We start from the raw sequence: 427669 nt of genomic DNA, 5'->3' as shown, positions 1-427669 counted from the left end.
GAATTTCAATGTCTAGTAGAGGCAAATATAATGTATCTCACCACGTTAATGTGTGAAATTTAGTAAATTTTAGATCTTATGGCATAAATTTATTCTTACCTTTCATTAAATTAACTTCATTAAAGAAATGGTGCCAGGTAAAAGAAGTACATTCAGTTTGAACTCTTTTTGAACTCGTGCCTGGTTTTCTTATTTTTCATTTATCAACTTCATATCAATATCCTTCGTTTATAGTCTGTCTCTCAAGTCTGAGCACATATTGCTGTTTAAAATTATTTCATTTGTATTTTTTCTATAATTTATTAACATTAATATACAAAGCTTTTGTAATCTAAATTGTTTTTAATGAAGATTTTTGTTTTTCATAGAATAATTAATCAATCTTTTCGTTCACATAAAATTAGCTTTGTCCAAGCTATTAAGAATTAGTATGACTAATATAAGACTCGAAATTACTAATCAACAAAATGAATATGTATTCAACGTTTTGCTAAATTGACTGGTCCAAGTGATAGCTCCACTACCAGATAATATGAATTAAAATCAATCGATCATTGTATGAAACCAATGGATAAAATTATAAAAATGCGCGAATCAGTCTGAGCCTACAATGTAAAAGCATAGCTCGAGATAAACCAGTTAGTTTGGCTTTTGAAGTAAAACGACGAGCACGTAACCATTTATACTGGTCAGAGCTTCGATATCCAACAGATCGGATGATGTCAATTAGCTTCTCATCCTACGATCATCTTGTTAACACGATCCTTAATTATGGTGACGTTTTATCTGTAAATATCTACAGGACTGGACGCCCAAAATCTTCCCAGCTGGATCTTATCGGGGAGTGCTGGTACAATATTCAAGCTTGGTGAGAAATATTTTAAATGTGTCCCAAAATTACGCAATGCAGTCCGATCGAGAAGTGTCCTGGACGAGATTTACGATTTTATCTGCATTGGGCAACCTTCGTTTTATCTGGAAAGACACGCAAAATCGAAAGTGCTACTCGGAGAAAGGGGCAAGGAATGGGATGAAAATAAAACGAGCAAAAATCTGCTGATACAGACGAGTGGACGACAAGCTCGTTCATGCAAATTAGTTTTTTTTTTCACGAGTCCTCGACTCAGAAGAACAGTGATTGACGGTCTGGTAGCCCTCGGCTATTACAAGTTATTGTGCGCTGGCCCACCAGGAACTGCCACGCCTCACTCTCATGCAAAACACCAGACCAATCTCACACGAAGGAGAATCAAAATGTTCAAATTTGATCTGAGAATTCAAGTTTTGTGAATTAAGATTCAATTCGTTGGGTAGGTTGGCAAGATCGATATCTTTTTACATTAATTTTATTGGAGAGGCTGATCCAGATTCATTCGAGTCAAATTTGCATGAAGAAAAAGGAAGTGGATCGTATTATTGGCTAAAATGACTCGAGACTTCCCTTTTGTAATCACCTCTTCAAAAGGAAAAAGAATAGGTTTCTTTCGTACGTATAAACCTGAATCTTTTCTGCGGCTACAATTGGATTCCAACGGAACTTCCAGTTACGATTCAGACTCGAGCCGTCTGATAATCCGTATCGTCCCAATTACACAATTATAGAAATTAAAGCCATTATTAAGAAACCACCACGTTCCGAGATTGCGATCAGCGCATCGGTCTCGGCCTCCGTAAATAATGCGCTGGGAAACATTTAACAAGCAGCTGACACTTATGGAACACTCGAAAGTGCCAAAGCGAATGCATTCACCAGTTTGGATTCTTCTTCAGAAAACTCTACTGGTCTTAAAATATATTTTGTTCTCGTCAGTAATTTATTGGCCTGCTGTAAAAATTCTCGAAGGCAGAGAATAATTTGTAATCGTAAAATTGGTTTGTACACACTGGTTAGTAGGAAATGATTGGAAATTTGCGATCAGCAAAAATTTTTTGTAGGGCGAGACAAATCCTTAATCCTGAAATTGGTTTATACGCTGGTTGGTGTAAAATGATTGGAAACTGGAGAGCAATATTTATTTATCGGCTATAAAACAAATGATTGGAAGCTGTAGTGGGGTATTTATTTACCAGCGAGAAAACGAGCAGGTGTCCAGGGGAGAATTTGCATCCACATCGGAAGTCCCTTTCACGTGGTGGAAGGAATATAAGTGGCAGCGTTAATTTCGGGAAATCTGGGCGCGAGCCCGATGTTGCGTGAGTTCTCATTGATTTTGCCAGGTGGGGATAGGCCTTACGTGATTTGGCAAATTGCTTTTAGCGTTAATTAATGAGAAAACTCGCGAGCAGCTGCGGCAGATGCGGCTAGCTGGGATTTCTTTTTTATCCTGGCCCATTTAACGCTGAGATTGCAGCAGGACGAATCTGGGTCGGAGAAACTGACGGGCTTTTTTTTCTTTTCAAGTTCCTGGCGCCACCTGACGCTTCTGGATCCTTACTGGACAAAGGCACGTGCCAATTTCGGAGACGAGTATAGTGAAGGGAATCTCGAACCTTGCTGGTACCGTCTTGGAGAGCTGGAAATCAACAACGCTTCTGAATTCTTACTGGACAAAGGCACGCGCCACAATTTCGAATGCGATGTGATGGGAACCATCAACCTTTCCCTGATAGCACGCGATGTTCAGGGAACATCTTTGGCACGTCCACTAAACGTGTGGAGATCCTAAAATCGTGCTAAGGATGTCTTGGAGATGTTTCTTTTATTAGGGAAGTAGCGAAGGGAATCATCATGAAAGCTATAAACAGGTACCACCTTGGAGAACTGAAAATCCTCGACGCTGGACCCATATTCAACGTTACGCACTGTTAGAATAACAGTTCCCGTTAGAGAACGTGATTCACGTCTGGTGTGGATGATCGCCTCTTGCCCAACTGCAGTTTCAAAAGAGCTCGGAGAAGAGGCAAGAGTGAATGTACGATTGCAGAAACTCGTCCGAGATGCAGACGTTCACTCTATTGACGCTTATACGCTAGGACACGCGAACTATCGATGACGATTTATGTAATAATTCCATACTTACACCGAGTAAATGTCTGCTAACATTTGCGGAGCGTGGAATTCCTTGGATTTGCCCGTAATCCTCCATTTGGGATTGCAAAACGTACGGGTATTCACGGTTTATGGTAAGCAGCCCTTTCTAGTCCAATCCGGACGAGCTTCTTCTGCACGAAAAAGTTGCTTAACTCGATCTCTTCTTTGTTAGACTGATTTTTGCCAAGAACCACTTTCGCAGCACATCAAAAGAGACGAGCGATCGATATCCTCGTTAAAACTGGTAATTAATACTTTCGATACACGTATCATTAATGATTGGGCCGAGGAGTATATCGAACGTTTGCACAATCAGTGCTCGCAGTAATGAGGGGAGAGCTGAAAAAATCCTGCAGCATCGTGCAACCGAAGGATTACGGTGAGTGAGCGAAAGTAAGCTGGATTGGCAGTTAAAACACGCGTGGAGGGACCAGCTGGTTTGTCTGTTTAGTTCATTTTCAGAATCATCTCGAGAGATTTCTGTCATTTCCTGCTTGAGCTTTGTTCGAGGTCTCTGATTTTTCCTTTTCTTGCAGGAGCTGCTGTGAGCGATCAATATCGTCACGCGTCTTTGCTGAAGAAAAACTTAGAAACAGTGAAAGTCTCGGGGAAGGAGCGTGCGAGTCAAAAGGTGGCTAGTAAACGCTATTGAGTAACCATTTTATCATCGGACGCTGCCCATAAACTACCGTTTGATGCTCAATTAGCGGATATCAATTCCCCTCATAAAGCAGCCACGCGTGATCTGACACGAAACGCAAAAACCTGCGAGGTAAACCATTATGGTACTTGGGAAATCGCATTATTTGCCTTATTACTTTTTTTCGTACCGTTCTACGGATTTTCCGTAGCTTGTACTTTAAGGATTGACTAACCTTTCCTTGATACACTTACAAATGTTGATCAAAAGTAGGTACAAAGGTTGAATATTTGAAAACTTGCAAGGGAAACCATTATGGTACCTGGAAAATTACGTTATTTGCCTTAATAATTTTTTGTTACTGTTCTATGGATTTTCCGTAGCTTGTACTTTAACCATTGACCTATCTTTCCTTGATACACTTACAAGTGTTGATCCAAAGTAGTTACAAAGGTTGAATTTTTGAAAACTTGCAAGGGAAACTATTATGCTACGTGAAGAATCGCATTATTTACCTTAGTACTTTTTTCTCGCACCGTTCTACGGATATTCCGTAGCTTGTATTACAAAGACTGACTAATCATTCCTTGCTACTTACAGGTGTTAATCCAAAATGGTTACAACGATTGAATTTGATACTCCGGATACATCGTCTAGTGAATTGCACGCCGAGCCGAGTTACAGCGATTGAATTTCATGTTTCAAATGCATTGAAAAGGCGACTCGCACACCTGGATACTGTTCGTGGTCTGGATTCATTTGTTCCACGTCGATCGCAGAAACCTCGATATTTCTTACCAAGTTTCTGGCTGGATGGACGAGTCAGAAGGGGAAAATTGCACGATCGCTGTATAAAACGTAGTTGAGATTAGCGACAGTGACGCATCGAGGCCATCTTGGTCCTCGGGCTTAATGTGAAATTTACCCCCAGGTTAAAATCCTAGACCGTGCGAAGCACAAGTTACCATTTATGCTACAGAACAACTACGACCCTCGATGGAGGCGTTTGGCATACTCCATGAGAAAATTCTATGACGTCATCAATCCATAATTTTAAGAAATCACAACCTACTGACTGTTTCTCACCTTTGGTGGAATCGTATCGAGAGATTTTTCTCGACTGGTCCGAGATAAGCCAGGAATGCGACGTCGCAACGTTGGCAATAAAGGGAAACGGCTAATGGTACTTACGGAACAGAGAAGTACCCGAGTTAAATAGGTGTCGCGGTCCTTGTACAATGTTCGTTAAAACGCCAACACGAAGTATAACGCGAGCCGTTCAGTCACGTCGCTTCTACTAATCCCACAAACCTTTTTGGCCCCGCAATTGTTTCAAGATTCTCTCATCTCTAACGTCATCATCTACCTTGATTACTCACCACGAGCTTCTAACTTCCATCTCACTGGTCCAAGATAATTACACGAGTTTTAGGAAGATTCTACACCATTTTTTACAAAAGCCTCGTTTAATTTAATTGTCCACGCAATTAAAACAGTTGTATACGTTTGAGTCGGTACAGCATGGGAGAGACGAGAGACACCTTGGCACCCATTAAAGTTTAAGCGAGAGTTGACGAATGTGCCTTAGAACGACACCTTCGTCTCGTTGGCTGCTTCTTCCTTCTCTTTCCCATGCGAGTTAATTGTCGCTGACAATTAAGCTCGTGTTTTATTGAACAGCGACTCTGTGGGATCATGGGAAAGGGTTATTCCACGCTTCGGCCGAAAACGTAACACCGTTTAAATCACGTGGATAATTAAGTCAAGCGAACGGCGTAACGCTCGAGTCACTCTTGGAGCCCGCGAGCCACGGATGAGATGATGAAAAGATTAGCCTGCCTCGGACTACGGAGTTTCTTACCTCGAGTATTCGAAATATCCTCGATAAGAGATGCTGTAGCTTAACTTTCAGGACCAGTATCTCAAAAAATCATAATTAATTTTCCACGTTTTCAAAAGATTAGACTCTCGAACTACAGAGTTCCTTACCTCGGGTATTCGAAATATCCTCGATAAGAGATCCTGTAGTTCTATCCCAGCAAGTGCTAGTACCTCGTCCGAACATACTCAAAGATCACAAATGATCTTCTACATTTTCAAAAGATTGTTACCTCGAGTATTCGAAATATCCTCGATAAGAGATGCTGCAGCTTTTCTTTTAAGGATAGAATTTCAAAAAATCATAATAATTTTCCAGTTTTTGAAAAGATTAGACTCTTTCGAACTACAGAGCTTCTTACCTCGACTTTTCAAAATATTCTATGTAAAATCTCTAGCACTGAGGAAAAATACTCTGATTAAAATAAATCTTTACTTGGTTTTAAATAAATAAGTAATTCAATTAATTAAAAATTATTTGAATGAAATAAATTCTAATTAATTTATTTAAATTTCATTAAAATCGTGTAACTATTTATTAGCAACTATTCAGATAAAGAGTTATTTAAATCAATTTTTTCTTCTCAGTGCACCAGTATCTCGTCAAAACATAATCAAATAACCACAACTGATCTTCCACATTTTCCTTCAACCTGATTCAGATTGGAATCACCTTGCATCTGTTCGCCATTAAATTTCATTATGCCGTTTCTTCACTGATGTATTATCGAGGCTCAACCTTGAACACGGCTGAATCGAAACTTCCATCTGCATTGGTCGAGTGTACAGGAGCCTACAGAGTAAAACTCTTGATTCTCCGATAAAAAAGGAGAATGGTTAAAAAATACTCAACTATGCGTGCAGACACGGGTGAGCAAGCACACGTTTAATTATAGTGGTCGTATATTTTATTATCGTTTGCATTATCGCTGAGATGCACCAGAGAAAAGCACATTTTCCTTTCCCCACCGGAAATCGACGCTCCTTTCCACGCGCGATTGTGGCATTCCTGGATAAAAACTGTAGCGTAACGATCGTGAGATTTCCAAGATACTCGCAATTTTCATATCGATCTCGTAAACCCAGGAACCATTAACCGTGACATTATAATATTGTTCGTCAAATTTCCTTTTTACTCCGCTTTCTATACATCCACTTCTCCTGTCAAATTCAGATAGATAGGATCGAGAGAATCTTCTAATAATTTCCACCGATTAAATTGTATATTTATAGGCAAAGGGTCACTGACTCGCAATTTTCATCTATTTCATAAATTTAAGAAAAATTATAATCTTGACATTGTAATATTTTTCGTAAAGTTTCTTTGTTCACTCTACTTTCTATTTTTCCACTATACGAATTCAAATATTAAGAATTTATAAAAACTCTGAAAATTTACACTAATTAACTTGTATATTTACAGCGAGGGGTCACTGTGCTGCAGACAGGAAGTTGGGCCAGAACCTGCGAGAATTGGGTTAATATAGGAATGGAAAAAGAGGAGCGATCGCTTGTTTCATTTCTGGATAAAATATGGACGATAATCCTCGTATATAAGAAAATTGTATGGACTTGGAACTCTATGTATGTTGGCCGCGAGGCTCAGGCTAATTGGGTATCGAGAGAGATTTGATTTTATCGTCCTATCGCTCAGGTTACAATGTAAATAATCCAACTTGCGTCTGCAATGATAATCATAATGATAATATAAAAATAATGACTCATATTTTATTGCAGCAGTTGCACGATTTGGCAAAGATGGAACCAGTGTCTCCCATTGGTTCGTTCGGTACGTTGATTAATGAACGAGTCCGGTGCAAGTTTCTTAAATGAAATTTATTTGTTTCTCGCACCGTTGGAGCCCAGCATAAATCAAGCTTTGTCTCGCCTGTTCGCCATCTCTTCACACGCCGCAATGACACTTATCTGCGAAACACATCTGGTCCGGCCAGCTTTTCGAAGACCCTGCCTCCGAACGGACAAACTGTCTTGATTATCCAGCCTATGATCGAGATGCCACTTTCCGTTTCGCACGGATTAATCACTGACTTGTCTTCCGATTGAGGTATCACCCTAACCATCTCGCGACGCGTGTTTCATTATGCAACACTGAAAGTCGTAATTACAAACTGAAATCAGTCGAGCTTTCTCGATCCTCTTCCCAATTAATAATTCCGAGTTCTCATTTTGGTCTAAAAGATTTCTTTTCGAATCTTTCTCAAGAATCGCACAAGTTATTTGATTGGATCAGCCATTACGTTAGATCTGTTAACCTTTTCGCAAGGCTTGGTACGATTTTACAAGAGTGCACAAGCATAGAGGATAATAATCGTTCAGTGATTTTCACATTTCGGTGGAGCACTTTCTCTAAGTTCAGCAAGCGTTATGCGGAACACTGAGAATCGCTGAGTTGGATGAGCGATTTTAAAAAAGTGGATTCGAAACACGCGAGATGGTAAGGGTGATTAACGTGAGCGTTTCGAATCAACGGAGCTGGGGATTGATGAGTAATATAGTCGGATTAGCATGCTATTACGTCACGAGGGAGTTAATTGGTATGGATTAGCGGATCAAGGTGTCCGACAAATGCGCTACGATCGCGATATATCTGTCACGGTCTGGGAAAATACTCGTTTCCAAGTTGTTGCCGGGGTTGTGCAGTAACCGTGAATTAATCAGTATAAATGTTAATTCTGATAATAGCTCAAGCATGGACACTAATAGGCATCCTACGCGATTTCACTGGACGGAACGTGCTTCACCTATGAAGCGTTAATTATTCTCACCTTTTTCCACTATTTTTCTTCGCGTTTTTCTACACCCAATGGGACGCCTAGAAATTTCCCATTTCGACTCAGTAATCTTTCCAGATTATCGTTATTATCTCCTTTAAATTCGATTTTAATAAAAATGGGCTTGCATTGGTGAAACTTATCATTAAAATCTTATAAAAAAATGATTGATCAGTATTGTGCAAGGTTGATTGAGCGATGTGTGTGTTTTACAGGTAATTAAATTATCGTTCTGTCGGTACCAGTTCCGAAATGTCGAGGAGCGAAAATTGGCCGAGCTTGTAAATTATAACAGATGCAGGAGTGAAATTTAATCGACTGCAAACACGTTCTTCGTGTAGCTCCTGAGAATCGAACCCACTTTCGTTAAATCGGGTATACATTGATACGAAAATTTGAAACAATTTAAGTTCACTCTTTAATTAAACGCGATTATGATTTAAGCCTAATAGCATAAATCAACAAGCTGATGTGTAATTTACGAGTGAGATATTTCGTTGCCAGAATTTATATAACTCGACATTTGACTTTTTCTCTCTTTCTCATCGAAACAGGTCGATCAGGTTTCGCTCGATGGATTTTCCGTGAGATTCATCGGGCTCGGAAGGTCGAGCTCTGCTGCGAAATACGTATCTATCTGCCGAGGGATCCTGGCTTATTTGCCTCGAGCGAATCGCGGAAAACAGCTGGGCTAACCAGTTTCAACAACTGTTATCCGATGATTCGACAGGTAAGCATAGTTGATATTTTCTGTAACCTACCTACCACTGACCCAAACCTAATGTAAATCGTTTCAGATATGATAATGAAGACCTCTCTAATCCAATTATGAAGGACTCCTCCATTAGTTTGCAAATGAGATTCATAAAATAAAATGGAACATCCATACTGTAAATGCTGATTTGATAACTTTGGCATGTTCATCAATGCATGAAGACTATTAGAAAAAGTTCCAGAGACAATTTCATTATTGAAAACACTTCCTGCCATTCATCTCTGGATTCTCGTTCATTCCAGTGGCTGTTGGATAAAGCGATTCATGGAACACAATTTATCAATCGTTCCATTGAAATTTACCAAGATTTCATTCCTAAAAACAGTAAGTTTGTTAAAATTCTCAGTTCCATATCGTTTTCAATCGTGAGACGAAGAAATTGATGTAAAATGCTAAATAGGTAAACGACTTTGTTGCAGCTGCATATCTCCTAGCAAACTGAAGTTTTCGTTGGATATGAAGAGAAATTGCGTATGGTGTATGTGACTTTGCATTGGGAAGAGGAAACACGAACGACAGATTCATCAGACATCGCAAACTCGCCAGTCATTTGTGTTATATAGTTAATTACGCTCGCCAGATTCATTAAAGTTTTTATTAAGACTCGAATGATCGTAGTGGAAGGGATGCTAAGAACTAACCTAACCTCTGGTCGAAAGTTGCACCTAACGGTCGTAAGTTCCGAGGTCACTTCTCTGTTCCAGAATCTCTATCTCGATCAAATTAAGCTATTATTCGTTTGTAAGTCGTAAACTTCGGTTTATTCATTGTAAACAGCGAAAGATAAATTTTTGTCATAATTGCGGAAGAAGGGTTTTAACGGTAAGGCGGTGGTCGAGTAGGAGAAGGTAATCCGGCAGCTGTCACGAGTTTGTAATTGTTTTCTTGCTCGTCCGTTCCGTAATCTGATATAGCTCGGCCCGCGGCCAACACGCCAGGTCCAGAAACGACCAAGCGTCACGTGCCAGCGATTTGTTCCTATCTCCTATGTACTACCTTTTCCGCAATCGAGCAGCTCCCACAGGTGTAGTCTGTTACTTTTCGCACTCGTTCCCATGGGGTGTCGCAGAACAACCTTCTTTCTATGAAAACGTCTACCTATGCGATACCATGATGGACAGCTCGACTAATCTCTCTTGACAGTTTTACTCGCCTTTGGAAATCTCGATGAAACTGGGAAAACCAAATTGGGAAGAATTGGGTAATAAAAGACATTATTTTATTTGTCATTTATTTAATAAATAATCTCTTGTACAAAATATACACGAATCTTACGTAGTAAAATATTTACAGATTGTTGCGGATAACTTGGACATCGGTAAAAAGATTATAGAAATTGGTTTTGAGACTGCAACCTACAAACTTGCTAGATGTGTATCCTAGGCAAAAAAACTCAGGTTGAAAAGTAGCCATGCGGTATTTAACCATTTCAAAAATTTATATGGCTAGTACAACAAATCGACGATGTTTCTCCACTGCTGAGTTTTAGGAACGGAAGCGATTATTGGCGAGGAAAGTTAATACGTTTATAAGCACTATAAAGCTGTGTTTACGAGGCTGACGATCATATCTGCAAACGTATTATCCAGCTAATTGCGTTTGTACTGTCGAGTTCTCACGAGTAAAACATTGGATTTATAATGTACCTTCGACGTGAGGTTTGGGTAAGGGAGTTAGGACACTAGATTCCTGGTCTGAATTGGGAGGAGTCAAAGTATCAGTGGTTGAAGTAATGTTATCATTGGCAATAGTTTTATCCTTCTCTTCGATAAGCTCATTCTTCACTCCTGCTGGATTATTAATTGCACATTTTTTGTAGTGAGTCCTCATGTTAGAACTCTGGGAAAATCTCAAGCCACAATTTGGACAGGAATAAGGTTTGGTGCCAGTGTGATAATTCAAATGAGTTTTCAAGTGGTGCTTCTTCGTGAATGCCTTGGAGCACAAGGTGCACTGATAGGGTTTGAGTCCGGAATGGAGTCTTGTGTGCAGGGTCATGTTAGACCTATCAGCGAAGGCTTTGTGACAGACCTGACACTGGTAAGGCCGTTCTCCAGAGTGGGTTCTGAGATGTTGCTTTAACAGCATCTTCCTGGAGAAGGCTTTTCCGCACTGGTCGCATTGGTGGGGCTTGACTCCCGTATGGATTCTCACGTGCATGTTATAGGCCACCCGCTGATTGAAGCTTTTGCCGCATTCCGCACACCCGTACTCTTTTCTGTTGCGGTGAATCTTCATGTGGGAGCTCAGGTAGCCCCGGTCGTTGAAGTACTTGCCACATTCCGGACATGTTGCTGCAAACTCTCTCGTACCTTCGTGGACGCTACGGTGATACTTGTAATTGCGCAGCTGCGAGAACTGCTTACCGCAATCCGCACAACGGAACGGCTTCTCGCCTGAGTGAGTTCGCCCATGGACCTGAACAATCGATAACATTAACCCCGGAACAAAGCACCTATGAACATCTCTTCAATGACCAACATAATCCATTTGGTTCACAAAGAAAAATAACGAATGAATTATGTTGATTTGAAAATTATGAGCAGTAATTATATATCGATAACATCCCCAGTAGTGTAATAAGTCCCCATTTCGTAAGAGCAATGAAATTTCTAATTATAATTTTGTTACAGGAGATTAACCCCGGAATGAAACACCTATGAACTTCTTAAAGACCAGTATAAACTATTTAATTGATCAGGAAAGCTAATAAATGGATTTTATTGATTTGAAAAAGAAGCAGTAATTATACGAACCTTCAAGGAGGCCCTTGTAACGAATGTTTTACCACACTGGTCACATTTATGGTCTTCCTGGGCTGTCCTACTGGAATCGCCAACAGTAGTTTCGTTGTTATTATTATTGGTATCACTTGTCACCTGAATTTTTTCTTCCTTGAGAATTTCCTCGGGTTTTCCACCAACGTTCTCTCTTTTCTCCTCAGATTCCAAGGTGTCGCAGAGTCTACTGATCGGATGTGACAGTTTAGGCTTCTGTGGCGTTTGATTGGTGGGACTCCCAAGAGAATTCGGTGGCTTTTGAGGGGATTGGCTAGTTTCCAAGTGATTTTCCGATGCCGGATAGAAGCTGCTTATGGATGAACCGGCAGGTTTTCCTCTGGGGAATGGAACCTGTGGTCTGTACAACTCCTGATGCGTTGGTTCTTGGAATTTCGAACCTGGAGAAACAGGCACTGGTGCTATTGGCTCGTTCGGTGTATTTGCATCGTGCTGGATCTCGTATCCATAGGTCTGCTCCCCCTTAAAAACCTCAGTGGTAACATCTGGGGTCGTCGAAGCGAGAACCCTGCACGGTTCTTGAACGGCCACTGGGTTCCTAACTTCCTACAACATAGAAAATTAGGAATCGGGTCAGGACAGCGTTTCAAGGATCCCAGAAACCGAAGCTTCTCTTATGTTTACGTTCTAAAATGAGTCCATCCAATACTGCGTCTATCCCTGGACACCTGTACAGCTAGAAAGTGACGTTGGAATCCTAATTGCAACTATTCTTACATGAAGATGGACAGTCAGCCGTTATACCGACATTTTCCACGATTTACCACAGAAAATGTCGTGGCACGGATGTTACAAAGTAATGAACCGCTCCTTTGAAGAATAAATAATGAAAAACACAGGGATAAAATTATAGAACTTGCGGAAGATTTTTAATGGTTACGGAACGTGCAAATGACCACGTGGAAAGAGAGTGTTTTGCAAGTGCCAAACGAAAAGACTGTGTTCTCGCGGCGTGGAGCTTTGCGAGTATTCAATTAACGTTGATCGGTTGCTGCATTGATGTCAGGTATCATCGTAGATCTGCCAAGTGAAGAGCGATCAGCTCGCGATTGTCGTAACCGTTAGAAGCTGTGGTAAAAGGAAGGACGTATTTGTAAAAATTGGGCCACGATGAGGGGCGAGATTTTTTACTAAAATGTATGAGAAAGATTGTAGAGATTTGGAATACATTGTTTCGACGAACGAGGTAGAGTAAAAGAGAAACGGAGAATAAGCAAGAAAGCAAACAAAAAAGATAAATATAGTTCGAGGAGAAGCAAGGAAAGAGTGGGAGAGGAAAATGTGAGGAATAAGAAGAGCTCGTGCTCTTTACCGGTTTGCTGGCCACTTGACTTCGTGCCACAACCTGTTCTTAATGTCAGCCGCCGATGAAGCGCAGCGCTGACAAGCGATCGCCAGCATCAAAAGCGCACGCTTCCTCGTCTTTCGCCTATTTCAACGAGGTGTATTACCCACTTGGTCTCTTCAACCATCTGAAAAAAAAAACAGCTACAAGCCAAACTCCCTCTCGCATAATTTATCCCCCTCGATTTATTCATTGAATCATTTGTTGCAATTTATTCGTCAACTTCAAACGATTTATTTCTAGCATGATTTATCGAAACTTATTCGCGAACCCGTTTGAATTTCCATTTATCGATTTATGGCTTTGGGATATCGCGGAATGAGCTATTCGTGCTTAAACCGAGACACGAAGAGTCTGCAGTTGTCACCTTCACCGTTTAATCGTGGAATGAATTATCCAAGTGTTTGTGGTGAGACCAACGAAGGCATAATGGCTACAATGGTGTGAAGTTCGAGTATTCTGCTTTATAAGGGGATACACAGTAAATACAATTACAACGAAACGAAAATGTAGTAGCGTGTATGTATACTATCAGCGCCAGCCTATCGGTCAATTGTTGTACTTTTTGTATGTACCTTATGTATCTGTAATCATGGTTCGACGTCGACCGTTACTTGTAAACTTCACTCCTATATGGTTTGTCGTACGAAAAACCAAGATAAAAGCTCGAAGAAACTACATTAAAAATTTCTGTAATAATAACGATCTTGACGAATCTCCAAAATAAGGCTTCGCATGGAGTTTTTAGCAAGAATTAATGGGTGATTATAAATTCTTGGTCGAGTGTATTGGTTTATTGAATCGAAAATTGGCTGTATTCTAATATAGGTAATGGTTATGGAGAAGACTGTGAATTATCATGAATATCGTAAATTATCGTGGATGTAAAGTTATGGATGACGCCAGGTGATAAGCAATCTGCTGCCTCCGGAGCTTTGCTTGTGTTCTCATTAATAAAACTATCAATTATATCTCCTCCACTACAGTGCCTTTTTCCATTCCCAACACATTTTTGACCGAGATTAAGCGAGTTTACCAGCTGGTGTGCCTCCAGCTGCAAAATCTTCGCGCGTTACCGCAATCAGCCAGTTTTCTCTTTCAATATGCAGCCCAGATTTTTCGTCTCGATCTGTTTACATAATGGCCGACGCTCAGGCGACCTCCTCACAAATCATTAGCTCAGCTTTCCCCCTTCTCCCTCGCGTATTTATTTTTTCGTTCATAAAATGTATGCGAATTGATGTTGGTATTTTATCGGCTCTATTTCCATCTTAGACGTGCTCGTTAATTATATAAATATAGTCCAGGTATGTTATAAAATTATTCTTTACTCTTTGGAATCTTAGAGCTGGGCAAACAACACTCGCTCCATGCTAATGGAATTAAAATAATATTGGCACTTTCTACTTTCAGCAATAATGCTCATGACAACAATTTAGTGCAAACAAGATTTTAATGAACGAGCGACTAGCCAATATTCTACATACAGATATCCTCATTACTCTTCGAAGGTGATCGAATAAATAAACAGAAAAATGATCTCGGCAAGTGTTAGGTTAGGAATCGGTAGATTTTTTGACTGATGCGGATGGTAACGCTGGCTTGATGAAATTTATGCACCTCCAGTCATATGTACATGGGCTCTCGAGGATTCTGCACTATCGGCGACACGCTAATTAATCTCGCGCCAGGCAATTATAGCACAGCTCGAGTTAAAACTTATCGTGGAACGTTAATTAACGTGTATTTGAATGAATTAATTGCTTTTACCGTGGTATAAAAAACGAATGATGTTGAGTCGGGCGTTAAATAAATATTAAAGAGTATTAAAATCAAATCCGATTCATTAGGATTGAAGTCAGCAGCGATTCAGTCGGTTAAAGTTCCAATAATGGGTGCATTGAACAAACAGCTGTTATTGGAATAATCGCGTCGATCGAGGGATAATATATAGCGATAAGTAAGATGGACGGTGGTTTAATGGGGCTCGGTTGGTTCGACCGATCGGCACGCGAGTCCTAAATCGATCGACTGGAGATTGCACGGCCTGGGGATATCATAACCTAGGGATTCTTTCGGGGACGTTTGTCGGCACAAGCCAATTCGTTCCGGGAAAGTGTAGAGTCACTCGAGACCGATGAGCGTGCATTAGAGAGGACGCGTAAAAAGAATGAATGCTGCTTAGAAAGGTGCTTGGCCGGTTCAGCGCACGCGCTCCTTGATTAATCGAGCCTCTCGGCCGTTGAGGGCACGCCAAATCTACGATAAATTTCGTTTTTTATTCCCCGGCTACACGCGTCTTGCTCAAGATATATTCACGGAAGTCTCCACGACGTGCTCCCCGTGAAGAACTACCACATTCTCACGAGCAAAAAATGTAAACATTGTCAAAATGAACGTGTTTTTGTCAGAATCAGAAACGTCTTGTTTTTGATCTTTATTGTTTGTTTGAGAATATTTATTTGGAACGTTTCTCGAGTCAAATATACATGGTTTTTGAATTTGTTTGGTGTGACAATAATGGAAACTCAAAATATCTTTCGAAATTGCTAGGGGGGGGGGGGGGGGGTTATAAAAATACTGATAGAAGATATTTTTTAAAGAGCCAAGCTAGCAATTTGATAGAAGCGAGTATTGCTCGGCGGTTACTTCGGTCACTGGGTCGAAAGAGAGTGGTGAGAAAATTACGAGTCGCGCGATATATCTGCGAACTTGATATTTCTGGCTTGATGCTTTTAGCGAGCCTCCCAATTCCTGCGCTCGCTCGATTTAATAACGCGCCTAGCAATTTGCCAAGACTTTCACGCTGGAATGATATTTAACCACGGATCCCAGCAGATTCATAGGGAGTTCCGCGCTCGAAGCTACCCTTTTCAGGTTAACTAGCCAGGAATTAAATGCTCTCCTCCGGTTTTACTCGATTTATTGCAACTGCTAAACTGCCTGATAATCATGGATCGTCTGAATTTCCTGAATTCATAATTCCACACTGCATCACAAATTGGCCAATCGTATCTTTTCGGATGATCGAGCGATTTCTGCAGTTTTACGACCGGGATGACGACGGATGTTTGGAGAATGGAACGAGTCTTATTGGAACAGGACTCTGTAAACATTGGTCGATGGAATCTTGGTAAACCTGCAGCAGTGGTTTCTCGTGTCGAGAAACGGAGATCTTCCGCGTATTCACGTACACTTTGCCCAATCGCTTCAACTCCAAGTGTCGCTCCAACGCGACCCTTCACTCTGCAAATTTGTTCATCCGGCACTCGAATGCATTACCCCTACCCCCGCATTCCTACCGAACGTGCCCAAACGTTTTTTCACATCTCACCAGTACAACACCCGAACATCCCGTAAAATACTTGACCACCTTCTCTCAGGCCGAAGAATTTCAAGATGATTAACAAAATAAAAACAGAAATTCTCTTTGGAAAAACTCGTTCTTCTCGTTAATCGTGCCCATGCAGGTACGAACGAAGTACCAGGAGGAGCGTAAGGACAAGAGAGGTTCGTTTCAGGCCAGAAAAGTGAAGTTAGCGTAGTGGGGGAAAAGAGGTTGGCCGCCATCTTGATTGTACGTAGATATAGCACATTATAGCATATGTATGTATTTCATTTATGTGCTATATATACGTACAAACAAGATGGCGGCCAACCTCTTTTCCCCACTACTTTGGCTTCACTCCCGTTGACATATGCTGCTCCATTAGAAATACTATATTGTGATTAGTCAACTCAGTCAATTCGACCAATCATAGCGCATCTTTTAAACACCGCTGCATAGTGTTAAAGTGTCTGAACATGCTTAATGCTGCATCTCTACTGAATTGCTTGCTAAATTTGGTATGCTGACAGTAAATTGGTCATAAGAATGTAGATATCCTATCAACAGTCACCATTTCAAATCTAACACGGTTGATTCCGGTATTAGGAGTGTATGTGTATGTGTGCATTTATTAAGTAACTTACTAAGCTTTCACACTTCATTGTGACGCGGACCTAGACTACAACCAATGAGATGCGATTATTCAGTAAGCTGCCCAATGAGCAGTCTCCCTTCTGGATGATCCTTTTGTCTACCGACAACGACAATTGCAGTTAAATTTTCAAAATTCCACGTGCGGGGTTTTCGGTTAATCGCGCATCGTAATTTTTCGTAATCACTGATAAATAATTAATTATCCGTGGATAAAAATAATGTACTGCTTTATTTTTATCACACACGTACAGTTTCGTTATTACAATTATACAATTTTACCGGATTTTATTAAATTTAAATAGATTTAATTATTCAATTTTTTAAGATACAACATAATATTAGAATGCATTGTGTGATAAAAACAGAAGTATTTCCCTACGAAAAACATCGTCTAAAAACCGAAAATTTTAAGAATTGTTAATGCGCGGCGCATGTGTTTATATTTGTGTGGTTGTAGCGGTCAAGGGCAACAGCCTCAAGGACTCTTATAGCTAGTAAGTTACATTGTCGTTTTTTGAAAGCTCGAGTAAACTCTAAACTAATTCAAAACGATTCAATTTAATAACGTTATATTTTTTTTTTTTTCGTTACAGTAGGCGACCTCACTTTGGGGTGTAAGTGCGCGTGAATCGAACATCCGTGTCACGAGTGAAATTTATAAAGCCCGTGTTACGAGCCAAAATTTAAAAAATTCGCGTCGCATTGTACCGCTTTAAAATTAATTTATTGCGCGTGAATAACGTGATTCCTATCATCGTCATCGTCTCATTCTTATCGTAGTTACCATCGCATCCTAAAGATGAATGTTTGACGGAATTTCGCCGAATGAGAGTCCCACGGGTAAAACCGTGGAATTTTTTTATTAACCTAAGGATAGCCGAAAACCTACCGGTAGGTTTCGGTCAGTCATCCTTCGGTTAAAACTATATCTTGTTATTTGCATGTTTTTCAGGTTCTTCTTTGCGTTTATATATACATATCTTGCGTTTTTTTTCAGGTTTAGCTCTCCGAAATAGGTAAGCCCTTTAGCTTTGCGTTTTAGGTATAGGCATTATAGCTCTCGGTGTTGGAAAGGCTTCCTTTTTCAGGTTCCTTTCTATCGAAATATAGGGATTTCTTTATCCCATATTAAATTCTTTCCCCCTCCCATCCCGGGAATAAGAACAACCATGTGCTCAGGAACGGAGATATGCGCAATGTATTATGTTGGTTTTTGAATTTTTCTCTTTTGCTTTTTAAATATAAAACTTATTTTTACGGTAGAGGTAAATTAATACGAGCGCAATAAAATTGAACAAACAAAACCTCTGCTCTGTTCAGGATCATTATACGACAGCCTTCGCGAAGTGCCCCTGTTTTCGCAAAAAGCAATGGATCTAGAGGAGAATGAACCTCGAGAAATTCAGCTTCCTCTAAAAACATGTATTTATCTCGGCTTATATCTTCTATTCTGTTTTTAACTTTTTTCTTTTTAATAAAACAAAAAAGATTTTTAACTAATGTCAAATACATATTCTTAGAGCAGGTGAATTTAAAAATATACTAGTCTCCACTTGCCACACCAATGTTTTTTCTTCGTTCAATATATTCCTGTTTATTTTTCATGATATTAATTTTAGTGTATATTAACGGGATTGTAAAGCCCACAATATATATATTATGTAGGCTATATCTCTAAGTACAATTAAGATGGCGGTTAGCCTTTTCTCTCCTCTCCTACTTTGGCTTCACTCCCGCGCACATACACTGCTATACTTGCTTGATCGTGCCAAGAACGTAATGAAATGGCAGGGACATGTAATTTTTTAGGTTAGCATTTTGCTCGGAGAGTCCCAATTTTCTTTCCTTGTGTTTTACCGTGAGTTTTGTAGAGAGAGCTAATTCAATGGTTAACTATATTCGTTACCCTTCACATGATCTTCTCGATTTCTGATGGATTCGCCAGAGGTCGAATTTAATTAGGAAAACTCTCACGAGCGGCGCTAATATTTAAGCATCCGTCAAGCCTTAATGGAGGAGAAAGAATTTCAGAAATTATACACCATGTGCCGCCATCTTGGATCGGTAAGCTCTAATTCGTTCCGGTATATAGAATTAATAACCGACGAGAAATGGAATTTTATCAGGGTACTCGCGTATCTTAGCTGGAAGGTGCATAGCAAATAACAATATACCAAGATTTATTAGTACTTTCCATATTCCAGTCGCTCGTTCATCAACGGCATTTCCACTACCGTTTTAGGTTATGTTATTTTTCTCGCATTCGTTGAATTCTCGAATTATTCCAATCGTCGCTTACGATGTAATTTTCATTTTAATGTCTCAATTATTTTCTTCTTATTTAATCTGTTTCTTCATAAAATAACTTTTTTTTGACAATTTTTGAAGTTTATTCGACCATTCATTAAGATCAAGGATGAGAAAACGGATGACCGTAGGGAAGAGAGATTTACAGTGCAATCTGTTTTATGTAGGATCTTAATAATTTTCAGGGAGATGATTAACGAGCTAGAATGGTATGGCTAAATTCGTATTTAACCGATGTGAGTCAGCCTGGACACCGTTATATTCTCAATTGCGAGCTTTTTCTACATTAAATACAATTTACGAGTAAGAAACGTCACAGGTTACAACATTTTCAACTTAAGACTAACGAAGATGAGAGGATAAATATTTTACTTTCGTCTATCCTTTCCTCCCCCCCCCCCCCTTCCCTTAATGCCCTGCGTAAAACATGGTACGTGTAATAATCCAACTTACACCTTAAAATAGCACACAGATTCGTCCTTACGAGCAGCCTAATTAAACTGAAATTATTGTATCCCTTCCTTAGCTGTGTTTAAAAAATGCTTCAAGTGTGCAAGGAACGATCGTTTGTCATGTGTACATAAATCAACGTAGTCCAATTTATGGAATATTCAGTAACGCTAGATGGAATAATAATTACAGATAAGAACCATTCTCGTGATAAAATTATGTTGATTTGCATAGTGGTGCTATAATAGCGTTAAGAGTCAACAGAAATTGATTTTGAATTAGCAATAACATAAATACGGTCCAAACCGGGCTGGTCCATTCGACTCTACTATCACGGTTTGAGTATCGAGAAGCCTATTAATGCCTCGTGAGGTAAGTTTTTTGCATGCAAATTGGACAATGTATAATCAGGTACTGAGATTCCGTGAAACACGATGGTATCTCATTAGCAGTTAATTTATTTATTGTAATTGTATTTTATTATTGTAGTGAATCTGCGTATTGAGCAAGGCTAAAATAAGCAAAAAGGTGCATTTAATGGAATGGTTCATCTAGACTATTTAAGACATATCCACGTTTAGACTAGACGAGACCAGGTGGTAGTTGCAGTAGGATTGAATTAGCGAACTTACAAGGTCTTCTGGCTGAATTGCTATTGGTTGTTTAGGTGAGTGGTGGGGTCTGGCGATCTGTCGCCAGGGGGAAGCAGTAACTCGATTAGCTACATGTCTTCTTGGTGCTTTCCATCTGCAACAGGTTTCCCTGCAGCTCAAGTCTTCACCACCGCCAACATAGTCTGGTCTATCCAAAGCCCTTCCTGAGCTGGCATACCGCATAGGAATCACTTCACTATCAACAGCCTCATCAGCAACACCAAAAGGACCATTATAGAGGCCTGCCTCACTGTCGCAAAACGTCTTCCTGTTCAAACAGCCATCCCTGTCTATTTCCTGTGTTAAAACAGTCGTTCCATAATCTATTTTCAACTTCTCTTCGTATGTCCCAATTGGTATCATTGGTTCAGGAATCCTCGTGAATCCATAAGAATCCTGAGAACACACATTTTTTCTAACAGGACTGGGTGGTCCATAGGTCCCTGACACGCTCCTTGTTATAGGACTCAAATTCGTCAAATTATTATCCACCATATCTAAGTTTGTAGGTCCAGGTACGGAGTCTAGAAGTTGTTCTGGTTCCTCTGGAAATTTTCTAATTCTGGGATGTTCTGGTAACTCTATTCTAGGATCCATAGGATATTTAACTAAAGGATTTAGGTCATTAAGGTATGTTCTATTACATTCCTGTCTGATGCTGCTCGCCAGTGAACCTGTTTGCCAGACGTTTCTATGAAGCCTACTGGGACTACATCTTAATCTCTGATGGTTAGGTGACCTTTGCAACTGAACTGCATCGTTGGTTCCTTCCTGAGGATTCCCACATGACTTCACTGAGTAGAACAGTTTCTTTCCTGTATCGTTCTCATCCGTGTGAGTCTTAGTCGACTGGTACCATCTATCACAGACCGGATATTGCTCGCACTGAAGGTATTTGGGACTTATCTTGACGTCCTTGATATCTTCTTGCTTACAGCCAGCCTCTGCATAGGTCATTACTACGGGAACTGGCGGTAGTTTTATGTGGAGAGCTGCAGCGGCTCGCAGAAAGGCATCTAGCCTCGGCCTAGGCACGGTTGCACTTCCGGTGTATATGAACCCCAGCAGAGCCGCCAGCTCAGGTGCCTCTACTTCCGCCAGGATTACCGTAATTGGCTCGCAGTGGCTGGTCGATTTACTGTGCACCAAAAGGACTTCCTGTAACAAAACATTTTTCAATAAAATTCATTTGCACAAATAAAAATTCCTCTGTATTTTTATCAATATTTCAAAAACCATTAAGATTACTCTTGTGTATATCCATAAATCATTACACACGCTACAAGTTTTTCAGATTTTGTGAAACTAACGGTGGAAGTTGATATGTGGAGAGATATCAACGAAGCAAAATTCTGCACCACACCCAAAGAAACGCTCGAAAAGAAGGAATCGGTCACGGGTGAGTAAGCAATTTGCGGCCTGCCTTGAAAAAGGATAGGAGAACCCGATAAATTTAACGTTTAAGGAAACATCGCGCGAAGCTACCCTGTTGAAGTAAATAATTCCAGAAGTCAGTCAACCGCAGCACGCAAGCTTCTTGCGCAATAATGTTAATATTATTAATTCAATTAATATAGATCGATTCCACAGGATTTCCGTCGATTCTCATTCTGCCAATGAAATCATCAAAGTTCAAAGTGACGTGCGAGGACTGCCGGAATGGCCAATAAGTAAAGCTGAAAATGATCCTTTGCTAAGATGAGATGCTACGTGCACTTTGCTGCAGGAAATAAAAGGGTTATGCTTCCTTCACTGTTTTTAAGCCATACTGGCACGTGACCCGACTGCAAAGTTTGATCAGTACCATGCGTGACCTCGGGCGTCGCCTCGATCGCTGAATACGAAAGATTTTTATCATAATCCCCTCTATTCTCTTCCATTATTTATCGCCTCTCTAAACATTTTTCGTGGTCGACAAAATCCTCCTATTCGCACACTGACGCTATTTGCATAGTGATTAATTCAGTTTCTGTTCTTTTTGATGTTCATTCATTTTATTGTCCCCCAAGATGAATTTTCGTTCAGCATTAAAATCTGTGGGCCATGCAATAAAGTATCTTGTGCCAAAAACTAGTAATGACGGAAATTAAATCTACTCTTTATGGCCCATAAACGTCTGGGTCACAGCATCTCTTTAATGTCACTTTGTTCCTTAATCGATTCTCTCACTATTTCTTTTTCCTCAGCCAGATAGGTGGGTGTCTCCAAAGGTCATCGGCTTCGGTTACCTAACCTATATAGAGATATCAGTTTTAGAGGTATAACTATGAACTCTGAAACAAAACCTCTATTTTTTTAGCAAACTTGTTATTTCTGAAAAGAGTTCTCATTAACCGTCGTTTTTTTAAATCAGTGAGGCAATTGTGCAAATCTTATCAACAAATTTCAGTATCGTTTGCCGAAATTAACGACAAATATTGGTACATGTAACGATAAAGGTATAATTTATGCATATCGTTTTCTGTCTTTAACAATACCTTAGCTTTTTGTTAAATTTCGAGAATATACGGGGTCTGAAAGGTATATAATATATGAAGAACAATTTAGTTTCTCTATGAATCGATCGTAGCGGAGAAGAATTATCCTTGAGCAATCGATCATCTTAATGCTAGGGGGAAATACATATAAGATGATGAATTAAACTTATCTTACGTTGGATTCATGTAGGAAGATAAAGCGTCGAGGGGTCTTTCACATCGCATACAGATGTTACCCAGCAGCGTAAATTCAGAAGCGCAGCGTTTTACCGTGTCGCAAATGAAAAACGATGAATTTTTCAAACAAAACGATTGTTATTCTCGAATCGAGCATTAAATAGTCCGAATACTTTGCACTTTTTCGTGTACGCAACGGTTCCATTATATCCTACGCCTCTGGAATCCTCACAATTCAACTTTGGAACAATACAAACGCTTCCAAACATTAGCCAGCTTATCTCTCAAATTCTATTGTATTGTTATTCCATTTTTGTAACAAGTTTGACCATTTTGCGAGCCACTTTCTCAGCCATTGATCTTCAGATCAGAGTTACAACTCTGGCTGACGTTTTTATCGTAGGAAATATTTATAGGTACTACCCAGTAGTATTGCTAATTGCTTTTGCCAATGTCTCGGTCATCCAACTTCGTTCGTGGAACGTTTCATATACGTTCCTGTGATACTCCAGTTCCTCTCCCGATTCATCGACGTTTACCATTGTTTTTATCAGCTATTACAGGTTATGGTACCTTTCCTAGAAGCACACCTGGGAATTCATGGACGATTACATCGATTTATCGATTGTACAGGAGTTTTCATTAATCTTTGTTTCGCGGACCATATGTTTCTCGACGATGGAATTTATCCGTGAGATGTGCCATAGAACTCTTCACGCTTTATAGATTCGAGAGGCTACGTCCAAACCTCTCATCTTGCGTTCTATATATAAGTCAAGAGGTCGTGATACTTTGCGGGCCAGCGATTGGTCCGTCTCGCGCCATTAGCCAACGTGATTTTTGTTTAACCTCCTCTTCAAGACCTAATAATTTCCGGTTCTTTCCTATTGGATAATATTGGGATTAATTTATTAGCATATCAAAAACTCTTCCGTTTAAACAATCCTGTATTCTAGTGATATCAGATAAATACCATATGTACTTGGTTTTAAGAGATGATTGAATTAAATAAGTTATTTAAATCAAATGATTTTTCTTCTTAATGTATATTTAATTAGAATTTGTTCTGTGGCGAACGTACTGTGACGTCTGGAAGGACGAGGGGTCAAGGAAGGACACGTGACCCTTCTGAGAAAATATTGTTATTTTTACTGTATATGCTACTAAATCAATCTGAGGGACATTACATCAAGAGTTCCTCTGAAAAAAATTCTGACGTCATGCTTGGTTGGTCGTTCTTGACGGTATCCATACGATTGAATGTTGCGTCAGTTTTTAACAGGATAATATCGGTTATTCCTTCATTTACTTGAAAACCTGCAAATAATTTAAAGAAACATTACAGATCTACAAAGTCTCTGGATTCATCGAAGAACGCACAAGTCGAATGTATATTGATTAAACTACGTCATTTTATATCCATGAAAACAGTTTTAAAAAAAGTTCTAATGGTAACGGTCGAGGTTAAAATTGTCAAGGTTTTGCGTGTTTATTTATGGACGTCGTTAATAATAATGGAGTATAAGGTTATATTGAGCGATAAACCATTTAATAAACTGTTCAGTTAGCCAGCATGGATGTGCAAATGAAATAGGATGAAACGTGTTTGTAGTTATCTCTCTATGCTCGATTGATCAACTGACTGACACGAAAGTGTCGTTCACTATGTAAATGTAGCTCGATAAGAGAGCTCTGATAGTGGGAGTGTTCTCTCCATTAAGATCGTTCCACGTGCTCGATGGGGATAGCAATTTCTCCAATGTTTGCGAATCACATGCAGTAACACACGTTTGGTGTACTCCAATCTGGACAGATCAAATTATGGAGAAATTTAATCAGTCATAACTAAGAAACCACTCCTCTTCTAAGCACATTATTCTACTTCTGAATTGTTATATACGAAGTAATTAAATTTTCGCTCGTCCACTTTATGTCTTAATTATTCGATTTTATTATTTTTCCACTGTACTTCTCGTTCCAACCATAGACCTAAACTACACAACAATTAAAGACAATGGATAGCCTGGATTCCCCCAACTTTCACTCGAAGCTCGTTTGAACCGCTGAATAAACGCACTATTATAATTCGTTATATATTTAAATTATTTCAAAAAATGCTAATTTAGAAGCTATACCATAGCTTTATCATTAAATCCGTTAACTCAGTGATGTGACTTTTCATTAACATTTCTAATGAATCTTCAAAATTCAATTCCCTTGGATAGCAAGGTAACATCACGCTTTAATGAATCTGTGAACAGGCAGGAAATTATCTGTAATTAATTAAGAGCACGGAAATTGGTGTATCGTATCATTAATTGATAATTCATAAAAATGCATTCCGCTACCAAAGCGTATGCAAAACCAGAGAAGCTACGTTGCACGATGATAATAGTTTATTTTCGCCAATTGGAACTGTGCTGACGAGAAAAATTATGCTCAGTGGATCCTTGCCAATGTTCTAGTAATAGAAAAACCGTGTGCGTGGGTCGGTGCTATTTAGCATTCCTAATTGGCCTAGTTCAGTCTGGATGATCTTCCATGCGAGACATCCAGAAGGAAGCAACAAAAAATCCACCAAGTTACAGCTCCAAGAAAGTAATTGATTCTCCAAGAAGGAGATCCATTGAACAATCTTTTGTGATAAAGATTTACAAGGCTCGGGAGCCACTGCTGCATAATAATAGAAGAAACATCCGACGATATTTGCAAATTGACGATCTAGCTTTGACGTAAAAACAAACGGGATTGAACCGTTACTTGCGCTGATCAAGTTGAATCACTAATCGAGCACGGTCGATGCTAAAGACATCGATGAAAAAATCTGAAAAAACAAGTATAAATCAGTCACAATGAAAACACAAGCAACATTGTTACAGCGTAATTCGTTATTGGTCGAGTTTAAAGCCTACCACTTTGTGGCCTCGTTTCAGTTTTTCCACTGGCTTTTTCATCCACTGAATTTTTCTCCCTCGTTCACTAATAAATACGAGCGATAATTTTCCATATGATGATTGAATTCCTTGCACGGTTCTCTGAGGTAATGAAGCAGTAATGGCATCTTATTATATCGAGCGTCTCTTGGATTGCGAGATGCGCCGAATGGAAAATCAGATCGATTCATCAACGTCTGGAGAAAAGAAGCGTGGTGGGGATTAGAGAAAAAAAAAATGCATGTCAGCTACTTTGAATAAACTGCGTTATCCACGGATCGGGAGCCTTCCTTCCCGATTGTTTTTTTGTAGTTTTATGGCCAGTTTACAATGAGATACGGATGCACAATAGCGGACGTCGATAAACACGAAGAGGAGCATGAAGAGTTATCGATATCGACAGGTTCCCGTTAAGTTCCATTAAGGGAACATTGCGTCTATTACGCCAAGTACCCTGTCCTCGTTTGCGATGGTTGAGAAAAAAATGTAAATTGCATCGAAAGGCAAATGGCGGCTCGGATTCAAACGTCCACATCGATGTGCTTTACGAGCCTTTAATCGAAATACGAGAATCTTGGCGACACCTCGACCTATCGTCAATTCGATGAATTCGTTGAATCATTCATGTCCCCCACTTGGATTTTTGTTCCTGGCCTGAAGCTGGTCCGCATAACCTCGAAAAACAAGAAAACAGATGGAAAAGCCAGCTGGAAGTTGAACGCGATTGGAGAAAAAATTAATGAGATACAGCAAGAGAAAGATAGGGGGAGACGAAGAAGTTTAAGAAAGTCAGTCGATCTCGCGGAAGTCTGAAGGGAGATTCAGATGTCCGCATTGATTGCTGGTAGATATTGCTGGACTACTCACGATTGGTTTGTAAAGACGCTTTTGTCGCTTACCACATCTCCCATAATTTATCCGGATCGATTCAAATGGGATTTTCATCGTGTTTCTCAAAAACGTCCGGTTTGATGCTAAATAACCTTTGATAGCATACGATGTGCATGACATCCTCAGTATGCTCATTGAATGTGTGGATATGTTCGATGTTCTAACCTAACGATGCTTGGGAATATATTGCTATTGAGGTGTTAGGTCCTGATCAGGTTAGTCACGGGCTTGAATGGTCCATAATTCTGCCGCTAGGGGCGCTAGGTAACTTCTTATCTAAAGTTTCAAGCAAATACTGTATATTACAGAAAAAATGAAACTTATTTGGTTTGGTACATACGTTATTTTCTAAACGGGAATCAACCCGATCTATGCTTAGTCAATACGACTTCTTCCATTCCAATAAAACCCATTCGATTATCCAGCACGTGATTTGCGGCCACTTACACACTTCATTCCCGATGCTTTATTACAACTCTCCGTCGAATGCACGACGATTACATCTTTATTCACTTCTCTATTGACCAGTGGAAAATAACCATGCGAAGTATAGAAAGGTTAAAAGTTTGCTGTCAGATTAAATTATGAATGAAAAATAAGTTGATGATGGTAAGAGAAGAATAACAATCAGAAGTAATTCGCTCGAGAAATTATTTTTCTTAAAAGAATTTTTTGTTATCGAGCCAAGTTTTTTTATATAGGAAATATTTTCTTTTAGTATTTTAATGGATAGCTTAATTCGGCTCTATTATAAAAGGAAGAATAACGTTGGATTTATTAAGGTCACTGCGATGTTTCGGACGTGAAGCGAGCAATTTTTGAGCATTATAAATCAAGCCTGACGTTCGTAATGAGTTTCTAATACAGAAGATAATCCATCCGTGTATATCGTGGTCGTTCTGACGGCGCGTGTACAAAGTAGAAAGCCGGCAACATTGAAAAATGTCTGTCACGGTGTGCTAATAGCCCGAGTCTAATCGATGGTGTCCCATGACGAGTGTCGCTTGGACAAAAAGGAAAAAGCTGAAGACTACCGTCTCTCCCGCGTAGATCTCCTCGTCCAATTCGTAAACTTTGAGGCTGTTTCTACTTAGGTAGCCATAATAGGCCTTACCCGACGTCTCTGTATAGAGTTTCAGCTATGCGCTTGTTGACTTTTTTCTAACGCCGATTCAGCGAATTCCATGGATTAGAAACAGTGGTTTCCGGGCACAATGAGAAAGTCACTCATTGAATTTGTAAACAGATCGGTATTTTTGGCTACTTATTATTCTCCACTTCAGGTTAAAGTTCTTACCTCTCTTTCAAATACCTCAGAGTCATATTGATTGAAAATAATCGTACACCATTGAAAAAATACCGTCTTCGGAATATATTTTGGTAAAAATGCGATTTTAAAAGCACACTGTTATTTTATTTTCACGAACTCTTCCTGGTATTCCGTAACGTAGCTCATTCCATTTCAGAGGATGTGCCACGTGATTTACGTTCGGCCATACAATGGAGAACCACAATGCAAATGCTATTTCGAATCTTCGATGAGAAAGCTTGCGAAAGAATACATACTGACTTTTCCTAACCTCATTTCTATGCGCTTCGCAATTGTTCGTCTGTTCTCTCTCCTTTTCTCCCCGTCCAAATGATCGAACGAAACTTGGTAAATACAATTTAAAATTTAATCTCCCCACGCCGATGCTACAATTTGCATCAGTACATGAAACTTGGATAATTAGCAATCGTTTTTTTGTTTCATCCAAGAAAGAATAATCGGTAAGCGTGAAATGGCTTAACAAATTTTCATGCTATTGGGTAGGCAGTAAAGTTTTTGCTCCCCTTGCGAAATGTTGGTGGTAAGCTTGCTGGCAAGCTTTGCTTTCCGGGAAGGCGTTACGTTAGGATTTTCGGTCCTTTCTAAAACACTTCGTTATACTTAAGGTAACGCCAACTTGCAAATCCTGAAAAGATCGCGTATATGCGTCACTTTTTCTCCTAATGAATTTCGAAACCCTCTCGCCAGAAGACATCGATCCAGTTTTCCGAAGTTCACGTTTAGCCGGTAATGAACTCTATTTACGGAACGCATTAAGCACCGCCATCTTTGGGTCCCGGTATTAATTGATCCGTTGGCGCAATCGAATGCTAATCGATGACACAAGTCGCTCCCCGGGGATTATTGTGTTCAAGAAACATTCTTCCAGCTAACTGTTGAAAGGCAGGTAAGAATTTCGAAAGTAAAACTGGCGTAATTAAGTCGTGTAAATTAAACGGCACGCGTTTGAGGTTAAATCGTTCGAATCTTTAACGGCCGCTGAAAGGATTCTTGAGAAGGCACGTTGAGCCTTTGGATCGGGTCACTCGTAAAGCATTTACACTCGCGGCGGCCTTAGCATTTTCTTCTCACATATCGCGTTATTGCTAATGCAAGCGTTAGAGCATCTCGTCTCCCCGGGGCCATTCTCGAGTGTGACATTTACGGCTCAGCTATTTCAACGATTTTCGTGCCCACGCTACGTGTAATACAGCTACGCCCACGCCATCTTGAAAATGGCGCTTGATAAGTTTACTCGAAGTAAAATTTCGGCGCGTAAATTGCTTCTTGAAACGAAAAAAATTCAAGCGCGGCAATTTTTAAGGTTAGGCAAGTTCCTTAAACCATCTCGAAGGTAGCTCTCGTAAAAAGTAAAAGCTGTGGCCCTATGCGTAAAATTCAACGTGTGTTAGGTGATCCACGGTAAACCGCGCGTTTGATCAACAGATAGCGGTTCATGGCTATTAAAATACTTGCACGCAGCCATTTTATGCCACTTGACTCACTAGGGTCGCAAAAGATTCTCGTCGTGCGGCTTGCAATCCCAAAATCGTCAAAATGAAAATTCCTAACCCCAAACAGGATCCTGGAAGAACGTTCAGTTTCGATCGAAATCGAACCAATAAGGTGGTATTTCCTAATTAGGGAAAAAAGGAGGTAAAAGAGAAGTTAACATTTAATTATCGCTATTTCGCCTGACTTGTTTTTTTTTCGTAGGTTAGAATTATGTCGCGCAAGACAATTGGCCTATCACGCATCGCATCCATTGGCACACAACTGAGCATGCGCTTCGATGCAGTGTTCCTGAATGAAAATAAAAATGGATGGCTCCCTTAATGCACTATTAACAATCGGGGTTAAGGTAAAAAACCTCGATAGGGAATCAGAAATGGCGAGGCTCCTATAATTCTCCAGGCTACAAATTTCTTCCGCGGCCAATCGCTGAGAGGAAAAAGCTGAGCGAGATCGCTAGACGAGCAACCACGGAGATAAGCATCGGTTTCTTCGACGATGTTCTCTTATCTGGTGTAAGTAAGCCTCGCGAAGTTTCGCGCCCATCATCGTAAGCTTTTATGGTCTCCAATCTCTGCCAGCCATTTATTTGGATCTGCCATTTTTTCTAGGCACTCCTGATCGACGTCATCAAATTATAAATACGACCGTGAAGCCTGGAGCATCAACCCTTCATCGTTTTGTTTCTGCAGCCTGATTTTTTCCTTGGAAAATTCATTTTTCCTTGGAGCGGGTGATTTATTCGGTAGTTTCCTCAGCTTTATGTGTGGAAATATATAGTGATGACGAAGGATGTAAAAGTTTAATTTGTCTTTATCACATTATTGTACCATACAAGAAACTAACTACACAGAGATATTTCACGCTACTTCCTCGACTGATAGTTATGAATAGCTTATATCATAAAGCATCTCAGCCATCAAGAAAGCTAATAATGATATTATTGGCCAATGAATAAGCAAGTATTAGAAGAGCGATAGGGGGGGGGGGGGCACTGTATGTACCTATGTTAATGTCGAGAAATTACAGTGCAAATGGTGTAGCTTGATTGAGCCACTTCAACAAGAATGACGATATTCGTTATATCCCACCGAAATGCATTTGGGAATTGAGAGAAAGTTAGCCGCAAACCCCGGTTCATCGCGCGCTAAGAAAAATATTTTGCTTTCCTCTCGGGGCAAACGGTACCTCGTTAGAAGAGCCGCGAAAATAATCCAGTGAGAAAAATCTCCTTGAGAGTCGAGGAGAAAAAATAAAGCTGGAGAGAAATAAAAACATTTTCCATGAGCTACATTTATATGAAAATTTAGAAACCAATGGGTATACGTAAACGTTTCCTGTCGTTTACTCGGATAACATATTGCTTAACGAGCGAGAACTTAATTACATGAATTATGCCAACGAATTAATCTTGTAATCGATGCAAGGGGTTTGATTTTATCGAGGTGAACCGATTACTTTTACTGCTAAGGAATTTCTGTTGAATTACAGAAGGCTCCGGAGAGTTACGATACGAGATTGTACGAACCTGCAAGTAAGGACTGGCGGCTGAAAGGACCAGGCGGTGTGCGAGGAATTTTCGACCTCCAGGACAGCACAATGCAACGTCGGTGAACCTTTGGGATACCATGGCTTCCCTCAAAAATTCCCCAACGTCTGGTGCTCGACCAGAAACACGAATCACTTCGCCCATCATCTTCTTGCCAGGTGAAAATCACTTTGTCATAAAAACTCTAAATTGTTCACACTACTCGTTCATGTTCGTATTGTTCACCCACAGCAATCCAAAAGTGTCTGTATAATGATTAACCAAGGAATTTCCACCACCACGTTCAAGCAAACACTGCCATTCATTCGTTAAGTGTTAATGGTATAGTAGAAAGGCACAAAGACAAAGTGTTTGTCTTTAATTACCTAGTCAGGATTTTATGGCCAAACCGTTTTAGCTGTGAAACTGCCGGTGTAATCGATAGTTTCGAGCAGGCCAAGCAATCGACACGTGGCTCCGTTTATAGAGTGAAAAACTCGAGTATCTCTCCTGCACAGGTAGGTGCTTTCTTATTCGCGAAGGCTATCGGGTAGATCGCTTTCGTGGCTCATTAAACACTCGTAGACCTCTTGAAAATTCTTCAGTCTTCGTTGGATATCTCTTCGCACATTTGCGCGGGAAAACTGGTAGAAAAGTCTGATGTTATCTAGGATGTGAACGATGGTCAAGATAGCCTTAGTGCGCATAAGCTGAGTGAGAGAAGAACCGAATATTAAAATTGGTTTATTTTTCAGGTTGAATTTGCGCCTTCGCGTGGCAAATGTCACGCATGACAAATGCGATCGGCCCCTGGGGGATTTTCAGACGGACCGGTAAATCACTTTTACCCGTTGACAGATCCACGTTTATCGACCACTCATCACCATTGTCGATTGCAAGAACCAACTCACTTTCTTCAGAAGGATCCTTAAATTGTTTTTTGCTCCTTCAAAATCCAAGCATTTTGCTCTGTCACTCCCAGCTGGAATGGTCGAGTTTTTTTTTCTTTACTCCTACGACCGTAACCAGTTAAGTTTCCGGAGTCTAATAAAGAAGTTTTTATCAAGATCACCTACTGTCCCAAAATGATCTATTCAAAAACAACGGAGAGCGTTTCAAAGCGCGATCACAGGTTAGTTTGATTGGATTTAGATGACAGTCGATAATGATTGATAAATTAACTTTGATAAAAATTCGTGTGCAAAGGAAATATCTGGGATAAATGGTCAAGGCTGGTATAGTCTGTCCGAGCGATATTAATAGCCAAGATCGAATGATATCTGGATGATATGAATGGTGGTCAAGATCAGGAAGTGATATCCAAGATTCAACAAGCGATATCCAGTAATCGATACCAGAGGAATACGATTTGTTGTGTATACTGCAATTTTAAATATTGCAGTTTTTTCATTACACTTGATCACTGGAGGTTGCTGCTAGAAAAGGAGTAGTGAAGACGAGTGAAGATGAGATTGAAAGGATTGATCAACGATGGAGGATTCGAGTGTTTTGGATTAGAGATATATTATGGTGAATCTTTGATACAGTGAAAAAAGGGGCTTAGCGCGGTGTGGCTGTTAAAGAAACCCGTCGCTGAGCGACTCAGCAGAGCGACTACCACCTGAAAGGCTCAGGTGAGCACAGCCAACCTCGGCTCCTTGCAGTCTTTCTCGGCCTGCAGAAGACAAGAAGGAAAGGGAACTCCTCCCAGTACCCTACCTTCCCCCACCCTCACCCATACGTGCCCAAGATGGTACCTGATATCCCCATTGTCAGATAGACTAATCTCGATTAGTCAGATTCTTATTCTCTCTTTTCCTCCTTGTTTCATTCTCGTTCAGCCTCCAGTGCTCCTCTGAGCTATATCCCAAAATGGCACCAGTCACCTTTCGTCGTGTAGGAATTTTTCTTAAGCAAGTTTATTGCCTCCGAATAAATAATAAATTCTCTAATGCCTTGGGACACCGTTATTCGAATGCCTGTGTTTTAGCTGTACAGCTTCTAAATTATATGCGAAATTTTTGGGTTGCCGACCTCTTTGGTATCTCAGTTTCTGGCGTGTGGTCTTTTTTATTTGAATTTCTTTCTTTAGATCGATCAAGACAAGTCAATATGTAAATAGAAATGATTAGGATCGCTCTAATAATGTATTTGAATACTAAGCTATAAAACTGCGACGTAGATTAGAATTTAATTCTGTGATTGGAATATGCACGAAATCCGCCAGTGCGATGATGGATCATTACGAAGTGGATCTGTAAGGTTCTGACGTTGGAATTATTAGCTGTTAGAGATTACCACTATTGAGATAAGATGAATGGTCCGTGCCGTTATTACGATTAGCCTGGCTTCTCTTATTTGATATTATATTCGTGGATTCTATCTGTACGACCTTCACACGCTAACCCAATCGGTGCTGAACCTCGGTAATTTCGAAAACCGGACTTTGATGGGTTCAGTCAACTTAGCGACCATTAGTCGATCCCTAACGTTACCAGAAAAGCGGCATAATTATTTCTTTCAATATCCGATCCTCGATGAGCAGTGGTTTAACCGAGTTTAACAAGGTTTATTCGGGTTTCCGTGTATCGCTTGGAGTAAATCTGGGTAAAACTGTAACCGCTTAAAATCATATTTACCTGATAATTAGTCTGGAAAACTTTGCTCCTTGTGCTAATGGATTAACAGTAACCACGTGTGGTCTGACTTGCTCCATAAAGAGTACAGAGTCCGCGATTGCTTGCTGAGTCTCGTTTCGACCCTCGTAATTCGCACCTACCACATTTATATTAGTTTTGTCTGCAACGTTTTGACCAAAATCATGTACCTAGAGCTCTAATAGAAAAATCTAACAAGAAAAAAGAAACTTGGTAAATACACTTGCAAGATTCGAGAAAGAAATTGTATTTGTTTTAAATTTGTAAACATTTGAATCGAATTTGGCAGAAAGAGGTTTGTAGGTTGAGCGATTAATTGCGTAAAAGAATTTGTAAGTGAAGAGCGCTGAGATTGGATTAATTAAAAAGTTCGTTGAATCTTCGTTTTTTTTTGCAGAAAAAATATTGGACCTTTTCGTGTACCTGGAGGGATGGCAAGTGAGAAGTCGAATTCGTTAATTATCACTCTCCTGATAAGGCGGTCAACCAAGAAACGAAGTGTCGTATGGTGATGTCGCTTTCACTCCAGATCAGTCCTCTTATGTCTTTTGCGTTGCGAGTTCCAAGATGAGAGTGAAGAAAGGGACAGAGAAGGGGAGAGAGAGATACACATATTGAGAGTCAGTAAACGCTCAACCTGTCTCTCGCATCTCGACCACTCATATTGGTTTCTTCGTTCAACCATTGGTTCTTTCGTTAATGAACTAATTGGCACAAAAAACCAATCCGGAATCTCCTTATTTCCTTTCCACCGGTGTCCCGTGCGGTTGACATTTACTTATACTGAGAATTTTAATCGCAAAATGACTTTGCGGTCGCAAGCAGCCCGCGGTTGGGTCCAGCACGCTTCGGTATTATTATATTAAGTATAGAAATCCTGTTATGTAAATTTCAAATCTCAAACCGAAAATTTTTTCTTCCCAGACCACCTCAACATTTCTACATATTACGATTGAATATATCAAACCAATTTTACGATTTCTCCTAACGCGTAAAATTGATCATTCGGATAGGGCTGGGATGCGTTGTGCCGGAAGGATTGGAAACTTGCAGTAAGTAAAAAAAGTTGCATAGTTCCTACACCAGACATCCTTTCTTACCCAGAGGCAAGTGTCTCGAAATCTCAGTACATTCCGAGAAATCACCGGAATTGTACACGCACGCTGGATATGTATAACCTGTTATGCAAAGCCACCGTAACCAGGAGCTATATATCAGTGAACGGTAGTTCATTTTCCAAGGGATTTGCAGCGTCTGATCAACGTTTATGCTAATGGATGTTGGTAGCAATAAAATTACTAGGGGGGATGCTTACAAAGTACCAGCTACTTTCCAGATAAACACCATTATCAGCCAGTCAGAGGGCAACCCTATTTTTCATATAGCTTCTGGATACATCCTGAAAACGTCCATCTACTTCATCAACCACACTCGATATAATTTTATGCACTCCTCGGGATCGCTGATTTCATTTCCGCCCGTTATTCGTTTCTCCCAGGCGATTCTTCGGGTTATGTTTGCACGGTAGCACAAACAGTTTGACAGTCCTCTCGCGTTTTCTACCTTCGCTCTTGGGCATGTATGCCCGCGCGTTAATGGCAACGACCACCTGACTCGAATATTCAACTGGAATAGCGTTTAACCTAACCTCAGCTTTCATCTCCTTAAAACCTCGTTAAACCTCGGTCATTGTTGCTGGGAGAACGCATAAACGTAATGATATTTCTTGCTAATAAATCTCGTTAAAACAAAACAAAACGTAAATCCAGGTTTAAGGTTATGTTTGGTCCATGCTCCGATGACTAAATTGGCGGGAGATGTAATTAATGTGGGTGCGTTCCATTTTTTTTAACTGACAAGATTATCTAAATTAATCTGAGATCTCTAAATTACAGTTTGGACCCGTGACTGCTGCGGGAAAGGTGAGAAGGAAAGCGCCTCTAGAAGGTATTTTTTTTTTTCTTCAGAAAAACCATACTAGGCATAAAGTGAGAATGGTCCGGAAGAGGAGAAAGAGAGAGCCGGAGCGATTAGCTCAAAAGAAGAATGCGACTTAGTTGCGATCCGTGGCAAATAGATCGGCCAGATTGGATCTACTGTTACTGCTACAAACATAATTGCTTATTAAATACAATTATTGCATTCCGAGAGAAGACCCGGTAGACAATTCCCCCTTCACAAAGAAAATACCGTATATTGTTTTCAACAAAACCTATTCGTCTTTAAACAATCATTAAATAAGATATATAAATCTGTGCAGCTTTCGGTTTAAAAAATTACTACCCGTGGGCAGCAATTTATTCATTAACAGTAAACGCTTTACCAAAAACAACATTTATGGAGAAATTTTCCCATTCATAATTATGTTGGTGGCTGCAAAAGTCATCGAAGTTGCGATTATTTTTACGTCATCACTGTAGACTACCGACTTTTTCCTCTTTTTTTTTTACTATTGTGTTGCAAGCGTTGATAGTAGCGAAGTTCGATCCTATCGTTTCCATTTTTTTCTTTGTTTATAATAAACGCTAGGACTTTCACGGTTTCACAACAACGATACAGCAGTACGGCCAGTACGGTTATAGCTTTCGCTAGCCGGGGGGGATATAACCTATCAAATTCGTCTGGGAGATTTCGTGAGCTAGGCGTGGTTTTAGCTTTGTTTCGGCTACATGCAAGGACTTTTGCACATTCAAATAAAAGCATGGACTCCGGCTGTTTCTCTAAAGCGAGCAGATAACCTCATTGCTTCGAAGTACACCAAAACTAAAGCTTTCGTTCCTTCCTACGAAAAGTAAGTTTTCAACTCTGTTAGGTTTAGTCATCTTTCATACCGATCTTTACTCTCGATTAGAGAAAGATGTGCACCAATGAGTTATCTTTTGGCCAACGAGTACCAAAGAATGTGGTGGAAGGAACGAAATGCATGGGAAAAGGGCCTGGCTTTAAAAGAGAAAAGCAAAAAAATCCTTCTACGATCGGTAAGATGCACTTTACAATCGAAGTAATAAAAGTAATTGCATTATGTCTGCTTTTAGTATGTCAAAAGGCGCCCTCCGCAGATGAATAAAAATATGTTTATGGAGAAACCAAAGTTCAAAATTAAGAAAGAACCAAAAAATAAGGATACTGTAAAGAAGCAAACTGAGATAATGGAATAATATCTATTCATTATTTTTTAAATAAAACATGAATTTTTTTTAAATAAATGAATTTTCTATAAAATTTATTATTTTGTTAATTGTAAAACAAATATTGTTTGTTGATAAAGTAAGTTTCAGTGCTATAGACTATTGATCGATAACAAGTTATCTGCAGGGTGAATAGTAGAATGTTTGTTGATAAAGTAAATTTCAGTACTTATCGACTGTGGGTATTATTATTGGTCGATAAAAAATTATCTGTAGAGTTTATCTGAATTTAGGATTATTAGTACACTGAAAGAAGGTGAGGTGACGCATTTGTATCCAGTACAGTGCAGCCAATTTTTATATTAAAATTAAACTTCATTGACCAGTCTATCCAATGTTTTCGTTTTGAGAAGGCTGGCAGGATCCCTTTATTGTTTGGGCCTAACCCTTTATGTTTTGTATATTATTTGTAAATTTGATTCATGTTTATGAAAATCAACGACCTTCTTACTGGGCAGTCATTATCTCACACTTTCGTCAGTAAGCTCCTGAGGTTCGCAATAATATTTAAATACGAGGGGTAAGAAACCTTGCTCTAATTAACACTTATAGTTGACAGTTACTCCATTTATGTATCGAATTTTGTCATAACTCTTAAATCATTTTTAATTCCTGCAAAGTAACTTGCACTAACTTCATGTTAGTTTTTATGTTACTTTAAGCTTAAAATCATACAATTTGTTTAAAAATAATTATCTTAAAATTTTGAAAAAAAATATTTTTTCAGGAATATTTACTAAATCAGGAGTTTATAAAAAAGCAATAGAAGTGTGAGAAAATGCAATGGATGATTATAATGGGCCGTATGAACAGCAATTACTGGCTGTTTTTCAAAGCTGCTTACAAGAAGGCTACAGTCAATTAACAGAAGCTGATCTTTCCTCCTTGTGTGAGAAGCTAAACTTAGAAACTCGTTTAGAAGAATTGAAATCTTGTATATTTAATAATGTATCTGATGAAAAACTTATTTCTTACCACAAGTTTCGCAATGGTCTTTTAACATTACTGGGTTCCAACGAGGAATCTGTGTGCGAAGCTAGTAAACAAGTTACCACAGAATCTCTACAAGAGAATAGTCATTCCAAAGTGCAGCAGAATTATACTAACCACTCGAATCTCCAAAGCCATAAAGGGAAGAAACCTGTAGATAGATATAATAGTGATTTCCGGAAAATACTCAATATAAGTCCTACCAAGAATTCTAGTGCAACAGTCATGCAAGTAGTATCAGATTATTTGGGAATTCTAACTCTTTCAGATCAGATCTTGCATCAGTTGTTTGATCGATTGGACGAGAACGAGGATGGCTTGATAAATTTTGATGAATTTTCTGTAATATTTCAATCACATAGAAACTCTGAAGGTCCTGTAACTTTAGAATGGGGCGGGGAGCATTACAAAAACTGGTTGAAGGAAGCTGAACAAAATACCTCAGAAATAATAGAAATGCAGCATCTTGGAGTTGCCGAAAGGAGTGCCATTATAGAAAAGTGGAAGATAGCTGGAATTCCTCGTGCCGAATCACTGCTTTCTGATCTTGGGATAAACAGTACGAGCATTAATTTGGCTGATTTAATGACTATTCTGTGTGATGAGTTAAAAAGTATATGTGGTCCTGATCAAAATGTAGCACAGATTTTGTTCAGAGCAGGTGCAGTTTTGTACCAAGAACAACTTGACAATTTAAGTGCTTGCTTGCAAGCAGAGCGAGATAATCTGCGTTTGAACATTGCAAAAGCCAATGACAGAGCAAATGCATTAGCACAAGAGCTGGATGATTGTCATGCAAATCAAGAAGTGATCTCACAGAATCTGAAGCAAGCTGAACAAAGATACACTGATGCCGTAAAAGAATTATCGGAAGAGTTGGCCACTGAAAGGGAGGTAAATACGTCTAATTTAGCAGCCCAACAGAGCCAGCTTCAAAACCTTCAACAAGAGCTCCACAGTGCTAAAGCTGAACTGGCTAATATAATATTGGAAAATGGGTATGTGGAGGAAGAGAACCAGAGTCTTCGTGAAAAGAATAAGAAGCTCAAACTGACAAATGAGGAGTTACTAGTGGAAATAAAATCATTAGCTGCTGAACACGACGAAGTACAGAAAGCAGAGCGGGGAAAACAGGAACAGGTAATCGGCTTAGTTGATAGGATAAAACAACTGCAATCTGAAAATTCTTTGTTGCGGGATCATAACGATGAATTAATGATGGAATTAAAGGATCTGACAAAGTCTAGCATGGAGGTGAAAGGTAAATTGGATATTTTTATGAATTCTCCAATCAGGAGTATTCAATCGGATGAAAGCTTGAATTCCAATTTATCTGGTAAAAGGTGTCTGGTTGACGAAGATCCGAGTATCAGAAAAATATTTAAGCATGAATCTGCACCTGAGGATTTGGAAGATGAGTTACCACTGCCATTCAGTCCTATAAAAATCCTATCAGATCTGAGGAACCTTCAATATACTGATACAGACCTTAGAAACAAATTACTCAATTTTTTATCCGAACTGGAAGGAAGCGTGACTTCCAATAAAGATAAGAACCTCATTGAGTTGGATGAATGCCTTGCAAATTTTAAAAAATCAATTGTTGTAGAAATCAAGAATTTATTGTCCAATCATTCACTGGAGAATAATATATTGGCTAACAAATTACAATCTCTAATTTATAATTTAGAGATTAGTGCTAGTAGGAGTTTGGTGAGAACAGAAACAATTGCGAATAGTCTTGCCAGTGAATTAGAGAATTCTATCAGTTCCAACCTTATAAAATCCAGCAATCTAGTCATAGAGAACGACGGCGTTATCCAAAACACTGATGATAATTTCAATAATGTAAATAAAAAATATCCTTTCAAGGAAGTAATTGATCCTGAAGAGACTGAGGACTCCTCTGATCCAAATTTCAAAGATAAAGTAACGAGTTTGAGAGATTACCCACCGCGCAAAGAAGACTTTACGGAAGAGAGAGTTAAGAATAAAAAAGAGAAGAATTGCAAGGCTTCAAACGATAATGTATCCGACGAGAAATCTGAATATATTAGTCTCAGAGATTATCCACCACTGAAAAACGACTTTGAAAATAAAAAGAGTGATCAGGATGAAAAGCAACAGCTGATGGAGAGATGTTCTGAGCTTGAAAAGAGTTTGGATATGTTGACCGTGGAGTATGAAGCCTGCGAAGAGTACTGGGCACATAAGCTTGAAGAGGAGCGTCAGCTTTTTGAGCAAGAACAGAAAGTCAGTGATGACAAATTAGCAGAACTTATAATTAAAATGGCAGAATACGAGGAACTGATCAGCCAGCCTGAAAAGCCTTTAAATGATGGTCACCTTTCACCTATTGAAGAAAAATTTAGCCTTGAACAACAGTATTTAGATCTTGAAGAGGAGTATGAGAAATGGAAGGAAACTTTGCATAGAGAAATAACTGCACGAGATGAGGAAATCAAGGAATTACGACAGAGGCTCCAGATCAACGAAGTTGTTTATGTTGATATCTCTGTGCAGGTTCCAGAAGTGGAATTTGTTCGAAGCAGCCCATGCAAAAACAGTATAGAATCAAGTGCTATTCAAAGATTGCCAGCTTCTAATAATCAAGTGCCCAGTAAGAGTCAAGATAGATTTAATTTTTCAATAAACAATTCTTTAAGTAAGTTAGATATAGGAAAGTCCAGTCAGGATGGGTCTGACGAGCTTGATCATTCCAAGAGTCCATCAGCGAAGAAGATGGACGTGGAAGAGCCTTATCAGCTTGAACAGTTCAAGCTGAAAAATCATTTCTATCAATCAGTAACCTCTCACTCCGACAGTGGGACTCCTTCTTCTTCTGTGAAAGATAGTTCATTTAATTCATCCATTCGTTCATTCAGTACCCCGGTGTCCCAGACGTCCCAGTGTCCATTCTGTGCCAAGCAGGAATGCATGGACACCAGTTGCCCTGGCAAGAGCAAACCAGATGACCCCATTCATATATTCCTGCTTAAAGAGAACCACAAGCTCCTTCAGGAGGTCATAAGGCTGAAGAAGAAAAAAGGATCCAGCAAATATTTGAAATCCGTCGATATTCAAGGTGCCGTTTGTCATGTCGACATCAATGTGGTCCAAGAACTCAATATGCAGCTTCATTCTCAAGAACAGAAGTATCGGGTTCTTTTGGAATTTTTCATCAAGCAACAGTACGATTTTCAACAAGCCCTACACCGTAAGTTTAAACTCTATTATAATAAAACATGTTTATTACAATCATTGATAAATAATTCATCCTCTTCAGAAACGTGGACGCAGCACAAGGTTCAAATTTCCGAGCTTCAGTTCCTTCTTCGTGGTGCCCAGGACAAGATTCAACTGATGGCTCAAGAAAGTGCGATACAGGTTAATATTCTCCTGTATAAAGTTTTTATTATCTAATTGGATTTAAAATGTAGGGTGTTCTACTTTGAATACTGTGTTTTTGGACGGTTTTTTAGAAATCTTTTTCAAGGAATCCTTTAAATGCATTACATGTGAACCTCTATATAATATTTATTAATATTTAAAAATTGTATAGTATTTTTTTTTTAATGCAAAATAAAAGATAGAATCTTTAATATAGCTTTCTAGTTACGTCTATGTAAACAAGGAACATACCCTTGATATTTTAAGCTTTCAATCGATTTCGCTGTTATTTCACACATGTTCTCTACAAGCCTTTTTTTCATATGAATTGATTTATCAAGATATCTTAAATAGTTTTTTTCTTCATTAACACGCTGAGCGCCACATTAGCCATCGGTATCTGATACTAGATTTTCCGTTAAGGCCACGTCAACTACCGCTGACTGACAGCGTGTAACATTAGGAACACTGGCCACGAATCCATTTCGATAAAATTTTACTTAGCGGGCCAAACCGTAAATAAAACAAAACAGTCTTGGCGCGTAACGTGTCAAATGTATGCCTATAGGGATCATGTTCTAAACGTAAACTATCTTCTACTGCGATAAGAAACATTGGCCTTACAATTTTAGCGCTTCTAAGCGGCGCGAGTGGCCTGACGGGGACTTCTTTAAAAATTAGCGTGGCGCTCAACATGTTAACTTAATGTATTAATCGCGAAAATTGTATGGACACCTTAAGTCAACGAAAAAAATATTCTACATCAGATATCATAATTATTCTGGTTCATATAAAAAGTAGACTTTTACAGAAGATGTGTGCGAATAACAGTAAAATCGATTGTGAAAAATTTTGAGTTATTATGAGTACCTTCCTCTTTTACATAGACGTTACTGAAACGAACGCACTACTGAGGATTCTTTCCCTTATTTTGCATTAAAAAAATTCATGAACAATCTTTAAATATTAATAATATTATATAAGTTTCACTGTAATGTGTTTTAATGGTTTGTTTAAAAGAATTGCCGAAAAAATGTACAAAAACCACAGTATTTTAAGTAGTTATTTTAAATGATTAACTTCCTGTTCTTTTGATTGCAGGCTGATAAGCTAATAAGAGCTGATATAATTGTTAAGGACCTTTACGTTGAAAATGCACGACTGACCTCTAGCATTAAAAAGCTGGAACATTCTCTTGTGTGAGGTTAAACGAACCAATGAAGAATTTATGCATCTAGAAACTATTAAAAGACAAAATTATTCGGATAAGTAACGCAAAACTATAATCTATAAGTCCATCTTATTCCTATTCTTAAGAAGTATTTAAATTATACTATGCTCGAGAACTTTTTTTATACAATTTTTGTTAACTAATTAAGTTGTGAAATAAGATTGAATTCCATTTGTTGATTATCATGTTTGTTGGAAGGGTAAGAAAGATGAAAGAAAATGCGATACTTTTGAAGTTCCTGTAAATATATATATTTAAAGTTTCTTATAATGTTAAGTTTATTGGCGAACAAACCAAACTTATTTCTATATTTAATTATATATACATATGTATATACGACGAATGAGAATAAAAGTTATTCTAACATATCTCGTTTGTGCAATAGATGTCCAGAAAAGGAAGATATGTGAGTGAAAGAGGAGAATAAAACAAGGTGATTTTGTGAACATGAAAGATACCATTTATTTATCATTTATGGGGCAAACAAGTAAGTTTACATAGGAAGGACACTTTTGAGTAAAACACATTTGTTAACTTTTATCATATATAAGCATACACAGAAAATTAAACGTTACTGGCTATTGCTGGCCACGCGCGGGCCAAAGTCTTCCAAGACTCATTTGGTATTAACTCAAATGGTATCGCTAATATATTGTGTGATCCCTCCGCGATACAAATGGCCTAATACTAAGCACTCTAAGCGCAAATCGCACGCGAATCTCGGTTTCTCACGAAATTCATCAGAATCAATTGGAACATGAAGTTTAATTAAATATTAAAAAAGAAGATAGAATTAATTCGGACAGAGTATAATAATTTGTAGTACCGCGAAATAATTAGATTTGCGACGGATACCGCCTAAAATGGCAAAAATTACGCCATTAGCTCTCTACGATCGATCGTGATGATTCCTCGAATGAACAATTTTTATTAATAAGTTATAAACATAAATTTTTTATTCACTGTTTGTCGCAGATATATTAATTTCAGAGTTGCATAAACACATACGTCAATTTCGAGTTTACAGTCGTTCACGTCGATATAAGATCGTTGTTTTCGCTACACTGCTGCACCAGCGCACACTAGTTCAATAAGTTAACTTGGGAGAGAACGTATTTGAGACATATTTGTCTTATTTCAACTAAATTACACCAATTCGGCAGTGCAGCGAAGAAAACAGACCTATAAATTAATGTCCCTTATCGCGAAATTAGTCAACATCCCGAAATCAGGAGTTGGCAGTCTTGCACAATATTTTTAACCTCCAAGATCATCAAGGGGTTCGGAACTGTCAGCAACTCGCCTCAACAATCCAATTAAATTACATAATTACGAAAACGCCGTTATTGGGTAAATGAATAAATATACTTTAGTTTAATAAATGGGAATATTGTTTCTTTCACTGTATTTTCGTTCATTGAGCAAGTTATAGCTTTCGAGTAACAAATAAATACAGGTTTGAGTAAATCGTTTTATAACCGTTTTGCCAATGACTTCTAAAATCTACACGGCTGATTGGTCGTTTTTGAGGCGAAGCCGCGTGATGGGGACAGATAATTGCTAAAAAATCGTGCAAAATTGATTTGCGCGTGCCAGCTGCTTCGAAGATCGGCTAAAAATCGAGAGTACTCAGAAGTATTAGAACTAAGCACAATTCGATTCTTGTTAACAGATATTTCATTAGAGAGTAAAAAATCTCACGCGATTACAGAAAATGTCATCGCGTTCCATATTATTGTAATTAAGGAGAAAGAAACATTACGAAACATTGAAAGACACACGAAACATTGGACAACTTCGAAGTAGCTGAATCCTAAAGACGGCGAATGTACTTTCTAGCTAATCCAGGTTAAAATCTTAAAAGCATCAAAGACGTAAAGCTTATTTTCGTTATTATTCGACTGATCCCATTGAGTAATTTTATGGTCATTGATCGTTGCGGTCGAAAAATGAGTTAAAGAAATGATCTAGCTAGTCCATTATAACGTTAAAAATAAAAATGTCCACGAGAGTTCTGGATCAGGCGAATAATTAACGAATTTAACAATTTCCTTATCGTATCCCTATATCAGTTTCGATAAACGCCATTACGAATTAAGGAATTACAACTAGTCCACGATTACGAATTACGATCTACCAATAAGTCTCGATCAAACGAATTGTCTATCTAATCCACAAATTTTTTAGTAGCAATTATATTCGGCAGCGCATCTCACGCGCAAGTAGGTACAGACTTATTGACGATTACCGGTTTTTCCATTTTCTTTCTCTCTCTCTCTCTTTCTCTCTTTCTTTATTTATTTCCGTTTACTATCAGTATAATTAGGTACAGTTTTGTGCAATGATGGTCGTTGTGTGACAGAATGTTAAGGTGAGTGCTGGCGCACCCAGAAGATATAAGCGCCTTCGTACCTCGATGTTCTCGGCGACTTCCGGTGCGAAGGAACGGAGCAAAGAGGACAGTGAACCGGAAGTGACCGTACACCAGGCCAAAGTGTAAAGTATATAAAGGTTTCTACCACAGCCCATATAACGATATATTATTTATATATTATATATATTTATTTAAATATTACTTTTTATTATATTATATCAATCATTCTTAATACAGTCGAAACTTAATTCGAGGAAAAGAAGGAAAATGTCTGTGGGGTCATTTTGATCTCCCACGGACCGCGGATAAAGCAGTGAGTTTTTCTCGCGGATCTAAAAACGCTTTGTGCACGCAGTGCCTAAGAGAAAAAGAGTAGCAAATGCTGTACACGCACCCTGTTTATTGTACCGTTCTTAATTATCTTGTTTGTTCTTTTTTCCATTAGTTCTATAGTAGATGAATCGTTGAGATTTGTTCTCTTTGTCGACAATTCGGTGAATATAGTTTAGGTTTCGATTAAGATTAGCTGGGATCCTTGGAGATTGTCGTTGATCTTCTCGGTTGTATATCGCGTAAAAATGGGTCACAGCCGAACGAAGAACTCAAGGATTTGCCGGGCAGACTTATATTCTTTTCGTTTAATCGATTGTCGCTTCGTTCATAACAGAATCACAGCCATTACAAATGAAATAATCATAAGTTTTTTTTCTATTCCATAGAAACACGACAAAAGTTGAATTTGGTGGCTGTGGCTCGGTGACAGCGGGGGACATAGTATTAAGAACTAATTAACTATAACCTAAACCGCGCGTTTATGTGCGTTGAAAAAGAAAAAACGAGAACTGGCCATTCGTTATGGAAATCAGTTGGATAGCGACTAGTACCTTCTCTTTATTTCTAAATCGAAAATTATTGGTTCTTAACCGAGAAGAGGATTAGCTCGGTATCCACGGAAGACAAATCGACGTACGCATTGTAATTAAGTACGGATGTGTGTGGAGAAATTTTTTCATCGTCCACTGTACTTCTGTCTTTGGTGTTTTAACATGCAGTTAATAGTCGATGTTTAATACAATGTGCGAAGTACCGTAGGTTTTCCTTATCAAGCGGCGTATGGAGTCGTCCTTGATAGGCCAGAAAAATTGCAGATTTTTCACTATCACGATCCATTACCGCGAACGGGAGAACCAACCATTCGATGAAAGAGAGCAAAATACAAAAATACTTGTATATGGACGCAAGTTTCGTTAATCTCGTCAAGCGGATGTGCACAAGCGGTTTACGAAGGACTCCAAGTGCGCCCACGATATGATTAACAGTAGGAAGAATTTAAATCCTTTTATAAAAGTCTCGAAACTTTTTGATGCGGTCACAAGCACGCAGTAAAAGACCTATGGACCGTTTTCTCTAGTCTAGAAACACTAATGCGGAGCTGCAGAACACGTTTGGATTCTTGTGCAAGCGTTAATAGGCGTTTGTTCCTTCATCCTGTGCTCTATCAGTGAATTAATTTCTAGAAAAACACTACACTCATCTAGTTTTAATTCTTAAGCAACGTCTCTTTAGCGAAACGCGAATACACGTAACACAGAAGCCACTGGTCACCGACTGGGGACCATGGTACCATAACATACACAATGTTTCAACATACGAAAACTCTTAAATGTCATAACCAAACTGCAAATAGACTATCATCCCATAACACTAGCGTTCATTTCATTTCCTTTTAGATTGGATTCTAGCATGGCTAGCAAATCCTCAACGAAAAGATACCCAATGACTCCGAAGTTGTTAGAGACTCGTCGAAAACTCATGATGATCAGCTTACGTTACTTGGAAAAAGGATGGGAGCATAATCGATTGCGGTAAAAAGGCTTTTGTCGTCGTTTTAAAAGCATTTGATTCTCAGACTTGATGAAAGTACTCAAGATTCATAAATCGACTTTCTCTCAATGCTTTCGATCGTTTTTTGTTTCTACTTGAATGTTTAAATATTATTGTGATGTAATCGTTGTACACAGTGTTTCCTAATGGTCCGCATATCGAGCCTTCCTTTTATTAGGCGTCCCTTCCTCAGGCTTATTCTCGATAAGAGTATTCTAGATTGTCATATGTTCTTTAAGGATATACGTATGGCAAAATATCGATAAGACTCGGACATCCTGGCAAAAAAGTCAGCGTTAACTTTATCGCGAGTTCTCTTACCGCGCGCGTGATATGCGACCGAAGTTATCAATTAATTTGTCGTTTCATTAGTCGGGACGATTATTAATCGCATCGTAATTATCTAAAATTTGCGCTTCCACTTTTTTGTCAGTTAAACATATATAACTACTATCGTTGCCGTTAATTGCAAATGCCGCTCGAAATTCGATTGGCTTATTATAGAAAATTTCGACGGCTAATAATCCTCAGGGACTCCTACGATCCTAATTCACAAAACGCTCTAACTACACTCGAGATACTCTAGTCAACTATTATTATCTACCGGCGAGTAGTTACTAGAACGACTACACACATTAATCACACGTGGATTATGCACATTAATTAGCTGACCAATGACACTCGAATCGATTTAAACCTAAGTAATCGATTTCTCATGGATCTTCTAAACAAATATGGCCGCCAACGCTCAGCTCCATTAGCTATTGAGAACTACAGCTGGAACAACTAAATACCAACTTACTTTCCTTAGCAATTGACGTCTCATACCGTCCCTATTAATATAGCTTTCGTTTTTTAGCAGATAATTTACGCTATTGCACAAGTACGGATCGGAATACGATTAATATACGAGGTAAGAGAGCGTTTTACGAGACTAACCTAAAACTCTGCTTGATAGCGGCATTCGTTCGACCCCATTTAGAATTGTCCAACTCTTCTCGCAATTGCCAAAACCAAGCTTCGTCTCATACGAAAACGTCTAAATTTTCTCATTAACTTATGCTAAATATCAGGCGTTTCTTAACGCGCTTTTTATTGGTCAGTTTATATTCTTTCTCCTTGCCATCATGATATCAGTTTCAATTGCATATACGTCCAAACACGCCTCTCTCGATATAACGAATATTTCACTCCCCCGTTGTCCGATATACCGTCATAAATTTACTCTTTGCACTTTGCTTGTTTCGTTCTTTGGTTTCTCTGTTTATTTCTCTTCGTTACAGACGTTTGCTGAGTGGCGTGACGTATCAGTAAACATTCAGTGATAGAGGTTATGTGATCATCACTGTCCTGGGATTAATTACTGTGGGTGCCTCAGGGCCACTGTATTAATAATATCACATGCAATTTAGAAAGATTGTCCAACATTTATCTATACACATCGCTAATTTAATTTGCGAGAATGTAACGTCTTTTTTTTTTTTAATGGAATTCGCCATTCGGTAAAAGATTTGCAACCCTTCAATTGAGATTCTTTTTACACGATAATTGAATTAAGTGGTCGATTTTCATATATTTTGTTCGCTCTAATTCTAGAACCAACAAAACATTGTAGCGCCTTTTTTTTATGAATTTTTACTCTGCATTTGCTACTTTCGATGTGAATCGGAGAATTTTTCATAATCTTTTTTTTTTGGCAAATATTTTTGAATATTGAACAAAGTTGCGATTCGACGGTATTTTTTAATATATTCGACGCGATGCTCCGTCAAATTCGAGTGAGAAATTTTTGTCGAGGTAATCACGATCATCGAAAAGCTTCATACAATTACAATTATGTACAAATTGGCATTACAGATATCACAGGTACAATACAACATATCAATGGACAGGGAAGGAAACCTCTTGAATCGTCCAAGCGCCATTTTCGACAACACGAAATCTCCATTTTTACATGTCCCTCATGATTGGAGATCCTAGTTACCAGAAATAGGTATTTTTTTAACCCCACTATGACTCTCATTCTCTGTGTAGCATTGGGAATGGGGGTCATAGTGGGGGTATAAAATCACCTGCTTCTGGCAACACCATTAGAGATCCATGAAGCATGCCCGGGGATTCCCCCTAAAGAGTTTCTACTTCGTGTGTGAGCGGGCCATTCTAAACTAATCTAAGAATTTTCACTATGATTAATTTCATCTAAAATTATACTTTCAATAATCACTAGAACACGCAACTTGCCACTATTGAATTATTCTCTCGTCATTTCCATACCGGACAGTGGGAGCTTATAGTCTGACGCGCGAAGGAAAAGGAAAAGAAAGCCGAGTCCAATTCGTCGAACTTCTCAAAATATGTAAACAATGACTTCCATCACCTTCGATCTATTAAGATCCCATTAACGAACAGTCGCTAGTACTCCAAATCTTGCATATTTGCAGATTTAACTACAAACTTCTAAAATTCGCGCGATATACTTCAATAATTTTTGGGTTTCGTTTATTAATCTCTAACCGATTACTTTTTGGATTTTTTTTATTGAAGAGAAGAAACGAGACAAATTAGAGTTAATAGGAAGAGATAGAAAGTAGAGAGACAAGATAAATTAATCGAGATTATCGAAGAATGATAAGAAACTTTGAGCAGACTTATTCTCTCATCGAGACAGTTTGGAACTGACAAAAATATATTTTTCTTTTTTTCGAATCAAGCACAACTATCTAATAAACACAAATATTTATATAATTTTATATATACATATCGATGTATATATATATATTAATTAATTACTGTATACGTCAATATAATTTAAAAACATTAACAGCTCCCACGAGCTAAGGTTACTATCGTTTGGAAACCAGTTAAAAAATTCGCAAATTGCAAGGTAACCTTGCAAAAAGAAAATCCATAAAGCAATTCCTATACGAGAATGTACTACAAGGATTAGTAACGAATAACGTATCCATAAAGAAAAATTTATAACGTTTACCAAAGGCTATTTATAAAATCTATTAAACTGTATAACGAGATTAGCCAGTGGAAAGAAACCATCGATTGTTATTATTGTGAACTTTTTAAAACGGGGTATATAAGAAACTGGTGAGCAAACAAGAGTCCAGTTGATATCCCCGGATGTATAGAAAAAGGACGTCAAAATTAATGATCGCTTTTATCTAATCGTCCAGACATTGAATACCAAAACTCGTATATATAAATATATATAACCTAGCGTGAAAAAATTGATTACAAAATGCATTATATCAGACTCGGCAGGCAATAGTATGAATAAGTAATGTTTTGCCAGCTGGCTAAAGTATTATCTAAGATTTCATCTCGTCGTTTTCATTATAGCTGCTTTAGTCAGACCGTGATATGAAAGCCACGTATAAATCTCTTTCAGAGGAATAAAAAAGAGTTCGTTTTAAGCTGAGCAAGTGATAGGATAATTAAGCCTTTACAGCGAATTGGTCAAGTAGTTATCGGCTGAATTCTTATCTATCCATTCTCCGAACAAAGGAATATCTAAATGTACTTAGTTAATTCGTACACTTCTCCTTAATCCTCGTCATCACCATATTAAACCTAGTAAGCTAAACATGAAAAATCGTCTTATTAAAACGCTTTCTCGGTTTAGGCTCGACGGATACATCATCGACTAATTAAACTTCGTCACTAGGAGAACATCCTGTGACCTTCGACAAGATCGAGACTAGTATTTACATAGGTAAAGCACGAAGTGGACATTTTAGGGTCTAGGTCCTTGGGCTTAGGCCTGGAGAACTATCTCTTCATTCTTGCTCAGCCTTAAGCGTTAATCTTAACAAAGCTGATACTAGCCTTGACAATTTTCGGATCACCCGTGAGTTGTAGAGCCTCCGGACCTCGCTGATAAACACACGCGTCAAGCTTAGAGATTGGAAATAGTCTAGCTGACCATACACGCTATACATTTAAGAAAGGCCACACTGAACTAGTCTAGGAATCGCTAGCTAGTGCCTGGGCTAACGAATCGATGAAGCTTAGCCTACAATGGACTGGATCCCTTTGTTCTTAAAACATTGGATTGTTTCATTGCATTATCTTTACTGTTCTTCTTAAATAACTGAAAAAGAACCATCAGAGTTTCGTTTCAAGAAAGACAGTGATGTGATTGCAATTCATAAAAAAATCCAATGCTTTAAGATTTTGAGATAATCTCGGTCAACGAACCTTGATCCGTGACCCGTAACGTTAAGCGATTGGTAAAATCTTGATCAAATCCCCATTCAACTTAATTACATGGTTGGGAAAAGGATTTCTTCTCGACAAACACACACGTGCGCGCACGAACACATACGCACGCGCGCGCGCGCGCACACACACACACACACACGTACGCACGCATACATACATAAATGGCAGACAGGTCTCTCCGCTAAACAGAGTTCCTGACGATCCGCCACTAGAAGCAAAATTCAACCGGTGAGCTCGTTGTTCTTCATAAGAAAATCTCCTTCAAGCAATTGTAAAGAATTCGCTATTTGCCTAACAATAATTCTCCCAAGATTATTTTAGGAACGGCAACGTAGGAGGGTTAAAAAACGTAGATGATATTCTTGGCGCATTTAAGAGCGACTGCTGGAGGATTTTGGATAATTTTGCTAAGGGCAATGCAAATAACTGCTGGAAGTGGGTGTCTCAGTTTGGCCACACTTTATCACCAGCACCGGATCTTTGGAGCTCTCGACAACGCGTTTTTCTATCTCCTTGTCGTACAGAAGTGTAGCTTGCATCGCGTTATACATACCGGTCCTGGCGTATCTCGAGGCTTTTGTCAATTCGTACACGCTACCAGCCAATGTCATGATATCTGCAATATAAATAAAGAATCATAATTAGCGTACTTTCTTTGCTTCGGCTCTTTTACATTATTAACCACATTTTTACCATTATCGTTGTACAAAGGAATACAGTGAAGGTTCTCCTTCTGCCTTTTGGCTGCATTTGCTATTTCCTGTTTCCTGCATTCTTGCACAAATTTAATGGCCTCCAGCCAGTACTCCATGGCCTTGTGAACTCGTTGGTTCATCGTGGTCCCGCGCAAACGCTCCATCTGTAAAAATACCTTTTTTAGTATAAAAAATTATTTTTCTAAAGATTATAGATATTTTTCATTTTACCTTAGCGATGAGCGTGATGACCCTTGCGTGTTCCCTCAAGTAATCAATGACGAGTCTATCGACTCTGGATGGATTGCCTTGCAGCCTTGGAATGGGAATATTATTAGCACTGGTAACCCTTTTACCAGGAAAATGGGCAGCCAAGCCAGCTTCGCACTTCTTTCTTTCCTTCTCTAGTTGTTTGAATTGCTCGTAAGTTTGCTCCAACCGGAAATGAAGTGTGCTGGATGGTCCACTTCTCCGGGCTGCACCACTTCTCAGGCTGAGACCCCCAGCATATAAGGCTGAATATACTGTTGGTACAGAGAGTGGGATTGGAACTGGCATTACCGAAGGGAATACACCTTGCCTCACGTTTCCTGTAGCTGGGAGGATCCCAGAATTAAATATTACTTCACTCGGTGACATTCCTGAGAAACTTTGCAGTCTACTGGCATGCTGACGTTTCATAGCTTCACCGAATGCTTCATTCTCCATTATGGAGCTTGCCAATTGATTACCCAATGCATTACCCAATTGACTTCCCATCTGATTTACCAGATTTCCTTGATTTTGTAGACTCCCTGCTTGATTCACTTGACTTAATTGAGAGTTTACTTGAGCCACCAATTGATTTCCTGCCAGATTTAGTTGGTTTCCTACTGGAAACATCTTGTTGGTCATGTCGAATCTGTCCAGTTTATAACAACTGGTATCTTTTATTTCATTCTGGTAAGAATTGGGATGAAGCTTCATGCTTTCATTGGATGGAAAAGAATGAAGTCTATAGTCTAATTTTGATGCTTCCAAATTTCTTGAAGACTTGGGGAACCCTATTGGAGAATAAATTTTTGGATCTAAAATTTTGTGCTTGGGGCTGGAGGTTTTTAAAAGGCTTCTATCTATTCTTAAGTCTCCACAAATATTTTCATTCGTGTCTAATCCAGACATTTGCATTCCTACGTATTCTCCAGTTTCCAGTGTTCTTTTGTAATTATGAATACGGTCTAACTTAAAGTTGTGGCCACGATCTAATTTTATGGTGCGTGATTGGAGAAATTGAAGCTGGTCTGGGGTCATTCCTGATAAGTTTATTCTATTTGATGGCTCTGAGTGATCCTTGTAATCATCATATCCATTCCTTAAGTGATTACCAAAACAATTTTGAAAAGAATCTGCAGGAGAGAAGTGCTGAAGAGGTGAATTGGATAGAAAACCAGAGTCACCACTGAGATCAGTCATTGCTGACCCTGGCCTATATTTTTGGTTTGTTGGCAAATTGTATGAATCATGTACTCCCAACATAGAATTGCTCACAGATGGTCCAAGATTCTGATTGATTCCATAGTATTCCAACTCTGAGGTGGTGTCTGATAGCTCCGGAAGAGTAACATTAAAGTTAAAGTCAGAACTTGGGCAATGAATTTGCTGCTGATAGCCATTAAAATAATCCTTTCTACAATTTTGAGATAAAATGGAGTCATTCCAAGAATCCAGCTGCTTAAAACTGGTTGCATTACTTGTGACAATTAAGTCATTGGAGTTTGATGGAAGATTTCCATTTGTACGTGATATCCTATCAGGTGATTGGAGTACATATTGTTGGGGATCCACCACATAGTTGTTGGAGCTCAGTTCATTGTTGTAAAGTGTATTTGGTAGTGGAATCTGTACTGGCGTAGTGTTCAAGTTAATGTTTCTCAGTTCATTACGCAATTGAGTACAACTTTGTTCATATTCTGTGGTACCAGATACATTATTTATATATTTTAAGGTAGAATATCTAAGATTCATATCTGCCATATTAGGTAAATTTTGAGTGTTGTTGTCAATTTTATTTAAGCGATAGCTCAGGTCATCTACACTTGTAAAACCAAGGTTGCTGTCATTTGTATTATTGAAGCAAACATTCAAATTTTGTCCTAACCTTGATGCCGGATAATTGGCTACTGAGGAATACTGACCACTATTTCCATTGTAACTGTTGGCGTACAAACTGTTTTCAATTATGGTGTCCTCATCCAAAATCTTAGCCACCAAATCATTCACCATAGTATTATTCAAGTCCTGGTTCTCCTCGTCTTCCACACTCATCTACAAAAAAATTCACTATAAATAAACCACTCTGATATCACTAAAAGTTTATTTAACAATTAAATTTATATATATATACATATATGTATTATTGAATTCAAATTTTAGCAGTGTTAATTAAATTATGTTTTTGACAAAATCCTACCTACTCCATTATTTTCAGGGAAAGTAACAATTGAATAACAGAAAATATCACTAACACATAAATTTATTTGAAATATTTAAACAAATCCCTATCTATCACTTTTAATGTTTCAGTATAATATTTTCAGTTTAACAGAAATATTAATTCACTAAATATTTTCAATACACCGATTTACTCCATTATTCCTAAAGAGAATATCGATATTGAGTACTAGATGGAAAAAAATGAGACACAAAAGCCAGAAACCAGCAAAACACTTTGACAAGTGTGCGTTTTTCTTCGTTTGAATTTAAGTGTGTATATGTATGTGCGCGCGAGCGCGCTATGTGTATGCGTTCATGGAGCTTCGTGTTTTTATGGCTGATGGAGGACAAAAAATCATAATAGAGCTACGGAATTTTTTGGAGCTTAGGCTCATCTTAGAATGTTAATAAGGTATAATATTTTTCAGCCCTAACCGTAACTCAGATTTGAAGAAAATAATATTTTGCTGTTATGCTGAGAGATATACATTTTTTGGAGTCGAAATTTTTTTTAAATACTGAGAAAAAATTCAAAACCTTAAATGATTGTTCTTTTGCAGCTAATTGTATTTATTGGGATGTCTTTTTTATGTGTATTTTAACTGCTGTGTATTAAAATACTAATTTAATAGTGATTGGATCTTTAACAAAAATCCTTCGTAGGAAGTGATAAGCACCGACCGATGAATGTGATTTTAAATGGTCATAGAGATTATCGGAGTAGTTTCTTTTTCAGGGGTGAATTGAAAGAAATAATTTCGTGAATATAATACAAAAAAATTGGAGCATGTAGAAGGCGAAGGAGACTTATTTTGCCCTATTGTAAGGGATGTAAAGAAAAAGGGCTTAGAGGGACGAGGTAATTGAAGAAAGGGTGTAAAGGGGAGGGGGGACATTCGGTCGATCATAGGAATTTCGAAGGGGGGTGGACATTTTTCGGAGCAGAAGTTAACAACGTACCTTGCCAGTGAAGCAATTATTGCCGATGATCGTGGCCAAATTGTGCACCTCGGATAACGCCATTTCTCACATTTCTGCTCCAATTTTTCCCCTTTTTTTGCACCTCTCTCACTCTCCTCCCGACGACAAGACCCTGACTATAGCTTCAATAACTCTACCTAGAGAGGTTTCCTCTTCCCCAGAATATTACATCTAGCCGCCATTTTTTCCCTATTGTATTCCCAAATTCTCAACTATCATGAAGATTGAAAACAACGTATATTTTCCACTAGATTTATACACACATTCGTAGCAATAATACAGCAAAGCTTATAAAATTTATTTAATAAAAGTTATTAACAAAATTTAGTTTATTTTTTGAGACTTATTTAATTGACTGATGCACTGAAGTCCAATCATTAACAATAAGAGGTAAAGGGTCAGAACTAAAAAGATTCTGAAGAATAGCTAACTCCAAGCTCTATTCGTCATTAATTTGGTGATTGAAAAAGAAGGGTCAGAAAGAGGACCAAGAATTCATTATATGGATGCAGAAGGTCAATATAAATATTATTATGCAAATTAAGAATTTATTATAAAACTCTTATATTTCTTTTTAATGGAAACTGCCTGAAAATTTTAAAGTTCCCCGCAATTTATATGTTATCTGGCGGAATAAAAGTAAAATAACTAAGATTTACAATGGTGCCAATTGCCAAATAGTACTAACAGTAGTGAAGCGGTTAGCGGATGAACTGTCTGTATCGCTTCTTAAAATTTCAGATTTTCGTGGATTACTGATTTTACTGAAATAATAAAGAAACACGTGTGTATTATAAAAGTTATTGCTGCAATTCGAACAACAACAATATAATTCTTAAATCAATAAAATGGTGGTGATAGGGAAGAAAAAGGTGAATCAATAATTTTTATATTAGTCTGTGTAAATAAGATAGATTTTCTATACCTATGACATAAGTCTAGTTCCTAACCTTTAAATGGCCTTATAGCTTGTTTACTTATGTTTGGAAATGTTTTTTTAGTATAAATCTGGCGAAGGTGCGCAATTTATAACAAGGAAATCAGCATTAAAGAAATTGCAACTTTCATTAAATGACTTTCGTAAATTATGCATACTGAAGGGAATTTATCCAAGAGAGCCACGTAACAGGAAAAGAGCACAACAGGGTAAATCAGGCATTAAAATACTTTATCATAAAAAGGATATACAATTTTTAATGCACGAGCCTATAATATGGAAATTAAGAGATTATAAGGTATAATAATCTTATTTCATAAATCTATATATTTTTCCTACTAACTGTTGTTTGACCACTTCAATAATTTTTCAGATATTCAATAGAAAGGTAGGAAGAGCAAAAGCATTGAAAGATTTTGCTGAAATGAAAAGATACTTGAGCAATCACCCAACTATTAAAATAGATCACATTGTAAAGGAACGTTATCCAACATTTATAGATGCTCTGAGGGATTTAGATGATTGTTTAACACTATGTTTCTTATTCAGTACATTTCCATCCATGCCTCATATTCCAAGAGATCAGTCTGTATTGTGCAGACGACTGACTATTGAGTTTTTACATGCTGTAATTGCTGCTAAAGCTCTAAGGAAAGTTTTTGTTTCAATTAAAGGATATTATTACCAAGCAGAAATAAAAGGGCAATTGATTACTTGGATTGTTCCTCATAATTTTTCTTTCGAGCCTCAATCAAAGGCAGAGGTAGACTTTAGAATGATGTCTACTTTTGTAGAATTTTATATTATTATGCTTGGATTTGTGAATTACAGATTGTATCACACATTGAACTTATATTATCCTCCTAAATTTAATTCTATAGGTAAGTTTTTTTTATTTTTCATTGAATAATTACTACTTTAGTTTATAAACTTCACAGGCTATCAAGAAAAAGATCTTGTAGATGAAGAAGCATTTGTCTCAGAAAAAGTAGCAGCACTAAACGTACCATTAATCAGTTTAGACCCTACAATACAGAATGCTGAGGATGAAGATTTGGAAATGGATGAATTCACAAATGTAATTTTTTATTTTTTCTTTTAATATTAAAACCCTTTATTGTTTCTTAAAGTTTAATTTGTAATATAGGAAACTGATGAAGCAAAATTGGAAGCCATTAGGATAGAAGCTGAAAAAAAGAAAAAACTAAAATCCTTATTTAAAGGATTGAAATTTTTTATTAACAGAGAAGTACCAAGGGAACCGCTAGTTTTTATGCTACGCTGTTTTGGTGGCGAAGTTTCCTGGGAAAAATTACTCTTTGTTGGGGCAACTTTTGATGAAAACGATGAAACTATTACACATCACATTGTTGATAGGCCTAGCATGGAAAAGCAATATATTTCAAGGTAGTTAATTTTTCATATAAATGATATTACTTTAACAGCAATTTTGTATTCTATATAATATTTTTTTTTAGATATTATGTGCAGCCGCAATGGGTATTTGATTCTATAAATAACAGAGAATTGCTGCCGGTGGAAAAATATTTAATAGGCTGTATATTGCCACCTCATCTTTCTCCATTTACTGACAGTCGTATGGATCAAACCTATATTCCTCCTGAGGAACGTGCTATGATGGATCCAGAATTTAAACTGAATGCCGATGAATCAGAGGAAGAATCTGAAGAAGAGGATGAAAAGCCTGAAGAATGTGCCAGCAATGAAGACGAAGAAGAGGTAAAAGAGAAGGAAAAAGAGGTCAAAGAAGATGTAGAGGATGAACCTTCAGAAGAAATTGAAAAAGAGCGCGTGAAAAAGGTAAATTTTTATTATTAATCAAATGATAGTTTTGTATGCTAAATATTTATTTTTTTTTTAGACAAAAGCAATGAAAGTTAAAGCAGGAGAGCTGATGAAAGTTAACCCATGGGAAAAAAGTCAACAGGAAAAACAGGAGTACAGGCTAAGAGAGAAGATGGTAAAGAAGAAACACAGGAATCTTTACAAAAGTATGATGAAGGGGCGTGAAGAAAGGGCGAAAGAAATCTGGCTTTTACGTAAGAAGAGGCGTAATATTGAGAAAGCTGAGAAAGAAAAAAGAAAGGAAATTAAAAAAATGAATAAAAAGAATTTAACAGCTTAAGTTAATATATCATAATTTCTCTATACTGTATATTATAAGTTTACAAATTAAAACCATTTCTGTCTTTAGTCTGTTTACTAAAAGTTATTCTAATTTCTTAAAAATTAATGTATAATTATCTGGAGGTGCAAGGAAAATAGAACGAGCGTCTGATATTTCTTCATTGTGAAAATCCATCGAAACTTCGTACTTTCTTATTATTGTAAGAATTCCAACTGCTGTCTGAAGTGTTCCCACTCTCGCCCCTAAGCAAAAAACATCAGAAGGTGAAAATGAAAGAAAGTTTTTGAAAAACTTTGGATAGCTACCGATACAAGATCTGGGTCCTTCTCCAAAAGGCAAGTAAGTACAGGAGTCCAAATGATTTGTATCACTAAATCTGTTGGGATCAAATTTTTCAGGATTTGGAAAGTATCTTGGGTCCATATGGATTCCTGCGAGTGCAACGTAAACTGGAGTTCCTTTTTCTATCACAACGTCCTTTCCAGGGATCTGAAATAAAAGCAAAAATGGTTCTCTGTGGTTTAAAGATCAATTTTTGCTATTCTCTGCGAGATATGATTGATTATTTACTTTGTAATCGTCGGCAGCAACTCTGTCAAGAAGTGGAGCTACTGGATAAAGTCTAAGTGTCTCTTTGATGGTCTGGAGCAAGTATTTCATTTCCTGAATGCTCTCGTAATTCAATCCTTTATTTTCTATTGTTTCTTGAATTTCCTCTCTGACCTTGTCTTGGATTTTTGGGTTCTTTGCCAATTCACAAAGAGCAAAACAGATTGTAGACGTACTACTCTCCAGACCAGCAACAAAAAATATTGTAGATTGAGCTAGTAAAACATCACCCTCGAATTCTGGAAATTAAATCAGTTGAACTTTTAGTTATCTTTGGTCGAAGAGTCGTCTTACTGAAATCTGCCTCTTGCTTGTCATTTTTCAGTTCCACTAAATAGTCTATGAGGTCTCCTCTTTTTACTCCAAATTTTTCATGGTTCTCCATAGAATCCTTAAAAAGATTCCTAAAATATTCAGTTGAGCTTCCTAGCATTCCTCTATTAAAATAACTGCCAAGATTTGGAAAGAAAAAAAATGTAAAGAAAAGAATTGCTTGCCAAGTACTTTGAGTAAATGGTGCTTGACCTGAAAATATAGTCAAACGATATAATTAAAATAATACAAAGTTAATTAGAGGAAAAATATGGCATTACTGTATGTATAAAAGTTAGGCTCAGGATCAGAAAAGGAATTAGTTTTAATTCCAAAAGCAATTGATGATATAACGTCGGTAGTAAATTTTCTAAAAGTATCTTTAATTATTATTGGCTTCATTTTTCCATCTGATAATTTTTCTTCCAAATGTTTTTCTAAAGTATCTGCATTTTCCAACATTAAATTTAAAAGCTTTTTTACTTTTCCACTGGAGAACACTGGAGACATTTTCATCCTGAATAATTACATAAATAATGCAATTCCTTAAATAGTAAAAATAGAATCAGTGAGAAATATTGTATACCTTAAATATTTCCATTCTGGATTATGAATGGCAAATAAATTGGTACTGCCCACGAGATCGTTTTTGTTGTTGATAGTAAAATATCTGTCTTTAAAATTATTAAAGTCCCTGACCAAAATATGTTTCATAATTTCAGGACTCCTAATGAGTAAAAAGGGTTTCTGGAAAATATAAACACCTAGTAGGTCATCCTCTGGTAATGTCTGGTTATGCAAATCACCAAGGGCTAGTCCAGGTGAAGTTTTCAAGTAAATAGCATCTTTGAAATTGCCAAAGAGCCAGTGGGTAGGCAAAGAACGAACTCCTTTTCTTTTCCAATAACTATGCTTGTATCTGGACCACGAATAGAATAATCCAAACAATGCAAGAAATATACAAGCAACTTCCACGATCATTTTGATGTTGAAGCAATGATAGAACACTGACTTAAGCTTTAACAAGTATTACACTAAAGCAAATCTCATTGAAGATTGATGAATAATGCTTGTTATTGCAACTCATTCAGTCGTTATTTATACTTGTCATTTAATCGCCTTTTATCTTATTAGTACTAGACTCAGGCATATCTTGTACAGACATTTAAATTCAATGTTTGATCATCACAACCTAATCCCTATTTTTAATTACTCAATTTTATCTAAATATGATAATATGAATCAAATACTGATATATTTAAAAAGTAGAACATTGCATACTTATCTTGAAATTATAATTCTTAAAAAATATATTGTATTGAAGACTCATCGATTCTATATTTTATCAGCACTCTTAAGATAAAAGTATATAGGGTATTTCAAAAGTCATGGTCATGCCAGAAATTCTAAAAGAAAAGCCGATTCTGAGAAAAATACTTTTAGATAATGTTTTAATATTGTTCATATTTAATGATTCACAAAATAATTATTCCCAACTATCCAACTTAAAAACTTTTAATCTAAACACATATTTGTACGTAATTCATAAATTAAGGACCATCTTAAAAAATTATACTATATAAGAGTTTCTATTTTGACCATAATTTTTAAGATATTCTTTATCTATGCTAATAATTATCTGAGTATATTATAACTGATGTACGTATTTTTATTAGAGATAAAATACATAATTTAATAAATACATTTCAGTTTATAATTTATAATTCACGTGAGAGTTTCCTATTCAGCTTTTTTTATGATCTATAAATATAAGCTATGAATATAATTTGTCAACTAATTTTTTTGAAATGTAGAACAATTCCATTTGTTGCAGCTGTAAAATCATATCAGTTATCGAGAACACTTTTATCCTTTGTTTCCTGCCAGACTTCGTACTCGTGGAGAATCAAAGATAATATTACTTTTGCATGTAACTGACCAGCTTTCATTCCTGAAGAAATCAATATATATTGGTATTTTTAATTAAATCAAATTAACAAGCAAAATTTATATCAAACAAGGCTTACCAACACACATCCTTGGGCCAATTCCAAATGGGATATAAGCATCAGTGACTTTTTCAACGTTGAATCTTTCAGGATCAAAGACTTCCGGTTTTTCCCAGTACTTTGGGTCTTCTTGAAGCCCATATAAAGATATATAGATTGGAGTTCTCTTCTCAATTACCACGTCAGTACCAGCAATCTGTCGATAGTTTGCTCAGTTAATGTTTATTTCATAAAAGCTTTTAAAAATTTCCAATAATAATTACTTTATAATCGTTTCGAGTATATCTATCGATTGTAGAAACTGGAGGATGAAGCCTAAGACCTTCAGAAATACAGTGATCCAGATATTTCATGTCATTGAAAGCTTCATATGTCCATCCATGCGTTTCAATTGCCCTTTTGATATCTTTGCATGCAAGTTCTTGGACCTTCAAGTTATTTGCCAGCTTTAACAAAGTGAAGGAACCACCAATGGCACTAGATTCGAATCCGGAAAAGAAAGTTCCCGATTGATAGAGTAGATTTTGTCCCTGAAATTCTAAAAGAGTTAAATAAAATTGATTTTAATAAATACTCAGTTATATTTATAGATTAATTCTCTACTAACTGAAATTAGGATTTTGTTCTCCATTTTTAATTTGTATTAAAGAATCAATCAAAAATCCTCGAGCTTCCCCAGATTTCTCTCGAGTCTTCAGGGCAGTCCAGAACATTTTTATTGAAAAAGGATGAGTTGAAGAGGACACTGGTACCAATTACTTCAACAAGTTCAGGCATAAAGAATACTGTCACTAAGGCCACCATTCTCTTGAATCCATGAAAGAATTCACGCACTAAAAAGTAAAAGAATGTAATGACTACTGACCACATGCAGAAAATTCGACATTGGAATAACGGAAGGAGTCCATTTCGGTCCCAAGAGCCGCAGAAGCAATGAGATCAGTAGCGTATGTGTAGCTTAGATGCTAAGGATCCACGATTTTATCTCCATATGGTTTGAAAGGCTGATTTTCCAACTATTTCATGATAGGGTCTCCAGTCTTCAACATCAGTGAGAGTATTTGTTTCAATTTGCCTTTGGTAAAGTTGGTCTGATTTTGGATTTTAAATATTTCCAAATAGGATTTTTCATGCCAATATTTTCCTTCTAGGTGGATCCAGCAAAATGACAATCTGAAAAATTCTCGAAATCTCTGATCATATCCTTAATGCTTTCTGGATTACAAACTAGCAAACAGGGCTTGTGGAAGATGTAGAAACCAACGTAAGGAGCATCTGGCTTTGCTCTCTTGTACAGTTGACCCAAATGCCATTTTGGAGCAAAACGAAATTGTACAGCCTCCTTAAAGTTGCCAAATAATTAATTTGGCTCTATATATATACTCCACACCTCTGGATTTTCAGTAACTTAATTTATGCTAAAAAATTTGATCATTAGCAGATATTGTTATTCTTAATGTATGGTATATTTTTTTAATTAACTTTTTTAATCTAGTAGATAGTTAAATCTTACTTGGCATAGGCCCAGAAAAAGAAAATAATAGTAGTTGTGTGTGTGAGAGTGACTCCAAAACTTTTAATAACTAAGATAACCCATGACTGTATGAATTAAACTCGATAACTGATGCATTCCTTTTTAAAATGGGGACATTATATTATACAGGATGAAGCACTTAAGTCGCCCCAAAGGCTTAATATAAAATAACGTGTATTTCTTTAAATATAAGAGATATTCATTTTTCACATATGATCTTTATGAAAGCAAATAACAAAAGGCTTCAAAAAGGTCCTATGAAAAATTTGAATATCTTTTATAGTTAAAGAGATATGCGTCTTTTGCATTCATATTCTGGGGCAGTTTAAGTGCCTCACCCAGTATAAATTAAGGTTTACACAATAATACTCTCCATCCGTTACGTCTTTTCTTGAAAGAAAATTGTTGGATGGGAGATTCCACCTAGCATATGCATCTGAAATTACATATGTAGAAGAAAAAATCGTTATTTTGTAGAAGTAGATAATCGATTTATCCAGGATAAAGTAATATCCTCCAATAAAATTGATTACCTCAATTAAATCCCATGGTTCATATAATAATGAGCATTAATATTTATAACTCTTTGTCTTTACTCTCCTCCATTTCCGGTTAAGATTCTCTAACTTATCTCTGGGTAAATATTGATTTTTAAAAATAAATATATCTTTTAGGAATTGTCGTAATTGCTCTGGTTCCATATACGCACGACTAGTTCTGACATCATTTGATGATGTGCAATGTGCTCAAAGAGAATTAAATTCTAGTTAACGATGTTACTTTCCCATTTGATCAATAATCATGATGAAGCATCTTTAATTGAAACGAAAAGCAATTCAGGTTAGCTATAATGACAATAATTGTTAAGAACCCGCAAAATTTATTATACGAGTTCGTACGGACTTCCCTTGTTTTTCTATTGATAAAAGTTCTTTGAAGAAGCTGATTTGTATTATTCGAGATAAACTTATGATAAGAAGTCATCAAGATTGACAGCAACGCATTTTGCTATCTTGCTCTTTAATTATTAATTGGAAACCACTTATTGCTGTAATTATCAACAAACGGTGAATAATAATAATAGTAATACGTACATAAATAATATTTAAAATTTCTTGCTTCTCTATTTTATCAGCACTCTTGCAATAATAACATATTTACACAGAAAATGATTTTGAGATTTTATAAAACTATGTACATTTCTTATTCCTAATAAAATACAGAGCTTAATAAATATGTAAAAATATAAAAAATAATACAGTTTAGATTCCTATTCAAGCTATTCTATGAACTAGATGTAACCAATGAATATAACTTGTCAGTTAATTTTTTTGAAATGCAGAACGATTCCATTTGCAGCAGCCGTGAAAGTAGACCGATTATCGAGAACACTTTTATCCTTTGTTTCCTGCCAGACTTCGTACTCGTGGAGAATCAAAGATAATATTACTTTTGCATGTAACTGACCAGCTTTCATTCCTGAAGAAATCAATATATATTGGTATTTTTAATTAAATCAAATTAACAAGCAAAATTTATATCAAACAAGGCTTACCAACACACATCCTTGGGCCAATTCCAAATGGGATATAAGCATCAGTGACTTTTTCAACGTTGAATCTTTCAGGATCAAAGACTTCCGGTTGTTCCCAGTACTCTGGGTCTTCTTGAAGCCCATATAAAGATATATAGATTGGAGTTCCCTTCTCAATTACCACGTCAGTACCAGCAATCTGTCGATAGTTTGCTCAGTTAATGTTTATTTCATAAAAGCTTTTAAAAATTTCCAATAATAATTACTTTATAATCGTTTCGAGTATATCTATCGATTGTAGAAACTGGAGGATGAAGCCTAAGACCTTCAGAAATACAGTGATCCAGATATTTCATGTCATTGAAAGCTTCATATGTCCATCCATGCGTTTCAATTGCCCTTTTGATATCTTTGCGCGCAAGTTCTTGAGCCTTCATGTTATTTGCCAACTCTAACAAAGTGAAGGAACCACAAGTGGCACTAGATTCGAATCCGGAAAAGAAAGTTCCCGATTGATAGAGTAGATTTTGTCCCTCAAATTCTAAAAGAGTTAAATAAAACTGATATTAATAAATACTCAGTTATATTTATAGATTAATTCTCTACTAACTGTAATTAGGATTTTGTTCTCCATTTTTAATTTGTATTAAGGAATCAATAAAATCTCCTCGAGCCTCTCCAGATTTCTCTCGAGTCTCCATGGCGGTCCAGAACACTTTTTTGACAAAGGATGAGTTGAAGAGAACACTGGTACCAATTACCTCAACAAGTTCAGGCATAAAGAATACTGCTACTAAGGCCACCATTCTCTTGAATCCATGGAAGAATTCACGAACTAAAAAGTAAACCATTATTTTAATTGAAATTTTATAAATAAACTTTTGCAATAAAATAATACAATTATATTACTGACCACATGCAGAAAATTCAGCATTGGGATAGTGGAAGGAGTCCATTTCGGTCCCAAGAGCAACAGAAGCAATGAGATCAGTAGCGTATGTGTAGCTCAGATGCTGAGCATCTACAATTTTATCTCCATATGTTGTTAAAGGCTGATATTCCAACCATTTCATCATAGGGCTTCCTGTCTTCAACATCAGTGGGAGCATTTGCTTCAGTTTGCCTTTGGTCAAAGTTGGTGTAATTTTGGATCTTAAATATTTCCAAATAGGATTTTTCATGCCAAAAAGATTCTTCATGCCAATACTATCTTTCTGGGTGGATCCAGCAAAATGACGATCTGAGAAATTCTCGAAATCTCTGATCATAATATCCTTGATGATTTCTGGATCACGAATTAGCAAACAGGGCTTGTGGAAGATGTAGAAACCAACGTAAGGAGCATCTGGCTTTGCTCTCTTATACAGTTGTCCCAAATGCCATCCTGGAGCCGAACGAAATAGTACAGCCTCCTTAAAGTTGCCAAATAATAAATTTGGCTCTATATACTCCACACCTCTGGATTTCCAGTAACTTAATTTATGCCTAAAAAAATTGATTATTAGTAGATATTGTTATTTTTAATGTATGGAATATTTTAGTAATTAATTTTTTTAATCTAGTTAATTGTTAAATCTTACTTTGCATAGGCCCAAAAAAGGAAGATTACCGTGGCAGCAAGTGCCAGAGTGACTCCCAAGCTTTCAACACTGGGGTAAGCCATAACTGTATGAAATTAAACCAATAACTGATGCATCCCTTATTAATAGGAGACATTTTATACGAGGAATCACAATAAAACTCTTCATTCCCGTTACATCATTGATCATCTTTTAGATTAGATTAGATTAAGTTAATTATTATTATACACGACCAAGGCACCTTCTGTACATATACTAAATGCATAGCTGCAAGAAAGTAAAAGAAACAATTACTAGCGCTATAACGCAAAAATAAATGACGCTGAAAGAAGCCCTTGTAGGAAATATTGATAGAAAATAATTTAATTTTTAATAAATTTCACTGTATTTTATCATTTCAGTCGCTGTTACTCAGAAAACGACGGTAGTTCTAATGCTATCAATTTATATAGTATTTGATTTTAATAAGGAAAAAACAATTTAAATTTAATTAGAAAAATGATAGGTTTTTGTATATAGTTTTAAATACGAATTATTTAAAATAAATTATTAATTCAATTTTTATCCTAATATATGAAATGTAAATTTTGTTAAATTTAATAAAGTGTTTATTTGAATGCTTTATTATCAGTTTGTATCGTTAAATTTAAATACATAATTTAATCAGAAACTCGTGTTGATGATATGTTATCTTTTAAATATAAAACATTTTTAATGAATGAGATTTTTAGGGTGAATTTAAAAATGATTTCTTTTTTCAAAAAAGAATTTTTCTATATCTAAATTGGAGTTAATGCGAAGATTAGTAAATTCATAGAAAATGAAAGCAAATTTAGCAAAAAAATTCATGTAAATATTTGTTGGATCTTTTAATAAGTAAACAATGACAGTGTATTTTTAAGTTTCTAACCAGAAATCTTTATAAGACTATTATTACGATTTAGAAACCTCATTGAATATTGTAGGAAGTGCTTCAGTGTCAATGAGCGATTTACGATAAAATTCAACTGGACTTCCGGTCAAGTATAAACGATGCATCATCAGTGATTTCCTATCTGGAATTCCTGATAAAACCTAATTAATAGGAATTCAGCAGCATCATTGAAAATGACAGAACATTTTTCTATCGCTTTCTATCAATTTTTTTCACATGGAAGAAACGTCCAATATAACAATAAAAATTATCAAGTAGATCAATTGATAAGTGAGGAATTATTCAGCAAAAAAGCAAACTGTTTGCATTTGAAAATGGAGACGTTTTCAATTTCCCGCGCTACGCTATAGAAACAGAATTGCCAGAAATGAATAATTTTCCTTTGCTACCATACCTCTTGTTAGCTATAAAATACAGGGAATGATAGTTATAATGGGGTAAGAAAATACCGAATTCTGTTATCACCTATTGGAAGTAATCGGTTTCATGCAGTTGGCACCCCGAAAGCATAAGTCCTGTAGGGAATTTACGTAACTCTTATTAATAAATTTCGGTATTGTTAGGCTAAAATCAATAATAAATATTAGTACGTGTAATGATACATGAATATCTATATATATATAATTTTCGATCCGTACCGATACCGAACATTTTCGTCAAAATTACAAAATTCAGGAACTGGTCCTTTGGCTTTTATTGACTAGTAAATTCCCGCCATAAAATCAAATAAAGAAATGAGTAATGCCCAGAACATAGCAAAAGTTATGTAAAAAAAATCCTATCATCAACATTAATAGTTCTGAAAAAGTGAATTTGTTCTTTCAGTAAGTAGATTCAAATAAAAACATTATTCTATACATAAGAATACCGCCGAAGTAGTAACGGCGCTGCATCACTTTCATTCAACCTGCTTTGTTATTATACAGAATGAATTTTTCGTTTTCAAAATATCAGATTTCTTAAGAAAAGTAAAAATTTTATTGAAAACATTTTCAAATGAAAGATGTTTGACTAAGGGTGAGTTTCACCAACCAAATCCGGGGTTAATGTAGTATAGTTTGCGTTACATGAACTGTACTACTTTAACCACCCTTCGTTAAAGCAGTATAGTTCTTGTAACGCGAACTATATCACATTAACCCCGGGGAGTGAGTTGGTGAGACTCACCCTAAAGGGGAACATGCAATTATAATATTGATTTGACTTTAGTAAATAATTTGGAGGTTATCTTTAAAATCTCCATTGAACTCTATTTTATTATAGATACTCTGGTAGCTTATATCAAGAGCTATCCTAAACACTGTGCCAATTTATAATTCCTACCAGTCATTCACTAGACATTTCGATTAGAAATTATAAATATTATGTAGAGACTGCGCATGTGTAAACTAAGTGATCACGGAACTATACATATAGTTTAGCCAAACTCACACTTATATACATACATTTTAAAATCAAAAGATCATGTAATGAATGGTTAGATTAATGATAAATACAGCGTTTTAGAATCCTCTTGAGATAAGGTATAAGAGCCTTCAAGTCATTCTTGGCAGACCTCACCCTAAATATTCCTAATTCAAGCATTTCTGATTTAAGACTTTGTAATGTACGATCTTGGTGTTGTAACGATTATGTATGTAAGGTCCATCACACATTTAAACGCCCCAAAATATGGACGTAAAAAATTTTTTGTTTATCTACGCTGGCGTGTAACTATTAAACTATTAAAAACATGAAAAGTTTATATAAAAGATTTCTTTGAATGCAAGTAGTAAAAGACTTCAAAAAGGTTTTAAACAAAAATTTAATGTCTTATTATAGTTATGGAGATATTAAACACTTCATTTAGCAGGGATTGATTTAGAAACGATATAGTAATCAAGGGGAAAACCTCGATATCGCATTTTAAGAATAATAAATAGTTGAGAAACTTAAAGTAAAAATGCAGAAGGAAAAATCGGTATTTTGTGAAAACAGATAATTGATTTGTTCAGGGTAAAATATTATCTTTCTATAAAATTGACGAGCTTAATAAAATATAATAACTCAAAGATTAAAGAACTTTAAAATTTGTAACTCTGCTACTTTCCTCCCTACCTCCGATTACGGGTTTTTAATCTGTCTTTAGGTTTCAGTTGAGTATTTATGAGTAAATATACATATTTCTATGGTAATTAATAAGATACTTGTTCTGGTCCCGCATAAATGACTAATCCTGACACCGTTTGATGAAGTGTAAGAAGCCTAGAGTCAATTGAAATTTAATGAAACGATAGTAGATTCCTTCTTATATGATATTCAGGATGAAACATGAAACACCTTCAATAGAAGCACAAAACTTGCCAGTTTTTAACTATAATTGCAATCACTGCTCAATTTTCCCTTATCTTAACTAAGCAATATTAAATCATGATTAAATTTATTTTAAAATAATTAATTCAATTTCTTTAATCCTACAAGAAATTTCTTTTTATTTTATATAACTATACACAAATTATACAAGCACGGATAATGCAACGATTAATATAATATTCCAAAGATAACTTAAGGCTACAGGTAACTATACAAACATATACAATACGGCATTCAATTTTACCTCAAATTATTAAGCGTATTCCTCAACAATATATTATTTTACAATTTTGCAAGATTCGCAAAATTTATTGTACATTGAGTTCTTATGGATTTCCTTGTTATTCTCCTGATAAAAGTTACTGGAAGAACTTAGTTTGCAATGCTCGAGCTAAGTTTACAATAAAGTTACCAGCTTGGCAGTAACACCACTTACTATCTTTTTATTTATTTATTAATGTAAAACCGCTTGTTGCAACAATTATCAATTAATGAATAAACCCCCTTTATTGTTTACAAAATTAATTGTACTGTTTATTGGTTTCACGAGTTTCTAACTAAATGTTACTTTGTAAACAATACAAATTAAGATTACGAGAAGTCCGGCACGATCTGTAGAAATTACTTCACTTATTTGAGTCGTCGTCAAATTATTCTGTTAGTAAGTATATCATACAACGCAAATAAACCAATTCATAGAAATTAAAGATTAGCTTTTTTCATAGAATCTGGAATGTTTACCGCGTAAATTTTAAAATCTAGTGCGTTCTTGTCATATTATTTCGGTGGGTTTTCTTGCTGAGATTGTTGCTGGGGGACTTGAGGGTGAACAGGATGGGTGACAGTTTGCAGTCTGACTTGGCTAGGTCCAGGGCTAGCTCTGGTTGTAGTGACAATAGGTTTCCCTTGAATGGGAGCAGCTTGTCTCAGCTGAGCTGTGCTCCCAGTGCCAGTGACTACCTGAATAGTCTGTTTGAGGGCTGCAGAAGCAACTGGTATCACTCTGGTCTGTAAAGGAGGCTTTGCTAACACTACCTGGCCAGGCTGAGATACAGTTTGCCCAGTTGAAACCTATAAGATTTTCCCAAAATAATTAATTAGAATAGTAGATTATTAAAATCAACTTTAATAAAAAAATATCTAAACTTACATGAGTAAATTGCTGCATTGTAGATGGTTGTTGGACTTGTTTCATGACTTGCTGGATCTGCTGAACCGTCATGGTTGCAGGTAACGATTTTTGCTGAACTATAAACTGTGTCTGAACACCAGCTTTACCAGGTAACTTTCTCTGGGCGATTATCTGAGGGTGAAGTGCCAAATGCCTGAGTTGCTGGGGAGTCGCTGCTCTAACACTAGCAACATTGCCAGTTTTCACCAGAGTCGCTACAGGAGTTCCAGTACTGGACGTTCCAGCTTGTTGCACTTGCAAGCCAGCTTGGGCAAATATCTGTGCAGGAGTCAGTCCAGTTTGAGCTGGAACTTGTACCTGCGCGACTTTGGCTTGTTGTTGAAGAGCTTGTCTTTTCAGCAATGCAGCCATTTCTGTTTCTGATACGGTTCTGGCAACCGTTTGTTTTCCTACGGCAGTTTGAGCCGTTCCTGCGGCAATTCCTTGTTTCATGAGCGCAGCTCTTTGTTGAGCAGCTGCTGAAACAGCAACGGAGACTTTCTGACTGGCCTGCTGCATGACCTTAAGCTGCTGATGCTGCCTTAAAAGTGCCTGCTGCTGCCTGTAATACTGAACCTGTGCGGCTGTAAGGGTTTTAGTGGGATTTGCCGGGTTCACAGTTACTCCCACAAGTCCTTTTTGATTTCCCGACGTGGTCTGGGCTGCAGAGACTAAATTAGCAGTCGCTATTCTTTGAACCGCTTGAAGGTTTGCTACTGATACTACTGCTGGCGTCACTCTAGCATCCTGCATCGTCAACGTACCACCAGGACGAGTCTTCACCGTAGTAGCTACAGCTGCAGTACTAGCTGTAGTAACTGTACTCGTCGTTGTGATGGTTTTTATCGGTGTTAACGAGGTAGTTGTTACTGCACCGACCACTTGAGCAATTTGATGCACTTGCTGGGTTGTCGTGATCACTTGCTGAGGGGCTTGTTGCTGTTGTTGGAGCTGGACCTGCTGCTGTTGAGTCTGTTGCTGTACTAAACGAGCTGCTTGTTGTTGTTGCTCCGCTGTCAAAACCTTTAAAAAGCAACAACCTTACGTTTAATAGACCTATTAACTATTAAGAATTATTAATGTACTTACAGCATTTTTTAGTTTTTCTTTAGCTATTCTTTCTGCTCTACGAGCAGCAACGTCAATCGGTGCCAGAGGACTATCGTATTGAATCCCACACTCAGCAAGAACCGCCGCATGCTTTGGATTCTTTGTCAATGGATTCACCAGTAACGGTTTCACTGTCGGGGTCCTTTTATTGGATATAGACTTAATACTGTCGAATTTCTGACAACACATCATTGTAAAGGAATGATTTTTGTCCTGATTATACAGTTGGGATGTTCTCATCAATCTGTTGGTCTTGTTGTGTTGCTGAAAGTTTTATATGTTTATCACAATTCAGATCCCACCCATAAAGGTGTCTAAATGAATTATGAAATTTATTCTTACCTCTGAAATTTGTGGCATCTTGTAAACACCTTTTTGTTTCTTCTGCTTCTTTGGAGTAGAATCATATAGTAATTTGCCTTCTTCTCTGGGCAAAATTATTGACTCGTATCTATGCATGCACTGATCGGGAGATCTATAGATTCGCGAGGTATTGTTCACAATATCAGCCACAAAGTCCCAATTTGGAGTGTGGCCAGGGGATAATACCATTAAATTGATAGGAAGTCCTTGGTAAATTTGAATAGTTTGCAAGATCGCCCAGTCCTCGTGGATCATCCAATCCAATGTATGTTCTTGTTCCAACATAGGTTTCGTTGTATGAGAGGATTTTATACTTGGTGGTGGCAGTACAATTCCATAATATTTGTGTAGTTTCATATCACGTCGCATTTTTATCAATGCTGGGGATGGTCTATCGAATAAGGACTGTGGAGCGTAGACAGATTCTTCATTTTTGTACCTCATTTTCATTGGACGTCGACCTGGTTAATCGATTAATTTATTTAGTGTGGATACTTACGGTTAATTAATTTGAATTATTTCAAGGAACTTACCATCCTGATCAGCAATTCCCAACTCACTCCTAATTCGCTTTTGTCCCTTTTTCACGTATATTGGTGGTAATTGCGCCTCCGTCATTGGAGTGTTATCGTATAAAAATCCCAGTGAATAATCAATGTATACATCATTGTCAGTCGTGGGAGGAGTCGGTGGACACCACATCTATTTTTCATAAACATTTCTTTAAACTTCTGTATTCCATTTTCTTCATGTTTATTTTAAATATTGTATTGAATGTTATACTGACCGGCATTTGTTCCACATTGTCATCCGAAATCCATATCTGTAAGATACCAAAGTTCGACTATCAAATCATTTGAATTTCTTGAAATTTAACGATTTTATTTTTTAAGTCTCAGAGATACCAAAATGCGATTATTGAATCAACTGAAGTTCTTGAAAGTTTGTTCTCTGTTCCAAACTTACCATTTTCAAAATGTTTGATCAAGAAGATTTGTTTTGAAATTAAATAAGAATAATAAATTGAATTGAAAAAATATTTGCTTAAAATTCTTAGATTAAAATAAAAGGGGCTATTTTGGGAGCTAGGTAAGAAGTACAATCGTTCAAAGGCTCTCATTCCTCGTTACATAGTTACTTTGATATAAAAAGAAGTTAATTAGCCTACGAAACTCTGCGTGAGAACTGAATTACCCATAGACGCTCATTAATGTGCCTGCTTATACCTTGGCTGACTCCAAGTTTGGAATGGCAAAGGCAGTGTTTTGGTGCCATCTTGGAAATTTGCTGGAGTTTTCACAAAAGTACAGATTCATCCATTTTTCTTTCTCTTTTTTCTTTGCTGTGCGGTCATGATAGCTTTGCCACACCAAACTGACATTGATAGACAGGAGATCTTTGAAAATTTTTCTTTGGCAGCATAAAAATGTATAAAAACAAACGACCAATGTAAGAAAGTGTAAAGGAGAAGCATGAAGAAATTTCTGAGCGTTGCCAAGAAATTCATTGATGCTCGTCCAATCAACTATACGATACGTTTCCAAATTAATTTTATTTAAGACTGATCTCCGCAATATAAACAAGCACACTGAGCAAGTTTGACACCAAAACGGAACTGAACCTTTGATCGACTCGACTTGGAAGACCAAGAAATAAGGAAACACCGTTGTTTTATTTTTGTTCGTATCAAGGAATAGTTTATTTCCTTCTTCGGATTCGCTCGATCATACAAAATGCAGGCACGCAACTTAAGTAATTACATTTTGGGACATAGTCGAATAAAATGAGAACGTGGAGCTTACGTCTAGGGTAGAGTCAGGTCATCACCTTGCGAGTGTTACGTAGCGCAAGGTTATTCGAAAGAAACTAGTAATAAAGTACGCAAAATCTTTCGAAGCTATGTTCCTTGCACTGGAAAAATGGATAGACGAGCAACGAAAGTTTAACTCCTGGCACAATCAAAATCTCTGACACATACAAAAAACTTCGTTTCCAGAACTTTGTATACAAGATTACTAAACGATTGGAATCAATTGAAAAGAAAATACTTTCAAAAATAAAAAAAGAGTTTCTAAATGATTTATCAATTCATACATTTTTACTTTCTCTTGGGAAAACTAATTTTTAATAGTATACATAAATTGATTGAATTTTATTTGATTCTGACTATACTTATCACGTTCAGTATGATAAACTCTCACAGCTCGTACTAAAACAAAATGGCCTGTTTAGCCTATCCTAATATAATACAGTCATGTCTCGCGTTGTATATAAATTACAATATGCCACCTAGTATTCCAATATCTTTACAAGGGATCACGAAATTACAGCTAGAAAATTTTACGCGTGTACTTGGTACAACGAAAATGTATCGTCCTTCCTAGAATGTATATTTATATATATATATATCTATATACAAAAATTAGGCGAATTTTTAAGACGCCCCTTCCTGACCAAACACATCACACCATACAGGGCTTTAAGAAGGTTGTTGGGTTTAGCCAGGAAGGCTTTAGTACGGTAACGTTATTTATAGAATGAGATTTATACAAACACCGAGTAGTCGGTAAATTAACAGCAAGACTCAAGAAAACAAACTTCAGATTTTCTGGATTAGGAGATTAAGTTTACTGCTTCGGATTTTTCAGTTCTTTCATGTCATATTTCCAATTTTTCATCTTTAATTCCGTCAGGAAGAATTAAATGTACCACTATTGGAAGTTTTGTTTAAGAAAAGGAATCACTTTCATGATACTGATATTTTTCAAGATTCTCATCTCTTCAGTTTTTATTGAAGTGCATTTGCAATAGCTAATTATAGCTGAAGATTTATGCAGAGACCGAGAGATCGGTTTAATAACATCGATACTCAGGAAACTGAAGTGTTGATTTTATCCAGGCCTGGAGGAGAGGATGGTCTGGATCGAATCAATTTTTTCTGAGGAATATCATCCTCCTCTTGTTCAGATTTTCCATCAGACGTAACTTTTGAAAGGGAAGTAACACGACCCCTTTTATTCTTTTTCTTTCTCTTACCAGTCTCCTGATCTATCTCGGACTCGTCCTGGTCCACCGAAGTCACAGCGTCCTCCTTTTCCTTTGTGATGTCTAGCTTCTTTGTGCTTTTTATTTCATTGTTCAAACCTATGTGCTTAGTTGGTATCGACGAACTCGAAGTTTTGTTGAAATTATTGCGAGAGTGAGTATCTAGGGTCAAAATTGCTACAACCTTGGCTGTTCTCTGAGGCTTCTCGTTCATTTCTACACTTTCAGAGTTCTGTAGACAAATCTCCGAAGCCACAGCATTTCCATTTGTATCCGTACTCGTTTCTTTATCAGACATAGAAGAGAGTGGTTCCTGAATCTTTTCTTTTCTAGATTTCCTTATAATGTTAGATTTCGCACAATTTGCCAAACTAGACCTCGTAGTTCTCATATTTTCTCCTTCCATTTTTTGATTCTGATTCGATTCAGTTTCTTCGTCCAGTTTCCTCACAGACTTTATGCTGTCAGAGTTAACAGAAGGTAAATTTCTATTTTTGCGAATCAACGTTGGAGTTGCAAAAGAATTATCCATCGAAGCTCCAGAACTGCGAGTGGTTGGTTTCTCGTAGAGGATTTTTTCGGTTTTCACCAACGGAGAATTTACAATCGAATAAGATCTTCTCGTCACTGGCCTTGAAGAAGCTTTCATGCAATCTGGCAAAGGGGTATCAGGCCTACGTTTTAATCTTTGAAAATTATTTGTTTCTGCAGTCATTGCCGCAGAAGCAGACGTTGATCTAGTCACCCTAAATTCATCAACCCTCGTTAATTTCAGCAATTTATTTCCTATCGCAGTGTTTATTTCCACCACTTGCGAATCTGCCTGTTTCACCACACGCTTTTCCTCCACTTTCTCTGAATTCTCCAAATTATTCTCCGAACTGGCCTTTGCTCTCGTCGTTACCCTAGAGACTTTCTTATCCTCAGAGCAATCGACTTCTTGAGATTTAACGCGTTCTTTCCCAATTTTCTCCTCAAGATTCTCGCCAGTAGATTCAAGATCTCTGCAAGATTTCTGACTAGAATAGGACTGTATCACAGATTTCTCCTCGTTTTTATCTTCCACTTCTTGATGAAGTGGTCTCGAACAAGTCACGTTCGACTTTTTACCAGACGAATCAGTGGATATCGTAACGTCATATTTCATCCCATTATCAAAAACCGATGTGTTTGCAGCATCTGTCATTCGTACAACTAACAGTGGAGATGCTGATCTTCTTACTTCTGAAATTTTATTTTTTTTCTGCGAACTTAGTGTTGGACTGGGTGCCCGAGCGACCTTCTCTTTTGATATTGATTTAATCTCTAACTTCAATTCTAAGTCCTGAACGTCTCCTAAAACCAAAGGTGATTCGGAGTTCAGCAGCTGATCCGTAAGACTCACAACTTTATCCTCTAATCTTGAATTTCCTCCCTTCGATTTTACAGTATCTACTTCTTCCGCTATCTTGTTTATTTCTGGTTTATCAAATTCAGATTCCACCCTTGATTTCGAATTTTCATCATCGTTATTTGTTCTCGATCTAGTTTCGTCACATTCTGAACTCTCAGTTTCATTGTTATCGGAGTTATCGAACTCTTTATTATCGACTTCAATTTTCTTGACATCAGAATTCTCAGATTCATTAGTATCGTTGTTTTCATCTGCATCCATTGAATCGGTTTTATCTTCTCCATCTGCGTTCTCAGATTCGGCGGTTTCGTTCAGGTCGGTTTGCGATTCCGACGAGTTATCTATGGGATTCTCGTTTGTTGAAACCAAATGCTGATCAGTCTTAGAATTATCTACTTTTCGTTTCCTCCCCCTTCCCCGGTACTTAGGTTTGATTCCAGGGAGAATAGGACTAATATCCAAAGTCCAAAGGTTGATTTTAACGTTCCCTCTGGATCTAGTCCTAGGACTGTTAAGGTCTAGTTTGTTCTGGCTACTGGAATTATTGGATCTGTTCTTTTTTCTCCTGTATCCTCTCCTCTTCTCTATCTCGTCGTCAGTCTCCTCAGCCTCATCCTCGTCCTCCTGACTCTGAGATTCAGTGTGACTGGACTCCTCGTCCAGACTATCTTCTACCACATCTTCCTGAGACTCTGTCTCAGATTCTGTGGTAGTTTCAGACTCGCTATCTGAACTTTCTTGAGTAATCTTGCTATAATTTCTACGCGACTTCCTTCTACCTGGCGGTATCTTTTTATTTACGATTTTCTTAGAGTAACTAACGCTATTAACCTGGTTCTGTGAATCCTCGCGAGCAAAAGTCAGAGGCTTCTCGTCGTCGTCGGCCAATCGAAGCCTTCGCTCCTCTTCTTCGCGCAGCGCCCGCAGCCTATCCATCTCCCATTCTTTCTTTTGCTGTTCCAATTCACGTTCAGCTGCTGCTAACTGTGCAGCGGAAAATGCTCCTTCTGATTCTTCTACGAATTTCATCGCGTAACGCTCAATTGGTGTTAACTAAACATGAATATCGTTATTTTGTTAGTGTATTTCAGTGACATCTTTTATTTAATAATAAAAAATATGTATTTATCATACAAAATTAATAACCAGTATTTAATCTATTATAGAAAAATAAAAAAAAAATAAAATAAACATATAAATGATTATTACATACTTGAGAAACCAAATTTTGAACCTCCTGTTCAGCTTTGCTAACATGAACATCCTCCTTATCAGCCTCCTCTAGAGGAATGTTCTCATCGAATTCGGCCAAATCAGCGACAGCTTCAGCTTTTGCTGTTTTGGCTGCTTGAACATCAAGCTCCTCTTCAGCGGCTGCCAGCGCACTTTCCAGGGCTCCCATTGCCACTTTTTCTTCTTGACCAGCGTCCTTTACTGCTTTTTCACGATCTCTGTCCAATACTTCTGCCATTCTTGCCGAAGCATCATTCTCCGATTGATCGATATTGAATAAATCTTGAATTGTCGACTAAACAGAATTCACAAAATTTTTTATTATTATAAATTTGTCTATCCTATAGTATTGAATTTCATTTTTATTTATTTGGTTATTTTGACTAAACATTTTATACTTTTTGTACTTGTATATACAATATATATAAACATAAAATACTCACACTCTTGAAGTACGCTGTGGTGAAGTTTCCACCTTCGATTGCCAAATCTCCCAGCAGTCTTTTTTGATTGGCTTTTTTAAGGATATTCTCCTCAACGGTTCTTTCGCTAATGAGTCTATAAATGTGCACATCTCGAGTCTGACCTATCCTGTGACAGCGATCCTGGGCTTGAGCGTCCATCGTTGGATTCCAATCACTGTCGTAGAAAATGACCGTATCGGCTCCAGTTAGATTAACACCCACACCACCCGACCTTGTCGATAGGATAAAGCAGAATATCCTTTTGTCCCCGTTGAATCTTTCCATTAAAAGCTGAAGAGACCATAAATTGAATAATGTAACTAACAAGAGAGATGTAAAATAAGTATAAATAAATATAATAGATTTATTTACCTGTCTCTGATCTACTCTTGTGGTTCCATCCAATCTTAAATAAATGTAACCATGATAATTTAGGAAAGCTTCGAGAACATCCAACATTCTAGTCATCTGCGTGAATATGAGAGCTCGATGACTACTAGATTTTAATTTTCGAAGTAATTGATCCAAAGACTGAAGTTTTCCACAATCGTATTGGATGAGTCTGGGATCTGGGAATTGAGTGAGCATGGCACTGGCGACAGGGTGTAAAATGGAGCATTTGGGTGAAAGATCTCGCTGTAGTTGCATTTGCATATGCTGAAGATTCCATAATTTGTGCGGAGGTGGGTGGGAAACATGAAACTTTGGAGAGGGTGCTCGTACAGCTGGTACATAGAGGACAAACCTCTCGAAGACTTCTTTGAGCTCCTCTACTATTTGTTCGGTGCTTCTTATAGCCTCTGCGAGAGCCTCTGTGTGTGAGAAGAATTGTTTTCTTGTCCTGAGGTTTTTGGTTTTTTTACAATGGATCCAGCCATCATGCCAGCGACAACTGGTGGATGGCTTATCGATTCTCAAGGCTATGAAAAGGTCTTCGCCGTAGAGGGGACACGCCGCACATCGCTTCTCATTGATATTAGCTATTGTTTCTAGTTTTTGCTGTCGTCTTTGGCGACGTTCTTCCTCCAAACGCGGTAGGAAAAATTCAGACCTAGGCCTCTCTTTGGTCTGTAGCCTTTCCGCTTCCTTCTGCGATTGCCTTGTCGTAACCCCCTTCGCCTGACTTTGCTGACCATTACTGGCACTTGCTTGACCTTGAGAATTATTTAAGTTTAACGGTGGAACTCTCATCACAGGACGTCCACTTGTTCCACTCGTTGTTGTCACTACGCTTCCGACTACTTTGTTAACTCCGCCACAAGAACTGGATAACCCCATTAAAGACTTTGATAAAACCGTCAACCGTTGTCCACCTGACGTAACCACAGGAAACGAAACTAAGAACAATGTTTCGTTATTAATTTATTTACTTCTTGCTTTAACTTTGATGAATTCGCATTTTCTTACCAGTATTGGTGTTTTGTTGACTGGATGTTAAAATGATATGTTTGCCGGTGGAAGTTTGGACTAGCTGTGCAAAGCTAGGCACTGATATTCTCTGGACGGAATCCCCTTGCTTAACAGTGACCGTTTGTGTCAATTTTTGCAGCCCATCCCGAATATTTGTGTTGCTCACAGCGATTCTTTGAGTGTTTGATGTTGTGGTTGGTGTACTTGCTGTACTTTGTGTCAGGGGTCCAACAGGAATTGCTGAAAGAAATATTGATTATTAATACAAACGAAAATCAATTTTAATGATATTTCTGATATACTGAAGTTTTGTACAATTTTGTAGACTTGGTTCTAGAATGCTTATAAATGGAAAGACTATAAACAAGCTGGCCCAAGAACAATTTTTCTACCATCATTGCAAAAGCTGAAGTCACACTTATCATTTCTGTCCAACAGCTGATCGATGATGGGTAACGAATTTGTTTAAAACAAAACTTTGTTCTTACCCTTAACACTACCATGATGCTGAACCAATTGCAAAGAATATCCTTGTAATTGCTGACCACTGGACACTCTCAATGTTACCCCTATAAATTAATATTTAATTTATATGGATATAGGTATAAAGAAATACAGTATTACTATTAATTTAAATTACCATGGCCTGGCGTATTCTGATTATTCAAAGTTAACGGCGACGGACCAACTCTTCGCGTTGGAGAAGTTCCTACTTTAGGCGTTGGTAGAATACCGGTAAAGTTTTTTAATTTTGCTTGGAATTGTGGAGTGGATGGCTTCACTTGATTTGACAGAGTTACGTTAATTTTTATTTTTCCAGATGGGCATCTGGGAGGTGGATCAGGTAAACTATCTATTTCTTCTATTAATTTCCTAGGAGTCTGTAGCTTTCTCGTTCTATGCGCCATAAACGCTGTATGTGTAAATTCCAAGTCAGATAATAAAAAATTCAAAGAAGACAGATCAATGTGCTGTAAAAAGATTAATTCGTTAATCAATCCTTATTTTTACCGATACTTTGTAAAAGAAATTTACCTTGAATGGGTCATAGTCCAATACACTCCAAACCAGGGAAGCAGTAAAAAATTCTATGGCCTCCATTTGGAACGGGGAGACCGTAGGACGAACTTCGAATAAGTTCGGATGATTACAAACCTTACGTAACTGCATCAAAACATTGATAACACTCAGTAAGTTCCCACTGGCCAAAGTTTCTTTCGTTCTGCATTAAATAAAGAAAAAGATAATATCACACAAACTTATAGAAAATAATTAAAACAAAAGTATCAATAAATATTTACTTTGCTCTGGACATAAAATCATCATAAAGATATCTTTGCCTTTTGGATAATCGACACATTACAACGTGTTCGTATTTTTTTGGCAATTGCTTTTCTACTTCTGCTTTTAATCTTCGTAATAAAAAGGGTCTTAGTACCTGCAAGAAATAATGAATATATTATCATCCAAAAGAAAAATCATTAAAATGTGCATTGAAATTGAATTGTTTCTCCAGACAGGATTCGTATGTCGGATAAGATCCTTTTTCGACACGCGAGTTTTAATGGAGAACTTTAATATCTCGCTATAATAAAGAACAGTTCACTATGAATTCGTTTTACTGTGGTCGGTAGCGAGGTAATTCTAATAGTGTTTAATTATTGCAAAGTTTAACGAACCTTATGCAAACGACGTATAATATTTTCATTATATTCGCTGTTTCCCTCGATCATTCCTGTAACTGGATTGCTAAACCACTCTTTAAACTCTCTGTGAGACTGAAATACATTTGGCATAAGAAAATGCATGAGCGACCACAATTCCATCAAATTGTTCTGAAGAGGCGTTCCCGTTAACAGTAATCGTCTAAAAACAAGGTGTTAACTCAATAAGAATTTTTTAACAAAAATTAATCGAATCAATAATACTTCTTTTTAATCTTAATCTCAGACAAATGCCTCAATTACATCAAGAAGAAAGGCTTGAATTGAAAAACTCAAATTCTCGCCCTCAGGTACGGTAAAGTAACATCATCGATTATGAAGATTTTCATTAAAAATAATAATAAAATGATGGCTCACCTTTGAGTTTGGAAGTTTAAGAGTAGTTGCCACCTTTGTGACTTAAAGTTCTTTATATTCTGAGCCTCATCTAAAATCAAATACTTCCATTTTTTCCTTCTGAAACTCTGGTGGTCCTGAATAACAAGTTTGTAAGAAGTGATGCAAATGTGAAAAGCATTTGGTTTGGTCCAACCGGTCCTCTTCTGTTTTCTTTCTTTTTGTGTTCCATAATAAGTTAAAATTTTGAAACCGGGACACCATTTTTTGCATTCCATTTCCCAGTTTAACATCACCGATGTCGGAACGATTATAAGATGAGGTCCCCAATTTCCTTTTTCACAGGCTAGATGTGCCAGTAATGCTATAGTTTGTATAGTTTTGCCAAGGCCCATTTCATCTGCTAATATTCCATTTAGTTTCCTCTCGTACATAGTCACTAACCAGTCTAAACCAATATGCTGGTATTCTCTGAGCGAATGTTTCAACAAAAACGGAATTTTTGTAACAACCTGTAATATAAAATCTCTTACTGATATGTCTCAAAATACTTTACATTTCTTTTTCATAAAAATCAAATAAACTGTAGTGATATTTTTCTGAAATAATTCATTAAAAAAATTATAGATATAGAAAACTATCACGTTAATCTACCTTTCTGAAATAAGAATGTACTATAAAATTTATACATCCTTTTGGATGGAAAGGTCTAGAAATTCTTTAGGTTGCATGTCATATAAAATTAAGAAAAACATGAGACTTACACTAGTAGTAAGTAAAGTGTTGCCTTTTGGTTGAATACTTTCTGCCAAAGCTGCTACGTCATCCATTTCATTATGAGCTTCAGAACGATCCTCAGTCTTACTTTCGTTTAATTGTTCCGTTGACAGATCCTCTAGTAAAGATTTTAGGCCTACATCTCCTTCATTTTCACTATTGTTTTTGAGGTCTTCCGTCTCGTCATCATCGCTCTCTTCACTTTCGTTTTCACTGCTGCTGCTCGGCTCTTCATTACCCTGCTCATCGTCTTTCTCTGATTCCTTATCGGATTCTACAAATAAATTCAAATATAAAATGATAATTTAATCGTTTATTTAATCAAATTTTAAATTATGTACCTTTGTCACTCTCGTCAATTTCCATAGGAGTATCTGACATATTTCCATATTTGGCCATCAACTCATCAATGGACATTTCATTTTCAGCTTGCAAATCATCAAGCTCCTTTTTGTGGTCCTCATTTTTCTCTAGTTTTTCCTGTTCCATAATGGTATCCTCTTCATCTGAAGATTCGTCAGAAGCAGCAACAAAGTCTGTATCCCCATCAGTTGTTTTTTCCTCTTCAACTACTTCCTTGGTGTCTGGAGATAAACTCCTATTTCTATCTTCCAAATAATCAGCTGGTAGATCTTTTAGAAGATCCTCCAATGGTATCTCGGATTCCTTCTTTAAAAGTTCTACTTCCTCCTTGTGATTCGTTGTAGACTTCATCTCTTCTTCGGCTTTGGCTATTGTCTCCTCATCGTCGTCCGAACTCTGGTTTGGTTCGAACTCTTCGTCGGAATGCGACTTTCCTGTTAGAATTGGCGAGGATATCCTTGAGCTGTTAATCGACGCTGGAACACTTTGAGGACCCTCAGTTTTATTCAAGCCCTCAGTCAGCCATGTGGAATATTTCTCAGTTTGACCTACAATAAAATTCAAATGCTGATCCAGAGCCTTCTTCCTCTTTTCATCCAATCTTGTTTGCTGCTTGTATTCTACCAACTGTAAAATAAACAATCTTCTTTAATTTAAATTTCTTTAGAAATTTTTGTTGAAGTTAGTGTCCAGCATTTCCGTTTGTCAGAATTTTCATATAATTCCACCATACACAACATGCCGACTTTGCTGTTCCCACAACGAGCACACATTCGCAATATTACCATGAGAATGTCGGCTTAATAGTGTGGGGTAATATAATAAATAATAAAAACAATACAAACCTTTTCCACATTAGTCCAGAAAGTCTTTATTTCCTTGGCAACAAAACTAGCTATTTTCTTCAGCCTAAGCTCCTGAGATTTTTCAGCCTTCTGTGCTTGAATTGCTTTTTCTTGGAAGTGCCTCTGCACCATTCTAGCACATTTCTTAGCTGCTGCTTTTTTCCATTTACGTTCTTGGGCAAAATCAGCCGCAAGCCAGACCATTTCCTCAAGCAAATAGTCCCAGTGTGCTTTGGTACGTGCTGGTTCCTGAACCTTTGGCAATCTCCTTTCCGACCAAAGACCCTCCCTCTGTAATTCAGTAATCCTCTGCATAACGTAGGCTTCTTGTTTTGCCTTCTCTACTATTTGTTCCTGATTAGTTGTGCTATCATTAGAGGAGCTAATTGTAGAAGAAGTTAGCTTTATCAACTTAACGACCGGTTGAGATTGAGAAACTATTGGGTTCGGTGCTTTAGTTGATGCAACTGTCGTTGCAGTTTTTGCTATTGTTGCAGATATAGATACCGTAGTGGTTTTAACGGTTTCGGACATTTCTGCATTGCCTGTAATTAAGAAAATTTTGTGAAATAAAGAACTTCGAATTTATTTAAAAACACATAAAATACATGTAAGTAAATTATAAAGATCCATCCAAGAAAAGTAGTAGAGTCAGGAGGTAAGAAAAACAAATATGCTGGCCTGCTTTTGAATCAATGAAAATTAACTTAAAATGCACGATCTACACATCGAATGATAATCCTGCGGTAATCACCTATAATGAGTGTAGTAGTAGGTGGAGAGTGAACTGTAACCGGTAAAGTCTGAATAGCTGCTTGGATAGCAAACACCATTCCATGGCGGCCCCCTTGAGGCCTACCTGGTACTTGCCCTATTGTGCAAATGATCATACAGTACTAATGTGAAAATTTAGATGTAAAATATGACCCTTTGTAGGGGGGATAATTCTACCTCGCAGGATGAAAATAAGATTATAATAAGAATTATATTTACCTTGCTGGGTGAGCTGCGCTACAGTAGCTGGTAGCTTTGTGGTGACTGCAACAGGTGTTACACCTATTCCTGTTATCTTTACTTCAGATCCTTGATGGAGGGGAACTACAGTGGATATAGGAGTGGTTGTTGAGGACACAGGAACCTCTGTTACAGCTGGCAGTGGAGCTGTTAAGTCTTCATCATCATCTTCAGGGTCCAACCTGTTCTGTCTTAAAAAATGCAGATATTGAGGTGCAGGTGGCTTCTTCCTCCAGGTTTGAAACTCCATCATATTGCCACCAGTGTGAAGAAAAAATAATTCGGAAGCGTTTTCGGCGTATTTTTCCCTGATTGCACGCATCCTCTTCATCTTATGCTCCATGATTCTCCTCTTGTAGCCTTGCGCATCATCCAAGGATGCTGTACTTTTCTCCATAGATTCATTGAGCTTCAGTCTCTTTCTGGCTGGTGGAGACTGCATGGAGGCCTGCGATGTTGGTGTGACAAACATATTCCCTATGGATGTCCTCACTAATTTTGGCGACGTTGCTAGCACAACTTTAGTTGGTGTTTGACGTGATGGGGATGTAAGGGCTGATCCACTCGCACCAGCCATTCCCATAACGCTAACTCTAGGTGATGTATTGCTAATGCTAACGATCCTAGTAACACCCACTTGCTGAATACCAGCATTTGTTGTTGCACTACTTGGTATGACCTTAAAAAGATGATAATATTTAATATTTCCATCCCATCTAACATTACTGAATCTTGTCTTTCATGTGCAGAAAAGTTTATACCTGAGTAAGACCAGGAACCTGTGAGGTAATAACAAATTGTTGTCCAGCTCCTGTAGTGAGTACATTGAGGCCTTGAGCAGTGGCAAGGACTTGCTGTAAACTAACCGTTTGGGGAGGTACGTTAGTGTTGCTATCTCCATTGTTACCTCCACTCCCACTGAGGGGTGGCAAAATTGATGCGTTCTGCTTATCACTCATTACACATGACACTGTAAAACAAAAAATCATTGATTAATTTATGTAAAGTTTTTTGAATTAAACAAAAATTATAAACTTTTTATATAAAAAATACCATAACTAAAAAACTAAAACTATTTTACAAAATGATGAAATACAGCTTTGATAGTATAATTTTCAAAGTATTGTATTTACTTAAGGCCCAGACAAAGACAATTAACTCTGGGATCAATCCGGCCTTACGTCGAAAACAGAACTAGCCTTAAAAAGAAAAAAACAATAGTTGAAGAAGATTCACAATGATTCGATAAGGAAAAGAAGCGCCGAAATCAAAATTTACCAGGAACCCACCCATCGGAATTTGAAAAGGGGAAAAGAAGCCACGGACGGTGGGATAAATAAAAATTACGTATACCGTGGGATTGATGAGAAAGCTAACAAGTAAAATCTCAGTGAAAAACGAGATGTCATTCGAGATAAAAGTGAAAGTTTGAAAATCGTCGGCGAGCTGTTCGGGGCGTTCGAGTGTCCAAGGTGTAATTAACGCTTGAATAAAATAACTCGAACAAAAACCTGGAGGGAAGGGGTGTTTTGGAATCGTTTTTAATAAGTTTTCCGGTTGGATTTTTCAAGTGGAGGGTGATTAAGAGGGAGGAAATGAGTATTTCGGAAAGGAAAATCGCGTGAAACGGAGCACGTAGCGAGTTATAAAGAAGACTTGGTCGTCCGCCATATTGGCGTTGGCCCGATCGAAGGCGGACTTACCATAATGTAATCAGAAAATTCCGCAACGCAGGTGAGCCATCCACGGGAATAATTGTCGTGGACGTAAACGGCAAGCTTCTATTCGCAATCAGGTAGCTCACGTAATTAAAGCCGCGTGCGCTATATCTAATATTTCGGCCAACATTTTTCCACGACTCGCCCAAGGACGCGCGTACTTCCAAACATGGCGACGGCTCCCGACGAATCTCCCGTGAACGGCCAGCCCACGGAGACCAGTCTGAAGCTTACCGAAGCCGTGACAAGATGGCGCTTCTTCTCTCTCGTAATGCCATTGGTCCCCTTTAAGAAAATACCCGGCAACGCCGCTCACCATCCATCTTCCTATTGGTCGATATCAATTATTCTCAAGTTATCCCATTTCCGCTTGTGCTAGCCCAATTTTTACACGTTTTTTCCTTTTTGTTCTCCTTTTTTCCTTCTTTAATTTATCTTTCCTTTTTGACTATAAGCATCTTATCATTTAATCTTAATATTACAAATTTTCTTAAATTATCATGTAGTACTATTATGCATCTTATCAGTTTGATTAACATTCTTTTGGTACCATATATTGATGAATTCATTTTCATTTAATTAAAATTATTTAAATCAGTAGATTTTCTAATTGATATTTTAGTGTAGCATTTACTTTATAATTTCATACAAACTTATCGTTTCTTTATGGAAATGTAGGATTTCAAATCGCGTGCTCGAGTTATTTTAATATTCTAGATAATCGAAAGTCTTCTTTTTTAAAGAACATTAGATTATTTTAAGTATAAATATCAGCTATTCATATTTATTTTTCTAAGTTTATGTTAATGAATTATTAGTAAAAGAATGTTAATTAGGCTGGCTTCTAGGTTATGTTTACCCACGTGCAAACTTTTCCAACTAAACGAGTGCCTGCACGTGTTCAGTTTTTCTAGATTTTACTAAAACTATTTCAAGAGTGATAGAGAAAATTTGAATTGAATAATGGAAACGGATAATAAAGCTTTCAGAAAAGGATGAAATACTCTTTTAGATAAATAAGTTAAATATTAGAATAAAAGGGAAAATTCGAGAATAGCAGTGAGAAGCGGAAATTAAAAATGGAAAGTTTACTTACCTTTTCAAGAAAATTTGGGATTGCCGATTATGCTTGGAAGGTCAGCCAATTCCGGAGGATATGTCGGGAAATTGAATTTTATTGTAGAAAAGAGAATGACAAGATGAGAAATTTCGTTTGGCTGTAAGTTCTCTGAAGTCACTTGAGCAGATGTAAAGATCCATGACTTCTTTTTTTCAATTCGTCGAACGAAGTGATCGACTGTTCACTGTTCACGTTTCACCCGTTTCACTTTCAATCCGTTCGGGCCGTCCGGGAATGACCGAACCGAATGACGCCGAGGTCATTTAGATACTTGGCATCATCTTTCTCTAATTATGCAAAGATTTTGGCTGATTAACGTAGTACGTACCAGCGATACCAATTCAAATATCTTACCTATGTATATGCTTTCAACACAACCAAACTCAAGAACTTAACCAGGACGCCCCCGCTCCTCAACCGGAAGTTAGGATTTCTTTATTTATTTATTCTTAATTATTTTCCTTCCTCCCCATAATTTTTAAAGTAATTGTAAGGTTGTAACAATGTGTGGATCGAGAAAAATTCCATAAATTTAATCCATCTCTTTTCTAACAAACATTTTTTAAACTAATTAAATATTTTTTAAGTTTTTCATTTCCAGGTTATTGAAATGATTAAGCTTGATTTGAATTTTCATGAAAAGTTAAATATTGAGATCTTGTCAACTTTGAAATCAAGAAAAATTAATACCATACAAGAATTTCTTGCTGAAAGAGTTGATAAAATATGTTTATTTACAAAGCTATCACACAAAGTACTTTTATTCGATAAACTAATTTTTTTATGAAGTTTCTTTTATTAACAAATTATGTTTGTAGGATGTGCTAAATATAAAGCAAAAATTTATTGTTTTATTTGGTGGAGAAGTTTACAGTGCTATTGAACTTATTAAAATAGAAAACAAGAAAATTGTGACTCATATATTATGGTAAGCACTATTATTTTTCAATTTGATTAACTTTTGTTACTAAATTTATTCATACAGTTTAGATGATTTATTACAAGGAGGTTTGGAACTTGGTCAGATATATGAAATTTGTGGCTCAGCAGGATCTGGAAAGACTCAAATGTGTTTTGCAATAACTGCAAGTTTGGCTACAAAACCAAATTCTATTGTGCATTATATAGATACCAAGGGAGATTTTTGTGCTTCGAGAATTGAGTCTATGCTAAAAACCTTTAATGTAGTTGAAAATGTAAAATCTTAAGATTATTATTGCATTATTGAAAGAAAATGAAATAACTTTATTTTCAGGGGACTGATAAAATATTAGATAGAATAAAAGTGTACTTAGTGAGAAGTACAAAAGAGCTATTTAAAGTTTTGAAATATATTAAGCAAGTTTTGAATGAAGACAAGAACCAAGAAATCGTTAGATTACTGATAATTGACTCTGTTCCAGGAATAATATTTAAATATTCCAAAGATTGCGAAGCAACATTTATATTAAATCAATTGTCAAATATATGTAGATCTATTGCAAACAGGTATCATTTACCAATAATAACAACCAATTTAATTTCTCAATGGGTTCCATCTTTGCATCCTGAGGTAACTAGTCGAGAGGAGAGTAGTCCAAATTCAATTTATCCAACATTAGGAAAATACTGGACACACGTACCCAATACAAGACTATTAATGAAAAAAATAGACAAAGAACAAAGAAAAATAATTGTATGGAAAAGTTTTTTATTAAAAACCCAGACAGAATGTACTGTTAGTATAAATGAAACAGGTGTGGTTTCTATTCTCTGATGTAAATTTGTTATATTTTAAAACCACCAACTCTGTAAGAACTAATATTATTTTTATAATAAATTGCATAGAATAAAATTCTAGTCGGCGTATTTAATCTTTCTTTCTATATCCTTTGAATGAATTTCATCTTTAAGGTAATTTTGCAGTTATGCACCTTATTTAATCAAATTTTCCGCAACTTCTGTGGTATTGAGTGTGGCGCCATCAGCTTCCGACATGCTTTTTGCAATGTTGCCAAATCTCCGTCTGGATTTCTTTGACCCGGAGTAATAATCCATTCGCTTCGCGAAATCTTCATAAGCCATAACCCATCATAACGCCACCATAACGCAACAATTCAATGGTGGTTTTATTAGATTAGTATTAGTATATTTGTTATTTAATTGGTAAGAACGATGGCTTCCTTGGTAGCGGATTATGGTACTTCCTCAGGTTCGGAGAACGAAAGTGATTGCGATTCTAATGATACTAATAACATGTAAGTTTATACAAAAATAAAATTATCATTATGTTCAATCACTATAATCTAACCTCAAAGCAATTTTTATTTTCCTGGTCAATATCTGTCATTTCGCCTATGTCAATAAAAGTGTCATTAGTTTCCTTCTTTTTTCGGGTTACATTTTATGTTTATAAATACGTTTTTATTCTAATTTGATGATTAAGTAAGATTGGTGATGTTCTTTGTAATCTGATATTGCTTAACTATCAGTTTTAAGGATGAGGAGGAGGACGATGAGGACGAGGAAGATGAGAACAAAGAGAGCGATGGAATTGCAGACAGTAACACAGCTTCCACAGATAAACTTCCATTACCCACTCCTGACTTTAATGGCACACCCACCCTGAAAACTTCTGTCTTCTCAAATCCATTTGTAGAAGCGGAGAAAGCTAAAAGTGCCATTTTGGAAAAACATGTGAAAATGACTCCAACTCTGGATGATACAAAAATGATAAATGGCAAAAAAATTTGTTGGAATTACAGAAAAGGTAGATGCCGCTTTGGGCATAATTGCACATTTGCCCATGACTCAGACTTACATCGAACTGCATCCGAATTGGAAGCAATTCGTGCTCCACAAGAAACTATTATTTGCCAAACTCAGTTTAATGGACAATTAGCAGCAAATGATGAAGAAGAAGTTGATCAGGAGAACAACCAATTGAATAAACGTAAAAAAAGACCTGGATTGAGTCAAACTTTGGTACCTAGTAAAAAAGTTTTAAAAATGTATAAAGTACAACAAACGAAAAGTATTAGTAGATAATTAACATAACAGATTTAAGTAATTGAATTGAAACCAGAGTAATAACAAAAGTTGCTACACTGTTAAAAAGAAAGAAAAAGGTTTAGATCAACAGCTTCTTTAAATGCTCCTATTTATACAAATTAATCAAATGCTATAAAATTAATATAGCTTCTTAGTGCATTATTGAGTGCAACAAAAAAATCAGTATTTTCCTCCAAAATATTTGTCTTATCCATCATCAGTGATTAATGCTTCCAAAAAAAAATCTACCAGTTTTTTCTGCACACTATAAAGATGATAAAATATTTAAAAGTTATTTAAGTATTATTTTTATTACCAATGTACAATAATCAATATTGTACAAGACATAGAGGTTCTATTTAATAGCGTAATTTACAAATATTGCCATATTTATATATATATATATATATGTATGTATATGTACTAATGATTTTCTACAATGTTACATAAAAAAAAAAATTATTCCTAATTAAAACAAACTTTTAGTGAAGCAGAGAAATACTAAAGCTTGTCTAGCAAACAGTTATTATGATTGCTTCTATTATTAACAGTATATATTTAAAATAGCCCTGTTACAATTTTATAGAAAAAGTAAATATATTATAATTGTTGCTAATGGATTCTATAATGTGAGAAATTTCATACGTCTCAGAGTTAAAATATAAAATTTTGTTTATCTTTATAATAATAAGAAACAGTCATTTTTTGTTATAAGATCTTCATATACAAATACAAAGGAGTCTCCAAAAGGTCCTATAAAAAAAAAATAATTGCTCTTGTAGTTACTGAGACGAACGTTCTTTTACGTCTATGCTCATGGGCATTTTAAATGCCTCACTTTGTCTAATGACTCCCACGTGATTATTAATTTTTAATTCATTTGAGAAATCATTTTATGAGATATATTAATGATTGCATTATGCAGCACAAATGTAAGGGAAAAGACACCAAATAATTAGAAAAAAGCATCAACTATACTTCCAGCTTGCGTAGTCTTCTATTTATAAATTAGTAAACTACTAGTAGCGCATAAAGGTAAATTTAATCAAAGTTAAAAATCATGCTTTCAACAAAATATTTTATAGTGATTTTTAATCATTTTTTTACTTTTCATATTCCATTAACAAGACGTTTCAAGTTTTTTCAGTAAAGATTAATAATATAAAACTAAATAACTTTTGAAACATAAATCAAACTGAATTAATCAATTGATTGTAAAACTGTTTGTATATTAAACATTAAGAAATAAATTATCCACCAAAAATGAAACCCTTTTGTGCTTAATCTTAACAGAGGGTTTATTTGTTTTACGAAATTTGCTAGTATGATAGGCACATGACATTTCTTTTATTAGATCATGAATACAATACGGGTTTAGATCAAATATAAGATGATCAGTGTGTATTGGCAAAGACTTATTGCATAATTCCATTGAAAATATATATATTTTTATTTCATATATCATTTAATTTCCACGACTGAATATCCGGCAGGCACTTTGTCTCAAAACGATGGTGAAATTTGTGATATAAGTGTCTCCTTTCCTGTAACACTTGGTTAGCGATCACAGCTCTTATTTCTTTTTAAGAAAAAAAGACCAAGAAAATACTTATTTCACGAGCCTGATATGTTGGCAAATCAAACATTTTCTTCTCGTACAGTATAATCCAGTCGTAAGTAAAAAATTGTATAATCGAACAAAACGCATCATACATAATTTACTTTCATATGCATTTTTAAATGTTAACATTTTACGCAATAACAAGAGAATTTAAATACAGAATCAAAATTTTCTCCGGGATTAAAAGTTTTCGCAAACAGTAATTATTCGGAAGAGAAAAAGCAACTAAGTACATGAATAATTGCGTGTACACTACCCTCTATCACAATTTAACCAACCCTCCGAAGAAGGCTACGAATACTTCAGGTAAAAGTCGGTGACGTATTAATAATAGAAGTGAAGTAATAAAGATAAGTGTCTTCGGGTGTCTCAGTCTATACAAATTTGAGTTGTGACAATGAATTCAATGAAAAACTAAGTTTATAAACGAAATCTTTAAGTACAATCTACGTGAAAATTACTTCCAACCTGACACGCTGTTAAATAAAAAATAAACATTTATTCTAACCGAATCTTTTTCTTATATTACATAGATGTTTATCAAGAGATTTGCTAGTGCCGACAAAATACTTTATCACCCAGCTGGAACATTAATTAAGTTATTCTTAAGAAATAATCTTCTATTACGCCTTCGCAATATCGCGAACCCCGTTATTTTTCTCATCGCTTTTACTTTCTTGAGGTAAATCACCCTTTTTCCCTATATTCAGATGATTATCCCAGCTCCCATTTATACCATGCCCATTACTGAGTTTCGTATCGCCATTTATTATACCGTGGACACCATTTTGTAGACGAGATGTATTTCCTGTACCATTTAACTTCTCTGTGCCGTTCATCCTGTGATTTACTCCGTTCATTTGATTCACATCGTGTTTTGACCCTGTTTCGCTTTTGCTGTCCGACGCTGAACCATCTACTGAGCCTGAATTTCATTATTGAAGCCACATATTAGATATATCTTACAAAATTGTCTACATTTTAAATATAATAAAAAGGCACTCACTTCCTTGAAGAGTGCGACAATACTTGTTTGTATTATTCCATTCTTCTCGCAAACTCAGATTAAACATGCTGTAATCTGGATTGCCAGTAACTTCTTTCTCTATAGTGAGGAACTGTGGTAAAATTTTCCTCAGATCGTCCCCAGATAAAGCAGTGTAAGTTTCCAGTAGCATCAAACCACGACACCTGAAATATAGATTTATCGTTCAATAGGTACAAAATAAGGTTGTATGAGTTGGAATCAAGAAACGATAAGATTTTACCTTGGGTGAGCAGGTTCCTTGTAAATATCCAGCTGGAAATACTGATTGTTAATAAGAAAACAACGACGACGTTTAAAGATAGTGAAATGAGAATCGTCTCTCTGGGCCAGCATGTTTAAATAGTCTCGATGAGTAAGCTGGGTCTTGACCTCGATTACTTGGCCACACATTTTTGGGCGTCGAATCGTATGAATGTAGGACCAATGCCCTTAAAAAAAATAAAAGTTTTAGTGAGATCTAATTTAGACGAAAGATTCTTTAATTTTCGAAGTTAACTAAGCATTTATTTTACCTTTTTGGCCTCTTTTCCTAAGACGAGCCTGCATCTTGGGATTGTTGCTCTGGAGGTAGTTGTGTACGACATCGAAATCTTGAAAAGCAGGGAATTCCGAGTCTGGGGGTAAAGGTCCTCTGACGAGGAACTTGACTTTCCTGCTACTGGTACGAAGTCTGTCTCCAGTATCAATGTCCAATTTCTGACAGATACACTCGATCATTCTGCAGATCTTCGACTCGAAATCCTGTGAATTATCAATCACATCGAAGTAAGGATGACCAATCCAAGCTGAAGCAGCTTTGTGGTCCAATTCACGAGCCAATTCTACACCCTCAGAACGACAAGCGTGCTCCTCTGTTGAATAGAAGTCCTCCGCACCATTGGCTGCTGATACCATGTGGATAATCTGGTTGTATCTGTTATCCCTTAGTTCCACGTTGTTCCAGCCATTCGACGCCATCATCAACTCCCATTTATCTTTCGAGATAACTGCAAGAAAAACCATACAATTCTTGTTATTCCTAATTCCTATCTCAAAATATAATTTTTTCCAACAAACTCACATGCAGATGCATCCATGGCACCGCGATCACAGATTATAAGGCAATTTCGCGAACAGCTTTCACCCAGTTGGAAAAATGTATTCTCGATCTGCAGCATAGTCCTTAACAGATTCTCCTGGAATTTGAATCCTGAAAGGAGGGTTCTAAAATTAGTTGTTTCTCGATGTATTTTTTGGAAACGTTGAATGGAGTTTTTGCCAGTGCACGTGCCATTATCAGAAGCATTAGCCTATAGAAAGAAAGGAAAGATAATAATATCAGAGGAATATGCAAGGGAAAGAGGTACTGAAAATTCTACTGTCTACGAAAGATTACAAAAGGCTATCTTACAGACTTATGTCACAGGCTCATTAATTATGTTCTCGTTGCACCAAATGCTGATTAGTTGACAGACTCGATTAATCGGTTTACATTATCAACAAAATTTTGTATCTACACTGCACTATGATTACTTTGTTCAATTATCAAGAGCTTTGCTTTATATATTTTTTTCTCATTACTAATTAATTACTTTCAATCTTATTTTTCTTTTTGCAGCAATCATATAAAATCATTTGTGCAGCAAAGTCCAAAGGTTGATTTACCTTCAATTAATCGGTCATACCCTCTAATGAAAGAAAAGAGGACGACGCAAGATAAATAGAAAACAGCTGTTGTAACTTGATAAATGATCAATGTCCTAATTTTGTCTGATCATGAAAGATATTATTTTGATCTTTCAATAATGTACTACAAATGACAGTAGGATAAAACAACTGATAAGAGACCATTTATTCAAGGAATCAATTTCTTTTCAACTTTCTTGATAAATTTTCTCAAGATTTGATTGTTTTAAAGTAATAATTGGCAAACGATGTATTACTGATTTATCAGAGTGAAGAGTTTGATAAAAATGGGTTTTACCAGTTTTTGCATGAATTCAACAAGAAAGTTCGTATATTTGCTTGCATGACTAATTATTGTATGACTGGTAAACAATTTCTACATAAATTTTTAGAAATGCTGTATTTCTGGCAGCAAGTACTTCTATTCTTGTACATTATGGGATGAATGAGCTCGTACTAGGGAAAAGGTGGTTCATACAAAATATTTGTCTTTCCTATAATTTTAAGCTGGGGTTCTAACCAGGATAATATCACTTTTACTTCTCTCACCCTCTACAGAGTCGATATCCAGGAGTTTTGACAACCTTGCGTCATCCTCGATTGATTTTTGGAACAAGGAGTATTTGGCAAAAATCGAACGACCTTGAAGACACGTGGTAGCTGCGAATTTCATGAAATATTCACTTTTTTCCACATTTGCTTTGTAAAATATATTTCACTCAACTTTCAAGCTTCTAAACACGAATCGAGGAGCCAGCTATGAGTAATTCGACCATTCTCCTAACGACGCAGAACAAAAATCCAGCCAAGCGTAATTAAAGCTACTCGAATTTAAATTATCTTGCAATTTTTCATTTTTACTTGCCTCATGACTGATTCTTTTCAATTAAAAATGAATATATTATATAAATCTGATGAAACGACTGACTGACTTGGCTCATTAATTAACAAAAAATAAATAAATAATCATAGCTCTTTGCAAGAATACGATTATACCTGTATTTTAATATTCAGACCTGTAGATATATATCTGGAAATTAATCATTTTCTACAATTGGCGGGGGGGGGGGGGGGGGGAGGGCTGAAAAGGGAAGACTTGCAGGATTTTCAACAAGTGCGGAAATCTGAGACGCAAAAAAGCGGAGAGTAGCGAAAGTATGGGGCAGTGGGGTATCGATCCGTGGTGAGGAGAACTCCAGAGGCAAGAGGACCAGGGAACAAGAAAGTAATCTCTTATGGCGGAAATTTTGAAAAGCTAAGAAGAAAGCCAACACGAATCTTATGCAAAAATTCTATGAAAAAATGAATTTTCAACCAGTTTTCGTGATGACTGATGAATTTAAGACGTCTCAACCTTCAAATTGGCCAATTAAACGGTCCAGAATATTTTCCAGTAGAATCTGGTTAACCGTAGACGCGGAAGAGCCTCAAACGGAGAAGGGGGAAGTGGAAAAAAGGAGCAACGTGACGATTGATTAACGAGCTGACGCAACTTTCGACGCGCCCTGAATTCTGGATGGCTCGCGAATCGTTTTAATGACGTCACTAAAATCGGTTTAGCGGGTACAGACTGGATTCGCGGAGAGAAGCCTTAAACGAGCCGGTGGAAGAAGCCGGTCTGTTTGCTTCAAGGTCACCAGGATTAGACTCGGCGAGGGGCTGCTTGCGTAATCTCCTCGATCCGAGACAAACGCATCCTTGAATCAGCCAATAAATAAAAAAATATAAAAACTGATAAAATGGTCTCAGTTAGAGCCTGTTAACGCGACACTGACAAACTGGAGCAGTACAACGATAGAAAAAAAGGAGAAAAACGCTGACAAGAAAGAAGATTGAGATAAAAGTACCAGAAATAAACTTAAAAAGCAGTAAAACCTCGTCGATTAGACAAAGACGCACCTTGGATAAGCCAATTAAAAAATACTATATTCTCTAGAAACACAATCCCACTACGTTAGACACGACGTTAATAAACCTTGTACGATAACGAAAATAAAAAAAACGAATGTTTGCAATACAAAATTCAGAGTTGTAATTACAGAAAAGTAGAGAAGAAACTGGATGTTTTAACTATGAACCGTGACGAGTGGGAAACATTTACTAGCTTCTCTAATTGGCAAGACTAATTATGCAGCAAATCCCGAAATTATCCGTTCTGCTCTTGCGTGTATCTTAGGGTCACGCTAATCAACAAGGTTAATCCTCGTACCCAGTCTAGCAAAATTCTTTAGTTTCCTTTTTACAAAATAAAAGAATCTCCTACGTTTATCATCTAACTATTTAAATTACTCTCCACGTCTCTGATTAATTAATACGAATTTCTTTGCACTGGAAACCTCGTCAATTACAAAGCTACTGCGAGCAGAATAATAATTGGTCATTAATTTAGACAGTAAACAAAAGCAATTAAAGCAATTCAATCTGGCCTCCTCTCTCGTGACAGTACACTGAAATTTTGGCAGCTGGTCATTTTGTGCAATACTCGTGAAATGGCACAACGCCCTCTTTTCACGTATGACATTTGCATCACGAGACATTTTTGGGCTATTATTTGTTTATGACTTCCACATATAAATAATCGATCGCATCCTATATCGATCAAGTACAGTAATTATTGCCTGTCGTCGGCAATTTTACTCCATCGATGAGTTGTTTAAATATTGCAGATTCGTCGGAGTGCTGTGTGCCCCTGCTACAATGCACAGTCCTTTTAGCTTGTGTTGGTGTCTCGCAGGAAAAGGGGATGGAGCGAAGGTTGGATCGATAGAACGACCTGTCACGTAGTAGCCCTTTTTACCTGCTTTCTCCACCCCCTGCAAACGTCTCCTGCCTAATTTTCCATCCATAGTAAATATTCAAAAACCATGTGACAAGTCTGTAATTGCCTTGGGGCTTTCTTAACCAAACAAATGATCTAAAAAAAAGAAAAAAAAATGTAATGAAAAACAATCATGAAAAGGTTTAAAGGAAATACAATGAAAAATGATTTTCCAAGGAGTACAGGAGGGATTGGTTGTTAATAAAATTTTTTTAAGCATGAGCAATGAAAATCCAGGTTTTAATTAATTTGACCAAGTTTTCAGTTCTCAAAGGGGTATTAAGGGGTTATACCTAGTCAGAATTTTGAAAAAGTCGTTTTTTTTCGTAATATACATTAATTCAAAACCGTGTACACACAATTTCAAGTCGATTCGACCACTACTTTTGGAGTTAAAGGCATATTTTTTAAAGACGCTTCGGCGCGTTCGAAAGTAGATGGAACTTATATCCGAAAGCAGCTATTTACCTGGAGCGTTTCTCCTTTTATTAAGGTTTCTATTGTATTCCTATATATTGTGTGACTATGTATTAGTTTTCTGCTTATACCTGCAAGCTAAATTTAACGGTATGTCTACAACGTTTTCAAAGTTTTTCAACGCGTTTTTTTCAAAACCGTGTTTTTAAAGTCGGTGTACACGATATCTCAAAAACGGTTTCATCGATCGTTCTGAAAATTTTACACTATCTTTTTGAATATATTTCTCAGTCATTAATCTAAGGATTTATTTTTTCACTTTTCAATAACTAAAGAAACCGTCATTTTGATGTGAAATCAAAATTTTGCTTATTCCTTCGATTAATTACTAGGTAATATATCATATTAACGAATTTTTTTCGGCTCTTTTATTTTAAACAATCCAGTCTTGAGTTGCAGTGTACAGAGCAAAATAGTTTTTTTAAGAGGGCCTGGAGATTACTTGCTACGGCCCTGATTGGTAATATTTTCATAAATAAAAAATGTTTTTACAATCTAATATATAGTTCTATTTTAAGCACAACAATTTTCAAGTAAATAATTTAAATACTCTTTTCAGGCAAAAGGTCTAAAAGAATCGCTTCTTTCGACCTTCTGACCAGGCATAACCCCTTAAGTGTAAAGAAAATGAAAGACTCACCTTCTTCTGCATTCAGGTCTGAAAACTTGATACCGCCACTGAAATGGAAAAGACCAGACGGTGGATGAGACTTTTTCATTCGGTACAGTAGGAAAAGAAAAAAGTACGTAAAGTCAAAACAGGAAAGGAGAGAAAACAAAGAATAGACTCGAAAAATTAAATAATTCTCAATAACTACTTTTCCTTCTTTTATCTCTGTTCATTTAACACAGGATTTATCCTGCAGATTATATAAACTCCTCGAGTTTAAAGAATACTTTTATTACAAATAAAAAAAAAAAATTCTTCTACCATTCAAATTGCGAAGTTGTAATTTACTGGGTTTGTGTGCACACATGGACATATACTTTTTCAAGGTCTTTTTTAATGCATTCTGTGCTTATTGCAAATTCACCGCAGAGTTGCACACCAATGTAACAGCGTAGCGATAAAATATTATTAGAATTAGTCAGTTTTTTCTTAGTCACACGTAAACGAGTGAATTAAAAAAGAGAGGAATAAATAAATAATCTGAAGAATAACAGAGTCAAATGAACGATCAAAAATCGCTGTTTAATTTTTGCATAAAAAATCCGAATAAGTTTCAATAAATTTTTAATTATAATTAAACAGAAATTTGATTGGGATTACTTGGAATTTGAGAAATTTGTTCAAATATCGAGAATCTTTTACTTTTTTTTACTATATATATAAGGCATTGTTGACCTTTTTAATTGTTTATCGTGTGATTGCATACCTGAGCAGCACGGTCGCTGTCTCGGGAACACGGAACACCTGAAAAAGAAGACAACCACCGCTCTATCGAATCCACAACGAAGATGACAATCTCCGATTACCAGAACTCTCTTTTTTTCTGTCTGGTATTTCTCTTTCTTTATTTTGTTACTCTCTAATATAACGTACTTGAATGACAATAGAGCAAAAAATGAGAGGGAGACTCAATTCAAATCTCACATGCAATATTAACAATACTGACTCGATTAAATTTTGTTTCTGCAAATTTTATTATTTTGAAGTTGACTGTTGCAATTTTAATATATTTAGTTTTCCAAAAATATGCAAACAAAATATTAAAATAAAGGAAAACATTCAATAGGATTACCAGAAATTGGCAAAAGCTGCCTTTCACAGCAAGAAAATTATCTGGTAAACCTAGGAATTTTTTATAATTTTATTAGCCTTCGTAGAGATTCGGCAAGAGTAGGGGAACTAACGAACTAATGAGAGCACCAGAATTTCGGGAAATATCTCACACGTTTTCTAGTTTTTGCTTATATATACCTTCTTTAGAATTTTGTTTCGGTTTGGTTTTTGGAATTATAAGTAATATAATGTTTACCTTCCAGCCCATGTTTTCGAAGAACGTGCACAATCGAGTTTGCCCGGTTGTTTTGCCTCCGCAGGGTCCTAGAACAGATCAGAAAAACGACCTCAGATTTTTCCATTGTCCAGCATCCATTGTTCCCACTTTTCAAAATGGTCTTGTTATCGCTGGATTTGTATTCCATCGAAACATCGTTTTTATCTACTAGTATCAATTGCACACGACAATAGTTTTTGTCGCGAGTTCCTTTGAATTACTTGCAATTATTCTTGGAAATAAAATATACAATCGTCATTGATACTTGTAAATGTCTTATTCTACAAAATAAAGCACAATCCTCATTGTTAGTTGGTTTATTTACATGCCATTATTGTTTAAACGTGTCAAGAGTCGATTTCGATTGGACGAGAAAGGTAAAATCTTGCTAAAGTCACGCAGGGATAAGGTTAGAGGTCGACTCAAAAGTTGGCCAGGTCTTGCCTTGCCCCAGCAGCACGTGGGTATTGAACTCTTAGTGTATACACAAAAGCACTCAACAAGTAAAATAGCGATTTGAATCGAATATTTCCAGTAAACGATTAATTCCTCAACTCGGCTCACCTACAGTTTCACCGAGCTTTTAGTCTTTCAAGGCGAACAATTCGTTAAAGCGTTCAAAAATTGTTTACAGTGCGAACGATTCACGAGAATATTCTAATGACGCCTGCAAAAAAAACCCTCGTGTTAATTGGGATCAGTTGGGTCTAAGTATCTTAAACTGTCTAAAGTACTATTAATCGAAAATGGCACGTGCCAACGAATCGTTATTTGCTGGGCTATGAAATGAGATAATAGCGTAATAAGCTTGAGATTGACGTAATCTCTTATACATTAAATAATAATTCGATTTGAATTTTTCCACTGAGTTTTCCTGGCTTCATAAATTTTTCTTTGTTATTTTCTTTTATTTCACTATTTATTATATAATGTTTTATTATTAGGTACCACTATTATTAGTAGCTGGCTAGTACGTAATGGTTGATTTTCCTCGGCCGAATTTCTATGTCTGGAAATTTGCCTGTGTCATTGACAACTGAAAGGTCAATCATAACCTACAAATCGATGCTTTTCAGATTGTCGCGATAAAAATTATCCCACGATAAAATTCATACTTCTGCAGTAACGCTAAAATCGATTGAGAGATGGACGCCAGTTTGAAAAATGCGTTTTTATCAGGTGATCAAACCAAATGGCTACTTTCACGGATAAAATTAATTGCTGTAAAACACTGTATTGAATGAACGTTTTTGGCGGCGTTAAATTATCTAATGTAACGGTGTCGGATAGGCATGAGATTTTATCTACGTCAACACTGTCATTTCGTGCCAAAAGCAAAACACTAATACCTCTCTACAATTTACTGACACTTTTCTGCGAATTTCTTATTCGGTGAACAAAGAAAATTTTCCGTTTTTCAAATTTCCCGCTCTCACCGGAAATGCTGGAAGCAACGTCTTCTCTGCGTTGGGAATTTGATCGATAAATGCGAAATAATATTGTACGTAAAAGGTGAAAAAATCCAAATGAAATGTCGTAACTATTTTTGGGATTACATCAGGTAGAATATGAGAGTCCCGAGGGATAATTTTAAACAAGACACGTGGAGAGTGTTAATTGTTTAATCCAGGAATAAATGCATGCTCGAACTTACTAGAAATAACAAGTCAAAATTCATATTAAACATTTCGTGGAATAAAACAGTTCTATTTAAAAATTCAAATTGTCTTTATAGACAATTTGTGTTTTCGGAAAATCCTTGAAAATGAGAACACGTGCACGAATGTTCCATTTAGAGACGGACGGTGATAAATCTGACTTCTAACTACTCAACTCTACAAAGTCTATGAGAGTAATTAATTCCAATGGTAAAAAACTTAAAATGATTGTAATGTATGAATGTCAAATACCATTGAAATCTTCAATTTTCAAACACCCTAACAGGTAATAATTCAATTTGAATCACAATTGACGTCAGAAGATGTGAAAAATTGGGAGTTTTCCGTGGTAAACGAACACTAGATGATTTTGGAGCGTTTGAAACTTGAAAAATTAGGTCTGAATCCTGTTGCATGCTAAAAAATAAACCAAAAATTGAGGAAAACTCGTGCAAGAGGTTCTTTTTTTTCAATGTTATTGGAAAACCAGGATTTCCTGTCCCAAAAGACCATGAAGTGTTTCCTCGAGTTTTCGAATCTTAAAAATTAGCTCGGAGAGTTAATTACAATGCAATAAGATACTCACCGCCAGTAAGGACGACTTTGTAGAGACGTTTCTGCTCCATGTTGAGAAAACCCTGGGGTTTTGTCTTTTGGGGGAGACCACGAGGTGTTTTGAGAATGGACGAATTGGCCGAAGTTGGCACACAAAAATGGTGTCTACGGTTGCGATTAATACTACATAAACACTTCACTGGACATTTTGTGATGACTGGTAATCAGGTACGTTAGAGACATGGGATTGAAAGGAAGTTTTGTCGAGAAGAGAACCAAACTGTGCAATTACGCCACACCGAACTTAGCAGACGAACGTCTGGCAAGGAAGTGAAGTCCGCTGCGCTTCGCGCGATTAAATCCATTCTAAAAGGGTGGGGGTAACCGGTAACCCTCCACTATAACCATAATTAATTTACGCATGCGCAGTAATAGCCGAAGTCGACAATTTCTCGTCCTTTGAATTTTTGAAACATTAAAATTATTTTATCATAAAAAATTTAGATTTCTTTGCAAATATAGTAAAATTAATGGAATTTTCTAAACAAAAAAAAACTAAAATAATCCTTTTACTGTCAAAAATCTTCTGTTGACTTTATTCATTCTTGTTTATCTAAATCTATAATTATATATTCTTTGATTTCATAATGTTTACTTTTCCTTTGTTTATTCACTGCAATTATACTTTGTTTGTATATAACTTATAAGAGAATTAGACTTCTTGTTGCAGGCTCATTCGTATCTCTATAATTTTTCCACCAACCTAAAGGAATATTTTTGTAATGCCACCTGCTATAAATTTCATGAATTATTTATAACATTTTTCGTATACTACAATCTACCAGAGTCAGAGTAGTAAGATTCTGTCAATGTAATGTTGGCATTTATAACCAGCAGCTGTAAAGATAAAAACTTTAAACTGGAAATTTTATCTTAATGTTGAAAAATCAATAAAGAATCATTTTTCCTTGTCATTGTCTTTATATATATATATATTTTAATATATCACATATTGCATTACAGAATTAATAAGAATAAATTTTTATGTTCTCCAATTTTTCTTTTTTTATATACACATTATAACTTAAGATAAAATATTTATTTTACATATATATAAAAAATTTTCAGCTTCATTTTTTTTTTCGAACGGCAATTTTCATTAAACATTTCGAACTCTGTTATAAGATTTTTACTTATTTGCATTCTTTTGTGATATTTATTGCTGCTTACATGTCTGGTATTGAACGCCGATACAAACCGAGCTTCTTTTGTATTTTCAAAAATACATTGACTTTTGTTACAATAATATTAGGAAATTTAATTATTGGAAATAAATTTATAAAACGATATGATTTTAACTATAGATTTGATTGAAGATTTCCAAGTAAAATAAAAACCAGAATTCCACCATTTAAAATAAGTATGTTTCAATTAGTCTATATAGCAGTTTTATATGGAAAGAAACTTTACATGATTACAAAATTAGTTTTAAAATGAATCTAATATTTTCGTCATGGCAATCTTACGTATAAGTATAAATAAACCTAAAACGAAGTCCAAAATTTTATATGCAATGCTATATTCCTGAGAATATAAATCTATATGTAATATAAATTTCCTCAGATCTAATACAAATTTTTCATTGTTAGATTACTCTAATATTTGATTCTATGATGTAATATTTAAGTTACAGACAGAAATCTTTTGTTTCTCAGGTACAATGATCTAAATTAGCAACCAATTTTGTGGCTATTTAAAATCATGCATAGCATCTTCAAAAACTGTAGTCAGTTATTGTTTTAGTTAATTCATCTCTAATAACAAATAATTGTTACAAAATGTTTTAGAGATTCGTAACATGAATTTGCTAATTTGCAATATTTTACTAAAATGTAAAAGAAGTCAACAATTACAAATAATATTATGCAATATTATGCCGGTACTCAATAAAGCTGGATTAAGAAATCAATAAATTATTTAATAAAGCTAAAACAATATTAAAAAAAATAGTAGAATATATAAAAACAATAATTATGGTAACTTTTAGACTGCTGGCGCTTTTTTCGAGAGAATTTTTAAATATGTTCTATGACCATTTTAACTATTAACAATATATTTATGGTAAAAAGCCATAACAAAGGTTTCGCACCACTTAAGTGGCGCCCGGCAGTCTAAAGTTTAATTTTGTACTACTTAAATCCTTATTATGCTCAATTCTTTCGACAAATCGTAGAGGTATTCCTAGCTCTAATAATTCTTCTCTAGATTTATTCCACATTTTTAGGTAATAGAAGCTTAATGCCTGCAAGCAGATTTCTGATAATTTTGGTATTACCAGCCAGGTTGAATGTACATCATCTGTTCTCTCAAACTAACAAATATATCAAAATATTATTATTTAGTAAAAGAATAAAAGTTTGTGGATTTATAAGTAAATTACAAACCTCGTTATTGTTTGTTTTTACTATTCCACCGAATGTGTACATGCATCCTTCTTTGCTTAAAGCAGCAGATTGGAAATATACAGGCCTTGGTAAAACACAAGTTCTAAGGCAAGTCCATTGTAAATGAGATACATCTAATTTCCAGACATCAGAGAAGATAGTATCTCCATTATAGCCACCAGAGATAATGACAGATGTTACACCTGTTTCTTGATCAGTGTGTTGAACACATCCATGGCAACGCCTTGCTTCAGGGTAAGATTCATCATAACAGTCTCCCTTTGTGTTTAAAGTTACCCATTTATTCTTCTCAATATCAAAAGCTGGTATTTTCTAAAGAAATTTGTGTTTGTTTAATAAAGAAATAGAGAATTATTTGACAATAAGAAACTATTATTCTATAATTTTATATTTACATAGAATCCATATGACTCTTCAGAAGTACCACCGCCTAAGATATAAATGAAGGTACCATCAAATGCAAGCTCGTGTCTGTATCTGCCAGAAGGCTCAGCTGGATCTCTTCCCCTACAAATATAGACTGCTTCCCAAACATGAGTTTTAATATTTAATCTATGAATATCACATGAGTATTCAGAGCCTGAAGTTCCTCCAACTGTGTACAAGTATGGATTATGATAGATCAAAGCTTGTCCATATTGAGGTTTTGGCAATTGTCCTTTAGCAGGAACCCGCCACATCTTTTTATTATCGATGTTATAAACATAAAGCTGATTACTACAACTATAGCCAAATGGTACGCCAGTACCACCATAAATTATCAAGGCATTATCAACCAGAATCATTGCATTAGAAGCAACCTCATTAGGTATATTTTCCAGGTTAGGCAGTCGTTGCCACCTATTTGTAACCAAATTCATCCTCCACATTTCTCTTAACAAAGGAATGCTATATGCCCAATTAGGATTATCTAGCATATCTGGATCGTTTACTGAGACACCTGGATTAAAGCCTCCAAAGGAATACATGTATTTGCCATCGCAGGCTATTCTGTGTCCACTTCTGCCTTTTGGTTTTTTAACACTGGCAGGCTCATGTTTCTCAAAGACAAATGGCCTAAATTTGTACATTTTTTGAATAACTAAACAGCAAAACTAAGTTTGAATAATTTTACTTTCCAAAAGCAACGGTTTTATAGGTTATGTCTGTCAATTCAAAAGCTCACACCACGATGCAGGTCATAATGCGATACAGATAAAATACGAGGCTTCTCACACATATCACTGATTAAGAATAAAAATCGTCCATCCACACATATCAATGTCAGCTATCTTTTAACAACACACTTTCATCGACTCCAGAAAACTGCTGCAATACTACCAACTACAAATTCGCTCTTATATACTTCTGTATCTTTTTATGAATAACTAAAATTTAGACAACCATGAAATGATATGTATTTGGTAAAACTTTAACTCTCTTCAATCACGAGAAAAGAAAGAGATTTTTCAAATTGGTACGGTTAACGGTGCTTGTAAATTGTAGGGGTACTTCGCTCTTCTCTGATTTGTTTATTTACGTTTTCAAAATGGAGCAACGATTAGTGTCGATTTTTTATGGCTTTACTTTTCCCTGGATTTACACATAGTGATGTAGCGTGTCAAAAATCGTTGTTTTAATATTATATATTAATGCAATATAATAAAATATTCGTATATATTCAAAAATAAAACAACGCTTTTTGACGCCTCGCGTTGCGCTGCCGGCTGCGTCGCTATATGTAAAATGACTGTAAATCCAAATTTTCACGTCTTACTTTGGGAACGAAAAGTTACCAACTTCAAATTAGGTTTCTAAGGACAGATCTAACCTGTAGGGCAATTTTGTAACTCTTACCGAAAAATTTCGGTATTGTTAGGCAGAAGTTAATGATAAGTATCGGTATGTGTAATGATATAAATGTATATCTATATATATTATTATTTGTCTGTACAGACACCGAAAATTTTCGTTAAAGTTACAAAATACAGGATCTGAATTGAAGGCCGGGATTCATAAAAGATATTCTTCATTAAATTACGTCTTGAGATTAAAAGTGACCTTTAGAAGTCCTCAGTTCCATATAAACGAATTTTGAAAATAAAGCTTGAGTTTAAGGTACTTTTTATCTAAGCTCTCTTGTTTAAGAACAGAGTGAAAACTTTAGTCAACAGCGTACAAGGAAAGATACAAATTTTCTGTTGGGTGGATGACGAATTACGTGCATCGTCAGCCTCCACATACCACCAGTTTAATTAAATTAATATGTGTTTGACTTTAATATGTTTTATTAATTCAGTTTTTCAGTCATCTGAATTCCTAAATCTGTAAAAATAATATTTAAAAAATCTTGTATAGTTTTTTGCTTCGTTTTAGAAGTTAAATAGACATATTCATATATCTAGGAAAATTATTATTTTTTTATTTATAAATTACAATAAATTGTATAATTTCTGTTTTTTAGACTTATATATATATATATATATATATATATATATATATATATATATATCAGTAATGTTTATTTTATTCTCTATATCACAATTAAGAATAAATAAGTTATATAATTCGTACATATTTTTATATGATTGTCCACACAGGGTTTCCTTTTCTCAGGTAGCAAAATTGAATATTGACACATTACTGGGACCAATTTTGCTGCTGGGAATGGGACTAATATTAATTAAAACTTCATTTTGTTTTATTGAATTTAAATAAATTATATTTAAAGCTTCTCTTGCATAGTTTAAAAGCTAGGTAACATCTATTATATACAGGATTTTTCACATACAATGAATCAGACCGTTCACATAAAATGCTGTTTAACTTCGTAACTCAAATTAAGAGATAGCAATTTTTGCTATAGAACCTTTTTGAAGTGTTTTTTGATTTGTCTTCAAAAATGTCTTACAGCAAAAATTGCCGAGTTACGAAGTTAAAACAACATTTTGTGACCAAGGTTTGTTCGTTTTATCTTAAAAACCTTGTATATGTATATGTATATATACAGGTTCGTGTTAGAGTTGACTATAGCGCTCGGAATGATGGGATTTGAGAGCGCTGATTGGTCAATATCGTGTAGCGCCAACATAAAATAGTCCGTCACCAATAGTTGAATACGAAAAATGAGGCCTATCCGCCATTTTGGTGAGGAGAAGTGTTTAAATACATATACATACATGCTAATCGTAGCAGGAAGGGGTAGAAAATGGAAATATGTCAAATGGTAAACTTAGTAAACTAAAGATTGAGTATAATGAATGAAAACTACGAATATACTTACATTTTATTCATTATTTTCAATTTTTACCTCAAGTCTACATTAGACGATCTAGGGTTGTGTGGTTGTTTTCGTAAGTTGTAACTCTGCGACAAGTATGATCTGCGATCCGGATCTGATTACTAAAAATAAACGTTCCTTGTGCATTATATATCCAGTTTTTTTCCGTCAACAAACTATACAGCAGAGTTTTTTTCTAATATGGCGGACATGGCATTTGGCAACGTTAGCTGTCGCTTCTCATAAATATAACGCCATGATGATCTTGTACGCCATGCTGCTATGCGACGTTTTCTTCTTTCGAGAATAAGCAATCGCGTTATATAGCGATTGAAAAAATGAAAAAGTAAACAATCCAGACCAACGAAAACTTCCATCCGTCCAATTACATTACGGATATCAAAGCTTATTGGTAAGTGTACTTGTATATACGCCTTGCGTTTATTAGTGAAATCAAGTTCAACGTTTGCTATTTCCTCATCGCGAATTCCCTCGTGTCACCAGTAAGGAGAGGGAGTACTGAAAAAACTATATGAGAGAGAAGGAGCATTGAAGGAGAGGATACAATCTTACATTGTTGTGAAATTATAATTACAATTTGTTCTGTAAACGAAATGTAAACTTATTATTATTTTAATGAACATTTTGGTGAAGATTTTCTACATTTGTTTTCTATAGAGAGAATAGGAGCTGGCAGTGGAAAAGCAGTGGCTAATTTTCTCAAATATTACTTATAAATTCAAACTTTGTCATTCAATCTGCTCAGTAACTCCGTAATAATGATTATCTTTGGTTTTTCTCATTTGGCAGTGGAGAATTTTTGGTATTTACTTTGTTCATCGAAACCTCCTAAAAAGCTTTGCATAACGATTTTGTAACATTTTACTTTTTTTGCAGGAAAATTGTGAGAAGAGCACAGGAAATAAGGAGGAGGAGTAGTGGTTTTGTTTGTGATTACTAAATCATGGATGATGAGGACGGATCATCAAGCTCAGGTCCTATGTCTTCATTAAATAGTTTGTTTTCCTTCACCAGCCCAGCTGTAAAAAAGTTGCTTGGCTGGAAACAAGGTGATGAAGAGGAAAAATGGGCAGAAAAGGCTGTAGATTCCTTAGTGAAAAAACTTAAAAAGAGGAAAGGTGCAATAGAAGAATTGGAGCGTGCATTGAGTTGTCCAGGAACTCCAAGTAAATGTGTTACAATTCCAAGAAGTTTGGACGGAAGATTGCAGGTATCGCATCGTAAGGGCTTGCCACATGTAATATACTGTAGAGTCTGGAGATGGCCGGATTTACAATCTCATCATGAGCTCAAACCTTTGGAGTTATGCCAGTACCCATTTTCTGCTAAACAGAAAGAAGTCTGTATTAACCCGTATCATTATAAGAGGGTGGAGAGTCCCGTGCTTCCACCAGTATTGGTTCCTAGACATTCTGAGTATGCACCAGGTCATTCGCTGCTGCCTTTCCAGCAGCTTCCAGAGCCAACAATGCCACACAATGTGTCTTATTCCTCTAGTGGCTTCAATGCTGGCTCTACTTCGAGTGTAAATCCAAACTCCCCCATGTCATCTGTTGGATCTGTTCCCAGTCCTGGAAGTACAACATCGCCCAATCCTCAAAGTCCTTATGGTACAAATGGATTACCTGAAACTCCACCACCAGCATACTCCCCACCAGAGGATGGCTCCCAGCCTGGTCAGTCTCCTCCACCAGACCCAGCTGCTATGGATACTGGTAGCTCTGCAGAGGTTGCACCAGTTTGCTATCAAGAACCACCTTATTGGGCCTCTATTGCTTATTATGAATTGAATTGCAGAGTTGGTGAATGTTTTCATTGCCAATCTCACTCTGTAATTGTTGATGGATTTACAAATCCAAGCAATAATTCTGATCGTTTTTGCCTGGGCCAATTGTCCAATGTTAATAGAAACTCAACCATAGAAAACACAAGAAGACACATAGGAAAAGGAGTCCACCTATATTACGTCGGTGGTGAAGTATATGCAGAGTGCCTCTCGGACTCAGCAATATTTGTGCAGTCGAGAAACTGTAACCATCATCATGGATTTCATCCAAGCACGGTATGCAAAATTCCCCCTGGATGCTCCTTAAAAATATTCAACAATCAGGAATTTGCACAGTTATTATCTCAAAGTGTGAATCATGGTTTTGAGGCTGTATATGAATTAACAAAAATGTGCACAATAAGGTAAGAAAATTGTCTACAGATTTCTTTTATATTAATTCATACAATACAGGAAGCTGATTTGTGGACAGGTATAGATTCTACTTTTTGTTACCACTTTATATTATACATTGTTAAAGGCAGCCAAAAAGAAGCAATACCCCAGATAGATAAAGGTATAAAATATTCTGTCAGAATAAACTTTTATTTGTCACTCATTGTATTAACTTTATGCCAAGATACTTTCGTATTTAATATTGGCTTTGCCGCAAACTTTTTTAAAATATATTGCAAATGAAAGGGCAAATGTAAATGTTATTTTTATTGGTGGGTTTGTCGATGTACTCAGTTAAGGTTTCAGATTACAAACATTTAATAATATCTACGGGTTAGAGATAGAAACTATCCATACAGCACCGAGTGACTTAAAGACATCTTTTAGGCGTCTTTTAGTCAATTGAATGATGAAGATTTCTATAAATCCACTTTTAATGATGTGTGTGGGTAGTATCAGGGACATTTATTGCCAATCATTTTTATTAATTTATGTAGAATCTTTCGCATATTGGTTGAAATCTACAAAAAGTGCGTATAGTCTTGCAATCTCTTTATTTTTGCAGTCATCCATTTAAACTACTTTTTATATATTTTTTTCATTTTGAAAATCCTTTAATATTGACATAAACGTACTTGATTTTTTTTTTGCGTCATGCTGAAAATATTACAATTAAATATATGACAATTTCAGCAATAAGGCTCGGTTCCACAAGCCTTGTTTAATCTGGATGAAGTTAATTATGTAATATTCTATGTGACATGATATATATATTAAAATTAACTTAATGCAGTTTAAACAAGGGTTGTGGAGCCGGGCCTGAGTAAATGTTTCAATATAATATTATATTGTAGCTCAGGTACATTACAGAACATTTATCGAAGATACTACCTCGTTCAGCTCTAATTATGTCATCAAATTTTTGTTGCAAGTATAAAGATAATATTTAGTAAATATTGTGAAATGATGTTTCTAAAATATCTCTTGGCCACGACTGTTGCAGCAATATTGATAAATTTAAATATGCTGCGGTAAATTGCTAAAAATTTCAAGTAATATCTGTCTATCTGGGAACTGTCCACGTTTTAGCCTCCCGTTCTGCACAAATCACTTGGATAAAAATAAAAAAAAAATTATTTTTCCAGGATGTCTTTTGTAAAAGGCTGGGGTGCTGAATACCATCGGCAAGATGTAACTTCTACTCCATGCTGGATAGAAGCCCATCTACATGGGCCTCTGCAATGGTTAGATAAAGTATTGACACAAATGGGTTCCCCACGTAATGCCATTAGTTCAGTGTCATAACTTGTATAGATATAAAAAATTATAAATTAATTTTTGAAACATTTTATAATTGATAAAAACAGTGATCTTTTATTCATTGCACAAAGACGTTAAGATAAGAATAAGTGGTTTAGTATATTAATGAGATTTATGGAAATATGTCATAAACAATTAATGTGGTGCGAAATCAGATACATTATGAATGCAGAAAAGCCTATAAGAATGATATGCTGCTTCTTGATAATACAAGCATGATTGCGATAATAAAGTAAGATTACTTTTTTATAATTAATTATCATTGTATTAAATAGATAGTTTTCACAATCGCATGAAATTGAAAAGAATCTGTAATCAAGAAAGTACGGTGATTGCAAAAAAGTACTAAAGTATATGTGTATATACGTACAGAATTTACAGTGGTAAATAGATATTAGCTCTACACAATAGATCTATATATAGTAGTTATGATTCAAGAGAAAACTAAGTTTTTTAAACACTTTGAATAAGCAAATTTAATTTTATCTCATTGGGATACAATGACTTTTTGAAAAAAGGGATTGTTGAAGTACGATTCGGAAGGAATGGAAAAACTTAAACACACAGGTGCTGGCTACTCAAATCGAGTGATGTATTATTTTTTTTCAATAATATGGTTACTACCAAAAATGAAATATTTTGCAGTATTACAAATTCAAATTTAATGGCTATATGTGAATATGTGTACTTGAGTAACGTATATTTATAATGCAAAGGATATTTTTCGAATTGTTTCAAAGATTAGATTAATTGCTTCATCTATTATAAGACAATATTAATACGCCTTCCATTGACGACTATTTTTAATCTAAAGCTATCAATTGGTGACTGAATAGTCAAACTAGTGATTACAGAAAAATGAAATGGCTAAAACTTTTAGAATTGCAATAGGAACGCTTTACTGTTCTACATTGAATTATATTCGCCGAAAGTGGAAAAAGTATATAATTATAACTCAGCAGTACTAAACTATATTATAAGTTTTTATTCTTTACACCTAAACTTTTTGAGATTTTTTCTGTTTCGACTCGCAAAAAAAGCAAAGATAAATAAGCATACGGGAAACGCAGAAGCTACAGGCTATTAGTGACAAAAAGGAAAAATGCTGTATATATTTGAAAGATATTATATATATTTGTGTAAATAAATATATTGCCGGTGCCCAAAATATTTAAATTTTTTCGAGAGATTTATGGTATACATTTGTACTTGTCGAGATATATACATAAAACAAATATATATGCTTATGAATATTGAAATTGACGCATCGGAGAAACGTCATAGTGATAATTAAGGTTTTAAAAGTCTAAAGTTAAGCGTAATCAATCCAAGATAAAACGACCTAAATGGCAATTGGGATTTCAATAAAAACTTGGTCCTGAGTCCTGACCTCATTTTGACACTAAAATGTTAATGGTGTCTAATGATTTATTGGGATCCGTGAAAATATACTAACCCTGCGCCTTTTTTGGTCTTCTATAAGTTTGCTGTTTTGTAAAAATTGGATCCTATACGAATCTATTGCTATAATGACTACTGCATATAGTGACCTATTTGCGTTCATTGATGATTGGATGAATTATATATGCAATTATATAAAAATGGGTCGAGTACGATAAAAATGTAAGATGAATACTGTTTATATTTTTCCAGCAGTTCTTTGTGCCATAAACATTAAAAACGTTGAACTACTATAAGCAAATTTCTATATCAGTGCCTTCTTGGACAAATTGGATTAAGTTTCATGTCAAGTATAGCACAAATAACGTAAACCTAAGATTTCCAAGGATTAAATCATTGATGATACTTTTCGCCTTAATATTTAGCATCATTCAAAGTCGAACGACTTTTCTTTTTTGAGCACAGAACCATATGCTCCGAATCAAGCCTCCCATATAATTTATTAAAGCTGTACGCACTCTACCGATCACGACGATTGCATTATTTTGATTAAAGAATTATTCATGGTAATAATTTTAGTGAATTCAGCTGAAGCTACTGCCGCTTGCAAAGTTTTAGCGTTTTTTCTTTGCTACGCTCTTTACCACTCTTTGTCATTCAAACTATTTGTCATTAATGTTACTCGCATTGCGGATGTTGTAACGAAAAGAAAAAAACGCTACAACTCATTAACCGATGTACCTAGCTGTGATTGTTTTGCGACCATACTTTCGTCTAATTGCAATCGGCAGACTAGCGACCTATAACGAAAAAATTAACAAAACGTACAATCCCCAAGATTCGCCAATTGATAATAATGGAGAGACTGAATTGTACAGAGTTTGCCTTATGACCACAATTTTACAAGTGTAATGCAGACAATAAGAATCGATGGGAGAAGAAAAATCTATTATTTGGCCTGTAAGCACATGTGCAATTGCCAATTACCGCTTAAGGCTGGTTATCGTATCTGATAGTAAATCTCTTGGTAAATTATCTATTTGGTAAAGATCTAATTTTCATTACTTTTTTTGAAACCACTAGTCTTAATTATCATCTAAATTTACCGAGAAGTTAGAAATACTAGCGATTAAAGAGTGACAACCCAAAAATATAGGTGATCTATTTTAATATACATGTACAACCTCGATTATCTCGTAGAAAAACAAAATATAAAAAACAAATGGGATTAGGATTGTATAGTCCCGAGAGAGACATAAGATTCTGTGCCATTAATTGACCTTCAAAACTCATTTGGAGGCCACGGGAAAATGATGTTAATTTTCTAAACGTTACTATCTATTTTTATTAAACATTTTCAAAGCTCGTCTCAAAAGCTTTTCAAAAGTATGAATCGATCATTTCATTCTGTCGTTCGACGGCTATTTCGATTTGAAAATGTACATATAGTTGTAGCTAGGTTATAGGTTAAAGTACCCATATATTACCAAATGACTTAAGGACATCATTTAGGTGTCTTTTAGTCAATTAGATGACTAAAAGATGTATATAGGACAACTTTTAGACAAGAATGCCCTATAGGTAAATGTGTTACTGTTACGCATACATGTATATATACATAATCGCTCACTTACTTATAACTTCAAATCGAAATATCGAACGAAATACTGAATAAAATGATAAAATGAAAGATGTTTTGGAAAACTCTTTAAATGAACTACGATGACGTGTAATTAAATAGAAAAAACTTTATTTAAAAAATTTTTAATGAATTTTAAATGTCCTCTCACTGTTAAATCAACGGCATCATCTTATGTTTCTCTACAAACGACGAAATATAATTCATACTGCACCTCTTTTTCTTCATCTTTTCACCTTTGCCACAATAAGATGATCGAGATGTAATAGTAAAATAGCTCACCCTTTATACTCTATCCTTGTCATTTGTTTCTTGGGTGATAATATTCGCGGAATCCGAATTGACTACGGAATATTCCATTAACGCTGATACCTTGCCATTGAAATCGGTGTTTTCTTGTTAAGATTACTTAGAAATTTCGCTAAAACGCATTGATCACATTTGTGACAATTAATACTGAACCATCGAACTGTTACTTCGCGGTACAACTATTAATAATAAGCAGAAAATAAAAGTACGATGCTTCATTGTATTTGTATGTATGGATATAGTTACGTATGTTGAAACCATATAGGTTTAGAGCTTATATTTTACGTTCTTCTCTTTTGTTTTTTTTTCGCTGATCGATATAAATATATATAATGGAATATATGTGTAAGATGAATTTAGATTTATAATATGTATGTACGAAGCCCGTTTGTAAATCAGTCAATTGCATTCCAAGCACTGTGCTCGAGTTTAGAAGATGGTACTTAAAACATGATGTGACAAATATTAGTGTCTTACTGTTAGGCTAATATTCTACTTGTGTGTAGGGATTATTCCTCCTATTCTGTGCTATTAAATCTGCATGGAATTATTATTGTTAACAATGTCATTCGGAAGAGTGCCTTGGATGTCTTATATTACATCACTGTGCCTACTTGAAATGTCTCGAGATCCAAGATGCTAGCCAACGACCTAATGTTCCATCCTCGATATGGAGAGGAGAGCCGTGCGCGCAATGATTTAGAAACGGGCTTGAAATACTAGCCGACAGTCATTGTAAATAAATTTTATTAATTGTGTATGACGCGTCTTCAGAATCCATTCCATGTTAATTCTTGAAGAGAGAAATAGCAAGAGAGAGATACACAAAGTTAGCAGAAAAAGTTTAGCTGCAAAACATTTAATCAATTCCTTCTGCAAACTTTACGCAACCGCCTGATGGCCCGTCAAGTGTTTTCCATCTTGTATAACGATAAATAGGAACAATAATGCAAAGATTTATCCAGGATGACCGGATGATTATTCCTATAATTTTGTTCTCCAGAAAAACGAATAATATTCCTGTGAGTCTAAACTATTTAAAAGGAGGATCTTATGAAGAAAGCTTGATAAGAGAATTTGTTATTTTTAGTTTAACAGCAAACAATAATCTAATCGTAATATTAATTTGCAATAAAAAAAAGATATTTTAATGCAATATGTCAATGTTTCCGTCAACGAGAAATCCTTTCTGCCGTTATTGTCATTAGCATTAATTAATTGAACTTAAATAATAATAGTAATAACACAATCTGGTCGTCCTACTTGAACCAAAAAAGGTTCTCGAAATTCGTTGATGTCATTAATGGTCTCTTGTTCTCCGCTATATTAGATAAAAGAATTATCTTCTTCGGTATACCACTGTATCTAGTATTTTGGTAATAGCTATATATAGCGTTGTACAGCTCTCTCAAAAGTAAATTAAAGATACTACCTACCTGTGTATGCATACACGAAATCAATCTGTGTTCTATATTTATTAATCACCCCTGTACGCCTTTTCCTATTTTTCTTCCTGATCGTAGAGCCCAGTTTAAATATAAGTATGAATTTGTACCTATACTGTATACAACACTAGACATGTTAGGGGAACAGTGGATAATGGGAATAAACGTTTAATGGTGGTTTCATTCATAGATGTACAAAACTACACATTCCCTAGATGTCTATCTGATTTCTTTCGTCTTGGTCTGTACTCATCAAGATTATTGGTAACGACACGCATTAGTAATCGCTTGGCGATTCAAATTTACAACTGCTTTTTAGTTCCGTGTCTCGTTAATGTAAGGTTTCATAGAAATAAAATAAAAGACAAATGCCAAATTTCATAATGTATTTAAACGAGAATTTTACACATGTATTTTGCCTAATGGTCAGATTAGTAACATATGACTTTAATTGCGTTAATAATTTCTATTTTCTTTTTATATATGACTGCTTACTTATTGGTGCAGTTGAGGAAAATGAGAGTCAGGTGAGTTTGCAAATTAACTGCGATAGATTTGATTACATAATGATTTATATGTATCGATATTACATTGAGAACCCGAAAAATATATTGAATTTACCGAAAGGCTACTTGATCGTTTGGTGTAAACGTCGGGTACAAAATTCTAATATGCAGTAAATTCTGAAAATATAATTAAATGAAGTACCCCCATTAACTTCATGCAGGCTGTAGACTCATACGGATTTCTCTGGTGAGGCACAGATAAATGTTGTGTGTATCTATTATGTGTGTATATTTTAATTACATACAGGTTGATTGTCAAGGCACTCGAAAATTATATGAATTCCTAGCTAAATAAGTCTTTTTTGATATTAGATTGTTACAATAAAGATTTTAATTGAAAATAATTATTTGATTACCATTTTACCCCTTAAACTTAATGGAAATCTCGTGACGCGTCCCATCCCATTATTTGTTTGTGTTCCTCTATTATTTATACCTAAATATACTGTGTACACCTATAGAGAGACATCAGACAGTAATTTAGTTGGTTTTATAGGAACGAAGCAAGAATAAATATGATGAGATTAGCTAAGTAATTAGAGTAATTCGGGGTAACTGTGCGCAACGGGTAAGTGTGCCCATTCCCTGTTTCTTTGAACGGGAGGATGTTGGACAGCGGTCAATCAGGCAAATCAGGTGTACATTGGTGGGGAATTAGTTTAGGTACAAAAAAACAATCTGCTACACGGTGTAATAATTTGTCATTGGAATAACGAAAATGGACTATCTCAAAATAGATTTTTCTGTTACGACAAATATTGTAGCACCTAAACTTTAATAAAAATTAAGATTAGTGTGTGATTTTCATGTCAGCAATTCATTTGAAAACAATATTTTCCAACAACTTTAACGCTATAACCGTTGCCGACATAGTTTTGGACATTTCTATAAAACATGTCATACTGCACTCAAAAATATATTCATAAACTGTTTATGGATTTTGACCCGATTAACAGTGTTTGTGATATCAATGAACTAAATTGTTAATCGGGTCAAAATCCATAAACAATTTATGAATCCTATGAACAAATTTTCTGAGTGTGGGGTAAGTGTGTGCGTACATACACATGTTCATATCTCTTAATTTCATTCCCTGTTGGTTTTATAGAGTGATTCTTTGCGACTTGTTAATAAATCGATCTCGAAGATTTGTTAATTATGATTACGCGTAGATCTAATTTTAAATATACAATTATTTGACATTTTCCAAGAAAGGTAAATTATTATGAAGATATATAAGACTTTTTGAAATAAATACTACATTTTTTGTAGAAATGAATCATTAGGTCTAATGCGTTCACCTTCTCAACGCGTCCTCACTTGCCCTAGAGGACTGCGCACGCAAACTTACCCGACATACGGGTCAAACATACAGATTCTGTCTTCTTCTAAATAAAAGTGTTTATTTTTTTAATGAGACGGTTTACTACTAAATTTCTTTTTTGCATTTAATAGTCTAATAAATGCACTATCTGACCTTCATCTGTTCTTTTTACTAACCCTTATCTATTAAGCCTGACAATCCTCTAACGGACAAAATGCGTACACTTGCACCGAATGACTATATGTGATTTAAATATTTCAGATTAAATTCGAAAGGGATAAATTAAGGAATCATGGTAGTCAAAGAAACTCAATGTTACAAGCCCTTTCTTAAATAATTCGTTGTACTTTATCGAAAATTTATGAACAGATACGATTTGAACTTAATCGTGAAAAAACGATAAATTTTTCTCAGTTATATAAATTAAAAGCTGCAATAGGAACATTAGAAATCCTTAATAAAATTAATGATTGTATGAACAATTTTTCTTCTATTATATAGTTACGTACGATGCAATTTCAATAGTTTTGAATCGGAAATTGCAAATTAAATATATAGTTTTCCTGTCGGTAATTTAAACAAATCAAATACGATTGCAATCAAATCGTAAAAATACGATAAAACCGTTCTGATTTGCAAACCAGAAACTACACTGGGAACGATAGAAATTCTTCTATCGTTTTCTATTGATTTTTTTTATAAGGGAATCCCATACCACCCGGCCTGCAGGTTCTTCATCTGAAGAATGGAAATTTCTTTGTAGCAAATACAGGAAGAATCTAGGTTGAAATGAATTCTTTAATACCAAATTTGCAAACAATTTGAAATTTCGATGAATGTATAAATAAGTGTAAAATTAAGAATGGTTCCGTAAAAAATCCTACTGCAGAGGAGAATTATTACGCAGAAGAAATTGTTCCATTGCAGATGAAAAAAAGTCTAGGGCTTAACCTCCAGTACTTCTAAAATGGAATAGTAAAAAATTAGGCAGTATATGCGTTGATCATGAATGAAGTGAGAAAAAATAAGTATGTTTACAAAACAAATGTTCAAGGGTAAAATATTTTCAAAACTAGATAAAGTATAAATTAGAATTTTTTAGAAGTTTTTTGAGCAATTTTTCGATTTTACAAAAATTTTGCTCTTAAAAAAAATATGCAAAAATTAAAAAAAAAATAACTGATATATTTTTTGAAAGATCTTAAGAACATTTTCTCTCTTGGTATTCTAGTGACAAGTTCCTAATTTTCGAGTAAAAGATGCATGAAAGTACTAGCCAAAATTTTGCGGTTTGGACGCCATTTTTAAAATACTAAAGCTTAAAATCAATTTTTGAAGCAAACATATATGTATTCTTTAACTTCAGACGTTTATTCTACCGTTTAAAAAGGTTCTAAGTCGATTGCTGAAAAAAAATTATATAAAAACTCGATTAAAAAAAAAAAGAGAGAAAAATCTTGACTATTTTGTTTACATGACGTTCTCTCATACTTAGCAAATATTTTATAGTAATTTTGAATTTACCATCGAAAGGGCAAATGATAAACTTTTAAATTATGTATCTCCCAATTTGTTCTAACGCCTATAACATATTAATTTTATTCTCTGAAAGGCCAGTGTACCGAGAGTGGCGATTTTGGCTGAAACGGGTTAAATTTACGTTAGTATCTTGAATTCTCGATTTTAAATTTATTAAATTTGAGAAGAATGAAATTGAATATTTTATATATATATTTATAATTACTTAGCTAATCTTACCATATTTATTCTTGCTCCGTTCCTATAACATCAATTAAATTATTGTCTGATGTCTCTCTATAGGTGTACAGTATATTTAGGAATAGTAAATAGAGGAACACAAACAAATAATGGGATGGGACGCGTCACGAGATTTCCATTAAGTTTAAGGGGGAAAATGGTAATCAAATAATTATTTTCAAATAAAATCTTTGTTGTAACAATCTAATATCAAAAAAGACTTATTTAGCTAAAAATTCATATAATTTTCGAGTGCCTTGACAATCAACCTTGGAAATAATAACAGTTAAGAAAAAACCTAGATTTATAATTTATTGCAAACAAGTATGGGCTATGGTAATCACCCTGTATGTAATTAAAATATACACACATAATAGATACACATAACATTTATCTGTGCCTCACCAGAGAAATCCGTATGAGTCTACAGCCTGCATGAAGTTAATGGGGGTACTATATTTAATTACATTTACAGAATTTACTGCATATTAGAATTTTGTACCCGACTTTTAAACCAAACGATCAAATAACCTTTCGGAAAATTCAGTATATTTTTCGGGTTCTCAATGTAATATCGATACATATAAATCATTATGTAATCAAATCTATCGCAGTTAATTTGCAAACTCATCTGACTCTCATTTTCCTCAACTGCACCAATAAGTAAGCAGTCATATATAAAAAGAAAATAGAAATTATTAACGCAATTAAAGTCATATGTTACTAATCTGACCATTAGGCAAAATACATGTGTAAAATTCTCGTTTAAATACATTATGAAATTTGGCATTTGTCTTTTATTTTATTTCTATGAAACCTTACATTAACGAGACATGGAACTAAAAAGCAGTTGTAAATTTGAATCGCCAAGCGATTACTAATGCGTGTCGTTACCAATAATCTTGATGAGTACAGACCAAGACGAAAGAAATCAGATAGACATCTAGGGAATGTGTAGTTTTGTACATCTATGAATGAAACCACCATTAAACGTTTATTCCCATTATCCACTGTTCCCCTAACATGTCTAGTGTTGTATACAGTAGGTACAAATTCATACTTATATTTAAACTGGGCTCTACGATCAGGAAGAAAAATAGGAAAAGGCGTACAGGGGTGATTAATAAATATAGAACACAGATTGATTTCGTGTATACATACACAGGTAGGTAGTATCTTTAATTTACATTTGAGAGAGCTGCACAACGCTATATATAGCTATTACCAAAATACTAGATACAGTGGTATACCGAAGAAGATAATTCTTTTATCTAATATAGCGGAGAACAAGAGACCATTAATGACATCAACGAATTTCGAGAACCTTTTTTGGTTCAAGTAGGACGATCAGATTGTGTTATTAGTATTATTATTTAAGTTCAATTAATTAATGCTAATGACAATAACGGCAGAAAGGATTTCTCGTTGACGGAAACATTGACATATTGCATTAAAATATCTTTTTTTTTATTGCAAATTAATATTACGATTAGATTATTGTTTGCTGTTAAACTAAAAATAACAAATTCTCTTATCAAGCTTTCTTCATAAGATCCTCCTTTTAAATAGTTTAGACTCACAGGAATATTATTCGTTTTTCTGGAAAACAAAATTATAAGAATAATCATCCGGTCATCCTGGATAAATCTTTGCATTATTGTTCCTATTTATCGTTATACAAGATGGAAAACACTTGACGGGCCATCAGGCGGTTGCGTAAAGTTTGCAGAAGGAATTGATTAAATGTTTTGCAGCTAAACTTTTTCTGCTAACTTTGTGTATCTCTCTCTTGCTATTTCTCTCTTCAAGAATTAACATGGAATGGATTCTGAAGACGCGTCATACACAATTAATAAAATTTATTTACAATGACTGTCGGCTAGTATTTCAAGCCCGTTTCTAAATCATTGCGCGCACGGCTCTCCTCTCCATATCGAGGATGGAACATTAGGTCGTTGGCTAGCATCTTGGATCTCGAGACATTTCAAGTAGGCACAGTGATGTAATATAAGACATCCAAGGCACTCTTCCGAATGACATTGTTAACAATAATAATTCCATGCAGATTTAATAGCACAGAATAGGAGGAATAATCCCTACACACAAGTAGAATATTAGCCTAACAGTAAGACACTAATATTTGTCACATCATGTTTTAAGTACCATCTTCTAAACTCGAGCACAGTGCTTGGAATGCAATTGACTGATTTACAAACGGGCTTCGTACATACATATTATAATTCTAAATTCATCTTACACATATATTTCATTATATATATTTATATCGATCAGCGAAAAAAAAAACAAAAGAGAAGAACGTAAAATATAAGCTCTAAACCTATATGGTTTCAACATACGTAACTATATCCATACATACAAATACAATGAAGCATCGTACTTTTATTTTCTGCTTATTATTAATAGTATTACCGCGAAGTAACAGTTCGATGGTTCAGTATTAATTGTCACAAATGTGATCAATGCGTTTTAGCGAAATTTCTAAGTAACCTTAACAAGAAAACACCGATTTCAATGGCAAGCATCAGCGTTAATGGAATATTCCGTAGTCAATTCGGATTCCGCGAATATTATCACCCAAGAAACAAATGACAAGGATAGAGTATAAAGGGTGAGCTATTTTACTATTACATCTCGATCATCTTATTGTGGCAAAGGTAAAAAGATAAAGAAATAGAGGTGCAGTGTAAGAATTATATTTCGCCGTTTGTAGAGAAACATAAGATGATGCCATTGATTTAACAGTGAAAGAACATTTAAAGTTCATTACAATTTTTTTAAATAAAATTTTTTCTATTTAATTGCACATCATCGTAGTTTATTCAAAGAGTTTTCCAAAACACCTTTGATTTTATCATTTTATTCAGTATTTCGTCGGATATTTCGATTTGAAGTTATAAGTAAGTGAGCGATTGTGTGTATGTCCACGCGTAACAGTAACACATCTACTTCAACTTATAACCAACAACTATATGTGTGCAATTTCAAATCGAAATAACTGTCGAACGATAGAATTAAATGAACGATTCATACTTTTGAATATCTTTTGAGACGAACTTTAAAAATGTTTGATAAGAAATTGATAGTAACAGTAAAAATATTAACATAATTTTCCCGTGGCCTCCAAATGAGTTTTGAAGGTCAATTAATGGCACAGAATCTTATGTCTCTCTCGGGACTATGCAATCCTAATCCCATTTGTTTTTTATATTTTGTTTTTCTACGAGATAATCGAGGTTGTACATGTATATTAAAATAGATCACCTATATTTTTGGGTTGTCACTCTTTAATCGCTAGTATTTCTAACTTCTCGGTAAATTTAGATGATAAAGACTAGTGGTTTTAAAAAAAGTAATGAAAATTAGATCTTTACCAAATAGATAATTTACCAAGAGATTTACTATCAGATGCGATAACCAGCCTTAAACGGTAATTGGCAATTGCACATGTGCTTACAGGCCAAATAGTAGATTTTTCTTCTCCCATCGATTCTTATTGTCTGCATTACACTTGTAAAATTGTGGTCATAAGGCAAACTCTGTACAATTCAGTCTCTCCATTATTATCAATTGGCGAATCTTGGGGATTGTACGTTTTGTTAATTTTTTCGTTATAGGTCGCTAGTCTGCCGATTGCAATTAGACGAAAGTATGGTCGCAAAACAATCACAGCTAGGTACATCGGTTAATGAGTTGTAGCGTTTTTTTCTTTTCGTTACAACATCCGCAATGCGAGTAACATTAATGACAAATAGTTTGAATGACAAACAGTGGTAAAGAGCGTAGCAAAGAAAAAACGCTAAAACTTTGCAAGCGGCAGTAGCTTCAGCTGAATTCACTAAAATTATTACCATGAATAATTCTTTAATCAAAATAATGCAATCGTCGTGATCGGTAGAGTGCGTACAGCTTTAATAAATTATATGGGAGTCGTGTTTCGGAGCTTATGATTCTGTGCACAAAGAAGAAAAGTAGTTCTACTTTGAAAGGTGCTAAGAGTTAAGATGAAAAGTATCATCAATGATTTAATCCTTGGTAATCTTAGGTTTACGTTATTTGTGCTATGCTTGGCTTGAAGCTTAATCCAATTTGTCCAAGAAGGCACTGGTATAGAAATTTGTTTATAGTAGTTTAACATTTTTAATTTTTATGGCACAAAGAACTGCTGGAAAAATATAAACAGCATTTATCTTACATTTTTAACGTATTCGACACATTTTTATATAATTCATCCAATCATCAATGAGCGCAAATTGGTCACTATGCAGTAGCCATTATAGCAATAGCTTCGTAGAGGATTCAATTTTTACAATACAGCACACTTATAGAAGACCAAAAAAGCCGCAGGGTTAGCATATTCTCACGGGTCCCAATAAATCATTAGACACCATTAACATTTTAGTGTCAAAATGAGGTCAGTATCAAGTTTTTATTGAAATCTCAATTGCAACTTAGTTCGTTTTATCTAGGATTGACTACGCTTATATAACTTTACGCTTTTAAAATCTTAATTATCACTTTGACGCTTCTCCGATGCGTCAATTTCAATATTAATAAGCATATATATTTGTTCTATGTATCTCGAAAAGTACAAATGTATATCATAAATCTCTCGAAAAAATTTAAATATTTTGGGCACCAGCAATATATTTTTCTACACAAATATCAATATCTTTCAAATATATATGGCTTTTTCCTCTATGTCAGTAATAGCCTGTGGTTTCTGAGTTTCCCGTATGCTTATTTATTTTTGCGAGTAGAAACAGTGAAAATCTCAAAAAGTATAGGTAAAGAATTTAAACCTATAATATAGTTTAGTACTGCTGAGTTATAATTATATGCTTTTTCCACTTTCGGCGAATATAATTTTATGTAATACAGTAAAGAGTTTCTATTGCAATACTAAAAAGTTTAGCCATTTAATTTTTCTGTAATCTCTGGTTTAACTATTCAGTCGCCAATTGATAGCTGTAGATTAAAAATAGTCGTCAATGGAAGGCGTATTAATATTGTCTTATAATAGATGAAGCAATCTAATCTTTTTGAAACAAATCGAAAAATATCCTTTGCATTATAAATATACGTTACTCAAGTACTCATATTCACATATAGCCATTAAATTTGAATTTTAAATATTGCAAAATCGTTTCATTTTTGGTAGTAAACGGTATTCTTGAACAAAAATTAATACATTATGCAATTTAAAGAGCCTGCACCTTTGCGCTTAATTTTTTCCATCCCTTCCGAGTCGTGCTTCAATTTTACCTTTTTTCAAAAAGTCATTGTATCCCAATAAGATAAAATTAAATTTCCTTATTCAAAGGGTTTAAAAATCTTAGTTTTCTCTTGAATCATAACTACTATATAGTTTTATCGAGTAGAGCTGTATAATATCCATTTACAACTATAAATTCTGTACGTACATATTTACTTTAGTAGTTTCTTGCAATCATCGTACTTTCTTGACTACAGATTCTTTCAAATTTCATGCGATTGTGAAAACTATCTATTTATGTAATGATAATTAGTTACATAAAAGTAATCTTACTTTATTCTCGTAATCATTCTTGTATCACTGAGACGAGGCATATCATTTCTTATAGGCTTTTCTGCATTCATAATGTATCTGATTTCGCACCACATTAATTGTTTATGACATATTTCCATAAATCTCATTAATATACGAAACCACTTATTCTTATCTTAACGTCTTTGTTCAATGAGTAAAAGATCACTGTTTTTATCAATTATAAAATATTTTCAAAAACTAATTTATAATTCTTTATATCTATACAATTTATGACACTGAACTAATGGCATTACGTGGGGAACCCATTTGTGTCAATACTTTATCTAACCATTGCAGAGGCCCATGTAGATGGGCTTCTATCCAGCATGGAGTAGAAGTTACATCTTGCCGATGGTATTCAGCACCCCAGCCTTTTACAAAAGACATCCTGGAAAAATAATTTTTTTTTTATTTTTATCCAAGTGATTTGTGCAGAACGGGAGGCTAAAACGTGGACAGTTCCCAGATAGACAGAAATTACTTGAAATTTTTAGCAATTTACCGCAGCATATTTAAATTTATCAATATTGCTGCAACAGTCGTGGCCAAGAGATATTTTAGAAACATCATTTCACAATATTTACTAAATATTATCTTTATACTTGCAACAAAAATTTGATGACATAATTAGAGCTGAACGAGGTAGTATCTTCGATAAATGTTCTGTAATGTGCCTGAGCTACAATATAATATTATATTGAAACATTTAGGCCCGGTTCCACAAGCCTTATTTAAACTGGATTAAGTTAATTTTGCTATATTTTATGTCACATAGAATATAGCATAATTAACTTAATCCAGTTTAAACAAGTCTTGTGGAAACGGGCCTTACTCAGGCCCGGCTCCACAACCCTTGTTTAAACTGCATTAAGTTAATTTTGATATATATACCATGTCACATAAAATATTAAATAATTAACCTCACCCAGATTAAACAAGGCTTGTGGAATCGAGCCTTATTGCTGAAATTGTCCTATATATAATTGTAATATTTTCAGCATTACGCAAAAAAAATTTCAAGTACGTTTATGTCAATATTAAAGGATTTTCGAAAAGAAAAAAATATATAAAAAGTAGTTTAAATGGATGACTGCAAAAATAAAGAGATTCCAAGACTATACGCACTTCCTGTAGATTTCAACCAATATGCGAAAGATTCTACATAAATTAATAAAAATGATTGGCAATAAATGTCCCTGATACTACCCACACACATCATTAAAAGTGGATTTATAGATATCTTCATCATTCAATTGACTAAAAGACGCCTAAAAGATGTCTTTAAGTCACTCGGTGCTGTATGGATAGTTTCTATCTCTAACCCGTAGATATTATTAAATGTTTGTAATCTGAAACCTTAACTGAGTACATCGACAAACCCACCAATAAAAATAACATTTACATTTGCCCTTTCATTTGCAATATATTTTAAAAAAGTTTGCGGCAAAGCCAATATTAAATACGAAAGTATCTTGGCATAAAGTTAATACAATGAGTGACAAATAAAAGTTTATTCTGACAGAATATTTTATACCTTTGTCTATCTGGGGTATTGCTTCTTTTTGGCTGCCTTTAACAATGTATAATATAAAGTGGTAACAAAAAGTAGAATCTATACCTGTCCACAAATCAGCTTCCTGTATTGTATGAATTAATATAAAGAAATCTGTAGACAATTTTCTTACCTTATTGTGCACATTTTTGTTAATTCATATACAGCCTCAAAACCATGATTCACACTTTGAGATAATAACTGTGCAAATTCCTGATTGTTGAATATTTTTAAGGAGCATCCAGGGGGAATTTTGCATACCGTGCTTGGATGAAATCCATGATGATGGTTACAGTTTCTCGACTGCACAAATATTGCTGAGTCCGAGAGGCACTCTGCATATACTTCACCACCGACGTAATATAGGTGGACTCCTTTTCCTATGTGTCTTCTTGTGTTTTCTATGGTTGAGTTTCTATTAACATTGGACAATTGGCCCAGGCAAAAACGATCAGAATTATTGCTTGGATTTGTAAATCCATCAACAATTACAGAGTGAGATTGGCAATGAAAACCTTCACCAACTCTGTAGTTCAGTTCATAATAAGCAATAGAGGCCCAATATGGTGGTTCTTGATAGCAGACTGGTGCAACCTCTGCAGAGCTACTAGTATCCATAGCAGCTGGGTCTGGTGGAGGAGATTGACCAGGCTGGGAGCCATCCTCTGGTGGGGAGTATGCTGGTGGTGGAGTTTCAGGTAATCCATTTGTACCATAAGGACTTTGAGGATTGGGCGATGTTGTGCTTCCAGGACTGGGAACAGAACCAACAGATGACATGGGAGAGTTTGGATTTACACTTGCAGTAGAGCCAGCATTGAAGCCACTAGAGGAATAAGACACATTGTGTGGCATTGTTGGCTCTGGAAGCTGCTGGAAAGGCAGCAGCGAATGACCTGGTGCATATTCAGAATGTCTAGGAACCAATACTGGTGGAAGCACGGGACTCTCCACCCTCTTGTAATGATACGGGTTAATACAGACTTCTTTTTGTTTAGCAGAAAATGGGTACTGGCATAACTCCAAAGGTTTGAGCTCATGATGAGATTGTAAATCCGGCCATCTCCAGACTCTACAGTATATTACATGGGGCAAACCCTTACGATGCGATACCTGCAATCTTCCGTCCAAGCTTCTTGGAATTGTAACACATTTGCTTGGAGTTCCTGGACAACTCAATGCACGCTCCAATTCTTCTATTGCACCTTTCCTCTTTTTAAGTTTTTTCACTAAGGAATCTACAGCCTTTTCTGCCCATTTTTCCTCTTCATCACCTTGTTTCCAGCCAAGCAGCTTTTTTACAGCTGGGCTGGTGAAAGAAAACAAACTATTTAATGAAGACATAGGACCTGAGCTTGATGATCCTTCCTCATCATCCATGATTTAGTAATCACAAAGAAAACCACTACTCCTCCTTCTTGTTTCCTGTGCTCTTCTCACAATTTTCCTGCAAAAAAAGTAAAATGTTACAAAATCATTATGCAAAGCTTTTTAGGAGGATTCGATGAGCAAAGTAAATACCAAAAATTCTCCACTGCCAAATGAGAAAAACCAAAGATAATCATTATTACGGAGTTACTGAGCAGATTGAATAACAAAGTTTGGACTTATAAGTAAGATTTGAGAAAATTAGCCACTGCTTTTCCACTGCCAGCTCCGATTCTTTCTATATAAAACAAATGTAGAAAATCTTCACCAAAATGTTCATTAAAATGATAAATTTACATTTCGTTTACAGAAAAAATTGTAATTATAATTTCACAACAATGTAAGATTGTATCCTCTCCTTCAATGCTCCTTCTCTCTCGTATAGTTTTTTCAGTACTCCCTCTCCTTACTGGTGAAACGAGGGAATTCGCGATGAGGAAATAGCAAACGTTGAACTTGATTTCACTAATAAACGCAAGGCGTATATACAAGTACACTTACCAATAAGCTTTGATATCCGTAATGTAACTGGACGGATGAAAGTTTTTGTTGGTCAGGATTGTTTACTATTTCATTTTTTTAACCATCATATAACGCGATTTCTTACTCTCGAAGGAAGAAAACGTCGCATAGCAGCATAATGGCGTACAAGATCATGGCGTTGTATTTATGAGAAGCGACGGAAGCGACAGCCAGCGTTGCCAAGTCCGCCATATTGGAAGATACTATGCTGTATAGCTTGTTGACGAAAACTGCATATATCAAGGAAGATGTAGGCCCCGTTCCGCTATTGACTGCGAGTACTGAAAAGTTAAAAGTAAATGTCACGCAAACTATAGATTACTAGTACTCACAGTAAATAACGGAACGCGCCCGTAATAGTTAAGGGTAAGTTCTGGTAGCCCGCTTTTTTCTCTACCAACATTTAAACGTATCACTACTGTTTGCGAAGTGAAGAAGCACTATAGAGACCGTGCACACTAGCACAATGACAGTGAGATAAGAATGTATATTGGTGTATATGCATACTATCAGCGCAAACTATCGGTCAATTTTCGCAGTTTTTGAGTGTAATTTATTTATACGTATACAGTTATACATTGACACTTCGCTATCATTGTGTTGGTGTGCACGGTCTCTATACAATACCGCTGCCGCTATCCGAACAAAATGATATTGGTAATTTGGTAAGTAGCGTTGGTTTCGTTCGGGCATGAAGAATGCTTAAGGAGGTCTCTCCAACTCCGTTATCCGTAGTGTAGAGCGGTAACCACCCAACGGACATTTGTTCTAACAATTTTTTGGTCAGGGACAGTCAGGGTGCATTCTCTTCCTCTCTACATAATTACGTGAAAATGGCTTTTCGTTTTTGGCGCAGCCTATTAGCACCTCTAACGGAGGATATTTGAATTAATATTCACAATCCGGCAACGTTGATGTGAACTGTCAGATTGCATGTTATTGTTGTTTGGTAATAACAATAAATGTCAGGTCAGTAATAATTATTTGATTAAATTACAATTTTCTTAATTTAAAGGAGTACGATGCTTTGTGCAAAATATTAGTTGCAGATTGCTGGTAATTATTCATTATCCTTTAAAATATAGAAAAAGTAGGTACACGTAGAACAGTATTGAGATGAGTTATTATTGTATAATTGACATATATATTAAATATTAAAGTGATATCCCTTTTCGCTTAAAAAGAACTAAGAATTCAAAGATGCAATTGTCATGACTGCAGGCAAAAACAAATTAACTATTTGACTCATCTGTGTCCTCAACATAAACCATCTTAAAATTATGAAGTAGATATATCAAGCAGTACAAGCCGATATGTATTAAGGTAAATGACTTTGCATATTATTCAATATCCCTAGGACTTTAACATTTAATTATTACTTGTATTGTTTCCAATTTAGGTATGGCAAATATAGTGATAATAGATACTAGTAGAGAAAGGACTGCTGAGAGACTGCGAAGAAGTTGGATATTATGATAAAAAGGTTTTAGTTCGTAGAATAATTTTATCATCAATTAATAATCACTATGTGCATAATGTGCTTTTCAAAAGCTGAAAAGAATACACTGTTTAAAACTTTGTTTAATGCTAAGTCAAAAACTGCTCCTCATCATAGTAAGATCTTTTTCTAAATATTATGTTATATATCACTCCTTTAAATTAACAAATATCATATTTTAACTACAGAATCATTGTAATGATCACCTAATTAAGAGGACACTAACAAGATTGTTATCTTGAATATTTTTCAATAGCACACTTGAAGAAACCAATAGAATTATTGAGTGCTGTGCCGTTAATTTCTTATGCATTACGGATAGATGCTTATTGTTATTAGACAAACATTGTTATTAATAAAAGTTAATACAAATGATTTAATATGAAACAGGAAACAATTATAAAAAGGCCTGACTCGTCAGTTATAACAAAATATTGTAAGTTCATCACTGATTCTTTTTATAAAATTGATCTACGACATGACGACATTTTTCTGCAATGTTGCTAAGCTACGGGCGAGGACCTCTCAGCTTATTAAGTTAATTTTGCTACATTATACGTCACGTGAAATATAGTCAAATTAACTTAATGAGCTCTTAATCTGAGAGGTCCTCGCCCTAAATCTGCAGTTTTCAGATATTGCTCTGTCGAATGGGAATATTGAATTTTCACATTAGAATGACCCATCATAAGGGACGTTTACGTTCGTGATTCGATCAAGTCAACCTAGCCATAAGAATGCAACCTTGAAAAAAAAATTTTAGATGGATCAGAGATTTTCGCGAGTGAGTTGCTGTCGTTGCTAAAGTCAAGAAATTGTGAAAAGGTTGTAGTACAATATTCTGACAGTCAATATGCATTGTTGAATTTCGAACGAAAGTAAAATAAAAAAAGATTTTAGACAGTGTGTGTCTACCTGATAATTATAAAATAATTAATAATTAGAAATATACACTTATATTAAATTAAATGTTTTGAAAATTAAATTTATGATATAATTGTAGGTAGTGTGTGTATGTAAATAAAAGTGTTTTTTTACCTGAACAAAGAATATTGGATTTACTTTTGTAAATACAATCATCAAAATTGATAATTTATAATGGGAAACACAAAAATTAATTTTACGCTTTTGTCTAGTGTCTAAATATGTACTTTGATTTAAATTAGAAATAAATGAAACAAGGATATTCGTTCTAGTTGCCTTTGTCATGGTATATAATCATATTCAGAGGTATTTTCTGCAATATAGTCGCCAATACGAAATTCTTCCATTATTTATTTCAAATACAGCATCGTCATTTCTTAACGGATTTGGATTTTAGTGGACTTTTTGGAAACGCAAGAACATTATCTAGTAAAGTACGTTAGGAGATTTTTAGATTTATTTGTTGTTTCTTAATAATGTTAATATATTTATTTAAACAAAATTTTTTTTAAATTTTTTGTTAATTTTCCTAACGTAATTTAGTAAATAAGCTTCTGGCATTTTCAAAAACATGTAATAACTTTACAATCCGTCAATAAATGAAGACGTTGCATGCGAAACAGTTTTTAACCTGCAATGTCGGTATACGGACTCCCGTTAGGCAACGTCGGTACGATGTATCCCTAATACAATGATTAATTCTTTGAGGGCAGAAGGCACGACAGGTAAGAAACGATATCTCTTAAATTACTCTATTACAATTTATTTATTTTTTTGTTTTGACTTATATATTGTTTTCACATTGTTTCAGCAAATCCAAACGTTTTCAACTTTTGTGTACATATGAATGATTCCACCAATTCGAAATCTGGTTTACTCACTCCAATCTTACATTCTTTTGTTAATCTCAGACTTGTACTTCTTATCGAAAAATGATTCTCCAGTTTTTTCAGAATTTATTATCCATTATTTTCGACGTGGTTATATGGGAAAGTTTTTAATTTTAAGTACGTCCTATCTTTCAATTTATTATTTATACTGTTTCAAATCAATTAATAAAATGTTTTTCACACATGATTTCCATGTAAAAATTCTCACTTTTCCAGTAGAATAATTCTTCTTTTTGTAATATCACTTTATACCGAAGAAATTAACATTTAAAGTATATAAATCAATTTTTCAAGGAATGCGTTTTTTTTGTTAATTTAATGGTATTTTTTGGTAAAGTTGAGAAAATTCCACATAAGACTTATAATTTTCAAAGTGGAATTTTTATTAAAACTCAATTTATTCCTTAAGGGGATCCACGACCGATGAAAAATTTAATTCAAGCTTATCTCCAAAAATAATAAAAATATGAACTTTTTAGAAGAGGTTGAATTTACTCGTTTAACAGTGCTTAACGGGATACCTCACGCGTGCTTTACCGACAATACAAGTCAATAAACAATTCGTTTAATAAAAGTCAAATGCGAAGCAAATTGAACAATCGGGCGTTTGTTGGACAATGTGCCAGTCCTAACGAGTCAAACGAACTTAAAAACACTCAAATTAGTTGAAAAATAACGCTGTACCATTGTGCCGCGTTCTTGAAGAGAGGTTACTTTTGGTTATTTCCACTTCAAGAACGCGGGACAGTGGTACAGCGTTATTTTTCAACTAATTTGAGTGTTTATAAGTTCGTTTGACTCGTTAGGACTGGCACATTGTCCAGCAAACGCCCGATTGTTCAATTTGCTTCGCATTTGACTTTTATTAAACGAATTGTTTATTGACTTGAACTGTCGGTAAAACAAGCGTGAGGGATCCCGTTAAGGGGAATCTGTATATCGACATCACAGAGCGAAATTTGCGCCAAACGAAACGGCCTCATTTCTTAACCAATTTTAACGTTTATGCACCTTTTTGGAAAAGCCAGAAGATTATCTAGCAATCTTCGTTGGCAGACATTGAAAAAAATGTAAAACTAAATAAAAATAAAAAAAAGTGCAATTTAAAAAATCGGCCAACGACGATCGCTAGATAATATCTGGCGTTTCCAAAAAGGTGCACAACTTTAAAATCGGTTAAGAAATGAGTCCGTTTCGTTTGGCGCAAATTTCGCTCTGTAATGTCTATATACATATTCCCCTTAAAAGCGTACAGGCTCAGAATTTCATTAAAACAATTTTATTGTTTATGAAAATTATAAACAATAGTATTTTTGAAAATATTGGTGATATTGAAAAAAGGGCACTGTAGCGCCTTCAAGAAGGGTTCTATGAGTAATTTAAATCCAGAAAGAAGTAAATACGTCAAAAAATGCCGAAGATTCTTTTGAAAAAATAATGCATCTATTCCAATATAAAATTTGCCGGTTTTAATGACCGAGAAGAATCGTTACACGTCAGACAAAGACACGTATATAAGTTCTCCCGCTTTAGTAAGGCTATAAATACATATTGTAATACATACCAACTTATAAATTTAGCCAGGATCATATACTAGAATTATTATTTGGTAGCATAATAGGAGCTCATGGAGGAAGCAATATCAATCCTACTGCCTATGTACATACAGCTCGTCAATTTAAAGCTGCATACAAAAAGTTGTTAGTACATACATACAGAAATTAGAGAAAACTCGAAAGGAAATTGCATTCCGCTAGAAACAATTTCAATTTTTATGTTTCAACTAGCTGATTCAGCCTCCATTATTATAATTAAATAAAACTATTTCCAATTTTTGATTAATCGAAATTAACAAGGAAGAAGCTATAATTAAAGATTGATCCTATTTTGTTTGAATCTGATAGCTTATCGGAAAATACTCAAAACGGGTTGTATGTACCCTTATATATTGCAGGTTTTTCGTTATAAGACATTTAAGAAAAACAATCCATTGTAAAACTTGCTAGGAAGCCTTATTAGTTGAAAATGAGACTGATAAACTATGTTCTTTAATTACCATTAAAATTTGACGAGGTTTAAGGTGGGAGCCTCGTGTAATAAGTTTTTAAAATCGATTTTTTTTTTCATATATGAATAGTACATAGCCTAAAGATATTACCTTTAAAATATTACGTTAAAATTCGTAGTACTGACTACGAGGTATGAAATGTAATTCGCAATGTTGCCAATCTAAATCTGCAGTTTGCAGATTTTGCTCTGTCGAATGGCAACCTTGATTTTTCACATTTACAGCGACCCAGTGGAAGACGCCCAAGACCACCCAAGACTGTCCAGTTTTTAACAAAATATGGCGGATATTGAGGTAAGTCAATCACGTGGAATTTAAGTAAATATATATTATTCCCGATGACATGGTGGTGAATAATACATTACTTTAGACAGTGTATTATGTTATTCATTATCCATTATTTTTAATCAATAATGCAGTTCAGTTGCCACTATCAGCTATAAGTAATGGATAATTCATCTTACGTGTCACTACTTTTAATGGTTAGTTTTAGACGTTACACATTATTCATTATTTTTAATGGATAATGGAGCTCAGTAGGAATTATCCACTAAATGTAATTGATAATTCTTCTTACGTGCAACTATTTTTAGTCTTTAGTCTTACATATTTTACATTATCCATTATTTTTAATGTGTAATGGAATTTAGTATCCATTATCCAATAAAAGTAATGAATAATTCTTGTGCCAATATTTTTAATAATTAGTTTTACACATTGAACATTATTCATTATATTTAATGAATAGTGAAATTTAGTAGTCAGTATCCACTATATTAATAGATAATTACATAGATTTATATTATAAACAATTGATATACCATATATGTATACAATTATCCATGAAATATAATAAATAATGTGTAATGTGTAAAACTAACCATTAAAAGTACTGGTACATAAGATGAATTATCATTTATATTTAACATATATCAGGGCTTGGAATTATTTGCATATTTCAGCTATTTATTATAGTTGCTAGCAGGGATTTCCAATTAGTGACTATAGTAAACAGCTAAAATGTGCAAAATTTTTCAAGCCCTCATATATATTATTTTTTGTTAATTATATTTAATAAAAATAATGGGTAATATATTATATTTTTCATTAAAAAATTTTTAACTCTGCCCAATGAACAACACAATCTCTGATGAAAATTCTTTTTTAGTTAGCAAAAGCACTGAGGGATCTGCCTAATCGAATTCAGACGGCCAGTAAAAAGGAGCGGCAAGAACTACTGCAAAATGTTGTTGTTGTCTTGTCAGACGTTTGTAAGATAAAATTTAATTTACTCTTAATACCTAACATATCTTTTCCACAAGTTTGAGTAGAATTCTCTCCTATGTTTCTTTCATAATGCACTATTTATTTCTGTGGCTTATTTTTTTTTTTTTATTGTAGAACTCTACTGAGATCTTTAATGCTATATACAAAGGAGTTATATATACATATTTTTATACTTGAAACTTGTAATTTTTTCAAAAGATATTATTTTAATTTAACATTCTTCTCTTTTTTTAGCTGATATCAATGAGAAGATTATCAATGGAATCTGCAAAACTCTATCCCTTACCTTACATCGATATAAAGATACTGCTTCTCAGTCCTACATAGCAAATTTAATTATTGCTTTATCCAAATATCAGACAGTAGCCACTGTTAAACACATGACAAATGTCATTAGTGAACAAGCAATTTGGCATAAAAATGTTGTTGCAACGTATGTTTTTGGTCTCGTATTGTCAATGAAAAAGAATGTCAAAATTTTAATTTGATTAATAAAACTATTTCTCCATAGGCATAACACTGCTTTAACAGCATATACTGCTTTAAAATGGTCAATGCTAGTTATGTATTATGCAATTTATAAGAAACCACAAGAATATAATTGTGTGGAATTGCCAAGGCTAATTGAGGCACAAGCTGATTTGAGTGCAGCGGCTGTAGCCTCTACAGATAAAACATTGACAGAAAAAGTTTATACATTGTTGGCATACCATTGGTCAATTATGAAAGATATAGAGCTGAAATATGTTGAAACATTAGGAAAACTTGAAGCCAGCAATGGAGTAATAGTACTTGCCAGTTTGGTAACAAAGTATTTGGTGAATACTAAAAAGAATGATTTGGTAGATCAACTAAAGGTAAAATTCCTTTTGATAAAAATAATTTGAATGATTTTGTTTTTATTTATTATCATTTTAAATTTCATTTATTGTTGCAGGGAAGCATTATTGATTCTTTGATAAAAATAACAATAAGCTGCAAGAAAAAACCAGATTTGTATGTGGTCGATATAGCAACTCCACTGCTTCACAGAATAACTCATGAAGAATTTAAAAATCAGTTGCTGCCATCCCTGCAAAAAGCAATGCTAAGGAATCCTGAAATAATCATTGAATCTGTAGGCCATATTCTTAGTGGTTTAAGTCTAGATTTGAGTCAGTACAGCGAGGACATAAGCAAAGGCTTATTTGCAAATTTACACTCAAAAGAAGATCTTGTCCGAGAAGAAGCAGTTGGTGCATGCCACCAGCTGGCTGCACAATGTTCAGATGCTACAGCAGTGGAAAAATTACTTACTTCCATATTTGCTATTTTCCATGGATCAGAGGGAAAGCTTACAGTAGTCACTCACAAAATTTCTGTATTATTGGGAGCTGGTAATCTCAGTTATCATGTAGTATCAGGCAGCAGTGTGCAGAAACTATCTGAAATTGCCTGCGATCACTTTATTAAGGTACTGGAAACCGAAGTTCATGAAAAAACACTGATATTGGCCTTAGAGATGATGTCCCTTTGGTCCAAAAAGTCCATAAAGGTTGTTCCAAAGAATTTGGTGGATGCCTTTAAAAAAGGAATGGCTGCTAAAACTTCTACAGCAGCTGTAAGAACTGCTTATATAAGGTTACTTATATCCATTCCGATCCAATCACATTCAGGAACTATCGTACCAATATTAACTCAGTCTATCAGTCGAGCTGCTCAGCAATCAATACAATCACAAACTGTAACAGAAGGATTGATTGCTGCATATTTACTACTTGAAATTGTCTTATCTAACCAGATTGAAAACGATAAACAATCTGTTCTCTGGAGTGCCATAGATGAACAAATCTTCTTCTCTGAAAAATTCCTCACCACCTGTGATGATGCCATTCACTATGATCTAATGTTATATTGTCAGAAACTCTTAAAGAATTTTTATAATAGACTAAACGAGAAAGCTTTAAATGGAATTTATCGAGCTATCGGTTTTTGCGCTGTCGCGCCCAAGTCTAGTACGAGGAGACGTTGCTTGCCAATAATAAAAACAATTCTTACTGGATTAAGTGCTTATGGACCAGCAGAAGCGATTTTAATGGAGTTTAATAAATTTCTAGACAACGCAAAGATTAAATCAGACGTGAAAAACGAAACCAAAGAGGAGTCCTCGGTTTCTGAGATAACTGGTAGAAGTTTGGCCGATGGTTTACTGGCGATTTGTTCAGGCCTCTTTTTATTCGAAAAACCAGCCATGGAACTCACAAGAGACGCTCTGATCCCAGCCCACCACCCTGCTATTCTTAAAGCAGCTCCCAATCTTTGGTTTAAGATTGCAAAGAACTTTAACTTCGTACCAAAGGACTTTCTGAGGATGTACAGCAGTGAAATCAAACAATTGTTGATCTTAAATTACAAGCCTGTACCCAGTTATGAAAATGCCTTAGCTAAGGTAGTCTCACTATCACCAGATTCTATCTTGCCATCTCTGGTCGTAAATGTGACTAACAAATTGGATGACCCTGAGATTTTAAAAGTTGTCAAGGATGAGTACTTCATTTACTTAACACCAGAAGGGGAACTGTACGACAAGAGTGTGTTGCCAGCCCACGACGAGAACGACATTCTGAACGCTATGAACATGAAGAGGGAGAGTAAAGTGTATTCGTTCAAAGAGCAACAGGAGGAATTACAGCTTCGACGTGAATTATATGAGAAACGCAAAAGGGAAGGAAAAATTAAAGAACCAAAATTAACGCCAAAGCAAGAAGAGATAGTGAAAGCACAGCACAATAAAGAGAATGCAATAAGAAAAAGATTGACTGCTTTAAAATTAAAAATAGATAACGCGGTGTCTATGGTGACCTTCGCAGCTCGTGGCAATAAAAGAGAACTCTCAATTTATCTCAAAGATCTTCTGCCACCTATTTTGATGAATCTAAGTTCTCCCATTGCTGCTCCTGCAATGAGCGATTTATATGTGAACTTAAGAAACGCCGTAGATATCTCTAATACTCTGAGTGATTTAATTGCTCACGTAACTTTACGTCAGATTCAACCGCAATGCGATTTGAATCCAGCCTGGGAGGAGGAGAGCTTGGACACTGCAGTGAAAAGGACCCTCAATATAATCCATGTAATAGTTATCAAGCAGAAGCAGTTGTTCACTAGTCCAGCCTTTTGCTATATTTTTCCCTTCATCAAAAAAACTCTGTTGACTTACAAAGATGACGGGATGATTATGCAAGGTCTTCAGATCCTACAAGATCATGCAAAGCAGCGAATGAATCCTGAGGATTCTTCGCCAATGAGGCATCCTAGGCTTTTGCCCAGAAGGCAAATGTTTGATTTGCTCATAGAACTTATGAGTATTACTGTTGGCAGGGTCCAGTCACAATCCGTAGCTGCTCTTCTAGATGTGGCACATTCTGGAAGTGGAGAACCAGGCTGTGCAACCGCAACAGCCGAGGAAATTGATTCTCTAATGGGCGCCCTACAAAATACACTTCCTTCTGTGAGAGATGCTGCATTGAGAGGTCTAACTGTGCTGAAAAATGCTTTCCCGTCACCGAAAGAGAACCCCATACAATTATTTAAGCTTACCAAACGAATCTGGATAGCAAAGTTCGACGTGAATGAAGAAAACAGGGCTTTAGCTGATGAACTATGGAAAGCAGCTAATCTTGAAGCCGTTCCTGATACCCTGTGCGACGAGCTTATAGAAGATGTTGCTCATCCTGTAGAACCAATCCAGCAAGCAGCAGCTTGCGCTCTGTCTGAGCTCCTTGGACAAGAGCCAAAATTGATGCCAGCCATATTAGATCGTTTACTCGATCTGTATAAAGATAAGCTAGCAATGATTCCACCGAAACTCAACGATTTTGGACGTGTGGTGGAGCAACCTGTAGATACTTGGGGCCCCCGTCGTGGCGTAGCACTAGCTTTGACTCAGATGGCTCCTCTTTTTACTGCAGAGAATATAAATCAGCTGGTTCAATTTTTTGTTTCGACTGGCCTTGGAGATAGGAATCAAAGCGTTCGTACTGAAATGTTGAACGCAGCTGTAGCTACTGTTGACCTCCACGGTAGCGAGAATATAGCGACATTGCTGCCAGTTTTCGAGAATTTTATGGACAAAGCACCGAAAATCGGTAGCTTCGACTCTATCAAGCAGTCTGTAGTAATTTTGATGGGATCTCTAGCTAGGCATTTGGATAAGGATGACCAGAGAATAAAACCAATAGTTCAACGGCTGATCGTAGCACTTTCAACACCTTCGCAGCAAGTTCAGGAAGCTGTGGCTAATTGTCTACCTCATTTGGTACCATCTATCAAGGATGAAGCACCCAAAATCGTCAATAAACTTATGGACCAATTGTTAAAGTCAGACAAATATGGAGAACGCAAGGGAGCTGCTTATGGTTTGGCTGGGATCATCAAAGGAATGGGAATTCTTGCACTTAAGCAGCTTGACATCATGACTACTTTGACTAATGCCATTCAGGACAAGAAAAATTACAGGCATAGAGAAGGTGCTCTCTTTGCATTTGAAATGTTATGTACTATGCTGGGTAGATTGTTTGAGCCTTATATAGTCCACGTTTTGCCACATTTACTTCTCTGTTTTGGAGATTCCAGTCAATACGTGCGAGCAGCCACTGATGATACTGCCAGAGTGGTCATGAGCAAGTTATCAGCTCATGGAGTGAAGCTGGTATTACCAAGTCTTTTGGCAGCACTGGAAGAGGATTCTTGGCGCACCAAAACGGGATCAGTCGAGCTATTAGGCGCTATGGCCTATTGTGCACCAAAACAACTCAGTAGCTGCCTCCCCAGCATTGTTCCTAAACTCATAGAGGTCCTTAGCGATTCTCACACGAAAGTCCAAGAGGCTGGTGCTGAAGCATTAAAGGTCATTGGCAGTGTCATCAGAAATCCAGAGATCCAAGCTATTGTACCAGTTTTGCTGAAGGCTCTTCAGGATCCGTCGCACAAAACAGCAACCTGTCTGCAAACGCTTCTGGACACTCAGTTTGTTCACTTTATCGATGCGCCTTCCTTAGCTTTGATCATGCCAGTCGTTCAGAGAGCTTTTCTAGACAGATCAACAGAGACAAGAAAAATGGCTGCTCAGATTATTGGAAATATGTATTCTCTGACCGATCAGAAGGATCTTACTCCTTATCTTCCAACAATTATTCCAGGATTGAAGACTAGTCTACTAGATCCAGTGCCTGAAGTCAGAAGTGTCTCTGCTAGAGCTCTGGGTGCTATGGTGAGAGGAATGGGAGAGTCTAGCTTCGAAGATTTGCTGCCATGGCTCATGCAGACTTTAACATCAGAGACCAGTAGCGTGGATCGATCTGGGGCTGCTCAGGGTCTATCCGAAGTTGTACGTGGCCTTGGGGTTGAAAAACTTCATAAGCTGATGCCAGAGATCATCAGTACAGCAGAGAGAACTGATATTGCTCCTCATGTTAAAGATGGATATATTATGATGTTCATATACATGCCTAGCGCCTTTACCACCGAGTTTACCCCTTATATCGGTCAGATAATCAATCCCATCCTGAAGGCCTTGGCGGATGAAAATGAGTATGTCAGGGAAACTGCTTTAAGAGCTGGACAGAGAATTGTTACGCTTTATGCGGATTCAGCTATTATGTTACTATTGCCAGAGTTAGAGAAGGGATTGTTTGATGATAATTGGAGGATTAGGTATTCGTCAGTTCAATTATTGGGAGATTTGTTGTACAGAATTTCTGGAGTGTCTGGCAAAATGTCCACTGAGACTGCAAGCGAGGATGATAATTTTGGAACTGAACAGTCCCACTATGCCATCATTAATGCTTTAGGAGCTGAGAGGAGGAATCGCGTACTAGCTGGACTTTACATGGGTAGGTCCGATGTAGCCTTGATGGTTAGACAAGCTGCTCTTCATGTTTGGAAGGTTGTTGTCACCAACACTCCTAGAACATTAAGAGAAATTCTACCTACACTATTTACTCTGCTACTGGGATGTTTGGCGAGCACTAGTTATGATAAAAGACAAGTAGCTGCTAGAACATTAGGTGATCTCGTCAGGAAGCTAGGTGAGAGGGTTCTGCCAGAGATCATTCCTATTTTAGAGAAGGGTCTTTTAAGCGATCAGTCAGATCAGAGACAAGGAGTTTGTATTGGGCTTTCTGAAATCATGGCCAGCACCAATAAAGATATGGTTCTTACTTTTGTCATCAGTTTAGTTCCAACAGTCAGGTAATTAAAATTTTTACAACACAAATTTTTACAACAGTTCTAACTAATATCACCTTTTTAGGAAGGCCTTATGCGATCCATTACCAGAAGTTCGCTCAGCTGCAGCCAAAACTTTTGATGGTCTTCACTCTACGGTTGGTGTTCGAGCACTGGACGATATTCTTCCAGCTATGTTGATTCAGTTAAATTCTCCGGATCCTGCAGAAGCTGAGAATGCACTGGATGGATTACGCCAAGTCATGGCCATCAAATCACGAGTGGTTCTTCCGTATTTGGTGCCACAGTTGACTACACCACCAGTGAACACTAAAGCTTTGTCTATTTTGGCCAGTGTGGCCGGCGAGGCTTTGACAAGGTTCTTGCAGAAAATTTTGCCTGCTCTTCTAACTGCTTTGTCGAGTGCACAGGGCTCTCCTAACGAGATGCAGGAGCTAGAGTACTGTAGAACTGTCATTTTATCCGTCACGGACGAGGTTGGCGTGCGAACCATTATGGATCAACTGATGGAAGCCACCAGATCCGAAGATCGTTCAAGAAGAAGGAGTGCAGCGACTCTGCTATGCTCGTTCTGCAGAGATACCAGGGCAGATTACAGTCAGTACGTTCCACAATTGCTACGTGGACTAATTCATCTATTCACCGATGAAGATAAGGATGTTCTGCAAATGAGTTGGGAAGCCCTTACTGCTGTTACGAAGGTCATATATCTTACTTCCTTTAGTTTTTCAAGAATCAATAATCACAAGCAGAGCTTTAAGGGCAATCCGTATATCGACATTGCAGAGCGAAATTTACACTAAATGAGACGGTCTTATTTCTTAACCAATTTTTACGTTTCTAGACTTTCTGAAAATGTAAGAATATCTAGTGTTCTTCCTGCGATTTCAAAAAATTGAAAAACATGAAAATCCGTTAAGAAATGAGACTGTTTCGTTTGGCGTAAATTTCGCTCTGTAATGCCGATATATGGATTCCTCTTAATACTTTTGTTATTTTATTCTAGACTTTGGCGTCCGATCAACAAATCAGTCATGTTCAAGATATCAGGCAAGCAGTTCGTTTCGCAGTTTCGGACTTAAAGGGTCAGGACCTTCTGCCAGGGTTCTGTCTTCCCAAAGGAATCACTCCTATTCTCCCTATCTTCAGAGAAGCCATATTAAATGGTATGCCGGAGTCCAAAGAACAAGCTGCTCAGGGTCTTGGTGAAGTCATCAGACTTTCTAGTGCTTCTGCTCTGCAGCCTAGTGTCGTTCATATTACCGGGCCCCTTATTCGTATTCTTGGAGACCGTTTTAATTGGAGCGTGAAAGCTGCTGTCCTTGAAACACTCGCTATATTGTTAGGAAAGGTATATATGATTTATGAATATCAATTAGTTTTTTTTAGCAAAGGAAATTATTTTTTTAATTCTCTTATCAGGTTGGTGTATTGCTGAAGCAATTTTTACCACAATTGCAAACAACTTTCTTGAGAGCTTTGAATGATAGCAATAGGCAAGTCAGACTGAAAGCAGCTTATGCATTGAGCAACCTGATTATGATTCATGCCCGGGTAGACCCAATGTTCACGGATCTTCATACTGGTATTAAAACTGCGGACGATCCTGCGATTAGGTAGCTGGGGAACATTTTTTGTTGACGAATAAGATAACGGAGAGCTGAGAAATAAAAATTTGTATCTTTCAGAGAGACGATGTTGCAGGCTCTCAGAGGAGTACTGACACCTTGTGGTGATAGAATGACAGAGCCGATGAAGAAGCAAGTATATACAACTTTGAGCAATATGCTCGGACATTCAGAAGACGTCACGAGAAATACAGTAGCTGGTTGCCTCGGTGCGCTTGTCAGATGGCTTAGTCCAGATCAACTTAATATCGCCTTCAATGAACATATTTTATGTGGGTATACAAAATTTTTCTTCGTTTCTATATTTACTTTTCAATTCTTTTTCTATTAGGCAACGACGTGAATGCCGATTGGATGCTACGACACGGTAGATCAGCCGCACTTTTCGTCGCTCTCAAAGAATCACCAACCACGGTTTATAATGAAAAGGAACAAGATCGTGTGATCACGATAATTTTATCCTACCTCGCCGCAGATAGGGTTCAAATAGTAATGAATGGTATTAGAGCCTGTGGCTATCTGTTCCAATACCTGATGAATGAAGAGAAACCAATACCACAACAGATTTTATCACCTTTCGTCAGGGTGAGCTCATGAAAAAAAAAATATTTAATTTATTTTCAAATGGAAATAATTACAACTCTTATCTTCCAGTCTATGAACAATCAAAGCAACGATGTTAAACAGTTATTAGCCAGGGTGAGCATTCACTTGGCACGAAATCTTGCACCAGAACGGATGTCTCCAGAGCTGCTAAAGTCTCTTCTGCCAATGCTGGTTAATGGAACGAAGGAAAAGAATGGATACGTTAAAGCCAACAGTGAACTAGCACTTATCGCTGTCTTACGCTTGAGACAAGGAGAAGAGGAATATCAGGTAGTAATAATTTTCAAATAAAATAAAAAACCTTTAAATGTAAATTTTATCTTTTTTTTTAGCGGTGCACAGCATTTTTGGAAGCCGGAGCCAGGGAATCTTTGTCCGACGTTGTCAGTAAAGTGTTAAGGAAGGTTTTGTCCCAGCCAGAAGGAAAATTAGAGGAATTGGACGATACGTTATTGACGTGAGAGACATTGCGCTTCCCGGGGCTCGTTATGCATTACATTTGCTCTACTCGTGCTATTAGTCACCCACTCAAACCTTTCCTAAGGATTTACCAGTCATCCAATAACTATTTAAATACTACAGTAGCTCGAATAATGTACTTTGATGGATCGATAGTCGTAAGGAAATCCTTGCTGATGCCTCGGAGAACGATCAAGCTCGATTACTGCATAGCAAAAGCGAGCTTATTGATCAAGAACGAAGAGAATCTGCGGATATATGACGTCGTTCCATATGACCTACCAAGCACGTTTTCAGCTCGACCAGTGATTAGAAAAAATTACAAGTTAGGAGCAAACGATTATTCGTCCAAGGATATTGACGATTCTATAAATAGTTATTCGTTACGTGAGCACTATTATTTAATAATATTAATTTGTTTATATTTAGATATTTTATATATATTGTCATGGTTAGTAATTAAAAGCAAAAAATTGAGGGCGATACAAAGAGATGAGATTGGAAGGAGTTGAAAGGATTTTGTAGATATCGAATATGTTCTTCCTTTACTTCCTGGTCGAGCTGGGAGTAATCCTTTAAGGATATGGAACGTGCATGGCACTATTCCGTAAATGTATAGTTTATATTTCGAGAAAATTACTATAGAATGTTGCAATAATGTTCAAACACATTTTATAACTAGCCATATGCCCTGATCGATCGCCCAAACGTCTGCTAGCTAAGATTTCTTATGCATTGACTATAATATTGTTCATTTCAGTAAATTAAGGTTCGATTTTCGGTTGGAGGAATTAATCATTTTAATAATCTCACGTTAACATCTTTGTAAATAAAGTTCGTGTTCTCTGAAACTTGAAGAGAGGCAAAGAATTTTATACTTTTATATTATTTTTTAAGAGCGAAGAACTTTGACTAAGATTTTTCATTTTTATGTAATTTTCACTTAACCTGCGCATTCTTTTTTCATTGTTTGAATGTTGACTTAACAGGCACTGGGGAACGAAGCGGGAGTAGAGCTTTAATGTATTTTAGAAAACGGAAATTCCCGTTAATGCGACCCATTCGTGCTTTTCTCGAGCCCCTGGACTTTGCGAGCGGAGTATATAGTTCTAAACATAATTATTTAGTTTTTTGATTCTCACGAAGCAGCGAAATTGGAAGTTTCTCGTTTCTCTTAACAAACATATGAGAAACATAATTTTGGCGCGACCAGCCATTATCCTATCATAAATTTCGCAGGATCAATTTAAGACTGAATTCTTAATTTACGAGACTGTAAACTCGCACCTTGATCACTTTTATATCATGAAATTCGTTCTTTTCCATCTCTTTCCGTTTCCTGCTACAAAAATAGTAAAACTTAAGGTAAGCTTAAGTTAGCCGGTGAAAATAAAATATTGTCTTTGATCCTCACTATTGAAACAAAACTGCGAGGAGACCAAGAGAGCGAGGAAAGGAGTGAGATAGAGTTACAAATATCAGTCACCTGAGTTGTAATTGTATTGTGTTAATAAGACAAAATGAATTCTTAACATTTTTACATTGCTAAAATTCAACGGTACTACTAAACTTGAATTTATTTTGTTGCATTTTAGCTGCGATCTTAGCTTTAGTTTCTTAAGCGAGAATGTATGTGATACAGATACGATGAATAGAATGATGCGATAAAGATCAGTTGTTCTTTATTTCTCGAGAGATTTGGGAAAGGAAAATAATTCTGTCGATTTTTTCTTGTCCTAGATGTTTTCCTTTCCCACTTTTTAATAGCATTTTTACAACGCTCATTACCAGATTGCTGGAGATCCTTGAATGAGTAGACGGGCGCCTGGACTTGGCGCCGTATTGCACTTTAAAATGCCAGAGCTGTCCTGCCTAAAGAGGACGGTAGCCACAGATTGAAGATCCAAGTACACCTAGAAGCCAGACCTGTCTATCTCTGGAAACTTGGTTTTCTCCACCACCAAACTCCTGTTAAAGATAAATCTCAGAAATAAAAGTGCTTTCTGAGACAAAGTAGAAAAATAGTGGAAATTTTGCAAGTAAATAGGATTGTAATTAAGCGACTGGTGTTGGAAAAAACTGGATCAGTAGTTTTTAAGAAGTAGAATGACAAACAGGAAGTAATACATTAGAAATTCTGGGCGCGAAAATAGCTGTCGCTAAATTGTCACGTAATCAAATGCACCGTAATCCAGTGTCAATGACATAATGTTCTTTGAATATTATTTGCTTTTAATTTTTGTTCTCTTCTTTTTACGCTTAGCTATGACGATTTAGCGCATTATATAAAGAAATCAAGTTTGTTATCCTAAGCGAGTAAGCAAAACTTTCACGACTCTGTGTACTCTGGCCAAATTTAAAGTCCAGTTTCTTACGCAAGAGATGCTCGATCTTTTCCCTGAAGAGATTCAGTATCTCAAAATCAATTGACAGAAAAAAATTGTAGCCATAATTTTAGTCAAACTGAAAAGAAAGTTTTTACATGTTTTTCTTGTAAAAATAAGTGTGTAGATTCTAAGTAATTATTTTTAAGTAAAAGCCTTAATGCAAAATACAGTAGAACTGGGTAAAATTGAGCAATGTACTGGAGTCAACAATCAAAGTTATTGACCAAGTTTAGCAAGTTTCGCAGAATTTATATTTTAACAAAAGATAATATAGAGAGTTTGGCGGGCATTGCGTAGTTAGGAGAGATTCAAAATGTCGCTGGAATAAAATTAAGTGGGAGAGAGAGGATGAGGTGACAGGTATGGTGGTGAGGGGAGGTAGAGGAGCATCACGAAGGACAGAACGGTATTATACAAACGAGCTGGAGACAAGCTCACCTGTTTTCAATACTAACAAACAGTCTCCTCTTAGACTTTGCCAAGAAACCATCACCTCCACTGGTCCACAACACATTCATTTAAAACAATAACTAAATTTCTTAGTTCCTTATATTTACTCCTGTTTCACTAATTATCTCTCTCATAATTAATTTTCAAAGCGAGAAATAAGCTAGCTGAACTAGTATTTAAATTTCGTTATAGTACTGTTTGTCAGAATTTTGATAATTACACACATTGATAACTAATTGCACTGAAAATGTGTTGGATCCTTCGTGTGTTATTCTCAGTTATAATAATTGAGTTTTGCAGTGGTACAAGGCCCAGTCGTGGCCCAATTACAGATGCCATCAACAGTGGTGCAGCTGCAGAATATAACAAGGAGGATTGCATTTGGAGAAGAGGAAACGACAGGGATCTTTGTCCCGATCCAGATATCAAAATTTATCTGTATACTCCAGGAAAGGACAGAAGGGAGTTGGAATATTCTAAAGAGTCTGATTGGCTCAGACAGGACTATGATCCTTCCAAGGAAAATATAATTCTTATTCACGGATACGCAGGTAATTTTTAAATAAATAATTCAATATACAATTTTTTTAATAATTGGTACTAACCATAAGAATATTAAAATAATGAAAACAAATTTCAGGAGGAGATAATTCTTTGCCAATTGCTGTGTTGAGGGATGCTTATTTGAGAAATGGGAATTACAACGTGTTCCTGGTGGATTGGGGAGTATTGTGTGCACCTCCTTGTTATCCAGCAGCAGTTTCGAATCTCCGTCCAGTTGCGAAGTGTCTCGCTCAGTCTTTAACGACCTTGAGGAATCTTGGCTTACCAATGCCAAGAACGACCTGTGTTGGACACTCTTTAGGGGCTCATCTTTGTGGCATAATGTCTAATTATTTATTGTTCCGAATGCACAAGATAGTCGGTCTTGACCCGGCGAGACCGCTCCTGCGGCCAGGATTGGTGAACCGGCTGGACAGTGGTGACGCCAACTTCGTCGAGGTCATTCACACCAACGCCGGCTACTATGGGGAGTCAGGAAGAGTTGGCCACGCAGACTTCTGCGTCAATGGAGGGAAACTTCAGCCCTTTTGTGAAAATAAACCGAACTACCAGTTGTGCAGCCACGTTTGGGCTGTTTGCTACATGGCCCAGAGTATCGACGATGCTGGGATGACCTTGGCAGAGCCCTGCTCCAGACGGTGTCCTTCCGGTCCCAGGATTGGTCAGAGAGCAGGTGTTTATATCACTATGGGTCAACATACACCGGAAGACACAAGAGGATCCTTTTGCTTCAACGAACAAAAACCTCCTTACTGTCCTGAATTTTGGAATGGCAAAGGTGATTCCAGATGCTGCTTGCCCAAGGACAATCAAACTCTCGTCACTTTCCTCGTATAAGTCATTCAATCACTCAACTGTAAATACTTTTATTCGTTCTGACAGTCACAATTACTGCTTTTGTACTCTCTAGTTTTCATATTGCAACTGTATTCATGGTTTCATTTAATTTATTCTTGTTGAGAGAGAAATGTAAAAAAACAAAGTCATTCGAAATTTTCACTAAAAGAAAAGTCAACGTGGTTCGTGAAATCTGGGAAAATGACACATTTCACTGTATATAATTTCGTTGAGTCACGCAAAGGCAGATCAACAATATATGTGTTGGTGTATAAGACTGGAAAGATGTAAAAATAACTGTCGTTTGCTGTATCAGAATTCAAACTCTGTACCTACAGGGAAAAATCCATTATGCATAATGCGGGGACCAGCACCGTTACGCGCTCCATTAAATATTTGGTTCCTACCAGAACGTTCTGTGGAATTCCTTATGACCTCATTGATATTCTGTTTACAAATTTCAAGCCAAAATTGTGTGAAGAAACATTAACGTAAGGAAGTTAAGTTAATTTTAATAATTTATTTGTTAAAGTTGTACGTTTAGATGTTGATAAAATAAGTTGACAAAAAAAATTAATTTTTCATGTTTTTTTTTATGTTAAAATCATATACTAAATTTCTGACATTAGTGAAGCATTATCTCTGCTAATGATGGGATTTAGGGCTTTTAGGGTGGAAAAAGTAAAATCTGTAGCAATTTTAACGAGTGGATAATTGACTTGACAGACATTTCCTTGAGTGCTTGTAATCTAAAGCTAGAAAAAATTGAGTCAAGTGGCACTCCACTTTTCCACCAGAAGCAGTCAGTGTTCTACACATGTACATATGCCGAAATTCTTATCCTATAAACTATAAAATAAATGATGAACTGCTCACTTCGGTTATCTCGTAAAAAATATTTATTATAACAATTAAACTAGCAAACTTATACAAAATATGATAAAATTTAATCCAGTAGAAACATCCCGTGTTTATATGGCGTTAGATCATTTGGTCCCAGCGATATCATACCTTATATTTTCTTTTATCTTTAATACTGCATTTTTAATCTCTAGCAACAATTCTATTTACATTCTTATAAAATAATAATCCTATGTACAATTTTTTCATTGGAAGACTTACTATTTCAAAAAATACATTAGTTTTATCAAAGTTCTCTTGCGCATTAAAATGTCTTTTATAACTCAAAAATATATTTCTTCTGCTGTGGAAGAACTTATATTTTTTACTTCACGCAAATACTATTTTTAGCGTAATGGGAGATAATTAGGAGAATATTGTCGAAATTTTAAATTTGCGGGTGAAATATAGAGGGATGGATGCAAGTATTGGTAATAATTATATGGACTAAAATTGTAAAAAGGTACTGGCATATTAAATTTATAATGCTGAATGTTATTGGCGCTTGTCGGGGATGTATCTGCCCATGGTCTATGGAGCCTTGGTTGATCTTGACTCTCGACTTTTGAAGAGGGTTTTTCCAAAAGGGCTTCGTTATCAAAACTAATGTCGTTCGCCAAAATGGCGTCGCTCTTATCGTCCTCCGAGCTTGCGCTCTCGCTTTCACTAGAAGTTTTCAATCTCTTCGGACTGCCGAGCCTATCGTAAGGACTAAAATTATTTTCGGATACTTCGATATACTCTTCGTCATCCTCCTCGTTGATATCTTCAAACTTTCTTCTGCAACGCGATTGACCGTTCTTACGGAAACCTTTGGCAAACGGGTTCTTATTTATCTTCAAGTTTCTGATTCTCTCGTTCTATAAAAATGTGGAAAATAATTATTATGGAATATGCTCAATTCAAATAACAATTGACGATTCCACGATAGAACTAATCTTAGACTTACTTGATAAGCCGTGACGGCAATAAATTCAGTTTCACTGAATTGGAAACACGAGGCTGGATGTTTGTAGAAATCATTCATGATTGACAAACCATCGTAAGGCACTATCCAAACCCTTGGTATGTACTTGTGCATGGACTTCAGCAACACCTAATAAAACAGAACAAAAAAAAAGAGACTAAATTAAATAATTCTGGGAGCAGTAAATGTTTCTAATCTGATCTTTGGGCATTTTTCTAATTGACTCCTGGAATCAATTACATTTACGTCAGAATTAAATTCTCGCTAATTCTCATTCCTAGGAGTCAGGAGGTCGGGGAATCCGATGAAAAACGTAATTAGTTTTAGGAAACGGGCCTAAGGCGGTCCTCGCTTTGGTTCTGAAATAATTCGCCGACAACACGTGCTTTTCTTGAAAGCTAAACGAAAGTCCGGGAACCGACGCGATTAGCCAAAAAAATTATTTTCACCGTTAAACTCGACATATTTAGCTTCGTAAAAAAAATGAACATCCTAAAGTTTATGAGTTTTATGAGAATTGACAAAGATCGAGCAGGACAAGAACACTAAAAAAATGAAAACGAGAAAACGAGGATGTTGAGTTGGAGAAAGTATGGACGGGAAAAATGTGAAGCAGGAAAAAGTATGAAAAGGACGCAAAGGATGAAGCAGCTGGCGTCCAGGTCGGTACCAGGGGCGTAAACAAACCGACTCCGCAGGGGTTTGAAGGGAGTTATGGAGGTTTAGGAGTTTTAGGGGGTAAGGTATATCGATTACAGGGTGTCGTGGAGCGTGTTAATCCCAGTTTTTGCCGGACAAGAGCCACCCTTGCATACCATACCGTCTCAAATAGCTTAACCCCCTCCCCCGAACCTCGAAAATCCATCTTGGTGGCCCACATCGATTGCTTTCTTAAAGAAAATCCCACTTTTAAAACCAAGCAAACACTACACCAACAACTTTGCCCTATTTATTAATCTTAATTCCGTAAATGAACAGAATAATAATAAAAATAAATTAGAAATTTCTTTCTACATTAATTAAGACATAAATAATACGATGTTATCAATGAGAATGATTATTACCAAATTGCAATCTTGTTTTATTTTTTCTTAAACAAGGATATGTACGGTTTTTGAGTGATGTGGATGGTGGAAGCCGGTTTTCTCATGAGGAATAAGAGGTCGGATCGTTTATCTGATTTGGTTGATGTTTGGACAGGCTTGCATGTACTCGAGTGCTGTGCATTTTCGTATCTCGTCGCCCCTCACGCGGGAGGTCGTCGCCACACACGAGTAAACCCTCGTCAAAGCTTAAACACAGCTTTGAACTTGAACTTTCGGCTGCTCCCGGAAACCACTTCCGAGCACTTCATCTCTCGCTACTGAAGACTTCATGTCGTATACAATCGGAAAAAACATCAACGGTCACTATTTGGAATCAGAAACAAGATGGTTACCGATCAAATTTCCAAAATAGTGTAAGATCAAGGAATGCTCGTTAAGGCCCGGTTCCACAAACCTTGTTTAAACTGGATTAAGTTAATTTTGCTATATTTTATGTCACATAGAATATAGCTTAATTAGCTTAATCCAGTTTAAACAAGTCTTGTGGAATCGGGCCTAAGACGCAACACTGCAGGATGTAGACCGATTGATCGAGTGGGAAATTAATATATTCAAAAACGTTTGAATTTATAGGTTAGATACTCACGTTGCGATTTTCAGTGGTGCTATTGGTAAGCTTGAGTTTTCGAAAATTAATAGGGTGCTGTGTCCAATGTAATCCGGTATTAGGAGAATCGGGATGAACGTAGATACGTCGTTCTGGCATTGGCTGAGGCTCTGCGGGTCCAGCAGAGGTCCAACCACTCTTGGCGCCGTCGGTCCCACCATTGGCAGAAGAGGCGCCGACATACTTCTGCCGACGCCGTGATGCCGGCGCCACTTCCAGGAACACGCTATACTTCGCACGTCGCTCCAGTCCCGTCACATTCAGCTCGATCGACGGAAACATGCATCTGCAAATTCAATTGGTCGCCATTAGAGCTTCCTGCTCTCTTTAAAACCAGCCAGACTAGACGCCATGTTCGAAAATGGGCCTGATATTTTTAAGCTGGCCCACTTTCCTTTGCAGCAGATGGTATAAAGAATGGCAATTTATTGGATGTGTTAAGCGGCTGGGGTTAAGGCAAAAAAAACTATGAATACTTTATTAATGTAATATTAACCCTTAACGCTCGAAATGCTCCGTTGAGAGGACATGTATTAGTGTTATAAAAATCGAAAGGCAAATTTTTATCGAGCGTTAAGGGTTAATAATTTAATTCACTCGATAAAGTATCTTTAATACGATTGACTAACATTGGTTATTAACCCTTAACGCTCGATAAAAATTTGCCTTTCGATTTTTATAACACTAATACATGTCCTCTCAACGGAGCCTCTCGAACGTTAAGGGTTAAAATATTGCGCTTTTAATAACTGTTGCAATCAGATATAAGACACAGTTATGGCGGCCATATCGAATACTTTGATTCTGAAGTTTGAAACGCGACGAAGGGGGAGAAGGATTGGAATGGCATTTGAAATAATTCCCAGCACAAACACGACTAATCCTTGACTCGGGGACCATGTGATTACCTAAATATAGAGTGGATGGCAAATGGAATGTACCTGACTTCTTCCGGAACGAGAAAATCCAAAAGGGACAGAAAAGCAATTAGCAAAGGGAAAGACCCATAAGGAATACACGGTTATCACCAATTCCTTCCAGTAAGTTTTCTCTATTGTATCTGCCTGAATCTTACTTCCTGCGAGAGATAACCTATAAATTCGTTTAATCTAAACTCACTCTTATCTAATAACTCACATGACTAATATTTTTATGAAAATGTTATTGTTCTGAGTTTTCCCAAAAGTCATTGTCTTTCTGCTATTAAAACTAAGTTTCCAGTTTAATTCTAGACTTCCCTTTTTTTTTGGTTTTTAAAAGCATGCAATTAGGTGGCCCCATCCGACCTAAATCGACTTCTTCGTTGACTCCTAGGATTATCCGGGAGTTTGAAATGTTTGCACGTAGGGAATTTCTGGATGGGAGAATCCCTTTACCACGGGATACGGAGGAAAAAGCGTAGGACGGAAAGGACTAATGAGGTACTCTTCTTACCCCCATCGTACTACTCTGATATTTGCACGTTACCTGAAACTAAAGAAACGCGAGTGCTTTTACGTCCAAGTGCAAACTCGACTTTCTTGACCACTCCACATAATTACGGTCTTCCGCTTGACTAACCAGCCCGCGGAGGAGGCGGATTATGGGAGAGGAAAGCTTACAGGGAAAAGCTTGCTAAGAAATGGGAACGAAAACATAGAGGAAATCTACGAGGAATTCGCAGGAAAAAAAAGTAAGGAAAACGGACAAAAAGGAGTGAAAAAAATTAAGTAAAGTAGGATACAGTTTTGAAAGCACTGATAGCGAGCATTTAATGGACGCGTCTGTTTTCAGGTTATCTAAGGGGTCCGTGAAACGGCAGCAGACGCGTTAATGAACGAGATTATCGGCGGTATCGAAGAAAAAACCAAAGGCGCCACGCGACCTTTCAGCCTTTTCACGTTGAGGACCCCATTGGGCGCGTGCTGTATTCTAATATTTTCACCCACAAGCGGCTTCCTCGACTATCTCGAGAACTCCCAACCGGCCAGACGTCGCCAGTAATAAATGCCATAAATACCTCTCTGTTCCTCAATAATATGCCTACGAATAACAAGAAGTAAGTCTTCTTTGTCTTTAACAACAAGAGGACTGTGATTGAAAAATTATATAATTGTACCTAATGTGTGCGTGCATGATATTGTATTTGTACGAAGAAATGAAAACAGTATCAAAGGTAAACGGCACTTCTCATACAATTATATCTTCCAAGATGCGTACTTCCGGTGAAAAGGGCTCCACGTGTTCAGCACGTGTTGGCGAAAATTGGAAAAGCTTGAAAACTGCCACAAGTGTTCAGAAGTGCAAAGTGAATACACATCCTGGCGCGTAATCAGTATTCACAGGCACGACCTCTTCCCTTTTTCTGCACCCTCTCAAAGAGAACCAGAAGGGCCTTTTTCAGGCATCGGAACAATTGCGATAGCTACGGGAAGAAAATGTGCAGCACAGAAGTTACTTTTTTTTCTGAGAAGGTCTTTCTTTTCAAAATCTCGATTTGATTTGTTAACTTCTTTGTTAATATTTAAAAATAGACAGTATAATAAAGATAAAATATGGAATAATGCTAATGATAACAATGAATCATCGGTAAAAAGTTAAAATAACTGATGTGATTGTTTGTTCAACCCTACTCCCCCACTTCCGTGACTTTATCACTTTCCGGAATGTTTAGAATTTCACGATAGTGAATTCTGAAATATCGGAAATTAAGAAGGAAGCGGACGCGATGCGATAGCTTCCGGAATGGAAATGGATGATAAATTTTGCAAGACTAAAGCAGTCTTGGCGAAATCTAGTAGTAATAATAAAGAATCACTTCGTTCCACTGACCTTCCCTGTTTCGTTATTATCATTTCTGTGGTCTCCGTGTGAAATTGTTGCCAGAGTTGGCGATTCAGCAACTCCACCTTTACTTCCGGCGGAAGCGACGTGGTCGCTGAAAGATTCATCGCTTGCCAGGAATTCGTATCCATAATTTCCCCTGCGATAAATAAATGTTATTTAGTTAGTGCACCATTTTTTAAATTTTATAAAAAGGTAATTTTTAAAAATTGGACTTCTTTAGTTAATGGGAAAATGAAAGTAAAGACGTGCAAAGTGATGGTAGGAGGATCATGGTAGTGAGGGGGAAGTGGATAAAGGTAAGAATGGAATAAAAAGGGAATAGAAGGAAGAGTGTCCTTTGACAGGACATCGGGTTTGGCTACCGCATGAGCGAGCCCTCTTGCACTTGTCCTGCGGAATAATTGCGGCTCGCCCGAAAGGACTCGCAAGGATCTGTTTTGTCCTGACAGATAACGATTGATCCTCTGAGTTCTTTCATCTTTGCCGACAACACCTACTCAACTTTATTCCGTTGGAACCAAATAAAATTTTTTTCGTTTCCTAATTCGAGCCTCCAATTACTTCCATCCAATGACATAAAAGATTTGTGGTATTTATAATAGAAAAATTTCAAAATAATAATTCACCTGGATATGAGTAGAAATTCTGCTGATGCCTGAACATTTGTTGATTCATCCTTGATAGAAGAAATTAACACAAGTACTTTTAGGTAATAAAATTAGTACACTTAAAAAAACATGGGAAAATTCACTAGAATGTTTGGATGTAAATTAGGAATAAAGGGTGAAGGAGGAAAACAAAATATGAATGACGGAGGGTAAAATTAGGAAAAGTAGTGACATCCAGACACGACCGTAGTTTTCGAGGAACCAAATGGAACTGAATAGACATTTACGACAAGCAAAGATACGAATGGTCGCGTGCGCCTGTAGAGCTTCTGGGACGGAAACTCAGGGTTGAAAATCTCTGGTTGGTAGATCGTTGGGTACGCCCCACCCTTTTCCCTCCCATGGGCCGTGGCCCCAACGAATCAAATTCTCTCATATCTAGGAATTTTCTAACCTATCGAACAATCATTCTATTTTTTCTCAAGTAAATAATGCGTTAATTTATAACAGAAATACAAAAACGTAGTTAAAACTGATTCAAGAGCTTGAATTGATGACAAGTTAGAAATTTGCAGAGAAATACAATTTTTTGGAAGAAAAAAAAAACAGTTGTTTTTATTGCGTGTAATCGACAGATTCTTGGAGGAACCATGGAGATTAATTGAACGAGATGCAGTTTGGCTTTTGGTGGAGGCGAGCACAGGATTGTCGTCGTAAATTAAGGAATCCGACGGGGGCAGACGGAGCCGTTAATGGTTTCTTCACGAGACGAGTCTATGAGATAAAATCAAAAAGATGATCCACCGACTTGCTTTTACGCTTCAAGCCGTCGAAAATTCCGGGGAGACGCCACTCGCAAACTTTCTCCTTAATAGAATTACTGAAAATTGAAGAAAAGAATTAATTGTTTTATATTTAACAAGTCTGAGTAAATTTTATGAATCGATTAAGAAGAAGATAAAGCATGCTGTGATTACGTTAAAAACGATTAAGGTTAGGTGGAAATGATGGTAGTCTGGTGTACAAGGAAAAAAATGTAAACATGTAGAGATACACAAAGGATCGATTATTATTACCCGAAGATAGGTGGAACCGTTGCCGGATTTTCTTAAGTAAATGCAGAGTATCCTTTGAGGTGGGCAGTACCGCCTTTTCTTTTTCCAAGCCGAAGTGTCTGTCGACCGCAGTCATAGCGACATTGTCGGGAGTTCCGAATTGCGGATTAACTGTAAGCGATACCCACAACAAAAGGGCGCAAGCCCTACCTGGCGGCTACCTGTATTCTCCTCATCCCAGCTCCAAGTGTCTTCTTCTTCTATATACCTCCGATCCCTCTTCATCTCCTTGTCATCTCAGCTTTATCTCAAATTCTCTCCCATTTCTTTATCCTTTTTCTCATTTCACACGTTTTTTATCCATCTCTAATTTATTATTCGAGCAATTTGCGTGGAGATTTCTCATATACGTACATAACCTTGTTATGTGAATGGTATAACCTTAAAATTTCCCATTTTTACATTATTCTTTAGAGTGAAAATTGTCCCTGTATATTCACGTTTCATGAAGTAATTGAGTTTTGACTGGAGAGGTAGTAAAAGGGAGAAAGAATTTTAGTATAATCCGAGTCCAAAGCGATTAGCCCTTTCATTGCCTGCGCTCGTCCTAAGTACCTAATTAGGTGTTGAGTACTACCGTCTTAATGAAGAAGAATGCGTGTATAACGCGTGACACATTATTCACGAACGTCTCCGAACGATTCCCGCTTAATTTTATTGCCTCGTAGCTTATCTTGTGCACCGTTTTTCTTCCCTTTCTCCTCGTTTTTGCAAAGTTTCGGAATTTTTGGAAAAACTCGTGACAGTAATCGCTGGAATATTTTAAATAAGAGACGTTAGAGAGGGGAGCTAGTCAAGTGCACTTACGAACGACTTCCGGTTCTCCGCACGCGATCCTCATGCGAGCAACGACGCACTTTTTAACAATAGAAGACGCTCGTTAATTAAATTAGAAAAGAATTATGCAATCGGCTTGTAAGATTTGTTTTTCAAAGCATTCACTCGTCGGTTTAAAGAGAGCACAGTCGGAAAAGAATAAATACACTTGAGGACGTTTACGCTCCTTCGAGTCCTACAACAACAAGTTCCTGTAGAAGCATCATTTTAGGTTTGCCCAACTCCTTCGTCGGTTTATTTAAGCTCCTCCGATCTCAGATTCGGCACGAGTGCGGTTCTTCAACGGCAAAACATGTGGCTGCGAGATGTTTTCTATTATTTCCACTACATTATCTACTTTTCTATCTGCACGAGACTTCCGTTCGATACACAAACATCGTAGCAAAAGTGGCCACTTGGGCCCGAAACATAGCCTGAAAGCTACTCGCACTCTTTGTTTATATACTTTTCCCCTAATGACGCAACTATCTTCAGTCAGTTCTTTGAAAAATTTAACCCTGAATATAAAAGAAAACTTAACCTGCAAAATGATTATTTTTTTTTATCCCTATCACCCGTTTGAAATATTGAGAATCCGTGGTGTCCGTGGTGAAAGAAGAATGTCTTGTGCTTGTTGGTAATCACGCAAAAGACATAAAGTGTCGTTTCCGCTTTGCAGCGCGCATTTTCGCGCGTGGGCAACCGGCTGCTTTGAACTGGCCGGAACTCTCGACACTTGCAGCTGCACGTCTCCAAGCACTCTTTTTATGTAAAGCAATAACTATTTTCCACTTCCTAACACTTCTTCAAAAACCACCGAAGCCTCTTCCCTGCTTCCGGCTATAAAAAAGTGCAAATTGACGAGGAAATCGCCAGGCGACGAAGTGCAATTCAATTAGCTGTGAAGAATCAACTTTCAAAATCAGTCGTGTAAGGTATCCACAAATTCTTTATTCAATTCTTTCTTAGTTTACACATTCATTTAAATTTCTAAACATATAATGTTCACGCATCTGGAATTATTTACAGGAATAAATAAGAAGGAGGATGGGTTCTTCATATAATAGTGTATTGCAAAGGAATATCATTCCTAGTTAATATTATTTCAATTAACTGTGAGATTTTGTAGCCTGGAGCTAACAGCGTTGCTGATATCCTGTTTATCTATGTCGCTAAGTTTTGCACCGCCTGAGGCTTGGCCCAGTCTTGAGCAAGCTTTCTTGTGCATGAACCAATGCAATCTCTGGCATTCCCTATCGCAATATTGAACAGTCTTGCATTTGCTGCATTTTTTACTAGCTTTCTCCTCTCCACAGGTAACGCAGACCGCTACATTATCGTTGAATCCTCGCTGACCATTAATGGCGGCTGAAATAACAGAAACCGCTGATGGAGGGTCAGAACTAGCGAGTGTTGCTATCATCTGACGGAAAATTGTGCTCTCCCTGAACGGGAACTCCCTCACAGTCTCTTTTAGAAAAGCTTCTTGATACTCTGGTAAACCATCGCTTTTGCTACATTTCAAGAATTTTCTAACTAGAAGCTCAACCGGGTCAGATTTTTTTTCGTCAGATTCCTCATTCAATTTCTCTTTATCTCCCTTTTCTGCTTTCATAGCTTCCTGTCTTTTTTGACATTTTATTACTTCACCCACTATACAACTCAAGTAATGGTACTTCAATGCCATTACTTCATTGGTTTCTGCACCTCTGGTCATTTCTTTATGGCGCATTGATTCCAAAACCTTCTGAATCTGAAAACCAGTAAATAATTCTTTAATTTTTGCTTTTAAATTATTTTTAAATATACCAGTTTTTGTGATTCCAATTAATTACCTTGAGTGCATTTTCCAAGAGACCAGGGTACTTTTGAAGATTCATGGCCACTCTAATTGGATGGACATTTACTTGCATAATAAAACTATGAAAAGAGTCTGCCAAATGAGGAGGGAGCATTGGTTCAGTTTGGAGACCTTGTGGTTTTATGTAGTAATCTATATCAGCCTTTGGAATAAAATTATTGATGGTAGCTACGCAGTTATGATTTCCCACGAAAGCAGCCATCTGTGCAGGTGTTCTACCCACACTATTTGTTGCTGTCAGCTTAGCTCCATATGACATTAATAAATGACAAAGATCAGCATTACCACTCAGGGCAGCAAAATGCAGAGCAGTATATGCATGTTCGTGCTTACAGGCATTTGGGTCTGCCCCCTGAAATAATGAAAGTTAAAAATGATGGATCCTAAATTCAATAACTTCAATAACTAATTGCAGTTATTTTAGGTATTTAAATAGAAGCATTAATTGTTTATGTTTACATTGAATCTATATATAAGTTGTTTTTGTATTTATAACCTACTTGATCCAGCAGCATCTGAACAATTTCTTTATTTCCCTTGTAACAAGCATGCTGTAGCGGGCTCATACCATTCTCATCCACAAAGTCAACTTTAATTTTATTAGCGGCGAGTAGTATTTTTAATTCCGCCGCTTCATTCTCTGTTATTTTTTTAAAAATTTCCTTTTGCAAATCTTCGACATTCTCTGCCGGCGCCATCTTGGATTTCACTGAAGCCAAAGCCAATAGAAGCAGTAGCCAAATTAGCGAAGCGAAAATACTTCGATAATAAAATTTATAACCTAAAAATTTTTACTACAGATTTGCGCAATTCGCATTGCGCATCTTCGTGGAGATTCAAGTGACTACTGATAACACTGCTGAATGCTGACTGACTGAAGTACTGACTGTGACTACTGTCTGTAAACAATTCTCATTATGGCTTTGTGGTTCAACGAGAAAATAAATTGCTTTAAGCATTTAAGAAATTTGGAGGAACAGCGAGAAGTACTGTCAGATATTAAGATCAAATTGACAAGCTTAAATAATAGAGAGCTAGGAGAAATCGCTCAGTCAGCTGATCTTAGTATTGTTTTTTCAGAGCTAACCACAAATGGCAGGTATGACAGTGCTCTTTTCAAAAAGTAATTAGTCGTCTTTACTATACTGTCAATAAAGTTACCTCTCTTAATTTTTATTTTTTAGAGAAGCTGGACATGAATTATGTGAAATTTTAAAAACATTATTAAATGCATTAGTACCAGGAGAAATTTATCGAAAATATCAATCTGATTTATTTTCCCTTCTATCTCATCCTAATGAAGATGTTCGTTGGCTTATGTTAAATGAAATTGAAAGGATGGCATCAACGGATAGTGTAAACTACCTTATTCAGAATAATAACTTATTGCTCTTTCTAATAGACAGAGTAGCAGATGATAATCTAAGAACTGCAAAAATAGCAATGAAGATATTAGAAAAAGTTGGCTTAACAACCACGGGCTTAAACAGTTTATACACAGGAGAATGCATGTCCAGAATAGCTAGGCTCTTGTCCAAGAATGATACTGTTAGTTTTCGAATATATGAAATTATAATAGGAATTTGTTTAGGGACAAGAGATGGGTTTGAGGCTTCTATAAGATCTGGATTTCTCAACAGTTTAATTGGTATTATTGACAATGATGATGTGCTTCTGCAATTAATTGCTCTAGAAGCCTTAACGCAATTATCTATTTCTGAGGAGGGTATCAATTATTTGGATGAGCAGGGTGTAGTGAGAAAGTTAGCACAAAAAGTAGCAGATGCCAACGAGGACCCACTAACAAAAATTTTAATTCCTGGACTAATGAAGTTTTTTGGCAATGTTACAAGACATTGGCCTCACGAAATATTCTCTAAATATCCATTTATAATCACAGCTTTGTTTGAAATTATACAGAGTGATGACCTGTCACTTTTGGCAGTCGCGCTAGATACGCTCGGTTACGTTGCTTTTCCAGTTGTGGGAAAATATGCTCTCTCAACAATGAACGATTTTATGGTACCAGCCTTAAAAAGAATGGTAGATATTATCATGAAAATGCCAACAGAGTTTAAGATAAAGGGACTCCAAAATTTATCTGCGATTCTACAAGTACCAGAAGATCAGTATGATAAAAGAATATGTACACTGACGCAATCCTGGTTCGACAATCTCTGCGATGATCCTATGAGATTCTTATTCGATCAGTGCCAAAAACCATTTCCGGATATTCGACAAGCAAGTCTGGAGCTTTTGAATGTATTGGCCTGCCAAGTTTGGGGGAAGCGCTACATAGCATCTTATCCAGGATTCATCGAATTTCTATTGAACAGAAGAGCGGAGTCTTTCGAAGGATGCAAGGAGGCTAAATTTTTGATAGTAAAAAATCTGTCCGATGTAGAATCTGACATTTTTGATGCTTCGACGAAGCAGAAATTCATTGAGTACGTACAACAAGGTCCGTTTTACATTGATAAGGATCCGGAAGTCGCTGTGGAAAATGTACCGACTTAAATTATTTGTGTGATAATACCAGCTGAAAATTCATTTTGATCTACAGATGAAATATATGCACGTACAAAGTCAAATAATTTATTTTACATTTACAAATATGTAGAAAAATTACAACTACACACCTTGGTTATTATTTATCACTGATTCGCATTTTTTTTTGTTTTCTTTACACAATAATTAAGCGAAGTTTAGTTTATAAATAATCATATGAGTTATGGAAACATATTGTTTTGATTCCCTACTGTATGCGCTTCCTTTTTCTTGGTGCGAGAATTTTCAACATACTGACTACAGGAGCTTCGAATGAGACTGAGATAACAAAAGACAGGAAATAGGATAGAACCACTTGTCCTAAGAAAGTTATCATCTGTAAGTGATAAATAAAAAGTGTTATTTTCCACGTTTTTAAAATTATCGATTTTTGATTCTTCCTCTGTTATCCTCCTTACCACTGTGTCTTTTCCCAAGTGCATAGGTGCATCTGCGTGCATAGCTGTAAGTCTTATTACTATTGGATGTACTAGATAAGCGCAATACGTCACTCTGCTAAATGGATACAGAATTGGCGCTGATAAAATTTTATTCACGTACCCTACACAAAAATTAATTGCAATTAATGTTTTTTAATTGATTCTAGATTCAAGGACACAATGCATACCTCCATATCCTGTGCTGCAGGCAATAACAATCCAGGATAATCCTAGTGCCCATGCACTGTGACTCAAAGAGGAGTAAGCTGCTGCAGTCATAGGTGCAAGCTCAGCTTCATACAAGCCATACAGTAGGCTCAGCAAGCACATGGCTGAGAGAAGCCAGCCTAAAACTACGGTAGCCTGAAAATATGCACATTCTTTTAATCTTGAAGAATATTTGAAGAAATTGAAGAACCAATATAATCCATTCATATAAGTGGATCTCACCTTTGACATTTTAATTTTGCAATCAGTCTTAAATAAAAGGTATCCAACCGACATTCCAATGAGATACGGACCAAGTCTGGTCCAAGGTTTGTCGTAAATCTTGTCGAATAATGCAAGAGGGTCATCAGAACTTGGCATGTGGTTATTGGCAAGTGCTATATACCCTGTTGTCAACCAGGAGCTAACTAATAAGGTCACCACAGAGAAAGCTGCTATTTTGAAATGATTTGTGGCTAATATCAGCATCACTGCACCAACAATATAGAATTGTGTATCATCAGCCACATACCAACTCCAAATCATACACTAAAAATTGATGTTAAGTAATACTATTGTTCACTTTAATTTTTACAATTAAAAAGATTAATGAATTAATTTTTCATGTTACCATTTGGTCTACAGGAAAGAGGGTATTGATATAAAGAAGATTTCTCCACCAATAATTAGGACAGTTCTCGTGATCAGCTGTAGGAGGTTCAAAAACAGAGTTGGCATGGAACCATTTCATGGTAATCTCCACAACCCCAAGGACAAACATGTAAGGTGCAGTAAGTCTACAGAATCTGTAGGCGAGGAATCCGAGGAACTTTAATGTACCAGCGACAAATCCTGGACGACCTTGAGTCAATTTACGAAGATCACCCTTGGCATTGGTCCGGAAGTAGAGAAAGCTGACGAGGAGTCCACCCATGAAGAAGAAGGTATCCACGCTGAAGGCACCGTTCGTTATGGTTTGGAATAAAAATCTCTTCTCCACTATTTTCCTGTACTCCATATTGTCAGAGTATTTGAAGATCACAATGCAAGTGTGGCCAAGAATCACCCAAACCATCGAGATCGCCCTCAATCCATGAACGGTGCTTATGGTATCTCTACCAACGCTGTCATCACATATAGTTCTCAGATTGGCTCTTACAGAGAATGATAACAATAGCTCCTCGTAAACATCTGAAATTTTGTACAACCTTGAAGTTAGTACTAGTTTTATCATGAAGAAAATAATCATGATGGTACTACTTACTCAGTTTTAGCGTTTCAGGTGATGGAGGTCTTACGGGATTTTCGTGGTCATTATTGTTGTTGACTGCTAGACTGCCATTTATTATAGAATCTGCCACTGGAACAGGAATGTAGACCTTACCATGACAGGCTGCGAAATATAACGATAAAAAGACTGTCACTGTCAACGTCTCTGTAAATGTCTGTAAGTGTGGTAGTTAATCACGACCCTCCCTTTGTTTAACCTATTTTTACATACACACCTTGTGCAGGTGTATTGAAATATATATTTATCAAATAATTTTTATTCGTAGAGAACTGATTAAGAAACCGACTTACCATTAATAACCTTTTGGTGATTTCCATTTGATATCTGATCCAGCTTCGGATTAGCCTCAGGATCGTAAATGGCCTTTTTACCCTTTTGGAATCTTCTTGTTAGATAGTAATCGTAACCAGTTCCAGCCAACATCAGCAGGAAAACGATGGAGCTTACACCACTGTATATATACAAAAAAGCATTTGTCTAACGAGTTTTCAAGAGTTTATTTTTAGAAAGAGGATAGATTATTTTAACTTGTTAACTCACAATAAGATCCAGAAAACAGGATCGGAGTACATGTCGTATAAATTGTGCTGATCCTTGATTTTCTGAATTGTCGTCGATTTGGCTGCTGATTCGCTGGCTGCCAATTTTGCCACGAATTTCACATCTGACGAGGTACAGGAATTTGGCAAGCAAACTCCAAGAAGGATCAGTCTTGACTGAAAGGCGCAATTCTAAAATTAAAGATCTAAGAGCAAAATATTATAAATGAATGAGGTTTTTATTTACTCTTGGTGAAATGGATGAATTGTAAGATATTCTCATGGTGAAGAATCCCATATCGTATGGTGCTTTGTCATTTGTATATGGTTCCCAGACATTTTGACCAATTGGTGTGCTTTTGGTTCTCCAATGGGGCTCTGCATTGAATTCCTCCACTTCAGAGGGTACTTGGATTTTCTGGTTCCTCTTTGAGTAATCCTGACTGATGTAGGTACATTCAGTGGCTGATCCCAGGAAATACGAATTTCCCCAGAAAAATCCATTCGTGTATCTTCCAGTGGCATCATCAGCTGAAAATTAAATTTCCGTTTATGACTTTAATTGTTTATGAAATAAATGCTACATCCGTTTTTAAATTGATTCGTTTAGACCGGAAGTTGTGGGTGTAGGGAAAGCGTACCTTTCCAAGTAGGTCATTGATTATGAATTACCGGCATCACTTTGATGCTTGGGAGGGCCTGAGAGGATTTATATGGTCATAAAAAAACTGGGTTAAGCATGTAACTCAGGGAGTGGTTCAAAAGAAGAAGACGAATTCTAAGGAAGAGAACAGTGTGAAGCAAAAGACTTTCGATAGAGAAACAACCATGCAGAAACAAATGAGAGGCATTATGGAAAAGTTAAGAGATGCAAAAAATGAGATTCGAAAAAAGGCAAATAATCATATTGAATAATAGTGATTTAATCCTATTCCAAGATTAGAAATTAGCAAGCTGCTCGTGCTACAAATTGCAAGTGGAGTGCGGGGTTCCCCTAATAAAGGGGGCCGCGGCGGCTGAACGAGGAAGACAATGAAAAGCCGGTGTTTTTTATTTTGAGGAAAGGAAAAAGTATGACGTAACTCCATTAACGGTCCAATAAAAGCCTTACAGAATCCAGCACGGAGGCATTCGCTAACTAAAATTGGACTTACGTAAATATCATTGCGAAATGGCGAGATTGGAGTGTGCAGCTCTTCTGCATAGAGAAAAGTGACGTGGCTTTTATTTTATAAGAGAGCTGCAATAAGCCGAGCCAATGACGTAACTAAGTTGTGATTAGACTGGAGAGTATCAACCCCTTCTTTAATGACGATTAAATAATCTCTGATTGGTTTCTTTTCCAAGAAAGTTTTCCCTCATTTCGCCAACTCGCCGTATGCAATTCGTCCATGTGAGCGATCACATGGATGGAATGGTGTACTTTGAAGATTTTATTACAGGGTAAAATTAAACAATTATGTAAATTGTAATAACACCACTCATCAAATTTCTCAGCAAACAGTTTAATAGTTGCAATGAGTTTACTTAGGAAAATTGAAGAAAATAAATTTTGTTTTTTGTTGAAGAGAAAATTTATAATATAATATAATATAATATAATACATTACACTGACCATTGCTATACTACTTAATATTGTATTGTATAATCCTGAGATATAACTAATAGTTATGAAAAACTGGAAAACAAGATTTCGATGATCTTTCGACCTCTGGTTACCCCATTGAATGTTTCAAGGTTATGCAGGTAGTATCTGGACTTTCAATTACGAGAATTTCAAGTTCAATGGGAGTTATCGAACGACACTACTCTCGGATTCCAGAAGGTGGAGAGCGGTATTTCCCAGGCTTGCCATTCAACGTAATTGACCGGGTTCACAAGGTGCAACCGGTTTTTCCAGGGTAAACTCAGACGAGTCTCGTATCGCCACGTTCGATCTGGTTTTATTTTATTTAACTTCCCTTTTCTTGAATTTGTCCGGTTGGAGATCCTTTTGATTCACTGCCGAGGCTCCCGAAGTTCACGGCGATCCATCGGATATTCACTTTCTTCGCTCTCTTACGTATACAGGGTGTCATTTGAATAATGGTCAAGTTGGAAACCTTGGACAGAGATGGGTCTATGCTGATTAACAAAATACAGACAGTGTTATACGACACGTCGTGTCAAACGTCCTTCTACGTCTCAAGGTCCACCGTAACATGCTATAACACAAAAACAATCCAAGGACCCTCGGTTTTTGACAATTTTTAATAACTTTATTACTCGATGTGTGATTTCAACAGAGACGCCCTATAGATAATAGGTTATGTCTCACACGTGCGATATATGACGAGGTACGAAGGAAGTTCCAAAGTTTCTTGCATTATCGAATTTCTTTCAAAGAAAATTTCATCCCATAATCATTCGTCGTTTCAAACTTTCGTATCCATTAATGGAATGCATTAAACGGGATAACACTTTATGGGAGATAAGTTGAATACATTTAAATATCGAATATTTTATTGATTTTCAGTTTTGATGAAATTTGGGAGGTGGTGGTAGTGACTGTAATGCAGAAGTCGCATAAGTAAAATAAGTAAATGCTACTTATATACAGGATGGATAGGAATGCACGGATGCCGTGGATCAGTCTGCTTTGGCGGAGAAAGTAATTTGGAAAGAGAAAGGCGACGGTGGAGGAGGTTCTTTAATGGGAGATTAGACATTGAAGAAGCGCCGTTGTGAACGCGTGTGAGTGTATAGCAATCGAACTGGCACGGAAAGCTTTGGCAATTTTATTTTTGCTTCTACCCTCTCTGTACTTTGCGAATCCTAACCTAACAATAAGAATGTCCCGTAAACCTTCCGTCAAAATAATGCACGAAGAAACATTTCGTGACGGTATTATGAAGTGAAATGCATTGTTCCAACGATGCATACATGACAGATTTGGAAAGCTGTGTGGTGAAACTCTTCAGGGCTTGGCTATAATATTTCATTCCAAGACTATTTCCCTTTTGGATTTTAATGTCTCCATTTCTACTTTTTTATTTCCTTTTATCTTCGGATTTTGTATTTTCACACGTTTCGTTCGAACGAGCATATTCATTGAGAAGTTTCAGGGCTGTCGAGCGAGAATGAACAATCGAGGTTGGTGACGTATACTGATCGTAAAAAGTAAACAAACAGACCAATCAGTATTCGAGCAGTTACACAACCGTGTTAATGGCACAATTTATACTTTCTACTTCCACAGGTCACCTATATGGCAATGTCCAGACTACCTAGAAACATCCACCTAGAATCTTGTGTAAAATTATGCAAACTTCGCTTCGTACGAAATCTTATATTTTCAACTCAACTACTTTCACGAGCAGAAAGCAGGATTTTATCCTAATTTGTTTTATTGCGTAGGTGAATTTTTGTTCTTTGCCAATTTCTTGACCTTTCCTTTTAACATTAATTCGTCAAATCAATTCCGCTTCCCGCTACTTTCATTTTTCTAACGTTCTAACCTCAAAACTGTCAAAAATGAATGTGTCTTGAAAAAGAAAAGTTTCGTTAGTTTTTTTTTTAATTTCAATTTTTCTCACTTTTCACCTGTCTCCTCGAGAAATCTTTCAAGAATTTGACCCTGGCCGACGTTTGTGGGGACTTAAATGTCCCAAGTGAGCGTTTCGCTGTAATTTCGCTAATTGCCACAATCACTTGCCCATTCTACTCTCTTCTCCCTCCCACCTGTCTCTTCTCTCGCTGTTCCTGTTTTTCGCATCTTCATCCACGTGGATCAGGTAAAAAAAATTTACCATAGAACAATTAGATAATCAACCAATTAAAAAAAACTGGATAGTCATCGTAGATCCATCGAACATAAATTAAATTTTTTAATTCCCATATCTAATCATAGGGAGGTATAAAAATCTTTCGTCGAAAGCTTCTTGCGACCAATTAAATTTCTACATAGGCCATTAAGTTTGGACCGGTTTTCTTCTTGTATTGATTCTCAAGGCCATCGAGATGTCAAGGTTTCCGCTAGAAATTAGACGATTTCGTATAATTTCTTGATGACCTAACAAATTATAAGTTACATCAACATCTTTGCACAATTATTATTTCACTCTTTACGAAATCCATAGTGAATTTTTGTATCTTGTTCCACCTGAGATTCGATTCGTTCGAGATTTTATCAATCCACATCGAAGAAAGCATCGAGAAAACGTTTGCAACGGATTAAAACTGTGAAATTACCAAGAACGAATCGCGAAAAGTTAGGTTAGGGATCTGGAGAGTAGGAACAGGTATAGATGTATATAAATTCGCGATTCTACTATAAAATTGAATTGTTTGCCAAAAATCCGAGTATATTGATCATTACAATGTATTGCATAATGTCAGAAATAATAAAATAGCAATCGTGCAGGATAGATTTCATAAGTTTGTTACGGATTTTAATAGCAGAGTTGAGCTCGTATGAATTATATATTAGAATAATACTCTCTCCCCCCAATAGCAATTTCACGTATGTGATGACGAAAATGATTTCCGTGTTTTCCTCGTTCTCGCAATTCTAGTTATACGGGCTGACAGTGATAGGAGAATTGGTAGGCTAGATATTTCCACCCCGCCAATTTTAGCGACTCCTCCATTATAGAAAAACAGGAAGTGAAATCGTAAGTTAATTTCGAATAATTAATCGAACTATTTATGTAAATGCTGTTGAGAGAGAATAGAAAGACTTGACGTTTCGATTTGGCCAAATTGCTGGGCTTATTGTATTCAATGAGAGGTTAGATTGAATCAACCAGGACAAATGCAAATGGCCGAAGGCTAATATCATCCACTTCGTAAAATTGATCGGTTCGTATAATAGTTTATCAATGAATTACGTCACAAAACGAAAAATTTCGTCGATTAACCGATTGAACTATTTTAAATTATAATTTTGAAACAATTATATTTATTTATATAATTAAATTCTGACTATTTTCATTCAACTTTCTATTATTTTTTTTTTCATTCTAGTGAGGAGTCAGTTTACATGTTTCCTAGAGGTTATCTTACAGGATTGAGAAGAAACTGGAATTATTGTATAAGATTGGCTTCATAAATAAATCAATTGTGCCTAATCGAACCAGGATGTGTCATTGTGTGCCCGTTGGGAGATTCACCGACGTAAATTCGCCGTGTTAGAGATCCGGAAATGAAGAGGCTGGAAAGCGAGTGGTGAAGAATTACAATGCGTGGAATTGAAAGCGTTCTTCAAATGTTTTTTTCATTATCATGATTACAATGGCGTCTATTTTGCTCTTTTTTAACGACACCGTTAGACTAAAAATTCTACGCTTTACCGTTGCTCTTTCTTTCTCTCTCAACCATCTTTCTCTTCTTTTTCAGCCTTCCTAGGCTTTCGGGATCATCGCACCTTTCACCTTTCCCGAGCCAAGATCACTTGGTTTCGCTGGGAGTAGATAATGTTAAATGCAAACTACTCATGGCCGCGAAAGTCTGACCAAAAATTCCTGTTTCCAGTCATCATCATCAATCATCTAAAATTAATTTCTCCAAACACTCTCAAAATCGACGATTCTCCTTTTTATTCTCATCCAAAATTTTCAAAATTGGATCTACAGAAACGTGGGATGATTCAGAAATAGTTTATGTTCTCCAATTGTGGTACCTAAAGAGCACCCTGACACACTTTTTTCAGACACCCAACGTCCTTCTTCCCGCATCGTAAATGTATTTTAAGATTTGTATGAAACGTCTACAAGGTCTTTAAATAAATAATAAATCATTACTTTGTTAACAAAATTATTAACCACCAAGCGTGGTTGTAATTGATCGAGAAAAATACCTATCGATAATCTTCAGCTTCCTCTGTACATTATTGATTAATAAGCTATCATTTTCTCGATAAACACCACAATCTCTGTTCCCTTTTCCCACTTTACGCTACATTAGAATTCTAATCAGTAATCATTCTTTTAAACCGGAAAATTGCTGTTTACATTAGACACAAAAAAAAAATCAAGAGGAAAATTTTTGGAAAATTTGACATTTTTTGAAAAAAATGAATGAAAAATTAATGAAATTGATAAAGGAACGAAAGTTGTACGAAGACGAGTGATTTTAATACGTATAATTACGAGTCATAATTACCAATAGGATAATTTGGACGGTTTGTAGTCTGATGTTGAACGGTGTAGCGAGAGGTGTTTGGGAAGGGGGGGGGGCATCTTTTATTGTTGCGATGGGGGACGTGCGAAAAGTGGCATTGACCGAGGAAAGTAAAACGTCGAAAGCGATTCGTGGCCGTCACGTTCTTCGGGACTCTCCTCCTGCTTTGTGTCGCTAAAAGTGAAACTTCGTACAATATGAAAGTAGGCAACTAAACCTCTACATCTGAATTGTCAGGTCGCGATGATGTCCGGGGCACACCCGTTACGAAACGCCTGAAAATCATCGCCATACGAATTCCTCTGCTGTACCAGGATGCCTTTTTTTCAAAATAGAAAGTCATCTCAATTTCAGGGGGAGGGGGGGGGGGGATACACTATTCATTTTAACCGGGAAATATCCAAATTCCATTTTCCTCGATTTATAACGTTTTCCAACGAATTTTAATTGTCCCCTTCTAGATTTTCCAGATTTTACGAGTCTCGTTCGATAATTGTCGTGCAAAAAGCAATAGATGCGTTGCGTCACTGAACATATTCACGTAATGTTTATTAACGCGCTGGAAAAACCGTAAAAGCGAATTAAGAGTCGTAAGTAGTAAATAACGGGATTTGGTCAGACGTAATTTAAGTGGCAAAAATCAACCCTTAGGGATAGAGTTTTTGCTTACTGGACAAACTTTTGCAACATTTGTTCGTTATTTATACACACTTTTCTTTTTTCAGGAAAATCTGAGTTGAGGTTTTCCGAATTTCGGCGACAATTTTTCCATTTTCCTTTTGATTTCCTTCGCATTTTCAAGCAACTGTAAAAACGTGAAGCACCTAGGCTCGGAAACTTTCTATTGGTATAGTGGATTTTTGCTTGCAAAGTGCGGACACATCTTGAAAAACCCGAGTGAATGGACCATGGATGATCGTCCAAATATTTAAAAGTCTGACTAACGGTAAATGAATAAAAAAAGTTTCTCGAGTATGTAAAAACAAAACCAACCAGTTGAAGAAACCGGAAATATTTGGATTGGAAAGGCTGGTATTTTGAGAATAAATTATGAATAATAATAATAACAAATTGAGATGAATAAATAAAACATTTTTTTTAATTTATTCAAAAACTTTTCTTGACTCAGAAAATTTGCAAATTTTATTTGATTCCAGAATTCTATATATTTAAGTTGCAATATCTTTTTGAAAAAGAAGATCCATAAATTTTGACATGCTAACTATATTGAATTTATTTAAAAAATAAGTTCTTCTTTCTCTGTCAAGATAATGTTTCTTTCACTCAAGTTTAACCGGTGACAAATGATGGAGGTTATATTTACGCGTATCTGTGGAAAAAGGTTATTAGCCTACATGTGAAGTTTTGGACATTCTTATGCAAATCCCTCGATTCTCACGCACATGAATTTCAAAGCTAAACTATTAGCCCTGGGTGAACTAAACTTTTAATGTTATCTTTTCATCAAAAAAGAGAGAAAAAAAAACAAAAATTTCCTTAAATTTTCCGATTATTGTTGAGGAAAACCAAGAATTTTCCGACAATTTTCCATACCTTTAAGTGCCCAGAGTTCCTGATTTTTGAGTGCCCTCACGTATCTCGAAAGGTCACTCTCGCAATTACGACTAATTGGGTATTTTCCTTCGATCCAATTATTCGCCAGATTTTTCGTGCTGAAAATGTCCAGCTCGTCCACGAGACCTTTGAAATCCTCCACTTCCGGTTCCATTGTAGTCGCCATAACGCTGGACACCAAAATTACGAGCAGAAAAACAAACATGGTTTTCCTCGGAAAATTTTACACTTTTAAATTTTCTAAATTAAAAAATAGAAGAAAATTTTCTTCTTTTCCGGAAAATTCTCTTCAATTTCACTGGCTGGATCTTTGCACTGGACCGTTTTTCCTGACTTCGCGCGATTGTTTACTTATTTAATTTTTAAGTTTCACTCGCGACACCCTCTCCGTTTCTTTGGTAATTATTTCACAGTTTGTCACTAGCTCGACAGGATCCTCTCGATGGTTTCGTGGTTTCCTCTGCTGGTCGGCATTTTCTTTGGTTCTTCGGCTACTTCACAGTGACCTTGAGATTGATATATTGGAATCCTCGCAGGTCGGAGGCTGTTCCTTCATTTGGCCCATTTTTGTTTTTGGAATAAAGGCAAGGTTCGTAAATTAATTAGTATTTTTTTATTCTCTCTCTCTCTCTCTCTCTCTCTATTTTGGAGGGATGAACTTTGAATTACAAAGGTCGAAAATGTCGAGTCGTAGTCGATTTGGTATAAAAAGGGACTGGTCCTTCTCGCTCGATGAGCAGGGACCAACTGTTTAGTCTTGCTGGCACGCCAACCGTTGGAGAAATGGTATTAGCCATCGTGTAATACTTGACGCTGACATAAAGACATCCCCGGGCCCATTTAGAGAGAGGGAACTACCTCCTTCGTAGTGAAAACGAAAAACTCTGCATCGTAAAATTCTTCTCCCTTCTTTTTCCCTCCCATTTCTCTCAACCCTTTTTTCCTTTTTATATTATTATTATTATCAACTGTTAAATTATTGTTTCTTCAGGTTTTCATCTTGGAGACCTTCATTAGTTCTGTTTGTATCACTCGTTTTCGTCGCATGATGAATTCTGAACCAAAATTATTTAAAAAAAAGAAAAAAATATTTTATTTATAAACTATGACTATTTTAAATATCAATTCTTCGTTTATTTTTTGTCTCATTCATCTTTACTCTTCTTTTTCCTAGAAATAATATTTGCCCTTTTTTCAGAATTTTCACCCACATTTTTGCCCTTCGATGAGTATTCTACGATAACTTTAAGATTCTAACTCGTGCATAAACAGGTTTAATTAAAAACTCGATTTATCTTTGTGTGTGTGTGTGTGTGGCTCGTTAATAATGATTTTAATTTTTGCGCAATAATAATTTTCCAAGGAATTTTCCAACTGGTAGAATTTTTGCGATCAAAGAAATTGGCCATTTTTGAGTTTTCACGAATTACTGGGAGAAAGTCAGTGCAATAAAAAGCGAAATTCGCGAGAGGAAAATAATAATTTGGAGAAAATAATGGGAGAATCGTTTGGCGATTTCTAACAGTAGTAATTGTGTCCTTTCAATTGTTGGTTCCCTATTTTTCATAGATTTTCCAGCTGATGGGAAATCTTTTTTTGAAATGGAGGGGGGAGGGGTGAGGCCAACTGTTTTATAATAGCATCCCGTAACGGGCTGCCGCAACTATATATTGACGATGTTATTACCACCGATTAGCATATCAGTTTAATAGCGCAATGCTGCTGCGTCGACTGTCAAGATTTCTGATTTAATACATACATATTTTTATAATTTCTGAACTCTATTACTCAATATTTCGTAAAAGCGATTAACTATAATCAATATGACGAAAATCCTCGATGCTCTTGCCATAAAAAAGTCCAACTGGAAAATTGGTAACGTCCAATTTTCCGGAAAACTGCTGGAAAAATCGAGGAAGATCAATTGGAAAATCCAGGAAAATGTGGAAAACTCGTTTTAAATATTGAAACGATGATTGAAATGAGAAAATAACCGAGTGAGTATAATAGAAAGAAAAACATGGAGTGTTTTTACTTTCCAGTCGAATCCTGATGACTTCCTGCGATGATCATTCGATTTACGAGAATCAGAAACTGCTTGGTCACGATGAGAAATATTTCAAGGCATCGGAATATTATATAAATCCGTTCGAAAAAGTTCTATTCTAACCCAAATAAATCATCGTTACCATTAATTTCTCTCGCTTAGATTTCTCTTCCGATTATAAATTTCGTACTACTCATCGTCACTTCCGGTTTTCGCGTAGCTTCGATTCGATACCTTATTTTTTATGACCTTGAAGATGGTGCTATTAAAAGAATTATCGATACCAAGTAGCACATTGTATTTTCACGATTTCCAACTCGAGTGTCTCCGAGTTTTGTCTTTTCTCCTGGAAAGATCGCACGATGAAGCTGTCGGCGTAAAGCATTTTAACGATCGGCACTTCGTTAGGAAAATTTCGTTTTACCGTCAAATTAAATGTATATATCTGCTTGAGCGACTGGCCAATCACGGACTCTGCCGATGATTTAAGCGAACAAAAGGTTGGAGACTTTTATAATTGTATGAAATTTAGTGGTGAAACTTCTAGGATTCCTCGTTCACGAGTTTGTTCATGCGAGACCCTTCGAAAGTTTTGTAACTCCAATTTTCCATTGATTATTTTGTTATTTTTACCAAATTAAACCCGAGTTTCTAATAATAATAACAATAATAAGCAATTAGTGGTAACTAATTGTTAAAAATATTCTGAGAAAGACGCAAATAAATTTCTAGCGATTAATTTGTTAGAAAAGAAAAAAATGTTCGAGTCAAATCTCTGTTACGAATCTTTTTGATAAATGGGGCGATCCTGTTTTGGTAAACGTGACGAGTTTTATGATCGAGTGGCGGTTACGTTCCGTTTTGCATAATTTGCAAAGAGAATTCGTACGTGTTGAAGACGAAAAATAAAGACACAGGAACAAAAAATAATAAAGACGCAGAAGTACGCGTGGCTTGTGCAAACCTGTGCGGATTGTGCAAGTGGCAACCGCGAAAATTATAAGGATAGAATGGACAAAGATTCAGGAATAACGTTCGAACTTGCGCGGTTTCTTCGTTATGCAAGAAATATTCTCCAGTGTGGATTATGTGTGTAAGATTTTTCGTTTTTTCCACTCTTTTTGTTACTCTGTATATGTATATATATATATATATATATATTTGCCTAGACCTGCTTTTTCGCTTCAATCCGGACCTAAGGATCTTGAAAAACTATTTCCCAATCGATCTAAATACAAAGGAGCTATATATATATATATATATATGTATTTTTAATAATTTTAAAAAATAATATAAATACACGTTTATTTATACAAGATTGACATTAGTATTGAACAAATGTTGTCTTTGGAAAAAAACTTGTACAGTATCTCGATTATAAATTAGATTGTATACTAGAATAAGAGTTAAGGGTAAAAACTTAAGATTAGTTGAGCTAGCATAGAGTGGAGGTTAATCCTGTATATGAGATATGTTTGATTTTTTCATTCATCAGTTTTTGTTCGTACTCTTCCATCTTCTGAGAGGATGAGCTATCCTCAGCAGGGAGACTACGGGAGCCTCGAAGAGGAGGCTGAAGAATAGAGAGGAAACGTATGTGGCACCCACAGTTCCCATGAACATAAAAGTCTGAAAAAGAGAACGATGAAATTTAATATTTCCTTTTCTTCGCTACGTGATGACTGCGGGTCGTGACTTTCGATTATTAACTTTCACCAGCCTCACATTGCTGTTCGAGACGATTATCTGCCGTTATTTGTCCAGGGAATGCTCGGTCGGTAACCATTTTTCTACAGAATGCCCAGTCGATAAGTCTGTTTTACCGACGAAACAATAACTCCGTCGGTAAAAACGTATTTTAACTACGAAATTTGGTGGCAAAGTTTATGACGCGAGGGAATTACGACCCAGAATCTTGTCTAAAAACCAGCAACTTTCAGATCGAGGAATGCTTAATTTTTCTTTAGACCATTCACTAGCATTTTTTGCTGTTCCAGGAAAATCATGATAGTTATCGACCGAGTCCCCGACCGGTAAAACAGGAATTTATCGACGGAGCTTAGCAGCTTTTTGGTAGATAAAAAAGTTTTAAAGAGATAAGAACGATACCAGAAATCCTTCGGATAAGTGAAAACTTGATTCGGAGCGCAACATCATGGCACGTTGAAGTGCTGGATGGAGCAAATAGGCACAGTACGTAAGTCTTGATAGCGGATAGAGGTATTTCCAGGACAAGATTTGATTTACAATTCCTAGAAAAAAGGATCGAATTAATTTTGTGATTTTCCAAATGTATATTAAGTTTCTTTATATACCAACCTCCGTGACCTGTCGCACAAGCGACCACGATCCAAGCAACCCCAACAGACCACCCGGAATGGGAAAGTGCTGCGTGAGTGGATGCTAAAACTGGACTAAAATTGCTACCGTAAATTCCATAGACTATGCTCAGCATCAGAGTTGCTGAAATCATCCAGCCTCCCCACATAACTAGCTAAAAATATTGATAAATTTAATATAAACTTTTAAACCTACTGGAGAAATTTATTTACTGACTAACAGAGTGTGACTATATTAGATATTGCAACATTACTAATTATCACTGAACACGCATAGAAACGAATTTGAGCTATTCGTGACTGTAATTTTGTAATGCATAATATCTCGTGAAAGCCCAGTGGTTTAGTTTGACATTCCTTTTAATTATTATTAAATTGTTTAAATTTTCACACGCGAGCTTTTAACAATAATTTCGCTAATCTATAATTTGTCCTGATAATTCCCTGCTTGCAACATACGATTGGGAAAAATGATTTTTAATTGTTTAACGAATAATTAAGAATACTTCAGTGTTTCTTTTCAATCTCAGTCACCTTGTTCATTTTAACTTTTCGGTTGACCTTGGCCAGATACCAACCAATGGCCATTCCTATCAGATAAGGCCCAATCCTCGTCCAAGGTTTATCGTAAAGACTCTCGTATTGTGCAAATGGATCCTCGATTCTAAGAAGTATTAACGAGTCAGGGATAATTTTTTTAAATTGTTCATACAAAATTCTGGAAGTTAAATTTTTACTTAGGCACATATTCGGAGTGATAAGAGATAATTCCAGTTGTTATCCAGGATGAGACCAACAAAATGGTTCCAATGGCCACTCCAATAGGGAAAATGCTAAAAATTTGTTTGTATCAAGACTAATCATCCAAATTGTACAATTAATTACAAAAACTTACTTGACTCCGATTATCAAAATAATAATTCCAATAGTGTAGAATTGTGTGTCGTTAGCCAAATACCAGCTCCACACCATGCACTAAAAAATAATAAAAAAATTTAACTTAAAAGTCTCTCGTATTTTTTTTCTTCTTTCTTACCCTATCGTCCATATCGAAGTACGTGTTGATGTATAACGCGTGTCTCCACCAGTATTTCTCGCAAGTTTGGTAATCTTGAGCAGGAAACTCCAGCATGGCGTGATCGTGGTACCATTTCATGGAGATTTGAATGAGTCCTATGGTTAACAAATATGGGGGGGTCAACCGGAAGTACCGGTACCACATCATCGCGAGGAACGTGCAGAATTGGCCAAATGGACCTTTTGTTATTTTCTTCTTCTTTATACGCTCTTTCGATATCGTACGAACGTACAAAAATGCTACCAGACAACCACTGAAAATTAAACAAAAATTTATATAAGAAACATTTTTTTTCTCATATAATTAAAATACCTTATAGTGAAAAACGTATCCACAGCATAATTAGCATTCGAGATGCTCTGGTAAAAGAAATCTTGCTCGGCTTGTTGACGAAATCTTTGGTTATCTGATTGGAAAAAGTGTATTTTTTATGTTACTCTTATAAACTTTTAAAATAAAATGGAAAAAATTTTTATTTTACCAGCAAATTCGTTGAGTTGCAGACAGCAATGTACCAAAATGATCCAAATCATGGAAAAGAGACGCAATCCATGTATGGGAGCCAAAGTATCCTCACCTACGTCCAGACTTATCAATTTCGACGTATTCAGCAACAAACTGAACGACAATAGAGCCTCTGACAGTGGTTTGGGATTCTCCGTGGTATTAACTAAATCTTTAAAAGAAAAAGAAAATTAAAATTTAAATTTGAGCATAATTAAATATTATATTTAATAAAAAATGTTGATGGATTAATAAATTATACCTAGGGTACCATTATGAGTCTTCACTGACCACAATTTGGCAAGTGTAATTTCCTCCCTGAAATTACCATGAGGTTCCATGATTTTCATCTCGCTGATGACGTCATTGGTGTTCCTCTCGATCTCCTCCTCCCTCAAGACTCGGTATCGCAGGGCAAGGTCGTAAAGCGTACCAAAAATCACCAATACAATTACCACCGCGAAGACAGCCCTAAAATTCGAAATTTCTTTTTTTTATCATACCATCAGTAGTGCTCAACCTGAAATATTTTTTTAGGAACCAGACGAATTATCCCAGTGATTCTCAATGTTGACCTAGTTATATTCTATATAGAACCAGTTGCTCCACGCTTGACCAATCTCGTTACGTTTCACTGATAAAATTAGAAGAGAGCCTAATATTCCTGTACGAATTATGCGATATTTGGTTTCTGAAATGACTAAACCCCGGATCGTTTTTACCTTCATTTTCTAAGTCAACTCGTTGATTAAAATAAATTAAAATTTGCCACAGTGTCGAGAGTCGATGCCTGAGAAAAATTTGTATGATTTTTGGAATATTTCTTTTTTACGTACATAATGACGTGGAAAATCAAAAATACAGATTGGTCACCTTCATTTTCTAAGTCGGCGAGTCGATTAACATAAATTAAAAATCATTACAGCATCAAGAGTAGCTACCTATGAATGATGAATTTTTTATTTTCTTACGTGCAAAATGATGTAGAAAATCGAAAATTCCGGATTTGTTACCTTTATTTTCTAAGTCGACGCGTCAATTAAAATAAATGAAATATCATAGAATCGAGAGTAGATGCCTGAGAAAATTTGATACGATTTTTGTAATCTTTTTTGTTACGTACACAACGACATAAAAAATTGGAAACTTCAAACGGGTTGTCTTTATTTTCTAAGTCGACGTGCCGATTAAAATAAATTACAAATCATTACAGCATCGAGAGTAGAAAACTGAAAAAATTTAGTACGATTTTTTCATTTTTTTTCACGTACATATTGACGTAGAAAATCGAATATTTCGGATTAGTTACCTTTGTTCGCTGGGACAACGTATTTATTAAAAAAATTCATAATCACCACATAAGCGATAGCAAATACCTGCGAATATTTAGTACGATTTTTCTAATTTTGTTTACATACACAATGACGTAGAAGATCGGATCGTTCAGGAGGGAATAACCCTCGTTGAGGTTCCTGATGTACTGAATTGAGAAATTTCTAGGAATATCAGCTGCTATCACGGTATCCACTGTGACCAGAAGATTTTCTACGTCCTTCACGCTGCATCTTGCCGGAAGGCAAAGTCCCAGTGTGATCTCGTGCGTCTACGAATGAAGGAGAAAATCGGTGATCGAACTGATCCAAACATTTCGCATTGCGTAATTACGTTCTTATACGAATCTATTGAATATTCTTGCGCAATTATAATTTGCTGCTGATCGAAACTCAACTGCTGCAATGATCTCTGATTAAAATTAACATTTGAATATTGATAAAAATTATATGATATTAATTGATTATTTTTAATCAATATATATATATATATATATATATATATATATAATTACCTCGTTCAATCCTGGCTTTAAAACTGTAAGATTCAATTTAACCGCATTGACACTGACGCGAAAAGGTGGAACGTCGCTGGGTCTATGTTCGATTTTCGATTTTTCCCATTGAACGAAATTTTTATCCAAGTCTCTGCACAAGTCAGGTGCTCCTGGCCAGTACTTGTTGCCCCAGAAGAGTCCCCATCCGTGTTTTCCGTTCGAATCCACCACTAAAAAAAAAAATATATATATATATAGTCCAGCACTCGAATAATATCGACGCCCGCAATTTTGTTTAAAAAAAGATTTGTCCATGATTTTCCACGAGGACTGTTCGACTCTTCCGTAGACCAATAATCTCGGCGGAATTACGTCATAGATTCGCCAACGGGTCGCCATTCGAGTCTATCCCGTCTGGACAAACCACTTTCTCGCTTTCTACAGGAAACAACAAGCGGGGGTCTCGTTTCTCCTAACCAATTCGCTCAAACGACCAACGAATCTGCTCCAGTTCAGTGAAATTGACTCGTTTCAAGTAACACGGTCCCCTAATTTACCTTCTCTTTCCTCCCACTTTATAAGTTAAATGCCTAAAAAATCAATTCCAATAACAGTCCAATCGCCAGCTTTCTTATTAAAACTGGATTTTTCCACTCAAATCGATTAAGATTCGAGCCGGGACTTATTCTAACCTACAATTCCACGCTCTTTATCGTAAAAACGGACGAGCGCGTAATCTAACCTATAATTTCGCTTTTTCCCGCCAAAAACCGACGCTAACCTCAAAATGTGAATCGATGGTGCTGGAGATTGACGCCTGGGGCTAATTTTGTTGCTGTTGGAGGGACGTTAGGAGGTTAGGAAGCAGTTCTTTGGCGGGAAAGATTAAATTGTGATTTATCGGAGACTCGTGATCGGAATTGGGGAGGGGGAAGAGTGTTGGAAAGCAGACGGATGGTAATTCTTAACGGGACAGGCGGATTAGGTAGCTCGCGAGCGAGCTGTCCGTGCTTTCTCCGTGTAATTAATTGGCTTAGAAGCACTCATGCTTATTATCTAAGAACGGAGTGAAGTAAACCACGAAGAAAGTTCTCTCATTTATGCAATCCTCGACTATTACGTTCATATTCGTAATATCGGCTATTGCGATCACCGATATATCCATATCACGGAATTTTATGCATAACACGAAATTATTTTACTTTTACCGTTTAACGCCATTTTTTTCAAACTTCCTCTCCTTATCAATGTGGACTAACTAATTTTTCGTAAATCATTTATTGAATTAGAATCAATTAAATTTGATAATTTTTTTTTGTAATCGAATTATGCAGAACAATGTAATCCTCGACTATTACATTCATATACGTAAAATGGGTTATTGCGATCACCGATATATCTATGTCACAGAATATTACGCATAACACGAAATTATTGTACTTTTACAATTAACGTCATTTTTTGAAAAATTCCTCTTCTTATCAGTGGACTGATAAAATTTCTGTAAACCTATGTCGAATTAGAATCAATTAAATCTGATGATTTCTTTTTTGTAATCGGATTATAAAGACGGTTCGTAGTTTTCCACTTATTCAATCACGACCAACTCGAATATAAAATTCAAGCCAGCCGCGCCCAGAATCACTCTGCGTCCATTTTCAGCCATTCCCAGGTGGAAAGCTAATTTTCCAAACTATCTTATATCATTTATACGAGCCCATCGCATAACACCGCAAGCATTCTCATTTATTGTAATTATTATTACGCACATATAAATGCTTGCATCACCAACCTGCGTGAATTTTGTTGTCCTATCCCAACTAATGCACCGGATTATGCAATTTTTCCAAGCCTCAACATTTTTGCATCAATAATCACCCACGGTATGGACGTACTTATGCAATTCGTGTGTCAACGTGAACTTTTCGCTTTTGAGAAGATTTACGACAAACGAGCGATAAATATTTTACGAGATTTTCAAAATTTATCGCCTTTTAACAATAAACAGTCAGTCAACGCTGAAACTACTTAGTCGGTTTATGGATATTTTACAGCTATTCTCCTTTTATTGCCTTCTTTTAATTCTCGTTAAAATTTAAATATAATTGTTCCTCTTTTTACGCGCTTTGTTTTCGTCGAATTCGAGTCGAGGAACTTTGCAAGTTTTACAAAATCTGATTAAATAATATCTCTATCGCGATAACAATTTTAACGACTCTATTTATATACACCCGCTATTTTTCTCATTCATTTTCAAACTCGTTTTTCGCGAATTAATTTCTTCACCGTTCAACTTCGATTGAAATTTAGTTCACTCAAGTTTCTTCGCTCATAAACGGTGGAACTTTGAAGTAACTTCCTAGCCAGATTACGAAATCCCTCTCCATCCCTTATTAAGAATTACGTGCGTGAGAGAGTCGAGTGGAAATGGCACGTAGTGCTCAGACACGCTCTAGGGGGAGGGGGAGGGGGGGGATGCCATCGCGCATTTCTGCAAAGAAAGAAATAAGCAACGCAAGATCAACTCGTATAAAGAAAGTAATGCTTACATATCGGCGTTGAACCGGTCTCTCGTCAAGCATTTACTACTTTCCGCGCTCGATCGCACTTCCTCCTTTCGTGAGAGAGATGTAACAATGGCATTTTACCACTTAAAATCAACCATTTGCATTCCTCTTATACCCCTAATGCAAAACAAACACTCTCCACCCAACCCCGATTCTTATTACGTAATTTTATTTTTATTCATCATTTTTCCCACATTCCTTGCATTTTTTTATTCGATAGTAATATTTAATTCAATCGACCTCAAGAAAATTGTATATTATCTGTTGCATATATATAGTGGTGGTTGTGTTGTTAATATTATTTACGAATTATTGTTTCGTGGGGTTTCGATTAAAAAATTTTTTAATTCAGGTTTTATTCGTAATGAAATATTTTTAATAACTATTTTGGCACTGAATTGTTTACTACACGTAGGATGACTATTTTGTTTTCAAGTATGCTTGTTCATGAACTTCAAGATTAATGTAACTTCGCTCGATGCGTGAAATTACATCGTAGCGAAGTGCACTTCCCCTCTGAAGTTTGCTGTTTTAAGTTTTAAGTGGGTTTGACAATCTTCGTTAGTAGGTTTTGGAATATTAATATTGTTTGCTGGTTTTGATAAAAGTTTATTCGTGTATTATAAATTTGATGCAGAATTCAAAAGCTTTTTAAAAAATAATCGAATTTGTTCGACTCACTTTTTAGGGACCAAATTTTGGCCGATCTTAGTCCTTGCAGATGCTCCGAGATGTCCTTGACACACCTTATCGAGAGTCCTTGGTCCTCGAATTTTTTTGGATCCCAAAAACTCGACACGGTTCCCGGATTCCAAATCTCTAACAATTTATCCAGATTGACCGGTTCATCCTGGGATTTCGCACTTCCGGTCTCGTTCGTATAAACCGTTGATCCTGCGGGACGGTCCCCCGCAGGAATGTATAATTTTTGCACAAATTCACTTTCTACATCAGCCTGGATCAAGCTCGGTCCGTACAGTGCCAGTAAAAATATACAAATTTTCGACATTTTTATCTCAACTATCTTCCCCTTTGTCAAAACATATTTCGAACAGCAGCCAAATTTACATTCAGCCAAATCCAAAATAATTTTATGCAGTTATAAACTTGAAAATTTGAACATTGAATCTTTTCTGATGAATAAAACGTGGAAAAGTGATTTTAGTAATTTTTAACTGTATAAAATATTTATAGATATATATATATGTTTGTATTTTTATGAAAGGAAAGTAGAAAATGGTGTTCGTGCAATAAGTTGTAAGTTTAAATTGTTCAGAGGCGTGAGTCGATAGGGATACTGTAACCACCCGATCAAGTGCATGTTCAGATATATTCTAACCACCTTCTCCCACCTTCTAACACTCGTGCCTGCCTTTGTGCACTATCTCTCCTCCTCTTGCATTGTGCGGTACGTGTATCATGCACGTTAAAAGCGTCAACAAGTTTTCATATTTTTTTCCACTCGTTTCGAATCATCCAACTTCCATCAACAATTACGTAATTTTTATTTCTTGCATTCCACTCATTAAACGCTCCTACCATCGACCTTAACAGGATGTAGAAACGTTGGTGAAAAATTTCAGCGCCATCGTCTTTTTGGATCTCGATACGACCTAACCTCAAAATTTTGAAAAACGCGTTACTTCGATAATTCACCGCGTTTTATTGATTTTTTAAGGGCGGGAGTGGAGGGACTTCCGGTTCTTTCGGGGCGGAAGTCGGTAAGGAAGGAAAATCGATGGTTAGCGCGGCGTTGCCAGATCTTCACCGGAAGGAGGCGGCTGGTCCGAGCAGTATGTGTACTGCATCGAGGGGGCTCGTACGGATGTACGCAAAGTTTCTCCGTGACGTTTCTGATCTATCGGGGTGAGAAAGTAGTCGCTGCTAAAGTCGAGGACGAGCAATTACCAGGATTTTCCTACACGTGGGTCATGATTCCTCCCAGCACCGGAAGAAGTACGTAGACCAAAAATCATCATTTTCCTAGCATGAAACGCGATAGCTCTCCTGCCTACCTTTGCTATTATATAACGATTTTGAAATGTGCACTTAAGGCTGTGTCGTTAGAAACGATCCTGAAACACTGTTTTTCAAAAATTTTACTCCTGCGATAAGGCAGATCCAAAATTTCCCCAAAGACATTTTTTTCTGCGTTATCCTCAAAACTTTTTCGATATTAGCATTCTATAAAAGTTTAATGATGATTATCAATAACTTTGCTCGGTCGGTAAAACAGATTTGTGCTTTTTTACATATATATTTTAATCTTTTATCTGCGTGGATGTTTTGAGAAAAGGGAGTGTATTTTGAGTATTATAATCATTTTTCCTCATTTCAGGTCGCCAGTATGAGTTTTTGGCCGCGAAGAAGATTCCGGATAACGCCAATACGTGCGTTGGCCGCGTTCGTTTTCATGGCCATTCTATTCTGGTATAGTCTCAGTCGACAAGAGATACCTAGGCAGCCATGCAGTGTACCGGAAGAGTTTACTGAGAAACTGCACGATCTTGCTTACAGGTCGATAAAATTTCGTCGATAACTTACCGACTGTCGTTAATCCTTAAGTCTGTTCGCTTTCAGTCGAAAATCACTGCACCTTTGCGCTCTCCGCACTTTTTACGATATCAAATTATAAAACTGATAAAGACAGAAGTACGAAAATTTGAAAATTTTAGCTAAAAAACGAACAAACCTACTGTTACCATCAGTCGGTAATACCTTCGAAACAAAGTTATCAAAAAAATTTACCTTGCGAGCGCACAATGGAAAAATTGGATCAAAGAATGATTAAATAATCGAGCGAACGATTTTCCAACAATTGGAAAGCGTCGATTATAGCCAATTACGTAATCCGACCTTTCGGACTTTTTCCACTGCATTGCGATAATCGCAATACTCGAAAAGGTTGCGAACGTAATTAAAAGAATGGACTTTCACGAATTTCTCTTTTGTTTCGTGGGTTCGCGGCAAATTTCACCGAGGTCGACTAACGAGAGTTCTTTTTATCGCAATTAGGGCACACTTGGTATTGGCCAAACTGGGTATAGTTCACTTTCTATGCCTGGGAGGATTGTGGGGTCAGGTGAGGATAGGACGAGCGCTACCATGGGCACGTAAGGTCGAGCTGTGCCTGGTGGACACCTTGAGGGACGACGTTCTCATTACGAAAGCCTTTCGAGAAGTCGGACTGAGCGCCACTTACCTTCACGCAGCTGGGGTTTACCGGATCCAGGAGAACGAGGTCGAAGAGAATGCACCCAAGGTCGAGGTCGTTGTATTCGAGGAGGATGCAGTGGTAATAAAAATGAAAAAGAATTGGAAACAAATATTTTAATTTGCAAAAATGTTTCTTTACACAGAAATTGTATTATCCCCTAAAAATATTTCAGACCCAAATGGTGAGGAGGGTTGGATGGACCAGAAGAGTTTTGCCTCCGGATTGCGAGTTCTCGCCAAGTCTGCAATGCTTCCCGCCACAATTAGCGATCCCTCCGTTACCCAACAAGCAGTTCGGAGGACGATTGATGCCGGTACCACGCGAGGGCATTGAACTCCAGAAGTACCACTATCCCAACGACTGGTGGCTCGAGATCAAACCCACCGACTGCACAGAAATGGAGAACGCCAATGCACGATAGCTGGAAGCACCCACCACGTTCAATTCGACGTAGGCGATCGATGATAACGTTGGGTCTATATTTTTCAAAATTATTATACGAATCTTCAACTGTCGACTCGCGATGGACAAACGTGCCTGTAATTATAACAGTCGGTTAAATTCCAAATAATAATTAGAGAAATATTATTGAATTATGATAATGTAAAAATGTATTCAAACCCCTTTAATTTTTTTCGTCTTCTACAGCAGCATGCATTGTCACGAAATTCCATGAGAAATCATTTTACATTTTTTCTAACGTGGAATAATAGTCAATGTTTCATGATTCGTTTCACTGTTGTAATTACTGGCTCTCGAAAATAGTTCAGAATTTCGTTTCTTCTCTATATAGCCAAGTGCAAATATTGTATCACACTCTGCAAGCTACCATCGTGCAAAATGCTATTTGAATTCTTCCATTTGAGCAGGATAGAAAAGGTTCTAGTCATTATATAGTATATTTACATATCAATTCTTTTGCAACTGCTGAAGGATTTTCAGTATTAACTTTTCCTAGGCTAAGCTTTTGCTATCTTTTTTAACAACCTGGCTTCGAGCTGCTTTCTTACTTTGCTAAGAATCTTTTTGTAATAGATTTTTACTGGATCGTTCGTTATTTATATATATATATATACGTTAAAATTATACGTATATTTATATCCAGATTAACATCACGATTGTATCTCTAATTTGTTTCTCAAAAAATCCACAAAGTTGAATAAAAGAACGTATGAAAGTAACTGTTTGTCTTCGTTGATTCCTTCCACAGGTTGATCGAGGAGTAGGGCGAATCTCCCCTGTAGTTTCTTACAGGAATCAATAAAATTGCGATTATCTGGAAGGTTAAGACATCCCATCAATCACGGATGTTGAATCTGACAAGCTTTTACCATTTCTCTCCGCCTCGTAAATCCGACTGACTCCATTTTTATGCCCCGACCTTTGACCTCCCTGTAGGTCCTTTCGGTTCTCCACTCTCCACTGTTTTCCATAATTATTGAATTTTCCACTTTCCCTCTTAATTTTCCACTGAAAATTATTGTTTTTCCTGCACGATGCGAGATCCTTCGTTGGAACTTATTAAAAACTCTGGTAAAACGCGTACGATGTCTGAAATTTCATCGTAGACCAAACGAGTGGCTAGGAGTTAATGATAGGTTAGGTTAGTTCTTGGGACCAGCTGTTATTATAAACACCGTGGCTGGTCAAGACGGTGATAATGGAATGGCTTATTACACACATGGTGTGACGAATTTATGATGCGCCTGACACTCGAGGTGCTTTTCCTTTCTACGGGTGTGACACAGGAACCTGAAGAAGAAAGCGGAAGAAAGCTGACGAGTGGACTACTTGAATATTATAAAACGGTTTTGAGTAATCCCACATGAGTAGAGGGGGGAAAAAACACACGGTTGGCCTAAGGAACGATCTCGAAGAAAGTTGTGATTTTTCGAGAATCACTTTTTCTTTATTAATCATTAGAGAGGTGATCGAAAAGGAAAGTATTTTCGTTCATCGAAACCACTCTGGATCCACGAATGGGATTGGTCGATTCTATCGATCCTATATATTAGCTTTTATTAGTGTGTGACACCAATCCGAGCCGTTAATCACTCGACTCAACCGGATTTTCCTCCAATCCCAAAAACTATGCTTTTTTATATTAATGGAGTTGGGATGTTACAAAAATTCATCGTTTAGAAACTGCTTTGATGGATGAAGACAGAAAGTAAAGTGAATGTGTAATCATTTAAGCATTTTTCTCACAGAAAAATGAATTTTTTTTTATTTAATATAAATTATTTTTGTCACAGTTTTTGGTTCATGTTTACCTAGCAATTAGAATTCTTTAAAAAAAGTTTTGAGTTTTTTTTACGAAACTAAAATGTATTATTCCCTCTTGAACTCTTTAAGAATTTTGAAAACATTTTCTGATACGATGAAAATGAAAAGAAAACTCGTTTTTTGTTTTATAAAATGAAATTAAAGAATTTTTCTTGTTAATTTGATAAATAAATCATTAAAAACAAATAACATTTGTAGATTAAAAAAAATATTAATTTTGATATTCGATTTATTCTAATTAATGTTCAATTAAAATTCACAGTAGAAAAATCCGTAAACATTTATTAATTAAAAGGGAAGTGATTAAATATTTTTAACGAATGTGCGTTGCTCGTTTGCAAAGCTGGGAATTAATTACTCGCAGGTACAAGCGATGAGTCAAGGACGCTAGCGATTTTCAAGGGTGGGAATTCTGGGAATTCCAGCTGTAATTAGTGGGAATTTCGCGTCCTTTAATGAGTATAAGGATTGGGGCGTCAAATGGGAGAATCGAGGTTAACGATGGCGATTGGCATTCCGTCTGCCTCGAGTTTTTGCACTGGATGCGGTGCAAGGGGTGGAAAGCAGGATTCTGTGAAAATTGAGGTCGATGAGAGAAAAAATTGAACTTTTCAAAAGGTCACTGCTCGTTTTCCACAATCTCTCGAGAATTCATAAAATTTAACAATAACTTTCGGTTCCCCCACCATGATCCTTCCTCGATAATTAAACGCTCCGTTCAATTTTCGTGTATGTGATTTCTGCTCGGCTGCTCGTGCACTGTCGAAGTAGAAAAAGAAAAAAAGAACAGACGTCTGGTGTGACGAAAAAAGAAAATTTCTACTCGTGGACAGGAAGTAGGGGTCGTATAAAAGAAAGCATAGAGGATGATACCACTATAGTAATCTTTGCTTGGTCCACTCACACGGTACGGTCCTAAGCAAAAAGTTTCAGCCTCCTGAAAAGCCTCAGGTTGGCTGCTGATTTTTTGTTTTTAGTTGCTCAGTTCCTTCCGCACTCGTTAGTGATGATCAATCGTTGAAATAATGGATACTGCGGGAAAAAACCTGGCATCGTTTCACTAGCTCCATTAGTTTCTAGTGCTCTGCAACAATATGAGGGTGAGTTAATTATCTGGATAATTATCTACTGGTTTGTTAATTAGTAATAATTAAAGTTTAATGACTTTAAAAGTGGATTTATTCGATGTGGTATTTTTTTTGCTACTTTTGGTAGCTTTCCCAGTTCGAGTAGTTTCAAATGATCTAGTTATCTTTAGATTTTGTTTTTGGTAGTAATTTGTTTAAATCTAGCATATTTTTAATCGCTCCATTAGTTTATAGTGCTCTACAATAATATGATTGTGAGTTAATTATCTGGATAATTATATACCGGGTTATTAATTAATAATAATTAAAGTTCAATGACCTTAGAAATATTTATTCAATATTATATTTTTCTTGTTATTTTTGGTCATTTTTCCAGTTGGAGTAGCTTCAAATAATCTTGCAAGCTGGTTATCTCTAGATTTTCTTTCAGCAGTAAATTTTTTAAACAGACTTACCACACCAGTGAGGAGGAGCACGATCTATGACCTCACTTTTCTCTTCAAGGTGTGAATACTTCTCGGAATACGTGAAGAAACTTAACGGTTCTTCATGCAACTCGCGTGTTGCAAACCAGTAAAACCCAATAGTTCCACTTTAATTCACTTTTTTTATTTTTTAAAAAACTTTACGATTTTTCTTAATTGTTCAATAATTGACATTTAATTTACCACCAAAATTGATCATCTGTGCTAATTGTCGAAAGAAGCTGTCGAGATTCGACAATAATTAAAGGAAAATTTGCTTTGGTGAACGTTCGCAGATCTACTTAGTGGCACTGCTTTTGATCTTGCTGGAAATCAGTGAGTTCGGAGAAGCTTACAAGAGACCTTACAAATTTCATCGTCCGAAGCCCTGGCACCGTGCTCGATATCGTTCCTACGCCAGGCCACCGAAATATTACCGATCGAAGCCACCGAAGAGCTCCCGTATCGGTCCTCCACCTTACAGGTAATTAAAAATGCAACAAAATCAATAAACTTTACAAACTTTAGCAACAAATTTGAATTCCATTAAAAATTTATATACCAAAGAGGATACACCAAATTTCGTAGTTTTCCAATAATTCTGCGAGTTAATAATTATTTAAACGAGGTAATAAATAATTTAAATAAAAAAAAATAATTATAGTAAATTGGATGATTTAAGAAAAATATGTACAATATTATAGCAAAGCAAGAAAAATTAATTCCTGCTCGCAGGAATTCCAAGCTTAGTTTGCATAATGCAAAAGGTGATCAGTAACGAGGCCTTCTTCTTACATCAGAGCGGAAGTCCCAAGGGCGACCATTTAGCACGACTCGCAATTAATTTAATTGATTAATTGCTACGAAACTGGTTCCTTCGCTGCACCGAGATAAACACATACACACACACACACACACACAAGCAAGCACTAATAACGTAAAGTGGGTTTTATACGAAATCGATGGACAATTCGCACTGGAAATTGCATCTAGCGCAGTTGAATATTCGGTGGGGCCAGTGGATGTTAGCAGTGCCAAGTGAAACACGTACGAAGGCCAGTGGAGACCCACACACACTCGCGAATAGTCCTTGAGACCCTTCCACGTGTAGCTCCTTCGACCCACCACCTATCTTATCACTTAATTCTCGTCCAAATCCTTCGATCATACTCCCAGTCAGTCCTTGAGTCCCTTCCATGCCAACTTTCCTCAACTTACCTATTCCACCCATCTTATTGCTCCATTTTCGTTTAAGAATCCTTCGATTACCCTCCAAATTTTATCCAGTCGAATAATCACCTTATTATAATTTGATAATATTAATTTATATTTCCCAATTTTTTATCATTTTAATTATCTTCGTCTTGCTGTACTAAAATAGTTATTTTCTTTTATCGTGATATTTCATTCTTCATTAATTTCCTATATATGTTTTCTTCTTAATTTTTATCAGAAACTACTTTTCTTTTTTTCTCATATTTAATCTTCTTATCCTCGTTACAATTTTATATCCTTCACTTATCATAAGACCCTCCACCCTGCTCTTCTTCACTTCGCATAATTTTTCTCTTCGAGTTTCAACTCTGGTTATTTTTAATGCTACGTGAGGAATCGTGGTTGCATTTTTATTCCTGCTTCGCAATTTTCCAGCCAAGGAATTTTCCTGGAGAACTTTACCTTCGTGTCCGCCAATGCCCCAGTTTTGGTGTGCCGCGAGACTTTGGTAATTACTGGGTAATTACGCACCATCCCCTAGCTTCTTCCCTACAAAAGAGTAAAATAGAGAGAAACCTCCTTGGAATAGAAACTCTATTCCTGTGTGATTAGGAAAATTTTCACTTCTTAATGGAAAGACTCGTGGAAATTTTATTACCGAGCTATATTTGTACCCACGAAAAACAGGACATTGTAAAAAAAATGGCAAGTACATAGATTTCTTAAAATGAGAAATAATTATTACAGCAATTATTTTACAAAAATATACAAAGAATATTACGCAGCTATTCATATAAAACTTTATACTAAATAAAATAAATTATTTTGATTAAAAAAGTAGTAAAATCAAAATTTTAAGAAAATATTTTTAATCTTAGTAAAAAATAGTTATACATTAATAAAAAAATAGCTGAAATTAAATAGGAAGCAAGTGTTACAGATAACACGTAAAAAAACGTTACAAAATTTTTCAATATTATTAATGTTTTTTCTTTTAATTAATATTAAAAATACGTAAAAATAAAAAACGTTTTCATTAATATAAAGATACGCACCATTGTACGAAGAATATACATCGGACGACAAGCCATACACGATTGTAATACAGCTACCCAAGCAAAATGAAAAGTACAACAATCGTTTGTATCAAAGGAACTACGACAGAGATTCCGTCCAAGATTATAACAGGGACGAAGAGTACATCGAGGATGATGATGACGACGAGGCAAGAATATTCAGATTAGGCAGGAAAAATTTTCGTATCAAAGTAAATTTTTTTCTATTTTTTATCTAATAAATTATTAGCAGTTTCCAAACTCTTTATTTATAATTAATCAGTCTGATTAATTTTTCAGAATTGTTTATTATTAATTAATAAGTTTATTAATATACCCGTAGCTGGTGAAAGGATTGAGTCCAAAGCTCCACATTAAAATATCCAGACTGGATAACGAGCCTGATATAGAAATTGTGGATAAATCCAATATAACCACTACAATCGAGCCATTAACACCGGAAGTGGGGAGCCTACCTTCAGTGTCGAAGGTGGAGAGCGATGGGTGGGTGCCTTCTAACACCCCACCAGACGTTTCCAAACAAAAAAATCCATGACTACTGTACCATTCGTTATATTTATCTCATTTCATTTTATAAATTATAACTGTATATAATTATTAATTATGAAAAAGACTCTGTATTCTTATTATGACGTGATTCGTTTAATGCTTTAGTCTATTTAATGATAAAATTTTGTATCTATTAATAAATAAGTGTTTTTACTTTACCAACCTGTGTTTTGTGAATAAATTGTAACATAAAAATAAGATTTATTAAAAAATGATTAAAATTATTTTATACCTTACCTTTTCCTCTTTTAATTTAACAAAAAAAAAAAGTAAAATTCTTCGCTTGTAGTTTAATGCAGGTTATTAATAAAGAGTAATCAAAATAGAAGAAAAGTTAGAGGAGGAAAAGGAGATGTGTTGAAAAGAAGAGTCGAGTGTCGAAGAGAGGTAGTCTGAGCGAAGGTAAACGTATGTGCTTAGTAGTTTTGCCTTTTCTTCTCCTTACTTTCTCCCACTCAAGATCCTCCTTCCTACTCCTGGACTCAAGAGCCTCCCTCCCATTGTTTTTACTCCAGAACTCCACACTCATAAACCGGGATTTCACTTTGCTTCTTTCATTTTCTCATTTTATTTCTAACATAACAGTCAACGAACATATAATAATCATAAATAATTGTTGTGATATATAATATTCTTTGCTGTTTTTTTTCATCTCGTAACATGATTTACAACATCAATAATCACTCGCAAATTCACGCACTCTTTGGGACTTTTCGTTGGAAAATATATATATGTATAGAAATGTTCACACGGGAAATTTGAGAAAACATCAGGAAAACTGAAGAAAAAACTAATTCTTCAGGATGAAAATTGATGTCAAATGTCTGATATGTATCGAAGACGCCATATTTGAGATTGGCTTCGTAGCGCCATCTACAATTTTCCACAGCCTAAGGAGGAAACTCGATTAGTTTAGGAATACATCGTAAAGCTTTAAGAATCTGGACAGATTGACCGTTGCTTGTCAGTTTTTACTGCAGAATAATAACGAATGACGCGTGTTTACATCTTCTGCGCATGAGTGAATATTCCGAGCTGTATATTTGGAATTCTAGGAAAATCTGGTCGAGCATCTTTTTCGTGAATATCGATCGCTGAATTTCCAGGAAGTAGAAGGGTGTTTGTGTATCCTCTCTTTAAGTATAACGTGCCTTATTATTGGATTCGGAGAAATCGAAGGAAAACACTCGCTAATTGAAGTGGCTCCGACTCAACAAAGGCACTTGAAAAATTAATTAAAGCTCATTTAGCATTACTGTGTCAGCGGGATAATCAATATTTCACCGTGAAATCGATTTTTATCCCAACAAAAATCGCTTCATTTTTTAATCACGCATTCGTCATAAGCCACTTTTTTCTATCAATCTGCGAAACCGTGTCGTTTATTATTAGAATGGCTTTATTACACGCTGGCTCTAAACTTCTTTAACGAACGAAATAAATCTCGATGGCTTTTACTAGCAAGAAAACGCAGTTTTAATATCAAGCTATAAAGAATAGAAATATGATCCTTTTGACTTTCCAATTTTCTCTTATTTTCTGTACACATGTTTGGCCTGGCAATCCATTCGTGGCCTCATATTTTTGAACGACGCGAGCCAAAGTGGTTTTACGATCAATTTTACATGAAGGCATCTTTGTATGCACAGGAGACTTCGCCCAAAACTAACTTACCGATCGCCTCTTAGCGAACTGTGCTCGCTCATGAATTTTATGGCTCGCAAACAAAACGCAAATTTTCGACGGTGTAATGTCTTCCTCCACACCGGAAACGACCACTTCCTTCCGGTTCACCAAAATGGCGTCCACTTCTCGTAGAAAATCTACAAATTCTCTCTCAACAATTTTCATGACTCGCAAGGATATTCGAATCTCTCGAAAAATGCCTCGTAAGCATTATTAAATAGATGAAGAGTCAATGAACGAATGACGTTAAACTGGATATCGAATAAACCTGGCATATATATATATTTTCCAACTCATTCCCCATAAGTCTCGCACGCGCTCCATCGTCGATTTATCCATTCACATAATTAATTACAGATTGCATTTTCACTAAATTGCGCATTCTCGTTTCTATCTGCGTTTCTCTAAATTCTCATTCTTGCCACACGATTTTGTAAACATTTGTGCGTCTCGTTGACGTCATTTTCATTCTGGCAACTCGCACGCTGGATTATATAAACATAGAAACATACAAACAAACATATGTTACTTTTTTCACCATTGCTACATATACATATATATATATATATATGTATGTATATATAGGGTGTAACAGCAATGATATTTTTAATTTTAACCACATATTCTTAAGGCTAAACTAAGTAGAAAAGGCCTATACTATGACATCCGTAAAAGCATCATTGCTGAGATAAATCAATTTTAAACCGATAAATCAGGGCTTTGATTCAACGGAAAAATTACTTTACTCTCACTTTCGTTGACAGTTCGCTGTCGAAAAACAAAAGAAGTTCGTACTTCTCTACCGTTCCATATTGTCGTACACGTATATACACACGCACGCAACTACGCCGATTATTAATATTACCTCTTAACGTTCTACAATTCTGATCCGAGCACCGTATAAAATTTATTTTATATCTCTTTTTAACAGAATCCCGATGATGTACTTATTCAGTCTAAAATTCTAATCAACAATATTTCGTTATTTGAAGAAAACTAACATGGTTTTAGTAATAAATTTACCATTTCGCCAGGGAACATGTAATTAAGTAAAGAAAACTTACTTTTCCTTCAGAACTAGATTTGCTAATATTTACAGGGAAAGTAATCCAATTCTGTCTTCGTTCGTCAGTCGCGTCAAGTAATGTTTCGTCGCTTTGTCTCATCAGTCACGTCACTCGCGTTAAATCATCGCCCTGTATCTATTATTTTAAAAACTGTTCAAAATGTCTCCCCCCTGATTCGATACAAAATCGCGCTCGTCGCAGCAGTTCTGTCCATACTTTGTCCTTCTCACGTTTGCCTATGTTTGCAATCCCCGAATTTAAATTTCGAGCGCTACTTCCGGCGAGCCAGGCTCTGCAACATAAACTTCATTTTTCAGGTGGCCCCAAACAAAGAAGTCCAGCGGTGTCAGATCCGGAGAGCGAGAGGGACATCTCACAGGTTCTCGAAAAGCGATCCATCGATTTGGAAAATAATTTTCCAAAATCGCGGAAGGTCGTCGAGTATTATGAGGTTGTGCACCGTCCTGCTGAAACCACATTGTGGTCCTCAGGTCGAGCGGTACATCCTCAAGCAACCCAGGGAAATATTCCCTGAGCAATCTCGCATATGCTTCCCCGTTCAAGTTCTCTGGAAGGATGACCGGCCCGATCATATGAGTCCTTATTAACCCGGCCCAAACATTCAATTTCCACCTATGCTGGTAATTTCTCACACATACGGCGTGTGGATTAAACTTGGCGTAGATGTGAGAGTTATGATAATTGAATGTTCCGACACGAGTAAATAGGGATTCATCTGTGAATAAAATTCTGTAATGAAGTTAGGATTAACTTCTGATTGTCTCAGAAGCCAACGACAAAAATTAACGCGTTGTGCGAAATCACCTTCCAAGAGATCCTGAATGGGTGTTTGACGGTGCAACAAATTCTCAGCCTTGAGAATTTGCTGTATCGCCATATGCGAGATTTTGACTTCTCGAGCTATTCGGCGAGTGCTAGTTATCGGGTCAGCATCTATTAAATTCAGCACTTTTTCCGTCACGCGTCTGTGACGTACGTTATATCCACCTTTCTCTTGTCTTTGCAAAAAAGAACCCGTATCCATCGATCTTTGATGAAGGTCTATAAATGTCTTCCTACATGGGTGTCGTCTGTTTGGATACTTTTCCCTGTAAATTCTTGCTGTCTCTGCCGCCGCTCCTTGAGCTTTTCCCAGGATTAATATTATTTGGGCGTATTTTGCGTTGGTGAAATTTGGCATTTTTAAAATAATATTCAACCACACTTGTGTCCTGTGATATCCAATTTACTTCCACTTTATCTGAAAAATCCGATGGACTGATTGTTTATTACTGTGACAAATGACAACGCATTAGAAGAAGAAGCCAAAAGATGCTTCACTTTTTTATTTTGAAAACATAGGACTGGGTAAAATGCCGAATTTCATCAATGAAGAGTACGCAGAGATGATGCTGATCCTTCGAGAAGCTTGAGGAGTGGCGGCAAAAATTTTCAGACAAAGGTATTTAAATCGTAGAAATATTTTCCAGAATTTTATAATTAATAATTACATCACAGGGATTCTGTTCAAAATAGATGGAAAATAAATTTCATACGGTGCTCGGATCAGGATTGTAGAACGTTAGGAAGTAATATTAACAATCGGTGTAGCTGCGTGCGTGTGTGTGTACATGTACGACAATACGGAACGGTAAAGAAATACGAGCTTCTTTTGTTTTTCGACAGTGAACTGTTAACGAAAGTGAGAGTAAAGTAATTTTTCCGTTGAATCAAAGCCCTGATTTATCGGTTTAAAATTAATTTATCTCAGCAATGATGCTTTTACAAATGTCATAGTATGGGACTTTTCTACTTAGTTTAGCCTCAAGAATATGTGGTTAAAATTAAAAACATTGCTGCTGCACCCTGTATGTATATATATATATATATATATACATATATATTACTCGCGACAAAAACTTGATTAACTTTTTTTTTTCATTAAATTTTTGTTTTTCTTTAATAATTATAACTGTTATCTTTTTCTTGATTTTATATATAACTACATTCTTTTCGAAGCACTTTATTGCAGTTTTTTTTCTTGATTAACGAAGCACTTATTGCGTTATGCATGGATAATGCTATCTTATTTTTTTAACGTTCTCGTTAGTGCGATGGGTGTAGTGTGTGATGATCTCTGCGTGTTTTGCTATCGGAAATTTCATGATTCGCACGTATCATGCAATGCATATATATATCCTTAGAGATATAATCGGCATTCCTCTGAAAGACTTAATAATTAATATATCCATTTTAATCACAGTCGATGTAAAGGTGTATACACAGAGGCGTTGCTCGTGAAAATTGTATAAACCGATCGTGCTTACGCTCGAACATAACCTCCTTAGTTGATTTAATTCATATCTCTTTTTTTATAATAACTTTAATTTTCGGCATATTTCAACAAATCGGCCCGCGACACGAACACCGTGACACGGGTGTTAATACTCTAGTAACACGATCAACAGTTTTTTTTGACGCTGAGCCGATTAAAAGTTTTTCCCATTGGACTGGTCTGGCCGACCAGTAAACGGGATGGTATAGAAGGATGTAGGAGGAAAGTCAGCAAATTTTAACAAAACGAGCTCGTTATGCGCATCGAACTCGAGAACAGGGAAGGAATACGGGGATTTCATCGGCTTTTTCGGCAAAACGAGTAAAAAAATTTTCTCTTTTTCTCTTCACATATATCTGCAAACATTCACGCGTGTAAAGGTAAGGGTACACGACATGTGAATTCATGCGCGGTGGGGACAGTTTTTCGCGGGAAAGATTTTCGGCACGTTTAGAGCGAACCTGCTGCGTTTAGTGCAGGCGAAGCATTTACTCTACGGTTCCGTCAGTCACGCGTCCACTCCACGCGTGGCGCGTTCATTCCACGATTCCATATGTCATGAGTCTGTTTCACGCGCGGCGCGTCCACTTCACAGTTCCATACGTTGCAATTCCGTTCCGCGAGCGAGGCGTTCGCTTGACACGCGGGGCGTACAGTCCTCAGCTCCATATACTGTGGGAAATTGATGATTGATTCGTCGACCATTCAATTAACTTCACTCAGTATATTTTCTGCGAATTCCTATACTGTAATATAGCAGGAAAACTGAATCCTTTACTATTTGGCTAACTTCAGGTTGTACTTTACATGAAAATTGATATACTACAGTATTCGCTATGTGCACATCTACACAGTAGCATTGGGATATGAATGTGTAGTGATGCACATGCATATTATCAGCGCTGCCTATCGGTGAATTTTGTCACTATTTCCGGACTATCTTTGTTTATATATATAGCTACGTACATTCTCATCCGACTGCCACCCTGTAGGTTTGCAAGGTCTCAATAGCTGAACCACACAAGAAACTATTTCCCACTGTGTACGTTCGATCTACGCACGGCGCGTCTACTACAAAGTTCCAATAGCTCCATACGTCGCACGTCCGCTTCGCGAGCGACGCGTTCGCTTCACACGCGAGACGTTCAGTTTACAGTTCCGTAAACTGTGAGAAATTGATTCGTCGACCTTTCAGTTAACTTTACTTCATACATTCCCTGCGAAATTCCTATATATACTATCTATACTATAGCAGAGAAAAACTGATTCAATTTCCCACAGTACACGTCGCGCGTTCGATCCTCGCGCCACGCATGTATTTCACCCGCCGTGTACCCGCGCCTTATATACTCATTGTTTCTTCACTCGTTCACACCTTGAATTACGGTTTTCGTTTGTTGATAAAACTGAGCACATTCAGCAAATTAGACTCATTCTCGACATACTATTTCAACAACGAAGCTACTTAACACAAAGGTTAGTCTTAGCGCGTCACGATGGTGATGTCCAGCGCCGTATGGCGGCAGCACTCACCATCGCCTCGATCCCAGCGCCATTCGTCGGATCGTCACCCAAAGTTTTCGGCACTCCGGCGAGCTTTCTGGAAGCTTTGGGATTAGAAAAGTGTCACGAAGAGACGCCGGTGCTCTCATCAACCCAAATGACGGAAGCTGGTAAGCTGGTGGAAGCCGTGGAATCTATCGGAGAGTGATTTGGCTACTCGCTGAAGAATTTTGAGGTTATAACGGGGTTAGGCGGAGCGTTGCGGCGACAATGAGAGGAGAGGCACACTGGCTGGGCCTTCCCCGTCTAGCGAGCGTCATACGGGCGTCTCGAACGTCACCTGTAACCAAAAAAGAGTCCCAGCTTTCAGTTTGAATCATCGCTGAACGGCCTAACCTCTAAGGATAAGCCACGTGAAGCGGTTGATGACCGATAACCACCTGTTATGAGCGCCCCGGTATAAGGTAGGCGAAAGATTTATCTAAGAAATTTACATTATGCCCGCTTCCGCGGCACGTTATTGTGGTTATTTTTGCTCGTTTCCCTCTGCGTGCTTCGTGCCTGGCATGCAAGTAGTTCGACTCTCTCGAGTCTGTCATATCCAGCCTGAAATATCTCTGTTGCGTGACGCAAACTTTTCCGAAGGGTCACTCCTCGTTGTTGCAATTATAAGATTAACGCTTAATATCGTAATGGCCCTACCGATTCGCGTCTTTAACCGTGAAATTGAATTTCGTAATTGCGCCCGTATCCCATTTAATAGTTCGGGTCGGAGTGAAATTAAATGGAGAATTCTCATCCGGTTCGCGTCTTGTTTTCTGATACTAATAACTGACCTAGAAATCCTCGCGACCCTTTTTCTGGCAACATCTGGTCTATCCTTGGCAAAGCTTGTCCTCCTCCTCGTTTTCTCTCCATGCTCTTATTCAACGAATACGTACTGCACCTAACCTAACCTCTACTCGCCTCTCAATCTTCATCGAGTCTGTACAGAATTTTTTACCGTTCACTTTTTAATTCTGAATCTCATGAAGATGCTTCTCACATAAATCATCTCTCTCACGATATTACTTTCTATTCAGGCAACCATGAGGATTCCGGCTTTTCTTCTGATATCAAATTCACCAACAACGTCATTTATCAAAGCCCTCGCGAATCAACGCAACTATTCATAACTCGGATTGGATTGAGATATGATGCTCTAGCCTGACTGGACGACTAAATCTGGATAGGTGAGGTCATAGGTGGAGGTGCGAAGGAGTACTGGAATAAAGTTGAAGAATCTAACCTCTCTGGCGCCTTTTTTCGAAGAACGTTTCCTCTCCAACTTGGGTGTCTGAGGTAGCAGACTGTAGTCACCACTGGCACCTCCGCTTCGTTGCCTAGTCACAGACGGATGATTAGCTACCGTGGAAGCCCTCGGAGGTGGTGAAAACTGAATTCCTTGGGGAAGCAGCGAGTAACCTTGAAGATTCTGTGCAGCCGTGAAGGGCGATGTTGTTGGAAAGTGGTTGGCCACAACTGGCGCCCAATATTGATGAGAGTAACGCGCCGGAGAACTCCCTAATGACACATCAATATCCGGAGTTAACCCATCGCCCATGGGACACTTGGAATTCTCACGGTCCAATTATATCCGTTAAGGAACGTTGGAAGCGTCATTTATCAGTAATAGAATTACTAATGGCATTGGAAGAAACTATACGTCATTCAGCGAGAATATACAATCAATTTTTGATCATTTTTATCTCTACGATGTCCAGATCTCTTCTGATTCGTTACATAACAGCAATATAAACTTGACCATTATTATACTAGAATAATTTAAGGTAGTAGTCTAGTTGTTTGGGTCGAAAAAAAATTTGTTTTCATATTTCGATAGTATACCAACATGAGAATATGGTGTATAAAATTTAAACCGATATTCAAAATATTAACAAAGATATAACATATTCGAGAGCGCCGCATAATTGAACGCTGTAAGTTGCGCGACAGTTGCTGACGGTTATTCCTCACTATTATGACTCATTAACCTTTATATTTCCTTGAAATTTCGTATACCTTTTGATATACGAAAGAATATAACCAGATATACCCGCGTTTGACACGTATGAAGAGACCTAAGGCTTGTTGTACGCACCGGGGATCGACGATTAGTGTGAGGATGAAAGTTCTGTTAGCCAAACTTTAAACGCGTTTTTCTCGAAACCACGTTTTCTCGGTCGGCCCGAGGCATAATATATTTTCCATTGAACCGATCAGGCTGAAATTTTTACAGATTGTTCTACACATCTGTAATTCGCCGGAACTAGAATCATTTTTTTTTCATCCATTATTTTTCAAGTTACAGCCCAATTTATACTAGAAAAATTGTACCTTTTTTTTCGAAGTTCGCTATTTTGTTATTTTTCAACCAAATTAATTTTTTCTAGTTCCGGTCAAAATGACAATCCTATTGAACAATAATCCGTTGCATTTTTTTGTTTCCGATTACCCAAACTGGAGATACCTCACGGGTCAGCAGCACATGTTTTTGTTCACCTAATTTGACCTCATATAATTTAAATAAAATATCGTAAAAATTAAAAAAATATATCTTTTTGTATAATTCAATATAGTATTAATAACATATAAAATTTTCAGATTTTTTGCATTTCATTTAGGTGGTCAAAAAAATTCCCGAAAAATACCCTGCAAAACCGGTCGGTTTACTAGACTACTACCTTAAGGTGAATGACTTCGTTTATCTCTGTACAAAAAGGTCATGATCTTAGGCTTCTATAAACATAGTGTCCGAGATTCACAATAATTGTTTGTGTTCTAGTGTAAACATGGTATATAAGTGTGATCTATTTTAAATGATCTGCACCAATGGTCCTTGGATAGAGAAAGATATGTTGTGCGATTTGACCAATGAAAGTGACGTATACTTACTGTCGCTTCGGGAAGAGCTGTCCCTCTTCTGAGCCTTCCAATTGAGAGATCTGACCCTGCCAGCTACTTCTGTGTTAACAGCATCGACACTGAGACTCCTGGCGACACCTCTGTAAGGATTATCAGCGTTCTGTTCATTGGTTGCAGCGACACCGGCTAGCTGCTCGTTGAGGGCGTATAACTTTGTGGTTATATCCTTGCCGATGAGGGTGTTGAGGACAACCTTCAGCAATGGTCTGTGTCTCAATACCCTCAGTAGCTTCAGCCTCGTCCAGCAGATATAAGTGCTGGACTCTTCGGCCCGTATCGTCACCTGGAAGACGTCGTCGATGTTTTCGTGCATGGACTCCCATTCCGGGGAGTCGACGAACTGGTACGCTCGCACATAGTGCAAGTAGGTCCCATCGCAAGATACCTTCAGTCTGGAATCGAGATATGGATTCGCTGGCGAGCCACCAAGCTTTGTCACGTCTACTTACGTTAGCTACACAAATCAGACTGACATCGATGGTGTCTTACAACCATCGACATCGTCTCTAGCATCGTCAATGAAGGGATTCGTTACACAAAGTGTTGCAAAAATATTTGGAAAATAAGCCAAAAGCTTGTGGAAAAAACAGGCAAAACGCCGTAAAAATTTTTGCAACTCCCTAAAGTGATTTGTTTTAGTTAAAAAAACAATCTGTAACGTTTACTCACTTGCCACGTAAAAGTATGGACAGCCTTTCGTCGGCAGAAGTGATACCCTCGGTGGCGTAGGTCTGGCCAGGGTCGAGTTTGAGGATTCTTGCTTCCTTGGCCAGTTCCTGAAAGTGCTTTTTGCTGACTTTGTAAGGCTTGAAGAGCTTCAGGTAGAGGTCGGCCAGCTCAGGACTGAGAGCAGGTGGCAGAAATCGACAGGCCAGGATCAGTGAGTGGATTCCATTTAAGAGTCCTAACGCCAGACACCACAACATGGCATCTAAGGCGCATATCGTGATCCCGGCCCATAGAGCTGCCAGCATAAATCCAGCCGTCAGGAAAGTCCTCAGTGCCAATACTGACGCTTTAAACGACCGGGGAACTATGAAGGCAGCTGCGAAGAAAAGATTCGCCGCCTGAAACCGTAAATCGTCCATTATGTCGAATGATAGGAATAACCAGTGGTAATACGAAACGTGCAATGGCGAAACAATCGACGTTGTTCCGTTTTGCTTAACAAATATTATTCCTGTGTATCGGATATTCGGTGCTAATCCGGTTTGGAATATTGGCTAGCTTCCATATTAAAAAATGCTATTAATAGATTGGCAAATGGATGAGGGAACCACCTGTTTTCCGTACAGTCCATTAGCACAAATGCTACCAATTTCCAACAATCGGTGTGCCCTTGTCCCTTGAGCAAGCACATTTTTCTGCTTACAAAAGGACGATATTTGAGAGCAACTCGAGACAACGCGTTTTTCCACCGCTGCTTAATCCTCTTACGGTTCATTTGCTCCCTATTGTTCGCTATACCAGAAGTGTGGTCGATCCACAAACACTGTTATTTCGAGTGTTAAACGCGTTATCTTTTACGACCGACGTTATCTCTATGATAATCGTTAGCACCGAAAGTAACGAGTTGTTTTCTAAGGAAGAATTATCAGTGCAATATTGAAGTGATTTTTACCTCGTTTCAATGATAAAAGTGGAAAATACTCATCGACGATTTGCAGAATATTATAGAAAAGTGAAGGATTAATAAAGTTTTGACACGCGAGTATTCAGAGACTCATTGAAGTCTGACCTGGAATAGCTTGTGCTGTGCGGCTTCCCACTCGTCGCAGTAGCTTCCTGGTGCAAGGGCAGTTGCGTTCAGCCTCTCAGTGACATTGCTGGCTTCAGTTACGTTCCACACATTCATCCAGAGCTCCGTGTAATTCGAGTCGTCCAATGTATAGCCAGTCAAACTGCTTAGTCCGGTGTAATTGAAGCCACCGTAGCTCTCGCTCGTGTAGCTTGTATATGGAGCTGGACTGGTGAACGTGGATGAAGTCCCTGACAACAGACGGCCAACTGAAGTGGGAGCCTCGCTCGTGTTCGCCATTTTCCCTCGCGACCGCTTCCTACGGGCCATAACCTTCCACTCCTGCGAACATGAAAATTTACAATTTCATTTCGTTCAACCTCATCATGCACGATCTGCAAACTGAAGAATCGCATTGATTTTCAAACGAATGGTATCGGAAGATTTTTCACATACGTCCAATCAGATAAATCTGGCGATATCGACGCTGGGAATAACACGCTGGTATCTGGAAAATATCGCAGCAGATTTGGACAGTGCCCAAAATGTTTGGTAGGCCATTCGACGGGGAAGCAAAAAAGTGGAATTAAGAAGGAAAAGGGGAATTGATTTATCCTGGCCATTGGGGTATTACATAATATGTGCAATAGCCAATGGTAGCTGAGGAAAAACAACCAGCAGCGACTACTCGTTTGGGCTAGCTGGCCATAAACACTGAAAGGTTCTTTTTATCAAGCGAGAGATATGAAATTTACGCGACGTTTTCACGCAGGATACAAAAAGTTGGTTGGGTCAAAATAGACTGGCGTTCTGGCATCGGCAAAGAACTCCTCGTGTTTTATACAAGGTAACCGAGTGAAAGCAACCGCGCTTCTTCCGAAGCTTCGACAGAAAGGACTATGTGTGTATTCAGGCGTGAATGTCCCTTAAAAAGAGGAAGTTCACGCCAGTCACAATGGTATTCAGACACACACATGTATACCAGGTTGCTATAAAATTCCAATGTAGAAGAATAAATAACGAATATCTCGTAACCACTCCCCCATAGTTCGCCAGGAAACCTCCCTCCTCCACCCCTCTTTAAAAAGGGATAAATAAAGATCTCGGGAAGATACAGGCCAGATAAAACAGAGCGGTCTCGCTCATTTGTGGATAAAAATGACTGTGATCCTTCCACATTAGGGCCAGCTCGCGTTGACCCAGTGATAATGCTGAATTAAAAATGGTGATGGCTGTAAAAAAATCATCTGTAAAGAGGTCAGCTGTACGTAAATACACAGCTCTGATCGATAAAAAGTGAAAGAAAAGTGCGAAAAAACTGAACCACCAGTTTTCTTGCTCGTCGAGTTATTGACTAATGGAGTTATCATGATTTCGAGTTGGCGAACAGGTGAGCTTCCGGTCTCGCGCTGTATTGGCTGACGCGACGAACCGGAAATCAGGCCTGAAACGAGTATAGTCTTTGGGGAATCGTTTTAAAGTGGAAGAAATCCTTGATATCCTCGAGGATGTTCAATGAAATCGTCGAATGGGATAAATTACATTTTTCCATTGACGATTATTCCACTGGTCAGCTTGCTCGATCTCACGGACCAACTCCCATTGGTCCAGGGATTCGACCAGCTGGCACTGAAACTGCGTGGTAACGGTGTAATAATTCTTTATTGCAACTTCCTGAGAAAGTACTTGGCACTCGTCGATTTTCACAACCCTCTCCACCCCCCCAAAATGCCTTCCAGCATTCCAGACATAGTTTTGATGCGTCTTTTAAGGATCAAACTTGAATAAGACCAAAGTTTATGGTTTATTTGGAGATAGACCGAACGATCAGTGTTTTTTTTCATCTGACGTTGCTCCGTGGTTTTTCGACTTTTTCATCCGAATGAATCAGCTCGATATTTCCGTGCGCTTGCGTGCTTTTTCGAGCTTCCAGACGGTATATCTGGATGTGTGCCTTGGCGAGAAGGACACCCTTCTAGTTGGTAATGAGCTTTGAAGGCGGCTGGATTTCGCCTACCCGCTGATAAGAACGATGTTTTTTTCCTCCAGCGACGTCCAGCAATTTCTTCGATGATGAGTCTGGTCGCAATTTCGGTGCTCTCCAGATAACTTTCCATCCACCCCCTCCCCTACAGCGTATCCGCTCGAAGAGCTTAAGAAGTACACTCGCGGAAAACCCCCTTTGCTTCTCGAATCAACTATAAATCCCTGTGCAAACCTCGGGAGTCCTTTCCAACCCATTTCTCCACTTTTCCTTCCCTTTTCTTCCCTCAATGGGAAAACACGTTAACTATAATAACATCCCCGAAATTCCAAAACAACTCCCATAAAATTTCCAGAATAAAGTCCAAAAATTGTGGAAATCGTTACTAATTCTACGAGTTTGAAAGTTTTAATTGGAATTTTTCAATAAAAAGAAAACTGCAGCGTAGAAATACACGATCGAGCTGGCGAAACCAGGGTTGAAGGAATTTTTATATAAGAGTATAATCGCAGACTTTCGAAATTTAGTGATAATTTATTAAACCAGTACAGTTTTAATGACGATGGGATCGTGTTTGTTATTATATTAAAGTGGGCTGGATGGTGAACCATGCCATATGTTTAGTGGTTTTACACCAAAAGGGTTTAAAAAGCTCTTCATCAGTTCTGGATCGATAACTTCCTTTATTCTCTCAGTTAACCAATCCCATGAAGTTCTAATATCGGAAATGAAGAGACGAAGGTAGAAAAAGTTTGCACAATTGCGTATAATTGCGGTTTTATCAGCAATGGTACAATTGGTTAACGAATAAACGAAGGATGGGATAATTATGGAAAGAACAACAGTTTTGAACTTGATAGTGAAACCCTCGAGTCACGAAGAGTTGGCCTCCAAATTAATGATAAGATAGGCCATCTCGAATGGTTCCTTAAGCATGCATCGGATAATGGCGAAAGTGGCCTATCCGGTGATCCGTGGTTAACCTAACCTCAACCGAATTTCTACAGCCAGCTTAACCTCAGGCAGAGTCGTAATCGGCAAGCTTGACCCAACTTTTTAGCACGCAGGCCGCACGCTCGACCTCGTCGACGAAGACAAATTGCTGATGCAAGTAGCATTTAAGTCGGCCATAGATAATACCACCTTCCAGTATATGCTAATCTTGTACTCTTGTTTATTAATTATACATTCAACATACGGCTTAGATCATACGGATATGCTACTTTTTACTACTATCGCCCTATAAACCTTCCATCTGCCTTATAAATTCATTCTCGATTGATCCCTATCGGTTCTTTAACTTTTGCATCTTTTTCTGGACAAAACAAATGGTTTCCGATGCACATTTATGGTATCGAATTCTTTTTACTTTTAAATCTATATTATAGGATTTTATTTATTCATTTTTATAATAATTTAATATTTATTATAAACGACTAGATTAATCGTATTTTGAGATGTCGAGATTTGCTCCAATGACCCGGAAAATCGTTAGGATGCATTTCTGAACGCACGAAACATTGCGTATATATGTATACACACTGGAATGTATCAACGGTATGCAAGTTCATTCTTGTTTTAATTCCCTTGGTTTGTGCTTCATTACAAAGTTCAGAGAATTTCCTGCGAAACTTTATTCGCTGCTTCATTATTCAAGGCTGAAAAACTCGCGTCGGCTATTTTTATTTCCCATTTTCCACCTTTCCCATAACCTCTGAACCAATAAAATACAATTTAAAAAGGTGAAAAGAGATTCGTCATAATTTCCTACTTGCTTTTCGACGTGTTTTCATATTACTGCGCGTTTCAGTGGGCAGACCTAACCTTTCATGAAATGGCAAGAAAATGTTAATGTGAACATAATGGATCCAATGAGTTACGGCGTGTCGGCCATTTTGTGACGCTTGGAAAAATACAGCCATTTTATGATATATCGCTGGACGTTTGCGAGAAATGCGCGATAAAGTGGAGCGTGCCGAGTCTCGTTTATTTCCATCGAACATAACCTCAAAACCCATTGTCGCGAGGGATAGACAAGATGGCCGACGTGTAGGAAAAATGGCGCGAGATTTAGGAACACAGAGGGGGCTGTTAATTGCTCGTGAGGCTTTTTGGGAAATCTTTTGGCAATGTCCGGGCTGCTTTGCAATTTTTGTGGTGACGTAAGGAAAATTTACGTGCGTCGAGTTGGCACACTCGCTGACAGAACTCGCTTGGTCTCCTGCCAAATAACGACACGCGAGATTTGGCCATTTTAGGCTGGATTAACTCGACCAGATCCTCTCGTGATTTTTTCACCAAAATATTTTCCTATAAAATTTTATTATAAACGTTTCTTGTATAAAGAGAATTTTTAATCGCCATGTGTGACCAGGTTAGTAAATTAAGAATATTATTTTTTCAAATTATTATAAAATATGGAATTAATTCTGTGAAACTTGGAAGAAATGTTTCAGGTTCTTTTGAGTAATGGGACTCGGTTGCATAAATATATGCAGCAGTTTTCGAGTTACTTGAGAAAGGATCTCCAATGTCGTCGGGTGCACACACACAGCCATGTTTTTTTTTATCCAAAGACGCTTCCGTTGTACAACTTACAGGCGAGACAACGTTGGACATCGTAAAAAAAGTCCTTGTCTCGTGTTTGAAAGATCCTTTTCACGCGAGCGAAGCCTCTTTAGCGGATATCCTCTCAAAGCTCCTCTCGTAAAAACCACCCTAAGTCTCACTCTACGACTATTAGAAATTTCCACCATTTTTATCGCTGGATTTAAGCAGCTTCCCCAACAAATACTCCGAGCTTCTTTAATAACGCGAAATCAATTTATTTCACCGGATTATGCAGCACTCCAGGGGAAAAAATACACTGATTTATTCATTGGTCAAAAAAGTTAAACTCGTTTTGGATAAAAAAGAAAATTGTGAAACGAATGGACGAGTGTCGAGTTACTCAGCGAGGGTTAAAGTGGTAGAAGAAAGTTCGCACTTTCCGCTACTACGCCGTGGATCTCGTTGCAAAAATATCCGGCAAATAAAACGAACCACTTGTTGAGTACTCGTAAATTTCTGTGTGATAATCTTACCGATGAATAAAAATTTTAACCTTTTGATGGTCAAAAAACTGAGAGTGGATTGGACCAATCACGTTCGTTCGTAGATTAAATAAAAAATGTGAAAGCAAAAGAGACCATCGTCTCACGATGTGTTCGAATTTCTTAAGAAGCAACTTCATCTTATTATCACTTTCCATCTACTTTGAATTCATTCATTCTCGCAGAATGCGTCAGGAAAACTAATCAGAATGAATTATGAGGGAGGAAGAAGATATTATTCCTGGTGTATAAAGTATCCATTTACTTAGAGTGATAAATCGCCTCGGAAAAAGTCCTCGCGAGCGAGGCGTTCGATTTTCGTGGGCAGCCGTTCGAATTCAGTGGACTGAATTTTTTTCGAGTTTTTCAGATTCACGGGTGTTTGATCACTCGTAGAAGGATAAAGGAACGTAAATGGATCGAGAAAGAATCATGTTACAACGATTTAGATTAATTTTTAAGGTATAAAGTGTATTGAATATTGTTAGGTGAATTAGTTTTCGTTACACAAGGTGGATTGTTGGACATTTCGGAATGGGATTAGGGAATGGAATACGCGAGGGAACGAAGCGTTCAGTGTAGCAAATGGCTAACGACCAACCACTCGGTAGGGCGACCATTCAATTTATGCCAGAGCCAGCCTCAGATTATTTCCCATGGAAATCCCATTGAAACTCTTCTCTATATCCCGGTTTCCGCTCGGCATCCTCATAAAGCCTTCCGTCGAAACGCTCTTACAATCCAATCAGAGTCAATCCACATCGCAGTTGCATAATGCAACTTGCGCAATTCGTCTTACGCAATTTACTCCCTTTCAGCCAATACGCAACGCGGTAGCTATGAAATAGCAGAATAAAACTGGCTGGACTGAAAATTTAGTATATAAAAAGTGTAGCCACGTATCTGATCTAGATCGAATTAGTTCGGGATCACTACACTGAACATTAAAAGTCATTTGATCGAAATAAACCTTTATTTTTACTAGTACCAATAATATGTTGAAGTGGATATTAAAGAGATTTAATTTTAAAACTTCCTTTTCTTTGATTCATTAAGTTATTCATTAAAACCAGGTATATGTGTGATGATAACTATTCTGTTCTGTTAAGAATAGAAGTCGTAAGTAACATTTAGGATATTTTTAGATAATTCAACGTTTACAAATTAAAATATATGTTCTTGCATGATTCAAAAAAGTTTAAGGTGGTATAAAATGCTGAAAAAGGCCAGATGCAACGTCGGAATTTTACGACTCAATAGTTAAAGCAAAGATGAAGATGTAGATGCGAAAATGTGTATATATAACTATACAAAATTACAGATATGACTTCTATTCTTAATACGGCAGTATTCAAAGTAAGATTTATTTGAATTAAATTATTTGTAGTTAATGTAGTTACCATAATGGATCAGATATCAAGGTCAAACATTTGGGTTTCGAAGAATCTCCATGTATTCGCGTCTTTTCCAAATCGAAACCTGCCATTAGCTGGCAAACGCGTACTCCGAGTCTTGTAATTTCTCGTGTTGTAAATCACACCACACCCTGGTGTGACGTCACGTGATTCACCCTGACCCAAAGACGAGGGCGAGCCAGCAGCGTGCAAGCTCGTTCCAGTCACGAAAGGTCTGGGCTTAATTAGCATATGATTCCAGTTACCACCAGACCTTCCAATTTACGTCGGATGAGTCCTCAAAGGCACCCCAGGACGGAGTAATGTCTTCATTCTTGCGCGAATATACCGGAGCCCTTGGTCCCCATCGCGTAAACCCCGAACGACCATGCACCAATTACGCGTAGAGTCCTCAACAGATCCCATTAGCTACACCAATTATTACAATCACTACTCAGTCCCGCTCTTCAACAACATCCAGAATGAAGTTTCTTAGTTTTCTCATTTTTGGTATCCCTACGCCATTATAAAACTGCTGATCCAGCTTGTCCCTCATTCGGAATGACGGTTGTTTGCTGAGACCAGTCTGTTTGTTTCTCCCCTTGATCAGAAACCACTCAGTCGTGATGCAAGAGGATCGAGTGATTTCAGAAAATCCGTAACTCTCGCCACTGATGGATTGTTTGCTAATTCCTCGATCCACGTTACATCGACTTTCTCTCGTGTTCCTTTTGGTACAGGATTATTACTTTGTTTTTGGCAAACTTGGCCACAAGCTTGACAGTCCTGGGACATCCTTATCCCACTATTGTGGTCGTTGTCCCCAACTCTTGGCCTAAAATGCGGAAAATCTCTTAATCGCTGGGGAGTCCTCAGCAGTTTCTGCTTGCTGCTCTAGTATATCGTATTAGTACTATTGGATTTAGTCTGTCCATTGCCAGTAAAAGTATCTATATCTCTCTCTCTCTCTCTCTTTCAATCCAGTGGTGCCCTGATATTCGGCAGGGAGCCATAACTCATTCCCAAGTTAACTCGACTCGCATATTTCCTACCATCCGATCTTAAATTGCATTGCCTTAACGCAGTCGAGGTCGCGATGGTCGAGACCGACTGGCGAACAGCGGTTGGAAATCGCGAGGAGCCTTGCAACAGTCACGCGATGAATATTAGCGCCAGTTTCATATTTTACCCACGCTTTTTTCAGGCCTCCCCCGAGCGATTTGCATAGTTTCGACGAGGCGATACGAAAAATTGCCCCAATTAGCATTCTTCGAACGCCTAATGAGATCAACCATGCACATTTCTCGAGTCCGCAATGTGGGACAGCTGGGAATCATCGGGAAACATCGGGTTCACCGTATTCCAGCTGAGAAATAAGTTTTAATACTTATGGAACGTTCCTCATCGTTTGGACTCGAGAATGACGGAATTTACTAGACATTAAATCGAGCAGGAAGCTTCGGGGTTAAGTTTGGGTTTGTATCGGTGGCTATGGAGCACACGGATAGGCTCTGCAGTGTGTTTGTCTACAGGACGTGGGTGGTTATGGGTGGCGCGAGCGCCGTGCTGGCAGGGCTATCGACCCTTTCTACCCCAACCTGGAACCACGCGGTCTCCTGTACAACCACCTACGGACCATCAAACCGATGCACCTTATCTAAATCCACCATAGCCACATCCAACCTTATCGCTAACCTTATCTCCATATCGACTCGCGCTACTTCCAAAACTTCAGGTTCCGATCCATCAATTTGATTCTGGAACTCCAACATTGGTCGTAAAACTGCAAGTTCTACCATCAAATTGTTCGGTTCCCCCGAAGGATCATAGTTACATCCTTTTATCCAGTGATAATACGAATGCAACTTGGACCGGAATCTTGATAAAATAAGTTCGATGTCGCGCGAGTCGTGGAGGATGGAAACACTGATTGATATAACGAATGTAATCTTCTTAAGTGGTTAATCTTCGTTCCCGCGAGTTGGACATAAGTATATTGTTGGTATAGAATTGGACGCAGGAGTGGAAGGACGAGTTGGTCGTAATATATTACGACCCTCGGTAATGGCAAATGGCAACCCTAAGGGTACCCTATGGATTCGGAGATTCGAAATATCGATCCAACGAAACTGTAGGACTCGATACGATTACTTTGAAGGGCCACCAAGCTTTCTACGCTGGTCGCCAACTTTCAAAAGCATCGATTAACCTTCGAACCTCCAAATCCCGCGTGCTCTTTCCACTCTTATCAGGATATATTAGCTTGTCCGTATTTCGCTTCACCGTAAATCTCCACGAACGTCTGTTTCCCCCTTGATTCACATTTTAGGAGGGAAGCAATTTACGGGTGATAAATTTGCGAGTCCCGTAGCACTAAATAAGTTCCAGCGTATTTTGTCCATAACTGTGGAGGCAGCAGCCTATCGTCCATTTCCACGCGGAGAATCCATAAAATGAATCCATGTGTTCCAGCTGCCATGACTGGTGAGCTATAAATTTTTGAAACGACGCGAAGCACCCTGGAAGATACAAAGGGGTTAGACAACGTGGCGCTGAGTGATTGTGCCACGGATATAATTAACGACGCACGACGCACGAGACCCTAGAAAACGTCGGATACCACGTTGAAAATACAACGAGGGTAGACAACGTCTTCTGGGCTGATCGTGCTATCGGATAATAATTAACCAAATTTCTAGCTGATGCCGGGGTATATATATTCGCGTGAAGTATGGTTGGTCGAATGGGGTCGCATGCTAAATAAGATCGAACAGGCCATATATAGCACATGTACTGTATAGCACACATCATTGTTTAGATCAGCACTGAATCCACAAGTGGCCAGTCCTGTGTAAACGTATGGGCCTCGTCCCAGCGTATCGTTGTTCTTTCCTATAATGACATTCCCTGAAGAAAAAAAAAATCATTCGCCTTTAAGAAGAAAACAGATCTATCTACAATGCGACAAAAAATGTATATTTACCTCCAGCAGGAAAAACTCGTTTTTGCAAAGACCCAACCTTTCGTTTGAGAACTTTTTCATTCGTTGTTTACTCAAGGCGCGCGATGCAATTAATTTTTTGCTAGAAACACTTCGTGTGAAACTCAAACTCTGCTTCTTTGTACCAGAGTGTTTTTCTCTTTTCATATAAATATACGTATAACTTTTCCATGTAAACCAACATGAGCCGAACGTTCGGAATACAAAAAAAAAACAGTTCGAGCGTGCTTTCCTCAGAAATCGATTGTCAACATTGTCGACCAACCCAAAATAAACTAGGTCCTGCTATTGTGGCTGGAATATAATTGTCCCAAAACATACAGTGCTATGTATGTGTTTGTATCCGTTGAGACGAAAAAAGATTTCGTGGAAAATAAATAATGCTCGAGTGGAGAAGCTTGCAGGTTTAGCGAAATATACTGAGAAACGGTTTTACGTGGTTTTTCCGAGCTTTCCAGAGTCCTGGACAAAGTCAGTTTGCGGAAGAATGAAACTCTACTTAGGGTTGTGAAGCTCTGATGTAACTTCATTTCGATTTGCGCAGAGTTTTCGTAAGAAATATGACAAAGGTTTCGTACTAGAGCGAAAGATATAAATTTATAAATCAACAGAATTAATCCCAGATTGATCAGAAACTTAGCAAGGAGTAGCGTCTGCAATTATAGAATGAGACTTATTCCGTTTACATTCGTGCTTGAAATTGGTTCGGAGCAATTTCAAGCAAGCAATACTATAACAGGCACGAATAATTGTTTCTTGCATAAGAGTATCTTATTTCAATAATAGCAACATTGGACAGGTAGGGCAGATTTTTTTCCATTAAAGAGGAAACATGCACAAAGCAAAGACTGATATAGGGAACCTCGGTTATTCGATGCATCCACATTCTGCGAGCGTGAGGAATTCCCTTGTGTCGATCGATTTTAAAAAAGAATGTTTTTTCCACCCGAAGTTAACTTTTGGTCCATATTCCATTTCACTGACGCGCGTAATTATGCAGACTCTATATAGTGTGTGTGGATTTTCACCATCTCTTCGCGAATCAACGTGCATCAAAGTATTTTAACATTTAAGCCTGATTTCGAATAACTCGATACATACGTCAAATTTTAATTATTAAACTATCGATTATCGTTTTTCGATGACTCTACTAAAAGAAAATTTCTGACGTCACTAGCGAAAAATTGCATTTAAAAGAAATATATGCCCTTCCTTGATCACTCAATCCAACATTTATCGTCCCACATCTGTGCCGGGTCTTAAGGGAAAGAAAATCGATGTTTTCCTTCAGATCTCGGAACGCCAAGTACACTTAAATGTATCTGCTTCACGAGAACACTGGATATTCCCTGTTAAAATAACTGGAATGGTATGCTCGAATACCCCGTTGGGACTGAGTAATTATTGCAGTGCAATTGCTATTGCCATATCCATTTTGCGCTTTACGCTAACGATAATTATCTGTTTACACCTGAGCAATACTTGCAAAGCCAATGGAGATGAGAGCAAGTGGATAAAGCGATTCAGGTTTGAGAAGAAATTCTATCATAAAGAAATGATAGATTTCTCGGCAATCCTGCGAAGTTTATTCTGTACACGATATTCCGGAACGTGATAGAACGGCAGGACCTAGTCTCCTTCCGGAATAACATTCTATATGCTATCGCCATTTTGTAAGAGGACCTCGTATCTATCTGATCAATAAAAACACTTCCAGTATCAAAAATGTAAAACGATCACGCGATAGAACGTGTTTTTTCGTATTAAAATTGTCGAGTATGGGTTCTGGGAAAGGTTTAAGTCCCGGAGGCTTTTAGGGTGGCGCCGGGAGTGGTTGGGGTATTAAAGTACGTGAGTGGAATAAGAGTCAAATTAGGGTGGTAGAAAAATTAGCCGACGACAAACGCGTTCGTCCCATACTGGCCATTTCCTAACGCATCAGTTCCAGACAAATTGTCTGCAATTTGACTCTCATTAGAACTGCGAAAGTCACTTTTACATGTCGACACGAACGTGCAACAGGTAAAACGTAATTTACCATGATCGCATGCCGCAATTAATTTTTTAACACGGCGTAAAATCTCCCGAAGTATCCATTCCAATCAAGCTTGATAAGAATCTAAGAGTGCACTGCTTTATCTCACCTTTCGGTGGACCCGGCAGTCCTTCCATTCTTAGAAGCGAGATTTCAGTGAATTCTTTTGGTCCGTGGTTTAATTTTACAGGTACGAATGACATTTTTTTATCAAAGTCAATGACTTTTTTAGAACTTGGGATTTTTTCCCATAAAATGTTGATCGCTTTGTGATGGAGAAAAGTGATATGTTGATTGAAGCGGTGTACAAGGAGCCTTTTGCCTGGGTACTTGTACGGGTCTCGACAAGTTTGTAGATGGAAGGAACCCAGCGCAATTTACTCCAAGGAGTTTTGTACACGGGGAATAATAGTTTTCAACCCCTCCTAGAGGATGTGTGGCGAAGTAGTGGTTCGTAGCCGACGTATTTACGCAGGGCTGAGTCATTGCATTTTACAGCCTCGCGCTTTACGAGTTCCTCGTCGCCCCTACCTTGAAACGGAAGCCAAATTTATGTGGCATTTATGTACCAACCTGTCTGGCACGTTGGTTCTTCTGCTTCCTAAAAGGTAACAACAAGCATCGCACACCACTTTTTCCAAAAGCCTGTATTTTATCAAAGACATGTTCCTGCACTTTTTAACCAACAATCAGCACTATCCTGAATTACTGATAAATAAAATTTATTATATTCATTTCACTACACTTTATTCGCACACTTTACGATGATGATAAAGATTCTATTAATGTGGCTATTAAAGCGGTACTTGAAAACTTGAGGTAACTTAGTTGCACTGTCACGAGGGCACTGTTTTGATGAAACTAAAGGATTATATATTATTGGTAGGATATTATAAAGGATAAAATTGATATTGAGCCTGGCAATGACATTTCCCGTTGCCCATCCAGGCTTTAAACATGAATATTCACACCAGTTGGATCCCGATAGTACATTTCCCTTTGGTAAACAAGGAAATGTTATCAGTCACTGACTGGATTTGTCTCAGTTTGCCTCGAGGAAATGAATGAGCGTGACCCGTTAGCGGGTAACTCTGTAAATAAATGGATCACGAATCTCCTGGATCATCAGATGCACCAGCATTTCACCCCATGTTAGGGAAACTCGTCGATACTTCGGAACTTAATGAGGAAATTAGTTCGTGAGTTAAAAAGGCCACTTTTTTCATCTCCAAGAAGTATCCTCGTATTGCGAGGAAGATTTATTTTGGTTCCGAACGGTGATCGACATTTTCAGGTGAACAAATTTGGTTCATTGTCCCAATGAAAAATATTCCTCAACAAAGAATCATCACTGGATGCAGTCCATATCTGTAAAATGAATAATGTAACTATTGTTGCGAAAATGAGCCGGTACAAAAGGACGGAACCAGACAATTTTGGGCTACTTCCAAAAATTCAGGAAAATACCAGCCGTGTAAATTTATGCCGGAGGATTTGCGCCAACAAAATTTACCGGTTTTTTCTTGCAAATGTCACAAGAACCGTGCATAAATCCCAGCGTTGGTTATCCAATCATAAATAAACTGGGGCAGAACGTAATAAAATTTTCTGGCTTGGTTTGGAGGATCCTTTCCCGCAGGGTCTAGTCCCTTCATCGAGGCGATCGATACACAGTATTTATCGATGCGATCGACTAATTGGACAGATGGTACAAGTTTTCGGGCGTTCTCCAAAAGTGGTTCCAAAGTAAACGGGCCCCGAGGCGGGCCACCGCAACAGGATTTCTCGGCTTGCAGTTAATTTCATCCTGTTCCGCGGTTGGGAAGCAGTTTCCGTCGCGAGAAATGCAGGAAAATTGTGGCCTCCTGCTGGGATTCCCTCGCGTTCCACAGCCCAATTCTCGCGCGTTCCAGATACTGGCGATTAATCTTCTCGCGACCTTTCGGTAGCGTCGAAAACCTAATCTACCAGAACCACCTGGGACTCCTGAGTAACACGAATCACCGCGTCATTAGAATCCACTAATTCCTAAAAACGACCATAGCAGATATGTTTATACGCAACCGAACACAATTATCATCCTCGTTACGGTATCATTGGCAGGCTAGAAAATTCATTTATAAACAATAATACTTAACAACTAGAATAATATAAATATATCTACAACCGGATTTTTCAAAAATAAACTCTGCTTCACAGATAAGAGAAAGCTCCACGTTCATGGAATTTAGCTACAGCATTCTATCTACAAAAACAAATTGCTCGATCCTCTATTTGATTATTTTTACACGGAAATCCTATTAGTGAGAGTTTGTTGACAAAAGGATTCCACGAGAGCGATTGTTTGGGAATAAAAATATTATTCACGAGAGATGTTGTTATTTATAATATTTGTTACTTAGTACCTACGGATAGGTGCGAGTCAACTTGGCAGTTTCGGGCTGATCATCCAGGTTTTCTGACGGCGTCCGTAGCGACGGCGAAAAGTTTCGCGTTCGCTCATGCCGGTAGCTCAGGTCGACCCAGACAAAGAAGGGCTTCCTGGAAGCTATGCGTGCGTCCAGGGCAAAAACACTGTTTACATGTGGCGGCCATGGTCACTGCCGCCGCAACTCCCCCTCCCCACCAAGAGCCAAGCGTAAGGTTCATCACTCACAAGCGAGATTCTCGGAATTCCTCCGGCTCCTCGCGCATGATTATCGTTAATTCGAAACTCGAGTTTTGTTGATCATTCTTTCCAAGAAGCTCCGAGAGTCTCGCGTGCAGTCCCCGCCCCTTCCCCCCGGAGCACACCAATACACTAGTCCCGCAGCAGCGTGTGAGGCTCACGCGCGCCTTCCTACTTCCTAGCTCTCCGGGCTGAGATCGCTCCAGTCAGTCAGTCTACCGTGCCAAGCTCTCCGAAGCGGACTCGGGCGAAAGCTCGACTAAGCTCGCTTTCACTTCGCTCCGCCACGCCCTCCGCGATCAGGTGGCAGCACCCGTCGAAACTCCCGATATAACCCCTTTTCTCGAGCCCTCTTTCTCGACTCCATCCCCACTCTTAACCTTCAACCTTTAATCCCCCCAACCTACGAGAAACCACCTTTCCAACTTTTCTTATTATTTTCTCTCGCGAGCAAAATATTGTACCTTTTCCTTTCGCATTTTAACGATTGATTTTGCTTATTTACAGGATTCTTTCACGGAATAAGCTTTCGTTGCTGGCAGTATTTGGAAACTTGGTGATTGCGCCTGCTGATGCCAGGATTATCGGCTTTCGCATAGAATCAATCTTTACCTGCCAAGCAACTATGGGCAACCAGTCGTTATTGGGCCAGAATTATTCTCGTACAAGATCGACTACGGAGATAACCATTCGAATGATAATTGTGCCAGTTTATCGGCCTGTACACGGTGATTTATCAAACGCTCTGTTTATCCATAAGTTCCATCAAATTTAACCATTACGCCTCAATCGAGTACATCGCATTTGGCTCTAAGCTGAATAAATTAGTCATATTTAATTATGGAATGATTTGTTTTTAATTAATATGAATAAGCGATTGATACTGGATGAGCATAATGGTGGTAACCGAGGGAGGAATAAATTGAGGTTAGTTTTCACGGTCTATTAGAAGTGGTTTTCGAAAGATTCTGGAATTTCGCCAGTATACTCTCATTAACCTTTCAAGTGGAGCGTGGAAATTGGAGAATCTCTTCGACTGTATTAAATCCAATATTGTTTATTGAAATTTATACATTGCATTGCATTGAGAAATTTCCTTAAACGATAAAGTAGGCCGTCGTTGTTTCGTGTGAGACGAAAAGTGTCTTTTCGTGAATAAAAATTTCGAGTTAGCAAAAAGCACCAAAACAAAACAATATGGCCCCTCGCTACTTCCGATGCGTTCGTATTGGAAAAATGCAGTCTCAGGTTTATTCCTCATCGACGATTTCGCAGCTGTGATATTTACTGGACGAATCCAGCCAGCTCTCCACCCCACTGGAGGCTAAATCGTCACAGGATGGCAGTTCCGGAAGTGGCTCCATATTTGGCGCTCCCAGTTTCGTTAAATTGTTCGTTGAACGATCCTTGAGCTTACCCCTAGCGGCTGTTCCAACAATATAAATTAATATCGTTGTTTTTTTTTATTTTCAGACGAACAAAAATAATTACCATTACTGGCAGCTAATTTATTAGCTTCTTTACGTCGAATGATAGCTTGCCTGGAGGCACGTGGACTTCTGTACTCCGTGCTACAAAATCCAAGGCCAGCGCTTATACTAGGTAACCGTATATCCAAATGAGACCCTTTATCGGTGACTATCTACAAATATTTTATTTGTTAGCGAATGTTTCACAGATTTATGACTAATTAATTTGTTGCTTCCAGGCTTTCGATACTGGTTAAAAATTTTTTTACTTTGTTATTCATTGCATATAATTTTGTAGCTATATCCCTCGCTACGAGTGTGGTTAAAACGGTAGCTAGATATGTTTCCTTGACGAGTAGATATTCCAGGGCTGAACGCTGCCAAAACAAATATCTACACGAGCTGGCAGCAACAATGGATACCTGAACAATTGTAAAAAAAAGTTTAATAAAAGTTACTATCGTTTGTTCTGTGTTTTATTATATTCCAAGTGTACCACCTTAAATTTATCGTCGACCGAGGCACGCGAACTCTCAAACTCTGGCGAATCGAGAAATTCACAGGGCAGAATTGGGTGTAGAAAATTTGTTTCGCTGAGAACATTAACTTTCCCACTAAGCAAAAGGCCAAGTCTATCCGTTCTCGTGAGATTTTGCATCGCATAGGCCTCGCCAGCGTGGAGCGACATTATCGTCGCGAATTCAGGTGATACAAGCCTTTTAAATTGTAGCCTGGACACCTGATAATTAATTATATTTTAACACGAATTAAAAGCCTCTGAATACATTTGTCAACTAAGGAGGAATACTATATAATTATATAATATTGATATCTGAACAATTTTTTTCTATCATATCTAATGATTTTCATGAGTTACATTAATTTAAATTTTTGTTTAAATTACCTTGAAAGGGTAGAATAGTGTGTGGTAGACTTCTTCGAGCTCTGGATCGAATCTCACAGGCCTCATTTGATAGACTATATAAACCAACTGGCCAATGTTTAACAGCAGAAAGCTAAAGTTCCAGGAAAAAATGTCTGGAGCACAAATCACGTGCCAGGCCCAACCAGATAACAGTAAAAATCCTGGAAATTATATTATCATACATTTAACATATTTTTATAACATAATTTTAAGATAAAAACTCACCAATAATGAGGACCGAGTGCATAAATAAAATTCCTTTCTTTGATGAAGGTGCAGAATAAGAAAGGGCGAAGCAAACATTTGCTAGCTGGAATAAAACGTGTTGGGGCTGTTGCCACAGGCACAGTGCAGTGGTACCTAGTAAAAATAAATATCATCAAATGTTTATGAATATTTTAAATCAAAAAGGGAAACAGTAAAAAATCTAAAAATGTATATTTACCAATAGTACTTATGTTGTAAGAGGGTAGGGGGTCGTGACCTAGTCCAGGACTCATTTTTCACATCCGCCAGGATAACGAAATTAAAAGGATAATGAAAAAAGGAGTCTGTTGCCACTACTTCTTGTCCATCCCGAGTGATATTTTGTTTTGGTTAATATTATTGCCCAGCATTCTCTACCTCCTGCGCAACTCTCGTTGTCCTCGTGACGTTTCAATCCTGCGCATGTACGAATTATCCATCGATTTTTCTTCACTATGGTCAAACAGCAACCTCAAGCACAAATTCTCCGCAATCCTCGTATTACCATTCCTTAGTAAGGTAAAGCAGTATAACACAGTAATAATGTTACCGACTGATGGCATGGTGATTTTTTATTATTTACACACAAAACATATTTTTATCCTTCCTATAATATAATTTTCACTATCTTATCCCTTTCAACAATATAAAAATTTATATTACAATTTCATGTAACAGAATTTTAAGCGAAAAGATGTGTTGGTAAAAAGAGAAAAATGGTTGGTTTAATGGAGAGAAGTATCGAGTTGAACAAATATTTCCACGACAAATATTTCAGGTGGAAATTTAGGTGAATGAAAAGCAAGACGTAAGTATGAAGGAAGCGAGGAAGAATTCGAGCGAGTTCTTGATCATTTCTAGTCTGGTAAACGATTGGTTGGAGATGAAAGAAGGGGAGGAGGTCGTGAATGGCTCAGGACAGGCAAGTTGTAAATTTGTTGATCGCTAAGCTTAAATTCCTGCGATGACGTCGTTACTGGGGAGAAAACACTTTACAGGTCTCTTTTGGATGGCAATAGCAACCTTTATCTCGCTAAAAACCTAGAGAGAGAGAGAGAGAGAGAGAGGAGTTTTATACGCTGAAGAAACACATACGTACTACTTGCATACTAGTTTGACTATTGTGGGTTAAAGGAGACCTACTCCTCGCATCGCGGAATTCACAAATGTAAACAAACCACCAATAGTCACTTTATCTTTTCGAGGAAAATTGTTCATCACTAATTCCATCTACCCAAAGTAACTAGATATACTATTCGTCCAGTTAACGTTGTTTACTTTTAGAGATTACGCTTGGAGAATAACAGAAAAAATGTAAACATTGCAAACTCTTTTCGAGAAGAACCAACTCTAGTGGCTTAGAAAAAGAAATAAAAAGAGTCCGGAGATCCGGGATAATTGGATGAAACTTCTTTTTCGTTAAAAAAAAGACTCTTGAAATGGGAATAAAAAGGGGAAAAGCGTGAAAATTAATTGGAAAATGTATGGAGCATGGTAGAAAAATGCGATAAACGAGTGATACTTCAACATCCATCAAAGTTGTCTCTTTGGTATGGAAAATGTTGGATAACGTCTAGTGGTGGGGGTAAATTTTAACAGATCAGAAGCGTAAATGCAGCTGAGTCAGGGTGAAAATTCCGAATGTTTGAAATTTGGGGGAAAAAATTCTCGAGTAAATAAGGAGACGTGACGAGGGAAATTTCGATCTGGGACTTTAAAGGAGAATCCTCTTTAAGGACATCAGGATCCTTTGAAGCCGGTAAGTGACTGCGATAGCGACCACACTCGTTTCCAGAAAAATCCAACAAAAACGATTTGCCTGAATTAATACTCGCTTTGTGTGACGACGTTCAAACTCCTCGCTGGTAAAAATAAAACGATTTGAAAACTGGAGAAAAAGAGTCCTACTAATCTCACGTCTGTCAGAAAGAATTCCGGAGATGAAAACTTTTTGAAAGAATACCATTGAACATAATGAATTTTCCAGATGGAAATTTTTATTCCACAAAAAAATCATAGTCAAGAGTCTAAATGTAATCAAGGACAGAATTACTCGAAAAAATATTGCATATACAAAGAGCCAAGAGTGGTTAAATTGAAAGTTGAAGGGTGCATAATTTGTAGTGTACTCGAGGTAGATTGATTTGTCAAAGGAAAATTAAATTTTGTAACGCAAAATTAAGGTCAATGGTTAAGAAAAAAAAAAGAGAGCCAACGAGTGGCGAAGATTAATAGCTTTTGCGAAAATTGTGTAACGAGTTGCTAATATATGTCGCCATATTTATATTTGCAAGTGAGACAGCGATAATAGCCAGACTTTATCTCAAGGTCAATCGTTGAAAAAGTATAACCAGAGCAATAAACAGAGAGGGTAGTACTGTACAGCAAGTGTGTCGTTGGCTTGTTTGTTCAGTGCTAATTGTGGTATTAAATTATCATTTTTTCGTCGAGCTTTGCCACGGCTTATCGCCCCATTTCGCAGAGCTTTAAATACCAGTTTTCGACCAACCCCGCAGTCTGTTCTTCAAGTTCATTGAACGAAATGTTGGAGGTGCAATTTTTCCTCGTTTCTCTCGCGGTTCTCCACTTCGTTAATACCGAACCAACCGTGCAGATTTCCCAGGGAAATCTAACCGGTACCAAACTCACCTCCAGGAATGGCAGAGAGTTCCACGCTTTCCTCGGCATTCCATATGCGGAACCACCTATCGAAAACCGAAGGTCGTTAACCCTGGAAAATCAAACAGAGTGAACTTTGAGGATAACAATGTGCAAAATTTGATCGCAGATTCAAGAATCCGGTGGAAAAAGGACCCTGGCAGGGCTCTCTGAAGGTTGACCAACCAGTTGAGTGGTGTATGCAGTATGACCTTGATAACAATATATCTGGGAGTGAGGATTGTTTATATATGTACGTCTACACACCTTGGGTATGTATGTTTTTAATTTAGTCGATTAGTAATTATTAAGTTTGCTTTTCCTTAGCAGAAAATTCTTTTTACACTTTGTGCATTATTGACGTATTCATTTATACGTGCAAGGGATTCAAACAGAAATCCCAAAAGTGTAAAAGTGTTGCTAAAGAAAATGGACTTATCATTTAAGACCATCGGGGTTCATGCATTGATTTTAGTTGCCAGAAGAGAATAACGAAACGTTACCTGTGATGGTTTGGATACATGGAGGTGGTTTTAAAAGTGGCGATGGGTACCACAAGTATTATCCATATTTTCTGTTGGATAAGGATATTGTTCTGGTGACAATGAATTATCGACTTGGAATTTTTGGATACCTCAGCACTGGGGATGAAGCTGCACCTGGGAATTTTGGGCTCAAGGACCAATTGATGGTGCTCAAATGGGTGCAGAAAAATATATATGCCTTCGGTGGTGATCCTAGTAAGGTCACCTTGGCTGGACAAAGCGCTGGTGGCGTTTCTGTCAATCTTCATGCACTTTCCGAAAAATCAAGAGGTATTGTACAATAAAAAGAATGTGAATTTTTATTTTATTATTATTACTTATATAACAATATACAATAATATTGCTAACTTCCCATAGAGCACCTAGTGACTTAAAGACATTTTTTAGGTGACTTTTAGTCAATTGGATGACTAAAAGATATCTATAAGAGAACTTTTAGTCAACTGTACTGTATGAGTTTTTGCTATCAATTGCATCTCATTAATCCTGATTTTTCAAATTACATTTTCGATTTATTTATTTCCTCAGGATTATTCTCTAAGTACATCATTCAAAGTGGATGTGCTTTGAATCCTTGGGCTTATCAGGATATCAAGGGGTACAAGGGGTACTCGGTAAAAGTGGCAAGAAAGTATGGTTGTCCAGAATATAACTCCAGTGTGATGGTCGATTGTTTGAGAAAATTGAGTGCCTCACAATTGTTGGATAGTGATGATATTTTTGATCCATTAGTCCAGTTACTGACCATAGGATGGATGCCCACCAAAGAGGCTAAATCTGACGACGCTTTTCTCACCGAAAGTCCTTTAACACTTGTCCTTAATAACGAAATGGACGACTTGCCCTTTATGACAGGATCCGTTAGGGACGAAGGCCTTCTGATGACCTCTGGTAATCATTAGTTTCTACTTTCCAATTAAAAATTTAACCTCTAAGAATTTTCATGCTGATACTGAAAATTTTTATATCAGCTCTTTACGAAAATAATATGTTTTATCGCATGGTAAGACAATACTTCAAGCCGATCGTTGCATCCGCTACCAACTACTACAGTGGACTTCCTCCTTTCGACGCGATAAGACTGACCGATTTGTCGTGTAATTATTATTTTGGAAACCAGAATCTCACCAAAGTGGAAGTTAGTGATAATTAATAAGGCAAATTATTGATTTGTTTAGCAAGAATTTATTTACATTATTTGTGTATTTTATATTATAATTATATATACAATATTTGTTAATAACTTTCCTGCTGATTTTAGTTTATCCAGCAAGCAACCGCTTTTATGACGGACGCCTTCTTTATATATCCGGAAATGGTAATGATGGACTGGGTATCCAAAGTAAACACGAAACCATGTTATTACTACAGCTTTGAGTATCGTGGAGCTTTGAGCAGTACGATCCCCGAGCTAAATGGGAAAAATATTGATATCGGTGTTGATCATGCGGATGAATTATTTTATTTGTTCTACCAGGATGACAAGGCCATACATTTGCCAAAAAATATCACAATGTCCAATGATGATATGCATATGATTGATGTAATAGTGGACTTATGGACCTCGTTCGTCACTAATGGGTATTTTTTTAATGCTCGATACTTTTGCATATTCATTTCTATTTTCAATATGTTCACTTTGTTCTGCTTCAATTTTAATTATTCACTCGGATGTTTCAGGAAACCAACGTCCAAGAATTTACCAGATCCAAACATTTGGCTCCCTTATGTGCCAGGGACTTATCATTTGCAAATTGGAAATAACTCGAACACGTCAGTCTATCTGCAAAACAAATATCTGACCGAAAGAATGAACTTCTGGCGATCAGCTATGTTGCAGACCCTTTTGCCAAATGAATAATAAATAAGGTGCATTTTTTTCGCTGGTTTCCTTGATGTAATTTGTTATTTTTTTATGTACAATAAAAGTCACCAGCAGTGTCATAATCATTTATTATCTTCGTCGAGTTAATTTCATCTCCTTCAGTTATGTGTTTATTATCTTTTATGTATAAGAGCTGCTGTGTTTTATTCTCACTTCATCTTAAAAGATCGTTAAAATCCACATTTTTTTACAAAAAATTATAATTAATAACGACGTTAATGAATAGTGTAACTGATTTAATCTGCTCTATCCAATCCCGTGGCTTGACATCTTGGTGAATGAAAGTAATTGTTATGCATACACCATTGATGGAACGATGGAAGGTCGCAAAATGAAAACAAATATTTAGCTTGGTGGCGTAGCGAGTATGTAGGAAGATAAATCGTTTATGAGGAATCGTTATTAATCGATCTTATTATTGCTATTGCAAAACTCATTGCGAAAGCTTGAAAGTACATTTGAAAGTTCTTAACGTATACCACCCAATCCTGGTGGCGAAGGTTTCTTCAGATTGAAATAGCGATAAGGCAAGAGCAGTCGATCCTCCCTAACCAGAAACACAAATGGGTTACAGGTGAATCTTGATTGAGTCTTAAATTTGTCGAAGAAATTAAAAAAATAAACCTCGATTGCTCCGACTAAAATGACCAGTAGCAATTTATTCGTAAATATATATATATATATATACATATATATATATATCTTTAACGAATTATCGAAGCTAATTTCTTATGCCCTAAAAAGCTGAGTGACCAGCATAAGAAACAGCAATGGGAGTATGAACTGATCGGGATATACACCGAGTGCACTTTGAGGTTATGTAATGATGGTAGAAGATGCTACGACCGGTTCTCACGTTGCCTGCCCCCTCCAATTTCTCTCTTTTAAACCGATTGCTCTTGTATACACTTACAAACGTGTCAAGGATCTTGAGAAAGAAGCGCACGAATCACATTTCTTTCCCCTTCCGATTCCAGCCGTCTCGCCACACTCTCGATTATTTATCGGGTCTCAGTCTCACCCAAAGTTTCCCGCCAAAAATTTCACTCGCCATTCAATTATTAACGGCATCGACTCGAGTCACTCGACCATTCCGCCGATCCAATTCACTTTCCTGTCAAATTCCAGGGCGGAGTCACCAGCTCATACGCACTTTTTTAGGTTAGGTTTCTTGCCGAGAACGATTTAATCCGGATTGTTTATTATAATTTAATTCAGCGAGACTCGACAATTTATTGGCTTGTTGGTTTTTGCATGCGCCACATCGGGCGCGATTCGTTTAAGGCAAGAAAGCTTTTTGCTGGCGTGCCACCTGCCGAGAGTAACATAAAAATGGAATTTTTTCCCCATAGCGCAACAGAAGCGCCTCTCTCGTCAACTCAGGGATTCACCTTGACACGGATCTTCGCCTATCTCTGGAAAATATACTTATCGTGAAATTTGTATTTGATCCACCTCTCAGAAGAACAACGAAAAAAGGCAAAACATAATCGGTGTTTCTGTTTCTTTCCAAGGAGCGTTCGGGCAGAATCTAACCGACCGTAAATAACAATTAGGTTAGAATTAGTAGTCTTATTGAAACCCATATAAGTGACTACGTGCTTATTAAGGATCGTTGTAAATTATGAATTAAACACGCTACGACGGGAAACCTTTAGCCATAAGCATTCCTTGTATAAATGCCATCCACAAATCTGTATTAATTATTATTGGCATTTCATCGATTATATTGTTATTGGCATTTTGCCTTCGTTAATCCCCCGCGGTCTCTATCTAAAAATTATTCGTTTTTTTATTCTTGTTAAGCACGACAAGTTCTTTCACTTTATCTAATCTTGGACAAACAGGCGAACTTCATTTTGCACCTCGGGGAGCAAGCGAGTGCATTAATTTAGATTCTCGAATGCCTGCTTAGGTAAACAGGATTAGCATTATCTCTAACGGCTATCTCCATACATACTAACAGTGACATAATTTGAAACTACGTACTTTTTCATTTTTACAGCAAACTTTTCCCGTAAACGTATGTGACGTACACTCCAATCGTCTTGCTATAGGAAGAAAAGAGAGAGAAGAAGAAGCAGTTAACTTTTAAGGTGTCATTGGGGGCTTTAAAACATAACCAAACAACAGAATTAAATCGAGTGTAATTTTAAAAAAAATTATTTCTAATTTTAATATTTTATACATTGGCAATTTCGTAAAATTTTTGTTTCAAAATTTCACAAGAAATTCGACTATTGATAGTGACATTTCACTGGTGGCTCTAGCCCTAGAACACCCATCGATTCGCCGTTACTGGACAGAAGTTCGTATTATCACTGTTTAAAACGTTTATCAGTAAGGCAATTCCGTAAATCTTACCAACAAATTTCGAAATCGTTAAATGCTGTAGTTAACGACAAATACCGCTAAGCGTAATGATAAATGTATATCTATATATATCGTTTTCGGTTTTTAACGATACTGATAATTGTCGTTAAAATTACAGAAAATACAGGGTTAGGAAATTCGATAGAACTTTGTGACAAATAGTAAAAAGAGTAATAATTTATGCACGTGCGAGACATCAACTATATATTTTCTTTGTAGATACACACGAGTTTTAAATCCGTTTTAAGGTTATGTTTATTTTAAGAAACTACACTGTAGGTTCCTTATTGCGAGAAGCAACGGGAATAGAGTAGCTACTGTTCAGTTGTGGCATAAAGGAACAGGGAACAGAGTACATAAGGGTGCAGCGTGGTTGGCCTCCTGATTAGAGGTTAGAATGGCTTCCGTCAAGTGAAATATGGCGAATTCCGAGGATGGCGGAAATCTCGACGTTTGATTTATCCATCGTTGGTAACGTGAGATTCATTGGAATGCTACAGTTGCTCTTGCGAATATCTGATATCCTCGTGCTATATTTGTGGTAAATAAAAATAATATATTATTGGAATGTGTGCAAGCAATAGTTCTCATTCGATTGATCTTCTTATAGCACAAATATCCTCAAGACTTCCTTAGAACGCTCCAAAGATATCCACGAGTCTAATGGACCTGCCGAGGAAGTCCCCTGAACATCGTAGGCTATTAGGGTCGTAACCTCACTTTTCAAAACTTTGATCGACCTAACCTCAATTCCGAGTCAAAAACTGTCAGATTCCGATCTCTAGTGAGATTTTCCACGATGGAACGTAATTGAGAAGATATTCCAGAGTTCATCAGGCAATATTTCTCGCTCGATAGTCTTCCCATGACATTAATGCACGCTATTATTCCTCATTGTTTCGACATTTTTTACGGTAAAAGCTGTATTATAATACCGAGAATAATATCAGTGATTTACGAATGTACTGTCTACAAGTGGGAGATTACTGAGTTTTGTCAAAAAATTGGTTTTAAAAAATAATAAAAAGTGGCGAAGAAAATTCCGGGAAGAACTCCATCTGCGAGGATTCTTTAACATCCGCGTAGATATTTTTGGGGATTAAACGTTGTCGCATAATCTCACTGCGGCAGTAAAGCAAATCCAGATCACGAGGAATCCAAGTAATCTCCCATGAGAATCATATATGTTTTTCGAAAATAAGTTTTATCCTTTGCTCGCTTAAAAAAATAAGCCGAATCGTACATAACCTCAATTTTCGACGATTACAGTAGGGATTTGTACGAAGATAAATCTGGATTTTCTCGAAGCTGGCCACAGGCGTTTATTGATATTTCGTTACGTAAGGACAGAAGTCGATATATGCAGATTTTCAAAGAAAATGGTAATAATTTCCGTGGGAAAAATATTTTTGTGTGTTGATTTTCTGGTAATTAAAACACAATAATTCCATTGTTCTGGATCTTTATTGTTGTTATTATCTCTTCCAATCTACAAGCGAGAGCAAAAAGTTTATAATTAATTTTTTCCATGCAAGAAAACGATTACCTTTTAAATAAAGTGCACTTTTTAGCAACTCATTCGCTGTTCATTATCGCTCCTTGTGAAATCTGTTATTCCACGAGTAAAGGGATGATTTTCTCAGAACTACGTGTCGAGAAAATTCTCTTACGAAGATGGGAGTACGGATGGTCATTTGTGGCATGTTGCTGGGGTGTGGCATGGAAATGAAAAGGCAAACTGCTGATGTTATCGCGATCATCGACGTTAAAGGGATCGATCAGTGTGTCAGAAGTGAACGTGACAGTTGCAGGATGTCAGTGGGCATCCAAGTGTTGTCGATTACAAAGGTTGATGACATCGCTATGTCCCGTGCCTCAGGCATTCCTTGATCTTTTCCCGTAAATCTTCTGCTCTAATGACGTGCCACGAATCCCAACAAGAGTCGCTGGCGTCTAACAGTTTTGTCCCAAACTCGCTAGAGCGTCTCAAAGTTTCGCTACTTCCCGAACCTAACCTAAAACTCTTAGCCCCATTAGGATTCCCCGTGATGCTGTGCGAGCTATCACGTGACCACGAGCCAATAGGATAACGGTTGCTCATGTATTCGGAAGCTGCCAGGATTATCCATCGGTATTAGAGAAGAAATAAAGAAATAAAAGAATAATATTAATAAGATTTTCCAGATTATTTATTATTTTTAAATTAAACCTGGTGCGAGAGAGACTTGGTACACTTACCTGCGTATTATACAGGGTGTTATATTTCACGAAGGCGTTATCCAATTACGTTTACCAGACCCTCTTATCCGGCCTCCCATTTCTTCATCCTGGATTTACCAAAAGGAACGCTCCATGCAGAAATTAGCATAGGCGAACCTTAAAGGCACAAGAATCCCATTTGCCTGTTCGAGCACGAGCCTCGGGCTGATTTCTAGCACCTATATCCGAGGACCCACGTTGAATATAATACGACAAAGGAATTTTTACCAACGGATCCTCGCGCGTGGAATCTCTACGTTTCGCCAGATCCTGCGAAGATCTTCTCGCACCGAATATTCTCAGCACGTTTGACCCCAGTTCTTACGGGAATTTTTAACTAGTCTTGCCAGATTCCGCCTGCAAGTATTACACGAATCAAGTTTCTTGACCCCGGACCCAACAAACGATCGCCAAAAACTTTCGACGCACAAATTTATTAAATGCCACGCGACGAGCTTCTCCAATTTTTCTCAGCTCTAAAAAAAATCAGTTTTTTCGGAGCTGGTGAAAATCCCCTTTCTTTTCTATCTCGTTATTAGCATAAGTGTTTCTTCTCTCTCCCCCTGCGTTAAAGAGAGGGAGAGAGAGGATGTTACTTTCAAAATTGAACTGACTTGATTTTAATACTTACGGACTTAAAAAATTTCAAGGATGAAAATTAGTGGATAAAGGGGTAAGAAAGTGATCGAAAAGAATCAACTTTCTTCGATTAATAATAACCTTTATTACCCACATGTGCTAATTAGAAATAAATAAATATTAAATCATTATAAATTTAGTACAATTTTTAGTTTACTATTTTTTTTTGCCGCGACCAATGACTTCCAATTTTGCACAGACCTGACTTTGATTTCTGTCGATGAGTGGAAAATTCCAAGGGTGGAAATTAATCGACAGAGGGGATAAGAAAAACTGGAAGGCTTGTGTGTGTGTGAAAGAGACTGCGTTAGGTGGTTGTAACGAGAGATCCTTCGAGTGCCATCCAATTTCACGTGCGATCTATCTTGCGTTTTGGTATGTGGGGGAGCGTTCCTCCACCACCCCCATCAACCCTCTTGAAACTTCCACGGATTCTTTGGCCAAACGCGAGAAGCTCCTTGCATTATCGTTCACGTTTCCTCGCAGCTGTAATATTTCACAGCCGGAAGACGCCGAATGGCCTACCCGGATTTCTTTATGGCTCCACCCCCGGTGACCTTGAACCCCTTCGAGCTGCTGCGTTCACCAGAGGAAAGGAGATAAACACGATGAAAAGTCTGAAACGCCTGGGATTGCATTCGTCGTTGTCTGGAATGACCTTGAACTTTGCGAATAATAATAGTCACGCTTGACGAGATGCAGAGAGAGAAAGAGAGAGAGAGAGAAACTCTATGAAAAAATTACCTGTTCATTTGAAAGAAGATCCGTTGGAAAGAGAAAAATTAATTGAAGGATTTGAGAGGATTGGGAATAATTGGAAGCAAACGTGAGAAAATATGTTTTTGTGGGAGAAAGAGGAAGACAAAAAAATTAGAGCGTGGAGGATAGAGGAAGTCATAAATATATATATATATATATAGAGACATTTAATGTGCATTACTGTGCGTGAGAAAATAATATAAAAATTACAAAGTTTATATAAACAGACATATATATACACTTAAAAAAATGTTCAAACGCATAAACATTATTCATTATAATAATTAACAATAATAATGGTACAATTAATCATGAATAATTTCTTTGTTACAAAGCATTGTTTACAACATCAATAAATCTTGTTTATTACTGTAACGATAAATGTTTATTGGCTGACAAATTATTTCGAGCATAGATATAGATTAATTTATAGATATACATAGACTCAACGTGCGAAAGTGTGTGAGAGGAAAGGTCATAAAAATTATAAAAATCTTACGAGCAAACAGAGTAGCAATTAAAGGTGGATTACCAAAGTTTACTTTAGGCAGAATCACGCAAGGCCTTGGCCACGACCATTATTTTTCTCACCGACAAGGAGGATCTTTCGCAAGTCGACAATTCGTGGTCATTACAACACGTATTTTCGTTGTCCTTCGCAATCCTAACGCGAAACACAGCGTTAATTAATTCATAAGGAAAGCCAGAAAAAATTAGCGTTGAGCGACCGAGCCGATTTTTCAGGCGGAAGTGACGAGATGTTATATAGCCACTCCATAGGCACTTTTTAAAACGTCGATTAAAGTCTCAACGACCCCTCGTGCCTCGCCAAGAATATTCCTACATGCTGCTCTCTAATTAATCGACTCGTTTCACTCGTTTAATTCAACGACTGACGTTGTAAAATTTCAGATGTTTTTTTTTGCTGCGTTGGAGGGCTAATTAAAAGTTCAGAGAGTAGCGAGGAGGATCATGAAAAAATATGTGAAAAGGACTGCCTCGTGGGGAGTCAAAAATGACGTTAAAAGTTCGTCGATCCTCTCGTCGTAGAATCAAATTACGCGAGGAACTTTAGAGAGTGGCGTGGAGAAGTATACAAGGTGTCTAATTAACTCGTGCAGAGATAGTAAATTAGAGATTTTCTTTTTTTTACTAAATTTGTATAGCAATTTTTATATATTTGTGATCATTAAAAAAATTATTAAGGATTATAAATTATTTCTTTTTAGACTTCTTATTCATAGAATCGATGATCTTGTGCATCGTTTGGTCCATTCAGGGACTAAAATAAATTTTGATGTAAAAAATTGTTTGTTTTTCGTATTTGTTTAATTAAATTCTGTATACAAGAAACATATTTATTATTATGTTCTTAAAACAATTAGTTTCTTATGAATTTACAGGTTTCTGATACGTTTTAACCATTTACCTCAAACGTGTAATATTCACGTACACATTAAACTAGTCACGCCTGCCATTAATTAACTTGGATCACATCCAGTACCCCTCCCCCCCCCCCCCCCCTGTTTTTTCACAACTGATCTATGAAGAATTCTTGGAAAACATTTGAAATCCGCGTCAATGACCGTTGATTACTCGAAGATTTATCCAACGTAGCAAGATCACATCGAGGTAAACAAATTTCTTGGGTATCAGGGTCAATGACCTGGGAGTATAATTAACGTCCAGGAAAACTCTGCTGGAATTAGAATAAAATTCTAATAAAGATGACGCTCGTAGTGACAAAGGATCGATGCGAGCCTTTGAAATCCTCGCTAATGACTCGAAAGATTTATCGAGCGAGGAATTAGAATAATAACTGATTTAAAAAATCATTAGTTATATTTAAAAACGGAGATTAAGGAATTATTAGCGTCAATTATTGCGAGTGGAAGCAAAAATATTATGAGAATTAGAATAAAAATGTAATAAAAATGACGATCAAAGTGACAAAGGATCGATATTAATCCTTGAAATCCGTCTCAATGACCGTTATATCTCAGGGATTTATCCAGCAATTTTTACATTATCAAAAATAATCATAACAACAACCGAATAAGAATTATCAACAAATTAAACGAAACGACCTTCGAAAACTGAAAAAATACCATCGTCATACGAGTACTAAAAAAAATGGTGTCAATGACCCGACGTTCTCCAAAGATTTTTATTCCTAGAATTGTACGAAGGTAAACAAATTAAGCAAATTCGAATAAGATTCGAATGTAGATATCGATCGATATACGATAAAGCAGCCAGATAAGCAAATTATAATAAGAATCATATTAAGATATCGATCGATCGAATACTATAAATTTTAAAACAGAATTTTAAGAAGAGAATTTTGTGGAATTATAAATTTTATTTTAATTTGTTTTTTTCCAGAAAAAGCGGAAAACAGACGATTAACTGTTTCTTAGCTCGAGGGTATATAGTTTTTCTGTGCAAAGTGTGTATGTGTTGTGTTTTAGTGATAATGGAAAGTGTGCGTGTGTATGTGTTCTTAGCTCGAGACTCGAGATTTAATTAGGAGACCATAATAGAAGGGAAATAAGATTGTTAAGAATAATTCAGGTGCGTCAGGTTAGCAAGTGACAAGGTCTGAAAGAGAAGTCGATAATTCTAGTAAGGATGGATGAGGCAGGATTGGATCGTTCCATTAGATGGATCGAGCACATCAGCACCGTTTTAGATTCTTGCTAGAATTCCACATTTGGACCTCCAATTTTTCACCTACAAAATACATCAGCTCCCTCGAATTTCTTCAGCAACTGCAATACTACCTCCTCCAGTACGTAACATTCATTACCACCCACTTCCCCCCAACAACAATTTCCTTTCCACATTATTTGAAATCTTTACTTCCATTACCATACAAATGCACCCAACTTATCGTCAGAACGAAACAGCAGCAGATCAATCAAGAAGTAAACAGAGAACCAATAAACGATTTTATTTAGATATTTTTTTTATTCTTTTTTGGATTAATTTATTTAGTACAGTTGTATAAAATAAATAGAGTGAATAAAATTATCTAGTTACATTTATTTGGAATTTTTTAGAAAAACTCTGGTAATGAAAATTGTTAAACAATAAAGAGGATTTTTTTATTCTCGTAGAATGGCTGAGGGGAGGTGGGTGATTGGCAGGAAACATTCGCCTGTCAACGCTGTCAGGGGGTCCTGGGGTTAATCGAAAGTTTCGAGAAATGTTAATCGAGAGATTAAGTCGACGTTCTTATTGCACCAAAGTCCATAAATCAATCGGTTCTCCTCGCTAGCTGATTCTCACCCTTGCAAGACTCCCCAGAATTCCAAGAATTCCATCACCAAAATTGTCTTATCAGTTTTAATAATTTTAACGTACGGTTGCAAATGCTTTAATGTTTCTTATAGATTTTTGTTCTCCAAAGAAATTTGTCGAGGTAGTTGCAACGAGTCTGAATATATTTTTAATGACACAGTTACACCCTTACACGATTCCCCAGAATTTAAAGAGTCCCTTACTAAAATTGTCTTATTAATTTTGATAATTTTCACTTACGATTGCAAATGTTAAAATTCTTTTATAAAATTTATATTTTCCAAAAGAAATTACCCATACAGTACCAAGTGACTTAAAAATTTTAGTCAATTGGATGATTAAAGATGTCTATAAGAAAACTTTTAGTCAAGTGTGTTGTATGGGTATCGAGTCTGTTGTAATGAGTCTAAATAGATTTCTAGTTACACCTTTAGATGACTCCCTAGAATTCCATCACCAAAATTGCATGTCTTGTCAATTTTAATCATTTTAATGTACGATGCAAATGCTTTAATTTCTTTATAAAATTTATACTCTCCAAAGTAATTTATCGAGGCTCTTGTGATTAGTCTGAATAGATTTTAAGTGACGTAGTTACACCCTTACATGACTCCCAAAAATTCCAAGAATCCCATTACCAAAATAATTTTATAAACTTGGATAATTATTACATACGATTGCAAACTCTTTAATTTTTTTATAAAATTTATTCTCTCCAAAGTAATTTGTCGAGGCTCTTGTAATTAGCTTGAATAGATTTTTAGTGACGTAGTTACACCCTTACATGACTCCACAGAATTCCAAGAATCCCATCACCAAAGTAGTTTTATAAATTTTAATAATTATGACGTACGATTACAAACTCTTTAATTTTGTTATAAAATTTATATTCTCAAAAAGAAATGATCGAGGCTCTTGTAATTAGCCTGAATACATTTTTAATGACGCATAGTTACACCCTTACACGACTCCACAGAATTCCAAGAACCCCACCACCAAAGCCATCAGCCTATAAAAGCTTCATTATAATTTAAACGCTTTAATTTTTGACGAATTTTTATTCGCCGAAGGAATTCGCGGAGGCAGTTGTAATGAGTCTGAATAGATTTTTAGCGGTGAAGTTACGCAGGAACCGGTTCACCCACTGGGGACCTTAACCTCCGGGCTGGAACAATAATTCAGGCGAAGCAGGAAAGTTCGGCAATCGAGGGAGTCCACGCAATGTTATAAATAAACTCGAGATAAGCCTAATCAACGAATAAATTTTTACTCCCATCAGCACAAATTCTAATACAGATAGTCCAGCAAATTTACTCATGCTCTCAAAGTGGACGATAGAGTCGAGGAAAAAAAAAAGCATCGAAACGACCAGTTATAACGACGTGCAATTTCGTACAATTTTCTGGTCTGCCTCGACAAAGAGTCATAAATAATCTGGTAATTCCTCCACTTCCAAATTTTTAATTCATAGACAACCCTACATTACTCTGTACATCCTTCAACCACCACTCGATATTACATTCCAACTCGTAAAAAATTTGTTTTTTTTTTTACATAAATAAATAAATAATCCTTACACGAAGGTATTAAAATCATAACACATTTAAAAGGGAATCACGAGAACGAATGACACTCAACGAGAGCAAATAATAAAGTGTTAACCAGTGTGCGAGAATAATTAAAATAGAATTTTCCATGAAAAGACTAACGAGGGCGAGAAAAAATATATTAAAGCCATGCTTCCAGTCTTTTTTTGCAAAAGAATACAGGGAAGGGGGAAAGTGATAAGAGATAAGAGAAATGAATGATACAGAGTTTAGCAAAGTGTTGGGCTGGTGTGGCTATTCTTTGGAATTTCGTAGATGGCGTTGATCGATAAAAATAAAAAGTTTTCGCAAAGTTTCAAGACATTACGGAACAGCCTTAGATTATAGAATCGAAATTCCTAATTAGGGTGAAAGTTATGTGATTCTTGGGAATTTCTTTCATTTTTCCCTTTCCTCTTGCCAAGTTTTGCCTAGGATTGATCACTACTGGACTCGCGATTCCGCATAAATCCCAGAAAGACTCGTCGAAAATCACCTGGAAATACCGGTGCATTCCGTATAGGATCCGGTGAAAGCCATCTTGCGATATAATTATTCATGAACAATTATAATAACGGATTAATAACGCATAAAAATTGATGATCCGTCTCGTTCGACTGACCTAGGAAAGATTCTTCGTCTATAACTTCATTAAAAATTATGGAATCGTGAATCGTGTTCCAATAATGATAATAATTAATAACAAATAAAAATTCATAATTATACATATATATATATATATATATACAGTGAGATGGGAATAATTTGATTGAATTTAATACAAATTAATTACGTCAAATCAAATACAACCCTTTTATTCAATTTCAATCATATTTTGTAAATATTTAATGGTAAATATTTTAAATAAAGATTTGTTTAAATAATGTAATTTTTTTAGTGTAGATAAATGAATAAAAATTATTGATTCGTTGCTTTGTTATACTGTGATGAAAAAAATTGTTTTAATACATTATTTGATAATTTCAATGCAAAATGAATGTATTATTGCTATATAATTGTTAAATATCAATGTAAGTTGTATGTTTAGCTATGTAAATATCAACGAAGTGCTTGAAAGATTTCCATGAAAATTGAAGATGCACGCTTCTCACCTTTATAAAACATTAGCTTGCCTTTAACCTTAGGAAAATTTACAATCTTGTCATTCCTCGTCCAATTACGTTCTCTTAATATTTCATAGAGCGTTTATTGCTGTTTCTTCTAGAATTTTATCATGTCTTTGATATTAACGTAATTTGTTTTGTATTGTAATTGTGGGATAATTTATAATGTTTTCTCAAAGGACATTAGGGAATTATTAGAAAAAATCTTACTATACGAGATAAGTTTTGATACATCGATTGTTACATGGATCTTTTTTTATTTTTGAATGAATGACAAAAAGAACATTACAAAATAGTTATGAAAATATTTTCGTCATCGGTGTCAAAGGACAAATCACTTTCACCGAATTTCTAATTTCCATTCTTCCTCCTCCAATTGACTCTTCGGATTATCTAATTCGATTATCTCATGAGAACGGCTCTCGAACATCGTTTCAGTCAATCTTTATTTCTTACGTCGAAATTATTCAATTTCTTCATTCAAATGCTATAAACAGATGAATTTCTTTACTTATTATTCGGATGATAAGCGATAAAATATAGACAATATTTTTGATTTGACATTTTATTTCTAAACGTCTAAAGAAATTCTTTGGTAAATTCATTTTTCATTGTATTTTTTTCTTCTCCCTTTATTTATTATGTGTCTAGATTATTCAATTTTTTAATTAAACAACTATATATAAATGAATTTTTTTATTATTCACACAATAACTAATAAAAATTAGGAAATTTTTCTAGTTATACAATTTTTTTGTTTAAATCTCTGAAAAAGTTATTTAGCAAATTTATTGTTAATTGTGTTTCTGCCTTCATTCTCTATCTCCCTTTAAATTTCTCGCTACACCAAAAACCAACGTGAAAAAAGCCAAAGATCTATAAATCGTGCATCGGGCGAGAAAATAACACTTTCTCTAGCAATAAAAATTGAAAAATCGAAAAAAAATGGGAATCGTGGAATATCCTCTGTAGGAATTATTGAGATTTGTATGGCTACCTCAGAAATTCCGGGTAGTTGCGCAATAGCTGATAGCGTCCCGCGAATCGTCACAGGTGGCCTATCCGAATTTATGCTGCTGGGGGGCCAATTGGATCAGCCAGGATCCAGTCCTATTTATGCATATTATTATAAATCTATGAATTATATTACTGTGCACATATATAATATACACCTGTACAGTTTCACTCACTGGCCAAAATTTGATTATTGTAATTCTGTCAGTCTCTCATTAGGAAATCAATTAAATTGATTTATAGTTGCTTGGAAAAAAGAAAACTCGATAATGCAACTCTAAAACTATTAATCAATCCATCCAGTCTGGCAACTCGTGTTTTAATGATATTAGAAACTTCCTAAACACTATATCTATATATATATATATATATATGAATTCAATCAGAGAAATACTGTTCTTAATATTAATTAACAATGGTTATTATAAGAATATATTATTATAATTATATAAAAATATGTATAACAATTATTAAAGACTAATGGTTCAATTAACAAAGATTAATTGAAAATATTTCCACTTTGACCTCATAACATTGATAACTATTAAGGTTTCAATAACCAAATTTAATAACATAAGCAAACTTTGCATAAATACTTTTTTTAACATTCTACAAAATTGGAAAATATTTATGGATTTTCATAATTAATGATTATATCTAAACTACATAAATGTAACCAAGAATACAATTATTTACACATATTAAATATATAAATATTAAATCCAAATATCTGACCTCTGACTAAAAAAATTATTCTCGATAAATGCGAAGTACTCTAAAGTTGAAAAAAATTTATCAAGCTTGGATAATCTTCAAACGTCCATATCTTGTATCCTTTTATGAGTTTCTGGAGAATCGAAGGTAATTAGCCATATTTGGTTAATTAAGAGATTCGACCTTCGAGTTGAATGAGCGAGAGAGCTAGTTTAATGATTTTTTCGCTCCGTAAAGTAAATAAGAGAGAGAGAGAGAAAGAGAAATTAGATGTGGCTGCGATAATTTAATGGTTTAGGAATGGCAGCTGTGCGTTTGTTTTATTAAATTTGCCAAGAGATCGTATCAACGGAGTAAATATACGAGGGACGGATTATTATACGCTAGCTGTGGCATTGAGAAGCCACTATGAAAAATCCTTTTTTCTGCTCCACTCGTTGCCATTCCAGCGAGGCATCCGCATTTGCTTCGTATTCCGACTGCGTCAGACTATCCCTCGCGATTCAGACAACTCTATGAATTTTTACTCCCCCCTCCCCTCCCCCACCCACTCTTTCTCTACTTTTGTACATACACTTTTTCTTTTACTCTCTTTCTGCTTCTGATCTATCATTTCATCCTCCCTCTTGGTCTATTATATATATATATATATATATATATAGGGTACTTTGTAAGTCGATAACTCTCGACAGAAAAGAAGATTCACAATAAAAAATCCTTATAAATTTTATTTATTTCTTAATAGACTCTGTTGAAAAATTTATTATGGTTTTAAATCTCTTAAATTATACATTTTTTTTTGTCTTTAGTAATTATACTTTATTGATAAAGATTGTCAATTTTCAGAAATTTAGATCAATATCTACTTATTGGATACCCTGTATATTCTTCATTCTTATTCCCCTATCTTCTCGTCTTCGACTCTCATTTTCATTTCTGCATTTTTATCTCCTTTTTCATTTCTCTCTCTCTCTCTCTCTCTATATATATACACATATACATTTGACTCGTACAGTGACAAAAAACTTCTTATTCTCGACTCTCATTTTTATTTCCACAATTTTGTATACATATGCTTCTGCCTTGTAAAAAAAAAACATTCTATTATATTCCATTGCTCCCTTTCTCCTACAAGACCAAAGACACGTCGGTGAGAAAGTTCGATCAGAGCGAATCACGTGAATGCAATTGGCGAATTATCATCAAAGGAGGCTTCCTCGGTGTACAAGGATCCCAGACTTTTAAAGGGACGATTTCGCAAAAGTCAGGAAGCCTCAAGGCGTATGAAATTATAGCACCGTGTCCACTTTGCACAATCACCAGTGTCCCACACTCTTAATTCCATCAAGCTATATATATATATATATATATATATATGTATAAATTCCTCTAAATTTAAAGAGAACCTTCCTGGAGCCTCGCTTCCATTGGTGATTCGAAGAGCAAAAAATAAGAAGAATAAAAATACCGATTACGATTTAGTTTTTTTCTAGGAAGGAAAAACCTGACGAATTTTCTCGCTCTGAGGGAAAATCGTTTCTGGATGAACAAAGAGGATATGGGAAAACGAAGAAGAAGATCGGAATATGGAAGTGCTGGAGGGCAGAGATTCGTCATAGCAAGGATGGCCAAGAGCAGTAGAAATCATGGAACGAATTCGTCCTCCTCACCTTCGAGATCCAGATCTTTATGTCGTCGCTCGGTGAAAAACCTTGAAGGTAAAAATGGCTGGGCTTTAGGACGAGCGATGATGCACGAGGGCAACGCTAAATAGCTGGACTCGTCCAGTTTTTATTTTTCTTTTTATACTTCGTTCTTTTAAGCTTGAGAGAAAAAAAATTGCAATTATAATTTTGTGTCCTCGTTGAAGGAAAAAAATTGAAACATTTATGGATTTTGTATATAATATCAATCTGTTCTTTAGATTTTTATCATTAAAAATATGAGAAGAAAAGAATATTGTATTTGGTATTTTATTTAATTATATGTATATAAGGAAAAATATCTTTAAATTGTGTATTTTTTTAGAAATTTTATACAGGGGGTAGGGGTTAATAATTAAAAGCTTCGAGTTTAAATTTTGGTGTTATAATATTAACGCGTTCATCCCTCTCTTCATTTTTTATTCTTCTACATATATATATATGAAACCATCAACAATGCAATTCGAGGCAACCGAGGGAAAAACGTGGATCGCGATGAATTCTATTAGAGTGTAAATAGAAAAATCCCCTCTCCAATTTTCATTCCTCCATATTGAAAATTATCAACAACGCAATTGAAGGAAACTGAGAGAAAAACGTAAATTGCGATGAATTCTATTATAGTTAAAATAGAGAGAAAAAAAACCAAGAAGGACCTTGGCTGAAATAATTTTCACACGGTGTATCTGGCGAACGATGAGGAATTCCATGTCCAAATGGGATTAGGTTCGTTAGAAGGGATTAGCTGTACAGCAAAGTCAGCTGGTACTCGACGGTGAGAATTGATTCGTCATTGGACAGCTGTCAAGAAACTTTTATCGAACGTTCGTCGATTGATCGAAGCTTTCAGGACCATGGCTAGGATTTTTATTTCATTTTCACTCATTCCTTTCGTGCTTTTCCTCTATTATGGACTTTCCATTTTCATCCAACTCAAATTCTCCAGTCCACCTTCGTGGTCCTTGTTTTTCTTCCTCGAGGGCTACTCTACATAAAAATTGAAAAATTTTGGAGGATGGGATAAAAAAAAGTGTCCGCACTTACGCGATTCCGGTTAGGGATTTTCCATTTTCACTCAGCTCGAATTCTTGAACCCACCTTCGTGATCCTCTTCATTTTCCTCGAGGACCACTCCAGAGAAAAATTGAAAAATTTTTGAGGGGGGATAGAAAAAAACGTCCGCATTTGCACGATTCAGATTATGGGGTTTCCATTCATTTTCACCCAACTCGAATTTTTCAGCCCGTTTTAGTGGTCCTCGTTTTTTTTCCTCGAGGACCACTCGAGACAAAAATTGAAAAATTTTGGAGTGGGGATAAAAAGAAACGTCCGCGCTTACACGACTCGGATGGCCTTGCCGAATCTACACGCGAGCGTCCAGGAATTTCCTAGGAGCCCATTGCTGATTCATCTCCGAGTTTTTCCCCAGAAGAGACTCGTCGTCCAAATATAGACGAGAGCTGTGGTCCTCTGTCGTCCATTTAATTAATTATCGTCACGTAAGCGAAAACAGTTTCGGAAATGACCATGCCTACTCGCTAAGATATATTAGATAACTCATGGATAAATTCCACTGGAATGTATAATTCCTTCCAATTACCGAGATCATCAATTTTTCTCAAACCTCACGAATCGATGTTAAAATGGTCAAACGCGTCGTGTTAAATTAGCACGAAGAAATATATTGGCTCTGAGATTTAACGAAAAATAAATACTATCCTTAATTTGATATAATAGGATTTTTTTTTATATATTAACGAAGAGAATTTTCGTGGGGAGTGGGGGTAATTTTAAATAAAAAACACGTACGTTTTGAGGAATTTAAAAATTTAACACGTTGTTGAGTAAATGTTTAAAATCCTTTTTTAAACAGCAAATTGGACGTGTTTAAATTGCAGAGAAGAATTCGCGTGGGGAATGATGAATAGTTTTTTCTTTTTTTTAGGGGGGGGGGGGGTGGATGACTGAAAGGAGAGCACAGAGAATGACGACTGATTTTCAATGATTGATGAATGTCGTGGAAGAATAAAGGAACCCGAAGCTGAGGTGTTACTTTGCTCGCATGTTAAGTGCTAAATTAGAGCCATAACTGTCGTTGAATATCCGTTACCAACTTCGGGACAAATCGAACGTCGATGAATGACGTTTCAATATCAGTGAAAAATCATCATCGACCAACGACAACGGAATTTTCCGAGAAAACCCAACTGATTCATCCAGGAAAATCTGTAATTTTCCATTTTTGTCAAAAAGTCGTGGAAAATATTGATATAATTTTCCAAGAAGTCCATTCACACAGGAAAATATTCATTTTATTCATTCGTGAAAACTCGACTTTTCCAATTTTCCGGGAAAATCCTCTTCCGGTCGAATTTTCCAGGAAAAGCCCTCTCGAGTTAGGAAAATTCAGGAAAATGATCTGCCTCGGTTTCTTCTTGAGTTTCAGCTCGAGTAACTGTCATTTCTTACATACGAATAAAAATTTTCTGGAAAACTGATATAATATCGAATTCACTAGTTACGAAAATGCAGCCGCGAGAGAGTATTATTCCTCCTCTCGGATGGCAAAGTGCTTCTGAGTTTCCGTATTAAATTCTCGTAAAAGCAGAGTGCCTGTTGGTAAAAGATGGTACAAATATTGCTTAATGTCGAGGATGGAACAAAGTGGAGCTGTAAAATTGAGCGATGATGATTTGTAAATAATTGAAGTGTAAGGGAAACATGGCTTGGGAAATATTTCGATTGCGTTAATTTTCCCAGACAAAAATCAGAGGAAAATTGAGTGAAAAGTGTGAAAAAATTGTGAGCGATGGTCGGATGGAAATGTGAGAATTTATCGAGGTGGTTCAGAGTCTAATTGGGTGGAGTAATGAGGAAGAAATAAAATGGTAGCAGCTTCGTGCAAGAAGAAGGCCTTTGGGGGCTTCAAGTGGGGTACCGTGCAGGTAATCGGGGGGGGGGGGGGGTATCGTGGTGTGGTACAAGGAAGAAAGAGAAGAATGGCAAAAAGAGGAGAGAAAGACATGGAGGATGGGCAAAACAGCAAGTTGGACGTTCGGGGTCCGGTTGGCGACCCCCCCACTCTGCATAAAAGCCTTCATCAACCTCCGAGGACCTCCAGTCTTCGCGTTCGAGCTATCTGCGTCGGCTCAGCTTCCATTCATTTTTCTCTGACGCTACCAACTTTTTCTACCAACCATCAAATGGACTTTTCGACCGTTTAGACACCATCGACGTCCCCGCGACCGTCATGGGGCCCTTCAACCTTGGAAAATTCCTCAGCCTGGTACGTCTTCAACATCCCTAAAAGTGTCGCTTCCGTTCTCCAATTATCGACCAAATTTTCCGCGTGTGACTCTGTGCAGCTTTTTCATAATTTTTTTATTTGTTAACTAACCCCCCTCCCCTTTATTATTTTTAAAATTATTGATAACTTTACAAGAGTATCAGCGTACTTTTTAACGTTCATCGATAGAATTCCACGCGATTCGAGCATACCTAGTGCAACACATTACTCTATAGATATTTTTGCGTGGTACACACAGTGGCTGATTGCAAATATAGCGATGATCCTCTGCTAAGAGCGTGGTCGAAAGAGAGATCTCCGATTGCTCGATGAGAAATATTGAAATGACGCAACGAGAAAGTAACAATCTCATTAATAAAAATCCTTGAAATCCGATTCTTCTTCGACCACGAACATCGTTAATCGAAATTCATTGAAAAAAAGTCTACTCGTTGCTCGTTACGAGCCGTTGTTAGTTACTTTATTAGATTTTGTGGTTTTGCAGATTCATCGATCATTTCGTTCGTGTTTCTTTAATTATCGTTTCTTCGTGTATCATAATTAATATTAATAACCGTTATATTCTTATAATAATTCACATTACTTTATTATTATCCTTATCGATTTTTCAACATGAGAAAATTAATATTTTATAAATTTAGAAAATTCAATTTTCTATTTCATGAAAATTTAATTATTTATTTTCCTGGAAAATTGGGGAAAACGTAGGAAAAATGTTAAATATTAAAGGTGTTTGTGAGTGTGTTTTTATATAAGAGAGTGAGAAAGAGATAGAGAGAAGCGGTTGTAGAATTACAAAAGTGGCATTGATCTTGACTCGACTGTGCCGGTTTTCATTCACAAGTTCTCGGTCTATTATTACATCGCGTGGTAATTCAGGCACGGCTACTTAATAATACCATTCGAGAAACGTTTACTCGATCCTGAGAGCCACGAGTCTCGTACAGAAAGGCACGATAAGAGAGTAGGCTCGTATACATATATATATATATATACAACGTCAGGGGTAATCAATCTTGACTTCTCACTCGTCTCTCTCGACATTTCTTTTTCTACTCGAACTCCCGACGAGGTTCATCGAACTTTTCAATTGCTCCGGACAATTTTGTCTCAGGAACATCCGAATCATCCAATTTCGTTTCTTCCAAACTTACCATCTTATCCATCTTACTTCCGTTTCAACTGTATCCTTCCCACCCCCTCCCCCTCCCCTCACAAGAATTCTCTTTTACTTCCAAAGTTCATTGAACTCTCTCTGCAATTCCCATTGTCCCTTCACCTACACAAAAACATTTTTTCACATTCGTACAATTTTCCAAATTCCTGGAAATTGCACATTTTCATCGCGAATTTCATTGGTAAAAAAAGAAAATTTTTTCAAAATTGTGGAAAATTGAGGATTGTATTTTTTTCTATCCAATTATATGTAAAGGAACAGTAGGTTTAATTTATAGAAACATTTATATCTCTTTAATGGACTTGATTAATTGGATATTTTATTAATGATTCAACCACGATTATAAATTAAGTGCACCCACTGCCAAATCGGTTCTCTCCTTGTTCGCACCCATTTATATTCTCCTTGCTCGACCGGTATTTAAATAAATTCGTGACTGTCCAGAAGTAACTGTTTTCTTTTTCCTTATAGTCTCCTGTATCTTCTTCCGTGCCAGTCAACAAAATTGCTCCTGCCTTTTTTTTTTTTTTTTTTACTCATAATGTTTTTTTTCACAATCAACCTCATTAACAGCCAATTTTTCTTGGAAAAAGGAATCGTAGAATTTTAATGAATTATTTTATTGATCCACTTAAGATTATTTATCGACTCGCTGACGGGAAACGTCGCGAAGGACGAGAAAAATTTTATTCAGGATAATCCAGTTGTAATTTGTTTGATAGCTCCTTAATGACAGGATGAAACGGAATTACTGAAATTTTTTTTTTCGCGATAAGAATTATTTATGGACGAGTCGACAGGAAATCTCCGCGAAGGATTACGAGAAACGAAGTCAAGATAATCCAGTGGTGATTTTCTTTAATCTATAGAGACGAGCGTCGTCGATAATTAGCTTAATTGACGTTAAACGTGATACGTGATAAACAGGTTCCCTGGTAAATGATCCTTTATCGAATCACTGACAATGATCGATGTCTACCGGTCAAGAAGCTTCTTCATCTCGATTCGTTCACTCAAAAACTAAATTCTCTTCTAATCCATCTCTCTACACTCCCTTAAGTCTCATCCTTCATTCCTCATTTTTGCTAATTCGTAATCAAATTTATTCAATAATTTCACTTCAATTCTCCTACCAACTATAAGTATTATATTTCAATTGTTTATATAAAACAAAATATTTAATTTTTTCTAGATTAACAGAAAATTTACTTAAAAATACTGTACAAAACAGTTAACTAAATAATTATAATAATAAGAGGTTTGATAGAAATTGGAGTTTTTCTGGAGAACGATTATAATGTTTAGGGAGGTGAACCATGAAATTGCAATGAATGGAATAATAGTAAAGTGTGATTTAGCTATTGTCCACTGAAATATCGCGGCATAAATACCAGAAAGATTAATATGCTCGCATATATTAACCTTTTAATGGACGCTCGACTGATTCAAGCATAACGCGTGACGAAGCTGCCAGTGGAAGACCCAGCATCTTCTCCACTTTCCCCTTTATTAGCACGTCTGTGTGGTCATAACGTTAAGTGGGTGGAATTATAAATGAGCCGTCCCTCTTATCTATCGAATCTTGTCTCTCACCTATCAGCGAATCATAACTCAACGATTAGACGTTTCTTCGACCAATCAGCACCGAAGATCTTGACGATTCCATTAAAAATCAAATGTCATCTTGCTTAAAGATCCCACGAGTCCAATATTGTTTTTGCAATATTTAATTTCAACCTTTAAACATCGTCCACTTTAACTCTGCTTCAAAATTAAATTCAAAGATCCTTTTACGAATTTGTCTTGATAAGGAAGAGAAAATAGTGTGAAAAATGAATCGAGAATTCGAGCTTCGTAAAATTTGATTGTTATCGTTCGGGCATTGAAATCTCCAGACAGTGAAAGTAACTGGCAATTGCTTGGATTGTGCAATGGAGAACAGGTCTGGCCTTAGGCGTTTTACCTCTTCGATAAACGTTAGTCGTGAAGGGCCTCCAAAATGTAATTACTCTTACGTCATGATTCATTGTTCGTTTTTCAGAAATATAATAACTAATTAGAGAGTGCGGCCATCCTCAGTCTGGAATTTTCCTCGGGTTTAAAATTCCAAATCTACTCCTCCCACACATTTGAATCACGCGCGAAACGTGACGTTTTTGTCAGACAAGTCACACTTTGGCGCCCTTGAAACAAAAGCCGAGATAGGAATGGGAATTGAGGTGGAGGAAACGTGAATGAAATTGAATTGTTTTTCACGTTGGAGGACAATTTTTTATTTCGATTCGAGTGAAAAGAAAATTTTCAGCTGGCGAACGAGGAATGTCGCGAGGATTCGATAAAAATGAATTTTAAGCTGGTGTGAATCGAAGATCCAGCTGGTTTTTCATCAGAGAACAGCATCAGCTTTGTTCCACCCACGCAGAGGGAAAGTTCCATACGAGAATGGCCGGTGACATCCGTGGTTAAGAATGCAGATAGATTTATGGGAATGTTTTGAAATCGACTCCCCCGATTGAAGAATCATCCTTCTGCGTATATATATATATATACAGGCAGGAGTAACAAGAGTAATAAAGTATGAACCCCCCGAGGAGCCGGTGAAATATGACGCAATCATCCAGAAAAAAAGACTTCCATCAACATTATGATAATGATTTTTCATCCTACATATGTCATGTTAATCTGATCGTGCTTAAATTATTTTTAACCACGAAAACCATTTCGTCATTATTTCTCTTCTCGCATAGATCTTTGTGATTAGATTCAGTTTCCAGGTATACAGTTGTTATCGAGGAATTACATATTTTCGTATTGTGATGTAGGAAATAATTGATTATTTATTAGAGGGAGATCAAATGGGTGGAACACATTTTTGTTAAATACTATATGATAATAATTTTATACCCTATTTATTTCGAGTTGATCCTCAAGATCTTTGTTCTCAGATTCAATGTCTAGGTATCTAGTTATACTATCGAGGAACAAGATATCTTGATAGTGTCGAATCAATTTTAATAAAGAAAATAATTGCCCAGTTATTAGGAAGAATTCTAAAGGGTGAAATACGTTAAAAATATTTAATCTTTATTTGTAAGACCTTTGTTCTTAGACTTAATGTTTAGGTACCTAGTTGCTATCGAGGAACAAGATATCTCGATAGTCGAATCAATTTTAATAAAGAAAATAAGTGAGCAGTTATTAGGAAGAACTCAAAGGGGTGAAACACGTTGTTAAAAATATTTAATGTTTATCTCTGAGACCTTTGTTCTTATACTTAATGTTTAGGTATCTAGTTACTATCGAGGAACAAGATATCTTGATAGCCGAATCAGTTTTAATAAAGAAAATAATAGACCAGCTTTTAGGAAGGGTTCCAAGGGGTGGAACATGTTATTGTTATCGTGTCAAAGTGCGAGGCCTTTGAGAAAGGTGATACTTGCAATCACAAAGCTAATCCCTACTGGAATGCTGTAGCTAGTCATTTGATCTCTCGCCAATCCAAAACATCTGACGCGTGCACCTGGCCACAATGGGACGAAAATCCTGTTTGCTAACCGGTTCAACCAATCGCCTTAATCCTCCTGAAATAACAAACAGCCACTGAAAAAAATCTTTAAACGCTCAACCCTGCTAGGGGGTAATTCAGCAGTTGGGAATCACTGAGAAGGATAAATTTGCATAATTCCACGATAAATCATTTCACGTATCATCGGTTTCCCTTTGATTCCCTCGGTGAAATAAAAAAACAACTGCAATGGTATAAATTGGAAAAAATGGCTATTGAAAAATAAATAATAACAGGTCTTCGTGAAGCTCAATTTTAAAAATGACTTTAATAATACTTTTACTGCTTCTGTTAGTTACATTATTAAGAAAAAAGCTTCTGAGAAATTATGATTGACAGTAATCTTATTATCTACTGTCGATTCCTATTCAGAATATTCCTACTCAATTAAATGTGCACTTCGAAAACTTCTACACGTGATTTTTCACTTTCGACTTTCGCTGTTGAATAATGAATTATTGACGAAAACGTATAAAACAGGAATCTGCAATTCATATTAAAATCAGAACGATTTACACTGAAATTTGTAAAGTTGCAATTGGATAATTAGGAAGCAAAATTTGTACAATCGTGTTGTTAATTTATCTTTTTCGTGGAGACTTCAGTAGAGACATTTGGATAAATAATTTTTTTAAATTTTGACGTTGGTTTATTTTTAGGTGGTTGCAGCAGTTTTGCTACAATCAGTTCAGGCCCAGGAAAACAGAAAGGGCAAGGAAGTCATCTTGGATATCAGTGACGAACAGAAGTCACAATATTTAAATCAGGACTTTGACACAAGTGAGTTTAGCATCTCGCATTCACACGCGTTATGAATATTAATCAAGCCGGATTTAATATTAATCGCGCGTCGCAAATATTTTTTACAGACGCATTTAATTATGGATACGAAGTTAGCCCCAATGGTCAATTTCACCATGAGGTTCATGGGCCGGATGGTGTTACATACGGATGCTACGGTTACGTAGATCCATATGGGAAGTGGAGAACGACCTTTTATATCAGTGACGGATGGGGATATCGCGTGGTGCAACCAGGAAAAGACGTTGAAATTTTCCTACATGAACACGAACACCATGAGCAGGCAAGCTCGTCTATCGACCATGAACATCACGACCATCATGGAATCTTGACGGCTTGGAGAGATTTGCATTTCCCACCGATATGCGCACATCATGAAGGTTCCGATAATCAAGCCGCTGGAACTCCAGGACCCCATCCAGGTAAACCGCAGGAACCAGGATATCCTGGTCAGACTGGAGTACCATCGTATCCAGGATATCCAGGCACACCTGGAACTCCATCTTATCCAGGGTATCCAGGCACTCCAGGATCTCCAGGTACGCCAGGTTCTCCAGGATTACCAGGAACACCTGGAAAACCTGGTACATCTTGCCAGCAAGGAAGTTATTGCCATCCAAGCGGAATCCCGAAGCCTGGAAAACCAGGATTTCCTGGCACACCCGGTTATCCAGGAACTCCCGGCACACCAGGCCATCCTGGAACGCCAGGAACACCTTGCAAGCCAGGAATTAATTGTTACCCTGGTGGACAACCGCAACCTGGCCACCCAGGCTCTCCAGGACCACCAGGGCATCCAGGAACACCTTGCAAGCCAGGAATTAATTGTTACCCCGGTGGACAACCGCAACCTGGCTACCCAGGCTCTCCAGGAACTCCCGGCACACCAGGCCATCCTGGAACGCCAGGAACACCTTGCAAGCCAGGAATTAATTGTTACCCCGGTGGACAACCGCAACCTGGCCACCCAGGCTCTCCAGGATCACCAGGGCATCCAGGAACACCGGGTACGCCAGGCCATCCTGGAACTCCTGGAACACCTTGCAAGCCAGGAATTAATTGTTACCCCGGTGGACAACCGCAACCTGGCTACCCAGGCTCTCCAGGATCACCAGGACATCCAGGAACACCGGGTACGCCAGGACATCCTGGAACTCCAGGAAAACCCTGCAAGCCAGGAAGTAACTGTTACCCGGGGGGACAACCGCAACCTGGTCATCCAGGCTCTGCAGGATCACCAGGATATCCAGGAACTCCAGGCACACCAGGCCATCCTGGAACTCCAGGAACATCATGCCGACCAGGAATTAATTGTTACCCCGGTGGACAACCGCAACCTGGCCACCCAGGCTCTCCAGGATCACCAGGGCATCCAGGAACACCGGGTACGCCAGGGCATCCTGGAACTCCAGAAAAACCCTGCAAGCCAGGAAGTAACTGTTACCCGGGGGGACAACCGCAACCTGGTCATCCAGGCTCTCCAGGATCACCAGGATATCCAGGAACTCCAGGCACACCAGGCCATCCTGGAACTCCAGGAACATCATGCCGACCAGGAATTAATTGTTACCCCGGTGGACAACCGCAACCTGGCCACCCAGGCTCTCCAGGATCACCAGGGCATCCAGGAACTCCAGGCACACCAGGCCATCCTGGAACTCCAGGAACATCATGCCGACCAGGAATTAATTGCTACCCAGGTGGGCAACCACAACCTGGCCATCCAGGCTCCCCAGGTAGTCCAGGACATCCTGGCTCCCCTGGATATCCAGGAACACCATGCAGGCCTGGAAGTAACTGCTCCCCAGATGGGCAATCACAACCTGGCCATCCAGGCTCCCCAGGATTACCAGGACATCCAGGAACACCGGGCCAACCTGGATTACCACCGTATCCTCCCTATCCTGGGGGTGGAGGTCACCCAGGACAGCCAGGAACTCCAGGCCAAGGAGGAGTAACTCCATATCCGCCACATCCCGGTTTGCCTGGTTCCCCAGGACACCCTGGAACACCTGGTCATCCAGGAGCTCCAGGCCAGCCTGGATTTCCACCACATCCATCACACCCTGGCGTACCAGGTCAACCAGGGACACCAGCAATACCAGGCCATCCAGGAATTCCGGGCCAAGGAGGAGTAACGCCATATCCGCCTCATCCCGGCTTTCCTGGTACACCAGGACACCCGGGAACACCTGGCCATCCGGGAACTCCAGGCCAGCCTGGATTTCCACCACATCCACCACAGCCTGGCGTACCAGGTCAACCAGGGACACCAGCAATACCAGGCCATCCAGGAACTCCTGGCCAAGGAGGAGTAACGCAATATCCGCCTCATCCCGGCTTTCCTGGTTCACCAGGACACCCGGGAACACCTGGCCATCCGGGAACTCCAGGCCAGCCTGGATTTCCACCACATCCACCACACCCTGGCGTACCAGGTCAACCAGGGAGACCAGGAATACCAGGCCATCCAGGAACGCCGGGCCAAGGAGGAGTAACGCCATATCCGCCTCATCCCGGCTTTCCTGGTTCACCAGGACACCCGGGAACACCTGGTCATCCAGGAGCTCCAGGCCAGCCTGGATTTCCACCACAGCCTGGCGTACCAGGTCCACCAGGGACACCAGGAATACCAGGCCATCCAGGAACTCCGGGCCAAGGAGGAGTAACGCCATATCCGCCTCATCCCGGCTTTCCTGGTTCACCAGGACACCCGGGAACACCTGGTCATCCAGGAGCTCCAGGCCAGCCTGGATTTCCACCACATCCACCACAGCCTGGCGTACCAGGTCCACCAGGGACACCAGGAATACCAGGCCATCCAGGAACTCCGGGCCAAGGAGGAGTAACGCCATATCCGCCTCATCCCGGCTTTCCTGGTTCACCAGGACACCCGGGAACACCTGGTCATCCGGGAACTCCAGGCCAGCCTGGATTTCCACCATATCCACCACAGCCTGGCGTACCAGGTCCACCAGGGACACCAGGAATACCAGGCCATCCAGGAACTCCGGGCCAAGGAGGAGTAACGCCATATCCGCCTCATCCCGGCTTTCCTGGTTCACCAGGACACCCGGGAACACCTGGGCATCCAGGAGCTCCTGGCCAGCCTGGATTTCCACCACAGCCCGGCGTACCAGGCCAACCAGGGACATCAGGAATACCAGGCCATCCAGGAACTCCGGGCCAAGGAGGAGAAACGCCATATCCGCCTCATCCCGGCTTTCCTGGTTCACCAGGACACCCGGGAACACCTGGCCATCCGGGATCTCCAGGCCAGCCTGGATTTCCACCACACACTGGCGTACCAGGTCAACCAGGGACACCAGGAATACCAGGTCGACCTGGAACGCCAGGCCATCCAGGAACTCCGGGCCAAGGAGGAGTAACGCCATATCCGCCTCATCCCGGCTTTCCTGGTTCACCAGGACACCCGGGAACACCTGGCCATCCGGGAACTCCAGGCCAGCCTGGATTTCCACCACATCCACCACACCCTGGCGTACCAGGTCAACCAGGGACACCAGGAATACCAGGCCATCCAGGAAGTCCAGGCCAGGGAGGAGTAACGCCATATCCGCCTCATCCCGGCTTTCCTGGTTCACCAGGACACCCGGGAACACCTGGTCATCCAGGAACTCCAGGCCAGCCTGGATTTCCACCACATCCACCACAGCCTGGCGTACCAGGTCAACCAGGGACACCAGGAATACCAGGCCATCCAGGAACTCCGGGCCAAGGAGGAGAAACGCCATATCCGCCTCATCCCGGCTTTCCTGGTTCACCAGGACACCCGGGAACACCTGGCCATCCGGGAACTCCAGGCCAGCCTGGATTTCCACCACACACTGGCGTACCAGATCAACCAGGGACACCAGGAATACCAGGTCGACCTGGAACGCCAGGCCATCCAGGAACTCCGGGCCAAGGAGGAGTAACGCCATATCCGCCTCATCCCGGCTTTCCTGGTACACCAGGACACCCGGGAACACCTGGCCATCCGGGAACTCCAGGCCAGCCTGGATTTCCACCACATCCACCACACCCTGGCGTACCAGGTCAACCAGGGACACCAGGAATACCAGGCCAGGGAGGAGTAACGCCATATCCGCCTCATCCCGGCTTTCCTGGTTCACCAGGACACCCGGGAACACCTGGCCATCCGGGAACTCCAGGCCAGCCTGGATTTCCACCACATCCACCATACCCCGGCGTTCCAGGTCATCCAGGAAGTCCAGGCCAAGGAGGAGTAACTCCATATCCGCCTCATCCCGGCTTTCCTGGTTCACCAGGACACCCGGGAACACCTGGCCATCCGGGAACTCCAGGCCTGCCTGGATTTCCACCACATTCACCACACCCCGGCGTTCCAGGTCACCCAGGACTCCCAGGGATCCCAGGTACTCCAGGCCATCCTGGAACACCTGGTAAACCAGGGGCATCGTGCAAACCGGGCGGTCACTGTTATCCAAGCTTACCAGGACATCCTGGAACGCCAGGACTTCCAGGGACGCCAGGCCAGCCTGGATTACCACCGTATCCACCACACCCTCCCGTCCCAGGAACACCCGGTCATCCTGAAATACCAAGTCAACCAGCATATCCTGGCCATCCAGGACAACCAGGAACCCCTGGTACTCCAGGTCATCCTGGAACTCCTGGTAAACCAGGGACATCGTGCAAACCGGGCGGTCACTGTTATCCAAGCTTACCTGGACATCCTGGAACGCCAGGACTTCCAGGTACACCGGGACATCCAGGAACACCCGGTCACCCTGGAATACCAAGTCAACCAGCATATCCTGGCCATCCAGGACAACCGGGAACCCCTGGTACTCCAGGTCATCCTGGAACTCCTGGTAAACCAGGGACATCGTGCAAACCGGGCGGTCACTGTTATCCAAGCTTACCTGGACATCCTGGAACGCCAGGACTTCCAGGTACACCGGGACATCCAGGAACACCCGGTCACCCTGGAATACCAAGTCAACCAGCATATCCTGGCCATCCAGGACAACCGGGAACCCCTGGTACTCCAGGTCATCCTGGAACTCCTGGTAAACCAGGGACATCGTGCAAACCGGGCGGTCACTGTTATCCAAGCTCTCCAGGACATCCAGGAACACCCGGTCACCCTGGAATACCAAGTCAACCAGCATATCCTGGCCCTCCCGGACACCCGGGAACCCCTGGTACTCCAGGCCATCCTGGAACACCTGGTAAACCAGGGTCATCGTGCAAACCGGGCGGTCACTGTTATCCAAGCTTACCAGGACATCCTAGTACGCCAGGACATCCAGGAACGCCAGGACATCCAGGAACGCCAGGCCATCCAGGAACGCCAGGCCATCCAGGAACGCCAGGCCATCCAGGAACGCCAGGCCAACCCGGAGTTCCACCGTATCCGCTTCATCCCGGCTTTCCAGATTCACCAGGGCATCCAGGAAAACCTGCTCAACCAGGTATACCGCGATCATTAAAATTTTCTTCGCAATGTTGACTAACAGCGTTTACGAACGGCATCTTCTATGCACAATAAACTTGTTTATCAAGATTTCGAATAATCAGTATTTTCTTAATCAGTATTTCTATTAACAAAATAAGATAGTATTTATTGTGATAATTTCAATTTTTGAATAATTATAAAAATAGATTTATTATCTTCATGAAATTTTTTATTTATATCATACTTTATTTTTGACTAATTCCAGGACACGTCGGTCATCCAGGAAAACCGGGAATACCTGGAAAGCCAGGAAGACCAGGTAAGCCTGGACATCCTGGAACACATCAGCCTGGAAAGCCTGGCTCTACTGATATAATTCCATACCCGCCATATCCTAGCTATCCAGGAGCTCCTGGAGAACCTGGCCAACCAGGGACAGCACCTCAGCCACCTCATCCAATACATCCTGTGACACCATCAGTTCCTTCATATCCCACTTATCCAACCCATCCAGGTGCTCCTTCTTATCCTGGCTATCCTGGAGCCACAGGATACCCAGGATCTCCATCATATCCTGGTTACCCAGAAACTCCTTCATACCCAGGCTCTCCAGGCACACCAGGCCAACCTGGCTATCCAGGCTCCCCCGGAGCTCCTGGTCTCCCAGGATCACCAGGAAGACCACCATATCCAGGATATCCAGGTTACCCAGAATATCCAGGGTCTCACGTACCAGAACGACCGAGTAAATAGACATATAAACAATTTTTATTAACTAAATTACATTATTAAATATATTTTATAACGTTTGTTTCAGATGATACGAATTATCCAGGTTATCCTGGAGGACCAGAAGGACCAGATGGCCCAATAGGGGGAATAGGCGGAGTAGGTGGAGTTGGAGGAGACGGAGGGGTCGGACCGGATGGTCCCGATGGTCCATGGCCCACAGGATCCCCAGGACCCGATGGTCCTTGGCCAGGTGACCCAGGCTACAATCCCGGACACAAACAATCTTCCAGACCACATTACCAAGGTCCAATTAAAATCCAACCTCATTCAGCATACACAACCGATTCTACAAGCTTCACCCACGAGCTAGAAAATTCTAACGAAAACGTTCTTGAGCCAGAAATCGAAGAAATAACAGGGCTTGTTGAATACAATCGAGAATCACCTTTGAAAATATCCCAAGGTAAAGAGTTTCAGCGTTTAAGTTCGAAACAGGAGGATCAAGCCACCTTCACCGCGGAAGAAGTAAACTCGTTGGAGAACACGAATACCCAGCTTATCAAGCATCAAGGCATTACCAATCAATACGAAATTCCAGAAAAGTCCTCTTCAGGTTATTACAGTAGTCCAAAGTCTGGTCTCAGCAAGAACCAAGGCTACCTAGAGGTAGTCGCAAGCTCAATTGACACTGCGGATAAGTTTAGCCATGCTTATACCGGTACTCCAATGATCTCGAAGCCTCAGGTGGAGGAAATGGTTTCGACCTTGAAGCAGGTAAATAGAACAAGAATGGACGAGTTGGTGGAAATGGTACCAGAACTGAACGCGATCGGAGTCCAGCCACCAAGCTCGATAAGCGTGAAATCCGTGGCACTTCCCATCGTGCCAGACCCGAGAGCCTGTCCCTGTTTCCTAGTGGAGCCCAGCAAGAACGCTGGAACCACTCCGGTCATAGGTCAATTGGGTTTTATCCCAGTTGTCTTTGTGCCATACTGTCCCGGAGATGAAACGAGCGGCAGCAAAATGAAAAACGTATTCCCATCCGCTAATCCTGTCCCGTACACCTGTGATGCTTGCAATAAATCAAGGTCGATCAATTTAGGTGGCCTTGAGGTCCTCCAGCAAGCACTGAGCAAGGCCAACCTTGGCTTCTTGAATGTTCCAGTGAGAAGCGGGGCTCGCAGAGCTAAAATCAGGACGCAGTGAGGATAAAGCTTCATGGGATTTTCTACTTTCGTCCTGCAACCGGAAGTGACTTTCCTTATACGAAAATCCTCCTGGGAGCTTGCCCGTCCGCCAGCTGCTGGTTAGCTGATGGATGGCCATCAAAATCCTCGAGATTTCTAACTAGACTCTCTTGACTCTTCAACGTCGTTCCGAAAATCCATTTTGATCATTTTTAGTTTTCAGCTTTGCCTTTAAAGTTTTTATAGTGTTTTTCTAACTCTTCAAACAGATTTTGCTATTATGACATTGACGTTGGAATAGTTGAGAGAGCCTAGAAATTAGAAACTGACTATAATCGGTGAAACATACGTGAAGCTACTTAATTTTTTGCCATTCGTTTCTGTACCGAAACAGCAATTTGAATCGCAGATGAATCAAGTGTACGATTATAGTTGGCATAATTTAATTCGCCATCTAAAATGGTTGCTAGGGTATAATTATCGATAAGCTCAAAGCTAATCAATAACGTGTTATTTGATTGCTCTCTAAACAAGAACCTCGAATACTTCGCGTACTCCATTATTGTACAACTTACAGTTTACACGATGCTTATTAGACGTGTATTCACTTTAAGAGGGAAAAAGTAAAAGAAAAACTTTTTTTGTAAGTCGTTATTGCTATTTTAAAATATATACGTATACGTAATTATACTATTCGCGTATTTGAGGCTTGAATTATCTCACTAGTTTTAATTGTTAGCCATTACGTCCCAATGAGCAATACTATTAAATTAATTAACTTTGTACAAAAAAAGCAATGGTATACTTTAGGATAGGAATAATTAGCTTAAACGTCTTCTTATTAAACAGGAATACAATTTTCTGACTTTTTTTATCATTTTTATTCTTAATTTACAAAAATTTTGTGTCATAAAATAGTACAATATTTATACATCACGTCAACGAAATTTTTTATTTTAATAAACATAATATTTCAACAAATCACTGTTTCTTTCTATACAATTCGAGTTTGCTTCTTGTTGTTCCATTCGTAAAAATGTTTAATGGACAATTAGTGATGGTTACGAGGTGAGTATGGTTTAGAACACTTGAGGAAACCTTAATTACAAATAATAATAGAATATGGAAGTTATTAATTAGGAGTAACCTCTGTATCCCGTAGGATTGGTGCTGTAAGCACCATACCCTGTACGATAGCTGTAAGGATCGTAAGATCCACGAAGGGAATTATAAGTGGATCCCCCATATCCATTGTAGCCATAGCCATCTGATCCATAACCACCATAACGATTGTAATTACGTCCATAAACATCGTCCAAGCCATAGTTACCATATCCACTACCATAGCCACCATAATTTCCATATCCACCATACCCACCATATCCACCGTACCCACTTCCATATCCACCATAACCTAGTCCCCCATATCCAGACCCATACCCACTATATCCTAATCCTCCATATCCACTACCATAACCCCCTCCATAACCCCCTCCATAACCACTGGTACCATAATAACCATACCTGAAAAAATTAACAAATTAAATAAAAAATTAAAATATCACTTATCAAATTAACAAGTTTAATCATTTATTAGAATAAATTGATTAACTACTGTGTTTATTTATGGGGTCAGTTAGGACGCTGAGGGATGAATTACGGTTCCTCGATGCATCAATAATTAATTAGACGAACTTCGATTTCTTACCCAACGTTACCACCACCAATAATGGACCCTGGTCCCAGGTAACCACGATATCCCGGGCTTAGTCCACTTCCTCGGTAAGGACCATAGATTGAACTTCCGGGATAGCTCCCATAAGGCAATGCCCCACCGTAACCACCACCGTATTCCCTCCCCAAATACAGAGCTGGAACCAAAGAACCTGATATGCATGTTAGAACTCCAAATTAATCAGCTGTTCCATAAAAATAAATTAATTAATATTAATGCAACTTTTATTATCAAAAAAAGTCCATAATCTGATAAAACACCATGAAAATAAAATTAATTTCAGCATTCGGTTATTTTTAATATCTTATGATACACTAGCCAATCAATAAAATGACTAATACACAAAGAAATTTGTTTTCTAATCGCAGGTATCAATACACACAGGCTGAACCTCGCTTTTTGGGTCTTTTCTAGGTAACCTTGCCATCCCATCGTGTTTTTCCCAGATACTATCCTATTTCAAGTGTTTTCTAAGAAAATTTAACACGTATATTTACAAAGTTAATAAATATTTAATAAATTCGTTTTGTTCTATTAAATTATTTTTATAATAATATCAGCCTTTATATGAATACATCTATATAGTTAGTATAGAATTATGAATGAAGATCCTATTCCGGAAGACATTGACCCCTCGCTTCCACCCTGACCCGATGATCGTTGCGTTACGAAACTTTTCCCATGGAAAATGCTTGAAAAAATGACAAAAAAAGAATGTTGCTCGCAGTGATTTCTTTATTCCCATCCATGACAAAACTGGATAATAAGCGGAGCCTTGACGGATTGTTTGCACCGAGCACTCTCCCAGGCGGTGGATTCCGCGGCTTCAAGGAAGCGGAAATGACGTAAAGCAAAGTCAATCCGTGATTCATAACGTCGATTGTGCCGAGTTTGCCCAAGATCCAGTTCTTGCCCAGGTCTCATTGCGCCTCGGACTATTTCAGGGACGCCCTGACACGCAACTCGACGCCTCATTGATCATCGGAAATCTGCTTTCCTTACACGAGGAAGCTTGCGATACTTCCTCCGAGATAACGAAAATTCTAGCGTGAAAAAATCATTACAACAAAATCAATTTTATATTTACCAAAATCTCTTTCTATTTATTTTCAAATTTTAACCAATTCTTTTTACGAGAATCAGATACTTTTTTTTCCTTATAGTAGAATAATTCCAGCAAATATTAAAACTGTTTTGAAAATTCTTGCACAATATTTTCAAAATAATTGAAAATCTTTCTCTCGATTAAAATAATTGAGATAAATATGAAATTATGAATTTCAATACAATTTTAGTTACAATTTTATTTCCCAACATAAAGACTATTTCTTTCTTGCACACAATGCCATTATATTAAGAAAAAAATTTTTCGATTTGAATAAATATTTATTCGAAATAGTCACAAATAAATATTCACTTATTTTCAATAAATAATTCATTCGACTCGATAAAAATCACTCGAATCAAATCAATCGTAATTCGTTTAATTAAACATCATCGATATCACACAAATATTTACTTGCGACTGTTCCTCTATAAACAGTTATTTAAATCGAAAGACTATTTTCCTCGGTGTAATATCGTCCTGCCAAGGTGATCGTTGAAGGTCGGTCCACGCCCGCAGAAAAATTACATCGTCCTCCAGCATTTGCATGTCTGACTAATCTAAGAAACCAGTGCATATTTGTGCGTGTGTGCGAGTGTGAGAAAAGTGTGAGAAAAGTGATCTCGTTGTGGAGGAAAAAAACAATTGTGATAAACGGTCGACGAGATGTGAATTGTAATGACCAGACGAGGTGGGACTGAAACACAAGTATTGATGATGATGACGCGAAGGATCCAAGCCGATCGGTGCTACAAAGGGAAACGAAGAAATTCTTACGTAAGTATCCAGATAAACTGTTAAATCGTACTGCTTACGTAAGATACGCATTAGCTTGGATAGATACCGTGCCATCGTTTTTCCACGCTCCCATATCAGTTTCGAGTCTTACTCCCCCCCCCCCCCCCCCCCCCCGTCCAACGTTAATATGTACCAATGCCATATTCTTTTTTTTCATACAAACACTGGAAGAAACCTACGGTTGAGAATCACTGAACGTTAGATCACCGTTACACGAGATCATACATGCATTTCGAAGGTTTCGACGCCACAATGGGTGACGCCCTGTTGCATCGAATTTACATAATTAATTATCCACCTTTAATACCTTATACTTATCAATGATATTCAACTGGATTATCAATCATCCGTTCGGTTTAACAATCCGTTCCCATGCATCGAACCTACGTGATGGGGTATAATAAGCACTTTGGTTATGTACGTTGAATTTCTCTGGGAACACTGCATGTATTTTTGGACTTTTTAGTACGTTTTTTTGTTTGTAGTGTTTTAGTGGTTAATGTTATATTTTTTGTATATATTAGATATAAGTTTAGTGCAGTGGTTTTTGTCGTTTTGTGATATTGAGAGAAAGGTGATTTTAATATTTACTTCTATCACTGGCAGATTGATCCAGATCTTTGGTGTTCTCCTGACTCCCATCATTCAGGTTCGCCAATTTCTCGATCAGTTTTGGTTCCGACTCGATCTCTGCACTACTGCATAGTGCAACGACAGCCAGAAAGATCAGTGACTGAAAATTGTTTATAATTTTGCATAAAATTAGAATAAATTGCAAAAGTAGGCAAAGTATTTTTTAAGACTCGAAAATGAGGTCAGACGTGTGTTATTTATGTCGATTATGATTTTTCGAGAGGTTTCGATAAGGGTTGGAATTGGTCGATAGGGTTTTAGATTACAATAACGCAGGGATGAATTTTTATTTATATTTCTTCGGTTTTTTTTAAATAGAAAAACATAAAGGCAATGGCACTATTAGAGTTCAACGAGTGAGAAATTAGATTTGATTATAGGTCGTTATGCATCATCAGTGTCAAGCGTTGACGCGCGTAATGCGAAAATGTGAGACTGTATTCTCGCCAGGAAAGCCGCAATATTGTGCAACCACTTGCACGCAATACAAAACAAAGCGCGTTCTAATTTTCCTACATTTTTCCTCACAACAAATCACCATTGTTCCAATAAGTCCTCAAGTCACATTTCACGAATCACTGATAATTAATTTATGCTGGCACGATTTAAAAAATAATAACAATAGGGATAAATATTACATTCATTTATTATACATCTTGTGGAAACTTGGGAAGAAATATTTAAATTTATGGATAATATTATAGTAATTATTTTACAAATGGTGATATTATGGAAATTTTTAAATATTTCAATGTGGATACAGAAACATTTACGTTACACATTTCTATATACGAATCATTGTTGAATAATCAATTTTATAAATATATATAAAATAATAACAATGATACAAAATATTGGGTGAATTTGTTATAATTCTTGAGATAATTTAGGAAAAATCATGAAAAAGTTATAGTTAATTATCTTGAAATTATTTTGCAGAGTTGTGCAACTTTGGGATATTGCAGTATGTATAAGAAAAGTCTTCGCGTTACACATTTCCACGAATCACAAATAAAATATCTATTCTGTCATGATATAAAAAGTAACAACTAATGAGAGTCTATATGTTGGATAAATTTAGTATAAGTATGAAGAAATCTTGAGGAAAATGATGGAAAACTTATGAATAATTTTCTTGAAATTATTTTCCAAAGAGTTGTTGAGCATGTTTAGAATATTCAAGTATGAATAAGAATAGTCTTCACGCTACACACACATTTTCACGAATCACAAATAAAAAATCTATTCTGTCATGATAAAAAAATTAGTAACAACGATAACAAATATTCGATCAATTTGTTATAATTCTTGAGGAAGCACAGAAACAAATGAAAAAGTTATTGATAATTTTCTCCAAATTGTTTAACAAATTGTGCAAATTTGGGATATTGCAGCAAATAAAAAATGTTCTCGCGTCACACATTTCCACGAAACACAAATACATAATTATCTATTCTACCATGACACAAAAAATAGTAACAATGATCGAATAAATATTGAAGAAAGTTGGTAAAAGTATCGCGAAAGCTCAGGAAAATTAATGAAAAACTTATGGAGAATTTTCTTGAAATGACATTCCAAAGGGTTTTTGAACACGTTTAGGATATTCCAGCCTGGATAGAAAAGAGTATAAATTGGATTGCTTACGAGTGTATGGAGCCACATGTTGTTCTCTTGATAGGCGAAGGAGTTCCAGCGAGCAAACGACGTTCTGTCCGAGTCCTGGCAAGCTAATCCCCTATATAAGGTGTTTGAGGTGCCCCTCCTTACTTCCTAGGACGGGCCCGGACTGTTTGAGCTCAGCCTCGGCTTGTTGTCTCGCGCTGACAAGGTCGCGTTGACACACCTGAACTCCTAGAGCACTACTCGACAAATCCCAACTCATCCAGTCGATTCCTAATTAACCTGCAAACATCGTCATCGATCTAAACCCATCTGCACGTTCAATTTATTAACGAAATTAATTGTGGAGCCCTCGAGTGGAAAATGCCACAATGATCAGACCAACAAAGAATTTTCATATCCACGATAAAACTTTTTTTAAGGGTAAAAATTAGTCACGAGTGATTCGAGACGACGTAAAGTTGTACAAGGGGTAACCAAGGACAAAACTTTCCCCTCCTATACGAAGAGAAACTTTTGTCCTCGTGTCCCATCTCGAATTTTCCACGCGAATCTCAAAAACTTTTCAATAAATTTCACTATTCTCCCCCCCCCCCCCCCCCACTTTATTCTCGTCAAGAAAAATCTTCGTAAGTTCGCCTCGTAGCTGGATAAAAGTAAATCCACCTTTCAATAAAGATTTTCGACTCGTCAAGAATGTCGAGAGTTTCGACGAAAATCCATTAAGCGTTTTTTCTGCTGTCTTATTAAAAATTTTATAAGTCTTTATCTACTCGGGGAGGCTTTTCTACGTAAAGTCGAAAAATGTTTGGCATTATACTCGAGATTATTGGAGATATATATATATATATATATATATATATTGAGAGAGAGAGAGAGAGAGAGAAAGAGACGTGAAAATGAATGGAGAAGTGGAAAAAGAGAGTCACGAGCAGACTCGCGATAGAAATAAGATTGCGAGGGACGGACGAACTGATAAACCTTGGCAAGTACAAATTTGCTATAAATTGGATAACGAACTGATTTTAAGTGTCTGTTTAAAGTGTGTGGATCGTCGAGAGGTGTGTCAAGTTGTTTCGGGTCTCGCAGTCAGGCAACTTCCTAATTAATGGCGTGTCTTTGTCGAGGCTCCTTGTCTCGAACCTCCCACGCCCAACTCGCTGAGTCCTGAAATCCTCTTTGACGAAGCTCGGTTAATTATGCAATCAGTCAATGACTATACAATACTCTCGTACAGTTTCCCCACACGAACGAGCCACACTTCTGTTACACTATTTCACACTATAATTCCCTCGGTTCCAATTCTGCCCCGCTTAAGCTTCCCCACTGACACAAAACAAGATACACTGTTCTGTCTGGTTACTCGTCCTCTTTCCACTTATCATCCATCCTTATCTCATTCCTCTACTTTAAATAAAAAAGAAAATATATATTTCCAGGAAAATTCCCTTTTGATTCTCACAAACAATTTTAATCCTTCGAGTTTAATCATTTGTCTTGTTGTATAATTAAATTTTAATTTTTACAAAAAAAGTTTGAAGAAAATTCAAGTATTTTTTAATTCGTTTATTTTTAAATTCCAAGGATTACTTTTCCAAGCCAGGCAGGTAATTATTAGTTTATTAAGGGAATATACTAAAAAAAAGAGGGGGGGGGGTAGGGTCCTGGACCGGAAGTGATGCTAGCAAGAGGCACAATTCCGTCTTGTCGAAGCTGGTCATGGGAATCCAGCAAGCATTCTTGACCCATGAATATGCATGGGTGCATAAATGGCGTGTCGTGTTTAGCTTGCGTGATTGCTCGGTCCACGCGATGATTATCTCGTGTTCTCCTTAATAATAGATCGACGAACGACCATTCCGAATCTCAATCCCGATTCCACCAATTTCTTCCTCCCTCCACAATTTTTCCATCCACTTATCTCCCTCACTTTCGTCAAAATTTCAGACCGAAATATTCTGGTTCTTTTTTTTTTAAACAAATATTAAAACCCTTTGCTCCCATTACTGCGATTAAACCCATTTTCCCTCTCACTCTCCTTTTCTGTCTCTCTTGATTCCCCAGGAATGGCCGCAGGATAAACATCGCTTTTGCCTTCTTTTTTTTCAACCAAACCATCGCGCTTGTTATTTCGCACGTAAAATCCTGTTGCTGAGGAAATTGGGGCTTTTCGTTTTAATGTTCATCCTTTTAACACGGGCTCTCTTTAGTTTATCGCGTGCATTCTCTCCTTTATCATGCATCTTTTTACATATTTTTTACAGCATCCATAAAACGAGAGTCATCGTTACGTCGATAATAATAATTTGTATCTGTGAAAAGGAGTAATAAATAAAAAGGTGTATGTGCATAAAATTAAACAAGTGAAAGGTAATTAATATTCTAACGTTCCGCAGGACATTTTATAACAGATTGTGTCAAATCCTTGCAAATTACAGTGTCATGCACATTACAGTGTTTTTGAATACATCGAATAAACTGTGAATTATTTTTGTGCAAATTTTGCAACAAAATAAAATTAAGAACGTCCTTCGGTTGGTTCATTGGTATAAGATTTTTGTTTGAATCAGAGGAGGAGACAATGGGATGAGGGGGGGGGGGGGGAGGGAAGAAAGGAACGGGAATAATGAGAAGGCCATCCATCATTTCTTGTGGAATTTGTCAACAGAGTGGCTTCTTGTTTACCAGACTCGGTCTCTCGCCTGTATCGGAAGGAATCAAAGCAGAAACGTTGGTTGTGTGAATATATTTATCCTTTTGTAACGACAAAGGAGCCAGAGCACAATCACCTACTCCAAACACACACTCGTGCATAACGCACACACCTCGAAAATGGTTCAGTCAAGACCCTCTGCGTCATGTAATGTGGGATCAGTAAATACTGAGGTGGAGATAAATTCAATTTCGATGGTGAGAAAATAGTTCAATCGTTATACAAACTAACGTTAATTATTGTGAGAATAATAATATCCCAATTTTTAGCTTCAAAATTTTGTTTTCCAAATGGATAAAGTAATAACGTGCCAGACATTGTCCCAAGAAAATTTAACAACGATAAACAATAACGAAGATATTTAGACGTTTCTTGGGATCTCCAAGTGGATATTTCCATTTTATATCGGACAGGATTTTAATTAACGAGAATAAAATATTGCAAAATTTCAAAACGAGCATTAATCGATACAAGACAGATGCTCTCCTCCATTTTGAACCCTCAAACTTCGTTTTGTTACAAGTGGATAAAACAATAACGTGCCAGACATTGTCCCAAGAAAATTTAACAACGATAAACAATAACGAAGATATTTAGACGTTTCTTGGGATCTCCAAGTGAATATTTCCATTTTATTTCGGACAGGATTTTAATTAACGAGAATAAAATATTGCAAAATTTCAAAACGAGCATTAATCGATACAAGACAGATGCTCTTCTCCATTTTGAACCCTCAAACTTCGTTTTGTCCCAAGTGGGTAAAGCCTTAACGTGTCAGACCTTGTCTTTGGGAAAAATAATAACGATAAACCCCAACGAAGGAACACTAGACACGCTTTAGGGCCTCCAAGTGGATACTTCCATTATATATCAGACTTTTTAATTAACGAGTATAAAATATTACGAAAAATTCAATCGAGATTATCAGAAAACAGTAGAATTCCTATATAAACGAGCATCAAACGATACAAGAGAGATATTTCTCCCCCATATTAAACCCTGAAACTTCGTTTTGTCCCAAGTGAGTAAAGCCTTAACGTGTCAGACCTTGTCTTTGGGAAAAATAATAACGATAAACCCCAACGAAGGAATTCCAGACAATTTTTAGGGTCTTCAAGTGGATACGTCCATCGCATATCAGACAGATATTTTAAACTACGAGAATAAAACAACGCTGATGGGATTGTAAAAAATGTGCAAAGTTACAAGGCTCTTTATACAGGAATAATTAAAAATCTAGCGCTTCCTATGCAGGTCTCAGTGTAAGGAGAGGAGGAGGCAGGTGGGGGGGGGGGGGGGGGGGGGAATGTGGTAATAAATAAATTAATGCCAAGGCACGAAAACGAGACTTTCCTGGCGAATTATACGAGAGAAGCTCTGTGGGCAATAAAAATGGAGACGTTCGATGGTGAAGTAGAAAAAGTACGTTCATGTCACATTGTGTGTGACTTGGTGGGTCCGTTAAAATATGATTTGGGGTGGCTGAGGAGCAGGGTTGCTCCAATTAAGACGATCCTCCGAATCATTTCGAAAGTTACACAGTCACGTTCGATGAGCTTGCTCACGTCTGTCTTAATAATTCCACTGCTCGAACATCCCAATGGGCCAGAATTCTTCCACGCAGTAGAAATAACCGTGCTACGGCAGCCAGTGTTCTTTTTCAAACACCCTCGAAACTTTTCTCACTCCCCAAATGTTCCTCGCACAGTTTATTTCGTCTCCTCTTTTTTTCCTTTGTTTTTATTGCATTTTTATTACCAATTCAAGGGTCAATTTAGTCTCGTAATATTTGCTAAAAATCACTCGTATTTTTAATTCAGTGGCTGTTGTTTTTGAACGGGAAACAAAGGATGACGGCCCTATCGGTTCCATTAGGCGCAGTCCTGTTGGAAAATTGTTATTGGAAATATTCGATCCTGCTATGTGAATTTCAAATCGAACGTTTAATCTGCACCAGAGATGAGACTGCTCCGATAAATAACTTTTCATTACACGCTGCCGCTTTGATAGTCCCGACTCTTTTTTTCTCCACTTTGCCTCTTCCTTTTTTCTATTTTCCAACTTTCCTTTTTCGTGACCAGTGGTTTTCCGTTCCTCGTGCGTAAACTCCTACCTTTGATATCAATTTGAGAGAGTCACTCGTCAAAGTTTTTTAAAATTTTAGGTATTTTTGTCAAATCTTTGAATAATTATTTCTACGAGTGCTCTTCAATTACGAATTTGATTATTTTGTAAGCTGAGTGTTTGAATTGAGAAATAAAAAATATTTGTTTATAAAAGTGGAGTAACGAGATGGAAACCCAGAACAGGGAATATTTTTGTAAAAAAATAAAATGTACTTGTAGAAACAAAGAAAGAGGGAAAGCTTGTATAATTTTTTTAAATGTTTTTATCATCCTTAGAAAATGGCCCCCATGAGATTTTCCCTTCTTGTTTCTGTTCTGATTTACCTGTGTTCTTTAATAAGCCAGATTTATCAAGTGAGAAATTAAAATTATTTTTTAATAAAAATACAGCAACGAGACAAAAACTCAGAAAAGGAAATATTGTTGGAAGATTAAAATAGAGGTAGACACAAAGAAAGAAAAAGGTTTGATAAAAAAAATTCAGACTCGTTTTATCATCTGTAAAAAATGATCTCCACGAGATTTTCCCTCCTCGTCTCTATTTTGATTTATCTCTTTTCTTCAGCAAGCTTGGTTATCAATTGAGAGATTAAAATTATTGTTATTAAAAATAGAGTAACGAGACGAAACCCCAGCTGAGGAAATATTTTTATAAAGAATTAAAATGTAGCTAAAAACAAAGAAAGATAGCAAAAGAGAGAGAGAGAGAGAGAGACAAATATACAGAAAGAGAAAGAAGAAGAGATTAATCGGCTTACCAGAGGTAGCGCCTGCAGCTAATGGCGAAGTAAGTCGAGAATTAACTAGCGAGCTTCCACTCGCAGGACAGGATAAATCTAGAAAAAAAATTGTTCCTGTAATTTTACCGAGGACTCTCTACCGATATAACTCAAGGACCAGCGCGAGAGGTCCTTTCACCAAGACGTACACAAAATAACACACACTAGGATAATTTTAAACCAGAATGCTCCTATGTGTGATGCAAAAGAATCCAGATATATACTTTCGAACTGAAATGGCTTTTTAATGAAAAGAGAGAGAATCTTGGAAGAAGGATCTCGAATGATTTCGTTCTCTGAAAAATAAAACAAAAATATATCAACCAGCCACTCCCACGTCCACTTACAGAGAAACGTAAAAATCTTGGAGTCTCCTGGATTCGGTCTTACTTCTCCGAGTGTTTCCAGGATAATACTCCATTCGAGATCCTGCAGGAGGCTTTTTTTGCTGCAGCCACTTTAAAAGAACGGACGGTGAAGGGGACTTCACCCCCCCCCCCCTCTCTCGATCCGTCTTCGTTACATGGTAACAACTTTTTTTCTCGTTCTAAATTTTTTTCACCTCCCCTTCCGTCCTCGCAGAACGAATTTCAGATGTTTGTCCGACCTATCTGCAGCCGAGATAAAGCGTGCTCGATTTAACGATTCTCTCCTACGTTATCTGTAGGAGTTTCGTATCGAGTGCCCCATTGGCAAGTGGGTGGATATAAATTAAGAATGCTGTAATAAAAGAGCGCGCTAATTTTTCTATCCAGTGTAGAAAAAAATTGAAGAGTCGGAAGGGAAGCGACGTGGGAGGGTTGTAAAGGAATTTTAGCTCATTTTTTTTTTCATTTTTATCGAGAGAGATTAGTTCGAGAGCTATATATATATATATAACGAGAGTAAATAAATTAGAAGCGAGGCAGATTAGAAAAAAGGTTAAAGGAAATAATATTAATCCGAAAAGGGACTCGAAGCGGAGTAAATCGAATCGAAACAGCTGCAATTTGGTTCGAGTAGATTAAAGCGAGACGAGCGTGGCCCGATCGCGAGGTAAAACGTGAATGGAGTGGAAACGTAAAATTCAGCGAGAGTGAATTGAATTCTCTGTTCTTTTTCGTCTTAATTCCGAAGAGATAAAGGAAAATGGGGAAGGACGAACTTGTGCGGAGTCGCTGGTCGTTGGTATTTTGTCGTGGAAAGAGTGTGTTGCTTGTCTCACTCTCCCCCCCCCCCCCCCTCCCCTGCCCCTACTGCTACCTCGAGGCGACTCCCCCCTCCCCCTTTTCATCCCCGAAGCGCGTGGCTCACCGCGAAAATCAGCCACACTCGACGGCCACAGTTCGCCAAGCGCGTGTCTCCCACGAAATTTCTTGCTGGAAAAACTTTCTTTCGCCTGCCGCTCTCTCTCTCTTTTCTTCTTACGTGGACTATTATTTCCCCCCCCCCTCCCCCTCTACAGATTAAAACAATTAATATATTTTAAAAATACTAATTCCTGTTTCGAAAATTGTGATAATTTATTAGTGAAGTTGAAAAATAAAATTCTAGTGAAATATTGTGCAAAGTGTGTATGTGTGCGAGAGAGGAGTGGGGCAAAGTGATAAAAATAAAAATATTAATACCAGTGTCAGAAAATTGAATGTGTTTTCCAGTGTGAGGAGAAGAGGGGGTAAGTGAAACGTTGTGGAGAGGAAGGAAGGGGTGGGGGTGGGGGGAGAAAATGAAGACAAAGGAGAAGCAAAGAGGACCCTGCGATTAGGAGGGAGAAATGAGAGAATCAGCGACGAGCAGTGATTGGTTGGAAAGGAAATAGAATGAAACGCTGGTAACCAAAGCCATCGTGTGGCCAGTGAAGTTGGAATTGCTGCAAGCTTCCCAATTGGCCAGCCGGATGTTATCGCTTTATATACGTGTGTTTTCTCTCATTTCCTACGTGTCCCTTTTGTGCCAAACCGATCAACCGGAAATCGATCGATCCTATACAAACCACTCACCATTAAACCCCTGTAAGTCACGTGTTACCAAAATTATCCAAACCCCTTGAACAACCCCCACTTTGTAACAACAATTTCACCATAAACCACACAAAACCCCTTAATTAACTCACCTCCAAATTTATCTTCATTCGTCACTCTAAATTTTCTTCCAGCAATTTTTCACAATTTTCCTCGCATTTTTTTATTATTCTTGCAATTACTCAGAATTTTCAACCCTCCAATTTGCGATTCGTGGAGAACAGTGGTGGTTGGTGCACAGTTTAATGCACGATGATTTGTAGCGGAGAATTCGATAATTCGTGTGATATACCGGGCTAATTGGGCAGAAGGTGCATACAGAGGATTTGGGAATAATCGGGGAGAAAAATTTGCCAGTAGTAAGGGTCGGTGTTGGCAAGGACTCTGGATATGATCGATGAGTGCTCGTGAGTGCTGCTGTGGAATTGCTGCTGCTGCTTTTAAGCTGAGAAAATTTGGTGGGAAAAGTCACCCTGGATGGCACATACCAAAGGGTAGTGGTACGCGCGTGGCTGGAATAAAACTTTAAAGTACTCTTCTCGACCTCTCAGGGGGAAAGTGACTTAAGTGATCGGACAATTTTTCTCCTGCGAATTTCCACCCGGAAGATTTCTCAATTGTGCAAGTATCAAAGTTTTGTCAATGTTTAGACTCTTAGTCGTGATTTCTCTGTCCAATTAATTGTCCTGCTCCATCTGTCCTGTACTAGTACCCTCCCCCCCCCCCCCCTGAATCTGTCCATCAGGCTGATCGATATATCCTTCCAGGATCGCGTGAGATCTCTCGTACCGTGAGAGCCAGAAAATCGTGATTCTTGCAATTTTTCCACCCACGACCCAACAAACATTCAAATTTATTCGTTTTATTTATACCCTCGTCCTTTCGTATTCCTCTCTTACACACACATATATATATGTATACTTAACAGAATTTTTCCTATATAAAACCTCGCACAGATCTCAGCTTTATCTCCACACTAATTTTTCTTATCGAATTTCTGCTCCTCAGGCTTCTGCTAAATTCAGGGAATCGTGAGAGGAGAGAAAAACACAGGAAATCGTACATAGGATTGGAATAGAATCTTTCATAAAGTATAATAAAACCCAGTGGAGTTTTTCTAACAAGCAAACATCACAAGTTCCTTTGATCCGATTCGGAAGAAGTCAAGAGAGAGAGAGAGAGAGAGAGAGAGAGAGAGAGAGAGAGAGTCAAAAGCAGCTTTCGAGGGAGAGGCAAATTTGATGAAGAGAGTACGAGAGGAGAAATTTATTGGCTTCGTGGATATTCCAGCAGGAGGAGAGCTCTGGAAAGGACCAAACGTGGAAAATAATGTATCTCCTTACGTGAGGTCGTTAGGGTGGGGGGAGGGTAGGGGGGGAGACTAGGTGGAAAGTGAAACAAGTGAGTGGGAGGAGGAGTGGAATAAAGGAAAAGAGGTAGAAACAGAGAGAGAAGAGGAGGATCAAGGATGAGCACGAGTGCGAGGAAGGATCGAGGAGGATGAGAGAAAGGGAGAGACGAATATGAGTGGAAAAAGTGGTGCAGGGGCAGACTAGATGACAGTGGAAAAAGAAAGTTGCAGTGAAAAGTGCATGGACGTTGCGAATTTGAAGGATTCGGGGACGAAGGGGGGAGGGGAAGTGACGTCAAGCAGTAGAATCTTTGGAATTTTCAGCTTCCGTGTTGATCCATAAAAAGGATCGAGGAATTGCCGGAGGGACTTTGCAGTTGCGATTGAGATTGACGCTAAGCTGAGAATTCAAAGCCACGTTGCTCTTCCCCTGCACGTTCTGCCATTTCCTCGATTGACCCGGTGATCCATTATCCTGGCAAAATAGCCACTTTAACACGGACATCGCCACGTCAAGGTACATTCCTTATCAATCCAATCCCTCTTATCTACCATCGCTAAATTCTTCTGTCGGTTGAATCAACCTGAAATCTCGAACTTTAATTTTTTATTTTTTTTAACTGAAGAATGTACGTTTCAGGATTTCCTCTGTAGCTCCTTCGATTTTATTCGATTTTCTTCCTTTCCTCTTATAGCAACAATATGCATAATCGAACGAAAATGCCTCGTCGAGTTTCTGTATAAATCTTACGACCATTTTTATCACGACTCTCGGTAATATTTCTCTTTATCGGGCTCGACTAGCCACTTTATTTTCACGACTCTCCACGTGACTCGAATTTGATAATTCGTCGCCTTTAGATTTGTTTATTCGACCAACACGAATATGTTTGTCCCATAAATATTTGTTTTTCCATTAATTTCTGAAGTATCCTCCTTCGTTCCTGGTGGGTGAAGAGATCTGGTCGAAGATCCGATGGATTTCTCGAGTGTTCCATGTCGAACTGGAATCTTTGCTACGTAAATTATTATCTTTGTTGGAAAGAAAAAATATAACTATATAGAGAAAATGACGAACGTGGCTTGACGGGCTTTTGAATAAAATATGAAATATCGTACCTTTATCGACTCCCATCTGTTTGGTGTCCAATATGGATTTTATATTTATCTGACCTATCAATTTCTAATAAGTAATTACGAATATTACTCCCATTACACGAACAATAATTTCATATTTATCTATTTGTATAAAATTTCCAATACTGACCCGTTTTGCAATTTTTAACTGCACACCAAATTTAACTGAAATTTACCTATATATATACGTATACAAAATTTCAACCCTGACATGTGACCAGGCGTCATTCACTATATTACATAATACGATAAGTAATTAGGAATTTGCAAATTAATTGTCCCCTCCAGGAGGGGGTGTCACGTGGAACGAGTTGTCGGATGAGCTCGGACAGGGATCCAATTAGAAGGCGTCTCTTTGGCCTTGAACTGTCAGAGAGATGGAAGAAATTGCTGGAGCACCGTTTAAGCTCCTGATCGATGATCCTTATAACCCTTTTTAACCAGTATCGAATTAATTGACGCTATAATCGTATCACACCCCCCCCCCCCCTCCTTCTCCCAATAATTCCCCACCCTTCCATCTATCAATTATCACCTGCGAATGAATAATCAATATCCATTTTTTCACACAATAATTCCTACGTTATTTTCAGCTCATTCCATTATTTTACCTGATTTTTATCACTGACGTTAAACGATTAATAGCGATTTAAATGCACGGTTTTAAGGCTCGAGTTGAAAGCGAGTAAAGCAGAAAATAGTTGGAGCAGTGTTTACAGCTGGAACTGGCTTAACTCGGAGCTCTAATTGCTCTGCAAAGAATCGTGGCACAGTTAAGAACGAAATGTATCTTTCCCCACCTTGAGAAGGATTTCATTTTTTTTTTAACTCTGCATAAAAAATGTCGAGAATTTTCCCTCGTTTGGTTGCGATTTTAATTATATATATATATATATATGTATGTTGGGTTTGTTAAATCGAGGGATTCGTGGTTGAGGAAAACGTGGGGAATGATGAAAGGCTTGGTATTATTATTATTATTAACGTGAACTGATAAAACAAGAAGCGACAGGCGTGCTGCTGTAGCAATAAACACGGGGGAGTCTTTTATTGCCGGCTTTTACGATGTTCATCTCGACGTACAAAGGCCTCAGCGAGGCCCGAGGATCTTCGGCGCGCTGGAGGCCAAACCATGAATTGTACACAAAACGTACCCCCTCGCCCCTCTTGTATACCGTGCGTCTGTGTTTACCCACGTGACGTGGCCGAAAATAAGCGCGAAGGAATTATCGACACACATGTACGCTAATTTCTACACTTTTTCACACCCCAAATAGGGACCTCGGTGTGTCTCGATCCGAAAAATATTCTGGAAGAATGAAAGGTGGGATTAAAAAAATTCTGAACGATTTTTCTTTAATATTGAAAATGAGTAAATCGTTGTGGAACGTTGTACAGTGTTATTTAAAAAGTTTTAATAATTTTTTAACAAAGCGAGTAGGGGAGCCTGGGCCTTAAATTTAAAAATCTACCGGAAGAGAAAGCGAGATAATAATAAACAAAATTTTGAATGAATTTTGCTAGATATTGAACCTTTGATAGCGTGCAATATTCAGGGGACATCTTCGGCTTGTTGACTGGAAGTGTGGATATACTCAGAACGTTCTAAGGATGTCCTGGGGATATTTGTGCTACCGAGGAAGTTACCAAGTCCTTGTTGGACATTGTACAGTGTAATTCAGAAAGTTGAACCAATCTTGCTAGTCTTTTAACTCAACGAACAGGGTACCCGAGTCTCGAATGAAAAAATTCATTGGAAGAACGCGAGATGATGATAAAAACACTGCACCAAAATGAACAAACGTCGAAAGTAAAAATAAAGATGGTTGTTGAAAATTATAAAAGGGGGTAACGAGGTGTCGTTTAAAAATATACGTCATTGAATGAGAATAGTCTGGGACGATGAGGTGGAGGAGCGATAAAATATAGAAAATGGTTCATTGGTAGAAGGATAACAAAATGTGGCGGGGGGGGGGGGGGGGGGGATAATGTGGACGATGGATAAACAGGTCGAGGGATAAAAACTTTAACGAGAGGGTGGGCAATAAATAAATGAGGCTGGTGAATTCGTGAAGAGAATAAGATGTTAAATGAGATTGTGGGGAATAAATAAATGGAATAGTGGGGTGGGGTGGATACAAAAGAGGGGAAGGGGGGGGATAGGGAAAGCGGAGAAGCCAGGACATATTAGTCCTGGGACATATATAATCCTGATAGTGTTGGAGCTTGGGCTTTCTGGCCTGTTGGGATGGCAACACTCACACATTGGCAAAGGGACGTTGCAAGAAGAGCACTCACACATCGACAAAGGGACGTGGGACAAGGAGAGCACTCACACACAGGCATTTAGGGGCTTGTAACAGTGATGGTCAACCTGTGGTCGACACACTGACAATACCTCGTTACCACGATGCTTCTCCTTTGGCTAACGTGCACTCCCTGAAGCCCTTAACGAAATTTCATCCCCCTTCAACCCTTGATTCCTTAGACGTTCTCCCTCTCCCTCCTTCTCTCTCTCTCTCTCTCACATACAAACGCATTTCGATATACCTGTGATTACACTAATGCTCTTTCTTTCTATCATTCAACACACTTTTACAACTACGACTCTTCGAATATTCCACCCCCACCCCTCACCCTATATTAACACTCTCATGAATTTTGAAATAATTTGGTGGATCGTTACATCTGGCATAAATAAATCATCATTTTTATTCTTCTTAATTTTTTTCATTTAATGTTAATTTTTTTTCAACCATCTTACAGTTAACTAATCAATATTATTTTAAAAAATAATGCAGTGATGTTTAATGCGAGCTAATGGAATGTAATACAGAATTTTTCTTAGAATTAACAAGAATATTTGGGAGGGGGGGGGGGGGGTGATAAATATGAAAATTCCTCACTTCGAAACTATAGATATTAGTACAGAGTCATTTATCCCGAGGCTCCCAGAATGTCCTTGTGTGAATGTACTTGTCTAATAAATTGCTGTCATATTATACTATATCAATATGAAAAGCCACAGGAAACTCGAAACCCAACCGAACTTATCCCTTTCAGCTTTTATACCTCCAATTGTCATTCTATCTTTTTATCTCTACATTTATTCATCTTTCTCTTTATTCATCCATTGTTGATTTTATTTATTAACCCCCCCCCCCCCCCCAACAATTTAGCACTGCTCCTCTCGTTCAATTTCTGACACATCTTCGATAAAAACACTAGAACATCTTCGAAATGAAATCGAAATTATCTCATTCAGCTTGTCTACCCTCGATTGTTATTCTATCTTTTTTTTCTCTATATTTATTCGTTTTCTCTATTCATCCATTGTTAATTTTATTTATTAACCCCCCTTCCCCCTTAAGGATTTATCGGTGTCCTTTAGTTCAGTTTCTGATGTATCTTCGATAAAAATACTACAGCATCTTCGAAATGGAATCGAAATTATCTCATTCAGCTTGTCTGCTCTCAATTATCATTCCAACCTTTTTTTCTCTATTCATCCATAGTTAATTTCATTTATTAACCCCACCCCCCCCCCCCCCCCAACAATTTAGCACTGCTCCTCTCGTTCAATTTCTGACGCATCTTCGATAAAAACACTAGAACATCTTCGAAATGGAATCGAAATTATCTCCTTCGGCTACTCTTCCCCCAATTGTCATTCTATCTTTTTTTTTCTCCATATTTATTCATCACTTTCTCCATTCATCCATTGTTAATTCGATCACCCTTCACCCCCTCTTACAATTTATCACTGCTCCTTCTCGTTCAATTTCTAATGCAATCTCAATAAAACACCGGAGCATCTTTGAAATGGAAATGAAGGAAGGAAATTTACATGAAATTATACTCGAGTGAATAATGTTGACCTGCTGCAATAAATATTTTTTGCTCCACGCGTAAACTCATGAACAAAAGTTTTACGTCCCATTAAGAGTGTTTCAACACCAGGGAAAACTTCCTTTAAGAATCTTTTCCTCTCCTGCTTTCCATCCTTTTCTTATACTCTCACCACGAGCTCCTGGCAAAGAGGATTATTACTCGTTTCGCTAGCCACAACAGGGAGCAAAACAATATTTATTAGAAAAGCGTAATACCCTTTGATACTCTTGCAGAAAATTCAACTCTGTCCCGTAACGCTCGATTCCACAGGATTCTCCTTTTTCCCACTGTTTTCTTGCTCGAAACTTCTGTTTCAACCATTGGAATTTTCAAGTTTTACTCGACTGCTGAAAATGCTAGAAAAAAATTTCATTTCAAGAACGAAAGAAATTAGTGGGTTTGGAGGACTCGTTAAAACACAAAGGATGCTGTGGAGGCATTCGTTTATGGAATAACCAAGTGTCCTTCCGCTTTATCGTTTTAACGAGCTTCGAGGCTTTATTGGTAACCGTTGCTCAACTATTTTCATTTCATCCTAGCCAATCCCTATATTCCTCGGATATCCATACCAATTATTAGTTCTTAATCGCAATTAATCTTTCCAGCATCCACGTTCGCTCGCAATCGACCCTCGCCTCGACTTGTTTCGTTATGCTTTTGCCCAATTACGCCGCGAATTAATTAACGCTGGAATCTCCTGTCACCCCTTGGAGATGCTTAATGAGAGAGAAAATTTCATTTATGCTCCGAAACTTTCATCGCTCGCCTCCACGGTTTCCACTTCTTTTCGACAAATTATCTGTCTCTTCTCGTTGCCTTCACCCCCCCCCCCTTGCCACTCAACTTTAATCCCCAACCCTCTATTTTTTTTTTCACTTTTTTCCAGATTGAAAACTTACGATGAGAGGCGAACCTTTCGGACTCTTTGCTCGATAAGGTATTTGAAATAAATAATTGTTTAATATACACACAGAATTATGTAGATTTGATATAAGTATGCAAATACAGTCTTCGAGGTTTTAATACTCTGAGTGGTTAAAACTTGTTAAATCGTTGGCTCGTAAAATTTGCAATTTTCAAGGGGAAAAGTTTTTGTGAAAGTTTCGAGGTCAGATTGAACAGTTCAAGGACAGCGTGGGAGTTGTTGTCATTGGTGATGAGTTGGGACGATTCTTGAATGGAGAAACATTTGTGGTTATAAGGGATACTATAAAGACGTATATATATAGATGGTTGGGGTGTAGACTGGCAAGTTTTCAGCTGGCCTATGGTATTCGTATACCGTATCATTATTTACATCCATTCGTGTCCCTTCGCGATCTACCCTCCCAAGTTTTACGGACCCCTGACCACGAGAAAAACGAATTTGATAAGCTTGGGAAGCACCGTGCTTTACTATCAACCCCCACCCTTGTACCGCAATATTTATTCGGTCAAGCAATTTTTTTACGTATCATAATAATAATTTAGTGGATAAAAAAAACTTTATAAACATAAAAACTATTCTAATATATCAAAAATACATCATTTCCGATTTATTTCAGTCCTAACTCATTCCTAAGAAAAGAAGAAAAATAAATGTAATAACTATACATATATTGTGCTGATGTGCATCCAAATTGAGAATTTCTGACACTTTATCGATTTTCTCATATGTCGCAGGATCTATTTCCAGAATGAACGACTCGTGGGATCAGGGGTATAATATCGAATCTTTTTGGCCACTCATTGAAAACAGCACTGATTGGCCCGAAGGCAACATCTCTTTTTACGAAGATTATGGTAAGAGAATTAAATTCTATGTTAATAATAATTTTGATGGAACTATAGATTAGAATCATTGCTCGATTCCTGTATGATTATAAACGTTCAAGAGACATTTGCATCGCGTTGAATCGTGCAAATCTATCGGTACCAAAATCAAATAAAAATATTCCATGGTATTTCTATCTAGACGAATTATACGACGTTCCAACGGGATTGATAGTGCTGCTGGGATTCTGTTACGGCAGTATATCCGTGCTGGCTGTGCTGGGGAATTTATTGGTGATGTGGATAGTGGCCACATCCAGAAGAATGCAGAGCGTTACGAACTGCTTCATCGCAAATCTGGCGCTAGCAGATATAGTCATTGGTCTGTTCGCCATTCCATTCCAGGTGAATTTATTGATCCCACGTTCATTTTCCTTAGTTATCCACCAGCCACCCAGTGTACTCGTTGGTGGCTCCCAAAAGTACACAAATTTCAAGGCTGAAGATACGATTCGTGCGACGAACACCCTAAGAACCTTCTTTTCTATTGTTGGGTTTAGTTCCAGGCAGCGTTGTTGCAACGTTGGAACCTGCCATATTTCATGTGTGCTTTCTGTCCATTCGTGCAATTTCTGTGCGTAAACGTCTCTGTGTTCACCTTGACAGCCATTGCTGTCGACAGGCACCGTGCCATCCTCAGGCCGTTCAGGTGAATCAATAATTCCTCAACCCCACCTACTCTTCTTGGTAACGTTAAAAAATTCTCCATGCCAATAAAAGCAAAATAATAAACAATCTTGCAGCGCCAGGCCAAGCAAATTAACAGCAAAATTAGTGATAGCTGGAATCTGGGCCCTGGGTGCCATTTTGGCCTCACCGATGCCGATAGCCTTGAGGGTCGTGAAGGTTGAAGAAAAAACTGTTGGTGGTCGAATCTACGACAAGCCATTCTGCCAGAACGTTAACATGTCCGACAGTTCCATGCTGATTTATCGAGTACTCCTAGGATTCCTCCAGTACCTCACTCCTCTCGTCATCATCTCTTTTGTATATGCAAGAATGGCCTTGAGGCTCTGGGGCAGTAAAGCACCAGGAAACGCTGAGGACTCCAGGGACGCCAATCTCATGAAGAACAAAAAGAAGGTTTATATCCATATAAAAATCTTAATCTTATAAAAATTCCTACCCCTCATCTTCCTTCTCTTCAACATTCCAACAAGAGATTCTCGCCTTTGCAGGTGATTTCAATCTCAACTGTAATCTTATCTTTATATACGGTTCTCTAATTTTTTTTTCATTCGATGCGACTTTACGTCGCTCTAGCATTAAAATTGCATGGATCTGTGTATGTTTATAGTGTATATATACTGTATATACGTATACAGTATATATAGTATACATATATGTGTAACCAGAGTGTTTGATAATGTTTGCACAGTGGCGTCTGGCTGCTAAGTTTGCATTTCCCCTTTCGTGTTTTTAGGTCATCAAAATGTTAGTAATAGTCGTGGCACTATTTGCGATTTGCTGGCTTCCACTACAAACCTATAACGTTCTGCAGTACACGTATCCTCGAATTAACGAGTAAGCCTGCCCTGTTACATTATTTTTATCGTTGTCTCATTTCATCTCTCTCTCTCTTCTCTCTTCTCTCTGTAATGATAATGATAATGCATAATTAACATTTATTTACATAATAATAGTTTAATTATTGTTTGCAAAATCACGTTTTCTCTTACCAAATTTCAGGTATCGTTACATTAACATAATTTTCTTCTGCTGCGACTGGCTGGCAATGTCCAATAGCTGCTATAATCCATTTATATATGGAATTTACAACGTAAGTAATTCAATACCATTCGCAACATTTACGCTTGAATATATTTAACGGGATTCCCTCCGGCATTATTATTTAATTTAATTTGACGCTAAACACTTGCCACGTTCGTTAAATTACGATGGATATGAATCTCCACCCGAGAATAGAACGGTGTATAAATATAAATATTTATTGATAAGTCTTCGAGTTTGTAAAATAATCGAAGAGCCAACAATAGTCCTCGAAAAATTAAAATGATCGGTAATAAAAAAAAAGAATAGTCTTTTCATTAAAAGATTTAGGTAAGAATAATTACATATGTTACAACGATAGATATTATTGTGCGTTTGGAAAATGGAAAAAATATTTTTCACAAGAGTTGTGTAAGTCGAAATTTGTACAGATGTAAAATACAGGAAGTGACGAAGACATGGAGAAGAGAGTCTTAAGGTGAGCCGACGATTAAAGGATCGCTGTAGAATTAGTTTTGCTTTATTGATTTTCCCTTGACCGATATAACAAGAAACGAAAATAGGACTATTATAAGGATCAGCGGCTTCCCTTCTATATCATTAAAGCTCGGCCTGGCCTATTATCTGACAGAGTAATAGGAAACTGGATTAAAGCTCGATGTACTTAGCATCACGAAGCCTCAAAGACTGGTAATTCCATTTACCAATTTCTACCTATCTTTAAATTTAACCCAGCACGGATCCACAATCTTTCAGCAAACTTTGTTAAATTCCTTTTGTTCCTTGTCCTAGCTGATTTTTCCTCAAATATAAAATCTATACGAAATTCCCTGTCAAGTGCAGTAAAAAAGAATGATGTAAGAATTAATAACTCTGGAGAAGGGGGAAGTTTGTTGAATGGTAAGATAACATTAAGAAGAATATAAATATTATTTTCCCCTTTTTTCAATTTTAGGAAAAATTTAAGCGAGAGTTCCAGCAGAGATGTCCATTCAGGTCGAGAAAATGGTCAGGGAGTCCACCAACGGATAGTCTGGACATGGACAAAACTCAGACTACTAGGACCTCCATCAGGTACATTCTCAGGTGGTTCTTATTAATTTTGTCGATTTATAACTTTGACAAAGCTCTCGTTTAATCTCCTTCCTTGTTAACTCCAGGCTAACAGCAGATGCAATAAAAAGCAATGTTTTCTATAAAAATTCATCCTTTCTTCCCATCTTTTGCTTCTTCTTAAAACTTTTCAATACCTTCCTCTTCTAACTTCATTTTATTATTAATAGAATAATAAACGTTGAAATATAAGGAGTTTTCAATAGTTTTAAATACTTTAACACTGAATTTTCCTTTAACTCGATATTCGGTTATTCTATTACAGATATGACTGGAGACGTCCAGCTTCTGGAGGATATCCAGCTATGGCATCATTTTACAGAGGAGTGCCAATCAGAGAACCTTCAAGGATATCCATAGAGGATATTGAAATGCAGCCTCGAAACAAAAATATAACCGGGTGCTGCGTGAGAAATGGCCACAGTAATCATCAAAGCATCCCAAAAGTATCTAGTAAGGCTGCTGAGCTTTATGTCTATTCCTCGGGGAAACATAAAATGCGCGACCTTGAAACTGAAGAATTATGCCTCTAGTCATTTCCAGGCATAAAAATCTCCACTGGACCAAATTTTGTTTGTGATATACAATCTTGATTAATCTATCTGCTATACATATAGCCTAGTATAGGATAAATCAGCTCAACAACCGATGGATAGACATTACTCTGGATAGCGTAATTTCCACAATTCCATTCAGTACTCATCTTCGGATTGTTGTTCACCAGCTACATAAGAAAATTATCTATTAATAAATGTATAAATCAGTATACAACACTTATCGGTAATACTAATTGTTCAATTTAAGTATTATAAGAGATCCTTCTCCCTCAGATTAAGCACCAATCTCTGGAATATATTTTCATGTTCTAATATAAATTGTATTTTATCAGTGATAAACATGTATTAGATAGTACATTGTACATAAATGGAAAATCTAATAATTGAATTTAAAGATACTTTTCCGCACACATATCACTGTACATATTAGGAACTCTTACTGTTACTTCTATATTGATTTCAGCATTTGAAAAGAAATTTTAATTAAAACATGTTTATAAGAAAAGTTTTGCTGTTTTACTTTAAGAAAATTAATTAACAGTTTTTTTAATCAAAAGTTGTATTATTCCTCCTTTCTATATCCCTAATTTCTAACATGTCTGTTTTTAGATGAAGTTTCATTATTTCTCTCCAAATATCCATTCTGTGCTCCTTGTTTTCAATTCCAAGCCGCAAAAGAAATGTCTCATTTATCCTTAGTAATACTCTGCCAGTGATATCGTGCTAATAAATAATAAGAAAATATTAGGCTAGTATCTTAAAAATGATTGAGAATTATTATTTCATGAGCTTACGTCTAAAAATTTTTCATGATATAATTGATAATAATCACTGCAATGTCTTCTTAACCACTTCTGTACATCTAATACGTTCCATAGGTACACAGGCCTTGGTCGGGCAGTTTTAATCTAAAAATTGATTGTTTAATTAACATTCGTCAAAGTGTAACTATAATAAATCATTTGCTCAAACTTTTAACCTTTGGTTTGCTACTGGGACTGAAAACTTCTTCCACCATAATAATGCATATAAATTTTTGAGAAATATATATTTTTAAGATTGGTTTAATCTTTTGTCTGTGATTTTATTTAAAAATAAACAATTGCATATGAACAAAATGTCACATATTTTTACAAATATTTATGTTCAGTGACATGTTTATATACAGTGGTTGCCAAATATGGTGCAGCGCTGCCAATTCTATCATTTTAAATTATTATACGGTGAATAGGGTTTTTTCTTTTTCGCAGCACTAGCAAGTCTGCAGTATTTTCTCACTTTTCAGTCAGGCAGGGCATTGAGGGCAGCGTTGCCAAGTCCGCCATGTTGGAAGATACTACGCTGTATAGTTTGTTGGCGAGAATTGAATATACCACGCAAAATGTATAGTAAGTGTGATTCACAGAGAAGAAACGAAGTATAGTGTTTTAGGTATAATAAGCTCTCAATGCTTTCGGACGTGTTTTGGCCATTAAAGGTACGATTTCACTTGTCGCTCGTCGCTAGCGACAAATGGTCACGTGGGATAAAGTATACACTTTCTGCGACACTGAAATAAAGTTGAATTTATCCAACTTTTCAGCGACATCGCTAGTATCGCCCGTATCGCCTGTATCGCTGCTCTGTATACTATGTATTCAACGGAACGGAACAGGCGGATCGTGTGAATTTTAAATTTGAAAAATGGATGGAAATTCAAATTGAAAATACATTTGTCACAATTATAGCAAGCCGATACATATGAAGCTAAAATAATATAATGAATAATTATTGTAATTAATATATAAAAAACGTTGAATATAATTAACCCAAAAAACAGGCTTTGCTTGTAAAATAATACGGCATATATACAGAGTGAAGCTGTTATACCGCCCTTGAATATAGATGCGGAAAGACGAGTATCTCTTTAATTATAAAAGATATTCAATTTGTGCATAGGACATTCTCGAATCCTCTTGTTATTTGCTTTCGCAAAGGTCATATAAAAAAATTGAATATCTCTTATAGTTAAAAAGATATGCATCTTTTTCTACTAATGTTTTGGGGCGGTTTAAGTTCCTCACCCTGTACAGATTTCTTACTAAAAACAGAATCTTATATTGTAACATTTTTATTACAAAATAAATTCAATAAAGTTTTATTATGAGTAACATGTAGCAACAATGAATTTTACTAATAAAATTATCAAACTAAGGATAATTATAACTTTACTAATGTAAATTATTATTTTCTGATATATGAACTATATAATTTTCATCCTCTCATGCTATATAGGAAAATGAAGGAAATATTTTCATAACAAGGATTTAAGAAAACACATTCATTTCAAATATATATGAAACCTTTATTAATTCCTCATTCAATATATGTGCATACCTCATAACTTTTGATTATTATTTGAATATTCACAATTTTTTTATACATGCAAATTAAATTCAAATGTCATACACCATAACACGACACCACAGTCACTACCCCTAAGAAACCATTATGCGATTGCTGCTAGCGATTACCCGTTTCCTTCGTTCCTACATTCAGAACCCGCCTCAGAATATGTCGCTGCTAGCGACGAGCGACAAGCGACAAGTGAAAACATAGGAGAGATAAACTGCATATTCTGTCGCTAGTGTAGTGCAGTTTGAAAAATCCGAGTCTTTTAGTGTCAGTCGTGAAGTGCTCGTCGCGTAGTGCGGTTCTCCTGCGTAGTGTTCGTTAAAAAGAAATCGCGTAGCGCACAGCTGCTTCAAAAATCCGAGTCTGTAGTGTCAGTCGTGAACTGCTCGTCGCGTAGTGCGGTTGTCCCGGTAGTGTACGTTTAAAAGAAATCGCGTAGCGCACTGCTACTTTAAAAATCCGAGTCTGTAGTGTCAGTCGTGAACTGCTCGTCGCGTAGTGCGGTTTTCCTGCGTAGTGTACGTTAAAAAGAAATCGCGTAGCGCACTGCTGATTTAAAAATCCGAGTCTGTAGTGTCAGTCGTGAACTGCTCGTCGCGTAGTGCGGTTGTCCCGGTAGTGTACGTTAAAAAGTAATCGCGTAGCGCACTGCTACTTTAAAAATCCAAGCCTCGAAGTGTCAGTTGTGAAGTGCTCGTCGCGTAGTGCGGTTCTCTCGCGTAGTGTTCGTTAAAAAGAAATCGCGTAGCGCACAGCTGCTTCAAAAATCCGAGTCTGTAGTGTCAGTCGTGAACTGCTCGTCGCGTAGTGCGGTTGTCCCGGTAGTGTACGTTAAAAAGAAATCGCGTAGCGCACTGCTACTTTAAAAATCCAAGTCTCGAAGTGTCAGTTGTGTAGTGCTCGTCGCGTAATGCGGTTCTCTCGCGTAGTGTTCGTTAAAAAGAAATCGCGTAGCGCAATGCTACTTTAAAAATCCGAGTCTGTAGTGTCAGTCGTGAACTGCTCGTCGCGTAGTGCGGTTCTCCTGCGTAGTGTTCGTTAAAAAGAAATCGCGTAGCGCACCGCTGCTTCAAAAATCCGAGTCTGTAGTGTCAGTCGTGAACTGCTCGTCGCGTAGTGCGGTTGTCCCGGTAGTGTACGTTAAAAAGAAATCGCGTAGCGCACTGCTACTTTAAAAATCCAAGTCTCGATGTGTCAGTTGTGTAGTGCTCGTCGCGTAGTGCGGTTCTCTCGCGTAGTGTTCGTTAAAAAGAAATCGCGTAGCGCAATGCTACTTTAAACATCCGAGTCTTTTAGTGTCAGTCGTGAAGTGCTCGTCGCGTAGTGCGGTTCTCCTGCGTAGTGTTCGTTAAAAAGAAATCGCGTAGCGCACAGCTGCTTCAAAAATCCGAGTCTGTAGTGTCAGTCGTGAACTGCTCGTCGCGTAGTGCGGTTGTCCCGGTAGTGTACGTTTAAAAGAAATCGCGTAGCGCACTGCTACTTTAAAAATCCGAGTCTGTAGTGTCAGTCGTGAACTGCTCGTCGCGTAGTGCGGTTTTCCTGCGTAGTGTACGTTAAAAAGTAATCGCGTAGCGCACTGCTGTTTTATAAATTAGAATTTGTAGTGTCAGTCGTGAACTGCTCGTCGCGTAGTGCGGTTGTCCCGGTAGTGTACGTTAAAAAGTAATCGCGTAGCGCACTGCTACTTTAAAAATCCAAGTCTCGAAGTGTCAGTTGTGAAGTGCTCGTCGCGTAGTGCGGTTCTCTCGCGTAGTGTTCGTTAAAAAGAAATCGCGTAGCGCACAGCTGCTTCAAAAATCCGAGTCTGTAGTGTCAGTCGTGAACTGCTCGTCGCGTAGTGCGGTTGTCCCGGTAGTGTACGTTAAAAAGAAATCGCGTAGCGCACTGCTACTTTAAAAATCCAAGTCTCGAAGTGTCAGTTGTGTAGTGCTCGTCGCGTAATGCGGTTCTCTCGCGTAGTGTTCGTTAAAAAGAAATCGCGTAGCGCAATGCTACTTTAAAAATCCGAGTCTGTAGTGTCAGTCGTGAACTGCTCGTCGCGTAGTGCGGTTCTCCTGCGTAGTGTTCGTTAAAAAGAAATCGCGTAGCGCACCGCTGCTTCAAAAATCCGAGTCTGTAGTATCAGTCGTGAACTGCTCGTCGCGTAGTGCGGTTGTCCCGGTAGTGTACGTTAAAAAGAAATCGCGTAGCGCACTGCTACTTTAAAAATCCAAGTCTCGATGTGTCAGTTGTGTAGTGCTCGTCGCGTAGTGCGGTTCTCTCGCGTAGTGTTCGTTAAAAAGAAATCGCGTAGCGCAATGCTACTTTAAAAATCCGAGTCTGTAGTGTCAGTCGTGAACTGCTCGTCGCGTAGTGCGGTTCTCCCGCGTAGTGTACGTTTAAAAGAAATCGCGTAGCGCACTGCTACTTTAAAAATCCGAGTCTGTAGTGTCAGTCGTGAACTGCTCGTCGCGTAGTGCGGTTGTCCCGGTAGTGTACGTTAAAAAGAAATCGCGTAGCGCACTGTTACTTTAAAAATCCGAGTCTGTAGTGTCAGTCGTGAACTGCTCGTCGCGTAGTGCGGTTGTCCCGGTAGTGTACGTTAAAAAGAAATCGCGTCGCGTAGTGCCTTTTGAATAATCCGAGTTTCGTAGTGTCAGTCGATAAGTGTTTGTCGCGGAGTGCGGTTGTCCCGCATAGGACACGTTAAAAAAAATCGCGTAGCGCACTGCTACTTCAAAAATCCGAGTCTGTAGTGTCAGTCGTGAACTGCTCATCGCGTAGTGCGGTTGTCCCGGTAGTGTTCGTTAAAAAGAAATCGCGTAGCGCACTGCTGATTTAAAAATCCGAGTCTGTAGTGTCAGTTGTGAAGTGCTCGTCGCGTAGTGCGGTTCTTCTGCGTAGTGTTCGTTAAAAAGAAATCGCGTAGCGCACAGCTGCTTCAAAAATCCGAGTCTGTAGTGTCAGTCGTGAACTGCTCGTCGCGTAGTGCGGTTGTCCCGGTAGTGTACGTTTAAAAGAAATCGCGTAGCGCACTGCTACTTTAAAAATCCGAGTCTGTAGGGTCAGTCGTGAACTGCTCGTCGCGTAGTGCGGTTTTCCTGCGTAGTGTACGTTAAAAAGAAATCGCGTAGCGCACTGCTGATTTAAAAATCCGAGTCTGTAGTGTCAGTCGTGAACTGCTCGTCGCGTAGTGCGGTTGTCCCGGTAGTGTACGTTAAAAAGAAATCGCGTAGCGCACTGCTACTTTAAAAATCCAAGTCTCGATGTGTCAGTTGTGTAGTGCTCGTCGCGTAGTGCGGTTTTCCTGCGTAGTGTACGTTAAAAAGAAATCGCGTAGCGCACTGCTGATTTAAAAATCCGAGTCTGTAGTGTCAGTCGTGAACTGCTCGTCGCGTAGTGCGGTTGTCCCGGTAGTGTACGTTAAAAAGAAATCGCGTAGCGCACTGCTACTTTAAAAATCCAAGTCTCGATGTGTCAGTTGTGTAGTGCTCGTCGCGTAGTGCGGTTCTCTCGCGTAGTGTTCGTTAAAAAGAAATCGCGTAGCGCAATGCTACTTTAAAAATCCGAGTCTGTAGTGTCAGTCGTGAACTGCTCGTCGCGTAGTGCGGTTGTCCCGGTAGTGTACGTTAAAAAGAAATCGCGTAGCGCACTGTTACTTTAAAAATCCGAGTCTGTAGTGTCAGTCGTGAACTGCTCGTCGCGTAGTGCGGTTGTCCCGGTAGTGTACGTTAAAAAGAAATCGCGTCGCGTAGTGCCTTTTGAATAATCCGAGTTTCGTAGTGTCAGTCGATAAGTGTTTGTCGCGGAGTGCGGTTGTCCCGCATAGGACACGTTAAAAAAAATCGCGTCGCGCACTGCTGATTTAAAAATCAGAATCTGTAGTGATAGTCGTGAACTGCTCGTCGCGTAGTGCGGTTCTTCCGCGTAGTGTTCGTTAAAAAGAAATCGCGTAGCGCACTGCTACTTCAAAAATCCGAGTCTGTAGTGTCAGTCGTGAACTGCTCATCGCGTAGTGCGGTTGTCCCGGTAGTGTTCGTTAAAAAGAAATCGCGTAGCGCACTGCTGATTTAAAAATCCGAGTCTGTAGTGTCAGTGGTGAAGTGCTCGTCGCGTAGTGCGGTTCTTCTGCGTAGTGTACGTTAAAAAGAAATCACGTAGCGCACTGCTGTTTTATAAATTAGAATTTGTAGTGACAGTCGTGAACTGCTCGTCGCGTAGTGCGGCTATCCCGGTAGTGTACGTTAAAAAGAAATCGCGTCGCGTAGTGCCTTTTGAATAATCTGAGTCTCGTAGTGTCAGTCGTGAGCTGCTCGTCGCGTAGTGCGGTTGTCGCGAGAAGTGTACCTTAAAAAGAATTCGCGCAGTGCCGTTTAAAAATCATTTTTTCGCGAGTGCATAACGTCAGCGTCCTCATCTCCATCGTCATCATAAACGCCATTATCATCGCCATCAACATCACCATTCCCATCTTCGGTATTATCGCAGAATATGTATGAATTATGGCTGGGAATTCGCTGAATGAGTGAGTCCCACGGGTAAAACCGTGGAAATTTTTTTTATTAACTAAAGAATGACCAAAAACCTATCAGTAGGTTACAGTTGGCCATTCTTCGGTTAAAATCATTTCTTGTTTTGTTTTTAATGTTTTTCAGATCCTCCGTATCGTCTATTTCTATTTTGCGCTTATTTTCTGTTTTTCATTAGGTTTAGATTGGCGTTATATGTAGGCTCTTTAGCTTTGTGAAGTAGATAGTCATTATAGTTTTCGGTATTAGGTAGGGTATCATTTTCAGGTTTCTTAATTCCTTTTAAAATAAAGGGAATCACCTCAACTTCATTTTCCACGGAGATTCTATCTTCCCACACGTCCAGTTCAACTAATAAAGGCACATCTTAATTGAATTAACGTTCACTCTCTCGAGAGAAAGATGCATCTCAATTAATAACTAGAATCAAATACCATTTTCCCTTTTTTTTTAAAATCGTATGTTTTTGGTAGAATCTTCGTATTAAATACCATTTTTGCCAGTTCTTGAAATTCCAAATTATAAAATGAAATATGGAAATATTTTGTTTGAAAAACCTTCCATATTTCAGGTTAAATACTCGTTTTTTCAAATTTTATTAACATTTCTTATTTTCAGGTGGAGTGGAAGCGGACTATTCCTAGTGGCAAAACAGTCCAATATCGATATATATTCGATATGGAATTCATACCAACCCTGTACCCTTTTCTCCATCAGTTGGAGAAAGACAAACCATTATTTGGAGTCAAACCGTCATCAGAGGAGGACGTACTGACAAATATCCTAATTATTTTTCTACTTTTCATACTTGCTTAATTTTTTTAAGTTTTAAGAGGGACAAGTATAGGGCAAGGCTGTCAACGAGTAAGGCTTAATTACCTGTCCGTTTACTTAAGTCCACATTTATTCAAATAATTTCAAGGATAGATAAATTTAATCTTATTATTTTCATTCATTGTTAATTCAAGTACAGGTGTTTATTGAGAAGTGGACTCTCGAGTGTCAACTGGCTCGGGCTGATCCTCCTTCAGCGACTATCAACCCTTACTTACTTTGTCCTTGTGGACTCTCGACGTTGGCTCAATAAGTTCACCTAATAGGGGTCCATCTTTATTGATGTGTAAATCGTTTCCTCGACGTAGTAGTTCTTCGTGTGACAACTCGGATCCACACCAAGGGACAAAGAAAGTAAGGGTAATTAGTCACTGAGGAGAGTATCAGTCATGATCTGGTTGACCTTTGTGTGAATTAACATTCACGCTCGAGAGGAGGAAGCTTTTCAATTAACCGCTGGAAAGAAGTAACAATTTCGTTAGCTTCTGTTTTCATTCACTTTTTGTAGAATGCTTTATTAATTTATATCTTTGTCTGTCTTTGAAATTCCTAATTAGAATCTGAAATGTGGGAATATTTTCCTTGAAAATCCTTCCACATTTCGGGTTGAATTCTCGTTTTTTTTCAAATTTATTCTAATTTTTTTGTTTGTTTCAGGTCGAGCGCTAGAGGACCATGGATAGTGACCCCGTATCCAATAACGACATAAACCCTATAACGAATCGACACCAATCATGCGCCATTACCATCCTGGGTTGGAGTGAGTCAAACCATCATTCGGAATCGAGCCGTCGTTGGAGGAAGACGTACAGGCAAATACATTCTTTTCTTATTTCTCATACTTGTTTAATTTATTTTATGTTTTAGGAAGGACGCTTATAGGACAAGGCTACCAAGGAGTAGGAAGTAAACACTCTCCGTTTACTTAAGTCCACATTTATTTAAATAATTTCAAGGATAGATAAATTTAATCTTATTATTTTCATTCATTGTTAATTCAAGTACAGGTGTTTATTGAGAAGTGGACTCTCGAGTGTCAACTGGCTCGGGCTGATCCTCCTTCAGTGACTATCAACTCTTACTTACTTTGTCCTTGTGGACTCTCGATGTTGGCTCATTAAGTTCACCTAATAGGGGTCCATCTTTATTGATGTGTAAATCGTTTCCTCGACGTAGTAGTTCTTCGTGTGACAACTCGGATCCACACCAAGGGACAAAGAAAGTAAGGGTTATTAGTCACTGAGGAGAGTATCAGCCGTGATCTGGTCGACCTTTGTGTGAATTAACATTCACGCTCGAGAGGAGGAAGCTTCTCAACTAACCGCTGGAAAGATGTAACAATTTCGTTAGCTTCTCTGTTCATTCACTTTTTGTAGCATGCTTCATTAATTTATATCTTTGTCTGTCCTTGAAATTCCCAATTAGAATCTGAAATGTGGAAATATTTTCCTTGAAAATCCTTCCACATTTCGGGTTGAATACTCGTTTTTTCAATTTTATTTTTGATTTCTTTCTGTTTCAGTTGGAGCGGGAGAGAGCCATGGATAGTGACCGCATTTTCCCAATATCGACATAAATCCAACACTAATCATGCGCCATTGCCATCCTGGGTTGGACCAAGTCAAACCATCACTTGGAATCGGGACATCATCGGGAGAGGACGTACTGGCAAATAATTTATTTTTTTATTTCTCATACTTGTTTAATTTATTTTATGTTTTAGGAAGGACTCTTGTAGGACAAGGCTGTCAACGAGTAGGGCTTAATTACCAGTCCGTTTACTTAAGTCCACATTTATTTAAATAATTTCAAGGATAGATAAATTTAATCTTATTATTTTCATTCATTGTTAATTCAAGTACAGGTGTTTATTGAGAAGTGGACTCTCGAGTGTCAACTGGCTCGGGCTGATCCTCCTTCAGCGACTATCAACCCTTACTTACTTTGTCCTTGTGGACTCTCGACGTTGGCTCAATAAGTTCACCTAATAGGGGTCCATCTTTATTGATGTGTAAATCGTTTCCTCGACGTAGTAGTTCTTCGTGTGACAACTCGGATCCACACCAAGGGACAAAGAAAGTAAGGGTAATTAGTCACTGAGGAGAGTATCAGTCATGATCTGGTTGACCTTTGTGTGAATTAACATTCACGCTCGAGAGGAGGAAGCTTTTCAATTAACCGCTGGAAAGAAGTAACAATTTCGTTAGCTTCTGTTTTCATTCACTTTTTGTAGAATGCTTTATTAATTTATATCTTTGTCTGTCTTTGAAATTCCTAATTAGAATCTGAAATGTGGGAATATTTTCCTTGAAAATCCTTCCACATTTCTGGTTGAATTCTCGTTTTTTTTCAAAATTATTCTAATTTTTTTGTTTGTTTCAGGTCGAGCGCTAGAGGACCATGGATAGTGACCCCGTATCCAATAACGACATAAACCCTATAACGAATCGACACCAATCATGCGCCATTACCATCCTGGGTTGGAGTGAGTCAAACCATCATTCGGAATCGAGCCGTCGTTGGAGGAAGACGTACAGGCAAATACATTCTTTTCTTATTTCTCATACTTGTTTAATTTATTTTATGTTTTAGGAAGGACGCTTATAGGACAAGGCTACCAAGGAGTAGGAAGTAAACACTCTCCGTTTACTTAAGTCCACATTTATTTAAATAATTTCAAGGATAGATAAATTTAATCTTATTATTTTCATTCATTGTTAATTCAAGTACAGGTGTTTATTGAGAAGTGGACTCTCGAGTGTCAACTGGCTCGGGCTGATCCTCCTTCAGTGACTATCAACTCTTACTTACTTTGTCCTTGTGGACTCTCGATGTTGGCTCATTAAGTTCACCTAATAGGGGTCCATCTTTATTGATGTGTAAATCGTTTCCTCGACGTAGTAGTTCTTCGTGTGACAACTCGGATCCACACCAAGGGACAAAGAAAGTAAGGGTTATTAGTCACTGAGGAGAGTATCAGCCGTGATCTGGTCGACCTTTGTGTGAATTAACATTCACGCTCGAGAGGAGGAAGCTTCTCAACTAACCGCTGGAAAGATGTAACAATTTCGTTAGCTTCTCTGTTCATTCACTTTTTGTAGCATGCTTCATTAATTTATATCTTTGTCTGTCCTTGAAATTCCCAATTAGAATCTGAAATGTGGAAATATTTTCCTTGAAAATCCTTCCACATTTCGGGTTGAATACTCGTTTTTTCAATTTTATTTTTGATTTCTTTCTGTTTCAGTTGGAGCGGGAGAGAGCCATGGATAGTGACCGCATTTTCCCAATATCGACATAAATCCAACACTAATCATGCGCCATTGCCATCCTGGGTTGGACCAAGTCAAACCATCACTTGGAATCGGGACATCATCGGGAGAGGACGTACTGGCAAATAATTTATTTTTTTATTTCTCATACTTGTTTAATTTATTTTATGTTTTAGGAAGGACTCTTGTAGGACAAGGCTGTCAACGAGTAGGGCTTAATTACCAGTCCGTTTACTTAAGTCCACATTTATTTAAATAATTTCAAGGATAGATAAATTTAATCTTATTATTTTCATTCATTGTTAATTCAAGTACAGGTGTTTATTGAGAAGTGGACTCTCGAGTGTCAACTGGCTCGGGCTGATCCTCCTTCAGCGACTATCAACCCTTACTTACTTTGTCCTTGTGGACTCTCGACGTTGGCTCATTAAGTTCACCTAATAGGGGTCCATCTTTATTGATGTGTAAATCGTTTCCTCGACGTAGTAGTTCTTCGTGTGACAACTCGGATCCACACCAAGGGACAAAGAAAGTAAGGGTAATTAGTCACTGAGGAGAGTATCAGTCATGATCTGGTTGACCTTTGTGTGAATTAACATTCACGCTCGAGAGGAGGAAGCTTTTCAATTAACCGCTGGAAAGAAGTAACAATTTCGTTAGCTTCTGTTTTCATTCACTTTTTGTAGCATGCTTTATTAATTTATATCTTTGTCTGTCTTTGAAATTCCTAATTAGAATCTGAAATGTGGGAATATTTTCCTTGAAAATACTTCCAAATTTCGGGTTGAATTCTCGTTTTTTTCCAAATTTATTCTAATTTTTTTGTTTGTTTCAGGTCGAGCGCTAGAGGACCATGGATAGTGACCCCGTATCCAATAACGACATAAACCCTATAACGAATCGACACCAATCATGCGCCATTACCATCCTTGGTTGGAGTGAGTCAAACCATCATTCGGAATCGAGCCGTCGTTGGAGGAAGACGTACAGGCAAATACATTCTTTTCTTATTTCTCATACTTGTTTAATTTATTTTATGTTTTAGGAAGGACGCTTATAGGACAAGGCTACCAAGGAGTAGGAAGTAAACACTCTCCGTTTACTTAAGTCCACATTTATTTAAATAATTTCAAGGATAGATAAATTTAATCTTATTATTTTCATTCATTGTTAATTCAAGTACAGGTGTTTATTGAGAAGTGGACTCTCGAGTGTCAACTGGCTCGGGCTGATCCTCCTTCAGTGACTATCAACTCTTACTTACTTTGTCCTTGTGGACTCTCGATGTTGGCTCATTAAGTTCACCTAATAGGGGTCCATCTTTATTGATGTGTAAATCGTTTCCTCGACGTAGTAGTTCTTCGTGTGACAACTCGGATCCACACCAAGGGACAAAGAAAGTAAGGGTTATTAGTCACTGAGGAGAGTATCAGCCGTGATCTGGTCGACCTTTGTGTGAATTAACATTCACGCTCGAGAGGAGGAAGCTTCTCAACTAACCGCTGGAAAGATGTAACAATTTCGTTAGCTTCTCTGTTCATTCACTTTTTGTAGCATGCTTCATTAATTTATATCTTTGTCTGTCCTTGAAATTCCCAATTAGAATCTGAAATGTGGAAATATTTTCCTTGAAAATCCTTCCACATTTCGGGTTGAATACTCGTTTTTTCAATTTTATTTTTGTTTTCTTTCTGTTTCAGTTGGAGCGGGAGAGAGCCATGGATAGTGACCGCATTTTCCCAATATCGACATAAATCTAACACTAATCATGCGCCATTGCCATCCTGGGTTGGACCAAGTCAAACCCTCACTTGGAATCGGGACATCATCGGGAGAGGACGTACTGGCAAATAATTTATTTTTTTATTTCTCATACTTGTTTAATTTATTTTATGTTTTAGGAAGGACTCTTGTAGGACAAGGCTGTCAACGAGTAGGGCTTAATTACCAGTCCGTTTACTTAAGTCCACATTTATTTAAATAATTTCAAGGATAGATAAATTTAATCTTATTATTTTCATTCATTGTTAATTCAAGTACAGGTGTTTATTGAGAAGTGGACTCTCGAGTGTCAACTGGCTCGGGCTGATCCTCCTTCAGCGACTATCAACCCTTACTTACTTTGTGCTTGTGGACTCTCGACGTTGGCTCATTAAGTTCACCTAATAGGGGTCCATCTTTATTGATGTGTAAATCGTTTCCTCGACGTAGTAGTTCTTCGTGTGACAACTCGGATCCACACCAAGGGACAAAGAAAGTAAGGGTAATTAGTCACTGAGGAGAGTATCAGTCATGATCTGGTTGACCTTTGTGTGAATTAACATTCACGCTCGAGAGGAGGAAGCTTTTCAATTAACCGCTGGAAAGAAGTAACAATTTCGTTAGCTTCTGTTTTCATTCACTTTTTGTAGCATGCTTTATTAATTTATATCTTTGTCTGTCTTTGAAATTCCTAATTAGAATCTGAAATGTGGGAATATTTTCCTTGAAAATACTTCCAAATTTCGGGTTGAATTATCGTTTTTTTCCAAATTTATTCTAATTTTTTTGTTTGTTTCAGGTCGAGCGCTAGAGGACCATGGATAGTGACCCCGTATCCAATAACGATATAAACCCTATAACGAATCGACACCAATCATGCGCCATTGCCATCCTGGGTTGGAGTGAGTCAAACCATCATTCGGAATCGAGCCGTCGTTGGAGGAAGACGTACAGGCAAATACATTCTTTTCTTATTTCTCATACTTGTTTAATTTATTTTATGTTTTAGGAAGGACGCTTATAGGACAAGGCTACCAAGGAGTAGGAAGTAAACACTCTCCGTTTACTTAAGTCCACATTTATTTAAATAATTTCAAGGATAGGCAAATTTAATCTTATTATTTTCATTCATTGTTAATTCAAGTACAGGTGTTTATTGAGAAGTGGACTCTCGAGTGTCAACTGGCTCGGGCTGATCCTCCTTCAGTGACTGTCAACTCTTACTTACTTTGTCCTTGTGGACTCTCGATGTTGGCTCATTAAGTTCACCTAATAGGGGTCCATCTTTATTGATGTGTAAATCGTTTCCTCGACGTAGTAGTTCTTTGTGTGACAACTCGGATCCACACCAAGGGATAAAGAATGTAAGGGTAATTAGTCACTGAGGAGAGTATCAGTCAAGATCTGGTTGACCTTTGTGTGAATTAACATTCACGCTCGAGAGGAGGAAGCTTCTCAACTAACCGCTGGAAAGAAGTAACAATTTAGTTAGTTTCTCTATTCATTCACTTTTTTTAGCATGCTTTATTAATTTATATCTTTGTCTGTCTTTGAAATTCCTAATTAGAATCTGAAATGTGGAAATATTTTCTTTGAAAATCCTTCCACATTTCGGGTTAAATACTCGTTTTTTCAAGTATATTTTTGTTTTCTTTTTGTTTCAGGTGAGGCGGCGCCGCCTCCCTCCCCGACGGTGTGCCACCTTGTCGTGGTGGGGGGGCTCACTTCTACAAGATCCCTTCCGATTAGTAAATGATTCGAATTAATTTTCTGATCTTTGGGAATCTTGTAGAAGTGCCAAGAGCACACCACACCTTAACGGGAATCCATATACCAACATTACAGGGCGAAAACTATTTCGCATGCAGCGTCGTCATTTGTTGACGGATTGTAAAGTTATTACAGGTTTTTGGGAATGCCAGAAGCTTATCTACTAAGTTACGTTAGGAAAATTAACAAAAAATGAAAAAAAATTTTTGTTTAAATAAATATATTAACATTATTGAGAAACAACAATTAAATCGCAAAATCCCCCAACGTACTTTACTAGATAATGTTCATACGTTTCCAAAAAGTCCACAAAAATGCAAATCTGTCAAGAAATGACGATGCTGCATGCAAAATAAATAATGGAAGAATTTCGTGTTCGGGAAGTCGCCAACACGAAATTCTTCAATTATTTATTTTGCATGCAGCATCGTCATTTCTTGACAGATTTGCATTTTTGTGGACTTTTTGGAAACGTATGAACATTATCTAGTAAAGTACGTTGGGGGATTTTGCGATTTAATTGTTGTTTCTCAATAATGTTAATATATTTATTTAAACAAAAATTTTTTTTCATTTTTTGTTAATTTTCCTAACGTAACTTAGTAGATAAGCTTCTGGCATTCCCAAAAACCTGTAATAACTTTACAATCCGTCAACAAATGACGACGCTGCATGCGAAATAGTTTTCGCCCTGTAATGTCGGTATATGGATTCCCGTTAATTATACTATAGTTTTCTTTCCCGGGTTGAATTATATTATTTAATTCATTACTACACTATCTGATGCCTGAGCTACATATGATTTAATTTCCCATTGTGTATATACGAGATAAGCGAGGATGAGTTATACATAGGCGCGCGTATTAGTACTACATAGTAAGAGCGCTGGTGTCTTTTTAAAGCAGTTCCTAAATGCATCGAAACATTAGAAACAGCCATACCTGGCATTGGTTGTATCCCGCAAGGACAGAAACTGTAGCGTAGGATCCCGCAGTGAACAGAAACTATAGCGTAGGATCCCGCAGGGAACAGAAACTGTAGCGTAGTATCCTAAGGATACTACGCTATAGGAAAATTATACTACGGTAGTATAATTATACTACACTTGGCAACGCTGATTGAGGGCATTCCAGAATTCAGATAGTTTTCAGTCCAGTTCAGTCAGAGTCCTATATACATACATATGTATGCATATGTATATGATAATAAAGTATGTATGTTGGTATGTGTGTACATACGATCTACTAAAACAGCAGGTTCTTTTTACAATAAAACAAAAATTCAAGTATTAATCGCTTTAAACGCTTTAAACTGTAAAAAAGATGTGAAATTTTAGTGGATAAATGACTTTTAAATTAAAATTTTTTCATATATTGCAAAATCTATATTATTGTTAAGAACAAAATATTTTCTTATTTTTTAAGAGTGCAGGTTAAAAAAATTAGAAGATTCGCTGGTTATGGCCAAACAATGTGTCAGAGAAATTGTTTGTAGCAAATAGTTTGAGAGAGTACAGTATTGTTACTTTATGCCTTGTGGAAGAGTTTGGTAGTGCAACAATATATTACACTGTAATTCAAAGAGTTAATGAGTTGTGAGTGTAGATTATTACTTATATCGTTCCAATGTTCATCTATTATCTGATCTAGATTCATAGTATGTATGATGCTCTTATCTTATTTCTTATCTTAAATCCAATAAGAAATCATGATAAACAGTATAGCCTGCTATTATTGTCAGAAAATTATATGTTGTTATCCTTTTTTTCTTAGATAATGCAAAAATTGTTCATAGTGGTTAAATGAAACAAAAAAGCATTTTTGCACATTTGCAACTTGCTAGTAGAACAGTGATCAAATGAGATAAACAATGGACAATTTTCCAACTCAGAGGTACAATGCAAAAATCGAGAACTATGATTCTTGTTTGATAGACACTGGTAGTCAGCAAAGAGAGATGGTTCATACAGTGGATACACAGACACCTACTGAAACTGTGCAAATTGAAGATCAGGAAAATCATGAATGTACATCAGTGCACCAGCAAATACAACAACCACCATCAGAGCAACCCAATCAAATGATGCAGATTCAATCTAGCAATCAACAAAACATGACTTTAACTCCAGTACGATTACCTGCAATTCTTGATGGAGAATTTTTTACTGTCATGAGAGTTGAAGATACAAATGTTACTGTTAGATGTCTACAGTGCCAAAAGCTACTCAATGGAAATTTGAAGTCTACAGGAAATTTTCTTAGTCATATAAAAGTAAATTTCTTATGAAAGAAAAAAGCTTCAAACTAATTATGGAGTATCTGATGTTTTTATTTTATATTTTGTAGAGAGTACACCCATTTTTGATTGATAAAATAAAATGTAAATCAAACCAAAGGAAGCCTGCTATGGTGTACATTGACTTATCTGCAGATAAATGCCCTGAAATTGTTAGAACAAAAAGGGGGTACAGAAAATGTTATAAATCTGTAAGTATATACTTCTTTTTATTTAAAAAGCAAAAAAGAAAATTTTAAGTTTCTTTTAAAAATAAAAGGATGCTATATTTTATAGGAAACATGTCAGGTTGGGAATGAGGAGTCTTATGATCCTCCAACAGAATGGAATGGCTCTCCTGTGATTCGCAGGCGCAAATCAGAAGAGCGAGAATCCAGTGATATGTTGAAATTGACGCACAATAATTCCTTTGTCATAGAAGACGAATTTGATGCGATTGGAAAGAATGTAGCAGCTAAACTAAGGAATATGAGATTGGATCAAAGGATAATAGCAGAAAAATTATTAAATGATATTTTATTTGAAGCACAGTTAGGTAATCTTCACAGAGACTCCAATATACATGTATAAGATGAGATTGGAAAATTTTTTATAAGATGATATTTTACATAAGACATACTTTTAACAATTATTGCATAGCTAGGAGACCAAATTCTCTTAATATTATTATGGAGCGTTTTTTATAAAACAAAGAAACTATTCTCCTTTGAACTCCAAGAATTCTAAAGACATTTTCTAATCCCGTGAAAATTAAAAATGAACTCATTTTTTGTCTTATAAAATAATTCCTAAAGGATTCTTCTTGCTAACTGGGTGGTGATATCATTAAAAAGTTGTAGGACACTTCATATTACAACATAAAGATTTTGTGTACATAATATATATATATATATATATATATATAATAATACTGTAAATATTACTGTAGCATGAAGTTTATTATAAGGACAAGTCGCTGCCAAATTTCATAATTAAATGTAAATAAATTTTTAAATAACTTCATTATTAATACAATTGTCTTAATTGTATGGTAAATGTCGACAAATGAATGTTTATAAGACTACCTCAGTAAGTGTAAAATTAAATAGCTTTACTACTCTAGATCAGTATGTGAAGGATAGTTTGAAGTGACATTTAGTTTATGTACATAAAGAATAAAACAATGGAATGTAATCTATACATTTAAATTACTTTGATGATTTTAGGATACCGTTATTCAGTCCAGAATAATTCTATGTGTCTTTGGCTTAAAGAGCGTTTGATAAACTGCCATAGAAAAAATACCAACTATCATACTGATGAAAATTGTATAGCATGTAAAACTGTACCAAAATCCTGAATAATTAAAGAAAATATACCATCCTAAAGTAAGAAATACGTTCTCCAATATAACACAAGTATAAAAGAGCACTAACCATCTATTAGCATAAGCAAATTTTATTCTGTATTCTATTATGCAAAAAATGTAAATCAATCCTAGCCAAAGATTGAAAAAGAAAGTGATTACATCATTATACTTAGTGTAATAGAATAAAAATACTAATACAAAAATATAGTGTACACTAAGTACACTTAGCAAATATATAGGATAAAATTCGAAAGCTGCTGTAATTGCAAGTACTCTTGCAAAGATAAAGAAAAACCACCACAAGAAAGAGACAAACTTGCCAACTGGATCATCTTGCTCTAGTCCCTTAGCAGTAGGTTTCCTTCTTGGCAGCTTTAAATCTTGCTTGTCTTTTAATAGAGTTTGATCAGATTCAATTATTGATATGGATTGTCCAGGTAGATTTAAAGTTTCCTGACCACCAGAGCTAAATGCAATAGAATCTGGTCTTGGGGGAGCTGGGGTATCAGGTATTTGTAAAAGTGCCACTGTCGTTATTCCACGTAGAGGAGCTGGTGGTGGAATCATACGTGCATTTTTTGGCGGCAGTGGTGGAGTTACAGATATCTGTCTATCTAAGGCTATACGTTCAGTTTGCACATCCTGATTATCAAGATTTGACATTGGGTCTATTTGATTGTGATCTGTAGAACTAGTTGTATTTGTAATGGCAGTATTTCTGTCAGCCGAACTAAAAGATTGTAAAGGAGTTCCCTCTCCAATATTTCTTAATTCCTATAAAATATTTAATTAATGATACTTATTTATAATGTTAGTAGTAAATATGTTTACCTCTACACAATACTTTTTCAACCACATTGCCCATGGTAGCTTTCTACCATTAATTCTCTGGCTTTCAAATCTTTGAAATGAAGTTGTTTGGATAGCCAATACTACGATTGACATAAGAATAGACAGTCCCTGCACTACCACTAAAAATAAAATTATTAACAGTGTCTTTAAATATTAAATTGGAGAAACAACGAGAATTGATCATTTTCATACTTGTTTGAGGAGTGCGGATAACTGAATTTGTTCTAAAAAGCAAATGGGTCTGGAAAACTGCTTGCGGGGCTGCTTGAAACCAAGCTTGTAAAAATAAATATAATTCTATAGCTGCTGGAGCTGCTGCCATATTTAGTGTGTTTTTTCTTTCTTTACCAGATAATGAAAATGCATCAATGATCAGTACCAGGAGTGCAGCATATCTAAAATTATATGAAAATATCTGAGTAGCAAATAGTTTCTTAATTAAATTGAATTATGTTATACCTATATAAAACAAAAAATGGGAAGAAAACAAGTTGGCATAGCTGACATAAAAACCATAATGGAATGCTTTTTGTTGCTTTATCATCATCAGACATCCACCAATCTGGCCGTGATACAGTCAGTACAAAATAGATAATTGCTGGAGCATACATGAAACCTATTGTACAGCATCCCCAAATAGGATTGTTTTCTCTTGTATGCTGAATAGCTGTAACTAAATCTGCAGAAAAGTGTATCAAGTATACAAAACAATTAATTAATGTAGGTAATAGGAAGACCAAGAATATTTGTTCAGTGGGCTTTAAACAAATATTTAAAAACCGTGTGCTTTTTCTCCTACACATCTGATCCAAATCATTTGCCATATCTTTAATGGTTTATAATCATCTCTACTTTGTTTATATAGTACTTGTCGAAATTACAGTTTAGTCCTTAAAAACATGTTTGGAATTCTGCAAGGAGAATAAAAACCATTATCAATGCTTATATACTTGATTTTTTTTATAAAGAAACTAATTCTCTTTTACCTTTAGTTAATATTTATGTTATATGTATTTTTCTTAAATCATTTATCAGTTGAAATAATATATTTAAATATTGAGTTGAGGAACTCCCTGATGTCGATGAAATCACTCCAGTCTTTTTAATTTTCCCATATGGATAAAGTCTTTTTGCAACACTGAGAGAACAAAAACAAAACAAATATATTTGTTTATGGAAATAAGATACGAGTGTCGCGTGATTTTCTTAATAACAATAAAAATGTAATTGTACTATAGAAAAAGAGTTTCTAAAGGCCCAAAGTGATAAGGATGGGTATTTCAGATTTGATGTAACATAAACAGATTAGTCAGCGTGTGAAACTAGCAGATAAATTGATAACGCTACGCTCTATTTAATCTCGATAAGCCGGCCGAAGAAATACAACCTTAAATTAAGGTGACAAATAACGAAACTAAGGTTATGTTCACAAAAAAAATTTCGAAATCTTTTATTAAATTACAATTTTGCATTTTTAGTGACATAAAATTGAATAAAATTACATGCTATATAAGCTAAAAATTACTTTTGCCCGGTTTTAGAATAAAAGTATCCTCCAGGTAGGGACTCCAGGCTGCTCCAGGCAGTCGTTCTCGCGTCTGTTGTTCATATGCTTTTCTTGCTTCTTTTTTTGCTACCCTTTATTATTAACATAAAATCATAATAAATGCATGAATAAAGTATCAGACGAAAAAAATTTTATCTTAAAATTTTTTTTAACATTTTATACATACATATACATATATATATATATATATATATATAACTTATAATTATAAAATATATACATTTTTTAACTATCTGCAGGTTGCAATTTAGACAAGAAGTCACTGTAATCTTCTATCTCATTTTCGTCTTCAGGTGTATTTGTTATATCATCATATTTGGATCCAACTGTCCATAAAGTTTCCAAATCATAATAATCTCTTGCTTTTTTCGAAAAAACGTGTAAAACAATATTTCCTGAAATGGAATATGTATATTAAAGTCAAAATGATGGTTAGATATAAATTATTGTTAAATATAAGACCTAGATCAATAGCTATCCAATTGTTGTCTTTTTTCCCTTCAATGTGAGGTAGTTTATCAGTTTTGTTCATTTTAAGTTTGAATATTTTTCTAACCAATACAGCAAGATTATGCATATGTTTTATGGATCTTCCCGTCACTATAACAACATAATCGACATAAGAAAATTCTTCTGGAACTGAAGCTACAAAGATTTCTTTAGCTTTGTCTCTCTTCAGCACACTGAGTAAATCTTCAATGTCAAATACACCCCTTTCTCCTCCTACAACAAATAAAATTATGAAAAATGATTCAATAATAAAATAGTTAATGTTACTATAAAAAGAAAACAAAACTTGTATAAATGAAGAATTGAACTTACTATCTAAATTTAAATCATTGTAAGTTTCATGTTTCTGAACAGTTTCTTGAACCATTCCAAGTTTTAATCTCTCCTGTTCCTCATGAATGTCGAAAATGATTGAAGAGTCTTCATCATGAAAAATATCATATTTGCTTTGCAATACAATACTTAGACTATCTTCCTCACATTTACTGAGCTCCTCTTTCGAATGAGAGCCTTCCTGATCTGATGATAACTTTCTAGATTGCAACAAACGAGAATATGTGCAAAAATTTTGTTTATACTTGCAAGAATATTTCTGCAACAACTTTGTTGTGTTAAAAATGGTCTTTAGCGAGCGATATCTCATTTTGTATTTAATAGTTTTGAGGTTATATCTGGGTCTGGTTATGTTTCTCTCTGTTTTACCGTTAAATCAAGAAATTGATTTGATAAAAATATTGCTGGTAATCTTGGTAATCAACTTCTGATTTGTGGCGAAGCGCAGCTCTGTGATATTAGCTGAACTCTGAAGCCTGAGGAGGCCGTGTTCCAGAATTCACTGCCAGTACTGCGGATATCGTTATATCTTTGTCAAGAATGAAGCATTGAAAGAAGACAGTCGCAATACTGTCAGTGAATTTTGAAACACGATCTCTGTCTGTAGTCAGTGTAGTCTGTGACCTGTGTCTGTTCTGCTGTCTGTATCAGATCAGTCAGTATTTTAATCTGTATTGAAAACAACCACCGGGAGATCAGAGTGCCGGTATTCTTAATTATTCTTAATTGGTAATTTTCAATAATTAATATAATCTTCACGTAAATATTTTCTAAAGTTTAGGTAATAAATTATTATCTATAAAATATTTGTATTCTAAATTATTGATTTTAACTAGCTGATTGTTGATAATTTGAATTTGAATATTATTTTATTATTAAAGTTTTGTTACTTTTAGAATCATGGTTGTCAGGCAGTATCAAGAAGAATTAAAATATTTAGAAAAAATTAATGACTATTCATGGCGTATAAAAAAAGGGTTTCAACCTAACATGAAGGTATTATATTTTAAATAAAAAACTTAAAATGGTTGTGTTTAATTTGTATTATTTACTGTTTAGGTGGAAGGTGTTTTTTATGTTAATAATGTATTGGAACGCTTAATGTTTGAAGAGCTTCGTAATTCATGCAGGCCAGGTGCTGTGGGTGGTTTCTTACCTGGAATGAAACAAATTGCAAATGTTGCTGCTTTACCTGGAATAGTAGGTCGCTCAGTTGGATTACCCGATGTACATTCTGGTTATGGTTTTGCCATAGGTATATATATTTTAAAAGTATAGTGCATTAAGTTTTATATTAAAATTTTAACTTTTATTAATTTTACCTATGTGATATGTAGGAAATATGGCTGCTTTTGACATAAATGATCCTCAATCTATTGTTTCCCCTGGTGGAGTAGGTTTTGATATAAACTGTGGTGTGCGCCTGTTAAGAACTAATTTATTTGAAAAAGATGTTTTGCCTGTAAAGGTAATAATAATGCCATTCATTCTTAAACAGCTATTATAAAATTTAATTGTGGTCTTACCATAATTATACAATGTGTTTATTTGAATTGTAGGAGCAACTGGCTCAAAGTATGTTTGATCATATTCCGGTAGGTGTTGGTTCAAAGGGTATTATACCGATGAATGCTAGAGATTTAGAGGAAGCGCTAGAAATGGGTATGGATTGGTCCCTCAGAGAAGGTAATAAATACATATTAATTGAAAATTTTATGTATTATAAATATTGCTATTGCATGATTAAAATGTTTAAATATTTCAGGGTATATTTGGGCAGAAGACAAAGAGCATTGTGAAGAGTATGGTAGAATGTTAAATGCTGATCCATCAAAAGTTTCAATGAGAGCAAAAAAACGAGGTTTACCACAGGTAGTTATATTTTAATATGAATTATTTCTATGAGATTTGTATTACATTTTTTGATTTAATTACAATTAATTGCAGCTAGGGACATTAGGTGCTGGAAATCATTATGCAGAAATTCAAGTTGTAGATGAAATTTATGATAAATGGGCTGCATCTAAAATGGGTATAGAAGAAAAGGGTCAAGTCTGTGTTATGATTCATTCAGGTAGTAGAGGATTTGGCCATCAAGTTGCAACAGGTGAATATTAATATTGTTTTTTAGCTATTCCTGACTTTTTATTCATGAACTTCATATTAATCTCGATAGTAATATTTTAGATGCTCTGGTGCAGATGGAAAAGGCTATGAAAAGGGATAATATTGACACAAATGATAGACAATTGGCATGTGCCCATATTAATTCTCAAGAAGGTCAAGATTACTTGAAATCAATGGCAGCTGCAGCAAATTTTGCATGGGTTAATCGCAGCTCAATGACATTTTTAAGTCGACAGGTAATTACTATTAAATTATATTTATTCATTTTAACATCAGATATTATTTATAACAGTTGCAATTGGGTTCTCTTTTAATTTATTTCAGGCATTTGCTAAACAATATCATATGTCTCCCGATGATCTCGATATGCACGTTATATACGATGTTTCTCATAATATTGCTAAGACCGAAGAGCATTTAGTAGATGGTAAACAGAAGACACTCTTGGTACATCGAAAGGGGTCAACTAGAGCATTTCCTCCACATCATCCATTAATCCCTGTGGATTATCAGCTAACAGGACAACCTGTTTTGATTGGTGGAACTATGGGAACATGTAGTTATGTTCTTACTGGTACTGAACAGGGGATGAAAGAAACATTTGGTTCAACATGTCATGGCGCAGTAAGTATTGAAGCTGTATATCTGTTTTGATTATTGAACATTAATAGTTTAAGTAAAAATTGTAAGTAAAATTACTAATTGCTTTACCTTTTAAATAGGGTCGAGCATTATCAAGAGCAAAGTCGCGAAGGAATATAGATTACAAGGAGGTTTTACATAAATTGGAGCAGATGGGTATATCAATTAGAATAGCATCACCAAAATTAGTTATGGAGGAAGCTCCAGAATCCTATAAAAATGTGACTGATGTTGTAAACACTTGTCACGCAGCTGGAATATCAAAAAAATGTATTAAGTTAAGGCCTATAGCAGTAATTAAAGGATAAAATATAACCTTTTAAAAAGGAATACAATTTTTTCTGCCTTATAATGTCGATTATTACTTGACTGGTACATCATTTTATATTACATACAAAGTAAATAAATTAAATGATTAAATATGTACGATCAAATGATGTCAACATGCTGATCGACATCTCAATCGCGTACCAACCTTTTTAAGTGGAATTTGACCAAATTTAGGCTTTCTTCCGTTATTTAGCTGTTAATACCAAAGCTGTGAAACGCTTCATATAAAATAATTTTCTAGATTGGTTATCATGACGGAATGAAGTTCAAAAGTAATTGCTTCTATTCATTCTGCATATCCCGTGAAGTTCCTAATTCTCTCATAATCTACCTCACATTGCTATAAATAACCTCGTCTCAAAGATATTGAATTCACATAAGTACATATATATACCTCACTAAATTAAAGTTTTAAAGCGATTATTTAATTAGAGTTTATTAGATAAAATGTACAATCGCTTACTTATTAAAGTAAGAAAGCTATATTAGACTAATTTGTTTGACTTTACACAGGAATTAAATTCGCAGCGTTACACATAACAAATCCTCCACTGACTAGAGAATATAATACTAGAGAAAATGTGTGAATGTCATAATTGGTCGAATCTCTTCATTTTATCAAAATGAACCGTCACCATAAAGAAAAGACGAGCATATAGAGTATTCTGAGGTATCTGCGTCTAAGAATGATATAATGTGTAATAATAAAACCCTTAAGAGAAAAGTATAAAAGGGGTAGTCATTGGAGGAGTTGCGTTAAGAAATATAAAACAAACCAATAGGACGAATGGTTTGAAATGCATTCCGTAAAAATTTTCTAAAATTACGTTATTTGTAATATAATAATTATGCTAAGACACTTATGATAGATGATAATCAGGAGAAGGTTCAGCTACGGATTCAGTAGTGAACAGAGGATTTGGGAACTCTGGTGGATGTGGTAATGGTCCAGCAGTCTTTGGCTGGCGCCGATACGCCAATAGCCAGCAGCAAACAGCGATAGCAACAGCCACTAGTGCCAAAAGTGCTGTTATTACTAGCGCTATAATAAAGCCGACCATAGATACACAAATGTCTTCCACTCTTTGAGCCGATGGGGCTGAAATGGGCAATTAAATAAAAGTTATTTTTCTGCACCAACTTTTTTCACCAAATTATTCATTAAAACACGACAAAAAGGAAATCCATTTTTTACAAGTTAGATTAATCATTAACTTACATTCAGCTGGATCTGCTGTATACCTTTCCTCTCTTCTTTCTAGGGTAAATATAAGGTTTGATTGAATTGTTATTTCTTCTCGAAGCTGACCTTCGTAATTGTCAGCGATACTTAAAGCTGTGTCGTTCGGCTCAGAGTCAACATCTCTTCTTCTACGCCCAAAGGCATTATAGCCTCGGCAATTTACCTGTTGTACATACAAAAAACGAACTTTACCGATCTGTTTGTACTACGGAACGAAGAGTATGATGAATAGCTAGTTTACAATTATTTATAATTTGCTTTATTTTTCATATCTTATTTATATGAATAATGTTTTTTACTAACCGGTTGGCATCTTCCAAAGCATACACGAATATTGCACTGGAATCTTATATTGTCACTGCTAGGGAATTTAAATGCATTAAAGCTGGCCATTAGTGATTGTGTTTCAGGATTTTGTTCCCATTCGCCAAATATCGTTGGATCTGTTGCACATCCGTTTTCGTCAGTTACAATGTATTCATTTTCACGATTATCTTCCATAGTTTTAGCTACGCAATTTCGAGCAAATCCTCCATAAATCGCTAAAATTAAAATTAAATTATGTATTTCATTGTATAATATATATAACGACGTTGGAATTTTAAGAATTGTGCGATGCTCAAGAATATTATCAATATTAATATAGCAACACGCAAAATATTAAAGTTTTAAGAACTTACTAGATGGCTGAACTTCGACTTGCAGCATCAAATTATCTCCAATTTCAGCCGAATTAATTTCATTTCCATTGTGGGTGACGATTTTCATGAGGCAGATTGGCGGCGGCCCAGTATTAGCAATTGTTCCTGCCGTTGTTAACATTGAAACGTTGAAGCCAAGTGTAACGTTTTGTTCTCCGGTCTGATATATACATTTTATGTGATACGCTTGTGCCTTGTACGTCACTAATTTCGGATGCTTTTGTATTACAAGTACAAAACTTGCCTGTCCCTAAGAATTCAAAATTAAATGTAATTGATAAAAATCACATATTAAAAGTCTCAAGGATTTATACTGATATTAAATTTATTATACTTACGTTTACATGAATGAGTCCACAATTACCAAAAGCCACTTTAAATATTTCTGTTCTATGCATTGTTTCGGCTGGTATGGAAACTACACGCCTACATTGTTCATCCTTGCTGCGTCCTTTGACATACAGAACACCATCAAATCCTTGATCCTGCAAATGAATTTCAACCTGTACCCCATCGGAGAGGCAGCTAACGACCATTTCCGGTTTGGGGAAATCTGTTCTTCCTTCTTTCTTGTCATCTGGAAATAAATGTGCTTATTTATACAAATAACCTAAAGAAATAAACGTTAATAGGCAAAATATTTTACTTACAACAATAGGTGTAAGCATCTCCTATATAGCCATTTATACAGAAGCAAACAGCTTGATGTCTAGTTGCGTTGCAAAGTGCATTCACGCTGCAAACCTGCTTCAAGCAAGGATCTTCGCAAGTTTTTGTAGTTGCCTCGCAATATTTGTTGTCTGCACAATCATCGTCGCGTATGCACTCTATTACGCCAACTAAAAATAAATTAAGAAAAATTAATTTATCAAAATAAATTCAATAAAATCAGCTAACAGCATTAATTTGGTTTTTAACCCTTTCGCTGATAACAAAAATTTATAGGTGTAGCCGACTGGTGAACCGGACTTTTTCAATACCTATATTTTTGAACTTAATTTTTAGAATTTTGCAATCGTTTTACACGTACGTATATACATATATACATTTTTTGCTTGCGACACGGATTCGTGCCACACGCACTGCTAAAAAAATTATCGCATCACGGATCTGTGACGTCCACAGCGAAAGAGTTGATAGAAACTAAATATGTAAATACACACTTGGCTTGCAGTAACCATTCGCATCTATTCTGTATCCGTGTTCAGTTGGACAAACGCAGCGTCCATGCTCATCTATTATGAAGCCTTTCTCCAATGCGCACACGCAGTATCCCTCTTCGTTCACAACCATGCCCGCCTGCTTTCTGCAAGGAATACAAACGTCGTTTGCATCCTTGGCATGACCAGGTGGACAAACGCAGTTGCCGTACTCGTCTCGAATTTCACCTCTTTCGATAGAGCAAGTAGTTGCTAAAATTAAGAAGAAACAATTATTTTCCATATTTTTTTATTCATTATCAATTTCATTGATAGTGTGAAAGTAGTTGAGTATCAAATTCAAAAATAAATTACTTTTATCGCATCTGACGACAGCGTTTCCACGATAACCAGGTAAACACTCGCAAATCATTGTTCTGACTGGTACAGTATCTAAAACTTTACAGCCTGCATTGATTCCGCAGGGTTCGATCTTGAGACAAGGATTAATGCATTCTCCATCGAAGCACGCAGTTTGCGAGGGGCAATCCGAATCGTCCTTACATTTCTCCTCCACTACGAAAAATTTTCGAATAACGTCATATTGAATATTATAACAGGAATTGAGCTACACTTTTAAATATCAATAATAAAAAATAGACTGAATACCTTTGACACACCCTGATTGAATATCTCCCACGAATCCTGGTGGACAAGAGCATTCTACCACATGATTATAAACATGGCATTCAGTTTCCCCTGTGCAAGGATTCAAAGCACAAGGATTTTCGCATCGGTTGTTGACGCAAGCTTTATTAGTAGGACAATCGGTGTTGCTCCTGCATCCTAATAATACACAAGAGACTCTTGGGTTTCCTGCAAATCCAGGTGGACATTCGCAAATAGCATTGTGATTGATTCCACGACACTCTGCTCTTTTTCCACATGTTGTAGATGTGCAAACTGGCACACAATTGTGTTGGATGCACGCATGAGTACCACTGCACTCACTATTCGATCGACATCCAGCAACTAAAAGAAAAGAGAATACTAAATTGAATAAAATGTTACCGATGTGGACTATCGAAATAATCACGCGTTTATTTCAGTGTGATTAATTTCTTGTGTAACAACTCGAGAGACCTCCGATTACTACACTGATTTCATTATTTTCATTTTTAAATATTAATTAGTTTAAAGATTACCTCTGGTACAAAGGATATCAGGATTTCCATCGTATCCAACCTCGCAGGAGCATATTGGTTTATGGTTGGCGACGCTGCAGACAGCGTGTGGTCCACAAGCACAAGGGTCCTTGCAAATAGCGTTAACGCAGCTCTTATCAATGGAGCAATCGCTATCACTCGTACATTCGACCTTAAGAATGGGCTTAGTAGCTTGACAAGTACCACTGCCGCTGCTGATGTATCCACTCGGGCAAACGCAGATCATTGTCCTCACAGGAGAAGTCGATAAAACTCTGCATTCAGCAGGAGTGCTGCAAGGATGAATGGTCGAGCAAGGATTCTGACACTTCTGATCCAGACAAGCCAATGAACTGGGACAATCAGAGTCCTCTTTGCATTCAGGCCTTTCCTCAGGTTGACAGTTGACATAAGGATTACCAATATAGTGAGGCGGGCATCGGCAAATTGCCAAATGATTGTGGACTCTACACTCTGCCCTTGGAGAACAAGGATTATCGTGAACGCAAGGATCTATGCACTGCGTGTTAATGCACGAATGCTCCCCGGGACAATCCCCGTTGCTGTAGCAGCCTATCACCCTACATTTATCCAATGGATTTCCATGGTATCCCTTCTTACACTTACAGTCCGCCACGTGATTCTTAGCGTAGCATTCAGCGTTTACACCACAAGGATCTTCCACCAAACAAGGATTAACGCAGCTGTTATTCTCGCAAGTCTTATCCTGAGAGCACTCGCTGTTTGATCGACATTCTACAGATGTACAAGCTACCTCTGGATTTCCTTGGTACCCTTGCTCGCAGGAGCAGATTGGCTTGTGGTTCCTCACATAACAGTTTGCATTGGTTCCGCAATTACAGGGATTTCGACATAATCGGTTGATGCAGGATTCGTTGTCCTTGCAATCGTCGTTCGATGAACAAGTTCCATGTACCGCTACTTGTACTGAAAAAAGGCATTTTTATATTAATTCTGTCGATAATATTTTTGCTTGACATATTTTTATATATGAAGGACTCTAATTCGATTCGTTAGAAATTAAATTACAAGATTTAAGTTAAAAATCGTGATTGGAAACGATTAAAGATTATCGTTTGATCGGATGAAAAATATTTACTTGGTCTACAGACGCCGTCACTATCGGTGATCCATCCATCCGGACAAGTACATATCATAGTTCTAATTGGCACTGTGTCAAGGACATCGCACCTGGCGCTCTCCGTGCAAGGTCTGATGACCAAACAAGGATCGATACATTTATCGCGGATGCAAACTAGTTTGCTAGAGCAATCCAAGTCGTTTCTGCATTCAGGCTCGTCTTTAGCTATTGCTGGGTGACGTTCGCAATAAGAGAATGGATTTCCAGCAGGAATATTATCGGGACATCTGCAAGCTGTTGCATGATTCTGCACGTAACAGAGTGCATTTTGTGCGCAAGGTGACTTGTCGACGCAAGGGTTGATGCAACGTCCTGAGTCGCATGCCAAATTGGATGGACAATCGTAGTTGCTGCTGCATTCGGCACGTTCGCAATGAATTTGTGGACTACCAAAGTATCCGGGGCCACAACGACAAGTGGAACGGTGGTTGCTACCGTAACACTCAGCATTGATGGCGCAGCTGTTCTCCAGAATACACGGATTCACACATTGGCCGTTGTAACAGATTGCTGCGTCGGCGCACTCACTATCGTATTCACAGTCCACTACGAGAAATTCATTTGATTAGGCTTAAAATTATGCTATAGATTTAACAAGACTAATTAATGTAAGATTACGATGAAAAATTGGATGTGACGTGCTTACGTTTGAAGCATCCAAGTTGTGGATTTCCGGAGTATCCAGGGGAGCAAGAGCAAGTTGGATAATGGTTAGTGACGGTACATTTGGCATTTGGTCCACAGTTGCATGGATTAATACACGCGTTGTTAACGCATGCAGCATTTCCTGCACACTCGCTGTTTGATCTGCACTCAGCGACGATTTCCGGTGGTATACATTTAACGAGTGGATCTCCTACATAGCTGATAGGACATTTGCAGACTGGATTGTGGTTGTCTACGTGACATAGTGAGTTCCTGCCGCAGGGATTGCCAGCTGTGCAAGGATTGACGCAGAGAGAGTTGATGCATTGACGGTCGTGACTGCATTCGTCATTAGCATAGCATTCTGGTCTTGGTGGAGGAATTGGTTCGACGGAAGCCCTAACGCACTCTACGTATGCATTTCCGGAGAATTCTGGTGGACAAACGCAGGCACCAGAATGGTAAGTCGACTTGCATTGTGCGTTTATTCCACAACGTGTTGTCAAGCAAGCTTCGACGCAACGTCCTGTCAAACATTTCTCGCTGTCATTGCAGTCTTCGTCTTGATGACACTGAACATCCTCCCATAGAATTGGCTTGCATTGACCATTGGCATCCGTGAAGGTATTCTGTGGACACAGGCAGATCATCGTACGCAGAGGAATCGTATTCAATACTTTGCACTCCTGATCACCGGTGCACATGTTCGATGAAACACATGGGTCTTGACATCTTCCATTTATACAAGCCAAATCGAAAGGACAATCGCTATCGCTTGTACATTCTGGCTCAATTTTGTCACCTAGAAATAAATTTCAATGCAATAACTGTAACTTAAAAATATTACATATATGTGGATTATCTTTAGAATTTTATCACAATATTATAACAATAGGGTTAACAGTCATTTTCAGAAATTACCTAAACATTCGACGTAAGGATTTCCGGTGGTACCAGGAGGGCAGATGCACTTGGGCTGATGTTCTTTACCTATGCAGGTTGCTGTTTCCGCACATGTATCGTCATCGCAAACGGGTCTGCAAACTCTGTTCAACCTATCGCAAGCCTCGTGATCGGCACAGTCCTCGTTGTAATGACAGATGGCTGATATGCAGGAGACGCGTGGATCTCCTTGGGTACCAGGTGGACAAGTACATTGACCTTGATGAGCAACCGGAGTGCATTCAGCTCCACGGCCGCAAATGATGTCTCCAACGAAGCAAGGACTGACGCAGTTGTTATTTCTACAAGTTTTGTCGTAGGGACAATCATCGTCAGATTTACATTCGGCCTTGAAGCAGTTGACTCGAGGATCCCCGGCAAATCCTTGCTGACAGTGGCAGGTCGGGTGATGTTTGATGGTCAGACATTCCGCGTGCTGGCCGCACTGGTTACTCAGACAAGGATCCTGACAAAGTTGATTGATACAAGCTTCTTGCGACGAGCAGTCGGTGTTGGTTTTGCATTCGGGAAGTACTATGGATTCTTGGTAACAATTTACGTAAGGATCACCGATGAATCCATGAGGACACCGGCAATTACGCCTATGTCCAATGATATGACATTCCGCGTTGACCGCGCAAGGATTCACAGTACAAGGATTAATACAACGTGAATTCAAGCAGGCCATGTTTGTTGTACAATCGGAGTCCGACTGGCAAATCGGCTCGACTTGCTTGTCGACTGGCACGCAAGCGATGGTAGCATCTCCAACGTGATTGGGTGAGCATTCGCAGATCATAGTTCTCATTGGTAACGTATCAACAACGGTACACTTGGCAGTGCTAATGCAAGGTCTGGACTCGAAACAAGGATCCTTACAGATTCCAGCAAAGCAAGCTAGCTTACTAGGGCATTCGGCATCAATTTGGCATTCCACTTTTGGCTCGATCGGTTCCATTAAGCAGGATGTGTAAGGATCGCCGATGTATCCAGGAGGACACCGGCAGGTAGGTTGATGGTTGATGACGGAGCACTGAGAAGATGGCGAACAGTTGCAAGGATCCACGCATTTTGAATTGCGACAAGCCAAGAACGACGCACAATCCTGATCCCTGGTACATTCTGGTCTCTCGCAAAGCTCATAAGGATTGCCAAAATATTCATCTGGGCAATAACATCTCGCTCTGTGAAATCCATCGGCATCGCAAAGGGCATTGACCCCGCATTGTGTGATCAAACAGGCATCAATGCACTCGTTGTTGATGCAAGATTGTTTCAGAGGACACTCATTGTCGCCTCTGCAACCGATCTCGCGACAATAATGCTGAGGATTTCCGGAGAATCCACTTTCACAAACGCAAACCGCTCGATGGTATTGCACGTGGCAAACGCTGTTGACGCCACATACGTTGAGCGTGCAAGGATTAACGCATCTTTGATTATAGCAAGTCTTGTCATTTGAACATTCAGAGTTCTGTGTGCATTCTGGTCTGGGTTCCTCTACAACTGGAATCGAGCAATGAATTCTGGCATCGCCCGTGTACCCTGAAGGACATGAGCATATTGGCCTGTGGTTCACCGTTTGGCAAAGGGAATTGATTCCACAATATCCTACGCAAGGGTCTTTGCATTTTTGGTTGAAACACGCCCTATTGCGAGGACAATCAGTGTTAATCACGCATTCTGGATAAATACAGACCGCTGCACCGTTTTTCACTCTACATTCACCGTTATAGTTGCAGGGCGACGGATTGCAAGGATCGGTTTCTGCAAATGTTAATTGTGTTAGATTTATACACTAGGTTGCTATTACACTATTAAAAAGGAATAAAAAGTACAAAGTTTCTTACCAATTTTCTCAAAACATTCGACAAACGGATTACCAACGTATGGTGAAGGACAGCTACACAATGGACTATGATTCATAGCTTTGCATACAGCTCGAACTCCACAAATATTTTGCGAACATGGGTTGATACATTTGTTGTTGATACACGACTTGTCACTTGGACAATCAGAGCTTAAAACGCATTCTGGATGACACCCGGTAATGCTAGAAGGTGTTCCTTGTAATCCTGGTAAGCATTTACAAACTGCATTGTTTCCTGCTTTATGACAAACTGTATTTGGTCCACATGGAGATGGATGACAGGGATCTGATAAAGTTGGTTCTGACAAAAGAGAAACAATTCGTTTGATCAATTTTAATCTAACGATATCTTCTTAAAAAAATATAAAAATATTGATATGTGCATATAAAATTATGTATTCATGACAATTTACCTTCTGGTGGATATTGACAAATAGTAAATGCATCACCGACTGTTGGTTGAGGACAGGAACAAATGGGTACGTGATTAGATACGGTACAAATAGCACCAACACCACAGGTAGCTGAGCAGGGATCTTGGCACTTTGTTCTAATGCAAGCTTGAGATTTTGGACAATCGCTGTTCACCAAACATTCGGGATTGCAGGCTTCATATGGATTTCCTCTGTAGTCTTGAATACATTCGCAGACAGCGACGTTATTTCTTTCACGACAATATGCGTTGATACCACAGGGCGATGGATGGCAAGGTCTCGCTATCACTGGTGGTTCTGGTAACTCTATAATAACACAAAAACAGATTAACTACTTGAAACCCAAAGCTATTGATTTTATGTCGATATAATACAATAAAACTATAATAATATCTTGGACCACAATCCATGCATTTGTATGTATATTAAAAAAAATTGAATTTTTTATACATTGCTCTCTGTGCTTTTATTACATATGTGAATCGATATTTGGCTGAGTAATTGTTTTGTAAAGAATTCAAATGCTGCAAGTTAACATAAAAATAGATGTGTATAATTTACAGGTGAAAGGTATCACGTGTATCCTGTGCAGTGTATAATAATTGTTTATGTACAATATTTACAGAATAAACTGAAAAATAAAATAAAAAAATTATTAATAATGATAATTAAAATTTGTCGTTTTAACACACAATTGGTCGATATATTGTGCACAAATATTAGGTCTGCAGAGATCTCTAAGCATGTTCTTACTTTCAATCGGGGAACAAATGACGAATGGGTTGCCCGTATATCCTTGAGGGCAGAAACATCGGGACTGGTGGAAAGTAACTTGGCACAGAGCGTTGGGTCCGCAGAGGCCAACGCAAGGATCGGAGCATTTCTTATTAACGCAGACTTGGTGGGCAGGACATTCGGTGCTTATTAGGCATTCGGGCCTGCAATTGGGTGGTATTCCTACAAACGAAGGCAAACACACGCAGGAGGGTGTATTATCAAAAGATATAGTGCACCGAGAGTTTGCTCCGCATGGTGAAGGATTGCATGGGTCCCTGCTGGGTTCCTTGTTTTCTTCTGTGACTAAAAAAGGGCCGTTCCATTAAAATTTGTTACAGTTGCTAAGATATATACCGTTACCCCCACTTTACCAGAGAAATTCAAGTATAGTAAACATTACAATCACAATATTCGTTCTCTCAATTTAATCGTTAACGGTTAAAAAATGTCATACGTTAAAAATTGAGTTATTTTAAGTTTGCTGCTTACTATACAAGTAATGACTCCCTTATATTGTACTTACTGATCATGGGGAAGCAACTAACAAACGGATCACCGGAATATCGAGATGGGCAAGTGCAGATGGGATTATGGTTTCGTACTGTGCAAAGAGCATTTTGTCCGCAAGAGTTCTCGCAAGGATTTTTACATCTTTCATTTATGCAAGCTTTGGTCTGCTCGCAGTCAGAGCTGACAATACATTCAGATCGGCAGCTGGGTGGAACACCAAGGTAATTAGGCAGGCATACACAGGAGGCCTGCTCACCGATTTGTCGACAAACGCTGTTGGGTCCGCAGGGCGAGGGCTCGCAAGGGTTAACACGCTCTGTTACAGGACACAATCAGTTGATTAAAGGAATTTGACTTGGGAAAATAACAAATTGGTTTCTGTGCATAAAGAAACACTCACGTTTAACAGGATTGCACAATGTAAACGGATCGCCAACATAATTTTGAATGCAATGGCACATGGGGATGTGATTCACCACTGTACATTCTGCATTCTGACCACAAATCCCTCTACAAGGATCAGCACACTTATTGTCAATACAAGCTCTGTTCAGAGGACAGTCTGAATTTTGCAGACACTCAGGTCTGCATTCAAAATACGGATCACCCTTATATTCAGGCCTACACGTGCAAATGCCATTTCGACACAATGCATTGGGACCACACGGCGATGGGTTGCATGCGTCTGATGGGGTTGTTGGTTGAGCTATATTTTGAAAATGAAATAAAGTGCTATTATAAAAAAGTTTAATAATTATATAAGTTATATATAAATCGTTTTAAGGACTTACACATCGAGGGCGTGGGGAAGCAATTGTTGAAAGGGTCCCCTGTGTAGTCCTTTGGGCAGGTACAAACTGACACGTGATTTACAACGCGACATTCCGCATTTATACCACAAGATCCTGGACAACCATCTCTACATTTTTCTCGTACGCAAACCTCATTACTAGCACAATCAGAGTTCACAATACATTCGGGTCTGCAATTAGGTGGTGAGCCAACGTAAGGAGAATCGCAAACGCAGGATGGGAACTCTCCGTTATCCTTGCAAATCGAGAAGGGTCCACATGGCGACGGAAGGCAAGGGTTAATGGGTGTTGGTGGAGATTCCATTGCAAGTTCGAAGCATCTAACGAACGGGTTTCCTGTCTGACCAGCAGAGCAGCTGCAGATAGGACTGTGGTTAATGGTTTCACATCTGGCATTAATACCGCAGACTTCTCGACAAGGATCAACGCATTTTTGGTTCTGGCAGGCTCGGTTTGCAGAGCAATCACTGCTAACAATACATTCGGATCTACAATTTGGTGGACTTCCAAGGAAACTTGGCGAACAGGAGCAAGTTGCTTGTCCGTTAGTGTTGCGACATTGGCTGTTCGGTCCACAAGGTGATGGTTCACAAGGATTGCTAATGTTAGGTTCTGCTGTATGATAAAATTAAAAATCAATATTATTAACACTAGATTGCCTGAAGAAGTAAAGTCATTTTGACTGCTTTTTAATTTCTGTTAGAGAAAAATATGTATATAATAACATAATTTCTTAGGATTTTAAGACTTTATACAAGCTTATGTATAAAAAGTCTTAATATTCTAAGAAATTATATTATTATAAACACTTTTTTTCTAACTGAAATTAAAAAGCAGTCAAAATGACTTTACTTCTTCAGGCAATCTAGTGTTAAGAAGGTATCAGAGTAAAGTATAGGGTAGGAGTTACAACTTACGAATATTTTCTTGAATTGTGCAGTAACGGGAGGGCTGACCTGTGTAACCAGCTTGACAATAGCATATTGGTTGATGGTTAATTACTCTACACATTGCGTTAATGCCACAAGCTCCTGGGCAAGGATCAATGCATGCATTTCTGATGCAAGCTAAATTGGTCTGACAATCGCTATTAATCACACATTCAACCCGACAACCTTCGTAAGGATTGCCAAAGAATCCTGATAAGCACGTGCAAGACGCGGCATTACTCATTTCACGACACACTGCATTAACTCCGCAAGGTGATAATTGGCAAGGACTTGATTCCACAGGAGGTTGCTCAGCTAAAATTGATAATAATAAATAATACAAAAAAATACGTATTCAATTGCATTTTTATCGGATTTGGATGAAAACACTGTTTAGCTTACTTCTTTGTGGAATGCATTGTACAAACGGATTGCCACTATATCCAATGGCACAAGAACACATTGGCGAATGACTGACCACCCGACAATCCGTATTTGTACCGCATGAATCTTGACATGGGTTTCTACACTTTTGATTAATACAAGCTAATTGATTAGGGCATTCGCTATTGCTGACACACTCAGGACGACATCTTGGTGGAGAGCCAATAAACTCAGGTAAACAACTACACGAAGGTGAATTATTCAACACTCGACACTGGGTATTGGGACCGCATGGCGAGGGCTGGCAAGGATTCATTGGCACTTCCGGTTCTTTAGCTGGTAGGGACAATTATTTAACATTTATTTATGACTTAAATTATTTACTACAATGTGTAAAATTATTGTATGATTTAATATCCTATTGGGTAAATAAAAATTTGTGTAGCTTACGTCTTAAAGTACATTGCACAAATGGGTCTCCAGTATATTGAGATGGGCAATTGCAAATGGGATTATGATTTATGACTATACATTGGGCATTGATTCCGCAGGCTCCTAAACAGGGATCAATGCATTTTTGACGGTTGCAAGCTCTGTTTCGTGCACAATCTGAGCTGACTAAACATTCCGCTCTACAAGACGGTGGAGTTCCTTGAAAACCTACTATGCAGGAGCAAACTGCTTGCCCATTAATAGCTTGGCAATTACTATTAGGTCCACATACAGATTGTATACAGGGATCACTAGTAGGTAGTTCTATACAATACAAATAAAAAGTTAATAAATTTTAAGCTCAAAAATTGAAAGTAAAAGTGATCATTAATTTAGAGGTAATTAAACAAACCTTGAATAGGACTGCATGACACAAAAGCATTTCCAGTCATTCCTCTTGGACAACTGCACATGGGCAAATGTTTTATCACAGTACACTGTGCATTGATACCACAACTACCTATATATATACAAGGATCGCTACATTTTTGATCTATGCAAGCTCGGTCACGAGAGCAATCAGAATTGAGGACGCATTCTGGTCGACAACCAGAGTATGGATCACCGAAATATTCAGGTAAACATGTACAAATGCCATTATTGCATTCTGCATTAGGACCACAGGGTGATGGATTGCAAACATCCACTGGTTCTTGCACTATAACAGGAGTGGTTTAATAATTTGTTGCTTATTAAAAAAAAAGTTCAAGTTAAAGTTGAGCTTACATGGTGGTAATGGCTTGGGATAGCAGTTGGTGAAGGGGTCACCTGTGAGACCTTCGTTACATGTGCAAATTGGTGTGTGATTCACTACTGAACACCTAGCAGCATAGCCACATGATCCAGGGCATGGATTCCTACACTTTTCTTTGATGCAAGTTCTGTCACTGGTACAGTCAGAATTGATAGAACATTCTGGACGGCAATTAGGAGAAACTCCAATATAATTGTTTATGCAGCTGCAACTGGGACTATTTCCTACAGCTTTGCAAATGGCATTTGGTCCGCATGGGTTAGGAGAGCATGGGTCAATTGGGAACTTATCTTCTGTCTGGGGAGCTAAATGAAATAGGAGAAATGATTAATCTACATATATAAGCTTTCGGAATCAAGCAATACAAAGGTCAATTCATACTTGGAAGAGGGAAGCAATGACTGAACGGGTCTCCTGTCAATCCATTTCCGCAACTACAAATAGGACTGTGGTGAAGCACATTACACTGGGCATCTCTACCGCAAACTCCTAAACAAGGATTTGTACACTTTCTTTGTATACAAGCTAAGCTCGGTTTACACTCAGAGCTCACGACACACTCTGGTCTACAATTTGGTGGAGTCCCTATCAACCCTGGCAGGCAAGAGCAAATTGCTTGACTGTTAATTTCTCTACACTGGCTATAAGGACCACATGGCGAGGGCTGACAAGGGTTACTAGTTTCTGATTCCACTGCTACAAAAAATGAATAAAAGACTTAATTTATATGTTGTATAAAATCATATACTCTAGTATTACTCTATAGTATATAATATACGCAGTACATGAAAATAATAAAATAGCTTACAGCTAGTAATTGGACGACAAGAAACAAAAGGATCCCCTGTATATCTTTCAAAACAGAAGCAAATAGGTTTGTGATTAATAGCACTACATTGAGCATTTTGTCCACAAGTGCCTGCACAAGGATCTCTACATTTGGAGTTGATACATGTTTGGCTAGAAGGACAATCTGATTGTAGTATGCATTCTGGTCGACAGCCTTCGTAAGGATTTCCTGTATAGTCTGGTAAACAAGTGCAAGATCCACCATTCTGCTGAACCCTGCATCGTGCATTCGCACCACACGGAGAGGGTAAACAAGGTGAGGAATTTGCTACTGGAGAATCAACTAAAAATTGATAAAATTTAATATGACATTATTTCCTTTATCTATACTGTAATAAAATAAAATCAAATAAAATTTTTAGCTTACTTTGCTGAGGACTGCATTGTGTAAATGGATCTCCAGTAAAACCAACTTTACATATACACATTGCTATATGACTAACTACTCGACAATCTGTGTTAGCACCACAGGAACCGGGACAAACATCTTTACACTTTTGGTCAATGCAAGCTAAATTATTGGGACATTCGCTGTTACCAACGCACTGTGGTCTACAATTTGGCGGAGATCCTTGATATTCTTGTAAGCAAGAGCAAGATGGAGAGTTATTTACATTTTGACACTGAGCATTGGGTCCACAGGGTGATGGCTGGCATGGATTTGTTGGAATTGCTTGTTCTAAAGCTTCAAAGTGATAAATACAATTTTCATTAAACTGTTATGATAAATTACTAATGAAGCATGAATGATAAAGTTTCTTACGAGTTTGATAACAATATAAGAAAGGATCTCCAGTCATTCCTTGTTTGCAAGAGCACACTGGATAATGATTAATTACATTGCAGACTGCGTTACGTCCGCAAGTTCCAGGGCATGGATCGCGACATTTCTGACTGCTGCATGCTTGATTTAATGGACAATCTGAACTAAGGCTACATTCGGGTCGGCAAGTTGGCGGGGCTCCTATATACCCGGTAACACAAGAGCATACAGCTTGCATATTAATTTGTCTGCATTGACTGTTTGGACCACATGGTGATGGATTACAAGGATCAGATACAACAGGGGCTAAAGAAAAATATTATAGAAATGAGTTATAACTCACACAAAATAAAGATTTGAGAAAAGTCCTCCAAATAACATACCTTCAATAGGAGAGCAAATTACAAACGAATTACCAGACATGCCCGCGGGACAACTACACATGGGAATATGGTTGAAAACGTTACAAATTGCATTTTGGCCACACGTTCCAGAACATGGATCTATGCATTTGTTCCTTATGCAAGCCTGCGTTAAGCTGCATTCATTATTTTGAATACATTCTGGACGACAGCCATATGCATATGGATCACCTTGGTATTCTGGCAAGCAAGTGCAAACGCCACTTCTACATACGGCATTAGCACCGCAAGGTGAGGGGTTACAAGGATCAATTTCTGCAGGCTCCGCTGTAATACATTTTAAACTTGTACATTTGTTGCACAAGAAGTAATAAATTAAACTATAATGTATATAAAAAATATGTTTACGTGGTGATAAGTAGCAATTATTGAACGGATCCCCAGTATATCCAGGAGGACAAATGCAAACCGGCACATGATTGTTGACTGAGCAATCGGCAAGTATGCCACAAGACCCAGGACAGGGGTCCTTACATTGCTGTCTGAAGCAGGCTAAATTTTGTTGGCAATCTGAGTTAATCGTGCACTCTGGTTTGCAGTTTGGCGGGCTACCGATATAAGTGTCTTTGCACGAACAGGACGGAATGCCATTAACGTTTCTACATTGCGAATATAGTCCACAAGGAGATGGAATACAAGGATCCTGTTGAATTACATCGTTTTGCGCAGGTGGACTTACTAAAAGTATTGGAGAATCGCTTATTTAAAATAAAAATTTTAAAAGAATTACAAGTTTGCAAAGAACAAACTGTGCTTTAGTACTTACAAGGAATGGGATAGCAAATTGTAAATGGATCACCGGTAAATCCTTGAGAACAACTACATAGGGCAGAATGGTTTATAACACGACAGTTTGAATTCCGTCCACAAGGCATTGGGCACGGATTACTGCATTTTTTTTGTATACAAGCTTTAACTGAAGAACATTCTGAGCTGGACGTACATTCAGGCCTGCAGGAAGGTGGAGCTCCAACATAATTAGGCAAGCAAGAGCAAACTGCCACATTATTTATAATTCTACATTGACTGTTTGGACCACATCGGCCATTCGCACATAAATCGGTTTGATCAATTTCAGAAACTAAAAAGAGAGAAACACAAATAAAACTGCAATATGTATGATTATAAAAATAAAGTAGAAAAGGAAATTACCAGTTGCCTGTTGGACAGAGCAGTATTTATATGGGTCACCTGTGTAAGAGGGATAACATGAGCATATTGCTAAATGGTTTACAACATTGCATTCTGCATTTACACCACAGGTTCCAGGACAAGGGTCAACGCAATTGGATTTTACACAGGCCTTACTAGCTATACAGTCAGAACTGAGAACGCATTCAGGCCTACATCCTTCATAAGGATTCCCAATGAAGCCGGTCAAACAAGAACAAGAACCTGCATTGTTTCTTTCAGTGCATACTGCATTTGGACCACATGGAGATGGGAGACAAGGATTTATGGTTACTGTCTCTTCGAGTACTACAACAAAAAAAAACATTTTATATTTTTGAATCTGCACTTAATAAATTTGAGTTATAATGAAGACTTACATGGTCTAATGACACATTGTGTGAATGGATCTCCAGTGAATCCAACATCACAGAAACACATTGGTGTATGATTAACGACTCTACATTGTGCATTTGTACCACACGACCCTGGACATGGGTCTCTGCAATTTTTGTTTATGCAAGCTTGCTGAGTTAAACACTCATTATTGGTAATACATTGGGGTCTACAGTTTGGTGGAGAGCCAATAAATTCAGGATTGCACGAACAACTTGGAGAATCATTGACAACTTGGCAAAGCGAATTTGGTCCGCAAGGCGAGGGTCGACAAGGATTAATAGATACAGTTGGAGTTACCACTTTTAAAAGAAATCAATAATATATAAGTAAGGATACAAAATAACAAAAATTATGAATATATCAATCTTACAAATTGGTTCGCATCGCACGAAAGGATCGCCACTGAATCCTGGTTGACAGCTACATATAGGATTATGATTTATAACTTGACAAATTGCTCTAATTCCGCAGGTGCCCAGACAAGGATTTATGCATTTCTCATTATTACAAGCCATATTTCGTGTGCAATCAGAACTCAAAATGCATTGTGGTCTGCACGTAGGTGGAGCTCCGATAAAATTGGGAACACAGCTACAAACTGCTTGTCCATTAATAGTTCTACACTGACTATTTGGTCCACAAGGGCTTACATTGCATGGATCAGTAGAAACAGGATCTGACATTAATTTATAGGTATCAGAAACAATTGTTAAATTATTCTGAATTATAATAATGAATCGAAATATACCTCTAATAGGTGTACAAACAAGAAAAGCATTTCCAGCCATACCCACTGGGCAACTACACATAGGTATATGATTGAAAACATTGCAAATTGCATTTTGCCCACAGGTTTGTAGGCAAGGATCTATGCACTTGTTTCTTTTGCCACATGCTAGATTTTGGGGACAATCTTGGTTCAGCACGCATTCGGGTCTACAACCAGAATAAGGATCTCCTTTGTACTCTGGTAGGCAAGTACAAATTCCCTGATTACATTGTGCGTTTGCTCCACAAGGAGATGGGGAACAAACGTCTACCACAGGTTCTTCAATAGCTAAAAATAAATATTGATAAAGTTGAGACTAATTTCTTTTTCCCTTTCACTATTAAAAGAATTTGAATAGCTTACGTTTAGGCGAGCATGCTGTGAATGGGTCACCGCTATAATCGGCCTGACAAATGCATGTTGGAACATGATTAATAACATTGCAAATTGCAAATAAACCACACGAACCAGGACAAGGATCTCGACAACGTTCGTTCATACAAGCTTGGTTACTGGGACAGTCGGAATTAATAAGGCACTGTGGTCTGCAATTTGGAGGACTGCCTATATAATTTGATAAACAAGAACAAGACGGTGATCCTCCTATATCTCGGCATTCTGCAAATGCTCCGCAAGGTGAAGGGACACATGGGTTAGATATTTCTGCTAATGGTGGTGTTGGTTCTGTAAAATAGTCATAATTATATAGAAAAGCTATATTTCAATCCAAATATACAGCATTAAATAAGTAGTACGAGCCAAAAATATTTCTTACTTGGCACAGCGAAACACCTAGTGAAAGGATCTCCAGTAAAATCATTTCTGCAACTGCAGATTGGACTATGGCTTATCACGAGACAATTAGTATTTTGTCCGCATGGTTTCGGGCACGGGTTTATGCACTTATTGTTAACGCAAGCTTTGTTGGATGGGCATTCCGAACTGATAACACATTCTGGCCTGCACCCGGGTGGACTTCCAGTATATTCGGGTAAACACGAACAAACTGCTTGATTATTATTAACTCTACATAAACTATTTGGTCCACAAGGAGATGGTCTACATGGATCCCTTGGTTCTTCTTCTACATTAAAGAATATAAAATAATGAAGAAATTCAAATCAATTTAGAACACTACCGTTTGAACGTATCAAAAATAAATAATTACCAATCATTTGAACTATGTTACAAAATTTGAAAGGGTCTCCAGTATAGCCATTTATACAACTGCACGTAGGCAAGTGATTGATAACTTGACATTCTGTATTTTGGCCACAAGTACCAGGGCAAGGGTCTTGGCATTTGGATCGTATACAGGCTAGATTTGATTGACAATCAGAATTCACAATGCATTCTGGTCTGCATCCCTCGTATGGATTTCCAATATAATCTGGTAAGCAAGTACAGGAACCTGCATTATTTTGCTCTTTGCAAATAGCATTGGGACCACATGGTGATGGACTGCAGGGTGATGTGTTGTCATTGACAGTTGCTAAGAAATTTGACAATATCAAATAAGCTGATAATGAAAAAATATATACCGAAAATAAACAAAAAATTATCTTACGTTGTTTGAGAACACACTGTGTAAATGGATCACCAGTATATCCAACGGAACAAATACACATTGGGGTATGGCTAACAACTCGACACTCAGAATTCACTGCACAAGATCCTGCACAAGGATCCTTGCATTTTTTATTAACGCAAGCTAAATGACTAGAACATTGACTATTCGTAACGCACTGTGGTCTACAATTTGGCGGAGATCCTTGATATTCTGGTAAACAAGAGCAAGAGGGAGAATTGTTTATAATTTGGCATTGAGAGTTCGAACCACATGGTGACGGTTGACATGGATTTGCTGGTACCTCTGGTACTTCAACTATTAAAATTTTGATAAGAAACAAAAAATGAAAATTTGCTATAAATTAATAGCATATTGTTAGGATGTGTCTACAGTTGCAACCGAACAGTAAATCGAACGTCATCGCGAACTACACCCATATGCAATTGTTTCGATGAGACTTGTATCACAGTGAAACAGCAACATGTACATAGGTGAGGTTCGCAACGACGTTCGGTTCGCTGTTCAGTTGCAAGTATAGACGCAACCTTATAGATAATAACTCTTACTTATTGGGTCACATCTCACAAAAGGGTCTCCTGAAAAACTGGGCAAGCAAGTACAAATTGGATTATGATTGATAACTTGACACTGAGTTCTTAATCCACAAGTACCAATACAAGGATCGATACACTTTTGGTTACTGCAAGCTAGGTTACGCAAACAATCTGAGCTTATTGAACACTCTGGTGTGCAAGTGGGAGGAGCTCCTAGATACCCTTGTATACAAGAGCATACAGCATTGCCATTAACTACGCGACATCGACTATTTGGTCCACAAGGTGAAGGGTTACAAGGGTTTTGAGCTACAGGGTCTGCAAATAAATTTTATTTAATTAACATTAACTTTGAAAGAAAATTAACTCTTTATCTAAGCTCATTAAAAAACTTATCACACCTCTTACGATGGAACAACTGACAAATGCATTGCCAGACATTCCAGCTGGACAGCTGCACATAGGAATGTGATTAAACACATCACAAATCGCATTTTGTCCGCAAACTCCTCCACAAGGATCTGTACATTTGTTACGAATACAAGCTCTATTGAATGGACAATCATTATTCAACAAACATTCCGGCTTGCACACTGAATATGGGTCTCCTTTATATTCAGGCAAGCATGTGCATATGCCATTATTGCATTGTGCATTGGGTCCACAAGGTGATGGATTGCAAGGATCTAATGGATCACTTTCCACAGCTGTAATGTTGTTGGTAGGAAATTATTAATAAATAATGATAAAAAAATTGTAGATTCAAAGTTAGCCCTTACGTTTAACAGGTAAGAGATGGCAGTTGGTAAATGGGTCTCCTGTGAAACCAGCAGGACATAAGCAAGTAGGAGTGTGATTGATTACACTACAACTTGCACCGAATCCACAGGAGCCTAGGCAAGGGTCACTGCATCTTTCTCGTATACAAGCTCTGTTACTGGGACAATCAGAATTTATGATGCATTGTGGTCTACAGTTTGGTGGGCTACCAAAATAATTAGGAGAACAGGAACATGATGGAACGCCTCCAATGTCACGACACTCAGCGTATTGTCCACAAGGGGACGGAACACAAGGATTTTGCACTGGAACTGGCGTGGGTATGGGCTCTGAAAATAAATTGTACTTTCTATGTTTTCTACCAAAAATATGATTAAGTGATGATATATATTAGTTATGCATATAGTGTGCTCAAACAGTAATGCGTATTTCTAAAACGACACATTTTAGAAAATAATCTTTGAAGGACTTTAAAAATCTACTAAACGGCTACACTAGTTTGACCTTGAGAGGCTGGTTGAAGGATACATATATGAATGTAGCCTTGAATTTTTCAAATGAAATACCTCAACTTCTTATTGTATATTCTTGTAGCTTGGCTCAAGAGCTTCCCAAAAACATATACTGATTTTTAATTTCATTCAATCATTTATGACACATCTCAACTTGAAAGTATAAACGAGCGACTATACTAAAAGTAATGGTCGTAACAATGACTTCAATCATTGTAACACTACTGATTACATTTTTCAAAACTGAACTTTTTTCAAGTTCGTACCCTCTAACTAAGAAATTTGACCTTTCCTAGCGAATTTTTTAACTTTTAACTTTTGAACTATGGATGTCTGAAGTACTTGCTGCGACCACTAAGTTTAGCATAATTACTCGTTTACACTTTCAAATCGGCATATCTTGTAAACACTTGGATAAAGTTGAAAATCAGTGTAGGGTTTTAGAAAGCTCTTCAGCTCAGTTACAAAAACATTCAGTAAAAAATAGGGCTTTTAATTTAATAAATCTAAGGTGACCTCCAAATGTCCTTCGATACATCTCTTAAGGTAAAATTAGTATAGCCATCTGAAGGTGAGGGTACATGATACGTCAATTCACGCGCGGTGAGTACATTTTTTCATGGCGGGAGACTTTTAGCATGGTATTTGAAGGGGATGTGATAATGGTAATGCGCTTGGAATGGACGTGGCGCGTGCACTCCACAGTTCCATATCCATACGCTGCGCGTCCGCTTCATACGCCTCGCGTGTGTTTAACACGCCGCGTACTCGCACCTTAAAGATTTTCTGTAAAATACAACATTTTAGAAATGCACATGACTTTTGAACATACTATATATTAATTAAACCAATTGACTTGCAAAAACGATAATTTACTATTATTTTGTAAAATAACAGATTTCTGCAAGCAATCTGGTATTTGATAGATGTTAACTTATATATAATTATTTTTCCAATTGCTATTAGTCTTACTTGGTGTTGGGAAGCATCTGGTAAAAGGATCTCCGGTGAAGTCCAGTTTACAAGCACAAAGTGGACTATGATTAACGATTCTACATTCAGCATTGAACCCGCAAGGACCGGGGGCGCACGGGTCAACGCATTTTTGCTCGACACAAGCTCTATTTGTAGGACACTCTGAACTCAGTACACACTCTGGTCGGCAATTCGGCGGAGAGCCAGTGTATGCAACAAGACACGAGCACACGGCTTGACCATTAATGACTCGACACTGGCTATTAGCTCCACAGGGCGAAGGTCTACATGGATCCGTTGTATCTTCTACCGCTGCAATAGTCACGTTTAAGTCACGTTAAGTTCGTTTAGTCCGTCTTAATCTATGTTATTTTCCTCCTCTTTTCGCAAGCTATTAATCCCTTTTAACTCATACGTGTTATCCTTAATTAATTTTAAAGCTTTGATTTGCTTGTGTTTAATTATTACTGAATGTTGTGTGCAATATCTCTAATAATTTATTTAATTTTTGCAAATAACGTTATTATGTTATACGAGCATTATTTGTTTCTCTCTGCTATGATTATTATTGATGATTAGATTAATTTTTAAGTCAAATAATTTCTGATCTATGCTAATTGCCATTACCAATAAAATTTCAATTGCTCGAATGTTACGTGCATTTAGAATGATTACAAATATATTGTCAGGAAGCATTTGAGTGTTATTTTTAATGGCGTGGAGTTAAAAAGGCGAGAAAATTTGTGGCCAATGACTAATTGGGACTTACGACTTGGTGGCTTGGGTTGGCAACGATTGAAGGGGTCTCCGGTAAATCCAGGGTAGCACGAACACGTGGGCAAGTGATTTATAACTTGACACTCAGCATTTTGAGCGCAACTTCCGGGACAAGGGTCTTGGCACTGTGATCTAATACATGCCAAACTGGATTTACAATCGGTATTTACCGTGCACTCAGGACGGCATCCATCGTAAGGGTTCCCAATAAAATTTGTAATACAGGAACATGATCCCGCTCCGTTTTGTTCTTTGCAAATCGCATTCGGACCACAGGGCGATGGAGAACAAGGGGACAGTAGCGTAGGCGTGATTTCAGCTAAAAAAGGGCATGACATAAAAATATTATTCGTTAAATAAATAAATAAAGCTCCATTAACTCAAATAGTTGCATCCCTGTAAACTCCTATCAACCAAGTTTAGTGTAAATTAGGTTATTATGTTTATCTTTAACAATACTAGTTTACGATGGAAAAAGTCGTATCAGTAGTAAGTACTTACTCTAAAAAATCAGAATTTAAATTACTATCAATGTTTATTAAATTGCTGATATCTATGCAACTTGCATTTTGATTATCTTGTTCATGAATGGCAAGTGTTATTAACATTATAATAAATTTTGATCATAATTTAAATTATAAGTTTTTGGATTAAGTGTTTACTGCTGATACAGCTTTCTTCCATTGCAGATCAGAGTGCGTTGAAAAAAAATGTAGTCAGAAATAACATTGCACTTAGTGCTGTGACTATTTTTCTTTGGAGATAATGTATAGTATTCTCCTATTTTAAAAGATATTCCTAACTTTATTCGATTAGTTGTTGTGATATATGGAGTTTTTCATCAATTTTAACTATTCTTTTAAATAAATATGGGTCTCTTACGTTGTCTAAGTGTACATTGTGTGAAGGGGTCACCAACGTAGCCACTGAGGCAGACACACATTGGAGTATGGCTAACAACATGGCAGTCTGCGTTAGCTCCACAAGAGCCAGGGCAGGGATCTTTACATTTTCGCTTAATGCAAGCCAAATGATTGGCACATTCGCTATTAGTTATGCACTGAGGTCTGCAATTTGGCGGAGAGCCAATGAAATCAGGTAAACATGCACAAGATGGCTTATCGTTGATCATTTGAAATTGGGAGTTTGGTCCACATTGGCAAGAAGGACAAGGATCCCTTGGTGGTGTGGAAGATGGAACTGTTTCATAAAATTCACATAAGTACAGACTCTTGGTCACTGATTAGTGTATGATAAAAAGCTTCTTACTGATAATTTTACATCTAGTAAAAGGATCCCCTGTATAATTTGGTGGGCAGCTACAAACAGGATTGTGATTTATTACTTGGCAGAGAGCTTGCAAACCACAACTGCCTTCACATGGATTTAGGCAATTCTGATTGCTGCAGGCTTGGTTTCTTGGGCATTCAGAACTCAAAATACATTGTGGTCTGCACGTAGGTGGTGCACCAATAAAATTTGGTACACAGGTGCAAACAGCTTGTTGGTTTATTTCTCGACAAATGCTATTTGGTCCACAGGGTGAAGGTGAACAAAGATTTTGCTGTATTGGTTCTGCAGTTGAAAATTAAATTTTAATATCACTCGAACCAAATACTATTTACTCTGATTTCATTCTTTGATCTCAATCGTACCTTGTACGGGTGAGCACTGAACAAATGCATTTCCAGCCATACCCACTGGGCAACTACACATAGGTATATGCTTGAAAACATTGCAAATTGCATTTTGGCCACAAGTTTGTAGGCAAGGATCTATGCACTTGTTTCTTTTGCCACATGCTAGATTCTGGGGACAGTCAGTGTTGAATAAACATTCGGGCCTGCAACCAATGTACGGATCTCCTTGATAATCCGTCAGACATGTACAAATTCCATTTCTGCATTGAGTATTTAAACCACAAGATATACATGGGTCATCAAAAATTGGTTCTCCTAAAAAGATGTTCAATTAGGGACTTCAGGAGTATCATAAATCTAAGAAAAAACAAATTTTACAAAGTAAGAGCACAATCTTACTTTCGGTGGTTGGATTTGGATAGCAATTGCTAAATGAATCCCCAGTATATCCTTCGGGACAGGTGCACACTGGCACATGATTGTGAACTGAGCATAAAGCAGTAAGGGCGCAGGATCCCAAGCAGGGATCTCTACATTTTTCATTAGAACAAGCCAGATTCATTGGGCAATCTGAATGAATTTGGCATTCTGGGCGACAATTTGGTGGAGATCCTATGTAATTCGATAAACAAGAGCAAGATGGTATGCCATTGATATTTCTGCATTCGGCAAAAATCCCACAGGGGGATGGCATGCAGGGATCCTTTGGAATTATTGAGTTATCTTGAGCCGGAGCTGAAAATAATATGGAATCTATCATGGCATGAGCAATTAAAAGTGCAATATGAGTATATATGTAATGAAGAAAGTAATGAAAATGAGATGGGTCTAGATGCAGTAATAAAAACTTTTCTTACGTGGAGATGGAAAACATCTAGTGAATGGATCACCAGTAAAACCAGGTTTGCAAATACATATCGGACTGTGATTGATCACTTTGCATTGGGTATTGATTCCACATGGATCTGGGCATGGTGACCTACACTTTAGGTCGATACAAGTCAATTCCTTTGGACATTCATTGCTCACTGTGCATTCTGGTCGGCAATTGCGGGGAGATCCAATAAAATTAGGGAGGCAGATACAAACTGCATGATCATTGATGTTTCTACAATTGCTGTTGGGTCCGCAGGGTGAAGGATTGCAGGGATCGTTTGCCTCTACCGCTAAATAAAATTAAAACAGGATTAAGGAAAGGCTTACATACGTTTCGTGCAAATTTCTATCTACGTGCTTTTATTACCAACTGATAGATAAATTTTTACTTCGGATCCTGATCTATCCTCGATGGATATTTCATGCAACGAAGGTTAAAATTTCTATCCTAGTAATAAACTGATGTTTCTCAAAATTTACAATAAAGCTTACGAGATATTTGTGGTGTACAGTGTCTGAAAGGGTCACCAGTGAATCCAGTAATACAGGTACAGGTGGGTATATGTTTTATAGTGTGGCATTGGGCATTTAAGCCACAGGTTCCTGGGCAAACATCCACGCATTTCAGGTTGGAGCAGGAGAGTGTCGGAGGGCAATCTGAGTTTTGTGTGCACTCGGGTCTACAACCTTGATAAGGGTCTCCTAAATAATCTTGTATGCAGGTGCACGATCCAACTCCATTCTGTTCGCGACAAATCGCATTTGCGCCACATGGCGATGGTATGCATGGGCTTCTATTATCTATAGGGCTTTCGACTGGAAAGAAATTTATTTTTAACGTTAAAAAGAATTTGATGAATTTGTGCCTTTGGTTTTAGGAAGCTATTATAATAGGCGATTTTAGCAGTGCGTTTTTTCTTATTCTTTGAATTCTTCTCGTCATACTAGTGATAAGCTTTGCTTCGATGTTACAGTGAAGCTTTAATGTTGATAATATAGGCATGGGTGTAGTGGTAGAGTGAGACATTATTGGTAGGTTAATTTGACTTTCTCTGTGAAGCTTTTGTACGAACCAGTGCGATAAAATCCACGCTATAAAAAAAATCCATCTTAGTGGGTTCCGTTGGATGTAGTACGTGAGGGATAGGCATTACAACAAATATTACTTATCAAATTTCTTGTATGTTTAGACGAAGCTCTGCAGAGATCAGTGTTTTATTGAGATCCATGATAAAAATGCTTAAAGTGCGCTTTATATGGGGTATTAATATTTTAATAACGGGGTAAAAGCATGACATTTAATCGGTTAATCGCAGGCGTTATACTTTTTGCAGGGTTTGAGGACACAAATCTTATGTTTAAATGTAAATTTGGGGTGTGATTTCCTTTAAGTGCCATCGACGAGTATTCTTTTTTTCATAGGGATGTAACAGACGTGTAACTGGGGTCGGTTAATGGCAAAATTTGGGGTTTAATGGTTACAAAATGGCAAAAATTATATTCTTTCATAAGTGCAGAGCTTGAATCTCAGGCTCTGCTATCAAGGACCTTTCTAGAATTCGTTCGATGTAAACGAATGAATAAAATAAGCACTTACATCGATCGCTCGCATGCTTTCAGCGATAAATTTGCAAATTTAAAATATGTGGTACTCACTCTTGACGTCTGGCTGACAGCTACTGAAGGGGTTTCCAGTGTAGCCAGAGATGCACGAGCAAACTGCATGGTGATTCACGACCGAGCATTGCGCGTTTAATCCGCACAAGCCAATGCATGGATCGCGACACTTTTGTCGAATGCAGGCGAGATTAGACGGGCACTCTGGATTAATTGAACACTCTGGCCTACAATTGGGTGGAACTCCGATATAATTTGGCGAGCACGAGCAAGCAGGACTTTCTCCCCGCACTTGGCATTCTGAATTTGGCCCACAGGGTGATGGCAAACATGGGTTGGTCGGTATTTTAGGTTCTTCTAATAAAAGTTAAAAAGAATATATGGTTAATCACTAGAGTCAAATCAATGAGATACGAAAATTTATTTTTTGTAGTAGTTAAACAGTTCTTGTATATTTTGTTTGTTACCTATTGCAGGATAGCATCTAGTGAACGGATCGCCAGTATTTCCTTCTGAGCAACTACAGATTGGATTGTGATTTACTACTTGACACAAAGCGTTCTGCCCACACGTGCCAGGGCAGGGATTTTCACACTTGTTGTTTAGACAAGCGAACGTTAATGGACACTCTGCACTGCTGATACATTCTGGTCTGCACGAGGGTGGGCTTCCCATGTAACCTGATTGGCAAGAGCAAACTGCATGATCATCGATGACTTTGCAGATACTATTTGATCCACAGGGGGACGGGGTGCAAGGCTGTTGCGGTGTATCTGAAATTTCGGATAATATTATAGAGCTAGTGATAAATATATTATTTGACCAATTAGATTGATACAAAGGAGATTATTTTTTTAATTTTATGTAAAGTAAGATACCTTTGGGTATGTATGGTCGGCACGAAGTGAATGGATCGCCTGTTGTATCTACTGGACAGCTGCATGTTGGAATATGATTGACCACATCACAACGTGCATTTGATCCGCAGGTGCCTTTACACGGATCCACACAATGCTGGTTAATGCAAGCTTTTACACGAGTACAGTCAGAGTTCATCGTGCATTCTGGTCTGCAATACGAATATGGATCACCAAAGTAGTTTTGTAGACAGCTACATGCTCCATTGTTACATTCGGCATTCGGTCCACACGGTGAAGGGTTGCATGGATCTTCTGGTATTTTTGGTTGTTCTGAAAGTTTAAAATGTGTAATTAGATCTAGTTAAAAATTTTTTCAATTATTCAAATAAAAGAATACTGTTAAATGTACCTTGAATTGGGGAGCATATGGTAAAAGGATCCCCCGTGAACCCTGCCTGGCACAAACAAATGGGAATATGATTTTGTACTCTACAATCGACATTCTGTCCACAAGACCCTATGCACGGATTTCGACATTTCTCCGAAATACAAGCTTGATTAGATGGGCAGTCTGTGTTGACAACACACTCAGGTCTGCAGTTTGGTGGAATTCCTACGTAATCCTTAAGACAAGAGCAAGCTGCTTGATCTCCAACTGCCCTACATTCCGCATACAAGCCACAAGGACTTGGCTGACAAGGATCACGCGATGGAATTGGTACTGGCTCTGCTTCGATAGAAATAAATAGTTATTAAAACTAATACAATGTTTTAATTATGCAGCTTAATTTGAACTTATCGCAGAGATTCAAAAATAACAATAAAAATCAATTCACACCTAGTTGAGGATAACATCTCAAGAATGGGTCTCCCACCATTCCTTGTGGACAGCTGCATAAAGGATTATGGTTGATCACTCTGCAATTAGCACCTACTCCGCAAGTGCCTGGGCAGGGATCAGTGCATATGTATTTATAACAAGCACGATTTTGAGGGCACTCTGAGTTTACGACACACTGTGGTCTACAATTAGGGGCTGAACCGACAAATGATTCTTGACAGGTACACACTGCTTGATCATTTATTGCACGACACAAACTGTTAGGCCCGCAAGGGGAAGGATTACATGGTTCGATTGCTGTTGGTTCGATTTCTGAAATAATAAATGTACTGTTGTAAAATAATATTTACGTTTAAATTATTATTTTGTCACTCGACCATTTTATTCAGACAAAGCAGATATATTTATATTACACATACCTGGTTTAAAAGGCAGCGAGCAAGCAGTGAATGGGTCCCCGACGTAACCTGGTAAGCAAGTGCAAGTAGGAATGTGGTTGATAACAGAGCACTGAGCTTGAGTGCCACATACACCTGGACACGGATCCTCGCATTTGTTTCTTGTGCACGCTTTGTTGGTCGGACAATCCGAACTCAGAATACATTCTGGCTGGCAACCTTCGTACGGGTTACCGTGATAATCATCGATACAGATACAGGCGCCAGCGTTATCTCGTTGCTGGCATATTGCATTAGGTCCGCATGGCGAAGGTTCACAAGGATTAATCTTTTCTACTTCTTCGATTACACATTGTACAAATGGATTGCCTCTGTATCCTTGTAAACACGAGCAAGTGACTGCGTGGTTGACAACTATACACTCCGCGTGATCTCCACAAGTATTCGGGCAAGGATCGGTACATTTGGAGTTTATGCACGCTTTGTTCGTTGGGCAATCCGGATTTATCAAACATTCTGGTCTGCACGATGGGGGCGTGCCAATGTAAGAAGGCAAACACGAACATGAAGGATTTCCGTTTATGTTCTGGCATTGAGCATTGGGTCCGCATGGCGAAGGATAGCAAGGATCTCCTGGCTCTTTGACTTCAGGAGTAACTATAGAAAGATACAAAAGTTTGGTCGAATCAATTTCGACTAAGGGGACTAAGCATACTAAATAAGAAAAGTAATTTTCATCCACTGCTTACCTGGAATATCGTAGCAGCTTCTAAACGGATCACCAGTTTGACCAACAACGCAACTACAAATTGGTGAATGGTTGATTACTTCGCATCTAGCATTTAATCCACACGATGCGAGGCAAGGATCGGTACATTTTTTATTCACACAAGCTCGAGACGGTGGACATTCAGAGCTAACGAGACATTCTGGTCTGCACGACGGGGACGAGCCAAGATATCCTGGCAGGCAAGAGCATACAGCATGGTCTTCAATATTTCTACATTGACTGTTTGGTCCACAGGGAGAAGGATTGCATGGATCCTGCTTGCTGTGTGGTACTGTTAAAAATATTAAGCGTAGAATTATTTCGCATTTCAGTTGTAGCAAAATTTATTATTCTATTTAACGTGTATAAAAAGCTGAAGTAGAAAATACGTTTATATTATTATAATTAGAAATCTGCTATCTTTTTAGTATTTACCTTGAGGTTGAATACGGCAATTGACAAAAGGATCACCCACGTATCCAGTTGGACACGAACAAACTGGAATGTGATTTACAACGTCACATTGAGCGTTTTGTCCACACGTGTTAGGGCAGGGGTCTTTGCATTTATTTCTTTGGCAAGTTTTGTCCCGTGAACACTCAGAATTTACGATGCATTCAGGCCTGCAAGCTTCGTATGGATTGCCAAAGTACTCGGGTAAACATTCACATTCGCCATTCCTGCAGATGGCGTTTGGACCACAAGGTGGTTGACTGCATGGTCCTGCAGTTTTGGGAGCTTCTGTCGCTGAAATAAATATTTTTCATAACAAATGCAAAAAAGTGCTTTTGGTAAATAAAGTAAACTTACTCGGTGGAATAATAACACATTGGGTGAAAGGATCACCATGATAGCCTTCTATACATGTACAAACTGGAATATGATTCAACACATGGCACTGAGCATTGACTCCACAGGACCCTGTGCATGGATCTTGGCACCGTTGATTGAGACATGCTTGGTGACTCTTGCAATCCGAGCTTAAAATACATTCTGGACGACATTCAGGAGGAATTCCAATGTAATTTGGTCGACACGAGCAAGCTGGCCTTCCTGATATCACTTGGCACAACGAATTTGGTCCACAGGGCGAAGGGTTGCATGACGGTGAACGCTCAGTAACTGGCTCTTCTTCCACTATAAAATTATATAAAATTTCGTATGATTGACCGTTTACAAAAATACTATCACAGACATGTTTATTAATGCTAGCAAAGGTTACGGCAACAACTACGCACAGAACTATTACTTATAGCTTATTACCAAATTATAAACTGGATTAATGTTAAGTATTAAATTTTTACCATGTGGTGAGCACTGTGTGAACGGGTCACCAACGAATCCAGGTGGGCAGGTACAAATTGGGTTGTGATTCTTAGTGGCGCATTGAGCTCTCAGTCCGCAGGTGTTTGGGCATGGATCCGCGCACTTCTTGTTAATGCAAGCAAGGTGGACAGGGCACTCGGCATTCACAATACACTCAGGTCGACAAGACGGTGGAATACCTACGTGTTCTGGTAAACACGTGCATACTGCTTGTCCATTTATGGGTCGACACTTACTATTGGGGCCGCATGGTGTTGGTGAACACGGATCTTGTGGGGGAGCCACTATGTTAAAACAATTAACACACGATATTAAAGCTACTGAATTAAGCAAACATGTGATAAAAATGGAAGGAACAACTGGCTATAATTACTGAAAATTATTAAATTATAAACACAGTAATAATAAAGAAAAAAAGTGATTTGTAATGAGAGAAAATAAAGAGGATAATAAAGATAAGATAGTGCAAGTGGAATATTTGGTACCTTTGGCTTCCTCAATCTCGCAAGCATAATACGGATCTCCTGAATAACCAGGTGGACAGGCGCAAACAGGGACATGCGCTTGAACGTTGCAAATGGACAAAGTACCACAAGCGTTGGGGCAAAGATCGGTGCATTTGAATCCAACACACGCCAACTGCGGCGCGCAGTCGTCGTTCGCTTCGCATTCTCTGTGGCAACCCTTGCGACTGTCGTATGGATCACCAATAAAATCGGGTGGACAAGCACATGCACCAGCACCATTTCTTTCACGGCATTGAGCATTCGGACCGCAAGGATTCGGTGAGCAAGGATTTGCCACCGTTGCTTCGGTTGCTAATGAAAAATCATCCCATTAGAGTCCACGAATAAGATAAAGATCATCACCATTGATACTGGAGTATATCAATGTTGAAAAGTCCCAATAAAAAGTAAACCCAACTTTCTTTTACCGCTACAAAGGATTCCCATTCTCAAAGATACTCCGAATTAAGGATTCCTCTCCTTTTCTTCTTGAAAACTTAAAATCTCTCCGTTATTAAAACTCTTAAGAAATCAAGAAACTGATAAGAAGGAATATAGACATGTCGAAATATTTTTACAGAACGGAGCTTTTACAGAATCCTCGATTCAGTGTCGTGTCGTAATACTTACAAGGAGGCGGTGCTAAGCTGCAACGGAAAGTTGCATCGCCCACGTATCCTTCGGGGCAGGAGCATATCGGTACGTGATTCTGAACAGTGCATCTGGCCAATTCACCGCAAGCTCCAAGAGAGAGGCAAGGATTTTTGCAGTGCTGGTTTATACATGCCGCGGTATTAGGGCATTCCGAGTTATCGGTGCATTCCGGTCTGCAATTGGGTGGTCGACCAATGACATTCGAGAGACACGAGCAAGCCGGTTGAGAGCCTATGACTTTACACTGCGAATGAGGACCGCAAGGGTTAGGAGAGCAAGGACTACCGGCGTGTTTCGGTGGTGTTTCGGGCAAGTAAACCTTGGTGCAAATAACGAATGGATCACCCGTGTAGCCACTGGCGCACGTGCAGATTGGATTATGATTAACCGTGAGACATCTGGTATTCTGTCCACAGGAGCCTACGCAAGGATCAGTGCATTTGTTATCCACGCAGGCTTTGTTCTGCGGACACTCTGAACTGACAATACACTCAGGTCGGCAGGATGGTGGGGTCCCTAGAAAACCTGGCTGACATAAGCAAACCGCGTGACCATTGTGGGTGCGACAATTGCTATTGGCTCCACAGGGAGATGGTTCGCAAGGATTTATAGGAATTGGTTCGGGAGTCGCCTCTATCGGGCTGCAAGATCTAAACGGATCACCCATGTATCCTGGCAAGCAGGAACAGGAAGGCGCATGGTTCGCTACGCGGCAAGTTGCAAACTGTCCGCAAGTTTTGGGGCAAGGATTTACGCATTTGTTGTTTAAACAAGCTTTGCTACGATCGCAATCGGCGTTTGTGACGCATTCCGGTCTGCAACCGGTATACGGATCCCCAAAGTACTCCGGCAGGCATGTACAAGATCCAGCACCGTTTCTCTCATTGCACACAGCGTTTGCTCCGCAAGGTGACGGATTGCAAGGGGTACGTGGCTTTTCAGTTGTAATAGGCTCTGTGCATTGCAAATTTTTAATTTAAGCGTTAATTCTGTATTCCAATTTCCGTTAAGAGACTGAAGACAAAACTGGTTCTTAGGTGATTAATTTCACTGAGCAGTATTTGAAATTTTATACTTGTTATTGTTAATTAATAATTATACGTAACCAGTTTTATCCTCATCGTGCATGGTTAATGTGAAAGCATTACCTTCTACGATAGGTGTACACTCGGTAAACGGATTTCCTGTATAGCCAGAATTGCAAATGCAGACTGGATTGTGCTTCACAACGTTACAATAGGTATTGACGCCACAGGAGCCTGGGCAAGGATCAACGCACTGCTCGTTTTGACAGGCCAGATTTCCAGGACAACCTTCGTTTATGACGCACTGTGGACGACAATTAGGCGCTCTGCCAATGTAATTAGGCAAGCAAGAACATGCTGGGAATCCATCGATAACACGGCATTGAGAATTTGGACCACAAGGTGATGGTACACAAGGATTTCCGCTTGGCTCTGGACTTGGTATTTTCGCTGTAGAATCAATGACAAACAGATTACTCAACAATGCATTAATTTTAATATAAATTTATTATACTTACGCTCTTCTTTAACACACCCGAAGAACGGATCACCAGTGTACCCGAAAGTACAGCTGCATACTGGATTATGATTGATAACTTGACAATCTGCATTGACTCCACAAGTGCCCGGGCATGGGTCCTTGCACTTTTGGCTAATGCAAGCTGCATTTTGTGGGCAATCTGCACTAATCACACATTCTGGTCTACATCCAGGAGGACTGCCAATGTAATCGGGCTGACAAGAACATACAGCGTGATTATCTATGACGCGACAGTTGCTGTATGAACCGCAAGGTGATGGCTCGCATGGATTCGTTGGTGGTTTCGGAATATCTATTAATAAACCAAAAGATTTTTAACATGACCTTGAGAAGTAAGAAATTAAATATAGATCTCGACCATACCTGGTTGAAGTATATGACAAGAAGTGAGTGGATCTCCAGTGAAACCAGATAAACAAGTGCAAGATGGCTGATGATTGAACACTTGGCATTCTGCGTTAAGGCCACAAGCGCCTATGCAAGCATCTTTGCATTTGTTATTTGTACAAGCTTTCGTGTGCGTACAATCGGAGTTCTGCACGCATTCTGGTCTGCATCCCTCATAAGGATCACCGGTGTAATCTGGTAAACACGTGCAGGATCCGGCACCACTTCGTTCCTTGCATATAGCGTTTGATCCACAGGGTGATGGATTACAGGGCAAAGTTACTGGATACGTTACTAAAATTTTAATTAAATTGACAAAATGTCCTCAGGTCGTTCGTACCGAGAAAGAAAATTATTTCGATTCTTCGAGATGATAGAAGTTTACCTTTCGGACTACATCCTGAGAAAGGATCACCCTCGTACCCTTCGTTACAATGACACATAGGCCTATGATTTTGGACTGTACAATTAGTATTAAATCCACAAGAGCCAATGCACGGATCCAAGCATTTCTTTTGAATGCAAGCGAGATAATATGGACAATCTTGATGAATCAAACATTCCGGCCTGCAATTAGGAGGTGCACCGAACATTCCTGTGATACATGTGCATACTGGATGACCCTCTTGCGCTCGACAGTCTGCGTTTGGCCCGCAAGGTGATGGGTAGCATGGAGTTTTACCAGTATCTTTCGGCTCTACAAGGTACACGTTAAATATTTATACTTATAAAAGAATCAAATTCCTTTTTTCAGTACGAATAATGGTAAAAGTTAGTTTACCCTCTTTGATACATCGTAGGAATGGGTCACCAACGTAATTGGGTGGACAAGAGCAGAGAGGGTTGTGATTGATGACTTGGCAATTGGCATTCTCTCCGCACAAATCACGGCAAGGATCACTGCACTTTTGTCCAATGCAAGCCTGATGTTCTGGACATTCAAAGCTAACCAGACACTCTGGACGGCAGGATGGGGGAGTTCCTTGATATCCTGGACTGCATGAGCAAACTGCTCTGTCGTTAACCACACGACAAACGCTGTGTGGACCACAAGTGGATGGTATGCAAGGATTTTGAGCCGGAAGAGCTGCAAAGCGTATCATCAGAATGCACCATTTTTAATTCGAAATTTTTGCCAAGGGTATAAGCACTAGATTACTTACGTGTTTTGTCAATTTTGCAGGAACGGAATGGATCTCCGTTATACCCAGGTAAACATGAGCAAACTGGAATATGATTGAGAACCTCGCATTGCGCATTGTTTCCGCAAATACCAGGGCATGGATCTCGACAAAGTTGATTGAAGCAAGCCAAGTGATGTGGACAATCGAGGTTGGTAAAACATTCAGCTTTACAGCCATCCACGTAAGGATTACCAATGAAAGGTGGAATGCAGCTGCATTTTGCTTCGCCATGCTCCGTGGTGCAAATTGCATTTTTGCCACAGGGTGATGGATTGCATGGGTCGTAAGGCTCTGATGAATGGACTATTAAATGAAATAATTATTTATTAACATATATAAATTTTAAAGACATTTTGTATGCAAATAACGAACACAAAGAATTAATTAAGATGGGTTAGTATGAAGCTTACCTGAACAGCTGTTGTAAGGGTTTCCAACAGTGAGCTCGGGACAGTAACAAGGTGGGGTTCTGGTAGAATTGCATAAAGCACCGTAACCACACGGGTTAGGGTCACACGAGTCAATCTTAGGGACGCAGCCCCTAATAGTGTTAGGACTTTCGATGAAACCGCTTAAACAGGTACATTTGGCAAATCCATTATTCAAAATGGAGCACTGAGTGTTAGGCCCACATGGGGATGGGTCGCATGGGCTACTTGGGAGCGCACATGGGGACTGTGGAGGATTTCCTTCGTATCCCGGTAGGCAGAAGCATTTTACTTTGCCACCGACCACTCTGCATCCTGAATTATGGCCACATGGATTTCCCTCACACTTATCACCTTCTGGAACTGGTTATTATTTGATGGTAAAATTAATTATGAGTTAGCATATAAATTCTGCTCAGTGACAATAATCAATGACGTTATTCACATTGTCGTTAAATGTTTAGCTGAAGAAATCAAGTAAATCATAAGTCGAAATTAAATAAGTGGATTAAATGATCAGGGTTTGAAGGGAAATGTTGGTCAAATTGTATACATACTGCATTTATCGAATGGATTTCCAGTCAGTCCTTTTGGACAGAAGCAAATTGGGTTGCCATTATCATTTTCGCACATAGCATCGAGACCGCAAGGATTCGGAATACAAGGGTCGCCAGTTTGTGGCTCACAGCCAATAAGTGGATCTCCGATGTAGCCAGAGATGCATCTGCAATGTGCCTCGTGGTTTTCTGCATAGCAATTGGAATTCTCACCGCAGTCTGCTTCTCTGCATGGATTGATGCATTCTCTGTTAAGCCTGTCGCAATATTTGTGCGGTGGACAGTCTTCGTTATACTGGCAAATGTTTTTGCCTTCCTCTTCTGCAATGATATGTAATTAATATTCACTTCTAGCCTCAGTGAAGTTAAATTATTTTATCTCGTCTTAAAGTAAATCAATTTTTTACCTGTTTCACAATACGAGAAACCATTTCCATGATAGCCTTCTTTACAGCTGCAATCTGTTCCGTGATTTTTATTGATACAGACTGCATTTTCCGCACAGGGATTCCGAATGAGACATGGTTCCAGACAAGTGTGCCCGATACACGCTGTTGTCAATGGGCAGTCGTTGTCGCTAGTGCAACCGGCTAAAGAAAGTGATAAAAGCCCATGTAGCCCCAAAGAAAGACGTGCAAATAAATTGAAGTGTATTTTGAAGAAAATCCAGTGTATAAACAATTTTTATAGAAGACTCTATTTAGACTAAGTGTAAGATCGAATTTCGCGGAATAAAAAATAAAATGCAGAAAAAATATTGAAGTAAAAAAGTTTGTAAAAGTTATTGAATCACTGCGATAAGGAAACAATTTACATAGTAAGAAAATATTGCATTGTGCTGAGAAATTTAAACGTAGCGGTTTCTTGTGCTTTTTGTGGTACATATAGATAAAAGTCGATTATATTGTGTTTGTACAAGCACTATATGTACATATTTTTAAACATGTATATACATTGATTTTGAATTATTGACTGTAAAAAGAAACGCAGGTTTTTAAGGCAATTCTTTTGCACACGTTTTGATACAAACCTTTTACACACGTATTGGTCAAATGATCGCATTGAGTCCCAGCAGGGCAATCATTACATCCAGGTTCTTCCTCTGTAAATGTCAATGCAAATGTAACTAGTAAATTCAGTCTCCTGTTAATTAACATTAAAATTTTATGATTTTACAATAAGAATGATTGAAGGAAAAATTGCAATAAAGTCTACATCACATTTGAGCTTTCCTGTTTATGCAAAGTCAACAATAGTTAAGAACAAAAGCAAATAACTCGAAAATAAAAAATATTTTTAAAGTATCAATATTATGCCTGTTAAAAATTAATGATTAATTATGCATGGGAAAATATACCTTTAACACAAACAGGTCGATGATCTTGAACATGGCAAACCTCAACATAGTCACAGGGATTTCCAAGGGTGCAGGGATTCAAGCACTGGTGGTCAATGCAAGCCAATTGTGCCGGGCAATCAGAATGCGTTGCACATTTCACATCTGATAAGACAAAGTTTTGTTAGGCACATGAAATTATAAGCATTGAAGCTATTCTAATATTATACCAAAAAATTTTAAAACATTGATGTCCTTCGTGATAAAAACTAAAAAAAAAAACATTTTTATCGAGTACACGAGAAAACTGCATTTTTATTTGGAACGGAGTACATAGAAGAATGCCAGTTACTGTACCCCAAGGAAACTTCATGATGCATATGCACAAAGCATAGTGTTATATGTAAGTAAACATTTTAATTTTCTATTACTATTATTTATACAATAATAATAAATTTAATATGGTAAAAATTAAATAGAAACACAGTAACAGGCATTCCTATTTTATAATATATATTGTAAAATAAAAAATATATAAAAAAATCACTGTTATATTACGCAATGATGAAGATTTACAATTATATCGCGCATAAATAAAAAATACATAAAGATTTGTATATAGTGCAAAGCCCAGTCCTCTTAGCACATAAAATACAGTAAATTATTGTCAGTACTCGAATTAATTGTTAAAATCATTAGATAATTTATACATTGAGATCATGCACAAGCATTATTTTACACTGAAGTATAGCAAGAATGTTCTGTTTTTGCAATGTAGTATAAATGTCCGCTTATATACATGTTTTTTTTCATTGTAGTGCTTCATACAGTTTAATGTAGAGATATTATATACACCATTAATAATCTACACACTTTTGTTGTTTTTTGCATTAAATTTTTTATCGAATGTGTTTCATTAAATTAAATTTTATGCTCTCAACTTTTCCAGAATTGGTCATTTCCAATTTTGTTCTGGCAAGGAGAAACACAGGTAATGGTACAGAAATTAATATCAACACAAGATTCCAGAGTGGAGAAATTTTTACCTGGAAGTAGGCTAAAAACAGTTGAAATTTGATTGGCAGACGAGTAGAAGCAGACAGACTCATGGTTTTTGACAAAGAAAGACTGGTTTCTCAAACATATCTCTTTGTCACAAGGATTTTTACACAAGTCTTCCGAACAAATTTGATCGGATAAGCAATCACCATGAATTTTTACAGATTTCATTGACACTTGAAGATGGATAAAAATTTATTTTATCGATAGATCCTTCAAATTGAAGAATCATAGTAAAAACCATATCCTAAGGGCCTCCACACAGTTTTTCTTTTGCTCGAATATTTTTGCCTTTATTGTTGGACTTTTCATAGATCCTTCTTGAATAATTTTACAAAAACAAGCTGGTCTGTGTGACCTGACACAACAAACACATAGCATTTGACAAAGAATGATGCTAGGATCAACGTTGAAACTTTCAACATATAGGTACTCTTTGTCACTGCAATCATCATAATACTCACGAGTAAAGTTGGGATTCTGAACTGCTGTGAATTTAATGATAATAAGCACACATAGACATCCGACAATAGACATTGACATGTAATATATAGAGTAATTACTATTAGTCTACTACACTAAAAATAATATTTCTAACAGTACATATATGATTATCAGATTCTATGAATTAAGAAGTATAAGCATGCACGCACAATCAATAACAGATAAGCTAATTAATTAAGAAATATTATGATTAGAAATATATAGAGACAGATGTAACGGAAGATGGGTCCTCTGGTAACAAGAACCCTGCTGAAGTAAAAGAGGGAGCTGAGAGATGGGCTAATATAAACCACTTAACTTTCTCATTGCTACATAAACGTGTTAACATTGAACAATCGTATAGTGTATAGTTTAATCTTAGAGGGTAAAAACTTGCAGACAGAAATCAAAGTAAACAATGAAAAATCGTCTGCGAGATTTTACTCGAGAGCTGGAAGAAATTGGTGTGAATCGTGTTGAGTTATTGCTGAAGAGAGAAATAGCAGAGTGCGGGAGAAGGTGACGAGCTACAAAAACTGTAAAGAAGAAGAAGAAGAAGAAGAGGAAGAAGAAGAAGAAGAAGAAGAAAACAAGGACAAGGGGAGATACAAGAAGAACAAAACTGAAAATAACAACAACAATGATAATACGTATATATATATATGGTACAGTAGAATAAGAGTAAGGCTAAAAGACGTAAGACAAACAAGGTAAAAACTAGCGACTGTAGCGTGAATAGGTAATAAAAGAAGAAGTAGAAGAAGGTGGTGAGAAGAGTTGAGAATTGGTGTTTACCTTTCATGCATCCGTATTTAGTATCTGGCACAAAGCCGGGGGGACAGAACTTGCAGATAGGCTTGTGCTCCTCGACGTAACAGGGGGCATCAGCCGGACAGGTGGAGTTCTCGCAGGGGTCCACGCAGCGATAGTTGCGGCACGCCAAGTCCGCCGAGCAGCCACTGTCTCGCAGGCAAATGGATAGGGAAGGATTGCAGTTGCGGATGCAGACGCAGACCGGTCGATGCTCGAGGACGTCGCAGCTCTTATCGGCCGGGCAGGGGCGCTTCCGGTTACGGACGTTGCAGGGGTTCTGACATTTGCCGTTGACGCACGCGGCGTTGGAGGGACAGTCGTAGTCTCGCGAGCAGGCCAGGGTGTCCGGGGCGCAGGTGAGTTCACCGACCTCGTTAACCACGAAACCGAACTTGCAGACGCATACCGGCTTGTGACTGCGGACCTGGCACTTCTTCGTGGACTCGCAGTCGTGGCGCGAGTCGAGGCAGGGGTCGCGGCACTCGCCACTCCGCAGGTGGCAGGCAAGGTTCTCCGGGCAGTCCAGGTCGGAGGAGCAGTTTATGCCGGGCGGTGGACGCGGATTGGGCGTGTCGCATTTCGGGTCCGGCTGGCACGCGCTCTTTGGCATCCCGATGTAGCACTGGGGGCAGGAACAGCGTGGCTTGTGCAGCACCACGCGACACAACGCGTTTATACCGCAGGCACCCCGCAACGCGCACGGATCCAGGCATTGTAGGTTTATGCACGCCTTCTCGTTCGGGCATTCCGTGTCTACCGTGCATTCGCGCTCTACGAGGCCACGCGACGGATTCCACAGTCGGGTTTCACATGGGTGTTTGGGTTCAGGGTTTCAGGGAGGAAAACAAAGAAAAAAGCTTTCGTAAGAACTGTGAAAAGAAACTTTCTCACAAATAACGTTAAACCACATGCTTTATATTCTCCTTGGGCAGAGGTGCAGAGAATTCTTTCTAATCTATCAACGCTTTGTTCTATTTACTCCGGGCTCGTCGCTTCGATGATATATATATATATATACATATATATACATATATATATGTAATGTATATTATGTAATATAATGTAAAAAATATAGTTTTCAATGTAATAGATACATGTAAATAAATAATACAAGCCTATTTACAAACAAGCCCCCAGAGACTTCAGAGAGTAGGAAAACATCCCGTGAATATCAGCAAATATCAAGCATGGGTATATGAGAATGTCCCTTTCGCAGTTCCCAATCTGTATTATTTCTTACTATTTCTAATATAGTATCTATGTATGTATATTGGTAAGCATATGTATATGTTGTAAAGGTGCGAATACACGGCACGTGAATTCACGCGCGGTTTGCACTTTTTTGGAACGGACGTGCTGCGCGTGGTGCGTGCGTGGAGGGGACACGCGGCACTTCCGCTCCACGCGCGGCGCGTTGGCTCCGCACGCCGCACGTGTACCTCACTCGCCGTGTACTCGCAACTTGATACGTGTGATATATACGTATACTTGCAAATTATATAAATAAATCTATATGTATATAGCATATAGAGTCTACGAGATACAGTATACTGAAAAAAAGCTCAGCAATCATTCCTCTTTTCCTACGTTTTTCCGGATTACATTTTAATTAAAGCAATTATTTGCGGAAAAATCAATTTCATACAATAGTAACATTACACGAACAACTAATTGAACTAATTAAACATGTAATCGTTTTTATTAATTCACTTCTAACAACTCGATTGTTCGGTAAAAAAAGTACGTCGTGGGAAGCGACTGGAATTCGTATTTTCACTCTTTGATTTAAACCTTTAGCTTGGAGAAAAAATTCATGAATCGTGAGTTTTTTCAGTGTAATACTACTTTTTTTAAGACAGATTGGATACTGAAGTAAACATTCTACATATAAAGTTATGTGTGAGATACGTGTGACATGTCTTTCACATTATTATGTACAGTATGCCTATATATATGTACAAGTAAAAACTTTTTGCTGTGAGTATATATGTATAAAATTATCCAGTGTCGTAGCAGGCAGTTTTCTGCTTCAATCACATCTGTCTCTCAGTGTTAACGAATCACTGGATTAATACATCTATAGCATATTATTAAAAACCTAGTGGACGATACATGGTTATTCTACAGACCATGTTCCTGCGATATCGTCAGTAATTGCTAACAAGTCACAAAATGCTGTACATCAAATTAACCAGGTTGCATTTTGGTTAAACAGTTAGTAAGTCGACCCTTACCTGTCTTGCATTCGATATCTGGCGAGCCAGTTGTACCGGGTGGACATCGACATACGAATATCGTACCATCGCGAATACACTCAGCATCCTTGCCACATCCCAAAGTTCGACAATCGCCCAAACTCTTTTCGGAGCTACCTGCAAAACCACAAGCATACATTTAATTATTTCTGATTGAAATATAAATGCAAGAGTGTTGATATTCAGTCTCCTATTAAGCATGAACAAAAGCACAAAATTCATTAGACTTACAAGCATGTTCTGGATCTCCAGTTGGATAATTCGGTGGGCAGTAGCATTGGGGCTCATTTTTGTATATGCGACATGCTGCGTTCACACCACATCTAACGTCTCGACAAAGGTCTCCACCGTCGCATATACACGCTGTGTGGGCATCGCCATGGCATCCTGGATCGCAAGTGCATTCAAATCCGTTCAAACTTTCCCTGCACTTTGCGTTTACACCGCAAGGTCTTCTCAAGCACTCGTCGCCTCCTGCGTGCATGATATCAATATTTTTATTATACTCATGGAACCCATGACTAATCCGACAAAAAGTTATCGGTAATTCGTTCAGTGTTTGGAGGACGAGTTATGTAAACCAATATAGCGCACGTGAATGTTGCACGAATGTTAACTCCGTACACCATTTAGGAGTGGACAAATTAAACTTCTCGAAGCAATCGTTTAATCGATTCGATTTTTTTAATTAATAAATGTTATGCTATTGTTGATATTTTTAATTATAAAGGACTTTGGTGTTTGTTAACAGCTTCAACATGGTACTCCGATCTTTCATTCGGCCATTAATTTTGATGTAGTGCTTACAAATTTATACTATCCTATATAAAAAAATGTCTGAAAGGTTATCACATTCATTTTCCTACCTTTCTTGCAGTTGATCTTTGGATTACCAAAGTGTCCTGGTGGGCAAGAGCACTGAGCATTTCTGTGCACAACACGACACTGCGCATTGAATCCACAAACGCCGTGCTGTAAACAGGGATTCGTGCAGACGCCATTTTCGCTGCATCGTTTGTTATGCTCGCAATCCTCGTCCCTGTGACATTCCAATTGGTAGCATTCCTGGCTCGGCTCACCCTGGAAGCCCTCCGGACATAAACATACGGCTCGATGATTCGACACGCGACAGAGTGCATTTATTCCACATGGCGAACCGTTTGAAGAGCATGGATCCACGCATTGGCTATTCGTACAACTCAAAGATGGCGGACAGTCCGAGTGTGTGCGACAACCGACAAGACATAGTCCCCCGTCGCAAATGTATCCCTATAAAAATGAAAATAAGGATAGATTGGAGGATATTGAAAACTTTGTAGTTTGGATCTTACTTTTTGACATGTGTTGGTAGAGATGTCGCATTTCGTGCGACACTTTCCTCCATAGCAAGCCTCGCCACAAGAACACTGATCGTGGCCGTAACAAGTCTTGGTACAGAAGCCAATTTCGTCACATTCGCACGAGCCATCGCAAGGTATCATTATTTTAGCACAGTTTACATGAGCAACACCGGAATAATTCTCTGGACAACTGCACTGTGCCACATGATTTACCACTCGACAACCAGCGCATTCACCACATGCTCTGCCTCCCTCGCATGGACCTTAAAACGAATTTACATAAATATATATGTATATATAGTTAAGAAAAAGTAATTCACGATATCCAAGATTTTTCTACTCAATTATCAGTTAATATTAATGTGTGTGTGTGTGGTACGTACTTCTACATTTGTTGTTAATACAGGATTCATCAGTGGGGCATGTATTATCGCTACGACAACCGATATCGCACAATCTGTTCTGGCAAATTTGATTTGACAAGCAATGTTCGTCGCTATTACAAATTGCTTTGCAAATTCCTCTATCGCAGCGCTCATCGTTAAGGCAATTAGCATCGCTAAAAAATTAACGTAATTGATTAACAAAGTGATTTGAAAAGCATATATTATAAATTTAAAGTGTATTCTAACTATATATACCTTCTGCAGGTAGTGTAACAGGAGCTACCATAGCAAGTTTGAGTTGGAAGACACTCGTTTTCAGATAAACAAGGAACGAAAACTTGTCTACAACCAATCAGAGGATCCCCCACCAATGGCGATGAACAAGTGCAATGTTTCTGATGATTACTGACAAAGCATTTCGCGTTGACTCCACAAGCATTTGGTAAAAGACATGGATCTACCAAGAAAAATCAAATTCAGTTTTAAATATGACCTTAAAATTCTTGCTCAAAATTGTTAAAGTTTAATCAGGAAGAGATTTCTCTAAACTAGACTTTACCAGTGCATTGGTTGTTGATGCAAGCAAAATTTTCCTGACACTCGATATCAGATCTGCATCCAGCAGCACAAACAAGACCCTCGCAAATTTCTCCACTTCTGCAGTCTTCGTCCCTCCTGCAAAGCGATTTACAAATTCCAGATGAGTCGCATCTTTCATTGCTCAAGCAATTCGCATTGGTAGAGCAAACTGGTGTGCAGAGTCCATTTATGCACGAGGTTCCAGCGCTGCAATCCCTATTGGCTTGGCAAATTGTTCCTGGTGATCTTAAACAGGCAACCTTGGGAGTTGGATTTGGAATGAAGCCAGCTGGACAAGAGCAAGTGGCTCTCTGGTTGAACACAGTGCATTTGGCGTTTGGTCCACAGGGAGTCTCTTTACAGGGATCCACGCATCTGTTCTGAATACACGCTGCGTTGGCGTTGCAGTCTTCGTCAGCGCGACATCCGAAGGAGCACGCGTTGTTCAAACAAATATGACCGAGGAAACAGTCGTTATCCAATCGACAAGTTAACAAACAATTGCCTCGGATACATTTTTCATTAAACGCACACTCGTTGTCATTGGTACAAACTGGCAGGCAAACATTATCGCAACAAGTATTTCCTAATGAACAATCTTGGCTACCGCTACAAGAAACTGGCACTGAAAAATAATTATTTCATATTGCAATTATTTAGTTTAATTGTACAATTATTTTATTTAATATACAGTATTTCTTTTTACTACTCACATCTAACACACTCCACTTCTGAGTTCCCAGTGAATCCAGGTGGACAGCTACATTGTTTGATGTGAGTCCTAACTACACATTCAGCATTCGTTCCACAAGCTGCTCGTATGTTGCAAGGATCCAAACATTGTCCACTCAAGCAAACATCTGATAAGTTACATTCTTCGTCCGATTGACATAAAGCTGAAATTCAAATTATTTTGGTTAATTGTTTGTTATTTTAATTTAATTTTATTAACTAAAACTTATATCCAAAAATTGTACAAACGTACGTCTGCAAATGCTTTCGTAGCAGTAGGTGTTGGGAGAACAGTCTGCTGAGGATGAACAAGTAACTGGTCTTGGTCGACAACCTACTCCTAAACTAGTTGGATCACCTTCGTAACCTTGACGACATTGGCAAGCAGCTGCGTGATTGCTAGCAATACAATCAGCATTTGGTCCACATTGTGTACGGGCACACACATCTAAAAATACAATTTAGAATAGTAAATAATAATTAATTAAAAATTCAAATTCTGCAAGATTGTTACAGCAAATGATGAGACATACCAAAACATTTTGGAATATTATTAACGTTGGTACATTTGGCACTTAGAGGACAGTCTTCGTCGTTGAGACATTCAACAGGTTGCTGGCATCCGCCATTATAGGGATCGCCAACAGTACCTGGCTGACAGCTACACTTGTAGGACCCTCTTGAGTTCTCGCAAATAGCACCAGGAGCGCAAGGTATATTCAAGCAAAAATCAATCAATTGACAATGATGGTAGGCATCGCCAGTGTATCCAGGTTGACAGGTACAGACCTGTAATAATATAACGCGTTTTATCATACGAGACATTTAAAGGATTTAAAAAATATCCTTTTAATTAACTTTTACCTGAGAATGTCTTTCGGCTGTACAGATGGCATTGACCCCACAAGGATTATGAGCCAGACAAGCAATTCTGCATCTGTGAAGGTCACAAATTTTCTCGTCCGAGCAATCTTCGTTAATCTGACATTCGATTGACTGACATCCAATCTTGTCGTCTCGTGCATTTCCGAAAAAGCCAGTTTTACAATTGCATTCAGCTATATGGCTTTCAGCCTTACATTCAGTGTTACGTCCACAAAGAATCAGCTCACATGCTCCACGACATTCAGCCTAAAGATATATCAATTGATATTTAAATTTTTGTTAAATTATTTTTCATTGTTTTACTGTTTACAAGAAAATATAAATTATTACTTGTCCAATACTATTCTTGATACATTTTTCGTCATATGAACAATCATCGTCTGATATGCATCGGAATTCTTGAACACAAATATTATTATGGCAGTATTGGTAGTCTGGGCAGCTTGAGTTTCCTCTACATGTTGGTTGACACAATCCATTAATACAAAGCTGTTCACCAATGCAGTCTCTAGCACTACCACAAAGAGCTGCAATTACACAGTTTGATTAAACTTTGTGAATTTAAAATATTTAACAATGATTAAGTCTAAAATATTTCAAGATCTTACCAGTGCATATTCCTCCGTTACAGGCTGATCCAGTTGGACATTGAGTGTCAGCTTTGCAGTACTGAACTGGTGTGCATCCCAGATTGGGATCACCAGTTCCTCCAGGTTGACAAGTACATACTGCACTGTGATTGAGTGTTGAACAATCAGCTCCATGTCCACAAACATTTGCAACAGAGCAAGGATCGACACATTTGTGATCGAAACATGCATGAGCTGAGCTGCAGTCGCTATGATAACTACATTCTAAGTGAACGCATTCAGTCTGTAAAATAAAAATTTTTATATTATTTTTTTTTTATTGACCAAGCGGTTCATTAAGGCATTATTACGATTGGCTCTTCTACTCACAGCTGGATTGCCAGTTGTTTGTCCTGGACATTTACAGATAGGAATGTGTTCGTGAACTAAGCATTCTGCATTTCTCCCACACACATTTGATGCTTTGCAAGGATTGGTGCATTTATTATCGATGCACGAGGCAGTGATGGGGCAATCTGAATCTGTGAAGCAGTCCCCAGGCTGCTTGCAGCCAGACTTCAATGGATCACCGATCAATCCATTTGGACATTGGCAAGTAAATGAACCCTCTGTATTGTGGCACCTAAGAGAATAAATGAATGTTAATTGCATACTATTGAAAAATTAAATAAAAGATTAGATTTTTAGGAGAGGCTTTCTTTAATATCAATTAAAACTTTTTTAGAATAACAAATGCTGTGGCAATTCCTGATTCAATTATATAAAATAACTTAACAATTTTTAATATCATTTTCTTTCAGTAAAACCCATCAATCTCATAAAGCACGGGCCCAGGAAGTAGTTTCAAATAATATTTTTTGCTAGAATTAATCTTTAAAAAAATTAAATACCGTCCAATAAATCAATAAAAGTTGTCATGAATCTAACTATATACATATCATTATTTACCTCAAAAGTACTCACCTATAATTTTGATTTCACTACATTTTTGAATTATAATATTTGGTTTGAATTAGAGTACATATTTCTTAATTTTTTATAAACAGTTATTTTAATGTTTTAGTATATTTTTTTGAAGGAAATTATTTAATATTATCATTTGCTAGAACTTCTATGTACTTACTGTTTATTTTTTACAGGCAATGCCTATTGTTTGGGGGATAATATCTATTGTAGAGATTATATGAAAAATGCTGAAAATAGCTACTTTTTCCAGATTTAAAGAATAATGAGCCCTTAACGCACACGTTTTCTAATTATCAAGAAACCATTAAGCAGAAATATTTATACTTACTGTGCACTAGAGTGACAAGGATTTTGCAGACACTCGTTAAAGTCCACGCAAACATCTCCTTGAAGAATGAAACCAGGATAACATTTGCAGAGTCCAACATGATTTACAGTTACACAGTTGCCATATCCACAATTTAGCTGATTACAGGGACTGGTGCACTTGTTGATTTCCTGATTACAGTATTTGTCTACTGGACAATCACTGTTGGATAAGCATTCAACCTTGAAACAGCCAGATGCATCTCCTATGTATCCAGGCTGGCACTGGCAGCCAGCTTTGTGATCTAATACTGAACAAATCGTGTTCAGTCCACAATCGACCAAGGTGCATGGATCCGTGCAATTGTGTCGAACACAAGTCAGGCTATCTGGACAATCCGTCTGTAACGTGCATTGATGAGGAATTGCACATCCAGTTGTAACAGGATCTCCAGCAGTACCAGGTGGACAAGCACATTTATAAGAACCGTGCAAATTGATGCAATCTGCGTTGGGATGGCATGGGTGATCTTCGCACTCATTGATATCTAAGCAATGTTCCGGACCAGCAATGAATCCTTGACTACATCTAAATAGGACATAAAAAATAATACCTTGATAAATTGATACTTCTTACAAATTGCTATCAATCACAATAACTCCTTAAACAATTTTTTGAACATTCTCCCGATAAGCATTTACTATATGGTTACCCCTAAGATAATCTTTTCCAGTAACGCGCTACTTCAACAAATATCTGGATTAAGTTTATCCCATCTCTTTGAAAGTGAAATACAAAAACAGGGTGTGTTCTTGTTGCTTACACTTTTTAAAATTGATGTACTTTTTATGGTTCTATTTTATGGAAGAGATGAAGAGAGAAATATAGAAAAGTATAAGCAGCTAAAATAAATCTAATCTGCTAAAGTATTGAAATATTAAAAATAAAGTAACAAATTACTCATCATAATAACGTCGCATATATAAGGGGTGTAAAATATAAATATATACATATATTGTTTTAATGATGAATTCCTACCGGCATTTATTGTTGATGCACACTTCATTAAGCTTACAGCCAGTGTCTGACGCGCATCCTATCTCGCAAGTACCATCGATGCATAATTCTCCAGGCAAGCAATTACTGTCACTATAACATATCTTCACGCAAATTCCGTTCTTGCATCGTTCACCTTGCGCGCAATTGCTCTGTTCTTTGCACTGACACTGGCACCATCCAGAAACGCATAAATGCTGGCTAGGACAATCATGAGGACCTTGACATGTGCCAGGTACACGCACACAACCCTGTTCCGGCGTGGGATTTCCATGGAATCCTAACGGACACGTGCATGTGGTTGCATGATTGACACAACTGCAAACTGCATTTGGACCGCAGACATCTTTCTTCTTACAGGGATCTGTTGTGGGCAAGCAAAAATAATTCACAAGTATAATGAGAAATAAATTTGTAGAAATCAATTAAATATTTTTTTATTCTGTCTCACAGAGTCACATATTAAGTAGAGTTACACACACACAAAATTTTTGTGAGACAGAGTAAAGAAATATTTCATTGTTTTTAATAAATTTTTGTTCAGCATACAACTCTATGATTGTTACTGTAGCAATCGTTTGTCATGATACAAAACTTGTGCTTTCTTTATTTAATTGTTAAATTTTCTATCTGAGTATTTTCTTATTACACACACACAGCAGTATACCTTGGCATTTGTTATTGATACAAGATTCTGTAGATAGACAATCCTTATTGCCACGACATCCCAAGATGCAGGCACCATTGACGCAAGCTTGATCCGTTTGACATTGACTGTGAGTCACACATGGAACTATACACCTACTATTGACACATTTTTCACCCTCCGAACAGTCGGTAGTCGATCTGCATACGGCTGAAACGGTGAAATGTTAATTTAATAAGTATTTTTACCAGAACAATTCATGCTTTAATTATCAATTAATGATAAAATAATACAATAGTATCCCACTACTTATACACTGAATAAATATTAATTACACAAATATTTCTACCAAAACGCTTAATGTTTTAATTCTAAAACAAATAATAAAATGATGGGTGATTTAATTTTTGAGAAATCAACGTTGCACAGAAAACTCTATTAACTAATCATTGACCAAATATTAATTAAATAAACAATTCTACTAGAACATTCAGTATTTTAATAATTAAACAATGATAAGATGAAAGATATAATTTTCTACTTGAAAAATCAAGTTGAACAAAGTATCCATTACCTATGCATTGACCATCCAGACAAGTGCTTCCATCACAATCAGCATCATGAACGCAGTGACCCGTAGCTCGTACGCAGCCTTCGTGCGAGCCCTTCGTGGATGGAACGAATCTATGAATACACCTACATACTGGTTCTCCATTGAAAATCTCGCAAAGAGCGTTGGGACCGCAGGCGTTCTCGCATGGATTGATGCAACGATGGTTCTGACAGACTGCATGGACAGGACAGTCTTTTTCATTGGTACAATATCCTTCAGGCTGACAGCCACTACCATAAGGATCACCAACGTGTCCAGGTGGACATTGGCAAACCGGACTATTGGAGACACCAGCCACGCAATGTGCTGAGGAATGACAAGGATTGGGGTGGCAAGCCTCGACAGCCACACACTCAACGTCAGGTACCGGATTGGGCTTCAGGCCAGGTGGACATTGACAAATAGCCCTGTGGTCGTCGGCTATACAAACTGCATTCACACCGCAAGTATCTTCATCGCAAACGTCGTAACAAGTATGAGTGAGTCTATTGCATAATTGAGTGGGTGGACAGTCGATGTTATAAACGCATGGAACCGTCTTGCATCCTTCTTGAGCGTCGTTTGGATCACCAGCAAATAACCCTGGAGGACATTCGCAGTTGGCCACGTGGTTATGGACCACGCAGAGGGCATTGGGACCACACGTGATAAAATTGCAAACTGGCAGACACGCCAGAATACCATCGTTTCCGGTTCGACATGTTTGGTCTTCGGGACACTCGCTGTCGGTGGAGCATTCTTCCTTCCTGGGACTGTGACAACCTTGACGATCGTTGGGGTTGCCAGTGTATCCTGGCAAACACTCGCAATGGCCTCGATGGTTCTTAGCGATGCACTGGGAGTTAGCAGTGCAGGTGAAACTGTTGCAAATGGAGATGCATTTGAGGACTCCCAACGCATCCGGTCTACAGGCTTGATGACCTCGACAGTCGTTATCGCTGATGCAGTCTGGTACCGATGGTTTCTCACATACGGACAGCACTGGGTTCCATTCGTAACCATCCTGACACTTGCAAGTGGCGTGACCGGAAGTTGCATCATACTCGCACTTCTGATGGGTGCCACAGGCGACCTTGCTGCAGGGACTGATACACTCTCTGGCACCATTGTCACTCGTAAGACAGTAGCTCCCCGTCGGACATTCAGAGTTACGAGAGCAGCCTGGTGTAATTACAGACTTGGATGGCTGGCAACCTTCCACAAGATTGCTAGGATTACCTTGGTACCCATCGATGCACAGACAGGATGAAACGTGATGTTGCGTGACGCACAATGCATTGGGCCCGCACTGTAATTTACCGCAAGCATCCACACATTTCCGGACACCCTTACCTATTTGGAAACAGATCTCCTGAGGCTCACAGTCAAGGTCATTGGCGCAGTGGCCTTTAATGCGACATCCTTTGATCAGATCGTTAGGATTTCCACTGTATCCTGGTGGACAGAAACAGGAGCCTTCCTGACAGACAGATCTGGGACCACATTTGACGTTGCTACATTTATTGATACAACTGCCATGGTCACAGCTATAGTCCAAAGGACAGAGAACGTTATCACTGCACTTGCAGGTGGATGCATCAGTACAAGGTCCCACTTGAATTTGTTGGCAGCCAACGAATGGGTTTCCAAAAAATCCTTCTTTACAGCGACAATCGTAGCCACCAATTGTATTTATACATACAGCGTTGCTGCCACAAGCATTCTCATTATTGCACTCGTTGATGTCGTAGCACTGGATGTATGGATTCCCAGCATACCCTGGTGGACACAGACATTCAACTGCGTTAATTCCAGCGGTACAATGTGCATCTTTCCCACATAATGCACTGGAGCAGTCCGCTTTTTCTTGAACTCCGCAACCATGATAAGGATTCCCACTGGTACCAGGATTACAGACGCAAGTGGACTCTTGAATTCCGTACTCGCAATGCGCATTGCTTCCGCAGGTGGGGTCGCAACTCGGAGGCTGTATTGGAGGCATACAAAGAAGATCTGGGTTACCAACGAAGTAAGCATTGCAAACGCATTTATTAGTGGATGGATCGCAAGTCGCTCCAATTCCACAGACGACACCCTCGCAGCGACGCTTGCAACGTCCACCAATGCAGACACTGGGCTCGGCGCAGGGAACTTCCGGTGAACATACGTCTGGCACGCATTGACCGCCAGGGAATGGGTTCCCCATGAAACCTTCGATGCACTTGCATGTTGGACCATCGTAGCTAACAATGCACTGAGCTCCAGCACCACAAACGAAACCGTCGCATTCTGAGGGAACGTAAAAATGATTACTAAAACATTTTTAGTGTAAGATGTATTTTGTGATTTTTGGGGAGATTTAAATATTTTCAGTAGGGTGTATTTTAAAAGTTTCTGGAGAAAAGTATTTTAGCATAAATATGTTTCAGTAAGAAACCAAAGTACTTGTCGTTCTTTTATAGGCAAAGCATGGTTTTTGGATTTAAAAATTCACCAATAGATTATATAAATTCTGATGGAACGATTATCTTACGGGATACACATTCGTTGTTTTTTCCTTCACTGAATCCAACGACGCATCTGCACCAGGGCGCGTGTTTATCTGGCTCACAATAGGCGTTTGGACCACAACGAATATTTTCACAAGGATTGACGCAGCTTCCATGAACGCAAGCCAAGTAATTTTCGCAGTCGTCGTTCGTGGAGCATTCGCTCTTGGCAATGGGAACTCCTGTGCAGCCAGCACCATAAGGATCACCGACTGTTCCTCTAGAGCACTCGCAAATGTGGCCACCTTTGGTGTTCAGACAATAAGCACCGTGTCCACATGGGTTATTGGCGCATTCGTTAACATCCACACAACCATGTTGAGGATCTCCCTCGTATCCAGCCTCGCACATGCATCTTGGAGGATCACTAGGTGTACATTTAGCGTTGATTCCACATGGGAAACGATCACAGGGATCTGGAACGTTATATGTATTATTTATAATATTTGTATTGATTTGTTTATCAAATACTATACTAATTATGTATTTTAATTACTATTAGAAATCTCAATAAAACAATATAAAGAAAAATTTACTTTTACAAAGATTTCCATCCAACGGGTCAGTATAGAATGGAGGTGGACAGACGCATTCACCAGGTTGAACACATTTTTCGTTAGCTTTGCACTCGTGATCATTGGTGCATCTTTTTTGAGCTGGCGAACATAAACCGTTATAAGGATCGCCTCCATAACCATGTGGGCAGACACACTGATGAGATCCAGGTAAATTGATACACTCTGCCCCGTATCCACACACTTGATGACCTTCGATGCACTCGTTGATGTCTGAAAGTTTCAGAGGTCACGTTTTAATACACCTCGATGAAGATTTATCATTATGGTTAATAAAGAGATAGAGATAATGAGTTTCCGATGATAACCTTCACAGGATCCATCTGCTTTGGTAGTGTAGCCCTTCGGACAAGCGCAATAACTCACGCCTCCAGCTATCGTTATACATTCAGCACCACTTGGACATTTTTCACCTTTCGAACAGCCTGCCAGCATACACTTTCCGTTTACGATCTTGTAAGGTGGTTGACATTGGCACTCGATACTGTTGCATTCTGTAACAATATATTTTTAAGATCAAGTATAATAAAAATACATACATCCTAACTGCAAGAAATGAAACTATATGGCAAAGAACGTAAAAAAATTATAAAATAAAAGTCTCTCATATAGAATAATCGAAGTATTATTAAAAATGAAACTCAAGTTTTCTGAAACTGGAAGAACATGGTAAATACCTTCACAAAGGGAAAAGGGGTTTCCATTGAATCCAGGTGGACACTGGCATTCGTAACTACCAGGCAAATTCTTGCAAATGGCATTGACACCACAAGCCGGTTTATCTCTGAGTTCCATGCATTCGTTGATATCTCTGCATTTGCCAGTTTGGCTATCGCGAGTGTATCCACGTTGGCAGATGCACACACTACTACCAACAAACTCATCCTTGATGCACTGCTCCCCAGGTGGGCAAGGCTGATTAGTTCCACAAACGTGAGGGGATTTAGATTCCACGCAGCCACCACTGTAAGGGTCACCAGCCATGCCACTGGGACATTCACAGGAGAAGGATCCTGGCTCGTTATTGCAAATGGCACCAGGAGGGCAAGGGTTTATTGAGCATTCATCGATATCTCGACAGCCATCTTTCTTCCCTGGCTTGCCTGTGTAGCCATTACTACACAAACAAGTAGCCACATCATTCAGCAACATGCAGTGGGCGTTGGGACCACAACTGAGGTCCTCACAAGGATCTACAGATGATACCAAAGTGTCAATAGACATAATTATCAAGGTATCTATTAAAACAATCAAAGTTATGAACATAAAATTCTGTAAAATTTTGTATAATTATAAGAAACACTAATTTCTTATATAAGGCATTTTTAAATATAAATTAAAAAACAAAATTTCTTAGAATATTCTTATCGATACAAAATTAACAAAAATTTTATAACCATGTTCTGGATTATTTTACCTAATATATCCTTTATATATATACACACTATACTTAACAAACACTAAATGAAACTTACGTCTACAATCGTTGCCAACATTGGGTTCTGGACACAAACATCGTTTCTGAGGATCACAAATGGCGTTGCCAGGACAATCAGAGTCAGCATCGCAGGTGACCACTCCAACGCACTTGATGTAGGGGTCCGGTGCAGGTATGGTTCCTTCGGAACAGGTGCAGGTATAAGATCCATCCGTGTTGGAGCAAGTGGCTCCATGTCCGCAGGCATCGTTTCTGAGGCACTCGTCGACGTCGATGCACTGTTTGAATGCATTTCCGGAATAGCCTGGCTTGCATTGGCAGCCGAAACCTCCAGGAGTATTGGTACACAGCGCGTTCCTTCCGCAACGACCGGAAGGACCATTCACTAGGTCGCATTCGTCGATATCCACGCATCCGGCTGCAATATCGTTGGGGTTGAAGCTCCAACCATCCTCGCAAATACAATAAGCTTCCTGGCCATCGGGCTTGCAGAAGGCGTGTTCTCCACAGGTGACCTCATCGCAAGGTGCTTTGCAGGCCACGTGGGGTGGTGTACCAACGAAACCGGACTCGCAAGAGCAGTGATAGCTGCCACGTGTATTGGTACAAATCGCAGCACGACCACAAGGATTCCTAGCGCACTCGTTCTCGTCCTCGCATTCCGCTCCTTTGGCCTTGAACCCGTCCTTGCAGAAGCATTGACCTTCGATACACTCGGCGTTGTTCACGCAGTCAAAGTTCGATTTGCATAAAGTCGTTACATCCGTCTGTAATAAATTGTTTATTTGTTACATACATTTTTAATATTTGCATTGAGAAATTGCTTTTTAAACAATAAACAGTTTCATCACAATAATGAAGAAAATTCGTTAATATGAACAAATTTATTGGTATAATGAATTGTGAATAATTTCATTATTATAGTTAATTATTTTTGTTATATTTATAAATTTGTTGATTTAAGTTAATACAAATGTTTAACAAATGAAAACATTTTCTTTTTAGTGAAAACTGAGTATAATTTTTTTCTTCAGGATTTTATATTTATAAAATTATTAAAATTTACCTGTTCGCAAGCAACTGTTGGAGAAGGATTGGCACTATATCCTGGTGGGCAGATGCAATTGTAACCTGGATTCTCGTTTTTACAAATGGCGTTAGATCCACATGGATTTTCGTAAGCAGTGCATTCGTCGATATCTGAAAGAGCGAATGTTATTGGTACGCGTTATTTATACATTAAAAAATAGTTATTTGGTTATTGTAATAATGTATCAATTAATTTTAGCATTTTTTCTAACCACTGCATCCCTTAAAGGGGTCCCCAGTGTAATCCTTTTTGCAGCTACAAGCGAAGCTACCAATCGTGTCGCTGCATTCGGCGTTCTCACCGCAAGGTTTTTCCAAGCACTCATTAACGTCTGTTTAATTAATACGGTTAATTAAGAGTGAGTATTAGAATTATTAATAACCAACCCTTCGAAGTTCTGCTGAATCCTCCCATTGAATTTTATCAGACGTTTTAAAAAAATTATTCGTAATCAAAAAAGGTTTCTTATCATAAAAAAGCTTGTAGGATTTATTTAAGTGGATTTAAAAATTTAGTGGCTCTAGAAAAAATATACTCAGTGATTCATTGATTGCTAACATTTAACATAATTTCACTATTTTATAGCCCGAGCATCTATTGAGTCTCCTGATTCGATTTTTGTCTTGAATTTCTTCACGAGAGGGGCAGCAAATTTGAAAGGGTTAGATTTTAATATTGAAAATGAAGAATGGGAGGAAAATGATGGGACTGACTTTCGCAGTGTGTCAGGCCTTGACCGACGAATCCTGGGGGGCAAATGCACTTGAAGGATCCAGGTACGTTGATGCACCTAGCGTTGGGGGCGCACACATTGCTACGCCCGCACTCGTTCACATCGACACACCCGTGAATGCGATCCAGATGGAAGCCAGGGTTGCATCTGCACTCGAAACTACCCTCGGTATTCACGCACTCGGAGTTCGCACCGCACAGCGAGCCCTCCTTGCACTCGTTTACATCTGTTAGTAACGGTTAGTGACTTTTATATCGAGCTTTTCACCAGTTCAGTTAATTAATTTTTACCTCTTTAATTAACCCATGTGCTTTTGTTAGATTCTGATTGATCGTTCATCGTATTATTATTATCATTTATACACTCATCAATAGTTTTAGTTGTGCTTTATAGAATTAATTGTTATAAGTGTAGCAATAAACTGTAGATTCATTGTTATTAATTATTTAGTGTAAATTTATTTTATTTACCATGGCATCCAGTGAGAGGATCGCCATCCATTCCTTCGGGACAGGAACACCGGAAAGAACCACGTAGATTGGTGCAGTGAGCGGATCTTCCGCAAGGACTCCTTGCACACTCGTCCACGTCGACGCATTCCTCGTCGGGGTTTCCATTGAATCCCTCCGGGCACTCGCACTTGTGACCACCTGGTAAATTCCTGCATAGAGCACTTCGACCGCAAGCACCTTCGTATTTGCATTCGTTTATGTCGTAACACTGAAAAGATTCCATGAAATCCATTAAATTTGTTTTAAATTAATTAATTGAAGTTTTTAATATTGGATATAAATTCTCACGAGTGACTATTATTAAATATATTCACTTGTCGTAACACTGAGAATATTCCATGAAAACCTATACTGAATAAACTTCAAATTAACAACTCGGGTCTTTTAATGCATATAAAAAATGGAAAATAGTCAGACTATCATTATTAAACGCGTTGATTCAATAATTAAAACTAGAATTCGTAGATCGACAAAAAAATATGGTTCTAATACGTACACTTTTGTACGGGTCTCCTGAATAACCCTGTTGACACTCGCAAGTATAATTTCCTGGTATATTCTGACAAATTGTGTTATCACCGCAAGCACCTGGTATCGTGCACTCGTCGATATCGTCGCAGCGCACCGCACCATCTCCAATATATCCTGAATTGCATTTGCACACAAAGTTCGATGGCAAATTGCAGCACTCTGCATTCTCCACGCAGCGTGAAGCCAACAACGGGTCCTCGCATTCGTTGATATCTGAGGAATTATCACTCGTTAAAACACGAATCAAATTCCCATACAGCACACTTGACTAAACGTTGTCTTATAGACTTCTTTTAGTCATCCAATTGACTAAAAGACACCTAAAAGTTGTCTTAAAGCTACTAGGTGCTCTATGGGTTGCAAATCACATTTCATCAGATGCATATTCAAATTATTATTCGATAAGATAACAACAAAATTTTAAGATACTAGGGCAAATTTGGCGAAGAAACTGGCACGAGAAATAGAGAATTTTTAATTTTTAAGTCATGGTTAAGAATGATACTTCAACCCCAGCTTCTGTACGAATGAGCCAACCAGGCTCGCATCCCCACTCCCAGGCTCTTTCGCGAGCTAGCCAATAGAATTGGAACAACGACGGTTTACTCTAATTCTCGTAAGCTTAATTCTTAGAATCTGATATCGAGCTCGATTCTTTGTTTACATTTTTTACCCGCAAATCTTCAACGGCCTTTTCAATATAAATCTCCTGTAACATCATCTATACCGATTATTACTCGTTAAAAACGAATCTAATTTCAAGGTATATTTCATCATTATATGAATTACCACTCATTGAGAAAAAATCTAATTTCCAAATACATTTCATCATCTATATTAATTATCACTCGTTAAAGAAAACCAAATTTCAAGCTATATACGTTCATCATATACATATATCAGCTTGTTACCTTCGCAATGAAAACCATCGCCACGATAACCAGGGAAACAGGAACATTGGAAACTGCCAAGAGTATTTGTACAGTGAGCAAAAATATCACAGGGTCGGTATTTGCACTCGTTCTCGTCCGGATCTTGACAGTTGCAACCCCCAAATCCATCATTGCAATGACAAACCGAGTCCAGGCAAACACCGTTTTGACACTTAGTTCCATCCTCTTTCGTACAGTCATCTACAAAAATAACGAATAACTCAATTAAAAAAACCACAAAAGAATATTTAAAAAATCTTGAATAACCAATTCCCAATAAAACTACGAAGAGTAAAAGACAATCTTCTCGCGAAGAATGGAATGAATTTTCACGAGTCAATTATAACCTGGGAAGATGACTCTTTGGAAATTTACGTGTTTGTCCGAGAGACCGCGACTATTAATCGTCGTGACTCGGTATCCAAGCGTAAGTATATTTGCGGTTTGTACGAAATAAGCAAAATTACTAGACTGCCTTAATAATATTTAATTGCAATAACGCAGCGAATGCAAGCATTATCTCGTTACACGGAGGATCTGTTAATTACTCACCACGAGCATGTTAATTAGACCAGACTATTTTCAGGATTCAAAGTCTTTTTAAATTTTGAAGTCATTTAAGTACATTTACTCGACTATCCGAACAAAATTAAATTGTAAGTGAGCACAAGCATTATCTTGTTACCTGGAGGATCAATTAATTACTCACCACGAGCATGTTAATTAGACCAGACAATTGTGAAGGTTCAAAGTATTTTTAAACGTTCAACTCACTTGTACACTTCAGTCTGACTCGTTGCTCGTCCGTTCCCTGATAACAGTCGACGTTGTTGTCACAGAGCTTGGACAGCTCGAGCAGTTGTAAAACGTCCGTCGACTCGTTCACCTGGCATCCGAAGTAACCATCCTCGAGATTCAGGAAAAATACTTCTCTTTTTAATCCCCCCTTGATGCCATTGTAAGACTCGGCCTGAAAAGCACTCGCCATTAGAAATCTCCCTCTCCTTTCCAGTGAACCGTGAAAGTAATAAATTTGATAAAAACAACAAATATTGAGTTTCTACGAGGAGAGTGAAAACTTACTGGACACGAAGATAGAAGTATCCACGCCACCAACGGCCAAAGATGTTTCATCTTTGCTGTGGAAGAAAAGAGGAATTTTTATTATTCTGTAGTAGAAAAGTTCATTAAGTATTTCTAAACATGATTATATCAAAATAATTTGTGTTTGGATTTTTGTTTGATTATTACACGTGTTTATTTTATTTTAAGTGGAATTTAATTTGTAGCGTTTTCTACTGCACATTAATAGATTTTACAGTTGTATTTAACACACTTAACACACTGTCACTCATTGAAACTGATTTCACTCCTGTATCGAGTTTAGCACCTTTCATAGCTGCGTAATGTACTTTTTATGCTCTACATATACATGTAGTGTGGCACTTTTGACGCTAAGAGGCATAAAGAAGGTAGAAATTTATTTAAGTAACTCTCAGTGAGGCTAATTTTTTTGTAATTTTTTTCAGTGCTTATATATATATATATATGCTTAAAATTTCAATAAATAAAATAGTAAAGTAGTAAAATTGTCAATAAAAAAATTTCGAGAATCAATAAGAAATGTTTTTATAAATTTCTTTCAGATTTTAAGTCAATCAATGAATTTTGTAGTACAAAATAAAACCTGAGAATTAGAAAAGGTATTTTAGAATCGATTTTGAGGAAGATGCTGCGAGGTCTGTTGAAAAGAAGTTGAACGATGAAAAGTATGCTAAAAAGCTAAAGTTTATTCAATGGCCACCCAAGATATCTTACCATGTCGCGAGGAATGTGAAAAAATGTGTAGGAATTCATCGGAGAATCACACATGAATAGGAGAACACGGCAGGTTTTTCCCTGCAACAGGTAAACTCGACCGCGCTAACTCGAGTGCACCTGTTCGACTGACACAACGCGAAGCCTGGTGTGTTCTCCCTTGTGGAGCCTATCTCACACCACCACCACCACCAACACTATAGCAACATCAAACAGAGCCGCCGTGTAAGACCAAAAATTATCGCATTTGTCATTGGTCGAACTAGAATTTTCAGCGAAATTCGTTTACGAATCAATTCTCCACGTGGAGTATGCCAAAAATTGTAGGCGGAGGGGAGGGATGCGGGCCTTTATCAAATGTGAGAACGAATGTTATTATTATTAGGGGGTAAAGCGTGATGGAGGTAGAGCGAGTCAAACTCGCTCTTACTCGACGCTCGATGCTAATTTTGTGTCTCAGGTAGAGGATACATAAAATTTCCACGCGTGTGCTTCGTCAATTTGATCGTCGCGTGGATGATGGATAGGGGACTTTGTTATTAATAAAGAGGAATCGATTAGCGAAGAGTGATTGGATTATTTATTATATACGAGGTTATTGCGAGTGGATATGATATTATGTTACTAATTATGATTAATGTTTAGGAATAAAATAGACAATATAGATATAGGCGACTTTGTTGTTAGGAAAGAAAAATGAACGAGAGCGAAGATTGGATAATTTATTATAAACAAGTTTCTTGCGAGTGGATATGATATTATGTCATTAATTATGATTAATGTACAGATAGAGGACTTTGTTGTTTAAAAATAATATAGATAAAGAACTTTGTTATTAAAAAAGAAGAACGAAAGAGAGGAAAGATTCGATTAATTATTATAAACAAGTTTACAGCAAATAGATGTAATATTTTATAGTTGATCGTGACTATGGGTGAAGATTAGCTGCTTGGGAAGAAAAGGTGGAGAATATAGCAAAGGATATAAAGAGGAAGATAAAGAGAAGGAGAGGATTATAGTGCGATAGAGAGAGAGAGAGAGAGAGATAGGGGTGAAAGAAAGGGCACTGTTGCGGTAGATTGAGGGAAAGGAGGAAGGAGAGGAGGGGAAGGGGAGAAGGAAGAAAAAGGAAAGAGCGAGAAGCAAAAGAGAAAATAATAAAGGAGGGCGTGCGAGTGCGATGCACCTGTTGCCTTCTCGCTTCCTCGAGTATCCCAGTGTCCTTGTCCAACCTTCCCTCTCTTTCCCTCTCAGTCGACCGAAGTCGAACTCACAAACTCTCGTCAACTTCACTAACGCAAATTCTTCGGTACACACTCTCCATCTCTCTCTCTCTCTCTCTTACTTAACTATATATAACTTTCTCATACCTAATTATTTATTTATTTGAAATAAATTTGTTATCCATTTCTCTTTTTCTTCCTCATCAATTCTATCAAAAATTTAACAATGACACCTTCTTTCTTCCTCAAGATCCCGGTGTCCTTGTCCAACCTTCTCCAGCCCCCCCCCCTCCCTCTTTATTATGTTACTCTGTCATACCTTTAATTATTTATTTATTCGAAATAAATTTGTTATCCATTTCTCTTTTTCTTCCTCATCCATCCTACCAAAAATTTACCAATTTAACAATGACAATGATAAAACTTGTTGACTTCCTCTAGCACTCGATCAATAATTTTCTTTAATGCTTCTAACTGACCATTTGCAGTTTTTAACACCTTTTTTACTTTGTTATAAAGTCGAAGAATGCGCGTTATACGATCGAATTTTCCTCGGCTATAGCATCAGGGCCCCCATTTCCTCTCTTCCACGCGTTTTCTTCTTTTTTCCTCGACTAAGAGATACACCGGTTGCTCTCTGCTATTTCCTCGTTTATTTGCATTTTTCTCTCCAACGTTTCCCAGTCCTGCACCAGTTATAGCGCAGCTATTCCGTTCAACTGATGACTGGTATAACTTACAATTTACGTGCGTCGATACAGGATTTCGATCATCCGTCACTACGCATTTCCTCCTTCCCGTCGTTAATCAATCATTTTTATGACTAAACGTGGAATTTGCATCACTACTATATATATATATATATATATATTTATAACTTCCACTCAATGCTTACTTTTTATTCTTCCTTTTTCTCATTAGTAAGTGGTCGAGTGGCAGCGTTCAATTAAATCCATCGTAAATATTGGGATTAAGTTTAATTTTTCTAAAAGTAAGATTTTTAACTATATTTATTCCTGTTTATGGAAGGCTGGATAAATATAAACAAACTTTTAAAAATTATTAAAATTAATCCTTTTTCCTGGTAAAAAATTACCTGAACTATATTTATCAAATTAACAATAAATATAAAAAATTATAGGGCGAATAAAAACTTGACTGGATCCTAAAATCATTAGTTTCTTTATTCAACAATGAACAATAATATTTCACACTCCCTTTTCTCATCGACCGAGTATCGATTATCCGTCTCTCCTGTTCTCCTTATTTCGACCGACTCCTCGTTTTTCAAATCTTACATGTCTACCTTCCTAATGCCTATTCCTTTGCGCACGCGTCACACACCTACCTATCATACACACCTCCATACAAATCACACATTCATACTGATTTGGCCAAATTAGTCCCACAAAATCTTTTAATTTTTATCAAAATTAAACTTTTTCACAGATAAAAAACAAAACAAATTAAAACTTACTTAGTTTGTATATCGGTAGATGCTTAATCAATTCATTCACGCCTCTATCCTATTTTTATCGGTTACCACTTGTCAGATTTTACTGACTAATCGCAGGTAGATTGAGTCAGAGAATTTCTCCCGCAACTTTATTTGGTAAAGCGAGGCACATCTCGACGGCATGGCATAGATATACATATATATATATATATATATATATATATATTAGAGTGTATTTTTTATATCGGTAGCTCATTAATATATGCAGATGTCGCAATTGAATTAGCCAGAAGCAGATCGCGCATTTGTATAAGTTAATGGTGCGCCAGAAGGACATTGTGCATCTATGAATGTAAATAACTGTATCCGATCCACAAATGGATACACCAACACATTTGCGCTCAGGTCACACCTACACGCGCACCAGCGCTTGCAAAATAAACGATCGGATCGGATGACGTCAAAGGTCGCTTTCTGCGCGTTAAATGTTGTAATTTCCCTTCTCCCCTCCAATTCTCGTTTCTTTTCGCGTTTACCCCCCCCCCCCCCCAACGTCCAGCAGTTCCGTGCAAATAAAGCGCAATTTTCTCTTACCGTGCGTTAATCGCAGCTAATTTGTTTATTCAATTTTTACGACTCGTTACTCAACAGTTCATCCGCTCCTCTCCATTTCATTATTTTAATTTTCAGCTCAATCGAGTGGTTTATTATCATTATAGCTAACGTCGTACGGCGCGTGGAGCGACGCGCCTGGCTCGCGGTCAGTAACTGAGTGGAACGTGGAACGCGTTTCGACCAGTTCAGACTTCGATCGCGTCATGCTCCACTCCTCGCTGTCGATATTTACCGCGCGAGCCAGGCGCGTCGCTTTACGCGCTATCTAATTCTGACCAAGCGTTTTTCCTTTTGATAAACAAACGCAATTTTACACGGTGCGTCACACTCTACGCGCCAGGAGTAATTCCTGCTTTATAACGTATCGAGATCGATGCTCTGATGACGTCGTAAGTTACTTTTCGTACGCTAATATAAATGTCCTAACCTATTCCCTTCTCCCTTTTAACTCTCGTTCCTTATTACCCCCCCCCCCCCCCCCCCCACCCCCTACAATTTATAATTGTATGCAAATATTTCCTAGTCCTGGATTATTTTACTTTTAAAGGATTGTCAGTTGAATCGAGTAGTCTGTTTGAACAATCCAATCTCATTATTACACGCTACCGAGATCAATGCTGACTGTATCGATATCTTTTGTTAAATTTCCAAACCGAATCGCAGGCATAACCGTTGCGTTTTCTTACGCAAGTTATTAGATCCTATCGCAAAGTAAAACGCGCCATGTAAAAATGCTTATTCCGCGCTACATGAGTATAATAAGCTACTCGACAAGGCTAGCTGCTTGCTTCCAGCGAATTTCATAGACTCTTTTCACTGGAGATTGGATTGTTACGATATTAAAAATATTTAAAGGGAAATATATCGAGTGGGGATTTGAGGTTACACCAATATAAATCTTAAAAATAATACAAATATATATTAGAGAGAGAAAGAGAGAGAGAGGAAACTATATATGCATTACACGAATACGAATCTCCTTGTACAATTTTTACTCTCTGCCAATGATTCCAACCAATAATTAATTCTGACACTTACATTTTAAATACAAGAAATAAAATTTATTGCAATTTTTTAATTGGCTTATCCACATAGTACTAAACTTCGTCAAATTGCACGAGAGACTTTAATATCTTGATAATAAAAACGCATAAATGAATATTCACAGATAAACACACACATTTCCAAGCTTCTTCATTAGTGATCCAGATATAAGTACGAGTGCTTTCTCTTTACCTCACTCGCGAATCCTGATTGCAAATTAGGCTTCTTTAAATATTTCCACTGAGAAAATCAGCGAACGTTCCACACACACCTGCACACATACAATCTCTAAAAATAATCTCTACACCCTTCAGCATTTATTCAACTGAAAATAGCTATTATAGTGCAATAAAGAAATTCTAATTAATTAAGTGCAACATTTTTATAGGGTTTTGATTGGTATTTATAGAGGGAGTAAAAAATTAGAATTGAGTGGAATGGGAATAATTTGTTTTTAGAGAAATCGTTGAGTAAAATTAAAATTGACTTCACAAATTTTTTCAGGACAAATATCGAAGATCGAAGAAACAGTGTCGTGTCGTACAAGGTTCGCTAAGCATTCATTTACACTTACACAAAGAGAAAAATTGATGGAAATAATTATTATAGTGTAATAAAGAAATATTAATTAATTAAATGCAGCATTTTTATAGAACCAATAAATAATTAAAATTAAGTAAAATGGGAATAACTTTTTTTAGAGAAATCGTTGAGTAAGATTAAAATTGACTTTACCAATTTTTTCAGGACAAATATCGAAGATCTCTGAGATACATGTTGTATACCATACGGGACTCGTCAAGTTTTCATCTGCACCCACACAGGGAGAAAGGTTGACGAGCAATCTCAGATCTGAATCCATAATTTCGTGTAACGGTTCTGCCGGAGGAGCAAGACAGGATTCAACTTGGGAAGCCAAGTACTCGTGGAAAGAAAACACAACAAAGATCTGGGATCACAGTGCTGACAACATTGCTTCAAGCTTGCGTGTGCCAAGAATTACCAGAATTATCTTATTATTTCCTGAAACCCAACTCGAAAACTATCATCGATCCAGGCATAATACAAATGGATGAACGTTTCTTAACACGATTCTCATTGTTGTAAATCATGTAATTATTATTAGACATGATTTTCTATTTTTTAGCAACAGTTGTACCATTTTCAGAACTGCAGTTTGAAAACTATTATTAATGCAATAATAATATAAATGGATGAATGTGTTTTGTAACACGATTCTCATTGTTGCAAATCATGTAATTATTATTAGACATGATTTTTTCTGTTTTTAAGATTTTTCTAACAAAAATCTTTTTGTTTCTAGAAATTCCTCTCATAAACTATCATTAGTCTAAATGTAATACAAATTGAAGGTTTGTTAACAAAATTTTTATTTAAACCATCTAATAATCATCAAACACGTGATAGTTTGTTATCAAGTTTATTTTAGCAAAGCTGATGGTAAATAGGAAGAAACACACTTATGTTGTTAATATTTCATAAGCCTTGGGTCATAATATTGACTAATGAATGTGTACGTGTTTAGGTGTACTTGGACAAGTATTAATTATCTTGAAAAAAGTCACGTGTGTATATATTGATTTCATTCTCACATGGATAGAGTGAAATGGATTTGTATCAGGAGCTCGCACACTGAATCAGTGATAGCGTGTGTACGGGTGAATGTCTTCTGTTCTATATATATATATATATATATATATATATATATTACTACGTTAATTATCTCCATTTCATAATGACTTTGAGGAGCTAAGGAAGTTTCGGTCAATATCCTCCGTGCAGAAAACCTGCAAATTGCATGCTTCTTTGTTACTGGAGCATGCATTCTAATTAAATTCTACTATGGAAAACTGAATTAATTTTTTTCGACTGTAAAATGACTGGAATTATATTTATTAAACTTAATGATGCACTAATTCTTGCCTCTCTTTCCTAATCCATGTAAACATCTAAAAAACAATCTTGTCTCTGTTGAATTACTCGTCAAAATATTTACTATACTTTTGCACAATACATTTCCAAAAAAAAATGGAAATCAAGTTTTAGTGCTCATTTGAAAAAATTGCACTGTAGAAATTAGTTTGCGAAACATACTGTCATCATAAATATTTTACAATGTTTCTGTTATGGATGAAGAAAGATAAGGGACTGAAGTATTAAAAAAAAGAGGATGAGAAATGTGTATATGAAAATATTTTTAAAAAACGGTGCAGTTTCAGAGAAAAATTCCAGTGTCAAAACCTTATGATAAATTACTGCAATTTCAGTCCAGAGGATTTAATAGCTTTTAGGAAAATTAAATTTTATGATCCAACCTCTTACTCGTAGTGTCAATATTTAAGCATCGTCTTTTCTCCTGAAAAAAAAGGATTTGAGTGGTGAATAAAGAATAGAAAAAAATGTAAGAAGGTAAAGTTTCGAGTGAAAACCGGATGAACTGTGAGGATATCCTGGGAAGAATAGAGATTCTAAGCACGATTGCGAGTTTTATCGAAGGAGTGATTGTATTTGTTTTAAGAGGGGGCCGAGGGGGGGGGGGGGATGACGTCACACACGTGAAAAAGGACGAAACTCGAGTGCATCCTTACGAGAATTCGTATTCAAATCAGCTTCGTCCACATGGCAGCTAAGCCTGAGGCAACATCCGGCATGAATCAACAAAGTATAAACGCGGCCGAGCGATTTGGGCCTAAAACTTACTTACGCCCACTCTACAGTAACGAGAGACTGGCGAGCGAGGCGAAACGAGTATTATTCTGCTGCAAAGTGAAAGTTCCTCGAGAACCCTACGGATATCTGGGTGTAAGAACATTGCGTGGGCATTTTTATCACTCTCCTGTGTCCATCGAACCATTTTACTTTTTTTATTATAAATAAACTGATTTTTTTTTAAATTCTTCATAATTCGTCTGAAATTTGACAAGGTTATGACATAGTTCTTCTAGAACCCTATGGATATCTGAATGCAAGAACTTTGCATGCACATTTTTATCACTCTTCTTTGTCCATCGAACCATTTTCATCGTTGAGTTATAAATAAAGTGACCTTTTTTCTTTTTCATAATTGTTATGAAATGTTGCAAAGTGATAGCATAATTCTTCAAGAACCTATAGATATGTGGATGTAGGAATATTGTATGAGTATTTTTGTCATTCTTCTGTGTCTTTCGAATCATATTTACCTTTGCATTATAAATAAACCAATGTTTTCCTTTAATTATTCATAATTATCTTGATTAACTAAATAATCCCTCCTCTCCGCCATTCTGAATATTTTTTCCAACAATTCTTGTATCGACAGATTTAGTTTGCATTATGGATAACCAATCCAGTGAGCTACACTACTGCTTCTTGCAGAAGAGATCATATATCATGGGAGAGCTGTGAAACACAATTTGGTGAATTTTGATCCAAGCTTACTTTTACTATATACACTCGCACAAGAAAACTTGTATCATAAATACTTAAGATTCAACGTAGTAACAAAATAAAAAACTCGACAGTTACTTAAGAAAACGCAAAATTTATTACAATATTTTTACAATTTACCCGTATCCGTTATACCAATCAAGTGATTTCACCCTTTCGCGATCTTTTCGAGCCCCGACCATCTCCGACCTCTCGTTTCCGAACAACCGACCACTGACGACCGCCGCCAATCTGAAGCGTCGCCAGCCGACTTCTCCCGATGTCCCACGACTTGCCTCCTCAAGCTTACCGCCATTTTTTTACTGGACGCAAGCAAACGTATGTCATACGTTCTCTAAAATTGTTTCGAATTTTTAAATAATTTTGCAATTTTGGCGACTAATTTTAAGCAACCACCATTGTTTCAAGAAGTTTGCATCACCATTGGTCGAATACTAATGCCGCAGGAGTATCTCAACGTTATTTCGAGCAAACAAATTCAGAAGATAAGCTTGCGCCAAGGGCGATGATTAGCCAGGCGAAGCTTGCCGAAAGAAGAAATTATTCAGCGTTGGGTAAAGCATGTGAGAAACATTTGGTGAAATTTCTCGGGATTTCACGAGTAGCGAGGCTAATTGTGTTGTAAGTGAATTTTATCGTAAACAGAGGTTAACCATCCGTGTATATACGAATGTACACAAAGCTCCCTGAATTTTTCCTGGAACTCGTTTGTTGACGTTTTTACCGATTAGACCAGGTAAACACACTGTTGAAGCGACGATGCTTCGTTGTACGAAAGCTCAGTCGACTGGAACGACTTTTCTCGCTTGTACATACGAAGAAAGCCTGAAATACTGGTACGAAAAGAAGCACAACACGCGAGACTATGAAATTTTATTTACGATTTACAGATCACTATGGGGTAATATGCTAAAAAAATTCTACTTGGAAAAGAAGACTGGAACGCACTCCGTTATAGCTGAACGATTACCCGGTCGGATCGTAAATAGTTTCGCTTACAAGCAAAGCTAGAGAAGCCCTGTTTAATATCGGCGCGAACCATATTCAGAGCGATCGTGGACGTTGTTTGTGAATTAAGCGGATAGAAAAATGATGGGTGGTTTATTGGTGCAATGTGAGATAATAGCGAGAGTAATGTTGAATTTGATGGAAATGTAGCAACCGTTAGTAGTTTTCGTTGATTTTCCGTGTGCTGTTACAGTTATAATTCATCGAGGAACGGCTTCCGATCGTAAAAAGCTCCGTTCAACAGTGGTGTGGCTAACAGTACAGAATATTCTTTCAGATCATCGCCAGAATGTGTTGCGAGCCGATCTTACGATTCGCGTTAGTCCAATTTTCACACGCCTTTACTTCTCTCTCTCTCTCTCTCGCTTGTTCTCTCCGTCTCCCTGCTACCCCGTTTCTTTCTCCCTCTCTCTGTTTACCTCGCGCGCACGCACAGTCTTGTTTATTTCCTAACCTCGCGTCTCTTCCAAGGTGACTCACTTCGCAGCCAAGTCGACTCTTAACATCGTTCCTGCGTGAAAATAATTTTCACTCGACGATTCTCTTCTCACGGTGGTGAAAACTCTATACAAACTTGATAATTTTGCAACTGTGACTTTAGTATATAGCGTAAAAGGAGAACAGGTGGTACGATAAATCTTTAATACCAGAAACATCCTAAGAATGTTCTAAGGATATCCACGCCTTACACCTGTAAATAATCCATTCCACGATAACTGAGATAAAACCATAGAGTAACAAAAATGTTATCAATTGATATAAATGAAATTTAAACGTCGCATTCGTTTGAATTTATAAAAAACTAATGGGGCAAGCGAGGCAACAGACTTTTGATTGCTGCAAATGCAAACGATGTGGAGTGCATTGGAGAGGATTTACCAAAGGAACGGGTTGAATTGCGTAAAGACAAAAAGGAAAAAAGAAAAACGGTCGAGGTTCGATGATATTGACTTGGCCGGATTTTTCCTCAAACGAATATGCAACTAACGGGTGGCTTTATCTAAATATGGGAGTACTGGGTGACGCGATTGTAATGGTCGATGACGTTGCAGGCGCATTGCTGTTGCAAGCATTGAACTTTCTTCCAGTGGCTGCTATCCAGTTAAGGTCCCGGCGCGTAAACGTGTCCAAGCCGAGGATCCAGTCCCCTACGTAACTGTCCCTACCTACATACATAAACATTTACGCGTTTTACCCACTGTCTCGCGTTAATTAACACCCCCCCCCCCCCCCCCCCATAACCAATACACAGAACAAAAAATCGCCCCTCGTCAAACCTTTCAATTATTGGAGAATGAACCGTGTTAACGATCATAATAAATAAATATACACTCGTTGATCGAATTTAACAACGCGATTACTCAATTAATTTGCGAAATCCTGCAAATTCTTCGAAGTAAGTTTTCTATTCCTTTTCAGTCGAACCTTTGATTTTTTATAACGCACATGACACTACCGTCCGATGAACTTCCTTAATGACTATAATCAATAAACAAACTCGTTAATTGAGTTATCGATTACCAACGCGATTACCTAATTACTTTACGAAATCTTCCAAATTATTCCACGCGTATTTCCTAATCCTTTCAGTCGAACTTTCGATTTTTTATAATTGTTTACAACTCGATCATAATCCACGCGGGGGAACCGAGTCGTGACCTTGACGCAATGACAAATCGGTAATTATGAAACAATAATAATCACATATTTTTCATATTGAACATCGATGATGATTAATATTTCCTTTACTTTCAAAATAATTTAACCTTTCTCACGCGTGTTTACATGAATAAACAGTTGCTAATTAACGCGTATAACGAACAAAGAGATCCGATCGACCGTTAAAGGATCGCAGTCTAATTGAAAGGAAATCATTAGTATTGTCTCTATCGAATGATTTTTATTATAGAAACTGCACATTTTTACTCGTCATTTATGGCCATTGTACAACAATTACCGTACACACACACACACAACTTCTGTAAAATATCACCTTTTTTTCTTCAAGCTCACCTTCGAATTCCTGAAATTAATTAACGATAAATTAATTTTTATCTCCCTATAACACTATCGATTTTACATTTTCGTTTCTTTAAAATCGATCGACTAAAATTTCTAACACCCTTTCATCATTTTTAAATGTTTTTGCAAAATATTTTTGTGACATCACTTGTCTATTTGCTTTTTAATACTAATGGTGCGTTGAATGAAATGTATATACATATATACATATACATTAGTATCATTCACAGCCGAGTTTTCGCTCGAATCTGAAATTCATTAAGATAGTCCGGTGATTGGAATACGAATAAGATTGGCTTTTAAGCCACGAGAGAGTCGAGTCGAGTCTCGTGAGGCAATTTGCACCGAATCTGCTTAAGTGCGCGTTGATGAACGAGGTGGAACGATCGTATTGACCTTGAAATGGGACGTTTTATGTATTCGTCTATATATAGTACGCGTTATATATATATATATGTATGTATATACGAACCGTGCTTACGCCAGAAAATCACGGAAGAGATTAGAAAAGTAATTTCCACCGTGACCTTTGACCCTGCCATCCCGAGGCACAAATAATTGCGTTGTAACCGTTACGGAGTTGGAAGGTCTCGGTGAACGCGAACAACTCCTGTCTGTGTGTATGTGTGTGTGTGTGTGTGTGTGAAAGTACGCGCAAGTGGTGCATTACAACGAAACTGTCCGAACTCCAAACGCGTTAAAAATTCTAAATTGCGGATTACATCGACTTCGCTCCGTGTTCAATCCAAGCACCACGTTTACCTCGATCTTATCTCGAGTCACCGAACAATTTCAACATTGACCAGCTTTGAGAAAAATTCCAGTGAAAAATAAGGTAATCGTTGCACTTTTTATCCAAATAAAACTTGTTTTTTTGTGGAGTTTTTTTTTTGTTAATGTTTATCTATAGCGTAGAAGAGTTGGATTGTTTGGAAAAAGATTGAATCGTTTATTAACGAAGATCAAGAAAATGCCTATTTTATCTCGACTCAACGAACATTTCCAACATTGAGCAGTTTGAGAAAAATTCCAGTGATAAATAAGGTAATCGCTGCACTTTTTATCCAAATAAAACTTATTTTTTCGTAAAGATTTTTTTTGTAAATGTTTATCTATAGCGTAGAAAAGATGGATCATTTGGAAAAAGATTAGATCGTTTATTAACGAAAATCAAGAAAATGTCTATTTTATCTTGAGTCACCGAACAATTCCAACATTAACCTAGCTTTGAGAAAAATTCTAGTGATAAATAAGGTAATCGTTGCACCTCTTACCAAATAAAACTTATTCTTTTATACGGAACTTGTGAAATATATTATACAGGTTGATAAAAGTTATACCGTTTATTAAGAAAGACGAAGAAAACGTCTATTGCATATAATTTATACACGAGTGAATAACTATTGACAAAAGAGTCAATTTGTATGGTGGTTTCCCAGTAATCCTCTTAATGGACCTGTGCCACGCGTGTGATGGTAAACATAAACACGAGCGCGAGTGATTTATATATCATGAATCTTGTACCTTAAATCAAGAGTAAAGATCCAAGATTAATAATTTCGTCAGGGAAGAGCGTTGGTCGGGGTAAACTCATTTAGCGTTGCAGGGGCAAAAAGTGTCTAATGATGCATTTGAAAGTGTAAAAATTTGAATTTGGTCATAAAATTATAAATAGCTGCATTAGAAAAACAGGTTTTACTGTCGTGTAACATTCGGATGACGAGTATGTCTACGTCGCTAACTGTAAACTCGTTTTTCTGCTATGCGAGAATCGTTGGCAACCTGTTATTCAAATCTTCCACGAACCTGGAAGTGCAGTGAAAAAATTAACGAGATTCTTTTTCCATGCTCGTCAAGGTTTATTAAAAAGCATGTTGTAACTAATAGTTCTTGGAGATATTAATCTGCCTGGCTGCCTCGTAAAGAGTCATAAGAGAAAGAGAGAGAGAGAGAGAGAGAGTGGAAGAATCATAGATTCGATATTTCATTCATCGATGTGTAAGCCATTAAGAAAAACGAGCGTGAGATTTCTATCTAAAGACTGATAGGAATCACAGATAAAGAATCTCGTCATAAATTCAATCTCTCTCTGCAGAAACCGAGAGTCTATCTAACCATTCCCTTTGTTTACATTTTACAGTAGATCGATTAAACTCTGAGAAAATGAAAACTCGTTTCCGTGGTGTGAAAATATTTACATAAAATTCTGTGCGTCGCGAGTAATGCGATATTTATATCGATGTTTATCTTAGAAACATGTCATCGTGCAAAGTGAATCCTGTTTTATTGTAAATAACTCAGAAAGTTATTAAATAAGTCATGATGTAAATCGTCGCGTAACAAAAGTGATTCAAAGTATCGATTGGATGATTGTTGGAAGAATTTTATTATGCGTTTCCTTAAACACTTGCAAGGTGTGGGGGGATGTCTGGAGACAAGAGTGACGAGTTATTCTGAACGTGGATCGACTCATAGAATATTTTGAGCAAGGCAGAAAAAGGTGAGTACAAATAAAATATAATCATAGCTTGTTATTGAAATAATCCCAAGTAGTTATGTGGCCAATCTAGCTAAATGAATTCTGTTTTATCGTAAATAAAGTAAAAGATCATTAAATAAATCATCATGTAACTCGAATAAATAAATATGTCGATTGAATGATTGTTCGAAGAATTTTATTACGTCCATCCTTAAATACTTTCAAAAGGGAGGGGGGGGGGGGATGTCAGGATAAAATCGATAATCCTGTTCAGGGTGTGGATCGACTAATAGGATATTTTAAGGAGACAGAAAAACATCGGTGTAAGGAGCTTGATGAGAATCGGTTATTGGAATCATCGGAAATAGTTGTGTGGCCACTCGCGTGAAAAACGCGAGTGATCGACGGTTGGCAAAGCCGGTTCTTTCGCGGAATTTCGCGAGAAAAGTAATCGGGGGCAGGAGGGGGGGGGGGTGATTGTGGGTAAGGAGGATGGAAATAATATGTATAACATTAAAGCGTATTGTTGAGACAAAGGGTATATGTGTGAGTGGAGATGCCAGTGTTGTTTAAAGCGACCTCCTTGAGAACGGTCCTTGACTCGTAGAGAGACAGATAAGAAGAGGAAGAAGAAGAGGAGGATGAAGAAGAAGTGGATGTGGAGGAAGGGTAGGAGAAGATGGTTGAGAAGAGAGAGAAGAGAAAAAGTGGAAGTAAGAGGGGGGCGGGGAGAGAAAAGGACGAATTAAAGGGCGTGTGAGGGACTGAGAGAGCGAGAGGGGGGGGGGGGGTAATGGTACCTACGCCAACCGCTCTCAGCGGAGGAAGATTCTACTTGGCGAACGCAACCGAGCCGAGCCGAGAACCGAAGCTTCGGGACGCGCGAGAGGGGCTGAATAAAAGACACAAAAAACATAAGAGAAAATATCTGTCTTAAGATTGCATAGCTACCGGCATTCCACCCGGTTCACTTTTCTTTCGACTTTCTTCCCTGGTACACCTTACCCCCCTCCCTCTCCCCCTCTTCCTCCTATCATTGCTCTCATTACTTTGCCTCGATATTCTGCTAATAATAATAATTCAGCATGAATCCTTGATAACATCGCGTTACCGCAATTACACTGTAAAACCCTTTAATTATCTCGGAAAAAAAATAGTTTCCCTTTAAATTTTTTTTTGTCAGAAAATCATCCTGATCCTTCCAGTTACGTCACACATTTTCTCCATGCGTTTAACATTGGTTATACTGAAATAAACGAGAGGAAGAATCCAAGATGGAAAGGTTTGTAAAAATATTTATATAAAAATATTTAGGTTTTCATTTGCTCAAATTACCAGTCGTAACGCGTGAAATGTTGATTTTATCATCTAATGATAAAACTAAATAAGATATTTTACTGGTTACAACCTAATAAAATTCTAGTCTAGCTTTTTATTTTTAGTCCCTCGATGCCTCCTGTATATATATATTATAGTAAGTTTGTAATAAATTTTAAAGAGAATCTTTGCGTAAAAAACAGTAATATCGTTGATAGCACAGGATGTTCTGGGGACATCCTCAGCACGTCTATACGACGCTGGATATCCTCGGGGAATTCCGAGGATGTCCCGAGGATATTTGTACAATCGAGAATCTCTCAGCCATACGAAATTACTTGCCATAAATAAATACACTATCCACAATTCCTAAAAATAAAATTGTATAATTGTTCTCAAACCGCTCTAACACCAAAAACGTTTTCCAAAGCTCCTCCCCTCTCCCCTCAACCTCCACTCTCTCCTCGCAATATTCGTTTCCCTATCACCGTATTCTCTTCCTTTTTCAGAGAGAAGAGAAACGAAGCTTAACTGTTTCATGATTCTTTCTCTCCAACCAAATATGTTTTCTCTTTCTTTGTGTCGTTCAGGAAAGTATAAAGTATATATATATATATATACGTTAGCGTAAAAGATCGAAGAGCGAGAGAAGGATGCAGAGTAGTGGGAGGTGGTGACCGAGCTGTGGAGGATGCCTATAATCGGCAATGGACGACCGCGCCTCGCTCGGCACTTTCGCGTTGCCCAACGCGTCGCAGCCGCGGCCCGAGCGCCGACTCCCAGCGGCCAGCCGCTAGCAGGCTGAAGCCGGCCGAGTTTGCGCGAGTCGCGTCACAACGTGTCTCGCGCGCCACTGCCGAGCATTTCCGAGCCTCGCGTTCGCAGTGTTCGCACAGCGTTGCTGAGAGGAGGCTACCTCGGCACGAATTCCAGTTCGACCGATCGCCCGGTTAATCATCGTCTCTTTTGCTCCACGGGATTCTAGTCCCCCCCCTCCTACCTTTATTACCAACTCGACTCGCTAACGTCCTTTGGATCCCTGCGTGCATCCGTAGGCGCGCCTCTTCCACTTCGCCCACTCGTCTTCGCGCTAACCCCCCCCCCCCCTCCCCCAGAAACTACCACTCATCCTCAAACCACTATTGCTACACCCACCTCTATCGCCTCAACCATCGCTCGACCTTCACGCTCTGCTCCGGATTCCTTTGAAATCAACGCTCATCTTATCAATTATTCTATGCGAAGGGATTAAGATCTGTGTGTGATATTTATCTTCGAAAATTCCCACCTTTGCAAATTGTATTTCTTCGTTGGATTTTGTTCTTTTTTCCCATAGAGCACTTAGTGACTTAAAGACATCATTTTGGTGTCTTTTAGCCAAGTGGATGACTAAAAGATGGCTATAAGACCACTTTTAGTCAAGTGTGCTGTATGGTGTATGAGGCATTTCTGTAAAATTGGATTTTTTTCTTTTAACGAGATTGTCAATTTTTTATCGGTCGACCGTCACATTCTGTGATCCCGATTCCTTCGAAATCCACACCCTTCTCATGAATTATTGTGTTTAAAGAGATTAAGATCTGTGTTTGATTATACATCTTCAAAAATTGCTATCCATACAAATTTTGTTTCTCTTCCTCAACCTCTTAATTATTCTTTTATTAAAATTTTTCCTTTTTTATTAATCATTTTTTTTATTAGTGAAATTGAATTTTGATAGTTGTATTTCTGAGTTATTAAATTTGATGTTTGTATGCTTGTAAATATACATTAGGTGATAGTTGCTACTCTTTTCTACATTCATTTTTGTTTATGTTTACACCTACTCGAGGCTGACTCGACCTTCGAGCTGCACCCAGATCGCAAATAGCAGGATAATAATCGTATCGAATCTGTGAAATTCAATTATTGACGAGGTGCAAAAAATTGTTTCTCTGATTTATATTATCTATCAATTTCAGTCTCATCAAAGTGTATGTAGGCTTTTTATAGACGATTAATCAAGGATTTGATATACGAATTTGTAATCGTTGCTTTTCTTCATTCCTGTGTATTAATTCTTCAATTTTAATTTAATGATTTATGCAAAGACCATATAAATTAAAATAAATAAATAGATGAACAAATATTCAATATCTCATGTTCTTCGTTAGGACCAAACCTTCGAGTATCGTTCAAGATCGCTACTAGCAAAATAAGTGTGTCCATTCTCTATTTACAGAAGAGAATAAACTTGCTGTCATAATAAAGAACTATACGATCTATGAAATTGACGAGTGCACCGAGGCTACGTCGAGAATTATCGGTCGTAATTGCACTTTTTTTTAGAGCACAGCATTGCAGATTTATGAAATTCATGAAATCAGAAGGTTCTCCACTAAGTCAGCATTTTTCGAGGTGGGAGTTGGCTAGAGCTAAATCGAGCTGGTTCGTTGCAGTCACTTTTCATTATATCTGGGAACCGGCAGACGCTAGCAGTCACACGATTAAGAAAAAAAAGGGGAAAATAACGTAGCGTCATCGCTTGGAAAAAGAATTCACATCATGAGAGAATTCTTTGCTACTGACACTGCTGTATAGGCTCTGATTTAATTTATAGCCAACCTTTATTTACAGATCATAGATTCGATCCTTGACCATGATCCATTCTTTCTGGCAACCATTCAGCAACGAAGTTAACGACAACTATGAACCAAATACATTGTTGCCACGTCGATATACATTTTGTATAAACAGATGTTTACTACTGACATTGTTATACAGGCTCTGATTTAATTTATAGCCAACCTTTATTTACAGATTATGGATTCGATCCTTGACCATGATCCGTTCTTTCAGGCAACCACTCAGCAGAAAAATTAACGACAACTATGAACAAAATACATTGTTGGTACGTCGATATACATTTAATATAAAAAATTCTTTGCTTCTGTACTGTTATATAGGCTCCCATTTGATTTCTAGCTAATCTTTATTTACACAGATCATATATTCGATCCTTGACCATGATCCATACTTTCCAGCAACCACTCAGCAACAAAGTTAACGACGACTATGAACAAAATACATTGTTGCCACGTAGCTAGAATTTTTTTATAAAAAATTATTTCAACCACAGTCGATCCAAAGCAAGAAATTTGTTATTGTTTTTAATGAAATATATTTTTGTGTTTTATCAAATTACAAAGAAACCGTTTTACGTTTGGTCGGAGGAGATCCCGTGCATCGAGAGAAAGAGAAAGAGAAAGAAAAAGAGAGGAGGATAAGGGTAAAGAGTGGGGGTAAGTGCAGCTGCAGTTGACCTCGGAAGCAAGCCTAGATTGGCGGGAATGCAGTCGAGGATGGACAGAAGAATCGCGCGAAACTCCGAGATGCACCATAAAGGTATACGGAACAGTTGCACTTGCAAATGCAACTCTGTGCTTTTTTCATGCGTGCTTTTTCGCACTGCGGGATTCGCTCTGGCAACAAAAGCAAGCGGATCCTCCTTTCCCTCGCGCACTCTCGCGTCATCACCTGGAAAAGAACGCATCGGACTCGAGACCATGCAAATTGAGAAAATAACCCGCCAACTACTCCCCCGACTCCTATCACTCCCACCCTTCGAGCCTATCATCATCAACTCTAAAAACATCTTCTATGGCCAATTTGCAAAATTAACGCTTCGATTCCATAGTCCATCTTATCAATTTCACGCATTCCTTGGTAAATCTCGGTTCAAACTTTTATTGCAAAAAGTTAAAATATTTATAGAACAAATATTTTTATCCCATAGTGCATCTTGGCAATTTCACGCACTCCATGAAAAATTTCGGTAAAAAAAAACTTTTATTACATCGAAACAAAATTTTCTGCCAATGTACAATTTTTTTTAAATGTACAAGAAATTAAAGCTTTTATAAAACAAATATTTTCATCCCATAGTGGATTTTATCAATTTCATGCATTTTGCGCCATATCTCGATATAAAAATTATTACAAAAAATGTTAATATTTATAGAATAAATATTTTCATCCCATAGTGGATTTTATCAGTTTCATGTATTTTACGCTATATCTCGATGTAAAATTTATTACAAAAGCTTAAAATAATTATAGAATAAATATATATTTTCATCGTATAAAGAATCTTATCAATTGCACGCATTTCATGCTAAATCTCGATAAAAACTTTAATTATAAAAATTATTTGATGCTTTTTGTAAATGTTTTTCCGGATTCAATGGTTTTAATATTTAACCTGTTATTTTTTCTAGTGACTGTAAAATTATATTCAAGGACTGCTTGTAGTGTGACAAACTGGTATCCACGGATGAACAGTCTTACTAATAATAGCCGGTGGACGATTAATTACTGTAATATCAAGGACATTTTTAATGCAATTATATTTATTATTTCCAGTAGCTTTTCACGCGATGAATATCCATTGTATTCAATTGTTTCTTTCACTATTGTGGATCACTATGCTATTAAAAATATTTATTTAAAAATTTTTTTTACAAAATTACATTATTTTTTTTTTTAATAAACATTACAATATTAATTATGAAATATTAATTTAAGCGTGCGTTTTCTAAAAATGGCGTTGACAACTTTCAAAACACAGGCAAACTACTCATCATCGAGTCTAATAATAACTTTGCGGAAAAGCATATATGTATATATATTCCGAGCAAGATACAATGTAACATCTTTTAATTTACAATTCAATTAGAAAAATTATACCCATTTCCTTCTCATATTTTCCGACTGATGCTTTCCAAGAAAATTATCAACATATCTTTCAAAGTTCAGGAAGCTTTCGTACATATGTATAAATATTTCTTAGGAAATTGCTTGAAAAAAGCAATTCCAAAGTGCGAAATGACTGAATGGGAATTTTTGAAGGGTGACACGAGTGACGAATAAGCAAGTCGAATGCATCGGAGAAAACGTATACGTCTTTCAGCCAATAAATAAACGACGGTTCCAACAACTTAAACAGTCTTTCTGGATTTTTTAAATTTATTCCACTTTTTCTTTGCTAACTTTTCGCACGAAAATGTCAGCATTTTAATGAGAATTCCAGAAGAATCGACGCTCTTTTGAAATATTGCTTTTGGCCAGGTTTCGACTCGAGGGACACAATGAGGCTACGGATTATAACGAGTGCCTAGATAATTACGATAAATAGCTGAGCTGGGTGCATGGAACCATCTTATAATTGAGAATTCATGAAACATTTTTTTCAAAATTTAAATAATAATTCAAGTTTAATGCAAACTTTTTCGAAAAATTGCTTTTGGATCGAATTTCTAAGAATTGATTTTTTACAGCAAAAATAGAATTACAATAATTTTGAAAAAATACTTTTGGATGAAATTACCAATAATTTCTCTTTTACAGTAAAAATAAAATCAAGAATACCTCGTAATTTTGGGCAAGTTTCAACAGGATAAACAATGAGGCTTGAAACGACAAGTTATAATTTACAACGAATAGTTAAACTGGGTGCATCGAAGCGTCTTCTAATGGAGAATTCGCGTGCTCGATCCACTTTTTTATTGCATAACCGTTCGTTGACAGTTCGTATCGAGGTCTCGGAAATGTAGGTGAGTGAAAAAAAAGGGAAAAGTTAACCAATGAATAAATGCATGTCAGTTATAGCTATAGCTATATAGCTGTGTTATGCAAATCGTCTTTCTCCCTGCCTCTTAATTCATCGTCGTCTGCAGCCACATATATAGATATATGTAGCATACAGATAATTCTGCAAACGATGAAGCTTCGGTCAAACGTCGTGCCACTTAAAACGGCAATCTTAATTATAGCGCAAATTACGTGTTGAAATAGTAGTCATTGCAACCGGCGGATGTAACCCTTGTTCGGATAGTCTCGTTAAAATGAACTCGCCTAAGGAAAGTATATGTAGATACGCCTGCTTAATCCTTGCACCAAGCGTGAAAACCTACGTTGAATTATTTCTATCTAACAGTATTGCAAATGTTTCATCATTTTATCAAATTATCCTGCGAGGAGACTCGATTTTTCTCTATCGAACAATCTGCACGATTCTAAATGAGATTTTTTGTAAAGGATTATTAGAATTTTGTCTACAAAATTCTGTGAAATATTCAACAAGGATCGAATTTGATTCGTTAAAATTGAATTGAATTTTGGAGTGAAGTTGGATGAGATGAATCATATGTTCCAGAGGATAATAAAATTTGTACATTTTGACATAAGTTTTTTTTTAAAGGAATTGCTGGAATGCTATTTAAAGAATTTTGTGAAATATTGATCTAGAATTATATTTTATTTGTTAACATTGAATTCAATTTTGAAGTGAAGTTTGATGAGATAAATCGGCTGTTCGAGAGGATGAAAAAATCTGCACATTTCGAGATCTGTTTTTTTTAAAGGATTATTAGAATGTTATTTAAAAAATTCTATGAAATATTGATCAATGGTTGAATTAAATTTCAGAGTGACTTTGAGTGAAACAAATCAGTTATTCTCGACGATTATTTGGATGGAAATAGTTTCGACTGGTTAGGGAGAATAATGAGAAGCTGTATAATGACGCGATTTTAGGACAGTTCTGTAAAAGTTAATATAAATTTAAATCCTTGTGGATTTTACATGATTTTCAAGCCTTCTCTTGACCCACGAGTCACAAGTTTGCACTAATTTTCAGTATTTTATATCGAAATTCGTATAGAAGCAATGAAATTTCTGCTTGTCGACCTCGTCAATGTCGAGCCTTTCGCTATCGACTCGACCATCGCGTTAGTACCGTTGAAAAGATATTCCATCGTAATCAACGACTTCCTCGACTCAATATTACTCAAAAACAATAAAATGCTCAACAGAAACTCGTAAAGTCTCCGAACGACCTTGCGTAATGTCACTTTAGCATTAGACATGGACTATGAAAAATTTCTGGTAAAAAATTTGAAGAAAAATGAATTAGGGACTGAGAGAAAGTGTTGGGTGGTAATGATTAAGTGTAATAATTGGTTCAGTGAAATTTTATTGTAAAATTGTATAGATTCAACCGCGTCTTAAAAGTTATTTGTATTAGAGCCTTGCAAGATTGTCAGAGAAATTATTACAGATTTTTTCCTGGATTATAAGGAATTTAAGGGCTTAACAAAGTTTTGAATATAATAATCATTAAGTGTTATAATTAATAAAATGACAATTTATTGGAAATATATGTTTTTTTTTATTATGAAGAGTTGAGGGTCTGGCAGAAAGCATTGGATAGCAATAATTAAATATATCAACTAATTAAGTACAAATGTATTGAAAATACGTTTTCCTCGATTATAAGGAATTGAGAACCTGACAGAAAGCATTCGATAGTAATAATTAAGTGAAATTATATTGAAAATATGTTTTCCTCGATTACGAACAATTGGGAGTATGGCAGAAAGCTTTAGATAGCAATAATTAAATATACCAACTAATTAAGTAAAAATGTATTGAAAATTTATTTTCCTCGATTATAAGGAATTGGGAATGTGGCAGAAAGCTTTAGACAGCAATAATCTAGTGAAAATATATTAAAAATATATTTTTCACGATTACGAAGAATTGGGAGTCTGACGGAAAGCATTGGATAACAATAATTAAGTATAATAATTAATTAAGTGAAATTTGATTGAAAATCCTTAAAAATGCAACCGCGTCTGAAAATTGATTAAGATTCGGGCGGTAGAAAGGTCATGAGAAACTATGCGGCGAGTTTTTTCCTGGGTTAATCACAACAAGTAGGAAGATCCTTGCATTACGTAACGACGCGTGGTAATGCAAATAAATGGTATTAACGGCACTAACCGTTTTTTGCACCGTTAAGTCTCCAGGTTTGAGAGAAAAGAATCGATAAAAATAGGTACTTGCGTTACCTCTCGATGCGATGGCGCTGCAAAGTCCATAAAAGCACAGCGAAGGATACCTCGTGTGTGTCCCTCCCACGTATCTCACAGATACATCCAACTGTTCACTCACTGTTCGCTGCACTCACGATTTCTCATTTCTCATTTCTCAAATTTTTATTTTTCATTTTTCTTCCTCCTCTCCTCCTCTTATTGTCTTTCTTCAATAGTCCAATTGCACTCACTGAGCTTTCTTCACTTCACTTGAATTTATTTTTTATATTTATTAAAACATTATTTAAACATTGAAATTTCTTATTTATAAACTTTTATTTTGTGTTTATTCTGTGTGTTTATTGTGAGAGTGTGTTGGTGAAATATTTAATTTATGCGAAAGTAATAGGCCTGGAAAATTTCTAATGCTTTTTCCTTAAATTATTATTATTATTTTTCTTAATAGAGTAACATCGGAAGGAGGAATTTAGCTGGTAGAGTGAAATAAGTAAATGGGTTCCCTGTTAATAGAATGAAAAACGTTGCGCAAATTTGTGTGCAGCTTCGATCGCTTACGAGTATCTACATTTGTATAGGACTCATTGATGATGATGAATAATGAAAGGTAATGAGAGTATGCAAATAAATTTGCATGATAATTGCTACTGTAACCATTTTAGATAAGTGTAGCTCTCTTATAGTGGAAATTTAATTTAGAAGAGGAAAATGTACTACGAAAGCATACCAATGATACAGAGGATATAAAATATAAAATATTGAATTGTTTATAGTAGTGATAAAAAGTTTTTACATGTTATAGTTGAAATTTAATTTAGAGGAGGAAAAATGTACTATAAAAGCATATAAATGATATATACATGATGTAAAATATAAAATATTGAATTGTTTATAGTAGTGATAAAGTTTTTACATGTTATGGTTGAAATTTAATTCAAAGGAGAAAAAATGTACTATAAGAGCATATAAATGATATATACATGATATAAAATATTGAATTTTTTATAGTAGTGATAAGGTATTTGGATAAATTAATTCTTTTACAGTTAAAATTTTATTTAAAGAAGGAATAATGTGTTATAGAAATATACAATTGGTACACTGAATGTAAAATATAAAATATAAAATAATGAATTGTTTATAAGTGATAAAATTTAGTAAAAATTCTTTGTTATATATAAACAAGTTAGCTATAATAGAATAAAGTTTACGCGTTGTTCCGGGAAGGAGAGGACGAACGTGCATTCCGTACATGGTTATGAAATGTTTTAAAGGATTGCAAAGATACGATGCGGTCAAAAATTATTATAAAATTAATGAAGGACTGTAGAATTGAAAAGGTGACTAAAGAGGGTATAGTTTGGTTCGGCGTGAGAGATTCTCGCGCGAAATACTATAATTTAGGATAATCCAGCCCTCTCCACTTGGGTAAAGAGGACATTACTTTTTTTGGCAGGATCATCTACCGAATTTCTTGCCAACCGTCCACTTTCTAAAGTCGTTAAGGTGCTTACACACCGATGAAACGACCGGAAATTTCTCACTTGCTATGCACGTTGATTCAATTGTCTCCGGTGATTCTATATACGTACGCGAAGAAATTCAACGATACGCGCGATGCTTCCAAAGTTGCAAGAAAAAAAGAAAGATATAGAAATATTTTAATTTTCGCAAAAATATCGAAAAATTAAATAAACACACGAATTTTATATTTTACAATTTACTATATTTTGATCCATTCTTAGAATGAAATTTATTATTACGTAACAAATTTCAGTTTCTAATTTTTTATAAATGGCGTACAACGAATATCGAAACGAGATAAATGAGGCGCGTTGTGGTTCGAAGGTTTAGAGTCTTCCACACGAGTAATTAAGTTTTTAGCATATCCATAGATCACTGGAAAGGCTCGTAGGGTAATTTCTATCTGACTTTTCGACATTTTACAATTTCTCAGATTTATGATAAGAGGCCACGTGGGGGGAGCCGCCTCGAGACTATACGAATAAGAACAAGAAGAACGAGTGAAAATTGCGGGCGTAAATTATTCCACGACAATAAAAACCTAGCGTGCGTTACGACCACGCAGTATAATTTCTATTCGGATACTGAACACACCTCGTCGTGCATATCCTTGACACCATCAGCCTAAAGGATGTGCTAAAGGTCGAAATCAACGTGCAGCACGATGCTGCAACTCACGAGATTTCCTCTTGCATCTCCTACGAAATTTTTTTTCATTTTTCCATTTTTTCTACAAGAAAAAATTTATGGCGAATTTAACCATTTAAATTGATGAGAAATATTGGTGGAGTTGCACAATTTTTTCAGCGAGTCGAGAATTACGATGGGAGACGGAATAAAGCTTCTGGATTTTTTTCTAGGATTTTCTTGGATTTTAATGATATAACAGAGTGCAGGTAATTGTTTTATTTCTTTAGGAGTCGAGAGGCGAAAGTGTCTCTGGGAAACGTGTTACCGTTTTGCGGAAGGTCTGCCACCTTGATTTGGTATCCAAGAACCGATCTATAGAGTGCCCCTCGACCGTTTAATATTCTACTCACGAAAAAAGGCACCTTTTGGTATGTAATCCCTGTAAGTGTCAACATCCCCCTTCACACGAGTAAAATAATTGTCTGTAAGGGGGAATTCTTATTTTATTTTTTTTTTTGTCAAGATTATTCATTAGTTTGGAGCATTTGACAATTGTATTTTTTAATAAAGAAAATAATATTTTTATTTTCAAAATTGAGTATTTTTAAAGAGGTGTCAGTGGAGTTTAATGAGGAGCAGTAATAGTTAACAATAATCTACAAAATTTCTAATTTGAGTGTTGTTTTTTTTAGGAGAAAATATAATTATCATCGAAAGAATCATTAGTTTGGAGAATTTGCAAGATTATAGTTTTATATTAAGCAATTATATTTTTCAATAAATAAAACACCATATTTATCATACCAATCTTCAATTATATTCACAAGATTTTTTTTTTGAAAATATCTCATCAAAATTTAACGAAGAGAAGAGAGAAGTCATATCTTATCAAATTTATAATTCAGAGTTTTTTTTCAGAGAAGAAAATATGATTATCAGCGATAGAATCATCAGTTTGGAGAATTGGCAAAATTAAACTTTTACATTCAACAGTTACATTTTTCATTAAACAAAACATCCATTTTTATCATACCAATCTTCATTTACATTCCCAAGGTCAAATATTTTTGAAAATGTCTCATAAGAATTCAACGAAGAAAAAAAAGGACCAATAATATTTTATCAAATTTGTAATTCAGAATTTTTTGTTGCAGGTAAAAAAGGATAATTATCCGTGAAGGAATCGTTGGTTACAGGATTCCTGCGAGGTAGTTGTTTATTTATATTCGTCCTTGACTCACGAAAGGACGAGGGAACTCTGGGGTAGTCTAGGAGCGTTCTCGAATTCGCTTGTAAACTCCACGCACAGTTTCACCATTGAACTACGTTAAAACGCACGGTTCGCCAGCTGTTTACACCAAAGTTGAAATTGCGTTGGGAAAATCTTGGCGATGCACAAAATATCCATCAGGCTCTTTGTATACGATGAACCATTGGCAGAGTGTAACTTTCTCAACAGCTGTCAAAATTCTTTCACGAGTCGAGTTACACGCGAATATAGAAGCTATTAACGCTAATGAATAGCGTGCGAACTGCTTTGATCGTTGAAAAGGAAATTTCCAACACACACACATGTACTGTAAAACGACGAACGAACCACCTTAATAAAATTGGAGTCTAGTGAAAAAGCAACAATCCATTTTTTAAAACAGGTTACCAGTCCTTTTGAAGCTTTTGGAGAACGCTATGGTATGTAATACGTAAATGGAAAGTTGTGGTACAACGTTTGATATAATTAAAATATATCAGTTTTAGTTGTATATATATATAATTATTGTGGGCGAAATTAACAGAAATGCTTGATTTGTCCAGCTAAGGACTGCATGTCTATATGTGTATACAAAGTGGAAGGAACAAAAGGTAAAAGTAGTTTGGTTTTCAGGTTTGTGACTGGCGAACGATGAAAGGCACGTAAAAGGAACAAGATAGAGAGAGAGAGAGAGAGATAGAGAGAGAGAGAGAGAGTGGGTAGGAGCAGACAGGACTACGAGAAAAAGGAGGAAGAAAAATGGAAAGAGCGAGAAAAGTGTCGAACGATATTGGAGAACGGATAAAAGACTCGAAGGCGGATTTGGCGGCCATCGAAGGTCTTATTCTCCGGTTAAAAGAGGGATTTCGCGGGTTCGTTGGCGAACGCGTCTCTCTTATGGTGAACTTACCCGTCCCCATGGCTGATGACAGCCTCCTTCCTCTTCGATCCTGTTAATCCAGGCTGCAATCTTGGCAGATTGTTGTTACCACTCGCGTGAGAAAAAGGATAGAAAAAAAGAGACTTAGAAAAAAGGGGTAGCCGAGGTGTTAGACTCGGACTCTCTCTCTTCGTCCAGCCGGGAGACCGCGGACGAACTGCTACGGCGAACCGGGAGAAGACTTTTCGTGAGACTTCCAACGTGAGACAACGCAACGTCATCGTAACCCTGCTATCTCATTGGTTCACCTCTCAGCCGCCTCTCTCTTTCCCCCCTCTCGTTCACTACTTCAACTCGCCGACAAACTCCACTGACTCTCCGAACACCGCCAACCACCACCATTACCAACCCCACCACCACCACCAACAACAACAATATCGCACACCTTTTTACTTACCTCTCCTTATCCACCAGCATCTTTCTCTTTCTCTCCCTTTCCCCCTCTTACTCGCACACCAATGCACTCGTCCTCTACTCGAACTCTCCCAATCTTGCGCGGTGCTAGACTTTCCGGAGAACCCTTTACTGCTCAAGATCAAGCGTGATTAAGGATACGGACCATCGAGAAACGTTACCGAATTTTCATGGATTTGGAATACAGTTTTCCGCAGGTGGATCGTTGGTGGTTGTTGATGGGAAGTATTCTGGTCTGTTGATGCTTTTCTTTCGGTATTTACGTCCTGTACTGAATGCTAATTGGACCAGTGGATGGTATCGAGGAAAATTGCTTTCTCTTCTTGTTACGTACTTCTGTATCGATTTTTAACTCGGACGCCATTTTGGTACCCGGTGGAAAAGATTTATTAATGTAAAACGTTTTTCTTGTTTAACGTAGGTGGGTTTCTTTATGTGTGGGGGATATATTTTTCATTTATGGTTTGCTTTTGAGAGTAGATAATTGCGTGAACAGAAAACGGACCGCCATTTTGGTACCAATTGGACAATATTTCCTCGAGCTTAAAGATTTCCTTTAATTGCCCAAATGATTCTTTATGTCTAGATAATATATCTTTAAAAATAAGTTTGGTTGTTATAATAATAGTTATGGTTACGTAAACCGAAAATTCAGTCGCCATTTTGGTACCAACTAAAAAATATTTTTTCGAGCTTCGAGACTTCTTTAACTGTCCAGATGGTTCTTCATACCTGAAAAACATATTTTTAAAGGGAAGTTTCGTTATCGTAACACTCATGGTTACGTAAACTGGAAATTCACTCGCCATTTTGGTACCACTTGGAACAAATTTTCACCGTGGATAATTTCTTCGCAACTTGCGGTGGAAGGTTTTCCATACGTGAAAACGATACTTTTGCGGGAGGCAAAGTTATAAGGATACGTGAACCGGAGAACTCGACGCCTGGAACCGATCTCTCGTCGGTCGACAGGAAACTCTATAAGGCGTATTTATATATATATATATATATATATAGTACTAGTCACGGATCGCTCTCGGTTGTTTATTCCCAAGTCGTCAGCTGGCGAAGGTTGAAATGTCGAAATCACGAATTGTTTCGATAGGGAGTGAAAAAATCAGCGAGGAAAAGCTTGAAGATCTTTGCCTTCTGGCGAGTTGAATCGTGGTGATCCAAACGCCTGGAAGAACAGAGCTCACGAGAGGGAAATGCGTTACGTGTTTACAGCGCGTACACCGCTGTATAAATTCAAGGTCACTCGAGAAATTACGAAACTGTAAAAAAAAGGAAAAAACGAGCACTGCTAGAAAACAGTGTAACGCTCTTACCACGACTTATTTTCCATATTGAGGAACGCGAAACATCCGCCATCTTTGTTTTAACAATAAAAAATACAATTTATCAGTACATTAAAATATAAAATGGAGAGAAACGATAAAGTACTCAAGGTATTGCTGTATAAGGATAATGAAATTTTGCATGAAAAAAAATGAAGAGATACACTCGCAAAATCACCCAGAGATAAGGTATATATATACACAGCACACGAGAGTGAGGATTAAATCGTATTATCATATCGAGAGACTGAAATCTGTATTGAATGTAAAATTCGAGCATAGCGATGCATAGACCATTCCCGAGAGATTGACCAGACAGGAAGCTCCATGTACGGTGGTGGGAGCTACGGACAGTTTCGATTTATTTCAAGGTCTTCCTCAAGGACATTGAAAAACTCCTCGAGCGTAAAGCGATAAGAAGAAAAGATTCACGAAGTAGCGATTAACGACCACTGGAGGGACGCGTTTAGCCTGTAATGAGACCAAGAAAATATATCGAATAAGTATCAATCATCTTACGTCACTTCTGTAAGGGAATTATCGAAAGAGTTTAGAAGTAAATTTCTCTCTCTCTCTCTCTCTATTTATATATATATATATATATATATATACAACAACTCGTTGGAAAAATCCATGAAATTATCGAGAAGATAATTTTTATTTGTCCTATAAATATACATATATATACTAGTATACACGAGACGATGAAATAAAGATGGACGAGGATTGTGAAAAGGATGATGTCGCGAGTTGTAATAATATAGGTTGAAATGTTAAATTGGGCCGTAAAGGTTTAATGGACGATTATTGGTTGGACAGATGGTCGTTCGCGGAAGAGACTATACGAGAGAGCTCATGGATCGCTGCCCGATGCTGTAAAAGATTGCAAGCGGAGTCCACGGATCGTTGCTCCGATCCACGGAAGAAATGAATTTGCGAGGTATCCGAGACTCGTCGCTAGCACGATTCGCTACTACCTTCGGACCTCCCCCCCCCCCCCCCCTCCTCTAACTCTCTGAGTCGACCACCGTGCATGCCCTCGCATATCTCCATCTCGTGTCTTCCTAGCTAACCAAGCACCACACTGGCGCACTGCCCTCTCTCTGCACGTACGTGTATTATTTTCTTCCTATTCACACAAACACACACAGCGGCACCCTTACACCATACCCGTATCGTAGTACTACACGACGCGACAACACGCCGTACCTCACCGATTACCTTAACACCAAAAGCAAATTTCAAAATTTGCCTCAACCGCATTCCTCCCTGTTACAATCATCTCGCTTTTTGCATAGCCAATCCCTGTGGTCCAAACTCTCTCACCCTCGCTCTCTCGACAACACGGCGATTTGCGGATATACATCTGTCGATGTGAACTGTGCTTGAGTACGACTCTTCGAATACCGCCGACCGCGTCGATCTCAAATTGTGATATTATTCAGTTCTCCACTCTTAAGCTTCCCAACTGTATTTTTCTCATTGCGTGACTCTGTTAATGGAGATGCTCATTTGGAACGATTTTCTTGGTGCAAAGTAGACACGCTGAGAGCGTTTCAACAACTGTGGTATCAGGGGTTGAGGTTATACAAATTTTCAAGATGATACTAGTTATTCGAATAGCACAGGTATCCTTGTAACATCCTTAGCACGTCTCGCAGTAGACACGCTGAGATTGTCTCAATATTTGTTATCAGGGGTTGATGATCTCAAGATTTCCAAAACGCTATCAGTATTTCGAATAACACAAATATTCTTGGAACGTCCTTAGAACGTCCCGAGGATATTCATAAGTGTAATAAACACGCTGAGTGTCCTAGCATTTGTGCTACCAGGTTGATGGCACATTTTGTTCAGGGTACATCCTCGACACATCCACTGGATGTACGGATACTTTTGGAACGTTTCAAGGATGTTCTGAGGATATTTTTGCTTTTACGTTAGGTGTTGATGATATACAAACTTCTAAATTGATACCAGCAAATCCAATAGCAGAAATTGTCCTTAGAACATCCTTAGAACGTCTCGAGGATATCCACACGTCCACTAGACACGCTGCGAATGTCGTGTTGACAGGGAAATGGTTGGCAAAAAGAGTTGTTTACATTCGTTGTGATTGTGATATATACACAAACGGATTCGTTTGTTTCCAAGAACTATGAATTTGATCGATATATTTCTAGGTTAGGTTTACAATCTCAGCAGCTTGAAATATTTCTTTCTATTTTTAGCGTGGTTTTTGTTTGAGGAAGAGGAGGGGGGTGGTGGTGGTTGGTTAGCAGACGAGGTTTCTCTGGAAGTAAGCAGAGCTATGCACGAGCAAAGCATAGATTGGTCGTAATGGCTTAAGCTGTAGTGCACAGGCATATCCGTTCAGGCCGCGGATTCTCCTCGTGGCCTCCGCCTGCGAAACGCCTCAAGGCACTGGGGTTCACCGACACCGAGAACCCCCCTCCTCTCCCCTCTCCCTCTTTTTCTCTCTGATTCTCTCCGCGCGCCACCGCTGCCTGCGTGCCCGTCCACGTCCATAAGGCATCCTGCCCAGGAGAAGCTTATTAAAACCGTGCAAACCATCCGCTTACTCACTATCCTTCGTCCTTGACTCTCTCGAATCTCCTGCCAAAACCCACCTGAAAAAAAAGTCTTCTTTCATTGTGAAACGGAGGTCCATTTGTCTTCCCCAATCATAACTTTTGTAAAATTTTCTTCCAAGCAATTTCTTTATCATTTTTTTTCACGGTTAAGGCTTTCGTTTCGAGTTTTTTGTTTAAAATCGCCTTAAGAGGGGAGAAAATAGGAATATTCGCTCGAGTCTTGTTCCATTATAAAATTAACGTCTTAATATTTGATTCCTTTCAATTTATACTTTTATAAAAATTCTACTATAGAAAGAAACTTTTTTTTTAATAATGACTTGCATTTCAGTTTCTTCGTTTAAATCTCTTCAATAAGCGCACGAGGAAGAAGAGATATTTACCTATATATATACTCTAATATACGAAAGGACGAATTTTGGTTTTGACGAGCATTCAAGGGCCTCCCGCGCCACTGCGAGTCTCCTTGACCAGGCGAGACAAAAGACGTCGTCGAGTCGAGGACACGTTTGAACAGAAACCGTTCTCCGGTCTTGTTTGCATTTGAACTTGCCCCGAAATTCCAGGATTCGATTATCATAAATACGTAAAGTATGCAAAGAGCAAAAAACTCCATTGTCATATTTTTCAGAATATATACACGAGTCACGTTTATTATTTATCGTATATGTAAATATATTAATAAACGTGGGGTCGACGGTTATACGAATTATGTGCAATGATAAGGATTTCGTATAGGTTTATGCCGTTTCGAGCGAGAAGAAAATGTATCGTGGAATTTGCGGGGCTGCGAATCAGTGAGGTGCGTTGTACGCGATGGTCAGCGATGGTTTGTCCTGGCTCGATGGTGGTGGTAAGTGGTGAGCAGTTAGGTAATGCATAGGCACACGATATATATATATATATATATATATATATATTATGTATGTAGACAGTGGCATGGCTAAAGTTCTCCTGGAACCAATGGCGAATCACCGAGATGTATATAGAAGCTACAGAAGGAAAGTGTGTAAAGCGAAAACGAAGCTTTTAGTGGATCGTAGTCGGCAAAGCCCGGTGAAGCGTGGCGCGGAGTGCCTAACGGGCTCCTGATACTCCGGTATAATTTTTCTGTATTCTTTTCATCGCATTTCGATAATGCACGGGTTGGTATACATGCGATGGTACTCATGTGTTATGTTTTGAATTTTGACACTTGATTTTTTACTGACTTTTTTTATATTGTGAATAATTTATTATTTATCGAGTTATTTGAAATACTAATCAATTTTGTTTATTAGTATCACGAATAATTGTTAATAGGCTGAGGGATAATTTACAGACTTGCAGTGTACAGAATTAACTATAAAAAGTAATAATTACTGAATTTTTTTTAATTACATTTATAAAATTCATAATATATAGAAAATTGTATATATAGTTAAAATTCTAATTTAATTTTGAATTAATAGTACAAAATATAATAAAAATGAAGATCCATTCAACTTGGCAAATGTATGTGGTGTGGTGATGATAATGAATTTGCGAGGACCACGTTCATTCATTTCGTATTTTTTTGCATTTAATTCATTAATAATACATATAAAATAGTATTTATGGGTAGAATTCTAGCTTGATTTTTAATGAATAGTATAAAATATAATAAAATCGAAGATATCTCCAATTCTGCAAATCCGTGTGGCGATGATCGATCATTGGTGTGGTATTGGTAACGGGTTCGTGAGGCCCACCTTCATTTGGTATCCTTTTCATCGATGCGTCATCCGCCTCGCCAACTGAGAAAGGCGCTACGAAAGTAACTCCGATCCGAGTCGAACCTTCGATCGAATTTCAAAAATCCTATCGAGATCCAATTCGATACTCATCTGTATTTCACACCTGCTTGTAATTTCCGATGCACTTCACGATTTACCCATGTAAACGAGATCCTCATTATTGGATTTAATTCTGTAAAAATATAAAAAATAAATTGTTTTATCCTAATAAAGCAACTAATTAAATTCTGAGATTACTTTTGTAAAATATATTTGAAAATTTATTAATTTTTTTAAAATTCTTACCTGTATCATTTTTTTAATAAACTGTTATTTCTTATATAGTTTTATTATTATCTTTTTTATCTTAATGATAATGAGTGAAAGACGTGTAGATTTTTTATGAATGATATACAGGAAGGATCGTTGATTGCATCAGATATATATATACAGGGTGTATAAGCAATGATGTTTTTAATCTTAATCACATATTCTTGAGGATAAACTAAGTGGAAAAGTCCTATACTATACATCTGTAAAAGCATCATTGCTGAGATAAATTAATTTGAAACCGATGAATCAGGGCTTTGATTCAATGGAAAAATTACTTTACTGTCAATTTCGTTGACAGTTCCCTTTCAAAAAACAAAAGAAGCTCGTACTTCTCCACCGTTTCGTATGGCCGAACACGCACGCACATAAATGCACGCAACTATGTCGATTATTAATTATCAGCATATCGTAATTCTTCAGGGTCAAAACTATTCTTAAATTGAAAATTCCTATAAAAAAAACAATTACAAAGATATTAATATTTTCCTAGGAAAGTATATTTTAATACACACTTCCAGTCTGGATGATTTTAAGAATGGAGCTATTTTTGATTTAAAATGGCGATTACTGATTCATCTTTTGACTATCTTATTAAATAGAGCAGTTCATGGGGCACATCATCGAAAAGATGAAATCACTTGAAAATTAATCTACAAATAACGCCGTATCATTGCCCAGAATTTTCAACTTAGTAAGTGCTTTTAAGGATTCCCTTAAAAATAGGCAGAAAATAAATTTCATACAGCACTAGGATCAGGAATGTAAGACATTATGAAGTAATATTAATAATAGGCGTAATTATACGCTGTGTGTGCTCGTATGGCAATACGTAACGGTGGAGAAGTACTTACAAACTTCTCTTCTATTTTTTTAAAGGAAACTGTCAACGAAATTGACAGTAAAGTAATTTTTCCATTGAATCAAAGCCCTGATTCATCGGTTTCAAATTAATTTATCTCAGCAATGATGCTTTTACAGATGTATAGTATAGGACTTTTCCACTTAGTTTATCCTCAAGAATATGTGGTTAAAATTAAAAGCATTGCTGATACACCCTGTATATGTATGCAGGAGTGAAGAGAGATCTATGGGTGGGATTTCGAAAGTTTCTAGACGAGTATTTCGGGACAACAACCTGTGCACTTGATGCCAGATTTGGACAGCGATGAGCAACTAGCTTGATGATCGCTCGATCAAATGCACGAGGCAACATCGATTGTAGAAATTCCATTCTAATCGTCCTGGACATCTTTTATTACTATGAGGAATAAAAATTATTTAAATTGTTAGAAAATATTTTATTATTTTATTTATACATTTTAATTAAATATTTTTCGAGATAAAATTAATTGGCTTAAAATAAATTTCAGATTAAACGTAAATGTTTCTTACCATTTTCTTTTTAATATTCGCCAATGGCTCCGATTTTTTACGAGGGCGATAAATGTCTCTCGATTAAATTTCAGGAACTTTGCTCCACCTGTAACAGACATTTTCTTTACAGTGTATCCAACCAAACCCATTTCACATTAGCTTAAGTTTCAATATACTTTTCTCCACTATATAATGATTGAAAAGCTTACAGTAATTTATTTGTAATTTTGAGTGATAATTTTGAAAATTAAAAAAAAATATATAATTTTGTAAAGGTAGTTTGAAGTATAGTTTTTTAATCTGTTGATTAAAGACGAGTTTTATGATAGGAAGCAAAATATGATCGAAGCTTAAAAGCAAGAAGAATCATCTTTGTATATTAATTAGTCACATAAATTAATCATAGTTAATAGTGTGAAAAAATGAAGATACTCGAATAAAATGAGTGGAAAGTATTCAAAATAAAAAAAGTAGTATTCATTTCTAAGGTATTTCAAGAACAAACGTAGCAATAAGATTTATGTATCAGAAGTGAGTGGTTTGATAGGTTTATGCTAGGAAGCGCGTTATGATTGACGCTGAAGAAAAAAAAGAATTATCGTCATCTATTAATTGGTCCCATAAATGAACAATAGTAGAGATTATAACAAAATAGCTCTATTATGTAATAACTCGAAATGACTGAAAATAAAATACCTTAGTATATTTTTTTTAAATTTGAAGAACAAACGCAATAATGTGATTTATGGATTAGAAGAGTCAGTTGTTTGATAGGTTTATGCTAGGAAGCACTTTATAATTGACGCTGAAAAAAAGAATCATCGTCATCTATTAATTGCTCCCGTACATTAACTATAGTAGAGCGATTATTTAGAAAAAATTAAAGAAATAATCGCAACAATGGGATTTATAAATTAAATGAAGCGAGTTGTTTGATAAGCTTATGTTGTATAGGAAGCGCGTTATGATTGACGCTGAAGAAGAAGGAGAATGATCGTCATCTATTAATTGGTCACTTATCACCTACCGTTGAGAACGCGTAAACATACTCGATTAGAATGACGACGTGTATCGTCGAGTATAACTTACGCCGTGGCGCGGCGCGGTAATTGACCAATTTGCAAGCGTGCACGGCACGTGTCTTCCTAAGGAAGACGTGAATGATCGTCGATTTGTTGATTCATCGCGTTACATCACAATGCAATCGTAGTTGGTCTCGCCGAACCTCGATAATCCGCTGCGATGCTTTTCCGCGACTCCCAGCGTTACAAGCATTCCTATCCTCTATATCCACACACTATATATATATATATATATATATATAGATGTACAATATTTCTTACACTATTCTATACGCGTAACCTGACATCATTCATGCCTTTATATAATAGCATAAGCAAATTAGCATACGCTAACATTAACTGCACACGAGAAAACTCTATTCTTAGAATTAATGCCTCGGGAAATCCGCTATTCAACGCTTTGCCCTAAACACACACAAGCATGCACCATAGATTTTTATTTTATTCCTACGAAAGGGTTTCGATTACCTCGATCTTGCAAAACTTGTGTAAATTTCATTAACGGTTTCTTCATCAGGATTTTTGTTTTTCTTCATCGAGTATAATGAAATTAGTTTTTATTCTATTACAAAAATGTTTTGTTTACTTAAAAATTGTACAATCGATAGATTAGATGAATAAATTGTAATAAATACTTTAATCAGTTTTTATAACGATTTATCCTTATATATATATATATGTATATTTTTCAAACACAAGTGTTGCTTTATAAAATAAAACAGAAGGTGCATGAGTAGACTCGTGAAATGATAATTCACGTTTTTTCGAACAGGTTAATTATCCCCGAGCGAGAAGACTGAAATCTCTCTAACGTCAAGATTACCAGAGGCGTTGACCGCGCGACGAGCAATTATATTAACGAGCGTCCTCGGCTTCGTTTAACACAATTCTTTTCCGCTTTCAGCTTTTCGTTCGAAACGATCCGTGATACAGAGCGCTAAAGTTCATTAAGGCCAATGGAAAACCTATAATTTCCTGCTTCTGTAACAAATAATGCGAGATAAATTCGATTGAAGAAATAAAAGATTGTAAGAGGAAAAGAGGCGAGATAAGGAACAAAGAAAAAGAAAGTTAAAAGCGTGAAAAATATTTGTAAGTTGAACAAAATTTAAGTGGAAATAAAATTCGTCTGAGAATATAACGCTTTCTCCGCAAAAGTTGCCAAGAGCCTTGATATTTCATGATCTGCTACGTGTGGGACGCTGGATATGTGCATCCCACGCAGACGCCATCGCATTTCACACCAAATCGGGATGGGATGATTCGTTCTCCAAAATGAAAGGTCGTTCAAATATGATAAATACCAATCGAGGACGTTTCTTCAATTTTATAGCGGATGTGTAGCCTTAATTATTAAAATATTACATATCTTTCCTGTATGACTTATATGGCAGAGATCCTTTGGCAAAATCTTCAGGAGTTTCAAGAAATTGTTCTAACAAGAGAATTCAGTTTAGTTATTTACACGAGAAAGATTCTTTGGTATAATGTTGAGGAGTTTGAGGGAATTGTTCTAACGAAAATTCATTTTTACGACTTATATGATAAAGATCCTTTGATATTATGTTGAGGAATCCGAAGGAATTATCCTAACGAGAATTTGGTTGCGATTTACAAGAGAAAAATTCTTTGGTACAATGTTGAGGAGTCTGAAGGAATTATCCTAATGAGAATTCAGTGTAATTTACACGAGAAAGATTCTTTGGTACAATCTTAAGGAGTTTGAAGGAATTGTTCTAAAAAAAATTCATTTTTTTGATTTGCATGATAAGAATCCTTTGATATTACGTTGAGGAGTCCGAAGAAATTATCCTAACGAGAATTTGGTTGCGATTTACACGAGAAAAATTCTTTGGTACAATGTTAAAGAAGAGATGGTAGAAATTATCCTAACGAGAATTCACTTTTGTAATTTACACGAGAAAGATCCTTTGGTATAATGTTGAGGAGTCGGAAGAAATGATCTTAACGAGAATTCAGTTTTGCTTTTCTTGCAAAATGAGGGACTCTAACGAGTGGAAATCTTATCCTGCGATGATTATTCGAATATTCTTGTTTCATCGAGTGACTCTTGAGTGGCCAGGAGATTGAATCTATTTAATCTTCCAATGGTGTTTTCCTTTCTGGTTCGGATATGAAATTATAGTTGGAAGGTCATCCGGAAGGATGGTACAGTCGTTGAGAAAGGATCGCAGTCAGAGTGTTATACTATTATTAGGTGGATCGTGCGAACTTGTAAGGACGAGGGTCTCGACGGAGATGGCCTGGAACGGGAATAGCAAGATGACGTAAGCATCCAATGTGCACAAGTTGAATATATGCGAGTCTCGGCTCGGACTGTTCTGTACTTCTGTGCTGTATTCTACCTGAGCTCTTTCTTCTGTTAACTTAGCTATAATGTACATCAGCTAGTTTACTACCACCATATTCAAATAGACTTGTGTATGCTTCTTCACTCTCACACAACGATACTCCTCCTTGGATGCTATTATACACATATGCAAACTCGTACGATTTCCAGCTCTCCACATCTAGTTAACCAAGATGCCATAAGGATACACCGATTTAGTCACTACTGTAAATAACCATAGAATCGTTTCACATTGAGATTTCTACATTTTTTTAGGATTTACAGGAATATCTTTTATTATATACGTATTTAACTAAGAGGAAAAGTCGTGAGTGATATTTCGACATAATTAAACGTTTGCGAATTGATGTGTATGTCACTGTATGTATATTTGTAAATGCTTCGAACAATGTTTACAGTGAAATAGGTTAGTAAAAAAGTCATGATAAAATATTCTAGGATTTCACGAGTTCGTCGTTTTATTAAATATATATATATATATATATATATATAAGTGGTAAAAATTGAAAATATGAAAAACTGCAGATAGTGTAAATACGATTTTTTATTATACATATGCGCAAACCTGTATGACTTTCAGCTCTTCGTCTTGTAAAACAAGCTATTATGAATGTAAAGGCGCGGGCACACGGCGCATGAATTCATGCGCAGCACAGATTTTTGGCGCGACGTTTGGAACGAACGTGCTATTCCGCAGGGCGCAGGCGACGCACCCACTCTATACGCACCACACATCGCGCGTGTATTTCGCGTGCCGAGGGTGTACTCGCACTCGCACACCTTGAGGAGATAGGGACCATTCAGGTCAAATTTGTTCTCCCCCTCTCTCTCTTTCTTTTTCTTGCTTTCTTACCTTCTGTTTTTATACATTATTGCTCACAACACTTTTTTTGGCCGTAGAGGAATCTAATTTGAGAATTTTTATAATCAGCGAATGAACGTTCAATCGTTTAGTTTTTAGCATGATCTTAGGAATGTTTAGCTTGGTTGATTATTATTGCAAAAAAAAATGATAGGTGTTGATGTATGACTCAGACTGTATCGAAGTAACAATACTTGCCAAGGGATTATTCTAGGTATTGCAGACAACGTTACGTGGTAGAAATTTTAAATACACATCACCTCTTGGATACGCGCTGAAAATCATAATGATCACTGCATAGAATAGAAGGTAAGTGGCGAAAAAACATTTGATTCTTACTTTTATAACTGTACTTTTGCTTTCGGCTAGTGAATCGATCATAACAGGTTAAGGTAACACAGCAGAGTATAACATAATTTTATTGCGATTGTTTAACTTTTATTAAATAGTTTAAAATGTTTTATGCAAATAATTTAATTACATTAATACAATATTAATGAATTTTGTCATGCTACTAATACGTTTTTATGTTTTACACAGCATTAATCTACAAAAATATACTTTATACAATTGAATGTATACATACAAAAGATAATAATGACCTGTACAGTTTCCACTTTTTTTTTAAATTTTGTATTGTTTCCTATTTTGGTAAAAGCGCTAAATATTTCTTGAATTCCGGATGTACACATTTTTTAGGACTATCATGATTTTCTATTGTAAGCAAATCACTTAAATATTGAGGCATAAAGCATAAAATGTTTTTGCTAGCCAACATTGCCCACTCTACTGTTTGCGATTGTTTTTGGTGAACAAAGCAGTGGGTTATTTTCCTTCCTGAAGGACTTGGATCGTAAGGAGGACTAAAGATAAAAATGAAATATGTAAAACCACTATAGTTGATTTGCAAACCTTGTTTAGATTTATTTAGTTATATTGATAGAATAAAAATGATAGTCTTACCGAGCCTGAACCACTTCACCACCTCCAGCTTCGATAAGTCTTTTTAGCTGATCATACTTTTCACTTGCACCTATTAATAAAGCAACCATATTTTTAAAGGCACCTCCTGGTTCATGCAACAATTTCAGTCTCCATCTATAAGCAGCGGCCGCTATTGCATTCTCCATGTCCCCTTCCGGATTGGGTATACGACCTAAGCTTTTAATATTCCCCCATTCGTATTCCTCTTCCTACAAATGAAATCAATTTGCATACTAACTCAAAATCTTTTCCATTTCATATTTTTGAAAAAAGAATGTAATAATAATTTATTGCATTCTTAAATAAATCATCGTTAACTAGACTTATAATCATGAATTAAACATATATTTTACTAACATCTAGAAAGTGTCCTTTCTGTTTCGAGTCCCTTAAATACATACAATGTAGTACCCATTTGCCAGATGCTATGCTGCCAAGCATCTTTTCGTTTCTTGATGGTCGAATGCAAAGCAAATGTGTCGCACTGTTGTCAAAGTTGGCTTCTGTGGATACTTCGCCTCCCAGCATCAATATAGCTTCTTCATAAGCTGTTCTATCCTATAATAAATTTACATATCGATAGAAACGTATTATTTTATAATTTATCAAATCTTTCATTTACTTGTCTACGCACCTTTACACCGGACAACATAAATTTTCGTGTGGGTGGCATTTCAAGCTCCTCAACTTGCTTTACAACAAAGTAATCTTGGTTGTCAATAAGCTTCTCTTGATTTTCAATGTTTTCTTCGTGTGAATCATCAGAATTATTCGTTTCGTTATTCGAAGAAGCTGATTCCTCTTTCTCGGCGAACTGGTTAATATTTTAAAAAAGATTATAAAACACTATTTAAACAATATTTTTCCTGAATGAATAAGTGAAAAAAAAAAAAAAAGGCAAATACCAATCTTATTGGAGCACGATGCCTTGGATCTTCCCATCCTACCGTGTCCGGTTGTGTATCTTTTGACATATCTGGTAAATGGAAATACATGTATTAGGATAATTAGAGTTTGTTTTTTTTTTACTGAAAACTGCAAAAACCTACATTTTTGAATCTGATCATCAGGCTCGGTATATTTGTGAGCTATTTCTTCACAAATAGATTTTCTATTCTCGGGTGTACTATTTGTACGTTGAAGTGCTTGTTGCAATTGGGCCAATTGCCTAAAAAATAAGTCAAGTTAAATTAAACGTAAGATACCTAAATTAAATTGTTGTAAATGGATTGAGTAGTAACATTACAAGTTTATCTGATTGGCTTGGGCAGGGCTTTCATCTTCGGCAAAATCTAGCTTTCTATTAATAGGAATGTTAGCTGTTGTATCGTCTGTATCATTATTTTTGTTTCCAGCTTCTTGTTCTTCAGGCTGATGTTCAAATGTCGATACATTAAGATTATTATCAGACATTGTTTTATTATCAACGTCTCTTCTCTAATCAGTAGTTACAATATATATTATACAAGTTATAAACATTATGAATGTTATAAAAAAGATTAACATACCTTTTCACTGCTTATGGGAGCTTTAATTTTTTCCCAAAGTTGTCGTTTTAATTCAGATAAAGGCTAAAACAGTACAAATACATCTCCTTTGATGAAAAAAGCTTTGAAAGATATTTCTTAAGCCTTGTTTATGCTTACTGTACTCAAACGTTTTTTCTTTGGCGGAGGTCCGTGTTCTTGTATATCCGGAAAACTATCGATCCATTCAATCCATCCTTTTCTTGTAGCTGGAGAGGGATTGTCCTTAAAAACTTGTCCGTATGGTGTATCTGGCGTGGAAACGTGAAAAGGAGATTGTGCTAAATGGTTCGTAAGATGGCTAAGTCGCTTATTAATTATTGGAGACGCACAAGGAGTTGATCCTTCATCCTACAAAGAACTTTGCATTAATCGAATATGAAATCTTACTAGATAACAGCGATAAATATTTTTAAAAGGGTACCTTTGGTAAAAGTCTTTTTGGGACAGTACTACTTCTCTCAGTTGGTGCTAATGGCGGTCTCATTTCTTTAATTGTTGATTCTTCTTCATTGTGCTTGCGTGTTGGTCTCTCCGGTGCTGTTTTCAATAAATAAGTAATCATGTCAAACAATTAATTATATATCCATGCAGTAAACTTTGATTCATATAATTACCTATAGTTTCCCCGACAAGAAAGTCCTTTTCATCCACAAGCTTTAATTGTTCTGCACATGCTAATAGCCATTTAGCAGTAATAGCTGGTAACTTCCACTTTACTGCTGCATTGTACTTACTTCCTTCTGGTACTGGACAAACTAAGTGTGTGCTTCCATATGAGTTTCTCTCTTTATTTGTTCTTCGAGCAAAAGTATCTTGACATCTGAAACGATTTTCGAAATTATTTTGTAAATAAGCTTAAATGAAGCACTATCATCTATACTATAACTTTCACACCTGGCACCAAGAAGCTCTGCTAATTTTGAAAGATAAACTCTTTCAACTCCGGTGTATGTACTTAAGGTTATAACACACTCAGATAATGGATTGGTTCCAAGCTTAATATTAATAGGATGATGATAATACATAGTTTCCACAATACATTCCTCATTTAAACAGTCTTTCTACAAATTTAAAATTAATTAACAACTTGCATGTTATGTCATATTGAGTCTGTATAATACTAACTATAAATAAATCAGTCACAATCTCATTCACGGTATGTTTCAGGGTCGCACCATTGAGCGGTACTACTCCGTAATCTGGTACATCACTAAATGCTGTAGAAACTACTTTTCCACCTAGTTCGTTGATTGTAGTTAACAAGGAAGAATACATTTCTTTGTCAAAATCAGCTAAAAGAAATGTTAAACCTGCAACCAATACATAAGTTCTCTTTAGACAATGTACATGCAATTTATGGTCAAAAAACTTTTAAAAATTATTTATAGTACCTTCAAAAATTGTTCTACTGATAGTATCTTGGCTTTCTGTTGGCATGGAATTATTTACTGATATATTATTTAGTAGTGTACCTTGATCTCTATGACTAGATTCCTCTTTTCTCATTACACTAGTGTTATATCCACTTTCATACGGGTTCCATTTAGAACAATTAAATTCCGGCAATTGATTAGTGTTAGCTGTACAGAAAAAGATTAAAATTATATTTTATTGATTTTCTATGTGTATATAGAGACAAAAATAATTACGAGCTGTTTTATGTAAGTATTGTTGCAAAAAATCAGCATCTTGTTCTAAAGGTTTTGATGATTTTGCTTCTTCGAAAGAGAGCCTAGCTGGCTTTTTGGGGGGTGCTTGAAGTAATTGTAAATTCTAAAAAAATTAAGGGAAAAATTATTTTCAAATCTAGCTCAATATAATAAGAAATTATTATTATGTATCTAATTTATTACTTTTTTACTTAATGGAGATGGTGGTTCCTCAGGTTTTTGCTTTGAATTAATTTTATCTTTGTAAAAAAAGTTCTCTTCTGGTGCTGGTCTTTTTAATTTTATACTTTCTTCAATCCACCTCAAATCTAATATGTAGGGACTGCTGCAACCAATATAATGTTAACTTTGGAAATATAATATTAAATAAAAATGTAAATAGCAGTAAGGCTTATAAGTGTTATTTTATTAAGAATATACCTCAATCCTTTTGACTTAATCAGCCTTAAATCGTTGTTAGATTTAGATTCATCGCCAACAATAACGTGAGTTAAAGCATCAGAAATGTCATCTAAACGTGTTGCACTGCCTACATTTAATATTCTGTTTATTCTATCTCTATGACTGGATAAGAATCCTGTAAGATAAATCTGAAAGTAAACTAAATTATTATAGTACCAGAAACAAGTAAATATTAATAATATCATTAAATTACATTGCATCCATCTAAAAATGGTCCAGCCATTTTTGCATCACTGAGAAACAATTTGTCCAAAATTTTAATATAAGAATCTGCAATAAAAATAATTAATATGAATATAAAATACAAGTTTCATGCTGTCCAGTCAAAATTAAGTTTGGTACCATCTGTTGGTGCGGAAATTGAGCTTAATCTGGATGTAGCATTCATTGTTACCATTAATGTCTCTTCTACATGATTATTATATATTTCATTTCCAATATTGCTAATTGAGGATACTTCCAAGCAATCTGTTGCTATAATAATTTGTAAAGAAATAACTTTTTATATTTGCGTTTTACAAACAATACCTTTATATTAAGAGAAAAAACTACTACATACCAACAGTTTTTTCTGGTGTTGAAGTAGCTTTTGTCGATTTTATAAGATAGTTATTAAAAGGTAATGCATAGCCAGCCTTTATGCTAGCATACACCCACTCAACTTTTAAGCATGGTAGTCCTTGTTGCATAGCAAATTTTAATTTATCACTTAAAGCTGGTTTTTCGGGAGCAAATACTACTTTCACTTTTGAGCCATCCAAAGGCCCCATATAGGTCTACAATCAATAAAATTTTAAAAATTAATCTAAATTAAACCATTTGTACATAAAACGATTGACTTAACTTACTCCTCCATTTTGATTAATCAAAATCTTTAATTCATCTTTGATTGTTTTTGAAGTATTAGTGGAAGTTGCTATCAAATTAAGAAAAATTGGAGTTTTATATTTATCAAATGATTCATCAGTGGCTTTTATATATTTTTGCAAATTAGTTTGCCAAACTGCATATATCCATTCTTCTGTATATGTAGGAATTTTTTGTTCTATTGCTTTCTGCAATGAATTAAACACTCAATTAAATTAACTACAAAAAAGACTTCAAAATTTAAATGCAAATGATTACCTCATATTTCTCTGACATTACAGAATTTGTTATTAAATGTGTTGTACAGAATCTTAAATCTTTTACAGTATTTCCACCCATATATTGCACCATATTTTGTATGTTCTCCTAAAATGATTAATAATGTAAATATTTAAGATATCTCTGTAATAAACAGTACATTGAATATATAGGGAAAAAAGGAAATACACTTGAAAATCTGGGCAATAAAATTGACAATTATACTTTTTACGCAAGATGAAATTCACGCAACTCAAATGGCAGATGTTGAATGATTTAAATAGCATAGTCCTCAGTTTGACAAAAGCTTGTACAGCTTACTATGCAATTTATTTTGCAAAAGAATCAAATTGTTCAAATGTCTCATGTTCAAATGTACCTCCTTCTCTTTTATTACCTTTTTTTCTCCTCTAAATCCTGATATTGCTGCAACAATATTTCTCATTGCCGTATTAAAGATAGGACTAGTTCCTTCTGGTATGGGCTCTCCATTTATAAAACATGTTAATAAACATTTTGGTCCAATTATCCTGTAAAGATCGATAAAGCTTCAATTTTTCTGTCTTACTCAAATATACAAATTCAAATTTGTACAAAGAGTCAAGAGCAACCAGTACCATTCAGATATCTTCAAAAACTGAGGGTAACAGAGAAAACTACTTTGAAAGAAATTATAGAGCTTTCATTATTGATGTATCAATGTCATATTGATATTCTCACATGAAATACATTGAAAAAGCTAGTAAGTTTGTCTGAATAACTTCTTTCATCCTAAATTTTTAAAGTATTTGGATGGTACAAATGATCTCTGATACTTTGAATAATTCTTACGCGCACTTGAAAGGTTGCAATTTTTTAAAGGCATCTCCTTTAAACTCTTCAAAAACAAAAACATCCCTCTTAGCAGGTTTTAAATTCATACAATATTTTTCTGTAATCCACTGAGGTGCATATCCATCTTCTTTACATTTCTAGTCATATTAATACAATAATTAAATACAAATTATTATAAATACTTATAACATTAAAAACCAATAAAACAATGAAAATAATTACTCACATTATATGCGCTCCACATATCATCATTACAGTCATTTTCAGAATTATATTTACTTTGTATGATAAAAAACATATTTACATCTTCATCTATTTGAGTAGATTCAGCCATATTCTGAAGAAAATAATGTCTAAAAGCTTTTTACAAATAAAATTGTTGCTTTCACAAGTGATTTTATTTTATAAAATGTGTCACACCTATGCAGCCTGCAGGGCCTCTCTAAATTACTCCAAACTGCTACAAGTGCTACAACCCAACCTTCCTTGTTGCTTATGGTATGTGTAACGTCTGTAACGTCTCTCTCTCTCCCTCTGGGAGCATATGTATACTATGGCAACCAATGGCAACCAGTCGATCTCAACGAAATAGTGGGGGGAACTAAGTCATGCGCCTTAGTTCAGCGCGCACCCCCCAGTCCAAGGGTGAGAGAGTCCAGCCCCCTAGGTTAAGAAACGTAGCAATTAAGTTTGAACATTCATTCTAATTATTTCCTTAATGTCAAGTACAACTGTGCTCTTGTAACGTCGGTAACGTCTCTCTCTCTTCCTCTGGGAGCATATACTATGGCAACCAACCGATCTCAACGAAATAGTGGGGGGAACTAAGTCATGCGCCTTAGTTCAGCGCGCACCCCCCACTCCAAGGGTCAGAGAGCCTAGCGCTAGGTTAAGGAAACATAGCAATTAAGTTTAGATAATTCATTCATTCTAATTACTTCTTTAAACCAAGTCGCACTGTTTTTTCTCAAATCGATTTGTACTAATTCCTTTTGTACTACTTGTATCCAGTATTATAATTAATACTTACTTGATTATTTTACCTAATTGTAATCCTATCTCTATTATAATTATATTATTTGATAATCTCAAAAAGTGGGCCTAGTGTCAATATTTCTCTCATCCTTCCATCACCATCATCAACGAGGAAGCCCTTTCTCAACGTACAAGGTATATATCTCTGCAATTTCCATTTACCCAACGTTTCGAATCGCGACCGGTCCCGGGCAAACTAGTCTAACGTATAGTGCCCGAAACGGTAATTCTGCGAACAGCACGGGGTTTTGTACAGTAAATTCAGCCCCGCGAATCAGGACGTTACACTCTTAAAATCGATTTGTTCTCATCTCTGTTTTGAATCACTTGTATTCTATATTTTACTTAGTTCTAATTTTGTACGTTTGCTGTATAATTATCATAATTTTTAATAATCATATCAGTTTACACCATTTAAGTGCAACCCGTGTCTACATTTTCCTCTCCCGATTTCACTATCTTCATCGAGGGAGTCCAATCTTCAACGGAACTCAGGTATAAACACCGAATTTTCCTTTCATATAAACAACCGAATCGCGACCGGTCCCGGGCAGACTAGTCAAAAGTATAGTGCCCAAAACGGTAAAATTACGAACGGTACTGTGTTACGTGCTGACCAAACCCGCTACAGCACCACCTATGAGCCCATACGTTAATCTCAATAATTAATAATAATGGCTGGTAGACATTGAATCCATTAGAATTTAGATTTCATTTAGAATATTATTCCACATATAAAGAGGAAACTTTCGTTGTACGGAAAGCGCCTTAACATCCCTTTTTCTACCTGAATCGTCACAAACAAAGCAATAAAACTGCAACCTTTTTTTTCCCTCTCGTCCTTTTCAAGTACCGGGAAAACCCATCTGCAGCGCAGATGAGTTATCCGCGAGTTTCTCTTTTCGCAACTACGTAACATCCTACAAAAATCTCCCAGTGACGTAATCAGGTTACTCTCAATCTAGAAAACATCTCCTAGCCTTCCCTACTCCTAGTTCCAAAATCTCCATGACAACGAAGCGACGCTTTCCAAAAATCAAGATTCGATTGGTCCAGAAAAGCGACGCTGGACCCCTTCTTTTCCTCTCAGATAAGGGACGCTCCTTTAAAAACCCCGGACAACCCTTAGACGCTCTCTTCTTTTACGTCATTTTCGTTCGTACACACGTTAATTGTTGCTCCTGTGTTAGAATCTCGTATTCTTAGCTCTGCTTGTAATTTCGTGACGACGGAATTCAATCTTCAGAGAATAAGTCTTGCGCATTCGAATCGCGGAGTTCAACGAAAGTCAATTACTGAACTTACTATCAGCTAGTAACATTCAATCAGTGTATAAATCATTGTACGAGCAATCAATAAATCAACATAAAAACTATCAACAAATCTCATCAATCAGCTACCATCTCGATTCCTATCACGCATAGTGAGAAAGACGGTAACCCGAACCTACTAAATATCAACAAACCTCTTTACCTAAAGAGGGCAAAATCGTGAGTCTACGCCCATGAGAACGCACCCAGAGGGATAAAGAAGATCCAACCAGGCAGCCTTCTTCAGGACGTAACAACCTCGATTTTTGGTGGCAGCGGTGGGATACCGTTTTGGAATCATCAATCGGAGGACAACATCGACGATTTGGAAAACCAGAAAGTAAGCAGAAAAATTGAACTTCAATCAACAATCAAGAAACACTACTTGAAAACTCAGCCTACATCATACTACCAACTTCACGACAACTCGACGTACGAAGAAAGTCATCCACTACACCATCTTCTATTCATCACTGCGTGAAACCGCTAAATCGTAAGTCGTTGAAATAATAAGCAAAATAATGACGACAAATCCAGCACCAATGGAAACTAGCTCTGTTTCGGGTTCCAATACTGTTTTTTCAAGATCGATAGACACTAGTCAAATCCAAGCAAGTTTAGATTCGTATTGGAGAAACATCCCTAGATTTAACGCAACCTCTTCTGGTTGTCCCTTGAATATTTTCCTAGATAAAGTTAGCGGATTAAAGTTCTATTCAAACCACATTTCGGAACAAGAACTAATACTAACAGCTATTAACAAATGCTCTGACGAAGTACAGGCTCTACTTAATAACGAAGAATTTTTCACAATAGACGAATTTAAACAATATCTGGAAGATGCATACTATAAACAACCCTATATTTCTCTCTTAATAAAAAAATTGTGTAATCTTGGTCCCATTACTGAAACTCTAGTTTCTGCTTCTGGTAGAAATATTAAGAACTTGAATCAAAAAATTAAAGCCTTAATCATTAAAGATAAAATTGCTACAACGGATGCTTTAGTTGAACAAATTTGTGTAGAGAAATATTACGCTATGTTGCCTACCAACATTAGAGTACATTTAAAAGAATCATATTCTTCATTAGAAACTCTCGTGGCCGATACAGTTAAAGCCGCTCATAGACAAAACAGTCAATTAAACGATGCAGCTGAATGCTATTCAATAAAAACTAACCTCAGTAAAATGATAGCGGACAATACTTGCGATTATTGCCATAAAACAAACCATAGTTCTCACGAATGTTGGTTGAATCCTGAAAATAAGAGCGCTAGAAATGCATGCGAATTCTGCAAAAAGGATAATCACAGTTCGGAAAAATGCTGGTTTAATCCGAAAAATAAAATCAATAGAAATAATTATAATAATAGATCGAGATCAAATAGCAGGACAAGACGCGAATGTAGATATTGTAAAAAACTAGGGCATGTAATAGAAGAATGTAGGAAACGTCAAGCAAATAACAGTAGAAATAATAGAAGAAACAATCCAAACTCAAGAAATCAAAATTCGGGAAACGACAAAAGACCTTCTCGACCAACAACTCCGGACGGGAAAGGAGAAAAGGGAGAGTAAGATTTTACTTACCTAAAGATCCCGAAAATTTTTTCTCTGCTTACTGTGAATTAAACTTAACTTCTCAAAATTTTAAACCACCTTCAGTAACGCTTTATTCAAAAAATTTTATAAATTCAAACGCAAATTTCCTGATAGACACAGGATCAGAGTTAAGCTTAATTAAACTAAATCAATTAGAACACCCAGAATCAATAGACTCCACAATCATTTATGAGTTACACGGCGTATCAAAAACAGATAAGCCTAAAACTTTAGGTTTAATCGAAATTAAACTGGACAATCATTTTATCAAATTCCACGTAGTAAATAATGATTTTCCGTTGGAATTCGATGGAATCATTGGGGATAATATGTTTTACGAACAAAATGGACACATAGATATCAAGGGTAAATACTTAATCCTGGGTAATAAAAAATTTCCTTTTAATGGTAGAGAAAAGATTTTACTAAAGGGAAGACATAAGACTCTTATGTACGTTAGAACAGAAAACTCGAACTTAAATGAAGGATACGTTCCTCAAATAGATATAAAAGAAGGAATATATTTAGGTAAAGCCTTAGTAAAAAACGAAAGCGGGAAAGCTTTACTATAAGCTGTTAATACACTAGAAAATGATATTGAGATAGACGTACCTATAATACCATTATATCCTTTTGACTCAAGCGAAGATGAAAATAATCAAGGAGAGGATAACTTGTCTCAAGAAGATTCTACAATGAATAGAACTGAGAAAATTTTAAAACTCTTACGATTAGATCATTTGAACGATGAGGAAAAAGTACATGTAATTAATTTAGTTAGCGATTACAATCACATATTCCATTTACCCAACGAACCTTTACAAGCAACTAACGTTAGCACGCATAAAATCCTCACTAAAGACAAAATACCCGTAAACACTAGACAATATAGATACCCTCCTACACAAAGCGCGGAAGTACAAAAGCAAGTAGCAGACCTAATTAAAATGGATATTATTGAACCATCTGTTTCACCTTACAATTCACCTTTATGGATAGTACCCAAAAAACCAGATTCGCAAGGAAAAACAAACGCTGGAGATTAGTAATCGATTACAGAAAACTTAATGACAAAACAATAGGCGATGCATATCCGATACCTTTAATTCACGACATTCTAGATCAGCTCGGAGGAGCGAAATATTTTTCAATATTCGATTTAGCCTCGGGATTTCATCAAATTAGAATGCACCCCGACGACAAAGAAAAGACTGCGTTTACGACACCTAACGGACACTATGAATTCAACAGAATGCCATTTGGTTTAAAAAACGCACCGGCGACCTTTCAAAGACTTATGGATTTAGTTCTCAGAGGCCTTCAAGGAAACGAATTGTTTGTTTATATGGACGATATAGTCATTTACGCCAGGTCACTCGAAGAACATGCTATTAAGTTTGGAAAATTAGCTGAACGTCTTAAAACTGCAAATTTAACTTTACAAATTGACAAATCCGAATTCCTTAGAACAGAAGTAAAGTATCTCGGACATTTAATAACCGCCGAAGGTGTGAAACCAAATCCCTCAAAAATAGAAGCCGTAATGAAATTTCCTGTACCTAAAAAACCGAAGAATGTGAGAGAATTCCTAGGACTTGCGGGATATTACAGAAGATTTATCTTAGACTTCGCAGCAATAGCAAAACCATTATCTGATTTAACAGGAAAAAATAGTAAATTCGAATGGACCGCTAAACATCAAGATGCTTTTGAAATCCTTAAAAAGAAGCTTCGTGAAGCACCAATACTACAATATCCAGACTTCAATAAACAATTTATAGTCACGACAGATGCTTCGGGTTTTGCTTTAGGCGCAATATTATCACAAGGAAAAATAGGCGAAGATAAACCAATCGCCTATGCCTCAAGAGTATTAAATAAACACGAAAAGAACTATTCGACTACCGAAAAGGAAATGCTTGCTACTGTATTCGCTTTAAAAACCTTTTGACCGTATCTCTATGGTAGGGAGTTTTTACTCATTACTGATCACAGACCTTTGGTATGGATAAATTCAATGAATGATCCAAACCTCACGGGTAATGCGATGGAGAGAAAGACTTAGGGAATTTGAATTTAAGATACAATATAAAGCAGGTAGAGTCAACGCGAATGCGGACGCTTTATCCAGAAACCCAATTCAAGGAAACTCCGCAGTAATCTTCCCAATTAAATTCAAATGGAGACCCGATACTAATTGGGTAATGACACTAACACTCGCTCGTTTGCGATCTTCCTCAGATTCCGATGAGGCACCCAAAAAGGTGATCAAAGAAAAACCAACAACCGATGTAAGAGATATGATCATGACGCGATCTAGAAGTAAAATTCAATCAAATAGCGATACTAGGCCTGATCAACCTACTTCGTCAGCTGAGAATACTAATAGACACGCGAAACCGATAAATAAACTTACATTGAATCAAAAGGTTAACAAAAGGAAGCAAAGTACTTATAAACAAAAATATACCCCCTATGCTGGAGAAAATCTTTCAAACTTCGTAATTCCAAATAGAGAAGAAACCAATGTTGGCCAACAAAATGAAGTAATCTCTAAGGATGACGAAGAAAACAACAGTAACAATAAGTCTAGACAACTTTCAATTATAGAAGAAAACTCCAAAGAAAACCTAGAAATAGAAGACATAGAAATGGAAAATAGTATCAGGGAAGTTCTTGAAACAATAAAACAAACCAGTAAAAATGTAGACACACGGGAAAACTACACGGAAAATTCCAAATCAAGCCAAAATACTCCTGAGAATATGGAAATAGAAATAAAACCAAACAACTGCGATGGCGATGTATCCGAAATGCAGACGGACTCGTCAGACAATCATAATAATAAACTAACCAAAAGTCCTCTTAAAACACGCAAATTTACGAAGAAACGTTTTTCGAACAAATATATACCGTACAAATCTACAGATAAAACAAACACACTCACTGCGCCAGAAATAGAAATAAATAACTTAATAAAAGACCTCGAAGAAATGCAAGCACGAGTGCAATCGTTAAGTAAGATAATTAGCTCGTCTTCATCTGGAGGAAATCTCTCTTCCTCCACATCCGAACAACACTCACCCAATAATAGAAAATCCTTATTAAATAACCAAGAAAGTAGCTCAGACTCAGAATCAACGAAAGATGAACAAAAAACCGACACAGAAACTAAACATTCCAGAAAAAGAACAACATCCATAGCTGGAATCACACCCTCACTACCTCAAAGACAAAGACCGAAAGTTCTAGCTAGCACACCATTTTTAGATTCACCACCTCCTTTATCGATAAACGAATCAACAATTCCTCAACAAGAACCTGAAATAATATTTTTAGAAGAAAATAAAAATTCGATAAACTCAAATACTACAGATAATCCAAAAATAGATACTAATATCGTAAGCACCACAGATAAAATACCCTTAATAGTAATACCTATTCCGACAAGCAGTTCGACACAGAAGAAAGAAAACAAGATAGAAAACACGGAAAGACCGATTAGAAAATCCACACGCCAAAGAAAACCATTATCTAAATGTACATGTTGCACAAATCCTACAAACCATACAAATCAACCCGCAAAGAAAATCCCAAACATACAGAAGGAAATCTTACCAGTGAACGAAAAAGGTATCTCAGACAGCGAGATATCAGACGAAAATTTACCTGCCAAGGAACCGTTAGACTCAGTAAAAACCGATAGCGTTCCCAATGCGAATATTAGCCAAACACAAAACAATATACATACAGGTACCATACCTAGAACCAATAAAACCACTAGTAAAGAACCTTCTCTTATAGTACAAAAGGACACTCTTTTACCTTTAAATTTTTCAAGCCTCAGTAATACTCGAGATACAATCAATTCAAAAAATTCTACAAACGAAATAACTACCTTTAGTCAAACAAATATAAATTCCGATAAGGCAATACTAGACAATAATTCAAATCAAATAACAAATCATGTAGTATATACTCAAGATAACCTACTAATGAAAAAGGATAATATCATTGGTTTAGCAAAAACGAACGGCACTTTACTCAACACAAGCCAAAACATAGAATTCCCTCAAGATTTATTTACCAATTTCCCGATCGGTGAAGTTAAAATAGCTAAAATAAACAAATATAAAGTTTTTATACTATCTGTAATGGAAGAAGATACTGCAAATCTCATTGAAAACAACTTTTACAAAGCATTCGAAAATTTAAAAAATATCATGCTAAAATTGAATTTATTTTCCGCTAGAACAACCAAAAATATAGATATCTTTAACGACCAAGCATGGAACAGAATAGAAACAATTATTAACGAAACATTTTCCAACACACAAATTTCAATAACAATCTGTAAGGAAAAGATAACTATACCACCTATGGACTTGAGAAAATCCATCATCGAAGAAAATCATTCTTCACCAGTTGGAGGACATAAAGAAATAAGTAAAACATACAATAGAATTCGTAAAAGATATTATTGGGATAATATAAAAAAGGATATCGAAGATTTCATTAAAACTTGTACTAGTTGCCAAAGAAAGAAATTACTAAGGATCAAAACAAAACAACCTATGGTTATCACCGATACACCCACACAAGCATTTGAAAAACTATCTTTAGACATAGTTGGACCTTTAGAAGTTTCGAAAAATGGATTCAAATACATTTTGACGATGCAAGACCTATTAACTAAATACAGCTTCGCTATACCCTTAGTAAAGGCTACAGCAGAAGAAATAGCGACAGCTTTTGTTAACAACATAATAACCAAATTTGGATGCCCCAAAGCGATTTTAACCGACCAAGGTGCAGCTTTTATCGGCAATATTATGACTCAACTCTCGAAACTATTAAAAATCAAACAGTTAAAAACGACAGCTTTTCACCCGCAATCAAATGGTTCTTTAGAAAGAAGTCATCAAGTATTAATTGATTATCTTAAACATTACGTTGACAAACAGAACTGGGACGAATTATTAAATATGGCTACATTTTCATATAACACAAGTGTACACGAAGGTACTAGGTTCACCCCGCACGAACTTGTCTTTGGACATACCGCTAGAATACCTTCACAATTAGATCCACTAGATAGCAATATAACATATGATGATTTCATTAAAAACAAAGTAAAAACTATTAGCGATATTCAGAATTCAGCAAGATTACATCTAGAAAAAGCTAAAGAAAAATCCAAGGTTTATTATGACAAAAAAATACACCCAGTACAATTTAAAATCGGACAACACATATATTTAATTAAAGATCATAAAACTGGAAAGTTAGATGATAATTACAAAGGACCATACCCTATCACAAAAGTATTCCCAGAAACCAACAATATAGAAATAGAATTAGATAAAAATAGAAGAAAATTAATTCATTGTGATAGAGCAAAATTAGCATTTTTTCCTGAAAACTAAAATAAAAAATTCCTTTTTACTCTAATTGTTCCAGATCATGAACCCATCAACTATGATATGGATATTTTTATTTCTTACAAACCACCCGACCGTATACGGATTTATCGCATACGACTGCGGAATGCCGTCAATTAATATAACTACTCTAGACACGATCCATATAAAGGAATGCGAGAAACCCATCGAAGATGCCGAAATTGTCGACACTGCAATCCAACTACTTCAAATTAGAGATTTCGACTCTATACATGTCAAACAATGCAAAATAGAAATCTTAAGAACGGTCATGCACTGCGGTATGTACTCTCACGTCTCAGCAGTAGGCGGAGTATGATCGAATACATAGAAGAAATAGGAAGAGATGAATGCTTAAGAATGCATCACACCAGGTCATTCTCAACAAGAAGATCCTCATTTGACCAACTAGCAATAAATCAAACAACAATTCGACCGATCACCCTAGCAGGTTCCCTCACTAACGATGGAACTTGCGCAGGAGAACACTATTCAGATTATTATGGCTCATGGAATAACGTAGTAGCTTTCGGACATATCAAAATAACACTAATGGATTATCAAACATGAGTAAAATTGGACAGAGACGAGGTAATCCTACGCTCAGGAGTTAGATGCGATTTTTCCTCCGGAGCATGTCTAGATTCGGAAGGAGGAAATACATACTGGGAAATCAAAACGACTACCTGTAATATTAAAACCTTTTCAATTCTATACGAAGGACCCGCAAACAAAACAACTGATAGAGAAAAGAAAGAAACAGTCTTTTCCGCAGCAACAGAAGCCATAAGCTTCGCTTTAGCGAGCCGTGGCCTAGAGGAAATATGTGGATACCAGATCACTAGAACAGAACACCCAAAATTATTCGTTGTAGATGGATCCGGACCACACAGATTCTTCCATAACCTTCAATATGACCCCAGAAACCTAGACATTTTCGTATACCTAAACTCAAAACTAATCTTCCTAGAAAGACACATGAGACATCAAATTATAAAACTATATAATGAAGTAGCCGTCAAACACTGCGAGTTGAGCAACAGACTATTAAAATCAGAACTCAGTACACAATCCCTGCGTCCTGCCGATTTTGCTTATTCTTTCATGAAAGTAAAAGGATATATGTCATATAGAGCAGGAGAATCAGTCCACATAGCAAAGTGCCTCCCAGTCGAAGTGACTGTGAGAGAAACTACAGAGTGCTATCAAGAGTTACCAGTCTTTCGTGGTAATCACAGTTTATTCATGACACCTGTAACTAGAATCCTGATTCACACAGGAAATAAAATTGAATGCAATAAAATAGTTGCACCAATGTACTACATCAACGAACAATGGATAAAATTATCACCTGAGGTACACAGAGCTATTCCCCCGGAAGTAATAGCCGCAAATCTCAATATCAACTGGACCTACGAAGCACCCATAAATCTAGCAGCAGGAGGTATTTACACCGATAAAGATATTAGCCAATTAAAAGAGGTCATGATGTTCCCACTCGAAAAACCTACTGTCCTTAATACTATCGCAAGAGAAGCAACGGGCCATCACACGGAAAATCACGGACTGCAATTAAATACCCTGCTGGACAAAACCGCTCTAACTACATCAATAAAAGAAGTTTGGAGCAAAATATTCAATATATTCGAAAGATTCGGAAACGTTAGTTCAGTACTAATGGGAATCTGGGTGCTAGCAAAAATCGCAAAATTCGTCATCGATACATTTATTCATGGATATGCGCTTCACGCTGTCTATGGATGGAGCATTTATTTAGTCGGCGCTGTCTGGGACTCTATCACGAATTTATTACTTCATCTCAGACGAGGATTCAGAGCAATAACATACACGCAAAACAGCACGGATGTCGAAGCTAATATCTCAAATAATGAAGTACAAGCGATACCAACCGCTCCCGTCCTATTCATCAACAATGAAGGGAGAAATAACGGAACTATTATACAAGAGGATCGCCTTAGAGAAGAAAACAGTAACGAACAAAGTCAAGTTAGATTATATCCTTTAATGAAATAGACAAATTTTTAAATCAAACATTACATATTCGTCATAATACACTTACATTAGAATTACAAAGAATTATAGATATAAAATTCAGAAAAGCACACAAAAAAAAATTTTACAAAAAACGACACAACATTCTATAATGTCCAATAACATCCCTTTTCTTCAACCAAATTTCTTCATCCCGCATATTCACAAATTGAGGATTTAGCCGCACCATATGTTGGGATTGCATCCATCGGATGCCAAAGAAGTCGAAATCCAATTGGAAACAGCGATAACCCCTTTCACATTGTTCCTCCCATTCCTTGATCTCCTCCCTCCTTTTAGCCCTCTGACTCCTAATGTAATCTTTAAAGCCTACACACACAACTGAAATTTTTTTTTTAATATAAACATAAAACACAAAAACGATAAATACACACAAAGAAAAATCTTTTCCTAACTCACCATCCTTGAAGTAGGGGCCCTCTAAGCCTTTTCTCTTCATCTCTTCAGCCGCCTGGACTAGCTTCATAATATCAATTGAAAGAGCCATCTCTATGCCTTACACTTCGTTCTGGGTATACAAATTAAACGCTTGAAGAGTTTGGAATAACTGAAATGTCAGACTAAATGCTCAACCCTTTTTATACTAACTCACCCCACCACAGAACACTCAGGTAAAAACTAAAAAAAAAAAAAAAAAAAAACGTTCCCCTATCGCAAACGAATCGCATATAGTACAAACTTATCAAATATCATTTTCTACATAAAATAATTAAATAGAACTTAAGAAAAACATGTAATCAAAATTGTTAATCTTTATAATTAGCTATTAAAGAAATAGATATAAAAATTGTACTCAATGTCCACCATACCCTACCTCAATTCGAGCGGGACGCTCGAATCTTAACGGGGGAGGTGTTACGTGCCGATCAAAGCCGCAACAGCACCACCTATGAGCTCATATGTTAACCTCAATAATTAATAATAATGGCTGGTAGACATTGAATTCATTAGAATTTAGATTTTATTTAGAATATTATTCCACACATAAAGAAGAAACTTTCGTCGCACGGAAAGCGTCTTAACGTCCCTTTTCTACCTAAATCGTCAAAAACAAAGCAATAAAACTGCAACCTTTTTTCCCTCTCGACCTTTTCAAGTACCGGAAAAACACATCTGCAGCGCAGATGAGTTTTCCACGAGTTTCTCTTTTCTCAGCTACGTAACATCCTACAAAAATCTCCCAGTGACGTAATCAGGTTACTCTCAATCTAGAAAACATCTCCTAGCCTTCCCTACTCCTAGTTCCAAAATCTCCATGACAACGAAACGACGCTTTCCAAAAATCAAGATTCGATTGGTCCAGAAAAGCGACGCTGGACCCCTTCTTTTCCTCTCAGATAAGGGACGCTCCTTTAAAAACTCCGGACAACCCTTAGACGCTCTCTTCTTTTACGTCATTTTCGTTCGTACACACGTTAATTGTTGCTCCTGTGTTAGAATCTCGTATTCTTAGCTCTGCTTGTAATTTCGTGACGACGGAATTCAATCTTCAGAGAATAAGTCTTGCGCATTCGAATCGCGGAGTTCAACGAAAGTCAATTACTGAACTTACTATCAGCTAGTAACATTCAATCAGTGTATAAATCATTGTACGAGCAATCAATAAATCAACATAAAAACTATCAACAAATCTCATCAATCAGCTACCATCTCGATTCCTATCACGCATAGTGAGAAAGACGGTAACCCGAACCTACTAAATATCAACAAACCTCTTTACCTAAAGAGGGCAAAATCGTGAGTCTACGCCCATGAGAACGCACCCAGAGGGATAAAGAAGATCCAACCAGGCAGCCTTCTTCAGGACGTAACAACACCTCCCTAA

The 427669-nt window shown here is 37.3% G+C and overlaps 36 protein-coding genes, 11 long non-coding RNA genes and 1 other non-coding gene across 83 annotated transcripts; 24 read left to right on the top strand and 24 right to left on the bottom strand.

Annotated features, from left to right (window-relative positions):
• The first annotated feature begins 3311 nt into the window (after window positions 1-3311).
• On the top strand, window positions 3312-6331 carry LOC136780170 (uncharacterized). The gene is made up of 4 exons (XR_010823724.1): window positions 3312-3410; window positions 3568-3803; window positions 4272-4520; window positions 6212-6331. It is a non-coding gene; the product is annotated as an uncharacterized lncRNA (long non-coding RNA).
• Window positions 6332-10413: 4082 nt separating this feature from the next.
• Window positions 10414-21608, bottom strand: LOC136780032 (zinc finger and SCAN domain-containing protein 2-like). Its single transcript, XM_066738062.1, has 3 exons — window positions 20631-21608; window positions 11873-12460; window positions 10414-11534 (listed from the first exon to the last, which is right to left on the bottom strand). The coding sequence occupies exons 1-3, from the start codon at window positions 21606-21608 to the stop codon at window positions 10752-10754; spliced, it is 2349 nt and encodes a 782-aa protein (XP_066594159.1). The 3' UTR covers window positions 10414-10751.
• LOC136780034 (uncharacterized) lies at window positions 20087-20877 on the top strand. The gene is made up of 3 exons (XR_010823704.1): window positions 20087-20370; window positions 20488-20665; window positions 20755-20877. It is a non-coding gene; the product is annotated as an uncharacterized lncRNA (long non-coding RNA).
• Window positions 21190-21715, top strand: LOC136780035 (uncharacterized). The gene is made up of 3 exons (XR_010823705.1): window positions 21190-21281; window positions 21386-21542; window positions 21604-21715. It is a non-coding gene; the product is annotated as an uncharacterized lncRNA (long non-coding RNA).
• Window positions 21716-24548: 2833 nt separating this feature from the next.
• LOC136779998 (uncharacterized) lies at window positions 24549-27399 on the bottom strand. The gene is made up of 3 exons (XR_010823694.1): window positions 27138-27399; window positions 26218-26912; window positions 24549-26129 (listed from the first exon to the last, which is right to left on the bottom strand). It is a non-coding gene; the product is annotated as an uncharacterized lncRNA (long non-coding RNA).
• Window positions 27400-28903: 1504 nt separating this feature from the next.
• LOC136780033 (uncharacterized) lies at window positions 28904-36943 on the top strand. 4 transcript variants are annotated; one of them, XR_010823702.1, is made up of 10 exons: window positions 28904-30094; window positions 30155-30465; window positions 30562-30695; window positions 31442-31657; window positions 31731-31996; window positions 32234-32610; window positions 32685-33112; window positions 34533-34986; window positions 35060-35187; window positions 36031-36943. It is a non-coding gene; the product is annotated as an uncharacterized lncRNA (long non-coding RNA). The 4 variants fall into 4 exon arrangements; XR_010823703.1 differs by having other exon boundaries at window positions 28904-29345; window positions 31442-31996; XR_010823701.1 differs by having other exon boundaries at window positions 28904-30064; window positions 31442-31996.
• Window positions 36944-37617: 674 nt separating this feature from the next.
• Window positions 37618-43314, top strand: Bsg25D (blastoderm-specific gene 25D). Of its 2 annotated transcripts, XM_066738494.1 has the most exons (4): window positions 37625-37843; window positions 38051-41530; window positions 41600-41700; window positions 42805-43314. In XM_066738494.1, the coding sequence occupies exons 2-4, from the start codon at window positions 38107-38109 to the stop codon at window positions 42904-42906; spliced, it is 3627 nt and encodes a 1208-aa protein (XP_066594591.1). In that variant the 5' UTR covers window positions 37625-37843; window positions 38051-38106; the 3' UTR covers window positions 42907-43314. The 2 variants fall into 2 exon arrangements, with proteins under 2 accessions (XP_066594592.1, XP_066594591.1); XM_066738495.1 differs by lacking the exons at window positions 41600-41700; window positions 42805-43314 and having other exon boundaries at window positions 37618-37843; window positions 38051-40933; window positions 41199-41496.
• Window positions 43315-45363: 2049 nt separating this feature from the next.
• Window positions 45364-55676, bottom strand: LOC136780249 (MATH and LRR domain-containing protein PFE0570w-like). Its single transcript, XM_066738496.1, has 4 exons — window positions 55553-55676; window positions 52352-54424; window positions 52119-52284; window positions 45364-52041 (listed from the first exon to the last, which is right to left on the bottom strand). The coding sequence occupies exons 1-4, from the start codon at window positions 55613-55615 to the stop codon at window positions 51833-51835; spliced, it is 2511 nt and encodes an 836-aa protein (XP_066594593.1). The 5' UTR covers window positions 55616-55676; the 3' UTR covers window positions 45364-51832.
• A 622-nt stretch (window positions 55677-56298) lies between these two features.
• On the top strand, window positions 56299-58656 carry LOC136780250 (pescadillo homolog). Its single transcript, XM_066738497.1, has 7 exons — window positions 56299-56445; window positions 56575-56808; window positions 56884-57391; window positions 57449-57588; window positions 57658-57917; window positions 57989-58331; window positions 58393-58656. Exons 1-7 carry the CDS (start codon window positions 56422-56424, stop codon window positions 58654-58656), a joined length of 1773 nt encoding a protein of 590 aa, XP_066594594.1. The 5' UTR covers window positions 56299-56421.
• On the bottom strand, window positions 58653-61223 carry LOC136780252 (cytochrome P450 6k1-like). The gene is made up of 6 exons (XM_066738499.1): window positions 60167-61223; window positions 59862-60097; window positions 59563-59793; window positions 59230-59507; window positions 58965-59148; window positions 58653-58901 (listed from the first exon to the last, which is right to left on the bottom strand). Exons 1-6 carry the CDS (start codon window positions 60559-60561, stop codon window positions 58741-58743), a joined length of 1485 nt encoding a protein of 494 aa, XP_066594596.1. The 5' UTR covers window positions 60562-61223; the 3' UTR covers window positions 58653-58740.
• A 98-nt stretch (window positions 61224-61321) lies between these two features.
• LOC136780253 (cytochrome P450 6l1-like) lies at window positions 61322-62302 on the bottom strand. The gene is made up of 4 exons (XM_066738500.1): window positions 62197-62302; window positions 61853-62127; window positions 61608-61785; window positions 61322-61531 (listed from the first exon to the last, which is right to left on the bottom strand). The coding sequence occupies exons 1-4, from the start codon at window positions 62300-62302 to the stop codon at window positions 61428-61430; spliced, it is 663 nt and encodes a 220-aa protein (XP_066594597.1). The 3' UTR covers window positions 61322-61427.
• Window positions 62303-64243: 1941 nt separating this feature from the next.
• Window positions 64244-66360, bottom strand: LOC136780251 (cytochrome P450 6k1-like). The gene is made up of 6 exons (XM_066738498.1): window positions 66238-66360; window positions 65571-66142; window positions 65268-65492; window positions 64924-65198; window positions 64679-64856; window positions 64244-64602 (listed from the first exon to the last, which is right to left on the bottom strand). The coding sequence occupies exons 1-6, from the start codon at window positions 66318-66320 to the stop codon at window positions 64442-64444; spliced, it is 1494 nt and encodes a 497-aa protein (XP_066594595.1). The 5' UTR covers window positions 66321-66360; the 3' UTR covers window positions 64244-64441.
• Window positions 66361-69628: 3268 nt separating this feature from the next.
• Window positions 69629-87820, bottom strand: dom (domino). Of its 6 annotated transcripts, XM_066738545.1 has the most exons (24): window positions 86724-86854; window positions 85533-85741; window positions 84751-85450; window positions 84512-84628; window positions 83758-84302; window positions 82891-83539; window positions 82537-82823; window positions 81794-82284; window positions 81392-81578; window positions 81014-81150; window positions 80748-80934; window positions 80353-80683; window positions 80201-80281; window positions 79710-79952; window positions 78675-79639; window positions 78282-78593; window positions 77819-78133; window positions 77437-77658; window positions 72955-72990; window positions 72701-72869; window positions 72147-72628; window positions 71784-72068; window positions 70674-71717; window positions 69629-70594 (listed from the first exon to the last, which is right to left on the bottom strand). In XM_066738545.1, exons 1-24 carry the CDS (start codon window positions 86806-86808, stop codon window positions 70301-70303), a joined length of 8373 nt encoding a protein of 2790 aa, XP_066594642.1. In that variant the 5' UTR covers window positions 86809-86854; the 3' UTR covers window positions 69629-70300. The 6 variants fall into 6 exon arrangements, with proteins under 6 accessions (XP_066594642.1, XP_066594641.1, XP_066594644.1 ...); XM_066738544.1 differs by lacking the exons at window positions 69629-70594; window positions 70674-71717; window positions 71784-72068; ... (1 more) ...; window positions 72701-72869; window positions 72955-72990 and adding an exon at window positions 87586-87820 and having other exon boundaries at window positions 73834-77658; window positions 86724-86816; XM_066738547.1 differs by lacking the exons at window positions 69629-70594; window positions 70674-71717; window positions 71784-72068; ... (2 more) ...; window positions 72955-72990; window positions 86724-86854 and adding an exon at window positions 87586-87820 and having other exon boundaries at window positions 73834-77658.
• Window positions 83599-83727, bottom strand: LOC136780324 (small nucleolar RNA snoR639/H1). The gene has a single exon (XR_010823750.1). It is a non-coding gene; the product is annotated as a small nucleolar RNA snoR639/H1 (small nucleolar RNA).
• On the top strand, window positions 87637-89423 carry Rad51D (Rad51 recombinase D). Of its 4 annotated transcripts, none has more exons than XM_066738551.1 (5): window positions 87637-87708; window positions 88211-88363; window positions 88428-88537; window positions 88595-88805; window positions 88865-89423. In XM_066738551.1, exons 2-5 carry the CDS (start codon window positions 88220-88222, stop codon window positions 89363-89365), a joined length of 966 nt encoding a protein of 321 aa, XP_066594648.1. In that variant the 5' UTR covers window positions 87637-87708; window positions 88211-88219; the 3' UTR covers window positions 89366-89423. The 4 variants fall into 4 exon arrangements, with proteins under 4 accessions (XP_066594648.1, XP_066594646.1, XP_066594649.1 ...); XM_066738549.1 differs by lacking the exon at window positions 87637-87708 and adding an exon at window positions 88015-88103; XM_066738550.1 differs by lacking the exon at window positions 87637-87708 and adding an exon at window positions 88020-88032.
• Window positions 89424-89622: 199 nt separating this feature from the next.
• LOC136779950 (uncharacterized) lies at window positions 89623-91564 on the top strand. Its single transcript, XM_066737923.1, has 2 exons — window positions 89623-89846; window positions 90081-91564. The coding sequence occupies exons 1-2, from the start codon at window positions 89764-89766 to the stop codon at window positions 90634-90636; spliced, it is 639 nt and encodes a 212-aa protein (XP_066594020.1). The 5' UTR covers window positions 89623-89763; the 3' UTR covers window positions 90637-91564.
• Window positions 91565-91962: 398 nt separating this feature from the next.
• Window positions 91963-102803, bottom strand: Ttd14 (TRPL translocation defect 14). 3 transcript variants are annotated; one of them, XM_066737920.1, is made up of 10 exons: window positions 102513-102803; window positions 100248-100315; window positions 99645-99682; window positions 98909-98946; window positions 95523-95633; window positions 94369-94497; window positions 93821-94294; window positions 93529-93736; window positions 93267-93451; window positions 91963-93185 (listed from the first exon to the last, which is right to left on the bottom strand). In XM_066737920.1, exons 1-10 carry the CDS (start codon window positions 102550-102552, stop codon window positions 92884-92886), a joined length of 1593 nt encoding a protein of 530 aa, XP_066594017.1. In that variant the 5' UTR covers window positions 102553-102803; the 3' UTR covers window positions 91963-92883. The 3 variants fall into 3 exon arrangements, with proteins under 3 accessions (XP_066594017.1, XP_066594018.1, XP_066594019.1); XM_066737921.1 differs by lacking the exon at window positions 95523-95633; XM_066737922.1 differs by lacking the exons at window positions 98909-98946; window positions 99645-99682; window positions 100248-100315; window positions 102513-102803 and adding an exon at window positions 97771-97834.
• A 652-nt stretch (window positions 102804-103455) lies between these two features.
• slim (scruin like at the midline) lies at window positions 103456-108331 on the bottom strand. 4 transcript variants are annotated; one of them, XM_066737650.1, is made up of 4 exons: window positions 108209-108331; window positions 105342-106269; window positions 104926-105258; window positions 103456-104852 (listed from the first exon to the last, which is right to left on the bottom strand). In XM_066737650.1, the coding sequence occupies exons 2-4, from the start codon at window positions 106014-106016 to the stop codon at window positions 104634-104636; spliced, it is 1227 nt and encodes a 408-aa protein (XP_066593747.1). In that variant the 5' UTR covers window positions 106017-106269; window positions 108209-108331; the 3' UTR covers window positions 103456-104633. The 4 variants fall into 4 exon arrangements, with proteins under 4 accessions (XP_066593747.1, XP_066593744.1, XP_066593743.1 ...); XM_066737647.1 differs by having other exon boundaries at window positions 105342-107586; window positions 108209-108309; XM_066737646.1 differs by having other exon boundaries at window positions 105342-108107; window positions 108209-108296.
• Window positions 108332-108408: 77 nt separating this feature from the next.
• Window positions 108409-115874, top strand: LOC136779807 (protein mothers against dpp-like). Of its 3 annotated transcripts, XM_066737645.1 has the most exons (5): window positions 108409-108617; window positions 108884-109028; window positions 109103-109642; window positions 109724-110416; window positions 111593-115874. In XM_066737645.1, exons 3-5 carry the CDS (start codon window positions 109170-109172, stop codon window positions 111750-111752), a joined length of 1326 nt encoding a protein of 441 aa, XP_066593742.1. In that variant the 5' UTR covers window positions 108409-108617; window positions 108884-109028; window positions 109103-109169; the 3' UTR covers window positions 111753-115874. The 3 variants fall into 3 exon arrangements, with proteins under 3 accessions (XP_066593742.1, XP_066593741.1, XP_066593740.1); XM_066737643.1 differs by having other exon boundaries at window positions 108410-108617; window positions 109103-110416; XM_066737644.1 differs by lacking the exon at window positions 108884-109028 and having other exon boundaries at window positions 109103-110416.
• Window positions 115875-122053: 6179 nt separating this feature from the next.
• LOC136780009 (protein mothers against dpp-like) lies at window positions 122054-129474 on the bottom strand. 4 transcript variants are annotated; one of them, XM_066738020.1, is made up of 5 exons: window positions 129278-129474; window positions 129114-129185; window positions 128870-129014; window positions 127482-128795; window positions 122054-126184 (listed from the first exon to the last, which is right to left on the bottom strand). In XM_066738020.1, exons 4-5 carry the CDS (start codon window positions 128726-128728, stop codon window positions 126025-126027), a joined length of 1407 nt encoding a protein of 468 aa, XP_066594117.1. In that variant the 5' UTR covers window positions 128729-128795; window positions 128870-129014; window positions 129114-129185; window positions 129278-129474; the 3' UTR covers window positions 122054-126024. The 4 variants fall into 4 exon arrangements, with proteins under 4 accessions (XP_066594117.1, XP_066594116.1, XP_066594119.1 ...); XM_066738019.1 differs by lacking the exon at window positions 129114-129185; XM_066738022.1 differs by lacking the exons at window positions 128870-129014; window positions 129114-129185.
• Window positions 129475-130133: 659 nt separating this feature from the next.
• Window positions 130134-132721, top strand: LOC136779958 (uncharacterized). Its single transcript, XR_010823690.1, has 3 exons — window positions 130134-130621; window positions 130698-130912; window positions 130985-132721. It is a non-coding gene; the product is annotated as an uncharacterized lncRNA (long non-coding RNA).
• A 2210-nt stretch (window positions 132722-134931) lies between these two features.
• Window positions 134932-146555, top strand: LOC136779989 (stalled ribosome sensor GCN1). 2 transcript variants are annotated; one of them, XM_066737992.1, is made up of 12 exons: window positions 134932-134972; window positions 135847-135949; window positions 136200-136398; window positions 136477-136822; window positions 136903-142196; window positions 142258-142894; window positions 143200-143544; window positions 143616-143809; window positions 143882-144093; window positions 144153-144406; window positions 144476-144697; window positions 144760-146555. In XM_066737992.1, the coding sequence occupies exons 1-12, from the start codon at window positions 134958-134960 to the stop codon at window positions 144886-144888; spliced, it is 7950 nt and encodes a 2649-aa protein (XP_066594089.1). In that variant the 5' UTR covers window positions 134932-134957; the 3' UTR covers window positions 144889-146555. The 2 variants fall into 2 exon arrangements, with proteins under 2 accessions (XP_066594089.1, XP_066594086.1); XM_066737989.1 differs by lacking the exon at window positions 134932-134972 and adding an exon at window positions 135087-135160.
• A 790-nt stretch (window positions 146556-147345) lies between these two features.
• On the top strand, window positions 147346-149669 carry LOC136779817 (phospholipase A1 VesT1.02). The gene is made up of 2 exons (XM_066737666.1): window positions 147346-148274; window positions 148364-149669. Exons 1-2 carry the CDS (start codon window positions 147971-147973, stop codon window positions 149122-149124), a joined length of 1065 nt encoding a protein of 354 aa, XP_066593763.1. The 5' UTR covers window positions 147346-147970; the 3' UTR covers window positions 149125-149669.
• Window positions 149670-149874: 205 nt separating this feature from the next.
• LOC136779816 (T-box transcription factor TBX6-like) lies at window positions 149875-157342 on the bottom strand. Of its 2 annotated transcripts, none has more exons than XM_066737663.1 (6): window positions 157215-157342; window positions 156157-157018; window positions 155516-155666; window positions 152684-152990; window positions 150974-151120; window positions 149875-150884 (listed from the first exon to the last, which is right to left on the bottom strand). In XM_066737663.1, exons 2-6 carry the CDS (start codon window positions 156203-156205, stop codon window positions 150372-150374), a joined length of 1167 nt encoding a protein of 388 aa, XP_066593760.1. In that variant the 5' UTR covers window positions 156206-157018; window positions 157215-157342; the 3' UTR covers window positions 149875-150371. The 2 variants fall into 2 exon arrangements, with proteins under 2 accessions (XP_066593760.1, XP_066593761.1); XM_066737664.1 differs by lacking the exon at window positions 157215-157342 and adding an exon at window positions 157116-157159.
• Window positions 152984-155257, top strand: LOC136779818 (uncharacterized). Its single transcript, XR_010823678.1, has 4 exons — window positions 152984-153189; window positions 153467-153744; window positions 153965-154376; window positions 154478-155257. It is a non-coding gene; the product is annotated as an uncharacterized lncRNA (long non-coding RNA).
• On the top strand, window positions 157276-162684 carry LOC136779814 (26S proteasome non-ATPase regulatory subunit 5). 3 transcript variants are annotated; one of them, XM_066737661.1, is made up of 4 exons: window positions 157276-157366; window positions 158749-159004; window positions 160731-161029; window positions 161115-162684. In XM_066737661.1, exons 3-4 carry the CDS (start codon window positions 160848-160850, stop codon window positions 162445-162447), a joined length of 1515 nt encoding a protein of 504 aa, XP_066593758.1. In that variant the 5' UTR covers window positions 157276-157366; window positions 158749-159004; window positions 160731-160847; the 3' UTR covers window positions 162448-162684. The 3 variants fall into 3 exon arrangements, with proteins under 3 accessions (XP_066593758.1, XP_066593757.1, XP_066593756.1); XM_066737660.1 differs by having other exon boundaries at window positions 157285-157366; window positions 158662-159004; XM_066737659.1 differs by lacking the exon at window positions 157276-157366 and having other exon boundaries at window positions 158001-158999.
• On the bottom strand, window positions 159001-160655 carry LOC136779815 (ankyrin repeat and MYND domain-containing protein 2). Its single transcript, XM_066737662.1, has 3 exons — window positions 160431-160655; window positions 159905-160282; window positions 159001-159822 (listed from the first exon to the last, which is right to left on the bottom strand). The coding sequence occupies exons 1-3, from the start codon at window positions 160626-160628 to the stop codon at window positions 159175-159177; spliced, it is 1224 nt and encodes a 407-aa protein (XP_066593759.1). The 5' UTR covers window positions 160629-160655; the 3' UTR covers window positions 159001-159174.
• LOC136779813 (nose resistant to fluoxetine protein 6-like) lies at window positions 162675-173394 on the bottom strand. Of its 2 annotated transcripts, none has more exons than XM_066737657.1 (10): window positions 172668-173394; window positions 165202-165485; window positions 164956-165131; window positions 164706-164866; window positions 164389-164517; window positions 163756-164315; window positions 163368-163673; window positions 163106-163280; window positions 162897-163039; window positions 162675-162814 (listed from the first exon to the last, which is right to left on the bottom strand). In XM_066737657.1, exons 1-10 carry the CDS (start codon window positions 172891-172893, stop codon window positions 162686-162688), a joined length of 2289 nt encoding a protein of 762 aa, XP_066593754.1. In that variant the 5' UTR covers window positions 172894-173394; the 3' UTR covers window positions 162675-162685. The 2 variants fall into 2 exon arrangements, with proteins under 2 accessions (XP_066593754.1, XP_066593755.1); XM_066737658.1 differs by having other exon boundaries at window positions 164389-164484.
• Window positions 173395-176023: 2629 nt separating this feature from the next.
• LOC136779933 (nose resistant to fluoxetine protein 6-like) lies at window positions 176024-184341 on the bottom strand. The gene is made up of 13 exons (XM_066737891.1): window positions 183733-184341; window positions 180503-180714; window positions 180075-180259; window positions 178919-179127; window positions 178634-178828; window positions 178465-178558; window positions 178111-178405; window positions 177970-178049; window positions 177812-177907; window positions 177609-177738; window positions 177055-177229; window positions 176845-176987; window positions 176024-176364 (listed from the first exon to the last, which is right to left on the bottom strand). Exons 1-13 carry the CDS (start codon window positions 184058-184060, stop codon window positions 176227-176229), a joined length of 2280 nt encoding a protein of 759 aa, XP_066593988.1. The 5' UTR covers window positions 184061-184341; the 3' UTR covers window positions 176024-176226.
• A 505-nt stretch (window positions 184342-184846) lies between these two features.
• Window positions 184847-187449, top strand: LOC136779910 (uncharacterized). Its single transcript, XM_066737853.1, has 4 exons — window positions 184847-185007; window positions 185390-185568; window positions 186067-186346; window positions 186441-187449. Exons 2-4 carry the CDS (start codon window positions 185399-185401, stop codon window positions 186687-186689), a joined length of 699 nt encoding a protein of 232 aa, XP_066593950.1. The 5' UTR covers window positions 184847-185007; window positions 185390-185398; the 3' UTR covers window positions 186690-187449.
• Window positions 187450-190516: 3067 nt separating this feature from the next.
• On the top strand, window positions 190517-192932 carry LOC136780120 (uncharacterized; the record flags this gene model as incomplete). Its single annotated transcript, XM_066738236.1, has 3 exons — window positions 190517-190590; window positions 192369-192588; window positions 192720-192932. Coding segments are annotated over 3 exons (507 nt in total), but the record flags the coding sequence as incomplete, so codon positions are not given.
• A 4598-nt stretch (window positions 192933-197530) lies between these two features.
• LOC136779905 (blood vessel epicardial substance-B-like) lies at window positions 197531-218505 on the bottom strand. 2 transcript variants are annotated; one of them, XM_066737841.1, is made up of 6 exons: window positions 218151-218505; window positions 204240-204581; window positions 203171-203568; window positions 202472-202893; window positions 200826-201100; window positions 197531-199877 (listed from the first exon to the last, which is right to left on the bottom strand). In XM_066737841.1, the coding sequence occupies exons 2-6, from the start codon at window positions 204567-204569 to the stop codon at window positions 199854-199856; spliced, it is 1449 nt and encodes a 482-aa protein (XP_066593938.1). In that variant the 5' UTR covers window positions 204570-204581; window positions 218151-218505; the 3' UTR covers window positions 197531-199853. The 2 variants fall into 2 exon arrangements, with proteins under 2 accessions (XP_066593938.1, XP_066593939.1); XM_066737842.1 differs by having other exon boundaries at window positions 218155-218505.
• A 130-nt stretch (window positions 218506-218635) lies between these two features.
• On the top strand, window positions 218636-220232 carry LOC136779952 (uncharacterized). The gene is made up of 5 exons (XR_010823689.1): window positions 218636-218716; window positions 218921-219141; window positions 219689-219804; window positions 219887-220047; window positions 220122-220232. It is a non-coding gene; the product is annotated as an uncharacterized lncRNA (long non-coding RNA).
• On the bottom strand, window positions 219128-221420 carry LOC136779951 (popeye domain-containing protein 3-like). The gene is made up of 7 exons (XM_066737924.1): window positions 221253-221420; window positions 221033-221167; window positions 220787-220968; window positions 220382-220621; window positions 220152-220304; window positions 219905-220055; window positions 219128-219839 (listed from the first exon to the last, which is right to left on the bottom strand). The coding sequence occupies exons 1-7, from the start codon at window positions 221305-221307 to the stop codon at window positions 219664-219666; spliced, it is 1092 nt and encodes a 363-aa protein (XP_066594021.1). The 5' UTR covers window positions 221308-221420; the 3' UTR covers window positions 219128-219663.
• Window positions 221421-223542: 2122 nt separating this feature from the next.
• Window positions 223543-226809, top strand: LOC136780307 (carboxylic ester hydrolase-like). Its single transcript, XM_066738590.1, has 7 exons — window positions 223543-223774; window positions 223842-223983; window positions 224187-224526; window positions 224785-225147; window positions 225228-225394; window positions 225518-225837; window positions 225937-226809. The coding sequence occupies exons 1-7, from the start codon at window positions 223596-223598 to the stop codon at window positions 226115-226117; spliced, it is 1692 nt and encodes a 563-aa protein (XP_066594687.1). The 5' UTR covers window positions 223543-223595; the 3' UTR covers window positions 226118-226809.
• An 851-nt stretch (window positions 226810-227660) lies between these two features.
• On the top strand, window positions 227661-229263 carry LOC136779972 (uncharacterized). Its single transcript, XR_010823691.1, has 3 exons — window positions 227661-228056; window positions 228147-229055; window positions 229125-229263. It is a non-coding gene; the product is annotated as an uncharacterized lncRNA (long non-coding RNA).
• Window positions 229264-248703: 19440 nt separating this feature from the next.
• LOC136780119 (collagen alpha-2(IV) chain-like) lies at window positions 248704-258666 on the top strand. The gene is made up of 17 exons (XM_066738235.1): window positions 248704-248775; window positions 248847-248873; window positions 248944-249051; window positions 249098-249156; window positions 249222-249293; window positions 249385-249430; window positions 249510-249644; window positions 249901-249954; window positions 250037-250080; window positions 250145-250190; window positions 250324-250444; window positions 250534-253695; window positions 253777-255522; window positions 255577-255927; window positions 256177-256656; window positions 256729-257417; window positions 257809-258666. The coding sequence occupies exons 1-17, from the start codon at window positions 248704-248706 to the stop codon at window positions 257809-257811; spliced, it is 7215 nt and encodes a 2404-aa protein (XP_066594332.1). The 3' UTR covers window positions 257812-258666.
• Window positions 258667-258698: 32 nt separating this feature from the next.
• Window positions 258699-263986, bottom strand: LOC136780118 (keratin-associated protein 6-2-like). The gene is made up of 5 exons (XM_066738234.1): window positions 263948-263986; window positions 263749-263874; window positions 262060-262201; window positions 259539-259701; window positions 258699-259354 (listed from the first exon to the last, which is right to left on the bottom strand). Exons 1-5 carry the CDS (start codon window positions 263984-263986, stop codon window positions 258967-258969), a joined length of 858 nt encoding a protein of 285 aa, XP_066594331.1. The 3' UTR covers window positions 258699-258966.
• A 7078-nt stretch (window positions 263987-271064) lies between these two features.
• On the top strand, window positions 271065-282917 carry LOC136779805 (RYamide receptor-like). Of its 4 annotated transcripts, none has more exons than XM_066737641.1 (10): window positions 272800-273210; window positions 278608-278658; window positions 279384-279503; window positions 279676-279878; window positions 280034-280182; window positions 280277-280616; window positions 280957-281057; window positions 281223-281313; window positions 282220-282338; window positions 282643-282917. In XM_066737641.1, the coding sequence occupies exons 3-10, from the start codon at window positions 279398-279400 to the stop codon at window positions 282908-282910; spliced, it is 1377 nt and encodes a 458-aa protein (XP_066593738.1). In that variant the 5' UTR covers window positions 272800-273210; window positions 278608-278658; window positions 279384-279397; the 3' UTR covers window positions 282911-282917. The 4 variants fall into 4 exon arrangements, with proteins under 4 accessions (XP_066593736.1, XP_066593738.1, XP_066593734.1 ...); XM_066737637.1 differs by having other exon boundaries at window positions 282220-282350; XM_066737639.1 differs by lacking the exons at window positions 272800-273210; window positions 278608-278658 and adding an exon at window positions 271065-271333 and having other exon boundaries at window positions 282220-282350.
• Window positions 282918-283466: 549 nt separating this feature from the next.
• ave (Protein aveugle) lies at window positions 283467-284192 on the bottom strand. The gene is made up of 3 exons (XM_066737642.1): window positions 283914-284192; window positions 283729-283842; window positions 283467-283657 (listed from the first exon to the last, which is right to left on the bottom strand). Exons 1-3 carry the CDS (start codon window positions 283950-283952, stop codon window positions 283481-283483), a joined length of 330 nt encoding a protein of 109 aa, XP_066593739.1. The 5' UTR covers window positions 283953-284192; the 3' UTR covers window positions 283467-283480.
• A 14425-nt stretch (window positions 284193-298617) lies between these two features.
• On the top strand, window positions 298618-300941 carry LOC136780108 (uncharacterized). 2 transcript variants are annotated; one of them, XM_066738220.1, is made up of 4 exons: window positions 298618-299067; window positions 299407-299744; window positions 299819-299959; window positions 300045-300941. In XM_066738220.1, exons 1-4 carry the CDS (start codon window positions 299061-299063, stop codon window positions 300336-300338), a joined length of 780 nt encoding a protein of 259 aa, XP_066594317.1. In that variant the 5' UTR covers window positions 298618-299060; the 3' UTR covers window positions 300339-300941. The 2 variants fall into 2 exon arrangements, with proteins under 2 accessions (XP_066594317.1, XP_066594316.1); XM_066738219.1 differs by having other exon boundaries at window positions 298619-299129; window positions 299246-299744.
• LOC136780106 (uncharacterized) lies at window positions 300268-303336 on the bottom strand. Of its 2 annotated transcripts, none has more exons than XM_066738213.1 (6): window positions 303202-303336; window positions 302955-303106; window positions 302428-302879; window positions 302161-302363; window positions 301948-302087; window positions 300268-301890 (listed from the first exon to the last, which is right to left on the bottom strand). In XM_066738213.1, the coding sequence occupies exons 3-6, from the start codon at window positions 302790-302792 to the stop codon at window positions 300985-300987; spliced, it is 1614 nt and encodes a 537-aa protein (XP_066594310.1). In that variant the 5' UTR covers window positions 302793-302879; window positions 302955-303106; window positions 303202-303336; the 3' UTR covers window positions 300268-300984. The 2 variants fall into 2 exon arrangements, with proteins under 2 accessions (XP_066594310.1, XP_066594311.1); XM_066738214.1 differs by lacking the exon at window positions 303202-303336 and having other exon boundaries at window positions 302161-302244; window positions 302317-302363; window positions 302955-303095.
• On the top strand, window positions 303235-303913 carry LOC136780110 (uncharacterized). Its single transcript, XR_010823715.1, has 3 exons — window positions 303235-303366; window positions 303447-303527; window positions 303775-303913. It is a non-coding gene; the product is annotated as an uncharacterized lncRNA (long non-coding RNA).
• Window positions 303399-304831, bottom strand: LOC136780109 (mitochondrial assembly of ribosomal large subunit protein 1-like). The gene is made up of 4 exons (XM_066738221.1): window positions 304358-304831; window positions 303998-304258; window positions 303756-303930; window positions 303399-303606 (listed from the first exon to the last, which is right to left on the bottom strand). The coding sequence occupies exons 1-3, from the start codon at window positions 304686-304688 to the stop codon at window positions 303761-303763; spliced, it is 762 nt and encodes a 253-aa protein (XP_066594318.1). The 5' UTR covers window positions 304689-304831; the 3' UTR covers window positions 303399-303606; window positions 303756-303760.
• Window positions 304832-304958: 127 nt separating this feature from the next.
• LOC136780107 (RNA-splicing ligase RtcB homolog) lies at window positions 304959-307550 on the top strand. Of its 3 annotated transcripts, none has more exons than XM_066738218.1 (10): window positions 304959-305084; window positions 305275-305374; window positions 305438-305633; window positions 305716-305846; window positions 305938-306064; window positions 306144-306250; window positions 306326-306485; window positions 306566-306741; window positions 306830-307129; window positions 307228-307550. In XM_066738218.1, the coding sequence occupies exons 2-10, from the start codon at window positions 305279-305281 to the stop codon at window positions 307453-307455; spliced, it is 1521 nt and encodes a 506-aa protein (XP_066594315.1). In that variant the 5' UTR covers window positions 304959-305084; window positions 305275-305278; the 3' UTR covers window positions 307456-307550. The 3 variants fall into 3 exon arrangements, with proteins under 3 accessions (XP_066594315.1, XP_066594314.1, XP_066594313.1); XM_066738217.1 differs by having other exon boundaries at window positions 304959-305107; XM_066738216.1 differs by having other exon boundaries at window positions 304959-305159.
• Window positions 307551-308328: 778 nt separating this feature from the next.
• On the bottom strand, window positions 308329-368153 carry LOC136780117 (uncharacterized; the record flags this gene model as incomplete). Its single annotated transcript, XM_066738233.1, is given in 104 exon segments — window positions 308329-308576; window positions 308697-308883; window positions 309024-309262; window positions 309401-309671; window positions 309760-309998; window positions 310072-310260; window positions 310585-310833; window positions 310936-311136; window positions 311230-311592; window positions 311766-312713; window positions 312886-313473; window positions 313574-314374; window positions 314494-316281; window positions 316365-316685; window positions 316798-317124; window positions 317572-317898; window positions 318119-318811; window positions 318897-319532; window positions 319835-320161; window positions 320249-320566; window positions 320681-320986; window positions 321075-321380; window positions 321449-321781; window positions 321858-322172; window positions 322285-322608; window positions 322693-323010; window positions 323089-323394; window positions 323472-323777; window positions 323859-324188; window positions 324277-324591; window positions 324663-324989; window positions 325061-325378; window positions 325450-325755; window positions 325828-326136; window positions 326212-326532; window positions 326624-326932; window positions 327017-327340; window positions 327416-327733; window positions 327985-328290; window positions 328374-328679; window positions 328752-329081; window positions 330237-330551; window positions 331009-331319; window positions 331886-332216; window positions 332286-332591; window positions 332672-332968; window positions 333056-333391; window positions 333505-333822; window positions 334025-334348; window positions 335189-335506; window positions 335617-335922; window positions 336028-336339; window positions 336419-336736; window positions 336848-337162; window positions 337270-337905; window positions 337998-338309; window positions 338453-338764; window positions 338828-339154; window positions 339322-339627; window positions 339829-340161; window positions 340480-341457; window positions 341652-341978; window positions 342047-342361; window positions 342433-342738; window positions 342797-343153; window positions 343238-343543; window positions 343620-343943; window positions 344051-344431; window positions 344626-344946; window positions 345033-345215; window positions 345656-345727; window positions 345983-346126; window positions 348299-349087; window positions 350551-350688; window positions 350803-351045; window positions 351438-351840; window positions 351903-352174; window positions 352295-352470; window positions 352553-352754; window positions 352857-353501; window positions 353590-353772; window positions 353862-354056; window positions 354142-354397; window positions 354473-354739; window positions 354824-355020; window positions 355102-355366; window positions 355453-355705; window positions 356378-356944; window positions 357395-357776; window positions 358080-358268; window positions 358633-360939; window positions 361184-361615; window positions 361736-361987; window positions 362083-362268; window positions 362452-362967; window positions 363250-363979; window positions 364279-364412; window positions 364514-364633; window positions 365016-365261; window positions 365506-365755; window positions 366044-366291; window positions 366990-367211; window positions 367785-367980; window positions 368094-368153. Coding segments are annotated over 104 exon segments (37752 nt in total), but the record flags the coding sequence as incomplete, so codon positions are not given.
• Window positions 368154-401613: 33460 nt separating this feature from the next.
• LOC136780091 (uncharacterized) lies at window positions 401614-403600 on the bottom strand. Its single transcript, XR_010823713.1, has 3 exons — window positions 403481-403600; window positions 403224-403346; window positions 401614-401948 (listed from the first exon to the last, which is right to left on the bottom strand). It is a non-coding gene; the product is annotated as an uncharacterized lncRNA (long non-coding RNA).
• A 4604-nt stretch (window positions 403601-408204) lies between these two features.
• Window positions 408205-415499, bottom strand: mus101 (mutagen-sensitive 101). The gene is made up of 25 exons (XM_066737801.1): window positions 414608-415499; window positions 414379-414518; window positions 413945-414077; window positions 413548-413655; window positions 413271-413477; window positions 412982-413198; window positions 412765-412896; window positions 412616-412692; window positions 412381-412550; window positions 412144-412285; window positions 411940-412063; window positions 411682-411870; window positions 411416-411600; window positions 411185-411351; window positions 410905-411110; window positions 410712-410827; window positions 410408-410638; window positions 410270-410332; window positions 410008-410198; window positions 409811-409929; window positions 409667-409737; window positions 409396-409575; window positions 409119-409319; window positions 408741-408970; window positions 408205-408640 (listed from the first exon to the last, which is right to left on the bottom strand). The coding sequence occupies exons 1-25, from the start codon at window positions 414713-414715 to the stop codon at window positions 408421-408423; spliced, it is 3927 nt and encodes a 1308-aa protein (XP_066593898.1). The 5' UTR covers window positions 414716-415499; the 3' UTR covers window positions 408205-408420.
• Between the last annotated feature and the right edge of the window lie 12170 nt (window positions 415500-427669).

The sequence above is a fragment of the Prorops nasuta genome, unplaced genomic scaffold, assembly GCF_024137725.1.
Source record: "Prorops nasuta isolate Cenicafe-Biocafe unplaced genomic scaffold, Cenicafe_Pnas_1.2 PNAS00018, whole genome shotgun sequence".
NCBI classification, from domain to species: domain Eukaryota; kingdom Metazoa; phylum Arthropoda; class Insecta; order Hymenoptera; family Bethylidae; genus Prorops; species Prorops nasuta.
This window is presented reverse-complemented; position numbering and strand designations above follow the sequence as displayed.

Coding starts and splice junctions, on each gene's coding strand:
- LOC136779905 (XM_066737841.1), bottom strand. CDS start 204,569: ATGGCCCGTAGGAAGCGGTCGCGAGGGAAAATGGCGAACACGAGCGAG. Junction 201,101..202,471: donor CAGCTCTTCCCGAAGCGACA/GTAAGTATACGT, acceptor ATGTGTCATTAG/GGAGTTCTCCGGCGCGTTAC. Junction 199,878..200,825: donor CGAAAAAAGGCGCCAGAGAG/GTTAGATTCTTC, acceptor TTTTGGTTACAG/GTGACGTTCGAGACGCCCGT.
- dom (XM_066738544.1), bottom strand. CDS start 86,808: ATGGTGAGCGGCGTTGCCGGGTATTTTCTTAAAGGGGACCAATGGCAT. Junction 82,824..82,890: donor AATTGACGAGAGTGACAAAG/GTACATAATTTA, acceptor ATTTATTTGTAG/AATCCGATAAGGAATCAGAG. Junction 77,659..77,818: donor TTCAAAATTTGGTTTCTCAA/GTATGTAATAAT, acceptor ATTCATGTTTAG/TTAACACCAATTGAGCGTTA.
- LOC136779814 (XM_066737661.1), top strand. CDS start 160,848: ATGGCTTTGTGGTTCAACGAGAAAATAAATTGCTTTAAGCATTTAAGA. Junction 161,030..161,114: donor GAGCTAACCACAAATGGCAG/GTATGACAGTGC, acceptor TTTATTTTTTAG/AGAAGCTGGACATGAATTAT.
- LOC136779910 (XM_066737853.1), top strand. CDS start 185,399: ATGAGTTTTTGGCCGCGAAGAAGATTCCGGATAACGCCAATACGTGCG. Junction 185,569..186,066: donor CTGCACGATCTTGCTTACAG/GTCGATAAAATT, acceptor TATCGCAATTAG/GGCACACTTGGTATTGGCCA. Junction 186,347..186,440: donor TATTCGAGGAGGATGCAGTG/GTAATAAAAATG, acceptor AAAATATTTCAG/ACCCAAATGGTGAGGAGGGT.
- LOC136780307 (XM_066738590.1), top strand. CDS start 223,596: ATGTTGGAGGTGCAATTTTTCCTCGTTTCTCTCGCGGTTCTCCACTTC. Junction 223,775..223,841: donor CCACCTATCGAAAACCGAAG/GTCGTTAACCCT, acceptor ATTTGATCGCAG/ATTCAAGAATCCGGTGGAAA. Junction 225,148..225,227: donor AGGCCTTCTGATGACCTCTG/GTAATCATTAGT, acceptor TTTTTATATCAG/CTCTTTACGAAAATAATATG.
- LOC136779807 (XM_066737644.1), top strand. CDS start 109,170: ATGGATGATGAGGACGGATCATCAAGCTCAGGTCCTATGTCTTCATTA. Junction 110,417..111,592: donor ACAAAAATGTGCACAATAAG/GTAAGAAAATTG, acceptor TTATTTTTCCAG/GATGTCTTTTGTAAAAGGCT.
- LOC136780251 (XM_066738498.1), bottom strand. CDS start 66,320: ATGGCTTACCCCAGTGTTGAAAGCTTGGGAGTCACTCTGGCACTTGCT. Junction 66,143..66,237: donor CTTTTTTGGGCCTATGCAAA/GTAAGATTTAAC, acceptor CAATTTTTTTAG/GCATAAATTAAGTTACTGGA. Junction 64,603..64,678: donor TGGCCCAAGGATGTGTGTTG/GTAAGCCTTGTT, acceptor TGATTTCTTCAG/GAATGAAAGCTGGTCAGTTA.
- LOC136779815 (XM_066737662.1), bottom strand. CDS start 160,628: ATGGCGCCGGCAGAGAATGTCGAAGATTTGCAAAAGGAAATTTTTAAA. Junction 160,283..160,430: donor TTCAGATGCTGCTGGATCAA/GTAGGTTATAAA, acceptor TCATTATTTCAG/GGGGCAGACCCAAATGCCTG. Junction 159,823..159,904: donor TCTTGGAAAATGCACTCAAG/GTAATTAATTGG, acceptor ACTGGTTTTCAG/ATTCAGAAGGTTTTGGAATC.
- LOC136780119 (XM_066738235.1), top strand. CDS start 248,704: ATGACGCAATCATCCAGAAAAAAAGACTTCCATCAACATTATGATAAT. Junction 248,874..248,943: donor TGATTAGATTCAGTTTCCAG/GTATACAGTTGT, acceptor ATTATTTATTAG/AGGGAGATCAAATGGGTGGA. Junction 249,645..249,900: donor CACAATGGGACGAAAATCCT/GTTTGCTAACCG, acceptor AAATAATAACAG/GTCTTCGTGAAGCTCAATTT.
- LOC136780107 (XM_066738218.1), top strand. CDS start 305,279: ATGGTTGTCAGGCAGTATCAAGAAGAATTAAAATATTTAGAAAAAATT. Junction 306,251..306,325: donor AAAAACGAGGTTTACCACAG/GTAGTTATATTT, acceptor AATTAATTGCAG/CTAGGGACATTAGGTGCTGG. Junction 307,130..307,227: donor GTTCAACATGTCATGGCGCA/GTAAGTATTGAA, acceptor CCTTTTAAATAG/GGTCGAGCATTATCAAGAGC.
- LOC136779951 (XM_066737924.1), bottom strand. CDS start 221,307: ATGAGTCCTGGACTAGGTCACGACCCCCTACCCTCTTACAACATAAGT. Junction 220,969..221,032: donor GCACTCGGTCCTCATTATTG/GTGAGTTTTTAT, acceptor TATAATTTCCAG/GATTTTTACTGTTATCTGGT. Junction 220,305..220,381: donor CGGTCGACGATAAATTTAAG/GTGGTACACTTG, acceptor ACAATTGTTCAG/GTATCCATTGTTGCTGCCAG.
- Ttd14 (XM_066737920.1), bottom strand. CDS start 102,552: ATGGAGCAGAAACGTCTCTACAAAGTCGTCCTTACTGGCG. Junction 100,316..102,512: donor CAAAGTCGTCCTTACTGGCG/GTGAGTATCTTA, acceptor GATCTGTTCTAG/GACCCTGCGGAGGCAAAACA. Junction 93,186..93,266: donor TTGTCGCACTCTTCAAGGAA/GTGAGTGCCTTT, acceptor AATGAAATTCAG/GCTCAGTAGATGGTTCAGCG.
- ave (XM_066737642.1), bottom strand. CDS start 283,952: ATGGTGGAAGAAGTTTTCAGTCCCAGTAGCAAACCAAAG. Junction 283,843..283,913: donor GTCCCAGTAGCAAACCAAAG/GTTAAAAGTTTG, acceptor ATCAATTTTTAG/ATTAAAACTGCCCGACCAAG. Junction 283,658..283,728: donor ATCATGAAAAATTTTTAGAC/GTAAGCTCATGA, acceptor ATTATTTATTAG/CACGATATCACTGGCAGAGT.
- slim (XM_066737650.1), bottom strand. CDS start 106,016: ATGTACAAATTTAGGCCATTTGTCTTTGAGAAACATGAGCCTGCCAGT. Junction 105,259..105,341: donor AAGAGTCATATGGATTCTAT/GTAAATATAAAA, acceptor AAATTTCTTTAG/AAAATACCAGCTTTTGATAT. Junction 104,853..104,925: donor TAAAAACAAACAATAACGAG/GTTTGTAATTTA, acceptor TATATTTGTTAG/TTTGAGAGAACAGATGATGT.
- LOC136779805 (XM_066737639.1), top strand. CDS start 279,398: ATGAACGACTCGTGGGATCAGGGGTATAATATCGAATCTTTTTGGCCA. Junction 280,183..280,276: donor GCCATCCTCAGGCCGTTCAG/GTGAATCAATAA, acceptor ACAATCTTGCAG/CGCCAGGCCAAGCAAATTAA. Junction 281,058..281,222: donor ACGTATCCTCGAATTAACGA/GTAAGCCTGCCC, acceptor ACCAAATTTCAG/GTATCGTTACATTAACATAA.
- LOC136780118 (XM_066738234.1), bottom strand. CDS start 263,986: ATGAGTTGGGATTTGTCGAGTAGTGCTCTAGGAGTTCAG. Junction 259,702..262,059: donor TCAATCTGCCAGTGATAGAA/GTAAATATTAAA, acceptor CTTTGGTTCCAG/CTCTGTATTTGGGGAGGGAA. Junction 259,355..259,538: donor ATTGGTGGTGGTAACGTTGG/GTAAGAAATCGA, acceptor TAATTTTTTCAG/GTATGGTTATTATGGTACCA.
- LOC136780250 (XM_066738497.1), top strand. CDS start 56,422: ATGGTGGTGATAGGGAAGAAAAAG. Junction 56,446..56,574: donor TGGTGATAGGGAAGAAAAAG/GTGAATCAATAA, acceptor ATGTTTTTTTAG/TATAAATCTGGCGAAGGTGC. Junction 57,918..57,988: donor GAAAAGCAATATATTTCAAG/GTAGTTAATTTT, acceptor ATTTTTTTTTAG/ATATTATGTGCAGCCGCAAT.
- LOC136779817 (XM_066737666.1), top strand. CDS start 147,971: ATGTGTTGGATCCTTCGTGTGTTATTCTCAGTTATAATAATTGAGTTT. Junction 148,275..148,363: donor TCTTATTCACGGATACGCAG/GTAATTTTTAAA, acceptor AACAAATTTCAG/GAGGAGATAATTCTTTGCCA.
- LOC136780109 (XM_066738221.1), bottom strand. CDS start 304,688: ATGAGATATCGCTCGCTAAAGACCATTTTTAACACAACAAAGTTGTTG. Junction 304,259..304,357: donor CAATGATTTAAATTTAGATA/GTAAGTTCAATT, acceptor TATTTGTTGTAG/GAGGAGAAAGGGGTGTATTT. Junction 303,931..303,997: donor TTGGATAGCTATTGATCTAG/GTCTTATATTTA, acceptor ATTCCATTTCAG/GAAATATTGTTTTACACGTT.
- LOC136779933 (XM_066737891.1), bottom strand. CDS start 184,060: ATGTCGAAAATTTGTATATTTTTACTGGCACTGTACGGACCGAGCTTG. Junction 179,128..180,074: donor CCGATCTTCTACGTCATTGT/GTATGTAAACAA, acceptor TTCGAATTTTAG/GGCTGTCTTCGCGGTGGTAA. Junction 177,739..177,811: donor CACTCCGAATATGTGCCTAA/GTAAAAATTTAA, acceptor AATACTTCTTAG/AATCGAGGATCCATTTGCAC.
- LOC136779813 (XM_066737657.1), bottom strand. CDS start 172,893: ATGTTTGTTTTTCTGCTCGTAATTTTGGTGTCCAGCGTTATGGCGACT. Junction 164,867..164,955: donor CCTGTTTTCTGGATCTTATT/GTGAGTTAACAA, acceptor GTATATATACAG/TGGTGTAAGCTCCATCGTTT. Junction 164,518..164,705: donor TCACCAAAAGGTTATTAATG/GTAAGTCGGTTT, acceptor TATATTTCGCAG/CCTGTCATGGTAAGGTCTAC.
- mus101 (XM_066737801.1), bottom strand. CDS start 414,715: ATGGCTGAATCTACTCAAATAGATGAAGATGTAAATATGTTTTTTATC. Junction 411,352..411,415: donor TTGTGACTGATTTATTTATA/GTTAGTATTATA, acceptor TTAAATTTGTAG/AAAGACTGTTTAAATGAGGA. Junction 411,111..411,184: donor GCAGAGCTTCTTGGTGCCAG/GTGTGAAAGTTA, acceptor AAATCGTTTCAG/ATGTCAAGATACTTTTGCTC.
- LOC136780253 (XM_066738500.1), bottom strand. CDS start 62,302: ATGTTCTGGACTGCCCTGAAGACTCGAGAGAAATCTGGGGAAGCTCGA. Junction 62,128..62,196: donor AGAACAAAATCCTAATTTCA/GTTAGTAGAGAA, acceptor TAACTCTTTTAG/AATTTCAGGGACAAAATCTA. Junction 61,532..61,607: donor TGGCCCAAGGATGTGTGTTG/GTAAGCCTTGTT, acceptor TGATTTCTTCAG/GAATGAAAGCTGGTCAGTTA.
- LOC136780252 (XM_066738499.1), bottom strand. CDS start 60,561: ATGATCGTGGAAGTTGCTTGTATATTTCTTGCATTGTTTGGATTATTC. Junction 60,098..60,166: donor CCAGAATGGAAATATTTAAG/GTATACAATATT, acceptor GTAATTATTCAG/GATGAAAATGTCTCCAGTGT. Junction 58,902..58,964: donor AGGACCCAGATCTTGTATCG/GTAGCTATCCAA, acceptor TTTTTTGCTTAG/GGGCGAGAGTGGGAACACTT.
- LOC136780108 (XM_066738219.1), top strand. CDS start 299,343: ATGGACAATTTTCCAACTCAGAGGTACAATGCAAAAATCGAGAACTAT. Junction 299,745..299,818: donor ATTTTCTTAGTCATATAAAA/GTAAATTTCTTA, acceptor TATATTTTGTAG/AGAGTACACCCATTTTTGAT. Junction 299,960..300,044: donor ACAGAAAATGTTATAAATCT/GTAAGTATATAC, acceptor TATATTTTATAG/GAAACATGTCAGGTTGGGAA.
- LOC136779950 (XM_066737923.1), top strand. CDS start 89,764: ATGGCTTCCTTGGTAGCGGATTATGGTACTTCCTCAGGTTCGGAGAAC. Junction 89,847..90,080: donor TCTAATGATACTAATAACAT/GTAAGTTTATAC, acceptor CTTAACTATCAG/TTTTAAGGATGAGGAGGAGG.
- LOC136779989 (XM_066737989.1), top strand. CDS start 135,125: ATGGATAATTCATCTTACGTGTCACTACTTTTAATG. Junction 135,950..136,199: donor TGTTGTCTTGTCAGACGTTT/GTAAGATAAAAT, acceptor CTCTTTTTTTAG/CTGATATCAATGAGAAGATT. Junction 136,399..136,476: donor CATAAAAATGTTGTTGCAAC/GTATGTTTTTGG, acceptor ATTTCTCCATAG/GCATAACACTGCTTTAACAG.
- LOC136779816 (XM_066737663.1), bottom strand. CDS start 156,205: ATGAATCAACAAATGTTCAGGCATCAGCAGAATTTCTACTCATATCCA. Junction 155,667..156,156: donor GAATTTCTACTCATATCCAG/GTGAATTATTAT, acceptor TATTTATCGCAG/GGGAAATTATGGATACGAAT. Junction 150,885..150,973: donor TTGCCGTCACGGCTTATCAA/GTAAGTCTAAGA, acceptor ACATTTTTATAG/AACGAGAGAATCAGAAACTT.
- LOC136780009 (XM_066738020.1), bottom strand. CDS start 128,728: ATGGATGATGAGGAAGGATCATCAAGCTCAGGTCCTATGTCTTCATTA. Junction 126,185..127,481: donor ACAAAAATGTGCACAATAAG/GTAAGAAAATTG, acceptor TTATTTTTCCAG/GATGTCTTTTGTAAAAGGCT.
- LOC136780032 (XM_066738062.1), bottom strand. CDS start 21,608: ATGACCTATGCAGAGGCTGGCTGTAAGCAAGAAGATATCAAGGACGTC. Junction 12,461..20,630: donor CAATTCAGCCAGAAGACCTT/GTAAGTTCGCTA, acceptor TCTATGTTGTAG/GAAGTTAGGAACCCAGTGGC. Junction 11,535..11,872: donor TTACAAGGGCCTCCTTGAAG/GTTCGTATAATT, acceptor TCGATTGTTCAG/GTCCATGGGCGAACTCACTC.
- LOC136780249 (XM_066738496.1), bottom strand. CDS start 55,615: ATGGCGTTATCCGAGGTGCACAATTTGGCCACGATCATCGGCAATAAT. Junction 52,285..52,351: donor TCATCACGCTCATCGCTAAG/GTAAAATGAAAA, acceptor GTATTTTTACAG/ATGGAGCGTTTGCGCGGGAC. Junction 52,042..52,118: donor TCCTTTGTACAACGATAATG/GTAAAAATGTGG, acceptor TTTATATTGCAG/ATATCATGACATTGGCTGGT.
- Bsg25D (XM_066738494.1), top strand. CDS start 38,107: ATGGATGATTATAATGGGCCGTATGAACAGCAATTACTGGCTGTTTTT. Junction 41,531..41,599: donor TTTTCAACAAGCCCTACACC/GTAAGTTTAAAC, acceptor CATCCTCTTCAG/AAACGTGGACGCAGCACAAG. Junction 41,701..42,804: donor CTCAAGAAAGTGCGATACAG/GTTAATATTCTC, acceptor TTTTGATTGCAG/GCTGATAAGCTAATAAGAGC.
- LOC136780106 (XM_066738213.1), bottom strand. CDS start 302,792: ATGGCAAATGATTTGGATCAGATGTGTAGGAGAAAAAGCACACGGTTT. Junction 302,088..302,160: donor TATCCGCACTCCTCAAACAA/GTATGAAAATGA, acceptor TTTTATTTTTAG/TGGTAGTGCAGGGACTGTCT. Junction 301,891..301,947: donor TGAAAAAGTATTGTGTAGAG/GTAAACATATTT, acceptor AATATTTTATAG/GAATTAAGAAATATTGGAGA.
- Rad51D (XM_066738551.1), top strand. CDS start 88,220: ATGATTAAGCTTGATTTGAATTTTCATGAAAAGTTAAATATTGAGATC. Junction 88,364..88,427: donor TTACAAAGCTATCACACAAA/GTACTTTTATTC, acceptor TTATGTTTGTAG/GATGTGCTAAATATAAAGCA. Junction 88,806..88,864: donor CCTTTAATGTAGTTGAAAAT/GTAAAATCTTAA, acceptor CTTTATTTTCAG/GGGACTGATAAAATATTAGA.